General features: G+C 43.3%; 8 protein-coding genes and 1 pseudogene across 12 annotated transcripts; 5 read left to right on the top strand and 4 right to left on the bottom strand.

Moving 5' to 3' along the window:
* Window positions 1-7865: 7865 nt before the first annotated feature.
* On the top strand, window positions 7866-13040 carry MRPL42 (mitochondrial ribosomal protein L42). Its single transcript, XM_010228435.2, has 5 exons — window positions 7866-7951; window positions 9372-9435; window positions 10323-10407; window positions 11655-11818; window positions 12870-13040. The coding sequence occupies exons 1-5, from the start codon at window positions 7879-7881 to the stop codon at window positions 12913-12915; spliced, it is 432 nt and encodes a 143-aa protein (XP_010226737.2). The 5' UTR covers window positions 7866-7878; the 3' UTR covers window positions 12916-13040.
* Window positions 13041-27862: 14822 nt separating this feature from the next.
* Window positions 27863-28841, top strand: SOCS2 (suppressor of cytokine signaling 2). Its single transcript, XM_088532940.1, has 2 exons — window positions 27863-27992; window positions 28209-28841. Exons 1-2 carry the CDS (start codon window positions 27863-27865, stop codon window positions 28655-28657), a joined length of 579 nt encoding a protein of 192 aa, XP_088389066.1. The 3' UTR covers window positions 28658-28841.
* Window positions 28842-40773: 11932 nt separating this feature from the next.
* CRADD (CARD and death domain containing adaptor protein) lies at window positions 40774-381005 on the top strand. The gene is made up of 4 exons (XM_088532939.1): window positions 40774-40854; window positions 43772-44077; window positions 119364-119663; window positions 380992-381005. Exons 2-3 carry the CDS (start codon window positions 43780-43782, stop codon window positions 119657-119659), a joined length of 594 nt encoding a protein of 197 aa, XP_088389065.1. The 5' UTR covers window positions 40774-40854; window positions 43772-43779; the 3' UTR covers window positions 119660-119663; window positions 380992-381005.
* Window positions 203974-267608, top strand: PLXNC1 (plexin C1). Its single transcript, XM_010213931.2, has 31 exons — window positions 203974-204915; window positions 216081-216203; window positions 217657-217791; window positions 219411-219511; window positions 224934-225048; window positions 226014-226158; window positions 228534-228603; window positions 229983-230058; window positions 230182-230238; window positions 234726-234865; window positions 235989-236168; window positions 237704-237791; window positions 238642-238848; window positions 238960-239151; window positions 242485-242584; window positions 243600-243701; window positions 244094-244197; window positions 246758-246799; window positions 247284-247408; window positions 247981-248179; window positions 249419-249565; window positions 256689-256866; window positions 258104-258207; window positions 261655-261709; window positions 262169-262200; window positions 262286-262393; window positions 264173-264336; window positions 264925-265072; window positions 266156-266296; window positions 266389-266463; window positions 267405-267608. Exons 1-31 carry the CDS (start codon window positions 203974-203976, stop codon window positions 267507-267509), a joined length of 4500 nt encoding a protein of 1499 aa, XP_010212233.2. The 3' UTR covers window positions 267510-267608.
* On the bottom strand, window positions 272234-290327 carry CEP83 (centrosomal protein 83). The gene is made up of 15 exons (XM_088532954.1): window positions 290056-290327; window positions 289578-289728; window positions 287719-287811; window positions 287272-287403; window positions 283777-284028; window positions 283035-283166; window positions 280477-280591; window positions 278657-278801; window positions 278365-278514; window positions 277661-277736; window positions 276421-276578; window positions 274649-274778; window positions 274028-274131; window positions 273096-273276; window positions 272234-272395 (listed from the first exon to the last, which is right to left on the bottom strand). The coding sequence occupies exons 1-15, from the start codon at window positions 290202-290204 to the stop codon at window positions 272234-272236; spliced, it is 2130 nt and encodes a 709-aa protein (XP_088389080.1). The 5' UTR covers window positions 290205-290327.
* On the bottom strand, window positions 301930-350012 carry TMCC3 (transmembrane and coiled-coil domain family 3). Of its 2 annotated transcripts, none has more exons than XM_010213929.2 (4): window positions 349899-350012; window positions 307125-308023; window positions 306122-306257; window positions 301930-302740 (listed from the first exon to the last, which is right to left on the bottom strand). In XM_010213929.2, exons 2-4 carry the CDS (start codon window positions 308006-308008, stop codon window positions 302438-302440), a joined length of 1323 nt encoding a protein of 440 aa, XP_010212231.1. In that variant the 5' UTR covers window positions 308009-308023; window positions 349899-350012; the 3' UTR covers window positions 301930-302437. The 2 variants fall into 2 exon arrangements, with proteins under 2 accessions (XP_010212231.1, XP_088389052.1); XM_088532926.1 differs by lacking the exon at window positions 349899-350012 and adding an exon at window positions 344158-344239.
* A 61068-nt stretch (window positions 381006-442073) lies between the features above and the next one.
* NDUFA12 (NADH:ubiquinone oxidoreductase subunit A12) lies at window positions 442074-453634 on the bottom strand. Its single transcript, XM_088532985.1, has 4 exons — window positions 453522-453634; window positions 451063-451145; window positions 449982-450069; window positions 442074-442351 (listed from the first exon to the last, which is right to left on the bottom strand). The coding sequence occupies exons 1-4, from the start codon at window positions 453608-453610 to the stop codon at window positions 442171-442173; spliced, it is 441 nt and encodes a 146-aa protein (XP_088389111.1). The 5' UTR covers window positions 453611-453634; the 3' UTR covers window positions 442074-442170.
* An 8925-nt stretch (window positions 453635-462559) lies between these two features.
* NR2C1 (nuclear receptor subfamily 2 group C member 1) lies at window positions 462560-494533 on the bottom strand. 4 transcript variants are annotated; one of them, XM_088532887.1, is made up of 14 exons: window positions 494344-494533; window positions 491232-491339; window positions 487426-487656; window positions 484065-484146; window positions 483178-483357; window positions 482704-482851; window positions 482517-482619; window positions 481207-481391; window positions 478247-478409; window positions 476686-476807; window positions 474346-474485; window positions 467545-467682; window positions 463637-463742; window positions 462560-463119 (listed from the first exon to the last, which is right to left on the bottom strand). In XM_088532887.1, exons 1-14 carry the CDS (start codon window positions 494395-494397, stop codon window positions 462945-462947), a joined length of 1935 nt encoding a protein of 644 aa, XP_088389013.1. In that variant the 5' UTR covers window positions 494398-494533; the 3' UTR covers window positions 462560-462944. The 4 variants fall into 4 exon arrangements, with proteins under 4 accessions (XP_088389013.1, XP_088389014.1, XP_088389015.1 ...); XM_088532888.1 differs by having other exon boundaries at window positions 482529-482619; XM_088532889.1 differs by lacking the exon at window positions 487426-487656.
* LOC148593013 (endogenous retrovirus group K member 5 Gag polyprotein-like) lies at window positions 469622-472774 on the top strand (annotated as a pseudogene).
* Window positions 494534-509459: the final 14926 nt, after the last annotated feature.

The raw sequence follows: 509459 nt of genomic DNA, 5'->3' as shown, positions 1-509459 counted from the left end.
TCACACCGGTAATGTCAGGTTTCACGCAAATTCACAGAAGAACGTTACCTCTCTAAGCTTATGGGTACATCCTCAGCCTTTTAAACTCTTTCCTAACTTTCTGGATGTAATTTTCCCAGAAATCAAGGAAATCATCGTTGAGGTGATGTGCAACACAAGTGCACGGAAACATGTTTGCAGAATCAGGGCTAGGAGAACTGACCACTTTGGCACCTTATAGTAAACAGTTATCATCTAGGCTGCATGGGTTCTCCTCTTCATGAGGCACAGTGTCTAGCTGTTCAAATCGGATGTTATTGGCTTTGGCTACTGGCTAGTTGCTGTTTGGTTTTTGATTTGTTTGGTTTTTGTTTTTTTTTTCAAACAGGAAAAATCCCCCACACGTGATTGTGAAATCTCTCCTAAGTGACTGCACTGCAAGCTCCCGCCCCTCTGAAATGTGACAAATAGTCTAAAAGAAATTTATGCCCTATATGTTCTTGCTATGGGCAAATGCTTGAGTGTTTAAACTCGAACATGGGCTCATGTGACAGGTTTAGAGCCCATGTGGTACTAAAACTGCTCTCCAGTTATCCTTATTTGATTGAAAGATTTTTGAGGCTGTATTCAATACAACCGTTTCCAGTATGCAGATCTTCACAGATGGAGGTTTATTCTGCATTGAATTTTTAAAGGTCTAAACACAGTAATGTCTCAAAATGTCTCTCTCTTGGGAGCACAGCGCCAGTGTACATGAATTATCAAAACGTAGAGACAAGCACAGCGTAGTGTTGACCAGCATATAAATAAGTGCTTTCCACTGTAGAGCATAGGGATGGGTTAAGGAATTTAATTACTTTTGAGGAATGAGATTACAGCAAACTTTGTTTAGGGAGGCAGGAGGGAATACTGAGGGCAGAGATAAAAAGATGGAATTAACATCCATTTAATCTTGAGGGTTCATGAATAATAGAAAATATTTGTAATCGTGTTGCTATGACACCCAGCAATAACTAGGTGCTGGCTCTGGTCTAGCAGGTAGGCTGACGTCCGCGAGGAGAACGTGTCCGTGTGGGTTATTGATAATGTTGTTCTCTCTGCGTTGTCCGAGCTTCACGTAGTTTAGGAACCGAAACCAGAAGGACTTCCCCTTCTGCCTACCCTAGCGCCCCTTGTATGAACTTGCCAGCTTCAGCCAAACTTGAAAATATGGCTGGAGAGGCGGAAGATACTGATTCCTTGTGAATTTAATGAAAATAGGCAGGCAGAGGAAATAAAAGTTGTTAGTCCCTTGGGAGGGGGGAAGACTTCATGATACAAATACTTATTGGACATGAGAGAATCTTCACAGGGCCGTAGCTTCAAGACCAAAGCCAGTAAAATCAAGCTCTTTTGTTACATTGCTTGTGGAATTACTTCTTTTTCCTTCGTTTCTACCTTCTTTTGTGTGTGTGTGTGTGCTCTTTTATCCTTCTCCTGGAAAGCTGACTATTTAAGGCCTGGCATTAATGGAGGAAAAGCCCCAGGCCCAAAGCGGAATTCAGGCTCAGCATGTGAATAAAATACCACCCGCTTCCCGGAAAGCACTGGGCCTCCTGCGTTGTGAACCCTGCTCTTCATGTGCTGCGTGCAGCAGGAGCACGGGGCCTGAGGAACGTTGCCTTCACTGTGCCCTTACAAGGGCTCTAGGGCAAGAGCATCTGCTCAGCCCGGGGATGCAGCGTGTCTCTCTGGCAAGCCCTTGTGCTTTGGAAGTTTTTGTTGCCCAGTAAGTGGCCTGCCATGTGCTGACAAAGCAGCAGTTTTCATGAGGACTCTCTTTCCACCTCCTTTTAGGAAGAGGCTTTTGTGGCCCACTTGCTCAGAGATGCAATGAGCAAAACATTTGCTTTCTACTGTCCTGTCTCCAAAGATTTAGGTCCTTCCTCTAAGTCCACCCACCTAGACTCCCTAGAAGGACAGCACTCCCTGAGTATCCATAGGGCCACCAGAAACCCATCCAAACTGGCTTCTCTACAATCCTGGCTTTAGACATTGGCTCTTCACACTGCTTCGGTACCAAGTGATGTCTTCCAGGAGGAGATACATTATAAAAAAAATCCTTCCTTTATAGTCTTCTAACACTCCCAAAGGAATCCCAACCTAAGTCTCTAAAGCAGAGCCGGAACACGACGCACAAGTGCCCGGGGAGCCTTGTCCCTTCGGCCGCGCTGCGGTTCTTGCCCGCGGGCCGCAGGCTGCGCAGCCCTGCTCTGCTGGTGCCCCGCTTGGCGCGTCCCTGGGCGAGCGTGGCGGGCGGCGCGCTGCGGGCTGGCCCTGCTCCCCGCTGCCACGGCGAGAGCCGCGCTGCAGCACGGCCCTGCGCTCCGCAGCTCAGCCTTGTTGCTGAAGCGTGGCCGGTCTTCCTGCCTGCCAGGTGGTGTATTTCGAGCAGCGTGGCGCAGGGATTTCTTCCACAGCAGAAGTATGCAGTTTGTTGTGCTCGCAGGGCATTCCAGGCATGCCGTTATTTTTATTGTTTAATTTTTTGGCAAAATAAAGATTTGATGTTAAAAAAAAAAAATGTTCTGCTTTCATTCTGCTTTCATCCATGGTTTTGTAATTAATGAAGTCATTAGGCAGCTGCCTTCCCTGACTCAAACTGTCATTTTTCTTTTGCCAGGTGGAAAGGTAAAGATGCTATTTGTTTGGCAGTGATTGAGATTGATTTTTTGTTTAAATTCAGCTGAATTTTTGTCATTAGAATCATTGCCTGGACTTCTCTCTGATGGTCTCTTAGCACTGGCAATGCCCAACTCATATCCTTGACATAAATCCTGCAGCTCAGTTAGAATGTAAGGAAATTCAGTAATATTTTTTGCCTGTGTATCAAAATCCGCATGTCTTTCTAGGTGAAGGAGTGGCAGGAAAGTTTATCTTGAACCAACGAACAAGGCCTGCTCTGAGGCTGCACCCCCAGCTGCTGCCCCGGATAGACTCACATCTTTAAACTCAGGCACATGCAGGTTCAGTTTAGAAAAAGTTGCCTCTCCTCGCTACAGTCGCTGGTGGTTGGCTTTTGTAAAAGGTTACACGTGCACCACATGCACTCATTTCAGAGCAAGTTTGGGTGTAGGGTTAGTTAATAAGGATGTTGGCGTCTGCAGGCGCCGCTTACACCAGAGTTCACTCCTGCAGCTCATCCCCATCGAGACCTGCCTAAGCGCTGCTTACTCCGCGGCTAGTTTCACCGCCCTGAGTTTGCATCCCTGCCCAAGTTCAACGGCAAAGCCACGTGTTTGGGGTGGAGTTACACCCGGCCGGGCACTGGGTCGGCCTGACAAGGGGAGGAGGCCTCATTTCCCCTTCCTGCCTCACGCCCTCTCCCCTGCTTCCTCACCCCAGTGCTTCAGCTGCAGCTCAGGCCTGGCGCTTGGTGGCTCCTGCTGCACTCAGTCAGCTCACTCACTTGGCAGAAGACGAACATCTCATGCTGTTTCCTGCTGGAGTGAATTGGGCTGGCCTGGGGGCGGGTCTGGCAAGCCCCAGGGGCAACCTAGGGTGGATAATGGGCGCAAGAGTGAGATTTTCCCCACTTGTGCCCTGAGGTATCTGGTCAATGTTGGAGGCCTCTTCTCACACTTGCCAAGCGACAGCCAGCCCCGGGCTCTGCTTCTTTCCCTGCCCTCGGCCTCGTTCTTCTGAGTCCTCCCTCGCATCAGTGCTTATCCCAAGTGTCTCCTCCTTTCTGCCCTGCGCACTGAGGGGTCCGAGCTGGCACACGAGAAGCAGCATGAAAGGGAGAAGGAAGTTTCCAGCGGCAGCGCCCTGTGCAGTTGGCTCAGTGTATCTGGTGTCACCACGCTTACGCAAAGGCCAGAATGAAGAGCACGATACTCCCTGTTGCACAAATCACTGACAGCAATGTCACATCACCCCACTGTTGGGGCAGTGTAGTTTGGAGAATGAAACCGAGCCACCCTGCAACCAGCAAGGTGCTCTGCCACATCACTGTTGGAAGAAAATACAGGCAAATGATTGCAATTATGTAATTAATATTCCTAGGACAGCCCAGCACAGCTGATGACCACTTTTCTATGACAGCTTTTACTGTCATCCGGTTACTCATTGGGGTGGGTGGATCCAGACCAGCCAAGCCTTGTGGTTGACTAATCTTACTTCCTCTTTCTCGTCCTCCTCTCCCCTTGGCAATCCTAGATTTTTAATTGCAGTAAGACTTTACTATTTCAAACCCTAGATTCTGTATTTTACTTAAAAGCATTTTTATATTTTTTATCTAATACCATGTAAAGACTCTTCAGCAAGATCAGCTAAAAAAGTATACATACATATATATACACAAAGTGTATATATATATGTACATATAAGTGCAAAATGAATTCTCACAGAAATACCTAGATTTTACATTTAAAGTCTTTGTCAGTAGATCCAGAGTGTTTTAAAATAAGCCCTATCCCCATGCACAGACAGCAAAGCTGAGGCGCAAAAGTTCAGTGGTCTGTGCTTCAGTCAGAACAGTCACTCAGCGGCTTAGGATTGATCCAAGTGCTGGCACTGGCTGAGGCTATACTGGGGAAGGAAGGAAACAGGTGCCCAAATCCTACCTGCTCGGGAAATAAAAACAGGAGTAGGTGCAAGGGAATGGGAACTGGGTGAAGAGGTTACAATATGCATGAGAGCTGCTAAAGAATGACTATGACCTCTTAAGTGCTGCGTTTTATTCCTGGTGTTTACATTTTGACTTAAAATTTAGAAATGTGTCCGGCTCCAGTGTCACTTGAGAAGATTTGAGAGTTGCCCTAAATAAATTTGCAATGTCTCCCTAAAAATTTGGATTTTAAATTCACAGAACTTTGGAGAGATTTGGGTATCTTATTATCCTTATTATCTTAGAAAACCATCTTTGCCAAAAAAAAAGAAAGAACAAATCCATCTATTCACAAATAAAGTTTTAATTTTAAATATGATTACATAGTAACCTTTCCACTCCAGATTTTATAGAAACCAAGGAAACCAAATGCCTATCTCAGAGACAATTCTGAAACATCGGTTCCTATGGAAAAAAAAACAATCCTTAATATACTAATTCTGCTAATAAACAGCCTGAATTTCCCACGGCCTAAACGGCTGCTGCAGCAGAAGAGCTAGAACAGCCAGGTCCTGATTTTGTGTTTCCCACAAGAGGGGGCACTGCTAAAACCCAAGGCAGTCCAGCCCCGATGCCAGCTCGGATTCAGAAACTGGAAAGCCCTGAAGGAGGCAGCCAGCCCAGCCCGGCCCGGCCCTCACCACCGCGCAGTGTTTGGTGCCGAGCTCTCCATGCACAGTCACACCATTTGGCTGTTCCTGGACACATCCATCGCGGTGTGCTCAGGGAAGAGCTGCCGATGTTGTTTCCACCCAGAAACGCTGTCTAGGTTTCCAAGAGGGGACGTGTCAGCAGCCTGTGCCTCGCGCAGTTGAGCTCCTCACAGTGTCCCCGTGTCTGGGGGACAGAGGGGTCTCCCTTCTGCTCAGGCAGGGCAAAGCGAGCGGTGCCGGGGCAGGCGCGGAGCTCGCGGGTGGTAACGGCCCCGTCCGCAGATGTCCTGGAGCTGCGTGCGGTCCCGGCGCGGCCGCCAGCAGCTCCCGCCGCCCCGCGCGAAGCCCCAAGGAGCCGGCACAGGCACCACTGGAAGAGGCACCCGCAGCGGCGCGTCAGGGGACGAGGGCCTCCTACACCGTCTCCTAAAAGTCTTTTTATAGCAATCACGTATAAATAGACTGGAAACTTTATAACTTGCCTGGAAACTTATCAAGGAATGCAGTTGGACTGGGGGGATGAGGGGGTGCGGGAACGACAGGATTTTCAATTGCAACCTCTCAAAAGCACAATTTGGATTACAAGATTTGCTCTGGCTGTCACAGTGATCTTTTAGGAGGATGCATTTCCAGGATGAAATCATCACTCAAAGCCCACAGGCTACCTCTAATTTAAGCCTAGTTAGGCGGTGAGGACGTAAAATTGGGGGATCTGAAAATCCGGCGAGGGCTGTTTGTGGCCGGAAGGCCCAGGAGGCCAGCAAGCACTCCCGGACGGGCTGGGTCCGTGGGAGGCGCGGAAGATGTCTCGCAGTTGAGGAGAAGCTCTCGAGCGGCAGCCGCGCTCGCGCTCACAGACACGGCCGCGCGTGGGGCGCGGCCCAACCGCCTCGCGCGACGCGGCGCTCCGACTACAGCTCCCGGCGTGCCGCGCGGCCGGAAGCGGGCAGCCGCGGGGCACTTCCGGCGCGGCGCGGGCAGCCGTTGGGGCAGGTAACGGCTGCGCTGGCGGCTTGGGGGAGCGCTCGGTCGTGGCGGAGCGGCCCTGACGTCTCCCGCCGGGGAGGTCCCGCCTAGGATCGGGTGCTACAGCTATCTATCTGTCTGTCTGTCTGTCTATCTATCTATCTATCTATCTGTCTATCTGGCAGTCCTCAGGCGTGCCGGACTGCCGCAGTGAAAGCCCAAAGCGGCTTTGAGACGAGCCAAACGGAAGCGAGCTTTTGTGCTGGGTGGGTTAAATTAGTTTCACCCTCCTTATTTGTGTGTTTAACTTCATTGCATTTATTCATTTAGGCTGCGAGGGGCTCCTGGAGCACTCTGGCTTCTGCCCCTTCTGGTGGGTTAACAACCGATTTTCTTGGCGGCAGAGGTCATCTGTAGCCCCCCACGTTCCTGTGCCTTGCTGACATTCTTTTAGTGGCTTTTCTGTATTGCTATTTTAACTGAGGAGATTAGCAGCCGGGGAGGAGAGAATCTGCATTTAAATGGCAAGTGGCCCTTACGGTGAGTCTTAGTGGTCGCTTGAAGGCTGCCCCATGGCAAGAGGGGCCAGGTCCACGTTGTGTTCCTGACAGCACGTTTATTAGTCTGGTTTCAAAGACAAGTAGTGAGCTGCTTTACTGGTGCTGCACAAGCCAGTGTCCCCTAACTGTAGCCAGGCCTCTCCTGGGCAAAGACAACAATGAATATGATTTGTGAAATGTTTAAAGACACATTTCTGGCTATGCTGTTAAGCATTAAAGCTGTGTGGGTTGTTTTTTTCTTTGTTTTGTTTATTTGTTTTGTTTTTATGTATAGATCTTAATTAAGCTATCGTCAGTTCTGATTTTGTAAGCATCCTAATTTTCACGTTACTTCTAGAACTCTGCTTTTTATAGACACTTGGGCCTTTTAGCATGATTTTGTGCCTCTGTGAAACTTGGTGTACTGTTTAAGATATTCTAAATGGTATTTCATAGCTGTTAAAAAACAGCCACTTTTGCGATTACACAGTGGAACCAACTTCATCTTGATAGTCTGTAAACTGCACCAAACACACACGCCTATCAAATTTTTATCTCCTGGCCTAGATTTGCAGGGCTAATTGGAAATTCTGATCCACTGTTGGCATTTGATTAGACAAGAGTTATTTATAAATATTTCATAAATACTGGATGATAATATTTACATCATGAACAAGGCAGTCATGTTTTAGCAATAATTCCGTGTAGTTTGCAGAAACAAAGGATGGAAATTTTAAGTCTCCAAGCATCAGAAAAAAAAACGATCTTGGATCGTTTGAAGACCCGAGCTTGGAAATCTGGAAGCTTTTTAAGTTATTAATGCATCTTCAAAGGGCATTTCTCACTGAATAAAATCCTATGCCTTGTTTGGCTGTTCAGGAGACAGGTGCCGGTATCTAAAATCACAGGGACTTCTAAACAGTTGCCAAACAGTGTGTGAGATGCTGCACAAGTTATATTTTCTCTCTTAAGTTAGTTCAGTTCTCAGTCTTTAGTATTCTGCACAAAACCTGTTTCTTTCAGAGGGAGTTCACCAGGAAAAAGGGATTCCATCCTGCTCCCAGCTGCGTTTGGTTTCCTGTCTGCTCTGGGCATGGCAGCCGCGGCGTGCAGAGCTGCGTGGTGCGGTGCGCTCTGGATGCGATCGCTGACGGCCCCAGTACGGAGTAAGTAATGATGCCTGTGGGCAAGTGCTGTAGTAAATTTGGGTTCCTTCAGAGACTCTTCTCTCTACTAAACCCAGAAGTAACAGAAGCGCAAAAGCAGATTTTTATTTGAACTGGAGCAAGTCTGGTGCTCCGTGTTCTCTGTTAATAGTTCATTATGTTTTGATTTCATGGCTGTTAAAATTTTTAGTGTCATCATGTAACGCTTCTCTAACTTATTAATTAATTTTAAATAATACACCTCCTCCCAGTGGTAAAATACTCTCTTTCAAGATTTAAATTTGATTTTTCAGACTTAGAAGGAATGCTGAGAAAAAGCTATGGTAAAAATCTCATTATTTTAAATAAACAGGGAACATGTGAAAATGAGGAATGTTCTTTCTTGGATTTTGTCCATATTTTAGATGCTCAGTAGAAAGATGTAGGGGAGATAGTCAAGGTAGTAAAAAAGAGGACAATAGGGGAAATACAATAAACATATTAAATTTCAGAACTTGGTAGAACAAGGAGAGGAAAATAGGAAGTGTTTGTAGGAATAGCATCTCAACTCTGTCCTGTATTTACTGAATGTGGTAGACTGCTGTGGTATAACAAATATACACAGGGTTTTTCTATGCATGATTTTGAAGTGTAATAGCTGTTGAGTCCCTACTTTTAGTAGTGACAAGTATTTTTATGGTTAAAAAGAGTGATGTCACGAAGAGTCACCTTGAGGTGTAATGTATCTAATTTGGGTAGGAAATATTGAAAATGCAAAAGACCGGATTTGTAAAATAAAGTGTTGTACTCGCGAGGCTCAGAACTGGTATGTGAATAGAGAAGTAAAGTTAGAATGAAGGTGGTGTGTAAGAAACTTACATTTAGAGAAGGAAAAAAATATGGTCAATATACTTACAGTGTCATGATCATAGGAGAGAGAGCCACACACAGGCGAGCATTTTATAGGTACCAGCAGAGTTCTTCATACTTACGTATGTTTTCACACACGTAATGAATGTGTGTGTGAATGAATGGCTATGAATTTAAAAAATACTGGTTTAAGTAAGTGTTCCCTGTAAGCTCATGTGTTAATTATTGTTGTCTGTATATTCTGTGTAAAGAATATATTCTGATGGTTAAACCTTCATATATTTTATTTATACTGTGATTTTTTTTATTTATTTTTTGTAGGAAAACTGTACAAGGGAAAGTAGATTTTAGAATGTAGCTAACTATAGATTGTATTCACGACTGGCCTAGAAATCAGGATAGTAAAGTGAGCTTCTATTTAGGCCTTTTTTTTTTCTTTAACTTAAAACTGATTATAATAATAATCTGTGATTAGGTCTTTGGTTCTTAGAATAAAAATGTAGATGTGACATTCTTAAATCTGGCACAGATTTGCTTGTTTTACGTTAGTGTTCTTTACTTGTTCTTGCAGATGGAGCTGTAAGTCATCCTTGCCATAAATCCACTTACTCGGTTCTCCCTGATGACTACAACTGGTGCGTATGTAAATCTGCTCTGATGCGTTGCCATCCATACGGCAACTATTGCAGAGCTACTTGCTCTGCTGTGAGGCTCTCATATCATGGTATGAAATATCCCTTCTGTCACTCTGATGTATGTATTATAGCCTTAACCAAAGTATTGTTTCTGATTGTAATAATTATGAAGCTAATATTTCAAAAACGAACGTGATGAAATGCAGGGTTCACATCCTCAATGTGGTGATGACCATCGTACCACTACAGGTCTCTCTGAGGAAGACCAAAACTAATTTAAATGTCATGTTTGGAAAATGTCCAGGCACTTTCATGCTATTATATGGCAAACTTGAGTAGAAACTGGAAAAGATTATATAAATACAGTGAAGAACATGGTATCTGTGTCATTTAAGCTATTGGGAAGGAAGCTAGTGTGTCGCAGGTGGTCATAGGGAAGGAAGATGAGAAAAAAGCCATACTCTCTCAAGGAAAATCTTAGTGGAATTGTGTTTTCCATGCTCACCATCTGCAAAATGCACAGATGTGAACCCTAAATGATCATTATCCTTGTCTCCTACAGTTTTGTGTGAAATATATTCAGAGACTTGCAGACTTTCTTCCAAACTATATTTCCAGATATCTTTGCTTTCTTTCCAGCCTTTCTTCCTTTCCATCTAGAAGAAAGCACGAAAATATCTGGAAAACAACGTGAAGAAGTTCCCATCGTGTATTTGTGCCTCTCTCTGCTTCCCCCTTTTTAATACAGATTTAGTTTATTTAAGGTTCTTGAAGTCTTAAATGCAGGGCCAGATCTGATTTCCTTTGGGACTTGGGCTGCTCCGTCACTCAGCATCTCTGCAAATTGTGCGGTGTATATTGACAAATGTAAATTTTTATTTTTATAGCAAAGTGGAGCTTGCAGTGACACCAGATTTGAAGACAATCGTCTGTTACCACCCATCGCTTGAGATTCCGTATGAGTGTACAAAAGTATGTCCAAACAGAGAGTTAAATTTCCTGCTCATGTGAATGTATAAGCAGCTCTTAGTGTGGAGTCTTTGGAGCATTTATTTAATTATTTATTTGGAATACTGAGGTACTTTCATACTGCATGACCAGAACACAGGTGCAGCGAGCGAGTGACGAATACAGCTGTTGTCATGAGGAGGAGTTTGCTTCTCAGTGAAGTGTGGGAGACTTGGGTTAAGAAATGCTCAGGTACCATGACATCCCATTAACTCAGATAAAGTGAGGCACTAAAATACTTGTGTACCACAGGAAAAAAAAATGCCTCAGAGCATGTTTTTCAAAGGGGCAATGTTTGATGTGCTTTGCAGTTTGCTCAACCTACCATGAACAGATGCAGCAGGCAGAGAAAGAGATATAGAGAATTGCTGCTGCTTTCAGCTCTGGCAGTTTTCAGTTGCATTCAGGACTTGAATCATAAGCTCCACTAAAAGTTTTACATTTTAGAATATACTGAAATTTTACCCATCAGTAGTAATCTCTGCATGTTCCTGACACTGCAGCTTGAAGAAAATAAGTCTGGCACACCTTTGTAGTCAATATCCCTTCCCAGTTCTAGTGTGCTGGTAAAATACTGCAGTGGTATCTGTGCTGCAGAAGTGCACAATATGAGAAATCTCAGTTGAAAATGAAGTGTTTTAACATTCTTTTCCTGTAATTTACATATTGGTGTGTGTGTGTATTTATGTATGTATATTAAATAACAACCAGTTGCATGTCTTTAATAATAATAAAAAAAGAATATTTGTAGCAGTGCCAATAGTAAAGTTATAAGTTGAGAATAAACATATTGTTGTAACCTAATATTACAAATAGGAACTGACATTCTTCTCCAAGATACAAATCTCATAAAAGCCTTTTTATCAATGTCAATGAGGATGACATTAATAAATTATGAGTAGGAATAGTATTAGTAGAATCCAAGCTTCTGTCTCCAGAGAATGGTGAGCATGAGGGAAGGGTGGAGGCTGAAGTGCTGCTTTAGGGGCAGGGTGATTATCAGCTCTAGCCACTGGAGTAAGGAGCCCTTCCTAGGACGGTGCTGCTGGGGTGGGTGGGTTGCTGAACCTAGACTGCCTTCCCATTTGCAGATGTTGTTGTGAAGCCAAAGGAATATTTAAGAGTAGAGAGTACTAATATGGCTTGACTTTTACTCTTTTTAAAAAAGAAGAGGCGGGGGGAAGGATGTATATTCACTATTATCTTCGTAGCCCATACCACGGCCAGATCCAGTGAATAATAAAGAAGAAACCCATGATCAAGTATTGAAATCCAGACTGAATGAAAAGGAGCTACAAAACAGGAAGGGTCCTACAATTGAAGAGCTCAGCAAAATGTTTTACACAACAAAGCATCGCTGGTATCCAGTGGGACAGTAAGTATTTTCAGTGCCTGTCCTTTTGGAGATAAAAGACAATATAAGAATAATTTATTTGGATTGGATTCCACCGAGGATAATTCATTGTATGAACAAATATATTCTTAGCATATTGGCTACTACATAAAAATCTAAGTGTAGTGTTACGTAAACGAAAGATTTAGGAGTTTTAAGTTGCAAAGGCTATCAAAGGGGGAAAGGTTCTTGGGGGGTAAAATATATCACTAAGTAGCATATAACTTGTGCACACAATTATCATCACATATGTATCACATAATCACATAATTTTCTCATTTCATTTAGTTAACTACTGTATTTTTTAATGTTGCATAAGTGAAATCGGCATAAGAAAAGTTCATGTAAAATGCCATTGATGGACAAAACCAATTACAGCTTGAAAAAAGTCACTGTCTATTCTTTAGCTTTTAAAAAAAATAATGAGATGGATTTCAGGTGATCTGTGTCTGTGGAAAACTTTGATTATCCTATTTGCAGAGTAGATAGAAGGAATGAGGTAGAATTCTTCATGGACAAAGGGTAGCTGTCATTTCAATGAGCCTCAAACTGTATCTTCCTTGTTGTAGAGTGGGCAGTTAGAGGAAGGTAAGGATATAAATGCAGTTTTGTTGGGAAGACTTTTTTTTTTTTGCCTGAAAATATTATATTGTTTAAAGTTCAGGCTAACATACCTCCATTAAATGTGAAGCCTTTCTTCTGCCGCAGTCATTTTAACAAAGGAAAAGCTGATCGTAGCAGAATTAACTTCACGCAAAGCGTAAAGAATAAAGAGCAGCCTTTGTACCTAGTCAGCTGTAGAACTGACTGGGTTCCTGTGTTCCCTTAGCAGCCATGGCAGTAGAAGGGAGTACCGCTGCGGAACTCTTTGAACAGCACAGATAACAGCCAATGAACAGTGATGGGCTGTGTTTGTGTATCTTGTATTTTGCTTATTTGTATAACCTCTGTAATACTTTCTGGAAAGAAAAATCAGGAAAATCAAAGACTTGCCAGAGTTTGTGCTCACTGCAGCCCTTTTTTTTTCTTTTAGGTATCACAGAAGACGCAAGAATCCAAATCCTCCTAAAGAAAGATAATTAAGATAACTTTGTGTTCATTGACACTGTGTTATTAATTTGTATTGGAAATAAATCCAGAAAGTAGAATTTGTTTAATTGACTCTGCGTGAGTATTTTATGTAAGATATGCTTATCTAAATAAACTTGATGCCTATTTCTTTTTCTACTTCATCTAATTAACAGTAGAAAAACAGCAGAACTGTACAAATGAAATAAGGATTCTCAGAGAATACTGTGCATGTGGGGTCAGTGAATATACTAGTGTGTGAAATGGACGTAGCAGGTGATAGTGCTCTGATCAGACTGGGTCACAGGCTTATCAGAGTCAGCTCATCGGGGGTGAGTTGAATGCATGAACTGGTATGTCAAAACCTGAAACCCACAACTGGACACCATGAATGGCTTTAGAAATCTATCAACTGAAATGCAGGTGAGCTTGAATTTCACTGAGGTTTGAAGAATTTAAGGTGATAAGCAGCATGTACTGAAGACTGGCCAACTCGATTAAGCTTCCTGTGCCAAAGCATAATAATTTGCCTTTCAAAACCAAGCAGCATCCCAAATAGCTAGAATGCCTACGTGTGTGTGGTTTAATTCAACTGTTACTTGATAAGGATGCTATAGCTTACATAAAAATTGCATAGTTGTAGCTCAGGGCAGAAGTGTTCTTTGTCTTAGCTGGGTAATCATTTTTTTAGAACACCAATACCTAATTTGTGTTTAACGTTATTTACATTTAACACAAAATATCTTTTATTGAATTAATTTCAACTTTCAAATATTTTTCTTCTTCCCTCCCATAGATACTTTTCTCTATTGCTACCAAATACTAGCGAGACAGTTTGTTACCACATTATTATTATTATTGCTGGTGGTGTTTGTCTGTTCTTGCCTGTCAAACTTGGTTTAAAATCTTGGGTTTCTCCATGATTTCCAGACATTTTTAGATACTTAAGGGCTAAAAATGTCACTTGCGTACTGGACTGCTATCTTGAAATTATTTACTCTTCTGACTCATTATTGGAAACAGATTAAAACACACATTCACAGTATGAACACTTTTGTAATTTTGTTATTACATAATTCATTAATTGGATATTTCTTTCTCCGCTTTACTCTGCTTCCTCCTCCCCACCCCCAAACCCCAAATTTATTTTAGATAATCCAGAGCATAACCTGTTAAAATCCTATTTCTGGCTTTCCTGATTATTCTCCATGGATTGAACAACAACATAAAGATTGGAGCCGCAGAGGAGAATTCTTTAACTATTTGGGTTTTTTTTTTCACTTTAAAATTTTAATTTAGAAATCCATCCATTTGCCCATTTCTATCCAAAAGGCTGGTCCACTTAAAAGTCAGCTTGAGGCTTGTGTTTGTTTTTTGTTGCCCTCGGTGCTTGTATTAACTGTGTAGTTTAAAAGCTTATGGAAGATTCGTAAGACACCAAAGCAGGCTTATTGTCTATGTATCCACCTTTAGACACTAAGGTGTTTGTTTTTTATCTAGTGTTTCAGACCTTCCTTGGTTCATTGCTGTGGATGTTGCACAGTTGGGTGTCTTTTATTCCTTCACCCTCATGAGTATTTTCTTTCATGCCTCCCTGAAAGCCTCCTTAGGCTTTGGGTGCCCTCCACCCCTGGAAGGACTAAAGGTTTGTCCTCAAAGTTCAGTGCCATTTACATGGCCTGACGGATGTGCTGTGCGAGTGAAAGGGAAGCTCTTCCAGTCTCCCTGCTTTGACCTCTAGCGGGGAGAGAAGGAAAAAAAAAAAAAAAAAAAAAAAAAAAGAAGAAGGAAGCGCCGGCCTTGCGTTTTCTGTGTGCGAATTTCATCATTGTGCAGGCTGCTGGTGCTGCCGCCAGGAGGCAGCCGCACGCAGTCACACGGCCCTGCACGTCTCGGGACTCACGGAAAGCAGCGGAGTTCAACGCTGCGAGGGAGGCGCGTGTTAGCCGGGCTTAAGCAAAGTGGGGTAAAACGGGAAGTTTCTAGCTGGCTGCACCAAGGCCAGCACAAGATGAGAGGTTCGAGAAGGGTCGGATTGAAAAGACTCACAGGTTCTTTGGCAGGATAAATCTCCTGGTTCTGGGGGCAGGGGGGAAGAAAGGAAGGAAAAAACCATCAGGGGAGCAGTTACAGGGCATAAATGCTAAACGTGCCCATATGACAAGTTTAGTGTCTTTAGGCCTGGGTTCCTCCTCATTAAATAGAGGGAATTGCAATCCACCCTTTTCTGCCCCACCAGCTCAGCTATCCAGCCCTATAGAAAAGCCCTCATCTGTTTTGTTGCCTTTTCAACTGCCCTCTCTAAATTCCGCCCTGCAGCAACCAGCTCACAGCCACGGCCAAGTGTGTCCCACAGTGACCGCTACCGTCTGAAACCACCGTGGTGTTTTTAAACTATTCGCATCATCATGAATTTTACCATCTGCACTGTTGTATTTTTTTCACATGCTCAGTCCATCCTCAAAACACTGTAAGATAAAGGGATCACAGAAATGTAGGTCCCAGTCCACTTGTGCTACTGCCAATGGGTGTTTTGCTCTAACGTAATAAATTATTTGATTTAAAGCTCACCAGACACAGCAATTGCTCACTAGAATCAACTTCAGGCAAATCCTTTGCCCGCAACTCATAAAAATGGGATTCATCTAGTAAGAAATATAGTCTCTAAGGATGAAATTAGTTTGCCATGATATAGGTATCCAAATCCCACATAAGCTCCAGCCTCCCGTCATAGACAAGGGGCAGGAGGAAAAAATAAAATAACCTCTCCAGAGAGCTATTTGTGGCATTTATAGTAGACTCTTGCTCTAAAACAAGAGGAACTGTCTACTTAAGGTACCATTCTGTGTCGAGTGATGGTAAGGGTGCCCATGGAGCTTAACTGAGGCTTAGATGTCCAATTAGTGGATATCTAAAGAAAAATTTCTTACTAGAAAACCTAAAGACCACACTTAACAGAAAGCATTGTGTTGGTTTTTTGGTAACCTAAGGGGAGCACATGTAAAAAAGAAAAACTACTCCACTTACACTGAGGATAGAAACATTCCTGCTGTTTCTGCTAGATCTCCATAGCTTGTAGCCATATACAAAAGCTCCCAGTGATGGGAAAGTCAGTAAGGTGCTTTATTGAATAGTGTCTTGCTGAACTGACAGTGTACTTGACTAATGGTGCGTTAAACTCTTAACGAGGTTTTCCTCCACCACAGCAGATTTCTTTAATTTCCTATCACCTGTATTCTGTGTAATTTAAAGGATAATGCACACATGTGATCTACTGAAAATTACAAATAAAACGTACATAGAATTTTTCAGTTCCTTATATTTAATCAACCCTCTAAAAGATAGCAAATTAGCATTTTTGTTGTTGTTTCATTCAGTGTTTAATCACTAGTGTTGTACAATACCAGAAAGGAGCTATGTTGAAGCTGTACAGCCAAAAAGCGTGTTGGTCCAGCGCTTCTGTGCTGCACGCGGCCTGGGATCCTGATCTGTTAAATGCCGTGATGTAAGTGAGGAATTGTATCACATGTTATGGGGTGCTTCATCACATAAAGGCAATATAAATTCAAAGGTGACTGAACTGAACTTTGACAACTTCCTTTTGTGAAAATCAAATAAATAATAAAGAAAATAGTCGCTCTTATAGTCAGTTTACTGTTTGTCAAGATGAAACAAGGGCACTGGCTCAAACCCAGTTTACCATTTTAAATGGTGCTGTTTTTGACTGCTGCCAAAGGTCACAGTCATTCAGCAGAATATCCCCACCAGAAAAGCGTGAGCAGCAGCAGGGGAAAAAAAAAAAAAAGTCTGGAAGAGCTGATTTTCATGATCCCATGCGCTAAAACTATTGAAAGTTAACCACATAACAATCATGGAAAATTCAAATGAACAATGAGAATTGACTGTATTAAATTAGGTTGCTGCATTAGGTCATTAACACGTGTAGTAAAAACTAGCCTATGTAAAAATGGAAACTATTAAAGCATGACCTAAGTTTCCTACTTGCAGAGCAGAGCTGTACAATCTCATGTAAAGATGCACATTTCTTAAACACTGCTCCTCTTTCTCCTTTTACCTGCCATGTGTTCCCCATGTTGGCTGAGCAGGTTTGACCAGCCGTACATCAGCACGGCCATGTTTTGGCCTTGCCTTCATGGAGATGATGGCATGAGAAGCCTCACACGTCCTCAGCGCTGAGGCACCGGCGCTGCGGCCTACGTGGCGCCTCAGCCGCGCCTTTTAGTATCGGGGCCTTTCTATTTTGTTTAGAAACACACACATGTCCTCTGAAGCCACCACGTAGCTGGGACCCACGGATCTTTGCAGGCAGCCAGGACTCGATGGTCCTGCTCCAGTCTCCACACAGAGCCTGAGCCTGGTCAGGGCTGCGGGACAGAGGCCAGTGCAGCAGCTTGCGCGCGTGAGACCTCCTCTCAGCTCGAGTTCCATTCGGAGACTACTGTAAAAATACAAGGTTTTTTTCTATAGTGTAAGCAAAATTCATAATGCGGAGAAGGAAGTGCATAACTCTTTTTTAAAAATCTGGACTTAGAAATAAGCATCTTCTTTTAATAATCCACATCACATAAGTGAAATGAAGCAAAGGTCACTAAATGTTGTGTTCCCTAATTCTCCACCTTCTGAGGATCTGAAAGTCTGACGAAACGCTCCAGGTTAAGACATTTGGCAAAATAATGATATGAAAAGTTTTCTGGAGAGAATGATAATTGGACGCAAACTTCTTAAAAACTTCATATAGGTATTTCTAAAAAAGAACGCTGTTTTCATTTCAAGACTAGTGAAATGCCAACAAAAGAAAGTAGTGGTTTAAAAAAAAATCAAGTTAAAGAGCTGTTTTTTGGTTATTCTCAGGAGATAAAGGGTTTATTCATTTAAAAACCTGGGGCACTGGCAAGTAAGCTTTTCACTTTAAACAGCTTGCCTCTTCCCCCCTCCATTTTCAGCTGCACTCACATGATAAATGAATTTTGCTAGAAATGCATGACCAGTTCGGCACATTTTTTGTAACAATTTCAACCCCTTACCTGACAGCCCCTGGCAGAAGCCTAATGAATCAATCCTAAAAATGCACAGAGAGACTAAAATGAAAACTCAAACTGATGATTCTGGAAGCACAAGGGATTGCTCTTATTTGGGACATTCTTTTGTTGCTATATTTTCCATCAGCTAGTCCAGGGAGGTTTCATGAACATCTCACCAGCACCTCTGACAATGCAGGAATTTTGACTAGACAGTGAAAACTTCTAGAAATACTCTGTTTTGAAGTGATAAGTATATACACGTTTAAAAAGTGGAAATAGTTCTGTCTTGCGCACTCTCTGGGCATGGGATCCCCCTCCTTGATGGACAGAAAAAAGTCTGCCAAGAATATGAAGAACTTGGGGGAATATGGACCTTGGAAAACTATATGCAACAGATCACACGGTCAGATATTATCAGTTGCTGCAGCTTTAGGGTTTTGCCACCGTAACGTTACCTAGCACAGCCAACGGGATTCAAAGAGCTTCGCCTATGTCTTGGAAGAAGAGGGAGCTATGAAGGAAAGGACAAGCTGAGAGCAGAAGCATATGAACCCGTTCATGTTTCAGCCTTTTACGCAAAGGCTAATAGAGGGCCACGAGTTCTCAGGAAGCCCCCACGCAACAAAGCTCCCACTCATGGCAAGATTTTGCTGTGGACTTCTGCTAGTTCGAGATTAGGTTCAGAGAAAGATAAACTAACTTCTGAACAGTGGAAGCAGCATACCCGAGACCACCATGGCTCAAAGCAGAGGACCATGCTGGAGAGAAAAGAAAGCAAAGGATGGGAGTCAGTGTAAAATACTGTATTTTCTCGCATGTAAGATGCTCATCACCTGCTACTTATCTCAGGCTGTGGCATGGGTGGAATGACAGCTTATCTTCTCTTCTAGAGTGGCTTCAGTTAGTGGGCAAGAAATATATTTTAGATAGTCACACAGTTTCTGTAATACAACTTTCTGACTCAAAAATGCCAGCAAGTGCTATCAATTAGGTCATATTCCAGGCTGTAGTTCCAGTTTGTTCTCAGACTCATCTTAATTCCAGGAAAGATTCCATAATTTTAACAGATCTGTGTACCACTTTGCTGGACGGATAGGAAGGAAAACCTGTCACTATTAGAGTAAATTCTTCCTTCAGTCAAGATAAGCTAGGAAGCCATCACCGCTTGACAACAATCGGGGGACTCCCTTACAGACATTCTCCAAAAGCAGGTATCAGTGCAAAGTGAATAACGTGGTGTTTTCAAATTTCTTGCAATCAGTATGCTGCAAGTGTATCCAATTCACATGTTTCTGAACCGCTGGATCCAAATGCAGCTGAATTTTTGGGCCAGGCTATGCAGAGCAGATCCCACGTTCAGATTTTCTGCTGTGTTTGACTCCGAATGGCTCTGTGCCTGCCAGCACGCTGAAAAATGTCACAGCAAAGACCAGTATATGGGATAGAAATGTCATTCTGGTTTCATTTCAGACACATATTCCTGCACGCGGTGCCCCGTCTCATGTAAAAGACACATCTAATGTCTAAATTAATCCCTCAGTTCCTTCCCAGAGCAAAGGCTGATCCACAGCAGCAGGTTTTGTAGCTTCCTTCCGTCTAGAGTGATGTGGCCTGAAACACTGTGGAAAAATCCTGCTGTGCCTCAGGCATCCTTCTGGATTGAATTTATTCCCAGAGGGATAATTTATTAGAGAAGTGAGCTTTGAAGAAAAAGCTAAAAATAGTGTTAAAAAAAGAAATGAAATACAGGACAACAGTACTGAGTAGTCAGAAGTCTAGCCCAAACTTACACGCTATAAAAAAAAAAAAAAGCTTTGCCTATTTTATAATAATTCTGCGTATTATTTCCCTTCCCCGTTCCCTTACAGAGACAGTGAGATAATAACAAAACTCAGCAGCAAGTATGAGGAGAGCCAGCTGTTAATTCTGGTGTATGGCAGTAGAGGGCATCTAAGGACTTCAAGTCACATATGGTGAGGGATTAAAATCAGATGGCTACAGAAGTTTCGACTCCCGTTCCCAAACATCCACCCCAGCCCGTGGCAGGAGTTGCCACCTCACGGCCCGAGAGCTCAGGAAGCGGCTCCCGAGCGCGCGCCGTCCCGAGCGGGGAGCTGAGCAGGGCTTGGTCCCCGTGCCCCCTCTGGAAGCTCCCGCTCGGGAGCAGCAGCCTCAGGAGTTAACCCAGCAGGAGCCGCGTGTCACAGCCAGGGCAGCTCGGCCCAGGTACAGGGGGCCGCAGCGAGTGCCTCGGCAGTGCCCTCGTTTCACCCGCTGCCGCCCGGGGGTCAGTGGGGTTAACGCTGCGCGCCGGGGGCAGAGCAGCGCGGGACGGGCGCGCGGCGTGGGCCCCCGCGCGAGGCCGTGCGCACGGCGCCTCAGCGCAGCCTCCCCGAGGCGCCACGGGCCGCTGCCCCGGGCCAGGCGAGCGCGGCCGCGGGCCGGGGAGGCCGCTGGCGGCCGCCCAGCTGGGTCCCCGCGCTCCCTGCAGGCGCGGGCGCCGGAGGGGGATGCTCCACAGGCAGCCTCTCCTTCCCCGCCTCGGCAGGGAGAGCGGCTGCGCCCGGGGAAAGCCAGAAGTAACTCACAAGGGGTGAGGTAAAGCCGGTGTTTGGCCCTCGCACTTCAGGCACAACTCTGACAACCATGTTTGGAACATGTATCATGTGTGTACGGTGGGCTGCGTATCTTTAGCTGACTGCAAGAAGTTTATAATATATCAACCCACTGACACCCATTACCCGGCAATTCAGCCTCCTCAGTACATCAACATGTCGGGCCTTATGCTGGTGTCTGTTGTAGCCTGCATCTGAGCCCGCAGTGTAAAAGTGGCCCATGCTCAGGAAAAGGAACTACAACTCTGAGTTAATAACTCAGAGTACTCCTGAAATAATGTTCACCCATCTGCTTTCTATGGCAGCACTTAACACTTAACTGCAGGAATTCAAAGCCAAATAGCTCTGTGTAAATTAAATTCTCTTTACTACAAGAACCAAGAGCAGTGATTTAGCATCACTGTTATTCTGATGGAGACTCCTTCAGGAACAGACACCGCAGCTTGTTCTCTGCTCGCATCCCCATGTTGCTTTGCCCTCAGGACTCTCTCCTTTGGAGACAGCCACCGTTTCACCTGTTTTAATTTTCCTATTAGTTTCAATGCTGACTCTTTGTCAACAAATAATGCCGAGCTCCTCGTGGGCTGGGGGAGTGCAGGAAAGCTGCCTCTTGGGGAAAATCTCCTTTCACAGACGTTACTTCCTCTCTCTTGCTTGGAGGAGCAGCGTGAGCAACTGGCCGTGGAGCGTCTCGAGCCTCCTTGAGTATAAAAAGTTTGTTTGTCCTGGCAAAATCTAGGACAAGAATGCAAAATTTCACAGTGCTTTTTCAGCTATGCCATCTCAAGGATTTTTTTTTCTAAAAACTAAAACACAAAAATATATTTCTCCAAAAATCCAAAACTTTGAAATATGTGTGTGCATGCATGTAGGTGCACGTGCGTGCATGTGTGGTATGAATGTATGTATGTACAGGTATACAGGTATGTCTATATATATCTATACACCCTCCTTGGGAATATACACCCTTTTCAGCCCCCAAAACAAGGGGAATAAAAATATTACAGTCACAGCATCTTATACTATTACCATCTGAGTATTAAAATTCACAATAAATATCCTCCCAGTAGTTATTTAAAATGACTGTTTTCATACTGGTTCTTGCCAGCAGCCTTTTTTGTTAACTATCGTATTTGTAAAAAAAAGGAAGCATAATAGGACAGGCAATGCTGTCAAAGCAAGCATATTTACAAAGTATCCTCAGGTAACTTTCAGTAATATTTAGATAATTTTATTTAGAGTGAAACTGAATATTACTTCACAAAACAACAAAGTGGTAGAACAGAGCAGCTCACTGCTATAAAGAAACTGGACATATTAAAGGTGAAAAGTGCTATGCAAATTCTTTTTTTATGCTTAGTTCCTTGTGTCACCACACTTCACCTTCCCTTAACAAGTATAGCCAGATTATTTTCATGTTAATTTGTTTTAACTTTAGATTGTAAATAGCAATTACAGAAACTACAGAACATGCAACAAGAGAAAGTATAAAACATTTAACATGTTTTTAATTAAAACTCCCAAGTGCATCTAGAAAACCCTTTGCCCAGTGCTACTGAGGCCTTTAGATGCTATGGTAAGTTTTAAATAGTATAAACCACATGATGAGATGAGAGAAGGATCTAAATGCCATCGTTTCATGAGCACAGTTTCCTGCTTGCTGGTGATTATCTGCCTACCTATTCACTGAACTAAAGGAAATGATCCTTCTTTCTCTTTATAGTTTCTGAAAGAAAATAATATAATATCATTTAAACACGTTGCTCTTTCAGTGCTATCTCCTAATGGCTTGCTTTTAAGTTACAAGTGCTGATTTTCTTTTAGAAAATCACTGATTTTTAGAAATTTTTTACTGAATTTCTGATTATTCTCCTCTAACAGCCACATATCCTTAAGAAAAAGAAACGATTCATATCTGAAAAGATAAAAATGGCAGGATATAAGGTGGCAGCTGGCTAAGAGTGAAACTGTTTGGTATACATCATAATTTATTTCATCAAAACATTCTGTTCCTCCGGCAGCTGGAAAGAGCAGAATGATCCCATTTATGAAAATACTTGTTTTCTCTCTGCTGCATTTATTATGTTTTAGGAACTCTTTGTGAAATAAGCCAACCTTCCTCCTGATTACAGAGTGAGAAAGTCTCCGGGGACTTGCACTGCATATCTTGTTCTTGGTGTGTTTCTACAATTAATTTGTTCTAATTTACATGAGATAAAGGCATTTTATTTCCTGCTTCTCAGAAATATTCCTATTCCTCAGCCCAAGGAATCTTATCTGCTTATTGCTGCAATCACAGGGTAGGGAAGAACTGTGGCAGTTACTTATTATTTATTTCAGTTCAGGTAAACAGTTTTCAAAATATGGTCAGTGAACACATATATTTGGCAAGCACTATTTTTAGCTAAAGCAGATTTATCTGACCAAATGGTATTTCAGCATCTGGAGACCTGGATATTCGGTGCTGCATGGTCAGGGAGTAGAGATGACGGGGAGGGAGCAAGAAAAGGCCCCTTTTACCCTTTCAGGTAGCTGGCTTAAGCCCTTCTAGCAAATCAAAGCAAAATCAGCTGAGCCAAAAATGTATCACTCCCCCTCCGCCCCCCCGTACTCGTGACATGTTATGAAATAGATGAGCACGCTGGCTTTCCAGTAAATTTAGTATACTTTTCAGGAACAAAACTAAAAAGAAGATACCAGTGAAAAGCTATTTTACTACTGTAAAATGCCCTTGCCTCCTTCCTTGACCGTTTAAGGGATTTTTGCCTAAAGGAAAAAAAAGAAAAGAATAAGAAATCCACTGGTTCCTCTCCTCTCTCTTGTGAATACATACATTGGAAAACGAGTCAGAAATTCTGCTATATTCTGGTTATGATCTTCAGGAACTTGTAATGCTCAGTATTAATCTAATTCTTGATTAAAAATATCTGCTAAATGGATGAGATACTGCTCAAATCAAAACATTCATGCACAATAGAAAGTATCTGGAAAAAGAATCAGAGATTTCTGAATTTTGTGCTTTTCGTCTGCAGCCTGACGACACGTCTCTAAAACTGGCTCTGCAGAATTTGTAACTGTATCCATGCAGGTAATATTTGCCCTACAATCTCTATCCTGAAATAAACAGAATACAAATAAACAAAGCACTTTTCTTGGTTCAAATTGCCATTTCGAAAAAAAAAAAATCCCTGCTTATATAAACTGATTTGCTCTTCCTAGCTGTGACCCTGCTTATAAGAATTACTGTTCGGAGCCTGGCAATTTTAAAACCCTATTCTGTTTACAAGACTGAAAGCTGAGTTTTCGGAGCCTGGCATCTCTGTGCTGCTTCTTTTTTTCTCCTTTCCCCCCCTTTCCCCACTCCACATCTTTCTCCTGCTCCATTCTTTCCACTTTTTAGGCAGTAAAACACGTGAAGCAGAGCAAGTATGTGTTAAACATCCCAATGCCAAAGAAGCTCAGAAGTAGCTTAAAGTAGCTTAATAAACCACATGTGGCCCATAATCCCAAAATTAATTTAATTTAATCACCTTTTCTTACACTTAAAAAATATTTTTCTCTCCCCTGTGACTGGGGGAGAGTCACAGAGACAGTGGAGAAAACGAGCTCACTACCATTGCTGAAAGGCACGTTGCAAATCTAACTTATCCCACGGAGCCTATAGCTCTTTCGGGAGCCTCAGATCAGCGGATAAACCTAGCCAGGAACTGAAGGGCTGTTACGAGGTGCCAAAAGTATGATTTAAAAATCAATTTGCAGTTTATAAGTTTGAATTTCTCTACTCTTGAAAATTTATCAGACTTCTAGTATTTTTTCTTTAAAAAAAAAGATATTAACTTCCCATGGCAAATTTAACAAAACTGTACTTAGAAAAGATCCTGCTGATATACTGCCTATTTATTTTTTATTCTACCTTTTCTATAACAATACTTGATACTTTAAGTAACAAATATTTATTACAGTCCTCTGCTCTTTTTTTCTCGTTCACCACATAAATCATGGTCTTCCTCTCCGTGCCTTTACAGCAGCCAGCTGTGGTTTTAGAAACAAATTATTATGACTCAAAGTGACGAATAAACAGCAGAAGCAAAGGAAATCTTGAGATACTATCCACATAAAATTACCATTAGTAGATAAAATAGGAAATCTTTAGAACTACAGCAAAGCTGTAAAAATAAGCAGCTTTGGGTCTAGGCAACATGGATTACATCCCCCTAAGATGATTTAGAAAAGTTTAAAGGAATAGTCCTAAATATAAATGCTATTATATCTGGAAAACATATTTTTGATCAAGAGCTTTGTGCCTGCAAATAATTATAGGCAATTATTTTAGCTATAAAAATAGATTTTTTAAACTCTTCTGAATATTAGGAAGCCAGTGCAACTCTGCAAAAGTAGATCAGATTTTATGCAAGACCTCACATCATCAATAGCAGAACCGTTAATTCTGCCTCCTTTTCATAGCTATGCAAAGAAAAATCAGTGGGCTCCCCACAGGAGTAAGCAGGGGCTGCATTTGAGGCTGAAGGGCACAGAGGAAAAGAACGTTTTTCAAGATTGTTTTATACCATCTCTTGCAGTACACAAGCAAGAAAGAGCATGTTTGTTTCTTCAGACCCCATTTTGAAACTGCAGTATTGCCAGTGGTCCAAACCACCCCTTTTTATGAACTGAACAAACTAAAGCTGAAAGTACTGAGACATTGCAAACAAAAGAAACCATGCTGACCACGTCACTTAAAAGTACTTTTTTTCTTTTTCATTTTTCTTTTTTTTTTTTTTTGCAAATGAGGCTGTTTAATAATTAAATAAAGCAATTACTTTTAAGGGAAAAAAAAAGAAAAAAGAAAGAAAAAAGAGAGAAAAAAGAAAGAAAAAAAAAGAAAAAAAGATTATTAACTCTAAAGCTGTCTGTTCATCCATATCCTCGGGAATCATGTTTGGAAATTATAAATAATATGTAGAAGGAGAGCTCTTTGGGCTAGTTCTCCACGGTCAGATCTTTATTTAAAATAATAATTATTAGCATTATTTCACACATAATTGCAGGAGCTATCGCTAAGCACCAGGGAGCCATCGGGGAGCTTATCTGCCTCCCTGCTAACGTGGGCTCGGCCCCCGCTGCCTACGGGCAGGAGCTGGCACCGCCCGACACCGATTTTCCGGGGAACTTCATTAAAGCAAGCAAATAAATAAATAAATACAAATGAATCACTCGATAGTTTCTTCCCCTATCAAGCCCGAAAATTGAACCCCGTCCAAAGGCTGCCGTTTAATTTGAAGCGAGTCTTGACGCTTTGCCAGTGGCAGGGACGGGAATAAGCCCGATCCGGCTCATTTCGGCTACTTTTGCTTTGTTACTCTTCTTTTTTTATTATTTCTCATTCTCTTTTTAATCACTGCAACTTCACCCCGCCCCGGCAGCACTGAAACGCGGCTGCCAAACGAGCAGCACCCAACCACACAATAAATCCTTTTTTTTTTAAATTATTATTATTCTTTTCTCTCACCCCAAAGAAAAGAAGCAGAACAAACGGGAGGAGCGCGCTGCGCCGCACCGGGGCTCGCGCCCGGCCGATGCCCCCGCAGGGGCCGGCGCGCAGCGGCACCGGCGCCGGGCGCTGCGCAGCGCGGCCCGGGCGCGGCCGGGGGGTCCCGGCGCCGCCGCCCGCCCTCAGGTGCCCGGCGGCGCCTCCGCCGCCCCCTTCCCTCGGGAGGCGCGGCCGTTGCGCGGCCGTTGCGCGGCCGTTGCGGGAGCGGCGCGGGGTCGCGGCAGGCGGCACCTCGCGGGCGCGCCCGCCCGGGGCCACTGACCTGCTGGGGCGCGTCCTGCGCGGCGCGGGGCCGCGCGCGGCGGCGGCGGCGGCCCCGGGGGGCGGCCCCGGGGGGCGCGGGGGGGGGCGGCGCGCGGCGGGCGCGCGGCGGGAGGGGTCGCGCGGGCGCGGGGCCGCCGCGGCGGCTCCCCCCGGCGCTGCGCGGCGCGGGCGGCGGCGCGGCGGCTCCCTGTCACATGATGCGGTTCCTGGAAAGTTCCTGGAAAGCAGCCTTTGTATGGAGCCATCCCGGGAGGTGGGAGCGGGGGGAGCCGCCGCGCCGCGTCCTGCGCGCCCGCCGCGGGGCACGCGGCGCCCAGGGAAGGGGGCGCGGGGCGTCGCTGCCCGCCCGCCCGCCGCGGTGCCCCCGGCCCCGCAGGCAGCTCCGCGCCCGCCCGCGCCGCGATGCCGCCCGGCCCCTGAGGCCGCCCCGCCTGCAGGCGACGGGGGCGCCGCGAAGCCGCCGCGAGTCCCGATCCCGCCGCGCGAGTCTCGATCCCGCCGAGGGCGCCCCGATCCCGCCGGATGAGCCCCGATTCCGCCGCGTCGGGTGAGTCTCGATCCGGCTGGGGTCGCCCCGGTCCCGCCGGGTGAGTCCTGATCCCGCCGGGGACGCCCCGATCGCGCCGCGAGCGTCCCGATCCCGCCGGGAACTCCGAGCCCAGCACAGGCACCTGCGGCCGCGAGTGCCCGGGACGCGGCGGGGGAGACCAGGCCGGGCAGGTCCCCGCGGAAAAAGAAAAAAGGTGGGGGGGCAGCTGAATCTGGGGGCAAACAGGCGAACTGAGAGCGGTCTCCGCGGCGGCTGGGCGGGGAGGAGGGAGCCGGGAGCGGAGCTGCCGCGGGGCAGGGGGGCACGGAGCCGTCCCGGGGGGGGCGGCCGGGGCAGGGCGGTGCGAGGGGGAGATGCGCGTTGGGTGCTTCCCCTGCAGCCCGGGGGGGAGGTTTATTATTTATTATTATTTATTATTATTTATTATTTATTATTTCTCCAGCAGCGCCGCGCGCGGGGCCTGCGCAGCCCCCCCGCCGCTACCTGCGGCCCTGGCGGCTCCGCGGCGGCCCCGTCCCCTGCGCGGACGAGGCCGCCCGGGGGGATCCGGGGACAGGGCGGTGGCGGCGGGGGGGCCGGGGGGAGGAGACGTCCCTCCCCCGCCGCCGGGAGGTGATCGCCCGCCGCGGGTCCCTCCTCTGGATGCTGGGAAGGTCCCGCGCGGGAGCGCGTGGGCTGCGCCGCTCAGCGCGCGCCCTCCGCCTTGCAGAGCCGCCGCCGCGGGCGCGGAGCCCGAGAGCAGAGCCGGGAGTGAAACTAGGAGCGCGGCCGGGAGCGGAGCCCCAACGGAGCGAGGAGCGGAGCCGGGAGCGAAGCCGGGAAGGCGGCCGGTAGCAGAGCCCGGGAGCGGAGCCGGAGCCGGGAGCGGAGCCGGAGCGGAGCCGGGAGCGGAGCGGAGCCGGGCCGGGCCATGCGGCCGCGGCGGCGCGCGCGCCCATGACCCTGCGCGCCGCCGAGCCGCTGGCGGGCGCGCGGGGCGGCGCGGCGCGCTGGGGGCGCCCGGCCGCGGAGCCGCGCGAGGCGGCGGCGCGCGTGGACGCGGCCATGGAGGAGCTGCGGCGGGCAGGTGAGCCCGCGTGGGGCGGACCACGCGCGCGCCCCTCCGCCGCCGCGGGGCCGGCCCGGCGCTGCCGGGCGCCCATCGGGCGCCCGGCAGCGCCGGGCCGACCCCGCGGCGGCGGCGGCGGCTGCGACAGCGCATCCTGTGGGGAGAAGGAGAGGTTTTGGAGCAAGCTGAGCAAGCACCGATGAGTAACGCTCCTCTTGTGTCCTCTCTCAACAGGGTGGTACTGGGGCAACATGAGCGTCGCCGAAGCCAAGGAGAGGCTGCAGGATGCCCCCGAAGGGACTTTCTTGGTTAGGAATAGCTCGCACTCGGAGTATTTGCTGACTATTTCGGTGAAAACGTCCGCGGGACCCACCAATCTCCGCATAGAGTGTCAGGATGGCAAGTTCAGGCTGGACTCGATCACTTGTGTGAGATCTCGGCTGAAGCAGTTCAACAGCGTCGTGCACTTGATCGAGTACTATGTGCTTATGTGCAAGGAGAGGACCGAAACGCCCTCGAACGGCACCGTCCATCTGTACTTGAACAAACCCCTCTACACGTCAGCTCCATCTCTGCAGCATCGCTGCAGAGTCACTATAAACAGATGCACAAACCAGATCTGGGAACTGCCGTTACCGACGCGACTAAAAGAGTACTTGAAAGAGTATCAGTACCAGGTATAGCTGTCTTGCCTAAATGCCTCTAGCGTAGAGTACCTGTTGAATGCAATTCCTAAAATCAGCCAAAGAACGGAGTGGCCAGTTGTACAACTCGTTGTGGAATTCACTATCAAAACAGTGGCAGTTCTGGGGGAAAGGCTTTTATTTCAGATGCCACAAAGGAAGAAGACTCTGTGCAGTGCAATCCCGGCTTCAGCGCTCGGCAAGGTGGCTGGAGTCTGTCTGGATCGTGCTGCTCTTGTCAGTGGCATAAAATACTGCTCTAACTATGAAGCGCTGGCTGGAGTGGTGGGAGGGGGAGAGGCTGCAAAAGTGCTCGAAGATCATGTCAGAGTGCGTAAGTATCTCAGTTGTCTGATTCGGAAATTAATTTGGTGCTGGTGTTCATATAATCCTGAAAACTTCACTGGATCACACTGTGATAATCTTGCCAAAGTTATGCAACCAATCGAATCCAGTCCAAAAAGCGATCATCTATTCAGTTTTTATTGAACTGTAACCCTCGTGCTTTTCTGCGAGCAACGGAGTACTGTAAGTAATCAGTTTAAAACGTTGTTTTTCAAAGTTCTCTCAAAATTGGTTTTAAGGCAAAAGCCCACACCTTTCGTAGGAACCCAGTGCATGTTGCTGATTATACCAGATTGGTATCCCAGAATCTTTGTTAACATGTTAACATCTTCCTGGTGGTGATATATCCATGTTGTTACTACTAAGCCTCTTTTGGTTGAGGCTTTTGGAGCGTGTGCTGCAGGCTTGCTCAGTTCCAACGTCAGGGCATGGATATCAGCAGTTACAGCTGTCTTCTACAGTGTAGAAAGTTTTTCTTCCTCTTGTTTCCCAAAATATGGGGAAGTCTGGATTTGGGTGTTTTTCTTTTTTTTTTTTTTTCTTTTTCAGAGGTTGTGTTTTTTTGTTTTGTTTTTTCCTAATTAACCATTGTAGCTATCAGACTATTACTCAATAAAGTAAACCAAAATGCACAAATATCTCAATCTTTGTACGTATGGGTTTGCTGCTGTTGAGGAAACAGAGATGCCGTGAATTCCTGTCCTTTCCCGATGAACGAACTCCCACGCGAGCCGCAGGCTCCCTGGGCTTGGCCTTTGCAGCTCCGTGCAAGGTGTCGCAGGGCTGTGTTCACCTGAGTGCTCCAGGGGCTGCCTGCTGCTTTCCCCCATCGCTGGGGGTTAGCAGGGAACATTGTGGTTTTTGTATCACAGAAGTCCTCTGAGAGGAAGGATGGGACTAAGGCCCTCACATACCCACTCCTCAGTCTAAATTAGAAGTATTTATTAGTAGAAAAATCCAGGATAGGAGTAACATGAGTAGTAAAGAGAGAAAGTAGGGCATAGATTCATTCTCAGTCAACAATTTCATAGTTTTAACTCTTTCCCGAGCTTACTTTAATTAAAGCGAATAGACCCGTGTTTGAACAAGGAGGGTTGTCAAGACTTGCTGTGATCTAGCCCTGCCCAGGCTGAAGTAGAAACAACATAAAACAGTCTCGTTTTCCTCAGCTGCTCCGCACGGCTGCCGGGGTGCCGCGCCGCCCCTCGCCGGCTCCCAGGAGCCGAGCAGCTTGGATTCCCCCATCCAGGCTCCTGGCATGTGAACTCGGTTCTGCCCCGAAGACGCTGGCAGGCGGGAGCGGCTCTGCTGCCGAGGCCGGCAAAGCAGCAAGAGCTCGAGGCAGAGGGGACAGTCCCTGGATATGGCAAAGAGCTGGGACGCTGCCGTCCCCGCTGCGGGAAAGGGGGCTTTGCCCCCTCCTCCTCCAACACCTTCAGTTTTCTTTCCCCCCCTTTTAATGCAAGCTGCAGTATCGAGATGGGTTGGGGCAGGGGGGAGCTTTCTCCTGAAAAAACGAACAAAAGCCTTTGTTATGTAAAACTTCTCCCCGTGCCCTGCCAAATGTAGCAGACTGTTGGAAGTTTTTCCCATGCTGTGGCGAGCACCCTCTGATTCCCGTCCCAGAAGAGCTCTTATATTCCAGGTATGTGTCATAACCACATGACTTCCCTGCGCTTGTCGTCTGTCTTGCGAGGAACTTCCACCCAGGAGCCGAGCAGCTTTCCCAGTGAGCGGGGCCAGGGAGAGGACTATGTTCCTGGGAACACGTCTGCTGTCGTGGATCTCTTTTCTTGCAGTTTCTGTCTGGATCTACCCAAGAGGAGAGGACTACGACAGAGAACAACTCTGGTTGCAATAAGTGAGCCCATTAACCCACTGCTATGTTGTCCTTTCATTTCTGGGTTTTTTTTGGCAACGACTGTCACCGTTGCTGCGCTGATACCCAACTCACGAGCCGTGATATCCGCGCGGTGTCCCAGCGGTCAACACGATACACTGGAAAGTTCCCTTGAGGCAACCCCCTGGCCACAGGATGCTCGAATGGGGAATCCTAACGGGACAAGCACCCTGCGAGGAGGAGCGCCCTGCCTTGGGTGCAGCAGGACACTCGTGTCCTGCGTCCAGGAGCTGCGGGATGCTCCTTGCTGGCTGCTTGTGCATCCCCCTCCCGGGAGAGCCGCGGTCCGGACAGTGGCGTGGGGCAGATAAAGGGTGGCTCCATGGGGGTTTTCCCAGATTTTTATTGCTTTTTGGAGCACAGAGAGACAAAAGGCGAGGGTGGTGTGAAAGGGGCAATTCACATAATTGATGGGGAGCGGCTGCTGCCACATGGAATCGCGGAGCGCCGGGCTCCCCGGCTTGTCCTTGGTGCCGGTCGCGGCGGAGGAGCGTGCAGGGTCTGCAGCCAGGATGTGCTTGGAGCAGCGAACAATATTTTGAACAGACTGGAGGGGGAACTAGTCCTCTTTGTATGAAAGCGCAGCTCTTGTCTCCGTTAGGGTGCCAGCCCTAGGGTGGAAGCATCAGCTAGCGAAGCTAACGCTGGCTGCCGCGTGCTGCAAGCTCCGCTTCCCTCGCGTGCGGCGCACGGGAATGAGCCGCTCCGCAATAAAACCCTGCGATAGCACGAGGGTTAGGTTACAGCAGCGCACGCGTCCTGCGTCTGGAGCCTGTGAATTTTAGGGCATGATCACATTGCCCAAGCATTTCAAAAAATGACCCGGTGCTTTTTCTGCCTTGTGGATGTTGCTGTGGCTTGTCCAAAGCCCTTGCCCTGATATCACTGGCCCTTCAGATTCCCCAAGTGACTTCTGGCTGATAGATGTCACCTTGAGCTGCAGCACAGGCTGTTCAGAGAGGCTGGTTTCAGGCATGCAACAACCGGGAGCCAAGGCACCCAAAATCTTGATAAGGGCTTTGACCATGAGGCTTTTCTTTTCTTTTTTTTCTTTTTTTTTTTCCACTGAGTGTTGTTTGTTCTTTTCATTTTTGAGACCTGAGGATTCAAGTTTTCCAGTTTATCTCTACAAGGTTAGAGGCTGCAAATTTAATAATCATTTTAATTAAAGGAAAACTGAGAACCCCACAGTGATGCTTGGTGATCAGGTGATGCCTGGAAAAAGCAAACAATCTCCCCCATGCCCAGGAGAGAAGACTTGCAAGGTGGATGGTAAAATGGAGCTGGTGACTTTACAAAGTTGAGCAATAACCTCGCAGAGGTGTGAACTGTGGTTCCATTTTAGCTGTCTGAATATTTCCTTGCTGCTGATATTGTCACCAGAGAAAATGGTTCGACTACAGCATGGGTGGGTAGAGTGGGAATGTAACCAGGCAGCTGCGCCCATTGCGTTAGAAGTAATTTTATTTTAATCTTATCTCGTCAGCATTGTCCTAATTATATTTTATGTAACCACATTTTATATAAACAATCTTTAATTATTACTGAGAAAGAAAATGGTTCAGTAGGTGATAGAGCTTTTTTGGTTTGTTTGTTTTCTTGCTTAGTTTTAAACTGTAAAATGATCTACAACTTACTCCTCACCAAGGACTGTGGAGTGTGAGACTCTCAGAGTCCTAGTAAGTCCCATATCTTAAGAAAACCAAACCTGGCCCTATATACACCGTAAAGGACTGTGTTCTATAGTTCTATAGTTGCATGAATTCCTATATCTTACCCACTTCTTTCCTGTCTCAGGAAAGATTTATTTACTTAGATGGTCTTTTTAAGAAAGGTTTTTTTTTTTTTTTTTCCCCAGTATTCCCGGTAAATTTCCTGATTTTTGTCCTTTCTATATATGCTGAGGTGCTAGCAGAAAGTAAGTTGAATTGTGTCACTACTTTGTTCCCGTTAAGCCAAAACAGGTACGATGGAAATGGGAAGAGACAGTTTTAGGTGTGGAAGTTGTGTCTAACAGTCATTTAAAATTAAAAAAAAAAAAAAAAGAGCCCACTGTGGACTTTGCTCTCATTAAAGTAAATCTAAGTATCATCTTGACTACCAAAGAAAATCATGCCTTGAAGGACTCTTAAATTTATATTACTCATTCTTAGGAATTGCAAGAAACCTTTCTGTGGGAGTTTTTTTTTTTTTTCCCTTTTTGAAAAACAGCAGAACTGAAGGGAACTCGCAGTACGAGTGAAGACCTTCTCGGCTTCCCAACAATAACTGGAAGCCGCTTACAAGAAGTGGGCGAGTTGGTCCCGAAGCCACCGGGGCGGTGGGGCTGCCAAGCGGTTTTAGGCTCTCGGGGCAACTTCTGTGTTAGTGGCCACCCCGGCCGCTCCGAGCATTTTGCTCAGCCAGTCGCAGGACTGGAAGTGCCTGGAAACCCCATTCCGCCGACACATTACCTCAAGTCACCAAGGCGTGAGTCTGTTTTACCACAGCGTGGCCATTTGCCACGGTATTGCTCAAACGGGGCAATTTCCTCTCGGCGCCAGAGGTGAGTGGAGGAAGCTGGAAGCCGAGGTCTCTGTTCGCAGGTGCCGTGAGGGCCGCGCGTGCCGAGCGCTGCAGGCCGCGATGTGGTTTATCGGCCGGGGGCTTCATGCCGGCGAGGGGCAGCCTCGCAGCGGGGGCCGGGGCAGCTAGGAGGGAATTACCCCCTTGCTCGTGGGGTCCGTGCAGGGGCTGCCTTTATTTTCACAGCACCGGCAGGGGAAGGACATGCAGGAAAAGCTGCCAGGAGAGAGGGCGTTTCTCGTGAGATGCGCCCTGAGATGGGCAGCTAAGCATCGCGCCCAGGAAAAGCCCGGCTAAGCAGATGTTCATGTGGTGACAGGAATATTAATAGACTTGCAAAATCATTGGGGAGTTATCTCGTATCAACGCCCCTTTCTAAATCACATATAAAATATAGTCTGGGTGGACGGTTGAACTTCAGAACTAAGGAAAAAAGCTTATAGCAAAAGCAGTCTGCCCTCGTTCCAGCGTTTCCAAGGGGGAGAGGGATTAATTTTGTTCTCAGATCAAGTTATCTGCAGGGCTTTGAAATAGCCCATTCCTCAAGCAAAACGTCCACAGAAATGTAATAATGTAATACTATAATTACGGTTTTGGATTTCCTTGGTAAACTGCGGGTCTTGCTCTGCTTAAATCCTATTTTTAAAAAAATATATATGCACCTGCCTTTTTCTTTTCTCCCCAGAGTTAGAGCCATTAGCACTCCAGGAACTGAAACACCGTAAAATCATTGCCTTCTATGACATTAAGGAAAGAAAACTGCAGGAGCAAAAGCTGATTATGTTAGCACAGAAAAAAATAAAATAAAAAATAAAGCTGGCATTTGGTAACAAGAAGTTCAAATAGATAATATCCAGGAAATAGCGAGTGCTGAATATTGCACAGGACAAAACAAGTAAGAAAATCTCGACATTCAGTGTGCCTGCCTTGATTTTTCTTTCACTGGCGGGCAGGGTTCATGTAAAAAAATCTTTTGTTTTCAGTCAAATTGTTGCATAATCCACATTTCATAGCAGAGGATCGTAATTTGGTAACAAATAGCAAACACAGAGATATGTTAAATGTGGGAGAGATCCCAAATCCAGTGCACATTCTTCTTTGGAGCTGCCTGAAGTTTTTATTTACTAGGTTTTGGGGCCGGCTTGCTAACAGGAACTGTTTGAGAAACAATTGTCAGATTGATATTAGAATGCTGTAAAATCTCTTTTAATTGTGCCCAGTTAAAAGTGAATTTCTCTACGTTTCAGCCCTGAAATTAGGCTCTGTTCAGCCGAATGTGTGGTACCCACGCTCACCTTTTCTCCACGGGAAGCTCTCAATTTGCAGGGTTGCTCAGGACGCCCGAATACCACAGCTCACGCATTTGCCCTTTTCCTTACCTAACATGTTGCTTATTGACACGCGCTGTAGCGAGGAATAAGTTGCGGGCGAGGACGCGCGTGGTTTTTGCTTGGGGAAACGGTCGCTGCCTCGTTTCCCCTCGGCGAGGGCAGCATCCCGGGGCCCGGAGCCTGCACTGGCTGCAGCTCGCACACGCGCAGCGCGGGCGGCCGACGTCGCGGTCCGGAGCGTAACACGCACAGGGCGAGGGGAAACGCCGCTGCTCAGAGCACTTCCCATCGGCAGGGTTGTAGGCGCCCGTGATGGCAGTATCTTTGCACGCCTACACTGGGTGGAGGGGGGAAACACGCTGGGAACGCGGCCCCCGTACGTAGTGTGGACGTTGCAGCGGGAATGGCATCACGGCTCCCTCGTGAGGGAATGAGCCCCAGCTCCTCCGCAGAGGCGCCCGGCGGGTAACTGTTCCCGGGATGTTCACGTGTTTCCGGGAAGATGCGGTGCCTGCGTCAGGCTGCTCGCGGTCACCACGAGCGGATGCAGGTTTCACTTTGAAAGGGAGCAAAATCGACGCTGGGAATTTTTAATCAAAGGAGAGTTCCTGTCTGAATTTGGGGCATAAGGAAGAAGTACAGAGAGTGGCAACCCCCTTGACAGGCTACCTGGAAAAACTTTCCATGAATCCTCACTAGCTCCTTAAAAGCTGAGCCTGCATATGAGAAAAGAAGGTTCTCACGAATATTTAGAAGAGTGGCTTAGAATAGATTTCTCAAGAAAGAAACAGTCTCCTCTTTACCTCTCAATCTTTAACTAAAACCTCCCAGTCTTTACCTCAAACACTAGACAATCTGCTCATATGCTGTAATCGTCGAACAAAAGAAGCAGGTTTTGTGAGAAGGTGTCAGACTTGATTCTTAAATTATTTCTACTTACTTGTCAATGTTTGTTTTGAAGGTTAATTTGTGGATTTTCTTGGTTTGTTCTCACAGTAGCAAGACCATTACTTTATATTTTAAAAATGTTCTTTAAAGTCTGGAATAACCATTTGGAGGCTTTCAGTATTTCATCTACCTACTAAAACCGTCTTTAAACTCAAATCCCGTGTTTCATGCAGAAGCAAATTAAGAAAGCAAACGGAGAACTACATTAATTCATAAACTTACAGAGAACGGACTAAAATTCCTTGTAAGAGAAATGTGGAGTTGTATTTGCAAATATTAACTGCAGGGTTTTTTATTACAATTCATTGCAGATTCCCTTTTTCTTCCAGAATGAACATGCCAGTTTTACATTTGATGCTTGCGTCTTTTCTTAGAACTATTCTACATATAATTTTCAGCAATAGATATTATCTGTATCAAAGTAAACAGCATTAAGAATTAATTAATTCCAGCACTCCTATTAGTTACTTTTACGACAAAAAGAAATGTAAACGTGTAGGCGCTGCACAGTCACTTCCAACGTCACGATCTCACATGTGTTCTGAAAATTTCCGTGCTGTGTTGTACTACATGCTGGATGTGCCTTTAATAAAATACCGGTTTTAAGGAAGTTCATGACAAGTGTCGCCTATATTTTGTAATCGTTGAACTGTGTTTGATTTAAAGCTTCCAGTATTTACGTGGCTGTGAAGTCAGGAAATGTCCAAGGAGCCTAGCGGGCGGCGGGACCCCTCAGTGCTGCCGCTCGCCTTGTCCCGGGGCCACGAGGAATTCCTTTGGGAAAAGCCAGAGCCCCGGGCCGTGCCAGCCCCCTTCCCGGCCGGAATGCGAGGAGTCCGCGGATCCTGCTGGGATTCAGTGTGGCTGGGGCTGCAGTTTGGGCACCCTTCCCGTGCACAGCGTCCCCTCCCCGGCACTGCGGCTCCGGCACCGGCAGGGCCACGCGCTGGGAGGAAGGTGAGGAGGAAGAGCAAGGGAAGGGGCTGGCGCATGGGAAGGAGGCGGATGGCAGCGACTTGCAACACCCCCATCTGCGGCGCAGGCCACGGAGCTCTGGCCGCGCCGTCTTACGTTGTAAGTGTTTTTCGAGATACATCACACTGAGAAACGGTTTTTGTGCTGCTGCTTTCTGAAAATGACAGACAACCATATAACATATGTTCCTTTTTTTTTTTCCATCTTCATTTGAGAGGTTTTGTGAGAGATTTAACCAATTAGATGTGTTTTTAATAAACAAATCTAGATGCTCATATTTCTTTTCTTTTGTCCTTAAAGTTGGAATGCTGTCCTACAGACAATTGAAAACAGCATAGTCCTAATAGATTAAATCTGGTCGCACGAGTTTTAAAAAACACATTTTGGCTCTTGTTATCAGCAAAAACAAATTAGTGTGTAGAAAACAAGGAAAATATGTACATGCTAGCATAGAGCTTGACTCTAACTAGTATGAAGGACTCTCTTGAGAGCTTTTAAAAGATCTACTTATACTTGTGCAGTGTTTCTAAAAACATTCAGGACTTTTAGTTGATTTTTTTTTTGAAGTTTATGGGTAATTTAAAAATCTGGCATTCTGATCTGTAATAACCCACACATAAAAGAGAACAGCATTGTCGGAGGAGATGCTGCTCAGCTCGGTTCCCGCAGATTTGCACTGGCTGCTTTGAACTGAGCAGTTCACAAAACTGTGGCCTGAAGACTCCTGGTGATTCCCCACTCCGCAGAACCACCCTGAGGCTGCTGATAAGGTGAAGGTCCGACAGCAGCTCCGCAGCCTCTGGCAAATGTGTGGGATGAACAGGGCTCTGTTGGTCTAAAAAGTCTGGGAAATGCTCTTCTAGTCTGTGTAATTAGATCAGGTTAACTTCCAGACTTGAAAACATGTAGTAGGGATTGAATTGAACACAAACTGACTAAAATACATACATATATATACATATATATATATAAGCCAGTTTGAATATTTGAATATATATACTTATGAATATATATATATATATTATTGATATTTTTTTCCTAAACCTGGAACAGAATCAAACCTTTCTTTAGAAGTTTTGTTGAAGTTGGACCAGAGCAGCACTCGATCAACTGTAGTCAGAGGTGAACCTGAACAGAAGTGGAAAGAGAAGGTGAAGCGGTTTATGCCGTGCATGTAAAGCATCACCTGAGCACATCTTTATTCTGTAGCTGCAGGGTAAACTCAGAGCTTAATCAATAACTGACTCGTATTGGTAAAGATGAAACACTAGGAGTGCATTTCCAGTTTCCATTAGTCAATTTATAGTAAAAAGAAGCATTGGATTTTCCCTTTAATCAGACGGACACCTCTGCTGCCACCCTCATCCTCGCTAGGCTTATCTGTTTTCTCTTTGCCACTTGCTTTCTCTGCACGATGGCTCTGTTTAGGCTGTAAGCAAAGACATGATTAAAAACTGGCGATACTTCAGACAGCAAAATTGGAACTGTTTCACTTCAGTGGGAATCAGAGTGGCTCGGTACGTACCCGTATGCTGTTAGCTTTCTAAGATCTCCTTGGACCGTATAAAACAACCCTAATTGCCTCATCTGGCAAAAAGATACAGTAAAAGCTAGTGATGGAATTGCTTGTATTTATTTTCTATTTTAAGATGTAGGTACATTATCTGCAGTTAAGAGCAGCTGTCAGGATCCCAGTGCTGTAGTATTGCAAGTCTTCAAGCTGAGTCACTCCAGTTCTAGATATAGCACAGTTCCTTAGATTGTGACTATATCTGAAAAGAAAAAAAAAAAAAAGGAAATAAGAAAAATAATAAGCTAAGAAAGGAAACTTCCAGGAGCCACGCATCCTGTGATAAAGAATGATCCTATGGATGATTTGCAGTGTCCTCTGCTCCCTGGTGTCAGCCTGCATCGCTTACAAACGTTGCACCTTCTCACAGCCAGGATTACAAACTTCCCACGTGGGCTGGAAATCTAAAAACACCTCAGCCGTACTGGAGCTACAACAACAGCAAACTTCTTTTTGGTTAGAGTTGCTGATGATGACTTACTGTGTGGTTTCTCATGTGCCTTAATAATGTCATAGCAAATATTATCTTAATGCATCGGTTTTAAAAAAAACAATAGTGGTATTTAAAGTTTTTATGTGTGTAATCCTAGAAGTCTAACGTGTGCCTGAGGCAGAAGTATTTACGTTGGTTTAATGGATTTGTTGGAATGAGATATTATTTATCAATTATCTTAAACCAATTTAAATCCCTTGTATCAAGTTATTTATCTGGAAATAATCCTAAATAAACGGGTATGGTCAATTAAACTGCAACATTGTTTTAATACTGCCTAATAGGTAGCATTTCTGTGGAAATTGTACACACAATAATATATATATAATTTCTTTAAAGATTTCTTAAGTTTGGTGAACATCAAACTTTGCTTTTTAGACTGCGACTCACATTCTGTGTCCACATAAATTCTGGGCTTTGCTGTCAGCCACGGGGAAATCAAAGGGAAAGGATGCAAACTTCCCGCAGGTCCCTGAACGCACCTCCTTCTGCAACACCCTCAAGGTAAATACGCTACCAAGCAAACGCGGTGCGCCAGCTCTGTCGAGTAATACCCTCAGTTGTATTTCTCCAATGGCAACTATTTCCTGGGTACAGTATCTAACAAGGGCACGTAAAGGTTTCCGTAAATAACTTCAAGTATACTTAAATCTCCATGAGTAGCCTAAGAAGTGAACGCACAAGCAGGACTCACGCGGTGGCAACGTTTCCAGCAGCAGCAGCTCTCCTCTCCGCTGCTCTGGTTTCAAATATTCAGGTAAAACATGCGATGGAGAGCGGTGCTTTCATATTCAGTCGTACCAGAAAGCAAAACAAAGCAGGGGGGCACGGCATGGTGCGTAGCATGCAAAACGTGGAGGAAACAGGCTGGGCTGTACCTAGCCAAACGCTCCTCGGATACGAAAGTTTCAATTATTTAAGCTGTTCAGACGCAAGCAGTGAAACCCAGTATATTGCACATTCAATATGGTGTTGCTGTACGAGGAGATAATGCCAGCACCCGGACGAGGTTCGGCTGAGCGCATACTTGCAAATAGGAACCAGCACCCAGGTGTGCTGAGATCACCCGTTTCTGACGCCACAAGAACTCTGTTTTTTTTTTTTTCTTTTTTCAAGTTTATTTCTGATACAACACTTCCATTTTTTAAAGCCTGTTCAGAGGGTGAGAGAGCAGCAGGTATCCAATATGATCATGCCTGGAAGGGCACCTTCCTCATGGGAATACCTTCCATCCAAGCCCATTCTGTGCATGAAGCAGTGCCGGGGCCCAAGCTCTTGGCTCACCCTGGCCGTCAGGGCCAGTGCTCAGTCCTGCAAGATTTGGCCACTCAGCAAAATCCTGGCCGTGGGATGGGGCCACATTGTCCCAAAAACATCTGAACTGCACAGAGTACCAGCACGTATTGCTCAGAGCTGGCTGAAGCTCACATAGAGCTGGCCACAAGCACACTAGAAGTCCTATTCTTTCAGTATTATTATTTTCCTTTTGCTTGTCACAATGACTACTTCTTATTTATTTATTCTTGAAAGCTCAAATGACCCTGTGGTGTTGAGCTGGTTGGGCTGTGCGTCTGCAGTGCTGAGGCCGCTAATTTACGACCATTATAGAGGAACACAGTAAATAAGTAAATAAATAATCCTTGGGGAATAAAGACATTAGAGCATCATGTGTAGCTGACTTTAGGGTCCTAGTTTTCCTCCTATTCGAAGAGCAAAAGTCCCCACCTCAAGGCAAGTGGCCTCATGCCGAGAGGCCCCTTGGATATGAAAAAAAAAAAATCTACACACAAAAAAGAACATCAACAAACAGCCGCCTCTGGAAGCTGAGGCGGCGGCGGCGCCTAGCAGCCCTCCGCGCCAACGGCCGGGCTAACGGACCTAACGGCCACCCGGCGGGCGCTGCCCACAACAAACATGGCGGCGAGCGCCCGCCCTCGCCCTCAGCACGGCACTTCCGCGGCGGAGCGCGGCCGCTTCCGGCGGAGCCGCCTGCCTGCAACAAAGATGGTGCCGCCCGCGCCGGCCCCGCGGCCGCGCGGCCACCGCACGTAGCCGCCGCGCTGCCCTCCCGTAAGTAACGGGCGCGGGGGCCGGCACCGGGGCCGCGACCCCTTCGCCTCCCCCGAGCAAAATCATGCGAGGGGGCCGAGCGCGTGGCTGGCGGGCCGGGCCGGGCCCGGAGCGGGGAGGAGGCGGGACGGGGCGGTGCGGGACCGAGGCGCCTCCCCCGCCCGGGGGGCGGTGCGATACGCGGCTTTCATTGATACCTTTATTCATTTTATTTATAAGGTTTTTTTTCTTTTTTTAATATTATTATTATTTAGTAGCTTCCTCGCTCCCGGCTTTGGTGGGGCTGGCCTTATTCTCCCCGAGGCAGATGTAAGTGACAGCCTTGGCGTACAGGGAAGTGTTTGGTGTTCGGGGAAGCACAAACATGTTTCTAATAAAAACTAACTACGTAAATGTTTGTCTTAGGGGATTTTTTTTTTTAATTTAAGATCCATTTTTCCCTAATTCTTGGAAAGATTCTACATCACTGGATCCAGGGGGAAAAAAAAACAAAAACAAACAAACAAAACCCAAACAAACTTCCCCAAGTGAGTACAGAAACAAATGGAGGGTTGTGCTCATTCATCGTAACAAGGCTGTAGATCTCTTTAAAGTTTGCCTCGAGAACAGAAAGATGCAGTTTTGGAGTGAACCTGGGGAAGGCTTGAGCTAAGTCATGCTTTTATTTTGGAAGTAAATTAGAGCCTCACTTGTTTGCCCTCCTGCAAGCACCTGTATTGGAAGAGAAAGTAATCCCAGTGCTGGCCCTAGAGCATTACACACCAAAACCCTGATAAATTTCCCTGTCTGCCTTGGTTTGATTCTCAGCTCTGAACCAGCCCTTTCCTCCTCACGGAAAACACATATAAAGAAATACCCAAACTTAGAAAACAATCCCCAAAACTTTAAATATTAGGAAACCCTATAACCGTGGCCTCTGTGTTAAGAGGCCTGATGGACTGTAAAACCTTGGTTGTGCTCACACCAGTGTCAATAGGCCAAATGCCTGTTTCAGCAAAAATTCTCCTTTCAGATTCATAACCAGACAGGTGCAGGCAGAGATGCTTTGAAAAGGCCTTAATTTGAAAAGCGCTGACCACTTGGGCCAGTGATGAAGAAGGGCAACTGAAGAGGTGTTTTGAAATGCCAGAGGACTCGGTGTTCCCTGTTCTGTGCATGGGTGAGCCTCTTAGATGGCTCTTTTGACAAAGAATGAGATAGCAGGATCTTGTAGTGTCAGAAATTCTTCTGCCCCAGGAGAACCCGGTTCTCTGCCTCATTTGCTCTTCTGTCACCTTCTTTGCACTATCATCTCCTCCTGGAGTTTGATGCTGAGTCTGAGTTACACATAGCAAATTAGGCTCTTTTAAAAACACCTGCGCTAGGATAGTTGCTGTTTGATTCCCAGAGGGCCCTGGACAGAAGGCAGGTATTACAGAATTTAGTTTGGGGTGTCAGAAATCTACTGGCCACCATGACACTGGCATCTTTAGATGCAGTCCTCCTGAGGAAGTGCCCTCTAATGTTGCAGTCAGCATTTGGGGAAAGCTTCGTCAGAGAGTGGCCTTATCACGGGATGTCAAAGATGGGTTTTACTTGTCTCTGTCTCTCTTGGCCGTAAGCTCTTGCAGTCTGTCCAAAACGCCCTTTAGGGGCCTATATGTTTTGTTGAATGCCCACCCTGGATGATGGGGCCTTGGGAGTCAGCAAGCAAAAAGCTTTGAAAAAAAGCTTTGGAAATCTCAGATTCTCCATGTATCTTCAAGCTGCAGTATGGTTCCTGCAAGGTCTAGCTGTCGGAACAGCAGGTTATAGTTTAATTGTCAGAAATTCTCTCAGTAATCACAGTTGACACCTGACACACTTTTTTTTTTGGCTTCATGATTTAGTCATGAGAAAATATTTAATGGTATTACGCTGACATTTTCCTTTTCAAGTGCCATTAATGGGCCCGAGGATGTGTTTTGTCGGTAATGACTAGGCTAGATGTCTTGATTCAGTTCACGGCTCTGGGACCAACTCCTGATACTATCTGGGATGAGTCGCTTGGTCTCTCTGGTCTTTGATTCCTCTTCTGTAGAGTGGCTGTAAAATGCATCTTTTCCAGCTTTTGCCTAGTCAGTGTTATTCAAGTGAGATGGAAGCTGACAGAGGGCATCCGATTGCTTGCTATAAACGCCTTAGAAGGGTAAATACCAGGGAGGGAGAAGAGCTACTTAAGCTAAAGAACAGTTTTGGCAGAAAAACAAGGGCCTATAAATAGAAGATGAATAAACTTAAAATGGAAACTCAAAGAAAGTTTCTCATTATCAGATCAGTCAAGTTCTAGAACAGCTTTCCAGGATGAGTCAGGGGAGAGAATAGCTTGGGGTATAAGATGTACTTTAGTCCTTCTAAGATTAATGTACATTGCATAAGCCACAGCTACCTGCTGACTGTGTCACCTCTGTCTGTGCCGTTTCTGTCCGTCCTGCTGCATTTCCACTACTCTGGCAGAAGTATTGCAGCAGCAGTAACCATGTCAGAGACAGCAGTAACTGAAGTCAAGTGTGCATCTGGTTAATTTGTGTGTGGTGGTGGCGTGTAGAGGCTCTTATGAACTGGCAAACTCTAGCTGCTTCTGGTGTGGGCCTTGACCAGTTAGTGGATGGGGTTATTTGGCCTGGTGATTTGTCCCAACGAAGGACTAGTCTTCACAATGCCAAAGGTTCCCTTCCTGCCTAATACTTCCCTGTCTCAGATGCTAAAAGGCAGCTCTTCCTGGGAAATCTGAGCAGAAAGATGATGGCTGGGATGACTAATGGTTTTCCCAGGTTGGTGATTCTGACTTTTTGGCATTCCTTCTAGATCCTACCAGGTATCAAACATCACTTCCGGATGTTAGAGATGATTAAAGATAATCTCCATGAGCGTTCCCACTTCTTTTCTCACCTTCTAGGTTGGCAGATGGATGCCAGAGACAAGCAGCTTCTGCGCTCCCTGCGCCTGGAGCTCTGCACAGAGGTGCTCGTCGATGGACTCGTTATTCAGTATCTCTACCAAGAAGGGATTCTCACAGACAGTCACGTTCAAGAAATAAAATCCCAGACCACCAGCCAAAGGAAAACCATGATGCTCCTTGATATTCTTCCTACTAGAGGACCCAAGGCATTTGATGTATTCTTGGATTCCTTGCAGGAGTTCCCATGGGTTAAAGACAAGCTGAAGGCCAAGCGGAAGGAAATGACAGTAGAGGATCCTGCAGGTAAGGCCAGAATTGTTACTGCTGATGATCTGAAGCTTGTTCTCAGACCTGATTTTGAATGTCTTGAATGTGGCAGTAATCTCAAGTAATGGATCATGTAGGTACGGAGCATGATACCAGCGTAGGGCACAGCCCGAATTTCCTGGAAGGCAGCCAGATGCCAGGACGCATTGCGAAGTCTGGGGAGTGAGCAAGGCTGAGTTTCTGCATCCTGGCAGGCAGCAGCAGCAGCAGCTTCCATAAGGAAAGGCTGAGTTTGGAGAGTCTGAGATGTAGGACCCAAGGCTTGGACCGTAAAGAGCAGTTTTAACTAGCTGAACAGCAGACTCTTCACAATCCGCACCTAATTAATCTATGTTTTATGTATGTTGTAAGTGTTTCACTTCCCTATTGTTGATATTGGCAGGATTTTTATTTACTCGATTTTATTATGGTTTTAATAGTTTTAATTTAGTGGCGTCTACTAATTTAGAACTATGTAGGTTCCTATGTGTATCAGAGAACAAATGTCTAGGGTTATTACCTCCAAAATTACTCGCTGTTGCTTAACTTTAAAAAGAGCTTAGGAGCTAACAGATTTAGTGGATGTTACATAATCTTATTTAGTCAAATCTCTTATTTTCTGACATTTAGATGTATTTCTAAAACAGCTTTCTGAGCTTGCTGTTTTAACACTGAAGTAGTCCTCACTTTCTCAGCAGCCGGATTAACTTCTCTTTTTTCTACCTCAAATCACACCTGATTTGGATTTGATCTTACTGTGATGCACATGGTGTGAGTTTTCCTGTGTTAGTGTGTTTTGCATGAGCCTCTAAACTTGTGAAGATGTGTTACTAGGAACACCCCGCGTGCCTGCCTCTGAGTTAGCTGCGCACCCAAGGATGTTTTGTCAAGATCTGCTGGACAAGTATGATGTTGTCTTACCTTAGGACATTTTAAATGGAATATTATGACAGCTTTTCTTTCTGCTCAACCTGTATGAGATCATTTTATGCTTGCTCCCAGCTGCAGAACAGTGTTTAAAAAAAAAAAAAAGAAATTTTTGGAGAATAAATATGTGCCTCCCATAGGTGAAAATGCTGAGTTCTCAGCACATTGCAATCCTGCGGTATTGAAAGTGTTGGAAAAGATCTTGTTGATATGACGAATCCTGTCATGCTAATAATATTCTGGGTTTGCCTTACAAATCAGTGTGTTTGCAAGCTGCTGGTTCAGCTTTTGAATAACGGCTACGGTTCCACAAGCACAGACACACAAGGCCACCGAGTACACTCAAGGTTACCTGCTTTGTTACTAGAAAAATAGTTTCAGATGTGTATTCTTTGGACTTGTTTGTGGATTGTTTCTTCCCATTCTTGACAGTTTATGACTAACATGCTGTATTTATGCATATCAGGTTCTCTGGTTTCGTGTGGGTTGACTGTACCTGATAATCCTATTGCCAAATTTTACGTGTAAGCTAGAAAAGACTTCCAGATTAGATCAAAGGTTACCATGATTTTTACTGTGGCAATACAGAATATGAAAACAGGGTAAGAGGCAAATAACCAAGTCAGTTTTCATATTTTGCACATTCTTTAGGAGCACCACCTGTCCCTTAATAAATGATGAATGCCTGAAGCTAAATGAAAATGATGGGGATGTCCTCAGTGCTGTTTGCATGAGAAAAAAAAATGTGGATTGGGATAAAAAAGCCTCACTTTGCATTCTGAACAACAAGCTTGTAAGCTTTTGTCTCAGTAGCGCACTTGAGCATATGCTTTACTTCCAGCATGGAAAAAGCCATTGGCTCTAATAAAACTATGAGCATGCCTAAAATTACATTCCTAAGTGCCATGCTAGATAACTTAACTTCTACCTTACTGGAAACTGTTCTTGTAAATGATTTGTCACTGGTGATTTATTTTAAAGAATCCCTTTGTAATGAAAAGAGCCTACTAAATAAATACACATTACTTCTTTTAAAAACTACAATACTTTTAAAATCAAAATGGATTTTTATGGCTTTTAAATCTTTAAATCTTTATTTCTCTGAATCATACATACTTATGGAAATAGCCTGCCTGCTGTTCACTTGTTTGTGCTCAGTTAAAATTCTGTTTACTCAAGCAAAGTATCCTCAGTTTTTGCAGATCTTTTGCAGGATGGCATGTTATTCCTTGAAGAAAGGCTTTATTTTATAGTCTCTTTCACTTCTAAAGGACTGTATGTAGAAGTTTTAAATTCACTATTAGCTTTCCTCTACCTGAGCATGAAAACTGTGGCACCTGCACAGTGTTTTTTTTTTTTTTTTTCTTTTTCATGTAGGCCTTTGGATTCTTGTGCATCTTTTTCAGAGAGATCAGGCTTGCTATCTTTGACTTAGCTGAGAAATATATTTTGGATCCCAGGCAAATAAAATCACAGCTGTACTTGATAAATTTTTAATTTGTTTTCTTTCAGTAGTTAAAAAACAAAACAAAACAGCAGAAACCAAGCACAGAAATTTTAGAAGGAGGACAGAAATAAAAACATCTTTAGTGACATTTTCTAAGAGCCCTGTAGTTAATGGTCTGGTGGACTGAGCAGCCATGGAATGAAATCCAAACTCTGTGACCTAAACAAGACGCTGCCACTGACTCATTGTGAGGGTTTGGGCAAGTGGTTCTGAGCCAATGGATTTATCAGTTCCCAACTCGTGTAACTCCGTATCATGTTCACGGAGCAGCACAGAGCGTGTCTGTAAGTGAACCCCAGATTCACCCCAGAGTATGCTGTTTGCTGTTTGTGAATAAATGAACCTTAAAAAAATTGATATCCTGAGTTTTATTGCTGACTCTCATTTTGACTTAAAAATTACAGTCATGCTTGCTACCTGCTGTTGTTACAACAGGCACAGAAGACCCTAATCCCGCAGAGCTCAAGGACTGGAGTTCCCACTGGAACAAGTGGGTGCCTTGCAGGCACAGCAGGGCTGCTTGTGGCTGTATAAATTCACCAGAGACCCAAGATTGCTTCCCCGTGCTTGTGTACTGTGTCCACGTGACAGCCTGTCGACTAGCATCAGTTTCCTCCCCTCTCTTTCTGCCGGATGGTCAGGGCTTCAGGGAACCTTTTCTTAAGGTTGGGGAAAACAGGATTACAAAACCCAGAATTGTCAGGAGGGAAATCCAGAGTAATGTGCTTTGGAGGTAACTATTAGTGACTTAAAATAGTTGAATTTCAAGATGATTGGGTATGTTTCTTGCTTAAGAGCTTAGAATAAAACAGTTCAGCCTGTGCGTAGTAGCTCTGCAAGGCTTATAAATCATTGTAAACATCAAACCACAGCGTGAGGTTCTGCTTTTGAAGATAAAAATTTCCACTGTGGTAAGAGTTAACGAAAGTACTGCAAGTCTGTCCCATTAGGGAAAGACTGTTCTGGTTTTTCTGCTCTAGTTCAGCTAACTTTATGCCTTTGTCAGGAGCATAAATCTTCAAAATAGTGTTATAATTCCTATGAAAGACTACAGCTGTTGGCAACAAAATTCCATTCTTTCTAGGAACAGCAAACAGTTACTCAATATTTTTTACACTGAGCAAAAAAAGAAAGTAAGCTTTGAAGGTGTTTATCAGAGTGACTTTGCTCTTTGCTCAAGATTTCTTTTTTTGGCCAAGGTATTATATTTCTACATATACTATATGTTGCTATAAAAAGACTTATCTCTAGAAATGTTAGTACTGCCCATCTTTGGTGGTATAGATTATTTCTTCACAGGAAATAACATGCTGAGAAAGAGAAAAATCTGAGATGCTTTGTTTGCCAGGAGAGTTCAGCAGCAGCAGCAGCAGCAGTTGTGCCTGGCAAACGCTAGTGAATGTGGGGCAGGGAGTCGCAGGGGATCGTCTCGAGGAGGCACTTCTGTCACAGCGAGGCAAGGGCCGTTTTCTAACGCACGATCTGTGTTGTACCTCGCTGGGGACTGCATGAGGGTCTTGCAGGCGTAAGTGGGGTGGGCTTTCTGGTCCTGTTTTGATGTGGTTGGGTTTTTTTTTTTTTTTTTCCCAGGGACATGTGAGGAGTGAGTGTCCTGGTATACCTATAGGAAGCTCCGTGTTGTGTAACGTTTTGGATGAGGCATGCAAGCACAAAACAAAGCAAAACATGTGCCCTCGCTGCGCAAGCATTCCTTCCTTCCCCCCTCGCTCCCCCTCGCCCGGCCCCAGCTTTCCCAAAGTCCTTTTTCCACAGCTGCCTTGAAGATTTCTAGGAATTCTGATCCCAGTGCGACAGCATTAGGGCACGGGGAAGGTTCGCATCTCCTCTTACCTTTTGTTGCCTGCTTCCTGCCCGCTTCCTAGCCTGCTTCCTCTGACCCCTAACGTGGTGAGGAGACAGCCTGGTCCCTTTCCTTTTCCATTTGGCTGTCACATAGGAGAGCGGCTGATGAATTCTTTTTCTCTCTCTCTAAAATGGTGGACAGAAGAGGGTGTTTTTTTTCCTCTTTCTTCTCTTTCCCTCCCCTCTCTTGTATGATCCAGTGACAGAAGGGGGAGTTTCTTCCCATGTTTGTCTGAAGGAAAGGGACGGGCTTAGCAGCCTTGGCCACACTGGACTGACCTGGAGAAGAAGGAATGCCCTCGTGCCATATCCCAGTGCCTGAAGGCTGGAGAAAACGCTCTGCAGCGCTCTTGAGAGATTCAAATACATCCTTGCAGGAGCATTTCCCAAACTCTTTTCCATACTCCCAGCTCCTCTGAAAATCGGGTGTTACATTTACGGCTTTGGCTTTGCTCCTGACCGCAGAGAGATCTGTGAAGTCTGGCCTGCGCGGTCTGCGCACACTCCATAAACAGCACGCATCATGATATGGATAAGCAATCAAGTTCCCTGGGTCTGCAGAGCATGCTGTGTATACAGGTCAGCCTGAATGTGTGTCAGTATGAACACAGGATCTCTTTCATAGCCTAGGGAGTATTTGGTTTGTTGCTTTTTTTTGCCATGTAAATAAATAAGCAGCTGTGTTTATGCTACTTACATTTACATTTTTTGCTTTGGGATGCCTGGATCGTAGGCAACACTGATAAGAACTTAGTATTTTCTGCCCTGTCTCAAACTGTTTCCTTCAGATAAATTAACAGAAGGAGATAACCACAGTTGGTATTGTCCTTGGTGACACGGATGCACAAAGCTAGTAATAATAGAGATTTAATAACAGGTATGGTGCCCCGGGAACAGGAGAGGAAGGCTGTGTCCTGGCAGGGGCAGTGGTTGGAGCAGCTGTGCCTGATCTCATACCAGTGCTCATCACTCTGAGCCGCTGCTGCTGGGAGAGAGCGATGGGTGACAGTGCTCGAGGGCTCCCTTATGCAGAGTACGGAGGCATCCGTGACTTCCAAGGTTTACTGCTACGCCAGGCCTAAATCCAGGGCTAGGAGAGATTGCTAGGAGCAGCCTATGGACTTTGCCAGGGTAGACCTTCAGCACATGAAGGATGATGACAGGGACCAGCAAGCCAGAGTGAAGGGATGGAGCACAAGCGATGTTCTCCACCACCTTGTCATTCAAGGGGAATAGTGTGGGCAGGAGTGGGGACGTCCTGCAGGTTATCTGTGCTCCTGGTGGCATGACCCCTACTTGGGACTCTGGAACCACAAGACACTTTTCAAGAAATGAAGACTATAGGAACAGATGGGATCTACTTGACTGTGTGGGGCAAAACATCTTTATGGGCAGGCTTGGTAGCCATGAGGAGAGATTTAGATTAGTTTCGTCAGGTCAAGGAGACCAAAGCATGCAGATAAATGTCAGATGTAGACAAGGGGACATGGCAAGTGATGCTCTCGCACGGCCTCCAAGAAAACAGGGCAACACTCTTAAGTGCTTCTCCGTCCTCCCCAGCACAGGAAACAAGTGACAGAAAGTGGAAGTCCACACACAGTTGCAGATCTGCATCACTGGATTTGCACAGATGTGGTGGGATGGCTCCTACGACTGCAATTGTGTAGTGGGTGGCTTTAGGCCCCAAGGAAGATACTGCAGTCTATGCAAAGGGGTGTCTCCAATGCACACAGCTTTGCTATGGTGTGGTGACCACATGGGTCAAGAACTTTTGGATTAGAATCAGAGGGGAGGCCAGTAAGGGGTGTGTTGTGGTGGTATCTGTTACAAGACTGCCTGATCGAAAAAGAGAGCCTGGAGAAAAGAAGGCTTTGGGAGGACCTACAACTGCAAAGAAGTTATCAAGAAAGGATGGATCCAGGCTCTTCCAGTGGTGCATGGTGGGAGGATGAGAGATGGTGGGCGTGAGCTGAAAGGAGACGTTCTGAGTGGATTTATTTCCCCATAAGGATAATCAAACAGTGTAGCAGGAGCACGGAGAGAGTGCAGTCGCCATCCTTGGAGGTTGGCAAGATTTGGCTGGAAAAAGCCATGAGCAGACGGTCTGATTTCACAGCTGATCCTGCTCCTGACCAGGAGGTTGCTTGCTGAGGTCCCTTCTGACCTAAATTGTCCTTGAATTGCATAAGAAAGAATTGCTTAGGGTTGTGATCATTAATGTCGGTCTTGGCTGCCGTTACTGTGAAGAGCTAAGGCTTAAGATGCTGAGGGAAGTGAGGAAGGCGAGTAGCAGAGTCAAGATCCAGGACTTCAGCTGGTTCATGAAACTGCTTGGTGGGAACATGTAGGAGATGGCTCTGAAGGTAAAGCACCCAGGAAACCCTACTGATTGTCAAGGAAAACCTCTACAAAGCACAGAAATAGTCTGTTTCACAGTGCAGGAAAATCAGCTGCCATGGCTGGAGGCCGGTTAGGCTGAGCGAGGAACTCTCAATTGAGCTCACATTCTGAGAGGAATTTTCTAGGAGACGGAAGGTGGCCCAGGAAGTAGCCAGGATAGAGTACCCAGGAGTAATGTAGAAGCATTTTATGGATATGTAGGGATAGAATCGTGAAGGCTCGTTTCATCTGGGTTTGAAACTGAGCAGGGATACTGAGGACAACAAGCTGGGCTTGTGCAGGAAAACTGCAGGGAAAAGAAGACTAAGGAAGATGTTGGCCTGTTGCTAAATGCAGCAGCAACCCCCCATGAAGGACACAGAAGAGGCTGAGGTGCTCGACGCCGGTTTTGCCAGGGCCTTTCTGCTTAAACTCTCTCCTAGATCTGCATGGTCTCTATGCCAAGTGGTGGAGATTGCGTGAGGGAGAGGAGTAGAGGAGAGTAGAGTTAGGAGCTAAGTACACTGGAAATACACACGTCCAGGGAACTGGATGGGATGCAGCTGAGGGTGTGGAGACAGCCAGCCAATGACTTTGAGAGGCTGCTCTCCGTCATGTTTGATAGCTTTATGGCAAGCCATAAAGTGCACGAAAGCAACAAAGTGACTGGGAACGTGGATTTACCCCAGATAAATCATGCCCGACCAACCCGATTCTTGCCTTCTATGACAAAATGACTGGCTCTGTGGGTGAAGGGAGTAGACAGCATTTACCTTGACCTAAGCAAGGCTTTCAGCAGTCTCCCATAGCATTCCTGTGGCAAGCTGGAAAGGCACAGACAGAGAAGGGTAGGCCAGGAAGGGATTCTGATTGCAGTCTTTGACTAATACAGGTTTACTGAAAACATGAAGTCAGACTCTCAACAAAGGGAAAAGAAGCAACAGCCACAAGTTGCAGCAAGAGAAATTTGAATCAGAGATACAGGGGGAAAAAAAAAAAAAGGCATGAGAAGTTAAGCACAGGCCAGCAGATGTTGTGGCTCAAACAGGGTACCCCAAGAGGTTGTAGAGTCTCAGTTCCTGGAGATAGACAAAACTCAGTAGGACAAGACCTTGAACAACCTTATCAGACTTTGAATTTGGCCCTGCTTTGAGCAAGAGGTTGGACTAGATGACCTCCTAGGGTCTCGGCCAACCTACGTTTTTCTGTGATTCTATAAGCTTGGCACCATGCTGTGTACTCAGAATAAACTGTGGGGTTTAATCCAAGACACAACTGACGCTGACATAGGGCACTTTAGGTATGTCTAGTCCAGAGTGGGAATGTGCTTTTTAAGTGAATTGGAACATTTGAACTGGATTTCTTTCAGGTGAAACTAAAGAGGAGAATGAGCCCCACGTTCTAATGGAGTCCAGAAAGGCAGAATGGAGCCAGTCAGAAGTGAAACTCCTAACTGTGTAAAGGCTGCATGTTGGATCCTCAGCACAAACTGATTCAGTCTGTAGGTCCTCTCCTTCTGCTCTGCACTGCTTGCTGGTAGAGGTGATGAGGTGGTTTTGTCAATACCTGAAATCTTGAAATCTTTTCTTTGCAAAATACGGTATTAATGATACCAGAGATGTTGCTGCTGCAAATAAATGCATATTTTCTTTGCTTGTTTAGGTATAATGATGGTCTTGTCTTAGGGCATATTCTAAATAGCTTGTTCTAAATAGCTTATGAAGTTTATTACCTGCAGTTTTCCATTAGACTACATATCTTAATTCTCTCTCTCTTAATTCTCTTAATTCTCTTCTCAACTTTTTATTCTTTGAGATGCACCATAAATGCATGCCAGGATCTTTTACTTCCATAAAAATAGCCGCGCTCCTCCATGATCCTTGAGATCTCTTGTTAATTGTTGCCATCTTCCCACTCTTGGGCTTGTCTTGGGATGTGGCAAGGAAGCTGTTGAAAATGTTTTGTTCAGACAATAATAATTGCTTTCCAGAACAGAGGGGAAACTTTCCTTAAAGGACCCAATCCTGTGGCTTGATATAGGCAGTGGGTAAACATGAAAAAGTGAGATGCAGTTTTTATTTTTGCATTGTGTGTCAGTACAGGCTGGATGCTTGTTGATACTAATTAATGGCCTTTGTGGCCTACATGTATACAGTGATATATGGACCAGAGTAACTGAGAGAACTTCCTATTTCAGACTTGTTAGACTTCTTTTGACAAATATTTTTTTCATGAATATTTTCCTTCAGAGCTGGCCAGCTCTTATTTTACCATCTCCTGAATTGCCTTGGAGCACCATCTGAAACTGTGTGCTTAATTGCTGTTATTTCCCCCGCAGAGAGACAGTCTATTGTCTTTTCCTTAAGATTATGAATACTGGTTTTGAAAAGCAACCAAACAGCAAACACACCCACCTTAGCTTGCATGTGCTGGGGAGGCTGCGCGGCTGTCTGGAGCCAGGAGAACTGTTAACTCGTGGCTTGCAGTGGAAGTCTGTTTCCGCTGCCGTCACCAGCCAGACTCCTGTGTCCCACTTGAGCGGGACATGGATTTTGCCACTGATAGCTGAATTTTTTGATTTTATTTATTTATTCAGTGAAGGAATGGATACTTATGCTGTCCTCCACATACTGACATGACAGCATGCCTTGACCTACATAGAAAAATCATTTCTGCAGATACAAAGCTATTAGGAATTCAGACTCTGGGCTTCTATGGCTTTTTTTTTTTTTTTTTTTTGCATTGCCTGAGAATATCAGCAATGATATGGCTGCCTTGTCCCTGAAAATGTGTGACTTGTGTTACACAGGTCATGAAGCGCTCTAAGATACAGTTAACTTGTGGTTACTGCATCCTGAGGGTCCTCCCTGCCTTGCCACGTGCACCTGAGCTCTCCTTCCAGGTTTGCGTGCTCGTTTTTACTGACACGTGTTCATACAGGTGAGAACTGGAGCACCCAAGTGTAACTCGCCACAGCCTCAGAGGGTCACAGCTGCTGTCTGTCTTGTTGGGAGGTTCAGGGTTTCTGTGCAAGGCTTGAGAAGCCGGTTGTTGCCTCTCTGCAGTCTCCTGTGTCCGGAGAGCCTGTTCTGTTGCTCCTGCAACGCGCAGCTCCCGCGCTCTGCCGCTTTCCTTTCCCAAGCTTTCCGTGTGCCGTTGCTGTGTCTGCAAACAGGTTTGTGTTCCTCTGCATCCCAGCGCGCTGGCAAGGAGTCGTGCGTGTGTTTGGACAAGCACCTCTGTTTCACAACAGTGGGAACAGAAGCGCAGCCTCCGTGTTCCTTCCAATATACCTTTCAAGAAGGAGCGGGTGTGATTTATACTACGCCATTGGCGTGTACGGAAAATAAGCCTTAATGCATCAGGTCAGAGGGAATGAACTGCCATGAGAGCACCACTGCTCCTGGCAACCTTCTTAATCTGAGCGTTTCACCACCTTGTCTGGGGTTTTCTAAACTACTTCTTGTTAACCCAAATCAACACCAGCCTCCTCTCCACCAAGGTCAGGGCTAAGCTTCCCTTGACTTTCAAGAAGGCAAACGGAGTCCTGTGCTGCTGCTTTTGAAAGTCTTACCTTTCATTTGTACTTAATGATGTGTTGAGCTCTTTAATGAACAGCTTGTTTGGGTTTGGGCTCTTTCTAGTAAAGCCTGCGCTGTGAATGAGCGAAGGGACCTTCTGGAGTTTTGAACAGGTTCAGGGTAACCAGCTGAGCTGCCAGAACTGGGGTTTCCCACTTGCTGCAGTAGGAGCTGAGCTTCCCTAATGGACAGCTCATCCCATCTTTATGGAATGGCTCCTCAGCAAAATAAAACCCAGTTAAAAAGGAAAAAACCCTGTTTCCCAGTCTCCCTGTGTAAAGGATTTTTTTAAATATGCTTTTATTTACTGTGGCTGATGGCCATGCTTGCTTAGCTCTTCCAAATGGCAAGACCTTTTCTTTGTGCCTATCTCTTCAGTTTAATTAAAAAGCCATACTTTTCCCTGTGATCCAGTTCTGCCGTGTCCCATGTGAGGCCAGTTCCTCCTTCTCTCCCAAGCGGTGATTGCTGTTGGTAGGGTTGCCAGAGTCTCTTGTCACGGATTCCTCATTCTCCATGTTCCTGATGATCGGAGAAGTTAAAGCACTTGTTTTAAGTAAGGTCACAGGTAGAAGTGCTCATGGGAATTACTTTAGAGTTCTTAGGAAGTTGCACTTGGAGGCACCTGACTCCAAAACACAAATCTTCAAATCTGCTCCGGAGCTGCCATCTCCGCCCAGAGCGCCTGTGCCACGCAAGTTCCCCGGGCTCTGAAAGGGCTGCTCCGGGCATGTCCCGGGCTGCAGCTTGGGAGCAGCGGCGTTCTGGCACGAGGGTTCAGTCCTGTCTTGCTGGAGGGTTTTTTGCATGGAATAATGGAGTATGACTCCATCGTATGACAGCAAGGAGACTGCCTTGGGACTCGGTCAGGATGTGACCTCTCCCCATCAGCTGTTTTGTGAAGCTGTGGTAGAGCCTCTACCAAGGACTCCAAGAGAAGGCTTGAATCTTTTATCTTGTCTGGTGGAAGGTGCTTCCCAGCACCTGAAAGGAACATATCCCAGTCCTAGAAAGAAGTAAGATAGGGTTGAAGATCCTTTCCTGCGTGTTTCATAACCTGCTTCATATGGGCTGGTTTAGGCAGCTCCCAACTGGGTGTGCTGGCTTTTGTGAATCCCTTGCTTAATGCACTTAACTCTCTCAGAAATTGTACGTGGATTTTGGTGGAATAATTCAAAGCTATCCTGGATGAAAGGGCTTGATGATAACCCTGTGTCTCCACTTTGCATCTGAAACCAGAGAAATGACCTTGCAACTGAGAGTCTCATTTTCATTTACGGCCATCCTAGTTATCATATCTAACAATAAAACTGCTCAAGTAAGTATATGATCTCCCATCTCCTATGCAAAGGATTTCATTTCACTCGTTTATTTATGTTGTACATACGTTAGGGATTTTTCAATCCACAGCATTGTTAATGGGAAGACCATAGGAAAGACAGACATGCACAATGCCTCCTTAGCACAAATGTCTACCCTTTAGTGACTAATAGCAGATCCGTGTTTATACAAAAAATAATATAAAATTAAGATGCCCAGCCACTAGCGTTAATCTCATACACTGCCCACTTTCAAGGTCTGGAAGGAACTCCTCAGTAAAGACTGAGGAGGAGATGGATATTTTACATGGTTTTTACTGCCCTGAATTTACATTGAACACCTAGTCACTGGCTCTTGCACTTGCTGCCCTTCATTCTGTGTCACAGAGAGGGATTATCTTCTGATTAGGCAAGCAGTGTACTGTTGCACAAATCTATTGCTTCTTCCTGTTCAAACGCTCTTTGATTAAGTCTACGCTGAAATCACTATAAGTTTGTTTAAAGAAAATGAATCTTGATAATGATAGCAACATATCATGAGATTCGTTTTAAGGTCTTCTGTAATCATCTGTAGTTCTGCAGGTGTTCAGAAAGACTGACCTAACTTTTTGGTTTTATACATAGGCCTTTCATTGACCTGAAATATTGGCCTTAAATATTAAGGCCAATTATTATATTAAAGAATTTTCTCTATCTGTCCTTTCCCCCCACCCCTCTTCTGAGTGTCTTGCAAGATGAAACTCCCCACTGCATATTGCTTCAGCTGCTTCTTCAGCTTCATCGTTCAGTGGCTGAATTCTCTCAAATACTGGATATTTTGTCCATAAAGCTTCAGAGGTCTAAGCTGAGGAAATACATAGGGTGTCTACAGTTTAATAATGCTTCCAGGGCACCTCCTTCCCTCCGAGCGCGAGCCGAGGGAGGCTCTGCAGCATTCAGCTGTGCTAATGCCTCTGGTACTAAATCATATACTGTCCAGTTAAACTTGCATACCCATAAATCTGTGTTAATTAAGACATCACTTTTTATGTTTGCTGTCTCTACCTTATGGGTTCATTCGGGGAAACTGTCATCATGTCAGCAACGTTGCCTGAGTTACACATATCCAGACAAGCCTGGAGCTCTTCTCACGTCGCCTCTGTCTTGCATTACTGGCTGGGGGGTGGATCTGAACGCTTTCCACACGAGATTGGTGAATGCTGAGAGCACTAATGTGCTATCCAGAAGTCCTGGAATTGGGGACTTAGTGACTGCTAATCCTAGTCACCAAGCACACAAATTCCCGATGCAGGGAGTGGGAGGTGGAAGGAGCTCTGTACTGCCAGGTGTTAATGATCCTGCTGCTCTGGCCCCAGCTGACAACTGTGCATTTCTGGGCTTTGCACTGATCGTCCAAGTCCTCTTCTTCTCTTCCTATGCCCCCAAATTGTCGCTTTTTGCCTCTTTTAGTACGTACTTCCCATGGACTCTGCAGCTCGTTGCTCTATAGCCCTTTTCCTCCCAGAGCACTGCCACCATTAATTTAATTACTTAGACTGCTAATTTAGTTCTGTGCATCAAGAAAAGCATTTGCAATGTCACATTATTAACGAATAGCTACTCTGAATGGATTAAGTCGCTTTGCTTATTAAGTGGGGTGGCACAGGAGCAGGGTATAGAAGCCCTGGAAAGGCGCTTCCGTGTAGGGCCGATTCCAAATGGTTCTGCTCCTCTCCAGTCCTTACCTGGTTCCATTCATGCATTTATGTTTCAGCCATAACTTTTTTTTTTTTCCTTTTCCTCATTCTGAATAGTTTTTTTCCTTCTGAGCTTATTCTTTCCTAGGTTTTATTCTTATTTTATTATTTTATTCTTTCCTAAGTTGTCCTATAGGTGAGATTTAACTCGGAAGCACAAAGCACATCAGTCAGACATACCGTTGAAGAGTTTGATAGCATTTCTGAGAACAAACTGAACATCGTTGTGTAATATCTTCTTTAGAAGTCTAAAAGATAAATCATTATTTGGACCTTGCTCTAGGATTGGGTGTTCTCCTTTGTCAAGATGTTTGGAGTGGGTGTGTTATTATTTCATGTCCTTTCTGATCAGCTTCTGGGTCCAATAGCATCACAAGATAATAATAATAATAAAAAATCCCTGGCACACCGAGTACACAGAGAAAGTACAGAGCATTGGCTGCTTTGCTTTACCGTAGTGAACTGCTGCTCACATATTTACACACTGATTTTTTTGCATTCCACTAAACTTGACTATCACATTGTGGTCTTTATATGTGAACTAAAAAATCCGCAACATCAGAATGTCCCTAGAGACTCCTCTTCCTCCAAAGCTGCTCATCTTTTTTTTGCAAAAAATGAATTCCTGCCATCGTGGTCCCCTCTGTTTTCCAGGCTGTAGTTTATCTGTTATAAATCTGAAGGGGCTGAATGACTCCTGCTTTGTCCTTAAGGCATTTCAGCTGTGTAGTGGGTGCCCATTCGTTCCTTACCACAGCTGCTGGGCTTACTGCTTGTGCTATGTTTTACAGACTTTGGTTTCAAAAAGTGACCTTTCCGAAGACTTTGTCATAATCCTCTCAAGCCCTTACTCCGTCCACGGTTGGAACTTGCCAGCCAGGGTCAGTGCTTTTGGCAGGCACCTCGTTGCTTCGCCGTTGAGCTGCGGAGGCACAAAGGCTTTGAAGGTTTTGTTCAGGGGAATTCATTATGTTAGTAGTAATTTTCCTTTTCCTATAGTTGCCTTGCAGATGCTTAGGAGCCTCCCTTACCTGTGAAGTCCCAGCAGTGGCGGGAAAGGTGCTTCGGGTTTTGTTCTGCGTTTCAGTATCAGCCACGGGGATGAGACGGGTTCTCTACCCGTTCCAGCGGGTGCTGGGCTAGCTCAGACCTGAGCTCTGCCCCGCGCCGTGTCCCCCCCGAGTGCCAGGGACTCTTCTTAGCTGCTCCAGGCTCTCAGCACCCTGAGGAAGAGGCTCGACTAGGGGAATCCCAGCAGCAGGGCAGGACCTATTGCCATTCCCTTGTGCTGTCCTGTCTCAGCTGGCATCTCCTGCCTCCTTACATGTGTCTGGAGAGTGGTGTCAGTGAAGGCCTGTTTGGGGCTCCTCTCTGCCCTCCCTTCTGAAATTTCTGAACAACTTGGCCCATGAGCCTCTAATTCTCCTGGTCTCCCCTCTCCTGACTCTCAGTGGGGGAGCAGGGAGAGGAGCAGACTGCTAGGAAAGGAGAGAGCATTTCATCCAAGGCTGTTCAGTGACTGCTTTTCAGGCAGAGCTTTTAATACTCAGTTGATTTAATTTGGCTGGGGACTAGTTAGTCAGAATTACCTCTTTTAACACCCCAGCTGTAATTATTTTCATGAAAAGTGATCATACAGCAACGCGTATCTGAGAAACAGCCGTGCCTGGAGCACTGGGGTGACTTACCAGGCAGAATGCAGTCACTCAAAACAAGGTATGATTTAGGACCAAGGTAGTTGGATTTGGAAAATAAGCTATGAGATAATCTTCCTCCACCTTTCCAAGTTCATAAAATCAATATTGGCATCTGCGCACAAGGTCGTGGGTGCATTAGGAAGGCTGAAGAGAGTGTAGGTATTTGCTGGAACTACTACCAATTCTACACCTGCTTTTTGTCTAGTGTCCACAAGAAAGTGGTCAGAGCTGCTCTTGGCTTTCTGAGGGTCACCATTTTTTGCTACATTGAATTCAAAATACGTATGGATACGTAATTAGTTTATTTCCTATGCAAAACACATATGTTTGGCTGGTTGGAAGCAGGTTGTTGTGGATAGCTGGTACGTCTGTCGGGCTGTGGTTCCCTTACCTTGTGATGTTATTGTGCTGAGCAATGAATCTTTGGCATCAGGAGAGAAAAAAAAAAAAGTTGTTCTTCCCAATGCTTTCTCGTGAGAAGTGCATGACCGGATTGTATTGAGGACAGCTTCACAGCTTGTCTCCAGAGTTTGAACCCCGTACTCTTCTCCCAGCACGCGAGTTGGGTGTTAAGCTCCAGGCAGCAGCCAGCTGAGCAGCCTGCTCAGAAAAACCTCTTGCACTCCTGCAAGCAGCGCTTTGCAGATGGGGCTTTGTCCCAGGGCAGAAAGGCTGTGTTAAATTTTGCTATAGAGCACAAATTTCAGTTAGTGTCCTACATGACTAATTCCAGAGTAAAATAAGTTTACTTTCTGTGTAAACAAGCAAACTTCTAGGAACTAGGCAAGGCTCTCTGTCTGGAGCTCCCCTGCCCTTTCCAAGGTGCGTTTTCCTCAGCATGCTTGAACAACTGAATTGTAACCTGTAAAGAAAAATAATAGTAGCACTTTTAAACATTGACATCAAAACCATTCAGTTTGCTAACAATTGGTTTAAATAGCCCTAAAACCTCCTCATTATATAAACCGTGAAGTAGAAGTCATTGCATCACCGGCTGACTTTTATCATATACATCCCTGCTGTGTGACCTGCCCTAAAGGAAATGCAGGGAAGCTCTGGACTTCAGACTGAGTTAGCATGGCGTCACAGCTCAAAGGAGAAACGTCTTGTACCCCACCAGGACTAGCTCTTGGTAACAGCAGCTGAACTCCCAGGCTTCCCAAAGGCTGGCAGTGATATTTGTACTATTAAAAAGTGTCTAAACAAAAATATCTGTGAGGGCCTTCATGTTGCATAAGCATTTTGCTCGTAAGCCCTGAAGCTTTTACTGTAGTCCACGTTAAAACTGGTCGAAGAAGCTGGCAGGGCTGACCCGGGTGGTGGCAGACCCAGCTGCATGGGGGAAGCTCTTTCCACGGACTCCAGCTTTTCCTGCAAGGCCCCTCTCACTGCTTGGGGCCAGCGGGTGGTAACGGCGGCAGCGACGGCTGAACGTGCCAGGTCTTCACAGCCTGCCACGCTTGAGATCTTCAGCGGCATCGAGGGATTCAGCGGGTGGCGATGAGCAGATGTGGTACAACGGGAGGAGAGGAGCGCGTGGCCTCAGCGGCCGCGCAAATCTCCGTGTTCCTCTGCTCAACCTGTTTCGATTTGGCTCTCTTGGGCTCTGCTTGCCCTGATGCTCCCCTGGAACTGAGCTAAGGCTGCTGCGAATGTTTGCTCTGTTAGTTGTCTTGTTTTGCCTGGACTTCATTATTTTTAAAAATGATACCACCTCACTGACCTGTCGGAAACACTTGTATTTTAAGGGATTCAGTTTGCTCTCTTAGCATCGTTGTTGCCTTGCAGTGTTTTTTTTCCAGAATTTCTGATCAAGTGATTTATGGCACTTGAATTTTCCAAACTCTTCTGTAATTTACTCCATGCGGGGTTTAATCTTTGTCCAGGACTTGCTGACTACCCATACAAAATGTGTTTGGAAAAGGAATTTTCCCTTTCAATCCCATAGCAAAGACGATATATAAAAAGCTAATGAAGCCATCTGCTCCACTCCCAAGGGTGGTGGAGAGGGGCTGCAGTTACACGTACCGTCTTATTGTTCTCATCCTGAAAAAATGTTACCAAAGAAAATGGTTTTAGATTGTTGTTTACATGACGATTGCGCCTGGAGAAGGGAGGTTGAAATGGTGGGCCCTGCTGTGGACTGGGACCATGACTAAACTCTATCTGGTTGCCAAACCGAGGTCCCAGAAATGCGGTGTCTCCTGCAGCCCCATTTGGGATCACATTTCCCTTCTCCGGGTCTCCCGGGGGGTCTGAGCAGCCACCTGCAGACACGGAGCAGGGGGTAGTGGCTGCCTTGTATTTCCAAGCCCACAGGGTTAACATCCTCAAGTCTTCCCTCCGTCTTCATTGTGAAAATTGTTTTTTTTCCCCTCACGAAAACTAAGAACAGCAGATTTGGCAACACAACTCTGGGTGCTGGGCATTTAGACAAAACAGCAAATAGTGTCATATGGATGGAAAAAGTGTTGGCAGTGCTGGAATGAAAGCAAAGCAGAGGGTAAATGCGGATGCCGCCGGCCGGAGCCCTGGCTCTCTGCTGCCCGCTGCCGAGTGCAGTGTCCATCTCAGATGGGTTTTTCAACTCGTGCCTTACTTGATACGGAGGTTTTGGCTTCTTTGTGGCAGTGGGCAGCATTTTTAAAGAACACTTTCATGGCTCTCGTGTATTCGTAATTCTTGGTTACTCACCCGGGCTTAACTGTTCCTTTTTGCTGCCTGTCTTGTCGGTCACAAGCCATTTCTTAACATGCTGTCATCGAGTTGCCTCTCAGCCCCGGAGTGCTCTGCTCTGTGTTTTGTTTTGCTTTCTGGCCTGCCCTGCTGCAGTTACCCGGACGGGGCACATCGCAGCTTTCCGAAGATCACCCAGGTCTTAGTTTGAGGGCAGTGAAGTCCCTTTCCTCGTCCCTTCAGAACTGCTGTATTTACTTCCTACCACTAAGTATAGTCTATTTAAAGCCTTCTTCCTGGAGCACTGATAAACAACCCCAAGTGCCCTTTGCTTGCATCTTCAGCATGGGGGTTTCGGATCTCTCCCCTATGGGCCACGCACCCAAATAGCACGGGGCTGCCTAAAGTCACTTGATAAAATGGCAGCGGGGACCGAGGCGCAGAATTGCTTTGGGTACCTTAGTCTGGTGGTCCACAAATAACTGCATCCCAAAAGTCTGCACCGGTGCTAGCACTGCGGTACCTCCAGCTCCGGAACCAGGCAGGTCCTGTGACGCCTGCTGCAGTTTTCACCCGAGAGTGTCAGAATGGTCATAGTGGGTAATGGTGAATTTTGGTAGGGCCGGTTAGTCCTGTGTTTTCCTCCTGGTCCAGGGCTTTTTGAGAACAGTAAAAGAATCCCCCTATTTTTGGATTAGGAGAACTCCCATGAAAAATTCCTTCCCTACCTCTTACAGTTAATGGTTGGATTTAATTTGCACAGCATGAGAAAGACTATGCTGCTATTTAAAACAAGAGAAAAGAAAAGAAAAGGAAAAGAAAAGAAAAGAAAAGAAAAGAAAAGAAAAGAAAAGAAAAGAAAAGAAAAGAAAAGAAAAGAAAAGAAAAGAAAAGAAAAGAAAAGAAAAAGAAATCCTCTTGTGTGCTGGTGCCCTCTTGGTTTCAGTTTGATTTTGTGTCAGTGCAGAACACAGCCTAGCAGAGCGTTAACTGGGCAGAAGGTTGTTTCCTTTAGTCTTTTACGTTTGCTGCCTTTTCAGCTCTACTGTATATTCCCTTTTAAATGGATTTTAAAGATCATTCTGAGCAGCATGCCAGGGCTTTGAAACGACTCTCCTGGCCAGTTTTGCCAGTCTCTTCCAGGTATTTCTAACCTATATTTGCTGTCAAACTTGTAGGTCAGTTTTCCTGTGTTTTGCTGGTGCCTGATGCAGGCACGGATCTGAGCCTTGCTGTTCGTCGTGTTGAATACCAGAGAGCCCGTTTGCAGCGCGAAACCTCTCCGATTAGTGTGCAGAGCTGCCTCCTCTCCTGCTGAATATATATATATATATATGTTTACTGTAAGCGGTGTGGTTATTAATGTTGGCCGCAGCCTGTTAAAATCCTACTTTCTTTCCTTGAGCCTGGGCTGCTTGATAATGCCCAGGCCTCTTAAAATGTCTCATTTTCTTTGAGGCTTTCAACACTCGCACTTCAGGTGGTTCCCTGCCTGAGCCCAAATCCGTGTTGTTCAGCTGCTGTCAGCCTTATCCCAAAATTCCTCTGCTGAAACAATTCCCCCTTTACCCCAAACTGTTAATTCTGCCTGTGTGCCTGTTTGTGTGCCGAGACCTACTGAGCTGTGCCTGCAAGGAGCAAGCAGAATGATCTGGGAGTTTTAATGCCAGTCCTACCACTGATTTAACAGATGGCCTTTGGGCAAGTGACTACCGCTGTGCTCCCCATTCCGAGCCGTGGAGGCCGCGATACCGCTCTCGTGTCTCTCGGGGCGCCGGTGGATGGGCCCAGCCGCGCTGGGGAGCACGGAGCACTTCTTAATCACTTGCTGTGTATTTTTATTGCCCCCCTTGCAGGCCAGGCGGACTTGAAATTTATAGTTCTGAGAAGCTGGAGTTCTTTGTTCATGCTATAAGGCCCTTTTTTCTTTTTTATTTTTCTTTCCTCAACTTGAGGGTATCTAATTTATTAAAAGATTCAGTCAGCTGAAGTAGGTGTGTTTGAAAGCAGCACGCAGCAGAAGGGCCCAAGGGGGGCAGATGCACAAATCTGCTTTCAGAGAGAGCAAGAATGAGGCAACTGTAAAGTATGAGATACCTGAAGTAGTTAGTGTACAAATACCCTACCCAAAAGGAGTAGTCTGCCCTCTTCCTCGACCATGCTAGAATATGTGGGTGATTCAAACCTCATCTGCTCTGTACTTCGTAGCGTGTTCAACACTTTGGGACAGGTGACAGATTTGATGACATCTGCTTTTCTCAGATTAAAAAAAAATGATATTCACCTTCCTTCCTTCCTTCCTTCCGTTTGGGGCCTGCAAAGGGTTAAGAATTGCTGTATGCAGACATGTACCCTGCTGTATTGATATTATGTATGTTGTAATAGAAAACAGAACTATCCAGGTCAAATATCAATAACATTCTATAAGCCTTTCTAGGAAAATATAATTAAAACCATTCAAAGCTGTTTCCCATAACTGAGTTTGCTGTGTCTGATTGACTTCAGTCCTGCATCTACAGTGTGATATTATAATTGACTTTGAGTTCTTCCCTATTGCAATCTGAAAGAGAACATGAAATCGGGTGGTGGTATTTATTTTATCAGAAATCCTGCCCTCCTTTTCTCTCTCGAAAGCAGGTGTCGTATTGCATTGTTTGAATAGCAAAATGGTGGTCAGTATAAATTGTCCTATAGATTGCCCAAGTGCCACGGAAAGCAGCTCAATCTGTGGGCCCTCAGCTGAGAATCTGCCCCCCCCATCCTACCCTTAAGCTGGATACTAGTTTGCACCCTCAAGGCTACTCATTCCAGCTCTACTTTTGGTTTTATTATCAAGCTACTTGGTTTCATATAAAATATCATGAGGAGGATTTATAGCAAGAAGTTAAATTGTTTAAATATTTCATCTAGAGTGAGCTTGCTTTTCTACTTCTGTTTCTTCCTCTCCTCAAAGCAAATATGTTGTTACAGCCCTGCATTTAATTCATCAGAATAACTCTTCAAGCATATAATTTTCATGACAAATATACTTTGTATGTTGAGTAAGTTCTTAAAACCCATTTGCTAGCATAACCTCTTAAATATATAAATATATCATAGTCTCAAAAAATTGAATGTTTATAGGAAAAATCTGCTACTTTATCATGGTCAATAATTAGATTCATTCTGCAGATTTGTACCAAGTATTAAATACTTTTATATTTTCAAATACATTTGCTAGTGGATTAGTTTTTATATTATAAAAATTAATAATATGGAATTGCTTCTGCAAATATTACAAGAGCCTAGCAAGTATCTTTTTTGAAAATATATTTTTTGTTGTTGTTGATTGTGGCTATCTTAGCAATTAATGGTTATCTAACAGCATCAATATTTATGATTTTGAAAGGTCAGATGTCTGTGTATGTCTAAAAGAGATATGTATATGTACATCTTTATATTAAAAAGAAGAAATGGACATCTAAGTTTACAGGCAGTTTAAATGCATATTTCTGTAAAATTAAATGTACTCATTTAACATTGGTCTGATTTGACTGAAATGAGAAATTCTCTGTGGCAGGTAGTCTCTGCATTATAGAAGAGGGAGAAGAATTTGGGCTGCTTCCTGTAGAACTCCACTTCAATAGCAGTAAATCACATCTGCTTGTGGCTTGAAAAGAGAACCTTGATTCAACATTAACTTGCTGTAAAGACATTTAGACATGGAAATTTATTGGCTGTGACAGCCTGAAATATTTTTTAGTCTGCTAAATGTGCATTTTTATGTAGTTAGAGCTTAATTACTAGAATAAGGAGCAGCCCACAGTCAGTGGTAGCTCTCAGGAAAAATCTAATGGTCAGGGGTAAATGATATGAGGTGAAAGGAAATCATCCTGAGAGCTGAATCAGCTCAGAGTTGGACAGGAATATTGTATAAAGAACAACAAAAATTAAAATATTTTTTCCTTTAGTAAATATCTTTTTACCTTACTATAACTTTGTAGATACATGTGAAGCTGGTAGACAAAGAGGCTTCTGTATTAACCATAATTTTATTCTTTGTTTTGTCAAAATTGCTATAATTCTGACTGAGTTTTTTAAATTACATCTTAAAGATTATATGAGCTCCTCTCTTTGTTGCTTTTTGATCTGAATGTTCAACTATGAATTCATCTGGATGAATAGTACATCGATTTATTTTCTTTTTCAAGTCATTTAAATTGCCTGCAAATTGTAGGCAGGTCTGAGCCATAATTTCTGTATTTAACTTCCTAAAAAAAATCAATTTTGAAATGATGCAGAATATTTTATATCCTGTTTTTTGTGTAATATTGTACTAATTATGTGTTTCAGTGTTAATATTTTTTGCTAGTGGTATTAGATGCTACAGTAGTTTGTGAAAGGGAACAAGAATAATAATTTGAGAATCCTTAGAGCCCCTATGTCATTTTCTTTAGTTAGTTCATATATTTTATATTTTTTTCTTCATACTTAGGCTAAGAATGGCTCCACAGTCTGGCTTTGTGTTGATGTATGTCCTCTCTGTCGTGGTGTTAAAATATTTGCCAAGAGTGATCTGCAGGGGACTGTGCAGCGCGGGGCTGTTGTTCCCGCACCTTTCAGCAGAGCTGCTGACAAACACTGAAGAAGCTGAAGGGGCCCGTGGGCTTTCCCCGGGAGAACTGCATCTCTTTCAAAGCCGAGCGTGCTGCGCGATGCCGTTGCAAGAGATAACACTCATCACCAGCATTATGGCACCACAAAACGTTCTCCACCGAAACCTCGGTGCTTTAGCACACAGGTGGCACTAGGAAGATTAAGCCAAGCAGATGAATATTATCAAAAGACAACAGGAAAAGCAAGCTGATTCTGACCTTCATCCCTCATTGTCACTGTAACACCAGCCCCCTCCTACCCCCATTTTTCACAGAACCCATGAATACCTGGAAAAAACATTGTTAAATCAAGTTCTCACACGCGTTCATAAGTTTGGCAAAGTCAGCTATCTGTCTGGGCCTGCTGGTTTTTATTTTTAACTCTGCTCTTATTTGCTGTATGAGAAGCATCCCTGCAGTCTGTAGAAAAAAAAAAAATCTAATTGCACTAACATATGCAGCAAACTATTTTTCTAGGTACAAATTAATTATTGTCTTTATCTTCCAGGGACAACTTCATTATTTTCATTAGGATTATTGTAGAACACAGTGATTTTATGATTATTATCAGGCCTTGTGAGGTAGTTAGAGTATTGTATAATAGTTTTATGAGTTGAGAGACAGGACCTTACTGTACAAGAGTGGTTAATGCCTATGGATACACCCCCAAAGTTTCCAGTAACAATTACATTCCAAGAAAGGTGCTAAATATATTGCTACCAAGAATCTTCTCTTTTTTTTTCCTCCCTCAATCTTTGATGTCATTTGGGAGTGCCAAGAATTTTCACTTCACCTCCTTAAAACATTTAAATGTGAATATAAAATTTGTTTTAGATTTTATTCTCTCCAGGAAGTTTGATTTCGTGGCTATCACCTAGGAAAAAATCCCCCTGTATTAAAAGCGAGTTCTGCTTCTGTCGGGACTGCAGGAACAGGTCCAGAGTTGCAACCAGTCCTGCGTGGCAAAATTATTCTGAGGCCATACTAGCTTGTTGGTGTTGTTATTCTAACTGAAAACTTAACTCCAAAGGCATGAACTCCTGAAAATAAAGTTTGCAAGGTTAATTTTGATCACTTATTTTCATTTTGCAGTTCGGAGATGCAAACTCGCTGATAATGTTGTGCTCGGTATCTTAATTTAGAGCTGTACCTTTATAAATTTTGAAGAGAAACAAGGTCTCAATCTAATTTTATATGCTCAAAGCACAAGCTCCAACTGGATTTAAAAATACGACATATTTCTTTAGGTCAGCGTTATACTTACGACACAGTTTCTACCCAAGCTTGCTTTGCAAAGTGAGAGCAGATGATGATTGGGGTGTTATTTGCAGGCAATAACAACCTGCATTTTCTCACAGGAACCTTAGTAACAGCGTGACATAATGAAGGTAAAAGCAAATTGAATTAGAAAAACAGCAAACATTGTATTTTATAACCCAAAATAAAATTCTTCAGCAGCAACTAGTCCTGTAATGTAATCCAATCTGTTTTAATACTGAGATTTTTCCAAGAAAGCAGGAAACAGTAAAGGGTAAGGCTTTCAAACCTCTGCTGTTTCGTTTACAGATCCCTTGTGTTAATTTAATGTTTCTAGGGAACTGGGGCTCTTTCTTTTTTCTCAGAATCCCTTCTCTAGGAAATAGTGAGTGGTGTGGCGCGGAGAAGCCGTCATGGTTTACAACAGATAAGCCAAAGGACCTGGCTTCGAATTCCACACTTCTCTGAGAAAACAAAACACGCCAATGTGTGCGCGCGCTCGCTCGCAGCCCTCGCGCAGGCTGGTGGTTTCCTGTGGACATGTTACACAAAAGTTACCCTAGAAGGAACTCAGCAGGGCGACCTCGAGGGCCTTGGCTCCCTCCGCTGCCGCTCCGCGTGCGCGTTTACATCCCAGGGTTTGCTAACAATAGGATCGGTAAGCCGCAAAGGTAAATATTTACAGCTATTACTTTGGAGCCATTACCTTAAGAGTTTTGCTGGCACCAAATTCGCACTCCTGCTGATGTGGCCACACCGGTTAAACCCCCTGCAGAGGCAATTGCTGCCCCTTCCCAAAGCCTATCAGGGGATTTCCCTGTTCCTGCACACCCTCCCCACCCCGCAAAAAACCCAGACGCCGCCACCCAAACAGCGTCGCCTCGCACCCACCTGCAGACTCTGTTTTGCAGACAAAACTGTGGGACCTGCTTTTGTTTTTTGACAAACCGGAGGAGCTGCTAGCGGGAGCAGCCTGGCTGCTGTGTGCCCGTGAGGACTGTGGCTGCGGCAGCGTTAGGAGAGCGCTGGGCAGGGCACGGTTTGGCCCCTCTGGGCTTTTTTCCCCCTCGTTTGGCTGTTTGGAAAAAAAAATAGAAAGAAAAAAAAAAGATCCAGAGTGTGCACTGTGAGGTTTTAGCATCTATAGCTGCCCAGGGTTTTGGTGGTGGTGAGTTCCGGGTAAAGTAAAGAGCAGGGCTGCGTCGCAGGGGGCTGTGCGGGGGCTCCGTGCAGGAGGTGGCCACCGCGTGCCCTGCCAGCCCTGACGGAAGCAGGACACCCTCGCCCCAAGGTCTCAGCGCACACCCTCCTCCAGAGGAGCAGCGCCCCAGTGGGACGGCGCTCCAGGACGGAGCCCGGGAGGGGGACACGGCTGGAGGGCCCCTGCGTCAGGGCAGGGAGGAAGGCTCCGAGGGACTGCGGCCAAGAGCAGGGCGGCCGTGGGGAAACGCGCCGGGTCACGGACACCTGCAAGGGGCTGAGGCCTGTGGGGAACCGCGCTGGAGCTGGGGCCTCCCCAGGGGCTGCAGCCCATGGGGGAACCGCGCTGGAGCTGGGACCTCCCCAGGGGCTGCAGCCCAAGGGGAACCGCGCTGGAGCTGGGGCCTCCCCAGGGGCTGCAGCCCAAGGGGAACCGCGCTGGAGCTGGGACATCCCTGGGGGCTGCAGCCCAAGGGGAACCGTGCTGGAGCTGGGGCCTCCCCAGGGGCTGCAGCCCAAGGGGAACCGCGCTGGAGCTGGGACATCCCTGGGGGCTGCAGCCCAAGGGGAACCGCGCTGGAGCTGGGGCCTCCCCGGGGGCTGCAGCCCAAGGGGAACCGCGCTGGAGCTGGGACATCCCTGGGGGCTGCAGCCCAAGGGGAACCGCGCTGGAGCTGGAGCTGGGACCTCCCCAGGGGCTGCGGCCACGGGCGGCCCTTTCTGGCTGGGGAGCAGTGGAGGAGGACAAGTAAGAAAGCAGCTTCTTTCGGAAAGAAACCATTGCACACTTGACCTCCACCTCCCTGCCTGTCTCCTTGCTTGAGAACCGGGACAACCAGAATGTAATGCAGGGCAAAACATGAGAAAAACAAGGGAAGTTGTCTGGGATCAGGAGAGAGGAGGTGCTGGACTGGCACTGAGCTTAGGGAAGTGGGGATAAAGGTGTTTTTCCTTGTTTATGTCCTGTATTAGTTAGAAACACAGTGCTGAAGAAGGGAAAGACAAAAATTAAACCAGCCTCCCCTTTCTTCAGTTGCTGTTTGGCTGGCTTGGGAGATTTTCAGGAATTTCGTTCTTGTGGTACAGAACATCCCAACAGAGTGATGTTTTCTCTCTGGTTAATGTTTTTTTCATTACTAAATACTAAATAAAGATAGAGATAGTACCAAAGATATGGCTGTATCCTCTCCCAGGCCCTGGGCAGGCCTTTCACTGTGTCTGGGATTTGTGCAGGGGGAGCAGGGGTTGGCAGGAGGGAAGAGCTTTGTGCTGGATCGAACATCCTTAGCTCCAGGCCCTCCTCCAGTGCCACAGGGCCTAGGAAAGATAATTTAGCCAATAGCCGTATGTGCAACGTTGCGAGTGCCGCTGCCAGGCTGCTCCGGCGTCCCAGGCATTGTTTAGGATTATGGTTGTGAAATTGGCAGTTCCTGGAATCAACACCAGAGTGGGATGTCGTGGCATTCTAGAGATTTCCCAAGATTTAAGGAGATATCTTGGGAATCTTCCCTGTCGGGGACAGCTGTTCCTCCCACAGAAACAAAGGGAGGCAAATCTCATGCCCTGGAAGGTAAAACATCACACTGGCTTTCTTCTCTTCAAACCTTCTTTCCTGCAGGAGGGAGAGCAGGCTGGGTTTGCACTCAAGAGTATGTGTTGGGTGAGCTCATGTTGAGGAGTACCAGGAGAGAGAACAGAGCAAGGGAGCTCTGGTTCCAGAGGGTGTTAACGTGCCCAGCACCGTGCTCAGATCTGTCGCGCTGCAGAGCTTCTCGCTCCGTTTTTGAAAACACAGTTGGAGCCTTTCGAGAACATAGTTGAATCCTACTAAGAATTTGTGATAATGTGGACTAGCAGCGTTGTCTCTACCAATTATGGAAACAAACTTTGAAAAATAAATTGGCTACTGTGTCAAGAATTTGCAAAATAAACTTCCTTTCCCGTCCCTGCCACTTCCAGATTCTTCTTTTGTTTTTTCTTGCTTGTGTATAAGCTGTTCAGAATTAGCTGTGTTATACGAAGTAGAACTGATTTCTTCTAGCCCATTTTTTAACTCTTTGAAACAGCATATTGTGAGTGTAAATTTCTCTTAGACACACATTGAGAAAGCAGGAACGTAAAAATAAGGCGAAGGAAACACATGGAGGGCCAGACCAAAGTCCATCTGGCTCAGGAAGCTGTTTCCAGTTGCAGCCTACGGAAGGTGTGAGAGCCGGACATACCCTTAGCAGTATGGCAGCTCATCCACCACGAGCGGGAAGGGGTGTCCTTATGTTTCATAGCTCTTCATGGATATTTTTTCTCCCTTAATTTGAGAAGTTGCCTGTTGAAATTTGGCGTCTGTGTCTGGAAATTGTGATCAGATTTAACTTTCATCTACTTCTCCCATTCTGTGGGGTGGCTTCTGTCTGCAGCAGGCCAGCAGCTGCCTTGCATTTCTTTTCCCGAAACATCGAGCTGACTCCTCTGCAGAACCTTCTTGCCGACCAGCGGGCGCTTCTGCGGTTCTTCTGCGTCGCATTAAAGGAGAGAAAACGATACACTCCCGCTAAGGATGGGAGCATATTGCGTGGTAGGGATGACCAGTTAATAAAAACACATATTTTCGAGCGGAAAGGTGAGCTCCACATCTACTGATAGAGGTAACAGAGGAAGATCCTTTCATCTTGGCCCTCCTCCCCTCTGGTGCTTGTTCCTTCCGTGGGCTCTCCCTAGAGCCAGCAGACTGAGCAAGCCTTTTTGCGTTTTGTGATCGGCTCTGTGTCGTGAGGTAGTGAGGTTATGTTATTAATGAATAGACTTCTGAATAAGAATAATGGCACTTGCCTACCCCAGGGTGTCAGTTTGGTGTTATCTGCATAAACCCCACACAAAGAATCGAAGCGTTTCCTTCTGTTGGCTCTTGCCCATGTAAAATAATCCATAGTAGTGTTACTAGGAGTGACTGCGTTCTGGCTGGCGCAACCTTTGGCATTGATTATTTCTATTCTGCGTAGGATTAATCTGCACTTTTTGCACAGTCATGCAGCAATCGTGAAATAATACGTGCTGTAAGTTGCTTACAGTGGTGATCTTGTACCTCCACTGAAAGAGCCACTCTGTCTGCCCAGGAGCTTTATCTGCTAGCTGATTTATTTTCTTGGAAGTCAGAGGGAAGATAATAAAACTGTGTTCTCCACATACCAGCGAGTGAGAATTTGTCCTATGTCCTACTGAATACCGCTTATTAATTCACAGCTACTGGTTATTTATTTATTTGTTTTTTTTTAACGAAGATGACAGCTTATGGGGTGTTTAATTTACAGGAGTTAGAATGGATTTCGGTGTCCCAGTGCAGGTCTTAGGAGTAATAATTATCATCAAGAAAATCATACACAGACTCCCATTACAAAATAGGGATTAAACCAACTGACCTGTTGGGCAAATATGGTAATACTTGTTTTCACAGAAATTGCTTAAGACCTGCAGCAGGGAATTTCTGCTCAAAATTATATAACTGTTTTCCATCCTGTTCCCTTTGGTGCTATATGGTTTGGTAGTCCTGGAGCTGAATAAAACTGGCTTTTTAACTGGGAGGTTCTTAAAAGTAGAGTCTATTTTGCAAAGATGTTAAAATTAGGGAGAAGCTGTAACTTTTTCTTAAATGAGTAGCAGTATGACTGAGTTTGACCTTTGAACCCGAGGACTGGGCATTGCTAATGTGAGGGTTTGTGACTGCACTTGGCAGCCATTTGAAGTGCGGTTTTAATTGCAGCGTCTTTCATTTACATATAACTCTCTTACGAGCCAGGGCTTTGATCACTGGGGTTGATCCAGACCAGCACAGACCAGCCTGTGGACTGAAGCCTGTGACACTGTTAAGCAATACTGAAAGTCCCAGGGTGGAAAAGCAGCAAGTAGTTTATCCCGAAACTGGATACACGCCACAAGCTTTTGCTTAAATATAAAACTGACTCTGCCACTGTCACGATTTCCTGCTTTTCTGAGTTTTCTTCGTCCGTTATTCTCTCAGGAGCATTTCATGCTTACAGGATGTTGTGGATAGAAAATAAAGCATTCATCGTTGTGAGAGTTCTTGACCAGAAGAGAGTGTGCTTCCTAAGGAGGACGTTGCAGCAGAGCTCCAAAGGCTGAGGATTTCTAAAGTTGTCGGCAGGGCACAGGGGAGAGTGAGAGCAAGAGATTAGGACCCAGGCACTCTGCAAATCGGTCGCCCCATGAAGTGTGTGAATGAGCTGTCGTCTGATTTGAGTTGGCTTTTATTTGTGTCCAGTTAACAGAGTTCCTGGTAGCCTTTTTCCTTGGAAAGCTGCTTAGGTGAGGCCAGTCTGGACAACGTGTGTGGATACTCGCAGAGCTAGAGAAATCGTGTTCCCGTTTGAGCTAGCTCGGCTGGGGACCCAGAACAGTGAAGGGCTGGCTGCTCAAGGGAGCAGGCACAGAAAGGAATAAAATACTTGGTTACATATGCCTGCTTGTTCTCAGCTTCTTTGCATTCCCTTCCACAGCTATAACGTAGCTGGTGATTTCCGTGACAAGCTGCAATTAAATAGCTGCAACATAAGACGAGTCCTTATTTTACAAATCTTCCAAGCTAAGCAAAGGAGGGATTGGTGAAAAAATAAAAAATAAAAAAAATAGCCCTCCGAGCGGAACTGCTTTGCCGTGCGCTCCCAGATGTTCTGCGGACAGAGGGAGGGCGGCTCTGCCGGCTCCTGCCCTTGCCCCGTTCCAGGTTCCTGCCTGGCTTATCACTACGAGTTGATACGCTAGCAATAAACCAGCAGAGTCAGACTCATCCTGTATTATTTATTAGTTGGTCACAACAGTGTGAGAAACTTAAAAGGAGAACATTTTTCTAGTCGGTCACTGTCTCCAGGTGTAGAGGCCTTGTTATGTAGGGCAAGGGAAAAAAAAAAAGATGATTATTTTAGTCTTCCAGCTAACAAATTCAGCCACAGAATGAATAAATTGTTTTCCCAAAGTCTATGGCAGATTCAGGAACTGAACTATTAAGTCCCAGGCCACTGTCCTAACCACAGGCCATTTTTCCTATCATCAATTAAATGAAATAATTTTAAATCTTTCAAGGCTGTTTTTCAGTGATACCTCAGAGCTGACTGCACTGATCCACATTAACCTGTAAGTATTTTAATGCCTAGTATTTATTTGACTTAAAGATTTGCAGTAATTTGACTGCTGAGTTTAATTTCTCCTACTAGCTCACCTATGAATCTTTCAGTAATCTCATAAGAAGAGGGAAACTGCTACTTCCCCTGTAGAGAATTACTTGAGTTAGTATTTCAGAATCACCAGTGTGTATATTTTCTCCAAAACCTGTCTCTCTCTCTCTCTCTCCACATATATATATGTATGTATATGTATATTTAATTCCTGACATATTGCAACCCTGTATTGGTTGTAAATATATTTTTGGCATCATTCTTGTGTCTTTCCTCACTTCTGCAGGTATTAGAGGCATAGAGATGAATATGTTTTTTAAAAAAAGAAATATTTTTCCTTTACAGTTTTGCATGTGTTAACATTAGATTCCAGTGGGTATAAAGAATAGATATCACCTTATTTGCATTGAATTTTCACTTCAAATTTGGAATTGGATTTGAGGATTTTTACCAAAATACATGACTCTGAAATGCATGAATTTTAAGCTTTGTTTCAATAATTCCTCATTTTTATAGTTATTACTGTCAATAATGAATTTGCTGAAATTTATTTTAATGACTTTCCAAGAACTTATTAGGATTCCAGGATACTTATTGTTTGTACTTCATAAAAATACAATGCCGTCTTTCAACAAACGGGTTTTCCTTTTAACGGTCTGTTTAAGTTCACTTTATGAAGTAACAAAGACATGCATTAAAAGACAGTATTGAATAACTATTGCCAAGTTTCAGTGAACATTTTTTTTTTTAGTTTAAATTAGGAATGGAAAGATTTCCTGAACCTAGCATTCATTCTCTTACTGTTCCAGACATCCTCCTCATACTATTCCATCTACAAAGTGATCAAAATCTTGTTCTTTGTCTTCCCTCCCATTATTAAAAATACGTTTCAAAACCTCAGTGTGGTCAGCCTAGACTCTTTCTTCTAACTTCAGGCTGAATTTCATTACGGGCAGTTTAGATCCACTTGTTCTTGGGTTAATACTGCTGTTTTGCTTAAGTAGGTCTTCTACCTCCTCTATGGTGCCTTTGCAGAACGAGATCTTGTTCCCTCCCAGCCTTTATCTTCTGAGGCTGACCAGGCCAAGCTGCTTGGGTCCCTTCTTGTGTGACAGGCTTTCCATTCCCTTGACCATTGTAATTCCCTGCTCTGCACCACTTTGAGGCCAGTTTTCTTCCATGTGGTTAATAAAAACTTGGTGCCGAGCTCCAGGTGAGGTCTTGCTTTGTAGAGCTTTGCAGAACCGCAGTGGTCTTTGTCTAGCAGAAGCTTCAGAAGTAGCTTCTGCGACTTCAGTGGGGTTCTATGGGTTAGCTGTCTTGGACATTTCCATCCCAGTTTATAGCAGGAATCTAGCTTTTAGCCCTTTTGTTCTTAATTTTGCTTTTTCATTTGAGCTCTGTAGAATTTCTGTAGCTACAGTTCACACAGTTGGCTAATTCTGCCAGTTTTTTATCTCATGAGTTCAGCTGATTGTTTAATAAACTGGTTCCCTTCCGCTTATCAAACTTGCATGTTTGAAGTCCCAAACTTTTATTACAGGCATTTGGCTTATCTCTTATTTCATTTAAACAAACTCAAATAATGGTCTCTCAACCTGTGATTATTTTCTTTGTGCAATTGTATTATAGTTATCATTGTTACTTCCAAAATGAAGCCTAAAAAATCCACAGGCCCTCTTGTTTAAGCAGTACTTTGGTAAGGAAATACAACTGGATCTTGTATCCAGAAATAACTGGGCCCCTGCTTGTTACGAGATCAATTTACCCTGCTATTGGGATTTTATAATTAAAAATGTTATATTCTACTTGGAATTGTGTCCTTTGAATCTCTTCAGTAGCATTACAGATATATCTGTATCTGTATTGGTCTAATTCAGGTAGAACATTTCTTTGGGGAAAAATGGGAAAAAAAGCTCAGAGCCTGCTGTAGGTAGCCCCTTTCCTCTAAACAGATTTTGTATTATCGGTACCATTGCTGGTCATGACAGTGCCTTTCATGTTATTCACTTTCACTTCTTCCTCACTGTTTTCCTTCAGTCCGTACCTTTACTGAATGTAATCACATTCTACTTTTGATTGCATTTGCTCTTATTCCTGTATTTTTTTAGCATTTTGCACTACCAGTTAAAATTCTTTTTTTTTTCTTTTTTTCTTTTTTTTATCATCTGAGGCCTAAGTATTGGTACAGAAACGTTTGACTTGTTTCTCACTGACCACTTCCCTTTCCCTCACTGGATTAGGCTTGGTCCTGTGTTTCTTGCTCTCTGCAATATTAGATTTTTTTTTCTTTCTCACTTTTGACTGTCCTTTTTCACTCGCTGACATTCCTTAGCCCAATGGCATATCTGTAATGCCAGGTATCTTCATGATCAGCTTTAACCCTAGCTCTGTGTCCTGTATCCATTTGAAAGACTGAACACTGCTGTTTTTATCTACATCCAGTCAGAGTACAGGTTTTTCAGTTCCTCTTCTTAGAACAGTCTCTTAGCATGTGTTTCCTTGCTTTTCTCAGTGCTGATGTGCAGCTGGTTCCTCTTCCATTCCTTCTCCTGTCTGTGGATCATCCTGCCTTCTGCCACACTTGCAGTCCCTGCCTGTTCCCCGGCTCACTACCCTGTCCCTCAGAATTTGTTTTCCCTTCTTGCAGTGTTTTTCTCTTGTTTCATTTTTCTCCCCTGCTAGCAGGTTTCAATCTGGGCTTACACGGGTCATCCTCATCTAGAGGTTGCTTCCTGGAGCTTCTTCTCTTTTTCTTTTTTCTTTTTCTTTTCTTTCTTTTTTTTTTTTTTTTTTTTTTTTTGCCGCAAATCTGTTCCATGTCACTGTGTCACTCTGTTGAGCTCTGCTGGTAGGTTTCTTGCATAAAAAAATCATCTGTCGAATACCCAGTCAAGGAAAAGGGGCATTTCAGTTTCTCTAGCCCATCGTCTTTGTTAGGTTTGTAATTATTTGGGTCTGCCCCACCGCTGCCATAGTCACCGACATTGTTTGCTCATCCTTGCCCTCAGTCTGCAACAACAAAAGCAGTCAGAAAAGCCTTGCTCTCCCAAAATCCTGGACGGGCTGCCCTCTTTACTGCACTCCAGTGCTGGTTCCAAGGCTGCTGGATCTGTTCCATCGTTACTGGCTTCTTTCTCAAGAAAATACATACTGTAATCAGTCGGTGAATTGCTTAATAGAAAGACTTACATCGAGGAATTGCACACAGTGTAGTAAAAGTTGATGAATTTAACATAGCTTGTTACTGTATTAAAGAAACATCTGACTAAAGTGCATGCCCACCCCCCAAAAACAGTGTAGCAGCATTGTAGAAAAGCCTCTTTAACTACACATATTAACAGAAGTACATTGAAGTTGCAATTTCAAACAATGCTTTATTTTCCTGAAAAAATTGAAGATGTTTCTATATTTTTTTTCAGTTGAAGCTCTGTGATTAAAAGGTTTCTTTTATATAGCTGATTCTAGTAAAATAAATCTGCATAGTACTTTTGAGCCTGAAAAAATACAGACAATGTTCGGAATAGTTTCTTATCATTTCTGCGAATAATTTACACTGGTTGTTTGGGGATTTATTAAATCATTGTTTTAGTAGAACTTATTTGCTGGTGGATTCACGGTTTATGTTTTTACTGTATCTCAGGATCAAGTTGTTTTCTTTTCACGATAGACAAGCATGGTTTAAAGCTTTTGAAAAAAATAGTAGATGATCCTTTCTCTCTCTCTAGCAAAATCTATTAGAGTATTGATTATTTCAGTCTGACAGTTGAATAAGAGACCGGAATTTCTATTATCATTTCAGATGTTTCCTGTCACTAAGTATGAAATTAAGTAAATTTTAATTAAGTTACAGTTGCTATTTGTTGAGCTTTTGCTGTTCCTATTTTTTTTTCTCAGTTACTCTTACTGTTTTCCAGGAATTCTGGAACTAAGAAATGTCTTACTTAGAATTTGAAAACATAGAGCCTTCAATTCACTGAGTTTGTTTTTAAGTTTGGAAGAGCAGTAGAATAGAGGTTTCTAATTTTTTACCCTATGTGCTATCTTGTAAACATGTTTAATATAATTTAATTGCACATCATGGAGCAAAAAGCCACAAACTGTAATTGCAGATACATTATTGCTACATTAAACAAACAAACATTGCCATCCAAAAGAGTGATTTTAATAACAAATCTAAAAAGGAAGGAAGGAACAAGTAACTAAATAGTAAAAATTGAATTTCTTGAAATGCAGAAATTACGTAATAGTTTGTTGACATTCTCCTCGGCACTTGAATTAAACATATCTGCTTTTTATTCTTACTGTATTTTGTGAAAGTAATAAGTTCCTCGTTTCCTATCGTTTTCCGATTAACTTGGTGTTCACACTAAGAATGCCAAGCCTTGACCTTTCTCTCATTTTCTGCGTTTCCTTTTCCAGCTGTTTCCTCACAAATGCTTTTTGCTTCAGTCTGTCTGTTTAGTCCTCCTCTCGTCCCCGTCCGTCTCCCACCCTCTTCGCCCCCAGCTGCGGACCCACCACTCAGGCGACGCTCAGCGCCGGGCAGGGCCATCACAGCCTTAAGGCCCCATCCCGGTCTCGTCCCTCTTCTGTCACCAGCACCAGTTGCGGCAAACTCAAATGGGTCTTTAATGACTTCTGTTTTCCTTCGTGCAATGAAAAATAATAAAGAGGGCAGGGAAAGAACCAGGAGACTAGTAATGCTGACACAGGTATCAGAAGTACCAGGTGAAATGCAGACAGGTATCGTATCAGCAAAGCTCCGTCTCGTTTATGTTAAAGAGGCCAGTTCCCTCATGATGTAAAATGATGCAGCTTCTTCGGTCCGGAGCAGGTCTGCAATAATTTCTACCATCTGAGGGCAGTGAGTTCTGGTGAAGTCTGAGCTGACTTAACGGAGTTGCTGGCGGACAGTGCACGCGCATGGCCAGCACTGAGGGGACAGTGACACGCACTTACTGCAGCCCTGACTCGCGGTGTGGGCAAGAGTCAGTGCTGTGTGAGAAGAGGAGCTCTTCTTCCAGACACTGGGTATGGAAAAATGGTTTTGAGTGTGGTGGCAGAGATGGCTGCTCTCTCACTCAGGGGAAATATTAGTGTTTGGGGAAGTTGGGTTTTGGGGGAGGGAGTTACTGGGCTACAGGGCTCCTGTCTTACCCTTCTGGACATGAAATCCCTGGGTATGTCCCTAATCTCTCCCATCTAAGAACCACGGCGATAGCATATGCTGGCTGTGTGTTTTTATCCAAGCAAGTTATCAGCAGAAAGTACATAATATCTCAATTTTCTTGTGGTTCTACAGGTTATATTTAGAACCATATATGTATATGATTGCCTATTTTGAGATTTAACACTGCTCTTTTAGATTAGTGTCTTTAGATTAACACTGCTCTTAGTAACTGGTGTTACTGCCTCCTTACATTAGGACTCTTGTATTGCACTTTTTTTTTCCTCACTTGTCCTTTCCTGAGCAAAACCCCTTTTTTCTCTCCAGCTGAGTTTCTTCAGTAGATCCTAATGATACAGTCCATGATTCTTCCCAGTAGCTGGTGTTTTTTCATGTTGACCACAGCGAATTAAATTATAGTATTCGCAGTGATGAGAAAACAACACTGCTCTTGACATATGTGCTTTTGCTGGGCATGTTGGCGCTCGTATCTCTGTGGAGACTGGCTTGAGGCCATTCTTTAGTAGTTAGTAGTGACAGAAGTTACATTCATTTTCTCATTGCCCTGTAACAGGTAACTTGACTGTACCTCTGTATTCTCTAGGCTTTTTTTTTTCTTCCTAACCTTCAATTTTCTCCCTGTCTAGGAGCAGCAGCACTGGTCTTTTAGTGCAGGTGTGTTTATAATGTGGATATTAGATGTGTTATTTGACTTTCCTGTTCTTTGCAGCTCTAGTTCTTTACTTTTCTCATCAGTTTCACCCAGAGAACAAGGATTTTAATACTAAAGATTAATTATTAAAATCTTAATTTAAGAGCTTTTCTGAGTATCATGATTCTTTTGATCAGAGCTCTCTGGCTAATAGAAATACATAAAACAGTGAGAAAAAATGCAGCTCCCTCCAGAAAATGTCTCCATGCCTGCTACACTCCTGGGAGCCAGTGTTGAAATGGGGTGTGGTGAAGGCCTGTGCTGTCTTGGCCTGGCTTTGGAGAGTAGTTTTTCATTGGAATGAGTTGCTGGTAGGTAACTGAAGATCAGAAAGGAGAGGGAATGCATTCCCAGTGATGAATGTGGCTTACATGTGGTGCGACTTGCCCAACACCTTTCAGGGAGGGCTGCTCCAGCTCCGTGAAGCTGCACCGCTCCCGAGTGCCTTACGGAAGAGCCAGCGCTGGCTGCTGTCGTCACGGACTCGCGCGTCCGACAGGGAAAGGCACCGTGTTGCTCCTGTGAAGTCCTTGTGTGGGCACCTGCCACTGGCAGCTGCTCTTCCTCCTCTCCCACTGGCATCTCCTTTTCTTCTTGGAAAAGGCTGAATCATTTTCACCCATTCAGCAGCGTGAACCACAAAGCTGGACAAGATAAGCTGCCTGAAAACCTCTTCTTAACCCAGAGACATAAAATGAATTTTCAAGTTGCCTCTTCTCCCCCAGAAGGGTTCGTCTGCCCGTTCCTTCTGTTCTCAGGCCTACTGGGAAGAAGGACCTCTCTCCTGCTGAAGAAGGGAGGCTGGTTCAAGACTGTAGCGTGGCTCATGTCTCACCCCAGAACACCTGAGAAACTGCTTTCTTCTTCCCTTGCCTTGGTTTACCTGGGATAACAATGATGTTAGTCTAGCAGAATGGTGTATCGGGCTTCAGGGCCGGGACAGCTCCTGCTGGACAGTGAGAACTCCTCTACATGTGGTAACTCAACAGCAGGGAGAGCCCGTCTTGGCGGTAGTGCCTACCCCTGGGCTCCCATTGCAGAACAGAGCAAAGAGATGAGGAAGAAATAAATTATGAGATGGACCTGTATTTCAGTGCCTTCCTTACACTGCTTTTTTCGTCATAACAGCTTTTTTTCCAGTCATGGTTCTCCTCCTGGTTTCTCTCTTAGACACCTCAAGCGACTCATGCTTCCACGCCTGGTTTCCAGAAGCTCAGTCCTTCCTATTAGACCTTCTGTTGGCTCTGAGCATGGCCAAAGCCTCTGTTCTCACCCATCCCTATTTCTAACTACTCCCAAGAATGTCTGCTCCTCTTTCCACCTCAGACGCATGCTGCTGTAAGCTGGTGGATCTATTCCCATTGCTTTCTAGGATGGGCTGACTGGTTTATAAGCATTTTGCACACGTTTTGGGTCTTTCCATGGTTCAGGAAGAAACCAGTGCCTGGATGATTGCAGTGCTTAAAGCAATCTGCAAAAGAAAAATCTGTTTCTTGTCTCCAAACGAAGGATACCCAGTGAAAAAGAAGCTTCTAAGAGCTTCGTTATGCATAATAAAAAATGAGCTCTCCTTTTTTCTTCTTAGCTGGAAGGCGAGCTTGATGGCTGAGGACAGATGTCACAATCCTGCATAATCCTTTCCATCTCCTTTGAAGAAAGATCTTTGTCTTTCCTTTTTTTCTCTCCTGCTGTTGCTGTGTCTACCACTCAGTCTCGGCTGGGCTTGGTTTTGCTCAGCAAAACACTTCCCTCTCCATCTCTCTGCTCTCGCATACCAGCTGCCTACCCTGCCATCCAGGCGGCTTTTCGCACTGTAGAATGTTTTGCTGTTCTCCTTTCCCAGCGATGCAGTGCTGTGGTTTGCCAAGTTGGGACACACCTCTGTCTGACGGGGAATGTGGAATATATTGAGGCGGGCACCAGACCGGGATCTACTTCAGGGAGCAGGGCATGGGAAGAAGTGCCTGGGACAGGGCAAAGGGAGACTCCGGGGGCTTGGGGGATGTGAAGGAAGGGGCCAAAGAGCCCAGACAGCGCAAGAAGCAGCAGGTCATGGTGGCTAATGCAGCCTCTTCCTTTGATGGGAGCTGCCAGCCTTCCCTCTTCTGGCTATAGTCAATCCTGTGTGCCTCATTCCCCAGATCCCTGCCCAACCACTCCTACCAAGCTGCATTCCCAGAGGTTTTCCTAGCCTGAGCAGTCTCTTCCTTGCTGGATACGTTACGCAAGCCCTCCTCTCTCCCCTCTCGGCAGCTCCGAGGATCTGTGCTTCTCAAAACTGGTTGGGGAGGTTAGAGGAGGGTACAAGGGAGGCATCCCGGGAGAGTGGCAAGGGGAAAACGCTGCTGGTGGTCAGAAGTTCGTGCCACAGTGAGCGGCTCGTGACTCGGTGACATGTGTGTCTGGGACCATTGCCCAGGCGCCCATTTGGTGTGGGGTTTATTTGGTGCAGTGGTACAAATAGCAGAAGCAGTTGAAGAAGCCAGAGACTATTTGTGACTATTCAGTGCTTTGATTTTGTTTCTTTTTTTGTTAATTTTTATACTAGTCCTTTTAAGTGACTAGACTGACTAGTTTTTGTCTATGGTAAATCAGAGCTTCCTAAAGCCAGCAGTAGTAATGAAATTATTGGAAGTTAGGTGCAGCCATTGAGTTAGAGCAACTAGAGGACGTGGCTTGAGTGTTCAGAGTGTCCCCCCACCCCTGTTATTCTTTGCTCCGCACGGTTTGTTTGCTCATTTTAATAGAATCTGTCACAGCCAAAATACTAAGTGTTGCTATTTTTTTCTGTCTGAACTGAGGCTTGTTTTTCACAGAGTATGAGGGCATTTGGAGGCCCCTTGGGGGTTGGTAGTAAATGGCAAGCTTTCACATTTGTGAAAGTGGGGACAGCTAATCAATCTTTTCTTTATAACATGTAGAATAATAGAATATATATATAATAGAATATATAATGGTATTTGGTAATGAAGCATCTACTTATGGTAAGGAGAGTTAAAAAGCTACAGTTTTGAATTCATGTGTTAAACAGTAAAATTTGTCCTGGGGCTGATCTGTTTTGTTTTTTTATGAGAAGAAAGAAAACAAGCAAGGGAGAAACTGATTTCTTCCATATTTCTTTCATTTGTGACAATAATAAAAAAAAGTCTTTTGAATGTGGTTAAGGCATATTTGTTCACTAGCCCTGTAGAAAGTGGTGTTTTTCTTTGTGGTGTAAAAAGAATACAGTTATCAGGTGCTTCTCTCTGAGTTTAAAAAAAAAAAAAAAAGCGTGCATGCACAAAATCCCAAACACAGTGATGACTCCCTGAACCAAGGTACAGACACAGTGGAACTCCCTATCAACACAACTACATGTTCTGATCTTTTTTTTCTGTCTTCAGATTATCATTTTATTTTCTCTCCAGAATATCTAAAATAAAATGAAGACAGAATATCTAAAATAAAATGATTTATCAGTGAGCAATAGTTAAACTGATTAGTGCTGTTATGTCTTTCTTTCCTCAGGCCTGCTTACCTTAAGGGCCCATTTGGTGTTAATGCAAAACGGAGATTAGAGTATTTTACGGTTACGATCCACTGATGTCCTGTTTCTGCTAAATTGTCCTTATAATGAATAAGACTACTCCGTGTACTTCCAGTATGGCATATTGAACATGCATATTGTCTGCTCAGTCAATAAGTGACTGTTGTGTGTATCCGTGGATATCTTGGAATAATTTGTATTGTAAGGGAAATATGCATGTATTTCAGAATTGCCTTGGATTCCTGGTACCAAAGGAACCCTTTAGGCTCAAAGTGTACATGTTCAGGAGTCTTGGTGTTCCTCTTCTGCTGAATTGTGCTTAGGAATTTGAAAAGGAAATAACTTCCTAGCTGCTTTGTGAGCAGCAATACCCAACTGATTGTGAAGTAGTATCTGTGGCAGAGATGATCAGGCTAGTGGATGTATCCTCATTGGGGAGAATAGTTTCTATTTTCCCTTGCACAATCAGAATCACAAAATGGCTCATGTTGGAAGGGATCTCTGGAGATCACCCTGTGCAACCCTGCTGCTCATAGTAGTGTCAACAAGGGAAGGTTCCTCAAGGCCACATCCAGTTGAGTTTTCAGTATCTTCAATGATGGAGACGCCCCTACCTCTCTTGGCAATTTGTTCCAGAGTTTGATCACCCTTACATTAAGCATTTTTATTCTTATGCTTAAATGGAATTTCCAGGATTTCAGTGTGTGCCCACTGCCTCGTGTCTTCTCACTGGGCACCACTGAGAAGGGGCTGGCTCCATCTTTATGTCACTCCTATCAGGTATTCAGACACATCAGTGAGATTCCCCTGAGCCTTCTCCTGGCTGAACACTCCCTGCTCGCTCAGCCTCTCCACACAGGCAGATCCTTAATCATCCCTGTGGCCCTTTGCTGGGCTTGCTCCGGTAGATACATGTCTGTCTCACAGTTGTGAGCCCAGCACTAGACCCGACACTGCAGCTGTGGCCTCTCCAGCGAGCGCTGAGTGGAGAGGAGGCATCACCCCCTTGCCCCGCTGGCAACACTCCTGGGTGCCCTTGGTTCTCTCTGCCATGAGGATACACTGCTGCTTCATGGTCAGCCCAGTGTCCCCAGGGTCTCCTCTGCAGAGCTGCTTCCCAGCTGACTGGCCTCAGCCTGGCCTCCTGCACAGGGTTACTCTTCCCCAGGCGCAGGACTTGGCACTTCCCTTTGCTGGGCTTGGTGGTTTCTGCCAGCCCTGCAACCTGCCCAGGCCCCTGCGAGTGGCAGCGCTGCCTGCTGCTCTGTCAGCCACTGTACCCCGTTTTCTGATGGCTGGAAACGTGCGGACGGGGAGTTCAGTCCCATCCTCCAGGCCACTGCTGACACGGTCAGTGAGGAGCCTCCAGGTGGGCATTTTGCCACTGATCACAAGCCCCTGAGCCCAGCGGTTGCTTCTGTTTTCCGTCCACCTCACCATCCGCTTATCCAGGCTATTTGTCATCAGTTTGTCTAGGAGGATGCGGCGGGAGGCAGGGTCAGAAGCCTTACTGCAGTCAAGCTGCACAACATCCACTGCTCTCCCATCAACACCAAGCTAGTCACCTCACCGTGGAAGGCCATCAGTTGGTTACATTACATCCAAGGGTTGCCTCTGAAGAATTAAGGATAAAAGCAACTATTTTCTCGGCCAGTGAATTTTCCAGCTTGCTTTTCAAGTCGTTCAAATAGATTGTGAAATAGCTACAATTTTAAGCCTGAGATGGAAAAATGGATTTTAGTTTAATAATTAGTAAAGCTTTTTATGCTGGTTTTGCGTTCTAGTTGCAAAAAGGGACATAAAATCAGTACAAAAATATTCTTGACCTCTGGATCAAGTAGGTTAGCAATAATAACTAATGAGGTGTTTAGATGTTAGAGGGGAGAAGTCCATGCAATACTGCAGTGACTATTTTTTCATAGTATACGCTAAACCGGAGTAGATTCTGGAGTTTGGAATTTTGTGTAGTGTTTTCCTATTCAGGTTAAGGGCTTTTTTCCTCATGTTGTAGTTTAACTTTCTAACCTTTGTGCTAGTTAATCATTTGTAAGTGTTCAATACTACACTAGATTTAGAGGGAGTATCTTTGGCTCCCTGCCTATGTATTTTTTTTTTGGTCTTAATGTGCTGCAAGTCTGTGGCAACTGTTGAGTCATGCTGCATTGCTAGGCCAAGTAGGGATGTCTTGCCTATCTCTGTCCTTCTAAGAGTGTTTTTAATGTTCTGCTCCAATTAAGAGAATGAAGAAATGAGGGAAAACAAAACAAGATTGTTTTTACATGACCTCCAATTGCTTCAGGAAGGTGTTAAACTTAATGGTTTTAGTTCCTCTTTTAAAGTGGAACCAAAGAGAAAGGGAGTTTGTAATTTTTAAGTATCTTAACAGGGACAAAATGCTGCATGGTAAAATAGTGGGTTACTGAAAGGTCATTTTAATAGGAGCAGAAGCTGTAACAGGAGTCAGAGCCTGGAAGCCGAGGCCAGAAAAGTTCAAGTTAGAAGCAGGAGTCATATTTTTAATAAAAGAGGGATGGAAAGCCTTTGGAGGAAACTGCTGGTTGTCAAATGTTCCTCAGTACCTACTCGTAGACACTAGAGGCTTTTCTCAGTGACAGGCCATAACCAAACAGAAATTCATCCTTTTTCAGACACAGGTTTTTAGTGCAAGAGTAAAAGGCTGAAATGAAATAGCCTGTGAGATGCAAAAGATTAGAACAGACTAGGGGATCAGCATCTACATCTAACTTGTGGTGGGTATGTGGCCCCCATGGTGTCTGCTCCAGCCTGCCACACTCTTTTGCCTTGTGGCACCCAGGGCAGGCGGCGCTTGTGCTGCAGAGCAGCACGTTCTCCTTGCACCAGTGGCACTGTGCTTCATGCCTCTGCTTTCTGAGGGGAACCATGACCTCTCATCCATCGAGAGACAGGGTGAAAGCTAACAGACGTCTGGGAAAATTTGTGGCTCGTAGATCACTTCTGCCAAGGCACACACTTCTCCAGCCCGTTGTCCACTTTCCACCTGAGGTTTTGTGGGTTCTGGTGGTGATAACAGGCTCCCCCCTCTCTCTGTCCGAGGACACTGAAGAGCTGTACCACTGCAAAATCAGTCTAGTCCCGGCCCTTGACATTCAGCCATGGCTGCATTTGTAAAGAGGCAGCTTCAAACAGGATTAGTTATGCAGTAGATTTTGACTAGGGCAGAAGTGGATACAGTCATTTAGGAAGACAAGGCAATCGATGTCCAATCAAAATTCAAAGATTGGAAAATCAGGCAAAATGCATAGCAGCTACTCTAGAAAAGTTCTCTGAAGTGGCACAGTGCAATTCTACAGGAACAGGGCTGACAACCCAGTAACTATCCCGAAAGGACAGGAAAGAAGGTGCCGTGATTAAGGTGTAGGCAGGAAACTTGAAGATAAGAATCTGGTCAACGCAGATTTAAGACCAAGGTTTGTGTGAAAACTAGAGATTTGTAAAGTACTATATAGTCTCATCTCCCACATTTCAGATCACATATTCAGCATGTCAGTTCTTCTGTGGACCCTATAACTTCTGGTGAAGTCAGATTTTTCTAGAATTGTCACAGTCCCACCTACTGCCAGGCAAGGATGGGCAAGGAGCCGAAGCAGTGTAGCTCACCGTGTCCATTTATAAAATGGAGGAAACTTTTAGCTAATCCACAAGTTTTAGCTGTGTGGGTAGGGTACCCTCTGATCCTTGGATGGAAGGTGCAGCAAAAACAAAGTAACTTTTTCCTGTGTCATATGCACTCATGAGGCCTTGAAGATGACTCAGCTCATTATTAATTCATATTAATAATGTGTGGAGCAATTAAGAAACCCATCTAATATGATGAAACTGTCTTCTTATGGTAGCAGAAAGTACACTCTGACTCTTGTCTCTGGGTGATAGTTCTGTTGCGGCCTAAGATCCTCCCCCGACAGCAGGGTGACAGCGAGGGCGTGTGGGACGTCTCGCCCAGCAGCGGCCAGTCCTGCAAAGCAGAAGTTGCAGGTCGCTGTGGACCAGGTCCGGGCCTTACAAAAACACGTGGGTACCCCAGAGAGTCCCTAAAAATCCCAAGCATGAATTTCTAAGCAGATTACCTGCTGCTGTCTGACCCACTTACAGAAGGCCCAAGAAACTCTGTGAGAAAAGCTGTTTATTCAAATAAGAACGGAGTTTTTAATGCAGTACAGATATCAATAAATATAATTTGTTGGGACTTGTGTTCAGAACACAGAAATTGCTCTGATCTTTCTGCATGGGGTGGAGAAGTAGGAAGTAGTACAGTAGGTAGGAGGTAGTACGTTGTTAGAAAATCAGCATTTGTTTTCAGATTCATTCTTTGACTGTGAATCACTGTGTTAATTGGTGCTTTTTGTAGTTATTTTTATTATTTGCATTTTATTACAGGCCTAGGAACTAACCAGGGACAATTATACAGGCACTGTGTCATCTGCATTTTACAGATGTCTCCTGCTCTAAGTCATACTTGACATAAATTGTCATAGCACAGAAAAAATCAAGGAGCAGCATGCCAGAACCTGTTTTTAACTGTCAGATTAGATTGGTGTTAAATAGATCCTCATTAACATTTGACATGTGTAGAAAGTTGGTAATTTATGTAAGCAGAAATTAGACAGTACTACTAAAATCAAAGAGGTACTCTTACAACATAAACCAGTTTGAGATCTCTTTCATTCTTATAAATATCTTTGGTCATCTTGCTTTCTTGAAATAGTCATCCTCTTAGAGAAAGCACCAAGAAAGATTCCTTCTAATTTATTTCTTTTATAAAGGATATAAATCACGCTATCAGATTTGCACACTTACATAAAAGTCACAGCGTAAACAAGGTCTCTTCTTCTGTTCATTAAATATTAATCCTTTTATTATATTTACTCTGTGTTTGCATTTTGAATATAATTAGGGTCACAAAGACTTTACAGATATCTCATCAGAAACTTTTTTTTCAGTCTCAGCCCTGCCTCATGAACATAATACGAAAATCTTTTCATCATCCTGTGTCACCTAATCTTTCCCACCTTCTAAACTGCCCGGCTAGTATAAGAACAGTTTCATTGCCTCTTAATATTTAATTAGCAAAAAACCAAGAAAGAAACAATTTGTCTTTTAGGCCAACCAACAAAGATTTTAATCTTCCAGGCCTCGCAGAAGCACCAGTGTTTACTTACAACACTTACTTAAAAAACGAACAAACAAACCAACCACCGTGGCCCACAGTGCAGTAAACATGGTATTTGTCAGCAAGATGGCATGTACTGCACCTGGCACCTCAGTGCTCTAAGTATTACTGAGGTTTGTCAGGCCACGCAGCTAAGGAGAATTTTGAAGAGTTGCAAGAAGATTATCTGAAGTGAACAATAGATTTTCTCTCAAGTTTAGCCAGATGCTTTAAGAACGGGAAGCGTATGTTCGAGTATGCTGATATAAAAAGATAGCAGTTTCTAGAAGTCCCAGAAGTATCCTCGTAGGATTTACATCCTTATCCTGAGGATTTACATCCTCAAGAGATGTAAATGATCCGGATTTGGATCTCTGGGTTAATTTGGTCTCATTTGGTGTCCTATATGGTGTGCACTGATAGCATGGCAGAGGTACTTACTATTAGCCTGGGGTACCACGGCAGCTAAGACAAAATGACAGGATCTTGCTGCTGGAGCTTAAGTTAAAACTCCGAGGCCTTAATGGGAAGGCCTCTCCTTTTTTTTTTCCTTTTTTTTTTTTTTTTCTTTATGGGAAGCTCTATTTTGAAATAATTCTCCCTGTTAAAAAGGTTTCATAAAAACTGTGAACTGGCTTGGGCCAAGGGGCAGTGTTGGGTCTCTGGAAGAGGCTGGCAGGGCATACTAATAGAGGGTATAAAACCTGAACGTGCAGAGTGAGCTACAGTCTGCGTTCAGATTGCCATGTGCAACAGTCACTGGAGACTATTTATCTTCTGAATTTGTCCAATCTGTTTTGAAACCAAATATACTTTGATCTCCAGAGCATCCTGTATCAATGAATTTGTCAAACTGCAGGGTGAAGGGGAAAAAAAAGTATTTTTTCCTTACTGTTTTTTTTTTTGTTAAAAGCAGTCTGTTGAAGTAAGCACCTGTACTCAGGATGGTTTACATCTGTCGTTCGGTTTCTTTATATTCAGTGAGTGCTGTTGACATGGTGATAGGTGCTATATATAAAAAAAAATGGTTACCAAATGGGAAGTATGAGGAAAAATAATATTTTCCAGAAGATTATATACTGTCAGTGCAGATGGTGGCTTTTTACTAGCCACAGATTCGCTTAGTTCCAAATAAGACAAGAACATACTTTTTTGTTAATGCCCTTCTGAAACTTGCAGTAGTAGCCCACAGAGCAGTCTGTGGTACTGCTGTTGTGAAAACACTCATTTTTGCATAGGTAATGTAATCTCATGTTGTTCTGTGGTGGAATGAGGTTTGGAATGGACTTCTTTTAGTGGTCAAGGATGCATGGCCAACCTGGAGGCCCCTGACAAGTGGAGCACTGGAGCACTACAGGATCTGACCTGGGATGTGCCCTGTTTAACATCTTTATTAGTGACCTGGTGGAGGAGAGCAAGGCCCAGAGGAGAGTGGAAGAGAGAGGCTTGCAGATGACACCAAATAGGGGCGATTGGTCACTGTGCTCAAGGCTGCTGATCAGAGGGACCTGGACAGGCTGGAGCAATGGACTAACAGGAACCTTGTGAAGTTCAACAAGGACATGTGCAAGAAGTCCTGCACCTGGGGTGGACGAACCCCTTGTAACTGTGCGGGCTGGGACTGACTGATGGGTGAGTGAAGAGTTAACAGCAAAACTGCTGAATTGCATAAACTCTGCTGATGTGGCAGAAATGCAATGGGGAAATGATGGGTAGTGTCCCAGCAGCAAGATGGGGAAGTGGGACGTCTTGTGGAGGCAGGGTGGTCTCGCTTCACTAAAAGTTGCAACATTACCCAGCTCACTAAAAAACAGATACCTTTGCAAAACTCATCTCACAGACAGTACAAAGAGCAGACACTCTTACGGATCTTGCCCGAAGGTTCTGGAGGGATCCCCTCATAATGATGACCATAGTGCAGGCACGTCTCCCCTAAGGGTATGAAGCACAGAGTCTAGCACTGATGAGGTGAGCAGGGATCGGGAATGACACTTGACCAACTCCTTAAGGTTGAGGGTACCCTGCACATTCAGGGTGAAGAAGAAACATAGCATTTGTCAACTCCTTGCAAGGTTGAGAGGCCCCTGTATGCTTAGAGTGAACAAATGCAACAGCATTTACCAGGACAAGCAGTGTACCCCATTTAGTGCTGCTAATTGCTAGTTATTTGCTGATTGATGAGCCTATCCCTATAACAGTTGCGCCAAGTAGCAGCAGATGTTGTTATCACAAAGATCTTGCACTGGTGAATGATATCAACTAACTAAAGCGCAGTGGTTGTTGCTTCTCTGCACTGTTTTTGCTGTCTCCTTTAAGGAGCTAGCATGACAGAGAAGGACCAGCTCGTGCTGGATACCAAGCTGAACACGAGCCAGTGGGATGCCTGGCAGCCAGGAAAAGCATCAGCATCTTGAGCTGTACTGGCAGGAGCACAGGCAGGAGATGGAGGGAAGTGGTTCTTCTCTGCTCAGCACTTACGAGACCCTATCTAGACACTGTGGCTGGTTTTGTAAACCCCACTAGAGGAAAGACATTGATCAACTGGAGCAGGTTCATCAAAGGGCCGCCGAGATGGTCGGGAGTGGAGGCATCTGCCCTGTGAGCCCTGAGTGGCTGAGGGACTGGGCTCAGTCTGGAGCAGGGGTGGCTGCTGGGGGACCCAACAGCAGCCTCTCCATGCCAATGAACAGGGCATGGAGGAGGGGGAGCCAGGTGGTGGGAGCATGAGCAGGGAGTGCAAGTTGAAACAAAAGATGTTACAAGTGGATGACAGGAGAAATGTTTTCTCTATGGGGACAGTCAAGCAGTGAAGCAGGTTACCTGGAGAAGCTGGGCAGTCTCTGACCTTGGGGTTTGTCAAGACCTGACTGTTTAAAGCCTTAAATCACCTGATGCGATTTCGCAACTAGCCCTGTCTTGAGCAGGGGGTTGCACTAGAGGCCTCCTGAGGTCCCTTCTGACCTGAATTATTCTGTGGCGGCACGACCTTTCAGGGAAGCCAGGGCTTCTCCCAGGGTGCGTTTGTACATGCCAGCCAGTGGCATGGTTACTGCGGGTGAGGACGGCTAGCAGCAGCCATATGCCAGTTGTCTAAAGAAGCCATATGTGAATTGTCTCCAGATAGGGTCATTGTATGATGTGTGCTGCTTTACAAGGTAGAAACCATTTTTTTTTTCTTAATTATGTGTCAGTGTCCTATCCTGCAGTTGGTGTGCGTGAGCTTGAGACAAGTTTTTTGTGGATTGTATTGTTTGTCAGGGCCACTCATACGCTTTGTGTCTGTTCATGTTTCCAGTGAGGATATAAGAGAATAAAGTAAATGTGGTCTTCCCTTTTCTGACTAGAGCAGTGAGATGAAACTTGAAATGTATCCAACCAGTAATTTTTATCAGACTTCAAATTTGCCCTTTCCAGATTTGTTTCATGAATAGAAGCTTTCTTCCTTTCTCCTTTGTTCTCCTTATTTTTTTATGTTGCAAATAAATAACCAAAAATACTATTCAGCTTCTCCTCAGTACAGTTAGTGTATGATTTCTCAACATGGTTCCAAATGTAATACAGTTCAGTCCCTACTCTCTTGCAATATGGTCATTGGAAATTCTGCCCAAGAGAAAGAAAAGAATATGCAAATAGTCTGGAAGATGTTCTCTCCTTGTTTTATGTGCTGTGTCCTAATAAATTGCACTAACGTAGTCTCTGAAGCCACCAGTGACAACAAGTTTTGTAAGAGCTGCAATTAAAAGAGTGTACTTATTAGGGTTTGTTGCTGTTAGTGCTGTACATGAAATCAAATGCAATTATGACAACATAGATTTGCTTTGTCATGCTGTAGGATATTTTGACATTTGTGTACATGCTGCTATTTGCTAGACTTTATCTGATGCTCCTAAAGCTTTGGCTTTGGTGCACCTGCTCCTATTTTAACATTAGATATTCACAAAAGGGTTTATACTAGTTTGTGCTTTCTCAGCTGACAGATGCGTTTCCAGAGCAGCTGATATAGAGCCCTGTTGGTAGGGCTTCCTGTGATGGACCTCTCTTCTATCACGAGTATTACCAATGCTAGCACCTAATTCTAGGAGCACAGGTTCAGTGATGCTGTCCAATGCCTTGTTGCTTAGTGGTCTTCTTTTCTTTTTCTCCTGATTTCCAACATGATTTCCAAAAGCTGAAAAGAAAAAGCTACGATGTTTTTAACAAATGTGGGCCGGATAGAGGGAAGTTGGCAAAATCCTCTCTCTGTCGCTATGATCAGGTAGGCTGGTCAGTCCCAAGGCTGCTGCGCACTGGGGTTGGTGCCAGGCGAGTGCGTAGTGCTGAGCCCGGGGCCGACCGGAGTCCAAACCCGCACACCACCCGCCGCAGGGTCAGTGTTTGCTGTTGAAGGATGCGGAGCAGATTTGTCACTTATTTTTTCGAGCCATGCTCTAGGATTGGAGATCCTAATGCAAAAAATTCAGTTCAGGCCCACGAAGACTCCACCTCTGCAGTGTCTTTCAACCTCCTCTCACTGCTTAGGCTGCAGTTGCTCATGTCCCTGCTACAGAATTATCCATGAATTGGGAACGTGCCTTGCCCACAACATCTGGAAGCCAACTGATCTCTTTTTAATTTTTTTTTTTTCAGAAAACTGATTATTTTAGCCAGCTATGAAGGCTCTCTTCTAATCAGTCTCATGGTAATGAGCTGACTCTTTCCTAACAACGATGACCTTCTGCCTTTGCTTGCACTGCCCTGTTCTCTTGAATGCAAGCCTTGTCCTGCAGCTCCTGTTACTAGTGTTGAGGACTGAAACTAAAAACTGCAGCTGAGCCGTCAGCTCCTAGGCGGTCGTGAAGACTGTTAGATAAGAAAAGGGGAGATGCCACCAGGAATTCCCTCCAGCTCTATAGCTTGTAAATGGAATTAATTTTATGTGGAAGTCAATGAGACTTAAAACGCAGAATTTTAAGGACACTTTGATGAGCCGCTTTTCACAACTAGACTACACTTAAAAAAGAAAAAAAAAGATTTAACAAATAAATGTGCTTGGTAAATGCCAGAAAGCACAGGCAGACATATTTTTAGAATAGAATTTGAGGAAAAAAGGCTAATTATGGTTATTTTCTGGTTCAGAGAAAATAATGGAATTTATAAACCTTTATTCTCTAGTGAAAGAGAGCTTATGGGATAATTTGGGTTGCCAAGAGAATCATTAATAATTGAGAAAATGCAGACAGCAGAGTTGTCTTTGCAGGGTAGCTCCTCGTGACTGGTCATTGCAGAACTTGACTTACGTATATGGGTATTTTCAGAAATGCTTTTGCATCATTACAGTGAAATGAATACTGGAATACATGAGGGGCTTTACTTACGTTTCATTTAAGAATTCAAACAAAGGCTGAAAGCTCTTAAGTTACACATAATTTCCCTGCAGGAAGACTCTTCACCTTTGTGCAGGTGCAGTACTTTACAATGGCTTTTCATTTTTTCATTTTTTTTTCTTTTTTCCTGTCTCTTTCTCCTCCTTCATCCTCCAGCTAGTTTGCACACTGAGCTGAGGAAAGATAGTGCTGTATGTAATTTCATATAATGAAGGTTATGGCAGAAGTAACTGCTGCATGGGTGATATTAAAGTAGTGCTTTGCAGCTGATGAGCACTTTGCTTCCCATTTCAGGGTTAAAAAAAAATCAAGAAAAAAGAAGAAGCGACATGATTTGAATCTGTTTATAGGGCAGCATTAAAGCGTTCTCCTGAATGATGAACAGCAAGCATCTGCCCTCATATGTGATTTACCAGCATGGAGCCAATAAAAGAAAATAAGACAAAGCCACTGAAGGCTGTGATCGCATATCCTCGTTACTGGCATTGTAATTACCATTTTGAAGTTTGGGAATAAACGGGAAGGTATTTGTCAAAATCTTTGCCCTGTGGAGACACTTAGGCAGCACGACTGAGGTTTGTGGTTGTGTCACGGACGGAGGTTCACAGCGCTGCTCGCAGTGCATTGCTTGCTGTCTTGCAGCTCTTGTCCCTTGGAGGGGCCGTGGTCTGGCCTGGATTAATAAGGAGGGCTGGACTGTGCCCGGTTGGCGCTCAGCTGGACTAGGTTCATGTACACATCGTTTGACTTGCCATGCAGCTGTCCGCCCGTGGTGAAGGATCAAAGGCAAGCCTAGGGATTAGGGAGAACGGCTCGATTCTTGGAAAAGCCTTCTAGATTTTCAGAAAACCTGCAAGGCCAATTGGAATAATGCACAAAGCATAGAAGGGCATCTCAAAGGCTCTTCCCTTTCAGCAGCCGAGGGGAAGCTGATGGAGCTGTCATGATGTCTGCATGTGCTTTCATGGCTCTGATAAGTGGAATATGTTGCTGCTCCCTGCTTGCAGAGCCAGATCATGAGCTTCTTGTCTGGTAAATCTCTACGGAGCGCAAGGGCCTGATCGAAAACCCAGTGACGGTGGACTCATTGGCAGAGACTGATCAGTATTTTCTGTAAGAAAAGATGCCTGAATTAAAACCACGCAGCCAAATCTCAAATTAATTTGATTCTAGAACTTCAGAGGAAGTTTAGGTTATCAGAATACAAAAGATTGCAGTATTTCTCTTTACTTTTAGCTGTATGCTTTGCTATTTAAGAGCTGCCAGCTTCCAGCTGCCAAGTTTTAATTCAGATGAGGCCGAGTTTCAGTAATAGACAAAATTATTCCTAAACACAGCTTGTTTGTAGAGCTGTTGGGGACACATCAAGGACTTGTGTAAATGTTTTCTCTGAAGGTATTCAGGTCAGAATCGTAATATGCTACTGGTGTCTTAAATTTAGGAATTTTCCTACACTTCAGCACTGTCTTTCTCTTTGAATGTATCAGGTTTAGAAATGTAACTGATAGCCAACAGGCTTTTCTTTTAAGAAGGCTCAAAATGCTTGAGCAAATTAGCAAGTTATGAAGGCTTCCAAAGGGAAATTGCCCAGACTGGAGTTTGTCTGAGGAGAGTTTGTCATCAAGGGGAATTCTCTGCCATCTAAGAAATCTTTCACCAGCAGTAGACATCCTTTAGATAGAAAACACTGCCAAGCACTTATGGAAATATTTGAACTGGAAATGACTGACTAATTGATTGATTGGGCTTTTTCTACCACAGCTTTTTTTTTTTTTTTTTTTAATCAGGCTGTTCAGAAGCCGAAGACATTCCGGGCTTCAAGTGCTTATGCAATCGACTCAATTTTCCCGTTTCCTGCGTGGCTTCCGCCAGAGCTGTGGCGGCAGGAAGCTCCCTGGCAGCGCCTTGTGACTCACGGCTGGCTCCAGCGCCGGCCCCTGAGCCGCGCTCCTCGTTCCCTGAGAAGGTCCTGGTGGGGAAGGGCAGCTTGGCCACCTCGAGCCGCGCTCCTGGTTCCCTGAGAAGGTCCTGGTGGGGAAGGGCAGCTTGGCCACCTCGAGCCGCGCTCCTGGTTCCCTGAGAAGGTCCTGGTGGGGAAGGGCAGCTTGGCCACCTCGAGCCGCGCTCCCGGTTCCCTGAGAAGGCCCTGGTGGGGAAGGGCAGCTTGGCCCCCTCAGTGCTGGTGCTCCTGGTTCCCTGAGAAGGCCCTGGTGGGGAAGGGCAGCTTGGCCACCTCGAGCCACGCTCCTGGTTCCCTGAGAAGGCCCTGGTGGGGAAGGGCAGCTTGGCCCCCTCAGTGCTGGTGCTCCTGGTTCCCTGAGAAGGCCCTGGTGGGGAAGGGCAGCTTGGCCACCTCGAGCCGCGCTCCTGGTTCCCTGAGAAGGCCCTGGTGGGGAAGGGCAGCTTGGCCCCCTCAGTGCTGGCGCTCCTGCTGCCCTTAGGCCGCTGGGCACGTGGAAGGCTGGAGGTGAAGACTCCCAGGGCACAGGCATTAGGCTGGAGAGCTGTGTGTGAAGGACAGAGCAAGCAGAACAGCAGCTTTGCTGCAGGGACCAAGAAGCAGGAGCAAAGCTCTGCAAACTGAGAGACTGGAGGTATTTGAGTGAAACAAGCCAGCAGCAGCACTAGCGTCTGGAACTCGTGGAGATGGCCATGACATTGCTCGCTCCTAGGGTTTAGGCACTCGGCTCTAGAAGAAGGTTCTAGTCTGCAGACCTTGCATGGAGACACCCTCCTCCTTTAGCCCTGTGTTAGACATCCATGTTCACAAGAATTGTCATTTGTCATTTCTTTAAGCCGTTTCTTGCTCAGTCTCTTGGCGACAGTAGGTCTTGTTCTCAGATGTCTAATTCTGTCCACGCACGGTGGTAGGGGAGCCTCGGCATTCGGGAATGCCTAGGAAAACCCAGTCTTGGGACATCTTGTTAAGTTCAGGCCTTCCTCTTTACCTTTGCTCATGCTTGTGTGGAGCCCTTAGCCCTTGGGAGCCATTTCCCTTTTCTTTTTAAACAGACAGCACAAGCTTGCTTGTTTGGAAAGCCTGAAGTGATCAGCTTGCAGGATCTGAACGTATTTTCCCCCTCTGGGAGGACTCCAAATGCTGAACTTGCCTTTTCTCCGTTATTCTCCTTTGCTGCTTCATAGCCGTACGGCTTCTCTCACACGATGTCATATTAGATTCCTCTCCCACCTTCCATGGGAATTTCCTTTCAATATCTGCTTCGCCTCCAAAAATATGAGTTTTTAAAGGCTATGTCAGTATCCTCTGAGAATGTCAGGTTTTTCTCCCACACCTAGTACTTCTGGCTCTGTTGCTGCAAGCAGCTGATCATTTCATCCTCGAGATCACTTTTTTTCTCAATGATGCTTGACAAGAAGTTTGCAATTGCCTTTTCTTTGGTGAAGACTTTTTGCTTTTTTGGGCCTCAAGTGCCCAACCGTCTTTCAGGCAATTTCATGCTTAACCCCGTGGCTCCCTGTTTAATGGTGCATGACTCTTCCTCAAAGTGCAGCTGGAGAAGAGAGAAAAAACTGCCTTCCTGGCATTTCGCTGCATTGCCTATTTTGAGAGGGATTGTGGTTAACCTGCCTGTGAGACTCTGCTAGGGACAGTGCGACTGCTTCCCTCTGCCGTGGCTCTCCTGGCCCCTTCCTCTTCCCTCAGGAACGCAAACTCTGAGGCCTCGTGAAATGCTCTAAAGGATATAGGAGCCTGCGTTGGCGTCCGGATGCAAAGCCTGAGCATTGTGAAACATTAGAAAAGGTAATTTCCTTCAGTTTAGAGGATCTCTTCGAAATAAACTGAGTGAAGCAGTCTGTTCAATAGGATATGGAAATATTAAGGCTAAGTTTGCTGCTATAAATTATCCCAAAAGCTGCTGCCAGATGCCACTTTTCAGATCTTGGCGATGGTCTTCCAAGAACTGTGCTGGACTCGTATTGAGAGAGGGTGCCTTGACTCTGCCAGGACAAAAGGCTCATGGCAGTTAATTGTACCTAAAATGCTGGGTATTTGTTACATTTTTTTTTTACAGTGTTTAGTCTTAGAAATAAGTTGATGTATTCAAAACTGTCAATACCTAAATTTTCTAAAGTATAAAAGTATTTTTAAATCAATACAGTCAGTTTAAAAATGAAATATTTTAACATAGGATTGCATACAAGTAGTAGTACCAGCTGAGATTTCTAAGTCTGCATTTTTCTCTTGGATTTCACATGCATAGATTGCGGTATTTACCAACCGTGAGTGGTGGTACTAGCGCCCGCCGTTTTTCAGCACATAAATCACATTTCACGCATCACAAACTGTGGAAATAGACTGGACAGTTTCACTTTCCTTTTTAAAGACTATTTTTAACATGTTTCACTTGCTGGCTCCCCACTATTTGACCTGCGATGTAATGTTTGGACTAGAGATGCTGCTGGGGAAACATTAAATCCAAACAAACTGCCTTCCACCCTGTTTTTGTGAAATCTTTCTTGGATGGTTCCTAATACTCTTTTTTTTTTTTTTCCATTACCTTCTCTCTTAAACACAGACATGCACTAGAGCTCTCATGATTAGTAATTTCCCAACACTAAAACAGTTCGAAGTGCCTTTTTGTTTGTTCTTTTTTGTTTGTTCCTTTTTTTTTGGAAGATTTGTTCTTTTGTGTTGTGTTTGTAGAAACATCTCACACTTGTTTGCTTTGCTTTTTATTTATGTTTTTTTTTTCTCTTTTGCTTTGTTTTTCCTGAGAATGAGCTAGAAGAAGTGAGGGAATAAGCACCCTGGAAATCCTGACATTAAAATGGAAATAAACTTTCCCCCAACTGCTTGGAACGGAGTTGAGCTGTTAAAGGGTTGGTCTGTTGTACTCCGATTTGTGGGAATTTCTGTGCTGGCGCTGCCTTCACGTCTCACCTGGACGTGACGAGGTTCTCTGTTGCTGGATCGCAAGCAGAAATGAGCCAGTAGAGAAAGAAATAAAAATCAGAAATGGGAGGCTATAGGAGACATATGAGCAGCGTAGCATCAGTGTCAGGGTTTGCTGCAGCTGTGTTGGGTCAGAACCTGTGCAGAAGCCCGGTTTTCCCAGAACGGACAATATTTCTCTATCATGCTTTATCCATGCTTTATTATTGTATTTCAGGTCTCATAAAATCATCAAATCACAATGCAATAAAAATCCTGCTCGCTTTGTTTGTGTCTAACATGACCATATATTGTGCTCCTTGTGCCCCACACCTGGGATCCGCAGGTCTTTGCTGTCTTTGCAGAGTTCCTTTGTTTCTGGACTTTTATAATCCAAATCATTCACTTCGTAGCCTATTGTTGGATGAAATATGTATTTCATATGCAGCTTTGGTAACCCAAGGAGACTTACATTCTTCTGCTGCTGTATTGTATTTTTTTTTTTCAGAAATATCTGGTTTGAGTTGATGAATCTGAGAACTATAGTCTGTGTTTTTATTATGAGCTTTTTGGCAATGATAAGTAATAAACTTGCTTCATTACCCCATCCAAGAGAAATACTGCTAAGTTGAGGGTCATGAATGTTTCAGATCAATATCCTGTCTTTAATAAATCCTGGTCACTTCTGCAAAGAATCTGCCTGCTTTGTATTTTGGGATATTCAGGAAGAAAAATATGGAAAAATTTAATGTTTTAGCCTGGGACTTCCTTCCTTTTTGCTGCCTCCGTCTCCTTTGTCTTCCTGATGTATATGGTCAGTATGTGCTAACTCGTGCAGGCTGCAGCTGAGCTCAGCAGGAGGAAAGGAGCTGTCAGTCCATCCTTTCTTCTCCTGGCTCCCTTTCCAAAGTGCCCTGACCACAACCATTTTAGCAATTATTGGAGGAAGGAGAGACGGTTCCTGGTGCTCAGGGCCATCTGCCCCCTGAATCCCAACTTATTTGTATGTAAAGCAATTGCGCTGCATTGAGGAGCTTCTAATGCAGACGCAGACAAGATGCAAAAAATCCCAGCCTTAAAAAGGAGGAATTGGACTGATTGTTGGCTTTTGGCTTTGACCCTGGCCCTCTCTACCCGCTCCTGCTGGTACGTGTTTGTTGGCAGAGAGAGCAGAAAGCAGTCGTGGATCTCGTCGACTATCTGCCATAAAAACTGCTGAGAGCAGTCAGGGACAAATTCGCTGGGAACAAGGCACGACAAAAGCTTACTCTTATATCATCGTTACTCTAAATATTCTCCCTGCTTTTAGTCAGCAACTGCAGGAGCTCTGCAAGTCGGGCTCTTCTGGTTCTTCTCTTCCTGGTGGCCAGGCTTTGTGCAGCTCGGTTCCCACAGCAGCTTCCTCCCTGCCAAATGTTTTCCCTCTGTTAGAGTGACAAGCAGAAGGCAGTAGGAGACCCGTGGGCTTGGGGAGTAATGGAAGCAACCAATAAAACCTACGGATTGGGAACTGTGTGTGCTGTGCCTGAGTGATCTCCCTGGGCCATCCCTGGGACTCTGGAGGCCTCAGGGATGCGTAGGGTTAGTAGGGAAGAACAGCACTCCTTGGGCACCTGAGAGGCAGTGCGGTAAAAGGAAAGAACGTAGATGAAATGAAAATAGGTTAAGATAGTGTATTTTGTGTTTTTATTACAACTGGATTTTCGGGAGATGCTCCTATGGGGCTCCAGCCCATACAGAAATGTAGCAGTGGGGACATTAAGCCACATCATTAGATATAATGGCACTTGTTATTTACCAAAAAAAAAAAAAAAAAAAGCTTCCAACTGTGTTACCATAACAAATGAAAGCCATGGCACAGTAGTTTCCCAAATGAGCTGCGATACCAAGATTTCAGTTTACTTTGGAAGATGCTGTTAGGATGTAATTTCATAGGTGGGTTTCCTATGCTGTTATAACTTGTCAAAACACACTTCAATTAGACCAGTTACTGGAATTCTCTGGAGAAAGCAGCCTTCAGAGGAATAAAAACAACCAATAACTGGCACAAACAGTTTTACAGGCTGTTGCATAATAGGCTTGGTTATTCCATCGTTTTTTGGTCTTTCCCATACAGAAAGAGGTATTTGGAAATAAAAGTCCAGACTGCCTTTAATGGTCTGTTCTCTTTTTGAAGTCAGGTTCTGAAACGAGGAGAGAAAAAGTAAGCAAAGCTTAGGGAAATTCCTGATAATCTCATCCCCTCCAGGATGAAGGGAGAAAAAAGATTTGCTATGTACATGTATACACGCAGACAGACAGGAAGGATGGTTTTGTAGTTAGGGAGTGTGACTGGGACTCCAGAAATCCTGAGTTTCCAGCTTTGCCACAGATTTTTGTGTTACTAAAATCCTTCAGGGAGGACCTTGGAGCCGGGTGAGGAAGGACCCGCGTTACCCTTTCTGCATGACGTTGCTGCAGAGTGCCGGGAGCCGTGAGCCGGGAGCGCACCTGGATTCCCTTGCACAAGAGCAGGCTGGATGTGGAGCCGGTGCGGAAGGCGCGAGCACCCCTTGGCTGGGGGTAGAGACACCTTCCTGAGCGGTGCCTATGAAGAGATGATGTGCCGGCACCATCCCGAGCAGAAGAGCGTAGCCCCTGTCTGCCATGTGCACAAGCTCCCCTTTGTTTTGGGAAACCTGACCAACGCCAGATATTAAAACACTTGGCCTGAAGCTTTGGGCTTTGTCACTCATTGTTTGGTTCACTTTTCAGCTCACAGAGCCATACTTTTCCACTCTAAATACAGCTTATCGCATGAAAAATGTGCACTGCTATTGCAGTTGCTGTGGCAGACTTTGCTCTTAATGACATGTTACATGTGGAAAGCAGCAATTCCGTGCAGTGAGCAAAAGACATGCTGAAACTTGGGAGAACAGCTGGCTTGGCTGATGTATATACCCTGTGATACTGCTGCTGAGTATGGGCTGACACCATAAAATCTGACCCATCAGTGCTCCATCACTGCCGTAGTGTTGCTGGGTTCCAGCTGCGCTCTCTGGATCAACACTTGCTGGTGGTCTGCTGAGGAGCCGCACGTGCGTCTGGGTGGTTTGGGTGCTCCTTCCAGTCCTGTTTCCAGGTGCAGATAGAAAACAATAGAAGAAAGAGCTCATCCCCCAAACTCATTGTCTTTCCAACAGCTCTTGTTTTTGTTGGTTTGCATGGAGCTCATCGGAGCCAATGAAGGTCACTGGACTTCAATTTTTTCGCCTTTTTTTTTTTTTTAGGTAATTGTTGAGCATTCTGAGGCCACCGCCCCGCTGCTGGTTCAGGGGGGGATTAAGTTACATCTTGCTGTGTCTGTGAGGCCTTCTACTCAAGGCAGCCGTGCGGCCTCGTGGTCATGACATGCCCACGGAGACGCTGCTGGAAGGAGCTTGGTCACTTAACAGCCAATGCTTCATGGCAGGTCCCTGGCCAAAAAACAAAAAACGGCTCAAAACAACAGCCCCCGAATAAACTGAAGGAATAAACTAAGTCAATATGTGTATCCATCACTGCCTTTTTTCTGGTATGTAGCCCTGCCTTACATTTCTGCTCCTGAAAATAAGGTTTGGGCTTGTGTACTGTGTCATAAATTACATTTTTTTTCACGGTGGCCTTTGTATAAGCAGCGTCAGGCTATATTTTGCACCTGGTGGTGCAGACTCTGCTCTGAATCACGGGACTTTGTAGGTGGGAATTCAGATTTATGCAGCAGCCTCAACAAAAGCATTAAAGGAAGCAGGTGTTGTAAGTAGCTTATTAAAAATTGTGCACTGTTAATTATGTAGTCCAGCTAGACATTTGCATCCACAATGCATGAAATAATAGTTTGAAAGAGAGAATTGGAGAGGCAGCTATTTTTGCGTTGGTAAAGAGAGCAGCATTCTTTATTTTTGAAAACAGCCGGGGGCTGGTTTGGCAGAAAAATCTTAAATCAGCAGCCATCGTGCTTGCCATCTGCTGGGACAAAGCGAGCCTGAAACACGGTTGACTCCTGAGCAGAAAGAGAGACGACGCGAAACGTCTGCACACGCTGCGTTCTCACCCGCGCGCGCGGCGTCCCGAGCCCCAGCACGCAAAAGCCCTTGGAAAACCAGTAACCCCCGTGCTTTTCCTCCTGCCCTTTGCTGGCCGTGCCTTGCCCTGCCTCTGCGCCCGCGCTGGGGAAGGCCCCCTGCTCCTTCCCCGACACGTGGGGACTGCGGGGTTAGTGCTGGGCTGCGCGAAGCCAACGGGCAGGGAGGGAGCCTCGCAAGCTGTGCTGCCACGCTGGGTTTGCAGACGTTGATTTATATGTCCTAAACCTTGGAAAACATTTTTTTTTTTTTTTAAGATATAGTTTGGGAGAAAAATTTGGGCTGACCTCTTGCCATGCTCAAGGCTGGGATTTCCGAGAACCGAAGCGGAGAGGTAGAGAGCTACCAGCTCCCTGCTGCCTCGCACTCCAAATGCCAATAGGAACGGGACATCTACTTAGGAAATTTTTAATCAAAAATGACTGCCGAACCCCACTGGGAAAAGAAAAAAAAAAAAGAAGTGTTTTCTTTCTCGTGGTGGAAATGTTTTGTGTTTTTTCCAGGAGAAGCTGTGCTCCCTGTCGCTTCCCTTCCTGCTTGAAAACGATGGGAGGCGGAGGAGAGAAAGAGCTGGAGTAGGAAGAAAAACAAACAAGCAAATGCGTTATTTAAGAGCCAGAGGGGATATTGGTTATGGGAAAGCTTGCAACAGCCCTCTGACACGGCACATCACGTCCATCCCATCCGATCGAACCCACTTGGCCGGGGGGCCAGGTGCTGGGCGAACGAGTGTGTTGTGTCCAGGCGATGGGAGCAGCGCCGCGCTCCTCGTCCGTGTCCCAGGCGTGCTGCTAACGGGCTGCCCAGCCCCAGGAGCCTCTGTGAGCCACGGCCCAAAGCAGGGAAGACGCAGGAGAGAGATGATACAGCAGAAGGTGGGAATAGGCTGAGGAGATTTAGTGCTCATCTAGTTTGGGTTATGCCTAGATAGATGTGAGAGAAGGAGGAATATTCCTGAAGCCGAAAAACTGATTTTGAAGCACAGCTGCTTGGTGAAAAGTTCCAAGGGCAGAACTAAATGAAACCCAAATCACAGAAGATTAAATACTTCTCTTTTCTCTTGAGCACATACCCTTCTGTGTGCAGTTAGTTTTACTTATTCACTGTGAATTTTGTGGGAAACTCTATTACCTTGTGTACGTGCAGACATCATAATCTGACCCCAAAGTTCTATTCAGATTAAAACAAACACCTGGAATTCCACTTGTTGAAAAACAAGAAGCAACTGGTTGAATACAGGTGAGGAGCAGATTTAGAAATGCATTGGTAGGAAGTGACATTGGACCAGCTATGGTCTTGGAGTAGCTTTTCCTGAGGACAGCAATTCTGCTGTGAATTTGTCATGGCAAGACCAGCATCCCTGAAAAGAAGATGCAAAGGGCCCACAGTCACCTTCAGAAGGCAGTAGAAATCCAGAATTGTTGGGATTCTGGATGAACCACTTCAGCTATCCAACATTATGCTGCAGTTATGACCCGGAGAGCTCTGTGCTCGTGTACGGGGAGGCTGCAAGGGCTGAACAGCAGGCGGGAGCCCAGGAACAGAGGACTTGTGGCAGCAGTGTCTCATATACAGGAGACTTCATATTTCTCTCCGTATCATTTCAGTCTTTCTAGCTCAAATATCTAGCTACTGAACCTCAATCTGGCCCATCTGGATTTCAATAAATCAGTGGATTTTTAAGCAGTATTTTCAGTTCCATACTTCAGGTAGGTATGGACGATTCATTATACATGCTCATGGAACCTGCTAAATTAGTCTCTCTGATTAAAACAGCAGAGCCATCACAGGTCTCCATCAGCACACTAACCTGGGCACCTTTCGGATCAGTGGTCCTAAATAAGAACTGCCCACGGAGGGGCTGCCTCTGCCCTGCGCTCTGACACCTCCCTGCTCCCGGACCGTTTGCTCCTTGCTGTGCTCGTGGTGCCCTCTGATGCTTCTCCTTTTCATGCGTGTGGGGCCAGCTCTTCAGAGTTGCTTGTGCACGGCCACAGCATCTGCAGAGCACATAAACAAGCCCACGCCAAGTCCTTTCCCAATCCAGGCCTGGGATTGCACACTCTCCAGCACCGCATCTCTCCCCCCACACGTCCGTTTTTAGCACAATGAGGCCAGTGTCGCTGGGAGCTTCCAGGCACTACAGTATGGAAGCCATGAAGTACAGTAGTTCAGATGCAAGAAAGAAAGGAAGGCTGCTGGCTCCGAGTTCCTGGAAAGCCTGGGATAGCGCACAAATGAAGTAATATCTAAAACATCTTCAAATGTGTTTCCAAATCAAATGTTGCGCAATCAAATGAAGTCTTCAGAGCATTAAGAAAATAGAGGCAGATATGCTTTTCTGCCGAACAGGACAAGTGTGCCATATTTAATAATTCACACAGAAAAAATGTGGATTTCAAAATTAAAGCCGCAACCGTGTTGTCAGTTTAACCAAATTTATCAGATTCAGGGCATTCGGAGCTGCAGATCCTTGTATAAAACCACAGGGGTTCTCAGTGTCTCTTTCTAGAAGAGTTTGCTCTTTGCTGGGGATTTCTTCTTTGGTCTAGCAGGTCTATTCAGGTATATTCATGTGGTGAATACGTTTCTTCTCGGGACTGGAGACTGATGAACAGCAGGGCTGTGTTGCAGATTGCTTCGGCTGCCTCCTGCTGTCCCTCCATATAGCTCTGATCTTTTTTGTATAGATGTTCTCAAGCTGTGTTTCTTAATGAAACTCTCTTTAAAATAGCAGTCTCTGGAGTTACAGAGCTACGGATCTTTTACAGTTGTGTATCTGAAACTTCTTTATGTGTTGCTTGACATTACCCTATTAAGCTTATGTTCAGTAGTTCCAAACATACTTCTGCTCCCTATAAAAGGGTGGTTCTCGAGGCACATACAGATACAGGCATCCTTCATCTGTTGAATTTCCCTAGGTATATGCCGAGGTGGTAGCATGATACAAAGAACAGTACTAAAAATGACTTCTGCTTTCCTCAATTTACAGAAGAGGTCACTATTTCTGCCAGGTTTATTTGTCTAATGACTTGGCAATGGATTGCTTAAAAATGACTCTTAAAAATGACCCTGAGACTCTTGTCCTGATTTTCACAAGCTTCCTAAAAAAAAAAAATGAGAACCTCTACAGTTTCTCAACTGCAGTTTCTCCCTCAGCAGTTTTGGAAATGAATACCTTCATCCCTCTTTAGACTCCAACATACCCACTGCAAAAACTTCTAATGGAGAGTCTAAAGGTTTCAAACCTTTAGATGGAATCTCACAAAATGAGGGAAAATCAAGGCCTCACAGCCGAAATTTCATCTCTCTTCTGCACTTGAGCTTACAAAGTTTGCAGATGAACCCTCTATGTATGCAGTTACCATATTTATACACCCTAAAGTGCAAATGGGCAGTCAGATTATGTAGCTGAGCACTGTTTGTGTGATTTCTTCACAGCCAAGTTCAGTTTGCATGTGCAGAGGTGGTCTCGTGTCTTCTCAAATGGAAATCTGAGGCTGCCTTTTCAGGGGGCATCAATCTCGCATCTCAAAATCTTGTTGCATCTTGGAAGAAAACACTTTAAAAATCAAGCAATGTGTGCTGAATATGAAGCTCAAAATATTTAACTGTATCTGGCACAGAAATCACTTAGAAAGTTAATTTCAGTGAGTGTTGGATGCCTTTAGTAAAGCCACCCAATATGTAACAGTTACATCTGAAGAAGGGAGGGTGAGAAAGAAGTTAATGTTTTAGTACTGAAATTCTCAGCATCATAAAAATTCCTTGATCTCTTTATTCATGGTTTTGTAGAAACTGAAAGATGTTTGCAGGAGGAAAAAAATCCATATTTTTAAATATTGGCTTTCCATTTTTATCTTTAGGAGATAGCTATGATGTCAACGACAGTTGTAAAGAGCAGCCCTCCTCTGCTGTTCATAGTTGGATTTCCAGTTTGATTCCTGCAGAAACATAAACCTAGGGGACAGAGCAGAATCGTCTAGTTTTTTGTTTTGCCTAATGGTTTTGTTGCAGTTTTACTTAGGTTAAGCATAGCTGTGCAAAAATCCCAAACCAAGTAAAACAAAACTTTTATGGCCTGTCTGATCTTCTGGCTTTTTTTTTTTTTTTTTTTTTTTTTTTGACGTTAAGACATTTTTATTTCTGATTTGCTATGTGTAAAAGCCAAAATGACTAAAATTTCAATTCTGGACCAAATTCTGGCAGCTAATCGACTACATAGCTATGAGGGAAAACATTGTTCTGTGTGCAGGAGACATTAAAATTATTCATTAGAGCAAAAGGTGTTTTTTTTTTTTCAGATGCTTAGCTTTTACGTATGAAATATATGAATCGTCCCACCAATGCAAATATCATAAGTAATGCGAATATTTGCTAGTACCCTTGCTTGATTTTCAGTTGCTTTGGCAAAATACTGCACCTGAGTGAGCAAGGGAGCAGCTGGGAGCCCGGCCTGCAGCGTGTGGCCAGCTCCTCGCCTTCAGGACCGTGCTGGGCTCTGTCATGACACTCAGGCTGCACTTTGCAGGGCAGCCGGGAGCCCTGCGAGTGACCAAGTCGCCCGGGTGTTAGATCAGCCCTGGCTCAGGGAAGAAAGAACCACTCATCAATTCCCCTTAATGCAAATTGCTCTGTGGAGTAGGTCTTTTGCTTATGCTGAAATGACAACAACTGTTTTCCTCCTTCTCCTAACAGTTTCCTAACCCGAATTTCTGGAATTGAAATCACGAGGAGGCTAGACCTGGCAAATTTCTAAGACCGTCTTTTTTTTTTTTTTTTAATAAGAATTTGAAAACAGAGTACACATATATGCACATATACACGTATGCACCCACAACTATAATTTCACATTTGTTTTATAGATAATTAACAGCCAGGTGACTGGTGTCCTATTGGTCAGCTAAAACTGCCTCTGCGCAGTCATGAGATTCCTGATGGGCTCCTTTCTGGTCCTCAAGTGCCTGAGAGAGCTCGTGTGATCCTAAACCTGCCACTTGCTGGATAATGCACAGGAGCAGATGATGACGCCTGAAGCTGTCCCTGCTGACACCCATGAAATACGCAGCCTTCTGACTCAGCCTGGCGAGCCTCGTGCTTGGCAAGCCAGGCACAGTGACCTGCTGAAGCGCAGCTGAGGACTTTCATCCCGGTACCTGTTTCTCCTGTGCTTTCTGAAATACAGGGCCGTCTACTGCAGTTCATAAACCTCTAAAAAAAAAGGGCACTGGCACAAGGGAAGGAGAAAAAAATGGAGGAGGGATCTAAGTCTGTGCTGCTGTGACATTTTGTGGCGTCTCTCACACCTGTGCAAAATGCCTGTAAAATGAGACTAAATTAACCTTTTGCTCGCATTTTGTTTACTTGCTTTGCACAAGTGTAAGCGATCAAATAAAATGCCAAGTGGTGGAGGATTCAGCATAATGATAGTACTGTTTTAGCTTGCTCTGCATGGCTTGTTCTATTAATATATGTTTGTGGTCGGGAAGGAACGCAGTCTCACTTCACTAAAATCTGAAACTCAGTAAAGCATAATATGTGCAGTATTAGTTTTGGTTTGACACCTGCCATGCAAAGATCTTCACCAGCCAAAGGCATTCTTCTAAACCGAGTTCCATGTGTTGTGCAGATCGCTGGTCCCGATATTCCTGACTGCGCAAGCCAGAGCAAAAAGAGTAGCCAACTTGAAGAAAAATCTCTATGAGGAATGGGCCGATTTATCGAGGCTAAACAGAACGGCCTGCTGTCATACTTGGGTTAAGTCCCATAAGGGAAAAATAGGAGATTAGTTGTGTTATATAACAAAAAGTCCTTCATGCGGGCAATATTATTTTTATTACTGCATGAAAAAAGCCATCTATAGCCAAAGTCCAAGCACATGATTGTATTGTCAGAAGGCTGCAGCCTTGGGAAGGATTTCTCTGCATGCAACTTTGCATGTGAAAATGTCACTCGCTTGTTGTCCTCCGCAGATAAACACCTCAAGGATTCTGCCACGCTTCATCCAGGCGGAGAAGCAGCGGAGTTAGCCCTTGCCTCAGGGTTTTGACGGGTAACTTGGGCTGCTTGGAGTAACCATTCAAGCAGATTCTGTCAAAAGCTGTAAATTTTCAATCCCCAGGTAAGCTTTGGCTGATGCGTTTGTCACCTAGACGCCAAAATAGGACAAAATAGTCATCAAGGGCTCCGGTTGCCTTTGTTTTGAGCGGGGAGTGGGTGCATTAGCCCGTCAGAGCTGCCTGGCCCACCTGGGTAAACATTTGCTTCCTGCAAAACCATGAGAGTCCACTGCAAATATGAATATGCCATGTGATCATCATGGCTTCGTACAACCAGCTGCTGATTGCTGATTAGTATTTTTGACAGTGCCAAGAAGAAGCCTGATTGAGGGAAATGATGGCTCTGTGTGGTTCAGGCATATAATTAATGGCTGAACATATCTTCGGCATTATTGAAATTGATTCAATTCGCAAAGAACTGCAGAGCATTCAGAATTACATAGAAACGTCCTGGCAAACTTTAGAATTTGCTTTTCAACATTATTTCTAGACTTGACTCTTGGTGTGACTGATGGCATGTAAACCACAGACTCGCATTTTCTGCTCCATCAGGCAATCAGATAGCTTTGTGCTGGCTAACAATTACTTGCACCTGGCTTCCAAAAAAGTGGTCATATGTGTTCTTTCCGTATAACTTTTCCAGTCATATTTGCTCATTTGGAAAAATCCTTGGCCAAGGTCTTCATGCACGGTATTTATATTTAAGCACTTCTTCCAAATGATTCCTAAAAGCTCGGGTGTTCCTCAGGACCGTCCAATTTAGTAGATGCTTCTTTCTTCTTTCCTTAGTGTAAAGCTGTGTACTGAACCTGTTCTTGCATTTACATCATGGTATGTTATAGGATGTCATTGAAAAGATCCCTTCACAAGCTGTGGCTTCAGTGTTGATGCAGACAGCTTGATTTATTCATGACAATACAGAAATCCATCAGAAATATCAAAGAGATTTCTTAGTGTTTCATTTTACTTCCACTTCAAAGACTACAGCAGTACCAATACTGCTAAAAATAAAAAGTATAAAAGCACAGTTCAATTAAGTCCAATGCTCTCTATAATGCTAAGGTATTCCTTCTGGAGAGGAAAGATATTTTTCTTAGCATAGTGTTTTATTTGCATAGATATTCTTCTCCTTGTATGCATTTGTAGGCACCCTTTTATTTATGACATTATTTGATTTCATGATATGAAACAGCCTAAAAACACTAAATAGACTATATTTTTAACAGAAAAATATCCACACTATTAAGTGCTGAAATTTTCTCGCCACTCTTCCTAACAAAAGGGAATAGGAATTTATTTTGGGACTTCCCTGACAATGTGTTTAACAAAGAAGGCCATCAGTATTGCAGAAATCTGTTGAGTTGCAAAACCGGTAAGACGGATGAGTTCAGGAAAAGGGTTTATCTGCAGTAGCTGAGCAGTGAGGATACAATTGAAAACTTGTGCCGCGAGATGCGCGTGTTTATGTTCCGCATTCTAACATTCTGCTGCCACATTCGCAGTTACTCTGCAGCCATTAGCAAGTGATAAAGCACACACAAATTAGCTGCTGGGATTAAGTCAAAATAGAAACATCTGCATCTTGAACTGCTTGTAGATTTAGAAAATGTTATGCTACCTTTTTTTTTTTCCTTTTTTTTTTTTCCTAGTGCCAACAATGTATTTAATGTTACAAAACCTGATGCTTTAGAACCTAGATAGGAGAATAGATTGCCAGTGAATGTCTATATATTTACATTCACTGTGCCAGTTGTTGCAGTAAAGCTTAATTCCAGAGGGCTCTTGGCAGGAAGGAGGTGAATTTGGTGTCATGCATGGATTCTGCTTCGCTTGAGGGAGGTTTGAATATTATTCAGAGTTGACTGTCATGGTATTAGACTCCAATTTATTTAAAATAGCTCAAAGAACTTCCCATCCTTAAATGCAAAAGGTGAGAAAATGGTATTAAATGGAAGAATGCAGGCAATCTTCAAAATGTATCTTATATTTGTTTCCATTTTGATTAGTGTCTTTGATAGAAGAGAAGGCTGAGAGGAGACGTGATCAGTGTCTACAAGTACCTCAAGGGAGGGAGTGAGGAGGATGGTGCTGGCCTCTTTTCACTGGTGGCCACCGACAGAACTAGAGGTAATGGCCACAAACTGAAACACCAAAAGTTCCATAGGAACTTAAGGAAAAATTTCTTAACAGTGAGGGTGACAGAGCGCTGGAACAGGCTGCCCAGAGAGGTTGTGGAGTCTCCTTCTCTGGAGATTTTCAAAACCCATTTGGATGCAGTCCTGTGCCACGTGCTCTAGGTGACCCTGTGTGGGCAGGGAGGTTGGACTAGATGACCTCTAGAGGTCCCTTCCAACCCTCAGCATTCTATGATTCTATGGTACATGGAAATACAAGTTAACATATCAGAGGCATCCTTATGAGTAGGTGTGTTTTGTGATCTCTAGTTGACAGAGTCATGGTTAGAGTCATACCCATCCTGTATCTTAGTGATTGTTGCATATTAATCAGATTAGCAGTTGTCAATTACTGAGACTTGACAACATTCTGCAGCTGTGAAACATGTCTATAGCATATACTCAGGTGAATATAGAATTATATTTTGAATTTGCTTTACTCTAGGAAAAAATATGCAGCTTTATAAATACTTTTTTTTTTTTAATGTCACTTTTAGGTTTCATTCTGCAGTTCAGTCTCAGTGTTAACTGACCAAGATAGCACTTACAGAAGATAGTATTTTTTCTGGATTTACACAGGCATTCTGGGGGAGGTAATTGGGTCTCCTCTTTCTGCAGAAGTGTTGCTTTTCTATCACTGGGATTTTCCCATGATGGTTCAGTTCTGTGGAGGGAAGAGGAGGGAATTCTCAGGCAGCGCTCAGCTCATTCTTAGCAGCCATCATTAAGTGATGTCCTCAGATGGGTTGAAAGAGGCAGGCATGGCTAGTCAGTGAGCAGGAACCTGCGAGGATGCAATAAGCAGAGCTACATGGAAAGAATATCAAAGTCTTGCAGCTACCCATGTAACTCATCCGTCATTCACTCAGCAGTAGAGACAGAGAAACAGCTGTGCACATGCTGAAACCAGGCAAAGGCAGCTTTCATTCTGTAAGGGTTTTTGCAAGGAAAGCTGACTGTCATAGAGCCAGTTATCTGTCTTCAAAGATTACAGCATTTGGTTCCATTTTTCTCACTCTCTGGTCAGACAGTCTTTGACACCTTTGGTACGAGTAGGAGAACCACAGTGGTTTTGAACAGACTTTGGATGAGCCGCATTATCCTTGTACACTGGTGTATAGAAATGTACCTGGTGATATGTGGAAGAGAATATTTTTCCAATTTCCTTGGTACATGATTTTGATTGTTGCAAAATACCAGTTTTCTCTTCCCAGCCTGCTTAATTAGGAACAATGACAACAGGAAAAAGAATTACATTCTTGGAATTGATTTCTGAATAGAGTATTATCACACAATCACAGAATCATGGAATGGTTAAGGTTGGAAGGGACCTCTAGAGATCATCTAGTCCAACTCCCTGCTAATCCTGATTTATAACTGAGTAGAAATTCTCTAAGAATTAATGACCTCGAGTTATATGTAAAAGAAATCTGTGTTTATAAACACTTTCACATAGGAGTAGCTTTACTATTATCCTTTCTTTCTTTTTTGCTTTTTTTTTTTTGACTGATCACTGGTTTGACTTTGTTTCTTACATTTAAATAGGTCCAGAATCTGCCCTTCTAAAGTTCATCACAATCAAATATTATTGTAATACTTCATTGCCATTTTTGATTTGCACAGGATGAGCTAAATGCTGTATCTTCATCTCTGTATGAGGAAGAACTTCTTTCCTGTGAGGGTGACAGAGCCCTGGAACAGGCTGCCCAGAGAAGCTGTGGAGTCTCCTTTTCTGGAGATCTTCCAAACCCGCCTGGATGCCACCCTGTGCCATGTGCTCTGGGTGTCCCTGCTGGAACAGGGGGTTGGACTAGATGATCTCTAGAGGTCCCTTCCAACCTTAACCATTCTGTGGTTCGGTGATTCATCCAGACCTCCCAAATTCATTCATCTAGCATGATACTGGTCCATCTGCCACTCCAGTCACTCATTGCCTCAAGTTGACTTAGTGCGCTTGAGTTTGGGTGTGTTATGGAAAGAGGGCAGGCATTTGCATGCTGCTTGGCCTGATAGAATAAGGATGGGAGAGCTGAGCAAGCAAGAAGAGGAGCAAAAGAAGGCTCTCCTGAGCCTCACAATCAGCCTCCATCCCCTTCTCTAATGATTTCTAACAAATCAAGCCAACCCATCTCCTGCAGTTATCCAGTACCTGCTGTTTATTCCACACTTATCACCAGGACCACCTTCATCTGGTCCTTGACCTTGGTGAACTGCAGCACTCACCAGGATCCTGGAAAGCTCCTTGACTCCAGCTGCCCACTCACGGAAGATCAATGGCAGCTCTAGGAGGCTGCAGCCCTCAGAAATTTCTGATTCCTCCAGTACCAACGGTTTCACACATTAATTTCCAATTCAGGTTCTGCAACCCCACCTCATTACTCTCAAAAGCTTGTTACAGCCCCATCTGTGAAGTGTTGCTCTGCTTCATGACCCAGTTCTTCCTTTGCACTCAGGCCAAGGCGTTTTCACTTAGAAGCAAATAGGCATGGTTATATGGAAGTTTGCTGTTATGACATCCACTCATTAAGTCACTCCTGGAACACAGTACGCCTGCCAAAACACTGAGAACACCATCTGTCAGCCATGTCTGTGCCCTTTCAGTATCCATTACTGGACAGTGGATAGTCTGTAGTTCGGACTAGTTGAACAAGTGCCTTGCACTTAGAGGGGTTGGAGAGAAGCAGGCTGTGGTCCTTGATTCTTTATTATATATATCTTGCCTTTAAATAAAGTGTTCCAGTGTGTCTGGCTGTTGATACATTAGTCACAACAGTTCTCTGGAATTGTTTCATTGTACCTGAGAGCTGCCATAGTCTTTTTTTAGCATGGTTTCCTATAGTAACCAAAGCTGTGCTATCCCCCCTGATAAATACACATTGTGTACACATTTATCTACACCTGGTAATTGAACCTGTTGACCAGTTTCAAGGGACTTGCTGTTCTGAAGATGAGTTCATGAGAATTGATAGCCAGCTGAAGGAGAGAGGAGAGAGGGCCTGTGAGCACCGTGGCTGAAGCATGAGTCAGGCAACTGCAGGACTCACACCTGGGGGAAAGGAGACTTCTTTGGTGTGGTGCTTGGGGAACTGCTTGATCTACCTTTAACACCTCTCAGGCAGAACTGTACTCCAGATGCCAGGAAAGCGATTAAAGTAGACTCTGAAATACTTGCTTTGAACTCTTTAGAAATTATGAGCAGGATCTAATGAGAAAGTGAATAAAAGTCAGTGACTTGATTCCATGTCACCAAAAGACTTCATGGACTTCCTATTAATAGGAGGTGATGTGGCCAGATGTGTGATTAAAAAGTTACTTCTCTGTAAAATTTCAAACCACCTATGCAGGGTCTGAAACCTGAATCACCAAGCTATCCATGTTGTGCTAATACAAAAATTAGAGCACTTGCCTAGCACTGATTTTTCCAAGAACTCTACATTCAGTTCCCCTCTACCTCAGTATACACCTTTCTTCTCAGGAGAATTTTTCTTCCACCAGACTACAGTCTGGACTGTCTAGGAAACATTCTTGACCCTTTCCAGGGAAATCTTTTTATATTTTGCTGAAATGCAAGGTCATGTTTCCACAGAGAAGAGTGCTTTGGACAAAATCTTAAGGCACTTCAGACTATTGGCACTTCTCAGGCATCAGGTGGGTACTTGGCAGATCATGTCAGAAGATTTCAGCACCTTTTGCTACTGTGTCCTTTATCAGAGCCAGACTCATGGACTCACTGGAGAGTCCACCAGTCTTGAGTATGGCCACTTCCTTAATAGTGGTAAAAATTGTCCAGTGGGACAAGACAGCCTACAATGTAATCTCAGTTTTTTTCGCACTATCTGGGCATAAAAAAGTCTCTAATGATTCAAAGGCCATTTTCACTGGGCTTTATCTTACATCCTTTCACGTCTGCCAAGCAGTACAGTTTACTTTCCGTCTCCCTAGTGGCTTCAGCACCTTCTCAGGGTCCTCTACTCAAAGCTGGGAAGGTCCTGAAGAAAAAGGAAATGCCAAAGTGGCAGCCTTCACTGCAAAGATAGATTTTGTATGCGGGTTACTCTGTTTTGTCTGGTAAATATCTGTGGTGCTGTCTACTCATATCCATTTCTGTTTCCTGTCCACATCCACTAGCATGGTCGTATCTCCCTGTCAGTGTGGTGCTCTGGAAGCACACAAACATACACGCCAGGACTTGTCAACATCCCCATTTTTTTTTAACTGGGTCAGATAAGATAAAAGTTCAGTGTTGATGAGTTTGTTGATGAGTTTTCCTGACCAGAGGGAGCTGGAGGTGAGGAATGAGGTGGAAAAGGGGAGAGGGCCCTTGGGCCTCAAGCTCAAGTGGGAGGAGCTCTGCCCTCAGGGCCAGTTCTGTGGCAGAAGCTGGGTGGAGAGGGTCTTCTCTGCTTCCACCCCCAAGAGAGGTGATTTTGGTGGTCCCGACCTCTGTGCTGGAGATCTGGCAGGCAGGCACGGTAGCACAGAATTGCAGCACGCTGACTCGCTCCCCGGCACAAAGCTGTCGGCTCTCCATTTCTCAGGGGCTTAGTGGTGTTGGTGTGAGTTTAGCCTCTAAATCTCGGCAGCGTGCGGCCCTGGCACTTCACAGCACAGAGCACGTCCACAGCTGTCGCGGTCCCTCACTGGGGCTGCTCGCTGGAGCTGTCGGCCCTGCTCCTCGCGCTCCCCAGGAAACCCTCTGCACCGTTCGGATCTCCCTGTAAAACACACTTCCCACCAGCACAGCAAAGCCAGAAATGAAGAGCCAGCCCACATCTCCACCATGGCTAGATGTGGCGACAGCAGCCCTAGGGCTGGCTGGTGCAAAGTCCTCCAGCACTGCTGGCTGCCCGTCGTGTGATCATGTCCTTCAAGCCTGCTGCAAGCCTCCACCACTAAAATCAGGGAGAATTTACCCTTGGTTGCAGCAAGCATAGGTCAAGTCCACAGTCCCTAAGAAGAAGGTATTTATTTGTGACACATGCAAGGCAGATTACATTTCTCCAAGTCCCATTCCTTGCCTTTTCTAACAGGGCAGTACTAATCTCACTAAGCCTGAGAATGCATCTGACTTTTAAGCGTATATGTCTTCATACAGGAGCCACCTAAAGCTAAGGGGACATGTGAATGTTAGCAAAATTGAGGTCTCAGTCTCCTCAGTATCTTTCAAATGCAACTGCAGGATTTGCATAAATGGTTCTTTTGCTCCTTCCCTCAGCCAGTTCCTGACCAACCTGGATAGTAAGTGAAAGTTCAGTAAAAATAACTAAAAAAGCCACCTTTTAATGTTTTTGTCACCTGAGTTCTGAGCACAGAAAATACATTTCACTTTTACCTGAAATGCCCTTGTGTGTATTAAATGAAGAGTGGCATTAATCCTAGACGATACCCAGTCCTTCATGTAATTTTGTATTTATCATAACTCAATGATCTCACTAAATATTTCAATCTACCCTTAAATAATACTGCCTGTCATGTAATCCTTATCTCAGAATTTTCTCAGTGACTTTGTGTCCTAGCTGAAAAAGAGCTATCACAGAAAATAAAATGGGACTGAAATAACAGTCCTTTATATTAAAGTTCGCATTTGGCTTCTGTCCCAGAATTTCATGCATCCATATTAGAATCAGATGCTAAGTCCAGATGAAAAGATTTCCTGGATGGGTTTTATTCTTATTCTTAAAGGGCTGATAACAGGCTGAAGGCAAGACACTTTTTGTAGTAAAAATATCTGCTTAATACCAAAGCTTGGAAGGACAAGCTGACATGTATTGTTGTTAGGCCTCCCAGCTTGATCACATTTCAGGATCATAAATTCATTCTCCTGGTGAACACGAAGTGTAGAGATTCCTGCGCGCGAGGTGGGAACTGAGGGCGGCAGATGAGGCTCCTCCGGGCACGGCCCCGCGCGCCGAGGAGCTACCCGTGATAACGGCAGTACCGCCTCCAGGATCGGAAGATATTGCTGGCCACCACATGGTGTAACTTATATTAGATTTCAGCTGCTGTCAAATATTTGCATTCATAAAATGCACTCCCTCGTGTCTCACCTGCGAAGCGGCCCGGTGTGCCATGCAGCAGGGCGAGGGAACCGGCCGCTTGCTCCATTGGCTGAGGAGCGAGTTAGGCTGCGGGCGGCGCAGGGCGTCAGGGCTGCCTCTCTGCTCCAGAACACCTTGCCTGGCCCGGCGGCCCGGCGGTCGTGGGGGCGAAGCTGCCATTTGCTGCCTCGCCGCAGGTTCCTTTGGCAACACGGGCAGGTTGAAGGGACCGAAAGGCTTTTCAGAAAGCAGGATTTCCTTTACCCGTGGGTGACGGGGCTCAGGCAGTACAGACGTGTGCAGGCTCTGGGTAGGCTGGGCAAAGAGCTTTCCTTCTGGTGAAGTGGAGGAGCGTTGCTTTCCCCACAGCGCTGGCCGGTGGCTGAGGCTGTGGGCATGATGTTCGAGCTATAAATCAGATTTTTGCAAAGCGGCTCTTCTGTAGGCAGCCTGTTGCTTGAGATCGGGGGCTGTAATTAGCACTTTCTTGAGGATATTTTTGCTTGGTTTTGACGCAATATCTTCAGCAACAAAAGCAGAGTATGAATCGTAGGCTGCATTGATCCTTAACTTCAGCTTGTCATCTCACAGGATATTGGAAAATGGGTATGGTTTGGAGACGTACTGGTTTTCTAAATAATACACTTCTAAATAAAAACTGATATGTGGTTTGAATGTATAAGCAGAAAACCATCTCACCGGCACTAGACATTAACAGCATCCATGTCAGCATCTGAGCTTGTTCATTTTATAGTCGGTGGAGAGAAGTATGCCTTTTTAGAGGAGGAATTCATCTGATCTATTTTAGTAGTAGTTAGGTGAGATGAATCCCATATGGCATGTTTCTGAATAGCACTATTCTCACTTCGTGTGTTACTTTTTTTTTTTTTTTTTCTTCTACCAGAAGTTACCATCAGGAGTTCACAAAGAGGCTTCTTGTATTAATAAGAAATAGCAGGCTCAATCCCTAGGATGTCTTTACCACTGATAGTTACAGCTACCTTAATTCCTGTGGTGGCCGTTTTGGTAGCTGTATTGATCTTGCAGCTATGACTCAAGTACCGGTTCAACGGGGATTGGTGGGCACTTGGGCAGAAATTTCCGAGAGACCATGGGACTTCCTCACACTATCCTGGAAACAATTCCAGGAAGGCCAGATGTATCATATACATGCTTGTTTTCCAAAGAGTTGCAACATCTGGGGAAGAGGGATAAGGAGAAGTAATTTATATCAGGAAGGAAATTGTGGAAAAGTGAAGCGAAGGCGAAATGTCCTAGGGAGATGAAGGGAAGGCATAGGGTTGGAGCTGGAGAATGGGGAATTTTGGTTGAAAAGCACAAGAGTGGCTGAATGGTAAACAAGGGCAAAATGAGCTCTGTGCTGCAGGACAGTGTTAATGGCCAAAAGGGTTGATTGCCCCCTTCATTGTGGTTGGCCTGAACCACACATTTTGCACCATGCAAAGGGAAGAAAAGTTCCCAAAGCTGGTACCCTCCATATATGATCAGGCACTATAGAGAGGCACTATATTTATTCTGGTAAATATAGCATTGTAGGAGGAAGAAGAATTTATTGTGAATAGCTATCAAAAAAAAAAAAAAAAGGAATAGTGCCTGATAGCTGAGGAGTCAGAGCTGCTTTTGAGGCATATAAATAAACAGAGAGTCACAGAATAGGAGTAATAAGGTGTTATTGGCCCTGCATTTGTCACTGCATCGAACTTGTGTAACCGAATTGATTTTCAGAGGGTGCTGACTGCTGGAAACATGTTCCTTTAAAATGGCTCCTGTTCACTGCCTCAAAATCTATCACGGCTTTTGGAGCTCTTGGCTTCTGAGTAGCATTCTGATATCTGGGTTATTGACATGCAGAAGCTCAAAGCTCTCTGATAAGATTCATTCAGCATTAGTTTTCCTGTAATTAATTTTCTTGATTATGTAATTAATTTTTTTCTGGTTGAGCATGCATTCTGTTTCTTAAATTGCTTATTTTTTTCACCTCAAATTTGTTATTCTCCCAAGTTTTACATTAGTAGTTGCAGCAAACCCCAGTGACACGTGTATGCATTTTCTTTCTCTACATTTTTTTTTTTCCAGATGTAACTGAAATCGCGCCGTCTATTCTGAAGAGTTCTCCCACCGATCAGCAGATGAACAAGCTCGCGAGGAGCCTGGGGCCCGAGTGGGAGCACGTTGTTCTGTGCCTGGGGCTGTCGCACGCCGACGTCTATCGCTGCAAGGTCAACCACCCGCACAACGTGCAGTCGCAGATCGTGGCGGCGCTGGTGCTGTGGAGGCAGCGCTTTGGGCACAGGGCTACCATCCAAAGGCTGCAAGCCAGCCTGAGGGCAGAAGAGGTGGATCCTTCTGCCATACAGCACATGCTTGAGTGAGGCTGTGCTCTTGATGGGCAGCGGTCAAGCGCTTGGCTAAACTCAAGTGAGTTCAATGAACTGTGTGTAGAAGCTCTGGTGCCTCGATCTGTGGAAAATGGGGTTGAGAGCTGCGGTTTTATTAGTCTTAGACATTCCAGTTTTCTGTGGCACCTTGTGACTTTTCATGCCAGATGAATTTTTAGCAAGCATTAAAAAATGGATCACTCTTGCCTGTTTACTTCTGTACTATTCCAGTGGGGATGTACGGTGAAACTAAAAGTCTCTGCAAGCAGGAAGCCCTGCAGTGAGTTCAGCAAGGTTTCGTGTTTCATTATGGGAGTGACTCTTGGTTTAACCTATTTTCTGGACTACATAGGAGCCTTTTTTTTTAATTGCTGTTCCCTCCTTACTGATATCCCAGTAAGAAATTAGAAAATTTCTTAGAATAATTGATTTAACAATTCTACCACTGTTACTGCAGGTGGCTAATTTCACTTTTAGAAAAGTTTTAACACATACAGGTTCTTGCTGGGATAGATGGCCACCACCCTAGCCTGCCTCAGAAACCGGTCCTGAGTGGAAGTAATAGAAACTTAGTATGTTGCCAAGGGGTTTTCCCAGTATTATTTAGTTGGTGCAAGGGGACGGGCACATGGTGTCTCTAGGCGTAGCACGGGTAGGGAGTTCCCAAGGCGCATGCACAATGCACAAGTGACGAGAAGTCATGCAGGAGCTGGCAAGCAGAGCAAAAAGGTACCTTAAAAGTAAGACAACTTTTAAGCCCTCCGTGTTTGTCTCACTTTGCAAGTGCTGTGCCTGAGTTTGCAGAGCCTCTGTGCCTGCAATGACAGAGGAGCCCTCGCTGCTCTCCTTCCAGCTTGTGCCAGCCCCCATGCTCATTTGCTTCCCACCTGTTTTTCGGCATCTAACCGGAGCAGCTTCACAATTCCTGTCCCTGTTTCTTTGGCAACTGTCACTGTGTCACTGTTAACAGTTAGATTTTACCCAGAAGAATCATAAATTTTGGGCTTTTCTCCTTCTTGCCTCCAGCCAAAGAGTTTTTCTTCCAGGTGGAAGAAACCACCAGGCTTTTCGCTCAGCCGGTAGAGGGGTATCAGTCCCCAGGGAAGGTGCCCATCTACTCTCCGGGACCTAGTTTAGTGCTTTCTGGACGCTTTGCTCCCCAGTGAATGAGGAGAAAAGCCTGGATGCTGGTTTCCAGGTCAAATTCCAGCAGAGCGTTTCCTCTGCAGTCATTGCCAATTGACTTCCTGTCTTCCCGGATCTGCCCCATCTAATTTAATAGCTTCACAGCTTTGTCTGATGACTTTATGGAGGCAAGAATGAGCTTTACACTCTCTTTTTAAATCCTTCCTCTATGCAGATTTTCAGGAACATCTGGGAAATAAGGAAGGACAACAGAGTTTTAAGGACACTCCATCTGCCTTGCTTTTCACGGTAACAAAGACTATATCTGGGCAGGATCAGCACCTACAGGCGCTGAAGCAATTTGGTGGTATATTATTTTTAGTCTTATATAATGCAGTTCTGACCTTCAGTAAATCATGATCCTGTTATACCTCACTCCAATCTTAATTGATTATATCCGATTATGGCTGCTTACAGAGTTTAAGTCTATCAGCAAGTCCCAAATAAACAATGTAAATCAATTCAGGCGCGGGGATTTTTTTACTTTACTGTTTCACAATGCTTTAATGCCAGCATCTTCCTTCCGTTTGAAAGTCATCGGAGTGCAGATGGGGTTGTGTAGGTGTACAGACATTTGACAGATTCTGAAATACAAGGCCCGAAGCCTGAACCTTCTGACCCGATTCACTCAGGGGGATAAACAGCAGTGTCAGCTGCGGCTAGCGATAAGGAGCAGAGCCGTGTCTGTTGCAGCACTTTGGAGGACCAGAAGCTGGAGATGCGGAGCCACTGAAAACGTGATTTATAGGAAAAAGCTACCTCTCAGTCACATAAATGCAAGCACTGTATCTTGTTCTAACCCAGCATAAAGCAGGCCTTAACATAGACTCGTATTCCAAGGGAGTTGTCCCCAGTTAACCTTGCGAACCCCTCTTTCTTCTTTGGACAAATTTTGTATTTCATGATGTTCTGCATTTGTAACATTAATGTCAGGTTGCCCATAACAAATACATTCAGAGCATTTTTAATGAGGTTTTGAAAAGCTCAACTGGGAGTAGGTATAAAACTTCATGCCAAATATGAATTTATAAGGATAAGCGGAAACTTTATAGGTCAGATATCCTTCTGTGTATCTAGCATAGGTCACTGGAAACTTGAGGGATCAGTATCATATCAGGTGATTTCTGCAGAGCATTTAAATTGTTCTTTAAATGGGCTGAATTCTGCATCCCAGGAGCCCTGGCTAGACAAGGAATTTAAAACCTGGCCCTTTGCATTGTAGAAGAGAGCACTTAATTCCCAATTTATAGTTACTTTCACATTCCCAGGCCCTAAATTAATGCTGCAATGCTTGAGCTGCAAATATTGAAGGGAGAGGTTTAGTTATTTTATGAGACTGTTTCCATTGCTGTTATTTTTAAATTCATGGAAATGTTCCTATTAGACTCTTCAGTTTTGTTAAAGCTCATTCTTGCACCACACAAGGCACATTTAACTTGACAGTAGTATTCCTTTAACCTAGTGGATTTTTCCATCCACTTAAAAATATTTTTCTTCCGTGTGTCATGCTTTATATTACACAAGGATGCAATTAAGACAATTTAGTTCTTCAGATGTATAGCAAGGCCTCTCATTCTCTCCTAGGACAGCCAAAAGGTCTTAAAATTTTTATTCTTCTCTGGCTAATTTGAGACCAAATATTATTTGTTTAAATGTCAGTCGCAGGAAAGCCTGAAACTTGAGTATTGTTCAGGCGTGAGGCAACCCAGTAAGCCAGTTTTCCTGTCCCTGGGACAGCAGGGCTGTTGAGCAAAGAGCTACGATATGTGGATAAGCTGCAGGTTTTGCTTCACGTCATTAATTCCCTACATCTGTGAGCTCTCTCTGGAAGGCTGAGAGCCAGGCTGTGGGCTCCCTGCTCCGAAGTCTTTCAGTGACTTGAGTTTACGTCTCCCACAGAGAGGGAACATAAGCAGCAACATAACACTCCACCCATACATGGCAGTCAGGGCTGGAAATGCCACTTAAACCTCAAAAGGGTTAAGATGGGGTTGGGTAATACCAAAAAAGTCAAAAGATTCGGTGCTTTGTGCTGGGCAACTTGGGGCTCCGGTGGTTGCATGGGGCAGCCACCCCATCAAGGCCATGACCCATCGTCCAACGAAGGACAGTGGCAGCTGCTCTGCGCTATGCCACTCACTACCTGCACTGGCCTCTTTGGTCTTCTCGCTCGAGCCTGGGCTCAGGGGCAAAGTTTAGCCAGCATCAGCTATTTTCTGATTCATTTGGATTCCTCAACTGATGCCAAGAAAGCATGTCTATTGCAAATCTTTTTATTGAGATTTACTCATTTGTGGCAGCATTTAGTAGCCCCAGGAGAAGAAAATGTAAAGATGGCCTTGATGGTCCTTCCGCAGAAGAGGTCTACTTAGCTTCTACCCCTTGGAAAAATTAGTCATTGTTTTCCATTCTTGGTCTGTAATGGAGACTTTGAGGTCTCATTTAGCTGTCTTAAGTGGTAAGAAAGCTTCGTGAAAATGATTTTATACTATGCAGAGCACAGGTGGACTCTTACCATAACAAGAACTAACGACCAAGACCACCACTTCCCACCTGCATAAAGCAATGTGGATTATCACAAAAATGGGATCTCCTTGGGACAGAGGGATGTCAGTGAGGCTCTGCACTGCATTAAGCAATGTTTGTGCAGGAAAACTCAAGTGCAATCATCTGTGAGTTGCTTCTCCCAGATAGAGAAAGAAATTTCCATCTTGAGTCATTTATTATGACAGTCATTGATCTATGGAATAAAACATTTTGCAAAAGGCTGGAAAAATAAACAAAGTCATATTGTATCCAAAGAACATAAAAGGAACACTGATCTGACTCTAAATATGGTCATGCTGCCAATTTTGTTTCTTACTGGAAATAAAAACAATCTCTGAGTGCTTATCTATTTTTAAGCTTCTATATTCTTGATAATCATAGACTGACTGATCTTTACAACATAGTAGAAATAGAGCTGGAAAGAGAGTTCCTAAGAGGTTTGTGGATTTACAATGAACATTCAAAAGATTTGTCCAGATTTCACAAAATGAAAAATTTTTGACTTTCAAGGTGTCTTTCTGTCACCTGGCAACTGTACCTAGAAATATATCTAGTGATTTGGCTTTTTGGCCCGAATACAATGTCTTTTTAACTGTGCTCCCGAGAAAGAGGAAGAATTTGCCAGAAACAGAAATAATCATTCATCCTGTCTTCCCAGATTAGAAAAAAAAAAAAAGTGTCTATGTTAGCAGAATTCCCTCACATTTTATTTGTGAGAAAGATGGGATTGGCGCTTCCTCTTTGAAGCTGTCATGAGGATTTGCACGGGCAGAGGAGCGTGGCTGAGCAGCTGCTGAGCAGCTCATGGCGCGGGAAGGACTGTGCCACTTCTGCCGCAGGGACCACACTGAGCCCTCTGCACGTGTGGCCAGGACCGCTCCTGACACCGCTGGCTGATCCAAGCCCCAAAAGCAAATAGAAAAAAAAGAAAAAGAAAAATTTCTCGTTGACTTCAATGCGCTTTGGATTAGGCCTCTTTAATCAGAACCTGCTGAAGCGTGGTGCTTTTGCTGCCTCGCCTTGAAAAGGGGCCTTTATGGAGGTCTTGGCAACAAGAAGCCACAGGGTTTTGCGGGTGCAACAAGTGCTCTGCCTTGGCGTGGGGCTCCTTCCCCTGCCGCGAGCGTTGCTTCGCGCCGTTCACCTCACAGGACGTCGCACAGGAGTGAAGGCGCCGAGCAGCGGGGCCGTCCAGCACCCGCCCAGGGGATCCGAGGCCTGTCCGTGCGCCTCCAGCACCACTAATGCCCGTTCAGGTCTGAAACGGGAATAATCCCCTCAAAGGTGGCCTTGGGTGGCTTTGGAGATCGCTAGTCTCTCCAGCACGGCTGAGACTGCCCTGCCCCACGCCTTGGTGCTTCCCAGCTCATCTCCTTGGGTGCTGGACATGAGCCTCAGGAAGGTGCTGCGCGTGTGCCCGCTCGGCTGAGGCCTCCAGGGAGACACTGGTAACCACATACCCCCATGTTGTACCTTGAAAGCAGCAGCCCTCAGTGCACACGGTCTTTGCCCAGTAGGCATCCTTGTAAAAAAAGGGATATAGAGACATATTAGAGGGGAAATAAAATCTTCTATTGCCTGAGCGGGCCGACCTCAGTGATACTGCCTTTTATGAGGTAATTTTATTTTTATGGATGCATTTGCCAGACTTTCTTTAAATAAGAAAGTGAGCGAATAACCAGAACATGTGGGGACTCCTGATAAGGATCCTTCTTTCAGGTTATTAAACAACCTGCAAAGCGAGTGCTCAATTATTCCTGCAAATGCTTGAGCAACACCTTTTGCTCAGACTCCCAGCTGGAGCCGCCTCCCGGTAGGTGCCTCCCGGTGAGTTCCCAGAAGCGGCGCCCGTCGGGCACACACCCCTCTTCCCGATAATGCCGCCTTCTGAGAAAGCCTCGGGATTAGCAAACCAGCCAGCACGAGGGCCCTGGGAAGGGCACCTTCTCCTGGTATCCTCCCTGCCTCTCGCCAGGCGCTCCTTGCCGCTGGGTCAATATTCAATATTCTTCCTCTCCATTACTGCTCCTGAGCTTGCAAAAGCTGAGGAACCGCTTCAGGCTGCGACTCATGCGGCGATGCACCCTTCCTATTGAAAGTATGGCGAACAGGCAACACATCCCAGAGTATTTGCTTAATAGAAGCTGGGGGTTGCTGACTAAGTGGCTGCTGTGCTGAGAGACAGCAGGGAATCAGAAATCAGAAATCAGAAACCTCCAAAAAATCGGATTCTGGCTAGCAGCACGGCCGGCAGGCTGGCTTTGGAGCTGTGGTGCAAATCTTGTTGCCGAGCAAAGGGGCTTTCTCCCTGTGATCTGCACCGTGTTCCTTGCACAGCACCAGCATTTGGGCCATTCAGCATCTGAGCAGGATTAACCAGAGCTGTCTCCTATCTATCTCATGCAAAAGTCGCACTGGAAAAAACGACAAGAATATAGTAAAGAGCTGGAAAAAAGCAAACCAGAAATGAAACCTGAGACTGGCTGACCATTTCATTGTGAATTTGAGGATTTTTTTCTTTTTTTCCCTGGTGTGGATGCAGCCCAGGCTTTGCGGCATTGCCGATCCAGCTCTCTGTCCTTGCAGGCTGTACGTGCCTGGGGCTCTTGCGAAGCAGCCCTGGCACAGCCACCTTTTGAAGGCAGGGGAGGAGGTCAGCAGGCAGAGGGGACCCATGTGAGCAGCTAGGACATGAGGAGTGGGGAGACAAAGTCAGGGCAGCGACTGGACAAGGACTGCCAGCTCCCGGTAGCCCCTGCCCGCTGCCTTCTCCAGCCCTGCAGCCACGTGCTCTCTGACGCCAGCAGATGCCAGGGCAAGGAGGGATATTTTTGTTGTTGTTGTTTTGTTTTGTTTTTTTCCCCTTTCCCAAGCAATCACGTCCGACACATGAGAATTCACCCTGCGATTCGACCAGCAGGTTCCTGCAGCCCCCGGCTCCAGGTTTAACGCACTTTCCTAGAAGGGACATAGCTTGCAGGGCAAGCAGCTGCGATTCCCAAAACGCTAATCCCGCGAGGCGTGCGCCCTGGCGAGGTGACAAGCCACGAGCGACTGCAGCGCAGCCGTCATCCTGCTGAAATGCCAGCCGGCCCCTGGCCAAGCACGGCCCACGGCGAGCACTCCTGGCCGCCGCTGCGGCCCACTGCGCAGGGGGACCCGGCACTGCCACCCGGCTGCTCAGGACGGGGCCTTCTGATGGCTCTTGGGCCCTGCTGTGGAGATGCATGTAGCCATCCCCCCAGAGGAGGAAGCCTCCTTGCCTGGATCCACTACGGGGCCACGAGTTAAGATGCCACTGTGTTTGCAGAAGTGGAGAGTCAAAACAGCCGGGTCCTTGGGGAGCAACGTGCAGAAGTCAATGGAGACCTTCTCAAATGTCTCTCAAGTGTTTCATAATATAAATGTGTTTGCTCTCTTTAGTGTCACAAGCATCCGGAGCATGGAGAAGAGGAACAGGGTGCTCCTTCCTGGGCGGATTCGAACGCCCCTGTCTATGGGGACAGCCAGGCTCTGGGGGCACCTGAGCTTTACTGAACTTAATGGTATGGACACGGGTTGCTGCGGGCATGTCCCACATGCTGGCACACCACTTTCCATGGCAAACAGCTGCGCTTTTCGTTGAAAAGGGGTGGCATTTCTCCTCTATGCAAACATGTTGGCAAATGCTTACTTTTCCAAGTGGGAGCATTGCACAAAAGCAATCCAGACGCCCATCTCTGCAGAAGCAGCAATGAAGGGGCACCATGTTAATTGTGGGGAGCTCTCCTAAGGCTTGGTAAGGAAAGAAGGAAGATAAAAGACACCATTTGACATTGGCTATAGCTAGCGTTGAAGCATAAACCCAGGGCTAGCTTAGGAGAGATTATCATATGGCACAACAGAATTGCTCATCTGGTAAGCATTACTAAACGCTTACTATACTAAGCATTGCCGATCTCCAGGAAATGTACCTAGGTGAAGCTGAGGATTTTTAAATCTGAAACTGATGGCATAAATCAAACCCTTCTTGGGATCCTGCAAAAAGAAGAGAAAAGGAAATTGCTTTTCAGCCCACTGAGAATGCTCTTGGTAGCTGATAAACTGCCTGTGCCTCCCCATGAAAGGCCCAGCAAACAGCAAGAGGGCAAATATCACTGCTGCTGCGAGCCTGCAGAGGGGCAGGCAGGCAGCGGTAGGAGGAACCGCCGCAGTTCACCCTGAGAAGGGCCCATGGAGACGCCGGCAGCAGCACATGGCCTGTGACTGAGCGGGTGGGAGGAGGAACCCGCACCCCGTGGCAAGGGCTCCCTCGCAGGATGGAGCTGCTTCACAACTAGAGACCTTCCTGTGTCACCCTGACTGTTTTACCCTGGTGCCCATCAAGGTATACCAGGAAGCGTGGAAGAATTTGGGCCGTGCCAGCCAAAAGACAAGCTGGGACTTAAAGAGGTCATGGTGAGGGTGTGCACCGGGAGAAAAGTAACTCTCTGGGATTAAGACCTGGCTTCATCTCATCTAGCTTTTACCATCTCAAAATCAGGCACCCAGTCCACACTTCTCCTATGAACAGAAAAATGAGGATGGGCACAAAGGGGGCAACTCACCTCATGTTTAAGACAGAGGTGAATGACATCTCCTAGTGACATCTCCTAGTCCTTTCCACTGACTATGGAGGGAACAGAGATGAGCTGTCATTGATTTAACTTCAGAAAGCCAGACAAGGATTCATCTAACTTCTGGCATCTACTGTGCAGACACCTACGTCAGAGCTGATCACGGTCACATCCTTTTATAGCCAAGGGGCCAAGGGAGAGAAACAGCCACTTTTAGGGTGCAATTCATCCACTTACTTCGATGTGTTGCTAGAACAAGATGAATCACATCCCAGGGACTGCAACTGGTGCCTGGCTCATCTGTAGGTGCATGCGTTTATTCAGATGAATCCCATTCCTCATGTCAGATTAAATGAATCCCACCCAAAGTCCTGAGGCATCGTGATCCGAAAGAAGCTGAAATTAAGCAATCTGGGCTGATAGTACCAGTGGTCCCTGCAGCCTATGCCAGCTGCGGGGGCCCATGGAGGCCTCTACAACATGAGTTTCACGGAGGCCTTCCAGGGGTAATAAATGGCTTGTGTATCCAATAAAAGGAAATTGAGCCTTGGTAGACAAGTTTCCCTGGAAAGAAGACCTACTTAGTTTGCATAAACAGTTCACACACAGCAACAGAGATCCTGGAATGAAACACAGCCTAGTTCAAGTCCTTGCTGTGTATAAACACAGAGTGGATCTCTGCTGGGAAAATAAATAATTTGGAGGAAGCCAGTAAAGATGACGGTGTCTAGCAAAGGTGACAAACTGCCAAGGGTTAGATACCTTATATCTTACCTTTGCAGAGATACTGCAGTGTCTGCTCTGTGAAGCACAACATCAAAAATACTGCGTCTTGCTCCTTGAGAAAAAATGGGGTGTTTTTTGTTGTTTGTTTGCTTGTTTGTTTGTTTGTTTATTTCCTCTCTGTTGCAACAGTTTTAAAAGCTTGAGTTTGGAATAGTCTTGCATTTCCTCATGTCTGTGTTTCTCACCTCTGTGCCATTAGAAGTCGTGACACATAATAGAGAAACAGCTGTGCAGGAAACTTCAGGCATCTGTTTAATATTAATTGCGTGTATTCCTAAAAAGTCATAGCATGTTTTGAAAATTTCCCTGCACATCTGGCACATTACAGCTTAGGGTCTTTTTTTAATGCGTTTTATCTGTGAGTTACTGAGGTTTATCAGCCACAAGCCGGCCAGATAGCAGGGAGATGCACAGGAAAGAAAAATGGAAGAGACATTGCTAAATAGCTTCTAAAAATCACTCAGTGCTGAAGCAAGATGACAAAGCAACCCTGGCTGCTGGCTGAACATAGATAGATCTCGAGTTATCTGGAATTCAGGTTTAGGGAAGGAGGACACATGCTACTGATAAATACCATGCAATTTTAAAGAGAGAGATTATTTGTGAGTCCCTTCCAAAACTATAAGCTGGGGTTTCTTGCTCCACTAGAGGAGGATGTGTTCTCCACACCTACTCAGAGAAAATAATTAACCCTCTTCCTTTGCTTGTACCTGCTTGCCTCCCACATTAACCCCAAAACCTTGAGAAGCTTTTTCTGAATGAACAAATGAATGCTGGAAAAAAAAATTTTTGCACAGCTTTTTCCTTCGACTCAATGCACCAGAGGGCACGTGCCCCAAAAGCATCCTTACAAATGGCTCTCTTTTTATTTTAGAGATTTTTTATCTCCAGGAGCAGTTCTTCTCTCCTTTATGTGGCAATGTTTCTCACTGCCGCGTGTGGGTGAAACACCTGCTGAGCTATCTGAACTGGCCATAAAGCTGGTAACCAAATGATGTCTTGAAGTGTTTACTATGCAGCCAAAAAAGGTCTAGAAGACAAAGATTTGGGGAAAAAAAAAGAAAAAAAGGAAAAATCAGCTTTTCCAGTGTTACAGAGCAGATGCACGGCACAGTGTCCTTGAGTTAGAGATACACAGAAGTAGGACCACAGTGCTCCAGAAAAAAAGTATTTTGAATTTTTGGACTGGGGCTAAATCAAACCCTGGGGAATGTGTCTGCTCCATAGGAGAGGGAAATGGAAGGCTTCTCCAAGCCTCTGCCTGGGGACCCAGCAGGTCTGGTGCCAGCTCTGGCAACTGCTTGGGCTGACTGTGTTTTGTCTTGATGCTTTTTACAGATATGGATGAAATTAAATTCCTGGCAGAGAGCAAGTGTGTTATTTGTGGATGTAGTTGAAGAGAGGCAACACAGAACCTGCAGAACATTGTTTAAGAAATGATTTTCATGAGCAGCTGCCCTCGCAAGCTGCTGAACAGAAAGTTCTCATGGGGCTGAGACCTCCAGAACTGCCACAGCCCAAGCGCGGGGAGACGGGAGGCCCTCGGCACTGCGGCCTAGCCAAGCTCCTGGGCCATCCCACCTGCAACTCATCCCCTGGGGAGGGGCATGAAGAAAACCCCTGTTTTGCTCCTTTAGGGGGATGCAGATGGGGGACCTTGGGTGACTGCTGGCTGTGGTGGCCGTAGGCACCTGCTGCTTCGCAAGCAGAGACCGCACGTGCGCACCTACGCGCGCTGGGTTTCCATTGCGCTGGCACGCGCGTGCGAGGGGACAGCGCTGTGATTTATAGTCTCGGGCCCATCATCTTCCTCGAGCTGCGATTGTCCTGGCACTGCACAACGAGCGGCCTGCGCTGCCAGGAGGAAACACGATGCGGGGCGGGCGGCGCGCGGGCCGGCTCGCTGCAGGGCCGGCTATGCGGGAGGCCGCGGTGCTCGAGGTCCTGCCAAGGTGCCGGTGCGGCAGGGTGCTGCCCCCGGGGGGCATCCTGGGCAAATGCGAGCGGCCAGGGAAGAGCAGGTTGGCAGGTGGGCGGTGCGCGGAGCTCCGAACAAGATCTGTTCAATTCCATCAGTCAGCACTCTCTTCCAGAAGATGACCTATTGAACATTTCCAGGAATAGCTGTGCCAAGCCTGTCAACTGTTTCTTGGAAATACACTCAAGAAAAATGGCTTCCTTCCAGTAGGGATCTGCAGAAAGCCTGGACTGGATCGAGGGCTATAGGTAGCTGCCAGGGCTCAGGATGCTGTTGCAGCTACTGCCTCAGGGACGCTGGCCAGGCACACTCCGATGGAGGGCAACGCTCCCTCTGTTGCCCCCTTTTACAAAAGTCTTAAACAGCAGAGAGAAACAACAGAGCAGAACAGTGTCATTCTTTGCAAATCGACTCAACTAGCATGTTAATCCTGAATTTTCAGCCTGCACACATACACCAAGAGGAGAGCTGACGGTGCTATGAGGGACTAGGACATCAGCCCAGCATGCTTGAATGCACCTAGGCTGTCCTGAAGGCCACCAAGTAGCACCACTTCCAAGAACAGCACAGGCCTCAGTGATCATAAGTTGTTGCCGTCTTATTATTCTTGGTATTCTCTTATCATTTTATTGCTGAAATTTGCATGATAACCTGAAGTTGTTTGCTTTGTTGCGTAGGCTTCACTCCATGAGGGAATAGGTGCCATGTGGTGCTGCACGTGGGCTGCCAGGCAGGGAGCAGGGATGAAACAAGCCCTGGGAAAGGTGAGTCGCACCAGTTGGCTGTGGTGGCCCAGTCCCAGGGAAATCTCACTGGCTCCGAGCCACTGGCAGGGGACAGCTCGGAAAGCCAGAAGCTACACAAGGTACCTGCTGCAGCCTGTCACCAAGAGGGCACCTTGTGGCCCATTTCTTTGCTGTTGCCCAATCCATCTGTAGTCCAGCTTGAACCAGTGGGCTACAAACTGGAGTTACCTAAGTTACAAATTCAGCTCATTTTCTCCTATTTACATGTCACATGTGGTGCCTCTGCAGCAAGAGGCTTTTAGGAAGTCCAAGCCTATCTTCAGGTCTCACCACTCCCTTTCCTCCATCATCTTCCAACATGTGCCTGGGTGAGCAAAAGTCCACAAAAATAAATATTGCCCCACTGCAGTGTGCCAAATCAAACTGGCCAGGCTCTGCTCTGTTGTGTGAGAGAGAACATAACTGCATTTTGGAGTTATGCTAGATTGACTCCAGATCTGGATTTACATTGAGTCCTTCATGACCAGTTAGAAATAAACCAGAATAATGGGAGCTGGCATGGCTTGGCAGGTTGTTGATAGGATATAACGTCCTTCATTTCTGGGTCATTAATTTGAACCAGCCCAGATCAGTAATGGCTGTATTTTCCAGCCATATTTGTAATCAGTATTTGGTTGTGGTCTAATAGCTCGTAATGACCTATCTGAACAGAATTAGGGAGTCCATTGCTACAATTTGTTTTAATTACCATTTTCATTGGCTGTCTCTGCAAAGGCACCAAGGCCTGAATACACCCTAAAGTGAGGTCTCTCTAGAGAAGTGTGAGGACGGTGGTAGCTCGTTCTGCAACAGCTGACTGCTGTATCCAGTGCTTTCTGAGTCATTTTTTGCAAGGTGAGGCTCAACTCCTCAGGGAGCAGCTAGACTCCCTGAGCAATGTGCATTTCTGCAGCTATTCAAAATTGTGCTCCAGATGTAGCCTCCAGCTTAGCCCCTGCAGACCCTGATTGACTGTCAGAAGTGTAGGGTCACTCTCTATTTGCTTGTTTTCTTGTATTCCTTTCAAAGCATCTGCTACCAGCCACAGTCAGAATCTGGGTTTGACCCAAGATGGATATATATCTTATATATATACATATATTTTCGTATACATGTATATCCATTATCCATATTTATAAATATATTTCTTAGACTCTTAGACTCTTAAACCTTCAAAGGGGCATCAATGATATGCAATGCACTTGTATAGGACCTATACACAAGGAGATATTTGCCCCTGAATTCACACATGCACTTGTGCACACTTCCACACATCCAGAAATTGTCTGCATTTTTGGCATGGTCTAGTAATTAAAAAGACTCTTTGAATGATTTATGACTCCTTTGTGAGCAAGGAAGGCTATATGGCTTTTTTTTTTTTTTTCCTTTTCCATGTAGAGTGTGCCTAACTGGCCACCATCTCCTTTCAGAAATGAACTAAAATAAGTTTTCTGTTTCCTGGGAGGAATATTTTCATATTTCTCCCTGGGTGCGGCCAGGGTTTCTGGCAGCACTCGGCTGAGCCTGCGCGCGCGGCTCTGACTAATGCAGCAAGCAGGCGCGCGCACCATGCCGCTCGCGAGGATTATTCGCCTCATACCAGCAGATCGCGTCACTCGCAGTCGCTGCAGCGGCTCCAAGGAGCCCCAGCGCTCCACGCCAAGTCTGCGATAGATGCTGGCACTCTCAAAGCGAGGTGGAGGAGACAGGAAGGCAGTCAGGCTCATGTATAACTTATGGTGTCTCCTTCTTAGTACTCTACTTCACCCACCCACCTGCTAGCACAGGCTGCGTTTAGCCCTCTTTCTTCCGGGTTTTATTAGCAAGGAGGCTTCACCATAGTTATTGGCACAGTCCTTCATAGCAGGTTGCACTAGCAGCAGTGTTAATGAACAGCTTTGCGGCACTGTGGGCTGCAGTTTTGAAGGCCAGATGTGCCACACAGGCAGCCCAGGTGAGACACAGTGGAGTTTTTTAGCTGTTACATGCAAGCAGTCTAAGCTGGACAGGGAATGAAACAGATCATTTGAGAGCACTTCCAACACTGAGAGCTCAGGCTGCCTTTGGAGCAGTGACTGCAGATGTTATTTGGATAATGCAGAGGCTTGCATATGGCACTGTGGACTGGGATAAACTTTGGAAGGGCATAACCAGGAGCTTAGGGCAGTCTGGAAACCAGCTGTAGTTGCTGGGCTAAAAGTATACAGGCAAAAACCTAAGAAGTGCCACGTAATGGTAATAATGCATCTCAGGAAGCATGAATGGTGCGTGGGTCCACCATAGTAACTGCAGACTACCATCGACGTGCCGGCGTCAGTGACAAAGAGAAACAAAACCTCTAGGTTAGTGAAAAAGTTGCAAAGTGAATGCAAGTCATAGCGGAGGCTGCCATTCCTGTGACACAGTCACACGTATGAAATTAGGCTGTTATTGCAAATCTTCCTCCCGAATAACAGCACAGTTCCCTGAGCAAACCTGACAAGCAGTGGCTTAACCCGTGCATACACCAACAGCCTCATGCACACTCTTTGCTGAAAACTGACTATGTACCTTTTTAGCACCACCAAAATGAGCTGCACAAGGTGCCGTACTGGATGTTGGGGGCATTCTGGATCCTGCAGCGAGGCAGTGTGCGAGGCTGAAGGCTGGTGATGAGCGAGCTGGCCATGACCTTTGCCCGGCAGCTCAGCCTCGGGGCTGCCTGGTTCCATGTCCCTTTGCCCTCCTCCGGGCCAGGCACGAGCTGGGAGGCTGTGTCTGGCCCCGCTGGGATGCATCCAGCAGTACAGACCCACAGCTCTACGTGCAACGAGGAACACGAGGCAGAGGCAGTGCAAGAGCATGAGGTGCGACCACTCAGGCGCAGCTGGAGTGAGGCTGAGCCTGGACAGAGTTAACACAGCTAAGGAACATCAGCACTTTCAGCTTTTCTGTTCCTGCTTGCTACTGTACTTCAAACATCTCTCAGCAGATGTTTCGTAAGGGTGCAGGAAGATCCATCTTCCAGGACTCTCCAGGTTTCAACCTGGTTTAATTTAAGCCAAAGAGATTTTCAAGTGGGAGATGGCTCAAGACTCACCCCTTGGGCCCATTTCTGAAGCAGCCAGCAAGGAAGCTAATTGCTCTGACCTTGGTGACAGCTTTGGTAATTTGATCACTTGTTCACTAAGAACTGCACTGACATCAGCAGCTCATGTCCCACGGGTGATAAAACAGTCATCCTGGCAGACAAGCTTTTGGTCCACCAACCGATCTTGGCTTTCAGGCCCAGATCCTGCCGTCTGGTGACACAATGTTGCCAAATCCTCATGGGCTCTGGGGGATTGTTCTGTGCTTGGAGTGAAGGATGGGTTAGCTGGGTCAAAAGAGGCAACCCACAGAGCGTAACGCCCATGTCCCAGCTCTTTATCTTGACTTAGTGACTCTACAGCATGTTACCCTTGGCCTATTGACTGTCACCATTTAGGAGGGCTGTACAGTGGGTGTCTTCCACATTTCCTGACAGCACTTGTGCAAAACAGCCACTGCATGTCTCTCAAAAGATGGTGCATTTTAATAGGAGGTAGGAGTGTCCAAGGAGCTCTAAGTCAGTTTGACATCCTTGAACTGACATTTACTACAGAAATATGGACTAGGTCACTATTATCTGAGCACAGCTGTGAAAATTGTTTCCTCGTAGAAGCCGGCTGGATTAGCCAGTTTGATTTTTTCCCATCAGTTAAAGGAGGAGACTAGTTCATTTATTCTGTCTACACCCGTGATTGGAATTCTAACCTTTATCAGTCTTCCCTGCAGAAAACCACAAGTGCCAGATTGCAAATTCTTTGTAAATGAAAACAAGGTCCTTATTTCACTTCACTGAATTTCATGTTTATTAGTGAGTCCCTTTCATAGACTGATTTCCCAAGGAAATTATTAGTCTTATCTTCACAGCTTTGGCCAGGTTGACTAGGTTCCACATTACCTGACAGGGACGTTGAAGTCTCAAAGAGATGATATCCTGCAGGTCTTGTGATCATCAAGAATGGTGGAGACCCAAATTCATGACCTTTCTAGAAGGGAAGCTTCCATATACTTGCCACAATCATTTTATCTAGCTTGTGTAGCTCTATAGAGCACAGCATGTACTGGCTTCTGTCCAACTACGGAACATGGAAAGGAGTTGGTACAGAGTAGGGGTAAGGATGTAAGAGAGTGAGGGATCTAGGAGACGCTTGCAGCAAGAGATAGTCATGGGAGCTTGAAGACAGCAACTGGACTTACTTTGGACAAAGGAAGGGGGAGGATGGGGCGCAGCACACAGGTTCCCTGGGAGCCACATGTCCTCTACTCTGCTGCAGCAGCAGAAATTTTTTTGGCTTTGTCGTCCCCACCACTCATCTTCCACTCCGCACCTCCTGCTCACCAGGCCACAGTTGCACACGCACCCTGCTGCTGAGTCAGAAGTCTATTCAACTTTTTGCCTGCTGTTAGAACAGTTTAATATTTTCCAAACTTCTCTGCCTAGCTGTGGTTGGTAGCAAATCACCTGCACTCCCTATCCTATAGACCATTGATACAACCTTTTGCTTTTTTCTTTCATACAGACTATGGTGTTCACGGAGCCCTCTGGGCCCACAGTGCCTGAAAGAAAGAGAGAGGACGCTTTCCCCTCCACTGACCATCCTTTCTGGGTTCTCATAGTTGTCTCTACACTGACTGGTATGAGCAGCCATAGGTTTGGCCTCAAGACCAGGCTTGACATGCTGCGCAGTGTGATGAACCATCAAGAAGATCACCAGCTTCGGCCAGGGCTTCTCCAGAATGTGCCTGCCTCAGTGGTAGGGGCAGCTCCCGAGCGCACCACAGAGAGGACCTCACAGGCTGCCTGTGAGGCGACCCAGGGACAGAGGGCAAAGCCTGTGAGGCCTCCAGGAAATGTTTCTGCAGACAGAATGTTTCTGCCCTGGCGGGGGAGCTAAAGCGCTAACAGCTCCTGTCCCCAAAGTCATGCAGGTACCTCACTGTTCCTCTTAATAAAGTGCCTCAACTAAAATCTCGGAATTTAGCCTGGTATTCTACTTTTTGAGTAGTAGCCACTTAATCCTAACTTCCTAATCAAATAATGTTTGAGTTGAGGATGCTGCACAAAGGATATTGGGTTCTTATGAAAACTAAGAACTGTAAAACAAGTGCTAACTTCATGCCTGCTCCTATAATGACTGTTCATTTATGTCTTCCTGATTTTCTTCCTCTCTCAGTATTTTTTGTGGTGAACTTAAAGAGCAATTTTGAGACTCACTTGTCTTCTGATGCACTCCTATAAGCATTTTCTGCTTGAAGTATCTCAGAAAGAACCGCAGAGATGTGCTAATAATAAAAAGGTGTTTCTAAAAAAGCTTGGTTTAAAACCAGAGATATTCAAACACTGTCAATGAAAAAAAGTGCTTCATACTTGAGACTCATTTGAATGAGGTTTGCGTTTGCAGTGGGAGCAGGTTCTTGCAGGAGGCCTAAGGCATAAAACCTCGGGCAAAGGTGTCCAGCGGCCACTGCCCTCCGTAGCCCCTGGTGTTGGGCTGCTGCTCCAGGGGAGCTGCCGCGGTGCCACGTGAGGCGCGGCAGGGCCGGAGCAGGTGCTGCAAGGCCCGAGCAGGTGCTGCAAGGCCTTTTTGCCGCCAGCATGGACAGTGAGCGCCACGCACGGCGCAGCCTTGCGGCCGCCGCACCACAGTGGCTTGTCTTCTCCTCGCCACTCTGCAGACACCCCTGGAGAGGAGCTCTCTTCATCTGCCGTTGCCCAAAAGCCATGTCCTGGCCCTGTCTTCCCCATCCCATCCCATGATCTCTATCGTAGCTACATGGCACCAGTACTGACACCTTTGGTGCACAGAGGACAGGGTGTCAGGCACACTGCTTGTGGGGCTGGGTCTCCTCCAGACCCCCTATCTCCGTCTACTTTGGTCAACCTACCATCTGCATCCTCAGGAGATGCTGAGCCAAGCTCACCACTGGAGGCAGCTCCAAGCCTCTTGAGCCCATTGCCATGGGCTTTTTGCAGGAATGTGTTACCATGCGGACAGATTTGCCATGTAAATGACATTATTAACAGCAGTGTGCACATGCACAGATTATATCACAGATTAGCACACAAAATTGCAAACACGCTCTCTGAAAAATGCCTGTCCTTTTTTTTCTGCATTTCCATCCCTTGGAATTTTTGTGTTTAGTAGCCTGTGAAGGTGACATCTTCCCACTACAAATCATTGAGAGCCAGCACACCTGTCCCTTCTCCTCATTCTCATGCTCCAGGACAGACTGATGGGTTCTCACATTTATTGCTCACGCTCTTTGAGCAGCCACTTAGTTATCCCTGAGTTACAAAATCCATACCTGTACTCTCGGAGAGAGGCACCCAGCCCGGTAAATACAGCACAACGAAAGCTTTATTTGCTTTGTTATTGATAAAGAGAAATAAAGCCAAGATAGACACAAGACAGCACACGAGGAAAAAGCAATAGCTGCTCCCTTAGCAAACAAGACTTAACAAACAGAGCGGGAGGAGGAAGCTTTGCAGACGTGTGGCTCCCGTCACTCTGCCTCCTGTGGAGAAGCGGCTGCATCTTCCGTGCTCATGGCCCTACACACACAGAGGAAACACAGGAGCCTTTATCAGACGGGAACCTGCGTGTCTGTGCTCTCCTTGGCTCCCTGGGGGAAAAAAAAAGGCAGTTTGTGCAAAAAATAACAAGCAGGTGAGTCTGCCACCCACACCTGCTGAAGGCTGGGGGAAATCCTCAGGGATTCAATGGAAGCCATTGGGATGCTGTGACCAGAAGGGAAATGCTGGAGAAGTAAAATCCTGGAGGAGTCTATCTGGGCCTGGCTGAGAGCGGGCCTGCCTATTTTGGAAAAAAATGGCAAAAAATAAGTAAGCATCTCTGAGCGCCCCATGGCTTGCTCTCACAGCGCCCCTCGCCACAACAAAATAAATAATCTGTATTGATTAAAAAATGTATAGAAGAGGGAGGGGGAGGAGGAAGTCATATCACGTAAGCTTTCCAAAAACGGGTGTGGACCAAACCCACCGCCACACACACTTTCTGTTTTTTTCCTGAGAAATTCCCCAAGTGGGCAGTGCCTCTGCTAGGTGCGCGCATCCCCGCAGTGCACCGTGCCTTGGAGAGGACTGCAGCACACCGCGGGGAACTGCTCCAGGAAGAATCCCCCAATCATTCCCCCAAACCTGCTGCCTGCGCGGAGAACAGAAATGTTTCCTATCACACCCAACAATTATCCTCTCAGATAACACCATCAGTTATGCAAAATTGCCAGGAATTCTTTTCCTTTTAGGAAGCTGGTAAAAAATTGCTGCTTTCCCCACACAGGCTCCTCTCATTCAGAGCCAGCTCTAGGTGGGCGCAGAAAGCTCTGCCTGAGGCAGCCACCCCGCCCTGGATGCAAAACAGCCCTGATGCCACTTTTCCTGGAAAAAAAACATGGAGCAGTTTTCCAGTGCTGAGTGTTTTCAGGCTGAGAGGCAATCCTCCTGTTTCCTGCCGGTTGCTCTGTGCCTGGCAGGATGGACACGGGCTCCAGGGCAGCTCCAGGCACTCGACACAGTGCACTTAACCACGTACACGTCTGCAGCCATCGCCAGTGCAGTCTAGCCCCATCCCATGTCTCCCAGCTGGATTTCATGGATTGCATCTGCTGTCCTAGACTTCACCTTTTTAACTTGTGCTTATGGTGGTTGTGTTTGGGTTTTGGAAACCCGAAGCAGCAGGTAGCACTGGCAGCAAACGTTAATGCTGCCTTTGCTCTGGGGGGCCAGGTGCGAGGCAGCCCGTGCTGAAAGACCCTATGGGTCTTGGCCAGGCAGCGGGGAGGCCAGAGTGAAACCCTCGGACATGCTGTAGTCCTCACTGACAGCAAGAACAGGCGAAAAGTAGCCCTAGGAGCAGACCGGTGGAGATATGCCGGTGTCTAACATGCTTTCAGGTCTCTAATTGGCAGGCAACTGAATGCCTTTAATATGCCATAGTATGTCTTTTTGTTTCGAAAGAGGTTACACACCTGAATTCCTTAAGAAATTCAGGCCTCTGGGATAAAACTGCACCTCTTTTGGCTATGATTTCCCTTTCCTCACACATACCCACATCAGCAAAAGCTTTGGCAGCAGCAGAGCTATGTTGTTACACCTCAGCGTTGAGTGCATCGCCGTCAAATAGTCTATTTTAAGCGCTCTGATAACAGTATAACAACGTGGTGCCTCTAAGGGCTTTCTTGCTATTACCAGCTTCAGGTTGATTATTGGAAATCTGTGCTTTGGAGGGGCAGCCCTGAATCTGCAGCTCAAATGCTGCTCCAGTCTGCACAGATTGATGCAAAAGCTGGAGCATAGGGGCAGAAGGACAGCGAGTAGTTAAGTGATATTTGGAAGTCGCTCTCCAGAAAAGAATGGGGATGTCTCCCTGCAAGATTATGTGAAAAAGAGCAGCGGGGCAGCTGGCCAGAGCACAACAGAAGGGTGCCTGGCGCCCAGGGGCCAGGGCTGGTGCCGTGAAAACTCCTGGATCTGCCTTGAAAACAGGCTAAGCCAACATAACTCAGGAGACTCAGTGCACAGCAGGCAAAGTAGTATAAAAACCTTCTGTAACTGAATTCCCCCCTCCAGGTTATGGGGTCAGGCAGGCCTGGAAGAGGCCTGAGGAGCACTGCTTGTCGTTAAGCCCTTCGGCCATATTAGCTGCAGGACTTGCAAGGCTGGCCGGGGCTGGGGGAAGGTGGCTGGTTTTGTGTGTGCAGGGGTGGCGGGGCAGAGTCAGAAAGGCCACCTGCTTCCCCAAAGATCTTTGAACCTATTAGTCACATCAACCCCTTCCTAGCCTTGCCCCCAGAGATAAACTGATGTTCACTAGTGAGGCTGAGTTTTGTTTCAAATTGAACCGAAATTATTCATTTCAGTTGCATAAAGAAAAATGATTTTTTTTTTTTTTTTTTGCCATCGGTGGTTCCCACGCTTTTGGATGCAAGGTTATTGGATAGCACAGGCTCTTCCCAATGCTCCGTGCTGTGGAGCTCCTTATTTTCCCCTCCTAGCGCTGGTGTGTAGCCTTGTGTGGAAGAAGCTGTGCTGACATAAATCAAGCTCTAGTAGGACAGCAAGCTTCCCTGATGGCAAAATTAATGCTCCATACTCTGGAGCAAATACGAAACCACTGCACATAACAGAGTTACACTGGATTAGCACAGGGATAACTGGCAGCAGATCCTCCACTGCTTTCAGTATTTATCAGAACTACAAAGCTTTGGCTATTTATTTGCTTCGATTGCAAAGCACAGGGTATGAAATGCAACGCATACCATTTGCAGCTATTTATATTATTTTTTATTCTGAGTATCTGGAGAGGGTTGCCATAATTATGAACTTAATTTTCCCTGTGTGGCTGTTTACTCGCTTGCTACCAGCATTTATGTTTTAAAAGCTTCAGCCTCCAGGAAATGCAAATGAAACTCTTCAACATAAAATTGGCTCTTCAGAAAGTTCCCTAACTCTGTGTATGTATGATAGAGAGAGAAGACATGTGAGTGCACATTTCCTCCTTACAGCTACATTTCATTTATATTCATTTGGCAAAAGCGTTTTTCAAATGCAGTGAAGTGCACAAATCACGTTTTGCTAAAAGCAGCTGTGGGTAAATGTTTCAGAAAATGAAATTCTTGGAAGAAGTGTAAATTAACTGAGAGAGATAGCCAAAATGCATCATAATGCAGTTTTAACTGTCTCTGTTTTTTATCTGATAGAAAGGTGGCAAACTCTCAGCTGCGCGTACCTGCTGCACTTGGGAGAAAATGAATATTAATAGGATTTTAGCATTTACTTGAAAAATGCACTTTGGAAAGTCAAATGAATGGCACATAAATTGTGAAGGCTGAACCCGTTTTGAAAGCTGCTTCTCTCGACTTCTACCGCAAACGCTGGAGGAATCTTGAATATCTTAATTGTTTAGAATAAAGCTGGAGAAAAATCTGCTCATGAGCATCCAGAATTTACTTTTTTTAAAGATGGTCATGGTGAGGCAGCTGCTGGGGGAGCCAGAGCTGCCCCTGCTCGCTGGCCAGCTTTCAGCAGCAGTGCGCGCTGGCCCGCGCATGGGGAAAAGGCTTACAGGCTTTGCAAGACTCAAAGAAGGTGTCGGATTTACAGTCGTGAAATCTTTCCAGCACACTAAGGAAGTTTCCTAAATGTTGGAATAATCTCTCATTTCCTTTCTGCTTCTTGGGAATCCGCTAGCTTTCTCTGTTGTTTCTTGTGGAAGTGCTCCGTGTTGGAGAGAGCAGTCCCGATGGAGCGGCCGCCAGCCCTGCTCCCCTCCGTTAGGCGCCTGCCGAGCGCTCCCCTCTTGCTGCACGTGACCGTTTGCACCGGGGAGCGGGAGCTGCGCACCGAGTCTGCAAGCAGCCACGTCTGCAGCCCCTCTCGAGACGGGCCCGGCTCCTCCGGGGAGGCAGAGCCTGCGTTGCGAGCGCAGCTCCCTGCCGGCTCCTGCACCAGCCGGAGCGTCGCTCTCCATGTTCCCCCGCGTGCATCGCAGCATGCAAATAACTGCCTTGTGTGCAGGGATTACGAATAGTTAACAGCCCTTAGCCTGAAAACCATGCCCAACTGTAGGTTTCTTCACGTACAAGCTTCTGGCTTTTCCAGGCAGCCTCCTAGGCACATTTGGGAACGGACGAAGCTAACGAAGTATGTCATGGCCCGTGTTAAATCAAAGAGAAATAACGATATATGCAACCTCAAAGCTAATTTCCAGCTTCTGTTAAGTTAAATCCAAATGACCCTATGGTGTGACTACAAATGCTTAATGATATTTGACTACAGCCCGTCAACATATCTTCTGCATGTCATCTGTTACAGTTATAACGCTGATGCAGTTTCCAAACAATAGTGATCGGGTGTGATTTGGCAGGTTAAACCTCAGGAAGCCATAGATTTCCCCGGTGACACAACCTCATCTAATATAGTGGCTACTTCACATTGCGTCAGCTCTGAAAGCTTGCACAGAGGTTATGATTTAAGGCAAATAATAAAATCCATTTATTGCCTATTAGACATGAAATAATAACATTTCTGTCATTCCAGCTCCCTGAGGCTGCAACTATCTTTCCTGAAGGGGAGAGAACATGAGGTTTGAATTTCAGGCTCTTTGCTTCTTCCTTTGAACAGGTCCTTTACAGTGTTGACCATACTTGTTCCTCAAGTGTAGCTGGCTACCTCTGCTTGGCTGTGTGTTTCTGTATAAATGTGCCTCCCATGTTCTCGTTCTTTGTGTGCTTTCTTTATAGCAAGGCATGTTGTTCCTGAAACACGGTAACTGAGGTGGTCGCCACAGAGAAGGCCAAGGGATGGCTCTGGACCATGCTGGGAAGACCAGCCGCTGGCCTGCACTAACCATTTCAGGGTGCATGTGAGCTAAAATCCAGCAGGAATCTGCCTCTGCTCAGTGTTTCCACCCGGGAAACCTTTTCCAGGATTAATTGCCTAGCACCCGGAATGCTTTTCTCACCAGCAAGCGCAAGAAGGGGAACACTTCTTTCCAGTTCCTGGTCTGCCTCCTGTTAGCTCCTCATCTGTTAGCTGGCAGTGTTGTCGCTGCCCATTACCATGAGTTTCTCCCAGATGTATATAATGCTCAGGGCCTGACTCTCATTTTAGTTTAACCCCATTCATGGTGCCACACACAGCGTGCATTTAAAATGCTAAAAAATGCATGAATAATGCCTGAGTCTACAAAGCGGAGCGCAGAGAGAGAGATGACAGAGAGGCAAAACATAATTCTCTCTATTGAAATTCAAGCAGCACAGCAAGATTAATTCTGCAGCTCTTGTGAGAAGTGTCATGGGATCTCTAAAGACCACAGCTAAATCGAGCCAAGATCTTTCAGTCCCTTCAAGAATAATGCTCCCCTTCACACCGTATGAAATAGCTACCAGGAGAAATCCTCCCAACAATTTAAGCAGCTGTGTAACACGTAACCTGACACTGAGAGGGTTTAGGTGTCCAGGCACCCGTGCATCCTCTTGATTAGCCTCTAACACTGAGTAGTATGTTCTGGCCTAGGGTAGATGGGCATGTGGCACCGACCGTGCGAGTGGGACGGCGTGTGGCCGTGAGACCATGCTTGTGGCAGCTGAGCAGAAAGAAGTCATCGTCTCGTTGTTGAGGTCCGACGAGCAGATGTTTGTAACTGCCTGGGCTGTGCAGATGCATTTAATGAGATTAACTCCTGCTATGAGAACTCTTCAAAAAGAAGTGTATAAATAGTTGCCTGTGTTCGCCTTGTAACAAGATGTATCATCTGCTGGGGGGTGAAATAGAGATACATCAGCCCAGGCAGCCTCTGAGCCATCGAGAGCAGGAAATTGTTTCCCTGGAGAACTTCTTGGCCAGCTAAAAAGCCACGAGAGGAGTCATGCTCCTTCTTTGCTGCCTCATTCAAGGCCAGGCTCTGCCACACACATCTTTCGGCTGCTTGGGTCACTCACGGCACAACCAAAAATGGGGGTGTTTCTCAACTTTATTAATTATCTGCTTGCTGTTTGCTCACCTGCTCCATGGGCCAATGCCATGAGGAGCAAGCAGCAGCTCCTCATGTACAGAGCATGCTGGGGACACATCTATGGATTTGTGCAAACTGCATGGAGAAGGGGAAAGTTTCTGGCACCCTCATGAACATGAATAAAAGCAGTACTGCTGGGACCATGGTGGTTTTTTTGCTGGACTGGTAGGAGGACCTTGCCTAAACAGCCTGTCTCCAGGTGACAGGAAGCAAAGCGAATGAGTAGCGAAATGAAATGAAGCAATGATGGGGAGGTGCATCAGTCTACCTGCAGCCTTCACCGAGCCTAGAGAGACCATGTCTCAGATACTGCCATTGGTTTTCAGGATAAGGAGCCAAAGAGCTTGAGCATCAGAGGGAAAGCTATTCCTCATTTGGTCTTGATTAAAGCACAGGAGTTCATTTGAAGAAAATGATGACAATAATTGAGACACAGAATAACGGGAGACAATCATATAATTAGACTCAGTAGGGTAAAATAAAACACTAAAAAGTGACATGCTTCTGGTGAGCTTTAGAAATAAAGAGGAACAGATTACCTGAAAAATAAAATTTCAAACTTTATTTTTCAAAGTAAAATAAAATACCTAGCAAGTCATCTACTCAAAACATACTGGCACTGACATAGTGTCAAGAGATATGCACAAGATTAAATAAAAGTGAACCACACAGGGGCAGAGGAATGCCAAGTGGCAAGATTTAAGAGGTAATTTGAGCCAGTCCTTCAGTATTAAGAAATCTGACCTTACCAAGGGCCATAAACAGGATTATAAATTTGGTAGGTGATAAATTACCAGGAAATCAGAAGGATCAACATGGACTTCAAAGAACTATATCAAAAAGAGTGAAGATGGAAATTTTTCTTTTTTCTTTTCTTTTTTCTTTTTTTATTCTATCAGAAGTGGTAATCATATGAAAGAATCCACGAGACTAGGAGAGTACCAGGGACTGAAAGGAGCAGAAGTTAATTTGTCTTTTGGTTTGAATGTTTATCACAGTTGATCTTAATCCTGCCCATAAAGATCGGATGAAGCTACAGAGGAATCATCGCCACTGGGATGTTGAAATAAACTTTAAAAGTTATATATTGCTATGTTTAGGTAGTCAAGGAAGACATTTCAGTCATGAAGTGTGATTGATGGGCTGAAAAGTAATATTTTTTTGTGTGCCTGGGAATTTCATGTGGCACGCTTAACTAGTATTAACCCTTACACAGGGGAAAAAATGATGGTGGTCACTAATTGTTGCATTTGTACCATTGTTGCATTTGAATGGGTGGAAACTACCAGTGAAACTAGAGCAATGAGAAGCCTGGAAAAATGGGATTTGATAGGGCTGAGCCAGCATGGTTTCTGCAGGGTGTAATCACTAAACCCTCAAAGCTTTTCAAATGTGCCAGTGAAGAAAAGCCACCAGAATAATTCGCTTGGATTTCCACGGGGATGAAGTCAGCCTTGTCCCACCAGCTAAACAGTGAAAAAGTGAGAGTCGGAGCACAGTCATGAGTCAAACATTGTGCGGATGAGTATGACTAAAGGCTTATTCTCACCATGACAAAATGGTGAAATGCAGAAGATCCTGTTCGTGAGCCCACGTTAGTCACTATGTTTATCAAAGATCTGGAAACCAGGGTGGGTTGTAACGTAAAAAATATGTATGATTCAAAGGAGGAAGTAGAGAAAGATTAATTAAATACATGTCGTTCTTATGACTGCTGCTTGTCTAATCCATTTTTTAAGAAGCTCCAGTGATGGAGATTTCACAGCCTCCTTTCATCAGCCCAGTTCTGCATGATTTTTACTGCTGGAACAATTTTCCTGACAAGTAGCCTATTCTCTATGCTATAATTTCAGACGTGACTCTATAACCAACTCCCAGCAGACACTGAGGAGAGTTTACTCCTTTCCTATAACTTATCTTTTTCATGCTTAAGGAATTATATACTCAATGACTTACACGCGTTTAAGGAATTAGTATATCTGAGGACTTGTCATCTCTCTTTGGAGTCTTCTTGAACTAAGCCAAAGTCCTCTAGCTCTTTTCACTACCCTCCCCTGGAGGCCAAAGCTTCCTTGAATCACTGTGACCCAGATGGGACACATTCTCTGTTCAGTCTAACCAGCGCTGCACAGAGCAAAATAATTATATCATATTTAACGGACTTCTCATTTTTACCTGTTATAATACAGCTCTATCTTTTCTGTGGCTGAGTTCTTGACTAGCAGTGAATTTGCAGTTGACTGTAAATGCCATCTGTAGCCCTTTCTGTAATTAGTCATTATCCTCCAATGTTTCTAGAGTTTGCTGTTTCTGTTTGAGTAAGAAACTTTTAATTCATCCCTTTTTGTTACATCTGTTTTATTTCAAGCCATTTCTTCAAGCTTTCAAGATTATTCCACATTTCCAGCTTGTCCTCTGTCATTCTTGCAGCATCCTCCAAGTTGGAGTCACCTCTACAGTTAAAAAGCATATGCTCTGCTCTTCCATCCAAGTAATTGCTGAAAATCCTATATAGCCAGGTAATTGCTGAAAATCCTATATAGTGCTGGACACAGTTCAGGCACTGCTGAGCCTCAGCAGATTCTTTCTGCTCTTTTGACAATGAGACAGTATCTCTAAGTGCAGGTTTTCAGTAAGTTACGGAAGTTCCTAATGCTACCTTCACCTACTCCTTTTTTTTTTTTTTTTTTTTTTGGTCATGTTTACTTATGGGAATGTCAGGCAAGGCATGATGAGAGTCTTGATAAAAGAAAGATATGTTGCTTCCTTCTAACCAGCAGGACCTACTACATTGCCACAGAAAGCAAATTATGTATGATTGATGTGACAGGTTCATGTGGGGTATCATCTATCTACTTGGTATTTTCCACCTACCCAGAATTCATTATTTCTCCCAGCATTTTGCTATGAATTGAAGAAAATTGATCACTCTATGATTCCCCAGTTCCTCCATCTCCTGTTAAGGATGAGAATTTTATTGACCTCTTCTTTTAGGTCATTGTAAGGCTCATGAATTATCCAAGTTTGCCTCTGACATCGAGTTCAATCCTCTTCCTTCACAGGGAGACCTCATGTTTACATCCTTACTGTAATCTCAAGGAACAGCAATCTTTTCCTCCAATCCTTTCCCCCTTAGACTTATTTTCTGCTTTGATCTTGCCAGCCAGTTATCTGAGGATTATCAGGACTGCTTTCTTGAAGCCCATTCTCTTTATTTTGTTTTTTATGTCTCTTCCTGTTTTTTCCTGAAGATCGTGAGATATGTCGCACCACACTCATCCAGGTACCAGAATCAAATGTAGAAGATGCTCTCTTCTAGTTACTTGTGCCACCCTCTCTATCAGCAATATTGCTCACAGACAAACTAAGATCCTACTACATATCTTAATATGGAGGAGTTATTCCTCTCACAAATGCTGCTGTAGGTGTTCTTATTAATACCACACACCACCGTTCTTGTTATTAGTTGCTGAGAAAAAAAGTTGCATTCATCTGATTTTCTTGGTATCATAAAATCCTGCTGTTCTCACACCCATGTAAATCCTGCTGGTTTGCATTTACTCTGGGACTTCATGGCTGTGAAAGTACAAGGGAGATCTGGATTGCCTGTGTTAGGTAGATGTGGGTACTTCTTTCTCGTTTCTAATAATAGGCCATTGACACATAAAAGACAAGAAATTTGAGACAGATAAAAGGAAGCATTTTTTTTTCCCCTACAGGCTTATCATGAGACCATTCATCACCATGGGAACTCTTTTTAGCTGAAAAGTAGGACTGAGAAAGCCACATGGGGCATGGAGGTGGACAGAGTACATTTACAGACAGCGTATGTACTGAAAACAGCTTCCAAAAAGATACTAAATACCATTCTCTAAAACTCACATCATTTTCTAGCAATAGGAGGCCAAGGTGAGTTTTGAGATGATGAAGGCGCTCGCCTCCTCGAGGTGGACATTTCTCCTGCTAAGCTTTGTGAGCCTCACATTGGCTCCGGGTCATGAGACGTCCGTTTCTGACACCACCACTAGTGGCCATGGGGACAACGCCGTCCAGCTGTTCCTCCCAGCCTGGTCGCAGCTGCATTTACCTCTGCACCCACCTACAGCTCATGCACCTTCCCCTGAAGCATCTGTTGCTGCAGTTTATGCACAGCCTGACAAGGCTGCCAGACTGGATCAGAGAAGGCACTGCTTCCCTCTTCCTAAACATCAGTTGCTTTTTGGCAGTGGTTTCCAAACTTTTTCACTCCCAGTCCCACTTCCCATGTTACTCATCATCTTCAACTCACCCTTCTGGACTTGTGAGCCCTTCAGCACGGAGTGCTGCTTTGCAGCATCATGTGCTCCCCACATTCCCTTCCCCCGCAGCCTTCTCTTCCCTGCACTCCCAGCTCCCTGTGTCATTTGAATCCTTTGTTTCCACAGCGCTGTGGAAACATCCTCCATCCCTTCCCTCTATCCTTCTTCTGCACCTCTGCTTTGCATATGCTGCCACATGTCCTTCATTTCTCCTCTCCCAACACACCCCAATATCCCTGCAAAACTGCAGAAGCCTTGCTGCCTTTCCAAAGTCTCTCTGCATGTCCCTTTTCTGCTGGTCCCTTAGCTTTGGCATGACAAAGCTTGCTTGCGATGCTTCCCAAATTTCAAGAAGTAAAAAAATCTGTGTCAAAGGAAGCGGGAACTTTCCTATCTAGTTTTACTGGAGAAAATTGCTGGCAATGTGAAAGCAAGGAGCAGGCAAAACCTGACTGTTAAGCGGGAATTGTACTGTAGTGCAAGGAACCCATGAGCCATGCACAAAAGAGCAGTAAAAAAGGAAAGACTGCAGTGTTCCAAAGGGCATTGTAATAAGCTTAAAGGCAAATGATAAGTCTTAAGCATTTAAATAAAGATGCTACAACGCGATTGTGCTCGGTAGACTCTTCCTCTCTTTTTAACAAATAAAAAAGGCTCTTTGTCCCACTGGGAGTCACTGGCTGCCTTCTAACTGGAACTGTGAGTGCCACCCAGGGCAATGCCATCTGTGCAGGTGGGAATAAATCCCCTTGTCTCTATGCCCACAGTAAGCCCACCTCTGCACAGACTAATGCTTTGGTTTCAGAGAAAGGGAAGAACAGAAATATTTAGAAAATTGTATAGAGAAAGAAAGCTTGCTCTGCATAAAGAAAAATGCTTTTGCTGGCTGTGTTCTTGAAGAAGATGTTTTTCCTGACTTAGAAACACCTATAATAGCAGTGAAGACAAATCTCCCAGAAAATTACTGGAAAACATGTGTAAGGAAGAACCTGATTAATTTCCCAAATAATTTTCTGGGAGATGTGTCTTCTTTGTCATGATAGGTGTTTCTAAGAAAGATTTGTCTGATTAATTTCCAAAGCTAAGCCTGACGTTGTTTAGACAGAAAGTTATGTTTGCCATGTTTCCACTCTGCTGATTTACATTTTTCTCCTTGGGAACAGGCCAAAAGGATTTACAGCTTGAGAAAGGATCTTCCATCTTCCTAGGAAGTTAAATCGCTGGCAGTGCTTCAGCTTTTGTGTATAAAGGAGATTAACATCATATTGACGTATAAGGTTGAATGAACCACAAAACAGATGTTTGGATAGTCAACTGAACACCGAGCCCAATGGAAAAATTCCGTTTTGATCAGTTTGAGGTAGGCCTACTTGTCTGGTGGCTGTATAGGATACTAAAATCTGGACTTTATAAATGAAACACTCATTAAAAAAAATCCTGGAGAAACGCAACTGCTTCAGGAGGCTTCTCATTTTATTTATTTATTCATTTATTGTTTAAATTGCAATAATCTCTGGCACAGATGATCTACTCAAGTGGAATACATTAACATTAGTTATTCCAGGAATAATCATGGATTTTCAGATGATAGCCATCCCTTCATCACAGATGGTCCCCATCTAAAATATTCCTGGTGCCGTGATGTTAATGTTTTTGTGACATTTTGCAGAGGTGGACATTTTGCAGAGTGCAGAGATTTTCCTGGGAGTGAGGGTAGGAGGCCAATGAGAAGCTGGTGTCTTGAATGTTTATTGCTTTCACAAGGAGCACTGTGGCAGGTTTCAGTTACACTTGTGGGTAAGGAGTGGTCTTGACACACCGCTAGCCTTAACATGGTCACCCCGTGGCACAGCGGTGCCTTTCATGTAGTGCAAGCAGCTGCTGCTGCAAATGGGATTTCCCTTTGTTGCACTGACCATGTCTTCTTCAGCCAGGTACTTTTACACCATTTTTACAGCATGTGGCAAATGTTTGGACTCTTTACCAAGGGGTGGCAATGGAAACGTCATTGATTCTTTCTTACCTGAAAGACAATTCCAGTGTGGACTTTTTTATCTCATTTATGGGACACAGGGGAAAGGACAACCTCTGTACCACGTACTAACCAACTTCTGTACCACACATTATTGCTCCCCATTCTCCCACATCAGGAGTTCATTTGTTGGACCAGCAAGAACAGCACTGAGGCAAACAGATGTGTGGTGTGCGCTGATCTTCACATGCTGTAAATGTTAGATGCTTGGGCCCATCCCTTGCCCAGAGCCTGCCTATGGATAGTCAAGGACGTCACTAGATCTGCCACCCCTTCAGTCACGCTTAATCAGGTTAATGAAATAGAGAACAAGAAAGTTTACCAAGAATTTTTAGAATATGCTGTAATACAAATACCACAGTGCATCCAAATACTTCCTGGGCAGACTGTGTTTGTTATAGGGAGCCTGGAGGTGAATCTGACCTTTCATCAGTCCTAAACTAGATAATGGAAAAAGCCTAAATTAAGACTTTTAAGCAGAGCAAGACAGGTGGGTTTTTTTTTTTTTTTTTTTTTTTGTAATTTGACCTGATGATATCTGTATAAACAGAGGAAACATATGATACAAGTTGCAATTTTCTATTAAGCCTCTAAGTGTTAGCACTGGCATAAAAAGGAATTGTGCCTTTGAAGTACCTCAACAGGCTATTTAGGCATGCAATGTGGGTTGCAAGATGGGGAGATGGTCAAAAGCAAGTCTGTCTCTTCTGGCAGTGATACCTCCAAGTTTCTATCTGTTTCTTTTTTATTTGAGGTTATTCATTTAAGGCCTTTTATTCAGCTACAAAATTTGCACAGCTTGAACTTCCTTGATCTCTGAGATACTAGGTCACATTTATGCTTAGCCCAGGGCCAAATTTGGCCCCAGGGAGTGCACAGTCTGAGAATAGTATTTACTTTTCTTCTTTTTGTCACTCTCTTTATGTTGGGATTCATATCCTCTGACATCAGGTGAGTTAGACTAAGCTACTCATCTCCTACAGTCAGCAGAAGGAGAGGGACGACTCCAGGTGGGGTAGCTCATCCCCCTTATCCTAAATTTCATTTTTTTTCACTCTAAGAAACATCCATTGAAAGTAACTTACCCTTTTCATTTTAGACAGAGTTTGGACCCAGGACTTAAGATTAGATGGTTAAAGCTAGATCAGATTAATGATGTTAATGTCCATGACGATTTAATGCTACTTTTTTTTTCCCCAAAATCGAGAGCTGAAAAGGAGAGAAACGCAGTTAGTAGTACCCAAGGAGCCCAAAGAAAAGCAAAGTCTCATGAAGGGAACTTAGTTTTGCCTTTTCTCCTCTTGCACTTTCCTCCTTTGAACTCTGGCAAATATTATTCCTTACATTTCATGTCCCTCTTTGTTTTCCGAAATAAATACTGACACTTAGCTGGAGATCTGCCATAGTTTTGTGGTTAGTGAATCCTGCTTAAACAACCCAGGAAATGGTGTTTCGTCATCATCTAATTTTGGTTTCAGCTGTCATTTTTGTCTTTCCCCACTTCAAATGCTTTAGCAAGTATGAATGTTATCCTAGCAAACATTTATTTTAGGTCCTAACTGGAAAAGCTCCTTTCCATTCCAGGGTTATTTTGAAAGTCTGGAGGTGAGTCTGGGCATGTCCACGTAGATGGGCCCAGACAAATATGCTCCTCTGCCATGCTCTGAGCTGGTGGAACAGGAGCCAGCTCTGGTCTGGAAACCATTGAGCCGTGTTCCTGCTGCTCTGCGCCCAAGCTAACATGCCCTGCAGAGGAGATCACATCTGTCTGTATCCATCTGCGTGGACATGCCTTATGCATATGAAGCATGTAGACTTGTTTTTCTCCCTCTCTGTGATTGTTTCTGCTGTTGCACAGACATGCACATCCATGCACACAGGCATGCATCCACGCTCCCATTTTGCATATCTATTGCAGCCCAGAGAGACTCAAGTGACACCAAAATTATTTGCAGAAGTCGTTTTTCTGAAAATGACAAATGCAATGATTTGAGTGAATAGGCAATTAAAAAGCAGCCTATAGCCTCTCACTGTGAAACATCATGCCGGCAGATAAACTAGATGAGCTGACACAAATTCCATCTCTAATTTATGATTTATGAGGCAGGCCAAATTAATTGAAAGCCTGGCACTTGAATGCTCTTTACTTCGGGCAATGTACTGCAGAAGGAATTAACAGAAGAGAAGTGTTAGTTCAAAAGGCAATTTTTTTCCAGCTACATCTGTATGTAAGATTCACTACACAGAAATCAGCAAAGGGAGTGTGCAACCAGCATCTTGCTATGAAGATGCAGATTATGGTCTGCAACCAGCTAAGATGATTTTTAAAGTCATTGTCCCTAGGTCCTTGGGGGAATTCTGTCTGGTGCATGTTTCCTCTTGCAGCACAAGCCAAAAGCAAGCGGAGCGGGAGCTTCACCGCACCTTCACTAAGTGCTCCACTGGCCCCACACACGGAGCCCGTCCTCCCGGCGCCGGTGTTCGAACGCCTCCCTTGCCGACTGGCCGTGATTAATGTATCCTGGAAAAGCCCAGGTATTCTGGGTGCCTGAAGGCTATGGCTGTTGACAGCTGCTTTGTGGAACACAACTGGGACAGAAAAAGTCCTGTATCCTTTCCCCACTTCTCTCACGCTAGTGGAAAAAAGAGCCTTCAGAAGTACCCGAGAGGTTGCTTTTGCACATGGCGTGGTCACAGACCGTGAAGGGCACAAGCACATTGATATATGAAGGGAACACGTTTGGACATATGTTTGTGTTTCTCTCTAAGCAAATGTAATAGATGTGTTGTTTATTTAATAGATAAATACCCAGCGACTTAATTGCCCACTTCTGTTTGCGGTGATCATTGGCTCACTTGCTCGTCTTGCACCTGGAACAAGAGTTACCGTATTCAGTGCCGGTGGAGTTGCCCCTCTTTCTAAGAGCTTGTCTGCAAGAGGAAGCAAGTGCGCATTAAGATAGAATGTGACTTTACAGTGCACTTGAGGTATCTGAGCTTCATAGACAAGCTCTAAGGATGGAAAATGTGAAATTATTTCTTGTGGAATGGCTTGTTTAGCTAAATTGAGTTTGACTGAGGATAATGCCTTATTCAGATGGCAATTTTGGTCACCTGGCAGATGTTCATTTAAATTCACATAGCTTTTGAGTAATTATTCCACAGTTTCTCATCCTATTTTTGAAGCATGATTTCCACTCTCTCCAGCCACTGTTTTTCTTGGCCTATTTCCAGATGTGAGTGATTTGATAAAAACCCTCTTCAAATGTAGAGTTTCTGCAGTTATAATCACTATGGCACCCTGCCCAATAAGATAGACTGATCTCCAAATATTAAAAAAGATTGAACTGATATGAAATTTTACTCCCTCATGCATCCTTGAAAAACAAACAAAACCTCACAATACCATGTAGGCCTGTTCCTGGAAAAAGAAGATCTGATTTTAACATGGAAAGCTGAGGCCAGTATTAAAAGCCTCAATTGATTTCTCTTCATAACATCAGTGAGGCTATGAATCTTTCTTTTTAGACCAAAATGTTGCTTTAACTGTTCTATACAAGCTTTGAGTAGGGCTTATAACTACTTCTGTACAAGAAGAGAGACTGAGTAGATGCATACTAATAGACACATATGTCTCCATACCTATTCCAGCACTTTTCTGACAGTCATTAGTCAGACAACACCAAAATATTCATTTCCAGAACTTCTACCTTGTTGAATGTGCACATACAAAAAAAAAAAAAAAAAAAAAAAAAAAAAGAGGCTAAAAAGAATATCTTAGGCTTGCACTTAGTAGTGTTACACTGGTAATTCTTTGGGCTTCTGTAGACACGTTGATGCAGGTGAGAAGGAAAGGAGAATCAGATATAGCCTTAACTTGTTAACTATCTAATGTAATGACAGAATCGTTCAAATCAGAAGGGACCTCAGGAGGTCCCTAGTCCAATCTCCTGCTCAAAGTTGGATCATCTCTAGATTGCACTAGACTGCTCAAGACTTCATTCTGACAGGTCTTGAAACCTTCAAGGAAAGCACAGCCTCTTTGGGCAAGCTGTTCCATTGCTTGACTGTCCTAATGGGCAGAATGATTCTCCTTAGATCCAGCCGTAACCTCTCTTGTTTTGACTTATGCTGCTGTTCCCACTGCTGTGAAGAGCCTGGGTCTCTCTCTCTCCAGTGCGGAGAGAGCGGTGGCGGGGAAGAGAGAGCGGGGAAGGAGAAACTGTAACCCTGAGGCCTACACTATCTCCTCGGGAGCCGGTCAGCAGCTCTCTCTCTCTGATCTGCCAGTTCGAGAGGATGTTTGGGTCCAGTATCCCGCCAGTAGGTATCATCTCATGAGTAGTTATCCATACTTTGCTGCTTTGATGTGCTTTCACCTGAATAAATGCTCAATGTAGTCACCTCATTCTGCGTGATTATTGCCAAATCCCGAGCCCATCCGGAACACCTGAGTATTAGAATATATTTTAAAAGATATCGAGACTTGATTTAAAAGCTGTCCGTGATAGAGAATCCGTCATAACTAAGAAGGTAAGTTGTTGCCCTGATTAACTGCTTTCTTTGAATTTACTTTAGTCTAGCTTCCAGCTCCTGAAATCTCATGGATCCATCTTTCTGACAGAAATGCCACCTACAAAAAGGCATCTCTTCTCACAATCATATCTTAATTTCCTCTTTGACACACTAAACACATCACATTTTCTTAGTTTCTCTGTAGAAAATAATGCTTTCCTGTATTATTTTCTGAGCCTTGTTTTGATCTTTCATCTGCTTTTTTGAAGAGTGACTACTAGAACTCAATGCAAAAATGTATCATTAGGGCCAAAGGTTCATGGTTCATAACAAGAACTATTTCTGGTAGTTAAGAAATTGAAATAGCTAGAAAGAAACGTGCAAGTCTGTGTTCTGGCAACTGCTGAAGTCATACTACTTGTTCATATAAGATACTTCACCATCAATTCTTTGGAAGTTTGGATATGTAGCCATAGCTACAATATCACATTGTCTACTCATGTTCACTGTTGTTTCACTGCCCTGACACCATCCAGTTAGTGATTTCAAGGAAAAAGTCCCAGTTCTCTATTTCACCCACTTGCCTAGTGGCTAGAAGAAGTGGCTAGTTGCTTGATGGCTATGCCAAAACGCATATACTGACATACATGCAAATTTACTTCTGCAACTAATCCTCTAAGCAGCCTCTATAAAAACATCTTCCCCTTATTATTTTCCATACACTAATTTTATATCATCTGAAATTTTACAAGTGTGGTATTTCGGAGACGAGACGAGATGAGACATTTGTTGTGCTTAAGTTTTTGTTTCTTTGTTTTGTTTTGTTTTTTTGCTGTTGTTAGCCATCAACAAAATAAAAAATGTCAAGATAAAGCTGAGTAGTGAATACCAATTCTGCACTCATGTATCTTTTATTTTTAGGAGGATAGCTTTATAATATCAATATTTCTTATTGCTATGTTGATACTGTAAATGCTAGTTTTATCAATTTTATATTTTTGATGTTTTCTAACATAAAAGTTTGTTCAGAGGCTCAGGTTCTTCATTGGAGGTTACAGACAAAAGGTAAGTCCTAATTCCTTCGTTACTCCTTTTTTACTTCGTGCGTGTATGTGTGTGCTCTTCCCCAAGGTGAGCGTAGACTAAGCAGAGTTAACAAATGATGGTGGTTTTGCCTTCTGCTGTTTTGTATGGTGCTGTGCCAATTGAACTTCTCTTTTTTGTTTGTTTGTTTGTTTGTTTGTTTTTGTTTGTTTGTTTGTTTCCCTATCCTGCTGGGCCCTATTTGTAGTTGCTTCTTATTCCCTAGTTTTTGCCTCAAGGGGGTAGTTAACTGGATTACAGTTCACATTCTCTGCTTGATTCCCAAGAGCCAGAAAGCAGGGTGGTGGAAGCTACCATCTTCTTTTCTCTCCTGTCCTGTGGATTTCTTTCATCGCCATTGAACTCAGACCAAAACACAGACCGGTGTGCTCAAGAGCTCTCATAATACTTCAAAGCAGTCCTTGAGCTCGCGGGGAGAGAATTGTGGACCTTACAGATAGACATTAAATAGATCAAGCAATGAGCCCCTGAAAAGCTGAGGTTTCACAAAATCTGACAACAGTTTTATTAATGACAATCTTGTAAACATGAGAAAAAAAAATCTGAATGCTCTTGTTTCACTGTGAACAGTGCAAGACCCCACTCTTGCCATTTTCATTGGAGCAAACGCTGACAGAACCTTCTCCAGGCCTGGCCGAGGTGTACGGATAGTTAGGTCAAAACACGTATTCTTTCCAGGAATACAGTTAGTTGACAAAGTCATGGCATGTTGGCAGATGTTCATAATCAGCTCCTCAGTACCCCTAGATGAAATTTCTGCCCCCTTCCACTTTCCTTTCAAATGAATGGAGATGAGTGAACAAACAGATGTTGAATTATTTTATAATTATATTCAAACCATTTTTTGATAAACTTTGGAGAGAGAGAATAATCCTTGAAACTTCAACTGTATGAATTGCATCATTATGCAACCACTACAAATATTTATTCACCATGCACTGTAAAAAATATCATAGCTTTAACACTAGAAACCAGTCTTGCACACCAAACCATGTGGGTATCGTTCAGTGCATCAGGAAGTTCTGGCAGCAGTTTCAGTGTCAGTGAAACTGAAAAGTTTTGAAAATTGTTACAGAGGAACACTGTGCATGCCTTGTTTTCCTGTCTGATGTAAGGAAATAGTACCAAACTTCGGCAGTTGTTCCAAGCAGATTTTCTTTCTTTTTTTTTTTTTAAGAAAAGTCTTTTTGAAAGGTTAAATATACGTCTACAGAGGCATACCATGTTTTGTTGTGTTTTGCTTTATTGCACTTTGCAGATACTTCATTTTTTTTTTTACAAATTGAGGGTTTGTGGCAGCCTTGCATAAAGCAAGTCTAGTGGCACCATTTTTTTCCAATGGCACGTGCTCACTTTGTGTCTGTGTATCACATTTTGGTAATCTTCACATATTGCATACTTCTTCATTAGTATTATATCTGTTAGGGTGCTCAGTGCTCTTTGATGCTACTACTTTAATTATTTTTGGGCACCAGGCCATAAGACAGCAAACTTAAACAATAAATGTCGTGTGTGTTCAGTCCGCTCCGTGGACCAGACGCTCCCCTGTGTCTTTCCCTCTGCTTGGGCCCCTCTCTTCCCTGAGACACAAGAGTTTTGAAATCAGCCTAATCAATAACCCTACCAGGGCCTCAGGGAAAGTGCAAGGAAGACCCACACGCCTCTCACTTTACATCAAAAGCAATGGATGATGAGGCTTAGTGAGGAGGGCAAGTCAAAAGCTGAGGTGGGCCAAAGGCTGGGCCTCTTGCAGTAAGCAGTTAGCCAAACTGTGAATGCAAATGAAAAGTTCCTGAAGGAAATTAAAAGCACGCACAAATAATAAAAAAGTAAAAAAGTAAAATAATAAGAAAGTAAAAACAGCCTTACTGCTGATATGAAGAAAGTTTTAGTGGCCTGGATAGAAAGAAAATCAAACCAGGCACGACATTCCCTTAAGCCAATGCCTATCTCAGAACAAGGCCTTAACTCTTCAATTCTATGAAGTTTGAGAGGGATGAGGAAGTCACAGAAGAAAGCTTTGAAACCATGAGGTTTAAGGAAAGAAGCTAGAATGTAGAAGTGCAAGGTGAAGCAGCAAGTGCTGATGTAGAAGCTGCAGCAAGTTATGCAGAAGATCTAGCTAGGGTAATTGGTGAATTTGGCTATGCTAAAGAATTGGTTTTCAGTGTAGATGGAAGAGCCTTATCCTGAAAGAAGATGCCACTAGGTGTTTTGCAGCTAGAGAGGAGAAGTCAGTGTCTGGCTTCAAAGAACAGGCTGGCTCTTGTTAGGGAGTAATGCAGCTGGTGACCTTAAGTTAAAGCCAATGCTTATTCACCATTCTGAAAATCCTAGAGCCCTTAAGAATTATGCTAAATCTACTCTGTCAGTGCTCTATAGATGGAACAACAATTCCCCCTTCTTGTTTTTGAGGGAGCCAGGATTCTTGATGGTTCACCCAAAATATGTCTTTGATCGCCTTGTCCATTGTCTGTCTCAGACACTTAATCAGGCAGGGAACGACAACCAAAATGCACAAGAAAATTAGCAGAATCATCAAATCCATTTTGATCAGTGATTGTAGCCAACCCACAATGATGACCTATTGAGTAGGCTATACGGATTCAGGTCTATCCAGTTGCCTAAAGGAATACCTAACATCGGTGCATTGAATTGATCTGCTGTCCCACAAAGCCAACAACTCTTGATTTGGTTATAATAAACAATCCGCCTAAAAAGCATAACATATCCATTAGCACTAAAAGCAGGATTAACCCCTGTAATAGCGTTAAAAGCAATACTACCTCCTAAAAGCTACAATATACAGCTAATAATAACAGTAACACTTCGTCCTCCCACGTTGTTGTTCTGCAGGCTCACTCTTTCCACAGCTAGGGTACCAGTTGCTTGCCTGCTACGCCTGATGTATGCGAGTTTGTTTCCAGCCAAGGCCTCATCCATTTCGCTGGCACCCATCTGGTTCCAGTATCTGTAACAACACAAGCATACCCTTTTCCCCAGGTTATCAAGTCCAAAGGTCCCGTCCATTTTCCCGTGTTCCAGTCTCTCAGCATCACCTTACACGGACCCGACTTTACTTCTGTCAGGACTTCCTTTAGCCCAGACCTGGGATAAGATAAGTACTAAGGTAGTGTAATAAGACCTGTAATAAGACTCTGCAGGATCTCTGTGAAGTCCCTGTGAATCTTCTGTTCATCATCCCGGATGTTATGAAGTCTTCTCACCTTTTCCTACAGCACTTTCTCCTGGCACTTCTTCTTGCAGGCCCATGGGGCACATGGCTTTTTCCCTAAACCAACAGTGCCCATATATCAAGGCTTTCAGTCAAACATCCTCTTCTTCTGCCTGGAAATCTTGTCCAGATGGGAAAAGGGAAATTTGGCCAGATATCAAACAGCCCAGTCAGAGCATAAACATCATTTCGTGCACATGTAATAAGTTGAATGGATCAAAGAAAGCCTAAAGATCTCAACAAGCTTTCCTGTCCCATAGCCCACAGTGCAGAGCAGTCTTAGGGCAGCCCATGAGCAGGGCAAACCCAGATTATCCCCCATGGCAAAGTCTAGCACATGGGATCCCAGGCTGGGAGAGGGACTACAGCAGCTCCATGTTGCATGGCAGAGATATGCAAAAAATATGGAATGAAAGATGGGGATAGCCTCATGCGCTGTGGGCAGTAAGGAGATCGTATGTAGGAGTGCCACTCAAAGCATGTAAGCCTGGGCAGGTCTGAGAAAGCTGGGCTTAGATGTGTGCTTCTGCAGGACTATACTGCACCACTCCAGAAGACATGGTGTTCTCCACCTCAGTGAGGAAACCACAGAAAGGTTCTGCACATGGACATCCCGTGAGAGCTCTGGCTTCCCAAGCTCATCAGCCCCCCTCCCACAGCAACTCAAGCTAGGATAGGGTGGGGAAAGAGGTGTTTTTGGACTATTTTAATGCTTCTAAATTATCTCTTCTTTCTTGTTTGCGTGAGAAGCACTGGTGTGATGTTCTCCACAAAGCTTTGCACCAGCAGTGAGCCTAGACGTGTGAATGATGCTGGCAGCCTTGTGCTGGTCGTGGGAAAGGCAGGAAAGCAGAGGCAGCAGTACTCACTCTTGGGAGAGCAGGAAGCCCACATCTCCAGTGTAGGTGTTAGGCAGAGGCTTCCACTTACAATAAAAGGGCTATGTATCTTGTAAGAGCAGGGACAGTCCATCTCAGATGGCCAAAAGTCACTAGGAATCCAGCACCTCTAGCTCAGGAGTGTTCAGTTAGCAGGAGCAGATGCATCTGTGCATCATGGGTCATGCACAAAGATGCAAGAGCTGATAACACTTTCCACAGCTGAAGTCAGGGAGTATCACGAGGACTAGGTGAAACTAAGAGAAACCATTAAAAGTCAGCTTAAAGGGTGAACCAGCCTTCCTTGGAAGAGGAATGATACTAGTCACCACAGCAGTTACTTCTGTAATTCCAAGAGGATTTTTAGGTGAAAAACTAAACACAGAAGAATAATTCAAAGCAGTGAAAGGGGATAAATAAGCATATAAAGCCACTTATGAGTGACCTTTTAGCTTCATATCATCCCTTGTGTTCAGTTCACCATCAATAACAGAAGACTAATACCTTCAAGCAACATGGAATCTCCATTTCACAAGCTTCCTCCCTGAATGTTGTCCACAAAAGTGGTAAAACATCGTATCTTGAAACTAAACCATTCTAAAAGTTCCTATAGTACCTCTCTCCCACACAGCTTAATGGCACCTTCTTCCTTTCTTCTTACAACTGGGTAAACTAGAGGAGAATGGGTTAACCAGTTGCTGCAGGACTCAGAAGAACATGAGTGTGATGTCTTACCTTCCAACCAGTGCCATGTCCTTTGGGCCATCAATGATTTGGTAGTGAAATCACATCACTGGTATGTCTAAATCCTCTACAGTCTTCACTTTTTTTAGTTATTGTAAACATCAAATCATTATCCTGGTTATCTTAGCTGAGATGGTGAACAAATACAAGCACTTAGAGGGAAAGAAAATAACAGGGATGCATAGTGTGGCTTCAGGAAATCACTTAATGACAGGATGTGGAGAGACTCAAAGACAAAAATATCAGAAGGAATGAAAAGAATGGTGCCACAGTAAAGAGCAGCTAAAATGCAGGGAGCAGAGTGAAGCCCTAAAAAGGAAGATTTGGAGAGAGCTAATATAGCATCTTGCAGAGTACTGTTGTGTGCTATGCACGAAAGAGATTAAGTGACAGCAGTGTTACCTTGACGTCAGAAGAAAAGCAGGACTGAGGACAGCCAGGAGCAGAATGCAGGAATCAAAAAGAGCAAGTGTATCTCACTCTCGCTTCTCACTGCAAGTATTGTTTCATAGTTTGTGGTAACCCACTTTCAACGAGATTAGCATAGGCTGCACAAAGGCATGTGTGGCAGACACTTCCCGTACAAGTGGCTGAGGAGCTGCTGCCCTATACATTCACGCATAGCATATCCAAGTAAACAAGTCTGGATTAAAGGAGACAGTCTGCATGGTAGCATTGGCCAGTGGTTTGTCCAAAACCCGCGAGAGTCTGGGGGCAGCAGTGGGGATTTACACCTAAAATTAGAAAGTCTGTTACAAAAATAGAACTCTCTTTCTTTGAATGGATTGGTCTTATTTTGAGAAACCCTTCAGGGAATGCCCCAATGAAGTGTGATCTGAAGCCAAATCTCTGAGTACACAAAACCTTTCATGTTTGTGCAGGTGGTTGAGTAGGCTCCTTTTTATTTTTTTTTCCTTTAACTTTCATGGAATCGGTGGTCATGAAAAAAGTGATTGCACAAGAAAATTCACTAATGCCCTGTGAAAACGATGGCTGACCAGGGTGCTCAGTCAGTTATCTATGAAAAAGCATGCCTCTCCCCCCTCGTCAACACAGACCGTGCCAGCAGGTCCTGCCACATCCACGTGGCTCTGAACTGAGATAATATGCCATCTGTCTAAATGTCACAGCTGCCCTCTCAAAAGAAACCTCACAGAGGATGACGCTATGCTGAAAGTCAGGTAAATCTGGGATTGCTAGGGCTTTATTTGCAGTGTTCTAGCACCATTTATTTTAAGGGCTAAATGATAATGTTATTCATTTTAAAGGAACCTTATGCACTTCATGGAATTTTCTCGGCTCATCTGCTATTGGAGTCATGGAGCATTGCTGAGCATTCATGTACCAAGCTTACGCAGATGCAATGCCAGCCACAGTCCAAGTCATAAGATGGCAAAACATAAACCTCTGGGGAAGACAGCTTACGAAAATATACCACTTACAAGCCCTGTCACAAAGTGCTTTGAAAGACCTAATTTTAGAAGTACACACTGGAATCAAATAGCAAAGGGATCAGTGGAGTGAGGAACAGAGGGTTTTTTATTTTTATTCAAATATCAATCATAATTACCCTAAAGCATGATGATGTTCTATGCCAGAGCACTCATGGTGGCATGTAGCACCATCCTTGGAAGCTGACAGTCCATCTTGGGAAAGATGTTCCTCACCTCGGGCAATGAAACCGCTCCACATACCTGTTGACACTCATCCATGAAACCTTTCTTTGGGAGGAAAGGTCTGTGGGGGGATGGCCTAGGGCTCGAGCAGGCCAAGTGGCTGCCATGGGCCAGTCCCATCACCCTCCTCATTGCTGCATCCCTGGGACACCTTCACTTCAGAGGCGGTCTGTGAAACAGCAGGCTTGGCAGGCGCTGAGAGGCAGTGGCGCGGAGGCCAGGTAGAGGAGCGGGCAGGCCAGCTTTAATAGAAAGAAGCAAACAGCAACTGAGGATGCTGCCTCTAAACCTTGCGTGAGGTCAGACACGGGCTTCAAAGGGAGCAGAAATGATTCTGGGAGCTACAGAGAAACTGGGATGCAGTGGCAGATGTCCCCTTAAGGAACAATTTTGCGAAGTGCATCCCTTTTCCTTCCGGGGGGCTCACTTGGGGTCATCCTGTACTGATGCTGTGGCTCTTCTTATCCTCCTCATCTGTTTATCCTTTCTGCCTTTCTGTTCCTCTGAATGATGGTTGCATCAGGGCATGAGAAGAGGCAGGATCTGCTCAGTCCCAAAGAGAATAGGCAGAAGGGAGCTTCCCTTGCTTGGCTTATTTTGTTCGATGTGCCCAGAGTCAAACAATTTTGCTGTGTTTTGTCAATGCACTAGCTAGAGAGACAGCATCAAACCTATACGGTACAGCAGCAAAGCACACATAAAACCTAAGCCTGAGAGCTTCAAATCTGAAACCTGTACTTTGGCTCCTGGAATAACTGTATTTGTTAAAATGTGAGATCCTGATTCCCACCCTCCATGCGAGTGATTTTGTGCTAGCTTAATACCCAGTTTCCGTGGAAGGTAACTGTCATAAAGGCTGTGTAGCAGCAGAGAACAGCACAGAAGAGAAGGAGACCTAATTTATAGGAAGCCCCATAGGGGCTCTCACAGCTCAGGTTTATGATGCTACCTTGCCACAACCCAAGGACCTGGTCAGGCCTGCTGTATGACCCTGTATGCTCCAGACTGCAGCACTGCCATCCCTCAGATCCACTTCCCTAGGGCAGGAGATGCACCTAACCATGGCCACCCCATATGGGTCAGTGACTCCTTTTCTTATCCAGTCCTGTTTCCTCAGACCCTGTTCAGGTAAGAGCCCAGGCCTGGGAAGCAACAAGTCCTACTAGGCCTTTTGGTAGTGAAGATCCGAGTTTGGAAATTATTCAAGTTTAAAACCCCACCCCTTTTTTTACCTTTCATTAACTGAGATGGAAAAGATCTCAATCTTCCACCCTTCAAAACATTGCCAGAGGTGCTTTGGAGACGTTAACTCCAAACCTGAGCTAAACACTCTCATCTGGCCAATGGAATAAAGTGGATTTTTCTCACCAGATGTGGACCTGTCAGATGTGAATAACAACCATTCACACCGGGATCTACACTTCTGTCATGGCTGATGGACATTTTGCATAAACTTCCATGCCGTATACTTACAGCATGCTAAGGGGACATCTCAAGAAGGGCAGGTGAATAATGCTTTCTTGAGCATGATTTCCTCAAGCACCTCTCTCAGATGTGGATAGCTGCACCAGTGGAATCTAAATTAGGCCCGATGAACTCTATCTTTAATGACTCTTTCCATACTTCAGTAAGCTTCCAACAAGTCATTAACTACATTCGAAGCACAGTGCCATGTTTCAATTTCCTGGAAAATGTTTAAATCACAGATTGAAGCTCCTTCTCAAAGAAATTGCATGTGCAATGCGTAATAACTTCCTGCCCCCAGCCCAGAGCTGGGATTACTGAATACAGCTGCATGAGGGATTTTGCTTGTCTAGACATGACAGCAACAAATCCCTCTTGGGTGATAATGGCGTTTGGAAACCTGGCCCCCTCCTGGCTTTGGCTTTCAAGAGATATTGTGACAAGGGAGTTGCGCATTAATCTAGTAAAGAGAAATGAGCATCGGATGAAAGCGTTACTGCAGCTTGTAGTCGTGCGTTTTTATGCAGTTTAAAGCATGTCGTCATGCTGTGTGTCAGGCTTCTGACAATACCACTGTGGCGGGTAGTAGCAATTACTCACCACAGCCTGGAATAAAATCAGTGCACATACTCTCTGCGCTGATGTCTTTATTCAGGCCGTAAGAGGGGATGATTAAACATCTACTAATGTAAAGATAGCTGAAGCCTGCAAGGAAACAGCTGGCCATCGCTGCAAAGCCTGAGGAGTAGCTAAGACTCAATCAGAAACTGCAGATTTCCCTAAAAATGGGAGCAAGCCCAGGATGCATGAATTATGTCACATGCAAAAAGTTGCAGAAAGCAAGAGAAAGCCAGCAGCTAATGACAGGCATTGCCATGTCCCCAGGAGAAAGCACATGTAGAGCATGTCCTCCCTGGAAGTGCAGTCCCAGGAACTGGGAGTCAAGGAACCAGCAGCTACTTGTTCTTACTGTTTTTTACAGATATAGGTTTCCTGTAAAATATTGCATTCTTTGTAAATTTTCAGTAGGGGCTCCAAGAGCTTGTATTTGACTGGTATATTCATAATTTGCCTTGCAAAATCCTGAGTGGCTCCCTTCTCTGTCCCAGGGGCATTAGTGTATCACTCTGAGTAATTAAGGGCTTGCGCTGAAGAAGGCAGGACTGTCATTGCTGTGCTAACACAGTCACCAGGACCACTTTTTATTTGATGATTCACTGCTGAAAGAGTGTTCTTTAGGCCACTTACGCCTGTGCTTAGTTTGGACACACTGTACTCAGGGATGCTACCAAAAAACCTGATGCATTAGACAAGATCATGGACATGGTTAGAGGCAAGGAAATGCTTCAGAGAAATAATAAAAATAATAATAGTAATAAGGAAAAAAAATCAGTAGTTTGAAAGCACATAGCATAAAGAGTACCCTATTCATTTTCGAACCATTAGATACCTGTAAGAAAGACTGAAAGCCTGCATGGCAGGTGTCAGAGAGGGTGTGCTGAAACACCCTCTTCTAAACAGACATGAAAACATTCTCCATGTGAAGGGACACGATGGAGCGAGAGGAGAGCAATGTGAATGATTAAGGAGATGGTGCAGCTGCCCAAGGAGGATGGGCCGAGGCAGAAAGGCTGAGCGTGGAGACGACCGAGACCTACCAAACCATTTAGGTGACAGGTAGGGCAGTCTCCCTGCCCCAAACGCATTTCCCTAGACAGCTGAAGAGCCTGCGGGGTGTCACCTGGGCATGGCTCAGTGCTCGATTAGGTGGCTTTGCGGAGAGAATTACTCCCTGGGGCACTATCAGAGAAACCAAACTGCTCCCAATTCAGTCGGAGGGCAGGGGGTGGAAAGCAAGGACTCCCTGGGCTCCCTGTAACACTGGGGCTATTATCTGGGATGTTTTCAGGCTCATCATGCCCAGGAAATGCTCCTAAAACCCAGTGGAGCCATGAAAAGTCAACATGACCAACTGAGGACCTGACAGAGCTTTTCTATGAAATACCTCTGTGTCTAAGGAGCTTACAGGGAGGATGCAGAGTGCAATAAACTATGTGGATCCAGTCTGAACAAGTTGCTTCTCTCCGGCAGAGAGGAGCAGGAGAGAGGGCAGCTGCAGTGGGCGTCCTGGCATGGCATCTTCCCTCGCGGCACCTGGCTCGCTCCTGTGGGGCCAAGGAGAGGACAAGACCTCCCCTTCGGAGGAGACACTGCCACGTGGTCCCATTGTGGACAGGGTAATGCTCTCTTCTCTTGAGATCTTCATAGCACAGCTGAAAGGCTTCAAAGACTGTATCTTATAATCAGGTGGAAATGGAGAACCCAAAATACTTGAGTTGCAGGGCAGAATAAGAGTGCTCGCAGGAGGCAGGAGGGCAGGCTCAGGATCTGCTGGTTAGTCTGGCCTTCAAATCTGTAACTCTGTTATTAGTTGCCTCTAGTAAAATTCAACAACTTACTCTTTTGAAAAGAAAACAATATAGAGCCTAATAAGCCTTAAGATAGAATTTGTCTCTTAAATGTATTTTTTCCAAAATGAAGTCTGCAACTAACTTTTCTAATACCTAAGTGTAAAGAATCTTTAATATGTCTTTTAACTTGGCAGTTTTTTCATCTTCTGGATAGTTCAAACCAGCACAGGCTGCATGGTGAGGAGTCGAAACTATTCCTGGCCAGGATGCCAGGCAGACAAACCTTAGGCACAGACGGGCAAAACCTTCCCCACTTCAGCCCTCAGCCATTGCAGGGCAGCCTGGCCCTGGCTGAACCAGCCTGGGGACTCACAACCAGCAGAAATCTCGTGCTTTCAGAGCCTGCTTATGGCGCAGCAGTCTGCAGTGATTTGGAATAACTTTGTTTTATTCATAAATCAAATGATCCAGCTAAATTTGATTTTAAACTTCTACACGTGTTTGGATTTTAGATTTATTTTCCTGCAGCCGGATTAATTCTCACTGGTTGGTAGTTATTAAAATGTGCTGGTTTGTTACTATAAGTAGCCCATAACGAAAACTGGTATTTCCTTTTAGGTAGCCAAGATGATATATGGCACACATATTAACTGCGTAGCTTAAAAATACAATCCTTGTTCGGAATGCGTGAGAAAAAAAATTGATATGAACATGGGACACAGTCAGAACAAAGCAGCACATTAAGCAAGGAAAGTGTTATTCAAAGTTAATTCACAGAGCTGATGCAGTCTCATCACCATCTTCTTCAGAATTTTAGCAAAGCTAGACGCTAGCCTCTCACACCTCATTTTTATAAACAAATTGGAAGGGAAAACCTGGCTTTTTCTTTTTTTTTTTCCAAATCCCAGCTGGGTTCTCAAATTCTATTACGTTACTGCATTGAATGAATCAGATATGAAGAAAATATCCTTCTAGAAGAAGAGACGTCGAATTGCCAAAAAGAAATGTAACACTTCAGAGAAAGTGTTTCCAGAGCTCGGCTCATTGTTTCATCAGTTAATTGATTTTTCTATAAAATTTCCAATTCAGCAAATATATATAGCCCACATGGTTCTCCTTACATAACTTAAAGTTTTTTAATAATTTAAGATTAGGAGTTAACATAGGTCATGATAATTCATTAAACATATTTAATCTAAAGACATTAAAGCACATTTAAATGGGAAAAGCCTCCTGCTATAAAACCCAGTCCTAGAATCTGGAAAAATTTCTCCTGCCTGTTGCTGACAAGGATCCCATAGATATGTCTAAGTCGTATCACAGCCTTGGACAAGTCCCACCAGAAGGGAATTATATCTTCCTTTTTTCTTAATTTCTTTTTCCCCTTGCTTGCACACTAGCTTGGCTTTCATGGAGCATCTGGGTTTTTTTCCTTCCTTTCTTCCCAACGTAATCAACCACTCAGCTTACCTGCCACCAGCTTCAGTAACCATGTTTCAGGTATATTGCCCCAGAAAAAAAAAAAAAAAGGTTGGAGTGTGAAATAAAACAACACTCTTGGACTTTTCTAAATCTATACCTGGCTTCATGTACCCTTAAATTGTAAAGACATATTGTCTGTGAAAAGTATTGTGCTCAGAGATACAAAGATAGATGGATAGATGTATGTGTGGATACATACAAAGACTAAACACAAGTACACATCTACAGCTTTTGTAAGAGGAGCCTAAATGAACTAAATTCAGGAACAGATTAAATAAATGGCTACTAAAAAAAAAAAAGACATCTGGAGACTTTTCCTTAGACTCAGTATGAAGCAGGGAAAGATCCTTCCTGGGGAAACACTCTTTAGTTTGCGAGTTTAGTCTTTGCCTTGACATTTTACAGGGCTGGTTACTCTCTTCGCTGCAGCTTTCAAATATCGCTGCTGCTCTTCACCTCCTTCTGCCGTGCTCTGCTGCTTACCCGGTGCCTGGAAAAAGTTCCCTTCTTTTTATGTTCTCCTCTTCAAAGTATAGGTTGTGGTTTTCTATGTCAAAGGGCCAACACACGTTTATATGTGTGTTTCTGTATGTTTTATAGCTACCCATACTTATATATGTGTGTGTGTGAGCGTGTATGCTTTTATATATATGTATACTTATATAGAGAGAGATACACGCATATTCAGAGTATTGTCTGTCATTACAAATATTTTTCAACTAAAAGTTGTGAGGAAAAAGGTAATTATGTATAATTTTTAGGTTTTACGTGGAGCAAGGAGCTGCCCTCCCCGGCCCTTGAGGCTGAGCGGGGACGTGCCGGCGCTGCCTGCGCTGGACCAGAACGCCTGGCAGGATGGGGGCCGCTCTGCTGCAGCCGGGGAGGCTTCCCAGGCGAGCTCTTAAAATAAAAGTGTGCTTCACTGGGGCAAAAAAAAAAAAAGAAGAAAATAAGGGATTCTGTGTGTCAGAATGAATGGCTTGGAAATGTGGTCCTTGGTACGAGTACTTCGAATTAACTTGTGCCCCCTTAATTTGCTTTGGTCTTTCCTAAATGCTCCAAAGACGCATGCATTTACAATGGAATCCAGTGCTGCTATTTTTGCTTTAATTGCATTGCCTTTCAATAAGCAGTTCAGATTTTGTTAAATAAGGTCATACCACGGCCATGGAGATTATTTGAATTGTTACTAGATTATTTTCAGTAATCAAATAAATCAGAAAAGAACAAGGATACTTTATTGCAGAATATGATTTCTATCTTTATTTCAACAGAGTAGCTTATAGACAGAGCCTCATTAATATCAGCCTAATATCATTCTTTGCTTTGTTTTGCATGTGGAACAAAGTTTATGAAAATTCACTTCAAAAAATTAGAACTGTGTAGGAAGATGGAAGAAAGATGAAAAATGAAAAGTGAAACAAAAAAAAATGAAATTTAGGATGATTAACCTTTTGGGGAGGAAGTGACTTAATCTCTGTCTTCCAGAAAATAAAGCGTGCAAAAGAATTTAGTAAAATCACCAGGGAAAAAGTGAAGAACAACTGAAGTCCGACCAAATAGAGCATTTAGTGGGACTAAGCAAGAATGTATGAAGTCTTTAGGCAAAAGTTAGCAGTCTAAAAGTGGTGACAGATGAACAGAAATACTTCTAAAAGAAGGTACTATCAGACAGTATATGAACTAGGAGGAGCAAATTAAGTAGATTGAGGTGAAAAACCGTATTAGCCAGCAATACCAGTGGAGGAATAGTATGTGTGTTGAAGAAAGCTTTGTCAGCCAAATGATGCAGGTCAGCCATATCAGCAAATCCTAGACTATCACTATGGGTTGAAATTGTGGGTTAATAGGAATAAACTAAGAAAAGGGCTACAGTCCACCCCAGAGGAGCACAATGGTGGGAAGAGCCTGCAGGATCAGCACTGGAACAATAATGGGAAATTTCAGCCATTGCCCAGTCCTGTGACAATGGCTAAATGTCACTACAGGCATCATATAGAGACAAAAGTTGTAGACTTCTTAAATGACAGTGTCTTGAGAAAACTATTCAGAGATGTACAAGACGAAGTATTTCGTGGACATTATGCAAGATGCTGCTCAAGATGTAATTGCAGAAAAGCCTCCCTGTAGTGTCTAAGATACCAAAGTTCAATATTATAGTAGACGAAAAATATCAAAAAGTCGATCATACTAACACTACTCTTTAAGAAGGGGGATAAACATAAACAAGGAAGCTTGTTAAGAGGAGATTTTTTTACAGATATGATATCAGAGGCTTTTTGGAAATGTACCTCACCTTCAAATGAGTCAAATTCAAGACTGAAAATCAAAACTGCAATACCCATCATGATGAAACACCTGAGTAAAAGAGATGACTAGAATTGAAAAGAAAAAGAACCCCTTCAAAACGTGGGAGTTACCTTCAAATGAGGAAAATAGTTAAGAATGTATATGCTGGTAGTTAAATGCAAAAGTATGAGAGTGCATGCTAAAATACTCCTGAGAAGCCACTAGCAAATACCATGAAAACCAGTAAAGCCCTTTCCAAACATACCAGAAACAAGAAGAATATTAGAGGGTTGGAAGGGTTGACAGGTAAACCAAGTACAGAATAGATATTGAGAGAAGTAACACCATAGCAAAATAATAATAATAAAAATAAAAATACAAAGCCTAAAGCATTCTTTGTGCCAGCCTTCAGCACAGAAAAGCTTGGCGATTTTTGCCCAGCCAGGTCATTATTTGCAAGGATGTGGCTGCAGGGTTGTCTCAGATTCAAGTGCCAGTAGAGAGGTTTTAGAACAAATCAATGAAACGAATAGCAACGCATTGCCAGGAGCAAGTAACAGTCACTCGGGGGATGTGAGGGAATTCAGACATAAAAATCGCTGAACTTTTCGCAGCCGCGTGTAACCTATCGCTTACATTGGCCTGCGTTCCAGAGGAGCGGAAGGTGGCAAACGTGGCCTCAATTTTTGAAATAATCTCCGGAGGGGAGCCAGGAAACCAGAGAATAGTAAATCTGACTTCCCTTCTGAGGCAAACTGATGGAAGTTATAATAACGGGCAAAATTAGCGGACGTGAATAAATCCAGCTTGCTGGAGGTGAGCGAGCAGAGTTTGCACAAGAAGAAATCGTGCTTCTAGCACAGCCCTCTGAAAGAGCGATTGAGCAGCGTATTACGGTTGGGCTCCCAAAGCTTTCTGCAATATCCCTTGCAAAACAGTCTTAAAGAGATCTAACTGCAGCGCACGTGTCCTGCGCATTAACAACTGCTGAAAAGGGTCAGACCGGATGGCAGGAATAAATGGTCAGGGCTTCCCCGCTGCCCTGGGAATCCTGGGGGCACTGTGCTCTCTAGTACATCCAGAAACCACCTAAGAAAGCAGAGGAATAGGGAAGGGAGAATATTTGCCAATGTTTCAGAATTACTCAGGACAACCGAAAATAAAAGACTGCAGAATTTCACAAGCTTGTGTCGTACTGAGCAGGATATAAAATAGAAAATAAAATTCAACGTCATGTTTGACGAGCCTTGGTTGTCAAAAAGGCAACCGGTGTTAAAGGTGGACTAGGAGAGCAGTAGAGAACAGAACCGAAAACACTCTTGTTTTACTTAGAGATAGTGCAAACTTCTTTCCTGAAAAGGAGGCACAAAGAATTAGAAAACTTAAGAGAAGAAATTAACAAAAATGAGCAGAGGTTTCTATGCAAAGGGCTGCTTAATATAAGAAAAATGAGGGGAAAAAAAATGGAAGAAATATGTTCGAAATGGGATACATCAGAAATGCGTAAAGATCCTGAATGATGTAGACAAGAGGAGGAGGGACCAGCTCAGCTTTTCCCGGCACAAGAACTAGGACCATGCAGCAGAAGGAAGAAAAGAAAGAAGAAATCTTTTTCCCCCACAGCACATAGTACAACTGTGGAATTGCCATGGGACGTCATGGAGGTTTAACAACTGAAGAGGTTCGAAACAAGCTCAGGCAACTCCACCGGGTGAGATCTGCGGCTGCTAAACGCAACCATCCAACTCACAAAAATCCCTAACCACTGATTTCCGGAAATGGGGAAAATATAATAATGTCAGGACTGTGCGAGGCCTGTTTCTCATATTCTCTCCTGAAGCATCTGCCATGGCCAGATGGGATAGACGTTCCCCAGCTCTAACCGGCATCTCACCCTTACCTTCCCTGTGGCTTTTGGTCACGTCAGTGGTTAGTTACTGAGCTTTGCTGGGGGCTGCTGGCCTGTTGCTTGTGCCCAGACTCAGGTGCACCAGCATTAAATTAAAATAAAATAAAAATAAATTTAAAAATTAAAAATTAAAAATAAGTAAATGAATGAATGAAAAAGAGAGAGATTCTCCCAGACTTTGTGAGAGCTCAAGGGAGAGGGACCTGAAGCCGCAGCTGGGGGAAACCACCCCGAGTGTGGTGGGTGGTGGGCAGTAATTAATCGTGACGCTAATGACAGAGCCTGGGCTGCCACAGCCAGGTTGTAATGGCATTAAAGGCTCAGCACGGGGGTCACTCGCAGGGCACTGGGTCCACTTTGGGCTTCCCCTGCACCGTGCCTGACACAGGGATCTGCACTTTCCCTTTCAAGCATTTAAGCTCCATGGGCTCAAAAAGCCTTAAAAGAGATGGGAACAGAGCAAAGAGGCAAGGAGCTGGGTCTAGAAATGTTAAAACTTCAGCCAACAGAGCACTCACGGTGACTTTGGATGACATAAAATCCTGCCTGGAGCTAGGAGCGCCGGTCTGAACCCTGCTTTCCTCCCCGAGCTCAAGCGGAACGGCGGTTCCGGAGGGAGCACAGTGCCTAGAGTGTCCTCCAACTCCTGGGAGCTGCTGCTCTCTGGTGTCCATCTTCCAAACAGAAACCCCGGCAGCTCCTCCTTCGTCCTTCTTGCCCCACTCCCAAGTCCCACCACTTAAAACTGAAATAAGTAAATAAAATCCAGTAGAAATGCCCCTTCCAATCCTTTCTCATTAGGTGTTGACAAATGAGGGGCAATCGAGTTGCAAAACAAGCTGACGCGACACGTAAGCGAGCAGGGGCCGGTGCGAGAGGGAACGGGGTGGTGGGGCATCACTGTCCCAACCAGGGGCAGGCGCAGCAACGCAGGGTCTGGCTCTGGCAGCGGGGAGAGCTCGATTTAAACATTTCACATGGAAAATGTCTGGACTCCTCATTTCAAGGCATTTTAACACCAATGGAGACAGCTTGAAAACAGGATGAAATCACCTGCAGTTGAAACAAAGCACTCCTTTTGGGGCTGGATAGGGTGAATCGTTTTTTTTTTTTTTTTCCCTCAGAGACTTTTTGCTTTAAAAGGAGAATAAATCCTGCCTTGGCTCCCTACCATCACAAGAACCTTTGATGCTTTTTCGAAGTGATGGCTCAAATTCTACTTGGATTTTATAATACTGAAACTACACAGTTGAAATAATGATTGATTTGCTGGTAGATCTTTCATTATTTATTGCTTATTTTCATTACAGTTATGTCATTTTTATTCTCTCTGCAAGTCAGTGTATCTTCCTTGATGCTAGAGACTTGTGAAATAAATGACTATAAAGCAGAAATTGTCTGCTGCAAAAATTCTACTGGAAGTTCTCTCTTTTCCATTTTAAATAATTATGGCCCCTCAACTGCACAAAGGGAGCAACAAAATCAGCCAGTAAATCAGAAGCAGTGAGTTGAAAAAGGGACTGTTGGAGGTGTCTTTAACTGCTGAAAATGGATATATGCACCAGGCAGTAATACGTTGCAAGTGCATTTTTTTTCTGACTTTATTGAAATGCCATCTGCCTCTAACAGAGGTTTAAGAGGCAGATGCAATGAGGTGCAATGAGGTGCAACAGCTATATCAAAAGAAAGTAGTAACCCTCCTGGTTTCTGCCTACCGCAGTCTGTTTTATACAAACTATAGAAACATCAGGTTCCCCTTTAATGACCATCAAGGTATCCTGTGTTGTTACTTACAGTGATTTCAGCATTCATTGCTTGCGATATCTGCATGGAGTTTTTATTAATACTGCTACTTCCAGGCATGTTGTTTATGGCAAAGGTATTTGTGCTTTAAAGATTTTATGCTCTACATTGAGGTGCAGAAATGTTGAATTAGGCCTTAAAGCGGAGCAGGGGACATAAGCGAGTACTTATCTTTTTACTGCATGAACAGCATCATTTGTCCTAAAGTGCTTTGCACGCATGCTTAGAATAAGCTTGTGTTTAAGAGCTTTGCTGGATTTCAAGGAACTACTTTGAGACCCATGCAAAATAATTATGAAATAAAAACTCTATTTCAGTGAAGAGAGTTCATGTTCTGCAGTGATATTTTAATTTGAAATGACAGTCCAATGTGGAATGTGTAACTGCAGTGAAAAAACAGAGGGAAAGCTTCATCTTCTTGAAAGAGGCTGAGGATTAGGAGACATTTTTCAGAAGAATGCTGTCCGTTTGCTGAAATCCTCCACTTTAGGAGCCCCCGGAACTGTATTTTCCAAGTCTGAGACTTGCAAAGGGGCAGTTTGGCTGCAGTTTCTGATCAGATTCCTTTTGCATCAGAACCTTATATCAGTTAAACAAGACGTTTATCCATATTTTGTGAAACTGTGAATTAAATTTTTCATTTTATCAAAAGAGAAAATATATTTTTTTTGTTCTTATTTACAAACCCTGCTCACATGTTAATCCCATACAAACTAGAAGTGTGTTTACCATGAGGAAATAGACCATAAACCAGGGATGTATGCTGCGTGCTCAGGAGCAGTATTTGATGCAAAAAGAAGTAGAGAGCAATGTAGCCACTATCTAAACCATTTTGTTCAAAGTGCTGGCACCTTTCCAGCACTTCATTACGAAATAGTCAGAAATTTAAGTTACTAGAGAAAGATTTCCACAGCAAAATCCTTCAGTCAAAGTCTGTATAACGTGATAATCCTCATGGCCGCCTACCATAAACAGAAGTTAAAGGTGGTAAAAAAAAAAAGTAGTCAGAGGTGGGAAAAAAGGTAACTTTGCACTTTCAAAAGGTTTATGAGATGCCAAGGAATATATTCCTGTTAAAGACCTGCAAATTAGCAGTGACCAAATCAAATCTTCATTGTATTCAGAAAGAGTTAAAGGGAAAGGGGTTGCAAGAAGTACTTGTGCTTAGCTCGAAAAGTATTAACTGGCTCTATCACTGCTCCTGAATCAGATGCTGGCAATACCAACCTATGCACACTTCTAACATGTCAAAAATACAATTGTATGAGTATTTAATGATGGTAAAATGCTAGCAGAGGTATATCCTGCCTTATCCTGGTTTTATTTTGAGCATATAGTTACCACATATAAACAGTATTTATGCATGCCATCTTTACTTAGACATTTTTTTCAGCCCTTGGCATTACATATTCTGGATCACCTTGTCCATACAGGTGACTATTAGTATATAATTTATCACTTATAGATGTGGGCTCCATTTTAGCTGCACACAGCACAGAAATCTTTGGTGGTTAGAGGCTTCAGCTGAATACTTCCTAGGTATTTATACATTGCGGTCTGCAACAGAATTATTCTCCATATTAGCCAGCAAAATTAGGAAAATATGAGGCCATTTCCAACATACAGTTGCTGTATAATTTACTGAGTGATTAGAAGTAGGATTTGTTGTTGCTTCCTGGTTACTGCATATTCCTTAAATTAGCATTGGGTAAAACTAATGGAATGGGTAAAGAAGCAAGACTTGCAACAAGTCCGGAAATGCATGAGAGACACCTGCAGAGAGTGGGAATGCATTGGGAAGCAATTATTAAAGTTATATTGAAGGACATGAAAGTTTTAAAGGACCCTGATGGAAATGGAAATTAAATCACCATTAAGTTTTGCTGGCTCTGCCAAGGTATTAGCGCTGTCCTATTGAAGAAGTTATTGCACTGGATACACACCTTCCGAGGACTGCTTTCGGCTTATGGGTTCATATAAATCCTTCCACGTGGATCTGCACGTACAGATTTGTGGCTTGGGGGTTTATGGGACATTCATACCTTAACTTGTTCTTGCCTGCCCTGAGTTGGCACTGGGCTGTGAAGACATGCTGTGATATGATGAATGAGGTTTGGCTTCATTTTGCATTCATGACTTCCTCCTTGCAGTCTTTCCTCATGTGCTCTGTGAATGCAGAAGCAATGAAAACAACCTGTGTGCAGAAGAATGAGGTATCCATTCCCATAGCATCTTGGTGGATCTGGACTAGGCAGGTAAGTGGGGAAGGCTGGAAGCAAGAGATAGGAAGATGCTAAAGGCTGGGATACCCCAAGACATTTTCCAGGAAGCAACAAGTGTTGCCTAATGTCCTCCTTAAATTTTCTTCCTGCACATTCACTCGATCTTTTTATATGTTTTTTGTTGTTGCAGCTGCGGATGGCTGTGTCCTGCTGCAACACAGTGGCTGCTGAGCCCAGTACCCCGAAAAGCAGAGTGGCATGAGATGCTGAGCACTATGTTACCTGTGCTGGAGAGTGGGGGGCACTGCCAGAGGATCCATCATCTGCTTGGGTCTTCTCCCTTGGACGTTAGAGAAAACTGTGCTTGGAAAAAGCACAGTTATGCCAGTGCTGGGTGGTCTTGGAAATCCTGTCCTTCTGAGCTAACTCAACCAAAACTGGTGGCATAAAAGACTCCTGCTGAATATGGCTGGCAACAGGATCAAGGGTTTTTTTGACTGCTGCCTATCATTATTCCAAAAATGAGAAAGGCTCCGCCTGGAGAAAAGTAGACTGCTGATTGCACCAAGCCAACAGGCACATAAGCAACCACATACAAAAAGAATCTGTATGTAAAATGCTTGGTTTTGAAGGACAAGGCCTGAGGTCCTTATGGATTTGGCCTCGGCTCAGAAGCTGTCTTTTTGTTTGTACAAAACAAGCCCTTGAAGGTCCAGTCAAGACATTCCTAAAGCAGAGCTTCTTACAGTTTAAAATTAATAGTCTGTAGTAAGTCATTATGATTTTACGTAATAAACCAGCTATAAGAGTTTGCAGCCAGTTCTTAAACTTCCAGGAACTGTGCTGCGGGATATAATGTTTCTATAGAGATCTTTTGTTGTGCCACAAAATAGGTCTACAAATATGCAGCAGGGTGTCCCTTCTTCTACAATTCTTCTTATATCTTTCTGCCATATTCTACAGTGGTGCCTCATGCATGTCTTTCAATAACTGTGTATTTTAGAGATGTCTTCATTTCTTCCAAAAGAAGAGAAGAGATTGAAAGAGAAGCTGAAATCTGCATTTTTCAGAGGAGTAAAATCTAAGCTCTTCAATTACTGCTCTTTTTACTCTGTATTAATGCTTGTATCCAGAGCTTTGCTCCAGCACTGACAGCTTCTCTGTATTTTATATTTGTGTTCTGCTTTTGGAATTGGAAAAAAAAAAAAAACGAGATCAGGGAATGAACGACTGTTAGAAAATATTAATGCAGTACAATTTACTCAGATTTAAAACAAACTGCAAGATAGCCTGACATGCTGAAATGTAAATAGATTTTCTTTTTTTTTCTTTTACATAAACAATTGTTTAATGGAAACTCTGGGAATTGTGGGGGGCTCATAAACAAAGTTAATTTATATAAACGGTAAATAAAATTTGAAGGAAAGTCGCTCATGCTGCAAGATTATTAATATATGGAAAAATTTAAATGAGCTATTTCTTAAATTTGCTACAACGAATAAGAGAAGCTGTGAGAATATTCCTTCAAAGGACTAAATTTCCTCATTAAAATTATTTTAATAGATTTCTGTAGACCTAATGTTCTTTGTTAAATGAAAAAGAAACTACTATGAAATGAAAAAGAAACTAAGAAAATCAGTTTGCTGGAAAGAATTGTTCAAAGACGAACTGTAATTCACATCAATATTGGAAATTGTTTTTCAAAATAATTTTAAATATATAACCATGAATTGTTGCGCTGGAAATCTGCCTCAAAGGATTAGATGAATTGAGACTAAAACCACATTTATATTCTTACTTTATTGTCTGAGCATAGTTAACCAAAATAGCAAACATTTTTAATCAATGACTGACATATATAATTCCCTTATCTTTTTCTACAAAACAAGAACTATTCTGCAAATAATAACCAAAAAGAAAAGAGATTCCAGAACATCTAGAAAAATACTTGAATAAACTGAAAGTTTAAAATCCATCCAATGTTTATTAGTTCTTTTTTTTTTCCAGCTGCAGTAAGGTATATTATTTCTCAAAAAAAAAAAAAAAAGAAAAAGAAAAAAAAAGTGTCAGTTTCTGAAAATCAGGATTGCTGGAAAAAAAGGGAGCTGATCTTGCAACATATTTGCTCAGAGCCCATTAACGTGCTTTCCCATTTAAGAGCAGCTGGCACATCATAGGAGACTTTTATGGAAATTCTGATTTTAATTAATCCCTTGGGCTTCTCCATTGACCTCAGGACAGTTACACAAGGATGAGATTTGTCTTCTTGTTAGAAACAATTCTGCTTATAAATATGTCTTTAATTTGGGTAGGAACTGGGTGGATGCTTCACTCTTTCCTAGTAGAGCCTTATGGGTACGCAGCCGAATTGGTTGTTCTGCATTGGGTTCTTGCTTAATTAAGGCTCTGGGCTCTATGACCGAAGCCCAGTGGGACTCACCTGCTGCTGGGCTTTTGCTATAAACCCAGCTTTCACCACAGACTCCTGGCAAACTGGGCACACTTCGGTTCGATTGAATCTGCTGCACAATTTCTCTGATTTTAGGGGGAGGAGAAGTCAAAGCGGTGGCTTTTGAGAAGTCAATTAGCCCGGGGGCAAAGTGCGTGGTCTGAGGTGGCTTCTTTTCTTCAGTTTGAGTTCGCAAGAGCCTGCGACTCTAAGTGCATTCAATGGGAACAAACTGTCCCAGATTCAACACAAAGTCCTCCAGTGAAACCACCCGCCTTTGCCCTGGCCACAAATCTTCAGCTACAACAACCTGACCTCTAATTGCTTTCACAGCAAGCTGCGGCGATGTTTAAAGACGCCTCAGCAAGAACAAGCAGCAAGTTGTACAAGAGCCTGTACAACTACATGAAGCTCCCATTTCTACACCACAGAGCTTGTCAGTGTGTAAGTGAGGAAAGATGGGGAGAGGAAGCACGTGCGAGAGGAGCCGCACTCACGCCAGCGTTACTCCTGCTCCTCCAGGGAGAGCAAGACAGGGATTTTTGCCTTCCACACATCCTCGCTTTGAAGCGGTTTCTTTTGGCTTGATCTGACGGAGCATGAGCGACCGCCAAGCAGCGCTAGTGCCGATACTGCCAGCCCCATGGTGCGTAACGAAGCCTGGTATAGACAGCCACCACGGGGCTGCCCAAACTGCGCTCACGAGCATCAATCACAGGGATTGCACAATGTATTTCAGAGCAATTTACATGGCGAAATCTCAGCGGTTGGCTTTATCCTGTAGAAGCAAGCACAACAAGATGATGTTTTAGATGCGTTAGGAAGGCTGAGCCATGAGGCGCAGGGCCAAACTCCCCTCTCACAAACAGCATCATAAATCCAGAGCAACCCCCTCCATGTCGCTGGAGATTGCTTCAAAGCTAAGCCAGGATTGATTAGGTTGCTTCCCACTGCCTACACACACAGCATTACGTTACCTCACCTGAACTCGGCTGCCTCCTTTCTGGCATTTCAAGTGTGTGTTCATATCTATACATTGTCTGAACTGGAAATTGCAGTGCTGGAAATTACAACCTAAACCCAAGGGTCAACTGGTTGAACCTGTGGTGAGTGTGCACAGTCCTGCTTGAGTCCTGAAGAAAAGGAAAATGAGGGGAAAAGGACATGGGGAAAAGGACATAAGGAAAAGAACAGAGAAGGAAATGACACTGTGATCTCAAGATCTTTGTTCTAGATGAACAGGAGGGACAAGCGACACTCACTCTGACTAGACTGGAAAGAGTCAGTGTTACAGAGTGTGTTTGGAGCTTCTGACCTTACTTTTAGGTTGTTTTTTTTCTAGCGTAGTCTCCTGGTGCAGATATCCTGCTGCTTGTATACGACTTTCACTCAGCAAGAGCTTGCAGAGAACCTATGTTTAGTTGAGCTTCCTACAGAAATCCATCTGTTTATGCGGCTACAGAGCCTGGAGGTCTGCCTGTCTTTCTCCTTGTCCTCTGTGATAACTTCTGGAAATCGCAGCCATATCAGAAAGGAAGTAGGGTTTTTTTAAAATATTAAATTCCTACGAGTTACACCATCTTATGTGACTGCATGGAGGAGAAAGACCCCAGACTGTGCTTTTAGCATGAACTCTGAACGCTATCATTAGGCATTAAGGGAAGTCATGCCAGAGAAGGAAAATATAAATATTTCAGCTATAGGAAATGCTTCAGTCAACGCTTGCCCCTTATTAGATGCAGAATATTAGTCATCATGGCAGAGTCAGAGGTCACCTGTTCTTCTGCTCGGGAAACTGCTTCTTAAAATGGTGAGGAGGAGGATGCTTCTACTCTGAAGAACAAATAAAAGCACAGAAGGATAAAATATAAAAGTGCTTTTCATTCTTTATTTTATTTTTAATAATACTTTTGTAATAATAATTTGAATATTTCTCTAATAATTTTCTAATTGCCAGTGTCCCTTAAAAACTGCTTTTAAAAAATCTGTTCTAAAATGGTGTAATTTTTTTTCTTTGTGTTGAATTTCATGTCTTTTTGATATATAAAGGCAAATTTTTGTACATCGTAGTGTCTAACAAAAATCTTTTTTTTTTTTTTGTGGGTCACTTTTAATCTGGAGCATTACAGCAGCCCTGCAGCTAAAACTTTCACTTAAATGTGCCTTCACATCTGTCTCACCAGCTATAGCTAGTGCCAAAATCCTCTCTATATAGACAGACTCGTGGAGCTTTGCCATTCCCAGTGGGAGCTCCCTGTGCCCTTGGCGCTTCCCACCAAGGCAGAGCACCCATTTAAGAAGGACCATGCCAGTTCTCAAGATTTCAAAGAAAATGTTGCTAACATGCAACCAAGACCTTGGGCTTGCTAGCCTAGCTGGTGGCTGGGAAGTTCATGTCTTTAATTTAGTTTTCCACTAAGTAAAACTGGAGCTCCCGGGGCTCATTTTAAGATTGAAAAAAAAAAAGGGAAAAAAATCAAAAAGCTTTACTTCTTCAAATGCCATCATATCAAGTACAGAATTCGTATCCAAGTGCCACAGATGGCAAGCACCATGGTGCAAAGCCTGGATTCATCTCTTGGATAGCAAGCATGTGCTATGCTCATACTTGGGAAAGAAATGTTCAGTTAGTTTCCAGGAAGTTAAGCTTTCTAAACTGTAGCACCAGCCATGGATGCTTAATGCCTCAGCGAGGGCAGATGTGTTTTCTTGGCTGGTGAAAGAGAGCTTCTCCACACTGTCACTTGGCTGAGTGGCACCTCGGTGGCACTGCCCTTCTCCGCCCAGCGCCCTGTGCCGCTATGTGGGAGCGAAGGCACCTCTGGGGACACCTTGCACAAGCTGAAACCGGGCAGAGAGAGGGGAGAAGGAGGCTTGTGCCTGGGGCTACCTCTGCCACTGGATGCCGTCTGCTGGGAGACGCACATGTAGCTGGGGTTACAATGACTTAAGGGTGAAGCCCTAAATATGCAATTCCTTGCCTTTGAGACCTTGTCCTTTAAGGGTAAAGTCTGCACCTCCCATTTAAATCAGAGAGAGGAACAAGGTGCCCCCATCCCACCCAGGCCCTGGCTTCAAACTCTTCTCACAGCTTTCCAAGGGATCCTTCCTAAGCTGGGATGTTCGGAAAAGCAGCCTCGTCGCCTTGCACACATGTAAAACAGCCAAAACTGAAACCTCCGAACACAGCTGCTCTATCAAAAATAAGAAAAACATAACTGGGATCTGGAGGGCAAAAGACTAATTAATTGTAGGGAGTTGGAAGGTTTGATCAAAAATACAAGGTAGATGAACTGCACTGACAAGGAAGACTCCTCTTACACCTTAACTGAGTGGGAGGGTAATAAAGCTCTGACTGTACCGGTTTGTTAGGACTGGAGTGCCCTGCATCGGTGCATAAGAAAAGCTGCTTTGACATTTATAGCTGATACTTTTTTTTTTTTTAATGAGCCTGGCTGTTTTGTTTTAAAATGTTTGATGGCTGTGTCCAGTGTGAATGACGGTTGCTTCATAACAGTAGGGATATTACAATGAAAGAGCAGGCAGAGTCACAGGAAACAAGCAGAATGTGGTACTCAGTGTTATTGTGCAGTTTTGTCTATAGATAGCTACATAGATAGTGCTCTCTGATGACTAAGTTGGCTGATTTGGAGATAAAAGGAAGTTAAGGAATGGCTCCTTGGAGCTCTTTCTCAGGACAATGTGTCAACACTTGTTTCTCACCTTGTGCCTGCTACGCCAAGTTTCTAAGAATAAGCTTATTTGGATTTTGAATTCCTGGTACTGATTTTAACTTGAGGAGTTGAATTGAATTTGCATGCCCTCTGGTTTCTACTACACAAAAAAACCACAACCGTATAAAACCACCTTGTTTTGCGGGAGACGCCTAACAAAACCTAACAAAAACTACTCCAATTGACCCTTCTAAGAAATCAGAAACTTAATTAAACATCTGGGGTCCTGCTCCTAGTTTTCGCAGTAGTAAGTCCACTGAGTTAAAATAGACGAAGAACAAACCCTGAAGCAACCTTGGGTTTCTAAACTGCAGTCTTTAACCAACAGTTAAAAATGTACTTATGACCTAAGTCCTCTCTGAGCTTTTTCCTTATTTTGCCCAGTTCAAGAGTTCAACTTCTTAATTTGTATAACCAGACTTTCCTGACAAAATAAAAAGCAGAGGGAAGACGCAGACAGTCTCTGCACATCCCAGGCACTTCACTGGTGCTCAAAACTGCTGGTTGCAGCGACAGGAGGTTTCACAGAGAAAGAGCAAATGAAACATAACAAAACAGCAGATGAATACGGCCTTGTTGGGTTTCTTTTTAACCGTGTGAATCACCTCACAGAAGGCAATCTCGCTGCAAAAGCCCCTTTTGCTCCTGGGTACTGCGGTGACACCAGCTGTGCTCAGCCAGCTTCCCCTTCGGAGGAGAGCACAGGGTTGCCGAGGCATGGGAGGAGGTTTCCTGCCAGCAAAGCTCAGGAGCTTTGCCCTCTGCAGCCCCACTCTGCCCTTGCTGCCCTCCTTTGGGCACCAGTCAGTGATAGGAGCCACCTGCAAGTAACTCAAAGTAGCCCTGAAATCCTGCGCCCTCCCGTCGAGCTCCCTGTCTCTTTGCACACAGAATATTGGCTCTGGTGAAGCAGTCACTTCTCTCCTCCAGCGGATAACTTGTGTTGCAAGCGGCTGCCCAAGCAGCCTCATTTTTGAGGAACCGGCAAGAGGTTTCTGCACAGACTGGCGCTTCCCACCCCTTTGGGCAGCGGGTGCCGCTGACCCAGGAGCTAACCCGACCGGTAAACCCGACCGCCTTGAGCTGGGCACTCACCCCATCTGAAGTGCTTGTCTGGGGAACAGAAGTGTTCTCCCAGCTTGACAGCAGGGCTTCCTTCAAAGTCCTCGTGCAAGGAGAGTTGTTTCAATGTTTATTGAATTCCTCTGCACTGAGCATATATTGCCAAGGATTTAAATTCTTTTGTAACCATTAGGCACTTGGGTGTATTCCGGTGTGAGGCATCGAGATGAGAATTAATAGATATTTGTGTCAATTTTGGTCTGTTTAGATCAAAATTGGCCAAAAAAAAAAAGAAAAAAAAAAAGAAAAAAGAAAACACCCAAGTATGCAGAGCATCGGCGGTTCCCCATGCAGAGCACCTCTGGAGGAGGGAAATCTCCTATCCCCAGTGGCCTGTTTTGTGACAAAATGTGTCATAAAATCTCAGACATGGAATAAAAAAGCCCACATATTGCTTTTGATAACTACTCACCCTCAGGCTTTCTGAACAGATGGGAGCACTAAACACCAAAATTCTTAAGCTTACAAACTGGCAAAGGGCCCAGCAGCACTGCTAACAGAAGGAGTTGTACTAGCTCTTCATTATTTACAAATCGAAATTCTTCTGGAAAGAATTACTGTAATATGCAGGACATGATCCCAGGGTTTTGGCAAAGCACAGGAGTAACACGAGCTATTGATTCCAGGAATTAAATTGGATCTTTGAAGGTTGGAGTGTGAGGTTGTCTAATACATCGTGAACTTCACCTCTAATGGAAAGTTGTTTACACCTGGTGGAAGTCCTTTTGTTAACACATGGATGATCTTCTTTGCATGAGGTAGTAGGAGGGCTGCTCATCTCAAACGATGTCTGTAAGGCAAGCACTTCTGGACTGGATCTGTGACTGCAATATCTCTAGCACAGGACGCTAAATCCACCTTATCTCTTACTTTTTGTCAAATGCAATCTTCAGGGCTCAAAAATGTCATCCTGGAAACTTGTTGCAAGATATTTAAGGCTCAGGAAGCTTTTTACTCTATTAAAAAGAACATTTTGAGAGTTTTTTGGTTTGGATCGTTGGGGATTTTTACTTGTGGCTGCTGCCAGGATAGTTCACTTTTAAGGATTCAAATAAATCAGTATCAAAGTGGATCTGCAAAAGCATCATCATCTTCGTTTGAAGCATAGTTTTGGAAATAAAAAGAGGGCTCAGGTATGCTGAACTACTTTTTTAATGTCAGAAAAATAGATAATTCTGGTTGCTGAAGCTGGTGGGCCCGGGAGCTGCCGACTCGTGCTGAGATGAAGCAGAGACCTGCTGCAACAGGGCCGGGAAGTGTCTCTCCTTCTTGAGAGGCAGATCCTCCCTGGTTCCCAAGCGTTGCTGTCAATGTGCTTCATCTCCAGGTTGGGGAGGGAGAATGCTGCCTGGCGAGCTGTCGTTGCTCCTCTGTTCATATCGCAAGAGCTCTGATGGGTTGGAGGGAGGCACCCACGTCCCAAGCAAGTGAGCGGTACCATCATCACGAGGGAGATCCATGTGCCTTGCCAGGTGCCATGGGAAGCGGAGGCGTCTCCCTATGAAATACCTTCCTCCTTAAACTTTCACTGGCACTCCCATTGTCTCCTTTCAATGTTTTGGTGTTGACAGGTTGTTTTGTTGAAAAATTCCTGCCCAGCTCTGCTCTGCATCCTTTTCTTCAGCGAGCTGTCAGCACTCATTGATTTGGCAGTCTTACGGCAGGCACGGAGCAAGGAAACTCGCAGCACAAACCAATGATATATGTGTCTCCCAGGGGATGTGTGCAATGGAAATCCCACTTATGGACTCTTATTGGACCATGGGGAGCTTAGAGCTGGGAAAAGGATCATCTTATGAGCCTTGGTGCAGTAAACAGAGCCCCTTTTTGTTCCCCTGTAGCAATGGCAGGCCCCAAGTCTGGGACCATCCATGCAGAGCAAGGGAGACACTCGGATTACACATCAGGCTCGTTTTTTTCTGCTGAGCTCCTGTTCCTCTAGAGCTAGAACGAGATCTCCTGAAGGCAGCGGGGCTTTGGCTATTTCTGCAGTGCACTTCAGGAATATCCGAACCGGTATGAGCCAGGATGCAAGGGCTCTGTTTTTCTGCAAGAGCTGTGCGAGCTTCGGCCAGCGCCGGCTGCTGCGTGCCATGATTTGAAAGCTAACCCGTGTGAAGGAGGCTCTGGCGTGGTGCCCTTTGGATTGCAACACGTGCAGAGTATTTGCTCAGCTGCACACATGGAGGGGGACAGGCTTATCCCCCCTCACCATGTGATTTGGTGGATCTCGTGATCTCTCACTGCTTTATTCGCCTGGCTTTCTACAGGAGATCTCCGATCCCTGCTCCTGCTAGCTTGCCTGCATGGGGCAGCAATAAAACTACACCCCAAGTGACCTCCTCTCATGCAACTGAACTTTTGCTCCCATCAGATCTTTCAAAATGAGCAGAGTTGAGCTTGGGTAGGGCTCTCCATGGCCACTTTGGAGGGGCAAAGCCCATTGCCTCTGTTCAGCACATGGACCTGTGGTGTGCAGGACTCCTCCAGCGATGGGCCGAGCAACTCCTCGGGCAGTTGGTCTGTGTTCCTCCTGTCCTCCCCAATGCTTCTGCTCTACTTTTCATGAAATAAATGTTGTTCTTTCCCACTGTTGTGAATGCAGGCGTCTACCACCTGCTGAGCGCCTGAGCTGCTGGAGCCCCTGTCCCAAGACCAGAGGGAGCTGGAGGCACTGGCCTTGTGTGCCCTTGCACCCACTGAAAGGTGGTGTGTGAGAGGGAGCACAAGCACGGATGTCTTTATTAAGGAAAAGGGAATCAAATTATGCATCTCGGAAAGCCTAGCTCCAAATAGATTTGCAAACAGGGTCAAGAGCCTGCTTCTCTCTTCCGGTAATCACTGGTGCCCAACCAAAAGCCATCCCAGCCACCGCTGAAAGCAGCTTGTAGGGCCCAAGCCCTTGCAAGGGACAGATAAAAGGCCTCAAAGCCTGAGTGGTCTTGGCACCTTTATTTTGAAGAGGCTTCGGCTGTTTTGGAAGGTGTTTGACTCCTGCTGTGGAGCTGATATCCAACTTCTCGATGCTCTCTGGAAGCAGACGGAGTGCTAGACCACCAGGATTCACCACCAACAGCAATCCACCTGCTGAGCCACTAAGGGAGACTACAGATGCACCTACATGCCCCCATTCACATGCACATCTGTCAGGAGAGCACCAGAGTTTACTCCAAAGCATTTCAGTGAAGTATTTTAATTTCTACAGTACGACTCATTCCAACCAATTAATGAGAACCTGAGGACTTTTACTGTGCTTTCACTTAGGGAATCAAGATGAATATTCTATGTGGGAACATCAGTCCTCAACCTTGCATAGCTATTGCGGGAAGATTTTTTCTTCTAATAGAGGATTGCAGAGAATACACGGAAATGAAATGAGGTGATACATAGGTAACAGAAAATTGTGAAATTCTTTTCAAAGACTGCATTGAAACACATGTCTGAAACTCACTATTGCATGAGATCTTATCACAGAAATGAAAACAGATGGCTCTGAATGGAGGCAAATTTCTGTATGAATATGAAGTTTACTCTGCCACCAAGAACAGGTCTGGGAGGTTATTTGTCAGGCTCTGTCACTGTGCATTATCACCAGTTGACTTGGGTCAGAGAATCAGTAAAATGATATCTGATCTGGCCACTGTCCAGCAACATTTAAGAAGTTAGGATTTCCCCAAAGAGGACATAGTGTCTACCAGCCGTACAACTATGAATTCAAGGTGAGCGGCTCCCAGCCTCATGGTAAGAAAGGTCTCTTGAGAAAACCCATATTTTGCCCTACCCTTCCCCTGAATAGTGTTGATTCTCGTCTTTCCATATCTCCTAAATGCTGTTGTCCGTGTCCGAGCACCATGGATCACCAGGTCCTCTCTCCTCACCTCTTATTGTTGCCTCTCAGAGTCCCATGCTGATGCTCTGTCAGGGGTTTTCAGCTGGCATCCACCCATCTGCTGTTGGAGAGAAGACTTGACAGCTTTGCTTTCTCGTCGCATACCTGTAGTTGCTGTAAAATGTTGATGGGCTTTCCAGTAAGTCGCTACATGTGCTGAGATGTATATTTTTCCCATGTTAGAAAATATAGTTTTCCCAACCACTGGTAGGACTGTAAATAAATGTTCAAAATGTATCATTAGAATTCTGTGATTGCATGGCATTTCCATCCAAACCAAAGGCAGAACAAAGATCACAAAAAGAGTAAGGATAATGCAAGGCAGAGGCTTTTTAAAATCTGCATTTGTTTAAAAAATATCCAAAAAGCACTTTACTAATTACCATGAGGGAGCTGCTTGAGGTAATCCAAGAGTTTTGGAAGAGGATTAATTGATCATCTTGTTTCACTAATATTTTTACGAGTTTATTTAACAGCAGAGACACATGGTTTATTTTCAGTGACTTCATCTTAAATCATATAATAAGAATCAAGCTTTTAAACTCTTTTTATAAACAGTGTGATGTTTATGATATATCCCTTAGAATTCTTCTTAGGTCCTTTTGTTGTTTATTCTGCTCACCTTTCACTTGTGCATTTTAATAAAATGTCATTCTTTTCTGAAGAAACATTCTAAGTGCAGCTGCATTGAATCCCCTTGGCAATTCTGCAAAGAGGATTATTGTATACACCTTTGGGCAACAGGTACCCTCACAAAACCTAATGTCACAAGTTGAGGTATAATAACATGTTCTGTTAAAATCACAACCTCCTGTTTACTGAAGACCATGTTTTACTGTCTTCCACTGAATTGGCAGCGACACCAAGTGGCTAAAATATAGACTGCAAATTCTACTAGCACAAAGGTTTACAGATTGAGGTCTATTAATTTCCACTAGGTTAAATATTGCCTGCCCCCCTCACTTGCAATTAAGTTCACATAGACACTGGCAAGAGAAAACAGTTTTCCACCTTCCTCATGAGCACTGAAAGAGTCAGGGAGTTAGGTTTCTGATTATCCTTTAAAATACAACATTTTTTTCTCTGAAGGAGCTAAATATACACATTATTTTTGTGTGCAAATTCTGCAGTTGCTATGGAAGAGTTATATAACTGTGGGAAGGGGTGAGATCCACGTAATTCCAAAGAGAAAACAAAATTTCTGCAGCAAATGCTTGGCTATATCTAGTCTATGCTATAAACAGTGTAACATAGCCTGCCTTTGATTTTATATATATTGAAAAACATATATGTGTGTGGTATATATGCCAACACACATATGCCTGTGTGTGTATGCTAACGAGACACATGCATTTCCCTTCAGCATGTGTGGGGAGGTCTCTGCTGCTGGCAAACCTCTCACCAAGCCCCAGGTTGTGGCTGCCTGGCCTTGGCCCTCCACACTGATCTGGGAAACCTCCTTGGACCCAGCAGAATGAGTCTCCAGACCCTGGTGGCTCCTGAGGTGCTTATCCATAGCACAGCATCTGCTCCTGGCATCTACCAGGAGCATCCTTGTAAACACCCACCCTCTCTAATTCTTCTTCAGGAAGCATAATATTGTATTTTAACACAGTGCAAGAGCATCACTGAGTATGAAACCACTGGCTTTGTGCGATATAATAAACACAGGTGGTGCGAGGTGCAGGCAGTTACAAATCTGTGGCCAGCTGCAGAGGCTCAGAGAGACAGCTTGGCATGCGGAAAGCAGGCAAAGGGCTGCAGACCACGTTATGTGCTGCTTGAAAATGGTAAATTGTAGCTGATGTAACCGAGGAGGGCTCACCACAGGCCAGACCTCGCACTGATGGCTTGTGTTCGTCACTACAGATCAGCGCTCCCTTCCGAGGGCCATCTGTGAAGCTTAAACAGAAGCTGACAAATACACTCACTTGAAAAAGGCTTTAAAAGCAAGAACCAGCACTTGTCCAGCTGATCTGTCTCTCATGCGCCTAGAAAAAGGGCCTTGAGGGGCAGTTTCCAAACTAGTTTCTGTTCTGCACCCGTCCTCCTCATTGCAAGTTCCCCTCCTGTCATGCCAGATTTCCAGCCCCGGAGAGAAACCAGTTAAGGATCAGTTGGGCTTGCGGCCCCACTGGTAACAGATGTGATCTGCACTCTAGTCAACTGCTCTTCCTTCAGGAAATGCTGGTCGGAGAGAAGCCTCCTCTAAAAGCATCCATTTTTTCAGTGGAAGGTGTCAAAAATAGGAAGAAGCAAAATGGGTGATCATCACCATCTCTAACCCCTGCACATCTTCCTGAGTTTCCTGCAGTCGCAGCAAAAGCAGAGGTGTCTCAGCCAGCCACCCTCACCGATACATCCATGTGCCGAACCGCAAGCCAGCCTGATGCCTTGGCTCGTTCTGTGTTTTAACCCTCTGGACAGACACCTCTGGCCGCACAACAGGACAGGATGTCCTCAATGACGGCTTCCAAAACAGCCGGAGCAACCTGCTTGAGCATATCTACCCAAGCTCTGCCTGGGCGGAAGCTTCACTGGAGCATCTGAATAGGTCATCTGGGGATGCAGAGGACCCTCCAGTACTCGTGACTCTTACAAGCAGCAAAGACAAAAATCTCTTGGCAATTATTTACTTCTAGCTGTTCCTGCATAATGACAGAGAGGCTGTCTAGTGCTATTTGCTCTGATTTCTAATTGTAGCTGAAATTTTCAGTCTCTAGAGAGCTCCGATTGATGTGAAGGAACTTTCTACATTGATTACAATATTCAACCAAAAAAAAGAACAAAAATTTCCAGTAGCCCTAGAAGAGTAATATTCCTTTGAAGGAAATGTCATAATGTCAAGTCTCAGTCTGCCAACAGCACAGAAACAGTTTTGATCAATTAAAAAAGTATTGGTTAATAAATGAGAGCACATTGGTGTTATATTTAAACTTGCACTTCAAAGAGGCTCAACAACAATTTTTCGTGCTTCATTAATTCTCTTTCACATTTGAGACAGTTGTTCTGCCTTTAATAAATATTTATTGGTGAAATATTTTTTCATCAGTTTTCCCTGACAAGCCTTCAAAAGTCTAAATGCAAAATCTTGGCCTTGTTTTACTCCAATTGCTCAAGCTTAGTGATTCTGTAGCCTTCACACTACAAAGGGGACCTTTGCTTTTCTCATGGGTAGTCCACAGCCCTTGGTAGATTTTTGAGAGCTCTTTTCTAAGGCTGCAAAATGAAGCATATTCTAGAAGGATGAAAGCATGAGACAACTGCTTCCTCCCAAAAAACAGAAGTTTGGAGGTCAAGAAAGGATAAAGGAAGGACAGATGGAGAATGTGAGAGAATAAAATAAAATAAAATCCTGATATAGTATAGAATAGTATTAGCCCAAGTTTGGGGTAAGAATATCAAACATGGATATGTAATACATCTTCCCCAATACCAATATGTATGTCCTCTCTACACACATACACAGGTCTCCCTCTTGCTGCTATTCATTATTCATGTCTCCTCAGGCCTTCATGTCTCTTCAGTAAGACAGCATCAGAATATTAATCACAAACTTGGTGGGATATTGTGGAACGGCCCCAGGCAAGACCGACTCTATCTATGCCTTTCCTGACAGAGTTTTATATTCTTAAATATTTACTGACACTTTGAGGCTTCCCTTTACTGACATTTCCTAATGTCAAACCTGAACCTTACACGCTGCAATTTTCCTCTGATGCAATCAACCGCTGACATGGAGAACCAGCGATTCAGTTTCCTGTTGCATATTTGACAATCACCACTACCCTTCTCAGTCATCTTCTCTCTGGAGAAAAACAAATTCAAAACAATTCTAATTAATCCAATCTTGTGTTCAAAGGCCCATTCACATTTGTGTTGCTTTCCATGGGATGCTCTAATTGCTTCTCCTCCTTCTTGGAGGGAGATGCCCCAAACTGCATGCAACACTACTCCTGCGGCCTTGCCGCTGTGGAGTAGAGAGGAAGGATTGCTTCATGGCTCTTGCAGGCAAAACTTCTTTTTATACAGAAGTTTTAACCACAAGTGATTTTCCACAACATCATCATGCTCTTGGCTCCTAATTCAGCTTGTGAGACACTACTCCCTGATGCTTTTCTGTAAAAGGGTGACTTACCTAGTTACTCCCCACCTTGTGCCTGTTGCACTGTGTGCTACAATTTAACGTGGAACCTTCTACTTTCAAGGAACTTGCATCACCTTTCAAGCCATATTTATTGCAGCTGAACAAATTATGTGGCTTTTTTTTTTCCTATTAAATTTTGTTCTCTTTTTCCTCCAGGCTATCTCTCCAGTTTGTGAAGATCATTTTGAATTATAATCCTGTCCTCCGAAATGTTTGATGCCTCTCCCAGCATGGTATCTGCCAACATTCATTGCAAACAATGATCTCAGGAGACTTTTGAACTCATATGTTGAGTGTTGACTTTTTGCTGAGCCGCATCACTTGTGAGGCAGTATCTGGAAGCCTTACAGTGGATTAAGAGACTCTGAGTACCTTCACAGAGGACAGAATTTATTTACTGCTGCACTTCTAAAGGGATAGTCATCTGGGCTGGCTAGCGCAGTTAATCCAGAGCAGTCCTGCAGGGATTGTATTTCTTGCTGATCATCCATGTGCAAAAAGCAAGTGTCTTGTTTTGCTCCTTGAGCCACCATCTGGGCTCTACATGCTTCTCTAACAGATGTAACTTTCTCTTTGACTCCCTTTTTTTTTAATCCAGGCCTAATGGCATGAGTTGTGTATTAATTCTGAGGATGATGATGATGGTTATTCAAAGACTTTTATGTACATATTGGATGTTCATAGAAATACTTAACAGAAACCTAGTATTTCTATCTAGGGTATGTTTCATATCAGGACAAGTTCTTAGATTCTGAATACTTGATGAATACCCTGTCATCAAGGAGTGGCATCTTTTTCCATGTATATTCTTGGCCTCGACTCACTATAATATGTGGAGGTTTATTTGGGGAGGATCACTTCCCCAATTAATAGAGAGATTATGAAATAAAATGATAAATACAGAGAATATGGAGATAAAGAGAACATTTTCATCTTTCAGGCAGGATTTTACAGCAGAACAAATTAATGTTTCTTTTTCCTTTAATTCCAACTAAATATTCTCCCTTGTTTCAGATCCTCCTTTGGATCCTCCTTTGCTCCATTGACCACAGCAGAGTTGCAACATTTTATACCAGGAGGGCCTGCCTCCATTGTAATTCATCAAATATAATAAAAGCAATAAATTGTTCACAGAAGATGGCAACTGTGCCTAGTATTCTTTCATATAGATTAAGTCATAAAGTATCACATGACTCAGAAATTTAAGTTTCACTTCAGTTCAATTGCAGGCTGTGCAGTAAACCGTTTCATACAAATTCTAGAAGAGATATTTGGATAGGGGATCATCTGGTATATTATTTGATCAATTACTAAAGTTAGAGGACACAGGGAAAATTCAGGATTGCTGAGGCATTTGTGGACAATGCAAAAGACACAGAAATTTGTTGCAAGACAGAAGAAAAGCAAGATATTTCTGCCAATATTCAATAATGGCATTTGTAATGGGAAAACCAGCTGATCTCACATACCCCAAGTTTTCTTACTTCTGCAGTTCTTCATTCACATAAGGAACTCCTGCTTTCCTCTAACAGTGTTTAATGTGACAGAGAAAATAATATGCGTGGTGTATTTGGACGTACATTGATGCTGTGGGTTCATGCACAGTTCTCGTGGCCCATGGCTCAGCCAGGAGGGCAAACAGAGCGCGCAGCAAGAGTCGTTGCCCAAACCCTGCGTGGAGCTGCACTCTACACCGACAGCAGCTGAGTGCAGGAGACTCTGTGCGACCTCTGCCATACAGAGGGGGTTCAGCAGCTTCCGCAGCAGAGGGAATCTGCAAATTTTTAGAAAGAGGAAGACAACCCCAAACATGCTTGGAAGAGATGGAATGGTTAAGAAGTGAAAAATGAGAGGACAGAAGGAAAGAGAGACAGACAGAGGCAGAAAGGAAGGAAGGAAGGAAGGAAGGAAGGAAGGAAGGAAGGAAGGAAGGAAGGAAGGAAGGAAGGAAGGAAGGAAGGAAGGAAGGAAGGAAGGAAGGAAGGAAGGAAGGAAGGAAGGAAGGAAGGAAGGAAGGAAGGAAGAAAGGAAGGAAGGAAGGAAGGAAGGAAGGAAGGAAGGAAGGAAGGAAGGAAGGAAGGAAGGAAGGAAGGAAGGAAGGAAGGAAGGAAGGAAGGAAGGAAGGAAGGAAGGAAGGAAGGAAGGAAGGAAGGAAGGAAGGAAGGAAGGAAGGAAGGAAGGAAGGAAGGAAGGAAGGAAGGAAGGAAGGAAGGAAGGAAGGAAGGAAGGAAGGAAGGAAGGAAGGAAGGAAGGAAGGAAGGAAGGAAGGAAGGAAGGAAGGAAGGAAGGAAGGAAGGAAGGAAGGAAGGAAGGAAGGAAGGAAGGAAGAAAAAGAAGAAAAGAAAAAGAAGAAAAGAAAAAGGAGAAATGGGCCAAGTGGTTTAGCTATTGGCCTTTTCATCACAAGAGTAGCAATAATAAAAAGGACAGAAATTGGCATTGCAAATGATATTACAAACTTATTTACTGAGGGTATAACCATCAACAATGCTAACAAGCTTTACGGAGTGAATTGGGTGCTGAATCACCAGAGACAGTTACAACTCAGTCAACTCCACAACATAGTGGAGAGAAATAATTAGAAAAAAGAGAAAGAATTTCTAGCAATTTTCTTTCAAAATAAGGAGTCTTTCAGAGACACCAGAGTTCAATGACACCCAAGGAAAGGCAAGCGCTTGAGCTAGCACATGGCATTAACTTCAAACAACTATTCTTATAATAAAATATACATATTTCCACTGCTCTCAGGTGGCCAAGACAGTCTATATTTTGGTTCTTCTTTACTCAAAATGTGAACATGAAGATTATTTGACAAAACTATACTTGTAGCCCTATGGAAACAAAACTGTAAGTTCTCTTGGTTAGTAACATTGCTGAATAAACCTGGTTAACTTACTTAAGTAGATGTTAATACTAATGAAAATATAAAGGAAGTACTGATGTACTTAGCAGCATACTCATACCTTACTTGTGCTGTACTTGTGTTGACAGTGATCTGAAAAACAATCATCAAAAAATCATTGATACTCCGAAAAGTTTGGAAAATATTCTCTACATAGAGAGAATATAGAGAATAGAATATAGAGAATATATATATACTCCATATTCTGTCTCTACATATAGATTTTTTCTTTTGTGCAAGCTTGTCTTTCCCTCTTTTTGAACTTTTAGATGTCTGCGAAAGAAAAAAAATCATCTGACACAGCCCAGCCTTTGGGCACTGAATATTCTGTAGAATGTGTGAGTTTGTTGAACTCCAACACACTGTTCCCATGCAAAAGTCTCTTCGACACAAGCAAGAAGAGGGAAGTGAGACTGACACACACACTAAATAACTGGCAGGATGGTGTATAAATAGTTTAACTCAGGTCAGCTTTTACCTTGCCTTGAAGACTTGCTCATGAAAACCAGCGATGGAGTGAATGTCTCTGGAAAGGTCAGGCTACAGCAGCAAGGTGTCAGGGCAGGACTGAACACTGGAATAGTTTTCGGGTTACCCTCTGAGTGTAGTTAACAACTTTTGTTGACTTCTTATGCAGAGCAAGGTCTTTGTTTTTTTTTTTTTTTCAATAAATCACTGCCCCTGCATAACCCTGCAGGGTTCTGATCTGCAGCTCTGATAATCAAGGTAGTTGGTTTTGCTTTTTTTCCCCTCTAACCAACAAAAAAGGAGCTCAGCATTTAAGGAGAGGTAGACACATATGCAAAGAAGTGCTTAGTTATATAGTCCCTTAAATCATAATTTGGAAGAATATTTTGGTTTGTATTCTCAAATCAGCTTTAATGTATCTCTGTTAATTAATCTAGCTAGCACCAGGGTGTTCTCCATGATTACTTCAGGTTTTTTACATGATTAATTACAAAGAAAATTATCCAGGATGCTTTTCTGTAGAGGTGTTGAACCTTTCTCCAACATAAATAAATATTTTAATATGATGATTTGGTTATGTCATGATGATTTGGTTATGTTGAGGCATATCCCCTTGGCAAAGACTGACTGCTGTAGTCTGTGTTTCAGATGGGATCTCTCCCAAAAAGCTGATGAGGGGATAGGATGATAGAATCAAGGAAGAAGGGCATGTGGAGTGAATAGGAATTTCTGGCATGTGAGAAAATGTGGAGGGTCCTTTCCCCAGACTGCACTGAAGAAGTTGTTGTCTTTTAGTCCCTTTTGTATCACAAAGCAAAGGGTGGATATGATCAGTCAGTATAAAAATGCTGAAGGATTTACCTGAAATATTATCTGAGTTTAGATTTAACAGATATAAACGAGCCTAATTTCGAGTGAAGATAACAGTATATTATATATTGGATTTTGTATATTGTAACCAAATGTCAGAAAAAGTGGAAGGACATATGGACATAATGGAGGTTCTAAATTGTTAAGACTTGATCCTTCATATGTATTAGATTCTAGCAACCTTCTTTTAAAGTTAGAAGTTATTCTTATCTGCTACAGCACACTATATCTGTAATGTGACTTCAATTTCCAAATGTTATCATTTGGATATGCTATAGAATTCTAGTTAGAATCAGATTAACAATCACAGTCAAAAACTGGAGATATAAATAAAAGTGAGTGAATCTACTGAGAATGCATGAAAGTCATGTAATTTGAGGAAATCAGAGCAAAAGGGCAGTGGAAACAAATTCTTCCATTCAGAACCTATTCTAATCATGGAGCACTTTAATGTGTGATAATACTATGATGGTTCATGTACCAATCCTGTAATTAAAGTTGAGATGAAGCAGTCATTCATTTTGCTTGCTCCTGAGGAAGATTACAGCATCTTATTTCCCAATTTTCAGCACTTATTTTTTCAATTCTGAATTTAACTTCAAATAAACTCAATCAAAGAATTTTAGCATACATTTTAAGACTTTCTATGGCTTGAAGGACTCTACAAAGGGAATGACACTGTTTTTTGACTCGTATTCGGGTGGAAAAGCTATATTTTTGAAATGCTCTTGCTGAATTATGTCTTAAAGATTATCTGTAAATCTGCTATGTGTGCTGGAAATGAACAGGATGAGGAGCAAAATAGGTGATGGGTGCCAGGAATGGAAAAATATAAGGGATTTGGGCAGACAGTCACCCTGCAAATGGCTGTGCTGATGGAAGACATTACTTTAGTGTTCTTGTGCTGAGATGCTTTTACTAAGAGCTGATGAGTCTTTAATATGAAAGTAAATTAAGAAACACTCAAGGAGCCCGTGAAAGGGAAGTGTGCATCTCCCTCAGCCTCAGTTTGTATCAACAGACATTAGTCACAGAGAAATATCCCACACTTCGGGGGACAGCCACCCTTTCCTCTCCCACGTGTTGGTCCATACCCAGCTGCTCGCTGGCACAACCTGCTGCCTCAATTTGTCATCCCTTGCAAGAGGACTCCTGTATCTGCCTCATCTGGATCAGATAGGTTAGTTTAAACAGCTTAAATATGCTGATCAAACAGACTTTTTCGGAGGCTGGTTAGTAAGGCTTCAGATGAGTATCTCCCCTGCAGGGGTAGTAGTAAACCCTGCCTGGGGAAAATAAAGAAGGGTTTAGGACACATATTTGATAATTCTCCTTTTCTGTGGGCAGTTAGATGTGGCAGATGAGATTTATCCTTGTGTTACTTCAGGGCATATTGTGTTAATACCGAGGAACTGACTCAAAAAGGAAGTCTGGGTTTTGTATTTTGACTAGTACATGCAAAGCCATTTCATAAAGGATTTGTTCATTTCTCATTTGATCAAAATTGCCCCCAGTTCAAATCTTGCTTTAGATCTTAGGACACTCCACTGTATGATTATTATGACTGACAGGAGATACAGCCAAGTCAAGAGCTCGAGTCACATTTAAAAACCCCCAAATATCTGTGACACCAGAAGCAACTCAGTCACAACCCTTCCTTGGCTGGTGAGGCATGAGAACCAAGTGGTGGCAAGGACCTGCTGGAGCAAAAATTCCTGCAGGTTTCCATGTCATATGGCCCCATCACGAAGTCATCAGTTCCCACTCTGGAAGCAGTGGCTACTCCTGTTTAAAAAGAGGCTGATAGCCAGAGGCTCTCTCTTACTTCTAACTCCAGTTAGCTGGAGCCTGAGTCTTCTGATGGTAATGTGCTAGGCCCACATTGGAAAGCGTTAACTTGCTTCGAGGGCCTCTGCAAGGTCAGAGATGCCCGGGTGCTGCACACAGCTCCTGTGTTTCCCAAGTATCTCCCTGGGCATGTGCATCTGATTCATTAGTGAGAATCCAGCGAGGCCACACGACACTTTTGCCAGAGCCTAAGGACATGTCACTGATGGTTGCGACTGACACATCCCCGAGGGGTGATAACAGTCTTGTCCTTGCTGAGTGTTACCGGCCGTCTCTCCAGGCTTATCAATGCTACCTCTCTCATCTGACTTGATACCGTGCCCTTGTCTTCATTGGGCTGACATCTTTTCAACCCACCGCCCTCCCTCTCCTACCCACAGTGTTATCCTCGCAATCTGTCTACATCTTGTCACCCACATTATCTCTCATCACACGCACAAGGCTCTTCTTTTGCCCAAGCGCTGACCCGTTTTACTCACACTGGCTTTTGGCCTTCACAGATAGCAGTGCCAGAAAATGAAACAAGGAGCACTGCTACACCTACCGTAGTTTTTAAGACACCTTTGTGCCTTCTTTGCTCTGTTGGATGCTGCCAAGTGATAAAATGACACTATTCTGAACTGCCTGTGGGCAAAGCTCTCTGTCCAGAAGTACTTCCATGTTGCATACTCCTTGTGTGCATCCAGGGCACAAATATACCAGCAAACAGTCCCCAGGCACCACCCTGCTTCAGCTTGCTGCAAAACACATCATTCTACAGATGAACCTTACCAGTTACGAAGGAAAAGGGGAGATTGATATTGGTAAAGACCCTTTCTTTGTAATTACTTCATGGAGACATCATCTTGCCCGTACCCTTGCTACTATATCACAGACTATCACATTTGAAAAGAAATATGAAAAAAATGAAAAATTGAAATACGGAGCAATTGAAAAAATGTTTTAGATAAACAATCACAGTTTCCAGATTTGTTTAGCAATTTTTTATTACTATATGGAGAAAGGCTGAAAAATTGTTCTTTTCCTTACTTTCTTCCTTTCTTTTTCTTTCTCTTTCTCTCTTTATTCCTTCTTCCTCTTTCTTTTTTATTTTTGCTTCTTTCCCTCTTTCCTTTTCTTCTCTCCCTCCCTCTCTCTCTTTTTCTCTTTCACATCCTACACAGAGCAAGTATTATGAATATTTTACTATAGTAACTATGTGACTTCTCCTGGTGCATTCATGAATTTGGGTCACTGTTCTCTTCACTCAATTACACTATTTGCACACTTTCTGCAATTAATAGCTCTTTTTTTTCAGTGATTTGGATTTCCCCTCCAGGTTCTCAAAGGAGCCTGTTTTTGGCTAGGACATTTCCTTTGGTTGTGAATATCACCAAAAAAGGAATGCAGAGTCACCAACCTTTAGACTAGACAGTGCATAAAAACAAAACAAAACAAAGTAGAACTAAAATCTAAAATTGCAAACTCAGTTTCAGTATGCAAATGTACTTGTATTACAAGGAAGAGAATCTTTCTCAGCACAGATTCTTGAAAAAATGCATAGCTTTTCCTTTTTTACTTAGTCAATATTTAGTGACAATGCAAAATCGACTAAACCATACAATGAAAAAAGCAGCTATTCCAAGTATTGCACTGAAGATAAAATTCATAATTCATGTTAACAGTAATACTACCTAACATTGCTTTGGGAAAAAAAAAAAAGAATATTATTTACCCTGTGAGAAAAGACATGTCAGAACTAAGCTAACCAAGGTAACCACATGCACTGAATAAACAAAACAGACCAAACGTGAACTGGCCTTGGAAATTCCAAACAAGGAAAACATCAAAGTTAAGCTAAGTCTGAAATTAATTAAACTTAAAAGAATAAATTACATTTGTTGACTAATATTATGTTGGATCTCTGTGGATTCCTAAATTCTGAGCAATTCAGCATGCAAAAGAGAAATAAGGAGGAGGGAAGGAGGCAGGTGAATAATAGTGGGAGAGGCAACTATAAGATAATTCAGGATGTGTTCTGCCTAATACTGATGAAGATCTAAAAGAGAGTACTTTACATATGTATGTAAAGTCAAGTGCTGGTGTAATTCAAATGAAACTCCTCCTAGCTCAAATTCTACTTTCAAATCCCTTATGCCCCACTGAAATAAATAAAGCTTGTTTCAAAAAGTGAAGAAAGTTGAAGCAATGGTTCCCTGGTTCTATTAGCAATTTTGGCTGGATTGTGAAATGCAACATTAACAGGCTGACTCCCTTGTTTGCCATTTCTACAGCACCTTATATACATATACATATACATATACATATACATACATATATATATATATATATATATAATGCAGCAATAGCATAAAAGTACCAAATATGGAATTGACGATGAGAATAGAGTAAGATGATTGCCATTTTATGCTTCATGCTTCGTTTTCGTAAGAATATCGTGAATTGACAGCACTGCTTCCTGCTCTTCTGTATTAATATCAAATATTAAAACCAGCAAAGTTACAAAAGAAACCTGTAGCTTTGCTTGCTATTTCCATAAAATCTGTAGAGGCTCAATTCTTCTTGTACCAGGACAGGTATCCCTGGAGGAACGGATCGAACTCATGCACTCCTCTCTATTTCAGAGACTTTGAAAGGATTTGAGAATACCTTGCCACTTGAAGACCTGGGCCAATCATGAACAAAACGTCATGCTATCAGTAAGGAGTAATTATCAGTTCAAAGCTCTCAGAAGTGCACATAGAATTACATTTTGCAAGAGGAGGACTTGGTCCTAGATATTGCTTCCCTGGAAAAGGTAGAGAAGGAAAGAACAGAAACACAAAATGATACAGGCAAGGAACAGAGGGCTGAGGACTGGGCTCTGACTGCTGTCTGGGGCAGGACGAGGGCAGCCTCCTGTCTTGCCTTCACAGTACTGATGCTTCACACAATGAGACTGTTTTCTAATGACAGTAGCTGTACTCAATCCAGCTTCCCAGGGTCCTGGGATAAGCAACTTTTGAAGCAGAACATTGCTATTTTGGCAGTCTGAGGAGTCTGCAGCCTTAGGAAATATTGCTGTTCTCTAAGACAAAAATAAGCCTGACCTTACCACTTAAGCGAATTAGTCACTAGGTGAAGCACGTGGCATATTTCAAACATAAACCCACAGAAACAGGCAATTTGGTCAGTCCTGAAAGCCAAAAAATGCAGAGACTGGTGATTTCACAAGAGCAGCGACTTCCTCAGAAGCTGATCTGTTGCTGGATGTGCTGTGTGGCCAGAGCCACGTCTTGCATTTGGGCATCTGTCCATTCACTTTCCCATTTTGGATCTTATAGGTTTTAGGCAAAACATAGATCACTCAGAACTGAAAAGCAACTAGAAGTCAAGGTGTGCACTCCAGCGTGACCTGTTCAGCTTCCTCTGCAATAAATTGTGTTTTTGTACACTGTCGATGTTGGTGGTACTGGCATGATTTACTCTGCTTAAGGGTTGGCAAAGAGTTCTGTTGTGAGCAGGAAGCTGCAACGTATTAGCAGGTATCTCCTCCCTCCCTTTGCATTTGGTGAGAAAAAAAATGTACAAGTATCCTGTTCCACATCCTCTGCTACATTTTGCAGAGCTGGGCACGTTTTGGAGTGTCTGTCCATGAGATAAGCGTGTAGGTTGAAGGAGGGTCTGAATTTGACAGTATGTGTCCTAGCCCCTGATTGCAGCAAGATGGAAAAATATTTTTGCTGACCAGAATAAAAGTCATTCTTGCACAATAGTTGTTGCTGGGTTCAGTAATAGAGAAAGATAATAAAATTTTGCTAATGGTATTGCACTTCCTACTTGAATATACTTGACTTATCTGCACAGAGACTACTTTTGTTCTTGCTTTTACAGTCCACTTGTTTACACTGTAAAGCCAATTAGAGATAAGAGTGGTCTAAAGGGAGGGCCAGGGTCAAAACGGCCTCTCAGTTCTGAATATTATGTTCTTTTCTCGGTAAAGGTGGCAATGGGCTGGTGCCGATCCTCAGCCAGAGTTTCTAGAAACTCCCAACAGAGAACATTAAAATGTGTCCTTGCTGCCTTGCATAATCACATTCTTACTTTAAACTCTGGAAAAAAAATAGTTAGCTGAGTATGCAGTATATATGTCTGCTTTTATTGAATCTGTACCAGAAATAACATAGCAGGACAGTAAATCAGTTGTGCCACTCAACATGCCAAATCCTATCCCCAAACACTTGAATAGAGTCCATCTTTTGGAAACCTGGTTAGAGAAAACAAGGCTTCTGAAAACAGGACTTCAATAACTAAACAGAGAATGTGGACTGTCTGTTCTAACTCCGCTAATACTTCAGATTTTAAATAGAGATCTGACATCAAAATGCATCCCCACACAGTGATGGTGACTGATTGGTTTATAGCTGGTTTCTCTTCCTGACATCCTTCAAACTGAGTGACTAAAAATATGCCAGTGAGTGTGCATGGGTGCCTTTTAGCAGGAGGGCTTGCAGAATATTTGAACAGATAACCCGGTTTCAAAGCTTGCACCTGCTAGGGTCACAGCCCTGCGGTGCACAGAGACGGGTGGCAGAGACCAGCCTCAAACAGAGACCTTGCAGGCAGCGACGAACCAGTCCAGGGGAACCGCAAGGGTTTATCTTCACCAAAACCGGCCAAACTTCCAAAATCACACTTCCCCTTTCGCATGGTGGTGGATATGTGGCTGTGGGGAGGCTCCATGCTCAGCTAAAGGCAGGGAGCAGGGAGTGGGGCTGGGGTTGGCCGTTCTGCAGGAGACCCCGCTGCCTGGCTCCAGGCGTGACCGTTTTCACCCACCAGTGACTGGAGGTGTGCACCATGTCCCCAGGGGGAGAGAGGACACACAGAGGGGGCCATGGCACCCTGCAACCCAGCTAGCGTAAGGGAGGCAAGGAGGCTACCTGGGTTGCAGTAGCCTGTTGCAGGCATGGCATGCTGGCCGCCTGCACCATGGTGGCCCATAGTGAGATGCAGTGGCCCACCAGAGGCATGGTGGCCTATGGCAAAGTGAGGGGTAGTGTGAAAGCTGCCCATGGTGAGGTGAGGTGAGCCATCACATAGCAGCCATCTGAGGTGCAGTGGCCTCCATGACCTGAGGTGAGGTGAGACAAAGTGTGACAGCCACATGAGGTGTGGTGGCCATACCGAGGCAAGGCAAGGCACAGTATGGCGGTCACCTAAGACGCGTTGACCATAGTAAGGCAAGATGAGACACAGCATGGCAACCACCTGAGGCATGGTGGCCATTGCAAGGTGAGGTAAGGCATGGTATGGTGGCGACCTCATACATTGTGGTCATTGCATGGTGAGGTGAAACACAGGGTGGTGGCACGGTGGCCAGAGCATGAGGAGGTGACGCACAGTGTGGCAACAACGTGAGGGGAGGGAGCCACAGCAAGGTGAGGTGAAGGGCAGCTCAGTGACCACCAGAGGTGCAGTGTCCACGGTGAGACAAAGTGAAGCACAGTGTGGCAGCCCCGAGGGGTGGTGGCCCATGGCAAAGTGAGTTGACGTGTGGTGGCCACCTCAGGGATGGTGGCCACAACAAGGCGAAGCAACGCACGCACCTGCAGCCACATGAAGAGTGGTGGCCCATAGACACGGAGGTGAGGCACAGCCTTGTGAGCACCTGAGGCATGGTAGCCACAGTGACAGGAGGTGAGATGCACGGTAGCAGCCACCTGAGGCATGGTGGCCCTCAGCAAGACAAGGTGAGACACAGCGTGGCAGCCACCTGAGGGGAGGTGGCCACAGGCAAGACAAGGTGAGGTGCAGCTTGGTGACCGCCTGAAGCACAGTGGCCGGAGCACGGTGAAGCGAGGCACAGCGCGACAGTCCCCTGAGGGGAGGTGGCCAGAGCACGGTGGGGCGAGGCACCGCGCGGCAGCCACGGGCGGGGAGGCGGCCCCTGCAAGGCAAGTGATGTGCAGCCTGGCGACCACCTGAGGCGCGGGGGCCGCCAGGGGTGCCCAGCAGGGCGCGGGGGCGGCGCGTCCCCCCGGCCCCGCGCTGCCGCCGCCACCTCCCCGCGGCCGGGGCCGGGGCCGGGGCCGGGGCCGTGGCGGGGGGCGCGGCGGCGGCGGCGCCCAGCGCGGCGCTCCGGCTCGGGCAGCCCCTCCGCATCCCTCCCCTCCCTCTCCTCCCTTCCCCGCCCCGAAAGAGGAACTCCCCGCGCGCGCACACGCGCCGGCCGCGGCGGAGGAAGCGGCGGCGGCGGCGGCAGCCGGCGGCCCCGGGGCGCAGCATGGCGCAGCGGCGCCCGCCGCCCGCCGCCACCTGAGCTCCGCGCTGCCGCGGCGCCGAGCGCAGCCCGCGCCCATGGCGCCGCCGCGCTGGGCGCTGCTGCTGGCGCTGCTGCTGGCGGGCGCCGGCGCGGGCGGCCCGCAGCGCTTCGAGGTGCCGGGGGCCGCCATCGACAACATCGAGGTGAGCGGCGGCGCCGTGCTCGTGGCGAGCGGCCGCAGCGTGTACGAGGTGCGGCCCTCGCTGCGCGCTCCGCGGCTCGTGGTGTCCGTGGCGGGCGGCTCCGCGGGGCCGTCCGCGGTGCGCAACAAGCTGCTGCTGCCCTACGAGGAGGCGGCGGGCGGCAGGGTCCTGCTGGCCGGCTGGACGCTCTTGGGCGGCATGTGCCAGGTGCTGCAGGGGCCCGGCTACCAGCACCGCCTCAACCACAGCGAGGTGGTGAGCTGCCTGCCCGGCGGCTCCACGGCCGGCGTGGTCTTCAAGCTGGCCGGCGCCTGGTACCTGGCCGTGGCAGCCACCTACTCGGTGCGCGGCCAGCATCTGGGCTGCGAGCCGTCCGAGTCGGACGCCGACACTGCCATCACGGTGCGCCGCGTGGACAAGCTGACGTCCGACGAGGAGCTGGCCATCGTCAAGTACAAAGAGCACCCGCTGCACTTCGTGGACGCACTGCGTTGGCAGAGCCGCCTCTTCTTCCCCTACTACCGGCTCAAGGGCGAGGGCAGCGAGGGCGGCGAGGATGGAGAGGTGCCGAGCATGGCCGTGCTGGACCAGCTGCGGCCCTCGGAAAGCACCTTCACTTTGAAAGGCCATGTGTACCTGGACTGCGGCTGCAGGAGCCTCATCCTCTCCTCCAGCCTCGTCCGCCTGGGAGCCACGGGCTGGTGGGTGGGTGTTTTCCGCCACAGCCGGAGCGCCAGGGCCTGGAACAGCACCGCCGTCTGCATCTTCGGGATGGAGGAGATGAGCGAGGAAGCCTGTGTGTCCACGCACTTTCGCGCGGACAGCAACGCTTATGTAAGTCATGGCGCTGCTTTTGTTACCCCTTCAAGTCCCTGTTGTCGCAGTTGTTGTTACTGAATGTTGTTCTGGGTGTCCCGGGCAGATGGACCTGGAGTCTCGTGAAGTTCAGAGGAACTTCGGAGCTGGGACAGGTCCATGCATCAGTCCTGGCTCCGACAGTCCTAGAGGTTTCTCCTGTGCTTTGTGCTGCAAAATTGTGGCTAGCAGCGGGGCCCCGCGGCCTGCGTGGTGGGTAGTGCCCATCCTGGGCCCACTTTGGGAAAGGCAGGGCACAGCAGAGGGAGCCCCGGAGGGCATCCTGGCCCAGCTGTGAGTCTAGGATGCACCCTTCGCTGCCAAGGATTAGTCAGACTTCACTCTGTTTTCTACAGAGCCTGGGGAAAACATTTCCTACCTTGTTCTGTGCGTTCACATCTCATGTCACTGCAGCTACATCAGCCCATGCAAGTGACTCCTGTGCACTGGGCTGTGTGCACTGCCATGCCCATTGCTCTCTAATTATGATTGCTTGTGTGGTAGTGGGTGTTTTCCAGTCCTTCTAGGATTGTCCCTGCTTAAAAGGGCTCACAAAACCCACCCAAACCTGTAGACACAGCAGACAGCCACAGTGCCCTTGCTTTTGCGGTGGTTACATTTTTGCAGCAGCGGTCTCCTGTGGAGATCCCCTGGTCACCTACTTCTGCAGCGCTGCCTCTTGAGCTCTGTTGTGCTTTCAGAGTCGCTTCCCAGGGCAGGCACGGTGGGCAAGGCTGCCACGTTTGCTATGGCTTTAGCAACTAGGAAAGAAATCAGTTGAAAATATAATTCAAGGCAAGCAGCAGCTTTTGCAAGGCCTTTCCATGCTTTTGAACGTCACACCCCTCAAAAGTCTTTTCAGTTCTGTAGCAAAGGGGACAATGCAGAAATGCTATAGTTCCCAGGGAGGACTATAGAGGATAAAGCCTTCCTAAAGAAAGCCCTGACCTTTTGCAGCTCCCCCACCATCCATGGGCTCTGCAGCTTAACCCCTCAATCCTTCATCTGTTGTGGCAGGAATTTGTTGTAAACTCCTCGAAAGAAGCCTAGGAGATTTACTGTCACTCCTTGACTTCCACGATCCAGCCCATAGTGGAGCACAGTGCTTGATATTCTTCCAAACAAAAGCTACCAGAGGGCATGTATGATTCCAGCTGCTCATTTCCCTACTGAATTGCAGAACCATTGCTGGTGTTAAAGGATCGTAATAAGACCCCGTACGCGGGTGGAACAACTGTGCCGGAGTAAATACCAAAACGCTTGTTCATTTCAACAGAACCCAAACCAATCCTTAGATTTTCAATGCCAGTTTACAGCTTACTGCGTGATTTCTATGTTGTCACATGGCAAACTTACTGAATGAAGTCCAACTCTCGTCTCATCCCAAAAGACACATTTGCTATTTCAAATTTTGAACCTGTATTCTTTGTTTTTAATTACTCATGGGGTTTCTTTCCTGGAAAACAAAGGTGCTTTCTGAGCCTGCAAAAGCAAAACCAGAAACATCTCTGTGCAACAGATCTCTGTATGTTATGTAACGTAATGTAATAAATACATTTCAAAGTCTGAAGTTAGAAAATCCAGTTAAGTCTTTTGGATTTTATAGGGTATAGTAATGGCAGATGCTTCGGTCTCATCTGTATTCTTCTGAATCCCCTGCCTCCTTTGCACTCAGGTGTCTGAATACAGGAAGCCAACTTTCCTCTTGTTTTTAAGGCTAGGTCTGATTTAGCTCTAACTCGTGTTACCCCAAAGTTACTTTCATGTCCCAAAAGGCTTGAGCCTTCTTGAAATGTAGGCTGTATTTGGCCATAAGACTGAAGAGCTCCAATATTAAAGATGTTTAAAACGACTGCCTCATATTATGTCCTTAACTATGAGGATGTAGCTAATTATGATATCTGGCACAGTGATAAATACAGCTTACTACTGATGATAAAATAGCATTTAGTATTTTTTCAGATGGCAAACATCAGAGAGTTGAGCAGTAATATGACCTGTAGCATTACATAACTAATGTTGCTCCCTTCTTAAGCTAATTTTATATGCTTATAGTACATAAACACAGAAACAAATGCAAGTTTGTCAGCTTTAATTTGGCTTTTTTTTTAGTACAGAAGGTTAGACTAGGCTAACGCAGAATAAATTTAGAGATGCCATGCCCATATGCTGCTGTTTCTGAGTTGATTTAATGCATATCCTTTTACTGTCTCGCACCAAATCCCTGCAAAAGTTGAGCATGTCCTTTGACTTAAATGTCCTGGGTTCAGCACTAGGGAGAAAATAGCATGCTGGTCAGTGTGGAGCAAGTGAGAAAGGTGTGTATAAAAACCTAAGAGCAGCTCTGGGCAGAAAGGAGTGCCACGAGGCCACCGATCAACAACAGCAGATGGAGAAGATGCGTCAACATGCAGCAAGCACAGGGCTTCGGTGTGCTTAGCAGCCCCGTCCAGGTGTGAGTGCCTTGTGCCTGGAGTTCGTGCTTGGGCCCGGGGTTCTGGCTGTGTCGAGCACAACCCTGGTCTTTGTCCTGAAGATGCCCTGTGTTGGGGGGTGCTGTGGGTCTTGGTCTTCTTTGCCTGATGCACTTGAATCCCAGAGCTCAGGCATGATGTGGTCTCGCGTGTGTACATGGATACATCCTGTCAGTTTGTGCAGGGGCTGAAAATACAGTTCTCTTCCACCGGAGGAGCGCAGTTTATAGCAAGATGGTATGTTAGGGATTAGTGCTACTTTGGTCTTTCTTTGGATTTTGCCATCCTTCGGCCTTTCTGTCAATATTCTCATTATCTTTAGGCAAGACACCTTGTCCCTTGCCTGCGCATGTGCTGGCATTGCCTCGCTGCGAGGGATGCTCGCCCAGAGTTGTTTGTGCTGCCCAGTTCCCTGATATGCTACTGCTGTGGGTGTTACCCTAAGCGCAGGCCAGTACTGAACTTTCTGGCCCTAACCCAGCAAGGCACAAAAGTGCATCTTTAACGTCAGGTGTATAAGAAGCTCCATCACCTTTCAAGGGAACTGCCCATGCAGCTAGGGCTAAGTATGAGCTTGAGTACTTCCTCGATTAGGAGTAGAGCCAATCTGCTTAGCATCCTTTGGGGAACTCATTTTAGGTGCATGGTCTCCCCGGTGTTGCACTGTTGCTTATCTAAAATTTGACATTTGCATTAGGTTTGAGATCTTTGTTTACCAACTTTTTCAAAAAGTATGTGACTGCCTCAAACTGTATGGAATTGCTCCTTATGAGGACTTCTTTTCATGCAGTAGTGTGCACAAAGCGTTTTGCCCAAGTTGTCTGTGTTTATTTTCAATGCATATATTACTGGATTTCCAAAGAAATGATCCATAATTAGCAAGAGGCAAAAAAGTCGCAAGCAAAACTCTGTGAACACTTTATATTTTGTTCTACTTGTTTTTTTCTCTGCTCCACACTTAATTTTGTGTATACACACAGTGTTGAGGTGTATATATTAAAAGCCTTGCTACATCAGCATATCTTCACAGTTTCCATAGCTGTTAAGTGTGATTTTTCCAAATCTCATCCTCAGTTTCTTTTCAGAAACATGATTGAGCAATAGCGAATGTTTTTGACGGATTGCAGTGATGAAATGGAAACTGTGTAGCTAAAACATATGAGGAATATTGGAATTTGCCACAAGCTTATTGCAGTACCCAGTGAAGTTATAGCAAGCCTTTCCTTCCAGTGCTCTGAGAATGAAGGGAAGCTCTAGGAATCTCAGCTATATCCCAGTGATAAGGATCTTACAGGCCAGCGATAAGCCGGATGAGTTGGAAGAGTGCTAAAATTAGAGCACAACAACAGGATAGAGTTGTAGGACCTAACCACAGTGACGAATCTGGAAGTTAGGTCCATAGTTGGAGAAGATGAAATGGGAAGAAAATGACTCTACAATTTTACAGGAAGAAAAAAAGATATATTAAAAAAAAGGCTTGTAGCTGAAAGACAGAGGGAAGTTGTTGCATTTTATATTAAGATGTTTATTTTATGATGTGCTGAAGGCTAAGTGGCTGGCTGGCTACCAAATGATAAGATATCTTGGTTGCATTTCCATCTGCTGTTTAATGCAAGTAAAAATATACAACAGCCTGCTCTTTGAATTTTTGCCTTTTTTCATTGAGAAATGAATATGTGAGTTGGTATATGCCCCTTAATTTATAAAGCATAACATGAAATCTTGGAACAAATCTTAGGTTTCCCTTCTCTGCAGAAATTGGGTGTTAAGTCAACAGAGCTACATCACTTTAATCATGGCCAAATTTGCGAGAATGACATCTGAATTTTTGTGGTAACTCATTTCAAAGTGAGTCAAGATCTTTTATTTAAGTAAAGATTTACTAAATATCATTTGACATCAGGATTGGACATGTAATTAATTTTCAAGTAGTAAAGTCATCTCCTGTGTATTACCAGAGTGCTCCTATTTCATTTGCTGTTTGACAGCTGTGCAGATTTCTAGAGTTAATATTGTTGTATTGCTGAGTGAATTTTTCTATCCGGCTACAATGAATTCTCAGTTTGTCTCTATTTGGTACAGGCAGCAAGCCACAGGAGTCTCATAAGCTCCCAAATCATCAGTTGCTTTTAGTCATCTGGTTTTACCAGGTGTTTTTAACAAAAACTTTTGAGAGCCTTAGAGAACTCTTGAACAGAGGATTCATTTGCTTGTGATCATGAGGCTGGAAGGAACCTCAGGAAGTTACTAGTCCAAACTCAAAGGAGGATCATTTGCGGGGCCAGATTGGGTGGCTCAGGGCTTAGTCTGATTGAGTCTTGAAACCTTCAAGGATGGGGACTGCCCAACCTCTCTAGGCTCCCACTTTGCTCCTTAGCTGTCCTTATAGTGGGTTTATTTATTTAAATCTCCTGCCCCCGAGCAGCTGGAGTCTTCCAGGTCTCAGCGTGTGGCAGTTATCTCTAGTCATCTTACTTGCAGCTCAGCAAAGAGACTGCTTCTTTACTCTCTCCAAAGATCTCTCTTCTCCAGGCTGAACCTGGTCCCTCCGCCTCTGTCATCTCTCACTCGATGCCACAGCCCTCCGAGCCGCTCAACTCGCTCCCATTTATCAACCTATGTGCTGGCCGCAGACCTGGACACAGTACTCAGATACAATCTAATATGTGACGAGTAAAGGAGATAAAAATCACTTTCCTCCATCTACTGGCTGTGCTGCTGTTGATACAGCCCAGATGGTGTTAACTCACTGCTGCCTGAGCACACTGCTTAGCCTGCTGCCCTCCAGTACCTCGAGTGCTTTCCTGCAGTTGCTCTCAGGCAGGGCGTTAGTTCATCCTGGGTGCAGGACCTAGCGTTTGGCCTTGTACATTTTCTTGAGGCTCCTGTCAACTGATTCCATCAGTCTATCTAGGTACCTCTGAATGGCGACTCTGCAAGAGTACCTGCTTATCTACTCATTTTGGTGCCATCCACAAGCTTGATTAGGATGCTTTCAGTGTCTTCCTCCAGGTTATTGATAAAGATGTTGAACAGAATCTGGTCCCAAAGGAACTCCAACAGTAACTACTTTCTAGGTGGAACAATAACCAGTACCCTTTAAGCTTGATGATCCATCCATTTTTTTCGTCCATCTAGTAGTGTTCCCACATAGATTATAGCATCCCAACTTGGATACAAGGATGCTGCAGGAAACAGTGTTAAGAGTCCTGCTAAAGTCAAATGACATCTACTGGTCTTGCTTTGTCCACAAATTGAGTGATTTCATTATGGAAGTTTGATCAGGCATGGTTTATCCCTGGGCAATCCATGCTGCCATTACCCAGTCATGTTCTTCTCCTTCATGTACCCAGAAGTGACATCGCAGAGGATTTGCTTTATGATTTCCCGAAGGAATAAGTGAGGCCGACCAACCTGTGGTTCCTCAATTTATCCTTCTTGAAGAAGTGTGAAATATTTGCCTTCAGTTATTGTAGACTTTACCTTTGGCCTTGAGGTGATGTCAGACAGTTCAGCATCTTGGCATGGATCCCACTTGGTCCCCAGGACTTATATAGGGTGAGATTTCTAAAGAGATTGGTAGTTTCTCTCTCCCTTGAGCTCTGTGGGCACTAAGGTCTGCTGGTGAAGAGCAAGCCTCATCAGCATCCACAGTCACTAACTCGCCAGCCCCATTAGCAACAGGCCTGTGTTTTCCTTCCTTATTCTTTTATTATTCATATGGTGGTAAGAGCTCTTCTTGAAGCCCATGACGTCCTCTGCCGACTTCAAGTAGCAAATCCAGAAGAGTATTACCTTCACTGACCTGGCTGGCATCTGTATTAAGAAGTCTGTGTTGCTTGCTTCCCATGTGTTATGCTTCCAGCATGCATTAGGGGCGCTAAAGTCTCCCGTAAGAGCCAGAGCTTATGAGCTGGAGACCTCCTCGAGCTGCTTGAAGACTTGGTACACTTCCTCACCTTGTCTGGGTGGTGTATAGCCAAGTGCCACCACAATGTGCTCCGTGGTCTCCTGTCTCTCCTGTTTCACCCCGCCTGCCATCCAGCCGTGGAAGAGCTGCATACAGTTGAGCTGAGCTGCTCCTTCACAACCTCCCCACCCTTTTGTTCCTGGCTTTTCTTTCCAGTCATCACCACACTCAGGTGGCTGAGCAGTCCCACCACATCTCGGTTATTCCTGGGTAGTCACAGTTCTGCATCCACACATGCAGAGCTCCAGCTCCTGCTTGCTTCCAGGCCAGTGTGCGCAGGCACTCCAAGTGAGACCCCCTTTGCCCTGTGTCATCCTTCCTGAGGGCGCTCTCACCTTCATCACGGCACCCTGTTACCTTGCCACCCTGACTTCCCTTTCCTCACTCAGCCGCAAGCTGTTGTCACCTTCCTCTGAAATACTTAGTTTGAAGCCTTCCTTTTGAGGTCAACAAGCCTATAGACAAAGATACTCTTACCCTACTTTGCCCAAGAGATCCCATCTCTCACTAATACTCCTCATTCCTCAAAAAGAACCCCGTAGGATTAATAAAACCTGGGCTCCCATGTCTTGTGTTTTATCCCATAGCTCTGTAGTCATTCTTGATTCACTGTAGGTCTCCCTTGCCAATGTTTTTGGTGTTCATGAGGATGACCTTGAGGGGTAGGAGTCCAAGGTAAGGAAAAGCACCACCAGTTTCTCTGTGATGTACTGGGTCTGGGTGCCTAACAAGCAAAAAAAAAAAAAGAAAAACCCCAAAAATCCCTCTCTTGAAAGCACAAATGTTTGGCAGCTGTGTGCCTTCATCCCACGCAGAAGGGAAGGGAATCTCCAACCGCAGTCACCCATCACTTCCCCTTGTTCTCTGCTGTTGCTCGGTTCATGCCCAGCTGGCTTTGAAGCCTCCCTTCACTGAGTTCGTTATCCTCCTGTGGTTAGTGGGCCTGTTCCGATCCTGTAAGTTCTATCTGAGGGCAGAGAGGGGAGCGTTTCTCCTGCCTCCTGAAGTGACAAGCTCCAAGCCTCCCCCATCTCAGGTCTCCATTGGTCTCCATTCACTTATTAAAGTGTAGCCTCTAGCTGTGCCTCCTTCCTTGAGCTCTGAGGCTCTGATCTTGCTTCTGCAAGGTCTCTGGGCAGACCCTCTGGTTTCTTGTTCTGCTTCCCCAACACTCTTTTTCTTCCTTATGGTTTCTCCTCCTTATACTTCTGTGCAATGCATCAAAAAAAAATCCTCATGGAAATCAAATCTTGGAATAGTTCTTCTCCTTATTCCTTAGTTCTAAGAAAGGCTTGTTGCATGCACCAGTGTTAACATTTGATATAGTCAAAAGTGGGGCACGAGGCTGAAGAATCATGAAGTTAAAAGGAAGAACGAGGCTGCAGAAGGTTTTTGCCTTTGGGAAGGGCATTTATGTCTTTCCATAAGCTCAAGTGTTGACTAATGCTACGCAATATGCACAAATTTTGTGTCCCTATGGACTAGTTGCATCCGTACATTCACTGTAAGGCTCAAATCCTGAATTTTTACTTCTTGGCCAGGCTGCAATATGTTGAGTGCTGCATGAGCAAGAAAACGCTGCCCTTTGCTCTGAGGCAATGCAATATAAAGGAATCAAGAGGAAATCAAGACATAAAATAGTAGTGAGAATATAGTTGCTGGAGCTGGAATCATGCAGGGATAAATCTGAAAATGAGATACAAAATATAAAATATGAACAAATACTTTTCAAGTCAATAATCCCCAAACAGCATAGAGAGCTGATCCTGAAAGTAAAATATAAGTTAATTTAGGAGACCTCTAGGCTTACCTGTGAAAGCGAAGATGTTTTGGGACCTCAGAATAAAACCGAAGGGTGGAAATGAAGAGCTAGGAAAAAAATAAACGACAGCCTTCTAGAATGATGTAGCCTTTTCTTGTGCATTTCGTGTTTTCTTATGAGCCCAGAAGTGTTACAGGATAGATGATCATGGAGATGAATAACTCTTGAGGTAGAAAGGAAGTTTAGACGGTAAATGCATTTTAGGCCTTATTTAGCTGTGAAAGAAGAGCTCAAAAAGAGCCTACAGTGCTGTAACCCTGTTAGTCACAGAGGAAGAAGTAAAAGGGCTTGTTAAAAAAATAAATGCGCTCGGGGAAGAGGATGACAGAAGGGTGAAAGCAGCAGCTGCACCCTGGAGGGAACGGGCCAACTGGAGAAATAGGTTGCAGAAGAGAGGAGGCAGTTTTTGCTGTGACTGCCCGCTGCCTAAATCCCCTCTCTCGTTATCTTTATTAGCTCAATGTCACGATGACCCTCCCTCCAGCGAGCGGAGTGAGGGGAGGAGGCTTCCAGACCTGTCAGTATTGCTTCTGCCGTCAGATGACGGCGACGCTCTGATACGACACAAGCTATTTTACTAGGATGTGGGTCAAAATAAAAGCTGGCAGCAGAGCTTCCCAGATCCTGGGTGGTTATTCCCCCTCTTCGGAGGTCCTGCTGTGCTGAGTCCAAAAGGAACCTGGGCTGGTTCCTCTTCCTTTCAGAGCTGTACAGCACACCAAGGAAAAAGTCCTGCTCCTCATGGAAATCAAAGCAAGGTCCTGCTCCTCATGGAAATCAAAGCAAAGTCCTGCTCCTCATGGAAATCAAAGCTTGGGAGGGTTTATCTCCTCATTCCCCAGTGAGAATGAGGGCTCGTTGCATCCACTGCTTGTTACCCTCTGATCTGGTAGAAGAGTGAGGACTGTTAATTATTTTTCTGCTTTTGAATTCTTGCAGTCAGTTTTTTATATGTATTTATATCTAAAACAGACTCCCATGATACTGAAGTCTCACGCCTAAGTTGATTTTCTTGGAGTTCTGTGCCAGTACATGGCACTTCCTATGTTTTCTTCCTACTGCATGAAAAAATATCCTTTTCTTCAAAGATGAAATTTAATCAAGTCTTCTTTTCCTCCAAGTGGCTCTTCTTGCAAGCTAATTAAAATAATTCAGATGACTGAAAAAGATTGTAATTGACTTTGGATTGAAGTTCAGAAAAAAATTATTTCTGTGTGAATAGTTTTTTTGGACGTTAAACCAGTATGCAGGAGGGCTGGATTCAGTCATTACCTGAGTCATGGCTTTGCTTCATGATTTGGAGAAACACCTTCATGTTTCTGCAAAATGAGGATTTTAGTGGTCTGTTCTCCCACTCTCTGCCTCATGCATTAAAGCAAATGAGGTTCTTGCACGCAGTGGGTTCCTGTAGATCTAGGAGCCTGTCCAGGCTGAGGTCAAAGTCATTTTAAGCCAAGTCAACAGGGTTGTTGCCAAAGGCCCAAACTTATCTGAGCTCTTCCCCCACCTCTCCCTGCCCATCACTCTTTTGTGTGGCACTTGTGTCTGTGCTGCCATGTGTTTGGAGAGTGGGTGGCATCACACTTTTGGCAGCATCCATCAATAAGATTGATTTAAAGCAATTACAGGACTGCAAAAACAACTTACTTCATGCAAGGTAGAAGCCTGAGCTGGCAAGAGCCTGGGGATGGGGACGGTGCCTCCCCTAGCTAAGAAGCAGTTCCTGGCACAGTGTCATCTTCCTTTTAGCACTTGATCTTCTGCAGCGCAGCTAATAGATAGGGATAATTTATTTGTTTGCTGTTTTTTTTTTTCCCCAGATGCAGGGATTCCTACACTACATTTTCTCTTTATGCTTCTGTTACTTAGCATCGTCCAGCTTCTAAGAGCTGAGGGTTGTAAGTGGCGTTTTGCTTTTGAAGCCTGCATAGGTACAGCTACCACAGGTGCAGGGAAGACAAACTTTCCATCCTCACGCTGATGTAACTCACACTCCACCGTAAAGACTTTATCATTTTGGGAAGCAAAGTAACAAGTGCGTTATTAAAACAGATTTCTCTAATACTGCATGATATTCAGATAATGTCAGGTCAGAAGGAAAATTGTATTAGTCCTTTTGTTATTATCATAGTTTTGTCATAGTATGTATTGCCAACTCTAGATTAAACATGTCCTTGGAAACCTTCATTTCTATACATAACAGAATTAGGAAAGTGTGAAGTGCAAGAAAATCAGCTCTTTTTTAATGCTCACACCAACATGAACTATATGCTCCTCTGTCTCATTTTTATATTTATGTAATATGCAAGGCTCAGCTTCCTTTAGTGTGAAGCAGGAAACCAGAAAGAGGAGGATGAAGGTCTGCATTTTCTGACAAGCAAAACAAAACAAAACAACAAAAAAGAAGCCTGAGTGTTTGAAGAGCCGCCTTTCTCCAGAATACTTGCATACTCTTAAAAGTGGTTTCTGAGCCACTAAAAGTGGATTTATCTGTAGCCTTCTTGGTAGGTGCAGTCAGCTGACAGCAAAAGGTTGCCATGTGGAAGAACTAGCAATTCAGAACAGGTCCAGGCACGGTGTCCCCAAAAAATAGGTGTTCAGTTGTGAAGTAACCCCTGTGAAGTAACATCTGCTCTTAGACCAAGCCTATGTCATGCTGAAATTGGTAGTTTAGCTACAGTAAATGTAATCTCCTGGTACCATATTAAAAAAGAAGCAGTTTAATAGTTCATGCAGGCTTTCCAAGGATAACCCAAGCTGTTATCTAAAATTGAGCTCTCTGAGAATCTTCCCAGGGATGCTTCTTTTTCTTTTTACTAATATTGTGTCGTATAGGTGGGTAGTTTTGTAATGGTTTTCTCTCGTATCTGATTTTCAGGCGGTGCGATCAATCACGAAGCTACCCACCCTGATTCACTCTGGTTTAGCGGCTGTTTATGGCACGGTTGTTTTAAATCAGATCGTTCTGTTTCTGGGCACGGATGATGGGCAGCTGCTGAAGGTAAGCGAGCACCGTTTCCATGGGAATGCCTCCCTTCAGCTACTCGTGTCTTCACAAGAGTAAAAGTTTCCCGTATTTTTTTACGCACCATAATGTGAACAGAATTCCCTGGATCTCTGTTTCTTTTTTGTCTGTTTTATGAAAAAAACCTGCTCTGTTGTTACTTGGAGAACAAGATAACTTTCAGAAGCAATTATGTACCTTGCTTAAAATTCATGGAAGCATTTCATTAATCTACTAATGCCCATAGTAATTAATTTATGGACTGCAGGGTTCTCAGCTGCACCGTCTCTGGTTTACTTCCTCGCTTTGTTTTTTTCCAGTGGAAATACTACATGCTGCTAGATTTTGGGAGCCTGTGAAGGGAATATGTTTGCCTGTTCGTTTGTTTGTTAGCCTGTCCCTGCGTGAGGCAACTAGCTGTCCAACAGAGAGAAAAGCCAGAAACCCGCTTTGCCACGGCTTCTGAGTAGCTGACCGGTGACAGTTTAAATCAGTCACCTAGAAATGAAAGTCACCTTATCTCAGAATCAAACCATTCAGCCATCCAGTCAAATGTCTTTATGGTTGATTTTTTTTTCTGGGGTTTTGCGAGAATGTGTATTTCCTGTCTACATGGCAAGGGATTACTCTCATTTTTTGCTTTTATTAAACAGGCAGGTGGAGGGGAATACATAAAAGATCATGGAAAGTTTCTACCCACTGGATTGCGCTGTGCTAAGTTAATGCTTTTGACAACAAAAAATAAAATTGAAGGTTTTAACATCCCCTGAGCAGAGTGAGAACTATGAGTATATTTTCCTCGTTTAGTCCTGTTTATGGAATTAAGAGATGAAAGTTGTAGAAAGCTTTGCATTGATGTTAGTGTACTTAGTAACTTGAAAATTAAAGTGGTTTTTGATTCTCTTGAGTTCCATGAGAAGAGTGGCAGAAAGCTCCAGTTACGCATGGTAAGAAAAGCCACAAAGAAGTTTCTGCCTTGAAGGCGTTTGCCAGTAACCAGCAGAGGTTTCTTTTTACATGATGTTGGTTCTCATCTGGTGGTGCCCTGGATGTTCATTTGTTGTGTGAACACCCTACTGTCCACTCTGTTCACAGAAGTGCTCAACACATTAGGACTTTTATTTTGCGTATAGTTCTCTCTTCCACATTCTTCAGTCTTTCTGTCCATCAGGAACGCAGCCGATGAAAAGGATGTTTCCTACATTATACCAGTGCCAGACTCAGTGCAAAACGTGTCTGGCATGTATGTGCTAGAAATTCTGTTCTGACTGCCTTTTCTTCCATCTTTCTGCACTATAAGAGCTGCGTATGGTTTTGAATTTGTCAGGACACAGTAAGTCATCTGAGAGGCTCTGATGTAGGTAGTGAAAGAGCAAAAATTAGGGTTATGATTAAAATACTAACGGGTAAATAGAAAAGTCTGTAAATAATTTCCTTTCTCTTGTTCTAGGCTATTCTTGATGAGGATATGGTATCTAATTGCCCAGAGGTTTTATATGAAATTAAGGAAGAAACTCCCATTTTCCCCAAACTTCGACTTGATCCAGTAGATAATAACTACATCTATTTATCCTCTGCTAGTACGGTAAGTACAATAGTAGATTGAAGTAAACTGCTGCTTTAAGGATTTGTATCACTTTAGAGGTGAAGTATCTGTTTGGATCAGGGTCAGACATTATCTACCAAAACTCAGGTTACCAGATTTACATGTGTTTTTCTGCACTTCTACAGAGCTCATAGGAACTTCCATGTTCTTGGCACTGCCCGCTGCTCCTATAGCCCAGCAAGACCTTTATTTGCAAGCTTCTTTTGTGTTATTCTGTTCAGAGATGGTCTATGTTTCTTTTTTTTTTTTTCCTGGAGCCTTGCATACGTGGCTGGCATCGTGCAGAATGAAGTGTGGAGCTAGCAGACACATCTTAGCAGATGCTTTGGAGAGGAGGTTACTCTGAATTGGTAATCTGGGCCTCGGGAGGCCAGTGTTTGCGCTTTGCTTCTGCAGCTTCTAACGTGGAGGAGTCTGTTAACGGGAGAGATGGGTTTGCAGTCTTAGTCCTGCTGAGGTTAGCGTTAAAATTCTCATCACCTTCAGTTAAGCCAGGTCTCCAACAAAAACCACCAAGCAGCCCCCATGAGAAGGGAGGGATGTGGTGCGTGGAGTGTGGCTGAGGCGCGCAGGCCGCATGGGGAGCTGCGGCACAGGCGCTCAGCAGGAGCAGCACGCGGATTTATATGGGTCTGTAAATATGCACAGGAAAGATTCAGGTTTTCTTTAGCTTTAATAAAAGGGCATCTTGTAGTGGAGGACCAACAGCTTTTAGAAATGGCATCTTTTTTTTTTTTTTCTTGGTAGTAGTTTAAGATGCTGACATGTTCCTCAACTTACTGATTATCTCAAACATCTCCAGTTAAACTGAGTTTCATAATATGTGGTTGGAAAAAAAGAGTAAAGTTCTGCATAAGGCACATCCTTGTTTCTGTTAAGAAAATATAAGAACTTCTAATTCTTGCAAGTTTATAAACAAATATTTTGAATCAGGAATGTTTTTTGTATTAACACGATTAATTGACATTACTATTAAAACATTATTATATTTTAAGATGACTTTCTCTTTTCTTTTTTCCTTTTCTTTTCTGAAAATGGCTGACTAGGAAATTCGAGCTGAATGTACAAGTATAGATACATAAAACATAACCCCAATCATCTATCTTTACCTATTGAAGCTCCATTTGCATGCATGTTTGGTAGTCGCATGCATTTGTACCCGTTTGCACATGCAGGTACCTGACATGTTGATGCAAACATAAATGCATTTTGTTTTGCACGTGCATTTTTGGATGCACCTTCATTAGTCATTTAAAAACTTCAGTTCTGGTATGAGGGAAACAGCATTATTCATAAAATACACTTCCTTCTTGCTGTTATCACTGTGCTGAGTTCTTCATGCATTGCCTTGTCCATGCTGGCTAGTTAGTGTTAGATGCAGACTGCCATTGTACAAGCAGTTTCCTCATCTGATGACAAAATACAGTGTGCATAAAATAGGCTACAAATGTCTGCCCAGGGGCCTTCCAGCGGAGGGGAGCACGTATGGAAACTTCCCCAAAGGCGTCATATTTGGATGCTATCAGATTTTTAAAGATAATCCTCAGCTTCCCCTACTTATGGAGCCTGTTTTCATTCTGTGCATTCTTTGGTTTCAGGTGAGAAGAATACCGGTCGCAAATTGCAGTAGATTTGTTTCCCAGCAAGGATGCTTATCTGCAAAGGATCCCTACTGTGGGTGGTGTTCTGTGAATCAAAGGTATTTTCTGATGTATGGACCTGCATATAGAAGCAATGCATTATTACTTACTGCAACTTTTTACTAGCTTGGGGCTTCTCAGCATTAAGATAGTGTATCTTTGTATCTACTGAATTTTTATGAAATCAGTAGTCATAGCCACTTTTTTTCATGTGAAATGGCACTCTGTGCCTTTTAAAGCCCATGTTAATCCTTGGATTTTTTAGATCTGTGCAAAAAAAAAAAAGGCTAGAAAGAAATGTTCTTAGAATATTTTTGTTTCTAAAAATAAATTTTCTAAAAAGAGATTTGGTTTTAGAACAGATGTTTTTGCTTTCAAAATTGACAGGTATGAAATTGTGTACACATTTGAAGCATCTTAATAGCTGGGCACCCTCTTGCTCGTAAAAATAGGGAAAGAGTTCCCAGCTGTCTTCAATATTCACTGCTCCTTGCTCTGGGGCCACTGCCTTTTACTTTAGGCCAGTGAAGAATGACTTTCTAAACCCTTCATCCTCCCATTCAAGTCATTAGTTTTGCTGCTTTCTTTGAATTGGGTTTCAAAGCTGCTGCACTGTATTTCTGGATGTGTAAAGACTGGACTGCAGGACTTCCCAGGTCATCAAGACTAGTCCTGGCTATTGCAAGTAACCACATCACATAAACCCACTCAGACTGATCCAACCTTGCCCTGACCTGAGAGGCTTTTTGCCCTCAGTCTTGCATTGACTGGCTATCCAAGAGCCTCACTGTGCTGCTGCTTTAAAATCCTTCTCCCCATTTTCATCACAGATGTATTCATAGGCAGGTTATACCCATTCTTGGGGTGCCAGTATTGCTTCAGTTGGATTTTCCACCTCCCTCACACTTAGCCACCTCAATATTTTTGTGAAAGCAGTCCCTTTCTTCAGTCTCATTTTGCTGCACAGAAACAGCCAACTTCAATAATAGTTTTTTATGCATTTATTTTTAAATATGGATGACTAGGACTGTCACATTATTTCAGAGGAGATGTCACCTTGCTGGGTGATGTTTAATTCTTCCTAACCTATCCAGGAAGCACCTTATTTAATATGTCCTGGAATTGCAAATGTCTTCTTCATGACTGCATCATGATGATGGGCCACAATCATCCATGATCGAATAATGCCCCCAGGCCCTTCTGTTTCTTTGTTCTTTTTTGTTCTTTTTTTTTTTTTTTTTTACCCCTCCAACGAATAAGTTTCCAGTCTAAAGCACATATGGGTTGGGAGATTTCTATTGCTCTAAGTTCATGTATTTTGCGCTATGTAATGTCATCCTATGCCAAGGTCATCCATGTTTTCCTGCGTGATATTCTGATCCTTGCCTGAATGATGATGTTCTCAGCTTGGTATCATCAGCAGATGTCATCAGGATATCTCTTCTTTTTCTGCTGGTTCATCAGTGGCTAAAATGTTAAGCAAAAAGGATGACAAAATTGATTTTCCAAGGAATGCTGCTAGTGACCTTCCCTTAGAAGGTTAATGCTACCCATTTTGATTGCTTCAGAGTCCACATGATGTTGTGAAGATTTACTTGTTTGTGTTTGCAAGGGTGGTTATTAAAAGAGACTGGATTTTTGTCCTCTGGTGTGTTTTCTTCAAACTCTCTTTTTGGCTTCTTGTTAGAGGTTGTTAAACTTTTCGTGTTTTTAATTACCTTAAAAAGAGCTTGAAAATAGCAGTTATTAGTCAGCATATCCCCTTAATGAGGGAAATCACCAAAAATTTCCACCTGATTAAAACAGAAATAATTTACTCTTTTGGAGAAAAAGTACAACATGAACCCCCTTTAACACCTACATCATTTTTCTTTGTTAAGCACTTAGTATTAGTAAATGTTTTTGTTCGTGAAGATATAGTTCTGAGTAAAGCTTTAGAAAAATAAATAAATGTTTTTAGCTAATGTTTTCAGTAAAGCCAGGATATGCCACTAAAACAATATACTCCATAATACAGTTTTGTTATTTGGAAAAATATACCTGGTGTGGTCAGGAGACAAAGGTGTTGATTTTGTATTAATCAAAGGTGTTGATTGTATTTGTATTTGATATATCATCAAAAACATTGATGATATATCTTACACTCTAACTAGGAAATAAATTTTATGTTAAATTTCCATTCTGCTTTTAATGAAGCTTATTATCCATGCTTCATTTTAAAGACAGTGTAGATTCAAATCCAATGTTTTGATGAAAAAATATAGGCATCCTATTGGAAGTGAAAACAAAATGAAACAAAATATTTCTACTCTTCATATTTCTACTCTTCCAAGTTATCCAGTTACATAACTGTATAAATTCCCCTTCCACTTACTCTCACTTGAAAGAATTAGTCATAGCATAGTATGATTTCTTTTCATGTATATTGATTTTCTTCAGATGAATCAGATTTACCTGAAGTACGTTGAAATGACTCCAATATAAAGCACTGAAGTTTTCCATGTATTTCACTACAGAAATAGTACAATACATCTTAGTTTTCTGATATGATGAACCTGACTTTCAAATTTGGTCAGTGCCTGAGGCTTCTACAGACTTCCCTTAGGGGTTACTATCAAGCCAAAACTTTCTCTGAAACTGTGTTCCTGTTCTACTAGGCAATAGGCATATTATAGCAAGACAGAGGGAACAAACTCAACAGGGCTCTGTGGTTAATATAATGATTAATGAAGCAGAGGTTTAAATACATATGAATGAGCCGGTATGCATAGGTACCATGTTGTTCATCATGAAATAGGAGGAATGTGAATCACATTGTGAAGAGGGATCTTTAGTAGCATAAAGAACTACAGCTTGCTGTGAAAGATGAGAGAATTTCTTCTCTCTGCTATTCTCTGTGCACGCTGGAAATCTAATCCACAGGGTACTTAAAGCAGATACTGCCCCTTCATCTCTCATGGAAGCCTCAGGATCCTTCTCCCTAAAATGCTCCCTTCCCAGGGATAATTAATGAATCACACTTTTTGCTTTTTATCCTTTCTTGCTCCGGTGTCCCACAAGTGTCTTTCATGTTGTATAGTGTCTGGCCCAGTCTGCCTTCCTGGGAAAGCCAACATCCAGAAATTTCCACCTACTTTTGATGCATTGATTTTTTTTAATGTTATTTTGCTTTCTTAGGAGTTGTCTGAACCTGAATGGGCTGATAGACCCTTCTCAGCAGCATGTGGTTCTCTTATAGCGTTTCTCTGTGCTGTTCATTCCAGTACACTCACAAACAATGTAGGTTGTCTTGAAGTAGGGCTATAGTAGAAGAATCTCTTCCCCAAGCAAGTGGGCTTCAGGTTGTTGTTGGCCTATAGAAGGCAGTTATGAGAATTTATGCTGAGAGGCACCAGCTGTTCTGCTTTCTCCTTTGCAGAAGTTTCCTACCATAGCAGATAGTGTGAGTGTTAAAGGCCAGCTTTTGCAACAGCAAAAGATGTATTTTCGCTGTGCTAAGAATGCACAGGGTGACATTGCTTTTCTTTTCTTTTTTTTTTTTTTTTTTTGCCATGTGGCTGTTAGATCTTTCTTTACAAATGGGGGAAACTGCCTCATTATTTGTATTGCTGAGGCAATCTAAGAATGCAGATACCCGTGTCCTAGGCAGTTTTAGCGATTCAGCTTTATAAATAGTTCACTCCTTCAGTATTAGCATCACTGAAATCTCTATGCTTATCTTGTGCCAAATACAGTGTGTTTCTTTGCATCTTCAACAGAGAGCGCCTAGGACCATCAGAAACTGTTGGATATCCGTGTCTCATTCCCAGTGAGCGTTAGTAACCTCTGAACCCCCGAGCGTACAGGTTTATGGATACCTGTTGCTAACAGATCTTACCTTCTGTGGTTCAAAAATTGTGGAGCTTATGGACCTTGGTAATCTCAGTAATGTGAAGAGAGGCATATATGAGATCAAAAATTGACCTAGTTAAGTCAGCTTGAAATATGTCAAGTTTCTTAGAGTGTATTTATGACCTCGATGTGTTCAGATGCAAGAGCCCAGTGCGTTCCTATGCAGCAGGAACTCCGTTTCCTGAGTTCAACCACACAGGAAATGACCGTGTGCTTAACTGCATTCCTGTTGCCAGCATCTTGATTTACAGAGAAGATGGCAATATGGTCTGTTTGTGGGGTTGCTTTAGGCATCTTGGAAAGTGGCAGGTATTCTTCTTGAAAGCCTCTCATTTCTTTTTTTCTTCTGCAGAAAAAAGAAAGCCTCTTGTCTAAATGTGTTTATACAGTGAGCTCTGGAATCCTCATGAAATTTTTTTAGCAATGCACATGTTTTGGAAATGTATGCACGTATCAAATGTTTGGCAAAGCAATAGTGATCCATGGCCACGTGACTGGTCATGTGGCTGAGGCTACATGTGCTTCTGCTTTCTTGTGGAATTGAGGCCTCATATTTCTTTTGTTCTACCTGATTCTAACGGTCTGTTTTGAGGGAAAATGCAGTATGTCCTCTCTAGAAGAAAACACTATTAAAATATTCAAACAGATGCAGTGAGCACTTACTTGTATTGGCTTGCTAACTATCTGAAATTATTTGGAGTTAAGCTATGGATTGTTCACTAACTCTCCGCTTTATTAAGGATTCAATTTTCAACCAATCTAGTTTGTATGCTGATGTTCTGGATTTTTCTTGAATCTATTAATATGTGTAATCTTTAAAGTATTTATATCTCCCAATGTTTCTTCATTCTTTCATAATTTTGCACTATCTGTTCTATACTTTCTATTTCCAACAAGTTATTGTATATAGCATTTTTATTTACTTTGCACCATCCTACTTCTGAAATTGAGCTTATTCTTTAAGAAGGAGAAATCTTTCTTGAACTGCCTCACATCCATGGACAGGGAACAAGATTAACAGGAAGGATTCAGCTGATGAGCAGCACATCTCCACAGCATAGCTCTGCACCTGAGCCTCAACCTCAGCTCCCCTAACTCTCAGTGAAGAGCAAGAGCAGCTCCTCTCTGGGGTGATTCATCTCATTTTTGTGTGCATGTCTGAAATAGGTCAGGTGAAGCACACCCTAGAAGAGCCTGTGTCTCTCCCTTGAGCGCAGAGGGAAACAAGGGATCAGGTCTGGAGCTCTACATTGAAATGGGCTGAAGCGAGGGGTGATGGACTCCAGTCCAAACTAAAGAGTCCATCATTGCAGGCCAAGCATTGAATGTTTCCCTGAATCCCACTGACTTAGTCAGGGCCCTAGAGCATACATCAATGTGTTGTAATTTATTTTGATAAGCAAAAGATTTTCCTGATTGTTTTCCTGGAGCTTTTTGTGTCTGTTACCATGTTCCTGTTAAAAAGAAAAAAAGAAAAAAGAAAATCAATTGTTTTCCTGAAAAAATCAATAGCATTAAGTAAGTTGAAGTACAGTATCTGAAATCAAAGCTACCAAAAGGAAGCTGGTATAATTTTATGTATACTTTTAGGTGCACATTAAAAGAAAATTGTACACGTTCAAACAGCACAAGTGGTTGGTATAACATTTCACATGCACCTGATAAAGATCTGAAAATCCTGCTAAGTTTCCCTGCCATAAATCAGGTATGTACAAGCAGCTTTATGCATATTTATTGTGATGTTAAAAGTGGTGTTCTGTCACTTTTTGCAGCTTCCCTTCTTTTGTCACTGTGCTTTGTGTATTAGTCGCTCTTATCTAAACAATTGGCAAATATATAGGAAAACCCAATAAGCGGAACGTATAGATCAGACAGATGTTCTCCTCCTGTGTTATAAAACATATCCTCAAGCTATATTTCATGCTGTTGACTTGGAAATTCCCTGTGCTGACGAAGGCATTGCTTCCACTATATCGGCTATTTTAATATTTCCAGTGAGGCTATATCAAGTGTATTACCTGCATCCTAAGCTTTATAACAAGCTACAAAACATTCACTGGGACATATATGCTAACTCAAATAGGCCTTCAAGTGTTTGGCATTAGTGTTTTTTCGGTGCCTGCTCAGAGCAAACATAGCCCCGAGTATCTGATTGTCAAGTATTTTGCCTGGCCACTTAATTTGCCTGCTATTGTTCCTGGCTTCCTGATTGAGTGCTCGAATGTGCTTGTATTTGTAAAGCCCTGTCTGCCAGAACAAAGGATAAATCACGCTAAGACAAATTCAGTTTCCAAATTGAGCACACTTTGTATATTGATGTGAAAGTAAGCTTTCTGCCAGGAATTGTACATCCTTATGCATATATTTTAAAGGGACAGCATATAGCACTTAACGCCAAAATGCTAGTTTGAAATTCCTCAGTGTTCCAAATTGTTCCCATCACATGCATTACAGATCCTTTTAATTTCAGTAGGTAAGCAACATGTTCCTTTCAACACTCATTTTGCATTGCCTCTCCAGTTGGAAGAGGCTTTTCCCCCTGAGAGGCTAATTGTCTGCTTCTGCCATGAAAATTTTATTTTGTACGTTCCATAGTTTGAAGTTTTCTGTACAGACAGGATGACAGCTTAACAAGTATTACAAGAAATTCGTTCTGTTTGTGTTTTATAGGTTGCTGTGGCTGCAAGTTTAAGCAAAACCCTTACCTCTTGTATGGTAAAACTTGTGAGACCTGTTGAAATACTTTGCAAAAACGTAATGCTGAAAAACTCATCCTGTTCCTGCAATCTAACTACACCAGTGATAACTGATAATGGTATGTTTTAATATTCCATTTATTTCATACTAACTCATTGTCCTTTATTACCAAAGAGAACTGAGCGTAACTAAAGGCCTAGTGCTTGCAACTGTAGACATTGCTTTTTGTTAAATGACACTGAAAAGAAATTATGCCTGTTCTAGCGAGTGATTTGAGTATATTTACATTGTTCTTGATAATTAAAGTGTTTTTAATACAGAATCCTTTGTAGAAGAAATACAGTATTTTGACATTCAGCCAGAATAGCCAGAAGCATATTCCTCATACTGACTTAGAGCAGTTCAATCTTTTTAGGGTTGAGCCCATGTGGTGCGACCACCTGTGCAAGGAAACTTCGAGTAAGGTGGCTACAAGTACAAGCAAACTGGTTAGAGTCACCAAAGAGTGTTCTGTACTTTGCCATGGAAAATCTACCCATCTTAGCCCTTCTCCCATCTGCAAGTGGGGTTTCTTTTTGCAGGAAGCTGTACCAGCGTAAATTAAGAGGACAGTTTGACTGTGAATGTCTATACAGTAAATAATCTTCACACTGAGTTAACTGTTTCAGCCTACTTGAGATACTTGTCAGAAAACAATTTTCACGTATAGAGGCTATCACGTGAAGATAGCAGAAAAATACATATTTCAGGGGTAACAGGGCTGGTTTATCTTTCTAGGTTTGACTTCATTTATATTTCGACTTTAAAGGTTGAATCATTGTGCAATAATTCTTAATGCTAGTTTGTTTACCAGTAGTTCTCGGGAACACAGACCTGTGAAATTCGTGTCCGATGTGTGGTTTGTACATTGTAGATCTTACAATGAGTGGTCAGTCACTGAGTGTCTGAACTTTGGGATTTTTTGAGCTGTTCTGTAGGCTTTGGTCTCAAAGTTAATATGATAAACCTTCACAGTAGGGTGTTATTTGATTAATAGAAGGAAAAAAACTTTGTACATCCCTTCAGAGATCTGTAGAGAAGCACAAAACTCTTTAAAACAGTTTTAAAAAAATTATACTTTTCTGGTTTTGTTATAACACAAAAGAGCACTTAAATCTGAATCAGGGTAAAGACAGTGAACTCAAGAATACCATGCATTTTTAAGCTGTATGAAGAGGAAATAGAAAATTTAGATAAGTGTCTGCCTTCATCTTTTCCTGTGTAGTCCAAAAGATATGCAACATTTTGCATAAATCTGATTCTATTTAATAATTTGATGGTGAAAGAGGAATGAAATGTTAACCAGAACGTAGTGCCATGGCTTTTTGTAGACTGCAGTGCTGCAAAAAGCTCTCTCTAGGGGATCCTTGTCCCTGAGACAGGCTCCTTGCAACACTGAGATCTCAGGAGATGAGCCTGTGATCTTTGCATATCATCATATCTGTCACATCTGTTTTGTGTGTCAGGTTCCTGTCTTAATTCTGATTTGAGAAGTGAGAAGAAAAGCCTTAATAGGTGACAGGGTGTCATGAGTGTTAGGATACTCACAGAACTCGTGTGTGAGGTGTAGCCAAAGCTGATTCTCATCTGAACAAGCCCACCTGGGATTGAGATTTCAGGACTTTTGCAAAGTAGTTATACCTTAAATGTGTGGCTGTCACATATTAAGAAACCATGTACTTCTTAGCAGAGAGAAGCCAGGAGGCTCCGCACACATGGGCTTCGTTTGATCTCAGACAGTCAGTCATTTTGCAGACACACACATCTGCAGGCACACAAATGAAAGGGACCACAGCTTAAGTGGTACATCTCGCTCTGCTCTTCGATGTGCTGCTCTGCTCATGGGAGAAGAAGATACTCTTTCATTCCACAGCTGCCAGGGAGTTGTCGGTACAGTAATTACGAGCTGAAATAATGGCAAATTGACTCATACAATCATAAAAGATTTAAATAGGATGAAAATTGCTACTATGTATGTTACAAAGGAAAACTCCGAGAGTGAGACAAAAAAAAAAAGAAGTATGTATATGTTGGTGTGTTGGGATCTCTTGGAACAGTCTGCTGCCTTGGAAGGCTTGAGTCCAGGGTCTGGCTGTGCCACAGGTGGACTCTGTGCTCTTGGGGGGTGGTTTTATATCCAAACTCCAGGGTAGCTTTTCCTCATCTGTATCCTGACAGTAAAATTGCTTCTCTGCACCATGCAGAGATGGCATCAAGGTTAATTAATCATTGCATGCAAAGTCTTGGACTAAGGTGCTAAAAGATGCTATTGAAGGACAAAATCTCCTTATTTTTATCAGTGGAAAGTGTGAGTAAAAGTGCGTGTGAGCAAAAAAGGAAGTGCATATCATGTAGAGAAAAGCTGAAGGCACATGAGACTTCAAGTCAGTTATTATTTTTAACAGTAATCTCTTGTAATATCCAGCATATGTCTAACAGTCACATTTTTTTCAGATTGTCTGGTTCTCGAAGCATCGCTGTCCTCCAGCTCTTGGAGTATCACGCAAACATTTCAGTTGAAAAAGTAAGGTCCTCTTTCTTATTGGTGCTTGTTGAGGGGTTAATGTGTGTCTGCGGGGAGGGGGGCTGAAGTACGATTGCTCTTTTTTTGGTATTTACAAAAGGAAAGGCATTTCACCAGAGATAGCATAACCCTTTTCCTGGGCCCCTTTCCTCTTTCTCCTCTTTCTCTTCGTGCTTCGGAAGCTGCTTTCATGTGATACCTCTGTTGTTTATTGGGATCTTGACAGCTATAGGAGAGTTATTATAATGCAGGTCACTTGTGGCAGGTGATGAGATAACGAAGGGTGGCTCAGTGATGTTAAAACCCACACAGTGATGTTAAAACCCACCCGTCACTAACTTAGGGTAAAACCTGGGTCAGAGGAGTTTCAGTCAACTGCAAGATTCAAGAGATTCTGTAGAAGTCACCTTTTGGGGTTGTTTCTTAATAGATCAGGATACCATTTAAATGTGATACACAGGTTTCATGAGTACAGTTAAAATGGAAAGTAACGCTTAATCTGCTAATAATAATAGCGAATGTCTATTGTTCTGTGCACATTATTCTTCAGAGACAGAATCTTTGTTTTGAGCTCCTAGCAGGACTGGTTTGTGCCCAGCACATGGCCTAACCCATATGATATGTAGTGGCAAGGCATTGGACAAGCCTGGCTAACGCACACCCGAGGTAGCTGCCGTGCTCCCTTTCTGGGCTCTGTTCTTCCCTATGTGGAGAGGCGAATTCATAGGCCCCTGGGAAGAAATGCACTCCTGCTTTGTGGGGCTTGGCACATCGCTTCCCTGTCCCTGGAGCAACACGGGCAGGGAACTGTCATTCTGTGCTGCCCCGCACTTGTCAGCATGTGCAGAGGGGAGACTTGCTGCTCGTGGCCCTTGTTCATGCTGACTGATGTATTGCAGAGCAAAGATAGGGGCAAACTCGTCCCCAGCTGGTATGAGGTTTTTGGTAGGGAGAAGCATTAGTGCTTGTTCACACTGCAGATACAGAATAGAAGTTCAGGAAAGCTGTGAAAAAATCAGTGGTGCTTTTTTTCCTGCCCTTCTCTGGATAAAAACAATGTGACCTAGCCACTTGCTAAAAAACCACAGCAAAATGAAACACAGAGTATTCGGTCTGCTTCATGCTTTTCATAGATTTATGACCCACAGCATAAATTACATTTCATACTAAATTTGTCCTCAGAATAAGCAGAACAGAACAGCAGTCTAGGAAGATAAACACAATTTATGTGTTTTACACATTTCACTAATGTTTGCCAGATTGATCTCCTGGATCTGTGCTTTTTTTTTTTTCTTTTTGTTACTTGAAATTTCACATTCATGGCTGAATCTAGATTGAGTCCCTGGGTCTTACAAAAACTCTGTTTTCTACGTTGCCAGCTGCTCACGATGTGTACGCAAGGGTGAGTGTGCCAGCTGCAGACGGAAGCGTGTGTCTCCTGCCACTGCCTGCCAGGTGAAGTTTGCTGGGGAGGACTGGATTCTCCCGTGGTCCTTTCTCCTTGTATTTCCTACATGTGAGCAGCAATTTGTCTCTGCCTTGTCCTGACATGGAGAAATGCTGATTCTTTTTTTTCAGAATAGTTGTAATGCCTCTGCTGCCTCCGAGGAAAACACCACGGCGCAGAAATTAGAGGTTAGTTAGCATTTGGAGATTGACACCTTTGAGATACCCTGGGCTGGGGGAGAAATTCGTGTGAAGGGAGGGAACTTTGCTGAAAGAGTAGAGGTAAAAATGAGGATGCAGTTGGTTGTATGTAAAGGTAGTGCAGAACTTGGATTAGTGCTATTTTTTTCTTATTATACTGCTTAAAGGCACATACAAGGATTTGAGTTTCAGATCCAGGCATCGTGAAGCAGTGTAAAAGTCAAGTGCATATGTCTAGATGTGGGATTTGCAACATTGCCTTTAGTGCAGAGTCCATGTGTGCTCCACAAGAGTCAATGTGCTGGGATATCTAAGTTGACCGTAAAATAAAAATGAAATGAAACCAAGTAATAATAAAGGAGAATATCTCTGACTTAGTCTCTTACCAGGACTTAAATGCCTGTTTGAGGGCTGCTATCACAGACATCTCTGTGAAGCTTGGTTTCAGAGCTGCCAACCTCCTCCTCATTTTATGCAGCCAGATCACAGTTTCTTTAAAAAAAACAGATAGCTGCCGGGAGAACAGAAGGAAGGGGAGGATGTGCCACCCTCTTTCTGCGTAGCAGACAAGTGACTAGAGGATGCACCCAGGAACTGGAATCCCTGGGTGCAGGGAAATCCTTGGCTCCTACTTCCAGAAAAGTTTTCCTTGATTCCAGGCTACAGACCATACTGGGAAGGGGGCTGCTTTCCCCCCTCCTGTTCAGGCCGGGGTGCTGGGAAGGAAGGAGAATCACCGGTGCTAAAGTCCCCATGTGAATCTGGTCCTTTTGTTGGCTACTGGCATGTCACAGACTCTATGTGAACTCAGCCCCCTTGCCTCGCGGGCCAGCCCCGTAACCACAAGGTTATCCCTTCGTTCTCTATGCTGCCAAAATGCTTTATTTTTTTCATGAAGCTGAGCCAATCTTGCCATCAGTGGTTGCTTATGACATACAGGTGCTAGGAGAGAAATGAGTAGCAAAGAGAAATTTGACTGATGAGCAAGTACATAGAAATTTGCTGCCTACACTTCTTGGTTTCTGCCTTTCTGTGAGTGAGAGCGCAGTGGGTATAAATAGACACTGTGTTCATATCTCAAAAGGTCTCATTAAAGCTGCATAAACTTTTACCTGTGAAAAAGAGTTTCCTCTTCAATCCAGCTGCCCAGCTGAGCTTTTCTAAACAAAACCCATTTTGTTTTCCTCAGAGACAAGAGAGATTGTAATATTTTGCTTCTGAATACTGATACTCTGGATTTGGTCTGCATATAAAGCATTACTGCTGATGAAAGAACAGAGGCAATTCTTTGCTCTGCTTCCAAGTGCATTAATTTGACATTGGTAAGCAGTTGAAATTGCCTGGGAGATGGCTTTCTTCCACGCGCCTTATCTTGGAGAGACAGTGATGGACAAGGCTGTGCAAGCTCTAGAGGCAGTCCAGAGGCAGATGTTTGTTTAGAAGTGGTTAATACATTCAGAGGACTTGAAATTGCATTTGAAATCCTGCTCTTCTTTTGCTGCTCACGCTTTAAGGGGAACGTATGGGAGGACTGAGAAAGAGGATTTGTGTTTTTACCAGCCCCAGCCAAGCATTTAGTCTAATTCCATTTCATTTTAGTGTAATGTACTTTTCTTTGCTGGCAGTCACAGCCCTCCTTCCCGACACCAGCTGCTGGCTTCTGTGCACGCACCTTCCTCCCCCTCGCACGAGGACAGCAGCTAGGGCAGCTACGCCAGCGAGATCGGGGAGCCGGTGGTGCCCTGCGAATTAATATTTTCTTCTGGCAGATTCTTTTGCATCGGGGTCAGTACCAGGGTCCGTTGTGCTCTGTCCGTAGCCTCGGAGCCATGGAGCTCTGCAGGAATGGCAGGGGACGAGCTGCCGCGGTGGCCGAGGCTGGGGAACGCATGTCTGGCTGTGCCTCTCGCGGGGTGTTGGGAGGCTGTTGCTGTCACCGCTCGCGCAGCCCCGGCGTCGTGTGACGCTGGGTCTCGGAAATGCGTAGCTCTGTTCGAGTGGACAGGGTCGTGCTGATTTATGTTACCTGAGGACCTGGTGTGCACTTACGTTGCCTTCATCACCACCGTGTCTGCACGCCTCGCAACCACCGGTATTTATACATGCCTTCCTGCCTCTTTTCTGTTACTGGGAATCTCTCTTCCTGCCGTTGCATGCGGAAGCTGAAAGGTCAGTGGCTCCCTCTTGCCACTGCAGAGGAAATGAGCACTGCAGACCCCAGCTAGCCCTCCCAGGAGCATCGTTTCGCCCGTGTTCAGAGGTGGAATTCACAGTTTCTTTGTTGCTGAGAAGCGTAAGTGCTGCTGACAGCTCCAGTCAAGTCAGGAAAATGGCACTCAAGGACTTCGGACTAGCTTGGCTCAGACCTGTGAATATCTGCACGAAACCAAGAGTCAGAGAGAGAATTCAGTGGGGAAGTTGGTGTCATTTAGCCGCAGGAAGGGCATGATTCGGGGGTGGAACTTCAAGAAGGAACTGCGTTTAAAAGAAATTGCCTGAAAGGAAATGAAGCAGGCTAAATGTTCTCCATAGCCACCATGAAAAGATGCCTTCATCTCCTGAAATTCCTCCTTCGTTGCTTGGGTGCTGGCTGCTAGCTGGAGCCTGAGGAAGGCTGTGTTCCTCCAAGGCCCGAAGCTCCTGCTGGGCCTGCTCCTCACACACCTAGTGGGGCTGCACCGCTGGAGCAAGCCATGGTGTGAGGCAGCTTGTTTGTGTTACGTTTATATTCTGTTTGTCCTGTGTTTCAGCATTACTCCTAGCTGCTTGTGAGAGCCGAGAAGCAACTTTGTGCTCCTTTCTGTAGTATTTGGCTCCTGGGTCTGTCTGAGAAGTCTTGCTTTCCTCTGGGGCCCTGGAGGCGGCGCAGACTGTGGCAGGGTGTAGGTGGGGGGACAGCACTTGTGCTTCACAGGCTCCGGGCGCTCGGGTTGTGCTTCGCTTGTCCTGCTCACATGCTGTGGGGCTAAACTGGGCTCCAGGTCAGCTTGGGAGACAGTTTTCTTCTTTGGGCCATAGGGCAGGTGTTTACTTTGGCCATCTCCATTCCTTGTGCCCAGAAGTCATCTTGGAGCAAAGGAATTTCTTCGATAAATTCCCTGCATTTGCAGAGCTTCTGGCCTGAGCCTTTGCACTCTCCTGCTCTTTCACAACGCGTAAGTTGTGGTGCTTGGGCAAGATGTGCTGGGGACCCTTCTGAAACGGACAAATTTGCAGAGACCTGGATTCTGCGACCCAGGTGGTCACCTCAGGCAAGCAGCCCAAAGTCATGATGGTGCTCAGATAAAAAGACATAAAAAGATGAGTGGTAGGAAAGCCCCATGGCAGAGACTTTTCTAGCTGGCAGGTAGGTTCTGCACCAGCTCTGCTCTCGGTATCAGGGTTAGTGGGGTTAGTTAGACAGCCTTGTAAAGACAGAAGGCTGAATGTGCCCCCATGTACCTGCTCACAAGTGAACTCTGCAGAAATCCGGCTAATTGCAAAATTTCAAAGCGTGATTTTAGGCAACTTTTCTAAAATGAAGTTAGAAGTCATCTGCCTCAGAAGATCTCACACAGTTTTTGGTTTCAGGTGCATATTTTCCTGTTATTTTGGATGTTTTCACATTTCTGTTGTTTATAAGATGTAGAGGGAGGAAACTGACTGCATAAATCTGTAAGATAAACTGGGGGAAGCAACAAAACTGATTCATCATGAGATGCTGATGCCGCAAGTGAATAAGCTAGATAAAACATTTCTATTCTTGTTCAGTCGTGTTAGCAAAAGAATAAGCCAAAAAAAATCTGTGCAAAAAAGCCCAGTTTAAAAAATGTCCGCACTTCTGTAAGACTGTGAGACTTACAGACTGTGTTTGCTCATCAGAACAAACTGGGATTATTTTTAAATGCTGTAAGATGCATTTGTGAACTTCTTTGCATGAGAAGGTAATGCCAAAGGACTCTTGCAATTGTGTTGTGCCTTTAGCTCTACATATTACTTTGAAAAGACTTGCCAGTAAAGCTAATTCTGGGCTCTTTCTTGACTTTTAATGCTAGGATTTGACCCTGCTTCCCCTTTTCAGGTCACGAGGGATGCCTTCATTTGTTTCTCTGATCTCTCACAGCGATAGCACCGTAGGTTGTCTCCTGTTGTGCTGTTCTTTAGTCCCTCAAGGGTCACAGAGAATTTATCATTTCAGGCTGGGCTTTTGTCATACGTACATTCCAGTATGTCAGACTGTGCTTCCTTTCAGCAACTTTATTATGAGTTAAATTAAAGTATACATTATGTAGGTAGAAGTAGTGGGCTTGTAAAGAATTGGTGGTTGCCAGTACTTTTCAGGATCAGATTCAAACTTAGCAAGATTGGGAATTAATTAAGAAATGTATCCAAGTGCCATCAAATCTGTATTCCTAAGTAGTGGCTGTTTTTGTTGCTGTCAGTTAACAGCCTAGCCTTTTTATAACCAGATTTTGTTTTGCTTTGTTTTCTAATAGCATATCAACATCCGTTCCATTGAGCCTTTGTGGATTTCTACATTAGGCAAAAGGGAAATAACAGTCAAAGGAGAAAACTTTACCCGTGCATCAGGCATAAAGCTGATACTGACTGGAATCAGTGGCTGTAAACCAGACATGTGAGTTAACACAGCTCTGAAAAAAAATCCTTTTTTTTTTTTGCTTTGCATAGTTAAAATTGCATGTACCCAGATCCAGATTTTACTCTAGCTATGCTGTTGCATACGCCATTCCCATGGAGCTCTCCATAGCAAAGAGAGGTGCTCTGTACTCCTGCTTTAGTTATTTTCCCACTTATATTCCCAAAGGAGGGAACTTAATTTCATGATTGGGTAGTGTAAAAGGCAAGGAGTGGGCAGTTTGTGCACCTTTGCTTTTTGGTCTTGCCCTAGCTAATTCATCTAGGACAATTCTAGGTCTCGTGGCCCTCTAGAACTTGCAGCAGCCAAAGAGAAGTCAGAGACAAAGAGTCACAGGAAAAGCTTCAGCTTTTATATGACTCTCCTCTGTCTCAAAATATCCCCCAAATATTCTAGGATTCTGCTTGTGAAAGCTCAGACAACTTGGCAGGAAGGGGAAATTTTCTTGCAGCAGCTTGTCCTTTTCTCTGGTGATGCTTGTGTGGGCTAAGCCCCAAGATAATCATGCTGCCTTACTCTGAATCAGGCATTTTCAGGGGCAGCCGCCGTGACTGCCTGTGATTGCCAAGCACATTTTGTATCGCTAGCACTTGAAAATATATTCATATGATAGAGTTCCGTTTTTACTTAAACCATGAACTTCCTGGGGACCACGACAAAATGAAAAGAGAGAACGAGAGGAAGGAAGAAAGAAAGGAAGGAAGGAAAAAAGGAAGGAAAAAAGGAAGAAATAAAGAACAAAAGGGAAATGAAAGACTCATTCCTGAAGAGCTGAGCAGCCATGTTGATAACACAGAGAAGTACACGATAAAGAGTGAAATTACACATCAGATTACAGAGCCTGATCCCAAGGCCATAAAAGCAATATCCTTGCACTCTCGTGCAATTATTTCTTGTGCTCTCGTGCAGCTTAATTCAAAAGATGCCCTACTTTGTGTTTTCGGCTCCCTGCTCTCTCTTTCCACCTCCATCTGGCTGCTCGAGGAGAGAGTCGTTTCGCTTCCCTCCTCATCCCTTGCTTTAGGTTATAGGCCTCATGTAGTAACACCAAACAAGTGGCATCTGTGATTCAGCGTCTGTGACCATTTTCTTTCTCCTTCAGCATTCAAGTCAGAAATGTGCTAAATGACACACAAATGACATTTGCTCTCCCACCAACACGCAAAGAGGCCAAAAGTGTGTGCATACAGGCTGAGGGGAGGCAATGTTCACCCCCGGTGACGTTGCATTATGTGTCGCTGCCATCGTGCTTTGGAATCACACCAAATACCTCCTGGTTCAGGTAAAACTTGTCTTCCTACACCATTTTTTTTTCTGTGCTTAGTAAAATGTAGCTCCACAGAGCTAATATGAGTCTGCTCAGTCAGACTGTAGCTGACACAATTTTGGGTGACTGAGCAAACTTTGGACATGCAACTGTGCTCATCTGCATTGCAGAGAGCCAGAGAAAATGAACCATAAGTTGAGCCTGCACTAGCCTGTTGTGGAGGATGAGTTTGCCCCAGTGAACTGGCTTTACAAATATTTTTTGGCTTTTTTTATTTATAAACAGAGAGGGTCGCTGTAATCGCACAATCGCTGTAAGGCACATTCTGTATTTCTGTTCAAATTCGTCTTCCATCCCCCAACACTGCACAGTAGAAATAAAAAATAGGCTGTTGGTATTAAAGTTAAATCCAAAATCTGGGTAGCACACAAGTTTAAACTGATTATCTTTGATTCTCCTCCATTTATTTTGGATATTGTTTTGGATTATATGCTCTTCACATCCTAAGCACTAGGAAGTATCAGCAAATTGAAAATAGAAACATAGAATCATTAAGGTTGGAAAAAAGAAAATAATCGTTATTGCAGTGATAAGCACAGACTTGTTTTAGAACCCCGTTTCACAGAGCCCAAAGAGCCCTGTTCAGATTTCTTCTGTGTTCTGCAGGAGACTTACGGCTCTGACAGAAGAGTTGTGGTGAAACTCATGAATGTAGTGGTTTAAGATATTCTCAGCCACCGCTTTCCACCTGTTCTCTGCCTGCACAGCAGAGCAGCAGAAGGGATTTTTACCCACTTTCAAGTTCTCAGTGTGACGTCTTGGCTTAAGGCGCTGGCAAGTGTGGATGCCTGATAATATGTTGGACTGGCAGCTGCAGCAGCTGAGCAGCGAGGACACATTCCCTGCCCTGCAGGTGAGGGGCAGTGCAGGCAGCTGGAAATTAATAATATCTTAAACCACTCCAAGTGTGTTCAGCAGCGAGGGTGAGCCAGCGCCCTCAGATACGAGCAGCAGTGTGTGGGCTCAGACAGATGGTCCCAGCACTGCCAGAAATGGGCCCTGTGAGGTGCCTGGCACTACCAGGTTGTCCAGCAGAAAATGGGAATTGAGCCCACCCAGGGCTACCCTGGGGCAGTGAAATACCGTGATATTCTTTCCCCCAGACACAATATTAACTGCCAGGCTAGTTCTTAGGCTGGGTGAATACTGAAAAGGTTGGAGAGTCCCTGAAAAGGAGCATGCACGTGCATACAATCAGGTCATTTGGTTTTGTGTTAGTAAACAAGATTTACTATAACCTTGGGAAGAATTGCAAGTGCAAAATATATCTCAAGTACTTTCAGGATAATTGGTGCAGTGGGAGAGGCTGGCATGCAAATTATCTGGTCCTGAAGTTTGCATCTATTTTTTTGGCTGCTACCAAAGGAAAGTGTACTCGACTAATTAATTTATGACTAAAAGCTCCACACAGGATTTATTTGCGAGAAAGATCATAATATTAACCTCTTATATTTGTTCTTTTTTTGTTTTGTTTTGTTTTCATTTAATAGTGGTGGTCGCAGAATAACTGCATTGGGTAGAAATTTCAATGTGGTGGACAGCGTGATTATTTCAGATGACCAGAGACCAAACCTCACTGTAAGTCATAATCTCCTTCACAATAACAAATGCAGGTGCCTTAAGGGAGCAGGTTTTGTTCCCAAGGTTTCGGGAAGAACTCAGTATTTTTCAAACACTTACACATGTGCTTAACATCAATCTTCCTATGGAAATACGACCACTTGTAGGTCATTCAGTTGCCTATGTACTAATGATCTTGGATCATGGATAAACATAAGCTACTCCTCTGCAAGATGCCCTGTGTCTTTTTTTGGTGCTCTGGGGACTTCTTTCCTAAGATGTCCTCCCTGAGTCACTCATCCAGATGTGTGTCCACTGGAGGAACAGGTGGTGATCTGAGGAGGCGTTTTCCCTACTGTTGATCCCATTTCTCGATCTCAGCATGCCAGTTCCTCACTGTACTTCTCTCGTTTTGTTCTGGGAAGCCCAAATATTGCCAGTGCCTCAGCAAGCACACTCTGATGCTGGGACTAACCCATTTTGTGGGTCTGAGAGGAGAAGATAATCCTGGGGGTGCTGGGGAGCTTGTCCAGCTCATCTGACATGACTTCCATCGCAGGGAGCACAGGAGAGCTCCCAAGCACTATTCGCTGTGCTCTGTTCCCACTGCAGGAAAAGCCTGCTTAGCAGTGTGCAATCAGCCTGAAAGCAGCATGCAGAGAGCACAATAACTGTGCTTAAAGGCAGGCACAGGCTCAGCAGAAACTTTCCAGGTACTCTGCATGGAGCCTTGATCCCAGAGAGGAGGTTTAGCAGATGTCTGTGTGAAGTCAGGAAGATTTTAAAATGATTTTGAGTGCCTCTGTTTGTAATTGTACCTACTGTTGAGTACTTAATGACAGTTGCAGCTTTGCTATTGCTTTTCAAGGTCTCTAGGTGCCCTGGAAATGAATCTGAATATAATTACTTAACGCCAAGTCTGAGCCATGCAAAAGAGGGAAAAATTGTTGATATGATGTTGAAAGTAGAAACTACCTTTATACCATGTGTCAAGTTACACTACCATCCTGACCCAGTGTTCATTAACTACCAGCTGCACACTGAACTTGATCCTGATCTGGAATTAAAAATATATGTAAGTTTGAAAATATATATATATAACTCCGTATTTAAAATAGTCACTGAGGATCATTTAAAACTTAGCATATTTAGTAACTGGTTCTTAACTTCATTCTTTTTCCTCTAGAAAGAAAACGACAACTTGAATATTTCCAAAAATGAGGTAGAGGTGTATCTCTCCTATATGAATGGTGCACAGACCAAAAAGATATGGTTCAATATCCAAAACATTACCAAAAAACCTGACCGTAGCACCATATTGTGCAAATTCAAAAGAGAAGGAAGTGACAAGATTGATTTTTCCACAGTGAAAGTTTTTGTAAGTAGAATTCCATCTTGTTGCAATTCAACACTCTTGTGGTGTTTCTATAAAACTAGCGAAATGTAGCATTAATGCTCTGGTTGTGAATATCCTTTATAGAGAGGACATGGGTGCATTTTCTGCTGCCTTTCCTGGGATAATCCGGTTGATAATCCACTTGTCTTCCTTGCACCGAAGCATGCCTGCCTAGGTACCACTAGCAGTGCTGTGCTCATCTGCTGCCTGGTTACTGCTGGAGGATCAAAGATGGGCTTTGCAGTCCAAAGTGGGCTCCCTGCTGACCCCCAGGAAAGTGTCACACCTGACTGCAGGGCAGACCTGGCCAATGCAGTGGCCCTGGCTCCAGGACTGCCCCTCTTCATAGGTCTAAAAGCAACCTGGTGCTGTAGTGGGACAGCAGGACGAGGACAAGGATTTTGTTCTCCTGTTCACTTCACTAGAAGTGACTGAGGATTTTGAACTATGCAGAGCGATCACTGCTGAGAGTGAGAAAAGAAGGCAATTCTGAGTAAAAAAGAAGTGGATAGTATTCAATGGAGGCCAAAATGCTATGAACATGTGGCACAAAGCCAGACCCAAGTCGAAGAGCATTAGCATAGATGTCAAAGCTCAGTGGCAACTTAAGATATTTGCTTCATGAATAAGATGAAGATAGAATTTTTTAAAATGCAGTCATCACCATTTATGAGTGTGAAAGATGATGCTAGACTCTGATTGCAGTGTATGGTGGTATCAAGCTGAAATAACTCTATTGACTTCAAGGCATATGGCACATAGTAAAGGTTAACGGAGCTATTCTCAATTTCATATTGCAGTTAGCTGATCCCCCATCTGTGGATCCTGCCATCTGAGCCAGTAATTGCATGGAAAAGCCTTTCTGAGCTTGCTGTTGCATTTAAATATTAAAGTTTCCTTGCAATATCATATGCCCATCCTGCAAGCTTCATAGGAGTGACTGTTTTAGAAAACTCACTGCTTTGGTAGGCAAATCAAGTGCCCTTCTACTGAGAGTGTATTCATAGTAAATTTTTTTCCAACACCAGGAAAATGTGAAAGTAGGTAAACAGGCATGTTTTTAGTCATCATATATATGATGTATAATTATTATATATAATATATAGCACAAATATTATTTTATATTTGTAATAGTATACATAATATATATAATAGGCTATATAGTAGTATATTGTAACTTATATTATGCATATGTATATTAAGGAAGCCCTGTAAATATATCACGATAGAAAAAGTAGAGCCTGCATGAAGAAAGGATATGCTAGATAATAATCTAGGTGTGGCCCAAGTATAAATATATACCTTGCCCTGGTTTTCAGTAAGAAAGAGGATGTGAGGCCTGGGGTCAAAGACAGGATGATCGGTCTGACTGGAGACAGAAAAGAAGAAAATGCCTTTCTTGTGACAGAAGCAAGATTCAGGCATATCAAGGGTCTCCAGACAGGAAGAACAGGATAATTTCCATCACAGAACTAAGAAGGAGCTGGCACGTGATACTGTAGGCTTGGGAGGAAGGATTGTAAAGAAAATTGTAGAGTCAGGGGAAGTGCTGCATGACTGGAGAGAGCTGCAAATGTAATACTAGTAATTAAAAGAAAAAAAATATCAGGCTTGCTGATTTAATCCCAGCTCTGTTTAGAGCTTTATAATATATCTCGAATGCGAAAGACTCCTGGAAGACCTGCAGGTAAACGGAGAGTGGCATAATTGCCAACTTGTTTTTAATAAAGGCGGATTATGCTAGATGTCTTTATTTAGTGTGATGAATGTTTTCCTCAAGATGAAAAAAAAAAAAAAAAAAGCAATAGATCACACGTACCTGGAAGCCATTGAGAAAACTACTTAGCAGGGTCATGGCAGGATGCTGGGGCTTGGAGCAAATGGATGCTACGTATGGGGAGCTGGCGCTGGGCACTGCTGATGTTCTTAGTGCTGTTTTTACTGTGACTTGAGCAGAAAAATGTCAGCATGTACGAATAACAGTTGCTGGTGGCCCAAAACTTAGAGGTATTGCCAGCCAAGAGGAGGCTCTGTAATACCATGCAGGAAAGGAGGAGGGAATTTGGGAATAGAAACAGGGTGAAAACAGGAGTACCATACCTAATCCATGATTCTTTAGCAAGATGAATACACGATTAAGAAAGAAATGGGGCCATTGAGTAAGGAGGCTGGGATGAAGATGAGAGATAATGTAAATACGACCTGAGAAAACCTGGAAATGCTCTGCCTCACCTTGCTGCAAGAGGGGCAAGGCAGCACACACCTCTGCTCCAGGAGAGCCGCGCGAGGGGCGCAGGGACGGGCGCTGCTCACGGGGCCACTGTGAGGCTCAGCCTTGGCAAGGGGGCTCCTAGGAGGCATCTCGGCCTTCGCTGCTGCAACCTGAAATATTGTCAGCCCAACTCTCCCTTTCACTTATCTGAGGCTCGTTCCTATCCGCGGTACTCAGTGGGATTCTTTTTTCTCTGTCAAAAAAAAATACAGTTATTCTTTTTTTTTTTTTTTTTTTTGCCTCTGGTCTGTTTATAGCCTTTGCTACTCTTTATTTATGTGCTTTCACCGTCCTCGCGGAGATCCTCCTTGGTGAAATTGCGTTTGCTGTAATTACCCTCGGCGAGAGCCTCCCTTGGGCATCCAGCTGACCTCAGCGCTGTGGCGCGTTCCTTAAAACTCACGTGTGTCTGCCTGGGACAAGCCTGGTGGCTCTTGGGGGATGTTGTGTGTGTGATGGCAGTGGATCTTAGGCTGACCTTCTGGAACACCCCACAGACCCACAGAAAGAGACTGAAACTTGTGCAGAGAAATAGAGAAGAGGACTCTGGGTGAGGCCACTATCAAAAATGTGACTTGCCTCATTATCAGCTTGAGTCTTGCTGTATTTTTCTGCTCAGCAGATGAATGCTGTGAGTTTAGAGAACTGGTTTTAACCCTAAGCAAGTCCCTTACGCACTGCAAAATCCAAAATGTTTAGCAGTGATTCTGAAGTGCATCAGACCCCTGGCTAGTTTGAGGCTAGATTTCTGCCCTGGTTTATATTCATTTGAGGACTCTTGTTTGCAGTGTGAACAATAGCAAAACTTGGTGCTTCATGAGGACCTCAGTATTTTTCTCTTGGCTCTACTCTGTTCTCTTGCTTAAAAATCAAATACAGTTAAGTTTGCATTGGTTCACATATGTTTGCTGCTGTCTTCTCAAAGATCTACAAAGCCAAGGTACTTCATATGTCCAGGGGTCTTTTTAAACATACTTTAAATGTCATTTTGAGAATTGATATATCATATGCCCTCTATTAACACAGGCATTATTTTTCTTCAGGTCAAATTGGGAAATTTTGAGCACGAAGTCAAACCAACATCATCATACATATATTTATATGTTCTTATTTTACTACCTATTGTAGTGGGTGTCATTATAGGTAAGTACAATAAGGTGTTTTCAGTTTTTCATTTTCTGAAGGAGAAAGTCACTGCACAAACACATACATGTGTCTGCAATAGTCACAAACAATTGGGTATTTTCCTCTCTTCCACATGAGAGTGGAAAAGGCTCTGGTCTGGTGGTGACATCCATCTTGCTAGACTGCAGTATGTTAAATATGTAGAATCGAATACAGCATCAGTTACACGAGAGTGTTGGCCACTCTTCTGGGATTATTCACCAGCATTTAATGAGGCAAAACCTCACATCTAAATTCTTGAGTCATAACTCAGGCATTTCCAGCTGTCAGAACTAGACTCCCCTCCCATGCCTGGGGGCAGACATTCCCTATCCTTATCCTCAGGCAGTTTTGGAAGTATTTCTGGTCAGTCTCATTTGGATGATTCATGAATTTTGTAGATCGTTGGCAAACTGAGGGGGTAGGGGGATATCCCCTCCTCTCTTTCATTCCTTCTTGATTCTGCTACATATTAGATAAATTTTGTTTTCTCTTTATATATGTGAGGTGTTGCTCTTTTACTTGCTCGGGTTTCTTTATAAAATGTGCGTTACCATTGCAGGAACCATCTCTAGTGCTCTAGGTTTCAGTAAGTCAACAGTTTGGAAGTAGATTTCCTGTGCAAACAACTGCTTTTCCTGTTCGATAGTACTACACTGAGTAGCTTCCTAGTAGTAGTGGTAGTACTGCTTCTTAGGTTCTCTATCTGACTGTGCAGGTTGTACAGAGCAGTTTGTGCTGTGCATTCAAATAAAGTTGGATTGCCAACTCTAAAATCCCCTCTTAAGAAAGGGTTTTCATTAAAAGTATGGGTTTAGATGTAGTTCACTGGAGCTCATGGGTACTACCACACTGATGACAATAGAAGCAATGATCCTTCAGAAGAATACAAATGTATATTCATCTTTCTTAAAAAAAATAAAGTCTATGTCTTATGTAGTTGTTCGTTGTTCAGTTTTCTGTATTCAGCATGTTTTTTCCCTCCCCTGTTTAGTGGCATTCATAGTTACAAGATACAAGTCTAAAGAGTTAACTCGTAAACAGAGTCAGCAGCTTGAACTGTTGGAGTATGAGATTCGGAAAGAAATACGTGAGGGTAGGTAAAAGGTGCTTTATAATGCTCAAGTACTGAACTGAAATGGCCAAGAAGCATTTCACATTATACAAAACTTTTAATTTCATAGCTGTTATAAAATAGAAATAGGATATTTGTGTGTGAGGAGTATCAAAGTTCCTCTTTAATGGTTGTGTGCAGCAGCAGCAGCACTAAAATAGTAGGTTTGCATGCAATAATTTCCTTTAACAAAAGTAAAAAGAAAAATGAACTTTCCAGCCCATAGGACTTCAGCTAGAAGGAAAAAAAAAAAAAAGTCCTCTTGCTTGAAAACGTTTTTAAAGAGCATCTTCTGTGGCCAAGCTATAATTGTGAAGATGATTTTGTGCTAACGAAGCTAACTCTCTGGGTGGGGAGGGGGGTTGTTATTTCAGGATTTGCTGAGCTGCAGATGGATGAATTAGATGTGGTGGCTAGCTTTGGAACCGTGCCCTTCCTGGACTACAAACATTTTGCTCTTAGGACTTTCTTTCCAGAGGTAAATATTTGTGAGTCTTTCAGGTTGTCAGTCCTGCATAATACCAAAAAATTAGGAAGATCAGGATCAAGCGACTAAAGTAAATACTATGCAGCAATTACACACTATTCTCACAAGAAACTTTTCTTAAATCAAAAACAACCTAAGAGCATTTAGAGCTCTATTCCCTCAAGCCTAAATGCTGTAGTTGAAGCACTGTTTTTGAATATTCAAGGGTTGTGTGTGCATCAACATTCTTTTTTGCCCAGCCTCACTAAGCTGCCTGCCTTCGCCACCATCCTAACGGAGCAATAATTTATTTTTTTGCCTTTTTTTTTTCCTGTATTCACTTTCTGTGCTACAGCTAATTCTGGTAGCTGTCAGCCTAGCTAACATGTTTACATCATGGCACTCTCCAATTAGACCTGTGCGATGAAGAGAGGGAAAGATTGTTGGAACGTCGTGATCACTTTCTACTCCAAGAAATGTTCCTCAGTGCTGTCCAGTTTAGGCCGTCAGAAATTCTGATTTCAACCAGTAATGTCTGGTTGAGAGAATGTAGGGAGGATGGGGCCAAGCTCTTCTCGGTGGTGGCCAGTGACAGGGTGCAAGTTGAAACACAGGAAGTTCCACCTCCATGTGAGGAAGAACTTCTTTACTGTGAGGGTGACAGAGCCCTGGAACAGGCTGCCCAGAGAGTGGAGTCTCCTTCTCTGGAGATCTTCCAAACCCTCCTGGATGCCGCCCTGTGCCACGTGCTCCGGGTGCCCCTGCTGGAGCAGGGGGGTTGGACTAGATGATCTCTAGAGATCCCTTCCAACCTCAGCCATTCTGTGATTCTGTGACTCCGTTGTGTACCTGATGCCAAGGAGCTGCTGCTGTGACGGTGGTGTGTGCTGGTGTTATGGCTGGAGGGGTGCTGCTCGTCACTGCTGTGCTGCTGCAGCCTGCAGCCTTGACTTCTTAACGCAACGCGTGGACCCAGCGGAGCGCAGCCAAACCCGTGTGCTGGATGCAGGATCGGCCTTGCCTATACCATGCCGGGTACCATCAGCTGCTAAAGCAGATGCACACTTAACAGTTACATATGCATAATCTTAATATACTTGGAGTCCACTTCTCACACAAGAGGGTGTTGGGAATATTGCTCTTGATACAGCTGTGATGTCCCCAGTCTAATTTGGATGCGGTAATTAGGAGGTTTGAAGAAAATAGAGTGATGAAACCTTAATTTCTGCATTTATTTCCTTTCAGTTTGTTTTGTTGCCAGGCATATTAGCATTAAAATAGTGGTTTATTTTTAGGAGTAGATCTTTTCCTCCTGATAACTCCCCTGCCCAAGCTGTAACACCCTGTAGAAGCCGCCTGGGTGGAAATGCTTTATGCAAATAAAAAGGAATGAAAAAAGGCACAAGATGCATCAGTGTTCCATTATGTGAGGTCAGCAGGGAAAGGGCTCAGTTTTTCACCTTGGCAAGTTTCCATGCCAGCTTGCATCCTGGAGTTGTTTCCAATTAGGCTGTGCCCCTGCTTGAAATGCAGGTGCCACAGAGGTGAGCTCACCACTATTAGCTCTCTGCAGACCTGACTGGTAGTGTCAATATTTAACATACTGGGCACTGGTTTCTCCCAGCCAGGAGTTATCTTTTGTGTCCAGATGCGCCCTGTGCTTTATAGGTGCGGCAGGCGCGAAGGGCTGCACGGAGCAAGCCCTGTGCGTGAGCAGAAGCGAAGGAAGGGGAGTAGGAAGCGACACCGGTGTCAGGATGGCCAAAGTGACAAACCGGCGCTTCCTTTGCTAACCCCATGCGTTTAAATGATTTTGATCGTGTCGTACTCGTTCTTCCTCCCAGTGAGTTCAGTGAGGTTTATCTCATCTAATTTCAGCTTTTCTAAACAGGAACATCAGAGGTTTTCCACTGAGGCTTTTTCTGTAGTCAGTGCATGGAGACAGGCAGCTCGAGAAAGTGATTCATCCCACTTGCCTGAGACATCTGTCTCAGGATGGGATGAGCTGCTGAAAGAGGGACACCTCAGATACCTAAAATTAATTGACAGATGCCATCTTCATTTCTACCTTCTAGCTTCCTGCTGCTCCCATTTTCTGTATTGAATCTGGCTTTATAGTTTTTGCTTTGTGCTTAATGCTTGTTGATATTAAACTAAATGGCCGTTACAGCTTTAATAAATTATTCTTTATGTTCAGTCTGCTGCTTTGCTTTACTTGCTAAAATTGGCTTATTATTTCTGCCTTCTTTCCATTTCCCACATTATTTGGTGTAATACTGCCATGCTTGCTGCCTGCTTGTAATTATTTTTAACCTTTGCCTTTACTCAGGTTGTTTCACAATTTGTATTTAAGAGCGACCATGTGTGTATGTGTGCGTGTGTGTGAGTGAACATGACAGCACCTTTGGTCATGGTGTAGAATGTAAATGCTGTGGCCACACTTAGACCCAGAGCTTCCATTGCTTTAGCTCTAATTTTATGCCATTAGGGACATGCTTAGCATGGTTAATGTGCATGTGTTAGAAGCTTTTGGTATGCATCAGAATGAAATATCACCTGTCTTGCATTTTAGTCAGGAGGCTTTGCATCCATCTTCACTGAAGACATGCCACAGGTAAGTCACTCTAGTGTGATATGTCTTCATCAACGTGCTTCCCATGTGCGCTAGCATCCCTCACCTCTGTTTTCCTGCTCCTCTCAAATTGCGTATGTTCCCTTCCCCTGTGGGGAGAGTTACATGGATTTATGCATAAAGGAGCATTTGAAATACAAGATTATGTTATCTAATGTATATTACAATTTACTCAAATAAGTTAAACAGAATCTATTAATGAGAAATGACAAGCAAACTTAACTATTGGCATTACTTGGTGTACTTAAAGAAAATATGTGCTCTGCATATGTGTAGTCGTATGTGTTGTACAACACAAATACATCTTAGGTAAAATCCTGGGACCCATTAAATAAATACAAAACTCCCACTGACTTGATTGAGGCCAGGATTTTACCTGCTACGTGCTTATCATTTTTTTTTTCTGAGCATTAAGAAGCCATCATAGCCAAACTACAGTTTGCTTATTTTTGTTTAACTATTCCAGAGCAGAGACCAAACGCGCAAGGATGAAAGATTCAACATGTTGCATGCTTTAATTTGTAACAAGAACTTTCTTGTTGCTCTCATTCACACCCTTGAAAAGCAGAAAAATTTCTCTGTGAAAGACAGGTATAGTATGATTATGCTTATCATCCTCAAAAGAAAGAATTGCCAGAAAAAAAAAAAAAAAGCCAAAATTGATTGTAACACCCTAATGTAACTTCCACTTCCTCGCAAAACAAGGTTGCATTGTTCCGGAGTATGTTTCCATTTTCTCCATCTGCACATGTTGAGGAAGAAAGGACATTGCCATTAAACAAGCCATTAAAGGGAAATCAGAATGTTTGTATGTGTGAATGTAGAGGCAGAGGAAGATTCACTTCAAAACTATAAGCAGTTCTTGCAGTTACATCAACAGTTTTACAGTTTAGAAATGTCCTGTCACAGAAACAGGTGTTCTTTTGCAGAATTAAATTTATAGGCACAAATTTTGTGTTTTAAAAAAATAACCATAGGGACAGATGGACCTGATTTATTTTTATATTTTTACATTAGTGGGCAGTTTGAGTCCCCGAGGGAAAAAAACTCAGGGTAGGAATGGTACTAAAATGTGTTTCTGTTGTTACAGATGGTTGGAAAAATAATCACAAACATGTTAGCATTTTCCCTCTCCTTTTTTTTTTTCTTTTTGTTTTAAACAGGTGCTTGTTTGCATCTTTCTTGACTATTGCACTACAAACTAAACTAGTTTATCTAACCCATATTCTGGAAGTATTGACGAAGGACTTGATGGAACAGTCAAGCAATGTCCAACCAAAGCTCCTGCTCAGACGAACCGAATCCGTGGTAGAAAAGTTGCTGACAAATTGGATGTCTGTCTGCCTCTCTGGCTTTCTCCGGGTATGTGTACAGCTTTTCACTTTGTTATGATACACAAATGGAGAATATTTTAAACTGATTTCTTCCAGAGGGATTGCTAGAGGTATCTGTTTCAGTGCCTTCAATCTAGCATCAAGTGGATGTAGGAAAAGAGCAGGTATGTGAGTGGTGATCATGTTATGCATTTGGCTGAGTTTGGGGTAATTTTGCCCTGTATCTCACATGTCCTTCTCTCATGTGAGATACAGTTTCGTATACTGTTTGAATTGCATTCTGATCCCTTTAAAAGACTGACACATTTGTTAAAACACAGCCTGTACCTTCCCATGTGTGCCATTAGAAAGCTATTTATTTGAAGCTTAGGAATAACACCTTTTGGAAGACTAAACTTCCTTCCAGATTTCTTAACCTTCCAACAATGTTGCAGGTTTCAAGAATTGAAAGAGCTCAGGGGAAAGGAAAATAAACATTTTCTTTCATTTCCACAGCTCATTTATTTTAAGCCCACTTGGTAGCACTTCGCTCTCGGTTTCAGTGCTGGGTCGGGCTTCCGCTGCTGCTGGCTGCTGTGATGGTATCGCACGGCTGGGCTCGCTCACACCAATCCTAGCACCGGCCATGAATACGGCAACATGTTTGGGGCAGCAGCAAGGCAGAGCCAGAGGAGATGAGTTCTCCATAAATCCATCTCCATAAATCCATCCATGGGAGCTCTGCCAGCTCCCATGCTGGCGCCTCAGGTCTTGGCAGGAGAGGGAAGCCCCAGTGTGGTTTCCTCTCTCACTGGTGCTCCAGTTTGTGCCCCACCGCCCCACTCCCAAGGCATTTTTTCCAGGGACCACAAGGGGAAAAGCCAGTGTAAAGGGAGCGTAGATGTTAGGAGATGTTAGGAGATGTTCTGTGGCAAGGCTGGCGGTGAAGAGGTCTTGGCAGAGCACGCGTGAGCTCTTCCACATCTCGCGCCTTGCTGCCAGGGCCTGAGGAAGCGGCGGCCATGTGGAGGGGAGCAGCTCTCCCTGCTGGAGCACGGGCTGCGCGTGGGCCTGCCACGCGCTCCGCTGGGGGGGAGCGTTAAACAAGGAACCCCATCAGAGGGCTCTTTCTTTTCAAATGGCAAGATAAAGAAAAGTTGGTCAGAAGGAAGTAATTCAATTTGGTACTTCGGAAATAAATCAATTTGGATTTTTTTCTTCTAGCTCTTCAAGCCTGTTTAGTGATTGTGAAAATAAACATGGTTGTTGTGTTGGTTTCACATCCTAGGAGACAATTGGCGAACCTTTCTATCTGCTGGTGACAACCCTCAATCAGAGGATAAACAAAGGCCCCGTGGATGCAATCACTTGCAAGGCCCTGTACACACTAAACGAAGACTGGTTGCTGTGGCAAGTGTCTGAATTCAGGACAGTGGTATGTTTGCTAGTTTGCCTTCCCTCCAAGCACAGCTACAGTGTTCTCTCTTTTTCTAGGAAGCTAAATTAAGGCTCTTAGACACTACAGTGATGATTAAGCACCTGGATAAGGCAAAACAGAACTGTTATCACGAACACAGTTTCAAAATGCAATGGAGTTAGCTAACTGGTGTCTCACCAATATGCATTTCACGAATAGTGGTTGCTCTTCAGTTCACAGCATGCCTTAATAGCCAAAGATTTACTGACATCTCAAAGTATTAAAAAAATCCTAATTACTTTGAAGTGTTCTACAAAAATGTAAACATATGCTTTGAATTTAAACTGAGTTGCACTTCTCCAATGAATGAAAGAACGTAATGTAGAGGTTTTATTTTTCTGTTGTATTTACTTGTGGCTAATCTTCAGGCAGCAGTAATTTGCTGTGGGCTTCGATGTTGTGAGCTCCAAATTAGGAAGGTCACAATGTGGTGGGGTTTAATTACTTGCTTGGTTAAAAACAAAATCTATGGGACACTTAGATCTGAACGTAACCACAGATTTCTTACCTTTCCTAAAGTAACTACAAAGTGGATGCTATCTTAGATTTCCACCTTGATCTCTTCAAAGCTGCAGTTCCCTTCTGGTATCTGACATTCTGAAACCAAGGGGAGAAGGGACAGAAAGGATTATTGAATTTTGGAGCTTTTGAAAAATTTGATTTTTTTGAGGAAAAGGTCTGAAAAGGCTTTTTACAATAACTAAAGCACTTTGCTTCCAGAATTTCCAAATGATATTGAATCTGGGAACTTAAAGAAGTTCTGCATTTCTAGTCATTTCTATGGCTTCCTTCTTTCTCAAGTTCCTGTCAGAGACATAAGAGCCCAGGAAGAGCGACTGAAGAGTGAGACTCGGAGTTTCTGGGCGAATAAAACTGCCAGGGCAGCACCTCTGTGGTAGGGACACTGCAAAGGCCAGAAACTTTGGAGGAAAGGCCAGCCCTTCCCAGAGCCAAGACCCTTAACCTGAAATAGGACTGGAGTTTTTCCAGCTCTGCCTTTTGCCATGAGGGCCAGGAAGCTTTAAGATGCCGCACACTGGAGGAGATTACATGACCCTGGAAATTTTCGCTGGTCAGCAACCCATTGGAAGTAGCGAGGACAGGGCTGGGCCATTTAGGAAACTCAGTGAAATAACTTGACTTTCTGTGACAAATTTCTGACTTGGCAAATTTATGGTCAGATCCTCTTACAGCTGCTTACAGAGCTGTTAAATTACCACAGAATGTGTTTCGAAAGGAAGTTTGTGACTAAATATTAGTGAAAAATACCGTATCTTTGGTTTCCTTGTTTGTGCACTGCATTCTGACTTTTTTTTTCTTTTTTTTTTTTGGTATTCAGGGCAAATTTAAATATTCTACTACATGTAGCCATAGGAAACAAAACCTAGTAGTTATGCAGAGCAGTAGTTTCCAGGCACGATCAATATGCCTGATAGTAGCAGACTACACAGCAACGTCTGGTGCTGTGGTATCGATTGGCTCTTCTTATTTCTAGCACACACACCGCTAGGGGAAAGCTGAGTCTGCACCTAATGAACGCTGCCTTCATAATACCTTTCCCAGCGCTGCTGATAAGGCTTGCAAATCCTGATAGGGTTTGTGGCAATTATTGATAGGGCCTTGTGGGCAGCCTGCACGGAGGAGACGAGAGGGAAAGTGGTCTGAAAGGCTCAGTGTCTGTGGGGAAGGCTGTCTGCGACTGGATGAGGAAGCAAAAGGACCGATAGCCTTTCTAGAATATTGTTCACTGGCTCTGTACTTTGCATTCCTGATTTTTAACTAAGAGATAGGTTAAAAAAATATAAAAGGTTCATAAGGCAGCTTTCCCCTTGGAGGTCCAGCAGTTTATCAGACCCAGGTAAGGAGCAGGATATTCCCCTGTCAGAAAAGCGGAGAGGACCCTGCAGTAGAAATGCCCAGCTGGAGCCGGGGACGTCGGTTTGGAGAGGGAAACGGCTTTGTTTGGAATCTGGCCTGGCATTTATGTAGGAAACCAAAGCTGCGCAATGAGAGGGGTTTGGGTGGAGCAGCGAGGCTTTGGGGGCTGGGGAGGCAGGCCAGCTGTGCTCTTCTTCCCTCCAAGAGCAGTACTTAACCGCGTGCTAAAATGGAAGGGGCAGCTTTTCTTTTCTCACTGATGCAATTTCACATGCACTGAAATGACGTGCAAGACCTGTTATTATACATGTAGAGTAGTGGGTATGTTTTTCTCCTTTCTTGGGAAGTAAATGTCTGTCTAAAAGACTGCAACTAGTATTTTCTGCATCAGATAAATTCCAAGCTGAATTTTCAAGTGCTTTTGCACCCTTGCTCACTGAATTGCTTTCTGAAGGTACGATGATACTGAGGCAAATGTGCAGACACTCAGTGCCAAATTTTTAAGGTGTGTAGGCAGTGGAAGGTGCAGAGAAGCACTTAGCAGGCAGTTCAACTTGGAGACCAGTAGTAGGGCCCAGACAAGGCAATTTACAGGCATTCTGCCTGCAAATCCCCAATGACTTAAAGCAGGACACTGGCAGGCTACTGAAGCTCAGGGGATGCTCCACAGGTCTTTTCCTAAATCCTCCACTGTGCAGGTAGGCACCTGTGGCAGGAGAAGGGAGAAGTGCTGGACATGAAGAAGGAAGGACAGGCAAGAGTTTCTAAAATTCAGGCCATTTGTAACAAGAAAACAGAGCTAAGGAATGTGTTGGGTTTGCATTATATTAGAGCGGCCCCTTGACCCAGCCTCTTCTGAAAAGGCCACAGACCTTGGGCCCAGCCAGCCCCCTGCAGTTGCCACTCTCTTCTGGAAAGGGTCAACTGCTGCCTGCAAAGGCCTGAATAGACGTGGGCTTCTGAAGTAAACATTCAAGCAGAGCGGTTGAAAGCGAGATGCTTCTAAAAGCATCGGTCCAGTAAGAGCTGAGGAGCTGTGTGGTTTCACGCTGGGCTGATATCTGATTACTGAGAAATAAAACTGCCTTGAAAGAGGCTTGGATGTGTCACGGAGCCTTTCGCAGGCCGAGGACGCCAGCCGGCCTCCTCGCAGGCAGGCCGCAAGCAGCTGCGCCCCGCGCTGAATCATTTGCTCAGCGGCTGATGAAAAGCCCCGCGCGCGGCCGAGTGTTAGTATTTCACCCACATGTCTCAATTAAATAGAAAACCTGCACAATGTGAGCCTGACCTGGCAGATATTCTTGGCAGAGCCTCTGCTGCGGAAGAACACGGGAGGACTTCTTCCAAGAGAAGACATGGGGCTAGGACATTTTGAGAGCTACACGTTTCCCTTAATTAGTTACTACTTACTTTTTAGAAAGCATTTGGGGCTGTTGAATTCTCATTGCTGAAACCAGCTTGCATTTTCGGATGGGAAGAAATGATCTAGTGTAGCCTTTCAGCCACTGGCCTCTATAGAAAGTGAAGCAAGGCTGCATGGTAGAAGATTGCTTAAAGTGCTCAACTGCTTCACTGGTTAAAGGAAGGGCGTTAAGAGAAGTGGGATGACTGTAAGGGAGTCAGGCAGAGAAAGGGAACCCAGTTTCCCAATAGGAGGCCGTGGCAGGGCGGTGCTGGTCACACTTTGTGTGGCCTAAGAGACTATTAAAGGCATGTGACACACAGGGAGGCTTCATCAGCAGAAAAGGACCCGGCGACCCTTGCTAGGAAGCAAGCAGTGCAAATGCTGATGACAGGAGAGAACTGTGAATTAGATACAGACCAAGGACCAGCCTGTCGCGTCAGCAGTGCAACCCTGACCTGGTTTAGTACCTGTCGAGCCTTAATTTAACTCCCATAACATTTCCTCTGGCAATTTGTTGGTTGTTCTGTAACGCCTTGTTGGGTAGCTGTTCTGGTTGCTATAGAAGGATCATATGATGAACCTGACTTTTATTGTTTGGTCTGTTTTGCAGTCTTAGAGACACAGGTAGGTTCAAGGCTATTTCATTGTATTTTTTGTTACAGGGCTGTCTCCTTTGCATGGTTCTTTATTGAACAAAAGTTTCCCTCATTTTCTTGGTTTGTCAGATAAGTGAAAATATACTTTGCTCAGATGCATAGCTGAAAAGAGCCTTTGTATTTTCCAAATTATTTTTCTTTACAGCTAAGTCAAAAAAAGAGCGCCGTAGCCTTTCTTTAACAAACCACATCTCATTCATTATCTGTTACAGTTATTAATGGCTTTATTTTCTTAGATAGTTTGTTGTTGGCAATTCATTTTCAGAAAAACACCAAATTTGAAAGACCATTGGTAAACATTGTCTTCAACTGTCATTATTGCGGACACTGTATGAGTGAAGATTTTTTTTTTCCCCTGGTATTTTAGCTAGGTTCCAAACTAGTCCCCAGAGTAGTAGTTCCAGATGTTTGCCTTGTTCTCCTTAAATAGCCCCTAACAATTCTTGCAACCTGTGTTAAGCCTCTGATGAAAAGCACTGTGACTTTCTGTTGCCAACCACTAATTTCCAGTGCATGAAATCTTGACTCTGCATATTACTAGGTTGCCTCGAATGCCCTGTAATTTCCTCCTGAGCCTTTCCATAAATTAACTTGTATTTCTTTTGAGATTCCTTTGCGAAGTTAGCTTAGAAAACTGCCTTACAATGTTTCTTCAGGACTTCTGTGTCCTTCTGTGATTTTTCTAATGTTTGCTGACCTTCAGGGTTAACCGTAAAAGGGCTTTCATTATTTTACAGTCGCTTCTGATTCTTTTTCCAGTTCTACACTTAGTGTCTAAATGCAGTGCTTGTGACAGCTGCCTGGTGATTAATGGTTTCGGAAGCTGGGCATTGTGCTGTCAGGCAGGTAGAATCTGATCTATGAAAACTTCAGCTGCAGAGAGAAGACAAAATAATAATTGGCTTTTCCAGCTCCCCATCAATCGTTTCATCACTTAAGATTAATTTCTGCAAGAAATTCTCTCAGAAAAACTACCTACCTGTCTTGGTGTCAAGACTTTTTATCAATATTTGTATGAATATTTCTTCCCATCTGACCACTCCTTTGAGTGGTAGAGTGCTATTATCCTCACGTTGTGAATGCTTTTGATGAAGGAGGACACAAATGACTCGAATGCCACCTACATAAGAGACTAGTACTCTCTTTTTGCAGTCCTGTCACCCAACAGTGAGCTGAGTAGAGTTGGGAGGACTCCCACATGTAAGTGACGAGGACAAGAAGGATCAGCTACAGTCAAATGTGTAGCCCAACCTTTACCCAAAGTGGGTAAAGACAAACTGAAACCAGCTAAAAAGGGAAGAACTACCCCTGGAAGATCGGCTGTCGGACTGAAAGAGGCAAAGAGTTGGATTCAAGGCTAGTGGAGAGTTTTCATTACTGCCGCCCAAGACCCAGCCTGCCCTCGGGGCAGTCGAAGTCAAGGGCAGGACGGTTGTCTGTTGAGTTGGGCTGCAGGCCTGGCCAAGCACATCTCCCTCACTGCTGTGCCAAGAGATTTTTCAAGAATTTTCCACATGAAATCCCAACCCCAAGCATGGCATCCAGCCTGTGTCTCCTTCTGCAGGCACTGGTCCTGCATCTCCTCTCTTCTCTTGGGTCTGTCCTTTTGGTAGACTCACTTTGCTCACAGTTAAACATGTCTGTGTCCTGATTAAGTTGTTCTTGATTATGATGATTAGGGCCAAGTGTTCACTAAGTCCTGCTGTTCATAGTTTTGCCACCTTGTTTTTAATACTCCTCTGCTTCTGCAGAAACAGTTAAGTTTGTGCATGCCTCTCTAGACCACTGTTTTTCACCGGCAGTGTGTGGTAGTTTCCACTCCAGCTGGGCAGTAAAGAACAAAATAGTACTCTACGCCTATTAATAACTTATTTTCTCTCAAAAGGGACAGCAGGCTCCTGCAGCAACCCGGCACAAGTTCTCTCCCTCACATGACAGCCTGAAAAATAATAGACATTTTGGGTTGCTTCCTCTTCTAACAGTCACACCTTTACTGAGTCACAACCACAGTCCTCACTTTTCTGTCAGAATATCTTTGTTAGACCTGAGGGGTCTAACAGCCAGGAGGATTCAAAGTTCACACACCTCCCTATCTCACTTGCAGGCAGGTGTAGGTAGCATCGGTTTTAATCCTGTCCTGAGCGAGCTCCGTGTTCGTGTAGCTGAACAGCGATGTTGTCTCTGCAAGAAGCAGGCTGTGGCATCGCAGATCTTTGCCCTTATCACCTTGCTTTAGCTATCCTGGGCTCATCCTTCCTTCCATCCCTGCTGACAGCAGTCGATGGGCCTGGCCAGACCGGAGGGTTCCCCAGAGATGTTCCCGGCTCGGGTTGATGTTCCCGCCGCCCAGGCTCGCACTGTGTGTGGTGCAGCAGGGGAGCTGCCCAGCACGGAGCAGCTGTGAGGAACGGTGCAGCTGGACAGGCTGTTACACGTGCGGTGCTTGACCCGCAGTGGTGGCCAGCAGAAGACACGGACGCTTTTCTGAGCAAGCTGCACCACTTTGGAGTGTGTTTGCTCTAACGTAGTTCCCCTTCCACTGCTTCTGCAGGAGGTCTGATCTCTGCTGCCTCCAGAGACGTGGCTGTGTGCAGACAGAAACTGATATAACTGCAGGGGAGGTATATATTATTTTGCATGATATAAAGCACACGGCATAATTTTCTGGTGTATGTGTGCATTTTACCATTGCTTCAAATCTACTAAAATCAGCCATGCTTACCATGATGACTTACTAACTTAGCAACCTTATCAGATCTTTAGTCACTTACAGTTTTGCTTCTAAAGGCATTCATTTCAAATAAAATACATGGGGTTTTTTTTTAGAGCATACATAATAATTTTTCCTGGCCTCCCATCTTTTGTGGTAACTTACTGAAATAGACTTGCAGAAAAGCAGAATACAAAATGCAGTTTTGGAAACATGCAGTTGTTTATGTTTGATTTTTCGGACACAAGGAACTCTAAGTGCTTCATTGTGTAATTTCGGTGAAATAACCTTTATTTGAGGTGGCCTTAGTAATGAATATTCTGAAGACCCAGTGGAGTGTGTCGAACCTTATGCACTGCTGGGATTGCCAGCAGGAGTCTGCCATGCCAGGTGGTCCTTGTAAGTCACACTAATGTGTGTTTCTTTCTGCAGACAGTGAACATCATCTTTGAAAAAATCCCAGAAAATGAAAGTGGAGATGCCTGTCAGACCATCCAGGTTAACGTTCTGGACTGCGACACCATAGGGCAAGCCAAGGAGAAGAGCCTTCAGGCCTTCCTTAACAAGAACGGCTTTCTCTATGGTCTCCAGCTGCATGAGATTGGTCTTGGTAAGGGGGTCTCACTGTGTTAGACTTTTATCAAGTTCAGCCTTTTTTCCGTAGAGTTGTCCTTGGAGGAATTCTACCTCTGGCTTTATTTATTTGTTTTTTAAGCTTTTAGGCAGAATGTATCTGTTGTAATGATTTTCTGTGGAAATGCTAGATCGTTTGTGGTGCTACTCAGAACATTAGAATTACATCTGTTTCACATCTGCAAGGATTTTAGCATGCAACTAACGAACACCAATGTTACATACGCACCTTGCTTCTAGTCTCAACATGGCCAAAACAGTGGAGCACACTTGGGCACAAAATTTGCTGGTATTATAGTAAATCTGACCCTCAAAGTTTTGTCCTCATGTTCCCTAAAACCTGGCTGTTGGCTTTATTAGGTAGAGAGGATTAGATTGGTGGGGTTTTTAAAAAAAGGAGAGTGAGGCAGTGCTGCAAGGAAGCCAAGAGGATGAGGACTAAGAGAGTTATGGAGAGCACACAGCAGATATGACCTCAGACCATTTACTCCTGATCTGAACTGATAACACAGACTGCACACCAGTATAAAAAGGAAACTCACTCTAGTATCCAGGCTGTACCTGATTTAATTCAGAAGCAAGGGAGGACGGGTTACCAGAGCTTCTCCCCAGTCAGGAGTTGAGCCATATTGTGCATGTATAACCTCTACCAGATAACAAATCTCCACCAGGAAAGACAGTGACTACAGAGCAACGGGATCAGAACAGATTTTCTGTCCTGTACGTGGCACCCTCTGAGAGCACCCTAGGTGCTCTGTGGATGCTTGGAAAAGTTGTAGTGACCACTCCTTCCTGCTGCTGGTTGCTATCACACATGGGGCTCAGGACCTTTAAGAAAGACTGTGGTGGGACAGGACTAGCACCTACATAAGGCAGCCCCCTCCCAGGGGCTCTCAGGAAAGAGGAGGCCAGGAGGAGAGCTGCATATCTATGACCAGGTATGTACTAATGCGTGTAAAGACACTGGTCTTTACAAGTGGCCTCTGAGCTCTGGGCAGGATATTCCTGAGCAACATGAGATGAAGGCACCTCTGAAAACGGTGACCAACACAAAGTAAAGCAACAATCTGCAGTAACTGAAGCAATCAGGGAGAAACAGAGCTCAGTTGTGATATATTAAGTCTAAAAATAATTGTGTTTTTTTTTTTAATAAAAATCTGTACAGACAGAAGGCAATTGGGATGTAATTGCGTTTTATTGCTGTCCTTCTGCAGAACTGGTGTCTGAGGAGCAGCAAAGAGAACTGCTGGATATTGACAGTTCCTCAGAGATGATGGAGGATGGGATAAGGAGGCTGAACACCATCGGTCATTACGAGGTAAGGATGCAGACCATACCAGCGAAATGAGAAGTGGTTTCTCCCCAGCTCCTGATTACTGCCTGCACAGAAATACTTTGGCTGATCAAAATCTCGAAAAGACAACTGAGCACCATCAACAGAAAGAAAGAAGCGTGTAATACGACTTCCTTGCTTATGAGTCACATGTTTTCTGTTACTTTTCAAAGAGGTTTGCTTGTTGCGGAGGGTGCTTGGTGTAGGTGTATCAGATAAACTCTTCCCCTTTCAGCCGGGAAATTTAGTTAAAAGGGCATCTGATTTCTACCTCTGAACATTACCCTGAGTCTATTCTAATCTCTGCTGCTGACTTTTTGCTGCACCGTGAACTATTGTTTGGTCTCTTTCATATTTTGATTAGTTGAACAGGTAGCAGGGATACATGTGAAAGCTTAGTGAGAGACAGAGTAGAAATAACTGCTGAGATCCTTCTGTCCTTTCTTTTGAGGTCTTGTGCATCTACCTACTTCCTCTATTCTCTCTACTTCTGCTTCCACCCAGAGTGACTACTTATGCCATATTTCTTTCCTCTCCATTTCCAACTGCGCCTATAAATCAACTTTTGTCAGTTCCTCACTTTCCAAATCTGTCCATCAATGCAGCAACACAGGGTCCACAGCTAATGGCAGAGCCCGTTGGGGCTTAGCACTTTTTGCAAAAGCCTGGTGAGTGGCACTCCCTCTCCAGGGAGTTTGGATACAGGACGTAGGGCAAAATAGAGGGAGAGAGACAAGTCAGATGTACAGCAGGTGACTGGCCTCAGGTGATGTGGTGGCTCACGTTTGGATGCTTACAGCCAGATTTGGAAAGTGAGGTTAGTGAGCTTAGGTGCTTTTAGTGAGCTTCTTTCTTGCTTAGTTGTTGATTTTGAAAATCTGGCTCTTAACACAGTGGTGTAATTTTACTTATCTCGATGTTTTGCTGGGAGATGCAGGCCAGTGTTGTGCAATGCAGCATGATGCTGAGAAAGCTGAGCCAACCCTGAACAAAGTGGAGTCCCCAGGAGTCAGTACAGATGGGGACAGAGAGTCCTAGCAGGACTGTTTGTAGCTTGGGTGAAGCATTACGGTGCTCGAGTGTGGAACAAACTCGTGTGGAGTCAGTTCACAGATTTCTGTAGGGGTTTGTTGCTCCCTTTATGTCGCAGGAGGCAGCGATGAACCCAAGTGTGCTCAGTCACAGCCTGGTACTTTAAACACAGCTTTTCCTGTGCCTCTCTTGACTGTTGTGTCTAGATGAGCGTGGGACTCGCCTCTGCTCAGTAAAGGGTTTGCATGAGTCAGGACATCGTAGTGTTGCAATCAGTGTCTACACAGCGGAGGCCCAGGCAGATTTAGGACTCACTGGGTATCTGGCAAGGCAATACAACCTTCTTTTCTGGGGGCAACTATTGCCAGTGCTTGCTGGTTGTCCACAGCAGCTACTCACAATTCCTGAGCAAGAGCTCAGACTTTGTGACGAATTCATGTTGTCCGGCTGGTCGCTGTCAGCCCTGGGCATCTTTGACCTAATCCCTGTTTCCCCCTGTGGTTTCTAGAGGCAGATACAACTTACACTGCAGGTTCAGTTGTTTTTGCAAAGCTGTAACTATACTAATTATAGCTTAGTGGCTGCCTTATGGAAATTGTGCTGGGTGCCTCTGCTACATATTTTAGTTCAGTTCTTCTGAGCATGACCAAGTACCGTATGTTCTAGGCAGAAGTTTGGTGGCATCGGGGCAAATGGGCAAATCAACCATTTGCGTGTCTTTATTTATTTATATATTTTTGGTATGCACAGCAATGCTGAAAGGAACGTGAAGATGTCCCATTAGCAAGAAAGCCAAGAAAAGGAAATGCTGCGTGTGCAGTGTGAGGGTAATAGCAGTACCTGGGGATTACCAGCGTACATTTCAGTGGTGCCTAGGGAGTTGTGGCAAGGCTGAATTTTTCCTTTTGTTTGCCAGCTTTAAACACTAGAAAGCGACTAGATTCTTTTTTTTTTTCAATTGGGAAGTTCCATCAAGTCTTTTAAAGATACTCAGGTGTGGTGAGGTTGCATTGTAAATGTCCCAGAATTAATCCCTTGAAAAAGCAGACCTAATTTCTACACTGACTTTAAAGATGATGCTCCGGGGACCCGCAGCCGGGTCTGTGGTTCCCAGCAGGAAGCAGCGATATCTGTGTGCTGCCCCTTTCACCAGGTCTCCGTGCACTGCCCTTTTCCCCAGGAGAGGAGCTGCCCCTTCCCAGCACGATGCTGCTCTCCTGCTGCTCAGCGAGGGAGGGCGGGGGAAGCATCTCCGTGCACTTGGGGAAGGGCACGTGGCTCCCCTTTCCCTCCCTTTGAGGGCCCAGTGGCTCGGGCCGGGCGCTCGCCCTGCGGCCAGAGCCGTCTCGAGCCACTCGGTGCTGCTCATCCGCAACGTCTGCGAAATGCTGCACGATACACGGAGACACTGGGAAAAATAAGGCTTATAAAATAGGCTGTATTTACTTTCCAGGAGCAAGTGTAAGTGTAGATTTCTTTGGCACCCAACACAGCTTTTGATAGAGTATCTTAATGTTTAAACTGGTTTCTCACACTGGGCTGGCTGCCAGGGTTTAAAAAACGTTTGAATTATTTTGGCGGAGCTCCCTGCCTCGCACTGGCCAGTTGTTTTTGTATTTATAGAGGGAAGTATACTAGCACTTGGCAAAACCCAGCACTTGACAGCAGAGCAGTGATGCAGCTCTCTGTGGGAGACGGTCTGGAGCTGCTCTTCGACAACAGGAGCGTGGCTTGCCCACTTCTCTCGAAGACAGTAATTACCATCCTAGCAGCACTATAAATACAGGGACAGCAGAGGGGCAAGATTTCTGCAGAAATCCCAAGGTGCCTAGATAGTGATCCTGACCTTGTTGTCCCCAGGACACAAATACTTCAGTCACTCTGCGGTCTGAAGCTTGAGCATAGCTTTTTGGAGCACCAGGCGGGGCTGTACGAGCAGTCTCAGCATGGTGCCTCCATAAGCATCCTCTGGGCCACCTCCCCTTGCTCACCAGAGAGGATGGAGCTGGAAAGGGGCTGGAATAGAAATCCTGGTGTTCCCCTCTCTGCACCTCCTTCCCATAAGACCCCGCTGAATCGGAGCTACAGAAAGAATTGGAGCCTGGGAAACGAGTAGAAAATGAATGCAAAAAGAGCCACAAGACAGGACATGAAATTGAAACTCCCGGAGTGGGGCTGAACCTGAAAAGTCAAGGGAAGGGAACGGCCGGATTAAAAGGCCGGATTCCCGGGAACTGCCTTCCCGTGGGCACGGGCGAGGCCAGCAGGAGCTGCCGCAGGGCCCGGGGAGGCGGCACGGGGGCCGCGGGCGGCTGGGCCCGAGCGGCGCAGAGGAAGGGAAACGGGGGCCGGCTGCGCCCCGCGGCTCCTCCAGCGAGACGTGTTTCTTTTTGCTTTCAGATCCCGAACGGAGCAACTATAAAAGTCTTCAAAAAGAAAACAAGTACCCGATCAGGTACGGAGGAACTGCAGCCCGTTTAGCCTGCCGTGAGGAACGGGCTGGGGACGCGAAGGGCTGAGATGTGACGGGTGACTGCCAGGCCGAGACGTGGGTCACAGGGACAGCTTTGCTCACCCCCTGAGCATGGTCACAGCAGCTAAACTGGGGCAATCACATCTCCTCTGCCTAGTATCCTGCTTTCAGAGGAGCTCCCCTTTGCTGGGGCTTAACCAGCAGCAGATGACAGCAGTCTCGTTTCCTGGTTGTAGCTAGGGTCTGGCCCTGGGGACAGGAGCCAGGACCTGTCCTTTTCTCCAAGACTTCCCCCACGCTATAGACAGGAAACTGTGACACCGAGGCTGAGCGCTCTGCACCCTCACACATCCCCTCATGCACAGCCCAGAGCCCCTCATGCACAAGCTCCTAACTCTGCCTTTATTAATGCCTGTTCCCTTTCTGCTCTCTGTTATGTAGATGTGGACTACTCTGACAACCACTGTCACTTGGTGAGTTCAGTAAATGCACTGGCAAGTGGTGGATTTAAGACTAAATGCTCATATCTGTGTAACCAATCTGATCTCTTCATAACAGATCTTACCAGACTCTGAAGCAAACAAAGATGTGAAAGGAGCAGGTCAAAAAGGAAAGCAAAAATTCAAAGTGAAAGAAATGTATTTGACAAAGCTGCTGTCAACCAAGGTAAATGCTAAGGACTCGTTTTAGGAGAGGACTGGTGGCAGGTTTGGCTCATTTGGTGCAGTAGAAGTAAAAATTAAAGACAAAATTATGCAGTCTTCATTATGCATACTCTCAATCTCCTCATTCACAACATTCCCTTTCGTCTAAAAAGACATAGCTATTGAAGGCTATAGGAAGTGAGTTTTGTCACTGAGTTCAACTGAGCAAAAATTGTCCTTTTTTAAGAGAGAGCCTCCAGGGAACAGTTTCCTCAGTTGACCAGCCTAGAGGCATTGGCAGGACTTTGAGAAGATACTGGCCACCATCTGACTGAAATGAAATATTTTTATAGGGTCTCAGGTTGAATGTCCAAAGTCACTGGATGAGTTTGAAAAAAACAGGTCAATTTATAATAAAATTATCTAATTACACAATGCACATTTCTTAGGAATACATCCTGCTCATATGCCTATTAATACTATCTTGTTTCTGACATATTCAAAGAGGATATGAAACTCTTTGCAATGGCATGTTATTTAAAACATTAATCAGTGCACAGCACAGAGCTATGCGATACAAGGGGCCTGAAGGGATGCTCATTATGGCCCTCTTTCATTTAAGAACCTATCAATAATTAATTAATTACATTGTTGATAGCATCAAGAGTAATTTGGGATGCTACCTAAAGTGCAAGACAAGACTGCTCATTTCTCAAGAGGCACGGAAAGAAGCATAATCCCTCAGGAATTGCTGGGGTAAACTACTAATATCTTACGGTCCTGATGTACAAAAGAAAAGAGCAGCCTCTTGAGAAAGGGTCTTTAAATGCCTTTAATTAATCACCTCTTTCTTCAAAGTAAGACAGTGCTCTTCACAGCAGTAAAATTCTGTGTGTAATGTGCCACATGCTGAAGCAAACTGCACGGATCTAGGCGCTCCTCTCTTCTACACACTGCCACAGCCTGAGTTCAGAGTCTGGTACAGGAAATGAGGAGGCCACTAATCCATCAGGGGCTGGGATACACTTACATCCCTCTTCTTATGAGGAAGGTTGGATGAGTTTGGCTTCAGAACACACATAAAGGGGGGAAAAATTAAAAAAAAAAAGGCAAAACAAACAGTGTTTTGCTTTGTTTGCCTCTCATTATTTTGTGAAGATGTCAGTAGGTGCAGCAGCCACCAAGCTCTTGTTTAGCAGTTTTGCTTCTGGGTTGCAAATATTCAGGGTTCAGGTCCTTTCTCTAATACAGGCATCTCTGTATGTCACCAGTGCCATTAGCTTAGGGGCAGATCCTTGATTGTCTCCATTATGAGTTAGATCAGTGAAGTGCTCATGAGAAGGGCATTGTGCCACAGACCTTCCATGGTGCGATGAACACCGGCCCCCTAGAAACCTGGTTCAACTCCTTCTCCCTACCGCACTCTTACTTCCAGCAATGAGGCTCCAAATGCCTTTAAAAAAACGATGCAAACTATCCAAAGAGCTGCTGTTCGTTTCCTTGTTCAAGAAACCTTGCGAACGAGTCCCTCCACCTATGGTTTATCATGAAGTTTACCACAATTCTGCCAGCCAAGCAATAGTTAGAGAGACGTGAAAGCAGCTCGTTATGGTGCATTTTGCAGCTTGGGGTGGGGTTTTTTCTTTGGCTGTCTTATTTGTTAATAACCTGTGCCCTAAATGTTTACCACAAGTGCATTGTAGTTTCTGCGTGTGGTTCCCTGGGGCACATTCAGCTTTCTGAGACAAGCTTGTTCTTTTCCACGTGCAATAACAGCACTTCTCATTTGCTTCCTTTCTAGGTCGCCATTCACTCCGTTGTTGAAAAGCTCTTCAGAAGCATTTGGAGTTTACCTAACAATAAAGCTCCGGTTGCCATCAAGTACTTTTTTGACTTTCTGGATGCCCAGGCTGAGAGCAAAAAAATTACAGACCCCGATGTGGTTCATATATGGAAAACTAACAGGTATGGCCATGGGTGCTCATGTGCACGTGAGCACGCACGCTCCTCTGAGAGCAGAGCTGCAAGGGCAGCACACACCACATGCCATGAGAAGAGTAGGACCTGGGCATGTCCAGGTGAAAATGCTGACAGCTGCTGCCTGGTGTCGTATACACTGTTCCAAAGTCTGCTGTGGCAAAGTGTGATCGTGCTAAAGCGAAGGCCACCACGGTACTGCAGCTCATGAAGAACCAATGAGGTTTGCCCACTAACTTCTATGGTTTGGCTTTGTGGGTCCCAGTAATTTTAACACATAGATTAGCTACAGATAGAAACCACTGTAGCTTACAGGACTTTAGAGTCTGCCCGCTGACTTCACACTCAGCAAGAAGCGGGCGCAGGGTGAGAGCAGAACTGAGTGCCATTTGAAGCGGGAGAGCTGACCTGACCGATGTGTTTGCTCCTTGGTGTGTGTTTCCTAATGCCCTTTCTTACATGAATAAGCAGCAGGGAGTTGTGCCTCTTCTCACAAATGCACTGCCTTTAAACTATCATTTTCATAGCAGTTGTGTGACCCAAGTGCTTAAATTTGTTTGTCCTTTCTTTGACTAGTCTTCCTCTTCGCTTCTGGGTGAATATACTGAAGAATCCTCAGTTTGTCTTTGATATTAAGAAGACTTCCCATATAGATGGCTGTTTGTCTGTGATCGCACAAGCTTTCATGGATGCCTTTTCTCTAGCAGAGCAGACTCTGGGGAAGGTAATGCTGCCCTTCATGTCTTTTGCTAGTTTCTCAAAATGTGCCTAAGTGTATAATGATTTAAGGGATGAAATCCTGGCTCTGCTAAAGTTAGAGGTGAAGCTATCACTGGCTTCATTAGGCCATTTTCCAAACTCTGACGTTTGGAACAGCTCTTTTTCACAGTGTATTGGTTGCTGTCTTTTTATACCCGGAACTACTCATTGCTGGAAAAAAAACAAAGTCCATGAAACTTGCATTCAGAAGCTTTTTAGCACAGTGCCCAGAACTACCAGGATCAGAAATAACTTTTTTTTTTTTAATTATTTTTCCTGAGGATCTTTTCTTTAGACCAAACCAGGAAGTTTTATGCTCAGGCAAAGCCCCCGCACCTAGAGATTTTTTAATCCCCCCAAAAAGTATTATATAAAGCTGGATTAGTTTCCTATGTGATCTGTAGCAGCTGCTCATCCCTTTAAGGTGATGTGCTTATTTACCTTATTTTCGGAGTGGAGTGTCATGAATTAAAACTAATCACATCACTGACTCGATGGAAAACGAGCAGGGCCTGTTAAGGTTCTGGAGGTGCAGGCTGAGGAGGCAGCGCGTAGCGACAGGGAAGTACTGCTGACACAAGAGCTCCTTGGCCCTTTGGGGAAGGACTGGGGTATCTGGGCCCCGCATGGAAGCCTCTCCCCACACAGGAGCTCCTGAGCCGGCCCAGCACCTTGCGGCCTCGCGCGGCGCCGCTCTGTCCTCTGGGGAAAGCGGGTATCAGCATCGAGCCCGTGGGTCCCGTTTCCACAGGCGAGGGGAGGCAGCCAAGAAAAACATGTCTGAGGGACAAATGTCTAATGCTGCTGATGCCGACAGAAATAATTATAGGGCAACTGTGCTGAGCCCTAACAAAGCACCATTACCAGAGTCCTTGGTCTCCTCTTCATCTGTATTTCATAACCTTGAGTCCTTGCACGTAACCACTGCAAAGAGAAATAAATCACACAAGAAAACAGATGCAATTAGATAACTATTAACTATGGCTAGGTAGAGCCTCAGGAAATCTATGCAGTTAAAATTGACAAGACCTCAAACTTTTCTTTTAAGGAAGCACCAACAAATAAGCTTCTCTACGCCAAGGACATTCCTCTGTACAAGAAGGAGGTGAAAGCTTATTACAAAGCCATCAGGGACCTGCCTCCACTGACCCCTTCAGAAGTCGAAGAATTTTTAACTCAGGAATCAAAGGTATGGCTGAGAAGTGAAAACTTCAATTTCTTTCCTCTCGCTTCTTTTTTAGAAAAGAAGAACTATCTGACCAGAACTCTTTTCTGTTTTAGAAACATGAAAATGAATTTAATGAGGAAGTGGCCTTGATGGAGATCTACAAGTACATAGGGAAGTACTACGAGGAGGTAAGCGGCCCTGCTCCTGCGCAGCGTGGCCCGGAAGGGGCTCCTGGGGCCTCCCGGGACGCAGGCTTGCCGTGAGCCCTGGCTCCTGCCCCCGTCTGCCGCAGACACATCAAATAAAATACCCCGGGCACTGAGGAAGGGCCCGTGTGGCCCAGACTTCCCGTTTCAGTGTTTGCCCAGCGCTGCCTGCGCTCCCAGCGGTGAGACGTGGGGTCAGGCTGCAGCCGGGGGGTCTCCCTCCCATCAGCACGAGACCCTGGGCACCGCAGCCGGGGCCCTGCTGCCTGCCGGTCCCTGCCCTCTTCTCCTCTGCCCCCTGGTCTTGACAAGAAGCAGCTGCAGCCCCAGCCCCTGCCCTGGCTATCAAAAGCAGCCCTTTCTCCCCCAGGAGCACTTAGTCACAGGCCCCCTAAGCGCATTGGAAAGAAAATCCCAGCGCTCCCCTCCGCTCTGCACAGTAGGATCCTCCTCTCCCGGTCATTCGGTGCCCCTGGCAGAGTGAGGCAGCTGCAAAGCTCCGGCCTCCCCAGGCCAAGAGCCGGAGCCCTCCTGGCCCCCAGGCAACGCGGGGCTGGCCCAGGGCACCCTCGTGAGAGCCCCCCGGCGCAGGGAGCTGCTGCAGGGCTGGCCCTGCCTCACGCTCCGACAGATCAGTATGTGCGGAGCCTGCTTGTTTCTTTAACGTGGCTTTGTCTTTCCTCTGTATACACATATACGCGTATTTTTAGAAGTGTTGCAAGTCCTGTAATCAAAGAAGTCACTTGCAAGGAAAACTGTAAAAATAGTTAAAGTCAGAAAAAAAAATATTTACACATAGGCATGCATTTGGATGGGTTTTTCTGCCAGTGTTTGTTTGAATGCAGAAAAAGGAGCAAGTAGCAAAAAAAAAAAAAAAAAAAAAAGGCACCAAAAAAATAGTCTTTCTTTCTAATTGTTAACAGATTGTCAGCAAACTTGAGCGCGAACGGGGGTTTGAAGAAGTCGAGAAGCAGCTCCAGCAAGTAAAAGCCTTATTTGATGAGAAGAAAAAATGCAAATGGCTCTGAGTGAAGCCCTGACTCACAGCACTACTGTGGGGATTTTAAACAAGTGCTACTGCTCCCAAAACACAAATGAGCATTTGTACAGGGTTTGAAATATTTGGACGCTTTCTTTTTCCCCACTCTGACCCAAGTAATCTCTAAGGTTGGGAATGAACTATGGGCAGGGTTGGATATTCCAGTATGGGCATGTAAAAGCGAAAGCGAGTCCAGCATTGGTGTAGCCGGCCTTTCTAGGTCCTTGAACACGTGCATCCTTGGTTCAAAAGCAACGTCTAAGTAAGCTTTCCGCTTGCTTAAAAACAAGCCTGCAGATGACACACAAGCCATGCTGCAAGGTCAGAGTTACGCGTGCGAACTCACAGGCTGCTTACCTCTGTTTTTAAGAGCGAAAGCTGGTGCTATGCCACATCCTTTTGGCAGCCTTGGCCATCTGTGAGGATGAACCCCGGCTTCAGAATGTGGGTCGGCTGCTTCCTTCCTTCCCAGGCACACAAACACTGGTTCCTGCTTGTTTGAAGAAAACAAACAAAAAAAAAGCACCAAAGTGACACTTAAGAAAAGCTTATTTAGCAAAAAAAAAAGAAAAAAGAAAAAAAAAAAAAAAAAAGGTGGGTCTGAGGTTTGACATGCGGCTGCCGCTGGTAGCGTTTCTCTCCCTGACTTTAGGCATCGCACGTGCAGTGCAACGCCAGCCCCTGTGCAGGGGCCAGGGCTTCTGGAGCGCGCAGCCGGACAGACCCTGTCCGTGTTTACATTCCTGCCCTTGCGTCCCTCGGAAGCCGGGGAGCCCTCGCAGTGGCTTCCCGCCACCGCCAGGCCCCGCGGCTGCGAGGAGGCGCCGGGGGCGCCCGTGCCTCGGTGCGGGCGCGGACACCCAGGCTGCAGCGCTGCCAGCCCCGTGCGGGGCTCCCACAGACCTAAACCAGCACTTTGTTCTTTTCCTCCCCGCCCCAGGATAGGCCAAACAAAGGCGTCCTAAGAGGCTGGATTAGTAAACTAGACAAACAGGAGGTCTGATAGAATACTGGGTGGTTTTGCTGTTCCGTGTGAGAGCCTGTGTTTGATACGTACAGGACAGGCGGGGTTTTGTAGCGTTTATGCTTTTGGCCAGCTGTCTCTTCAGTGCTGCCGAGGAGCCTTCTGAGGGTGTTTTTGGTGGGGGAGGCCTGGTGTGCGGCCGCCCTAGGCCGGGGTAGCGGCTGCAGCAGGGGCAGCAGCCCCAGGGCAGTCCTGCCCCGCCGCCGCCATGGGGGAGACGCCTCGCGGCCGCCACCTCCACAGCACGTCCTGCCTGCCGCGAGGCACCTCCAAAGGCCGTAACTGCCCCTTGAGCTGCACTGAGGTTTCGCAGCCCCAAGAAGCCGCTGAAGGAGACGGGTGACTCTGCCACATGTGTCGGGAGCGACCGCAGCGCGACAAGGCGGCCGAGGCGGCCAGGCCCCAGCAGCTCTGCCCTCTTGGCCCACACTCGGAGAGCCCGGGCCGCGCAGCACCAGAGCAGCCACAAACACTGCTCAAATCCCGCCTGGCCCCTGGGCCCGCACACCTCGTGCCTCAGCACAGCAGCCAGGGCAGCCACCAAGCCAGCCCATGATGGCTTTTGTTGTATTTTTTTTTTTTATTTTACAAATTCAAGTGCTACACTTGATGCTGAGTTTACACTTTATACTTGATGGAATGTATGGTTTGTTCGGGAAGCTGCACTACAGCGGTGCAGAGCTCGCAGCAGCTGGCGGTCCAGGAGAGGCTCCCCCAGGCCCTGCCACGAAGGAGCCGGCCGCGAGAGCTCGGAGCAGCCGTGCCCAGCCAAGGGCTGGCCTCGAAGCGCCCTTCCCCTCAGCTTTGCTAACAGCGTAAGGAGAAAAGGACAAGCACAGAAATTCATAGTACAGCACAGGCGTGAGCAGTTCACGCTCCCTGGATAGTCAGGTGTCCCAGTGCCACTGCAGGTGTTTGCTGGCAGTGTTTTTGAAGGAAACGTGATGGTTTTGTTCAACAGCAACCTTCTGTACAGGCAGAAAACAGAATTTCTGCTTGAAAAAGTTGTAAGATATAATCTGTTTGAGTGGGTCAGCTCCTGTGAACCTCACTGTGTGTGTTAATATGACAAGAAAAACTAAATCCCAGTCCTGTTTGTATTTGTACTACTGCTTGTTTGCTACAGTAGCTTTAATGGTTTCTAGAGATGTAAGTATGTGTTCAAGCAGGTAGCGTAGCTTTAGCCTACAGCCTGGTGTAGGATTTAATGCCTTTTTTCAGGTGTCCTATCCAGTTTGGCTCTGTTCGTAAGTCATTGAAGTCACGCTGGGATGTTGCAACCCGTGAAGTGGATCTCACAAAGTGATGTGCAGTATAATTAAGTGACTGTAGCTCTTCGAGTAGGTTTTGGTCAGCACAGAAGACCGTTGGCGTGTACACCTGCAGTATTTGCAGCCCCGCTGTTCCTTTGGTACACGGAGGAAAAAAGAAAAAAGACCAATCTGACTAAAGCTGTGTAGTGACAACCCAATGATCCTAATGTTTTCTGAAGCAAAAACCAACTTCTCTAACTTATTTTCACATGTTTACAGGCAAACTGCTATTGCAAACAGTATATTTTCTAACACTAGCTTACAGAGCATTATTTTGCTGTCATCTAGTGTAAAGTCAACTCCTACTAACGTGTAAAGTTGTTCCGGTTGTACAGAAGTTATCTGTTGTTTAAAATGAACGGTTTAAAAAAAGTGCAAATGGGAAGTACGTGTCGGTGTTTGTATGGGTCTCTTTAGAATAAAATGCGTTTGAAGGTACTTGAACCCGCCCACGCGTTGTGCGGGATGGGGCGGCAGCGCGGGGCGCCCACAGCAGTGGGTGCTGCCGGGCCCTGCGCGGCGCGTCAGGGCCCTACGCGGCGCCTGGGGCCGGCGCACGAGGCAGCGCCCTGCGGGGCTGAGGCTGGCGAGGGCAGAGGGGAGGCAGCGCCTGGCACGGGGCGACGGGATTGAGCACCAATAACGAGGGTGTTACCAGGTGTACAGACACCTTAATGGAGGGTGGCGAGGGGCAGGGACCGGTCTTGTGTCAGTGGTGCCCAGTGACGGGACTAGAGGCAACGGCCTTGAACCGAAACACAGGAAGGTCTGCCTGAACATGAGGAAGGACTTTTTGACTGTGAAGGTGACAGAGCCCTGGAACAGGCTGCCCAGAGAGGTTGTGGAGTCTCCTGCTCTGGAGATCTTCCAAACCCACCTGGATGCCACCCTGTGCCCCGTGCTCTGGGTGTCCCTGCTGGAGCAGGGGGTTGGACTAGGTGATCGCTAGAGGTCCCTTTCAACCTCAACCATTCTGTGACTCTGATTCCCCTTTCCTACCCTACAAGAAGCAGGTTCTACAGAAAGTCCCAGTGAGTTTTCCCTTTCTCTGACATACAGGAGTTGCTGAACAGACCTAGTCAGTGCTTGCACAGAAACAAGAGGCTGTTGGCCACCCTTCTGCACCTGTCACCACGTCCCGGTACACCAAGCAGCAATGAACAGCACATTTGGCAGAGCTAGCTCACATGCAGACAGTTACGTTTCCTAGATGAATTCTCCAAGAGAGATTGGAATTCCATTACTTCTAATAGTTACAGCCTTAATACACTATTTTCCTCAGAAGCCAACCTAAAAAACTTTCCCAAGAAAATACAGTGCAACAGTATTTATACTTACCTACAATATAGAAAACCAAAAATGCAGATGCTAGAGAGCAAAGCTGAATCAATATGCCAATGTCAGCACATGTAATTTAGATACTAAGTTGTGTATTACTACACTATTAAAAGAATATTGAATAACCTATCTAAAAAAATGCCCCTACAGATCTCACTCCAATACATCCTCACTGCAGTATCTCAAAAAACAAGAGATTAAAAAATCATCCCTACACTGCTAGGAAAGTTTTTACTATTATAAAAGAAATCCTTTACACATTTCTCTTATTAAACTGATAATGAAGAAAAAAAGACAAAGAAGGTTTTAAAAATATATATATATTAAATCTTGAATAAATAGATTTCATTGTAGTTAAGTAAACAGACAAAGTACCAACAACAAATACAAACTTACGTTCACCAAATGTGAAGGCATTTTTTATACTTCATCTCTACTACATTATTTTAAGAACCTGATTATTGTTTTTTCCTGTTGTAAGATATTTGCAAAAATACAAGAGGCACATTATCAAGAATAGTAAATCACAATTTTCATCACTTTTTCCATTATGTTTTATCCCATCTATGTGTATGGGAACTTCAAAAATAAATATCCAATAGGATAAGGCAACCCGGAAAACTCCACATCAGAATAATAACTTCTACACTGACGGGGTAAGAGGATATTATCAAAGATGTTGTAAAAGATTTTTCTATAGAAGTTGACTTTATGTTTTAAATATCAGCAAAACCCAAACCTTGAAAGACATTCTGAAAAGTTTTGTGCAAAAAGATTATTCTTGATGCTTTGACTTCCAGGTAGTTTTATATAAGTTCTTATAAAAGACTTCCAAAACGGAATTACTCTTAGAATGTTTTGTTTTGAATCATTCTATTTGCTAATTTACCGTTATTTAACAAAATACATACAAAACCATGCAGGATAGGTTTGTGCTATTGAGGCACACACAAGCATGGTGTTTCAGCAAAATATTAAATAAAAAACATTCATGAAAGATTAGCTATTGAACACGAAGCGCAGGTGGAGGCTGCACGTTTATTGCGAGCCCTCGCTCGGCTCCCTCGGCACGGCGCCGTGGGCGCCCCCCGCACCGTGCGCCCTCGCTGGCCCCAGCTCCTGCAGCTGCCTCCTCTGCGCCGCTTCGAGCTCCTCCAGCCGCTTGCGCAGCAGGGAGAGCTCCCTTTGGTGCTGCTCCTCCTTGAAATTAAAACAAAAAAGAAATTCTGTTACATTTGGAACACCTACAACAAGCAGGCTGGCTCATTTCCATTCTCAGGAGCAATTTTAAAATAAAATTGTGAAGTTCAGAATGTCCTTATGCTCTAAAAGGTTTTTTCCACAGTTTTTGTGGTTCGTGTTCAGGCAGTTGTCTCAAAGAGCACCGCTGAGAAACGCGCGCACACGCATTCCTGCTTGGCACACTATGCTGAGGCCTCATCTCACCTACCTAGAATCTGTAAATTCAGCCTGGTCAGCTTTAGTTAGAGAGATTTTCTCTCCCAGGAGCTCACTGAAATAAAGAAAGCGCCTTCAATCACACGAGATATCAAAGGCGGCAATATTCTTTTTTTTCTTTCTTTTTTTTTTTCACCTGTGGAAACCTGGACTGAAAAGTAAAACAATAGTACTTCCTCATCCAAAAGGAAGCATTCAGAGGCCTCTCAAAAGAATAGGTGAGTATTGAGAAGAGGGTTAAATCTGCCTGTTTGCAGTGTTCCGAAGCACTGTGCCCTTGTCTTTCAAGAACTCTTGAGGAAGGGAACAGCACTGGGAGCATTCTTGAAAGCTCCCATCCCCTGTTCAGAGACCAAATATTCCGTCCTCAAGACTTAGGGCCTACAACTGCCCTACCCCCCTGTTTGGTTGCCTTTGCTTCCCTATTGCAACACACCAGCACCTGGAGCAGGGGAAAGGAGAGCTCTGGGCCCGGGGGCAGCGCAGATGATGACGCTGCCGCGGCTGGATTGAGTGACGGTATGTCAGGGCTCAGAATCAAACTCCGGAACTCATTGTGTCGGCGCTGCAAGTCCTTCAGTCTCTTCTGGAGGCGTGTGTATTCCTCGTAGGAAACATTCTGCCTGTGGAGTAAGAGATGTGTTACTGATCAAACCCATACACACACCTCTCCAGAAGTGCTCCGTTGTTTACTGCATTTCAGAAGGAAAACAATATACCAGAAGGAACTGAAGGCACAAGATCTCTTTACATATTTCTGCCTAAATGACTATCTTGAAGTCCCTCTTCACCTTAGGCTAACTGCTGTATTATGGATTAGATGGAAGAAATTAAGATTTTAATAGCATTATCAGTAGTGAGCCACAGAAACCACACTAAATGAGTTATTTGAATCAAGCCCTCCCTAGGTGTTCAGTGGAGGGAAAAGGCCAGGAGCTTGGCTTTCTAGGAGCGTGTTAGTTTTACTTGCAATTCTGTAGTCTTGTTATTTCCCATCTTCTGTTTATTTTCATACTCTACTTCCAGCCTTAACACTGCTTCTCTGTGGCATCCCCTCTCTTTTTTAAAAAAATTTACCTATCTTCCTTCCTTTGAAGGGAGCCCTACAACTACAATTTGTTGTCTTCAGAAGATATTCTTTCTCCATTTTTCCCTGAAAAGAGACTGTCCTGCAGTGTGGTGAATGACCACACAAATACATAGCCATAGATAGACTCCATTCAAATAAGAATTCTAATGCTGAAAATGCCAATAAATTGGATCTCAGTTACTGAAGTGGCAGGTGCTTTATAAAATACATATCTGAGAGTCTGATCTTGGACATTTGTTGCCTTCCAAAGGATATATAAGATAAGAAAAACCAAAGCTTATTACCTATTTAGCACTTGATTTTCTTTTTCCAGTTCTTCTATCTTGGCTTCCAAAAGCTCCAGTTTCTCTTGCATCCTCCTGTGTTTATTATCATTAAGAGTCTTTCTCTGTCAAACAAGACATTTCTAATTGAGCCATATAATACTTTGATATACTAGATCCTGTCAAAGTTAAATCTATACTGCACATGCTCTCAAGCTGTGACACTTGATAGGATTTTCTTATTTTAACCACAGGCGTTGTATTGTGTGAAGGTTCTGGAGCCCGTGAGGGGAAATAGAACAAAAAAGATGAGAAATGTGCATCTTTTAGGCACAATCAAGGTAAAGGAGACCATCATGGTACCTGAAACATCATCTTACTAAGTAAGGAAGAGCCCATCTTAAATTAAACTAAATACGCACAAGAAAATTCACAAAATCTTTGATGATAGTTCAACAAAGTTGTTGGCTGTAATATTCTTCTACACATCCCTTCAGCCTACTTCTATGCTAATCTTGAGGAACTTGATTATTTTATTATGTCTTAACAGATTGCAGATAAACCCTTAAAACAATTCTAGCTGCCCATAGTAAACTGAGCTTTTCATATTCTGCATCATTCACAAAGGAACAGTCAACATGCCTTTTTTTGAGCAACGGCAGCTCGGCACAGCTTGTTCTTCACTTGGTTGTATTTCTCTTCCCTTTCTGTGATACGCTGAGTAAGTTCGTGCTTCTCCTCCAGCCATTCAATACGTTTGTATTCTAAAGTCCTTAGAAAACCAAGCAAAGAGATTAGAAAGTTACATAGACAAAGCAGCGCTCTGGATTTTTATAGTTACTGGAATAGATGTTTATTTTTACAACTCCTGCCTTATATATTTAAATTTACTTGTGCTCAAGAGCCACCAGATTTGAACGTGTTTATCATCATCATCGGTTGTGTTCAACTATGAGAGGTAAGTTTTGAAAACAGATTCCCATGGCTAGTTAACTGTAGATGGCTCCATGTGTTGGCGTGTTGCCACACAGAACACAGGAAAATTCTAAATTCAGATCAAATAATTACCTGGAACACAGTGGTAGACAATTAAAGCTTATGCCAGACATCAGTTGTCAGAAGAACTGACAACAATCTTCTTTGTTTGGAAAATAAGATGTAAAAAGAGGTTGTTGCCATACGTGGCCTACTGCTCCTTTGGATTAGAGAAGCACGAGCCTGACTGAAGTGTGTTCCTGAGCAGAACAAACACCAAGACCACAGGAAGCCCCCGCTGACATGGTCCCTAGCCAACACAGCAGCAACAGGAACCAAACCAAGAGCTGCTCTGGAACTTTGCGTGGTTAGAACAGCCTAAAAATAGGCTGTATCCTTTGCCATTTCACTGGCAAAGGACACAGTTTCTTTCTTCAATTCTCTTTGTCTGGGTGACCTGCATTGTGTCCAGGTAAGAGCTTGCTACATTTTAAAGTATAATCCTGTACACCAAACACCAAATTTTAATAGTAGAATTTTCTGTGTGGTTCCAGTGCAATAATCTGCTCATCTGAAGTTACTAAACTGAAAAGCCATACTTAGATTAATGATGTCAGTGCAGTCAGTTTTATCATAGCAGGAGCACTTTGTAGTGAAGGCAAAATTAAAATCAAAAATGCCATATTCCATCTCACTGAAGTTCCCTGTTTGATCTGGAACATGAACTGTCTCAAAAATCTACCACACAAAACAATCCAGTAAAACTTAAGCATGTATTTGGTTATTTTGCTATGAAACACTAAATAGACACTTCAGGCTAACAGACAAATGAATCTAACTTCCAGGAAAGTGTTTATTACTGAGGCCTTGAACAATATTTGGTTTCCGTCAAAATTTATTACCATATTTTGATTGTATATGGTAAAGCTCATAGAGTAACGAAAAGACTGTAAAAAAAATCATTAATCATTAAATTGATTAGATTTTTTGCTTAATGGGAGCAACTTAATACTGCCCCAAGAAGCTTTTATTCACTTCATAACAGCTAAAAGGATCTGGTAAGAGGCAGGAAGAGAGAGAAAAAAAAAAGTGTATTTACCAGCTCGGTCCCTAAAACCTTTTCAAAGCGTAATACAATGTTTAAACACTTTTTTTCTCCCCTTTATGCTAAAAACATAAGAACCGTCTGCAATCTTACAAAAAAGGCAATAGAAGCTTGGCATTCACTTCAACAGAAACAAGATATTTTATAGACATAGTATATTGCCTCATGGCATATACCTAACAGAAGGTAAAACCATTTTCTACAGTTGTCCTAGATTTCCTGCTCAGGCCTGATTTCAGGCTTTATTCAGAACTTACAATCCACAGTTAATGGATACATGAAAGGAATACAGCAACAGAAAAAGACAAAAAAAAAAAAGAAAAAAGAAAAATACTTCTCTGTTTCCAGTTGAGCTCTTTCTGCTTGACTTCTTGCATTTTGACATTCTTGTTTCAATCTTTCCACCATTTCTTTCAGCTTTTGATTAGAATCCAGCAAATCATTTTCTGACTGAGAAAGTGAGGCAACTTGGAGCTGCAAGTCATGAATTTGCTACAAAGAAATGCAAGTGTTCATTTGAGAAGATACATGAATAATTATTACCATTTAATTCTAAGAAACTAGGTTTTGATAAGCCTTTGTTATTTACTCTGTTTCTCCTTAGTCAACAGCCTCTCCAGAAGCTTTACAGTAAGTGGTAACCAGACAAGGAAAAAGTTTCCTGTTGTAGTTAAAATGAGAAAGGGGGGCACAAGTCATGAGCCTCTGCTATGTTTCCTAGGACCTAAGGCACCCTACGGGATGTCCCAGGGCTGTAGGGAACTAGAGCACCAACCAGAGAGAGCAGCCGAGCTCTGGAGCTGCACAGACTCTTCCCCCTCACACTGCTGACTCTGGCTGGGGGCAGCTTGGTGGCTGGAACAGTTGCTTTGCAAGAGCAAATAACTAAGAAGAGTCTTGCAAGTCGGCAACACCACAGTCAGCATATAGAGATGATGACTGTTTTCCTTTCTTTCTCCCCTCTGCATATGTGCACTCACAGATGCTCCTGATTTCTGGAGAAAAGATATAATGACTTGAATTTCAAGTGCATGCAGCTTGTGCTGCAGACTTCTTTGATGTACAGCTATGTTCTTACTTATTAAACAACAGTTTAGGCAAGCAGGAGTTAAGAGAATAAGGCTTTATTTCCAGCACTGTCATCAATTCACTTTGCAATGGAAATACACCTCTTTAGCTTATTCATTTATGAAACAACTGTTGAGCACTTGAGGAACTCAGATGAGAGGCACAGTCTAAATGCAAAGCATTAACTAGAAACAATTTATAAATCTCCATGGCAACTGAATCTCCAGTTAAATAGTGCATAACCATGCTCAATATACCAGTCTATAAACTTCCAGCTTTGAAATCCTCACTACACACAAAATTCATGCAGCAAAAGCTGTAATCCATTTATACAGGTCTAGAAAGCATATGTGATTTCAACATTTTTTTTCATTTAAATATCTGTTGTATATATATTGTTTCTCAGGAAGAAAAGCCTTAAAAATCCAATCTAATCTTCAAACACTGGAATTGGGCAAGAAAGATGGAATTTCTCTGTAAAACACTACAATGCAGAAAACCCTTACCTGTTTTAGATCAGCAGCTTCCGTTTTCTTCTCTTCCAGCTCCTCTGTTTGAATAGCTTGCTGTTGAATTTTTAATCTAAAATTGTATACAACATCCTTATTTTTATCTAAATAACATACAGCTGTTAGAAATGTGGACACTTCTGTCCAGCAATAGAATATATTGTATAAATATTCAGCAGTCTTCCAAATTACTAAACAATAATTTAAAGGGCTATTTTTATTGATGACTAGAATTCATATTGGTAAAAGAACTATGTTGATGTTTGCTGTTAGAATATGATTTTCTTCACCATGCCATTTATATGAAGGGCAGTATGATAAAAAGAGTAAAACAACTTCACTGAGGACTCTAATAACCAACTCAGAGAGAGGACCTATTACAGTTTTGGTTTATCAGTTGCTGATGTTACTCCACTGTGGAAAAAAACACACGAATGCTGGGCTATGCCAGGAGCCAACGTGGAGTCTTTTTTTTTTGTAAAATTATCTCTTTAAAATGTTTATTAAAACAAAAAGGTTTTCTTCCAAACTTCTAAAATTTAATACTTTTATAAACAGCATATCTTTCTTTTACAGAGATGTTTCATTTACAGTAACGCATTTATTTACCAATAATAATAATTCTCTATACTGAAAACTGTAAAGAAATCAGGAGACAAGCCTTTGTGAAATTTGTTTTAAGGTTAGAAAAGCCACATTACCGTAGTCGCTGAAGTTCCTTTTTGCTAGATTCTTCTGCCATTTGTACAACACGCAGTTTCTCTTCATACTGATCCTTTTCAGATTGCCTCCAAGTATCTTGTTCAGCTTTCATCTTCTCTAGATCAGCTAATCTGTTCTCAAGTTCCAACCTGACACAGCATTCAATATTTACACAAAAGTCATGTCAAATGACAAAAAAAAAGTGTTTAGCTGCTAAGCATACTTGAATAAGTTACTCAAAAAGTCTTCCCCAGCCCTTTTAGAATTTGAGCAATAAATCAACACACATACTTTTCATCCTGTAATACTGCAATTTTTTCAAAAACTTCCTCTTTGGCAGCCTGCACTTTACGAATTAGCTCCCGGTCCTTTTCAACTAAAAGCACCTTATGACGTTCAACAGCTGCTTTAAGAATTTCATTGTCTGATAACAAACCTGAATTTAAAAAAAAAAAAGTCATGATTGTTATCAACATGAGGATAGCCAGTATTATAATAACATTGTACACTAGTAAAAGGGAGCTGAAATTCACAATCCATATTCCAACATGAGGAGGGAAAACATAATAGACTAGGCCTGTTTTAGTCTAACAGCAACATGTCAGTAAACTTTTGAAAAGCAACTATTCTGTGGGAAGCTCTGGCTACACAGGCTTCTTATTTTAAGAAATGTGAGGTAAACAACTGGTATTATTTAAAATCCAGAGCAATTTCTGCTAAGCAGTTGTGCCTGGATAAAAATGCTCTACTATAGTTATGAAAGATAGAAAATGTATTATTTTCACAGAAGAAGAGATGAATTTTACAGAAACAAATAACCAGTCCCGTAGTGAAACTGCAATAACTGGTCTACAGCAAATCTCCCATTTTCACCAGTCAGTTTAGATGCAGGGAAAACAGAAGAAGCACCAATAATGTTTACACGTAACATCGGTTACAAATTTGGGGGGCGGGGTTGTACCACCATTAAAAACAGAAATCTCAAAAAAACACTCCACAAACTTGAGAAAATATTCACAATGAGAAATCCTACCAAATGAAGCAATTCTGAAAGTTGTGACTCTACATACAGAAACTAAAGATGCAAATCAAAAAGAAAAAAAATGCAGCCACGGCTTATGTGTTCACTGGCAAATAGAAAAACACTCTACAGCAGTGACTGCTGTTTATTTTGCTAATTCGGTGATAAAAACTGGATTCCACCACAATTTAAGTTAGCTTACAGGCAGATGATTTTGTGAAATTTAAAATCTTGTTTGCACCTACTTTCATACTTTTGCTGCTCCAACATTTTTAGTTTGCAAGATACTACAAAAGTGTGTTGTCAGTACAGAAATTGACACTTTTTAAATGCTCTCAGGAAACTAAATATTAAAGCATGTGAACAAAAGCAACTGCTCCTGGAAGATAACAGTACTATTTAGGTGTTATGGCACAGACTCACACATTGAGGACAGTCCACCTGAGAGCTGCGTGCTGATTTAAATCATCAGCATATAACTAGTATCAGAATACTAGTACTGTTTTCACTCTGGAAGGTTGTTTCAGGTTGCCTACAGGGTCAGATTTGAATTAGGTAGCCTACACTACTGCCTATTTTATTTCAAGAGTGATCTAAAATCTATATTTTTTTTTTCACATGAGCACCTTACTTGACTGTCCGTTTCATGGATGCTAAATCACAGAATCACAGAAAGGCTGAGGTTGGAAGGGACCTCTAGAGATCATCCAGTCCAACCCCCCTGCTCCAGCAGGGACACCTGGAGAAAATCAGAGTACAGAATAACCACTGAAACCCTAGATATGTTAAAGTCTCAAGCAAAGTGTAAGTCTGAAAAAAATTAACCTATAAAATACATTATTTGAAAACGATTATGTTCAAATTGTATCAAAAATTCACTAATTTATATTAGTGTAAATTGTTCTGTAATTGTTCTTGTTTACCCTAGTAAGAATGAATTTTCAAATCTATCATCTGGACTAGAAGTAGAGATTAAGATCGCTGGGGGATGATTAGAGGAAAAATAAATGTAATATCATTGGATAGTAACTGGAACTTTTGTAACTGGAAGTTACAAAAGAAATCATTAGAAATTAATTGCACATTTTACCATCCATTTCACTTTGAATCCTGTTCCGCTCTCTTTCTACCTCACTCTTTGTTCTTGCTGCCTCCAATTTGACATTGGTTACTTCTAATTTATGTGAATGTTTAAGTTCTTCTACCTATGAATTAGAAAACAAAAACCAAATCAACTGAAAATAAAAGTAATTAGCAGCTTTAATGAACGTTTTTTTCAAGTGCTACTTCACTAACAAGAAAAACTTTTAAATAATGGCAACTTATGCTTACTTTACATATTTCTTTAAAAGTATTTTTTTATCCACTGCTTTCCTGAAAATCATTCCTGAATATCCGCTTTCGTAGGTCACTTTAATCATGTTCACGCAGACCTTGTACCACTAAAGCTTATTGATGTGATCTGATTGCCCAAATGATACTCAGGGCTACTACAAGTTTTCATTAATTCCTTGAGTCAGACGTTGACAATTCATGAATAAACTGCCAGTCATTTTAAAATGTAAGTTTTGTATATTCACGATTAAAAAAAGAAATAAAAGTAATCAAATACAAAATGCATTACAAGAACTGGGCTGTCCAATTATGGACATGTACTCCAAAGCAGCTAGTGATAACAAACTACAGAACGGAAAGGTTATTGTTTTAAAAACACTTGGTGAAATATGCCGAAACACACAGGATTGCCTATCAAAACTCTGTTCCTGAGCAAATACTACACATTCTGCAGAATCAAGCTAGAAAAAAAGTTAAGAGGTATTCTACCTAAAGTGAAACAAAACAGTGATATGCAAAACCAGAGTATCAGTTATTTCTTCAAGTCATTTCCATTTGACAATATCCTGGAGTGCTACGCTACTATCTCAAAATCCAGGTTATCATAGTTTTGAAGTGCCTTTTAAATCAAGTACTTCTCCACAACTGTGACATGCACATCAAACTGCCTCATAAAAGCAGCAGTTTTAAGAACACCAAATTATCAAAGACAATTACTGCTTGCATGGAAACTTTTCTATAGTTTAGGCATTTCTACACAGTAATTACACGGTCAATGAGAATTAAGTACCTAAAGGAAAGCACTTATAATGAAAATCCATTCACAGTGACAAATGTAATTACAACCTGCTAGCATATACAAGCGGCAAAAGGTTAAGAATGACACAGTAGCTTATTAAGTAACTATACTGTGGATTTGGTTGCTTCAATATGAAGTTGAGAACATTCCAGGGTCACCTGCAAATTTTTAAGGTGGCTTTTTTAAGGCACAAAATCCAGAAGATAAATCTGTATACTCGAGCTCAGGAATCAGACTGAACTGATACAGAAAAAGTGTCAGGGGAGATGTGTTCGGTAACGTGTTTCTACTCTTCCTCCCTTCAAGAAACACCACTGAGTATTTTAATTTTCTCCTACTTCTGCAGGCAAGCAGAGAAGACCAATCAACACAATGTCAAGACTGTGACCACCTATTATATATATTCTGAAAGGTTACTCATAAAAACGGCTTAACAAAACAAAAAGGGTTTTTTTAAATGAAGATACAAAGATGTTTTTTCTTTTTTATCCATGACTCTACTTCCCACTTATTATTCATGCTCGAGAAGTTAGACAGGCTGTAAGCAGGTTTACAACAGTGATGTAGTTATATTCTACATGTTATATCCTACATGTTATATCCTAGTTCTTACAGTAAATTAGACTTTCTTGGATTCAGGCCAAAAACTGAAATAGTCCATACACAGAGATTACAAAAGCTGAGTACTGTAAAGCGTGTTTTGAATGACTTCTGAGATCGTTAGGAACTATGGAAGGAGTCGGAGCACTTTTCCTGTATTTTATCTTCTCTGAGGCCTATTATGCTAGGATTGATTGTCACAGCAGTACAAAGCACATGTCTGCCTTTGTGGAAAGTATATTCAGAAATTCAGGAGAGCTTTAAGTTGACCTAGAGGTTAAAACAATTCGGCATTCGACTGGAAGTACAGGACCAAACATAACCTGAAACCTTTCCAGAAGAATGAGAAAACACAGGGGATTAAACTTGCTACCAGAGTGGGACATTTCCAACAAAGCTACACTGGCATAAGCCCAAGCAGAGTGCAACTACTGTGATTCTCCTGTTTCTACCAGAACGTAAAACTCAGCGGGTGACTCCAAGCCAGGAGCTAATTGCTTCCTGTAGGCAATGCAGCACATTCAGGGCAAACTTTTTACAGTCTCCAGAAGCCCTATCTTAAAGAAATATATACCTATATTTTTTTCAAGTTCCACCATGCTTTATGAAAGATGAAAGGTTGTTTCCATCAAATAAGGCTATCCTCATGAGTAATAAAAATATGAATGTAAAGTGTTCAAGCACTTTTCTGTTTAGAAAAAATAATCTAGAGAATGATGTAAAAAGGGTATAACCACAGTCTCTAGAGATATTCCTATGCTTTTCCTGTAAAATCACATATTTTAAATCTACCTACTGAAAATGGAAAAAAAAAACCCACTTCAATTCACAGCAGAAAAAAACATTACCTTATCTCTTAATATAAAGGCAAAAAAATAGGAAAAACGTGTTTCGGATATGATAAAAGCACTTACTTTAGCAGCTAATGAATTGACTTCACGTTCAGATTTGTGAAGTTTGCTGGTTAAAAGAATGTTTTGCTCATGGCTCATCTGCAGTTCTTTCTCAATGCGATCCACCTGTTGTTCAGCTGACTTTTTTTCTGCCTTGAAGAAAGAAGATGTTTGTAAGGTTTCTAGAGCAGTGTATTCACCTGTATGGTTCAAGTTTTTGCCTTTCCAGATATTACTGCTATCATATATACAGCAAAATGTTTATCTTTGTCGGACAATATGTTCCAATAAAGTACTCAAAAATAAAAGATTTTTTTTTCTAACATTGCTCATATACATCTTCAGTTTACAAGACAGAGGTAATAAGACTTACTTAAAAAGCAGCAAGTATTTGTATCAGTAAACTGCTGGGATCTAAACATGGGTGTGCACTAAGCAGTACTCAAAGATGTCATAAGTTGTCCTGCACAGTTATAATAGCCAAAGAGTTAACTTCATAGAGAGGGGGAAAAAAAAAGTAATTATTGCTAATATAGACTGAAGACCCTGAGCTTTAATAAATTATCAAAGGATGGAATTTGGCAGTTCATGAGTCCTATTTGTTTTTAAAGCTGAAATTGCAAAATTTGCAATTTTGTCTTCTCTTGTAAAACCAATGGAAAAATTACCAGGGATTTCAGCAATAGTTTCATCAGGCCAAGTGATTACCCCCATTACCCTCCACAAGGAGACACAATAAAAACCAGAAAGAAAACAATCTCACCTCTAGAGACCTGGCCATAGTCTGCATCTCAGCTAGCTGTCGTACTTGGACCCTTTGAACATTTTCTGCTTGTACACCACAGTTGTCTCTTTCTGCTCTCAGTTCTGCTACTTCTGCTTCCAAGCCTTTCAGCTTCTGATGCAGTTGTGCCTTTTCTCTGGAGAGTACCTCCACGCGCTTACTGTCCCTTGTGGGATCAACACTAAGCAGCTGACTATGGAGTTCTTCTTTATCTTTATCCAGCCTTGTTATCTGATAGTTGTTAATCAGAAAACATAAACCTCTATATTAGTTGGCTGCCAGACAGTTAAAAATATTCTGGAAAAAAGAGCAATGTGCATTTAAAAATTAAGAAAGAAATTATATTTATGTTTATTTTCCTTATTAGAATAGGGTAATCAAAAGGTGCATTCCTTAATGACTTTTTTGCTTCTGTTTTCACTGCTGAGGTTTGTCCTCGGGCCTCCCAGGTCCCTGAATCTCCTAAGAGTTTAATAGAAGTACTACCCACAGTAAAGGAAGAAAGAGTAAGGAATCATTTAACTCACTTGGACGTAGACAAATCTATGAGACTACATGGAATATATCCAACGATACTGAAGGAGCTGGGTGATGCCATTCAGACACCTTGCAGAAGTCATGACAGACAAGGAAAGTTCCTGATGACTGGAAAAAGGCAGATATCACTTCCATCATCAAGAAAAGCAAGAAGGTCAAGAAAGTAGGTAACTAACGATCCATGGCAAGTCTTCCTAGAAGCTACTTCTTAGCATACAAAAGACAACATGTGACTGGAAACAGGGCTTACCAAGGGCAAATCATGGCTGACTCTACTTCTCTGCTTTCTGGGATGAAGTGGGTGGTGCTGTGGACAAGGAGAGGGCAGTGAAAGTGGCATAGCTTGATTTTAGCCAGGTCTTTGATTCAGTCTCCTATTGGTCTCCTTTGCCAGCTTGAAAAGATATGAGCTAGATATATGGATGATAAATTGTGTAGACACTTGACTGCACTGCCAGGCTCAAGAGTTGTGATCAGTGGTGCTAAGTCCAGTGGATGGACTGTAAAAAGCAGGGTCCCTCAGAGATCAGTACTGGGTCCAGTACTGTTTGATGACTTCATTAACCACCACCATGACAGGATCGAGCAGACTCTCAAAAAATTGTAAATGACATCATTAAACTGGCATGAATGGGCAATATGCTGGAGGGCAGAGCTGCTATTCAGAGAGAACTAGACAGTCTGGATAAGTGGGCTGACTTGAACCTCTTGAGGTTCAAGGAGAGCAAGGATGAAGTCATGTGTGTGAGATGAAGTAACCCGGTGCAGCAGTAGTAGCTAGGATTCACTGTCCTGGAAGCAGCTCCACAGGAAGGGATCCAGAAAGGGTGGAGACTGTTCTAGTAGACACCGAGCTGAACACAAATCAGCGATGTGATGCCCTTGCAGCAAAGAGGGTCTACCTGCATCCTGGGATGCACTGGCAGAAGCACAGCCAGCATGTCCCAAGAAGTGATCGGCACTTGAAAGACCGTATCTGGAATGTTAAGTCCAGTGGAGGAAGGACCTTGTTATGCACCAAGCAGAAGGACACCAAAATGGTCAAGGGGCTGGAGGTCAGCCTGAAAGAACCAGGCCTGTTCAGCTTGGAAAGAGATGGCTTAAGGGTGACCTTTCTCCCTTCTACAACTACCTGATCAGAGGATACAGAGACAATGGATCTAGCCCTTCTCAGAGGTGATAGGAAGAGAGGCAACAGACCCAACTTGGAATATGCCAATTAGATATCAGGCTTTCTTTATTTCTTTAAACCATGAGAGGGGTTAAATACTAGACCAGGTTGTCGAGGAAGACTGTTAAATCCCCATTCTTGGAAATACTTATGATTTTACTGAACATGGCTCTGAGCCTGATCCAATTAGACCTCTTCAGAGCTGGGTGTTGGACTAAATGTATGAAGGTCCCCTCCAACCTCAACTATGATTCTACAATTCTACAGTTACAATAGTACTCAAACCTACCAGTAGCTCATGGATAGCATGATTGCCCCATCAGACAGAAGACTAAGCAATAAAGAAAACTGTAAAGAAAAGTTAGTAAAATAGATATGAACTAATCTTGAGATTGTAACTGGTGGACACAGTCTAAATACACAGTTCTCAGTATTTCAAAACAAGTTATATGGACTGAATATAAAGGTGAGGATTAGTGATGAAAGAATAAGAAAGCAAGGTCTGGAAGAGATTGAGTTCTCTCAATGCTGGGAAACTATATTCTGAACTCTGAATTGCACCAGTGTGCTTTTACAAATTTCATTAAGGACCTCTGTGGAAAAAAAGTCAAATTCTGCAGCAGAATCCCTCCAATCCCATTTATGTGGAGATCCAAGAATAACTGCATGATATGCCCAAGCCATCAGTTAGGAACTGTGATGCTTTTGTAGTCTCCCTGTGCCAAACAGTGTGGGACAGTAAGAAGGCTGCAAGAACTTGAGCATTTCTCATATTCAGCTGTAGCTTGAAAGAGAGGAACTAGGACACATTGTGCCCTGGGCTCAAGGTAATCCCATCCTCTGTAACTGTGCTAGTCAGCTGCAGAATGAGCACGAGTCCAACAAGGCCACGAGAGAGGCAGCCTGTAAAGCAGCACCTGGGGGGAGCTCTGAGAAGGAAGACTCTTCTGTTGTTAATGTGTTGCGCTTGTGAATTTGGATGCATTTTGAAAGTGATGATTGCTTTTGATTTATGTCTGGACTAATACATTCAAATCTGGCATCTTGGGATGTACTCTGAGACAAATACTTAAATGACATATGCAAATGATATATGCAATTTTCATATACACCTTTGCATATATTTAAAACATACATAAGCTGGCAATTTTTTAACCATACTTTTGCAAGTCCAATTCTGAAACAAACAAACAAACAAAAAAAACCCAAAACAATAACAAAAGATTTATCCAGAAATGAACATAACTTAAAAATAATTAACAGAGTTTTCACCGTCCTTTTCACCATCACTGTCACGGACCAACTTAATTTCAAAATTTACCTTTGTCTGGCATTAAGAATATCTTCTGTTGCCTTCCTGTTGGATTAGTTTCTACATAAATCATTTAAAATTCAAATTTACATTAGTTGATCAGATAACCTATTAATTTCAGATTAGTGCACTGTCTCAAACTCTGCCTAACTATGCGATTTAAAAAAAAAGCATTTAGGCAAAGGCTGTCACTTATCAGAAGGTAAGTCTTATTTATAACAGTACAAATGATATTACAACACATCACTCAACAAGCCTACTGAGACAGCTTAATTCTCAAAACATTTTTATGACTTAAGGGAAACAGAGACTACATTATGAAATGATGGCAAACTGACAATATCTACATTATGAAAGTATGGCAAACTGACAACATCAAAGTACCAAGATTTTCACAATGTTCACGCAACTTTGTCATCAGATACACTTTAAGCTATTGTAACACTTCACATACCTCAGCCTCATATTTTATTTTTTTCTCCTCCAAAATACGTGCATGTTCCTCCTTTTGATGTTCAAATTCTGACTTTAGAAAGGTATTCTCATAACGAAGTTTGTTGTATTCTGTTCTGTATTTTTCCACTTCCTAAATTAGACAATAAAACAAATAGACTCAACCAGAGAAGGATTCAGATTTATTTCCTTCAAATGTTCATTCAGTGTTCCCATCACTTTTGAAGTTATACTTTCCAAGAGGGTTCCTCTTTCGCCCCTTTCTTGGATTTCAAGATTCACTACTGGAGCAACAGCTCTAATGCTACACTGATGAGGACTGTCATACTTTACTCCTCTTGCCAACTTCAGTTTTCATTTCCTAACGTTCCTATTCTGAGGAATAATTATAAATTGGTCGTCACTATCACTGCTCTAAATGAAACAAATTTAAATGCTTATTACTTACATTGTCTAACTTCTTCAGGCGCTCTCTCATAGGAGATTCCAATTCCTGCTGTATTTGTGCTCTTAGCAATTCCAATTTTTGAGGAGTTACCACCTTAAGAAAAAAAGCTTTCAGTAACTAGTCATATTCATCTATTTTTACTGGGACAGTTAAAAATATTTCAAGCATGATTTTAGGAAACTGGTTGAATTTTCTATGTCCTTTTTTTTTTTTGATGATCATTACAGAAGCAAAGGAACATCATGATATTAGCTAACTAAGCTAACTAAATATGTTCTGGGAATACAAAAGAAGCCCTTAGAGTGTCACATTTTGCTGACAGAACTAACAAAGATGTAGAGGTAAATTGCCAGTGAATTTGTCTCCTTCTGGAGAAGAAAAAAGAAACGTCATAAAAAGTAAAGCATTTTGTCTGGAAAAACTTTCCAAACGGTAAATAACCCAAACCCATTAGTAAAACTGAAGAATATCAAGTCCATTCCTTGTAAAACACATTATTTGCCATGCTTAAGGAAAAAAAAAAAAAAAAAAAAAAAAAAAAAAAGCTATCTCAATACCTTCTTTCAAGTGCAAATGTGAGGTCACACATGCAAAGCAGTACCAACATGGTTCTGGGTTTGAAATGAAACTGCGATCAGGAAAGATTTCCTGCTTTTCTGTCAATACTACAACATGGTATTTTGGTAAGAATAGTCTTGGGTAGAGTCAATAACAGCAAATTAACTACCAAGAGGTTTTTTTTGGTGGTGGTGGTTTGTTTAATTTTTTTAAAGATAGGCATTGATAACCTGTGACAGATCCTACTTTGTTCAATATCCCTCATTTTTCCTCCATTCAGAGTATAGGGATTGCCTCCATTTACCTGGGGATGCTTTAATAGATGCTGTATTTGCTTCCTAGGAACATTAGTTTATACAAAGACTTCTAATACAGTCCAAAAAGCAACCTAAAAGTTGGGTTGTTCAGCCATATCGGAATCACCGCAATCCTTCCAGTTCTGAAAAACTGATTATATCCAAGTATGTAAAGTGCTTGACTAAATACCAACACCTGTAGAACATAAAGTGTTCCTGGAAGGTAATGCTATGTATTTCTTTTGATGATAGAGTGATTATTACAAAATTTCACCTTTAGCAGATAATAGGCAAGAAACCAGCAAATAAATCTGAAAAAACAAATGAGCTCTTATTTTTAACCAAGTCACTGAAAAGCCATTACTAGTCATGGCCAAAGTTTGTATAAGTAAGTATATTGCCATACAATGATAGCAGCATTAGTATCTCAGAAGATTTAGAGGATTTGAGAAGTGGATTTGAGAATTTAGAGGATTTGAGATTTCTCTAGGGAAGTCATTCATGAGTTGAAATCATTTAACCTAAATCTAGACACCTACATGTTAACCAGTTACCTTCAGATCTCTCTCTAGGGAATCATAAATACATCCTGCACTAGTTTAAAGAAACAAGCAATTACAGAAAACATCATCTAAGACATCTTAAATGTTTTCTTTCTTTTTTTTTTTTAAATGGCCACCATGGAGAGACACCAATATCTATTTCTGCACTCACTAACGATAACACATTTAGGAGTGTAAGCTCCTAGTGTAGAGCAGATGATTCTGCCTGTAACAGGAAAGAATGCACCGACAGAACGCTTTCTCAGAGACTGAGAATCTGACTATTAATGCAGAATACAAGAGAATATGAGAGACCAGTTGAACAAGGAAAAAAAAAAATCAACCCACAATCACTCCAGAGAAATATATGCATTCTTTATTCTAGTAGATAAACAGAAATAGAAGTGTGCCCCCTAATACAGCATTAAAATTCATATTAAGCTCTGACAGTAACATATTTCACCTGCATCTTCAGTTCTTCCAGCTCTTGCGTTTTACCCAGCAACTCCTCTTGATATTCAGCAAGGAGAAATTGAAATTTGTCATGTACAGTTTGCTTTTCAACTAACAACCGCTTCAGCTCATCTTGTGATTTTGTATATTCCTCCTGTAACCTGCAGGACAAAGCACAAATTTACCGTTATGAACTTATTAGCAAACTTATTATTACTATTATTATTTATCTCCTGATAGAATGGTATCTATCTAAATATCACCTCCTTGTAACGCATTGAAAAGTGACACCATACTTACAAAAGTATCAAGTATTTTGGAAACATTGACTAACATGTATTAAGGTAGTTTGATTTTTTTTTTTAAATGAGCAACTCTCAGATCTGTCCTTAAATACAGAAATAGTTCACAAAAAAAAACGCTTCTACATAACATTTAGCTTCACCTTTTAACAGCTAGAATGAAGAAACATGCTTAAAATAGCATACCTTAAATGTTCTGCCTTTAGAGTTTGATAATTTGCTTTATGGTGTTCACATCGCATTTTTTCATCAATCAAAAGTTTTTGCAGCTCTTGTGCATTAGCGGTGTCACCATCTCCAACCATAGGAGGCAGAAGGCCACCAAAAGTATCCATTCTACAATGACTATTCACAATGATTATTGAGAAGATATAAATTAATTTATAACAAATCTATAACGGCATCCACTTTTTTTTTCTGATGATGACATCCCAGAAGATCAAGTCACCTGACACAAACAGAAGGACATATAATTAGTAATGAAGCATATCCATAATTCAAAGACTTAACATACTGCTTTTGTTTCCAGCACAGAAAAAAAAAGCTGCATCTGGAAGGTTCCTCCTAGAAACCTCCTACCTGAAAGGGCAGCTCTTCTCTGTTCATTCTGCCTGCCCTGAAATTTGGTAGCCCTTGCAGGGCCACAGGACAGATTTAATAAATGAGATTATTTGAATCGATACAAAATAAGCACAGGCATCTCAGACTGGCAGATAAATTAACTGCTATCTTTACTTTTGGTGTTCACCAAGAATCAAACTGTGATGCTAATTATGCCCCCTTAGCAAGGGTTCAAACAGAGGTCACAGGCTTCAGAAACAGTTTTTACTACTACTTATCACAGTCACCATGCTCTTCACTATCCTGACAAGTTGTTCTACTCAGTACACCATCAATTCAGTAGGAAGAATGCAGATGATTCGCCCGACGAATTCGTAATCAAACAATCTCCAAAGAAAAGTTAAGGCTTCACAAGAAGCTATCTGCCAGACTGTCCAAAGTTCAGCTCTGAAATACACCACTGACATGCATCATTTCCTCCTTTTCAAAGTGTATTGGGCAGTTTCTTTTGCTCTTTCTGGAAAGAGTTTTGCTAAGTGCGGCAATTCGAGATTGGTGAGAAAGCTGCAGCTCACCAGATGCTGAGAAATGGGGAAGTATCATAAGTTCAATTCTTTTCGATATTAGGAACAAGATACTGTATTAGACTCAGTGACTCTTCTAAAGGAGCTGAAGGAAGGAGTTTTGTTACCAAATTGTAGGGAGGTTAAAAAGCTTTAAAACTAAGTACTGCCATTTTAGGTTTTGGCATAACTGGATCATGACTAAGAACTTTGTATTTGCAGCAGTGTACAAAATAAAACTCAAAGAAGAGCAAATTTAAATCCTGGCATCATTGCAAATACTTCACCTTCACATATAGAGTTAAATATATAATATTTCCTACATTTCATTCTCTCTTAAAATCTTTCATGGACCCCACACTTGGCATTTGATTCTATAAACTTCTGATTTAAAAGCAAGATCAAAACACATCTTCCAGATAGGAAAAAAAATAAAAAGAAGCATATTTTTACCTATTCAAACAAACCCTTGTGTTTCAGTTTCTTTCCTCTTTTTTTTTTCCCTTTACTGTTAAGATGGGAAAAGGTCAGATGGAAATCTACCAGTGTAAGCAACTGTCACTATAATAGCATAGGCAAAGTCATAGCATCAACTTCTTTCTCCCTAGTGGCTATCCTATTTGTGCATCCTTTTGAGAATTAATTCCTATATATAAAAAAAAAAATCTGAAGAAACCTCTACTCAATATAGTAACTGTTTTTCATCCCTGAGTTTTTTTTTTGCTGATGTTGAGAATTAAAAAAAAAAAAAAGGACAAAAGCAATTTCCAAAGTCAGGACTGTTGCATTTTCAATCTGTAAACCAACAGCCATATGAGAAAAATTGCTCAGTGCTTCTAAGTACATAAACTATGTGAGACAACAGAAAGTTTTGGTACACAGAAAAAAGCCCAGGAATCACATACCTAAGATCTTTTAAGCATACAGAAAGCATTATCAAGGTGACTTGAAAAAATAAATAATAATCCACAGTATTTTCTCTCAGAAACTCTCTTATATAAACTATGAGAACCAAACAAACCAAATTCAGGATTGGGAACACAGGAGTTAAAGCTGGGACTAAATTCTCTTACCTTACATGAGCAAAAAGTACTTCTGAAGTAGCATTAATATATACAAAATCAAAGACCCTCCCATCCACACTCCTAAAAAAAGAATTTTCCTGAGAACAGAAATACTAAAACTAAATGGAAGAGCAGAAATGCAACCTTCTGTACTCTCAGTTTTAATCTGATGCAGCTCAGAAATACAGACTCATGTGACTTTTGCCGTTATCAAAAAGTCCACAGATTTTAAAGCGTGACACACATCCTGTCATTTGCACAAAGATTTCATGAAAAAGAAAAAAAGGAAAGGGCATGAAAAAATATAGCTCGCAAAATAGCTGTTTCACCCTTTAAAAATCAACGGGGTGTTGATTTTTAACAGTTAAGGAAATAAGCTATTTTGGCTTACAGAGACATCTTGTGGCAAGTTTCATGATCTGCATTCCCAGTAACGATTAGGAGAACTACAAAATCAGACTTCATTACTGCCCTTCTTCCCTGAATCTGTCTACAGAAACATAATAGTTAACATACTTTCTTATAAATAAAAAATAAAGATTTTTTTCACATCTAATTAATGAGCTTCATTTTCAAATATAAAATAATTCTTGCTGGTGAGCTGTGAATATATAATATCATTTCAGGGCTACATAAGGCATAAGTGTACAGCTACCAAGCTAGGAATCTCTTCTGTGCTAATGACATGCAATACTTGCTCATGGTCAATGATCAGATCTTAAATAACCTTCACAATTACATATTTCTAAAATTAGTTCTCCCCCTATATTTCACAGAATCACAGAATGGTTGAGGTTATAAGGGACCTCTAGAGATCATCTAGTCCAATATTTGCCAGTTTTTATCACGTTACAGAACTGCAAACTTGTATGGGTTACCACAAAATTATCTTTTGGCAGAATTCTGGATCTTTTTATGTGTTCACTTCTTCCCTCTCCAGGCAGTGAACATCTTGTGAAATAATACAGCTACTCGAATAAGAAGAATAAGAAGCTCAAAGGAAGCACATGGCCTCCTGCAAGTGCCTCTTCAAATACTCAGCATTCCCAGCCCTCCCTCAGAACCTACGCAGAGCCAAGTCTAGTTACCGAACTAATGAGAAGGTGCAACCCAGTTCAACAGCTCATTGTCACCAGAAATGGGAGGTTCCACTCCTTTTTCCATCCTCGCTCCTAGAGCTAAGACCCTTACGACAATTGATTTAGGTCAATAAGGTAACAGAAAATTAACCAAGTAAAAACTACTCAACAGTTTTATGTGAGGTCAGTGAGTCATGCTGGCTCACGGAAAAATCCAACCAGTGCCAGAACAGGGAAAGCAGAGAGTGGGAACTGGTTAGGAGAAAGAAACACGGAGGCAAATCAATGGCCAGAAGAAGAAGCAAGACTTGAAGTCAGGCAGGTATCACATATCTTTTGCACTATACCATGGCAAGATTCCTCCAAATACACACAAAAACTTTTGCTTACTAGAGTGTATTTCAAAGTTTTATTCAGGCCTACAGACATGACAAGTTTGCCACGAATAGTTTGATACTTCACAACCAACACTCTGCTTTCATTTCTACTCACAAAGCATTTCACATTCATATTAAACACTGCAATATTCAGATAAGACATACATCACATCTTAGCACACACATTCCACAGTGCTCCCATGTGCAGCAAAATAAATACGCACCTTGCATATTTATTGTGGACAAGGAGCATGTGAGACAGAGTAAGTCACAGTGACATTCATGCTGTCAAATTTCCTTATGGATATAGAAACTTTGTATTATGCTAACATGTCCTTACTAATGTTGGTACTACACTAATATGGGGGTCAAACACCATGAAATGCAGAAAAATAACCAGCATCCTCTGCACATGGATGAAGACTGCTGGTGGAGAAAATAATGTGAGAACACACACACAGAGTGAGCTCTTTCTGTCTGTGAGCTCCGCTGTTTGTTCTGGGCAATCCCCAAGCTCAGGGGTCACCAGCCCATCACCAGCTCGTGGAGGCCGCAGCAGCCGTTACCACCGGGCAGGAACACAACGGAGAAGAGGACAACGCTGCGGCACCGACTGCTCACGGGCTTGCCGCTTTCCGCTTGGCAACGGCGGGTGCAGAGCCGCGAGCAGGGCCGCAGCGACTCCCAGCTCACACACCGCGAACTGACACACCAAGCGGGAGGACCCCAGACCACCCACCCCCCACCGAGACACCAAGACACGCAACCCCCACCTCAAACCCGCTCACCCGCCGCCAACGGCCGCAGGAATTTAAAAATGGCGCCGCGTCTCGCCTCCCGCCGCCGCCGCCGCCCGCCGCGGAGCATGCTGGGAGCGCGGCATTGCCGGGGAAACGGGCGCGCGCCGCTGTGGGCGGGGCCGTCGTGCGCGTGCGCAGAGCGGCCCTTCACGGTGCCGGGGCGGGGCTCCTCCCTGCCGCGGGGGCTCAACGGCCGTTGTGGCCGTTGTGGTTGAGGGGTCCTCGGCGCTGCCCGCTCCAGTAGTGCCAGAGGAAACGTATCTGGATCCAAGAGCTTTAAGGAAGAGGGGGAGAAAAAAAAAAGTATACGCATTATGTTTTATATTCAGTAATGCTGAGTGATTATACTATAGTTGTTAATACCAAGAAGAATATTTTTGTGTAGTTGCTTAAAAAAAAAAACGTGTTCATGGCGTTACTAATAAATACTGTCATTTCCTGACACTGGCTAATGAGAACAGTTTAAGGTGAGTAAGATCTGGTAAGCCGATTGTCAATGTATCTCTAAAATGTCTTTGACTAGGAAAGTTAATTGATCATCCCGACCAGTACTGATGTTCCCTTAATCTTTAACGAGGATTAAAATCAGCTTCCACAAGTATTTTAGGGTGTATGCATTACTGATGAAGGAAAAGGAAAGGGGTTTTCCCTACCCCATAAGGAAAAAAGTGAGGAGAAAAAAAAAGTTAAATATTGTTGTGAATTGTTTTATATGCATGTGCAGAAGGAATTACAATTAGCTCCCCTAGAGATGGTTGTAAGCTTATCTAAAAAGGTCGCTGAAGCCTGTTACTTGCTTCCATAGCTACAAGGACAGCAGAATAGTATTTCACTTGCACTAGGGAAGTATTTATTTCACTCCTAAACTGACTATGTATGGACTGGTAATGCTGTAATGTTTCATGTTTTGTAGATTTTAATAATAGCAGCATTCAGGCTATACAAATGTGTTAACCTGCATTAAAAGAAGCTAAAAAGTCACCTTACAAAATGAACTGTTTATTTTTAAACAGGTTTTTGAGGAAAAATGGATATAGAAAATCGCCGCAGTTCAACAAGGCTTTACACTGCAACTTAAATAATTTAAGAGTGAACATATTTAATGTGAAAAAGGTGTGCAACCTCATAATAAAGTCTGTCACTCAGCTCTGCAAAGATTATCTGTTGACTAAAGCCAAACAGAAACCTTGTGTGCTTGTACAGCTGCATTGACAGGGGTGGCAGGGTGGCCCAGGGTCTTTCTTCGGTGTTGCTTGTGCTGGGCTGCATTAGTGTTGCGCAGCTCTAACCTACAGCAGACCTTTAAGTCACATGCTAAGCATGAAGCCAGGAATGTAGGTCGCTAGAATGACCTCTGCATAGGTCACAGAGGAGGCAAAATGCTTAACCTCTAAGATGACTTGAGTTGCTGGTGCCAAAAGGCAGAAAGGGGTTTCTGTTGCTAGTGTATTTGTTGCATAGCGGTGCAGTTTTTATGTAGGCATTTCCATGCTCTAAGGGGAGGGCTCAAGATGGTAGAGCTTAGGCTACTTCGGTTTTGCCTCCATAGTTTTCACCTTGGTCCAGAAGGGCACATGTTTTCCTCTGAGGCTCGCTGAGTTGCTCACCCACGAGCTGGTGTTTCTGTGGCGCGAGTAGTAACGGGGCTCTGAGCCATCGCAGCTGCTGCCTCTCCCCCGCCTCGCAGCAGTGCGAGAGACAAGAGACAAGGTTTCCACCTCCGAGTGCTCCGAAACTGAGGCTGCGGATTGGGCTCCACCTGGCAGTCTTGTGGAATGCAACAAGGGAAAGAGACAAAAAGCAAGAGAAAATGGAACCCAGGAACCCAAGGAGGGGATGGCTAAGAGGAGGAGGAATAACAAGCAGATGTGTGGGGCTTGTGAGCACAGCGGAGGGAAAAGAAGGTCACAGGAGATGAAGCTAGAGAGCAAGAAGTGGGGAAAAAGCTAGAAAATCAGGGTTATAAATATTACAAGACATGGGAAAAATATGAAAGAAAATAAATATGAAAGAAAATGCCTTGCTGAGGAGAGGGAAAATACTGGGGTTTCTTTGTTTTTTCTTTATGTCAGGCAGTCCAACTGCTAATTAGGATAGTACCTGAAGGAAACAGGAGAAATATCTTTATGTTGAATTTGAGCAGTGACAAATTCTCCTATATAATACACTTCTCAAAAAACATTATTTTTTCTCTTGAGAATAGAAATCAATACAACTGCATGTGGTAGTAGTCTATTCTACAAAAAGTCTTTTTAAAACACATAAATGCCTTGTGGCGCTCGCCTGATTGAGAACCCACATAGACACCCTCAGTGCTTTCGGTTTGCAAAATTAAGAGGTTTTGTCTCTTCAGGTGACGTTTTGTATTAGTCCTGGATGGATCATCAAAGCTCACCCTCACACGAAGAAGGCAGCATCTGACGGAAAGCCAAGGCGCTGCAGCGCTCCATGAACGCAGCAGAGGAGTTTGCATGTGCACTCTCTGGGTGATGAGAATGCGCAAGTCTGGTTCAGAAATGTCTTGAGGAGTCTGCAAGCTCCCTTAGGCCTCCTTGCTGCCTCCCTCGAGGAAAGCTGAGAATAGGTGCTAGATTAGGTAAAGCCTCAAGCTCCTGTAGCCCAGCAGCCTATATCTTTATAACCTAGCCTATGTCTTCATCGCCATTGTACATCCATGCAGCTGCGCACACCTGTAGTTTAATCCGTGCTTAGTTTGTGTCACCTTGACCTGCATTCGATTTAAGGGGATAGAGGCCAGGCAAGGGATTAGTGCTGGGAATGGCGGCCGAGCCAGCCTCGGAGCAGGCAGAGCCTGAGGTGCAGATGGCACCACTCAGTTGTGGCAGAGAGGGCTGTGACCCGGCAGGGGCACTTTTCTGTTGGAGAGGCTGAGAATATGCATTACAGTGTGGGGCTTCAGCAGGAAAAAGTAATTATAGTCAGAAGATGCCATTACTCCTAAATGTCACAGTGCTGAGAGAGCAGCCATTCCCAGCTGAACCCAGAGGGAGTTTTGCCATCGACTTCAGTGGGCCTGGAATATAATTCTGGGGCCAGAATAGAATTCTTTGGATATTTTAGCACATAGGGCATCAATAGATTTAAAGCATGAGAGTTTTTGAGACCATTGCTCAATCCCATGTGTTACATGAGCCTCCTGTGCTCTGTAGTTTTCTGTTCAGCGTGTGCACAAAGTGTGACTTAAGGATGGCGTGTTAAGAATGCCACTATATTTTCCTCTCTGCCTTCTATTTCTGGGTACTAGAGTAGTTACCGGGCTGTGCTACTATCCAAAATCCGAGTTCTGAAGACTGATAATAAATGCAAGTATTTTGCTTTATGCCAGCCATGGTAACCACGAGGCATATCAGCATTTGGATCATGACTCAGTAGTAACAGTTTTCTGGCAAAAACATAAAATTCAGCTTAGGTTTCTAATTCAGTTTTCCACAAAGGAAATCCAAGATGAGTCCAACTGCCTGGCAAGATAAAACGGTGTTTGCACTGCGTCTTCACACCAGCTCTGGAGAAGAGCAGCGATGCCGCCTCTGTTGAGGTTTGCAGCTTTGCCATGTCATAGCTGTAAATAAAACCCAAGCTACTGGTTCGAGTCCGAAAGGTGACGGAGCGCAGTGCTCACAGTTGCCTGAACATTTTGTGTCTGTTTCAAGGCTAGGGCCCAACTGAGCAGCTTTAGTACTGACCCAGCACTGAGACTTGGGTTTGAGCGATCAAGTGGCAAGCTTAAGAAACCCAATTTTGACCATCAAATAAATGTAAATATCTTTATTTCAAAAATGTTAATGGCACCTTAGAAGCAGTCATGACTACACAACAAAATATACAAAGAATGCGTTTGAATAGTTGCATCTTTCCACAGTGCCACACAAAATGAAAATTGCACGCTGAGACAGTTAACGTCGGTCAACTAAAACAGACATTTTTTTGGTACACATCTGTACTACAAGGCCCAGATTTCCTGAAAAAGGAAAAAAAAATGACACTGTGCAAAACTTTCCAACAACAGTGCAACTGAGCATACTATACACACAGAAAATCAACAGTATAAGATAATTTGAGTATTCCTCATGCAGTCTTTTATATACAGCATCATTAGATGTCCCAAAGTTACATTCTTCATAGTGCTTTTTCAGGAAGAGTAAGCAATTCCATTAACAAAAACTAACCAAAATTTTATTAGTCTTGAACTGCTGTAATGTAAAGTTGTGTGGATTTTCTCCAGGATTCTACTCAGCATCAGAGACCACAGAAATTTTACTTGAAAACAAGCTTTTTGCCATCTTCTTCTCCCAAGCTGCAGCACTTACATTCTGTTTTTTTTTAAAGGGAGCAATGTAATTAAAGTCCATGTTGTGGCATCATGGTACGTGCAAAGCAGATAGAAATTTGCTTGATTAAAAAAGAGAGTAAACTTTTCTGATTGCTATTCCTAGCTGGACTTTCGGAGTGATTAAGTTGTTATCCAAATAAGCAGTGTTTAATTACATTAATCTGTGTTTACCTTCTGCTGTACCATGGAATCCAGAAGTGAAATATCTGTATCACAGTGGAAATAGGCTTAGCTTTAAAAGATTACATGTCAGCTAAGGGAAGCAAGTTCGGAGGGTTTTTTTTTTTTTTCCAAGAGAATTTCTTGATCATGGATTTTAAGGCAAGAAAGCACTACTATGATTCTGCAGTTGGCTTTGTAGCCAACATAAGCCTGAAATGGTTCATCTCTAAACAAGAGCATTCAACTTTAATTTAAAAAATTGTGATCCTTATTTATGTTATTCGGTAGCTACAATTACAAAACTAAAGTTTATGCTTACTCTGGATTCATTTAGCTTCAGCTTCTAGCTGCTGGATCATATACAGCTACAGCAACTTGCCTTCAGCTATGGAATTTTTATACCCTGTACACACATTCTTGATTTGGTTAACATAAGAATACTGGCTTCTAAATATCCTTCATGTAGGGCAGATATCAGCTCTCTACACAGACAGCCCCGCAGCAGAGGAACTACGTGGTGCAAAGTATTTTGACAGTGAACTAAGGAGCAGTCAGATTTGGGAGGGCATCTCCAGGAAGTCAGAACAAGTGGACATGGTAGGAGCACAGGAGAACGAGAGGTTCCTCGAACGCAGTGACGTATAGACGAGAGAGTTTAACCTAGGGGTCCTTCAGTGCTGTCAATAAATTAATAACGTGGTTATGCCGGGACGCTGCGGGGGTGGCCGTGACACAGTTTGAGAGGAAACCCTGAGTCGGGTGGCTCTGCTGAAGTGGGCGAAGCTTGGGCAGGTGCTGCTAACCTCACCGAGGGACCAAGAGCAGCACAAGGGCCAGAGAGGCACCGGTGCAGCGCGTCACAGGCATCCGTGCTAGGCAGCGGGACCGTCGTGGCAGACCAGCCGGCAGAGCGGGGTGCAGCGACCAACGCCAGGCAGCGCCAAGCAGGAACAGGGGCCTGGCCCTTTCAGAGAGGGGGAGTTGTAAAGAGGCTGATGATGATGAGCAAGTGGGATGACTACAGCCAGAGGGCCGTTTAACATGTTGTGCGAGAACAAAAACGCAGATACGGTACCGCAGAAGATACTTAGTTGTTGAGAAGTTGGGCAGTTTTCACTGTGAGAGGAGGCGCGACTGCTGCAGCCAGCAGAGCCCGGGCTGCAGCACAGCCGCAAGCCCCAGGCCTGTGCAGCCTCCTGGCACCACCGGAGCGGGGCTGCATGGCAGGGGCAGGAGAAGGCAGAGCTCCGTCCCACCGGAGCAGGCTTGGCAGAGAGCACGGCTTGCTGCTGCGGGCACAGCGAGAGCAGCTCTGCTGTCTCCCACCTCTGCCCCTTGCTAGGGTTTGTGTCAGGGCCCCCAGCATGCCAAGGCTGCTGTTGTTCCATCAAGGGTCCTGTGCTTGGAGGAGAAGAAAGCATGGTATAGTAAGGAAAGGCCCGAGAACACCATGAAGAGGGGGCACAGCTGTCTCGGGCTCAGCACCAGGTCTCCTGATCTGTGTAATGTATGTGTAACGTGGTGGTGCAAGTAAGAAAATAAACATTACAGGTTGAATAATAAAATGGCTGGTGGAAGTTAGCAAAAGGCTTAATTCAGGGACAAAGAAAAAAGCAGAGGGTTCTGAATAGCAAACCCTTTCACTGGCTAAAGAAGATGAAAGTACAGACTGTAAAAACCTTTAATTACCTCTGCACGAATGAAGATGGAAGTGTTTTGTTTTACAATAATTAAAAAAATGTCCAAGACAATGTTATGATACATCAGAAGGACATATAAACAACCTAAGGGAAATTCTTTGAGATATACCAGAAAAGAGCTGCCACAGTGGTGGTTGATTTTGGTTAGTTTTTAAATATTTTTAATGTAATGGAAGGGACGTTCCTATGAAGATAAGTTTCTCTTTGCAGGCTCTGGGCGGGCTGTAAGTGCAGGAGTGGGAGGCTGAGTGCAGCTGGGTGGCAGGTCGGGCTTTAGAGCCGTGCGGCGCTGTCACCAAGACGCTTTGCCCCTTTGGCTGCCCCTGCAGCCTTCCCCACGCAAGCATTGCTTTAACGAGGGAAGGGTTTTAACAGCATTTTCTAAAGGCTTGGTCATGTCATTATTTATGCCATTAATTCTGTTCTGCCTTCAGTTCTTGAAGCCACAGAAAGCAACAACATTCACTATTACTGCAGTAGTGGTAAAATGATAAAGTAGGTGCCCTTGGCCCTACCCCTCTCCTCCCACCTCTGCTTGTGAACTTCTACACCAGCTCTTGCACTTGCCTAGAAGCAAATACATCCCTCAAGCAGTCCCCTTCCCCCCTCCAGCATAACAAATATTGCAATTAAAATAAAAAACAATCTGTCACAACACTTATTTTAAAAGTAATACTGAATATCAAATAAATGGAGACTTTTTTTGTTTTCTTTTTAATACATGGTGAAGGAGAAATCTGATGTTTTATTTAAGATCTTGTTTTACATTATGGCTGGGAACCAGACAAAGTATTTCAAGGAAAGTTTCTTGAAGTTCTTTGATCAAGTAAAATAAATTCTATTACAAAAACAAAACCAATCTTGTCTCCTAGTAGTGGACTGTATGGTAACACATTATTTTCATTACATTTGTCAAGAGAGTGTGCACAGTGCTTTTATTATATACACAAGTTTAACTCCCTTCTCCTGCAAGGATCTGTTCCCTCACACCCTTAGTGTGTCACAAGAAGAGAAATCCACTGTACCTGGAGTCCCATCACCAGCCTGCTCTGCATTCATCAGAGAATCCCAGCAAGTCAATGCGGACAAAGACCAACCTGAACTTTGCCTTCCCGGGTGTGCTTCCTTCCCCTGGCAACCTGCGGTGCTTGAAGCCTGCGGCTCCCTTCCTGAATCCTTCAAGAAAGCCACCTGGAGATCTTGTCATTCGGTTCATCATCATTGGAAGCCTTATGCCATGTTTGTGTATTTCCTGAGTGTCATATGGAAGAGTGCCAGGACAGGACAGCAACTGTAGCCCATAGTCATCACTAGTCTAGATTTTGAGAATTAAGCTTTCTGTGCAAAGAGTTCCTGGTATGAGCATCAAGTTCTGCTGCTCCTGAAAACTAGAATTCCCACAAACAGACATCTAATAATTTAGAATCAGGAAATATTAATACATGTAACTAATTGGTCTCGTCATTCTAACTGGTTTCAGAGAGAAGATTACTTCATCTCTGTCACAGGGCTGACACATTTTTATAATGTGCTCCCTCCTGATCATAATCTCTTCTCCCTGCTCCAGTAAAAAGCACACCTTATACTTCCAGACTCCTCCCAGATACCACGCTTTTTGTGGCTACAGGTTTCTAAAGTGGAAAAACAGTTGGATTAAGGCAGAAGAATGACAAAAGTGAGCAGTTAATCACAGACAAAGCCCATTAGAAACAATCTGGTTGAACAGGTAACTGTCTGCCAAGAAGTACGTGTTATATATTTCCACCTTAAAGTCCAAGGCTCTGTAGCATTCTTCATCCAGTCTGCACATTTAAACAGACAAAGCAAAAACAGCTTGTATATGCACAGCACTTCTTAGAAAACAGGGAAGGAGGGGGAGAAAAGAACAACAAAACAGCCAGACCAGCAGCTTCATCTTGGTATAATCATCCGTTCTATGGCACAAATGATATGATCCCAGTTTTTACAAAATATTGCCAACAGCGTCACTGCAAAAAAAGTGCAGATGATATGGAAACGGCTCTTCATCATAGGCGCAATGAACTTTGCAATAGTAGAGACACATACTAAGATGACAGTCATGAAGGCCAGGATAACATTTATGCATTTCCCCAGGAGCACTTTGGCATTAACCGTTTCGGACTGCTGTGCTTGCTGCTCTTGCTGATGGAGCTCCAGCTTGGAAACTCGGGTCTGGCACGATTCCAAGGCTTCCTGGAGATGACAGAAAACAAGGTTCAGAGCAGCTGTATTTCACCATAATGCTTTTCCATTTTTAGCTGTGGAGCCATCCCTGAGCCAGATTAGAAAGTATAATTTATTATAGACTCCTCAAATTTGAATGAGCCACCCATTCGTTTCCCCCTCCCCCCCCTCAAAATACACGTCCCTATTTTTACGTATGTATCACTGCCTGCTCAGGCATGATTAAATCTGACAACAGTGTCAAAAATGCAGTATTTCCATTTTCATGCTCGAGACAAGTATCACAGCTCTCATGTTCCTGATAGTTCCTGTTTCCAGCATCTACAGATGAGACAAGGTACTGGGAAAGCTGTTGCCATGGCAACCTCCACTACATTAAAAGAGCTTCCAAGTTGGTTTCTTTGTGTGTACTACAGAAAACATGAGGGTAGTACTGGCTTGCTGTGATACTAATTAAGTCCGCTGTGCAACGTGTACCATTTGGTTTACGCCACCACTCTGCTCTACGTTCCTTTTGTTCTCCTGAAGTCCACCTGCTGTGGAGCTCTGGGGTTAGGATCTCAGTAGGTTCTTGCTCTCTCCTTGTGCCGACACAAAAGCTCCCGAGTCCATATCCTAAGTGTATAGCATGCAGGGTTGGAACACATGCATGGAACCCTCCAGCATAAAGTATAGTAATAAGAGATTGAAAACTGTGTGTGCTGGTGATTTTGCTGAAACAGAGACTGCATTACAGTAAGATACGCAAGGCAAAATATAACTTGTCTCGTGATTGCTGATGGAGAAAGCCTCTTATTGCCAGGCTCGTGACTTGCCTCGCTCTCCTCCGCTCTGCAAGCTCAGGCACCCCATCAGATTATATCCAGACACCTCTTCTAGGTGAGAGTGGCAAGGCTGACACTGGTGCGACCCCTCTGCACACAGCCAGGGCCACCAGCAGCCTGGCAAGTGTCTTGGGCCCTGCTTTTAGCTATTGACTGTCTCATGTAGAACATAGGCGTACAAATCTCCAGAGCTGCACTGCCTTTTCCCACCTCAGTGTCCCAGCTATGAAGCTCCGGAGTGACGCTCCTCCCGACCCACTCTCCTGCATCTCGATGTCTGACAGCTGAGCTGCAGCCCTGGAGCGCAGAGACAAAACTCCCTCCAGCACCGCCTGGCAGAAGCAGAAATTATTCAATCCTCCTCTCCCAGAGGTGCGCTGAGAATTCAAAGTCTCTCCCGCTGGACTGTTTTCACACCCGTGCTCTCATACATAGGGCAGTGGCATCGTACTCCTGCAACGCAATTTAGTGAAGGCCAGGCTGCTCGGCCTTGCTCTGAGCACACCAAGGGACAGACTTCTCAGGAGCCATGCTCAGATCCTTTGTTCCTGAGTCCCACACAGCTTTAGGTGGCTGCTCAGCCAGCTTATCAGGGATAAGATCTCCACTCAGCATACTCTGCTTTAAGCGCTATGGAAAGGTTGTGCTTGAAACTTCAGGTGCCTAAACAAGTCAAATGGTTTTTCCCTGCACCATTCTTAACTTCAGCTCCTACATTTTGCTTTAGCAGTCTGCTATTTGCCTGCCATACTCGCCAGGCTTATTTGTAAATCTTAGACAGTGCCCATGCCTGAAGAGGCTGGCTTGCCCTTACGTGGCTTCTCCAGGTCCCTCTGGGTCTACATTGTCTGGTTTCCAAGCGGCCTAGACCGAAGGCAAGGAAATGCAATCACACTGTTTTCTTCAGTCATGAGAACTCTGGCCTCCCTATGGAGGGAATGACAGTGGACTTTCTCTCACATGACATTTTCTACCTGACATTTTGTTTTAAAGAACATAGACCTTGCTCTTCTGCTTGAAGGTGTACTTGAGGAAAAAAAAAAAAAAAAAACCTTCAAATAAAATTGTTCCTGAATTGCTAATCCTGCACTAAAAATCCTCTAAACGTAAAACATGGAAAATTTTCTAACTGCTTCACTCCCTTGCCAAAATATGATTTTCTGCTTGAGATACATCTCAAGTACTATTACATAGTACCCTTTAAGGCTGTAGTATCATAAGATAGGTCAACATAACCCTTTGCCAATGCCTAGAAGAGAAAAATCATGCTCCGATTTCCCTGCCTCCTTCCCCACTCCCAGCTGCAAACTCCAGACACCATTTCAGTGAGTTATGTCAGTGCGAGGCAGCCAGTGGGAGCATGGGGAAGATAGAGCTGGGAGGACATCTCCTGTTGGGCAACCGTGAGCTACTAATTTGGCTTAAGATATAAAGCAAAAACGTCACCCTCCAAAAAAGTTTCCTTTCATTGTTTTAGCAATATTACATGGAAGACAATGGGCAATGGCACAAATTCCCTTAGGGCTCACATGTGCTCTTCTACATGCTACAGAGCTTTCCCAGCCTTCCTTCCTCTCTGACTCGAAGTTCTTCTCAAATCACCTGTGCTGCTTTAGAGAAAGTCCATCTTCAAAGCGCTTCCACCTGGACTCCTGCACCGAGAGGCTCAACATGAAGTGTCCCCACCTCCACTTTCTCCCCCCATCCCTTAAGGACAGGATGCTTCGGTGTTAGCTTGTTATTTAAATACTGGTAATTTAAATGCTTTCACTTTATCCTAGCTTATTTGCCAAACCCTAAACAGACAAGTTTAAGCAGGCCCAACTGTACAGAGATAAAAAAAACCAATCATAGCACCTGTAATGAGGTCATAATAATAGTAATAATAATAACAATAATAAAATGAATCATCAACTTAGCACCTCAGATAGCTTTAAAAGCCTCTAAAGCTGCCCAGGGCTCAGGTCATGAGTCTGCAAACACTTCATAGCCCTTGGAGTGGAGAGCTCTGCTCTCATTCAGGTTCTGCATCCTTGAGATGCCTTCAGAAAGAGCCTGCACAGGAAAGCTGTCTGGAGCCTACCAAGGTGATACGCTTAGATTCATTGCCTTCCTCACTCAGTTCCTAAGGGCTTGTTAACTCGCACACCAGCCAGAAAAGAGCTCGAGCCTTCTGCTGTCAGCTCACTGCTCCTCTCTGCCTGTAGCAATGTGAACACCAGGATGCACAGGCAGTTTTATTTACAATATGAGCAAACAAGATAACAGTCATAGACTTCTTACCTCACCAGTGTATCTTAAACTTATAGTAAGGTAAGGCAAAACAATCATTTCATCCTTAGACTTTGGGAGGAAATATTTCTATCCATCATTTGCTTAGACTGCATATAAACATGCAAAGGGATAACATGCTGTTAGATTTTCATCTTAAAGCAGGCAAAATATGGGCTTACATCTTCCCTCACATTCTTTATATATAAATATGCAGAGATGTGTGTTTTACAGCACAAGATTAAAAAAAGGTTTTAAAAGTCTGTAATAAGTGAAGAAAAGAGGCAGAAAGTACCTGAACATCCCGTGATCGCTCGTATGCCTGATATGCCACTTTCTCCTCTATGCTGGCTAGCTCTTGTTTCAAGTTTGCTGTCTCATGTTGATGAAGGTCAGTCAGATCATTTAACTGGTCTTCCAATCTTTCATATCTTTTCAAGAAAAAAAAAAAGGTTTAAACCATGACAACAATTACACACTTCATAAAGGTAACCTCTGAGGATTCAGCTGAGTGGCATTATAGGACATACAGGAGAGAAATCAGTAAAAACTTTGGAAACTACTCTGTAAATGTTGGTTCTGCAGGCTGAAAGGCTTTTGTGACTGCTCCTTGCTGACTGTAGGTATTGAAGGATGAATATTTGTATGTCATTGATGAATTTCATGAACAGAACAGCAGCAGCTAGGGGTATCTAGTTCACATCTTCCCTTTTCTTTCTCTTCATTTAAACAAGATGAGAGGAAGCTGTGCTACAGCACTTAATTACTTTGCACAGCAGTACCCCAGCATTGCAGCAGGACACACAGTGACACTACGACCCTGGATGCCTCTGAGCAGTGTCTGCACAAGGTGCTCAGCAGTAAGAGGGCACTTACCCGCTCTAAGTCAGCCCTGTTACACTGCAGGCTGCTCAGCCTTTACTGGTTAAAATAGATCAGAAGTCCTCCAATAGTTACAAAACAACTGGCATCCCCTGCACACTGTATTCATATAACAACATGCCAGTAAAATGTCAGATGGCAGATTTTCAGACAAGCCCTAGGCAAAACAATTACCACATTATCTGATGTGAAGTATTTATGTTACATCCGTATTGCCACTTATTGAAAGAAGTGGAACATTTTGATACCAGATATTAATTGGAATTTATACTCTTATTTCAGAAGCATCCCACCACCACTGCCTCACACACACACACACACATTTATTCTTTCTGACTAGTCCCTATACTCATTCAAAGTCATTTCAAGATGGCTAAAAGGAAGTTAAGATGGTTAAAAAAACCACTTATACTTACCTATATCTTTCCTCCTGTAACATTTGAGAAATAAAGCCATAGTCTCTTTTAAACTGTGTTTTTAAATTTTCAATATCGTCAGCTAGTTGAGACTGTGTCTCCTTAATTTCCCTTAGTTCCTCCAAAATCATGGAAAGTTTTCCTTGGCTGTCCAGGGTGCCCGCCACAGCAGCTCCGAAGGAAGTATTCCCATTGCTATCTGCAGAGCCAGAGGTACCGCTCGAGCATTCGTCATCACTGACATATTTTGGCTTGGCCACTATGGTAGCGCTGCCACCATATGTTCTAGAACTGCTTTCTGGCCGAAATTCATCCAGGGTATTTTTGAGATGAGCGATGTTGTCTGCACTGCCAAATTTGTTTCGGATCAAGTTTGCAAACTCCTTAGACTTGCTGAAAACGAAGACAGGTGGTGTCAAGGAGACACCTGGCACGCCCGACTTGCTGCTCTCAGTCCCGTGCCCGGACGTACGAAGTTTTCCATGCTGAGCATCCTTCAAGTTATCCTTGGAAGTATCCTTAGCACTTTTGGAGGATCCATTTTGTTCAATATCCTTAAGCTTTTTGTGATACTGCTCCAATTTCTTCTGCAGCTGGGCAATGCAGTGGGCAGATTTCTGGTTCTTTTTCTCAAAGACTTGTTTAATGCGCCCAGCCTGCTGCTTGTCTGCGCTGTTTACGAGTTTCAGATATTCAGCCACGTTCCCATCCCGTGCTGTTTGCTCAACTTTGATTTGCTCGGTGACCTTGAGGATCTTCTGTTTCAAGCTATCCGCGCTGAGTTTGACTTTGTGGAATTCTAGAACCCCATCTGGGACATCAAAGTTGAGGTTGGTGTCAGAGCCCCCGCGGCGGATGGTAAGGGGCAAGCTCAGGGTATTCATGTCATGTCTTTCTACCTGAGGGGTGGGAAGAAGAAAGAGGGAACATGAGTTTTATTTTTCAGATGCAACTTTCAGTTTCCCCACATATTATAACAAGTACACAATATATAGTAGTTTGTAATAGCAAAACAGAATGAACTTTCCTTTGAAATTATAAAGGATTTTTCCTGATCTTCTCTAGACTGATAAACACCACTCAATGGGAAAGAAAAAAAAAGAACATAGTGAATATATTTTTTTTGAAAATGATTTACAGTCATTTACAAAAGTCAAACCTATACCTATCTAGAAAAGATCCCTAAATATATCTTAAAATGTAACTTTTACTATTATATTCATAATGTATAATTATATAATGTATTTATATGTTACTATTATATTGCTTAAATTTTTAAGAATTTTTTTTTATCATCAGAAAATTTAAAGAGATCATGAAATAATTATTCTGACGTTCTCTTAGAAATGGTCAAACCGTGATACAGATGTAGACAGAGATAACAGATTATTCATTTTTCTGAACAGAAAGCCAAGATAGCCTGCTATGAAACAGATGAAGACAAAGTCCCTGAGGAGCTGCAACAAGAATGACCTAATTACGGTGGTTTCATTGCTGTTATCATCATACCTTGGCCCCTGCAATGGAGTAGATGCACTTCATTAAAACTGTCACACCGTCACATCTAGAGAGTCCGCTTAACAAACACACTAGCTGTAATGGGCTTTCAGATTCTACGTCCATATAGTCCATAAATCTCAGCTTTCTACTGTACCTATTCTCACAGATTTCTCTTTGAGGAAAGATGACAGGACACCAAGCCTAGCACTGCCCTACCCGCTTCAAAAGTAAAATGCAGCTCACCAAAATTTCCACAACGAACCCATACTGTAAAAGAAGAAAAACACAGCCCCTTCCCCTCTACTACCAAAAGAGTGATGTCTTTACCTCATCAGTTAATGAGACTTTTTACTTCTGCTTTCATACGGAAAATAAATCTTTTAAAATTTGGCAGGCTCCTGGTAGGAAAGTGGCTGAGCCAAGGTCCAGTGACAATAACCTCCATGGCCAAACACTTTCCATGCGAGTTCATGAAGCCAGAGCAGCCTCTGCTTCACGGTGCCACCACTGCTTTGAAAGGCTCCTCTGCAGGGTCTGGGTTCTGATAACGGTAAAAAAGGCTGAGCAATTCTGGTGTTGACAATTCCTTCTGGAGAACATTGCTTAATGGTTACATTTAAGACTGGGAGTGCCACTGTCTAATACCTCTGTGCATTACCAGTTTGCTCAAAAGAAATAATAGAGCCCTATGCTTAATTATTAAAAATATTAAAATTATGGACATCATTTATATTAATGCATTAAAGTTGTGATTTATTATCAATATTGAAATGTACTCTATAGAAAATCTGCTTTATTATGAGATCTCATTTTAATTTTAGCACAGATACAATACACACCTGGATCCTGGGATAGCATTCTATATTCAGTACAATAATTTGTTTGAAGAGTGATAAAAATCACAGCTGGCTCAATTAATTGCAAGGTGTTATTTTTATTTATTTATTTATTTTTAATTGAGCAAATCTCATGAGTATAACCAATAGCTAAAATAAATTTAGCTATTACACATCACTCTATAGGGTAAAAAAGCAATCAAGGCAAATAACCGTGGATATACCTGTATTTACTGGGTCTGGACGAATGTAACAAAGATAAAAAGCTGCGTATAAAACAATAGTTTCTCGAAACATCAAGGCATTTTTGAATATGATTTGGCACAAAAATAAACTACAATAAATCACTGAACTGCACATACACCCAAGCCAGAAGCACCGCTGAAGTTACTTAGCAGAGGCCGTACGGACTTCCAAGAACGGGTGGGGTCCCCCTCTGACCTTTACACAGCATTAAGTGTTTACTTCCTCAGTACAAAATATTCTAAAAATATTCTGGAATAATTGAATACAAGCCCAAACCTGATCTCTCTTCCCACAGGCCCTCTCCCTCGCCGGCGGCTCTGGCAGGCAGCAAGGTCTATATCATGAATCACGCACCCCTTGCCTTCCTGGAAGGGTCGGTCCTTCCTCAAGGTTGCAACAGCAAGAGGGGAAAAAGGAACAATCCTATCAAGGTATTATAGCAGCTGGAAGCTACGTTGGCCTTGCAGGCAGGGATCAGCATATGGTAAATTTACTTCTGAGAGTACAAACCAGTCATAAGTTTGGCTTAGGTTCAATAAATAATTTTAGACTAGAATTGTACCTAGATTCACAAAAGCCATGGTAGGAGTAATATTTAGCTCACTGGACTGAGAGCTCACTGAGGGCACAGAAAAAGTCATGTTCAATATATTCCTCTAAGTCTTTTGGCCCACCTGCCAGTTGCCCTCCCGCCTTCATGCTGCAAGATTATTCAGGCAACAGGACCTCTGGAAACCTTCTGTGCATGTTATATACACTGTTTATTACAAGCAAGCAGCCACTGCAGCGCCCAAATACTTCTACGAAAACGCTCCATCACCTGCCTTCTAGCTCAATAGCTCCATGGAACAAGCTCAGCAAAGACTCATCCATGACTGTGCTCTAGCCCAGCCTTTAACAGTGTGAGCCCAGGGCACCAGAAGGCCAAGTTCAGCTCCTCCTGCAAGTCCTCCTCACTGCAACAGTGCCATCCTGAAATGCAGAGAGCTGCCCCATGGGCTACTGCACATCACTGCTTCCTGAAGCCCAGCAAGGGCGCGTTCCCCTTCCTGCTGTATGAGCTGTCCACTTATTTAGGCAGAGCAGTAGACCATGAGCAAAAGGCTGCGATGCCTCCTCAGCGTTGACAAACCTGTAGTCAAGGGCTGGGGTCCTTTGACGTGGCCTGAAATCTTCTCCTGCATAGGAGACTGAACCAACATCCTCCTCAAAGGATGCTCTTCCAGCCACGCTCAAGAAAGAAAAGCTGAACTCCAGCACTGCCATCGTTCTTTCTGTGACTCCTGACAATGTGGCCAAGATGTTCATATTAAAGAAGCTGCTAGTAGGTTTTGGGGAAAAAAAAAGTGCATTTAGCAGTGGCATGAATAACCAAAACAACCCATCTGGGACCAGCTATATTTCAGAAGTGAAAAGCACTTAGGAGAATGGAGCCATCACTCATCCTCCCTACCAGGACAGCAATAATTATGCAGCTGGAGATCAGCTACAGGTTAGAGGAAGCAGTCCTGAGAGGCGAGCGAGAGCATAAGAAAGGTAAACGTTACTCCAGAGCCTGAGGAAATACCAGAGACGCGTCCAGGACTTCGCTTCTAGGAAAACCAAGGACAGCCAGATTTGCACAAGCTCATTGGGCTGGCCGTAACCAACATTACCCTGAGATTAGAAATGCGGGGCTTAGAGAGACCACTGTGTTTTATGGAGCAGTTTGCAAATGTATTTTCTTACAGCCCAGCTGGGAGCTAACTTGTAGTGTTGGTGTTCCTGGAAGACTAAGGGGCAGCAATTTAGTGGTGCAGCAATTCAGGCTCCCAGCCTGCACCAAAGCTGTATACCCTCCACATGACTAGACAGGCTCCCATCAGAGGCAAAAATAACTCCTTGCTACCCCAATGCTCCTCCAAGGAGCCTAGCACACCCCCAGGGACAGCTGCCAGGTGCAGCCCACAACGCACTGCTAGAAGTTGTTCAATACCCAGGCACAGGCAGGGACACTTTCTACCTTAAGTATTAAGTGGAGTGCTGAGAAAAGGCAAACCTGCGTTCAGAAAAAAATAAAAAGTGTTTGGAACACAACAGTGCAGAGCTCAAAAGGACCCATGTGCCCAAATGCCCCAGGAGAATCTAAAGAAGCAGGTCCAGGTTAGAAGGGTACCACATGGGCAGGAACTGCTGAAGCGGGGAGAAGCCAGGCCTAAGGAAAATGTCCTTTGTATCCCCTGGTGCCAGTATGGAAAGCACGAGGAGAGATTGTTTCTTCCCCAAAGATTCCAGGTGGGATGTGAGCAGAGAAGACAAGTGACAATCACTAGAGCGCAGGGAGCATGCAGCCTGCCCAAAACACACCTAATGGCTGCAGACATGAATTGCGAACTGCACAGGTTGCTCTCCAAGGAGAAGTAAGAGCTCAGCCAACTTTACTTAGGTGTCAGACTGGATTTTGATGTTGATTTCATACATTTATTTTATGCCCATTTAAGAACTGGCATTAAAAAGAGACAAGGAAAAAAAAAAGCATTTGAAAGAGAGAGTCACTGATTGCTCCTACACAGCAGGCACAGAAAAGCCCACGCCGTTAGGTCCCTTCACTGACAGAAGCCAGCCACAAAGACACAAAGTCCTCTTCCTATTCCAGTACACTCAGATCACTGCTTTTTCTTTTCCCACACAGCCTCACCAACATCAGCCGTCAGAGCTGCGCAAGCCTTCACAGACTGGTTAAGGTTGGAAGAGACCTCTAGAGATCATCTAGTCCAACCCTCCTGCTCCAGCAGGGACACCCAGAGCATGGGACACAGGGTGGCATCCAGGCGGGTTTGGAAGATCTCCAGAGAAGGAGACCTCTCTGGGCAGCCTTCTTGTAGCAACACTGAACTCTGTTTTGCAAGACTCACAGGGTATCTGATTAGTGCTTAGGAAAATAATCCCGTAAAACAAATGAAAATAAGATATAGCCAGTCTTAAATCTTGCAGGTTTAGCAAGAGAAAGTAATTGGGAGTAATTTTTCCACAGGAACTTAGGGTGAGGGTGACAGAGCACTGGAACAGGCTGCCCAGTGAGGTTGTGGAGTCTCCTTCTCTGGAGATCTTCCAAACCCGCTTGGATGCCACCCTGTGCCACATGCTCTAGGTGACCCTGCGTGTGCAGGGGGGTTGGACTAGATGACCTCTAGAGGTCCCTTCTAACCTTAAGCATTCTATGATTCGAAGAATTCTTTTTTGTCAGAGAGGATACATACAGCAGAGGCACAGCAGGTGCCAGGGGATAAAAGAGCACGCAGAAGACTGTTACTTTTTAAGCATATTCTCAAAGCAGAAAAGCATTTGGCCTGAGTTTTATCACCTCTTTCAATTCCAGGGCTCCTTCTGAAACTCACTAGGGCCACATCCTTCAAAGGCAACTGAAAATGCTGCTTAAATGTCATAAAGCTCTTAAGGTCTCTACTAATTTACACAAACTCAGCCCAAATACTTTAAATAATTGCTGTGCTGAATGCCACAGTAAAGCACCTCCTTCTGCTCAAGATTTGCCTTTTTAATAGCTACTTAACAGGCATAGAGAAGTATCTACACTCAGTGCATCATACTCAGCACAGGACAGCTGTGATGCAGCACAGCAGGGAGACAGCAACCTCTGCTGCTGCCTTGCACTAGTGAAACCAGAGAACGAGGGTAAGAAATTTGCCTGAGATTCAGAACTGCCCTCTTCTCGGGATCACTTTGATGGCCTATTCTTCCCTCCAGTTTATTGCTTTTTATTAGCACAGTGGAGCTGGGAACATAAGCACGACCCCATCAATAAACATGAAAATATATTTGTTAGTTTGGTTTAAGCAAAAAAAAAATACATATAAAATAAAACAAACATTTCCAAAATGTTTTAAAACCTGCTCTGTAGAAATGTCAAAGAACATTAATATAAGGTCTGGTGTTACTTCAAGGACAATTCTCTCTCTCTTGACTTGCCAACATTTAATATCCTCATGCCCACTTCAGTACGACCTGTGATCCAAATCACCAAGCTCACACCCATGTCGTTTTGCTTCAAATCCTACGAATGCACTCAGGCCAAAAAAGGAGTATCCCAGAAACAACCTTTTATCTAATTTCTTATTATAGGAATGAACTATGGCCAAATTAGCTAGGCTGCTGCTCGTGTGTACGCAAGGCTTTAGATATAGTGATGGGGCAGATTAAACCAACAACGGGAGAGGAGACGAGGGGAAGAAGTGGCTGCTGTTTTATTGCTCACACCTCATCCTTCCCCAATCCTAGGGTAAATGCCTCCATTTCACCACTCTCCCACCAGTATTTCAATCCTGTTCAGGTTGATCTCAAGCACAAAGCTGACACACGCAGACCAAGAAAAATGACTTCCATGCTACTTCATGCAAACTTCAAAAGGCTTTTTATAAAAATAAATAAGCCACTTCCCATTTACTGCCCAGCAGTTGCATAAAATCACCATTCTGGCCCAGAAAGCAATGCAGGGATAAAGCAGCATGTAGATTTACTAAGTTCTTATTTTTAAGTCTCCAGAGTGGCAAGCTAAACTATTTTTCAGAGCAGTACCATCCCTTCACATAAGCACCATTAATTAATCAGGAATCAAAAATGCTCTTTCCCAACTTGTTAAAACAAAATTTAAAAGTCACTTTTGTGTGCGTGCTCATTCACACCCAGCTTTCCACAGCAAAACAGGGAAACGCTCGGGAGCCCCAGATGCTACATGGGTGGTCACATCCCAAAATGCAAAAGAGAATCCAGCACTTCAGCTCCCACTAAGGGGATGTCCACTGACAACTCCCTCAAAACACAGCCAATATGAGCAAGGCAGGTGGCATATTCTGAAGAGTGACACAAGACATTCTGTATCTCTTCTTCTAAACTGGTTATTCAACTCGACTCTACTGTATCTAATAAATGCTTTTCCCCTCACTAGCTTTTATGGATTTTCCTGCTCTCCCATTCAAGAATTGCTTTCTCTTTCCAAAAACGCTGAGATAGGTGGTGAAAAACAAATTTTCCAAAATAATTTGAGCTACTCTGTGAAGAGCCAGCTGCTACACATTTTCAACTTTTAAAGCCTTTTCTACAAATGAGAACTTGATAGAATGCCTCAACTACACACTTTACATGGCTCCAGCATATCCTTCTGACTTTCCACCTTCTGAGGTTTAGTGGTTTTGGTTTTTTTTTTTTTTCATTCCTATCACCCATGAGACTAACTTCACACCACAGACTAGCTGTTCCGTATTGATAAAGCTACAGGTCACCTGTTTCCTCTCACCAAGGCCTTTCTGTTTCACAGCTGATGGTTTTAAGTGCTATTGAGGTTGCGGAACTTAAAATCCCAGCTTCTGGAAACATGCAATCAGAAGAAATTCCATGCCCTCAAAGGGAAGTAACTCACGTCAAACTTACCTGTCAACAACCAACAATGTCTTCCTTCCCCCAAAACAGACAATGTCATGGAGATTCAAAACACCATGATTTACAGACGCAAAAGAGGGGAAAAAAAAAAAAAAAAAAGTCAAACTCACAACCATTGATTTTATTGAGGTCTAAATCTTTTTATTGCTTTGAGCTGGCAACACTTATAAAAACCTACTTTACAACAGTTAGTTCAAGATTTTATAGTAGCAAGGACTCTTGAAAGCCTTACTACTTAGAGCTGAAACACTTCAAATCCAGATAGAAAGGCCATTACTTGCAATAGGACACAAGTCTCTAGTTGGTTTTAAGCATTGGGCCATTTCCACTTATAAACAACAGAACAATAACTCCGTCATGCGGAAGATCTTTTGATTTGCCTTAATGCTGCAGCAACACATCCTGAGCATGTAAACAAACACATCTTGTCCTGTACAAGGACTGAGTCACTTGCTCAAAGGAGCCTGGCTGAATCTTTTTTATTTTTTTCCCTTTCCCATCTTTTTCTCCACACTGGGCTGATAAAGTAAAACCACACAAATACATTTATAATTAAGTCTGCTTCCCTACACTGCCAATGACTAAAAGGCACCCAGAGAGAAGCTCAGTGCCTGTCCTAGCCATTACAGAAATTACTGCTATGCTCACAGATGCAGCTCGGATATGCAGTCTTTTAAGAAGCTCTCTCACACCTGATATTGCTCCCCTCTCTGCCTTTGGGGCATGAGGGACTGCAAACTGGGGTTACTCATCAAGTTCAGTACGGGTGGCTTCATGTGCATGTGGCCAGTGCCATGCAGAACACCTGTGCGGACCTGGAAGCATGCGGAGCACCGCAAGATCTCCCTGCCAGCACAGCCTCTGCCACTCCTCAGCCCTCAGGCTGTTGCTCAAAAACCACCATTGCTTACATATATTGAGAAAGAAGGGGGGAAATGCCAAAGATGGAAAAGAAAGCAAGAGAGAGATACTATTTTTTTAAAAAAAAATCTCCCTTGATTAAAATAATTTTAAACTTTTTTTTTTTTTTAAATAATCAAAACTGTATTTCATCATGGAAGATAAAGGCAATTAAATCTAGAATCCCAAGTCATTCTTATTCAAAAGCACTGCTGCAATAATAGTATTTTAAACTACTACACACTACTGATTAACACAGCTTTGAAGAACAAAAACTCTGGAGAAAACATCTTAACTGCATTGTAAGTAGGAAAATGCATGTAAGCACGAAAATTCCCCACGGATTAAATTGATTTAACCCACTGCCCCCTGAAGATCACAACAACAGAGCTTAATCAATCTTCATGTCCAGATTTCTTTTTAAAATTTTAAACACAGATCTTTTCCCTTTCCTGAAGGGGAAATGAAGCACCAGGCAAGAGAACTAGAGCTCCTTTCTTGGACAGTATGCTTTGCGTACCTTCCCCCCAGAAGAAAAATTAAGCATTGATTTCCAAGTTAATGTAAACAACATTTATTTGCAAATTAAAAATATACTGCAACAAGGTTTCCTGCTGTGGTCACTGTGCTACTAAACTGGGTTGCGGGCAGTAATTTCCATTCATGAATACAATTAATCAAAACTTTTTAAGAACAACTGTGGAAGTTCATCTCATTCAGGAGGAAAAGTCTCCATCATTACTTGTATGCTAACATAACTACACATGCCTACACATGTATAAGTGCGTACTTATAAATAAACATGCATTTAGAAATGGCTTCATAAGTGTATATAAATTTTACTTCAACATAAAATCATTCTAAGCATGTACTAGCCCACAGAAAACCTCCCACATTATATACATACAGACATATATAGATATATATAAAATGAAATTAAAGCCATTTTCCAGCTGATACGCACCTTCTAGAAAACTTGCTGGTTGTATGCTATTTTATGTTATGCACTAACAATCAATTCAAATAGTTACAACAAAAAATGAATTTGCAAAAAGCTGATTTTCTCCAAAAAGGAAAAAAAAGGCCAAACCAGCACATCCTTTGATGATGTGTACACATTTACAGATAAGTCTTGAGGGAGCCTTCGTGGATCCTTCTTTTCAAGAGGCTCCATCAGCCCAGAGGAGAACACGCTGCAGAGCATGTGGCCCCTGCGCAGGGCTCGGGGTACCCTCCTGCATCGTCCTGGTGGGGACCTGCATCCTCCCAAGCTGAGGAGGGCACTGAATCCAAGATACTCAGCGACTGCTCTAGGTCCTAGAGGCAGGTAGGATTCTGTAAGATCTCAATCCTGTCTCCTGGTAGACAGGATTCAGCATGTTTTACTTGAATCCATGGATAGCTGCAAAGCGATGAAGGTGGCACTTTTCAGCCAATAAATGATTCTTCTGTGAGGGGGCTGGGGTGGAAACCGCCCTGTTCAAACCCTAGAGACTGCAGGATGCCCAATGCCATCCCAGGAACATTCCTGTGCTTACGCATGGGCGCCCCTTAGGACTGCTGTCAACCAGTACGTTTGCTACACCAAACGCCAGTGCATTAGTTGCAATGAAAGAAATATCTGTCCAAGCCTCTAGTAGATTTTAAATAATCTCCTAAGTCTATTGAAGGAATCACAGTATTTCAAAGCACTGTTTTATGGCTTAACGTACAGTTTTGAATAATTTCTCACCAAACTTCTAAAAATACTAATGAGTTTCTACAGGCATAGTTCATTTCCTATAAGAGGTTGTCAGGATTGCTTAAAAAATAAAATAAAATAACCAAACAGGTTTCCTCTCAGTCTTTTCTCCCTGAACCAAGGTTAACTGTGACTGTTATTGAGAACTCTACCTCCTGAACTAAAACAACATGCTATGAGTGCTTGGTGATGGTCTTCTCCATCTTTAAAGAAAAAAAAATCCTCTTTTCATTTCATATTTCTGTATATAATGTACATATCACATACTAATGAGCATTACGAATGATATTTCAATGCAGAGGAAAGGCTGCAGTGAGGAAAGTTCCCCAAGCCAGTAAGATACATCTATTATTTAAAAAAAAACTTGAACTGCAGAAGGCTTGTCCAGCTGAAAAGGAAATTCACGTGATTCACCCAATTAGAGAGGAAGAATAAAACCCCACAGATACGTTTTTAATCTAGTATCAAAATATTCCTATCCTGAGAGGACGGATCTCCAACTAGTGAGATTCATGAAATCAAGTTACTTTGAGGCAATTCAGACAATTCTGGGAGATAAACTAGGTTAAATTCTACTTTTTATTACTTATAACAGTGTTAACCACAGCTTTAAGAGTTTCAGGGGTAAGGGAAGAAATTGCCTTTTAAACAATTGCTACTAATAAGGATCCACAAAATTTTGCAGATATGATACAAAAGGTCCAATGACATTTTGGACAAGCCGTAGCCATAGCCTTTACTCATTGCCTGTGTAGCCGTGGCGAATCAAAGTGGACTTTTCCTTGCAGAGATGTTTGCGGACTGAAAATACATCAGGGTCTGTTGTACAGAGCTAAAATGTCAAGGGTGGAATGAACTCCAGCAGATGCTAAAGGCTCACTGCAAATTTACTGCCCTCCACTCCACCTGCAAGGCACTTCAAGACCTTCATATATGGTGTCAGCACACAGAACGTACATTATGCATGAAAGTATGCACAAATTCAGTGTTCAGAAACTAACACCAAAACAAAAATAAAACAACCCAAAACAAAACCTCCTTTCTCCCTGCTCTTCAAAACAAAACTCAATCTCCCTTGGAGAAAAAGGGAGACCGGAATCCTGGGCAAGAAACAGAAGGGACTTTGTTTAAGGGGCCCGGGGAATTGCTCGGAAGCTGCACAGTGGTGCAGCGCAGGAGGCTGCACAGAAGAGCGCACAGAACAGACCCAGCGCAAAATCGACACCCGAGGCATTTTTCTTTATTCTGCTAAGCTATATTGTTAACATAAAAGTCATTTAATATAGTAAAATTAAAAACTCTTATCTTAGATGTTGCAATTGAAAAGGCTGATAAACTATTACAAACCAAAAACTTTGCTACATTAATGCGTTCATATAGAGATGTGTTCAATGTAGCACGGCTCTAGTTGAGAGCTATCATAGGAGACAAGCAGGACTAAAAGCAAACAAAAAACACCAAAAAATAAACCAACAGAAATATTAAGAGTCACATAAGAGGAAAAACAAGCAATGGCTGCTTTGCAGCATATGCTATTACTGCAGTTTCTTGCCTTTTGGTAAATATTACAGTCCTCCCTTCCTTCATACTCAAAGCCCTTTAAAAAAAAAAAAAATCACACACATAAAAAAGAAAATCTCTAGGAGCACAGAGGGGATTAAGACCTTTCTAATGGTTTTGGAGTCACAATTTAATTTAGATCGCAATACCATTAAGGACATCTTGGCTGTTTCATCTTAGCCCTCCAGAGAACATGATGGTGTCACAGGGATTATTTATTTAATCAGATAAGGCAAAACTCAGCAACAATTAATTGTTCTGGGCTAATGCCTCTCAGGCAATGATAAGGTTTCTTCAAGTAATATTTGTTGATATATAATTAGAAATCAGACAGGCTTACTTTTCCAAAATGTTTATAAGTCCAGACACCAGACTAACGGTAATTTAGTCTAAAGACAAAACAGGCAAACTTGTCAATGCACATTAACCAGGGGCACTTGCTAATCAAGTAAGCATTTTGTGGAAACGTGAAATCCCAATACTGCAACACAGTATTGCAACACAGTCAGCTTTACATAAAAATAAATACAGCCTGCTACAAGAATGACAGCTACATTATTGATAGTTACATGCTTCACTCGCTGGGTTTGTTCATTTTTCTTTTCATGTATAGTTTTCCTCTTATCATTTAGCTTTTGCTAATCTAATATTTGTAACTTCATCTTTTTACATCAAATTAGTTGCATCATGCTCTTTGTCTGCAATGCATTTTATCTGACACAATATTTCCAAAAAAGTTAGGGATATTGTTTATTTCTGCACAATTTTTTTGGTTAAGAGATTTATATAAGGAGATAAAGATTCCTACATATTGAAATCATATTATTTCTTTCAACTTTTAGAGCTGATGAGATACTAGCAGCCTATTCACCAATACAATTTGATTAGAAATGAAACCACAATCAATATTACATCCAAGCTATTCCTAGCCTGCCTCCCTCTTCTCTGAGCTTTCCAAATAGATGTAATTTTTCCACTCTTGAGTTTCTATACAGACAGCCTAAGAGGACATGTTTCGTATCACCCCGTTGGCTTTAGCGTAAAACACTTATATTGCCATGTACAGTCATAGAAAGAGCACAGAAGAAAGGAGCAAAGCGGAGCTCGTCGGGAAAGGAAGCAGACAAGAGCTGCGCTGGCCTTGGGGCTGGACTGTGGCAACTGGCTCTGTACCTGAGCAGGGAGCTCTCCTCAGCTACAGGCTCCTGAATCCCATAGTAAGCAACATTAATTATTTTTCCATTTTCAAAGGTCTCTTGGTAAATATGTATATTTTTTAAAAGATCGAGACATTATAAAATTGTCGAAATATATTTTTGCTTCATCTCTCATTTGGTCATTCCCTTGGAGTAACTTAACCAAAATAAACTACAGCCTATAAACCAAAACTTTGTGTGCTCTAAACAGACAGAGGAAGCCCCAGTCCACCAATAAACGCTCCGATATATGGCTCTGTGAGATGATCCACATGATGCGAGCCTAATTACAATTCCCACACAGACAGTGCATATTCTACACCACATGCTACATATCAAAACATTCTGCAAATACTCTTACTTTAGAAACACACTGCTCAGGATGCTAACTTTCTGGAGGCAGTTACTTGCAAAGTATAAGAAATAAATACAATCACCTTAACTCTTTTACAAGTCAATGGTGCCAATAATTCCTGAGGCAAGACCCTCTTTCTCTCAGTTGCCGCTCTTGGCTCATCCATGAAGCCTGTCACATCTTGACATCAATACCATTTAATACCATTATTTCTTTCACCAAATCCTTTACTGAAATTCCATCAATATCTGTCCAGGCTTCACAACTCCTGTCCTGAAACAAGGCCAAAATTCAGGAGCACATGCAGGCTGTTAAATCTCACAGAATGCCCCCAAACAAATTGTATTTACTACTGGGCTAAGAAACTTTTGCCAATATAACTTTGAATTCAGAAGAGGGATGTCTAAGAAATTCTAGTTTAAATTACAAAGGAAGTTACTCCAACTCATGCCCTAGTGTTTATGTTACTGTTAAAGCAGACTGCCGAGCAGGTAAGCAAGTTGGAAGAAACAGGTTAGTGATGTCTTATTCTATATAAAGGAGACTAACACGCACCAAATCAGTCTCAGTTCTGATTTCAACTCTTTTCCAAAGTAGAGAAATGTACATGTTATCAGCATTAAATTTAGACAGAAATACATTTTCAGAAGTATCACCTTCAAACCTAATATCTCTGATAATAATCTCTGTGTTTGAAATAGAAGTAGTAGTAAATTAAAAGTAGTAAACTAAAAACAGGAGGAGCAATATCTAGTGTTTCAGCAGCTCAAATAACACTAAATGATATACTTTCCATGTCAGCTAGAAAGGAAACTTGTAAATATGCAAATATTTATGAAATGTTTGGGGAAATTGTAATGAGTTTTAATGATTTGAATAGGCCAAAAGCTTTCTATGCAAAAGAACCCAAACATAAACACAAGGAATTCCCAAAATTTAAATTTCCTTGAATTGTATACAAGATGAAAGAGCAAATGGCAAATTATTTCCTGAACTGATCCTCTCCTCCAAGTTCACATTGAAAGTCTGTTTCTACGTTTGATTATGCTATTAACCATTTTATTAAGCACATATTAGCCACTCCATTTTAACTTTATGAAATAACTGTACCACAAATTATTTGTCCCATTTGGTCTGCAAGCTTTTTACTTACTTTTAATTATCTTTCTTGTTCATTTACAAAAATAAGGCCTTTAAAATGTTATAAAATTATAATGGTTATAAAACATGGCCTTCAAAAAAGTGATGTTTAGGTCACTATGGAAATAAATGCATCAGCCTTTTGTTCCTCTGTTAATTTACTATTAAAAATATTTAGACATTAGTCATACATCCTAAAAGCAAGAGGTACAATAAAGATTACTGAAGAAGTTTGTTAGGGCTTCCTATTAGCTGAAAGCCAAGAAGGTAGCAAAGTGTAAGGAGTTGCACAGTCATACACTTTCAGATCCACCTATGCACATATACTGGCACCACTATAATGTAGTATATCCAAGTAACAACTGTTGGGCATATTTAAAGCAGATTAAATGAGAAATATTATTTATAGAGTATTTATCAGTCTACTTGAAAAAAAGCTGTTTCACTCCTTTTACTGTGAAGATGATATAAAATTTCTGGCATTTATACAACATTGAACTGCCCAATACAGACTTCAAGAGATTTGTGCTTTGTTCTTTGCATGAGATCTATTAAACACCAAGAGCTGCAGTTGGGGGTTAGTAGTACTTAAAGACAGACATTTATAAGGCAGAGTAACACAGCATACCACTTCATTAATGTTTTTCAAGTTCTTGATACGGCTTTTGGAATATGTGAAGTACTGGACAAGAGGAAAAATTCTTACCATGCTTAAAGTACTCTCCTGTTTTATTACCTAGTGTATTGGTAACATAATAAAGTAATTGGTTACGTAGTGAGAACGTCAGATCTGATCACAAATTTTCCTATACTTTTACTATTATCTGTAGGGAATGGAAAGAAATCTTCATGACAGCATTGCTTCAGGAGGTAGACAGTTTCAATACACACCATGTGGACACCAGTTAAGTTCTAATCTAGCCTAACTGAAGGGTTTTTGTTTGTTTGTTTCTTTGTTTTTCAGCCTACAAAGCAAAGGCCCAACTACGAGTAGTTATCTCGACAAAAAAATCTGATGGTACAACTAAAAGAAAACCTAGTCTAATTCAGTAGATATGCTAACAGAGTGAGCATGTGCTAGTATGACCATGATATGGCAACAGACGCAAAACCACTACTAGACTAGACAGCCTACCAGCAGCCTCTATAGGGAAAAAATCTAGCAAAGTCAAAAGATTTTTAAAGTAGAAAGATTGGAGTTGGGATGTTAACAAGAAGCCTTTGTGATCACCTTCTGAAGGGCTCTCATCGGTCTAGGGAGCATGGATAGGTTAAGTTATTTTTCCTAGTCTCCCAAGTGACCTGCTTTGGAGGTTTCAGCTGCACTTCTGACTTGCAAAAAGGCAAAACCTAGAGAAACTCTACCAGTCCCAAGAGAATGCCCAGCGACGCCCTGCATCCCAGAATATGCAATGAGACAGTTGTGCCAGCTGTATTCAATGATCTGTTCCATAGGAATCCGCTCCCCCCTCCACACAAAGACATTGGAGGGCAATATGAGCGAGAGGGATGGAAAAAAGAGTCACCATCACATTGTTTTTTGAAACCAACTGCAGGTTCCAAGTGTCAGACCTATCTATTTATTTCCCTTGTTGTCAGTGTTGTCTCCTGAACCTGCTCAGTGCATACTCACTAAATGAAATTATGCGATCCTCCACCCACAACAGATCAAGTGTCCCAACTGCTAATCCTGTTGTAAACTCTAAAGGGCTCTTGTTAGACTCAAAATAAACAAAGTGTTTCTTTGACAACCACAGATACTTAATCCGTGCTTAGATTTGGATGTAAGGTAGCTCTGAAGCTACCTCAGATGAAATTTCACTCTCAATCTGATACCAAATGTATCTGACACCTTGCTTGTAGAGATTCTGTAACTGTAAATCTTAACATAGACGCTTATATCTTCACCTTCTCATCCACGGCGTGTACTGCATCCATGAATAAGGTATGAGGGCATCTGCTTCGGCAGGGGAAGCTGAACCGGTCGCTATTCTGGGTGAAGCGAGAAGGGCTCAACGCCTTCCGAGTGTTAAGCTCAGAGAGGACTGTACAGAACCCCTTTTGTTCCTCTGTGGTATACAGGACAATGCCACACATGAGGATATTGCTTCAGACCACAGCTTACTGGTTACATTTAAGTTGACAAAAAACACCTTTCTATCTCATACAAGTTCCATACTTTCTCCCTTACTTCCCTCAGCCTTCCCCTCTTCTTCCTATATTCCTTTATTCTCAGTTCCTTGCCTGTACCACTTCTTCCCTCCCACTTTTCCTTTTCTATCTGCAGACACTGCAATAACTGGGTGCCTTCCCTGCACCCAAGACTCCTGCAGGATCTACCTGATTTCTTAAATTCACTGGCTCAGGTTAGGTTTTGCCAATCTCCGAGCCAAAGGGTCTTGAAGCTACATTCTGGCTTTAAAACATTTAATTTGTAAATTAAATAGGTAATTTGTAAATCTCTCATATCCTCATATATCTCATAACTGAGATTTGTTTTTATCTTAAGAAGTTCAAAGAAAAAAAAATATACATTTTTAATCCTTTTAATCCTTAAGCACATAATCTTTCTACAGGGTCATTCTCAGTCATTGAAAAGATGCCTCATTGGACATTTGGATGCTCCTTATCTTATATGATTTTACAGGGAAAGTAACAGCAGAATTTATTTCTAGGAGTCTAAGCATCAGTTAACAGCTGCTGTAAGATGCAGATGCAGACATAAGAACCAACATGAATGCAGAATACCACATAACAAGCCTGACACTCGCTCTGCCTTCCCCAAGAGACTGCCAGCACTTGGAAGAAACCCGCTTCCTTCTCTCACCTCTTGTGTCTGCATCTTCAGTTCTCACATATGGAGAAACAAAAAAAATATGAAAAAGCTTTTGTAAAAAACCAAAACCACTGAAGGCCAATATTGAAAGCCTAAGAGCTAGGGTATTATACGCCATCTATTTACATGGTTATCAGAGCTGCCATTCGCCTGCCATGTAAAAATAACCTGCTTTAAACATCCACTACAGCACTGTCCTGTAGATAATATAAGAAGGTAGCCAGTATCAACAGCATATTCAAATATGCTTGCCATATTTTTTAACCAAATTTTCAAGTTTAATTTGCTTTTTAATTAATGTAAATTTTTATTTTTATTTGTATAAATAGTTACCAATATCTTTCCCTCTCTCCTTCACACCACTCAAAGATTAGAAGGAAGATATACTTCAAAAGCAATTGCAGCTGCCTGAAGCAGATTCACAATTCCAAACAACCTACCGGAAAGCTAACATAGGCAGTCTGACGACTTAGCACTGAGGCAAACGTCACCGTTTCAAAAGAGGTACACTTAGTCAGTAATTTCCTCTATTCTTTTTCCTGTTATTTCACATGCTTAGAAATTTATTTCCCCTGTGAGGTTTTCCCCCCTGATATCCATAAGATTTCTTTGCGGTGACTTCACAATAGTCGTCTAACTGCGGCACTGCTATCACATCCTGTTGCCAGGGAGTCAGTGTCATGACATTACTGCAGAATTCAAGGGGGAAGAGAGAGGTCCATCAAGGATGAATCACTTGGTTAGTCATGGATGTCTGCAGCGGGCAAAGAAGTAACCGTCAGCCAGGCCTCCAGGTTATGAGCACTTGCCAAGGAAGTAAGAGCTGTGTTCTGGGCTCTCTTCAGCTTGAGACATGTTCAGACCTGCAGCTTTGAGGAGGACACATCACCCACAAGGTCACACTGGGTTCAGGAGCAGCTTATTCGAGTTGCAGCATTTCCAAGAAACACGTTGAGCCTTATTTATCCTATTCTTATAAAACTATACTTAGTGCAAATATTTCAGTATATTGTTTATCAGCAGATTTTGAGCCACACAGTTTCCCCATTAAAAGAGCAACGGTGGTCCCCACCAGCCATGACCCAAATGAGTCTTATCAAAAAACGACATTCATCACTACCTAATACTGACAGGAACAACTTGACAGCAGGTAATGCGTGCAAGCCAGAGTGCTTATATGAGCTGTGGGCAGCATCTATTTTTCCATAAGCAGTTTTTACCTCTTCAATAGATGTCTAACTCTAGTAATATTTAATTTACCTCTAATATTATGGTAGGTTGGCATTGCTTTATATAGCTAAATAATTCACCCCTGGAGAGTGCTGGCAGCACTCCAGAACTGAGCACCAAGAGCCCCTCACTCTGGGGACTGTTCTACACACATTCTCTGACTTAAGAATCTCAAAATGTCAGTCACAACTGTTAAACTTTAACTGTCAAACTTAAACTGTTAAAGTTTAATAGTTGTGACTGTCCATGCTATTTTAAAGCTCTGATGATTTTATTTCTCCTATTAAATGTGCTTGTGAAAGATTTTCTTCAGCTCATCAAAGAACATCAAGTGCTTGCAGAATAGCGTACGTCCTATCAAACACTTAAGTGAGAAAATTTGCTCTATATGCCAAGTATTAGAAAAGGTAAGAGAAAAGCTCTGAATAAAAGACTTTTGTATCAATTTAAGTGTCAGTCTACAGATGATGAATCTTAACACGAATGTTTAAGCTTGGCAAGGAAAAACAGAACCTGGAGCTGAAAAGCTACCAGGAGTATCAACCAAGCATAGTTATTAAGAACAAGATTTTCTTTTTTAAAAGTAAATACACTAAACATAGACAGTCTTTAAACATGTAACAGTGTATAAGACTGCAACAATCCATTCCTAAAAAAGTAACATTTGTTTAATTTTTTATGAAGGTCATGATTTCCTTGTTTCAATGCTCATGAAAGTGAAATATTAATGCCATGCCCAGAAAGGAAGCATACTGAATGCCCCCAGAGCTCTGGGAAGGTACCTTGATCCAGAGATTCAGAAGCAACCAAAGCCACTTCACTAAAGCTGTTCTCCCAAGTCACATGCCAGGTAAGCAGTGCAAAAAATCATTTCAAATGCTTGACTAGAATCAAGTGCCTTTTGCAGTCTCAAGCACTGATGAATACAAATTGTCACAAGAAGGACCACGAGCATCACTATACCATGCACCTTAAGACCATGAAACACTGTCAAACCAGATGAAGCATGTCTACTGAATAAAAAATAAACGTATAAAAGTGTAAGAAAATGATGAACCCATCGTATTCTCAGAGACAGAATTCACATTGACAAGAATCTTCCATATATCCTATGTCACATGAAATACGTACTCAAAATTTAGTTAGCATAGGTCTTCTGTGAACCTTAAATTAATTCACAGAACATACATGCAGGGGAGAGAAAGACCAACAATTGCATAAAATGAACACTATGATTGTTGTTTCCAGTAACAAATGCAACCACAGAAAAAGTCAAAAAGAATATAAAAATGAACCAGCTCTAGTCTACCATTTCAGTGACCTGTCCTATACATTTCATCACAGAACTCCTGTGACATTTCCTCAATAAAAAGACAAGTGCTGCCTTAGGAAACAGGAACATCAAAATGCAGTGGGCTCAGAAATAACCACGGGCATCAACCATGCGCACGTGCGAGTACCCTGAAGGAGCACTGCAGCAGGAGCACTGGAGCAGCCCTCTTTGCTCAGCACGGTGCCTGCCCTGAGGCACAGCACCACTGCACCGCAGAGCTGCGGGCACCTCTGCTCGCAGCACAAGAACCAGCTAGGGAGTGGTGTCCAAGCCAAGCTTGCCTTCCCAGTGCTTCCCCAGCATGCCTTCCAACAGACACGTTTTCTCTTTCTACGGTCTGATACGACGGCAAAGGCGCTAGAATGAACTAGCCAAGCCACCAGACCAGCTAACGAAAGCTCTGTCACAAGAGCTTTAATTATTAGCAAACTTTGCCAGTTCATCACCAGCCAGCTCATATCATAACGTAAATTCAAGTTAGAGGATGAAGCTGCCTCTCACAGGGGAGCTCCACAGGATGGAAATGGACTGTGTCAGAGGGTACTTCTGACCAGATAAGTGCTTTGTGCACCTACCATGAGAGATGAATAGCTTGACACCATGAGATGAATAGCTTGACACCAATGCTGTGCTCCTTCTGTGAAGGCAACTGTGATTAGTAGCAATACAGTATGCAAAGGCTCCCATGCACAATTACAAGTTTGCGTTCAGGGAAGGAGAGAAGAGCAGCTCTCCTGCACAGTTACACGCAAACTGGCCCTTACTCCCAAGGGGCCAATGCTCGGTAGGCTCTAGTAGCATGGGTAGACTTCGCTCAGAATAGGCCCTCAGCCAGCAGGCATCTACTTCTAAGGCTGCCAGAGGAATCAAACAGAAACCTTGTACCCAAGCACAGCCTGCACAGCCAAGCAAGGTGCCCGTGGTTCAAAAGCGAGTGTCAATAGCTCCGCTAGGGACACTAGCGGCTCAGTCCTCCTGCAATGGAGACTTGACAACTGAGCAGTAATTACTGTGACAAGTAGTATGTGTTTTCCAGTAAATGTCTCTAAATCACTGCTAGAAACCACATAGCCCTACAAAATCAGGCCAATTTTTTGGTTTGTTTGGTTTTTGTTTGTTTGTTTTTTTAAGAAGAGACTACATGCCTGTGGAACATCAATTTTCTGTTGTGCTGTGACTTAATGCTTGAACTGGTGTGCACTAGAGCAAGAACATCTATGTAGTAATAGAGCATTAATTTTCCTTCTTGGCTTAAATAATCCTGCGAACTCCACTCCTACAGACTTCAGCACCGTCCTGACCATCATGTAACTGTTTCCCATACACCTGGATAAATATTAGCACAAGCAACTAGCAGAGAGAGCTACAGTAAATATATTTTAGTGTAACACTATTAAATTAAACTAAGGCATAGCTGTTATGAGTTGGATTGGACAGGTAATCAAGCAGTTTAATAGTTTCACTTGAAATGGGAAAAAAATAGTAGTACCTGCTTGGGGAGAACTGTGGGATGGTGGGAGCTGCCCCCCTTGAGTAGCAACATGGACAGTTCCTTTTTCCCCTGTCCACCTTCAAATTGATAAGAGAAGAGCAGGAAGCAACAACCTGCTTCATAACCCCACCCCATTCAGCAGAGGACTGTCAGCAGAAAGTGAAACTTGGTAATCACATGGACACTGGACTTGTCTCTCACAGCGACAACTCCAGAGATTGGGCAGGACTTTATGGGAGGAGTAACCAAAGGTGGGATCAAGGTTTGGAAAGGGAATGGGAAAATGGAGGGAAAAGGGGATAAAAGGACCAGTCACCTGACGACAGGTTGCTGGCCAGTACGCTGCTCTGGCTTGACCAGCACAGTCTCATATATTTTCCTGCGTGAAGGGCTCTATTCTGTGTGCATATGTGTAGAGAGGTCTAAGCGCCAGGAGTGGAGAGAGACCACAAATTAGAGAAGTGCCAGTAACTGGCGCAAGGAAGAGCATGCAAGTCACTATGCGATCGCTGGCAAAGACCAGTCCAGACCAGCCAGGGAGTGGGTCAATTGACCTACGAATGAGGCATGTATATGGGTCCTGGAAGCAACACGGGAGTCCTGCACAACTTCTGTGGGGTCTGGGATCAACTGGGAGGCCCGGGTGTGTTAATGGGGCCCCAGAGGGATTTGGCTACTGGAGGGACCAAGAGAGTCCCAACCAACTGCTGGGTTGAGCAGGATACAAGGGTCAAATGAGACCCACTCCCGCATGTCTATGTCCTAGTCTCTAAGAGTGAGCCCATAGGGGAGGTGGGCACCAGGGGGACCAAGGGAATCCTGGCCTACTGTCAGAGACCTTTTGTCTCTTTGAGGCTTGGTGGGGCAAGCTGAGACGTGAGAGTGTGCAGGGGAGGTGGCGGGGTGGGGGAGGGAGAAGAGGGGAGGCAAAGCAGGACCAGGGATGAGCTACTGGGAAGACTGAGAGTCTAAGGCTAGCTGCCAGACAGATCCACATCACACATAAGCATACCCATGTGTCCAACCTACACACCTGCCAGAGAGTGCAACAGGATGGCATCATCGGTGTAGGCTTCATGCTGGGTCTGTGCTGATCTGCATGGTGAGGCCTGTCTATGGGTTTCAGACAGGTGTGCGGGAACACGTACTCAGCCTTGCTAGGCTGGATCTGGGGCATGGAACTGCAGCAGCCTCACCTCTATTCAGGCTACCAAATTCAGTCTCCCAACAACTATCTTCAGTTTCTCTACATCCCCAGAAGAGCAGAGTATTTGCCGCTTCCTCCTCTGACTTCAAGAATGGCTTCAACTTCTCTAGCTTGCCCTGAGCAACCTTTCTGGACTAGCAGGTGGGCAAGGGAACATTTTCTGTGGATAATCTCAAACTAGATGCATACTGTCCAGCCAGCCTGCTAGCCAGCAAAGGTCTCTGACTGTCATTCCCTGGAACAGAAGGTAAGTACCTAGTGAAAAGACAAAAAATACATTCACAAGACATCCAGGCTTATTATCCTTGAAGTCTCAAGTCTCATGTCAAATTTGGCTGAAGCCATGCCGGATTTAATAAGAGGGATAACTTGAACATAATTGAGTTATGTAAAAGCCTCAGGAAACATGTAAAATACTTTCCAAGACAGAAGCACAGGAATCTTGTGGCTCCTAATACTGAAAAGTTACTTTCATTTTTAAACAAAACCTGACAAGTTTATAAGTTATGTATTTTTTCTGCTACTCAAGTTTGGAAACTAATTTTCAAACATTATTCTTCCCATGGACAAAAACCTTATTTTGTTTCCTAGCCTAGCTTTACTCACAGCTAGGTCTTTCTCCTCTATATCCAAGTCTACTCAGATATTCCTTTCTCTTTTACAAACCAGTCCCACATTTGTTCCTTTCTGGGTGGAGGTTAATATTGCTGACTCCTTACATTTTTCTCTCTAGCACAAAGGCTAAAAACATGACATTCTCCACATTTTGCTTTCATTTTCATTACAAGTACTTCCCATTTCTGTACATCCAAGTGAACTAATATAAGGATGGAGGCACCATTGCTAAACTCCACTGTCCTGCCTGGCACCAAGGACAAAGTTAAATAGTCAAGTTCCATGCATATACTTAAATAAATTAATTTCCGAGTTGGCCTTACTGGGGGATTTACTTATTCTCTTTTTGCTTGCATGGTGGAACAGACTGTTTCTAGTTCTATGTGATTAAAAAAAGAAAATGGCTTGGAAACAAGTGCCTGAATTCCCTTGATACACAACTTAGAGGTATTAGCGGCAGACAAAATCTAGTCCAAGATAAGGCAGCTGTAGAAGGGAAGAGAAAGATTAGTCTAGGAGGTGATGAGAAATTTGCATGCTCCAGACTGAAAAAAATGCTGAAGAATCTGAAAAATAATGCATAAGTTTCACAAAACTTAGTATGAGGCATCTTTAAATGCTCCTTAGGGTGTTTATAGGTTTTCTTCAGTGCTACGTAAAAAGTTAGGCCAAGGTGACAGCACACGTTTTGTCACTAGATCTTAGGACTGCCAGTACTCCAATCACTGAAAATAATTCAGTTTATGAGACTTCAGGCTAATTCAGGGCTATATGTACACACACTCATTTACTGTGGTGAAGGGGGACAGGTTGAAGCAGCGTAACAGATCAAATCAGTTTGGAAAGCTTACTATATTTCTTCATTCCAGCAATGTTCTGGCAACTGTAAATTTGATGGTGAGAGAATGAGAGTCACCTAGAAGACAAATTACATCCTCCTCTGCTCCTACCAAACACAGATTACTGAAAATCTGTAACTCTTATTACAGAGAACACATATTTAGGTACAAACTGGTCATTTTTAACTGACACCTAGCAATTGGGACACTTTGGTACCAATAAGTGCAATATCCAGCATACCAGGAATATCAAATTTTGAGCCAATTAAAAAACCAAACAACAACAGAAAAAAAAAATACACCCTTTGTCAGAGAAGAGCTTTATACAATAGAGACACAGCCCATTACTTTTGTAGGAAGAGAGGGATGACATGGCACAACAATTCAGGGAAAAAAAAAAAAAGAGGAGATTAAAAATAGAAATGTGTCTTCTGGAAGGTTCAAACAGACCACTACAATATTTTAACATTTTCAATGTTTGCATCTCCAAAAAGTACAACAGAAGAGAATATATAACACATACTTACAGCTTCAAATAAGCCACGAGCATCAGCTTTAGTGATTCTCCCTTTATAAGGCAAAAAAGGGCTACACAAACAGCACAAAGATTGGTCTGGCTGAGGAAAGCTGAGCACAGTGCTAGCCTAAGGAATACTTTCAAACATAATGCCCATCCCAACCCCAAACGCCACTACAAGCAAACAACGAAAAATTGCTGCAATATTGCCAGAGTTTTTTGTGCTTAGAAATAAATTGTTGAATCGAGGACACTTTGTACTTTTGTTAGCATGACTGTCTCCTAAATCTCAGTGCTGTTGCAAAGATAATGACAACGGATAGACCTGTCTGCCCCAGGAGGGAAAGACATTTCAGACAGTGATGCAGCTCGCTCAGAAAACTCACACAGCAAAAAAATGAATCTTTCCAGTGTGTTAATCATAGTGCCTGGATGATACCAGACACTACTTTTCTAAAACTAAAACTTCCTCAAATTTAGCAAAGAGAAACTACGGCAGGAAATAAAGAAACTACTTTGTGCGTTTGATGGTAAAATACATGGCAAGTTCACTACTGCTTATACGGAAGCTTCCAAAAGTAAGCGCAAATACTTCCATGCTAATCCAACCTCTGTAGCACCAATCCCACTGATACGATGACTCTGTATATGGAGAGATGAGACCTCTCACAGCCAGCTCGGAATAAGAATTTTTTCCCATTTCCAATCCACAAACCCTTCTTTAATAAAATCATGTGCTTATTCATCCCAGTCAAAGTAACATCTTAAGCAATATATTTGGCCTTACGTAGAGGCATACAGTGATAAGGTATAAATATGTATTCAGAAGCAGCTGTTAAAACTATGTCTCTCTAAACCATGAGGAGCTCACAATCCTAAAGTTAGCAAAGTGGATGAAAATGGAGATAAAAGAAATCTTCTTAAAAATAGGCATTGAAATACTTTATTAATATCAATTAAAAATAATTAAATCAACTCTATGTGATGTCTTAAAGTTACCTTATTAGACAGCCTACAAATTAATAGAAATTAATAGTAGTCTTATTTTCCTAAGAACACATACAAGTCGGGGGGGGGGAGGAACGAAACCAGGATAGAACCAGGATAGTTTTGTTTTGGGCACAAAAGTACTTATTCTCCTTTTTTAAATGCATATTCTAACCCAACTTCTCAGCTAACATCGCAGTATCCATATTAACAACTTCAGGACGAGTTTATTCATTTAGCACCTCTAGAAACAGTGCAAGTTTTCTTGTTACTAGAGGAAGGCGAGGGAAAGCAGGAGGATGAGGTACACCTCTGCAGGAGTGTGGCCCCACGCTGCTGTCGCCCCATGCGCTTACCCTTGTGCCTGTGCTATCCACTTTTCTTCTTCAGCTGCTCCTACCTTACGAAATGAGCACGAGAGCACAAACACCTGCCCGTGTCTCTGCAGAAGGGCGTCCCATATGAATAATGCGAAACACAGCCACTGCGAACTTACTGCACAGGATGCCCTTCAATTGGGCCACCTTGCCAAAAAGGATAAGATGGACTGAGGCCAGTTTGGCAAACAGATGAGAAAAACAACTGTCTAATATAATCTAGCATTATATATTTTACTGTAATTCAGGCAAGGCTAAGACCTCCTTAAATTAATGGGGAAAAAAACTACTGAAAACAAACAATCAAACAAACAACAACAAAAAGATGATGTCAAACCCAATAAAAATGGTTTACATACAAGCCATTTCATCCACACTGTCAAATGCTATGTTTTTGTAACCCCTATGGAAATTTCTGCTATGGACTTTCTTAAATTCAAATCTTGAATTTCTGAACCTTATGATGTCCACCTTGCTGAAAAAAGAGACTTTTCTGCATCAGAAACATCTACAACAAGGCAATACAACTACTTGCGTACAAATACACCATGGCTCTGTGCTCCCAGTTCTCATGTCTGGGAGCTTTGCCTCTTTGTGACCACTTACTGCCAAACTAAAAGTTCATAAAAAACTCATTTTTGTTAATGAAATTCCTACAAATACCTTCTGCAGAAGGCCTAATCCCACACTACTGAAATTACCCGGTGCTGATGCTCCCGAGTAGGTCACAGCTCACAGGAATAACCCCCACAGTGCAGTCAGGACCCCACAAGAAAACACAACTCAGTATCAGTCAAATTCCAATGCAATACACCACCAAAAACAGGGCCAAGTCTAACATTATCAGAAGCACATGCCAATCTAGCAGAAGAAAAAAAAAAAAAACTAAAAAAAAAAAAACCCAAAAAACAAGAAAAGCACCTACAATCCTTCCTCAACTTAGTTATAGTTTAACTGCACAGAGAAATTCCTGCATTTCTTTGAGGTTGTCAGAGTCCAACACTGTCTTCTCGGGTTCTTTTAGCTAATCCCTACATGAAGGGTGTAATGTTCAATATCAAAATTCCTTATTTGAAGATATTTGACATTACTCAGGATTTGATTTAGTGGAGTGACACAGCAATGCACTTGTATTGCAATACATACAGTAGAATATAGCAAGTATATCACAATACAAATGTGATTCCCACTACTGGGCTCTTCCCGTCCCAATCCCATGCATCCCAAGCGCCATGACGAAACATGTGGGTTGAGACCACCTCAAGCCTGTTACTCTCTTCCAAATTCTTTTGTTAGTTGTTCAGTTCCTAGAAAAAATAGTGGGTGAAGCCAGGTATATACTTCCCCTCATGCTGGTCTAGCTAACTCATGGAGACATGGTTAACTCGGGAAAAACATTTACATCACCAGTCAATGCACTCAACTGCAATATAGTCTATTGATCTACTCAACCAATACAGACATTTACCTAAAACAACGTCCACCTTCCAGCCCTGCGTGTTGAGATAAATTCAATTTTCCTTGCAATAGCCATAGTCAGTCACTTCCTACTTTCTTCCCTGAGCTTCATGGGCAAAACACCTCTGCCCATCTCTTCTCAGCTTTCTGCCATCATAGAGGTTTATTGCTCAATCACAGCGCTACTCACAGCAAGAGCACTATAATAATCATAACTGAGCCAGAAGAGAGAGAGAGAAGGAAAAAGAAGAGGTAACTTCCTGTACTGCCAAATTTCTGAGCAGTCAGATTCCAATAGTTTCTACATATAATGGCAAAACTGGCAAAAGATTAAGATCAAAAAAGAAGTTTGTCTAAAATAATGCAGTTATTATTGAATCTTCTTTTTCACTTATGCATATTAAGAACTTACTGTGTGAGAAGGAGAGCCAGAAAAGCCTTTTCCTTGTCAACTTAATATAAAGAACTTACAAAGTCAGGGCAAGAATCAAGTTATTTGGCACAGATAGCTAGATGTGCAGTGTATACATCTCGTTGCATTCTGTGTGGAAAAAAAATGGTGGAATTTGCATCTTTTCTGTGGGGTCTGCAGTGTCCCCTGTCACAGAAGTATTTACAGTGGTTTTATCTCACTCAGCTTCAGATGGTCACCTTTATATGATTTAGTTTAAATTAGTCATCTTTAATTCTTCTATAGATTGAGAGATCAAATAGACCACCCACAACAGGAATACCTCTCTCTTGGCTACAGAGTGGGGTAAGAGTTTCATAAGGCTTACAAAATTTTGAAAGAGCAGCCATCTACGTCAGAGAGTCTCCTTAAACATTTATCTGATGTAAAAAGCAGGAAGGTGCATCCATTAAGTATTTTTGGAACTCCAAATATATGAGTTCTATGAGTTGGTTTTTTGGGGTGAAAAAGAATTCACCCAAATGGCTAACAGCTCTGAAATGTGTCCTTCAAAGCACTTACCTCTGGCCCCACAGATGCCATATCATCTTCAAGAGGTGAAGTGATGTGCCCACCATTACACAGGGCTACGAGCAGCCCTACATGCTCAAGGCCTGGGCCTGCAGAGCCTCAGGCTACCAACGTCACCACTTCTTGAAAGTCTAGACTCCACTTCAAAACATGGATTATCTTTAAGCGAAGCAGTCAACTTCAGCCTTCTCCGACACTACCCTGCCACACCATGTAACGGCCGAGAGCACGCAAAGCTTGTACCAACTGATTTGCTCAAGTCCAAACAAGATCAAGTGAAAGAAGGGCTTGCCTATTTGTTTCAAAGCCCCATGGCTGGCTGTATCTTCTTTGCAAGAGTACTTCTTCGCAATTAAAGACCAGTCTGCATATATACGTTACAGTGAAATGCACACCCCCATTAGTAACTGAGAAATCGCACCCAAGATATGCGTGAAAACCAGCAACACCAGTCAGTACATTTTGTGAAAAAAAAGTAATTTGTAAACTACTGTATTCAAATAAATCCTCAAAAGCTGGCTTCCCAGCTCTAAAGGGGGAAGGATATCACAGCTTCCGACATCAACAAATCCCAAACAAAAGCTTCATACCAAGTTTTATGAATTAAAAAAAACCTATCTATATCTATCTGTAGTTTCCATTTGATGGCTTCCTGATTGAGTTTGTGCAGTTCAAGATTTTCCAGTTTCTTTATGGAAAAAAAAAAAAGTCTTTCTTCGAGACCAAAGAACAAAACAGGAAAGAAAGCTGCATTTTTTTTTCTGCATTAAATTGACATTCGCATGCCTCCTTTACCAGAAAGAGTAAGAAGCTAGCTCTTATAGCTCTTAAAGAGAGCAGTGCTTCCTCTCATTCCCCAAGCCAAACTGCTTAGGATGACATCCCTACAATTTGTGGGAATAAAAAGACACAAGTGCCCACAAGGGGAGCCTCAGAATTTTAGACATATCTACTGGCAAGCAGACAAGAAGTCCTTGCTGATTGTCACAATCTTTGCTGTTCTCCTTTTCTTGAGCCTTCCATAGGCCACTCTAAGAAATTACTTCACTCTGACACATTCACCAGCTCCCTTCTGCCTTGGCACAAAAGTCTGAAATGGAATGCACTTGCAGAGGGCAGAAGGAGCACAGTACTCGGAGAGGTAACAAACCCTCACCCAGAGCAGCCCCACCTGCTTGTGATGCTGCGGCACTTTGCAAGGGCTAGAGCCTCATTCCTTGCACAAATCCATATGTGAAGATGCTGGAGAACCCAGGCGTACCTCTCCATGGGCCCCCACAAAAAGCAAAGCAAGGCAACAATTTCTGAATATGGCAGACTCGCTCTTAACCTTTTGGACCCACTTTAGCACTACAGAAACCTGGCAGCTCCTGACTGAATCAGCCTGTTGTCATTTAATGCAACTGTTCCTAGGAGCAGGCTGTCACCCTTTTGTTCATCAAAAGAGAAATTGTATAATTTGCTCCAGAACAGGACTCATTACAGGTAACAAGATGAGGCCAAATTTCTCTTTTAAAAATGGTGGAAAATTGAACAAGAAGAAAATCCTTTTCAGGGGCACAGCAGGGAAGAGATATATCAAAAAAAAATAAAATAGGGGAAGCGAAGAGATATTTTGCAAGTCTAGCAATAACTCTCTTGAACAAAGATGACATAGAACAGTGAGATTCTTGACAAATCTCACAGTAAAGAAAGAAAGAAAGACACCAAATAAAATATGAACCACATGCTCTCCTATTACACATTACAAATCAGTAGTTGGACTAAGGCATTTTATTTTCAAAACATCTATGTAGGGTCAAGAGGAGAAACAAAACAGTGAAATTTGGCCTTTGAAAGGAACTTGTAGTCTAACTCCAGCCAAATCCACATTTTCACACTTGTTTCGACACACACTAGATTCTTCTAAGCAGTTAAGTATAAATAAATAAACAAAAAGTGAGATATAGAATTCAAGTACAGTCAAGTTTATTTTACCAGACTGACAAGATTCCCAAGCCAGTAATGCAGCTCATACCTCAACGTACTGGTGCATTACTGGTGACCAGGGTAGAACTCAGGCAAGTATAAGAAAAAGGGTTCAAAAGGCTGACATGTAGCAAAGATCTCTCATCTTTTAGCAAAATGCCTTGAATGGAAGAATTACTACATTAGCAACGCACATTTCTTGCTCAACTTCTATTACTGTATCACTCATGTTAGCAAACAACATCTTGTTACTTTTTCTTATTTTGCTGTTATTATGTATTCTTTGTTCATTTTCTTCCTGTCTCACAACACCAAGTGGGTTTTTTTTCCCCTGTCCCTCACAAAGGGCTGATATTTCAGTGACCATACACAGTGCAAATACCAAGGAGGGGATACCCAATCCATAACTTCAAGATTTACTTCAGATAGAATCTTGTGGCTTATTTGCAGCATCTACAACATTAGACATCTCAAAAAAAAGGAGTAACTGCATTCTGAGCAGCCAATGTGAAGTCCTGTCTCCAGTCTTCCTTCCACAATATCTCCCTGCTCATGCCTCCTTTCCATGTTAGCTGCTTTGCCCTGACCATGCCCCAAAGCAGCCCAGGCCCCGTGGGCCCCACATCCTTGCTCAGCAGCCCTACAGTGCTGCAGACCTCGGGAAGCGGCGAGCAGTACCTGATGCACATGCTTTGCCTTGTTTGGCCCTCCTCAACAGGAGACAATTTTCACAGCTTATCTGGATAACTCTCACTCAGCAAGACCTGCTCATTTCCATTTTCTAACAAATGGCTTTTCAAGGCTAGTACTTGGTTTCATCCTACTCAGTTTCACTTTTTTCTCCTTCCTGCAGCTATCTCTAAACGAAAGCCAAAGTAATCCAAAATACAGTTAGGTCATCAGAGCCCAGAATGTTTTTTTTCCCCTCTCTCTAGATGTGAAAGTAAAGCAACTAATCTTTGGCAGTCATCAGCAGAAATACAGAACAGGCTACATGGTGCTGCTCTGACTTAGAAAAGAACATGAGTCAGTTCTAATTGGTCTGTCAATTTTATCTCTGGGTGTCTCTTACCTGTCCAGACATGCTAGTATAAAGCAGTGTGTTTTCCACATATTCATATCATTTTGAATTTGAGCAATGAGCACTACCTTAACTGTAATTTCCGTACAAAATGTACTGTAATAATTCGGAATAAAGAGAAGTGAATGCTGTAAAACCAGAGAAACTTGCCACCTCGACTTTTCCTAATGAGGCTTTTCTTCCTGTCGCAGTGTTTCTAGTGGTGTGGCACTAAATCATACTTTACAGTAATTTAAAATTAAAAACTAAACACCTATAGAACCCCAAGCCTGACATCTCCTGTGAGCTGTGTTGCTTGCCTAAATTTGGAGGAGTTTAGTGGTGGTAGACAGAGTTTTTCCTTTAAGAGTGGAGAACTTCTGTTTCCAGCACCTATTTCCTAAGGCTTCATTTCATCACCTGAAGTTACACCTCACACCCATCTAAACTGACTTCAGAGCACTGCATTTTTCCCAGGTTTTAGAACACCCAATGTAGAGATCAGCTTGCAACAAGAGCAGCAGTCTCCCTAACTTGTACCCTCTGGAATTGCATCCAGTTGCAACAGCAAAATCTGATGATAATGAACGGGACCAGGCCTCCATATTAGGAAGCTTTTGTTTTATTTTTTTTTTCCTTTTTTTAAACTGGACAGAGACCCTCATTACAATTTGCTCAAACAACGGTGTCGCAACTCACGGTTTGTGAGTGTTTTTATTCTTAGTCTTCTACTCCTATCTTTTCCCTGAAATTAAGCTTAGATTATGTAGCCTGATACAAAAGCTGCCTTAGAAGAGTTCTCAGTTTCTGAGAGGGCCTGAAAAATATGAGCTGCAAAGCCACAAGCCAATCCAGTTGCACACCAGGTCCCATATGTCAAGGCTTTAGGATAGCAGGTTTATTTTTGGCTTCAAATATTAATCCTTCCCTCTCTTTCTGAACTAAAGGAAGAGCAGAAAACTTCCAATATTAAAGATCATGCAACTCTCATTAACCACAATGGAAATTATATGTTATACTATCAGAATATATTCTTCTTTTTCATCTGTATGTTCCACCATTCCCCAATGCTATTTAGAAACTCTTCCAGGTCTTTCCCAAAGCTACTCACCGTGGGGGTGCGGATGAATGCTGCACACTTGCTAATAGTGCCAAGGCAGCACTGGCCGCAAGCGGGAATCTTTTTAGCCTGAACAGCAATAGTAGAAGTAAAAGCCAGCCAAAAATCTTTCAGACACAGCCTCTCTGCAGATACAATGCCAGGTGGCACTTGCTTAAAGCTGTATCTATGGAGCTGACGACAATAAGCAAACTAAGGGTCTATAGCTGCCTGCATCCCCCTACAGCACCCCTGGCAGCCTGACAGAAGGACAATTACATGTCCTTCAAAGAAGAAGCAAACCAAGAGGAGAACTATTTTCCTCCAGTGACTATATCTTTTTAAATATACCTAACATTTAAAGATCTACTAATAGATATCCCAGTCCCACAAGCAATGGTAGCCCTGCAACAAGGATGAATCAGAAGCACAGCAAAGGAAAGGAGACAACGTGCAATTTTCAGCAACACAAAGTTTTCACGTAGAGACCAGCAACTTCAGGAGGTCTACACACAGAAATTTCCAAACCTAGAAACCAGATAACACCATGAGGAGAACACGAATCCCCACTTTAGCGTTTACAACAACCTTGTTAAGTTGGAAGGAAGACAATGTTGGGTTAAAAAACGTTCAGGGCTCATGGCTCTATCAAAGGGAGCACAGCAACACATTCTAAGCTGTAGAGCAACAATTTCCCCTTTTCTTATTTTGCCTGATAACAGCACATCATCAACAACATATCTCATGTTGCCTTTTACTTTTTGGCCAGATTTAATCCCCAAACTTACAGTATACAAGGAAGGTACCAGTTTTGTAAACTTCATAACACGCTTTTGTGACACCAAAGTACTAGAGAAAAAAAAAAAGGTACAGTTTTACAAACCCATTCTACAATGACAAAGGAATCAAAACAGCACTGTTTATTCTAAACAAGCAAAATGGACTTTTTTCAATGCTAACAAGCTAATCTCTCTTTTGGGGTTCACATCAAAATTGTGGTGGTTCTTCCCATTCTCTGCGTCATGCTAACTATTATTTGACAGGTCTTAGATATCTTTAGATATTCAATGAATTTAGAACTAATGCTTGTACATCTTAGCAATATTCTGCCTCATCACATTATCTTGTTCCAGAAGTGAGGGCACCATGGGAAAAGTGTTTAGAACTTCCCTGAGCACAAATATCTGGAGGTTTGCGTGCAAGTTACAAAAGCCCAAAATGGGCATTTCTGCAGTAATCTTTAAATATAAAGGAACAGCAGGGAATATAGATTAAATCTCCCTACTCCTGAGACTGATTTTTTTGTTAACATTTTTAATCCTTCTAGGTCCCTTTATGTTATTTCCCCTAACCATACTAGAGGTTGCAAGAAACAAAGGGGACCCAAGGACAGATGATGAAAGTGATTAGAGGCTTAGAAAGACTTCCATATGAGGAGAGATTATTAAAAAAAAAAAAAAAGGCCTTGCTTACTTGCTTATAGAAAAGATTAATGGGAGGGATCATAAGAGAGACAGAAAATAAGAAGAGACACTGCATAGGGTGTTTTTACATTACTAGGAAGCAAGAAAACAAGAGGATTTCTATATATTAAGTGTAACTGGTTTTGTCATCATGGAAAAATCAGCTCATGCCCAGAACAATGGTTCTATTGCTGATCTGGTCTCCCCAAGGTTGAAAGCACAAGCAGATCAAAAATAGTGAGTTAGAACATCTTAAGTAAGAACATCCACTTCTGTTTCAGATAGTATTTGTTTGTTTGCTTCATGAAGAGCTAACTGTTACCATTTGAGGTATCTCTACCACTAATAGGAGAAAGTGCACCTGAACAGGCTGCAATCCACAGGAAATCACCTAGTTAACCCTGCCAGCCTCTCTGGAGCACCTGGTGCTGGTTAAAACAGGAAATACCCCTGAATAGGCTTCTAATGGGACTCATATGCTCCAGGTGCATCACAACGTGCACCATTTAAACACACAGAAGTCTACCTTCACAATAAGTTTTTCTAGAGATTCTGTAAGCTGTATTTGGTAATATATTCTCCAAGAGAACATTCTCCTAGAGAAGAGTAGCAGTTTTGGTATTGTCTTCCTCCCTGTCCATAGAGAAGGCTTCTCTTTCTCATAGGATAAATCCTAGGATGTGATTGAGAGATGCAGCCAGTATCTGCATCCCACAAGCCTGCAGAAATCCCTCAAAACTGCCCACTCAAAAAATAGACTCAGTAATCTGTTACAGAGACTACACACCCAGCAGCTATTTTGCCCCTTCTTTGCCCCAAGCTCTATTACTTTCATAGGGCTGATAAAGTCAACTCCAAGGCTTTCTTCACAGAAGCAAGTCTCCCTGGTTGATTTGGATTCACCAAGTGTCTCAAATATTGTCTGGGAATGGCAGCCCTGTCTCTATTTGCATCCTATTTCCTTCTCCTTTCTTAGTTGGTGAAAGAAATAACAGGATTGTTGAACTTAGCAGGGTTCGTTTACTCAGGGAGAAAATCCTACTTGCCTTGGATAAGCACAAGTGGATTTAACACAAGCTCTCACCTTCACCTGGAACACACAGCCTGCTGCTACTGTCTTGGCAATTATATTACAAGTTCTGTGATATGCAATACAGCTTGTAAAGCCTAGACCGAAAGCAATGCACATACAGAATGCATGTACTACCAAATGGACAGAGAGTTGTATTTCCAGTTCTCATGGTTGCAGAAAGGGAAGGAGAGGCTAAGGCCGATTAAAAAAAAAAAAACTAGAAATTACACAGAGATCCAAATCTCTCTCAAAATTGTCCTAAACATGAGAATTTATTTTTCAATATGCAAGTGCTCTGAATATTAGTCATGACATTTTATGCTTTTAAGCAGATTGCTTCAACTTGTAGAGGGGAAGCTTCAGATTTAACTCCTAATCTCATCAAAAAATCATGCTTAGAAGTATGCAACTTTCTTCTGTGGTCACCGGAAATTAGTTTACACGCTAATCTTACAGCGAGAACAATGAGGAAAAGGCAATTAGCTCAACCTGTAAAAAGAAAAACAACAGAAATACATAAAATTCTTAACTGGTTTATGACTTGAACACGCACCTAGCTTACAGCACAGAGAGCACGTTAGATAGAGCTCCGGTAGCAAAGCCACAGCCTGCGTAAGGTGACTTATTTTAAAGCATTTCATTATGCAGGCACAACCTGAAGCTCACCTTCTCCTTCCAGCACTGTCAGTTAATGGGCTAGAAGGGAAGGAAAGAAAGGCTAATGGTCAGTGCAGGGGAGAGGAAAAAACAGTTTTTCTCCACAAATAGCTAAGCCTTACACTTCAACCTGGAAGGCTCATTTACAAGCTTAAGTTCCTGTAAGCATCAAAACCAGAGCTTTTACCAATAGTCAGAACCAGCCAGAGTGAGCTTTTTCCTTCACATTTTCCTGCAGTTCACAGGAACAGCAAGCTGCTTGACACCTGTTTAGCTGAGCACTTAGGTATGAACTGAAACCTGTGTGTAAACCAGAGCTTCCATCAGCAGGAGAATCATTCCAGAGGCTACTTAGGATAAGATAGAATTATGAGCATTGCAAACACGCTGTTTTAATAACAAAACATCAAAGCACTGAGATAAAGAAAGCTGAACTCGCCAGAAGACCAAAAGGAAAACTGTCCCATAAAGCTGCATATCACAGGTATACAACGTATTCCTACTTACTATCCCTAACACAGGCGGACAAACCTTTCCCGTCAGCCTCCAACTAATCACTGCTGTTGATTTTGGTGAGTAAGCTCTCTATTGCTCTCACTCCCGGCCGGTTTCAGCAGCGGATACAGCCGAAAACGCAGTTTCTGTTATGTCAACAGCCGGCTTCGTTTCGCCCTCGCCAGCAGCAGGGCGGCAGCAAGCACCGCGACCGAGCACCAGCAGCACCGGCACCAGCCGAAAACTTCCCGCGGGACCCGGAGCAACGCGGCGGAGACCCCACGGGGCCGCTTTGTAGCAGCCCCCTCCCCGCTCACCCGCTGCAAACGGGTTTCGCCTTGAGGCCAACCCAGCGGCGGGAGCAGCAACGCGCCGTTTCCCCTCTCCCAGGCACAACCCCGCGTCGTGGCGGGCAGCGGCGCGGGAAGGAGAGCGTTACCCGCGTCTTGCGGCGCCGGTGCCGCTCCGGGTCCGAGTACGTCCTGTCCACGGCCAGCGCCGTGTCGCTGCCCGGCATGCCGGCTCCGTGAGAGGGGCGGCCGCCGCCGCCTCGGCGCGCGGGCAGCGGGGGGCCGCTAACGGTCGCGCCAACGGTCGCCCAACGGTCGCGCCTCTGAGGGAGCGCGGCCGCCGCCGTCGCGGTGCGGGAGGGCCGGGCACGCCTCCCTCCGGGCGTGCCCGGCCCTCCCGCACCGCGACGGCGGCCGTGGCATGAGGTGTCCCCGTACAAAATACTATTATTAAACGCAGTGTTGTGTGTGTGGAGGGGGAATTACGCACGCACGTTGGCAAAAGCACAGTTAGGAAGAAGGCGAAGGTCTCCTTTTTTTTTTTTCCCCCCCGCACAATGGTAACATCCGTACTCTAAACAGGATGCCGGGGCTTCTTCGGAGATGTTTTTTGACTCGTCCTCCAAAGGTTTTTCTAAGCAGTCTCCAAGGAAAAGGGCTACGTGATAAGAGACTGTCGGTGGCACTGCTAAGTCTGGCGGCAAATGGGACAGCGCTGACTGACGTAGGTATTGCAGTTATCCATGAGCACGTTGTCACAGTTCTCAGTTTGTCTGCCAAAACATGAGCCTTTCACGCCCACGGGAAAGGAGATACTCTGTTTATCCGTAAGCAGCACAAGCTACCAGGAGATCACACCAAAATTTACAGACTGCGTGGCTAGGCGGTAGCCTTCATTCAGAAGGTCTGATGCTGATGAACATTCAGATGTCAAAATAAAACTTTAAACCTTCCTCTCCTCTCCTTCTCCCTCTCCTTCTTCCTCTCCTTCTCCCTCTCCTTCTCCCTCTCCTTCTCCCTCTCCTTCTCCCTCTCCTTCTCCCTCTCCTCTCCTTCCCATGTGTGGTCCCAGTAGTGACAGACCTGCACAGTTTGTGAGTACCCATTTTCTACACATCAAGGAACTCCTAAGCTAGGACTGTCTTTGTATCTTAGTGAGATGCACTGATGGAGGATGAAGAATAGAGAAACAAATGAAAAAAATCCAGATGATGCTGACAGAAGTTCTTCTTTTTTCTTTTCCCTGCCCACTATGCTTTATTCTGTGCTGTAAGTTGAGATTCAATTTCAGGCCCTGTCCTTATTCTTTTACAGCATAGGAAATTTTTGCTAAGTAATTCCTCACTGCCACTGATGAGAGCGACAGCAATGGTGAAACAGTCTCAATACAAACGGATGGCAGCAGTCTTTTGCATTTTAAATGTTTTGAATAAGAGAAATGCTTTCAGCAGCAACAAATGACAGCTGTTCTTTAAACCCAAGAGCTGGCCTGGAACTGATCTATTTACATTAAAGATGACCCGTACTGCAGAGGCTAAAGCACAAAATTCCCCCTTGGGCAATGTGAAGGCTTGTTGCTCATCAGCTTCCAAATCTTCTTCTGCCTCTCAGTATGTGATTTGGGGCCCTTCCAGGAAAGAACCTGTCTGTCCAGGTTCAGCCGCTTTGATCCTGCCATGGGGTGCTGCAGGATGGGGAGCGCCAGCCAGGGCCACGTTCAGCTCCTCTCTGTGGCATGTGAAGGAGTGCCCCACTCCAAAACGTGCATCCAAACAGCTTAGGCTGCAGCCACAAGACACACAGCCCGAATCTCCAATCACTGCATGTGCCGGTGGCTCTATAAACAGCACCTTTTACCCCAAATGAAAACGAGCAAGTCAAAACCTTAGTCCAGCTACAGCCCGTGGGCACGGGAATTGCTCTCAGGAAATGCCACCCCAAGGCACCGCTGGGAGACGTGCGCACAGCGCTGCTGAAACCACGTGAGCTGCCGGAGAGCTGGTGTCTGGGCTCCTGGAAGCAGCAGGAGAACAGCTCCACAGCTCTCCTCCTCCTTTTACTTTATGGCTGTAGCTCCCAGACAACTCGATGCACAGTGTGCGGCCGATGGCTGCAGGTAGAGACGGAGAGAAACATGTCTATTTGTCCATGAAGTGCGTTGCGTGGCCAGGGTGTATCTGTAATTTACACAGGTACACCACACATACCCATAATTTATGCAAATAAGTTATGTATTCTGAGTGGGTGACAGCAATTATTTCCATATCGACCGTGTTAAAATGCAGGATTAGGACATCTTTGCCAGTTCATGAGAAAACACAGCTGGGTTATGAGAGGACAGAAAAATTAATGATTGCAGAAATAAGCAGCACCTCCTCCCTGTGAGTGTTATCACAACACTGGAAAGCTGCCCTGACCCCTCTGGTTTCACTGTGGGGCTCTCTGCTCACAGGGTACGAGGTACGGGAACTTCTCCGAAAGTCCACGTCTCCGAAATCCCGTCCAAGTGGACCACCACTAGTCTTCTAAGCGTGCTCCTACTAAATATCATTTGCTCCAGTTTGAAAGCTCTTCTTTAAAATTACGTTAACTGTGTAAAATGTGATATTTGGTACGTTAATCAAGCATTATGAGATAAATACATTTAAGAGCACAATTAATAAGAGCGTAATAAAAACAGAAACCTTCCTTCGTTTTCCTCCTCCTTCTGCCAGACTTAAATATATGACACTCAACTCTGATCCAAGTGATAAGGATTTGAAAGATTAACGTCAACTAAGTAGAAAAGCCAAAATGCCATTATGTTTAATTGGCATAAAGTTTCCAAGTGCTTGAACTGCACAATAAATATTTTAAAGGCAGAAAATTACAAACAAGAAAGCCCCACAGCATAGCATGGACAGTGTGCATCAGGTTAAATAAATTTATATGTGCCATTATTTAACAGTGTCCAGTAATACCTTCTCTTCACTCACCCAAATACTGGAATTTATAAAGGAGCAGGTGCTGGATTAGTACTATATATCACTATTTAATTCTACAGGATAGTTTTCACTGAATAAAATATTCGCCATATTTACTCTTTGATTGTATTGCTAAGAGGTATTAAATTCATTTTGCTTCCATATTAATGCTTTTTTATGGATAAAACCAAAGTCCATTAATTGAGTTTTTGCCAATTGCTTCAATATTCAAGGATTTTAGCACATATTTCTGCACATTCATCATCAAATCATTCACTAATAATATCCCAAAGATAGATGTATAACTCCATAACTTCTTGTATATAAATATCAATAATGCAGACTTTTTAAAATTGCTAAATGGTAGCATGTAATTTGCAATGGTAGAAAGATATACTCTCCTGAAATACAGCTTTATAATTTTGTCTCCTAGAGTCATGGTTTATATTGAAATTTATGTTTAGTGACTTCAGGCATGCTGCTAGCTGATCAAGAGGCAAGTGATAAGTTAGGTCATTTCCTGCTTTCTGACTATCTTGGTGCTGGCAGATGTTTCAGAATGGTCTCTGAGATAAAACAGATTTTAAGCATAAAATATAAATCCTAATTTTTAGCATGTACTTACATTATCATCATTTTGGACCTTTAAAAATGATTACTTTAAAAATTCTTACTCATTATGAAATTTGGGGGACAATTTTTGAAAGCTTTTGTTTTTCAGCTTTGTTCTTCTACAACCAACGAAGTATATAAGATATAATGCAGTATGATTTTCTCATCCCTTGGGCCTGTTTTATAGAAATAAACAATAATAAGCCTGTTCTCTTTAATGTTTCTGGTAACTGTAGCAACAGGGGTTAAAATCTTGGCACTGCATTTCAGGGGAGTTTCCCCCTAATGTCCATGAAAGGAATATGTTACAGAAGATGTTACAGAATGAGATCTCCAGAAGGCGCAACAGTGGAGATGCATCATTTGCCAATGAAGATTCTTATTCCAGCATACAGGAATACCCTTTTCTGGAGGAAAAAGAATCATTTTTTTCTTTCCAGTGCATTTGCACCTGGGCTTTTCTTTGTGAAGTTATATCCATGCAGGGTGGGATTTCTTCTCCACATTCCTAACTGATATAGTCATATTGGTAAAGACTTTATTTTTAAAGCAAGCGAAGGGTAGGGAGCCTCCATTTCCTCAGCAGGCTGATAGCACTGAAGAATACCACAGCAAACACCCTGCAGCAGCCAGGCAGCTCTGGGACTGCAGGAAGCGAGTCCCCCTCTGACCACCATATGTGGACCTAAAGCTTTCCTGAAAGACAAAGCTGTCCTATTTCCTTAAAAAAATGAATTAAAGAAAGAGAGAGATGTCAGCAGCAGGGTTTGGGCTGGTCTGCTCTGAACTGCTTCTGCTTGAGCTACAAGCAGTTCCCCACTTCATTTTTGTAACCACCTCAGGCCCAAGATTTTGCAGATGTCAGATAAATTTCTCAAGGCCAGTATTAGGGCACGACAGTCTCAAGAATCTCATGGGCATATATTTACAGATCGAAACTAAGAAAGAAATGATAATAATTACAGGCTTTCTAGATAAACTAATCTTTTCACAATATTCCCTTAAATTTGCTTGTGTACTTCTCTCACACACCCTTATAATTTTTTTTATTTGAAGTACTGTAAAGGGAGAAATTGAATGTTCCAACTTCCCTATTCTGCTAATAGAGATTAATCAGCACATGTTGGCTTTGAAACACTCCACTTTTGAGCTTTAGATCAGTGGAAAGCTCTGTAGCAACGCACAAACCTTAATAGCAGCATTAAAATTCTAATAGCAGCACAATATATATCATAAGTAATTACAGTCCTATCGACTAGGTATATAAAAGTTATGACAAAGTAATACAGCTTGTTACCCAGCAGTTTTAGCTGAGAAGCTATACTACATAAATCAAAGCACTTTTTCTAGAGACAAATGGCACTGTAAAGCCACATTCCATGTGCAGAAATGAGGGTATCTTGTCACTGACCGGCACACAAGAATTTCACTAATTTTCAGCTCCCGAAATGCACAGGCTGACACAGTTAGGCAGCGATGGAGCATACTCCTCATTAACACTTGCCAAAATCTCACATTTCTCCCGATGAAAGGTTGTCTTTTTCCTAAATGAAACATTTTCTCATGTTTTTCCCCCTTAAACAACATAAGCAACATATCACAAACCTTTTACCGCTCAAAAACACAGCAGAAAAAAACTCTTAACAGAAAGCTTTTTTTTTTTTTTTCAGAGAGCAGAAAAAAAAGCTGTTTTTCACTTCACCAGCTTTCATGAGAAGACCCACCTACCATTCCGCAGCAGCCGTGCTCTGCGCTCCAGGACCTCGAGGCGCCGTGGATGGCCGTGCTGCAGCCGGGAGGTGCGGGCCTGCCCCTGAGAGCGCCGCTCACATCCCTGTGCTAGCCCCGCCAACAGCCCTGCTAAGCAGCACCGCGGTGCCAGCCCTGACAACGAGCAGCCCCGCGCCGGCCCTGATAACGAGCAGCCCCGCGCCGGCCCCGCGGAGGGGCTCTGCGCGCGCGGGGAGGAGGCGGCAGGTGGGCCCTCCCGGGAGCGCGGCGCGATACCAGGGGCCTGGCGAAACTACGCGCGCGGGGTGATATCAGCAGCCTCAGGGCTATAAACACTCAGGGCCAACTCCTGACACGGATCTGGAAGCAATCCATGCAAACTTCCCACAGCCAATGGCACGGGTGGAGGCGTATTTATGTTCCGTGTTTCAGGCTGTAACAGAAAACACTGGTTGCGTGGGTGCCACTGCTTCGGGACGGGTATGTAGAACTGCTCGCTGTGATACCCCGCAGTGCTGCACGTCTACATACTGCCATTGAAGAGAAATAAACCTTTAATGCTCGTGTTCAGTCTAGCATCTTACCCTTGCGGCTGGCTTGTGATTTGGATGCAACAGTGGTGGGCTGGCCAGAGAGCTGATCCAGGCGAAAACTACTTCTGTCAAAACAAAATAAATTATTAGATGTCAAAATAAATTATTAGTGTTATTAGCTCCCCCATCTGGCTGGCCACACAGCCCCTCAAATTCTGACATTGACACAAGAAAGTGAATGGGGAAACATGCCTGAGGGCAGGATACTGCATTTAGTATGGACTTTATTGAAACTGATCAGGAAATCACATTCTAAGCTGTCATGGTTTTTAGTTATGTCCTAGCATATTGGGTACTGCTTTATGCAAAGACTCTTCACATCAGTATGCTGTGAACCCTTACAAAGGTTACTTGTCCTTGTGAAAGATAAGGAATGATGACATAATCAAACACGAAACCACCCAATCTTTATGTATGGACATATGTACAAAGCATGGGCACCTTTCAAAATGAATTATTTCCCCCCTTCTTAACAGAATTTCCAAAATAGTTTGATACATTCAGGCCTTGGATACATTTGAAACCAGTTTCCTTCATGCAAAAACCTAGTGAGGAGCTGCAGAGCGGGGAGCTGCAGAGAGGACTCTGCTCCTGTACTTGAGACCGGCAATTACAGCTGGAACTATCAATTCACCGGGTGTCCTGCCACCAGTTACTGAAGTTACAATGAAAAATAACAGGACTGCCGAGAGGACCAAGGACAGTGCAAGTGCAGTTTTCAAACATCTGTAGAAATAAAGCGTCTGAAGTAATAGTTAAAACAATTTTCTGGTTTCTTGGAAAGGGAAAATATTTTGTATATAACTAAAGCAGAAAAATGGTATCCTTCTGTTCGTTAAGGAAGTGTCATCTCTAGGGGAGGTTTCATGAAATCTGTATAAAATTTCCTCCCACTCTTGAGACAGAAAATTCTTCTGGTTATTCTGACTTCGTTTGGTCAAACAAAGAATCGTAACATCTCTATTTTTTTTAGACATTCAAGACTCAGAAGGAAGGGGAGAGCACATCTGTACACAACTCAGCTTCACTGGTGCAGAAAAGAAGTAGATCAGCTCAAGCAAATCCACGGGGAATTCTTGTATTCCTGCCTAGTGAACGTAGACAGGCAGCAGAGTAAACATTTTAAAGTCAAACAATGTCCCTAGGCATTTAAATAGCATAAAGTGCATCCTCTTCTTGAGATGAGAACAAATGCTTCGTAACTGCACTCTGCCAGACATCTTTGGCCTGTCCACCCCTGACTTAAAAACAGAAAAGATTAACAGTGCTCAGTTCAGCAGTGTTTTCCCCCACAGAACATGCTTTCTATTTAGGGATACCTTTTTTTATTTGATTTCTTCACTGCACGTGAAAAGCTAAATTTGCTGGAACTCCTTTTGCATTGTGACAAATCTCTTTTTCACCTGATGTCAGTTCCTCCCAAACTTGTTGATATAGCTCTTGTTTCTGTTCGCAGCTTCTATAGCTGCACACATACAAGCGTGTGTAGGTAAATACAGACAAACATTTCCTCCTTCTCCCTGTCCCGTCTTTTAGTATTTTTCAGCTGCTGTGAATGACACTTCAATTAGCAAATGAATACTCACTATTTTTCAGTAAGTCTTCATACTGTAACATAATCTCAGAAATGAGAAAAATAGAAAAACACTAGCCATAAAAGTTCAAGAGGTTAAAACACATTGTTCAAGCTATTTTGTTCTGCGTTCTTTGGTCATTTTGCAGACATGCACAGGTCCACCCCTGCTTTACTCGTTTATGCCTCCCCAGTGCTCACAGCATTTACAGGCAGAGGAGGGCACCTCAGTGAGGCACTGAGGAGTGTGTGGGGATGGGGACACCTGCACTGAACCTCAGGTGCTGAAAGTTGGAGCAGTTGTCTATTGGATCCTGTGTAAGCAGGGAAATTGGATCCTGTGTAAGCAGGGAAACATAAAGCAGGATCACTGGAAGAACGTTAGCAGTTTCTTGTTCTGCACATTATGGGTTGGTTCTAGCAATTTCTGAGACGATTTTTAGTAATTAATTATTGTAGCAGGTATTTAAGATGTCTTGAAGTTGGGAAAAAAAATGTTGACTTCTCTGAGCACTACCAAATTTCTACAGCTAAGAATCCTCCCCAGTTTCTTATGTTACTGCTGATGGGTGTTAGTTCAGTAAGTTGTGGCATCCATTGAAGTGGAAAAAGAAAAAAAAGAAAAGCAGTCCTGTAGCTGAAACAAATAAATTATTCTCATGTTCTGCAGAACCACACAGATGACATGCAGCATCAGGAGAGAATACACAATAAGTTGCCATATTTAACATAATCGGGTGAATCACAAGTATGATATGAAAACCTTGCAGTTTTAACACTGAGCAGCTTTGGTGATCCCGTATTAGTAGATGGCAGCAAGCTAGTAGGAGCTCTTCCATCAGGACACCGTCCCAGGAGGAGGGAATAAATATATTATCTGTTCTAGCTGGTTCTTCCTAATTCCATTTAGCAGGATTCAATTGAATGAGTGCAGAAAGGGCCATACACATGATGGTAGTTATGTTTATGCTTTTATGCTTTTATGTTATAACATTTATGTTATGCTTTACAGTATAGGTGAGATACATGCTGCGCTAGGTATCAGGACTGTCTCTTTGTACTTTGGATTTCAGATCATTTTTCAAATACACTGATGTATTTACACAAACAGTTTGAGGACCACGCTATCCTTGTCAATCATGGGGTGCCTAGGAGAGATCATGGAAACTCTGAGAGATCATGGATTTTAAAAATGTGCACTATTAAGCTGTGGACTTGATTTATGGCCAATGGCTCTTCCATAAGTTTATTGCAAAGACACACAGATATTTTCCTGAATTATTAATCACTCAGGGCTATATAACACATGCTTATCTTATTAAGTGCTACACTTTCCATGGACAATCTATCTGGTCTTCTTACTCCATTGCTAGTCTGCCTTTCCTTAAAAGAGATCCGGAGAATATTGTGGTGAGGCAGTGACTGAATACAGTCAAAAAATACAGGGTGAGCTTTCAAATATGGCCACAGTGCTAACACTGCTAATCTGGAAGCTTGAAAAGCCTTCTTGTTGCAGCCCTTGATTAATATTCAGTCTTGATCTTTTCACGATTTTGTGATTTACTTGAAAGACTTGACACTTGAGAGAGGAATCTTTCAAACACCAGTCTGAAGGGTATTAAATATATGCACACTCTTTATTTTATTGATATATATCTATAAATATAGTTCATGTCAGTTGTTCTTTAATATAATATAAACACATACTTATATAGCAGATGCTATCAAGCAAGTCAGCGCTGACACCGCTCTGAGGCCAGAGCCCCCAGGACGCCCTCTGCCTTGGGTGGGCTCTGACAGGGATCTTGTCGTGGGCTTTGGCGCTGTCAGCACAGGATGAATTTCACTCCTCCAAGAGTTTCCCACTAATCTGATTTCTGTCAGCCTCTCTAAAAGAGAGAAGAGACTGGATGGATGTCCTAGAGAGACGCATTTGAAATAAAGTGTAAGGGAGATGGATGTTGTTGACTGGCTCTTCTCTTCTGTTGAAGGCTGACAGCTCAACTGATGCGAGCTGATGTGTACTGATGCAAAATCCTCGTCAGCACAAATGGTTTGTTTGACTGTGCTATGTCATTTAAATGTTCGAATAGCAGCAGCAACTGGAGATATTTTGTGGCGGCAGCCAGTTATCCAGGGAAATTAAAAGTACATGGGCACAGAGGATGTTATAACTAACACTAAGCAAGGCAAGGAAACCCAGCAATCTGGTGGATACATCTGAATACCTCCCTGAAACAAGACACTGCCTCTGCTGACGCCCTGCAGTGCCACAGATCCATGTTTCACATTTGCCCTAAGGCAAGAGAACTCAGTGTAAACAACCCATTTATATTTATTAACATTCATCTTTAAATGTGTATTAATAGCTGGAAGACTGAAAACGCCGCAGCAGCGTGTCAGTGTGCACGTTTCCATCGTGGCTCCGGCAAAACAGCGTTCCCTTGTCCCGGGACGAGGACCTCCCTTAAGCCGGTCCTGGCTGCGCACGCTATGGCCTCCCCCTTGGATCCCCTGACCCTCCGTGGAGGCGGCTGCCACGTGCCCGGCGATAATTCCATCAGCTGAGGCTGAGCGATGCTTTCTTAGCTGCTTTTTGTTTGTTTGTTTGTTTTTTGTTTTTTTGCTTTAAAAAGCTGCCTGCAGCCTTATTACCCTGGATGAGTGCCCAGAAAGACTGATTTGCAGATATGGAATATCAATAGTTCTGTTTTAATGTTGATGCATTTTTGAATTTTCCTTTTGGAATTCCTCACTTACGGAGATCGGAGAGTATTTGGAGGCAGTAAAACATTTTCAGGTGTTACCCCCTGCCTCTGTAGTGGGAAGCCAGTGGGGCAAATACAAGTCTGTAACGATTCTCTGGGTGTGTCTTTAATAATGTAGATGGGGGCTGGGGTAGGGAACAAGATCAGCAGCTGAAATTAAATTTGGAGACCTTTTCCAAAAAAGCAGAGACAAACACTCAAGAAACTGGTAGACGGAATGGGAGACCATGTGATATTAGTGATATTAGTGGCTGTTGTATGCAAGATGGAACAGGAATGGAAGAAGAGAAAGACTTTCCCTGCTTTTGAGGCAGCTTATTAAAACAGCTACGATCATTGCCTTGATCCATACTTCCCAAGAGTCGAATCAAGATGCCCAACAAAATAAACAGAAGTCTGCACTAATCTTTTAAAACCCCGGGAGCCACAATATGCACAGACACTTTATTATTCCTTAAAATTTCTCTGTAATTTGAGAAGTCTGTGCAGCCTGCAATGGGTCATTTATTTAAAAGTCTCAAATCAGAGCTGAAGGCATTTGTGAAACTGTGAACCAGAAAACCATTTCTATGAGTTTTTATTTTGTCTGCCTGCTATGAGCACGCGTCACCTTCAGCTTCAGCCCCTCAACGCAGCATCAGCATGAGGCCGGAGAGCAGAAGCGCGGGGACACGGAGCAGCGCGAGGCAGGAAGGAGCAGCAGAGCAGACCAGGGGGATGTGAGCAGTGGCAATTCTCCACGTCTAACACTCTGCCCCGAGCCCTGCATTAAGCACCCGGGGGAGACGCTGAACAAGGCCTCAGGGCAGACGCAGGGGCCTGCTGCTGGCAGGTTTGATATCATCTGTGCACCCCATAGCACATGCCTAAGAGCTGCCCACACTGTACAGCAGAGGGCTGCAATATATTTCCAGAACATTAGTTTTAGTCTGTAAACCAGTTATCTATGCTGGCCAGGATAATTAGGAGGGGCTGGGTGGCCCCCACGTTCCTGAGCAGTTAAGTAATCGCTATAATCAGGCCAAGTTTTAAAATCTCTCACATCATATTAAAAGAAAAAATAAAATAAAATAAAATAAAATAAAATAAAATAAAATAAAATAAAATAAAATAAAATAAAATAAAATAAAATAAAATAAAATAAAATAAAATAAAATAAAATAAAATAAAATAAAATAAAATAAAATAAAATAAAATAAAATAAAATAAAATAAAATAAAATAAAATAAAATAAAATAAAAGGCACACAGCACAGATTTGAAGCATGCACCTACACAGTGAAGCCAACTTTGACTCCTACGCCACCCAGTAATTCCTCACCCAGGAACAGCACAGACAGCGTTTCTGAGCCTCTCCTTTGTTTTATGAGGGCTGAACGGCAGGATCACTGGGTTCAGCTGAGGCCACCATTCCTTATCTGAGATCCCGGCCCTGACCATAGAAACCTGTGGTTGATCTTTGGTCACAGGCAGTTTTTCACTGCTGATGTAAAACACCAGGCTTCTCCAGTGGGTATTGGCTGCTCATTTGCCTTAACCTTTGGAGGCTGCAATGTTGTTCCCTCCCAAGGTTGAAGTCTAGGACTGTCCAGAAACTGTGGTTCAAAGAGCATCTGATCAATAACTAAATACAGCACAGGATCTACACCTACCATGCACAAGCTTAGACACAGCTATACTTTTTTTGATATTTGACTGCTCAGTTTTACTATCATAAAGGTCTCCCTAAAGGCCTGAACTATTTGAAGCTGCAGAGCAAGAAGAACTGGAAAAAAAAAAAAAAAAAAGGGATAAAACAGCACAAAGGAGAACAACACATTAACCTCCCACTCCAGGACAACGAGTCCAGTCAGGTACTAGTGAATCACAGAGGTAAACCCCAAGTGTGCTCGAAACTGCCATTATGGACTTTCCTTTGCAAACCTCTCAGCAACAAAATCAACTCATGGGAGGTTTTGGGTTTCGGCTGCTGGGGTGACTAACACATGTGATAAACCAGCACGGAGAAGTAGGTCAGGGAACCATCCTCTCCCTTGCTGCAACCTGAGTCACAACTGGCTTCTCTCTTTGCATTTCATTTTCCACGTTAGTTTGGCACCTACAATTATTTCATAATTTCACATAGCTCTCCATTGTTTTACACTGGAGTCATTTCTCCACCGTGTTCATTTAGTCAGCGGATGTGGGAACACAAAGAATGGTTGTAGGTTTCAAACTGATAGACACAAGAGCCTTAATTAAAATGCAAGTTTAAATGGTAGCGCAATTACAGGGACATATGCATCAACAATTTTCTCTGAGCAATAGGGATTTGCAGCTTAGCAGGATGGTTACATTTCTGCAGAAAAAAATCTTCTTTATTTTGAGCTACTATCAGTCAGTCAAGTACTGGGAATGCATAAATTAAACTCCCCCAGAAAATAATATTCTGGACAAATAGCTATTTTAGTGGCAACTAGAATTTTAAGTGGATATGTTGCTTCCCCAATTTGCGGAATCTAATAAAAATGCCAGCACAGACAATGGACCATAAATAGAACTTAGATCTTTCTGTTCAGCTAGCATTGCCTCACTTAACGAGGGCTATTTGTACCCGAGTAGGATCTTACTTACTTTTCACAAGGCATTTAAATACGCTACCACACAACAACAACGATGCAGAAGAAACGCTTATTTCGACGGTAAGTGGGAACGGCTCATTGCTTTGTGCCTCTGCCTGCGATCGTTCTGCAAGCTTTACTGCACGAAACACCCCGCAGAGCGGCCGCCAGGTGAGCTAACGCGCTGTGACGCTGCGGACGCCCTGCGGCTCCTCGCCCTCGCGGTGCCCCTGCCCCGGCTCCGGCCCCTGCCACCCGCTGCACCAGGACACGGCAGGCCGCAGCCACAGGCCGCAGCCGCAGGCCACAGCGCAGGCCCTCATCCATGGACGTGGCCTCCCTTTGCACTTCAGGTACCCATGAGGGTTTATTTCTCCTGTTCTCTGCTGGAATGCTTTGATTTGTGAATATATTGCTATAACCTACTCTATTGTGGATTTAAATAATGCTAATGATAAACCCATCACATGCCCAATGCTAGTATTAATAAGTCTGTGTCGATGCTCATAGGACAAAAAAACAAACAAACAAACAAAAAAAAAACAAAAACGGTTGAAGCAAAACTTCCAAGGACATCCTACCACCTGCCTAAGCAAGACAGCACCGGTAGTTCCAGGAATTTGGCACCTAGAGGTTCAGGATCAGCTAAGCATCAGCGACCGCGATGCCATCCAGCACGGTCAAACCAACAGAGCAATTGATTAAGGTAGAGTTGTAGAAAGCTGCCTTGGACAAATTAACTTGAAGGCAAGCTACCAACGAAAAGCAAGATCAATGGCATTTGGCTACAGCTTCCTTAGTCTTGCCACCCACAGGTGGTCTTCTCTTTTTTCGTTAGGAAAGGTAGCAAGTGAACCAGCAGGCCTGGCACTCAGTTCGCTGCTAAATTCAGTCGCTGCCCTGTAATACACTGAAGATATAATGTTATCAGCTCTCTGGATACAAGCTTCAGCTGGACATCTGCTGCAAGATTCAACGTGTTGCTACTCACTGGAGTGAGAAAAAAATACTGGAAAGTCAGTGGCAGGAAGGCCAAAAAAAAAAAAGGAATACTGCTTAGCTAGGGAAAAAGAAGATTCTGTACTAGTAGATACTATTTTACTACGTAGATAGCTGCTGCAGGCAGTAACACCTGGAGGGGCCATGCTCCAGAGCGCGTTGCAGGCAGTGTCCAGGCCAAGCTGGAGCAGCAGCAGTCGCAGCGCTGGCGCCAGCGCGGCTCTCCGCTGCGGCGGGGTGAGGACGTCCTCGCGCTCCGCGTCCTCCAGCCACAGGCCAGGACGCACAAGTGATAGGGAGGATGTGGCTGTGGCGCTGCCTTTCTGTCCTCCCCGCCCCGAGCAACACAAGGGCTAGCAAAGTCTTTCTAGAGCAATGAAAGCTTGCAGCATGCACAGAAGCTTCAAAGCAACCTCTGTAAACTTGTTGCTTTTCTCTTTTGATGCAAAACCTTAATAAAAAATAGTAGTTTAATCATTGCTTATAGCACTGACTTCAATATTTGTTGCTTAAGAATATTGCTTAAGAATAAGCAAATCTCAGAAGTTTCCAAATGAAATCTTTAAGCTATTTGAATCTCCATTTCAATTATCTAAAGTTAGATTTAATTCACATGCTCTGTGCCTGTAAAACCAGTGCAAAACAAGGGAAGCTGTGAGTAGTCCGCATCTTGGAAAGCTGAAGATTAAAACGATGCTTTTTAGATTTATTTATTAGAAAACTGCTTTTAAAACATTTGCTTCTCACTGAAAAGAAGGATCTGATTTTAACACAGGTTCTCCCCTTTTACCAAAGTGGTGGAGGCAAGCACAGAAAAGCGTTGACAGACAGACAGGTGACTCCTGCTACCTGGAGAGGCAAATGCTCAGTTCAGCTACAGATTCATCATTGCACTATTGCTGCCCTGTGACAGCATTGCCAAGCTTAGCTGCTGCTCGGGGTCTTGCACCGTGTTAATATTCAGCATATTCACAACTTTACCAGCAGAGCTAAATCACTGTGACCATCTCCTCAGCTACAGTGCTGAAATAATGATTTAGCTAATTATTTCAGAGTCAGAAAATCACAATATATCTCTTCTGAAAACAGAATGATTTAGCATATACACGTAGACAGAATACAAACCATGTTGATATATTGCTGTCTTTCATATTAATGAGGCGCTCCAGCCCAAACGCAGACGTTGCTCTTGGCATGCCCCTTGCTGTGCTTATGTGCACAGCAAGCTCTGCGGCGATAAATGAAACACAACCACACTGCCTAAAAATCACACCAGATAATCCCTAGCTCCATGCAATAACGTACAAATAGGGGTATATTGCTACAGTGGCCACTGCCAAAGCACTACCGATTCATCAGAGGAGCGGGTTCATGACATACAAAGGGCATTACAGAAATGCCTATCTGTTTTCAATGTTCTCTTTTCAAGTTAAATAGCCATTTTGAACTTTATGGACCTCAGGTTCCTTTACCAGATTTTGAAGAGTTAGTGGAAAACCTGTTTCCCTTTCCTCTTTTGTTCATACTTTAATTTGACAGCACTCCATGCACAGCTCATTTCCAGCAGTTTCTCCTCTTTGCAGAGGTCTTTCAAGAGCCTAATGGAAAATAGGATATTTTCAGCACACCAGAAACAGCAGAACTAGGCAAAAGACAACTTTAAAAAGAATAAAAGAACCATGAAAAATCACTTCTGTTTTTGTAACTAACTAGGCTCATGGGAAAAGAAAAAGCAAAACTGGGAAGGGGAGTGCTACAACTCCTCCTGCGCAGGATCTTGAAAAAGCTCAGTTTTTCTTTGGATATCAATGCACGTAACAGCCACGGCCAGCATCACATGCTGAATAATTTGAGTAGATAGTACTGCACTGACCAAGCGGATATGTCCCAAGTGGTATTTAGAGGCTGCTTGTAGAACATTGACACCTTTGTCAGGTGTCAGCTCCACGGAGAGGGATTTGGGAGTCCTGGTTGACCACAGGTTAACCATGAGTCAGCAATGTGCCCTCGTGGCCAAGAAGGCCAATGGGATCCTGGCCCGCATGAGGAGGAGCGTTGCCAGCAGGTCAAGGGAGGGGATCCTGCCCCTCTACTCAGCTCTGGTGAGGCTGCGCCTGGAGTATTTGGTGCAGTTCTGGGCTCCCCAGTACAGGAGGGATGTGGAGCTTCTAGAGAGGGTCCAGCGGAGAGTGACAAAGATGATTGAGGGACTGGAGCATCTATCGTATGAAGAAAGACTAAGCGAGCTGGGCTTGTTCAGCCTGGAGAAGACTGAGAGAAGATCTGATCAATATGTATAAGTACCTGAGGGATGAATGTAGGGAGGATGGGGCCAAACTCTTCTCCAAGGTGGCCGGTGACAGGACAAGGGGCAATGGGTACAAGCTGAAACACAGGAAGTTCCATCTCCATGTGAGGAAGAACTTCTTCACTATGAGGGTGATAGAGCCCTCAAACTGGCTGCCCAGAGAGGTTGTGGAGTCTCCTTCTCTGGAGATCTTCCAAACCCGCCTGGATGCCACCCTGTGCCCCATGCTCTGGGTGTCCCTGCTGGAGCAGGGGGGTTGGACTAGATGATCTCTAGAGGTCCCTTCCAACCTCAACTGCTCTGTGATTCTGTGATTCTGTGATTTAGATCTTGATACTTAACAAATTAATCCACTTGTGGCTTTAGAGGGAAAGAAAAAGCTTTGTCATCAAGAAATAATGAAGTCTTAAACATACTAGTAAAACTCAAATTTACCTCAAGCAAATGACCATGTTGCCTCTGATGTAACCTATGACTTTACCCACGCTCTCTAGTATTGTAAAAGGCATGTCTTTATCTTTCATGTAAATAAAGACTTACTGACATGCTATATGTCAACATGAATGCAAATACAAATAGGATTAACTAGAAGCATTGTTAACATTTTAGTTTACCATTTAACACAATTTGATTTTCATGCTTCCAGAAAAGCAAAGCATTTGACCTTTAGAATAAAATCCTTTTAATGAAAACTGTGAGCCAGGAAGAGTATATGCACTAGAGGAGTCACTCTGCAGATTAAGAACACTCTGGGACATGGTTTCAGAGCCGTATCAAGTATTAAATGGAATTACAGTATTTTAGACACAGCACTGCAAATTCTAGGTGACTTAGGAGTTTCAGTACTACAATCAAAATAACTTACGAGTTTAAGGGTTGGATTTTTAAATGTTCTCAAGTACACAGATCTCTGAGACGATCTATTTAATTCAGTGGGAATTAAAGCTCTGACTCATTAGTAGATACAGCTCAGCTTAGGAAAGCTTAGAAGAATTTTCTCTCCTGACCGTCTGCCCATCCTGGGCACCTCCCTCCCTCTGTGCAGAACTAGCTCTGCTTCTCCTGAAGTAGCTGCTGCATCACCACAGTTTATAATCGGGCATATTCATGTGAATTGGCATTGACCTCAGCCTTCTGCAGTGTAGCCAGCTATAATCTAAGCAGACCTGCAACTGCTTCATGACCAGATGGAAAACAAAACAAAACAAATAAACAAAACCAAAAAAAAACCCAGGGTGAGTAGCTTAGAGCTATGGCCGATGTAGTGGACTTAATATGGACTTAATATAAACCATCCCCATTTGTCAGCAAAAATCTTTGGTTGCTCACAAAGGTGTCCTTGACCTATTCTCCCTTGCACCTATGCCATTGTGAAAAGGGAATTTTTAAAGATGAATATTAAGAACAGTTGAAAAAAGAAGTCATCTGGTTTGTGAAAACAGACATGACCCGTGCTTCTAATTCACAGTGGTTTGTTTTACAGCAGGTCATTACTCTCATTAACTGCTAAGCTGTTTGCAGATTCCTTGACATTTTGGAGGAAAGATTGATCTGGATTTAATAAAGTGATGAAGAGGCAAGGCAGGGGTTGTAATTCTCTTTAGGAAAAGTCTGCCAAAACAACGCTTTGTGCAGACTGACATCAGGTTAGGAAGTAGCTTATTGATGCAGTTGTCTATTTTTTTAATCAAGGAGACATAATAAAGTTATTATCTGTCACGACATATGATTACATCAAGCCCACATGGGCAGATTTGAACACAAATCCAAACCAAAGCCCTTTCCAGATTCCTGCAAGTTGGAAGTTCCAGGCAGGTATATTTTAAGGTGATGTTTTTAAGTATGGAGTGAGGACATTTCCTGGTAGGACTATCCACAGTGCAAGGATATAGAGGTTCCTAACATTTTAGTTTCACTCATGATCAGATAGTCAGAACCGCTAAGAAATCTGACTAGCAGCAGATTTGGAGCAACAGCCTTTCGTACGTATTTACTGCCCAATCAGTGTGAGCTTTTCTGTCCTTTGCCTTTCTCTTCGACATGCATGTACCCCTCTCCCACCTGCACATTAATCCAACCTTCACGCTGCTAAGTAAACTGCACGTTTAGCTCCAGGCCCACCTGATTCATTTCTCTGCCTGGCCCATGCCCAATTAGGACGGTGCAGCGGGCACGACACCGCCTGCGACTTCGGGCACGAGCGCGGGGAAGTGCTCAGCCCCTGCGCGGCACCTTCTCCCCTGCCCTGAGCGGGAGCAGCCTTTGGCACGAGAGCAGAGCAAGGCTCCGGCGCAAGGCTCCAGCTCTGACATGAGCCTTGCTAGCTGGTGCTTCCTAGACGACTAAATAACACAATTAACGTTTTCAAGGCAGTCATTTTCTTTATAGGTAATTTATCTTGGAGAAATTAAAACGGTCCTTGTTTACCGTGAAAACATACGTCTCGGAGCAGAAGCATCACACAGCAGATGCTCGGGCTGAAATGAAGAAAACTGGCAGAAGGATGAAAGAAATGACGATGACCTGTTCTGCGCCTGGTTGCTGGTAAGCTGGGCCAAGGGCTGGACTGATTTGGCACTTGGTTGGAGGGTGCTGTTAACTAAGAACTCACTGCGAAGCCCATTAAGGGCAAATGGAAAGGTTGACTTCAAAGAACTCTGGCTCGGGCCTCTGCTCTCTAGTCCAGAAGACAAGCTCAGCCACGACACCTGACAGTGCATAAATGAGAAAAATACCCAGGGAACAAGGATCAAGCTTGCGGAGACAGGATTTCAGTATGGCAATGAAGGCTATACCAACCCTAAAGTACATGAAAAGAGCAGAAAACAGAAAACTGCTGTAAACTTCTTACAAGAAAATGTGTTCCCAATGTGACCCCTCCAACAAACTTTTGCAGAACAAAGCTACCGGATTCCAGCAAACTGCAGAAGTATCATCAATCACAGATTTCTGAGAACTCCTATAAACATGAAATTTAAAAGTAAACACAGAAGATTTACAGTTTCTAATGTCTAGTGATGTTCAGGCCTGGAGTATGTTCAGTATTTTTAAATTTGGGAACTGAAAAGGTTTCTGAAAAAATGCTTCCTAAAACTGTATTTTTGAAGGTAGGAACAAGATAGGATGTTAGGAAGTAGCAAGGCAATGAAATTGCCTCATAACATAAATCACTCTAGTCAAACAGTAATAAACATCACAGTAAAATTGCAGATAATGACTGGTATTTTAGTGCTATTTTACACATCTTGCTCAGACACTTGTTTTGAGTAAATGAGTAATGAACTTGTCTCCAGATAGTGCAAGGAAGACGGAAGAAAATCGTGCGTTCTCCTCATTCGTTAGGTCTCAGTATGCACAGGGGAGAAACACATGTCACACCTTTGCAGCCTGCACCTTTGGGATACTCCTCTCGCAGTGACTGAGCTCCTGCCCAACTAGCCAAGCTGTTGAGGATTTTTTCTTCTAATCTAAGATGTTTCCTGGTGAATACGGCAAATACTGATCTTTACCTGCACCCCAATTTACTGCCTCAGGCTCTCACTCTCAGGCAACTACTTAACCAGGGCAACTGTCCAGTTAAGCTCAGTGGGGATTTAATGAATATTTTTTGTCCAACTTCCTTTGCTCACAGACACAAGATTGAACTCAGGTCTTTGTCAAGATCTAATAAGGGGATCAGAGGAAAGCAAATAGCAGGTAACGTACATTTATGTCAGGACAAATTATTCCCTACACAGAGGTAAGAATGAAAGGCTGGTTTGCTTTCATTTTGGGCAGTGGGGTTTCAATGGCTGTAAGTATGGTTAAATAAGGCTGATCAGTGATTTAAAAACACTCTACATCTGCCAAAAGCTCTTCAATAGTTAGATATGGTGAGTTATTCCACACAGTATCTTTGTGCCATATGCATTAGCATGATTTCCAGGCTGTGGAAACTAAGATCCTTAGACGAAGCAACCGAAATCACAAACCGTTAGCTTATCTATACATGGTTCACTAATTGTCATGTGATGACTTGGAAACAAAATTCAGCTGAAAATGCCTGAGTCTGGGACTTGGAATCATCTCTAGTTACCAAATGGACAAGAAAATGAGGAAATAAACACACCAATACCTTTTTAGCTGATATGCAGAAGGCTAGAGATATTTTACAATACTGCAATCTTTCTCAAACAGTGCACTTTAAGGCTCCTGATTTGTAGGTCAAAACTCCCACATAAACGCAGGGATTTTCTTCATCTGAACTGCCGCAGAAAAAGCAAATATACATTGATGAGCTGCAGGGAGCCAAAAGGTTATTGTCTCCACCACCCCTAGCCAGCCCACTCTTCCCAAGTCCAGCGACTGCTGCAGGGTGACTGACAACAACTAAGCCTGACTGACCACAACTTCAGCATCTTCTAGTTCATCTTCTCAGGGATTTCAAGCGCTCACAGCCTCAGCTATTTTTGTGTTGGATGCACATGGGTTCCCGGTACATGAAGAAGAACTGCAGTTTTACCTATCCAATCTTGCCTACCAAAGAGTACTTTGAAAAATAACTAAAGCACCTGTTTGGCTGAGATCATCGTGAGAAATTTATACATAAATTATTTTCATTGTAATTGGAATCCAGATTGTTTATTTGGGACAAAGAAATGCTTAAATGTCTGTTCTTGCCAGTTTACCAGTTACAGGATGGACCTTTAAATTAGGTGTGGGGAGAGAAAGGGAAGAATGTTCTTCTACACACATTCTCCCCATCTCTTTGCAAGATCTTCATTTGATAATGACCACAGATGGGCATTTGTGCTTCCAGTAACCTGCCTCAAAGCAGGCTGCTTGCACTCTGCATGAACAAATTAAACACATAATGAGAAGCAACTAATTATTCTCTTATTTTTGAAGTGAAAAGCAGCCTACAAGAATGCCAGTGATTTTACCTAATTTTGAGTAAAACTTGGAAAATAGAATATACTAATTTTGCTAACAAAGATCTAACTTTAAATAAGTATATCTGAGAATTACAGAATGCTAGTTCATTCAAGACAGTTTGACTACCTAAAAATAATCCATTAGAGCCCATTTTAGAGATTTTGAACATATACAAAGAGTATCCATATGAAGGCATTCTTCCGCCTGATTGATCTCCCATTGTTTTGTCTGAAATTACCATTTTCCCTTTGAAATCAGATTATCTTTTCAAGCTTCAAAGTTTTTACTGGATTCAATGAGAAGCAGAGACAATTCCACCCTGGGCATATACTGAACACGGTACCTACTGCGAATCTCAACACAGGTCCTGATCTTCTCTGTTCCGTAGCAATAGAGGAGCTGTTGTTATCCAAGACCTCCAACAGCTAAAAAAAGCAGTTTCTTGCAGGTGTGGCCAGATTCATCCAATGGAGCAGAGGCAGAAGAGGAGAATGACCCAACTCTTCCTCTCAAGCTCTTTTCACCAGTTGAGCGCGGTTTGTGCCTCCTCTCCTTGGTCTCCTTGTAGCCTCCTCACTTCCCTGTTGGCGTGCAGCTTGCTAGTCTCAGGAACAGCACATACACAGCGCGCAAGCAAGAAAGCTGATACAAAGTGAAAGTGCCTGCGGGGTGGGGAAGGCAAACTTTCTGTGGAGTCACCCCATCCTGCACTAAATATTCATTTCTCAACTTCTCCCTCCTCCTAGCTTTAGGACACAGCATATGGACCTCACATGCCTGGATGGATTCAAGAACACATGTACATCATAACCAAAATGCCTAAATTAACAGATAGCTGCGTTTTTTGTTTTTTTTTTTTTTTTTTCATACATGTCACCAAGTCTTATCTTGGCTGATTGAAAAGAGTATGTTTGAGCTATGCATGCAAATCTGGCACCTTTCACTTATACATCTCCAAAAAATAGGAAGTGAAATTGCAATACAAATACTGAAAAGAAGGTGTTTTTTTTGTTGTTTTTTTTTTTCCGACACATGCTGTTTTGGGTGCCGCCTTCATATTCCCCACAGGCTGGGAGTACCCAACATAGCACTACACTACAGTAAAGAGATCCACCAATAACCCAGTCTGCATTTCAGAAAATGATACGGTCCGGATCCTCGAGGACTGTAGCTTATCCACAAATGCTGTAGCAGAGTTCTCACATATAATTACACTGCCAAACTTCTAATATATGCTATTTCTCATCCTTAGTCTAATGGCTTTTCAGCAGAACACCAAAAGCTCCCAAAATCTGCGTCATTCAGAGGATGCATAAATCTTCCTCAGGATAAAATAATCAGGATTCTAAACCAGAGAAATGTAGTCATAACTTAAATAAGTCATGATAGGAAGAATTCAATTTAAAATGAGATGGAGACAGATTGAAATCTAGAATGAGAATCATTTTTTATTTCTGTAGAATATAGGAGCAATGGTATTTTCACCAGTCCTTCTCCTATTTGGCCATTCTATCAGAACTACCCAGAGTTAACAGAGCCCCTTAGTTTTAAATTCCTCTTTGGAGACAAGTACAAAATCTTAAAGGGGCCAGAGGCCAGACTGTGAGCCTGCAAACCACCTCTGTGAATCTGGGGATTTATTTTTGTGCCCTCATCATTCAGGCCGCAGTCACTTTGACAAACGGTTGGAAAGTAGTTCTGAACACAATAAGGACCTCTGTCCTGAAAACAGCTTTCCTAACATTCCTCATCCTCCGTGAGGAACAAGTACATCCCTACACTTGCTATCAGATACGAAATTCAAACGGCGCTTTCTTCTTCTTTCTTCAAGGACAGAGAAACTTGGCACCACTGTCACAAACACAGGCTAGGTGGGACCATGATCCTTTCTCTACCAACAGTAGGAGTTCTCATGGCACATAGCTCAAAAGAAATACGTAAAGACCAACTCTCACAGTACTGCTGCACACTGACCAAGTAAGGAATTTTTGTCAGGGATTCAGCACAGCTGAGGGGTAAGTATATCCCTCAGCCCTGGTGCATATACAGCTAGCCAATATAGAGGACATAGGCAAACAAATCCTAGGATCCTGCACAACCCTTCAGAGGAGATCAAGCTCTTCATGTTTGTGATTCCTTATTGCTGTTTCCTTGGCACTCACTCTTGGCTTGTCCCCTGCCACAACGAGAAAACTCATCCTCCTCAACTCAGGCTTCAAAAGAGCCATGTGTGGCTTCAGTCTCCTCTTCTCCACCTTTGGTGTCTTCCTGTCCTCGAGGGTTCTCAGATGAGCAGCCTGTGATCCCTTTCCAGGCCACGATCCCTCAGTATGACCAGGAAATGTGTGTACATCCTTCAGCAAAATCACGTTCAGATCCTAGGGAGGGCTCTACTGCCCCACAGCAGCCCTGTCAGCTCTCAGGATTTTACCCAACTTTCCTGCCCTTTGGTGTTTCTCAAAGTTCTCAATCCAAAATTAAGTGAGATTCTTTTTTTGGTATTTTTTAATATTATAAATTTGGATTACAAAGAAAAGCTCAAAAATCTGTAAAGAGTATCACCTTTAAAATTCATAAAACAGATGGTAAATAGAAAAAAAAAGTCACTGCTTTTAATTTCATTATTCTGGAAGGTCTGACTCATGACTGCTAAGTGCTAAAGTTGGCAAAAGGGACATAGCATATCCAAATACAGCCTTGAATAGTTGTGCATTCTGCCCCCAAACTTTGATGTAGCTAAAAATTGATAAATATTGTAGAATCTCTTGGCAGAAATGACTTGCCCAAGTCACAGTGTTCAGCCAAGCCAGGAACAGGACTCCATCTGCAGAAGCCCAGAGAAGTCCCAGTGCTTACTGAAATTGAAAAACAGCTAATGTTTCTCCAAAGCAAAACTATTTGATTGCTTTTGTATTTTCTGACTCTGATTCTGTGAAAATAAATCACTGAAGACAGTGAAAACTGAACAACTGGCAAAGTCAAGCCCCAAGAAGCAATTAGTTCCAGATATTGCCACAATTGCTTGTATGGCTTCCCAGCACTCCCTGGCCTCCAGCAATAGGAGAGTAACAACTTGCATAATGATGTATTCAGAAAATTCTCTAGTCCAAGATAACTGCCATTTCTACAGTGCAATGTCAAGCTTTTAATTAAAAGATGCCAAATTTAAGCAGTCCCTGAAATATCTTTAAATAATATGCATGTGTCTGGGGCATATATTATAGGCATATTGTTTTGGTTTCCTAGCTCTTCACTCATTATACAAACTGCCTCATTTAAGGCCATTAAAATGGTAATGCCTTGTTTCAGTAACACCAAAATAGACACAAGGAAACATCATTAAAGCCAGAAACTGATTCTTAAATATTTAGGATAAGAAAAAATCTACTGTTACAACTGATGATTCTCAGTCTTTTCAATAAAGCTGGGACAGATGCACATACTTAACATGTTTCCGTGCCTCTGGGACAGTGATGAGAAACGGATGAGATTACAAAATTATTTTATCAAAGTATACTTGGTTTCATTTGGTATATTAACAAATAAGATCACTTGAAGAAAAAAAAATGCAGTTTCAGTTAACATTAAAAAAGCTGCAGGGTCAATTGAAAAGTTTTAGTCAAAATCAAAAATGTTCAGCTATTTGCAAAACAATCAGTTTAAGACATTTATGTCTGGAAATGCTCAATCTTTCAAAATAATTCAAAAGAGCCTTGCACACTTTTCACCAGACCAAGGAGGGGATGCTGGAATCATGTCCTTTTATTGGTAAGTAGTTAATTATTCTCTTAGGAAGGCTAAAACAAAATCCAGAATTTTTGAAAGCTCAAAACACGGGAATGAGCTGATGAGATACAGAGCTGATCCTGCCCAAGGGACAAGTTATCTAAATGTTTCTTGACAGATGTTTGTCTGCATGAAACACATGAATTTGTCTCCCCTTCCCTCCCAAGAGAGGAAGGCTAAGGACTGTTCAGCTCTGACTGGTGAAGCTCTGTAGAGAACTGCTTTGGTCAGAAATGTTCATGTGAGTGACAGCTGAGTAAGAAAAGCCTGAGGAGAGGGTTTTTATTAAAAGAAACCTCTAACACGGCTGCATGAGTGCAGAGAGAGGACAGCAAAGAAGCTTTCAGCACAGGCCTGCAGGACTCCCTGGCTGGTCAGAGCGTTGGGGATGTGAGCAAGGACACTGCCTCGGGTTATTGACTCCTCTGGAATTCAAGGAAGTGGGATTTTGATGCAACTCTGTTTTGCAAGAATGGACAAAAATAACTGACACCGTGCTGTTACCTTCCTCCTAGCTGGAGCAGGTGAAGTGCTCGGCCTCTGCTGTGCTGCCAGACACCTTGAACAGATGCTTCACGTGTCAGCACATGTTCCAGGGCACTCCTGCACCCGGCGATACTTGTGTACACAAATATCTGATTGATGGAAGAAATGAATTTCACAGCTGTCTAATGGTTTGGATCAAGCACCTTAAACTCTTGCTAGGTTCACTCAGAGGATGTGAAATGTCAACATCACCCTGTGAACATCTGACTCACCGGTAGACAGTAATGCAGGAGTGGCAAATACGAGCTGGTAATAAAGCATTCACTACAGGCTGGTGAATTTCCTGAAGGAAAATAGGCAGCAAATTTATTCTCACTCTGTCCTAGACAGCTCCCATGGTCGTCTGACAAAACTTCATTCCAACACTATGTAGCTCACAAAGAGGTTTGCATACTGCATGCTTTGTGACCGGGTTCCTGGCTATTCCAGGCTAATTTCTGAGTCTCTTATTTCCTAGACTTTTCTGCAAGGTTCCTTTCCAACTCACCCACCATTTCCTTACTCTTTACCAATATCAAATGGCACCTTAGATCTGCAATCGTCCCGCAGGGGGAAATTAAGTCAGCAGAGCTACCTGCATAATTAGGAAATGGCTTCAGACAGGGAAATGAACAGACCTTCTGGAGCCAAATGATTTTCTATGTGAATGCACTGGGAATAATAGCCTAGGATGCAAATAAAAATTCAAGAAGCAATGTTGGGGCACAGGTCTCCGTCATTGGAGCAGGGGAGAGAGCAAAGAGAATAAGCTAAAAAGGTCTTTTTTTTTTTTAATGGAGGCAAGTTATGAAATAGACAGTGTGCTAAATTGTACTGATGCCCCTAGCTGTGATTGTAACTAGAGCCTGTGACCTACCAGTGTGCTCCAAACTGGTAACTCCCACGTGCTACTATGTAGTCTATTTCCTCCATTAGGTATAGGTAATTAAACAAACGAAACAACAAAAACATCAAAAAAAGGAAAACAAGAACCAGAAATATCTGCAGACTGCAACGCAGGCATTTACTGACATGCTGTGCACGCCTCAGACAGTAATTCAATTCTTTTTAAACAGACCATCATAAACTGGCATCACGTCACCTCTAACAAGATTGTTGACTTGATAAGTATGAAGACAAAGCTTTTTGCTTGCAGAGAAGCACGCTTAAACACAAGACAGAGCAACTGCGGAGACAGTGAATTTTCTTTTTGACCCTTGTCACGGTAAGAGGTTTTTTAGCTCAGGAAAAATGAAATTGGGAGAAAATAAGGTATTAACAGCATTTGCTATGCATATGTGAGTTGAAATGTGGATGTATTCCCATAAAGAAGTTTTATGTAGTTAAGAATGAGTAACTCTTCAAAGCAAGTCGAACAAAGTGCAAAAGCAGAGTTCTGTTTCTGCCAAGTTAAGCTAAGATAAAGAATGTTAACTCCTCCACTTCTGTGCAAAAAGTCCTGTTATTTCCTGTAAGAGTCTCCCCATGTCCAGTCAAAACAAACTTACTAAAAATAACAAGTCTTAATTCGGCATTTTTCTAGCCTAGCATTCACCATGTTCCTAGAAGCCAGAGGACATGAGGCTCTGCAAGGATGCTGGGCAGTCTCCCTGATAAACACCACGGATCATCCCCCGAGCGGCCTTCTGCTCCGGTGCTGCCAGCAGGACCTGCCAGCACGGGCGGCTGCTTGGCTGTGTGGAAAAGTGAATCAAAGGAGCTCGGGCGCTTTTGTTTTCCCAGACATTGCAATATGGCTTGAGATAGGATTTATCTGTCACCATACAGCACCCAGTCCACCTGGGGTCAGTGCCAGTATTTTTGTCACCAGGTGAAAAGGCAGGAGCATTCAGTGAGATGGCAGAACATCAGTGTAACATGCTTGAAGCAAGATGCTCTGTTTAATAGTGCTGTACAGCATCACTCAGTCCTTGAATGTATTTTAAGAAGCAGCTCTTAATATAACTCATTACAGCTGCCTCTAATATTGAAGTAATAATGAATGGTCACAAATGAATAAGAATAAAACAAGCACCCTAAATGGGCAGATGATGATTCCTTGCTGTGCCTGAGTGTCTGAGTCCGTCAGTGGGGGCAAACACGGGCTTCTGGGTGAAGCTGGCAGATGTGTTGAGGGTGCTTTTTCACAAGCCTGACATATCTGCACTGAGAACAAGCCTGCTCATTCTCCTCCATTTCCCAGTCTTGACACAACAAGGATAAACTTGCTCAGCTCAGCTTCCTCGCTCATTCCTTATTAGCCATAAGGAATAGGAAGAAGCTATATGGGACATGCCTTTTACTGAAGAAATCAAAAAGAAACAAAGGCCCACTCAGAGAGGACCCATGCACACATATATATCACACAACATTGCAAGGGAAGGGAAGCAATGCCCCAGCAATCTCCTTAGAATCCCTTTACAGCTTAGTAGTGAGGCCGCTTCCATTTCGCACCCTCCTTGTGTACGTCAATACCCTCCAGGAGGGGCTGTGAGAAAGGCAGACACAGGCTGGTGACAACATATGGGTAACTGATCCCTGTGCATCACTAGGAAAACAGAGCGTGAGTCAGTGCAAGTAGCAACGCAACTGTATCATAACCCTGCAGCCAGACAGACGGGCTCGTATCAAGGAAACCAGAGCAGCTGGAGTTGCCTCCCTGCATCGTACTCATCCCCACGCTGCATGTTGTCGCAGAGCAGAGGTAGGCAGAGTCGCCAGCGCCCCGCGCTCACCTGTGAGCCCGGGTCATGCCACAGAGGCCTGTGGCCTTCCCTTTCCCTGCGATGCTCCGAATCTCTTGTTCTTCCCAGGTATAGCACCTCCCCGTAGGTTTCCTTTGGCCAGGAAAGGCAAGAACTCAAAACACAAGTTCTGGCATCAGATTGTTTCAACTCCCCAAGGCACAGCCATAGCAAGAACGGGGCCACGGCGCTGTTTGCCCATGCACCTTCTGGGTAGCGGAAAGCAGAAAAAAGAGGGACTGTATGAGCCAAATAGGTGCAAGGAAGGAGGGGATGTACCCATGACCCCCGTGAAACCTCCCCAATCCTCCTGCCCTCCCAAATACACATGGAAGAAAAGAGTGGAAAAGAGAGGCGTTGACCCAAGGGCCTAACCAGCTGTAATTCAAACTGGGATGAGGTAGAGCACAAGGTATGGGAATTTCCTAACGCCCAGCTGCGGTACACGGCTTTCAGAAGGTTGGAAAGAACCTGCTAATGTCACCTCACACAAAATAAGCATGCCACAAATGGGCTAAACAAGGAGGAGATACACGTAATCACTGAGAAAGCTGTTTATGGCCTGGAGATAGCAGGTATGTATATTTAGAAATGAAAAGCTAAGCTAAAAAGACCTGATGATCTTTAGCAGCATTTCCTTGTAAGGCTAATAAAGTTATATTTAGGTCCTCAAAGATATGAGGTATTTCAGAAGAGAAGAAAAAAAAAAAACTACATTTCGATTTTAGTTAGTAACCTTTTTTTTTTTTTAGGAGAGTTTCTCTTCTGCTTTCCTGTTAAGGGCAGATTGTTAAGCAAGCAGAAAAACTAGTTTGATAAACATTTCTCTTCGGCTAGCAGCAGTATCTTATTTAAGTAAAGCAGCTTTTCATTCTGGTGAACAGCCACGCTAGCATTTCATGGACTTACATGAGTGTTTGCAGGATAGTTTTATTAGTGCTATTGATTTCTTACATTTACTTTCACAGAAGGCTCATATGCATCCTCAGAGAAAAAGGGCAGTGATCACGGTAGCTGGAGGTACTCACAAATGTTTGATCACTTAAAACTCTCTGTTTTTTTCAACTGACTCTCATATCAGGCAGCCACTGAAGTCCTACATTCTTCTTTCTTTGGCAGAGTGCTGATACCTGCCTACAAAAGGGCTAATACTTACATCCCCATCTGCAACGTGGACTTGTGTCTTCTACAGCAAGCACAGGTGGAGTGATGGGTTTGGAGCCATGGTTTGCTACATACTATCTGTTTGTGACCCCCAGTTCTGGTCAGGCCCATCTCAAGATGCATCTTCCTCACTTGAAATGTAAGTCAGGTTTCAAATATCACTATATAAAATACAGTTTTTACAAATATCACTGAACTTCCTGCTGACATATAATGTGAAAGACCAGAACAGTGCACAGGTTATTGAAATTTGAAACCCTAAATGTGTATTTTTTCAAACGTGTAAATAGAGATGCATGTTACAGATTCATTGTCCAAACAACCAAAACTGCTACTAAAATTTAACAGCTATTTTTTGCGAATTAACGAATACTACATAATTCACAGCTTCTACTTTGATGTGATCTTTTATCAGGGCACATCAAAGCTCTTTAAACACACTAACGAATTAAGCTTCATAACACTCCTGAGATTTAAGCCATAGTCAGAGAACTCAGGTAACAAAATGACAGATACTGTGAGAAAAAAAAATGCTGGTTTATTGTTGATACCTCTGAATACTATCAAATTACAAAGAATAATTCATATGAATTGCAATGCCATACCTAATGGACTGCATGTTCTCACTCCTGAGTTTTTTTTCAAAATTAATTCTTTTAAGTTTCTCTACTTCTATGAAAATTTCTGCCTAGGTCTTGCTTTTGGGGACTGAATCTCATTGCACCTTATGACCTCATTTCTATGGGCTTTTTTTTTGATGATTTGCTCATTATGGTACGGAAAGTGAACATCAGTGTTGGAGGGAGACTCCGTGTTTTTCCAATTCTGTGCTCTGACGCTTTCCTTTTTTTCACGTAAATATTTTGTAGGATTCTGAAATCACAGATGGTAACTGCCTGCTTCTAATTTAGCTATAATTACCTCTCACTCAGTCTGAGCCTTTAAATAGACTGGCCTTGCTCCCTGGGAATATTAAAGGACCATTCTTAAAAGTTTCTCCTGCAGAATGAAGACAGTCTGTTCAAGGCTTGTTTGGCTTCTTTTCTCAAACTCAGTTGTTTTTTATGTTTAGCAAGTATGGTCTTGCTTTAGAAGTGTGGCAGAAAGCAATTACACTTTAATGTAAGTGCTGGGAAAGAAAAAGAGACAGAGTTTTAATTGTGACTAAAACCTAAGGCCATTCAAAGATGATCTTTGAAATATGAAGCCACCACTTACTTACAAATAATCTTCGATTAACACTAACTGGAACTCAGAGATTCTCCAACCACTAGAGGGCTAACATATTATATTCTTCACAAAGACGTAAGAAAACTTAGATATTAGCTATAGGCTTCAGAGATATGTCCTAGTTTTTCCTTCAATCTTAGGCATACAAAGCTGCATGAAACTGGGCTTCCTGCTAGTGGTTCAACAGGCATTAATCTGGCTATTCACCAATAAAACATTAGTATTTGGCTTCTTGGCAAAGAGTTCAGAGTTTCGATTATGATAAGCTACTTGCATGGATCAAGTATCTGGTTTCTGTACAAAGTGCAAATCCACTCAAGACTCTGGCCCAAGGAAAGGCAGAGTTGACCACAGTCCCCCTCAGACAGGGGCTGGACCACAGTCCCCATCTAAAGATATGTTTGCTCAGACACTGGCTAACTGGTAACCACATACGTTTGCACTGCTTTCTCTAAAAAACACACCTATTTTATACTCAGAGGCTTTGCGAAAGAAATCAGCTATGCAACGTAAAGCTGAGCAACGTCATACCCCAAAATATCCAGCAGCTCAGGTCTGTAGTATTGGTCCTAATTACAGGCCAACAATTGCCAACCTAAGAGCTAAGAGCAGGTTTCTGAAACGAGCCAGAACAAGATGTGCTCATAAAGACAAAACACCGCGGGATGCTATCATGAAGATGGCTGCAACAGATCAGCCTCATACTGAGATGCAAAAAAAAATCTCTTAAATCATTAGTAAAGCTGCAGTGCCTCATTATTTTTAATAGCTCTTAATATGAACACCACTAGGAAAGTACCTACAAATATCCCCACTCAGTAATCTCCAGGGCTCAGAAGAGGGCTCTGCGATGCTAGAGCTTTCCCAGGACAAGCAGGCTCAAAGGAACGCACAGTGAACTGCTCGCGGCCCACCTCCTTCCCCAGTTTCACCTGCCCACACCTGGTGTGCCCCTGCAGAGCTGCTGATTATCCACTGCACTGTTCTCCTTTCCAGGTGCTGGTGCCAGCTCTTCCACTCGCTGCGGCTCTCCCTCTTGAAATGGCTTCAGCGAGAGCAGGTCCCTGTAACCGCCCAGGATTTCAGCAAAGCTGCCTCCCCACCTGCGGGCCCGTGGTACAGACACACGGCCTGCAGGAGAGGTTTGCGAGTGCCCACAGGCACCGCACGCACGGGGGAAGAGCTGGGAGAGCTGGGAATACCATGGGTGGGCAGGGAGACTGCAAGGCAGCAGCGGGACTGGAAAGGGAAGCTTACGTAGGTGGAAGAGAATAGCCAGGACACCAGGGAAAGAAGGGAGACATGAAATATGAGGGCAACTCTGGCACACTCAGGGGATCTACGAAGAGGATGAAAATCAAAGGCAGAAGCCGGAGACCGTGTCCTGAAGCAGGGAGCCCTCTGCAGTGCTTGGCTGCTCTCCAACGTGGCTAATGGAGGGAGAGCGCAGCGCACACCAGCTAGCCACAGAGCAGGGTCTTCCGAGCCCACCCAACCTCCCTGTGCCATGGGGTGTGCAGGGCTCCCCGGCACACTGCAGCATTCACCGAGTAAAGAAAACTGCATCTGTCTTCCTTATTTACCTAACACACCAGGAATGTTTTCACTATTTTGTAACGTCACCGTTCAACCGCTATGTCCTGCATTTCTTCAAGTACATTACTATGGGATCATCAGACTCCCAGAATTCTTCTTTTTTTTTTCTAAAAATGCACCTTAAATGCATTAGAAAATTACAGCTATCATTTTTTTAGGTGGGAAAATGCGACACAGAAGATCCATAATATCCACTAATTCTGGTTTCACTTTGTGCTGAACTTTCATGGCACTTAATACACTTCAAAGTGTGTCTCTAATTGATATGGTCTGCAGTGCAGCATTCAGTCCTTCTGCTGATCCTCTAGTTGGACAAAAAGGATCAGGACTAAATTCTGTTTTCCTGAACCTGTGTCTTATACATGGGTTTCCTTAGGTTTTCCAAAAAGCAGGGAACGTGCAAGACCTTTTCCTCTGCAGGACAAGCCACCTTGTACTAGCTGCTGGCGGGGGATGTCACTCACCAGACCACCTGGGACACTCTGACACGCAGCCAGCACGGAGTTGAGGATGGACCAGATGTCTGCATTTCTGCAGGGCTGTTTTGGGGCAGAGGGGAGCCTGGGGGTAGCTGTGACAGCCAAACCTCTTCCTGAGACATTGAGTCAGGGGACAAACCCAACTGGCTGGGCAGGCCAAACGAAATGAGCTTTACTCCTTGCAAGAGCCAAATCCCTTTTGTGTTGTCCATCATAAAAAAAAAATCTATTTTCTTCATAAGGGATGAGGTGAAGGTTCCCTGTGGTCTGCCAGGCCACCTCAAAGACCACCAAACTGAGGCCAAACTACTTACCTGACTCTTGCCCTCTTTTTTTTTTTTTGCCCTCAGATTCTGCACAGCAGCTTCAGCCCAAGTCAGATATTTGGCATTACCACCTCCGCTCAAACACTTAGAGGAGAGCAAAGCTACTGCCAGGGGATCAAGCCTCCCAAAGCCCTGTTGCCAGCTCTCACATCTCGCATGATGAATGCCCCAGTCTCTGGTGCTAAAGGCCTCCATTCCTGCACCAATGTCATTATATCAACACAGCTGCTGGTACAGAAAAGAAGAAACAGTGCAACTCTTCAAAGTTTTTAGCTCTCCCACAGAAAATGTTAAATGTCATGCCAGCATATCTGAAGGCTCACAAATCATGAGGTGAATGGAGAGACATTTTGGCGGTCAGTCTTATGGTCTAGGAAAGAAGGTGCTAACCCAGAGATGTTTTTAATACCTGACATAAGCAACTCTGCTATTTGCCCCCAAATACCACTCCCTCAGCATCTAACTATGCGGTCTTCTGCAAAATAAAATACAATTATTCATAAATACTAAAAAAATAGAAAATAATTAATGTTATTTTTACCCTGGGACCACTACATTTTGAAAAATGCCTGGTGATCTTTTTTGCATCCTATTTTATCTGTTTTCTTCCACTACATGAGATTAAAACAAGACATTTGAATTTGGCTGGGGGAGAACTTTGTTCTCATCATAGAGAATGAAGGCATCCACTGAAAACAAAACCAAAAGTGACCAGTGAATGTCACTCTTTAAAAAGAGACTCTTTAATTAAAAACCGTCTTGGTTACAACATAAGATATTTGCAGCTTGCAGATGAGCCTTATCCTTTCTGAGCAAGCCTTTTTGAGTTCACTGTGGTAATTTTTGTTAGCAAAAACCACTTATATGTTAAGACAGATATGAAATTTGTATCCTGGCCAGTGCACAACACGGCATCTGCATTTAATAAGTATGATCAAAATAAAACTGCTACATCTTTATTGTGCCATTGAAAGTCTGCATGGGAAGTGCTGATTCGTTGTAGAAGAGTGAAGGGAACATCATGAGATTGGAGACTGGAAAATCATTTCTTGATGGAAAATGGATCTTTGTAGACTAAGCTTCATCTTTCTGCAAAATTTGATTTCCTACCCTTTAAATATGTTCCCCCCCACTAAATATGAGGCAGAATTCATTGTTTCTGAAACAGTCAGTTATTAAGCTATGATAAGGAGATATATAGAAAAAAAATGCTAGAAAACATAACATACTATCCTTTTGGTTAGTGTTTATTTCATCGTGGTGATAAAAAGGAGGATGTCATTTACTAGAAAGCTACATGAGAAATTTCCAATTTTTGCTCTTGACAAATTACCATGTTTCAAAATAAATTGTCAGGAAAAAAAAAAGAGATAAATGAGAAGAATATTGTCAGTGTTCAACCTATGCAGCTTTGATATTTACAAACACTTGAATCGGCTCAACATTTCAAAATCTGAGTTAGCTTGTACCCTGAGACCAAGAAAACAAAAAAGATGTCAAAGCTAAGATGACATTTTTATTGATCTGCTCTGAATTCTCCCCTTTCTTCTAAGATGATTGATTTACAAACATTTGACAATGGGTATATCAGTTAATTTGAGAATATAAATACACTCATAAAACACAGTGAAAGCTCAAAACTTCCTGTAGAGCAGCAGAAGTGTTTTGTACTGAGTGCAAAACAACCTGACACTGTGTTATTCCCTATCCTCCAAGACCTGTAACAGAACCCATAAAGATTGCATTGCAGAGCTTTGCAGAATAAAAGCTTTGTCTGAATTTACTTCATCACACTTTGGCATATTCATATCATCAAAAGCTAAAAAATCCTGCCTGTCCTGCTCCACTGACATCTGCAAACGAAATGGGCTTAAGCTGTGCAGTCCTGGCTCAGAGTTCAAGGGAGAGTTTTGGTGTCTACAGTAAAAGAGGTTTTTGTCCAAGGAAAGCTCTGCTTGATCCTAACAATTCTCTTTGTTTTACCCCTCAGCATGGTTTGTGTTTGGGTGCAGTTTGCAAAACAGCACCGATGGTGTCTGAGCACAAGAAAACCGGCGGTCGAGAAGAGCTCTGCTTGGCGGAGGCGGAAGGTGGGAAGCGCGAGGAGCCTTGCCCGTCTTTCTGCTCCCCTCCTCCTCAGGGCTCACGCGCTGGGGCTTAAGCCAAAGGAATTCCCTGTGCACAGAGGCTGGGCCCAGAGCACAGCTGACAGATCGGATGAATCTCAAGAAAAAAAATCAATCGCTTTGGGTTGTGTGTTCGTATCCTCGTATGGGTAACGTTCCTACTATTTGTTAGGGCTAAATTTAGCCAGTGTAACAGTGAAGTTCCTGAAATGATAGGAGGAAAAGGAACACCACGACTTTCTCCTGTGTGCTGAAAACTGTTGGGGGGAGATGGGGGAGAAGTGACCTTTCTGAAAATGTGGACAGGTCTTTGGCCGTGTCCTGTCCACACATCATATATAGTACTGCCTGCAGAAATCGTTTTCTAGACTCATGAGCAGAGTCACATCTGGCAGAAAAAGGAAGGTGATTTGTGGCAAGTGAACACCATATGGCACAATCTCCTCTCATTTCATTCCATTTCCTATCTTGGAGATTGAAAAATTGTTCGCTATCCAGTTTATTGGAGGAGAGTCAGGTTACAGCAACAGCAAAGCCTCACCCATAAAATCAACAATTGCTCACTTCAATAAATAAATGTAAAGAGACACTAATCTGTGACAAGGATGGAAGATAACAAGTGAATCCAAAAACATCACGGAGAGACATGACATTCCTCTGTCAAGTGAGGATTTATCACAAAAGCAAGGAAACAATTTATAAGCCACTCAAAATCATTTGTGTAACTAGAAATTAATAACGCAATTTCTAGCTACAAGCTCTATCCTAGCCAGAAATCCTGTCTTTTTTATTCAGGATGAGAAAAGACATTATTGGGCTGATAGAGCTTTTACCTGAATGACATGACAGGAATGAGGTTTAAGTGTCCTCACTAATAATTTTTTGAGCTTAATCATTTTTTTTTTTTAAACAGGAAAGTGCAGAAATGTTCTGTATTGCCTGGAACATCATTTATGGCAGAAAACAGGGAGAAGTGATGAGAAATTGGTACTTTTAGAAATCGGAATGGAAGCAATTTGACCAAGGAATCACCAAGAGTGTAGCAGAATTGGGAAGAGAACTTCCATTTTCTGATTTGTATCAGACCCCCGCTTTGGCCCTAAAACAATATAACACAACATGCACATTAAGAACCTCAGACAATAGAGGAAAAATACACAAGTTGCTGGAATCACAGTATGAGGTGAACCTGACCGGACACTTGATGTCCTGTGAGCTCTGTTGGCTTGAACAAGAGAGACCTTCCCTTTAGCTGTTTGGAGGGTTTGCCTTATCAAAGTCCTGGGGCATGGAATTCGCTCCCTAAGGCTTTCCCTGCAAACTAGTGGAGCCTGTGCAGAGGCTCCAGCAAGATCTCCCTCTCCCTGCTGCCACTGCACTAGTGCGATGCCATGAGCAGTAATTCCATGTGTTGTGTTATTGACACACCTCTCTAACGTGGCCTTCAGCTCCAGATAAGGGCCCAGTGTCTCCTGAAAGCCGCCCTAAGGCCTCCGCGGTAACGAAACTGCTGTTGTTACTGCAGTTTCAAGGCTGCAGGGCTGGCAAGTCACAGATGGTGACGACACCTGTGCCACCCTTCCTCTCCTACCAGCCTGTCCTGCCCCCTCCTGTAGGGACACATAGTATGACTAGCATGGGAAATCCCTGATCACCTACTCATCTGCCTGGAGTTATTGGAATGATCCTAAAGCAAAGAGTTACGGGCTGAATTCCAAGTTTTCTGCCTCATTTTTTATGTCAGTTCTTTTCTTGCATTACTCAAAGTAACTTCAAGGTCCATCACAGTTAAAAGCTGCAGAAGAGCCTGGTACAGCCTCTTTAACAAAATGCAAAGCTGAGCAATGTGTCCCTCCAATTAGCAAATGCCCCAGCAAAGGCTCTGGCTCGGAAAGAGATGAGACACGTGCTGCTCCGAGCGTGCTGCTCGGTGTCGCTGCTCCCGAGTCGCTGCCCAGGGGCACCTCCAGGCGAGGGCAAGACCCCAGGGTGCCCGGCGCCGCGCAAGGCCTGAGCCGCACGCGCAATTCAAGCGACGCTCGCAGAGCCCTTATGCCCCAACTGCCTACGACGCTCTTAAAAAAAAAAAAGGCAAAAAAAAAGCAAAGAAGAGCAACATTCACGTGAACATAAGCAACTGTAAGAGCAGTGGTTGTTCCTTCCGAGAAGAGGAGGAGGAGGAGGAATGTGGATGAGTGAGGCAAGGAGCTCGCCTGCAGGTGGGCAGCCCGAGAGCCGGCACACAGGCCTTCACCTTCATGGGTATTGCTGGCCAAGCAGGACTCACGTCCAAAGCAACTGCCCTTTCTAACAGGCAAAGAGAGTCCCCCATTACATTTGCCCTCAGGGAAGGAGGGAGATAACTGCAGAGAAACTAAGTGTGCTGATGGGCAACGGCCCCATGTCCTCGGAGGGCAGTGTAAGTTTTCCAGGCAGGCTCTTGTGCAGGCTGCGTTAAAGGATGTAACTGAAAGTGATGGTTTTGCCAAGCAAGGGAAAACTGAAGCTAAGCTTGGGGGAAGACGGCTCAGGAAAATGTTGCACAGTTTAATAAAGGCAACTGATAGAAGATCCTTTGCTTAAGTGATTAGACAATTAGAGGTGAAAAGCAGCACATATACACCACAGGGAAATGTCTTTATAGTGATGAAGAAAGTATTCAATTGCTTTTCTCTACCTCTTAATTTACTGTGTCTTTTATTTTATTATTTGGCTCCTCACGTCGTGTTCCCTGAAGATAAATACTTACCTTTTAAAATACTAGCATAATGCAAAGCCTGCTGAAGTCTCCAGAAAGGTACAATGCAACTGAGTTTCAAATTGAGTCCATCAATCTGGGTTTAGGGGCTTAGGGTTTTGCTTCATTCAAGCAATAAAAAAATAATGATAGAGTTTGCCTGCAGATTTTGCAAATTGGATAGAAATATTTATATATTTTACCACAAAGTCCAGCGGATTCCTACACCTCAGGTGCTGGAAAGCTTTTTGCTTTTTCATTTTGCAGACTTTTGGGCATATTGCTCTGCAATACCAACTAAACTGGTAGCTGCAGAAAGATAATTGTCCTTGTGAGCTTTTATTTCCCCCCATAGCAAAATAACAACATTCAATAATTTCTGCTTGAAGACATCAAAATTCATCAGTCTGTAAAGGCAAAACTAACATGGACTGAAATCTGACCCAGAAACTATACAAGAAAGAAAGCAACCAAATAGCATTTTAACCGTGTCCTGTCAAACACAGATGAAATAATTCAATGATATTGCAATACCCCAAATTTGAAAATCAAAAGTCTGAGATTTTTTTCTCAGGTCACGTATTTTATTATTTTCTATTTCAAGTAAATATGACCAAGTTTCAACTTAGGTTACAACTTAGGTTACCAAAGGTACCTCGATACAAAAAAAAAAAAAAAAAAAAAAGAACAAGAATAAACTAGAAATGAGACATTTATGGCAGATATCAGGGAAGTGGTTACATTAGTAAATTTTAAGTCTGTGAGGTTATCTGTACTTTCTAGAAACACCAAAATGGCCAAAGGATCAGAAGGAGGGGTGATCTGGAAGGATCAGAACTGACCAATCTTTTTTTTTCATTCTTCCCACTAATGAGAATTGCCCAGGTAAAATTTAGCCAGTGACATGGAATGTAACAAAACTTTTATGATTATCAACAAAACTAAACCTAAACCCTCCAAAGAGTACGTGCTAACTGCATTTCTCCTTTCAAACTTCTCCTTTTCTGCCTGCTATTAAGTAAGTGCCTGAATTGGCCAGGCAAATCTTAGTAACCACACGCAACACTGCCTGAAGCCTGTAACCAGAAAGGAAGAAAAAAACAGTGTTTTCTACAGCTCAGTACTGGGGAAAATTTGCCAGGTCCAAGTGGTTGACATTTTGTGCTGTGTTGATAATTCTGCAGCAGTACTGCAAGTGCAAGTGGGTGTCAGAGGTGGAAACTTCATCGTTTTAGTCATCTTCCTTATCTGTCTCCATGTTCTGGCCTAACAGAAAAGAATAGACTTTAACAGTAATCCAAGATCATCTCAAGTGATTCTTTTTCTGCCTCAAAAAGACAGATAACACCAACTAGGCAACAGTAACACCAAGGCTTTTCTCTACGAACACTCTAGACAGCCAAAAGGGTAGGGAGTAAGAAAAAACACTCAAGTAAAAGCCATATTTAAGTCTTTATGCTATCTGCCTGTGGATTCCTTTCTTTTTCCTGTGTATTTTCTTACAAAGCTAAAAATATCTTAATGATGATAACCATTAATAATGGAGATAGCCTGACACCAAGCGCTGCAACACAATTAACTGTTTAAAGGGGTAGCAGCCAAACAAAGGTCTGATTAGCATCATAGCCCTTGTTGCACTCAGAATAGCACATAATTAACGTAACGGGGCAGCTTGGAGTCAAACACAGGCCTGATACAGTCTATCAGCCTTCTTGCACACAGCTGCACCCCTTTGCTCTTTCCCAGTTCATGGAAGAACAGATATTTTAGGTTGGCAGAGACCATTACATGCAACTAATCTGATCCCTTGCATTATATGGGGCATAAAAATCACCCAGGAATCCCACGATGAAGAGACAGCTTCTTCCAAGACTCAGGAAGTGAACGACGACCCCAGGAATTCATAATTCAAAGAAGTCCTAAGCCTGATTATAATTCATTCCAAGAGTGGTCTACATCCATTAGCTTTTTTATCCTATCAGGACAGACTTGGAGGTCTGTCATAGAGGAAATAAGATTCAAGTCCTGTCCCTCCTAAGAAGACATCTCATACTTGGTGTCATTACTTCTCACCTCTATTAAATGCAGTCCACTATTCCCCATAGATTCACCAAGATGTATAACCTGGAGGAAAGACAAAACTCTCCCAATATGTTGCTACTCGTAAACTACATTATTTTGTCAATCTAACTCTTGAGAAGCAGACCAGAGAATGATCCAGCACACCTCTAGTTTTTTAGACTTAGTCTCTAGCTCTAGGTACTTCTTTATGTGCTGCATAGTGGATTAAAGCTTTTTTGGCGTTGTTGGTACAGACACATTCTTTGATTTTAACCTGCTTTGAAAATTAATGCCAGACAAAGCGGGCTAATATCCTTTTTGATAAATTTGTTGCTCATTTATAACATTGTGTTCTGAATTCACATCAGTGCCAGTGAAAAGGGTCTCCAGGTCCAATTTTTCAAGAACATATGGTAACAGATTTATAAGCTGAGTCGCCTGCTAACTTGAGTTATGCTCAAAACTAGCCCTTGCAAAACAAGAGATGATCGAGGGACATGACAAATATATTTAGAATACTGTAAATGCAAATCTTGTTCTTCTTTTCAAAATGGAAGGAAAATTATGAGGTTCATGAAGCCAAACTACCGCATTTACCAAGCAGTGTTGCAAACACAGTCAAAAGACATATCGATTGACCCATTTTTTGATCTTGCATGAACTTCAAAAATAAAACAACTCCAGTAAATACTGGCATTATCACATACAGCTCATGTCATATAATTAAACAGTAGTAGCTACTACTGCCAAATTCCTGACAGTCAGGATACAAAACACAATCCTTCCTATCTTACAGTCGCCTGTGCAGGCTGATGACTATACAGCACAGCACAGCTTTATGTATTGACAGCAGGGAATGAGGCATTTGGCCTCTGTAAGAAGACTGTGAATCTGCGGAACATCTCTGTGTCCATCACCAGAGGAAACCACCTAGTCCTAGCTAGAAAGGCAGACAAAACCCATAGCTGCATATGCAGTTTTCCTCAGCAAGCCAATTTGCTTGGCAGTCCAGAAGGACAAAATTCTTCCAACAAGACGAGATGGATTAAATCAAGTTCTGTTAGCTCAGAGAAGGAAATGGTTTCTGCTTGTAGGAGCAATTCCCAGGAGATAAACAAGAGTGAGAACTGAACAGTATGAACCTGAAGAGCACTACTGTCAGCCAAAAGGGCTGTTTCAGCTTCCAGAAGCACAGTCCAGTGGCACTGCCTCCTAAAGAGGGCCTAGATGCCTTCTTCAAACTTGGGACACAGGCACTGCGTGAGAACGGCCTCCCCAGCGCTGTGCCTGGGCTCAGCAGCTGCTTCTGAGCCAGCTCCCATCTCCAGAGCAGAGATGTGAGGTTGTCTGTCTGCTCTGAATTTTGGTAGCTGGATTTCAATGAAGAGACTATGGAGTCCCCACTAGGAATACACTGGAAGAAAGAATCCATCTTTGCACCTTTTCCAGTTGTGTTTTTCCTTTATAAACTTCATTAAAAGTCTATAAAAATATGCAAATTGGTTTGCATTTTAATTGCAAGATTTCTATGGCCTGTGATGAAAAGAAATACCCTTCGCTCCTTCTCCCTACACACAATCTCGCACAGTCACTTATTTTAAGAAGAGTCCAACAGATATGAGCGGTTACCGATTACACATACCCTAAGCTTTTACTGGGACAGACTGGTCGTGTCTCTCATTGTGAGATTTATTTGATTTATTCTTTTGCTCTTATTTACAATTTAACTAATGCACTTCTTCATCAAACAAAGGAGTAAAGCAATCTGCATAAAGCACTGCAGGGCAAGCTTCTCTGAAGGAGCACACGCATCAGCTTGTCCCTTTTTTTTTTTTTAATAATGCTATTTTTTTCCCCAAGTATTTTGTAACTTGTATTCGTGGCCAGTTCAAACTTGCGTTCTGCACCGGCTGTATCCATGAGGCGCTATGAATAGCCCGCACATTCTCCATATGCTTCATATATGGTCTCCTTGCATGGCAGAGCGTGACACAGGGGCACGCGCAGCCGGAGAGAGGAGCAGCTCTTTTCTCTAGCAGCGGACATTGCCGGTTTCCCTCCTCGCCCGCAGTCCTGCTCGATGCCCCGCGGGCTGGCCCGGCGCTGCCGCCGTTCCCCCGCGCGCGCTCTGCCAGCGGCCGGCCGCGTGGTCCAGCACGTGGTGCCTGTCTCTTGGGGAACGACCGCGCCGAATGCGTACCTGAGGTTCCCGATGGCTGCGACCCCTTCTTTCCGTGGGCGCGAGGGTCGTCTTCTATGGACAGCGGCCTGCAAAAAGGCTGACTAGGCACCCATTCCTCCTCTTCCACCTTGTGCGTATTTGCACCCCGATGCAGAGGGTTTCCAAGGAGGCTGCTGTGCAAGCAGCCCTGCAAGGAGCTGGGAGGACAAGCGGTTCCTCATTCCCACAGCAGCCTCCTCTTCCACAAAAGCAGAAGTGCAGAGGGACAGGAGCTGAGGAGTCTAGACGGCCCTGCAAACAGCAGCAGGGAGGGAGGGGAGCAGTGTCCTCATGGTCACCCTAGAAGGATTGAACATTCTGCCCCTCCGGAAATTAGTGCGAATTTTCCCCTTGATTTGCAGTGTTGGGATCTTGCTCTGCTTAGTGAAGTTCAGCTACCTATTAGATACGCTCCTGTTCTAATACAATATGGAAACTCTAGAGCACACATGAAAAAAAGGGTGGTTTTTGTTTAATAGTCTCTAACATTCAAAAAGTAATAGATAACAGCTCTAATGGACCCACCTACTCTTGATTCTTTCTCTTGCCAGAATATTTTGTGTAATAAATCATGAGAGCACTACATTACCCTGGAGCTAAAAATGGAGCGGAGTCAAGAGGCAGCACAGGGCCCTGAATACAGATTACAGGAGTGTATTTGATAACTGCTGCACTTGGTCTGATTTTAAGCTTCCTCAGGTGGGATAATAAGCACTCAAATGAGGAAGGAGAGGTTTGGAGGGTGATTAGAGTCCAGGCTGGCTTTTAAGCCTTTTTCCTTTCAACTTCACTTTTGTCACATTTTGATTTAGGCCGGATTAGCTGCTGAAAAGGGTTCTGCTTAACAAGAGCCTGAGGCAATGACTTATATTTCCCAAAAGCCAAGACAGTTTTTGGAGGGCAGTGAGAAAGTGTAGGCAGAAGGCAGGATGCAACGCAATCCTTCCTCGCTTCGCAGCCGTCAGATCAAACAGCTTCCTCCAGTCCCGGAGAGGCAGCATTTGAACGACTGGTCCCCCTAGTGATATAGGGGCTAAAATACTGTTTATAACTTATATTTATAATGAATAGTAAGCACCGATCACAGCAATGCACTTCTAAAAGCCTCTCAGTTCTGCTCAGAGCTGAAACATTGCTCTGGTGTACCCTAAAGTCTGGGTCCCCCTTGCTATAAATGGATGATGGCTGTACATGCTGAATAAGCAAGTGAGGCTAAATGTGGATGCAGGCTGTCTGTGTGCTGCTGGCTACAGAAAGCAGCATGCTTTTACCATGCTAACCTGATGGTTGGTCTGAGCTTTCACTTGGTAAACAGCTCAACAAAACCATCTCCAAGGCTTGTTCTTCCCAAGAGTAAAAATTCGGTGTCTGGTAGGGACAAGTTTGGAGGATGGTCATTGACGGTATTTCTAGTCTTCAGGCTTTAAGAGCACACTTTTTGTTAGAATAACTCAATTTTGCAGATGACTGAAAAATAATCCCTGAATACTAACACTCACTTAGACCTGGATAAAGCAATATATTCCAGTTGTTGAGACTGAGAAAGTTTTGGGTGCAGATTCACAGCCATGGGACCAGAAATAATAAATCAAATGAGATTTTGTCTTCCAGCAGTCCTACCACCTAGGAACTCAACTTCAGCAAGGGCTGGAATTCATAGGGGGCTAATGGAAGTACAGCTGCAAGTTGTTAGACCTGGGAGTCTGAAGAGCAGCACAGCTGCTGGAGAGGCATGGATGTCAGAGTGCTCTCTGAGATTTCTAGCAGGCTTTACTGCTGCACAATCGCCATGTAAATAACCTGCAGGATGCAAAAACCTCTTAAGAGTGCTGCCCGTGTCCAGATGGTTTTGGTCTTTCTAGCCCAGCCTGCTACATGGCTGATCTGAAGGCAGCCTGGCAGGCTACTTAGATCTTCCAGGCACATGTCTCCACAGTTGCCTCTGAAACTGATTTACTGGAACAAGAAAAAATAAAAAGCAAAACTCAAAATTGATACTCGCAGATGTGCACAAACTGCAGTTCTGTGAGAAAATCAGATGCAGACATCTCATTAAGAATAAATCAAAATGTGAGTACCTCTTCCAGCAAAACAAAGAGGAAACAGAAGAACTGATAATGACTGATACGAATTGAAGGAGTAGTTATTAAGGCCAGCAGGGCCATTGTACTCCCTGGTTGTCTGAGCAGTATAATATCAATCAAAGAAAACCTCAGGACTCTACTCTCTCCTCTGAATTATTTTTAAGGCTACAGTGGGCACACAGGAGTTCATTAAGCACATGCTGTGTTAGAAATGAAAAACTTTAGCCTTTATAAAATTATACATGGACCCATGCTTTAGATCTTGCATTCCTCATTTTGAGCAGAAAAACACTATTAAGACTTTCTTTTCAGCTTGAGAGCAAAGATCCTGACCCAACTTGCAACGTAAGCTTATGCTGAATTCCAGCAAGGATGCGTTCAAGCCTGCTCGAGCCATGCCAAAGCACTGCCCGCACCAGGAAGCACAGCTGGGTGCCTGGTGGTCCCCTCTGTCTCCTCCCTGCCCTCTTCCTTCACTCTGTTTGTCACCAGAGACCTGAATACGTCATGGCTCTTCCCTCATGCACTGCGTGGACCAGCAATGATGCTCCTGCTTTGTTGTATCTACATGCAGAAATTATGTCCAACTTTAATTACTGGGGCCACTCCAAAGGAAGATGATTTTGCTGCTCACATCTAGCAGCATTTGAGCCTGTTCCTGTTCTCTGCGAAGCCAGGAGACTTAGGAATGGTCTGATCTGTTTTTTATGGAGCTGCTTACCATTCTGGCCACAACCCAGCATTAAACTGTAATCCCTGCTGAGGAAAATTTGAGTGACAACTAAAACATACCAGCAGAATTTACCTTTTTCAGTCTGTTTCCCACTCAATTAAATTTCTTTTCATAGATATAATTTTAACTGAATTTCCTGTAAATGTGTTATCTGCGTCATTTTCTGTCAGGTATCTGAAACATAACTGCTACTTAATACTAACACATGGACCAGCAGTGATGCTCCTGGTAAAACCTTGAGCTAGTCTCCAGACTCCTAATGTCAAACAAAACTCGCAGTGCTTTTCATCTGCAGACACAGAGGATCAGAGGGAAAAGAGCTAAAAACTGCAATTAAGTGAGGGAGGCAGCAGTCCTGCAGGGATGAGAACTTTCTAGACATAAAAGAAAAAAAAAAGTTTATTAATTGAATGCTCAGGCTGGAAGAACATGTGAAAATTGTAATATGGATCTCTCAGAGGGATGGATTGTTCCTAACTTTTTCTTTTGGGAAGCATTTGAGTTTCTCTCTCTCTCTCTTTTTTTTTTTTTTTTTGGTTCTTTTTAGTCCTTTAATGCATAATAGTTCAGCTCTAGAACTACGGATCCCACATCATATGTAATCACCGTCTTCAACAGTGTTGGATCAAGAACTCAGTCACATACATAAAAACCAGAGACAGGAGCAAGATTAAACACTTTATCCATTAAGACGTGCTTTGCGAAGTATCTTCCATTGAGGATGTACTTTGATAAAATATGACTGTTATCTCTATGCTATGGACATCTGGACCATTATTCTAAAAATAAACTTTTTTTTCTTCATTTCAGGAACTTTAATTTTATTAACTGACTGCAAAGCAACCTAAGATATTCATAAACAAGTCATGAAGGCAGCAGGCTAATATTGGCACTGCCAACTTGCATGATAAAAGGAGAGATAAAGCTTGTCTTAATTGCATTTATGTAATCAATTTACTCTGAATGCCAAGGAAAAGAACAAAATGGTGCTGTTACTCAATTTAAACATCAACAAAAAATTAACATCTGGACTTCTGGCCAAGCAGACAGAAATTACTTCCCTTACTCATAGCAAAGGCACTTTTGCTAGAAATAGGTAGCTTAATGACAACTAAACAATACAGTCAGCTGGGAAACAATATGTAAGCCTATTTTAGTACTCTTGCTATTTTAGCACTCTTGCTATTTTAGCACACCTGAAGTTAACTAGTGGTATTAGCATTTGAGTTTTGAGGCCCAAACAAAGGTTGTTTTCAACTGTCCTAGAGAGTGTCAGGCTGCATGGCAAGCCTAGTGATAGCAGATTTTTAGTATTTTTTAAAAAGGCCTAGAGGAGTCCCTAACATTCAAGAGCTTGTTTTGGAAAAATAATCAGAAGGTGTTAGATTACATTCTTCCAGTTTGCTCGCTGCTTTGATTTGTGGATCTCAAAAGTTCATATAGATGCACCCCGAGAAGGCTGTAGCAGAAAAAAAAAAACAAAAACAAAAACACACAAAACCCATCAGCCTTAATCCCTGTTGGGAAATGAGGAAGCTAATCCTGGTGAGACACAACTGCTACCATGCCCTGGTCTGCCAGCGACCCTCTCCACTGACCTGTGTAAACAGCCCTAAGAAGCAGGCAGTGTAGCACCCGGAGCGGGTACACCCTGCAAAGCTCCGTGGTGACAACGTGGAGCAAGCTGAAGTTGGGTTTTCTCCTTGTTTCAAGAAGGCCAAACGAACAGCACGCTGCGTGGACTGCAGTGAAACCACAGCTGGTGCTAGCCAAAGTATCAGCAGCAGGGAGTACCGACTCCACAGACACTCTATACTCATGAAGATCTCTCCGTTTCTATGGGAAACCCAGGGTACTTGTCCATCCACTGAGATCACAACAAGGCCTTTCAGAGCTCTCTTTTGGATGTCATCTGGTTTGGGTTGCCAACAGAGCTCAGTCCTGGTCAAACCCTGGGAAAAGCTGTCTAAAAAGGCTGTGGATCAAAACACTCCATCCTTGGAAATACTCCAAACTCAAAGGGAAAGTGCACGAGCGACCTGCTCATACCGGACCTGCTTCGAGCAGGTCAAAAGAGAGACATCCACAGAGGCCCTGTCCAACCTGCCTGATTCTGCTATTCATTTCTCTCCTAAATGGACTTTGAAACTCTGTAAGACATCTATATAATAAATAAGCAAAGTGAAAGACAGATTCACTTGTCTTTGGAGGTTATATTTGCCAGAGTTAAAGTACAAAAGGAAGCTTAAATGATAACTTTGAGGGAAGAGAGGAACAGGCTAAGGTTGCATTAATAGCTGCTCAGTTGTAAGCCAGATCAGTCATTCATAGTTCAGCATATGCATTTCAAGAAAGCATTTCAAGAAAGCTCTAGCTTTTCTAGCTAGTGCTAGAAAGCACTAGCATTTCAAGAAAGACGATCAAAAATTTTAAACTAAACATAACTTCTGAACAGCAAGAAAAATATTCTGAAGGACTTTGTGCTTTCTGAGTACTTTCATCTGTTAAGAGTCAATGCAGCTCCCACCATTAATTTTAGTGCAAGTTGGAACAGGACCTAAATTATTTGGCTGATCAACCCCTTTTTTTTTTTTTTTTTTTTTGGTCTTAACATTCTGGATAGTCACAGCCATTCCATTCTTGGCCAAAACTGATTACACACAGCGTTCCTCCCTGTGTGTTCCACTTTTAGTAAGGTCACTATGCTTTTACTAGGGGGTTAAGTCAATTCATGCAATAAATCATTGACTTCAAAGTGCATTTAGTTGCTCTCCGTTGCAAATTCATCTGCCTACCTTACTTTATTCAACTGTGGCATCCAAATTGCCATCCAAGCACTCTCTATGTTCTGTGCAATGAGAAATGAGTTAGCATTTAAGTGCTTGAAATTACGTGGAATGAATTTGGACTGATGTCTTTAGAACTCCCAATAGCTACAGCCATAACAGACAGTCCAGTCTAGGGACAGGACTCTACTTCCTGGCTCCTCACACGCTCCAAAAGCAGCCGTCACTGCCACTGCACTGCACTGAATAAAGCACACGGTATTCGGCATTGATTGCTGCGAGTAAGCGTGCCAGGAATCATCCATCAAAATAATGGATGGAAAATTCAGTTTTGGTGAACATGCAGGCCATCGGTTTTCTGCTGTGAAAACCAAAGTGAGGCAGATTACTAGTTAGTTCCATATAAGATGCAGAGCAGACTGAATTTTGCAACTTCCATTCAGCAGAAAGTTTGGATATCTCTCCAGAAACAAATACACTGACTGAGCAGTAATTTTATGGACTCACTCACTATAAAATCACAGGAAGCATGAGAGTAAATCAGCTCTCTCTCTGCAAGGACCTAGAAGGTTGCAGAGCATTAAAATAAATGAATAAACAAATAAATAAAGTGAATGTGGTTTTATTAAACACATATTATGTCACTCTTGCTACCACAACAGAATAAAAGGCCTTTGCGGGGAGCATAGAATTAGGCAACTCTCTGTATCTTCAGTTAATATATAGTTTGTTACACTCTTTCACAATACAAAACTACCTAGAAAGCGGTTCTCAATGGTTCACTGCCAAACAGGAAGGCTGCACTGTGTGATATTCTCTTAGGCCTTGTTTGGGATAATGAGACAGAGAATATGCTGTCTAATCTGTGCATAGCATCTGGAAGGCACTCTGAAGGACAGAAGTAGAATTACAAAGGATTTGAGAAACTGTTTAGATTTAAAATAAGCTGCTACTCAGCATGAGAAAATGAAGAACACACTTAGGAAGAAATTATCACCTGCACGAATACAATAGAGGGAATGGGTAGATAGGTAGCAGTTTCACCAGAAAGGATGGGGAGATCAGATCATGTCACAAATATGTCATGCCTTTGCAAAAACAAATAAAAGATCTTAAAACAAACTTTACCTTGGATGCTAAAACATTCCGTTTTACTTACAGATGTTACTGCTTCAGCATGCACCCAGCCTGGCTACCACACTTCCCTAAGTGCAGACCATTGCAGAGCAGACGGAGAAGAACAAGGAGGATAGTTAAATAAAACAAGAAAAATAACTGGGGATGTTCTCTTTAGTCCAGAATTTCTCAACAACAACTGTACAAATGTCTCAGGTGTCCACAGGGATCTGTGGACTCCTTCTAAACTGCCTATGAAAAGTAAAGAAGTGGGAAAAGGCAGTCACCAATAAAATAATTTTATCCCTGTTCAGGAATCATAGAGTGCCAGAGTGGCTGAGGTTGGAAGAGATCTCTGGGGATCATCTAGTCCATCCCCCCTTGCTCAAGCCGGATCACCTACAGCACGTTCCCAAGGATTGCGTCCAGATGGCTTTAGAATATCTCTAAGGATGGAAATTCCACATCCTCTCCAGGCAACCTGCTCCAGTGGTCTCCTACCCTCACAGTAGGAAAGTTGCTCCTCGTGTTCACAAGAAACTTCTCATGTTTCAGTTTGCACTGCTGCATGAGGTTATTCCCCCTAGGTGCAGGACTCTGCATCTCCCTTTGACCTCCATGAGGTTCTTGTGTGCCCACCTCTTCAGCCTGTCCAGCTCTCTGGTGTATCAGCCACTCCTCCCAATTTTGTAGCATCTGCAAACTTGCTGAGGAGGCACCTAGTTCCTTCTGCACCACCATTGAGGTTCACAAGCTCAAAGAGGGTGGAAAACACTGTCATAAAGGGGACTCGCAATAACAGGCTTAAAACAGCTCAGAAAAATATCTATCAAGAGATGGGTTAGACGCAGCTAGCACCTCTTTATTAGGAGAGAAGTGATTTCCCTTCTAAGTACTGTATTTTGCTTAATTACTTTCCTTAATATGAATGTAGTTGACATTTCACTCTTGCAAAACAGAAATGAACAGAACCAATCAGAAGTGATTAGTGAAAAAAACACCGATAGTCACAAATAAAAATGTATTTATTTGAAAACAGACTGGTTCAAGACACTGTAACCATTCAACACAAGCCTGCATTTCCTTGTGAGGCACATGGTTTCAGGGAAACAGGAATTCAAGAGACAGGTTTTTTTTTTTTTCCATTGCTACTGATCAGGGAGCCTTCTCTTATGAGACTGTCCAGGTAACTCCCATTCCTATTACTTATCCTGCATGGTCCACCCTGGTCAGATGAGATTTTCCATACTGCAGCATGGGAATTTTTGTCATATGTGAACTCCAGTTCCTCTAAGCAGTACTATTCTCATAGCAACATGCATTTGCAAGGGTATGAATGGGACAGTCAGCACCAGAACTAGAGCTGAAGCCCAAGGTTCAGACCATCCCACTAAACACACAGCTTGTTTCATTCTTGATGGCATCCTTAATTTCAACGCACGACCAGCACAAAGATAAAGCTATGACTTTCAAAGCTGTTCCCTCTGCCACAGGGGAACTGATTCACATGGGAAGGACAGAGAGGTGCAGCAATGGTTTGGTGACATTGGCTTCTACTGTAAATGAGAGGGAGAAAAGCAGCAGAGCCAGAGCAAGCAGAGGAGCAACAGTGGCAAACTCACAGGCCAGGGCAGACAAGCTGGCGGAGGGACGGAGTCACTCCTATTGGAAGTCTGCCCTGTATTTGGGAGCGATAGAGTCCAAATGCACTCCCTGGCAATTCTTGCACCAGAAAGAGCTCCAGAAAGTCATAAAAGGGCCTTTTCTCTTTTAGTGTTAATTAATATCAACAAAGCATGCAAAAAAAACCCAAAAAATCAAAAACAACAGGATTCTTGGAAGCAGCATAGTGAATTCACAGAGGCCCATGCTTGCTTGTTGTACTTCATTAGTATGTAAAATACTCAGAGATTCATCAAGTAGCCTTGCCCTTTTTCTGCGTGCTGTGCAGAGCTGCAGATATGTGGGGTTTCAGCTCACTAAATGCTTAGGAAACACCATATCCTAAAAGGAGAAAAACAAGTGAAGTGTCGGTTCAGAAATCTCAACTCCCAAGAAGTTAAATTATGGAACTGTACTAGAGAAGATGTGTCTTTAACAGAAAACATAAACCAGCATCATTTCAATGGTAAAGCCTGTAGGAAGCTGACACCACTCTGCACTGCCTTGGAAAACATTTTTTTTACTTACTGTTTTCAGGAAAACGTTAAGTGCTTTTGCCATGGGCAAGGCATCCCCTGTGCTGCTTCCCTGCTGTCCGGCCAGACGCAGCAGTGATGCTAGCTGGATTCCCAGAGCAAGGACAGGAAAGGGGCTAGAAAAAGCTACAGAACCAGCCCCAAAGAGACCTAGTAGAGTGCAGTTCATCTGAAAAGGCTACAGAACCAGCCCCAAAGAGAGCCAGCAGTACATGGGTCATCCAAAACCCAGAGACTGCTGCCACACTTGAGCTGTGTTTGTGCCCCAGCTCCCCTGCCCGACGCTGCAGACGGACACAACGTGCTCTGCAAAGCTGCTCCGGGGACACTTCCCTCCTCCTGCCCTTCTCTAAGCAGAGGTAACTGAGAGACCGCTGCAATTTCCCGCCCCATCCTCGGCTCTTATTGACCCATGTTTGGGCTGAGGGTCCAATACAAGTCCTTGCTCACACGGTCTGCCACGGGGGCCAGCAGAAAGCCTTGCAACCTTTATTCTGTAATTGCACACTTAATGCATAGCTGGTGTCAGAACAGCTCAGGTCAAGTCTCCGAATCAATTCTCTGCTGTTTACACTAGGAGGATCACTTTACAGAAGAAAAAAGATGTCTGAATCAAGAAATAATGAAGTGGAATATCAGTAAATTTTGTAAATAAGTCTCATTCTTGTGGTGTTCTACAGGAAGATGTAGAAAACAAAGTGTTTTGGCTACACTCTGAATATTTGCTCCACTGAGAACAAGGAAGACCAAAAGTCCATCTGCCATTTTCTTCCCATTTCTTCCCATCACCGGGACTCCCACGTCACATGTGGCAGAGACACGGACAGAGTCTCCCTCCCCTTTCACATCTTTCCCTCCGTCAGTCCCTGGACAAGCCAGTCCACAGTCCTCCAGCAGCAGGGAAGGAACCAAGAGCAGCCTGGGCTAACGATCTGGCCACCAGGTATGAGAAAAAGGTTTGAAAGACTACGAAACTGAAAAATAAAGGTTCCCAAATCTGCAAGGCTCATAAGAAATAGAGGAATAATCTGCTGTGAGCCTAGAAATTCCCTGGAATGAGCTCATGTGCTGTCATTTTCCACCAGTCCTCTCAAGTGATTGCAGCATGTGATAGATGCAAGAGCAGGAGTCCTGAATAGTAGCAGATGGGCACAACTCATCCCTTCCCTCATCTGAAAGTCATTACGATCAGAGCACTACGCGCAGCAGAAGCGCCAGATGAAACACCCAGCACAGGATCAACCCCCACCATCCTCCAGGATTTTGCAAATTAAGTTTTCCAGCAAAAGAACTTGCAATTTGTTTTCTTTGTTACCAATGATTTAACTATGCCTACTTTTAAAACACAAGATGATCAAAACATGAGTTTTCTTTTTTTAAAATAGCTAACAAGGGGGTAGCTAGCAAATATTTCACTACTCCATGTTACAAACGCAAAATGATAATATGAGGAGACTATGATATGTGTGGAGGCTACCAGTCAGCATGATTTAGGTTTCTGAGTGAATGCTAAGCCTCCTATAGAGTTGCCATGGGCTCTAACTGGACGAAAACAACAGATTCCAAATGAAAGACAAAAAGGAAAACAACAGATTCTGAATGAAAGACAAACCAGCCTGAAGAGTTCAGGCAGCAGAAATAATAAATAAGTACAAAACTGACGGGTTTTGAGGTTTTGTATGGAGCTACTGTTTTATTCTGTGGCCTGTTTGCAGAAACTAGCTTTCAAATTAGGAGTTGTATCTCTCTTGGTTATTAAATCTGTTAGTACTGCTGGCATTGCCATGCATTAGTAGCACTGGTTTGGAACGTGCAGTTATTAAACAACCAGAAGTAGCGGGGAAGCAGGGAAAACTCAACAACAGAACCAACCTGCAAATCCTTTTTTTCCTGCAGATCAAGAAAGTCTCGAACTTCAGAGGTTCCCAGACTGCTGAGACACTCCAGACACTGCTCAATAAAAACACTCATGAGTGCAACGTGGTCTCTGCACTATAAACACATTCTTACAATATTTTGATTTGTTAATCACATGCAGATAATGTAGAACACTGTAGCAATACTTACAAATACCACGAAGCACAGAATAAACAGAAACTGTGTGTCTGCTGTTTCCCTAAACTATCATCACCTTTGCCATAAAATGTGGTGTTTTGGCTTAGTTTGCTGGAATTCTTTATGAAGCAAGACGATTAACATCGCGAGGATAACAGGGGGTAACTAGTGTCCTAGTTCAGAGCGCCTCAGAACTATAGCAAACTTTCTGAATTATTACCACATATAATAAAAAGTGCAGAATGATAAACACAGAAAGTAGAAAACCACTCTAAAATGTGTGATTTACGCAACTTATGAAAACAAATCCTGTAGAAAACCGAATAAAGAAAATCAAAACACAACGTACCATTTATTGGAGGCTATTCACTCAAAACGCAAAGCTGGACTTACACACTAGGAATTCTCAGATATATTTTTGAATACTGCTAAATTATTCCAAACTATAAAAATTATGTCAACTGCAAGTGCCTGCTAGTAATTTAGCTCCAGCTGACATTAGCACTTCTAGATTCCCCAAGTTTGTCTATTTTTCGAATTCTTCATCTTCTACCGACTTGTCATATAGTGCACACACAGCATCTTTCACACAAGGTGACACAGGAAAGCTTCTAATAAAACGAAGACAGAGGAAACCTTCCTTCCTGCTAGAAGGGAACTTTATAAATGTTTTCCCCAGATATTGTTCAGAATTAGCACCACACACTGTCACACCAGCGGAAGAGAAGGTAGATGTGAAACAAGCATAATGCCAGATCGCTGCATTTGCGAGAGGACTGAATTCCACAAAGGATTAAATTAAATTATTTTCTCGATGGGCACGTAAATGGGCACTATATAAAACAGAAAGATGCATTATTAGAAAACAGAACCAGGTATTATTAGCTCCTTCACACCCTAGTTTATGCAGGCCACTATAGAGCAACTTCTGCCCGTTTCCCAGCTGGTCTCCACAGCAGCTGCCTTGGCTCGTCAATTTGAGACACAATTTGGGAAGTCCTTTTTGCACCATTAGCCCACGCTGGACCAGTTAGGGCCCCACATCTACAGAGGTGCTACAGTCTGTGGTCCTGGGAGAGCTCTGAAACAAGTGAGCCCATTTACACACTCCATCTTTTAACAACTTAGGAAATTGCAGTTTGTGCAGGGGGTCTAGAATTGAACAGGTCTGTAAAAATTCACCCTCGTGGCTCCTCCGCAAGCCAGATACACTGACCTAATCACCTCTTGCAACGAAGCTCAGTTCTGTAATACTGAGCTAATTAAAAATAAGTAGAAGATAAGGACTTAGATGCAAAGCCTGTGGATATGCATATCTCAGTGCATGTATGTGCTTATGTATCATGTTGGTGCTTCATAAACCGTCTGTTCAGGTTTAATTCTCATTGGATCATACTTATATTCTGACTGAGCTCAGAGGATTTTTGCAGACTAAACATTTTAGACCCCAGAAGTGCTGCTGCTGTTTTGAAAGCAGTTTAATGCAGTAAAATACGTTCTGGAGGTAACAAACACATCCCAGGATCTGTCATGTAACGATCAATTTCTCTGTTTTCCAAGCAAATCACAGATACTAATTTCAGTCTAGGACAGCATGTTCTTAACTACTAGGGCCCTTTTTTCTTCTATAGGTGAGATAGAGCCAAGTTCTCATCTAAAAGCAGAACTGTACAGAAATGGCTCATTGCAAATCAGTATCCTCCTGCAAGAAACACCTCCATCAGGAAAGCTTGGCAATGCTTGGCCATGTGCCCTTCTCGGAAAAGGGAGGCCAGTTTTACTTCTGCTTTGCACTCCCTTAAACAAACTGACCACCCATCCTGGCAGGCTGTGCTCACCCCCACAGCTGCTCCAGTCTCCCCTCTCTGCCAGGCAGTTCTGGTCCCCACAGGTGTCTCCAACAGAGACAATTTTCACCTCTGTGGAATTTTCCCCAAGTTGTGTGACACGACTTGCGATCAGCAGGAGCAGCTGTATTAGCAAGGAAGAATCTGCACTGAATTCAAGCCTGCGTTCAGCCTCTATGGCCACTTGTAAAGGGAAAAGAGCTCCACGCATGTAAGAAGAAAGCTGTAAGACTGAGGCACTGCTTTACAGTGGTTTCATTCCAAAAGTGCTTTCAGGAAGTTTGTGTCTCTCCATGTGCTGCCCCAAGGTAATAAATTCAGAAGCAAAAATTAGCAGAAGAAATATGTTCTTGTTTTGACTGCAGCAGAATAGCCAAATTCATTGAAAACACAAAATCAGACTGAAAAGTAATAATGTAATTCCAGTATTTTGGATCTGAGAAAAAGTTTGAAGGGGAAAACAGATGAAGAATATCCTGCTGAAACAAAGAGAGTCATCACTACCTCTTCCCACACAGCTGTAAATCCTTGACCTTATAAAGCTGCATATGCAATACAAATCCAAAAGCATGTACATCAATTGCAAAGACAAAAGCTGAAAGCTACCCCAGAGGTAGAGAAATCAGTATTACCTCTGCAAGCTAATGGGATTATTTGCCCGCAACTTTACACTTGTTAAAATTGTCTTTTTACCCTGTTTCTGCTTTATTCTTTTTTTTTTTTTCCAGCCTTCTAAAAAACACCTCTGGACCTGTGTTCAGCTAAGCAAATCCAAACAGAGTATTAAAAACAAAAATCCAAGCCTTTCCCCTCTGAAACGCACCGGTGATGACAGGTGTTCAGGAGGAGCGTGCAGAGCCCCGTGTTTCCTCACCTCCTGGGCTAGGAGGGATGGGTGCATCCTGACCCGGGGTGCCTCCCGGGTGGCCCTCGCACCCAACAGCAGAGCTAGACAAACGCAACAGCCAGGCGCTCCTCTGAAAACGGACTGCCAAAGGTGGACACTTGTAACATACATACCTATAGCTATCTCTCTATAGACACTCGCTCACACAGCTTGATACTTCCGTTCCTGGTTTAGCACTAACACTGACCTACAGCCTGGCCAGGAGACCAACCTACAGCCTGGCCTGATATTGCTGTTATTTTGCCACAGCCAAATAATTGCTCACGCTCCTTCTTGCAGCTCCTGCGCACGGGGGCAGCAGTAGGTGCAGAACATGAGGTACTGCCGGTGGTGTCACTAACCGCGCAGCCACGGGCCGGCCGCTGCCGTGCAGGTGCCTCAGGAATGCCCTCAGGTACACTGCCACCTGCTTGTGCTTCCGAGAGACGGCGCTGAGCTGCCGTTCTCCTTCCATCTCACTCCCCCTCTCGGCAGGTGCAGGATTTAGAGACCAGCAAGGTGCTGGTGCAGGGACAAGGCCTGCTGCGATGCTGCAGCCAAGACGGGGGCTGTGAGGATCCCCTACGAGGGCTGCCCGCGAGCCCGGCACGACACGCTGGTTCTGCACAAGGAAACTCACTGACCCTTTCCCGTCCTCGTACTACACAGCCTACCTTAAAAGCACATAGTATTTGATGGTTTCTGGGCTGTCTAGTCTAGTATGCATTTGTCTGAGGACAAGAGAGAGGTTTCATAACAAGCAAGATAATGCCACGAGACTGTCAGTGTGTATAAATCAGTGCAAGAACTCTCTGCCTTTCTCAACGTCTGTAGCTGGCAGCATATTTCAAGAATTAAGTGGTTTTGCACATGTCTACATATTAAATATTGCCAGAGGCTGATAGTCCCATCTCAGAGTAAAGGACTAAGGAGCAGGAAGATGAAAAAGCAAGCCTTGTCTTTGCTCCTAACAGCAGTGGCAGATAAAACAAGGAACAGAGGATAAAGTTTAGTAACTTCACAGCATTTGCTTCAGATCTCTCCCACCCAAGATCCAGGTCCACCTAGCTTGCAGAGGGTCCATTTCTGAGTGCTCTCTGCATCCAATGATCCCTTTCACCCTGAGTCCCAGTGCTGGCTTTAAAGAGCTTTTAGCTCTTTGTATTAACCTGCAGCCAGCCAAAATGCCTGGAACTGGAGAAGACAGTGAACTGGAAGGTGGCAAGGGCTCCCTGAAACTAGGCAAGTTCAGCCTCCACTTCACCACCCCTCAAAGAATGTAACTTAAGCCAGTGCGGAAGTTGAGTGGGAGAATATGTCTTGATTATGTCCTAATCACAAAAGTGACTTAAAAAATAATAATAGTGATAATCGCTTCTTACTAAAGTGGAAGGAATCAGTCAGTGGGGAGGCTGGAAGATAAAAAAAGAAAAAAACCTCTGGTCCTGATCTTACTTGCTGTGTAGTTCAAGACTGGTTCTGGCATATGTGGTCAAGGTCTAAGGACCCTATAAATAGAATTAGAATTTAGCCCACATCTCCAGATTTTATCAGGTTGATGTAAATTCAGTATGAAACACTTTCATCCGCTTCATACAAGTGTGAAAAAAAAGTTTATAGGATGCAAAGAAATGAGAAATCAGGTTCTTGGGGTGAGCTCTATGCCTCCTGTTTAGGGATCTGCCTCCTTGGGACACCCCATACACACACCTCCAGCTTGGTTACACACCAAAGCTTAATGAGTTCAATTTAAAATAGTTCTCTTTAGGAGCTTCTGACATGCATTCCTCTTGATGTGGAACTGACTTTCCAAAGCTGTACTTTTACCTACATAAGCGAGGTTAAAAGTGGTTTGAAAACATACAGATAGTTCCGTGGCCTTATCTCCACTGATAGAGACTCATTCTCTTAAACTGGTGCAGCGTGGTACCAAGGTCAGGCGTCACAGCGTTCTCCAAATTACAGTTCAGGGTTATTTCCTGCAGATGCTTGTAGAGCTTACACAAAGAATCTGGGGCCATTTATCACAAGACAGCTAAAACAAGAGCATAAGTTAAAGAACTTGAAATTGGAATAAAACCATCTTGTTGTCCCCCAGGACAGGATTTTAGATGTTTCCTAACGAAATGTAAGGAGATGAAAGTTTAAAAAAAAAGATAGAAATACATCTTGGTACTAATACTTTGAAAACTCTGTTTTCTGGAACTAAAACCACCACAATCAAAAGCAAAGTTTTTGAAGAAGACCTAGAAAGAAAAAAAGAAAAAAAAAGAAAAAGTGAACTTTTTTTTCTTTAATTCATTTAAAACGTAGACCTTGGAAAATTTTTTTAAAGAGACAAAATTGCTTGCTTCAGACCTTTCTCAATATCTCTTTTATTCTGGCCATCACCAAGAGGCATAGGCTGCCTAATGCGTTACAGCAAGAGAGGAAAAATGCTGCTCATTCCAGCCTTTTTTTCTTTCATCTAAAATGAAATTAAAGACTAAAAATCTGTGCCTGTCAGACCCAAGATAATATGTGAACCACAAGGGAATGGTAATGGAAGTCTTACCTGTGTGTCATGCAGCAGACAGTGGGATGCCCTTTCCCTTTCTTACTGCGCTAAGTGACACAGCTCAGCAAAAGCCATCACAAGCTCTCACGTGTGTGCGTGCACAGAGGTAGCAAAACAGGACTGTAGTAACTAGGAACATCTTGATATAACTTTTCGGAAGGAAACATAATTTTGCATTTCCTTAATTTCTGAAGGAAGGAGGGGAGGAACTCGATGAATACCCTATACTGCATTCCAAGAACTGCTAGGAGACAAGCATTTGCAACCACACTGAGATTCCTGTATGAAGGTGAAAAGCTCATTTAAGATTAAGTTTAATCGACTCAGATGTCACCAGCACGAGACAAACAGCAGCTCCTGGGCAAAGTGCTCAGCAAAAGGAGAGGAAACACAATGCAACAAGCCAAGAACAAGCAAGCAGTGAGCAAAGGTAACTCATGGGCAGTCCGTGCCTTGATTTTCTGGCGTGGCCTCTGCTGGAGGATGAAAACATGGATAACTCTGGGAAGGCCCTGCCCAGATCCAGAAGCACTCGGAGATTTTAACCAGCACAAAATTGCCACAAATTGGGCTGCTGGGTCTGTAATAAATGAAGCATGTCTCTGTGTTCACTTTGGCTGTGGGAGTGATTTAACATAAACATTTAGCACTTGGCCAACACTTGACAGCACTGCTAAGCGAAGAACTGATTCTTCTTGTTGATTTTTCTTTTCTCCAAAAGATTATTTGGCTCTTTTACAGACTGAATACAAACATTTTCTAAATTCCTAACAAAGTAAAAAGTGGAAAGTGTTTGCAGATTCAATAAAATGCTTTATCACTGGTTATAGCATTTTGCTTTAATATTGTTTAAAGCATCAAAAAACAGACTGATTTTATATTAACAGCATTGATATCTTTGCCTTCCAAAACAAGAGATTTGACTAAATTGTCATACATATGGAATATGTTGTTGACGTCATTGAATCCACATTTCTTTCTTGGAAAAAAAAATACCCTATTTCAATTTAAATCTTCAAATATTTCACTTATTTTTTCTTTTCTGCCTTTATATGCTTTTTTGCATTTTTTTTAATTAACATATATGAAAGGAAGATGTGAGCATTGGCAGCATCCAACCTCAGCTTTATGCTAATAGGAAGGAGCTGCCTGTCTGCCTTCCCACACCCAGACCCTGCAGTGTGGGCTAACCGTGTTGCATATCTAGTAAACCTCACTCCTGCACTTGCAAACACATCTGAGATACTTCATTTAGTATAAAAAGATATGCTGAACTGCCTACTGCAATTTCATTTTCTTGCTATTTTTTGTATACTGTAGCTTTGTGGTTTTCAACCTTTGCTCATCATTTGATATAATAAACCTGAAAAACTCAATAGAAACATTAAATGGACAGATGGAAGCTAATTCCCTTTACTATGAAAAGTGTCTATTTCATTTGAATAGTAAAAAGAAAATAAAATGCTTTGCTTGCTCTCAGACACCATCAGGAAAGAAACATCTTGTTAAAGACAATCTTCACAAATACCACAACCACCTCTTTTGCCAAGTTACTCTTATAAATATGACAGGAGGCAGAAGAAAGTCCTTTTAAAAACATGCTAAAAACATGACTGGTCAAGAACTCCATTGTGATCCTGATTAATGTCCTCTTCAAAAGGAGGGAATTGCTGTGCAATACTCCATTGTATAAGACGATGGCTCATATTTTGATTTCTACTGAATGTATAGGGCTTTCCCAACATTAATGAACCGTGGCTCCCATCCGTCCCCCAAGAGCAGAGGTGGTTGCTTCTCCCACATCGTGAGATAGGGAAGATAGGCGATTTGCCGTGGGGATCACGCTGGGAGTTTGGCAAAGCCAGGCTTAGCCCTTTTCTAGCTCTTAGCCTTCTCAGGCTCCTGAACTCTTGATGACCAATGTTAGGCAAATCCAGCCATCTCTCCTCTTCCTGCCGCTTGGCCACGAAACTGTTTCAGCTACCTGCACCATTGCATCCAGCTACTCTACTTTGGACTTGCTGATGTAACCACCAAACCAGGAGCCTAATATTGCAGGATCCTCCTCCTCTCTGACCACGCAGAGGCCTCGCCAGCTGTAGAAGATAACAGACTGGAATTAAAATCATTGTGTATCAGTGACTCACAAAATCAAAAATCATCGAAAGGGTCAGATCCTGGGCCTTGCACTGCTGTCCTGTAGGGCAGGAAAAAACACTTGGCAATGCACATATCACCAAATTGTTTATTTCTGGATCACATCAAGCTAACGAACATCCTCACCAGTCTGTTGCTAGGTACTGATTTATTTGATAACTTGGCAGACTTCGAACATCTTTCCAGAAAGGATTGCTGTCCCTGAAGGATTTGTCACTCTTCTGTTTGAATGAAACAATAGCGGAAAACAATGGCTGATAAAACTCATGAGATTCTTCAGTGGCAGTAGAAGAAAACAACTGCAGCAGCTGTGAAGCAGCCTCTTTTGAATCCCGCAAAGTGTGAAGAATTATTCAACCTCATGCTTTTCAGGGGAGATTAGACCCAAACTGGAAGAGACTGGTTCAAAAACATCCCTAATCAACACAGCTTTCCAAGAGGATTACTGTTCAAAATAAAATAAATCTTCTTCAAACTGGATGATCTTGCAAAATTTATTCTATCATACTTTTGTCCTGCAACAGAGCTCAAACAGTTTTGCACCATCGAATTGAAACTCAAGTGACGAGGTAGGCTTTGAGCTTTAGCCCAGATGTAAACAGACCTTCCATTCCTGTAGATTGCTTTATGTTTAGGAATGCCAAAATACTCTGCAAAGACAAGTATTTTTTTTTTCTGCATAGGAGAAGAGAATGTGATGTACCTAAAAGTAAAATAACCACTGGAAGTCACCAAACAGTGAGTAACATTTAGGAACAACCCATTCTACATCCTTTGCAGACCAGATTCTTCCCCCATGAAATGCTACTGCAACTCCAGAAAATACCTTCCCTCGAGAGGCTGAAGAGCAGAACCAGGGAACTGGTTAGTTTTATTGAAGCCAGTTTGTGCCCAGTGAGATCCCTCGCAAGCTGAGGTTTCACAAATGACAAGGCTGGGCAGGAACTCAATGATCACAATAAAATACAGAGCTGGAAACCAGGAAGTTATTTCAATGTTCATATTGATTTCACTGGAGAGGAAAAGCTACAAAGAAAGGAAGAAAGAGCTGATGACAATAAACGGTGCAGCCCCTGGGATGGCACAGAAGGCTAGGAACTCAGGAACACCTACCCTTCTGACTTGCCTCTGCCCACATTTGCTTTGAGACCCTCCATCCACCCTGCCGGCTCACAGGGATCTCCCTAGAGGCTGTGCCCATCCGCTGCCGGAGCGCCCGTCCCAGCCATGGGAATTCCGGACACCTCGCAATGCAAGGGCTGCTCTGAACTAAGCGAGGGCTGACTGCCAAATACCATTAGGGCCCAAACTTTCACTAAAACATTGGGAAAAATTTACATGCAGGCTCAGACCCCCCTGCCCTTCTTGCTGCTGATAAAGAGAGGGAGCCAGACTTCATACTCGCACAACCCTAGTGCATGAGGTCTCAAAAAGGATCAGAACAGACCAGCACTAAGGTTGCCGTAAGAATAAATATCCCAATAAAATCCCACTGCCAAAACCAGAGCAGGACACTGCCTTTGTCCACCAGAACCTTCATTTTTTTCCATGCTACAGAAGAAGTCTTTTAGCAGGATTAAAATAAATCCTTGTCATCTTTTCATGCAAAGCACAAAGCAGCTCACAGATACAGGTCGCTGAAACTCCAAATCTTCTCAAAGCTGACGGAGGCACACACAAAAAAATGAATTCCCAAATATTTCTGCTCACTTTCAAAGCACTCATAATCTTAGAAAACATTGCTCTGACTGACTAAAGGCAGTAATTTCTCTGGTGGGCTACAAACAGATCTAACTTTACTTTTCTCTGTAAGTGTGTTAACTTTGCAAATCTACATGTCTGCCAGAGTTGGTATTTGCAGGAAAGTGAATATAGCAAAGCTAGTCTCCTGAAGGTCCTCTGGTTTCCCGTATGCCCTCCTGTAAGTCCTTTTCCTCTCTTTCTTCTTTGTCTTTTGCTGCTCTCTTCCAGCACGGGCAGCCTGAGCCCTGCAAGAACATCCAGAGCTGATCTAAGGGGTTGATGCCAAACTAGAACATAAGGTAGAAAAAATTACTCCATTTGACATCACTGACTGGATAACCTAGGTCTTAGTGCAATTGTAGGGTTATATGTTATGTATACTATATTATAAACTACATGGAAAGTAGAAAGTTATATTACAGTCTGACATCACAGGCTAGTTTTGGTGCCAAGTCACATTCCTTAATCTGACAGGAGAATAATCTTAAAAAAATAAGTGAAATGCAAGGATTTGTATGTGCATGAGGATCCTGCTTCATGCAGGATCCTTCCATGAAGATTTGTCCTTTCATGGAGATCCTGCTGCTTTACCCATGCCAAAACTCCATCCGACCTTCTGCTCCTGTGAAGGGCATCAGTGAAGCTAAGATTTAGGAGAGGACGTCAAGTCCACTAAAGCCACTGGATGGCTTTCTGTGCACTTTGAATTTGGGGTGCAACATCTGTAGGAAGCCCAAATCTTCAAAAGCTGACTCTGCAGGAACAAGGTAGCCCCAGTGCAGCAGCAGATTCAGAACATGGGGCTTAGCTTAAAGCTATTATGTATAAAATATATTTAGGATAGAGGATTAGACAGGCTTGGTTTTTGCAAGGAGGTAGGATTACCTTCTTAGAGGCAGTTTGATGATTAGCATGGTCTCTTTCATAAATATTTCCCTTTTTCTTGCAGTAACCGTATTGGAAGCGGACAGCGGGGCAGGAGGCTGAAAGCTCAACTGTCTCGAGACCTCAGGCCAGACGCACTTACTCCAGCTGAGCACCGCAGGCCTCCAGGGAAGAGGAAAATCAAACAGAATATTCAAGCAGCAGCGTCTACTGCTGCAGAGCTCAGAAAAACAAACAGAAAGGCCAAGCTTTGCACTGCATCTTAGACCTGCACTTCCACTCCCAGGCTGGGCTTCTCACCCGGAGCCACCCTGGCCCCTCGCATTGATCCTGCGGCAGGAGTGCGTGAGCGTGAAGTCCCGTGTAACGTTCACACCTACACTACTGCTTCCCCTTACAGATCGTAGCACCCACAATAGTTTCCCAGGGGATCCACCAAAAAGGCACATTTCTCAGCACAATTCTGCGAAGAAAATAATCTTATGTAATAAAAACATCCTCTAAAACAAAATGTACTTGTGTGAGGATGTAATCATAATATTTCTACAAACTGTATATCATTGTGTCACATGCTTAATCACTGCACAAATTCATATACCTGTCTGTAACATCTAATGGGGAAAAAGGGAGCAGATACAGATAAAAATCACCCAAAAGCCCCCACTACTTGTTAAAAATGAGAGAACAATACAAAGGCTTCAAATGCACTGGCAAGTAAAAGCATAAAAATAAGACATGGGTATTTACTAGTGGTGCCATTAGGCTATAAGCAGATCACAGTGTAGGTGTCACAAATTGCAATGCTCTGACAGATGTAAAAAACACCAGCAAGAAATGACATGGGTCTCAGTCTTCTCGTCTTGTGCAAAACTGAGCACTTTGCAAACAGAGAAATAAAACAGCAACCAACTACACAGGTGACAGTGAGAGCTTCTGGTATGCAGGTGCAAGCAAACAGCCCATCCAGGAGCTGACAGACCTGCACACACCCTTGGAGGCAACTAAAGATCAGCACATATGGCCACAGGTACCAATGCGACAGTTTGAAAATTAGTGTGTTATCATTTCATACATGAAATCATAGCTGGGCACCAAGGGAAAGTGAAGCAAACCACAGTGACAAAAGCTGGTCTCTTGTCGAGATTAAAAAAGCAGGAGGATGAATTTGGCTTGCTTCACAAACAAGCCAAAAACCTGTTTCTCTAGCCACTGGATTGCTAATTCTTTCTGTTTGCTTTCATACAGTAAAACTTGACATTAAAGAACCTGCCAGAATCTTTGAAAAGCTTGGGTCTTGTCCCTTTCAAATTCAATATCATAATGCAAAAGGTAAAAGCCACTTTATAAAATTGAGCTTCTGTCTCTGCATAAAAAGTGCTTAGACTAAAAAGGTCAAAGTAGTACCTGCTGTCTTGAAAATGCTTATAAGAAAATGAATTTACACTCTTAAAATGCTTACAAAATTCAAGTGAGACTTCAAAACAAGGCAATAATAATTAATAGCACTGTCTTAATGAAAATACACTTTTTTTTTTCAAAGTATTTTTTTCCTAAAACTTACCCCCTTTCTCTTTTTAAAGAAAGAAAAGGAGTAGTTAAACTATTGCAGTTATTTAACATTGCCGAGAGTGAAAGTGCATAAACGCATACATATACGTGCTGCTGAATATAAGCAGAACTGTGCAACTATGAGTCACAGGACACCACACTGCTAAAGTTGTTTCACACTTATTTCAAAAAAATCCTGGGGGACAGGATTTCCCTTCTACCCCCCTTCCCCTTCAAATCTCCATACTGCTATCATTTTTGACTTCTATCATTTTCTCTACTTCTATCGATTTAATTAAGTCACTTTTGACGTGGTTTAATTAGCCTGATTTCTAGTGGAAATCAGATTTCCGGGATGAATTTGTCTACGCATCTGTCTGTAGTGAACTTTTAAGATCAATATCATTCCACTGAGACAAAGACTAGAAGTCTCAAAAAGAAAGAGATTTCTCCAGTTTCTGAAACTGGAGTGAAAAAATGCTGAAGTTCAAAGTTTCCCAACAGATTTGGAATCTGTTACGGCCAAAACAGATTCTGAGTCAAACGCAATGTCTCAAAAGGAGACAGCCTGCACGTAGCTGCAAAATATTCAGGAGAAGAGAAGTTGTATGGGAAAGGATGGGAATTTTACCGGATATGTAGTGAGAACAGAAAGTAATTTCATAATTTACTTTTAAAAGCCTTTAAACATAAAGGTTCAAGACCATAGGAAACCAAGTATGATTAACTTCCCCGCTCAGGGACAACTTAATATTTTTTCTTTTATTGTCAAAGAAAGCCTGACTTATAACCTAGAGACCTGGCAGTATTTTCTGCAGCCGTGGAACTTAACAACCCTTTGTGAACAAGACAAACGCACACAAGTAGCTACATTTAAGCTAATGTTCATCATGAGTTTTTTATGTTTAAGCTTTATGGTCATCCACAATAAATGGAACTGTTACTGGAATCAGTGGGTATTTATCAACCCCTGCTGAGCTGGCCACCTCTGCCTGCTGCTTCGTAAAGCTGCTGTGGATCCTGTACATCTAAAAGGAAGAAGAAAAGGACTCTATATGAATGAACTAGTCGGAAAGAAATGGAGATGAGCTAGTGGCTCCTGCCTTATTTTACCAACATCGCAACTAAAGGCAGGTCTACCCTGAGAACAGTCCTGAGGACAGTCATGGAAAATGACTGTCATGAGCAGCAATGCAATAATGTCCTTGCATTAGTCCCACCTGCTTCAGTTGCATCCCTGTGCCACTCTCCATTCCAGTTCAAATGGTAATTCCTATAGTAATGGACTTCTTTTCCACCTGGGAGAGACCCTTAATCCCACTAAGGGCTGCCTTTCAAAGCCTGTCCTCCCTGTCTCAGCCAGTCAGCAGCTGCCTACTGTGGTGTGACTGCACTGCAGGGCTAAATATGACAGATACGGCTGCAGCTGGAAAAAAAAAATGCTGCCAACACAAGCATAGATGGCTATCGATGGTTTCTGCAGGTATCTGAATTGTATAAAGGTAAATAACAAAAATGGCTCCTTATTATTTACCTCTGGTAACAAACTTCTTAAGCCCTAAGCTGAAGAGAGTCTTTGTCATTATGGTTTACAGTGGCATCCATGAATAACAACAGGGAGTGATCTAGAAAGGTTTGTAATTCTAAGTCTTCCACAATTTGTGTCTTTCCTGAGCAAGGCAAAATGGGGTTGCTTCACTGCAGCATTAGTACTTAGTAACATTACGCTTTACTGTGGATATTCTGCACCTCGACTTGACAAACTTTCCCTAGCCCCACTGGAAGAAGCTGCATAACTATTGCCTGAGCAGCTACAGGTTAATGGCAAAGCATTCTGGAGACTTGTCTCATGAGTAAGCCAGGGACTGTTACACAAACCCAGTCTTATGTCCAATGTATATTGACTTCGCCACCTCCTTCAAACAGCCTGTTGATCCATGAGCAGATCCACACAGCAAATCGCACAGATCCACGGGGCCCACTCCACAAGCAGAGTCATCAACGGAACTGGGTTGCTCTGTAACCAACAGCTGAAAGGCCCCCTTCTCACCGTAGGAACAAATTCCCTCTCACTCCAGGTTCTCTTGCTGTTTGCTTCAGGAAATGTTACCTTATGGGAACGTTCTTGAGAAACGTATACAAAAGAGCAAATAAAATTATTCTTTGGCTTTACAGAAGGGCAACTTTAGAGATAGGCAATAAAGACTAACAGTGCAAAACTGAAAATAAACTCAAGAACAGAAGAGAGGAACATTCAAGTATTAGTCTGTTAGTATTTTTACTATTTGTTCATGCAGCAATTAGGATTAAAGTGTAGCCTGTGGTAGTCTGTGTTGGCTACCTTTTGGGAATGCTGAAGCCAAGAACCAAGTTCCCCTACTGAAGGGCTGGGCATCTTTAAGGTCACTTAAGTCTATGTGCTCCCTAGGAGGACAATGAGAAGTGCTAATGGAGCATTTTTTTTTCCAGTAATGCTGTTTTTCCATTCCTGGGCTTTGCATCTTACCTTTGTGTCCTTAATATTACCAGATTTTGTTTGGCAGCTCCCTGATCACAGAGAAGCTCTCCAATACCCAGGCTGCCTCTGTGTCCTCCTCCATCTCAGCAGCAGCAAACACCCTGCACTACGTACTACCAGGCTCGTCAGGGAAACACTCATGATTTTTCTCATGCTCTTCTTACACCCTAATTTTGTCTGGCAAAATTAGTTGGGCTGAGAAAGTCCACAGCACCTAACTGCTCAATACAGACTTATGGAAGGAGAAGGAAGAAGCCCTCAGTTTACACAACCTGAAAGACCAACCATCCCTTCACTTTTGGAAGGCCACCCTCAGCACTTATTCCCACTATTAAAAAAACTGCGTGGAGGCCGAGTTATTTTCCATCTTGCTCGTACTCTAATTGCCTTCACAGCTTGGCACAACAAAGTTCCATGTTTCTCCAAGAACTTCTGCAATGGCTACTGCAGATTATCAGTCAAGTGATTTTGGTTTGTAGATGCCAACAGTGGGTTGGAGCACAACCAAAATGAGAAGTCCAAACAGTAACTAGAGATGCATCCCTGCAAGCAGCCCAGGAAGGATCCAACGGCAAGACTTTGCTCATGTGAGCACGCGGATGGTTGACTACACACAGAGAACATCTGTTCATCACCGAGTGGGTGGTAATTGCACTTGCTCCTCTGCAGTAAGGCCTAATATTGACAGTTGCATCACTGACACCTGTGATCAGGAAACACAGGTGATGCCCACTTAAAAGCCACAGTGAGCCCAGCTAGATACACACTGTATTTTGCACAAGTGGGAGGCCACTCATTCCTGTTCTAAAAGGAGCCATGAGATGGCACTGCTTTGAAACGTTAACGCAGACTGTTTTCCCTAACTTGCCATTTTGCATGGTCTACGAACAGGGACAGAGTTTCCACCAAAATAAAATGAATAAAGTCATCCTAAAGAATTCTCAGTAAAGTGAGGCTTAACATTAGTGGCATATATACCATCACACATATTATTTATACCTCAATCGCTAAGTTTTGTCCTGAAAAACAGATTGTCTTAGATGTCTTTGCCCAAATGCTGTGCCTCATTTTAAAAAGAGCATTTGTATGTGTAACACACACCCACTTTGCCCTCGCTGCCTGCCCCCAGGCATGCAGCATATGATAAAATACTTGACAAGCACCTCAAAAGATCCTTTGTGCTGCTACCATGCCCTATTAACACACAACACACTTCTCAGAAGTGATTTTCTGTTTCACACCTGAGGTGCAAAACAAGCCCGGCACAGAAGTTGGGACGTTGGCTCGCACGTGGGGCCGCAGCAAGCAGAAGTCACAGGAAACACACGGTGGCAACAGCAAACGAAACTAGCGTGAAGCCCTAGTAGGGCAGAGCATTTTGAACGAATGCAAGGAGGGACTGAGAGCCAGGTAGAAGAAGGAAGGAGATGGTGACAATCTGGCAGAGACTAGAGAAACACCTAACAAATCTTCTCAAATACAAGATGAGGACCCAATTGGAAGAGCTCACATTTGCCAAATATTTCATGCTCATACAGAGAGCTGCTAGTTGTGTGTCAGTGTACACTGCCTATTACTCATAGCATGGAGAAAGAAATGGGTCAGAACACGGAAGATTTCTAACCGAAGTTGGCACGTAGGAGCCCAGCAGATCCCAAAACAGCATGGCCACAAACACAGGCCTGTTTGATCTTCCAGTGTCCAGCTGGTCTCCTGCAGTCCAAAGCGCTCCTCAGCTCTCAGACACGTGCAACTTCCTGAGCATCTGAGATTTTTGGCCATCACGCGTGGTTTGCCCACTTCCAGCTAGCACACGCTGTGCAGACGAAGACATTAGGGACAGAATGTAACTTCCCGGGCCTAAACTTAGACTTTTTTTCCCCCTGTAAGAACATCACAGATGCTCATTTTAGATCTAGCATTACAATCCAGCGGTGACCTCTCTCAGGTGTCCTTTTAGAGCACAACTTAGAGCATCCACAGCTCACTTAGGAACCAGTGACTCCGTGGTCAGCCACGGATCTCTTTTCACATGCACTACATGGCGCAGTAACGCAGCAACGTCAACCTCAGACTGACTTCAGGAATATGTAGCTGCCAATGAATTGACCCAGGCTGTGTTTCAATGGAAAAACATCACCTATTCATTGTAATGCCAATGCTCTAGAGGACACACACACATATACAGAGTCTGGCAGAATGCAAAGCACTGAAATAAGGCAGCTGGAGAGTCACCAAAACAGCCCTCCTATATAAACAATGGCTTGTCCTATCTTTTTAGTGACAAACATGGAAATATGGTAATTCATACCAAGAATTCTGCAAACAGGTCTCTTTCTTGGGCATCAGCTCAGCTCATTTTGAACTAATCCCATCCATTCTGATAAAGTAAGCTTCCTAGTATAAAAGTTATCTGAAAAACATTCCATAGAATAAAAAAAAAGTCAGTGATAGTGGGAAGCAGGGGGACGCCAGGAACTTGCGAGCATCAGCATTCAGATTTAATAAGAATCTGGCAGTAAAACTCATATTATGCATCTGTGTCTTTTTTTTCCTTTTTGTCATCTGAGCACCAAAGATTATCTTTATTTCAAATATCTCTGTAAGAGCAAAAATCCCTTTCCATTTGAATTAATTAATTTTAAAAGAGAAGGCAAATATATTACAAAGCATTCTGAGCTCCAGACCATGATAAAAAGAAGAGTACTTAGTTCTAAAATACAATATTCAGAGAAAAATAAACTACCTAAATCTGACTTTTTCATTTCAGTCAGCAAATGGTAAAGACACTACCTGTGTAGAGATAGTACATTGACTTTATTTGAAAAGTAGTCTATAGGACTCCTTTTTGGCCTCCAATTATGCTTCAAAGATCAACAGTGTCAGTGAGAAGTACTTGGACCTACTCGGCTTTTACGGATCTTTTTGAGTTGGGTACTGATAACAGTTGCTGAACTGGAGCCCGGGGCCTGAACATTATAACTCTCCTACACTGCAATACAGAAGCACTTCAATTATGCAGACGTGGTGTTATCCCAGATGAGTCCTGATTCTTAATTTCCTTCCATTTTCTGAAAGCTTATCAAAATTATTCTTTGTCCCTGGTGGCATATGGATAATTGAGGTTTATAAATTTCATGCAAAACAGCTTTTGTACCTCATTAAACAGATCCATTTTTTATCTCCACAGCGTAATTCCCCAACATTATCCGAGTAGTTTATATGCTTACGACTAGACATCATGATTTCCCTAGCTATAAGGTAAACTCTGCTTTGTGTCTGAAACGGCTAGAAATCAGCAAACCTGGCAGGGCTACAGCTTTGGAAGCAGATTGGTTTTCTGTGCTCTGAATAGGCATGTAAAATGGCATCATTTGTTGCATTATTCGAGCTGTTTAGCTGAACAGCATTTTACTAATGTCTGACTTACAGTGGCACTGATTATCCGTTGTTTTTAGTAAGAGTCTCCAGAAGCCAACTCATACACAGCTGCATCAGTTTAAGCTAGCACCACAAAATGTACCGTAATTCTTAGTCTGGTGAAGCAATGCAAGCTCTACAGAGTGAGCTCAGCATCTGACTTTGTATGCTCCTTTCCAAACATTAGCAGCAGCCTACACAGAGCTCCACAGAACAAATTAATTCCCATGTGTTTATCTCAAAAGAAGTACACCTAAATACCAAGGCATGAGACTCATTAGTTATTCTTACTAATATCTGTCTGGCGTTCTTTAAAGGGGACACAAAAGCACAAGACACACAGATCAAAGCCATGGGGAAAGCACAACACTGCTAATCAATTTTTCCATATGTTTGCTTGGGAGGAGTCCCTGGAAAATGTAGGGAGGTGCACAAATGCCAAAACATCACAGGGGGTTGGTTCCCTCATAACAGAGGGACCACTGGCAAAGAGTGACATGCTAAAAATACACTCTTACTTAAAACTGGGACATCAGTTCCTGCTCTATTTTCAGGAGGCAGGTTTACAGGTGAGATGTGAATCTAATCCTGCTCTTGATAGTTAAAAGGCTTTGGGTAAACCTTTTATTTCACGCCTCATCTTAACAGTGAAAGATACCTCAGAAAGCCACAACACACGAAGTAGTAGTCACAGAGCAAAGCTCTACAAAAAACCTCTGACTCTAGGGGGTCCTTCATGAAAGGAATGGGATTTAATGAAAGGCAAAAGGGGCAAATTGTTGGGTACCCGCTTGAGCTAAGAAAGAGGGAGCAGGCACAGGAGTCAGAAGGGGAGAGGGAGCAGCTGTGAGGGAACTGATGCCAAACAGCTCAACCCAAGTAATGCTGCAGGAGAGGGGTACCATGGCCGAGGCAAGTTGGAGGACAGAGCCTTTTGGACAGGCCAGGCAGGCCTCAAGGGACACAACGCTGAGGAAGGGACCGCAAGAGGAGAGTGATGCGGTCTAGCATGGCAAAAGGCCTCTTTCAGAGGAAGGCACAAGGGGAAGTGGCTGCAGAATATAGATAGGGTATCAGGGAGCAACTCCTGCACTCGTGGGCGGCGCAGGGGGATACGTTAGAGCTTCTGGAGCTGCGCTGCCACAGGCAGCGGAACGTGGTCAGCCCTTCCGTGAGCCAGTGCCAGCACCAGGCCAGCAGGGCTCCCAGCACACAGAGTGCAGAGGGCATGCGAATCAACAAGGATAAAAGCAGAGAGTTTTATGCTGTTTCTACTGCCTTTCTGGAATGGTTCCATGTATATTTCATTAACTTAGTTTGATAAGAAAGGTAACACAATTATCTGTGTCCTACTTCTTCACTACACTGAAATATTTGTCTTACAAGATATTATTCCCAATGCATCACTGGATTTCCATTATATATAACAAAGAATCTTGATTTATGTTTAAGGACCACTGATCACAAAACATTAGCACTCCAAGTGAAGCAAATTATAGAGTTTTAAAAGTGATAGCAATGAAATAGGGTTTCATTCTTGTCCTTTTTTTTAAAAAAAAAAATAAAGAACATCCTTTTAGGTGTTTTTATAAACCTAGAATTAAATTTACAGTCTTCATCTGAAAAATTCAATCAATGCTACTGGCTTCTGCCCTATAGTTAACAATTCTTTTCCAAACCATTAGATTAAAAATACACATGTAGCTTGGTCTTTTGTGAGATTGCCTTTCTAAAGGTGGATTTGCAGTTGAAAGCAAGAGGCCCCTAGTTTAAGCTGAAGTGAGGTCTCTGCAGGATGAGGCCCTGCAAGGTAGAAGTAGTTTACAATGCAGAGGAGGTCAGACTAGCACGATTCTCCGAGTGAGGCTGCAGACGACATCTTGCACGGCATGTTGCCAAGGAGCTGCGAGGAACAGGGAACAAACACAGCCGGGAGGAGGCGGATGCAGCATGGGGGGCAGCACGGAGCGCTGGGCTCTGGCTGCTGGGGAAGGCGACAAGGAGCAGCACGAGCAGGAGGAGCCCTGGACTACAGGGCCCAGCCAAGGAGGTGACAGCAGGCGAGCTCCGAAGCTCCAGCAATGCCTCTGGCCTGTCAGCCGTGCCATCCTCCTCCTCCCCATGCTGCACGGCTCAGTCAGACATCTGCAGCTGAAAAATTCATTTAGTCACACTGGTTTCTGCTCTGTAGTTAACTTTTATTTTGCCCAAACCATTAGATTAAAGATACATGTGTTGCTTTCAACTACAAACCCACCTTCAGGAAGGCAGTCTTAAAAGGCCAAACAAAAGGCCCCTAGTTTAAGCTGAATTGAGCTTCCTCTCTGCTCCCATCTGCTTCCTGGTGGCCTCTTCACATGCACACTGAAACCAACTCCTCAGTTTGAAAACTGGGGTAGTGGGACAAAGAAGCACATTTAAAAAAAAAAACTGTAAAGTTGCTAAACATCCTCTAATGTTAAATCCTGTTAGGATGAAAAACATTAATAAGCTTAATAATAGAGATAAAAACTTGATATATCCTCCCTGCAGAATAATTCAGCTATGCCAGAGAGGCTTCATTTTCCTAGGCACTGATTTAAGAGCATTTTTCATTCAGGAAAGCACTAATGCACATGCCTACACATCTGAGAACAGTGTGTTTGAAAGATGAAGTCTACTGTATTGAAAACATTAATTTACAGCTACTCTTCCCCCCTCCCCCCCCACTGGTTTCTTAGGTGAGCCTTAGGTCACAAAACTTTCTTTCTCTTGCTCTCTCATCCAACATGATACTTATCTGCATCACTGTGAAGATGAGAAGCCCTAAACCATACAGGCATTGAAGTACACCAGGGCAATAGACTTCTAACGCACACTTAGCACTGCAGTAAATATCTCATCCTTCCACCACCCCATGTTAGCATCTCTAGAACTGTTAAGCCAAAATCTGTGCTGTGGGACAAAACCACCAAAGCTGATGCTTGTAAAGGCCTAAAGGACTGAATGAAGCACTCGGATGAGTAAAGGTAACGACGCAGATCTTCTGCTCAGTGAAAACTGGAGAAGCGAGACGTAGTCCCAAAATCACTAAAGAAGTAATGCCACGGCAGAAAATGTACAAAATGGGCTCTAGAAGCACATGACAAATTAACATAGCCTAGGCATGATTTAGCTGAAGGGAAGCACTACTTCCTTCTCATTTGATGGAATGCCATACTTCTCTGTGATTTAGCGATTTGTGCCTCACATTCCTAAATTATATCCTGTCTAAATTTAGTTGCCATAGAGAACAGTAAACCCAGGCTGAACACCTGAACACTTGCTGTAGGTAGGTTCTTGTGGAGGTGGTCGTTCAGCACAGGGCACCAGCAGCAAGCAGCTGCCTCTGGCGAGTTTGGCTTTGCTAAGAGCCCGCGTGGCGGTGCTCGGTTCAGCCCCCAGCTCCTTGCCCTGCATATGGAGACCCAGCCCGCACCACTCCCGATCTCAGGCCCTCAGGCTGCACATAGTGGCTAGTTGGTTGACCACGCTGCTCAGGTAGACAGCTATTTTCTCCTGGCGCTTGGGGGCCAGGCATAAAGCTGCTGGCATAGACCCCAAGAAACTCCGCTGAGCAGTTCCCAAGGACTGGCACAATGACGTGAGGCCCTGCTACCCTAAGGGAAGTGCTTGACCCACCATGAGCATGAGGACCTCCTCTGGCTCCACGAGCTGCTTACTAGGAGGCATAAGTGTCCCTTGCAAGTGCCAATAATATGTACCGGTCTTAAAGAGATGCTGCTAGGGGAGACACTGCTTGAAGATCCTGCTAATCCTGCTCATCCTCTTCTGACAGCAGTTTTAGAAGTGTACCCTGCCTTTGGAGGCCATAGCAAAAGGAAGCCAGGGTACATCGCAAATTCAAAGGCAAGAGGCGCTGAGCTCCGTTTGGGAAGTTGGAGGCACGACGTCACCGCCGCAAGCGCACGGGGGTGTCAGTGCGATGGCTGTGCTGTGGCTGCACATGGAGCAGGCCCCCGCGGCTGCCACCAGGCCCCCGCGGCCGCCACCAGGCCCGGTGCTCACCAGTGCCTCCACAGCGGGCAGCGGCAGGCAGGACAGACAGGGCTCGCGTGCGCCCCTTCACTGCTGCATGGAAGGGCTGAGCACAAGGGAGCCTGTGCAGCAGCGAGGCTTTCCAAAGCTTTCGGGAACGAGCAAAGAGAACCCTTCTGCTTCTGAGTCTGAGGACTAGTTTGCCACAGAAGACTTGCCATGATCTCCCTGACTCCAGGAAGATATATGCATTGCTCTAACAAAAACATTCTGTCACCACCTGTCAGGAATAAATTCAGGCAAAGAAAACAAGACAATATTGAACTAGAGCGCAGAAGCTTGCAAAACAACAGAGCTGATTCATCCCTTCCCCCTCCTCTCTACTCTGGGCACCATGCCGAGAGTAGATTAATTCAACCTGCCTGGGGATTTACATGAGATTACAATCCACTACCAGTGGTTCCAAATTCCTTTATTGCCCCTGCACCACCATATTTCTGTAGGAGACATGATGAATAACGTATCTTTTTTTTTTTCCCTTAAATTATTCTAAATTTCTGTTGTGTCTGGCAGCAGCAGAGCCAAGCACAAAAGACCTGACCACTTACACTCTCACCCTGAGGACTGGTAATACACACGGCTAAGAAATAAATCCGTATTTTTCTCCTAGTGCATGTGAATTATAAGAGTACTGTGTATGTAGCTACACACTCTTGCTTGCTAAAGCTGCAGTCTTACTTTCTAATACCTGAAAGCAGTAGTCCATCAACATCACCTGTTGTAAGGTTAAGTTACAAAACCCTCTTGGATCACATACTATAAAGAGGAGCAATAGCTGAATAACTGTTAAGAAAATATTGTAGATATCACTCAAAGCCGGAGATATTTTGGTTTGTGCAATGTCAGTTCCATTTCTTACATATTTTCCACAATCATGGCAGTAGGGTTATAACCCAAAAAACTCTCCTGTTCCACCTCATTTCTGCCCAGTAATGATAAAGATCAAACTTACTGCAATATGACACTTACCACCCTGCAGAAAGACCCTGCTCTTCTTCCCTTCCCTCATGAAGGTAGTCTCTGAGCTCAGCTGCAGAAGCCTTCCAGTTCAGATGGCTTTGTGAGGTACAAAACCCTGGTTTGTCTGCATCAGCAGGCAGCAGGGAATGGCAGATAAAGCAGGGCTCTCAACGAGTTTTCTTTGTGTTGCAAAGCAGCTGGGCTAAACAACTCTCTCTCCCAGCCTCAAACAACTTTCCCCAGGGACTGCCCGCTCAGGTGCTAAGCGAATGGCACGAGATGGGGCTGGCAGGAAAGAAGAAACTCACTGGAGAGATTGGACAAAGCTGCAAGATGAGGTGGCTCTAGCTCTGCTCAGAGTTAATGCAAATTGCAACAACCTCAGAAAAGCTGCTCTCATTCTTGCTCCCTTACAGGTCATACAGGAATTAATATGTTGTGAAGGTACCCCAAAACTGTACAACCAGCCCTGCCTTCAACAAAGTGAAGTTGAAGAGCCCTCAAATCTGGCTTTCAGGAAGACCAGAACAAAATGAATCTAAATTGTAAAAAGCAGAGGCAAGAATCTCTCTTCAGGTTTCCTTTTCACATTAAAGAGCATGAAAAAGGACAAAAAAATCCCCTTTATTTCTGAGCAAGTCTGTATGTATATGCATGTATCCTTTTGCAATCATTAACTCAAGTAGGCCAGTACCAAAGGATTGACACTAGGGGATATTTTCTTTAAATGGTTAATGGAGTCTTAATTAATTGTGTTACCTGGAAATACTATCTTGGCAAAAAGCAAGAAAATTAAAATCTGTTATAAAGCATGTTTATTCATATGTCCATAAATAACCAGAGAGCGATAAAAAAGAAAAAGATGACTGAAAAAAAAAAAAAAAAGAACAGCTGACAGAACAGCTTTCAGTGCCTCTGAAAAGGATAGAAAAGTACTGGAGGATTTGCAAAGTCAGGTATTGATACAGAAAATTGCACACCAGCAAATGTTCAGGTTGAACAAAAATAAAATAAAATAGCTGTACATTTCAACTCCCCCCCCCCAAAAAAAAAAGCAGTGTGTCTGAATCAAGTCAGCAAGCATTATCACCATAGTGCTGTTGGGAAATAATATTTACTTTTCTCTTTTGGAAAAGATTTTGACTTCCCATCAAGAGTAGAAAGTTTCAAATTATCTTTCGACTAGAGATAAGTTTTTCAGGGAATACTTAATATTTTCTGAAAAAAAAAGAAGATATATATACCAACATCAAAGCCCTGATTTGTCAGAAATAATTTGGGACGCCGAAATTTTTTCATTTTATAACAGCTTGTGGCACTTAAGGTCAGGCTCTACTACATTAAATACAATAGCTTGAGATCGGTCGTTCAGAGGCAGAAGCCTCATGACCAAAAAGCCTGTGTCCTAAATTTATAGGTCCTGAATCCACATGAGATCAAGCATAGAAGTTGGAGTAGGGCAGCAAGGGTGAGCCCTAGCTGTTTTTCACACTATAACTGGAGAATATCAAAGCTGCCTGAAAGTCTTTCTTCAAAAGGTTCCCACAGCTACAACATGCATGAGAGAGTCCAGAGCAAAAAAAGATCAAACAAATTTGCCTAAAAATCACACATCAAGTCAATAGCCCTATGGAAACTGAGCACCCTTTGAAGCAATGTCATATGCAAGCCATGGAGCCATGGTGCCCTATTTTGGGGGACGCAAGGGGTCGGAAACACAATCGTTATGCCAAAGACTTCATATCTGTGCCACTTTTCCTCTAAAGATAGAAGTCACACCTTCAGAGGGCCTGGAAAGAGGGCACAGAACAGAAAAGTTCACTAGCTTCCAATGGAAAAGAAAAAAACGCCAAGAAAAAGTTTACAGAGATGAAGAGTTAACAATATTCTGCTACTCTGAGAATTTTGTGATATCTGGCCTAGAATCGAGGTGTCTAGGCTTGTGGCCTTCGCCTAGCAGCCTCACCACAAAGCAGCCAAGACAGCACCTTGGTCAGCTGGATATTATAACGTAAGGTCATCCAACTACATGGAATCTAATACCAACCAGCCTGGTGTTCTGGAAATGTACCAGGGGAAGTGCAGGCTGCCCTAGCTGGAGGTGGGGAATTAGAGCTTGGAGATGACCCTCTCTCCTGGCCAGGAGGCGCTTCTGCTCCCAAAGGAAGCAGGCAGCCTTGGAGACAAGGAACACAACCCCCTGTGCCATTTTTCAATGTCTTTTTGCTGTGTGTTCAAGAAGAGGACCGAAGAAATCCTTTTTTTTTTTTTTTTCCCACTAATTCCTAATGACTGCAGGAAGGACTGACAGGAAAAAATAGTGACACGTGGATTACTTACCAGGAATTCATCTCATGCTAACCCTATTAACTCTATTTATTTGGCCACTCAGTCCAGCACAGTGATACACCCAGACAATGGAAACCAAAAAAAAAAAAAAAAAAAAAAAACCCCTTATGAAATTGTAATTTTATCACTGGTCAGACTTGGAAACAATCCTTGTTAAAGGATCTCCCCTCTTTCTATGCAAACAGGAAGGTCAAACCTACACACCTGTCTTCTTTCTTTTATTTCTGTTCAGAAATCTTTTTTTCTATGCATATTTTTGAAAGTTTAGACTGTATTGGATTCACGTTAAGACAACGTTCTAGAAGTGGGGAACACAGGACAAAGAGATTAGCTGCCCCTTTTTGTGTCCCTTGGACTAACTTCTGCCTTGTCCCCTGCTCAGACCACAGGCACCATGGCAGGGCACTGAGATGCACCCCTGCCAAGTTTCATCCACTTCTCCATGTGTTACCATGCAAAAATTGTGAGCAAATATCCAAAATAGGTTCTGAGTATTTTGCAAGTAGCACTCTGTGTTAATCTGGAAATGTCAGCTCCGAGTCATTGACCCCGCGCTCCAACGCGGGACTCGAAGGCTCCCGCAGCCAGGGGGACCTTGTGCTGAGCAGGACGTGGGCAGCAGGGCGCTGTGCAGCCCCTGGGAGCGAGTCCAGGGACAGCCAAGTGCAAGGAAATCTGTGGAAATGAGATTTGTAGCAGCGGGAAACCGTGCAGGGCAGTAAGGATACGTGTCTCTAGAAGATAACAGAAAACAGATCATCCTTTAAAACTTCGGCTTCATAAAGCAGTTTGAGACCTATGGACAGAGGAAAAAAATATACACAGAAGAACTGATTATCTGTGTCCAAGGAAAAGTTCCCTGGCCTTTCCATCTCACATACATGAGCACAGGGAAATGTTGGCTCTGACACAGGCATCCTGTACAGAAACTGGCAGCCACCCATTCCGACCTGCCATTACCCTGAACAGGAGTGAGGGCCAGGCCATTAGCACAAGAAATGACCTTAAAAAATAAAACAGTGGTTTTAGTTCAATGAAGCCAAGGTACATAAGAGATCTTAATCTTCCTCTATTTGTTTTCTCACTGCTTCAGTCATAAGTTACACACACATTCTCTGAGACAACTTAGATTCATAAAGCATTTCTTAGTTGACCTGCTTAATCAACAGTATGACTCCAGTAGGTCCAATAACTCACAAGCAATTTCAGTGGAAAAAAGGCTCAGTTTAGTGTTGATGGATGATAAGGAACATACTGGCTCACACTAAAGCCGTTCCAGGATCTTGGCTGAAACAGTGGCCAACAGCTGATGCCGAGGAAAGACTGTAAGGACAGAATAATCCCGAGAAAACTTTCCAGCTGCTAGTGATGTGCAGGTCGAGGACTTTCTGAGGCAGCAGTGTCAGTTTTGTATTGAGTGTGGCCTTTGAAATATTCCTTGGCTTTTTGGTTTCTGAGCCAAATGCAAACTCCTGTCCTCCACAACACCCAATGGCAGGGAGTTTTACAGCTAAGTTCGGAGGGTATCTTCTCTTTTGAAGCTCCTGCCTGACAGATTCATTTGATGCTCCCCCAGTTTCTGTACTGAAAGAGACTATGAACAATCTTTACCGCTTGCTCTGCTCCCTGCCAGCAAAGGTGTCAGAAATATATCCCGTAAAAAGACAGCCAAAAGCACTTGGTATTTTAAGTTGACTTTCAAAAGTGAACTTGGGGACTTAGGTATGTAAACCTCACAGGCTTACCATTCAATTTTGGCTCCGTGCTGCCTAACTACAAAGAACTCTCCTCTAATATCTTAAGAAAGTAAATTTTAGAACACAGATTCCAAATTACAGGTAAATATATTTGAGGTGGTTCAGCAACATGAACTTACACCACAGTGACACTTCCAGCTTAAGATCTCGGAAACTGTAGCAATGCCAGCCTCCCTTCCAGTCATCCTAGTTTACACTGAAGAGCAGATTGAGTTAGATTTCTGTCATTTATTGACTCTCAGCAGCACTCATTACCATGGAACCTGAAGTCTCAGGCTTGGTCCTCTTTATTCTGTTGCTCTTGTTTCAAGATCTTTTAAATATTGGGGATTTTTTGCACCTTGTCCATATACATGGTTTGTCATGGTTTTCTGTCATATACATGGTTTGCAGGAGTGTCCGTAAACAGTTGAGTCACAGGATAAAACAGAAGAAGCAGCAATGGGAAAGCTGAATTCTTCATCAAATAGGAATGGTTGAAGTAAAGGTAGCAAATCCCTTTATCTTTAGCCCTTCAAGACCAACACTGACGTCCTATCAAAACCCCCACTCACATTTCGTGTAATCTGCTAGACACTTAAACTCCTTCAGGCACTTGTATTTTCACCAGCAGAAATGCTAAAATCCACTTAGGCCCTTATAGCCTCCCCAGCTTCCAGAAGGATCACAGGCTTGTCCTATTTTTCATGGTAGCCCTGTGAGAAGGCAACAGATTCATATTCAGATCCTTCGTAAGGTTTGTCCAGAGAAAGAACTTGCTCAATGCTCCCACATCCCAGGATGGCTTGTTTCTTACCAAATTAAACCACTTGCATATATAGCTCTGCCGTATGTGACCCTTAACTAAGTTCATCTGCTGTCATGGATTTAACTGGAAAAATATTTTCTATTCTCTGTGGACTGTCAAAATAGTAAAGTCTCCAAAACAACAGAATAAGAGAAATCTCATTATTACCTCCGCCCTGATGCGTGCTCCTTGGCTGACAGCTCTACACATTATTTGAAGATGAGCTCTGAGCATTTGAAAACAACAGCAAATTGTCCCAGTATGTACAGTCTTGCACAGCAAGTTGTAAAGAACAGACAATGGCAACCTGCTTAAAAATAAAACTTTCGTTTTGTTCAAATACCTAATGATTAAAAATGGTAACGAGTGATCTGTACCTGCGTGTCCTTCCAAACTGTGTCCAGCTGCCTTTTATGAATTTAACAGACTATCACCAAACAAGCTATTGCCTTTCCCTCCTCGTATATACCTACAAGAGTAGCTAGCAACTACTGAGGCTACTGAGAGACAAAAACACCTAACATCATTAAATGTGATATAATAAAAAAACAAAGCAACACACAATTTTATCTTCATTACACATTTTATTTAGCCAAATTTGAATTTTCTACATATTCCCCAATGCTCATTTCTTCATTTTATTGTTCCTAAATGCTAATGTCATGTTGTTGTGTTTGGGTTTCTCTGATTTCCTACTGTGGCTACATCTCTCCCAAAAACACAGGTCCAGCAGATTTGCCACATGAACTGGGCTTTTGTTTTCTCTGGTGAGAATGAACAAGATGCACAGCACTGATGTTATGAGAACGAAAGCAGCCAATGAGAATGTAGATCTAATAGGTACCTCCATGATCTGGTGAAAGACTGCCCGGCTGAATAAATTATCTCCTAATACAGTAAGTTAAGACAGGTTGGTCATTTGGCTAAAGGAGATGAAAGAGAAAAGCTTCAAGGAGATAAGAATGCTGAGGCTTCGGGAATTGGTTTTCCATTAGTTGTCTGAAAATTTAGTCTCTCTTTTCCTTTCTCTTAATTCTGTTACCTCCTTCCTACATTTTCCAATAGACTGCCTGTCTCTTAATAAGAACGCCAGGCTATTTTATTTGAATAGGGGGAAGGCATGTAGAAACAAGAAAGAACCTTTGGGATTTTCTTGCTGCTCATAGTTACATAGGGATGCTAATAGGAAGCTCGGGGAAAAGTTAACAGCATATGAGAGAAAAAAGATCAGTCCTTTCAGCTGCTGTGAAATCAAGCAGACCTACCTCAGCTGACAGTAACTGTGAGCGTGGCTGCAGCACCTAGATACTATGCAGTGGTGTTCCCAAGAAAGTGTGCGTGTATTGCCAAGGAGATAGTTTCAAATGCCTATGTTGTGTTAAACCGTTCTGGTCGGCCAGGGAGAGAGGAAAAGCAGAGCTGCGTGGTGACTAGGAAAAGCTCTACGTAAAGGCTCCGCGTTTCCAGAGTCTGGAAAGGAATTGTATAGGTAGAGAGGCTAGGGGCACATTCTCCAGAGAGGTGAGGCTCCTGCAAAGCATCTCAGATAAGACACTAGAAAAAGGAGGAAACCTCAACCTTACTAATACTATAGAAAAAGCACTCCTGGTGCTTGTTGCGGTGCTCTCCTGACCTTCCCCCTTGCTGCTTGCCGAGCTTGCCAGCGCGCAGAGCACCCTCCCGCTGGCTGAGCTTCCCTCCTCCGCAGGCCACAGCAGGGGCGCGAGGAGCACGACGAGGGGCGCCTGGCTACGCCGTGCCCCTGCCCCGACGGGCAGGAGGGCAGGGGAGGGCAGGGCAGCATCGTCGCCGTGCGGCTTTGGCGGGAGGCCGGCCTGTGCCCCGCTGCTGGGCTCGGGTAGGCACCGCCTGAGCTCGCTCTGAGGTTTCGCTGTGCTTTTGAGACGTTTTGAAACAGCCTCCCTGTTTACTGCTCGTTTATGAGCGCAGACAGAGCTCTGGAAACTTGATCCAAAGGGAAAGTGTGGGTTTCACGCTGACTGATTCATTGATACATATTAAACCCAGGGCAGGCACTTCAGCTCTGTATCTCAGTGGCTGAGTTCCCACCAGCTTAATTCATTTTTTAAAGCAATCAATGAAACATCAACTGCATTTATAGGAGAGCAACGTCAGAGAGGTTTTAAATATTGGCCTCCCTTTCGCTACCATGAAATCACGCAACAGGAGGATCAATGAGGGTTTCTGCCCAATTTATCTTCCCTCCTGACAGATATTAAAGCAGAAAGGGGATGCTAAGTGACAGATGATGGAAGCTCCTCTGGAGCTGCAGAGGAGAAACAGGAGTAGACAAGTCAATCAACACTGAGATTTCACCCTCCAGCCTAGAAAGCTAGGGCATAACACTGATTTTATCTGTTCATTCCCAACACAGCTACTGTTTTACCACAGCAGGCTGAGCACCTAATTCAGCAGCTCATCAAGAAAGGTTCTCCACATGGATGCCTGGAAAAGGATCTGGGCACTTGTAATCCAAAGCAAGACCTGCAAGTGAGTTGTTCTTCCTTTTACAACTTAAACCAGAGCAGAACAGGCTGCCGGTGTAGTTTAGAGCTGTCCTCAAACTCAGATTCAGCCCATGTGCAGCCTCAGAATCAGGGATGAAAAAAAAGCCTTGGATACCTCGTATCCATGATCCAAGATCAGTCTGGCTTTCAGGGAGCCCTTAATTTCAAACCTCGACCGTCTCTGCGGTCTTTGTCCCGGTAAGCAGAGGAGCGTGTGAAGGCTGGTGGAAGAAGGCGACAATCAGATGAAGCATCTCTTCCACATTAGTCACCATGCCAGAGTAGAAACAATCATTTTTCTCTTACTCAGTCTGTCCAAACTATAACAACTACATAACAATTAGCATAAAATATGGCTCTGGGACTACCTATAAAAAGAGATCAGTAATGCTGGCTTTCAGCACTCTGGCTAAGTGGTGGGTTCCTTTTCGGAGCAGAGGGGAGATATCCCCTGCCACAGATACCCCAGTGCTCTTGTTTGCTCTGCCTCAGGCAGCGCTTCCCACCGCAGAGCAGCGGCCGGGGAAGGAGCGCCCGGCTCTCTCCGTGTCACACGCCGTTCTCTTACCGGTTCCGTGGTGCGACTCAGTGCGCTGCCTTTCGGAGCTGCTGCCGAAAGCCAAGTTAAGGGGTCGAGATGAGTAACAGCACAGCGTGCAGAAATAACCCCAGATAAGAGGGGTGTGAGCACACCAGCGGGACAAGAAGCCAGAGCAGTTACATGAGTCATTCTTTTGACAACGCTCCTTGCTCCTTCTCCGCTGTTGCTTTCCCCTTACAGCCAGTTTCCAGCAACGAAGAACAGCTGCCCAGGTCCACCCGGAGCTAAACCCTGCACTTCGGAGGGGCACCGGGGAACCGTGCGAGGCGGTCCGCACGCTCACGTTACCCCAGGGGAAAGATTCCTATGGACTTTCGGATCCCTTGGATGCGGCTCCCAGACGGAGCCGGGCCAGCGGGAGAGCCGCGGGCTGCCGGCGCCGGCCCCTTCCCGGCGCCCTCGCCCGTTCCCGGCGGCCGCGCGGCCCTCGCACTCACCTCCGCGCCGGGACGAGCCTCCCGCCGGGCCGTGGCGCCGGGGAGCCGCCGCGGGGAGGCTCCCGCCGCGAGACGCGCGGCCGCGCGCACCATGGACAGCGCCGCGCGCCGCAGGGCGCCGCCGCCCCCGCCGCCGCCGCCGCCCCCTGGCGGCCGCCGCGCTCCGCCCCGGGGCCGGGCGCAGCCGCGGAGCCGCCGCGCGCGCGGAGCCCGGCCCGGCCCCCGGCCCCCCGCCAGGGCGGCCGCGCGGCTGCCGCGGGTCGTGCCCCGCGCTGGGGGCCGCGGCCCGGCGATCGCGGAGCCCTCGGGTCGCGTTGTTGGCCCCCGTGGGGAGAGGGAAGGGGCGGGTCGGGCTCCACGGGCCCCGGCATCGCCCTGGCCGAACGCGGCCCGCGGGAAGGCGCTCGGGGCCCGCGGAGCTAGGGCTGAAACTCTGCGCGCGGAGCTGCAGTGCTCCTGTAACGAGTTCCCTGTCAAGCAAGTCTTACCCAAGGCAAATTACACCTATTCCAGGAGCAATTTACATCTCCAGCAATCTCTAGTACCCTGTCAGAGCTACAAGCTGTTCTTGAGTTAAAATAGAACCTGATCCGGAGAGGTACTTAATGTTAATTATAACGTGCTTGCTTTATTAGTGTTAAACAACAGCGCCCGTGGCTCCTGCTGTCCGGCGTGCGGAGGTGAACGCGCAGCGCCCACGCTCGCCCCACCGTGCGAGTGCCCGGAGCGATGAGCCCGCGTGTGTTACACAGCGCAGCACGTTACCCCCTCTGACCGGCCGTTAATTTGTCATCCCATGTTTGCCAAAGTCCCATTAAGTTGTAAAGCCAGAGATTTTGCACTTTTGAAAATTCAGTGTCCTGTGGACACATAGGACATGCACAGTAAATTCCTTTTGTGCAAATTAGCTAATAAGCACAAAGCAGGCAAACCCTGTGACACGGGTGTTGTGTTCCAGGTGTGCTAGAGTGGCTTCTCTGCACGTGCTGGCTGTGTCTCACCGTGTTAGTTATTAGTTGCTTTGCTGCCCTCCAGTCTGGGCATGCAGATGCCAGTGGTGCTTTTATTTAGCTGCTCTGGATGTCTCTTCCCTTTCTCTTATCTATAGAAAATGAACAACCCCTAATTTTGGCAATATTTCTTTGCCACCAGTGTGATATGATGTTTTCCTAGTCCATTTAGATGCCCATTTACAGAAATCAGTGGCATTTCCAAGAAGATTCTGTGCCATTGATCATTGGCTATTCTTGTCCACCAGCCACCATAATATATGACGCATATCCCTCTTAATATATGTGGTGTCATGCCTGTTTGCGACACGCTGTCAAACTGCTTTCCTCCTTTCCAGACACTTTCTCGCTTGAAGTCTCACCGAAAGCAAATTACACCCATTCCAGGAGCAAGGTATCCATTTGCATGAGGGTTGAATGTGTAAGCCTGGTAGCACTGGTCTTTTGCCCATACGTGAGCCTGGATGATCAAGAGGAATAAGAGCATCAGCAGTAGTCCTGAGGCGTACACATTTGGGAATCTGCTCCAGGAATGGAGCTTTTGTCTCTGCACGGGAACTTCCTCCTCCAAAATTTCTCTTAAAAAAAAAAACAAAAAAAAACGAAAAAACAAAAAAACAGCCACGAGGATCATTATAGTATTTGTAGTATTTTCAAGCTTGTTTTTACAAAGTCCAAAGTCATGTTAGTTTAATTTTTTTTTTAAGAAGAGCTTTACTTCCATGCAATCGTAGTGCTTGATCACAGCCCATGCTGGTCAGCTCAGATGAAGCCTGAGCAGGAGGCGTTCGGCGTGACTGCGTTTTCTTTCCTCTGGCTTTCACTGAGGTTGTTTGCTTTGAGTATCTTCCTTCTGCAAAACTGCTAAAACCACAGGGGTTATTTACTTCCTCAGACAAAGTTTGGGTTAACAATTTGCTGCCTTCTTGTGCTGGGACTATTTTTGCAGTTTCGTGTTACCAACTGAATGATGCTACAGTGCCAAAACCTCTCTCCACGTTTTCCTGCTAATGCATTTGCCAGTTTTGAGGTTAACATCACATTAATATCACTGCTTCACTGAACAGTATTACAAGTAAGGTGAATCAATTTCCCATTAAAGTATCACTGTGTATTAACTATATAATTCAGAAAATACCATAATATGGATTCCAGGAATGCACTGCCTTTGCTGTTTAGTGCCCATAAATGATGGCTTTCCATCACTTTTTCCTGGACGAAGCCGTTGTGCTCCTGCACTGATGTATGCCTCTGATCTGACGCTGATTTTTCACAGGTGAAATTGTGGATAAACATATGTAATCTCCAGATTCTGCCTGAACAAGTTTCATGACCAGGGAGAGACTTTCACACTAGTGAAACACAGATAGATGGTAACCAACAGGGAAAGGCTAGTTTGCATCATCTCCTTCAAATATTTCTGTGAACTCATTCTGCTCTGTCCTTCTTTCCCAGTACTTTAAAATGGAAATCTGTTCCTTGCCCTTTGTCACCACCGAAGTCTAATTCGTTCTTCTTTAGCCACCTACATTGTCATTACTACTTCGCAATCGACCTCTAATGCACTAAACACAAGAAAAAGCAGAACCTAGAGGGCTTTTGTCTTCTGTTCTCCTTCCAGTGATATCTTCCTTCATCATCTCTTGCATTGGCAAAGACTTTTTTTTTGCCTTCATCCTACCTGCCCCTTCTGCAAGACTTCAGTCATCCTTCCAATGCTTCCCTGTCTCTGAAACTCAACCCTGGCATGGGTTTCTTCTATTCCCCAATCTATTAGCCAGTCCCCTCCAAACTAGTTTTCATAACACCATGCTCAAAGTCATCTCTGCTAAAGGTAGGAGAAGATCTCGTATAAAATAAAGTGAAATCTGAGCTTGGGTTTATTTTTCCTTAAAGTTGTGGTGTGTCTTCACATAACTGATGGCAAAGCTCTCAGTTTGAGAGCTCTCACTGTTTCTGTTTTGCAAGTGCAGTTCCAGTAACGCTCTATAGCAGGCTCAAGTAAGTTTGGGGTATGGGGTGCCAAGATTTTGGTTTCTCTGGTACTCGATAAATAATTCTCATCTTAGGCAATAGTGAAAACACTGTAGAGCATAACCAGCTCTTTAAAGGCAGCATGTTTGAAGTGCTCCCAGCCAGCCTCATTTCTGCAAGCTGAAATGCAAAATGTTGCTATGGGAACAAAACTGTCTCTCCATGCAATCATTTCATCCAAGAGTTCCTTTGGGTTTTTTTTTTTTTTTTTAAGTACAAGATTGTCTGCATCTGCACGTCACCTAATCAGTCAGCATTAACCAGAGAACAATCATTTTCACAGACGATCATTAAAAAAAAAAAAAAAAAAAGAAAGAAAAAGGAAAAAGATTTACTGGCACTTTAGGGGAAGGAATTTGCCTTCTTGTAGGACATGAACAGACTATAGCACAAACTTGGCCATTTGGCAGTGAAACTGAGGAAAGAAATGGGTGTGAAACTGCACAAAACCGGAGTGGTGCAAGGGCATGTCCTTCCTTGGGAGAGAAAGCGTTTGCAGGAAGAGGTCTTTGGTGAACGCTGGAAGGGCTGTAAGAGAAGAGGAGCCTTGGCCGTCCCGTCATGGAGCGCCTGCTCCTCCTGGCAAAGGGGCTGCCCAGAGCCCCTAGGTGACACGGGGCTCGTGCTCCTCCTGCCACCTCCTTTACGGTGGTTTCAGTCTCTGTTGTTAACGTTTTGACTCAGTCAGTGTGGGACACAGACCTCTGTCCATAGCAAATTCAAAGTAACATAGAGGCAGCTTGATTTCATGAATATATTAGTCCTTTGGCTCAGTAAGTCCTCTGTCTCATGTCAGTCTGTAAGCAGCAAAGGCATTTCCCAAAATGGAAAACAAAAAAAAAGATCACTAATAATTTCTTGGCAGTTTCAAACTATTTCAGATTTCTGTTTATTAACAGATATTTTTCTACTGTGTCGAGGGGAAGTACTAAATCAAACTTTAATAATAATAATAATAATATCCACCAAAAATGTTTTAGAGTTTGACTAACACATTCATGAATATAAACACAGTAAGTCTTTATTAGTGAGCCATTGAACTGTCAGTCTTCACTCCCTCTTAGTCATTAGACTGAATGAAACTATACCCTTATCAATCCTGGATTCTGTACACATGTCAGAGTCTGTCTTTCTCCTCCAAGAACTGTCAATTTAAGGCAGTCAGTCCATAAAAGAAAGGAGGTAACTGTCTCTTCATAAAGGCCAATAGGAAATACAAAGTGATGGTATATGCATGAGTGCTAAATAAAAATTGAGCATCACCCTAGTTATTGTCTTCTTGAAAAATATAAAAATAGAGAATATATCAGCTTTGTGGTTCTTACAGGTGGCTTAGAAGTTATAGTGACACATTATTCAGTTTCAAATCAGTCTACCTTCAGATATAATAAAACAATTCAACTAACCTTTTTAAAATCAGCAGAACCTAATCCAATAATAACACTGAAAGCAGGAAAACAGCAATGATCTACATTACGGAAACATCTCAGCGTTTCCCATGCAAGTCAGGTGTTGTCAGGGTGGTCCTGACTTGGAAAGAGAGGATGGGATCTTCTCCAGAGAACTGCACTGAAGAGAAGCCTGAGGAGCTGCCCACACTGCGATGGGTGATGACTGCAACTCCTGAGGAAGGAAGACAGTTCACAGAAGCCATCAATGAAAATCCTGAGGCCTTTCCTAATAAAACTGTCTATCACAGTTTTATTAGCTCAGTTATTCAATTAGCAGTCAGTACAAGCACTTATGAGTACACTGTATTTTTTAAAAAAAATAGGGTAGCTACAGCATGGTAAAATAAGCAAGGAATCTGGTGTAAACACAGTCATACTAGGCTAGTTTACCTTAGCTCCAAGGACAAGTATTTCCAGTGTAATCACTCTCATTGCAAGCACAACACGCTGCCATCGCTGTGCCACAGCCTGGAGCGTCTTTCGAGTTCAGTTCCTACGCTGAACTCGCTAAACGGCTCTAGCACGTGCAGCACGGCTAAAGAGAGAAGCAGTATTTCAGTTTATTATAATACTCGTCATGCTCTTCGTGGTGCGCCTAGCAACCTGATTGAATCTTCTGCTCAGAGCTATCCTTTTCACCACTTTCTGGAAGCTGTCGCTCAGAATAAAGAGATAAAATTAATAAAAATAATTACTACAGTGCCCTCAGTTCCTAGAAATCAGGAAGGCACACGAGGTTGAGCAAATGCTGTTCCTGCCTCTAGGAATGCTTCCATATGTGTTTACACCAGGAATTTTCATTGCAACGGGTGACTTTAGTGTTATTCCTCATTCCTGAAAAAAAACAATTGCCTCGCTCCAGCTGCCAGGGTTGCAGCGTGACATTTAGCGTATTGTGATTTTTAGCGATCATGTGTTCAGGATCACTATAGAGCACTTCATGATCCCATTTTTCAGCTGCCAACTCGGAAGGCTTTGCTGCTACTACTGATTTGTCTAATAATGCTATGCACAGAGCTACCTTCTGCTGCCGTTTATGTACACATGGTTTCCCACTGAAGGCCATCCATAATATCAAGATATTATGCTGCCAGCACTGGCTGAGGCTGATCCCAAGCTGCGTATGTCCAGAGCAAATTTAGGGTCTTATTAGTTGCTAAATACCTTAAATCAGAATATCATCACCATATTGATTCTATGATTCTGTGTTTTAAGTAGGAGCTCCATGGGTTGTGTCTTTCCCTGCCCACAAGAGAGGAAAATGCTGCAATTTCTTCTTCCTAGCTTCTGTGCCACAGACCAGGATAACTAACAGCTCCAGGACAGATGCCTCCTGCGTTCCTTAGGCATCATTAAAGCAAATGGTCTGCCCAAAAACGTATGTTGGTGCTCACTCACCTATGAACTTCAGAGCAAATGACCATCAACAAGGAGAAGGGAAAGCAGAGACGTCCCATGAGTGCCAGCTAGGTTGAAAGAGCAAATGAAGCGAGTGTGAATAGCAAACATCCATCATCATAAATTATCCTCAAATTCCGCTTCCGCGTGCCGTCATCGCCTTGCGTGTACTGCTTCGCAGACAACCTGTGACATCTGCGGCCTGGATCCTGCAAATGACTAGACTGAGTAGGAAACGTGCTCTGTAAACATGCTGTTCATTATAGCTGTTTTACCTCCTGGCAGATGGATCAATTTGAAATGGTTTATTGCTTACTCACCCTCTTCTGCATATGTGAAGTAGATGAATTAGCGAACTGCCTAATAGATGGGCAGCAAGAGGGGTTGTGAAATTGCCTTTTCTGCCTCTCTTGTCAGTGGCAAGGGAATAAAAAATGGTATATGCTCATAAATGTTTTCATTTAAGCTAATATTAGATAAAAGAGATCAAGTTTGTTAAATTGCTTTTAAAATAGAGCTAGTATTTTAAGCCTACTTGTAGGAAGAAAAAATATGAAAACGTAATAGTCTGTCAGTAACTGATGGTCGTGTTGTTATCTTGACATATTTAGAACATGGGTAGACAGTTATAGATAGATAAATCATAGTATAAAAATATAAATGTAAATGTAATGTTTGCTTATTGTATGCAAAAGAGTTGATATTAAAACGGTAACTCCCCACAATGTGGAAAAGAGGAGTAACAGCAAAATATTCACTCAGTATCACCATTACATGTAGTCCTGAGATCAAAATTATTACAGATATTAGCGTCAATATCTAGCAGTTTCTGAAAAAGCAAATACAGATGAAACAAATCATAAGCTGTGTGTTTTGAAGCACATGAGTAATCTCAAAGGCTGAGAGCCTGTGGAAGGACACAGAATACTCCAGTAAGGCAGAACAGATCAGAGTTAATGGAGATGCTTTCATGGCAGGTGCTACCCTGTTATCTGCAAGGGGATCTCAGCGTAACTTAGCTGAACTTTGCATATTGAGCAGCATTCGTCACTATTTCAGTGGGTGCCGACCTTGTTCAACCCTATGGCTTTCCTAAAAAGTCACAGAAATGTTTCCTTTGGACTTTACATACTCTTTAGGTGAAGTCATTCTCTCCCCCTGGCTGTTGCAAGGGATGTTTCCTAGGGAAACATCTAGGGAACCCTCAGCTGACGCGGACATCGGAGAGTGCCGACCCTCTCAGCGGCTGGATGGAGCTGGAAGTCCGCTGTCAAGATGTGCTTTGACTTCATCTGTGCATTCTGCCCTAAGCTTACAAAATGTTTAGTTTAATTCAAGTGATCAGATACTCAGGAAAGCATTTAATCATATCCTGAGTCCCTTAAGAACTTGTGTAAGGTTAATATGTGTTCAAATGATTTCCTGGTTTTATGCCATATGTGTTAGACTGCCCTGAAATGACTTCGAGTCTTTCTTGACTTCTCTTTTTGTGGATGCTCCCATGCTGGACAGCCAGGATCCAGCTCCACTCTTGTGGAGCTGTTCACTTCTTGTTTGTCCTTAGGGAGGCTTTGAATATGGGCATCTAAAATGGGTAGTGTGATTTTCCTCTCTACAGAGCTGGTAATTAGAGCCGACTTCATTCCCACCGACACAGGGACACTTTACACAACGGGAGAAATGGAAGTACAAAGCACAAATCTGACAAAGAAAACAACATTTTGCAGATCAGGTGGGGCTCTCTAATTTCCAAGTACAAATAAAGCTGTGGGGCATCTACTGACAGTTTTCAGAAGTGATCTGCACAGCAGGGCAAAAATGCAACATCGGATTGAAGTTTGTCTTACTGCAGATTAGATTGAAAGCATATACTGCGGCGCGGGGTGATAGCTGGTGTTCCAAAGCAAAGCTGGGCCCTTCCAGCCCTCAAAAGGCTTTTGTGGAGATAATCTCCACTTGAAGCTGAGCAGTGTGAACTGCGACCAGACCGAAGCCTGCAATCACCACCTCTCCAAAGCGAGGCCCTGAGAAGACCTCTATAAATTGGCATTTTCCCCTCTTTTACCTGAACACGGTGCACTCTGAGTGCCATTTGGCTGGTGCAGAGCAACGCAGAAAGGCCTGGATGGCTGGGTTGAATTAGCTAGGGAAGGTTGCAGTGTTTACTGCTTCATAAAACCAGCTGTACGAAGAGCAAAATCATCTCTCTCTACAGAGGACCTGGATTATAGGTATATTATATGTATTTTATATATTTTTCTGAGTGAATGGTAAAATCAAACATTAGAGCCATAAGATGGGGCTTGGCATATGACTTTTTTTCTATTTTTATTTCTAGTGATTTGTTTTGAACAGATTTAGATACATCTTTTGTGGCACCAGCTGACTTGGCGCTTGTAGGCTGAGAAGGAAAGGGAAAAGACGGGTGGCTGCTGCAGGGGGAATTCAGTCGAGCGCTGAAACCTCAGTACTTCCTAATTAAAAGAAAGTAGCTGGGATCTTGGGCGGTGTGGAGGACTGCTACTGGTGACTCCATGAACTGGTTTGCTGCGAATTAACTATCAATAATTAAATGGAGGTGAATATAAACACTGCTGAACAAGCAGGTACCAAAGAAGCCCCTCTCCTGGGAGGCCGTGATTTATTTTCGCCTTTACCCAGGTGTCAGTTGTTATAAAATTGCAGGAACCTGATGTTCTTGGTACCTTCACATCTCACTTGTTAGGTGTCAGGGTACATTTATTCTCTGCTAAACAACTTAGCAGCAGACATGGTATTTTCAAAGCAAAAAACCACAGTGTCGGGATTGTGCCAAGTACTCTGTGAGCCTCTCAGGTTGGGAAACCAATGATTCAGGGAACATGAGGGCTGATAAATAATGCTGGTGCACAGCAGTTACCACAGTCAGGAGGTGGAAAAGCATAATTCACTTTTCCACAGAAGTCTCTGAAGGGTAAAGGAGCTGGTGTGACTGAAGCCATAAGGCTTTGCACGCCAGGTAAGATAAATAAAACCGGGTATTTTAATGTCGATGGGAATGCTGAAAGGCAGCTATTAAATGCTTTGCTCTTGGAGCCACCAGACACTCCAGAGCAGAGCTCTAGCTGCCCCCCTCACTTTGCTGGGAAGGCAGCAGGGGCTGCCTGGGATGGGGCTACGGAGGTTCCCAGCCTGGGTCCTGGGGGTTTAATGAGTGCATGGATCAGGTAGCAAACCGCTCTCTGTGTTTTCAGCAGGGTCATTTTTCACTAAATGCATAGTGAAGCACAGAACAGGAGAAAAAAAAAAAAAAAAAAAAAAGAGCCTCCATGTCCTGGAGCTTCTCTGACATCGGCTGAAGTAAGTCTGCTGAAGGAAGCAATAGTGCGAAATGGGGAAGTGGAGAACCAAGCTCTCTGCAAATGAAACCTGCAGCTCGCGAGGTATCACAGGAAGCAGAAGAGCTTCATTCGGACCCTAATGAGTCTAACGAGTTTAATTCTAACTCCCCATTTGCCTGTCTGATCGTTCACTGTTGCTGAACTAATTGCTTTTATCCGCAACAGGGAGCACGGCTCTTGCCCTGGCAGAAGCGGAGAGAGCTGGGAACACCGGGAGACGAGAACCTTTCACCTCTCCTTCCCAAGCCCCCGCCTGTATTTGAGACCCCGTCTGGGTGGCTCGGCGGGAACACAGTTACTGAACGGTGTTTTTGTGACCGCTCGGGCTCCGGGGGCCGCTGTCCAGTGGTGAGAGGTGCCCAGGGAGCCGCAGGGCAAGTGGAGCTGCACTCGGCCCCGCCGCCCCAGCTTGGCCGCCCCTGACACCTGGGGAGCTGCTTTTTATTTCATTTTAGGAAAAAAAAAAAATCTGATGGAGGTTATTTGAAGTCCCTCATTTGAAGCCCATCAGAAATAATTTGAAGTTGCTAAAAGATAAACTAAAAAGGCTGGCAGAATTTACAACAATGGCACCACAGGCCCAAAGTGAACCCAGGCATTTGCAAAAAAATAGACCCTGATCCCGCTCGAAGGTGCAAGTAAAACTGAAGGGAAACCAGGCAGCTCTTAATAAAAAACATATTTTTTAAAATAAAAAAACACACCCACAGCCTGATCTCTTCCAGATAGCTTGAGGCTGACCCTGTCATGTCCTGCAGGCCTGGAGAGGCCCTGCCTTTCACCCGCCTTCGTGCCCGAGCTGATGCCCAGGGCGCCGGGGGGTGCGAGCAGCTCCCTGCCGTCCTGTGGGCTGCCGCCCTCGCAGCCCCGCGCCCGGCCGGCACAGAAAGCTGCTGCTGGGGCAGATACGGCTTCTGCTCTGCCTCTTCTGAGGACGTAAAAAGTTTGAGGATTTTGGCTTTTATACTGTTATATTGGAAATGCAAATTTTGCTTTACTCGGTTTGTGATGGGTCAGCTTACCATCAGCATATACCCTCCCCCTGTAACATCTATAACCTAGGCTTATCTTAGTGACAATATTGTAATTGCTTTTAATACTCATTTGCAGCAAATAGCAAATTATTGAACAGAGAGACTCTTTTTCAGACCGAGTTGCCAGCTTCCCGCTGCAGATACTGTTGAAAACATCAAGACTTCCAGGACCTGTGCAGAGTTTTCCGTGTTACTTGTTTCTCCATAGGCCTGTGAAATGGAAACCAGCAAAAGTCTCAGAAAACTTCCGAAGCAGCTGAGCAGCCCTGTGGACACCCAAACACCCCGGCCCAGCGACCTGCTGTTTTTCCGGGGGGTTCTTGCTCCCGCAGCCAGGGCTGGCCTGCCTGGTGCCCGGGAGGCTCGGCACGGACGGCGGCGCTGCGGAATTCGGGTTAGCCTCGTGGAGTTGCTATGGATGGTTTCCCTCGGGAAAACAAACTATTAATAGGCCTGTGCCCGAACGCTCGGCTGCGCGAGGCCTCATCCGTCACATCTAGGCTGTGCTTTGATGGATCCCTGCGCCAGCGGCTGCGGATCCTTCGGGCTGTGACGGATACGAGACACTCCAGCAGCCACGTGCCCTGAGAATGTTAAAATATCTATCATGGGAAAAAAAGGAGGAGGCCGCTAGAGGAGTGGATAAGAAATTATTCCACTGTTAAAGAAATACTGTTTTCATATCAATATAGCTAGATATTGTGTATATAGAAATATCAATCAATGTAAAACAGAAGTCTCTTCAGCTGTGTTTGCTTAAGTGATGTTAGACATCATAGAGATATTAAAATAGCATCTAAATGCAGTTTGTTACTGCAAATACTGAATTACGTGATACACTTTAAAATGTTGTTTGTAGGGAATTGGTATAAGTAACTGGGGACAAACTCTTCGCGGTGGTGGCCAGCGACAGAACAAGGGGTAATGGGTACAAATTGAAACACAGCAAGTTCCATCTCTATGTGTGGAAAAACTTCCTTCCAGTGAGAGTGACAGAGCCCTGGAACAGGCTGCCCAGAGAGGTTGTGGAGTCTCCTGCTCTGGAGATCTTCAAAACCCACCTGGATGCCACCCTGTGCCACGTGCTCTGGGTGTCCCTGCTGGAGCAGGGGGTTGGACTAAGTGATCTCTAGAGGTCCCTTCTAGCGTCAACCATTCTTTGACTCTGTAATCCTGTAAAAGATAAGCTCCTAAAATGTTAGTTTTCTGCATAGTTGTCTTAACCAGAGCAACTTTCCCATGGCTGTGCTTGCCTGTGAGCGAGCCCTCCTCTCTCTGGAGCTAGAAATGCTTAGGAAACTTGAGGTTTGCTGCAAGCCTCAGCTTGGTGCTCTCGCTGCCTCCCTCCCGGTCCGTCTCAGTGAGCAGCAACACTTGGCCAACGAGCAAGAGCAGCTTCATTAACTGCTCTCAACACCAACCCAGCAGCAAGGCTCATGAGAACATTTACCTGTCATTTACACTCATGTACCACGCTGGTCATCTGCCTGCAGGGCAACCTCCGCCTGCTCCAACCCAGCTCAGCCAGGGCAGTTTTTGGCACCCCAGCTCGATATCCAGGTGCTCAGTGAGCAGTCGGTGCTGGCGGAGACCGCACTTCCTGGAGCGCTGCTGCCTTGACTTCCCAGCTCAGCCTACGAGGGTCTGGACGTGGAACTGCCGACGAGTGAGGAGAGGCCTCCCCGGCAGGGGGCTCGGGCAGCGCATCCTGCCGCACGATGGGGGCCGAGCGCAGCACAGCCGTGTGCTCCCGAGTCTGCGCTCCGGAGCGCAGCGCCCGCGTTACCGCAGCCTTAACCAGGGGAATGCTGCTAACTCGGTGCCCGTGCAGCCCTCGGGGAATATCCTTGAGCTGGCTGCAGCTGCACGTGGCTGAAGATGCCATCTGCCGCAGCGCTCAGCCAGCTGGGCATTTAAAATGTCATTTAGAGCAGAACGCCACAGTGCCCGTGTACCGAAGCGGATGTCGCCGGTGAAGGAGAACGGCCGTGAGCAAACGGGGCTCTTCGTGGAAAGGCCACATCACACAGGTGCCTGCAGAGAGCCCCTGAAGGGCTGCTGCTGCTTCTGCATAAACTCGCTCCATTTCCTGCATATACAACAAAGCAAAATTACAGGGGATCCCAGTAAAGTTCTGCAGCCCCAGATGGCTCTGGTGAGGAGAATTAAAACCCAGCATTTGTGCTTTTCAGAGGCTGCACTGCCAGTATTTCCCAAACTGAACTGCGGGTCTTACCTGGGGCGGGAGGAGAAGCCCGTTCTCCCTTTCTGTGCAGAACTGCACACATGGAGCTGTGTAAAGCTTTGCTTTGCCCTCTGCAGTTCTGCTCCGGCTGACAACAAAAGCATAAATCAATGCTGAAGCCTGTATTTTTGCTTCAGAAGAAGGAAAAATTGTCCTCCAGAGTTGTTCGAGTTAAATAACACAAATAAAAAAGTGTTTTAAATGCCCTTTCTGTGCATGTTACACAGTACGGCTCCAAATTGCTTTTCAGCTGTGCTTTGGGCTTTGGTTGAGTTAATGTAGTTTAAACATCCTTTCTAATTAGATAGGTTAGCAGATGTCTGCAACTGCTACTTTCTACTGAAAACAGTTTCGGGTAGTTTATGTTAAAGAAAGCAAACTAAGTAATGAATTGCCAATAAAAGTATCTGACTTAACTGGGTCCCAAGCGAGGCGAGTGACACGGGGATGGGAGGAGGGTCCTGCAAGCATCTAGCAGGGCAGCACAGGGGGTGGTTCCTGAGAGAGCAAAGCATTTTCCTGAGAGAGTGAAGATGAGGTGATCAAATACAGGAAATTTTGTGGAGATGGCACCTGTGCTAAAAACATTAGCAGTCTGGAGTGAGAGTCAAAGAAATGCAAGATACAGAACAAAACAACAGCCCCAAGTCTCTTTTCTGATAACTTGAAAACTTCACATTTTGAGACTAGGTTATGGTATATCTTGCTTCTCCTCCTAAACACACGTGTATTTTCAAACTTCCACAGCCCTTCTTGAAGGCCACGTCACAGCAAGGCAAGTGGCCGATCCCTCCGCCTCGCAAGAGCACCTTGCAGCGAAACTCCCTGACACAGAAGCTATGGAATTTTAAGCAAGTTTTCCACTGCCAGAATTTAGGAGATTCATCCAAAACCAGTGTAGGGAAGGGCCTGTGCTGGCGCAGAGACAGGGAACAACTTTGGTATCTGTATATGGCTGAACTCTCTTTGAAAGGGTTGGGGTAAGAGGTATCATTTGGTTATTACAAGCCTTAGAAAAAAAAGACAATGATAATGCACAAGAATTTATGAATAAAAAATATAATCCTTGATTGGCTTTATGATTCTAGCTTGTTGTATAAATATTGAAGAGATGCCTTCCTAGAATAGTTTGGGAATGATACATTACTTGCCATGTAGAGAGTATAACAGGATAAGGTGAGAACTGTGTATTTCACTGTGTATTTCCAATTTATATTTATACTCTGTTGAAACTCTGTGAGTGTGAAAAAAACGACTGTCTCAGGAATGATTAACACTAACAAAAACATTTATGAGCTGTTTATGTTACGACAAGAGCCGCTGATGATGTGACAAATGCCAAATAACTTGATGAAGTTAACACCACATATCCTGTCCTCTCCCTCTTACCAATATTTTCTCACTTGGTTCCTCGAGCTGAATAAATAAGTTTTTACTGTTATAGGAGGCTTTTATTTTGATCAAAACCAGTGAAAATACAATTTGTACTGCAAGCCAAGCATTAGGCAAGTTGTATCTTTTTGCTGTTATTTGCTAGGCGTTGTAGGTGGGATCCACTCATGTATCTTCTTGCGAGTAGTGGAGTAAGGTACGTACTGTTCAGGAGTGCCACTCAGGTTGAATTTATGGTTCTCCCAAATAAATTTACGAGCAACTGGTGGATGAGTAGTTGGAGGGTCTTCCGTCATACAGTGAAGCCAGCGATGCCTTAAAGAGGAAAAAGACACATTGTTATTAAAAAAGAAAACAGGAAAGTGTGCAGAAGGGCTTAGGTCACCTCTCCCTGCACCAAAGCTTCCTCCCACCTGCTTCCCTGTTACATTTGCGTGGCCTCAACCAGTCACCTGTCCAGGCAAGCACAGCACATGGCAAACCAGGTTTGGCTTTGCTTTATTTTTTAGCTACCAGAAGACCATACTGTACGGCTGCTTCAGATCAGTTCCAAGGCCCTGGTGAGGGCACTACTTAGGAAACAGAATAATGATGTAAATTCACCTAAAACAATTCATGTAAATGTTTACTGACTCCACAATAGAACGATGAACGCAAATCACCAGGGGGCTAATTACCAAATCATTATGGTGATTAGCCTTGACCTATAAAAAGGAAACACCAACCCCCCTCTGTGCAAACAGCATTAAGGAAACCTGTTTTCTACAGCAATCTACTGAAACGCCACTAAAGGGTTGAACTGAACCGATTCCATCCCATATCTATTCGGGTGCCCCAGACAACCCCCAAGGCTCAACCTCCTCCTTACCCTGCACAGGTCCCAGCACATGGAGCTGCGGCAGGCGCCAGGTTATCCAGGTTATTGCCCACCCCAACAGGCTCCTGAGCCCTTCGGCTGGGGTGGGATTAACGAGGCTTCTGCCAACCAGCTCTGCCAAAGACTGGACCTAAAAAACGAGAAGTCCCCAAGGCCAGCTGTGCTTATAAAGCCTTCAGACTGCACGTGCAGCCCTTAGCGGCCGAGCCTGCACCCTTCAGTGACAGGGCAATGCCAAACACAGCAAAGGCAGCAAGGAGCAGGGCCCCGCAGCATGCGTGTTCCAGACCTGGGAGCTCTGCAGCAGACGAGTATCTGTTCAGTCAAATAGCTTCTAAACATTCATTTAGAAAGAAAGCAAGCACATTTCTGGAGAGAAAACTTCACTTGGGAAGTATGTCAGCCATATGTTTATCTTCTATATGGAAAAAAAAAAAAAAACCCCAAACGACCTCAAACCAAACCCACACATGGTACGACTAAGGACTGCCAGGAAACTGAATTGAATACAAAACTGGATGAAATCATAAGATCTTTAAAAAACAAGGTGTAAAAGCCCCTTTAAAGGTAGGAAATGGCCTCCTATGGGAAAAATCATCCACTCATGGGTTTGAAAGTTATACACACACTTTCCGATGAAAGGCCCTAATGCAACAAGGACAGGAGAACCCTCCTCTTCCCCCTCCCAGTTCCCTTTGGAAATCCTGCAGATTTCACACCGCTTCTCTTAAAAAAGGCCATTTTTTGGATAGGTACTTCTGGAAGAAGGCAGCCCCTTAGCACTAACCATGCTGTGGTCCAAGGATACAGGTTCGGGTCCTGCTGGTTTTTAAACCTGGCACTACAAGCCCCTGAAGACAGGGGGGAGAAGCCTGAAGACGGGGGCCGACAGCCCCCGGAGCCGGGGCAGGATGCAGGCCAAAGCGCCACGGAAATAGCAGGCATCACCTCAGGACAGCTCATAGGCGCTGAAGCCCTCGAACCCCTGGAATAACTCACACCCAGGTTACTCACTCGTTTAACCCAGTCTGAAGACACGCAGAAAAGGCAACACATTTATTCTATAGCTGATTTCATTATTTTGGAGCTTTTCTAAGGCTGGCTCCGTTAACTCTTTTAAAATGCAATTTTTTAGAGTAATTAAAGCGTTATGAAATTGGCTTTCGGATTTTCCGAACGTCTAAAACAGCAACATAAAATTGGGTTCAATTTAAACAGATAAGCAAAAAATCCTTAAATCCCACTTTCACGCTGGAAAGTAGGGAAAAATACACATTTTCCATGAGCGTGAGCACCATAATCAGAGCGAGGTCCTGAAATACTTCCAGAGGAAGCTTCAAAATTCGTCTGGACCCTGGTGGCTATTAAGGACACAGGGATCAAAGAGCTTCGAGGGGACTGAGCCTAATCATGACAGGCTTGCTTTAAAAGCCCAATGCGAAGCTTAGAAAAGCACTTTGGCTTGTGGACAGGCTGTTGCCTCAAACACAAACCCTCGCTCTGCACTTGAGCAGAACCTGCAAAACCTGAAAACTTGTATTTCGGGTAGCCTTTCCCCTTGAGGAACTCCCTCCGAGACCCTTTGGAAGCCCTGCTGCCGGCTCTAGCCCGTGCTCGCGGGGGCTTTTCATGCACCAGACTGGACAGTAGGAAAAAGGAGATCTGACATCTTGCAGATGGCCACATTTCCATGCAAGCTCTGCCTGTAACGCCACACAGGAAAAACAGGATGCAGAAGCAATCGATGACTTTAAGCCTAAAAAAAGCACCAGATAGCTTATATAAACTTATATATATAAACTACTGTTTTAAGGCAGCAGAAGCCCTAAAGAGGTTGGCACAGTTCCCTGCACCTTAAAAGGTGGACAGAGGGACAAGTATGTTTTTATTCTTGTACATAGAGAGGTTAATTTTGGCTTTCCAAGAAAGCTACTAAAAGATATTACACAGTGATGAAGCAGCATCCCACCTAACTGAAACCACTACAGCAGAGTTCAGAAATCTAGTTACTGAAAACACAAATTTATTGTTAGGTTAGCAAGAAGAAATAGAAATGTTACTGTCCCCCCAAGCCCACTAACAAAACGCATGAACACTATTAAGCTGAAGTTATATTTGACATATTTCATTCTGTGAAATGGATCCTCCTAGGATGTTAGATCCACTCAAGAAGGAAATAAACACCGAGGTGCCAGAGAGCCATTACACACAGCAGGCAGGAAGCCACCAAAACAAAGCGGCCCTGGCTGGTCTAAAAGCAGACGGCAGGGGGGTGAGGAGGGGAGGGACGAGAGAAAAAAAACCTGAGGAAGGGGGCACTGCCCCAGGAAGGGGATAAACTGGACTATTAATAAGTGCAAATTCAAGCTAGACAAAACAGTTTTCACAGTAAAAAAAATACGGAAAGAGTTTTGCTACTCTGACTAGCACTTACAAGCAGTCTCTGGATTCCTAAGGAGTTACACGCGAGAGGACTTCTTTTCATCTTAATGCTAGCATTTTCTTCCCTGAAGCTTTCAATAACTTTTCTACAGAGGCAAAAGCACAAAGTCCTAAAACCTGAAAGCCATTTAATCTTGCCATCTACACACTTGGTTTTTGACTACTTCTGAGTAAAAAGAAGAAAAATTTGCATCTGTAAATAATTTTGTGACTATGCACGAAGCAGCATATGTGGACTGTATAAATAGCATAACTTGAGGTTTCTGGAGATGATTTGCTAACTGTAATATTTTTTGGCCCACTAGACTGTATCTCAGTATGGACATACAAACTCCACAGTACTGAAGTGACACCTACTTGCGTTAGATCCAGTGTGGCCAACAATCAGAAACTTGGAGAAAACCTAGCTGTGGCATTACTTACAATGAAACAAAAAAGGAGGAAGAAGAAAGTGTTTTTCCTACAGAACTCTTAGTGATTCTCTATTCCTCCAATGAAACAGCATATCTATACATACTCACCCAAACACGATGAACTCCTTGTCCTGACTTCCCATGAATTACAGGGGAAAGACAACACCTTAAGGAATAAGCATTTTTACAACTGACAGGACGACAGTTGTTAAAATACTACAAACCACATAAATCTCTTCATCGACAGAAGTAAACTCACACAAATTTCAGTGCAACCTGTGTGGTTGCAAAACCCCACATAACAGCCACAGTAACTTCACCAGGGGATTAATATTTTTCAGTCAAAAGCCTGTGGCACAATAAAAGTCCAAGACACTATAATATAGGTGGGCTTCTAAGGCCCTGGTGAACCAACTGGTCTTGAAAATCATAAAGACTTTCTTTTTCTCCTAGGGCAATTATTCCCACAATGATAGGAAAAGAAGCTTTTTCTTACCTCACTGTCATGTAAACTAAACAACCTGAAAAGCCAAATTGATCCTCAGGAAGAACCTCCTTAGCCAGGTGGATAACAACCCATCAGCATCCCCGAAGAAAAATAGAAAAACTAACAGCACTTCAAAATAAGGATAATCTCGAGAATAGGCATAGTCAAAGGATAAAAACTAGAACCACACAACAGCTATAACATGGATAATAAGGAACAGCCCACGCTGGCAATAGCACTCTACCTTGAGAGACTTGGGATTTTAACATTACTTCTAGGAAACAACGACATAAAACTCTTGCTGAGGATGAAAGAGAGAGAGTTAACTGCACTAGGTGTGATTTTAAGATAGAGTTTGAAATAAAACTGAATACCTAGACAGCCTACCCACACGTTTCTCAAATGTTCAGACAACGAGCAGCACAATTTGCGAGTTTATAACCTCAGCTCAGACTCCCTATCCCTGGAGGAAACAAAAATCAGGTAGACTGAGTATTGTTTGAACCCTAAGAACCAATGAGTTCATAGCACCTTTTATAGCTTTGTGCCCAACAGGATATTTATCCTGCTCAGGACTCTGGTTGAGAATACTCCTGCTTGCTGATGAACAAAGCTCCATAAATACACTGTTGTTTGGTGTGTGTTTTTTTTCTGGATCATTTAGTAAGACAGAAAAATATGCCTGGTAACAGCTGTGAGGCCAGAGATCTGAAACTCAAGTTTGCTTAGAACTATTACTGATGAACATGAAGAAAAAATAAAACGCTGAGAAAAAAACACAGCCATGCAGCAGTACAGACAGCACATCCTTGCCCCGGCTGTTCATCCTCCTGCAGAAAACCAATGCATCTCCATTAAAACAACCAGGCTGCTAACGGCTGTTGTTTAGAATTACTCTGTTATGCCAGGAGCTAACTTAATGTTCTTGTCCGGCATGGGTAACAGTTACTTTGCAAATCATTTTTCTAACATCTCCTGCTTTCTGCTCTTCTAAGCTTTGCCAAACCATTAAAAACGGACTCATAGCTAACAAGGAAGACTGGATGGGGAATAATGGGAGTGTTTTGACCTGTTCAGTCCACAGAAAAGCTGGCAAAATGCTCTTCTCACACCCCGAAGCAGCAAGTGCTGCTGGCAGGACAGCAGGCAATACAGCACCATGAATGCAGCTTCTTACTGCCTAATCTTGCAGATGCCTCGTCCCATGATACCTGTATCCATAAACCCACAGGAACTAGTTCAATGAAATTCCTCCAGTTTAATTCATTAAAATATGCCGCTAACTGATCTTCAGAAAGCTTTCAGGTATATAATACAGTAAAGATACAAATGGAATTAACATTTACAATGGTGAGCAATGGAGGACTGTCTTCCTACACCTGGTATTCACAGGTGTCCCACAGGGTCCCCTTCCAAGTCCTGCATCTACCCCATGCAAAATGGGAGGAACTAAAACTACCATCATGCCCAATTCAGCCTTTCTTTGGACATGACTACAGACAACAGATGTTGAACTTCTGTCTGTAAGTAGCACTAGTTTCAATCATCTGTTCAGTGATAAGACCAAAAAAAAAAAAAAAAGAAATAAAGAACAAAGCGGTAGGCACATTCCTACCACTGCACTGGGCAGAGAAAATCGAGTAGCAAAAATTAAAAAGTGCTTGAAGAAAAAACTCACATTTTTTCCGTCAGTAAGTGCTATTAGGAAGCCAGTAGCAAGGGGAAATTGCTGAAGAAAAAATACAGAAGGCAGTTTCCAGAGAGAACCACTCTCATAACTGCTAACCTACGATGACATGACTTTGCTCCGCTCCTGCCACAGCTACCTACTTCCCCCTCCATAAAACCTATTGCAGACATCTGCATCACCGTAAAAAAAAAAAAAACAAAAAAAACTTGTCTTCCAACAAAGAGCTAACTCCAATTCTTCTTGCACAGAACAATCCAGGTGACAGGGATGACGATGGACACTCCTGCTGGACACGGACACACAGCAAGATGGGGAGTAGCCCAGGGTGGTGGCACAGCTGGGGTGCTACTCTAAAGAAATTAATGTTAAAGTAATTCCCAGGAGAAGCATTTCCTGCTGGAAGAACACCCAGGCCTCATGCTGCATTTGTCATTCCCACGGTCGGTCTGTCAATACTTTACAGATCACTGCTGCCTGCACCTGAAGCAGAGCAAGCTCTGTCCCTCCTGCAATCAATGGCTGTGCCCCAGGCTGCCCCACCACCAAAAGGAGACCCGAGGTCCCCAGCCAAGCCACTGCCACAAGCACAAGGGACACTCATGTGCACCTGAATCCCAGCTAAGAACAAACTACATCTGCAGCAAGTGCCGGGTTCTGACAAGAAAACACAACATTTTACAGACAGCGTAATTACAAGCTGCATCAATTCTACTACTTTATTCAGCCATTCTCAAAGTAACCAGGATTTGAATCTTACAAAAATACTTTTTGACTAAGTTCAGGATTGAAACAGCTTTAAATACGCAAATTGTACTTGCATATTTTGCATTTGTAAAATGAATTTGTAAAATGTATACAAAATTTGCATTTGTATTGCAAATCCCATCCAATAGCTTCCACTACTGGAAAGGATTTGGCAGCTTTATTTTGAAAGCAAAACTACCCTAAACACTGCATATCCCAATCTTCATGCATTCCTAAATCCCATTAAGAAGTAACAGGCCCAACAGAAGCCTTACCTTAGGTGTTCTGTGGTATGTTAAATGGTATGGTCAAAATTTTAAATACTGCATATGCACATATGTCCAAGTTAAATTTATATATATATATATATATATAAAACTATCAAATTTCCATCTACTGCATTTGCTTTGTCAGATTAATCTGTCAGATTAAAGAGAATCAGTGAATTTAAACTCTGCATTGAGAGAAGGAAAAAAAAGGCTGTGCAGTACAGATATTCAAAACTAATTTCCCTGACCTCAGCAAGTTGTTAGCTACAGCAGTTAACATATAGGGTGCAATTACTCACAACCATGAACACAAGGCATGAAAGTAGCTTTTTCACTCCAGCCTTCCCTAATCTACATCATTTAAACCCAACTATTCCTTGCAGGTGTGTACACACACAACTTCAACAATTCAGTTGCATAAAGAGTACCTCACACCTGCACTGTTTTCTTTGCTTTGAAGGAATATAAAATAAAGCAGAAATGTAGGGGGTCATGGTACATGGCACAATGTAACCCATCTGTCTTGTGATCCATCCATCCACCACTGAGCCAGTGGCTGTTTCAGCCATAATTCCTAAACACTGATCATTCCCTTTCCCAGATGGCTATTAGGAACTGGGCTTTAGTGGGATAACAAGATGCACGAGCAGACACCCTGTATTCTCTTGGTACAGCAGAGCCCTCTTGGGCACACAGATCTGGCACCAGGATTGAAGGTTTTATCTCATCTTTCTCCCAGCACTCATTAATCAATGTATGGTTTAATCAACCAAGAACTTAATCTGTAGAAACCTTCCCTGGAATGGTACCGTCCTTCCACAAACTTGAATAAATATCCAAAACACCTTTCTAAATAAAAATGAAAGGAACTAGTCCAAAATCTTCTTGCCATACTGCCGCATCCAAAAAAAAAAAAAAACTTATTGCCATAAAATCATATTTTTACCATCTGCTCTGTAACGAAGACAACATACAGACGTTACACAGTTAGTACAGGTCATGCTCCTAAGTTCAAGAGCTTACCATTCAGGGGGCACCATACTTCCATCCACTTCCCAAAATGTATTTTTGCCATTCATCTCATGAGTATATACGACCCATCGATGCCGACCTTCATTAGACAAATAGAAAATATTGATTTGCTTAAGAAAATAAAGAATATTCATAAAATAGAAAACAATTCATGAAAACACAAGGAAAACTATTTTGACTAAAAGGGTCTACTATTATAGGCACACATTTCAAATTCAGTAAAGCCATGACTGCTAAATAGATGAAGCTTTTATTTTTCTGATTTTCTGCCTTACCTACTATTTTCATAGGGCTGAATCTACAAAGTTCTCACAAGGGAGCAAATAGCAGCTAACAGTATAAGTAACTGCAAACAAGAACTTAGGAAACTCTTTACTTTTCATTCGGAGATACCTTCATTTCTGCTCCCGCCTCCTTTCTCCAAGGGGACACTGCCATTTGTAACAAAAGACTAACCCAAACATCTGCTCTTGGCACTTCCGCATATCAAACTATGAAATGATGTTCACCTGTAACCCTTTTTTCTCCAGTTACCCCACAAGTTCACTTACAGCAGGCAGAACATGAGCTAAACCAGCCGGTTGTTCCGTTATGCTGCACTGTTTTTGATGCTAGCTTTCAGAACACCCCACAGAACTTATTTGCAAACCCTTCTCTTAAGCTAAGGCAGTAAGTTTGAACTACTTATTGCTTCCCTGCACCTGAAGGAATAGTACATAGTCCAGATGTGAGGCACTTCTGGAGGCCATTCTCTTCCTTCCGTGACTTGTTAAAGCTCTTAGGTCAAAGACTAAATTGAGCTCTCAACCATACCATATAGACATACCTACATGGAAGGCATCTGACTGGCTTAGATTTATCCCACATTTATTATGTCAGACTGAACCTGCTGGCCAGTGAACTGAAAGAAGCAGTGGAGAGAGGGGGGATAGTGAAGCATTTCTTTCAGTCCCCTAACACCTGAACAAATCATGTGCAAGGAAGTCGAGTGGGCAATAAATTCCACTTCTCTAGCAGAAACTATTTAGTCTAGACAACGTTGGACAGCAAGTCAAGAAGTGTTCACACGTACCAAAGAAGTTTCTTTTGTCTTCATAGTATTTATTTCCGTATTTGTCGACTCCTATCAGCGTACCAGTCTTCAAATCATTGACCCTGTGAATTCCCAAGAAAACAGTTTCAACTGACATCGTCTTCTTAGAATGAAGCTGCCGTAAAGGTTTTGTTGAAGTTGGTAAAAGTCAAAATTAGAACTCTTAAACACACGGACATAAAGTAAACACACGGATATAAAGCAAACACAAGCTTTTGGACATCAAAACGTATTGCCAATATATTGCCATATGTTTCCATGGCTCATGTCTTTAGAAATCTTTGAATCCAAAAAAGTGATCAAATTCTACAATAATGATTTTGGTTTTATTATTTTCAAGCCTAGCTGTTAAGATTGAAAAACACAGTATTAGGTCCACATAAGCAAAGGTAGACTTCAAGTATACTGAGAAAATAACTTGGACACTTGATTTAAAAATTATGATGCAGAATCAGTGTTCAAAAGATTAGGCTGATTGCAGGACTCTGCCTTCCAAAACAATAGCAACCAAATGAATTCATCTTTTTGAGATAAAACACCACTGTTTCCCATAAAGCTCAAGAACACCTGCTGTAACTAACATCAGATAGTGTTCCCACAAGTGCTAAAATTAAAACATTTGCTCTTAATGACATTGCAAGAATTTTGACAGAGTCAACAACTTAGAAAAGAGTCAAATAAATATTTCTGAGATTACCAAATCACCTAATTAGCAAATGTCCAGGGACCAAAAAGCAATGCCTTTTTTTTTTTTCTTCCCTCCTACCAGGGTATCTCAAGGATAAATCCTGTCCTGACAGCCAAAACCAGCAAAGGTATTTAGAGGCTAAGTCAGGCTAAGTCATTCAAGACTGAGACGCTCACTTCTAGCTTCAGGAAAAAAAAAAAAATACTCAGACATTTCACTGCCAACCTTGTTTCCATCCTCCTCTACCTTTCTTGTGAAGGTTGTTATTTACCATTTCAGGTCCTGAATCAAACACGACAGGTATTGTATTTGCCACCTTCGGAGGCAAAGAGGATGTTTCCTAACCAATTTCACTGAGTTTCAAGGAAGGAGAACATCTGCAGGCAAACGAGTCTGTTAATAATTTTACTTCTACTGTATAAAAAACTGTTCATGTATCTTCTGTAGGAAGCACATAGAGAAAAACAGGGAAACAGACAAAAAACAGTCCTTGCAGCAAAAAATTCTCCTGGCTAGGAGATAACAGAAGAAGCAGCTATCAGTTACTTCTAGAAAAATATCTCACATACACTGACAGATGCAAGAAAGATGCATTTTGATCACTCTTCCTTTAACTGTTGAGTCTATTTACCTTTCAGGCTTGAAAGGAAAAGGGGAGCCAGCAATTATATTGTAGCTAGCATGGTTTTTGTAGCTGGTATGGCTATGGTATGAGGGTTGGATCACCCACCTAGCACACTAACTTGTCTCAAAGAAGCAGAATAGCGTTGCCTCCAATCCCACCTACACCCCTGGTCTTCTGAGAAGGGGCTCAATACAACCTGCGGTCTCAGGTTTGCTAAAATTCTGAGAGGAAGGCCCACCTGGGCCACAGTCTGCTCTGGAGCCAGACAAAGCAAAAAGCTGCTCTTCACCATGCGTAGTAGCAATGCAGCAACAAAGCTGGTAACTCCCAAATGTCTCACTGACTTCAGGAAAGCAGGCGATACTGCACCACGAAATAAATGAGACAACGACAGCAAAACAGCATAAGAACTGCGGAGGATACGCTGCCTGCGAGGAAGGAGACAGCATGCTCGGGAAGGGGGAAACACTGAGGTGACTGCAGGTTACCAGTGCCGTTCCTCAAACAACACTCATGGCACCAGCCTTATTTAGCCTTTTACAGGGTTCCTGAGCAAAATGGAAACAAAGCAGAAAACACCCAAAGGCACAGGAATCTGGCAGATGGTGATATTAAAAGACCGAAGAAGGACATAGTGTTATATGGGAAGTGCTGCATGTTCTTGAGAGATGGAGTAATCCAACAGGGATGAAACTCAATGGTACCAAGCACAAGGTCTCGGGCACCTTGTTACAGATGGGAAATGCCATGTTTGTAATTACACGGAAAACACCCAGACATCACAAGGCAGTGATAAGTTGTCAATTAAATGACATGGGAGGGGTAGGCAAGGGAGGACTAGCTGATATTAGGATACCAAAAAATGAGACGTACTCAGTGAATAGCACAAGTATGAAAGATACTGCTGAGCCTGATGAATTTAACATGATAAAAATATATACGTTTTCGGGAGCGGAGCGCACAAACACGACCGGGAAAGGCGAAGCTGCCTGGCGGGACACCAGGTAAACCTCCCCCGCGGCCGCCAAGGTGACCCCGCGGGGCGGCAGCGGGCCCCGCCGTTGCCGCCTCCCGTCGCTCTGCCCCGCGGCGGCTGCGGCCTCTCGGCGCGGAGCGGCGCGTTACCTCAGCAGCTGCAGGACGGCGCCGCGGACGCCGCCGTGGCCGCCGAGGTGCTTGAGCGCCCGCTTCACCAGCTGCACGTACTCCGCCATGTTGCGGCGGCGCCGCCCGCCCCTTCCGCCTTCCGCCGTCGCCGCCACCTCCCTGTGGCAGCAAAAACACCCGCCCGGGGCTCCGTTTCCCCCGCGTTTCAGGCGTTCGCGCGGGGGCTGCGGTGGCTGCTGGTGGCGTTTGCCCGGCCTCTGGTGGCCTTCAGGAGCCCCCGCGAGGCGGGGGCGTGCGGGCGAGCGCCCCAAAGCGCCGCTGCGGGGCCGCGGAGGAGCGGGGACACACGGCGACCTTCACCCTGGTGGAGGCGGCGGGTGGGAGAGCGCCCGAGCCCCGGTTCTGGTTCCTCCGGGGAGGGCAAAAAGTTAGCAAAAGGGCTAAAGCCCAAAGCAGGAAAAATTGCAAGGCAGTAGACGCAGATTTTAAGAGGTCTATTAACCTGCTGGATCATAGGCCAAGTGTGATGGACTCCATGCCATTAGAAATACAGATATTAAAATTGGATGATTTTCCTATAAAACCAGCGTTGATAAGGAATTTGAAGCACCGGTGGCCAACATGGGGTTGGACTGAGCCACTGCAGAGACCCCTTTTGGCTCCAGCCCCCTCTTCCCTTGCCTCAAATCTCAACACTTTGGTTAGTTGCTTTATTTTTTCTAATAACTCTAATTTCTAAGAGCATAATAAGTAGGAACTTACTTTTTTCAAAGCTATATCTGCTTCTTGAATATCTGAAAGTGTGGCGTGATGACTTTGATCGCACAGAGAAGTGTCACGGAATCCTGCAAGTTTTAGTTTTTATTTAAATAACTATTCAGGGATAATGTTACTTTAAAACACATAAATTCATATATTGTCAGAAAATGCAAAAGATAGTTGAGCTACAGGGTGATTCCATGACTTATGTTTTACCTTAGAAGAAATGTTTTTGCGATGTTTATCTATCCCCCCTGCTACTTCTTTCTATTCTTAGCAAAGTCTCACGCATTTATACTGTGAGGATTCACAAACGCAGAGTTAAACTAAGAGGCAAGTTGAACACATTAAAGACTAACAAGACCAAATTATAAAGACTTCAAAAATTTGATCACTTCCTGCCTCCTGCTGAAATGTTAAAATTCAGAAGCAAGATTCAATACACAGTTCTGCATACTCCACCATCCCCTACTTCCAGGCCGGTCTCTGACCCTAGTCTCTCTTCCTCTAGCCAAAACAAGGCAATCTCTAATGCTTTCACCATTAGCTTTTTAGCCAGTCCTGTAATGCACATTATTTCCCAGAAGCACAGTGAAAGATGTTTTGTTACTTGGGCTCAGCTACTCTAGAAGATTAAAAGGCTGATTCATGAACTGAAATTGAAGTGTAATGTGACTAAAGAACTTGTAAATATGCATTTTGTGACTTTGAAAACTCATTCTGATATGCATATGCAAAAGAGACAATAGTAAAACACTTAAAAACTCCAAAATAACAACTTTGCTGCAATTGCTAGAAAATAGGCATCACTACTTGAGAACTGTTCAGGTTACGCCACAAGCAGTAACTCTGCCTTCATCTTTCACTTCATCCCAGTGGTTACAGCGTGAAAGAAATACACATTTTATAGTAATTCCTTAGCTATTCTCTCCTAAGCAAAAGGCAGAGCCACTCGGTACGCCCCTGAATAAGCTGCTACGGAGCTCAGACACATCGCTAGGATCAGAGCATCCTCCGTGCCAGCAACAAACAGCTTCTTAGCAGCAACTCCTGCATTGGGCTGCAGGTTTGCGAAGCACTTGAAAATCTGCAGGACCCACACCAGAGACTGCTCACAAGTCTCTTGCCAACCAACTTGCTCATCAGGAAGCCAGTAGACAGCTTCCAAGCATGGCACTTTGTCTCTCCGGGTGTGCAGGGAACAGTCCTGTGGAGTCAGATGGGCTGTATTAATTCAGAAGAACCCGTAGTGGAGCAGCTCAGTCCAGTTTCTCCACAACCACAGATAACTCCACCACACGAGGTTGGTTAAAGGGGTCCCCAGAACATCGCTTCTGAGCTGTCCTCTTTTTTCCCAGCACACCAAAAAAGCCACAAAAGTACTGTTCTCTCCTTATCAATGCCTCCACTCACCTTCCCCTAATCCATGCCCAATTGGCTTGCAAATTATTTGAGCAAGCATAACTACAAGATCTAGTTACTAAAACATAACCAGGAAATCCATCAAGTCAGTCAGTATCAACAGGCACAAAACCCTCCCCATGTGCAGACATTAGGGTACTCAAAAGCAGTCATGCTCCAGCAGCCCAAATGACTCTCAATTCCAACACTGGTGATCAGAGGACACATTCAGTTCCTACACTCAAGTGGAAAAGCACAACCCTCACTTCAGAAAAACATTAATATAGCATAAAATTGTACTGTGCATTAGGGTACAGATTGGAGCAACTGTTGGGTTTACACCTGAGAGCTCAGAGGCTACAGGAGATGGAGGCTAGAAGGCTCTATCAAGGCCTGTATCAACACAGGACTTTGCACACACGTGTGAAAAAAACTGAAGGCCGATAGAAGAATGACATACAACGAAATACAAGTGTTCTTTGGGGTTATTTCACAGGGAGGCCTGAGCAAGAAACAGAGAACTGGCTGTTAGGAATGTTTCTGGAATAGAGAGAGAAAAGTGGATGCTGTGGGTAGATGAGGTTTCTGTACAACTTTTTACTACTTGCCAGAAGAGCAATACCATTTGCTTCAAGATAAATACATTTCCAAATTCAAACATGGTAGTTCACTTCTCATTTCGGATTCCGTGTTAGGTTTAAAAAAAAAAAACATACTTTTAAAAATTATAATTGAAAAAAGAATCAGAGATTCTGGAACTCATTGAATTTTGTGATGAGACTCACAATAACTAACATGGATAAATTCATAGTTGTCCAGTAATGTTTAAAACAGAGATGATTATAATTAAACCTGAGCAAATGAACTCTGTATTCTTTCAAAAGAAAAAGTGTCCAACCATACTATAATTTCTCAACTTAAAACTGATCCCTAATGAATTCAGTAACAGCAGATTACTGCATTATAGAAAGAGCTGTGATCAGACTTCCATGTCGTACATTTCTAGATAGCTTTTGAAAAGTCAAAAATCCTGGTAAATTATATTTTATAATAAACTATTAAATTTTAAAATATGCAAATTCATAGGCCAGAAAAGAAACAGGACAGGACAGGACAGGACCTTTATCCACCCAGGGTTTTCCTTTCGTCATCTTTTGCAGCAGTCTTCCCAGCCGCCTCCGCGCACCTTATCGCTCAGCCTAGGCAGGCAAACATCTTCTTTCTCAGGATCTGGATTCTATTTCGCACAATAGTTTTATGACTCTACAGATCATACAAATTTCCAGCTTTAAACCATACCTCGTGTCAGCATCAATATACGAAGGATACAACATATAATACAGACGAACATAGCAAATAGAAGTAATAGCCCTAATAACGGTTTCTGTCCTCACTTAAAGCATTACAATTCTCCAACCCCCACTTTAAAAGACAGATCAAATCCCCCTGCACCTCCCCACTGGCTGTTGTCAAGCCCTCAGCAACATCAGTCTGACCCTATGTGCCAGGATGCACTGGGTATAGAGAGGACAGTGCGGAGAGAGCGGTGTCAGGGAAGGAGAAACTCCTAACTCTGAGGCCTGCGCTATCTCCTCGGGAGCCGGTCTGCAGCTCTCTCTGATCTGCCAGCTTGAGGGGATGTTTGGGTCCAGTATCGCACCACTAGGTATCACCTCATGAGTAGTTATCCATACTTTGCTGCTTTGATGTGCTTTCACCTGAATAAATGCTCGATGTAGTCACCTCCTTCTGCATGATTATTGCCAAATCCCGAGCCCATCCGGAACACCCGAGCATTAGAATATATTTTAAAAGATATCGAGACTTGATTTAAAAGCTGTCAGTGATAGAGAATCCATCATAACTAAGGAGGTAAGTTGTTGCCCTGACGTCTCTACAAAGAGGTCTTTGTTAATAACAAAACAAAAGGTAGAAGTGGCAAAATACTGCAAGTGTCACAAATCCCAGAGTCTAAATTTAATTGACAACACCAGATTGTGCAATAAAAGTGTCCACAAACTCTTTGTGATCATATACACTTTTACCTCTGTAAGTCAGTTCATATAAAACACTAGCAAACCAATAGGTTATCACAGTTGTCTTCTGTAATAGAAACTTACAATTTATTTTTAAAAATACAACCAAAATAGAATTTACAATTTTAGTCAAGTTTCAAGACATTTACAGCGACTTTTATACAACAACAAGACAATTACAGTGGAACTGCTTACATTAAAACTGATGTACTAGCAAACTAGAAGCCAAACAAAACGAGCAGAGCAATGACTAACTGACGCCGCAGATCACACACACGAGATATGCACTGACAGGGCAAATCTGTGAGTTCAGATAGTACCGCAATGAAACTACTCCTGGTAAAAAAAACTTTATAAACTTATAAATACAGCGGTTATACAGTCTACCAGTATGAAACAAGCAACCTGGTCACATGTATATATTTACAACATACATTTTTAAGAAAAATGTTTTAAACTAGTGAGTTCATTATGTATAACATTACTCTCATCTTTAATGATGGGATTCTAAAACATACAAATTTACTAATTTTTCCATTCATGCAGTTTATACTAAAAATCACTTTTCTTGGTCTCCAGATGGAAAATTTTAAAGCTGTGGAAAATAATCTTGTCTTTTCATTGGTAAGGAGACTTCTGTTTATTGGCTAGTAAATGCCACAGTGTGGTTAAGTCCTGATTGGGTGTGAGAACTGTAAGACTGACAAAGATCAGAAAGCTGAAAAATAAATTAAAGGTTAAAAAAAAAGTCACAAAGTTATTAAATTATTTTAACATCCATGGTGGAATGAAATTCAAAATGCGCATTTTTGTTGGTAGATCACCAATGTTGCTAAACAACATGAAAAAGAGTAGGAATAGCCAAAATTTCATTCAGTAGCAAAGAACATTTATTGATAAGAAAGATAAAGTAAATCACAGAGCTGGTCATGTGAGATCATGTCATCAGAACAAATGGCTGTTAAAAACATCAAGGGCCTGAGTTGAAGGTAATCTAACAAGGTCATTTAACTGAGCAGCAGCTACCTTATAAAAGCCAGAAATGGAAACATGGATACTCATCCCCGTATTAATTTACCTGCTTTCAAGTTCCCATTCCTGAGAAAACCCACTTTGTGCCTCTTTTCTTATCAAAAAGATGGAATTTATAGTTTAAAAACTCAGAATGATTGATGAAAAATCTTGATGAGCAAAGTGAAGAAGGCAGAAGCAACAAGCTGCACTACGGGACCATGATGAAGACAAGACAGATTACTTGCCAGGCAGCATAGGGTACTCCGCAACCTGCCTTAAGACAATACTGAACTGAATATAGTCAGTTTATTATCATGGAAATTTTAAGAAAGCTTTGGAAAAAAAGGGTTACTTACCTGTAGCCAGAGCTCTTTGAAATGTGTTGGTTACATGCACATCTGCTCTGCAAGTGTCCAAACATCAGAGGTATTCAAGATCAGAAAGTGGGGGTTTGGGGCCCTCAGACTACTATAAGCAGATGCTCACGCCTCGCTCTTTACTTGCACCTGACAGCAAGTCTGGAGGATATAATATCCTGACAAGCCATGACAGAAGTGTATACAGTTAGTGCATAGATGGACAACACACAGGTAATCTCTTGGAGATAACTCAGCACTCCCTAGGCCCATATTCTCAGAAAAAGGGGGCTCGGGGAGACTTTTTCATTCTTTGGTTGAAAATGTCTTGAACTTGTTAAATCAAGCTCACTAGAGGAATGAAGTTTGCATTGTCCAGTTTGCAAAGATAAGAAATAGCTATTACTGAACAAACATAGATAGAGAGCTATTAAGGGTATATTCTGATTATTGGTATTTTATATATATAAATACACACACACTATATATATATATATGTTCTGGTAGAGACTTAACTATTGTTTTCCAAACGGAGGTGACCATTATCTGGTTTGGAGATTTCCCATTTGATTTCTCACCTGTGAAGATAGCTAGATTCAAGGACGTCTGAACGTCTCTGTCCTATGGCAATAAGAGGATAGTTCTCCTTGTATTCACTCACAACACAACATTTGAAGGGTAATCTCAGGCTCAGAAATAAAGAATTTGAAAATAAATATATGTATGAGATAATTTCCTTCTTTAGGGAATCTGGTAAAAATATCAGATGAATCCCAAGGGATTCTTTGAGAAAAGAGCAGTAAAAGTTGTGTCAATGGCAAAAGTCTTCTTGTGGGGTTTGGATCTCCTGCTGTCCTAGAGATGATAAGTAGGAAAAACAGCAGCAAGAATGTTTCAAACACCTGAGTTTTAACAGTCTGATGAGAAACACAGGTTCAAGGTTCTTGTGCTCTTGAGTTAACACAGCCCAAGAAAGAGATGAGACCACTCTTCCATTGACCCGACAGTCAATAGTGATGGAAGAAAACTGAAGGAAACTTGTCTTCAAAGAGGCTAGGAGACAAAGAGGAAGCACGAGGAGGTAAAGTTCTCCTCCAGAATGCTGCTCTGGTGAAGGTGGATGAGCAGATGCAATTGCTAAGAATATTTGCCTACAAAAATGCTAGTATTTTCTCAAATGTTTGTGTGGCTTGCAGATGCCATGTAGAAGGCCAAACTGGCTTTGTTTTTTTTTTTTTTTTTGACCAGATATAAACAAAAAACTGCATATCACACCAGAGACAAACTCTGAAGATCTCAAAAATTTCTGCAAGGATCTGTGAGATATTTACTATGATCTGGGTTACGTCAGTCTGGAGAACACTGGTGCGAAGAGGTATTTGCAGTAGACCTGGAGAATTCTTTCAGGAGTATATTGAATATCAGCAGGGAAACCATCTTCAAACTATTCCTGTTGCTTAAAATAGCAAATTTAAGGAAGCAACCAGCTTCCTGAAAATGCTTCAACACAGAGGACAGCAAGTCTCCTACGCCTGTTATGTCCTGAAATACAGATGGGGCCAGAAGCATCACAGGGCTAGCAAACAGTGCCAGAATTTCTATGCAGAGCTGAATTGAGGAATGAAACACTTCCCGACTGTAAGTTGGGTTTAGGGACAGCAGAATGGGCAGGCATATACCCCAAAAATCACTGGGCAGGGAACAAGCACAACGTTGGCAGAAACTCTTATTTCTGATTCCCATAAACCTGCCTCATGGAACACAGAGAGCATAAGCACTGGAGAGAAGCTATCCTCATACTGCATGAACTCCGAGGAACATGAAGGAAGAGCCGAAGTCCTCCGCCCTACGAGAGGTGCGATGTTGGGAGGACTCAGCTGCCAGGGCCAGCTCCAGCACTTGAGGTCACCATCCAGGAAGTCATCAAATGACAAGACAGACCGAGGAGACCCGATTCATCAGGTCATCGGCAGCGAGTGCTGTTCGTCAGCACTGGGTAGGACAGCTCCCAAAACACACGCTCAGAATACAGAACTTGTGCTTGGAGAACAGGAGCAGCTCACTTGCTGGCACTAAGAGAACAGAACAATTCACTGTCAGAGGCAGCTCCCTGGTGCTTGGGGGCTGGTTAGGATTCTCAGGTGCTGACAAGAGCTACAGAACTCACCCCAGCCTCACCCTGTAGCCCCTCAGTGCTGGTGTGGCCTCAGAGATGCTGGTGCAGAGCGATCACCTTACAGGTGATCTTTGGCAAAGCAATTTTGGCGCAACTGCATTTCTCTTGATCATTCACGCCCTTCCCATGCTGCCAGAGAAACAGGAGACCCACAATAAACAGGACTGAGCCTCAACCCAATATTCTGACCATCCTAAAGGCTATCGCTTTTACTAGGATACTTCTCTAATTTTAAGCAACAGATAGTACAGTTTTCTAGGGGTACAGCTTCATGTTGCAAAAGGAATGCAAGGGCAACAGAGCACGGGAATAGGCTGCCTGGTTGTAAAGTCTCCTTCTCTGGAGATGCTCAAAATCTGCCTGGAGGCCACCCTGTGCCACATGCTCTGGGTGTCCCTGCTGGAGCAGGGGGGTTGGACTAGATGATCCCTAGAGGTCCCTTCCAACGCTAACCATCCTGTAACTCTGTGTGAAGCAAGAAGAGCCCCCATCAGTGCTACATGGCAGTGAGGTGCACTCCCGGAGACAGAAAAGAGCTTGCACCTTAGCTAGAGCCATAGAGTACGATTCGGGCAACATGTATCCAGTGCTTAGACCCATTTCTGATAAGGAAAGGAAAAGCAGGGGAGACAGTGAAGATAAGAGGGAGAACAGATTCCACAAATTCAGTTTTTAAAAATAAGCATATAGTTGGCAAAGAGAAGCACACAGCCAAAGGTTGACCATAATAAACAATCCCCTCAATCCCATGCAAGGAGAGGTGAACAGATGCACAAATTTGAAAAACACCATATTTTGCTTCTTACAGAGGTGGTTAGAAATTAGAGGCGCCTGCAATGCCTCTGTCTCTGTGCACTGAGTATGGAGGAGGAAGGGGCAGCGTGAACAAGCTCTAACTTCCAAAGCCAAAACCCAGGAGGCTGTTCTCTTTGCATACGTGCAGCACCCACTTCTCTTAGTTTTCCATAGGTCTACCAACACATATCACTACAACACGGAATTCCTTTGCATCCACAAAAACAACTAGTACTGACCCTTTACAGCTTCACTTTTGATCAACTGCACCAACATACAAGGAGTATTTTTGAAATGTGATCTTTCTCTCATTTCTCTGTACTTGAAGCAGTATCCAGTGTTTCATTCAGGAAAATATATATATATCAAACTCTCTCTTCAGAAACAAAAAATCAGAAAAAATGAGCTTGATTAAAAAGGTTGTTTCCATGGAAACCTTGGCTTTTTCAGCATATCAGACCATGTACGTTCCATTCAATCAGGGAGAAAGCACTAGCAGCAAAACACTGAAAACACAACTCAGAGAAGAAAGTTAATTTATTTATCTAAAAAGGTCAAACCAAGTTGTGATACCTTAGTTCAGCCAAAGCTTCCTCAGTTTCTTCACAAGCCTGGACTTTATAAACAAATATTCCAAGTTCATCTATCTACAAAAATAGGATGGACAGTTCTTGATTTTCTTCAGATACCAAGTTAATTTGCAAGTCCTTGAAGACCAGATGAAAAACAGGAAGCGATCCTATATTCCTTAAGCCACTCCACCACATTCCCAAGCGTATGGGAAGGGAGGGATTGCAGCCTTCTTCGGAACAGTGCTCGGGAAGGCCTATTGCCATCTCTTGGAGACAGGGTACGCATTTACATCACCATGACTGCCATGGTACAGAATCCTTGAGCTCTGCTTTTATATAGCATGATCAATTATTTGCGAATTGTAGTCCGCCGTCTCCATTCGTAGAATGTATGGGATGATGCTGTCAATCTGGACGTTGCCAATTAGTCCTGCAAAGAAGAGCTCCTCGGTAATGGCAGCACTCATCAGCCTAAGCGCCGGCAACCGGAGAAGAAGTCTAGACAGTCTGAAAATAAAAAAAATGCTGGGCTGGGTAAAAAGTGTTATGCAAATGCTGTCACACACTTTGGAGTGATGCATGATTATATTCTCAGTATGGAAAGAGAAGAAAAGAAACAACAACAAGGGACAACACCAGTCAAAACTCAATATAAATAGTTAATGAAAGGCATAGATAATTAAATCAACAGATTATATAATTTATGGCCAGTCACATCTTTGACAAACAAAAAAAAGCAATGTGCAAGTCAGTGTAGATAAATTGTACAGTAATGTTTTGGCTTAGAAAAAGATCAAATAACCCAAGAGAGTGCAATTCGAACTGAATACAACTAAAATATTGCCTTGTAAATGCAAAATGCACTCGAGCCTCAATTTTGGAAAGTAACAATAAATGAGTACATATAAGTTCACTAAAAGTAACTTCTTAAATTGACATATTTATTACAAGAAAGAGTGCACAAACCAAGATCATAGATGCTCTGAAAAAAAAGTAAATGAAGTAACCATGGAAGTTCACACACCTGTAAGTATCATCTGGATATGCTTTTGTTACATAGTCTTGGAACTCCATGTAGGCCTTTTCCTGAAATTTCTCAATCTGTACTACATTTTCAAGACCAGGGTGATCTGAAAGACATACTACATTATTATACTTGCTCTATGTGACATGCTAAAATCCATAAATCCATACAGATTATCCGACTGTAAGCATGCTCAAATGGTTATTTACTAGCTGTTTCCAGCAGGCTCAACAGGACACCTCTTTACCTCCTTTTTCATGTTGATATTTTACTTAATTGCTTACAGATACAACCAGACACTGTAATGAGTTCAAATAAATGCAGCACTCGCAATATTTAAGATAATCTTCATGATTCAGCTGTGTTGTCTGTATTGCACAGAATGGTGTCATAGTGCAGTCAGACTTCACTAGATTACTGCAGGCATACACAGCATTTGAATCAGAGGTGAAGAATAACATTAGGATCAGCTGAAAAAAAATAAAATAAAAGGCTATGGCCATTTATTCCCTAACAACTGTGGAAGATATGCTTTTCAGCAGTCTGGTACAAAATTTTCCAGGGTGCTAAATATAATTGTCAGCAGCAATTTAAAAATATGAAATTTAAATCTTACTAAAAAGAAGAGGTATTAATCCAAGTGCCAAGTCACATTTGCAAATTACTCTCTGGTACTTCTAAATATTTTAGATGGTCTGTAATTTATTACTTGTCTGGCTTAGTGCAAGTATACTACTGTCACAATATCATGATGAATCACAAATTGTATTTCTGTGATGCGATCATATACGATTCCTACTTGCAATCACTCCTCTCCCAATACATGGCCTGCCTTCACCAAAGCCAGGAGCCAAGATCAAGAATATTGACTTGAAGAATGTACACTGTCATTAAAGCAGCTATACATCGTTAGGGTCATCACCTGAAAGCCCCGAACTAAAGAAAAATTCATCTCTGTGGTCTGACCCGACAGTCCTTTGGTGGGATTTGCTTCCTTGTCAAATGTAATTGGAGGGAGACAAATTAATTTCAGATCAACTAAGTAAGTAAACACTGTTTTGCAAGTGTAAGTACTTCATAGCGAGGAAAATGTTTTCTGGTTTCTAACAGAATTGTTTTTTCAGAGATGCCAACAGATTCTACGACAAAACCTAGCAGACGTGGTGCCAGGGGAATGGACTTTAGGTATTCCTCCAACATTCCCTTTCTTTTCCGGAGCAGCCTTCAAAGCCCCAGGAATGGCACGAAAGGGCTGTTTGGGGGCATGGAGTATCCCAAGCGTTAGCCAGGGTGCTGAAAGCATCACAAGCCATTGCCCACCCTCCCCTGCCTTCCCTTAAAGGAAGCCCCTGGCGCTTCTGGTGGAATAGCAGAAGTCCAGACAAAGGGAAAGCCCTTAACAGCTAGGGACTGTTCCAAATGCAATTATATCCACCCGAGCCACTGCTTATCAGAAAACTCAAATAGTTCCTGTGCTTTAGCAGACTGTAAAAGTAAGCACATAAAACACAGTCATGAGGACTAAGACCAGGGATTACTTCCTATAGCGAAAATACTCAGGATCTGATTTTCCTGCAGAGGTGCAGAATAAGGAGGTGGTCTCCCTGGAATACCTTCCGGAAATTTCTTGTCTTTACGACAGGGTTCTGGCACTACTTATACTGCTTCTTATTTGAAAATTCTTTCACCTCAAAAGGCTTCCATTAATGCAGTATTAAAAGAGGAAATGGAGGATAGGCAAAGTTTTGCTACTTGCTTAGATCAATTCCATGGATTTCTGTACTGGGAAATGCGGAGCCTCTTTGGAGAAAGAGAAATTACCATATATGAAAAGAATCATGTGACTACGAGGGAAACTGGAAAGCAAGAGCCCCACAATTCTTATACACATACATGAATGTATGTGTGCCTGTGCATACATGTCCATAAGAAAATTTGCTTAAAATTCACATTTTAAAAGTGTTCCAGTTCCAGAAGTTTTTCTTGTCTCAATTAACATCTCTCTGAAAGGGTGAGCTGCAACTTACTGGGAAAACAGAGTTCTGAAAACTAGTAAATCTAATGAAGCTGTAAAACGGACAAGAATCAAACTCCCTTTTCTCCTCCATATTCGGACTGACCAGATTTATGTTGAATACTCTTGCCAGCGCCCTTCCTCTCATGGGATAGGTTTTCAGAAAAACTGGCACTTTAAGAAATAATTTTTTTTGAAGCACTTTTATTTGGTATTTTAATGGAATAATCCTTATCAATTTGATGTTGCACTCTGGCAGGGCTTCACTGCCATGCCACGGAGCCGCGGGGACGCCTCTGAAGTCACGCCATACTTTTCATCTTTTCCCTAACCAACTGGACAAGTTTTTTTGATTAAAAGAATGAGCTTTACGAACCCATTTTTTTTGAAGACATTATCATTTTTTCAATTTTCATAACCCAAACTGATTAACATTAAATAGAAGAGCAAAGTCTTCACTGCCACTGAAAGAAACATGCAAAACAAAGGAAACGTGAATACCCACTGCAGACATGGAGTAATCACTACGAATAAGACAGCTTTTTAAAATAAACTCTTTTTTTTCTTTTTTTTTTTTTTAAATATGGGACATCAGTGTCTAAAAAGAGTAGGGGCCATAAGGAATAAGCAAGCTGTTGATGCTTTTCAAACTTGCTAATGCAAAATGCAGTGACTGAAGATTACACTTCCTAAATGTGGCAGTGAAAATGTCCTGGAGATACAAAAATACTTGAAGCATATATAACTTCCTTTTACACAAGAATTTTTTTAAAATTATTATTTATTATTTTTATCTAAACTCTGAATGATGAATCTAAGACCTGAAATATACCAGATAAATATATAAAAAATTTTTTTTACAAGTTTTCTACCGTCTGCCCACGCATATGCATTATGTAATCTAACAGATCAATCACTAACTATTTTAACCAAGGGAACTCTCTCTTCCATATTGATGGCTTCTCTCTTAGAAGGAAAAAAAAATAATCGGTACTTCATCTTTGTCTAATGTATGCCCATAGACCTTGTTTAGAGTATATTAAAAATACTGTCGAGAACTTAGAAATAAAGAGTATATGGGATGTTTTCTGGTGTTCGGTCACCATCTTCAGAAAGGCTTTATACACCAATTTATTTTCATAATATCCATAATACATATTTCATAAGTAATATTATTTTTATAATATTACTTCATAATAAGTGAGGTATGTATCACTGTAATTTTACATGTGGGAAACAAAGGCTCAAAGAGACTGCTTCATACTTCAAAACTCAACTTCAATACACTCCAGTTGCATTTGCAAGAAAAACAGTTCTGAAAAGTAAACTCCAGATCCTCAAAGAGTGCCCCAGAAAGAAGGCATAAAATTAAAGTTTAGACAAGGGTAAAATTTTAAAAGCTCCAGAGGAGCACTAATTTCTCTTCACTAAAATATTAAACCTCCCCTTTCTACAGCCCTCTACCTCACGCATTACACACTTCCTAAGATTTCTCAACAAGTGGAGCAGTAGCTGCATATCATAAAACAGGCAGAAGCTATATGGCAAAAAAATCCAACATATAGATAAGTAACTCCTGGCTATTATCACATTGTTTTTGCAGTGGTTAGCATAGCTAGGTCCCAACTCTGAAAAACAAAGATCATTAGGAATTACAAGCGAGCTAATCTCAGTTACCACTCAGCCTACTTATCTGTTGTTACTTCTCCACTTTCCGAAAATCTGTCTCAAACTCTTTCCATCATCCCTTAAAAGAATATTAAGGAAAACCTATCTAAAATATGGCTTTGCAGAAAACGTAGCAAATTTTCAGTGGAGTGTTTTCAATAGACTTTAGACCACTAAAGATTTTGTAGTCAAATAATAATGTTTTACATTAGGAATAATTACATACCAGGACTGAAGAGGACGATTGCTTTCAAGTAGGCATATTCATACCCATCCAGGCAAAGCTTGACCATACTGTTGCAGAATTCTTGCAGCTTGAAAATATGCTCCATTATGAGTTTTCCTCTGTCTGTTGGCAGCTTGTCTAAGTCACACATACACAAAATATAAAAACCCCAAAGTCAACACATATGCAAAAATGTCGTCACACTGAATTTTTTAGAAACAAATGTATTCATTACTTTATTGGGTTCATACAGCAGGAAACGTAAGCCATCTATAGACTCGTATAGTAGGTCTGAATTATCTAGAAATCAATTCTGATTGAATTGGGATCTGTGGCAGATCTGTGCCCTACATCTTAGAATCAATGATGTATCTTGGCATACAGAGGATTACTTTATGCAAAGATCACTCCATTGCAGAAAAAGACGATGCCTCAGAATGAATTATTCAGTTCCTTCCTTACAAAAAGAGGAAAAAAGCCCTGTTGGGGCCTTAGTGCTTTTTGCAAGAATATAAGGAACTGAGGTAATGGGATTCGAGGTCACCCGGAGGACAAGAACGTGCTCGTGGACAGTTTCAGGGGGACTAAACCGGCCACAACCAGATGGACGTCCGGGAGACCCAGCAACAGAGCACCGAGAAGAACACCAATCAGCTGCAAGCTAGCTCTGCATGGACACTATCGCCTAACCAATGGGAATGCTGTTGCTTAGCGCGTGTCCACGTGTACGGGTGCTGGAAAGTTATAAAGTTCTGTTGCAGACAATAGTAAAGCGAATTGAACCTGCTTCACATTGAAGTGTTGTTCGTTCCGTCTCATCTGGTGACCCCGAAGTGATCGCAGGTAACGCGATGGATCCTGCAGCCAGCGGAGAAGTAGCTGGGCGCCCGAAGAAAGGCGGATTGTGGCCACGACTGACCTGGTGAGTCAGGGAGCAGGATGGGAATTGCTGCATCAGCAACGGAGGGTGCTATTGTAGAATGTTTATTATGGCTCGCTCAAAAGACTGAGACTGAGATCTCAAAAGTCGCTGCCGCTTTAAGGGAAGCACTCCGCGAAGGAAAAGGGGAGGAGAATGGTTCCAGAGACTTCGAGTGGACTGAAATTACTGAGCCAAGTCCACACGAGGAAGTGGACAACGAGGCAAAAGGGGCTTCATCTCGGCAGGCGTGTCCAGTAACTTTAGCTGAACGTGAAGTATGGCAGGGAGCGGATGAGTATCTTCCACCGTGGGAGGGGGAGGAACGACCACCCCCCACAGCGCCCGAGATGGACATGGATCCGATTAAAGCACAGATCCCGGATGGATCGGACGACGATGACGCCATTGCCCAAAGAATGCGACGAGAACTTCGGGAACAAGCGGAGAGGATGACAGAGTTGTTGGAACAGATGCGGCGATTAGACAGCGGGTCCAGGGCAAGAGATGTGAAGGCAGCATATAAGGCTGCCCATAAGGCTATAGTAGAGGGGTTGGAGAATGTGGATAAACAATTGGGGCAGTGGGAGGCGCGAAAAGGTACTTCTAGCTTTAAGGCTACTGAAGAGGTTTTGAGACGGAAAAAAGAGTGAGTACTGCAGATGGTCAAAGAAGGGAGTATGACACTTGATGAAGCAAAAAATTATCTGCAGGCAAAGTTTGGCCTGGAGGGCTGCCTTTTGGGCAGGGAGGTTGAGGAGTTATGGGAGATTCAAAGGAAAAGGGAAGCAGCTGGAGGAAGCCATCCAGCTGAGGAGGGATTGTTGTCGAGGCTCCGAGCCACTGTAAGTGGAAGTGATGGTGGGGGAAAATATAAGGATGTGGCGCCACCTGTTGATCCAACTTTTAATGCGGGAGCACGGTATAAGGGGTTGATAGAGAATGCTCGGCTACAGGGGGAATCGGTATTAACTCCACTAGCAGCCCCCGTAGTAGTGGGAGCCCAGGGCCCCAAGTGGGAACCTTTAGATTGGAAATTGGTGCAAAGTTTACAAAAAAACAGTGATGCAATATGGACATGATAATAAGCTAGTCCGAAACCAAGTCTCTGCTTTGTTTAAATATTCTAATATGGTTCCTGCGGACAGCAGGGCTATAATGGAACTTCTGCTTTCCTCCACTACTTATATGCTCTGGCTAGCGAAGTGGCAAGAAAGGTTGGAAGAAAAGCAATTCGAAAATTTAAATTGTAGTATGGATGATCCATTAAGGATCGCCACTCTCGACCAACTGACGGGAAATGGGCGTTATCGGGCACCCGAGGCCCAAGCAGCGCTTCATCCTAGAATATTACAACAGTCAAAAAATGCAGCTTTAGCAACCTTTCTTGCCCTGCCACAGATAGGAACACCTCAATTACCATACACCAAAATAGTACAAAAGCCAAACGAGCCTTTTTTCGGCTTTGTCGACCGGCTAAAGGATGCCCTGGATATGGCACCTAATGTGCCTCCAGAGATGAAAGCGATATTGGCTAAAGAATTGGCAATCCAAAACGCGAACCAATCCTGTAAACAACTATTGGCTACTCTGCCACCAGGGGCCTCAATTGTTCAAATGAAAGAAGTATGCTCCTGAGCACCAATGGTTGAGGAAGAGCAGAAGGCTAAAATACATGCCATGGCTTTGGCCGCAGCACTCAAAGAGGGGAGAATGTCTGGAAAGGGGGATAAAGGATTTCACGGAGTGTGTTTTCAATGTGGTCAACCAGGACATGTGAAAAGGAAGTGTCCTAACAAATTGAGGATGGAAGGTGTGGGCCTGAAAGGATTTAATGGAAACTGTGCAAAATGCCAAAAGTCTGGGCATAGGGCAGCAGAGTGTCGGTCACGATTTTACAAGAACGGTACACCGCTGCAGGGAAACGGGAGCCGCCGCGTTACGAGGGACGCGGCGAACAAATATCCCCAAACGATGGCTGCCTCTGCGAACTCTCCTCCGCAACTTGCGGAAGTGCAGGAGTCGATCTGGCCGTGGCAAAATCCACAATAATTAGAGATTCTGATATGCACATATTAGAGTCCACGTGCACTGGTCCCCTGGGGAGGGGTCTATCCGCTTTGGTGATTGGCCGTTCCTCAGCTTCAAAAATGGGCATTTTTGTTCTACCAGGGTGTATTGATGCTGATTACTCTGGATTGGCATAACGGTAAAAATTTTCAACCCTCCTATTACTATTCCAGCATTGAGCAGGATAGCCCAATTGATACCTTTTCGAGCCATAGTTCCTAATCCTGGACAGGCCCAGCATGGAAACAAGGGCTTTGGGTTTTCTGGACCCTCCCAGGTTGCCTTTTGTGAAAAGATAGCTACTCAGCGTCCGACAAGACCCGTGAGTATGGTGGGACTGGATGGTGTTCGTCTTACTGATGTTGCCATGATGATTGACACAGGTTCAGATATCACTATCGTTCCCAAATTTGCGTGGCCACCACAGTGGGATCTGCAAGAGATTGATGCTCCTGTGACAGGTATAGGGGGGCAATCTCCTACGCAGGTTGGTTGATGTTTTGTAACAGTTATGGATGAAGAGGGAAATAGAGCCATGATAAAGCCTTATGTGATGTGCACGTCACTGTGGCTGCTGGGAAGGGATGTTCTGGCCCAGCGGGGAGTCATCTTGCAGACACCTTTTCCCTAGCGGCCATTGGGGGCAGCTTCCGCCCTACCTTAAAGTTAACATGGACCACGAAGGACCCTGTGTGGGTGGACCAATGGTCGCTACCAGAGGAAAAGCTGCATCACCTAAAGGAACTAGTTAAAGAACAGTTAGACCAAGGTCACATTAAGCTGTCAACGAGTCCTTGGAACACCCCTATTTTCACCATTAGGAAAAAATCAGGAAAGTGGAGGTTGTTACATGATCTCCGAGCTGTTAACGCATGCATGGAAAACATGGGAGCTCCACAACCAGGGTTGCCCTCACCTGTTATGCTCCCACAGGCATGGAATTTGCTAGTAATTGATCTAAAAGATTGTTTCTTTACTATACCCCTCGACCCAGAGGACAGTGAAAAATTGGCCTTCACGGTTCCTACAATCAACAGGGAAGGCCCATCAGAGCGATACCGGTGGGTAGTTCTTCCCCAGGGAACGAAGAATTCGCCAACCATCTGTCAATGGTTTGTGAATTTGGCCCTGAAACCGTGGAGGGAAAATCGCCCAGATTTGATTACGTACCACTACATGGATGATATCCTAATAGCAAGCCCTGAAGTTTTACCAGCCAAGCAGGAAGAGGAGTTAATTAACTGTTTAAAGGAATTTGGCTTGGTCGTTGCCCCTGGAAAAGTTCAAAGGCAAGCTCCTTGGAATTATTTGGGTATGGTTATCACAGAGGCTAGAATCAGACCCCAGCCACTTCCACAAATGCCAAGTCGGCCTGCAAACATTGGGCTCAGGCAATTACCATCCTAGGAAAGCCTGACATCATAAAAACAGATAACGCACCCACGTATAAGAGTAACACCTCTAAAACCTTTTTCCAGCAATGGGGAATAATCCATCAGACGGGTATCCCTTATAATTCTGGTGGTCAGGCCATTATCGAGCGTCACCATCGAAATATAAAACAATTATTGTTTGCTTTGAAAAAAGAGGGGGAGATGGGTCCCTACGAATTAACCAGTAAAGTATGCTATCTTTTAAATTGGCTTAACCCTCGAAATGATGATAACATACCTATTTTCACCCATTTTTCTAAAAACTCAGCTGATCTTTCAGGAAAAAAGGTACAAGTAGAAGTTTTCTGGCCGCAGAAACAGATCTGGGAAGGTCCAGTCGAGTTAGTTACTTGGGGACGGGGTTATGCTTGTGTACTTGCAGGAGATGGAGCGACCTGGGTACCAGCCAAGTGGGTACGACCGTGGTTGCGGAAGAGACAGGAACAGTTAATGGACCAGGATGTCAGAATGGATGAGGTTCAGCTGGTTGGTGATCATCTTGATAACGGTGACAGGGATAGTGCAGGGGAAATGGCAGACAGAAATTCAGCCGAGAGAGAACATTTGGGTCACCATAGCTAACCAGACAAGCCAAAAAGCCTTCTGTCTTAGCTTGCAATGTCCAGGAGACCCTTTCCGCACTTGTTTGATAGGTGTCCCTGTTTGGCAACCTCAGGAATTCAATGGGTATGTAGCTAATTTTGCTGTGCTTAATGATACTCTATTAAATACCACTGTGTGCCCTTATCGATCAAGGCGAACGGCAGAACAGTTAGACGGGTGCTGGCAGTGTGAAGTTGGGGATTAGAAGATTGGCTCAGATCGCTAGGTTTAGGATCATGGATTACAGAAATTTTGTACCACTCATGCATGATCGGGATGGTTATACTTGTGTTTGTACCTATGTTGCCTTGTCTTTGCCAATGTTTGCAGTGTTTGATGCATGATATTGCTAATTCTGTTTTTGAAAAAAGAGGGGGAAATGTTGGGGCCTTAGCGCTTTTTGCAAGAATATAAGGAACTGAGGTAATGGGATTCGAGGTCACCCGGAGGACAAGAACGTGCTCGTGGACAGTTTCAGGGGGACTAAACCGGCCACAACCAGATGGACGTCCGGGAGACCCAGCAACAGAGCACCGAGAAGAGCGCCAATCAGCTGCAAGCTAGCGATGCATGGACACTATCGCCTAACCAATGGGAATGCTGTTGCTTAGCGCGTGTCCACGTGTACGGGTGCTGGAAAGGTATAAAGTTCTGTTGCAGACAATAATAAAGCGAATTGAACCTGCTTCACATTGAAGTGCTGTTCATTCCGTCTCGCGGGGTGGGCCTCAGCAAAGCCCTCTAGTTTAATGGATTGCTTTTTTCTACAGTTTGCCAGCCTATTTTTGCATGGCACTGAAGATAAAATTTAGAGGATTTAGATAGACGACAAAGATTTATGCCATGTGTTGTTGCTGTTTGTTAGGGCAATTCTGCTATTTCTGTGAATTAAGACATCTAATATTGGCATCTAAGGACCCTTTCCTATTTTTTTTTGCAAATGAAGAACATTGTCCAAGAACCAGACTCAAGAAACCTTCACAGTTGTAAAAGACATTACCAGTTTTTAAGAATTGGTACTTAGAAGACTTGTTACAAGTTTAAAACTGCAAGCTACAAAATGTCCTCATAAACAGGGTAAGAGCACAGCTCTAGACCTGCTCACCAGGATGTTGCAACAGATAGAGGATTGGAGCAGGTAAGTCAGAACAAGCTTTGAACCTGTATCAGATTCTAAATAAGATTTTGGAAATATTTCCTTTGGCTCCTTTTAAAGGAGAAGCTGGGATCTGCAGTACTGCAAAGATAGCAGAGGGCATTCCAGTCATCTGCAAGCACTAGAGACAAATTTTAGAGAGGGGCAAACCTCAAAGTCATTGCAAAAACCAAGCCATCCCGTGCACAGAAAGAAAAATGCAATATCTGTGAAATACAGATAGCAACGAGTAGCTAACCTTGGGCTTAGCTAGTTGTAGTCTAACAGAGCATACAGAAGCGATCAAGCCCCCAGGTTGTGTAAAGAAAGTACATAAAAAAGGCAGCATTGGGTTGCTTTGTCTCACAGCTATGTGCAGCAAGGAACGGCTGGGTCAGTCTCTACACTGCACACTTGGCACAAAGGACAAATTCACAGTACATTTATGTTCTTAAAAATGTTGCTGTGTTGAAATCTTGTGGACTGTATTTCCTATTATTATTTTCACTCAATACTACTAAGCTCTACAAAGAGTAAATTACAGTAGCAGTTGAAGGATAAGTAATCAATTACTTCTCTGCTCAAAACTTAAAAAATAAGTTACTTTGCAGATCTGGGAACACAGACAACATGTACCTTACCTTGCTGTAAACTGCCATGAAGGTGATTAACAAATGCAGTTAATATAGTTGCCACATTCATCACTTGGGAACATTGTGCAAGACCAAGTGTAAAAAGCTCATTCCAGCAGGCTTTTACTAATGATATGCTGTTATCCTGTCTATTAAAAAAATACAATAATTTCACTTAATAGCACCAGCCATTTGCATATTTTTTCTAATTTAAAGACTACTTCATGAAACATTTGCTTAATTCAACCAATGCAACCAATATCAAAATGAAGCCCAACATCAGAAGTATTTTTATTTTCATGCTGGAGTTAAAATACTTGACCTGAGAAGTCAAAAATCAGGTACTATGTTCCACTGTTTTAACCAGTAAATATTAGAAATTGAAAGGAAACAAAGACCTATCAAAGAATAAAAGCACCTTAAACCTAGGATTCTAATTGCAAAAGTGTGACGGGGTGGATTTTTGCAAGAATATTAGTGCAGTCTTATGAAATGTTTCTGATGATTTATCATAATGCTATCTGTACGCCAAATCATATTTGCTGCATCCCCTTTAGCCTCCCGCCGAAGGGGCTACGTGGAGGCCTAGTGCAAACCCAGCGTGCCGGCTCCCTGCTGAGAGGGGTCCGGACGGCACCGCGCTCTCCATGCGGTTAGAGTTCAACCACGCGGTTCAATCATTAACTGAAGTGGGAAGAGGACACTCCTCTGGCTGAGATTAACGAATCGCTGCCTAAGGAAGGATCCACTTGGATAAAATGGTCTGCCTTTCTCAAAAAACTATTATTTTGGTTCTGCTGGGGCTCATTGATGCCTCCAAATTATTAGCACCAAGAATTTTTTTTCAATTGAAAACTGAAGCAAGTCAACTTTGTAGCAGTTAAAAGTTACAGATGCAATCTGCTCAAGTTTAAAAAGCAGCATTAATTAAAAAAAAAAAAAAACTTCCACTTGGAAGTGTTAAAATTTTAAGCTTGAAAAGGCAAATTATATATTCATGGTAAATGGTGTTTTAATACTCTGTTGATTATGATCTTGATTGGGGCTGGAAATTCTAGCATAGGTGAATATCAACACTATTAGTACATTCTACTCCTCCATTTTTTATGCAAACATCAAAATGTATTGGAAGTAGCTTACTTACAGAAAATCTGCATGATTTTTTGAGTATTTCCATTTCACCTGATGAGTTTTGTCACACAAAGCTTTTCTGTGCAGCTTTTTAAAAAGCAGCATTTTTACAGTTTTGCAGCGTCTCTGTCTTACAAAAGACTTTAAAGTGATCAATGATGAAATTCACCGTGTGAATTTGATACTTCAGAATTCTGCAGGGCAGCGGTTTACATTAATAATCAAACATCACATTTATGCTTTTGTCCTCCTTTTTGCTCTCCTTTTATTTCACAGAATTCTACTGTTTCTTTTCTCAAAACACAGACTCCAATTACATACAACACAACATCTTTTCTTACAGAATGTACAATAATTTGTCTTAAACACCCAAGTGAATACAAATGGCAATCACAGGTCATCCTGCCTCTGACAAGCTTTCTGGAAGAGGGAAGAAACCTTCACTTTAAAAAGGAATTTCTTTGCTACCACAGAGTCATAAACTATTTTGATATTGGATTTTAAAAATCACTGTAGAGAGAAGGACAGGAAGAGATTTCTGGTGAAGACTAACTGGATTTGTACTCCCTTCGTGTCACACCTGATACACTATCTTTACTTGTTTGATGTGTCCTCATAAAATGACTTCTGAAAGTAACACGAATTACTTTTCCCCACACTGTCTGGAAATGTTTTCTCATGACAGTCAGCAATGTGCTGCCACATAGCTTAATAATTTTAGATGACACACTAAATTCTGCTGGAAAAAAATGGATGTTAAGCTAACTGCAGACAGAACGATAAAAATTACTTTTTTCTGCTTACAGAGTCAGTTTGCTTTTGGAAACTCCCTGGCAAATAAACAATTCCGAAGGCTTGCTGAACCTAGCTAACATTTCTCCCATACAGGCTAGCAAAGGCAAAATTATTCCTACTAATTCATCTACAACAATAGCAGTATTTAGGGTTCCAGAGATCATGGATTTTTTTCATGACTGTCTTAGAAGCATCAGAGATCAGGATGTAGCTATTCACAAATGATAGGAAGTGATTTACTGAAAAATCACTTTCAGTGGGGAGTAATTTTTAATCAGCAGATTTACCTTCATGATGAAGATCTATAAGACATTTTTAATAAATGGTTTTATATTTTAAAATCACCCTGAAAAAGACAGTAAAAATAGCCAATTAAAAACTGTGCGTACACAATACGAGAGAACACAAAACATGAACACTTACCCTAAAGCTTGGAAAGATGGAATGGAACGTGCCCAGTGCATGGACAAGAAAAGCAACCTGGAGGCAGACTCACAGATATAGTGAACGTTCAGATATTCAGGCATAGGCGAAGGCATGGTGAGCTGGTTAAAAAAAAACACAGAACATTTTCTGTAACACAGAAAATCAGGCTTGATGGTTTCTTTTAGAGAGAAATAGGTAAAAGTATTTTGGAAGTAAACATGGGATAATCTTGAAGCAAAAATTGAATGGCTGCTTTTATTCCATATTAGCCACACAGTTATATTTTAATGAGATTACAAAGCAATGAAGACAGGACAAAAAAAAAAAAGATTAGATAAAAATTCGTATCTGGAACACCTGGAAATTGAAAATTCAAAATAAATTTTCAGACATTCACAGAAGAATAAAAGTTTTAGAAGACCTACTGTAATTAGGAACATTTATGAAATTTCTTATATTTATAATAAATATATTCCAAAAATACAAATACAGACGCACCGTAACTTTCCAAATCCTGTCGGAGAGGAGGAGAACAAGTGGCCTGAAAAATCAGTGGCATCACCACAATTACTAGGTGGAGTTTTGGGAGAGCAGAGAAGATCTTATCTCACATAAGACCTTTGGCTTGTAGCTTTAGTTTTTATTTTGCAAAATAGCATTTTGGTATGTGAACAAAATACCTATATACAGAGCTGCCCAAGTCCTAAACAGTAAGCAAGATGCATCAAAAATGACCTTTCTGAAGTTACATGAGTAAAATTAATGGGTTTTCCTGCACATACTTTCTTCCTCCACGTGAAGAAAGGATTTGACTCCAAATTGCTAATTATAGTGCTCTAGTTTTATTCTCAGAAGTTAATTCTTCATAATACAATGATTCTGCTAAGTTTATTAATAAGACCTGACATTTTATTGTAAAATTAACACTAGAACCGAGTGATCAAACTGTGCACTACTGAGAGCACCAAAGCTTAATGCAGGGGCTGATGCTGAAGAAACTTTTGGATAAGGAAGCTTTCTGATTTGTCCATGAGTAACAGGACGAAAAAAGGATGAAAGAATTTCTGCAGGCTTATGAAATGATAAATAAAGTTAGAAAGTCTTTGTCTCTCTAAAAAAGAAACCAGATTCTTCCTAATGGCTAAAGACAATTTGCGCCACACTAAAGTAGGGGAAACCTGCAAAGGAGAAACAGTGACAAACGTATTTAGGAGCCTCAGTATTCAGTTACAGAACACGTTACATCCATCTGGCAATAAGTGAGAATGTCGATGCTGACTCTCTGCTTTGCAAGACACTTTTCCATTTAAATCTCTTTGTACTGATCACCTATGGTTTTAAGATACAATAAACTGTGCAGCTAGAGCTCTTAAGAGCTCTAACAAAGTGCTAATCATTGAACAAGGGCAATATATTCATCAAAAATGAACAACAATACCTTAAACAAATGCTAACTCTTCTAAGAAACGCAAAAGACCACTTCAACAAATCATCAATTACTTTGTACTAAATTAAAATGGTCATAAACAGCATATAATAATTCTCAAGTATTAAGTACCCTGAATGCCACATGCGTGTCGCTGAGCAGCGGCCCCTCTATTTCAACGATATCCAAGCTCGTTTCTCCACCGACGAGCTGCACGCTGGCTTCAACGTTCTCTGAGTTTTGGCATGCTGCACCCTCTCCTGGATTTAGAGCTTTTGCAAGGGTATCAAATGCTCTGTAAGATACATATAAAAAAAGGGGGGGGGGCAGGAAGGGAGAAGCAAATTTCATCTTTGAGAACGTATTGATTCAGAAGGAACTTCTACATCTGCAAGCAGTATTCAGAGGTCTGCCTCAAACAACCAGAAATAGCAGAGAAGATACAATAACAAACTCTTCCCACAATTCCTAAGAATGCCAGATTACATTGTCTCTGCAACAAAAGTCAGCAGTACTTCCTGATCACACTAGTTGTCAACAAATTCACAGTTTTGACACAATGTCTGAGCTGGTGAATCACAGTTTGCCTTGCAGGATCTCTTTAGGGGTGTTTACTGAGAGCGTTGGCACGGAGTGTTTTTAGCACATGATGATCACGTTGTTAAAGCAATCTAATGCACATGGAAACTGTAGGCAGTTTTGCTGTTACGAAGTGCAAACAGCAATAATGTTTTTTTTTTCTGGCTTTTCATGTCATGAACTGTTGTTATGCTGTTCAACTTCATTTAGAAAGCCTGCTTCTAAAGATATAGGAGAGCGTATTCTCAAATTTTCCACACCACCTGATGCAGGGCAGTGACTCCTGCAAAGCCCAAGTCGCAGGCGTTACTGGCGAGAGCCCAGGATAAGCACAGATGTATCACTCATCTTCGCTGCCTGGTAGCACCAAACAAAAGGGAACACCTGTATACACCATGGTTTCATTGTTCCTCTGTGCACACCATCATTTCCTTGTTCCTCTATGCACAAACACACCTGAGACCCAAACCCAATCCATCTGCACTCTTGGTAGATACACTACCAGTGCCTGCAGGCAGACGATGCATCCTGAGGGCAGTATCACTCCTACATAAAAGCACTGCATGAAAAAAACTCATACACTTGTAACAACTCATCATGAGCCAGTATGTAGAGCCAATTCTCAATGTGTAGAGATGTGTTAACTGTCACAGAGTCTCAGACCACTCTCAGAAGTTCTGCTACCTAATTTGGCGTCCAAATGGCAGAACTCAGCCCACCTCCTCTCCCTCTTGCTACTGAAGTGCACCAATATACTAAACCCTTAAGTGCTTGCTATTTCTAATGTAACTATTACTGACCAAAAAGACACAACACAAATGAGCTGCTCACACTGCTTCAGGCTCGAGAGGCCACATGAACTGGAGTAGTTTTTAGCCCTACACTAGTCTGTACATCTTTAGTAGCACATGAAGGTGACTAAGGCAGGCACAAGCAGATATAGGTGGGGAATTTCCTGTCACAGTTATGTGGAAAGCAGGAGAAAAGGGAATGCACTCGTGTGCAAGCAGTCCAAGTTAGACTGCCTGTCTCCTGCTAGGAAATCTCAGTTTCAGGCCCCATGGCTCCTATTTGGCTTCTATTTGTACATGAAGCCCCTATATCTAGGTTGACTCACATGAACAAATATTGCAAGATAAAAAACACTAAGAAAAAAAAAAGACTATCTTGAACAAAGTTTGCCTGAAAATTACAAAAACCTGGTCCACTAAACAAGAAAGAAAATAACATTAAAACAAATAGTATTCTTTGTTAGAGACAAGACTAGTTCCCTTTTTATCCAGCTCATTCACTATATGGATATGTAACAGTACTGATAAGATATAAAAAATGAACACAGATAATAAAGTCACTAGAGGACAACAGCATGTAACATTAAAATATAACAGCTGCTGAATGCTAGCAAGAAAATTGTTGACTAAATTTTTATCAGTCAAGTAAAAGCTTTGCTATGGTCGCTGCAAGCAATTAAACACAAAACACACGAAAAATGGTGATAGAAGTTTCTCCTTGAACCCTCTCAAACCATTTTTCTTCAGTAAACACCTGTGTATGTTGGATGAAGTTGTCAAGGAAATCAATGATTTAGACCAAAATTTTATTTTCTGTTTGAGTGATAACTTCCCTTCTACAAGATATTTCACTTGAAAACCCCTATTGGAAATCTATGGAAATCTGGTAACCTATTAGAAATGAGTAGGTGGTTACACTGTGCCAGAGCTCTTTAGAGTTCCCTGGTCGAGAGAGCTCCTGAAAATGCCTGGAGATTAAAATTTGGAAGGTTACTGGGCAGCCGTAGCACACTGAAGTTTGCTCAAGTTGCTCCTTCCACAGCAAGCTCTTCACCTCGGAGGACACGACAAGGGTCCAGTCAGCAACATGCACTGACTTGCTAAGCAGCACATAGACATAAAGGAGCACAGCAAACTCTGCTTGCAGTCCCATAGGAAAAAAATCATGTGCTTGAGCCAATACTAGCTACTCCACTATATACCAGTCCTTTTTCCCTTGATGGATTTACTGCACTTGCATGTTTTCAACCCAGAAGACATGACATGGATGTTGCGCAGCAAGTGAATATTGGTGGGACAACTGCCAGAATCCTGCACAGGATGACAACCACGGAAGAGCATGACCGTAACTGAAAGGATAACGGAGCAAGTACGATGTACAGTATTTGATATATATGCTAACCACAATGGCTTGGTTAAAATCAAAGAAACAAGTTTGGAGGATATGCAGTGACTGTATTTGTATTGACAGTGGGCATTATTTGAGTTCTTCTGTGCAGAAAAAAAATACTTCTCAATTTTTTAAGGGGACTAGCAAGGCATTAAACTATTCTAAACACTGATTAACACTGATCTTACTGCGAAGAATTTTCCAAGATCAATCTGCAACACAAACTCAGTCAGCTGTTGTTATTTCTAATGCAGATACTTGATGATTTAATTAATGATCTAAACGGATGCAGAAAGCATCAGAATGTTATTTTCAGTGGTAACGTGCCTTACCTTGTAACATCACTGCTAGCTTGTTCTTCTTGGGGGAGTTCAGACAATGATGCATCTCCATTACTTAAACTCTCAATCATAGATAGATCAGCGCTGCTTTGAGACACGTCTTTGGATTTACTCAGATTCGCTAACGATGTGACCACATTTGCCAGCGTGCTTAAATCACCCTGACATGCTTCAACCTGAGAGAAAGGTAGAATGTTTAATTCTTCCGTACTGGCAACAGTTAACTTGCATTAGAAGAATCTGAATTCTGCACTAACTAATGAATTACTGAGCTTGTGAATAAACCTCTAAGAAAACCGCTGTTTCAAAAAACGAGTAGTCATACTGCAGCCATTAGACACTGTGTTGCTTCTGAATGTGAGCAGGACAGACATTTACGTTTACAAACAACAGATACCTGCGTCTTTCAGGAAGAATGCTACAGAAGGCAAGCAACCACAGGAAGACATTTTAGCATCTCCACTCCTTAGTCAAATACTCAGCTGCACTATAGGACTATCCTAGGCTATATATTTTGCTGCTTCTTTCCTTTCTGTCCACTCTGCAGTGCATAAAATAAACAGGACTGAAGGAGTGTAGGAATGCTTGAAAACAGGGAATGGATAAAAAGTCATTTTGAAGCGGGCAAGAAAAGAATTCTGCTACAGTTTTTTTTTTTTTTTAATGCCTCTATTTAATTGCATGGTAACCCAGTGATTCAGTGATGACCAGTGATTCAGATGGGCAGCAAGTCATGCTCCCCTCATTCCTCCAGTTACTTTAAACAGGAAGGTGCACAAGTCCACGCTGCTGCTAACATGAGTATGCAATGAGTCATTTAGCTTCCTTAGTTATACTCCACACATGGAGCTGGAAAGGTTAAATGGAGGAAACAACTTTTGATGGGGCCCTTTGCAGACAGAACAAGTGGGCTTGTGTGTGCACGTGTGGCTCAAGTGGACTTGTCTGCAGGTGAGCCTTTGCAACCTCACTGTATTGTTACAAAGGCGGGGTTAGGGGGAAGAGACCATGTGTCAGGATTGACCAAAAAAAAAATAAAGGGGAGGGAGGGTGCATTTTTTAAAGCTCTCTCCAAGAAAGGGAAAGCAGGCCCCTTTGGAGAAGACTCCATTTCATGGAAGTTTTTATCATTTTTACTATGCAGTCTTCTGAACAAAAGGCATCTACGATACTGGGCAATCTTGTAAAGGAACATCACTGTTTCAAAATTAAATTCTGTCCAAACAGAAACACACCAAAACAGAACAACTTTCACTCCACATATGCACAGGTATAGCAGGTAACTCTAATATATTACTCACATTATCGTTTACCTTATCCGGAGTCATCAGCACAGTAGGATCACTTTTTATTCCAGACTGATGAATGTTAACAAACATTCCTGACTCCAGCAGACCTGTTGACCTGACACCAATAGGATACAGTTTAATTTGCTGGGCAATACAGAAAACACTTTTGCTCAAGTCCTTTTGAGCAGGATTTACATACCTTGCTGTTTCATTGTCTGTAACAAAAGTTGGTGTTGCAGCCAGTGGACTCCGTAGATCTTTCCGAATGTAGATTTTTTCTGTAGAAGCTGCACAGTTTGAAGATTTTTCTCTGGACACTTCAATAGGTTTCCTCTCACACTGAACAGCTAACAGAGCAGCACACAACTATTAAGTCACATCACAAATTACCGTCTAAGATATAATAATACTTTTTTTTCTCTTTACTCATTCTGCAATTTCAAAAACGATGCTGAGAATTTAGAGGTGCCATTTTAAAAAGCAACCCAATTAGCTAACCATAACCGAACTTCCACAATCTTTTACAGAAAACAGGTCTAATGACTTAAAAGTATATAACCAACGTAACAAATTCTTTTAATATAAAGCATATCTCGCGTAGCATGCACTTTAACACAGCTGCTAGCTAGAATGGTCTCCTGGTCCCAGATTGACACTGCTTTCCCAGACTTACAGTCCTGTTTCATCCCGAAGGCGATGCATCTCTGCAGGCGACAGTACTGACACCGATTCCGGTGGTGCTTGTTGATGACACAGTCCTTTGTTCCTCGGCACGAATAAACTAAATTCTTTCGGATACTCCTCTTAAAGAAGCCTTTGCAGCCCTCGCACGTTACTGCTCCGTAGTGACGCCCTAGGTACAGTGCAGCATAAAGCAAGAGAGTAGTTTTATACCAGTGATATCTTTTCTCTTCTAAGGTTTATATTTATTCAGAATAAAGTATGATTTTACACAGAAAAAGGAACAATCTTATTTTTTCCACAGCTCACTAATTTTAAAATATTACTTGTGCCTATAAAGCCATTCAAAAAAAGTCATGTTTCCAATTTAAGGCGCTTATAAAATTTATCCTGTATAAGTAGGAAAATCACTAAACTGCTTATTATTTTCTTGCTGAATTTATTGACAGAAAGGTTAAAAAAGCTCAAGAAAACAGGTACTTAAGAACATAGGAGAAACTCTTAATTTACACATACTAAGTAATTTTTCAGGTTTCAGCAACATGGAAACTGCATACAAACTATAAAGAAAGATCACTGATAAACATTCAAAACTTAATGTAGGGGCTTCAAGGCTTGTTTTTGAACTAGGTAGGGCATATTGCAGAGATAAATCTGAATTATGAACTTATTTACAGAAAAATATATTTTTAGACCTTTTCCCCACAAACATCTTTATAGATAGCTCAATCACATCTGCTGGATGTTTCAAGAAATTCTAGCAGGCTTCCTAGATTCCTTTATCACATACACGCTTGCAAACTGTTTTATAGATCAAGAAAAACCTTAAACTGTTCTTATGAAGTTGCGCAACTAAAAAAAGTAAAAATAAATAAATACCCGATGCCTTGTCTCCGCATACGACACACAGGTCAAACACTTTATTTAGAGCCTGTTCAGTGGAAGAGTTGTCTGTTAAGATCTGAAAAAAAAGTACAAATAATTTCAATTTTCTTTGTCCTGATACCAAGATAGATTAAAATAAATTTGGTGCTTCTGGTTTTCCTCTAAGGTAAAGGTCTAAATCTATAAAGTAAGAGGTTTTCTCCACTACACTTTACAGTCTGCATGGATGGAAAGGAGCTACATGCCACTGCGTTCCCATTCAGGATGGGGTAAAAGTTTTACTTGTAAACTTCCTGAGATTTCTTTAAAAAAATTGAATATTTTAAAATGTATTTAGAAATACATTTAGTATCTGCATACTCTTACCTTTTGTTCACTTTTGTGTTTAGAGAAAACTCGCATATCCTAAAGACTTGGTTGTAGTGCCAAAGAGGCTGAAGCACTAAACAAAAAATCATTTGTGGAAGCCAATAATCCTGCGTTCAGCACTGTTAATTCACCCTAACCCATAAATGGTGGGCCAACAGAAAATGCATTCTGAAAACAGCACCATTAACCATCAAGCAGCATATAGTCTGGTGTTCAGTAACTGCTTGATATTATTACAGTATTCTGGTCTTTCCTTGTTAATTTATCTCTAAAACCTGGACATCTTTGTTAGCGCATAATCTTCAATCCACAGCTCCTCGGAGAAGGCACAACAGCCATCGGTTTGATCTTTTAAAATTTTATCATGCTGAGTCATAAATAAAGCACAACTAGAATTAAATTTTCAAAAGGAAAACACACACGATCACATAAGTGACAATCAAACATCATCTGGAGATGAATGTAAAACAGAAAAGGGCAAATTTTCTTCCAACTGAAAAGTGATATAAATGGACAATTTTAAGTTTCTAACTTCTAATGCATCTTAACGAAAAGGCTGACTTCTTCCTGCTTTGCGTATTCAAAGCAGAGTCTCTGATAAAGAGAAAGGTATTGAAGAAGTACCATATGCTCTGTTGAGGAAACTAAAATTTATCTTTTTTAGAACATGTTGACAATCTCACAAACTGTACATTTAGCTACTTTAACAATCATTATTTCTTTCTAGTTAGCTTTTAGTAACAATACTCTCACAAATTCATTTAACTTTTTAAAAAATATGCTTGTTGAGTTAATAGAAAATCAACCTTTCATTCCTTCTTAATTTCCATTACTACCAATAGATATGTTCAAGACATGATATCAAATACATTTCTAAGTCCTTCCATAGATGAAACCTTCACAGAAATGTAAAGATTCACCTAAGTAAGAACTACAGAATGTGGCCCATGAGGAGACGATAACCTCAGACTCCACAAACTCATCACTGACCTTGAATACATAGAATAAGAATTGCTGATAAAGGTGATGAGGAGCCACTGGCAGGGAAAAAAGACAACGAGAGGAAAGGCCGTGCAAAATAAGTGCAGGAAAAGACAAGGTGCAACGAGGAAGAAGTTTTGTGCATAGCAAATGGAAGGGACTGCAAAGTGAAGGTTACAGATTAAAAAAAAAAAATGCAAAACTGAAGATGAAAAGAGAAAAATACGAAAAAGGCCAAGGCGCATGCAGCTGAGTAAGAAACACTATTTCATCAAGACTAAGAGGAAAATAAAATAAAATGAACAAAGAAAATAAAATAAAACCCTACCAACACATCTGAACTGACCAAAGAACAAAGTAACAGAGCTAATGGGACACTGTTGCCTCTCAAGCTGTCCTATTTTGCCCAAATTGTACAACTAGAACTGGAGCTTTGAGTTGATCATTCTGATTTTCCCTACTCTGGAAACTTGCATTTTTAAGTAAGTGTGATACACTTCTTATTTCTCATCTTTTAGGTTGTCTTTGAAAATAACTTTCTACAAGGGGTCCTAGATACCACATCCCACTGGTTTATGTTGCTGTTGAGGCTTACTTAGGATACAACGTATGACACTACAACAGATTGACTTCTGCTATTGCTTCCATACTCACGGCAAACAAATTCCGAATCAGAATTACTTGGAGCAAAAAATGTGTATATCCATTTGCAAAGATTTGCTGGTTTCAAAAATATGTAATACACAACAGAGTTATGCTTCAAGCTTGTACATGTGGGTAGTTACTCAGAGATGACTGGCTCCCACACAAGTAGAAACTAAACGATCAGAAGATTCCATTTTTGAAAAAAAGATTTCTTGATGTAGGGTAAAAATGGAGATTTACAAGAACAGAATCCTTCGTTGCTTTTTCTCATAGTGCAAGAGACACCTAATAAAGTATTTCTCAGAAGATAAATCAATCTTAAAGTAAATAATCTTTGCACAACATAGAATTACACCACAGAATTTATAGGTGTAGGATATTGTGCAGACCAAAGCATAAAAGGTTTGTGTACGTAATAAAAATTTTATTAAATAGTTAATTAACGGATCGAGAGACAGATATTAAATGTGGTGGTCTCACTATAAGCTCCAAACTGGGAGGCCTCTCCAAGCCTGCCTAGACTAGGAACATGCCCAGAAGCACTACTATTTACTTGTCCTATTTTTTAACATCTTCCCTTTGGCATATGTTTGAAAACGGACTAAATGGACTGGTGCTGTAACAGTCCCCATGACGCCTGGCCTAGCACACACTGTTTTAACAGCAGCATCAATGTACGTGGACAAATCAGCAGTCAACGAGCAGGCTTTGTTCTCGTGTGCCGAGGCGTCTGCGCAGCCTTTGTGCTTCCAAGTGGGACCCCCGAGTGCTCCTCCGGGCATGACGTGGCCCAGGAGACTCCCAAGGGAGAGGGCAGGGCTGGGGCGGCAGCGCGCACCGTCCGCGCGCGAGCAGGGAGCACCGGGGGCTTCTCTGCGGAGTCCCAACCCTGACACAGCCCCCAGCACGCGGCCGCGCTCCAAAGCTGCCTCTGCAGAACCATCCCCACGGGCGAACAGCAGCGGCAACGGTGTGCGAGGAGGAAACCGAGAGGAAAAACATGGCGAGTGATAAAGGCAAGGGAGAGGAGAGCAAGTTTTCAATGATATCTGAAAACAGATGGAGACTCAATGAAGCAGTAAGAAGGACTGTCAGGATGGCAGGAGCTGGAAATGACAAAAAACAACAACAGTCTTTCTAACCTCATGAGCCAGGGTATAAAATTAAAAAGCAATAAATTTACAAAAAAGCAACTTGTTTTCTTCATAATTTCTAAGCATTCGTGCCATGTCCTAATGCAAGGAAAAATATATAGTTTAAAAAAAAAGGTCAAAAAAGGAGATCCCAGACATATTTAGAAATAAAACATCTCTTCTTATCCCATTTGAACCAATATTAGGAAATAAAGTGGATTCTCTACCTGGATGTGCTGTGCAGATATATCAGGGGATGCAAAAAACAGTTGGTTGACACCTGCAGCATCTGGAGTTGCTAGGAAAACTTTTCCTGGAGTGGAATCTTGTCTGGCAAGGATCACCTTGCTCGGGGTAGAGCCATCATGATTTGTTAGGATGAACTGCTTGCCTGCTGAGCTCTGATCGAGGGCTGTAACAATCTGAATCTTCTGGCCCGTCTGCTGATCTGTGACAATCTAACAATACATTCATCTCAAAATGTTATGGTAGTTTAAGTTCACTCTTAGGACCCGGCCTAGGCTCTGAAGAAAATGGGATTTTCGCCCTCAGCATTTGCAAAGCAGGAGCATCTCCCCCTCTGTCACACCAGAGTTAAGGAAACTCGGGCAAAACCGTGGATTTTCCCTTTCATTTTCAACATGCCCCAGGCATAGGCGTTCGAAGCCAAAACGTGAATTCACACTGAGGTGTCCTCACACGGCCTGCAGTTCTAGAGCAGCCCTCGGCGCTGTGGCAGCCCAGGCCCGAGGCAGGGCTGAGGCTGGGCCCTCGGAGCCGGCATCCGGAGCCATCCTATCGCCTCCCTGCGGATTCCGGCGCTCGGCACCTCCCGCATTCGGATGCCCGGCAAGCAACTCTCTATTACCCAGCTGCACCCTTACTCTCAAGTGGAAGAAATAAGCATTAGACAACAAGAAAAGCAATAATCTTGTTTCACTTGTACATCGATTTTAGGCTTTAGTTTCCTGCATATACAAATTCCAAAACAAATAAGTATTAGCTCTCTGCCATTTTCCCTTAATGGAAAACTTGATTTCATAATTTTCATTTCATAATAGAAAACAAGTCTACATTACTTTTTCCATTTCATCTCTATTTTCAAGCACAAATACAGCTATTACTATTCATTTTTTGCCCTTTGCCCATCATTAAACTCCTTTTTTTTGTTATTGTTTTAGGAGTGAAGAGTTTGTCAGTTTATAACTGCCAAAGACAATAGTTAAGATTACACCTCTCCTCCACTAAAATCTCACTCCCTGTCTATTTTAATCACTCCCTGTCTATCTCCATAGGAAAGTCCATGCCAAAAAACTGCCTTGTTAATTCTGAAGACCAAGGAGAAACGCTCTGCAAACTATTTCCTACAAGCTACTTTTAAATCACAAACCAGTGAAACGAGTTCAATGTAAAAGTTTTAATAACCAAACATAAATGCATATCACTCTATTCCTAAAGCTTTCATGGTCCTAATTATTTATTTATTACAAATTATTAAATATTATTATGCCTTCATGAGCTGCTGTATTTTATCAGTGTAACAAGCCCATTTGAGCCAAAATAAAAGTATTTTTTGATTGTCTAGGTTAAACTCTGAACACAGATGAGAATTTACACCATGTCTGAAACAATATGCTTTCCTATAGAAGTCCATGTCCATATTTCACTCGCAGGTAATTACAGCAGGATGGCAGGCAGAATAACCATTGATAATTCATAAATTTCATTTCAAATAGTGTCCAAATTCAAGGGGCTTCCTGGCAATCTAGGGTAACGCCCAAGCGGATTCTGCTGCATAATGTAGTAGAAACCTAGAGATTTAACTGTTATTTTACCCACACAAAGGTATGTAATCTACACAAGTGCCTTCTGCAGCTCAGAAACATTCGGCACCTGAAGGAGGCACAACAGAAAGCAGTTTATGCTATTAAGAACAGTCTGCAGTTGGCCTCTGGTGGACACATACCTGCAAAAACTCCAATTAAATCACAAACAGACTTTCAAAGTAGAGCTGGCCATCAAAGTGCAAGTTGTGAATGCACAGTAATGAGGCGAAAAAAAAATCACTGTTCCTTTCAAGGGATCCATCAGGGTTTGATGACAACACATTATTTTTCCTAGTAATGTCAAACTCGATGTTGCCATAGGGATTATATTATAAAATAGAAGCATAATAATTCTGTATTGTCTTCTTAAAAAAATATATTTTCTTCGTGTCTTTCATTTTAGTATCTTGATGGTGGTGAAAGATACTTTAATTTTATTTTATAGCTTTCTAAGTCCTTTTTTAAGAAGTCTTGATCGCTATTTGAATATTGTTTCAATAAATGGTTTACCTAGATAAGCCAATGTTTGTGTTTTAGAAAAAAAGTTTCTAAACATACAGAGTCCACTAGTTTATAACAAAACTCGTTTTGAACAGAAATGTCCATTTAGGAATAAATGTGGCAATCAACTTTTATCCTCAAACCCAAAAAGTTAAAGTTCCCTAAAAAGAGGGACTAGTGAAACGTGTTTTGAAGAATCTTTTACTGAGCATTTTATATTTCAATACATCACAAAAAGGAAGAGATAGTAACTGAAATTATAAACTCCAAACAAACTATTTTAACATATTCATTTTGAACATCTTATTAAACTCTATGTATTGCTCCTACAAGCAATTTACTTTTAACTACGATTTCTTGGCTTTTCGCCAAGTTTTCATTACTAAATTCTCCCTCACATGTAATTTATTACTATTTATAGTGCCACCACGTTTGTAGCGCCTGCTGCGGGAGGTCTCCTGCTCTGCTAAGTGTTGTTCCACACGTACCAAGAGACAACCCCTGTCCCAAAGAGCTCACTACCCATTTTGAAGCAAGAATCAATGAGTGCGGTGAGAAAAGAACCAGGACAAGGTAGCTGTGAAACATGGGATCTTCCAGAGCTACCTGAGATGATGAAAATTATATAAAGGCCCCTGAAAAACAACAACCCTCAGAAATACGATTCTTCCATGTTCATCAGATTTGCAGTAGTGGAGTCCCTACCCAAAAGTAGTCCTCTCTTCCCTGCATCAGTGGCTGCCACACAAGGGTTCAAAAGCCTCCAACTAGCTTTGTCTTGCTGCTCAAAAATAAAGGCTCGCTGTTTTAGCACTGTCCCACAACCAGATCCCAACAAAGAGATTACATTAAATGGCTTCCATTACAAGGGGCATTACAGCTTACACAGGTTTGGATGGGGAAAAACAGAAGAAAGGAGACACCAATTATTAACACAAATTGGTTTTTCAAAGGCACGGCTGTACAAAAAGTAAAGGCTAACAGAAAAGTCTTGGAGGTAACTGAACAAATAAGGATCTGCTGGATAGGTTAAGACTGGCACCATGAGTAAGCATACAGGCAGAGAGGTGATAAAATAAAAGAAAACATCATGTATGGGGCAGCTAAAAGCAGCCCTGGGAGGTAGCACAAAGCTTGAACACAATGCACTGAAGCAGGAAAAACCAACAAAAACACTGAGAAGTGAAGTGGCAGAAGCAAAAGCAGCCAAGACTATGCTGGCAGCTGGCTCACCTGAAGCATCTCTGAGCAACAACAGAGATCTGAGAACACTTTAAAATTTATTCTGCATTTGATATTTTTCTATAAGAGGAAATTTAAAAAACAAAATGCTTGCAGGGACTTGCATTGTCTTCCAAGGGATGAAAAGTAGGTTCCTATTTCCCAAATTCTCCTCACCTCCTTATCCATACATCTGTGTTGATTACAGTTTAACTATCTGCCCTGCTAAAAAACTTCCTGCTCTTCACTGAATTCAGAAGGAGATTATTATCTCACCAGGCTGCGAAGTAGCATAGTGGGATGTATAACATTGGCTGGGACAGTCAACAAACATCCTTTAATGTACTTCCCGGGCCCTTGTTTCCAGTACTTTTTATGAGCTGCACCAATATACCAAATAAAATAAATAAAAAAGAATTGTACACAAAAACTGACAGAAAGCAACACCCCATCCCTGCTTGCAGAACACCCTGGACGAGGCATACCTGTATGCGCTGCGGTAACGAGAGGCCGGAATCTGCAGGGACAATCTGTATCCGTTGTGCCGAGCCATCCATTAGTGTTTGTGTAACAGCTTCTCGGGAATGGGTAATCTAGAAGCAAGAAACAAACACAAAGGACTGACGAAACGGATGTACTACAGTATGACCATACCGTTTCATCACTTTTGATTTTTCTGCCAAAGGCTTTGGTAAGTGTGATACTTTTACTGCACGCATAATGCAAACACTTGTGATCTGATTTAATAGCCTAACTTTGCAGATTAGAAAATTCTACTAATTTCAATCTCTTAAAGCCATTTTTGAATACCTTCCAACACAAAATTGAGAAACATGTCTGGCAGAACTATCCATTGTTGACAAATCCCCATAATTGAATTTTTTTTGAATTGTAATTGCTGATGGTGCTGGCCTTTTTTCACTGCTGGCCACCGACAGAACTAGAGGAAACGGCCGGAAACTGAAGCATCAAAAGTTCCACAGGAGCCTAAGGAAAAATTTCTTGACAGTGAGGGTGACAGAGCACTGGAACAGGCTGCCCAGAGAGGTTGTGGAGTCTCCTTCTCTGGAGATCTTCAAAACCCGCTTGGACGCAGTCCTGTGCCACGTGCTCTAGGTGACCCTGCGTGTGCAGGGGGGTTGGACTAGATGACCTCTAGAGATCCCTTCCAACCTTAAGCAGTCTATGATTCTATATATCTGAGAGAGATACCCAGCAGAATGTCTTTTATCAAATCTGTGCCACATTTGCACTAACGTGTTTTACCTTAATGCCAGGGTACGGTTTAGCAACTGGCCGAAAGCCGGGCTGCTCTTGCAGTATTAGCTTCCCAATTTTGCTGCTCATACCCTCATGTATGTGCTTAGCACCAGCACAAGGGATGTAGCAGCGAGTGCGGGAAGGGGACAGGTGGTGGGGAAGACTTCCCCGACGCAGAGATACCAACTCCCACCGGCCCAAGGCCATTTTGCACCTCCACCCAGACAGGCGTTACTTTTGGCACTAGTCTCAGCCCCTCTAGTCACCTGCTGCCCTTCCTTTAGCTTGTCAGGCAAAATTGGTCGTTCAGTTAGGCAAGGATCAGCACTAGGGCTCGGCAAAGCCAAAGACGGACGGAGGCTGTTCTTAACCCAGACCAAACCTTCAACCCAGGAGCTCTCAACATCAGGACGCATCCGAACAAACGCATGGGTGGGATTAGGCTGCCAGCAGAACCACCTGTTAAACTACTGTCCAAGACGTTTTTGAACGCCAATTTCTAAAAGTTTAAGGTTTTCATAGCTACTAATACAGTCAGTATTCCAACAGCTCATCTAGTTCTTTGCTTAGTAGTAAAGGACAAGAAGAGTCCCTTACACAGCAAAATCTGGAGCTTACAACGCACGAGAGCACAAAAATCCTGCCTCGGCCTCTCAAGCGATGAGTGGTGACCAACAGGCACTCAGGGTTTTGTGCAACTTACTCCTTGCTTTACAAAATTAGCTACGTATCCCAGGACTAGATTACACCTGGAAGGAGCAAGTGTCAAGATCTGTGTGTTGCAGAAGGTAAAACTGCTCATCATTCCCACAAAGTGTCTGCTTGGTAGTTGGCTTCTATAAAGTATAAAAGTTTTTATTGAGGTTAAAAAAAAACACACACACACACACTCACAATAATTTCATATTTTAAAATGCTTCACTAACAAGAATTAGCATGATAAAAAATCAAAACTACATTGCAGAACAATTATGATGATTATTTTAATGAGACATAGGAGCATTTTCCATTTTTCAGGAAACAAAAAACCCGTTTTATCATCCTTCGTGTTTTGCTTGCATCAGTTAAATTCAATTAAAGCCATTTCAACATTCAAGGGTTTACAAGTGCTACTAAAAATACTTTCCACAGAGTTTCAACTACGGTTTTCAAAGCTCACATTGATGAGGAACTTTGCCAAGCAGATAACTAGTTAAAGACTTCAGGTCAACCCTGGGTAGGAATGACTGGCATAAATATAAATGCAATAGAGAGAAATGTCTCTCAGGGACCAAGGTGAATCATAAAACTCCCCATCCTCTTTTCAAGAGGAACACAGACTTCAGCCCGCTTTGACTAACACGCTCTTTTGCACGAAGCAGAACATGCAATACAGCCACACTGAGACCTCCCCAAAGAAACATATCACGCAGACAAAACCACAGCAGACACTCTGCTGCCTGTGAGGGGAGGAGGGAGAGAGTGACTGCTCCACCCACGCGTGTGACACTCCTGGCCTTCGAGGTAGCTGCACCAATTCAGATGCTACAATAATGACAGGCGTCAGAATTCATAAAAAAAGGACCAACACTCTCCACCTTTTTGTTCAAAATCACGACTGAAAGGAACTAAAAAATCACTTGAAAGATAACTGTGTACCACACCAAACTGGAAACCAGGAGTGGATGTTTCAAGCTACTCAATATTATTTTTCTACTTCTATTTACTTAGAAGCAGTACTAAGTACTACGAGGAAACTTTCTAGAGAACTATGTATATACTTATTCACACCTCCAATTTACTTGTGCATGTCCAGACATGCTCCAACTGCACCTCACAGGTCACAGAATATAAAAACAGAAGCTGTCAAAACCAAGAACTGAATCCTTCCCATTTTACAACAAATATCTACTGATGTTTTGCAATGAAGAGCACTGCAAACTTCTACTTAGAAAAGCAGAAAAAAAGAATGACATAAAATGGAGCAAGTGCCTAACTGGAAAGTGGAACTGGGTACTGCAACTCTTTTGACTGCAAATTTGTAACCAGAAGTGAGCAGAGCAATTACTAGGCAAGGAGAGCGCTCTCTGGAGACCAGTACAGGCCTCAAAAGTCCAGCTGAAGAGCCAGCCACTTGCTAGAAGCACTGTTACATTTTCTTTAGCTTAATTTTGGTGGGATAAACTTTGGCAAGAAATATTTTGCTGCACAAATTTTAGACATTTGGACATAGCAAGTTCTTCTAATCTTCCAAGGGAGGGTCTCTTGATTTTCTTTTGTGGCTTTATTTTTTATTATTTATCAGCCTGTATATTTTATTACTCAATGTCTTTTAAATAGGACTCAAAGTTTATGTACCTCTCCCATTTGCTGTTCAATAATTTGATGGGCCAGTTCCTCTATGGTTGTCATGATCGTTAATCACCAGAATTTCCTGTCAAAGAAAGGAAAGAACATGCTTAACATCTGTAACCTCAATAGTAAACATGTCTTGGGGAAAATATAGTCCACCTACATAAAGATCTCCTGCAGAATTTAAAGCTCATTTTTGCCCTAAAAGTACTCACTTAGCTTCCATTTGCAAACTTTGTACACAAGTAACTCCCATAGAAATCTACTATTCTTCCACCAAAGCAACAATCCATTAAGCTCCAAGTGCAGGCAGCAGCGTGGTATTGGCCAGGGCATCTGCAGGGATGCGATTCACATCTTAAAAACTGGAAGCCGGCCAACAACTTTGTTGATACACGGCAAGGAAAAAAAGTACAATTTCTTCTGTGCTTATGTTGATTTTATAGTATTAGCAGGAGTGTTTAAAGATTTATTTTGTAATTAATATAAGACATCATTGGATGCAAAAAAAAACAGATGACTTAACAAAGAACAAACAAGAAAACTAAGTTGACTGTTCTACCACCCATACTGCTAGTGTGATGTGTCCAAATCTTCCCAAGAACTTTGTAGGATTTAGCAGACACTAATTTAACACAGTATTAAGTATTCAGATCAATCTCCATTTGGATCCCTGTCTACAAACATACGTCAGGCAGCATGTAAAACATAAAACAAGTTATGAAGTACCATAAATATTTATTTTTCTGTCAAAAGCTGTATTAAAAACATTATATCTGCCTTTCATATGAGACAAGGATTAAATAATTTGTCTATATACTAAATTTACTTCAACTGCAGACAGTCATAAAGATGTTTAATACTGACAATCATATTCCTGTAAGAATACAAGAATAAATGGTACTGATCTACAATATATATATATTTTTGACACACTATGAAAGTTTTATTTAACAGGCAGCAACAGTATTACCACACAACATGTTAGCATATTAAAGAAAGCAGTCGCATATGTCGAAAAGCAGCTAACAAATACCCTTGACTCTTCATCCTTTCACTTTGCTAGAATTTCTGCTACCCCAGGGATGCCTCTGCTTGCCCAGTCACAGGTACAAAAGGCAGTGCAGCAACCTGGAGACCCCTTGTGCTCTTTGGCAGACAGCTCTGGCTCGAGGACGGTGGGAACCGCAGTCCTTCGAAGCTGCCTGGTTCTACATTAAGCTCCGAGCGACGTGCGAGGGAAGATGCAGACGTGCATGTAAAACTCAAGCCTGAAGCTTACATTTAAAAACATTCACTCCTTGGAAAATCTAACAGATGGCAGCAACTTGGGACAACAGCGGGACACAACCACTACACTTGTGATACACCCCCTGATGAGAAAAAAAAAAATCTTTCTTCTTGTTTTAACTAAAAGACTAGAAAAAAAAATAATATAACGCATTACTTATATGCACCTTGCCAAAAATCTGTTACCTACTTCATTTACAAGAAAGCTCAGTTCCCAAAAAATGAATTCAAGAACTACTCGGTAAGAAACATAGACTTTTGGTGAAGACCACCTCCAGCATTGATAGACATGCACTTCTTGCAGAGTTGTTTCATAAGATCCGACTGTCTTGTTATTGCTATAACAGAAATACTGTGCATACAACAGTATTTTGCCATAAATGAAGAGTAAACAAGTAAAATTCTGAAATTTGGGTCTCATCTCATAAGACAGTCTCATCTCTGCCTTGAGAAGGTTTTGGACTAGAGACCTCCTGAGGTCTCTTCCAACCTGAAATTCTCTGCAATTCTAAAATACACTATTTCTTTCAGTAAGGGGAACACCATGAGTTCCTTGCAATAACAAACAACCAAAAATCATTCTTTAAATAGCTGAAAAATCTCTTCAATGCTTCCACCTAGTTCTACTGTGTTGGTATTTTCAAAAACACAACAAATCTCCTTTCAAACAAAATGTTTGCTTCACTAAACATCTAGTTTGACTATCTAGTTAGCACAACAAAGTTCATTTGGAATAGTTCAATCCAATTTTATCCACTGATAATGATTATAGGCTTTGTATGCCCATCCAGTCAGATGCTACGGTCTGCAATCCATTTTCCACTGTTTTCCAGAAAAAAAAAATCAATACTTTTTTTAAATCAGAAGAGCCATGTCTATAATATTTCCTATAGCTGAGTATAATTTATGACATTCTCAATTTTAGTCATATTTATCAGCACAAGCTACAGTTATTTGACACTAAACACGTCCGTGCTTTGGCAGAATTAGCTTGCTCCAACAAGAACATTAAATTCTAATTATTAGTGCTAGAGCTGTCTTATACTAACTCAGTAATATATGAAAATGAACAATACAGTACAGGGAAAGGATAAGCTTAATTTAATGTTCTCAAAGATTTCAGTCAAATACTGAAAATACTAAACTTGCAAAAACTGGAAAATAACTCGCCCAAGAATTGGCACAAACATTAAGCAAAGAGTCGAGTCCTACCTAGGGTACCTATGGAACTGCAAAATTAAAGCTAAAGATTCTCTGCGCCTATAGTGTTCTCTGCCATATATCTGCACTGAATTAACACAGAGACACGTTAAACACAGAGAAACTCAGAAAATAAAAGATGGGCTGATCTGGTTTCTTCAGGCCTCCTGGATTACTTCAATCACAGTGTTAACAAGCAGGAAGGGTTTTCTCTTTCTAATACCATTTTTTTTTTTAATATTATTGTTTTTATTTTTATTAAATCACCTGATCCACATCTATCCAGCCACCCAAACGGCCAGCCCCAGTCTAGTCCTTGGCCTAAGTTTCAGCCCGTGGTGAAGCTTTATTTTCGTCTGTGCTACGTCTGAGCGCATCGAGAGACCCGGCCTTGCTGTATGAGCGCGCAAGGCCACGGCCGCACGGGCAACGCGCGCCTCCGGCTTCACCCCCTCTCTCCACAGCCGTGAGCCGTGGAAACCATCACGTGAAACCATGTTTCAAGGCTCTGACATCTTTCTACAGCTCTGTAGCCTGTCCAAGCTTGTTCTTAGAGTAAGAAGTTAACATGCAACTTTTTTTTTTGTTGTTGTTGTTTTTTTGGCTTTTATAGATTAATCTGGTGAGTAAATAAGAAAGAGAGGATGAAAAAAGCAACACACAGTATTAAGGATAAAACAGTCATGATGGAAAAGTGGCCCAGTAGTGACTTCATTCCAGAAGCAAAGATACTAGGGAATTAGGTGATTGACAGGGATATGTCTTTTGCCTCACCCCACATTTCTAGGGAGGGAAAATTTTCTATTTATGAGAAATGTAATCATCAAAGCTACTTTTAGAAAGAATGCAAGAAAAACAGTGCTGTTATTTCATAAGAGTTTCACGTGAGTTTATAACTAACTACTATCCCTGCAGTAAAATACCATGCATCACAGACCTTTCCTCTCATTAGCTGATTTTAGTCTACCATGTAATAGATAGTGATCAAATCCCAACAGGAATGGAAATTGCTATCCCTTATAATGATAAAGCTTAGCTTACCTATGGGGAAAAGTTATTTTTGCAAGAAATTTGAAATTAGCAGGGCCCAGCCAGCCTCACAATAACCCCGGCTCCCACCATCCTTAGCAGAGCACCCCGTTCCAGTTGTTCCAGGATATCTTAAGACTTTTCAGGAAATAAAGCATTTTCTCCTGTAACCATAGCACCCTTCTCTTTTCAAAATCCTTAAAATATCTGATGCTACATTTACTGTCTTCTCGCTTTCGAAAGGCTGCTTCAATTTCATCAGCCTCTAGCCTTGCCCTGCCCCGTTACACCTCATTTTCTACTGCTTCCTTCATGGGCTTCCCAGTAGCCTTGCTCTTCCCTGCGGTGCTGGCGGAGTGTTTGGTCCCCAGCTCGTGCCTGCCAGGCCAGCAAGCAAGGCTCCTTCAGGGGTATTTTCCCCTGCTTTTCCCAGGGCCACATTTGGCCCCTGACTTTCATTAGTTAAGTAACAATAATGAACTATTTATGTTATCGTAAATCTTTCAAGATAGGGAGAATTCAATCCCTTTTTTTTTTTCTCTTCTTCAAAATGCAGTCTTATACGAAACAGTTAATGCTATCCCAAAACTCAATTACAGCTGCAATTCTGCACGCAAAGGTCTGTAAAGAACATTTAATGTGCCTTCTTCAGCCAAATATGGCTTCACTAAATTAATAAATAAATACAATAAAAAAAAATAATAAAAATCTGCCCTGCACAGTTGGTGCATTATATACCTAAGCCACATGCGCAAGACAAGTTAGAAGACAAACATTCAAAGTTTATACAAAGTTTATACAAAGTTTGGACAAGTGTCCAAAAGTGTTACATTTTGGACACTTGCAAACAAAACAAAATCTCTCCCCTTAACTAAGACTCAACAAAATTTCAGACTTTCTCTCTTAAAGATACTGTCACTTTACACAGCTGCCCATTCATCTGCATTGAGCAGAATTTAAATACATCCTAAGTCAGAATGCTGATTTGAAACCACATGCATTTTCACTGTCTACAAAGAAGTCCAAGAACCAACCAGTCCACAGAGTTAGGTGAACTTTGTATTTCTTCCCCATTTCTCCCTGCCAGGTTCATCAGAACCAAGCTACACCTGGCCCCACAAACATCAGACACACTAGTCTCAGCTGACGTGATCCTCCAAGCCTTGCGCTCCAGCGCCTTTTTGCAGGCACGACACGTTCGCAGGCTGGGCCACGTATGTTTGCTAGGGCCAAGCCTGGGGGGCCACACGCCTCACCACCCTCTTCAGAGCCTAAAAGGGCAGGAGAAAACAAAGAAATCCTTTATTTCATAACAGATATTCCAGGTTTTATAAGTGTCTGTGCTCCTAGGAAAGTATGGCAGGTCATGCAGAATATATTGATGCTGTAACCTGGGGAAAGACAGTTACAGTAGGGTAACGTTAAGTGCTTGTTGAGACACATATTCCCTTCAAGTACTTCAAGCAGCTAAAGCATTATAAAGTATTTAAACCTGCTTAAAGGCTGGCTGTAAAACAGCTTTAACGGCATTTACTGGAATAAACACATTTCAACACATAATTCTCCAATACTACTAAAGAAAGTTTCTAAATCTTTCCGATCCACTGAAGCAGGCTTTTAAAATGGTTGACATAAGGAGGTGCTGAATAGTAATACTTAATATAGTTTAAAAGGGAAAAGGAGCAAATGTTATCCTCTCCGCAAGATCCGTGAATAAACAAGAAGAAAGTCCTACAAGTCGTAGCTGGAACGATGGTGGATATGAAAGCTGTCGGGCCTGGTGGCTTCTTCCAAGACACATTGCAATGGAGAAGCCCCATGACTTTACCCAGAGGACAGACACATTGGATCAGAATTTCAACAGGAAGGGTTACCAGATCCGAAGAACAAAAGTGGTTTCTTCAAGCTGGGTGCCCATATCTATACAGTTACAGCTCCCAAGATAGGCTGAACTTCACTGGTACAGTCCAAATGCCATGAAAATAGAGACAATTTTAAATCAAAAGGGTACTGAGAAACAAGCCTGCTGAAAAAACTACTTTAAAAAATTATTTGAAGGGTGGTGACTGTTTAAGGAGTATTGATCTAGTCAGGCCTTCAAAGTCCATTGTAATGTCATTAGCTTTAATAAAACAATGCTCCTATCTTCCCCTGCTTGGGAAAATCTTATTGGTCAAAAAAGGATCTCAAAACGGGTTTCACAGAAGCAGGAGCCTAGGTTTACAAGAGTTTTCAAGGTCAGTTATTTAAGGACTTGAACGCAATCTCTCCACTTGAAACATATATAAGGTATTTTTGGTCCTTGACCTACAAATGGTTCAGCTCTCAAAAACACAATAAAGCAAGCCAAAACATCTTCGTTACCAGAAATCTCAACCATCATGGAAAGTCATCCTTAAGAATGTTAGTTTCAGTATAAGCGCTAGGCCCTATCTTTGGTAGGGCATCATACGAAAAAAATACATTTTTTTTTCTATAGCTCTTTACAGTTAATTATAAACACTGCAAAAATAAGCAGGAAATTCCTTTTGAAACATAAACTCTTGATCGTATTTAGTCATGGATTCCACAGCTACGAGCTTGAAGTACAAATTTACTTAAGTCCCAAACTTGTTGAGACCCAGAAGTCTCAAAGTAAAGCACAAAGCTTTTCTGCTGTTCATCCCATGGCTCTGTCTTGCTAGATAAATCCCTGGGCAGTTCGAATGCACCCTTCTGCAGGGAATAAAGTGTGCCCTTGGAAATGAAGCAGGGCATTTTTTAAGGAAACACTTCACACCCACTGGTTAGTTCTCCTAAGCTGGGCACTAAGGGCCCTCACAGCTAGAATGTACTCGTCAAACAAATTAGCTTAAATAAATGCTGAAAATTGCTTAAAATACCGTGTTTCACTTTACAATAACACAGTGAAGGAATATACGTGCAGCAAACTATGGCATCCCAGCCACAAGGCAAGTAAGAGACAGAGAGGCACAACCAAGGCACTGGAAGGGGTAACTTTGGAAACTTTATCCAGAAGAGCCATCTGCCTCTCATTTGCTGTAGACCTGCGTGAATAGAGGGCTTCAACCACACAAACAAGACTGAACTCTGGCAACGAGAAGGAATCTGGAGAATAGGTTGTGGCTTGGAACACGCTGCTGAATTAAGTCTCCATCTGGCCTTCTCACTCCCAGAGCGTGTCTGGGTGAAGCTACTTCTGAATCGGCAGCAGAAATCACCAGAGATCAGTGCATTGCTCTGAAGTTTGTCACTGTTTGTGTTAAAACGTCATGCAATGAAGAACAATGCTCAGCAACCTTCACTGGTTGCGCAGATGTCCAGACCTCCTGCAAAAATAAAAGATTTTAGGCTTAATTTTGGCCTGAAGGGCTGGAATTCCCTCTGCACTTAAATTTTAACACTTGCAACTTCAAGGTGTGTGAACACATGTAGTAGTTTTGTCTTTTTCTTCTATTTTACTCTGCACTGAAATGCTTTATGCTAAAATCCAGTGTTCTGAGAGACCTTGCTCTAAAGGAAACCATCCACACTGGTAGAAAAACAACACAAAACCACACACTAAATTCAGTACTTAATTTACAGACTTTCGGACACCATTTGATGACAAGTAATCTGATGAAACGGTTACATGAATCAGACACTTCTATCCCACTGCCCCACTTTTGCCTCGCTTCTTAATCTTGTCCTGTGCTAGCATTAATATACACCTAGTCCCCCTAGGAGTCAGTTCAAACTGAACTGGCAGAAGTTTCTTTCTGATTTGTAGAGTCAAGACATGGTTTCAAAGGCAGCTCGAGCAGAACTACAGCTCAGCCACGGGGAGGAGATGCTGCTCGTCTTGAGCAAGCTCTGGTCATGCACTAAGCCCCTTCAACTCACTAAAGACAGAAAATTCAGCTAGCAGAAAAGCACCAAACATCTGCCAAGCCAGCACCCTGAAGCCTTCTGCTTTGCAATCAAGTTAATTCTAGAGTGACCAAAAGAAAGAACGTGTGGTTAGATGTCAAAGGAAGGAATCAAAAGGAAGATGAGAAAGGAGATAAAACTCCCTTTGCATTTTTAATGGTGGGGAGCTGTTCATTTGTTTCATCTGCACTGTAAAACTATACCCTTTATATTCAGGCTGTTCAGCTGCCTGAAAAACCTCCCTGTGGAGTCAGACAAGCACCACTTCCAGCTCAGCAAAGCAGCAAGGCTGCCGCTTTGAACAGCTACGATCTGCTGGGCTGTGCATCTTGTCATCAGAGAGGTGGGAAGTTAAGGGACCTCCACAAGAGACAGCTACACACAAGTTCAAAAGAAACTGTGGGATAATTTTAATAGTTCACCTTTAGCTTACCTAACATATCTAGGTTATACTTACATCAGGTAAGCACAATCAGTCTTTAGAAACCCCTGCAGTGTATTAAACAAAAAGAAAAAAAAAAAGTTTTACCTTTCTTTTCTGGTATAATGTAAAGTTACATATTTAGCGCCACATATTTTCGTGCTTTAAAAGCTTCTTTTCCTGAATCTCAATTCCCAAATACTGAATTGCTTTGTGCAAGTCTTGCAATTAAAGCATTCTAAACTTGGAGCTTTCTGGGCAATGTTCTCTAAGCTCTTTAGAACAAACTTAAAGTTCCTCAGTAAATGAAAACATATAGATTAATTCCAGCCACGGTCTGAGTTTGGGGCTTCAATAACTGCAAATAAATTAAAAGATGTCCACCTAAGGTGAACCAATTTCAGAAATGCTTCTTTACTCCAGACTTGTCCAAATCTTGCCACACACTTCCAAGCGGTAAGTGTTGTTTTTCACTACTAATATAGAAAACAAGTAGATTGGGTCCAATGTTTTCTTGATTCAAACTGTTCTGCTCTTCTCTCAAGGAAGCAAGACTATTCAAGCCAAACTTTTTTCAGATGCTAAAGATTTTTAACCACACTTGCATTTCCTTTCTAAACCTATCCACGAAAATAAAGCAACAGGGTCTGGAATTCAAAAGCAGACTGGGAAAGCACAACTTGAAACAAAATGCATATACTTTTACGACCATCTTTAAAATATCCCACAAGTAAACATATGAGAAAAGAATTAACTGTAAACCATAATATTATTAGTCCAAGAAGAAGCGGAAGACCCAAAACTCCTGCCAATAAACATATCAAATATTAAGAAAAGCTGTTAGCTAAGGTAACAAAGCTACCTTTTACCTCATTTATATCCTACTCTGCAGGCTCTTGCAAATTACTCTCCTCACTCTGATTTCTACCATGATACCTCTTTCATTCAACTGCCGTGTTGGTTCTTCCTTCTTACATCAGACTTAGGTTCTTTCCCTTTATTTCTCAGAAACTTCATAGTGAAAGTGAGGAAGAAATGAACTCAGTCATATCACTCCTTGCTTACACTCCCAAAGACTTGCTTCTCTAACCCTTAGCAGTGGCTGTCAAGATTGTACAGGCCCTTTCTAAAAACTACATAAAACGAATACATGATTTTCCTTCAATTGTGCTTAGAGGAGTTGTACTGCTTACGGAAAACTTGTCAGTATTTAGATTGTCACCATGATTAGATCCCTGCCTCTCCAACTGCCCAAAATTTTCTCTCTTTGCAGCTATGTAGTTTGTGGTGACCTGTATGTGCTTTTTGCCAGCAATGTTAAGTTTCCAGGGCCAGGGCAAATCGCTTTCTTGGAAGATGGGCAACACAGCAGGTAACAGTAACATAAACATTAGCACTTGCATTTACAGCCGTTAAGCCTATCTTACCAGACATAATCACCACATGAACTTTTGAACTTATTTCTCCAGTGCCTGATGATATTACTTATCAGAAAATTTAAAAAAGTACCTCAAAGATGTATGAAACTGAAGATTACATATCCATTTTCTTTTGAAAATTTTTCTTCCCATTTATCAGAAGAAGTATCTAAAAGCAGGCATTTTGATTTAAGACGGGCATTAGAGCTTTTCTGTATTACTTAAAAGGCCTTTTCTCCTTAGTCTTCAGATTCATATGAAAAGCAACTTTAATCTCTGTGTAGCTCCTACACAAATATTGCTTGTTTATGCCCTTACTAAACAGTTTTTCTGGCAGAGTCAAAATTATTTTTAAATACACCAGTGCCATTAACCCAAGCTTGCTGGTACATCACTGCCCATCATTCTCTACTGCTGCTTTTAAACATGCACCTTCTGGGAGCTGCTTTACCAGTGGGAAAAGTGCATCCGCTTCCTTTGCCCCGTCAACCACCTTCCTTGCCTCTTGCTCACTTTGTATATACCACCATTTTCTCAACGTTTTCATCAAAATCAATTGGCAAAGAACTACCTGAATTTGTTGCCTTTGGCCAACTTTAACGAAAATGGGTCAAGAAGCACTCCTACGAGGGCAGGCAGCATGGTGAGCAGCAGCAGTCGGGACCCCTCATCTGTTTCCTGGCTATATCCAAAAGATATAAACATTTATCAAGATTTAACTCATGTCCTTGACCGAAAAGCCAGAAGTCGCACAACTTTAATGACTGAAGTATGAAGTTCCTGCTAATGCGATACAAAAATACTCCTGCTGGTGTTATAGCGGCTGTATCACTATAACGTATCTTGATTCACATAACATCCTTCAAAGGAAGGAGAACACACTGCATCAGTCAGAAGATACAACATGCCCAAATTTTGTCCAGGTCTCCAGATTCCTTGAAAAGCACATACCTCGCCACCAGAGCTTACCCGTACAGCCTGACTGCTGCAAAGAGCAACGCTTGTCAAATTTGAGGAGTTTCCTTTATTCTGCCGATGCTGTCAAACCAGTCAGACTCCATACAGGGATGGAAGGCACACATGTTAATATGGGGTCTTCTCTGAAAGCAGTTCACTTGTGCAATACACACCATTAAAAAAAAAAAAAAAAAAAAAAAAACCCACACACAAACAGATGTGCATTTAAACTAATGCAGCTACTTAAGAAATCTGGGCATACTTTCGAGGTATAAGCATTTTAACTATTTATTGATGAATACTTTTTTGTGAGTTTTTCTTTCTGGTCTTATATCACAGTAAAGCTAAGTATGAGAAGTTTTATAATAAAGCTCAAAAGGTAATTGGAAGACAGACAGGATGAAAAAAAAGACTCTTAGAAAAAATTGTCTTAACTTCTTTCTAAAGTCATACTATTTAAATAGTATATGATTTCAACAGATCTCAGAAAAATAACTAAGGATTTGCTATTTCAGCCCAGGCCATCACCAGGCTTAAACCTGCTCTATATTTTAAAATAGAAACTAGCCTTCATTTTCATTCCCAGATGTCACCTTGCCCTAATTAAGAATTTGGCATAACCTACACAGAGCTTGTTTAATGAATAGCTGAATGTAAAATGAAAAAATATTAAAAAACCACTCTGTTTAGATGTGACGTGGGTTTCTGTTACTGTTTTAAACACCAAGGCTATTTAAAATTAGGCACAGTGTTTTGCAGCATTTTATAAATAATATATCAAGCCAAGGAATCCACACACATTTGTGAAACAAGTGATGCTATTCTGCTCAGTACAGCATACAGAAAGCACTCAGTGAACACAGGAACCCGAAACAGCTACTCTTGGATCATCATGCCTTAAAACATATTGCTCAAGATGTACAACAGTTGGCAGAAATGAAGCAGCAGCATCCTCTTCATCAATGAGCTAAGGAATATTTAGGCAACTCCTGACACACAGTTGGATGCTGTTTATTTGCATGATATCGAGATTTAGAGAACACACATATTGCAAGAGAAAAAGTCTTAAGCAACTAGAGTCGCAGGCACATGAGGGAAGAGCGAACACTTGTGAAAGCCTAAGGGAATAAGTAAAGTAGCAGTGTAGAACAGGCATTTGTAAGTATAGGTGTACAATTCACTTTAAGTCATTGCTCTCACTGCTTTAAAACTACCGTGTTTCATTTTTCACGTGAACATGCACGACAGCGGGGAGAAAGGTGAGGACGAGGATTGCTGGGATGCAAATGGGCCGCTCCACTGCTACGATTTTTTTCTCCCTCTTCGTATGGCTCTAGTGGCTGTACGACTGCAAGGCACGAGCTGGTACGCTTAATCTGTTCATCCTGTGGCTAGCTACTCTTCCGTGCGGCACAGCGCAAGCAGGTGGAAGCAGGAATCGGCCATTTCTCCTGGAAAAAGCCCCTCCTCGTTACCCCACCGTATGTACAAGGCCACACTGCACTCATAGGGCTGCAGTGACATGACTGCTTGGGGCACTCACTGAGCTACAGCCCCAGGCGAGGTGGCCAATAAACGAAGCTCTTCTATGAAAAGGGCTTTCAAACCTGTGACTTATGGGATTACTTTTACCTCTCCCCTCGCAACAGGCACACATTCCTATAATCCACTCCAATTTCCTTCAGGGAAGGAGGGTGGAGTTTTGCAGACATCTTTCCAGTAAATCACTGTTGGCATGGTTTCAGAAGCAACTAACTCTATAAACACCGTCTTCACCCTCTTCTTCCCAGACTTGTCGCTTTATCAACTTTGCAAGTAATTGCTTTAGTTAATTACCTTTGTTAAAGAACAAGCTTCCCCCAAAACATTTCCTCCTCTAAACAGTGCACTGCAATGCCTAAAATGTACATCGCACTAAGAAGGGCAGAGTACTGGTCCCAAAGATGTCCAGCTTGACTGTCTGTTTGCAAGGTCGCTCAAAATTTAATTAAACGTCCCTGACTCCAAGACATTTTCCCACCATGGTTTAACGGAAAGGTTATTTAACATCCTCTTCCTCCTGGCATATGCTGTCAATGCTTCTTTTAACACTTCATAACCTCATGCTGCCCCTGTAAATCAGAAATCTCTCATTCAACCTGAGAACTAGAAATTTTATTATTACCATAATGTAAAGCAGCTTTATATTTGAAGCTGAAAGTAAGGGTGACTTATTCACAGCTCAAGAAGATTTTGCATTAAGCTGTGCACAGAAACATCATTTATTATGCCAAACTTTTTACAGCAAGAATACAGAACTATATTAGGAAAAAGGAGAAGCTTTAGTAGCTAGATGTGTGATAATTAAGAAGGGTATGTAAAGCACTCTGCAAAAAATATTCAGATTAAGACAGTCAAGAATAAAAGCATTAGTCATGCTGGCACTTACACTGTCCTGCTAATATTTCAAAAGAAAGCTATCACCAAAGTAAATGGGGCAGTTTTCACAGCACAGTTATTGTTAGGCTATAAACGGAAAGCTCAACTTATTTGAAATGACATAACAGCTAATTATAGCTGATATGATAATACTAGACTTCTTTTTTCCTCTAAGTTACTGGTTTAACTTCCTACAAGGACAAATAAATAGCTTACCCAGAGTGCATAAACAGAGTTAATTCAAGCTAGACCTGGCTCAAAGCATTAAAAAAGTATTGGTGCAGAAGGTTCTTATTATGGTTCTTACACCATAATTTTCAGAAAGGAACATACTTACAAGATTTCTAGTCCTACATGGGACTCTCGCAATGAAAAAACCCTATCCCACAAGCAATAAGAATTGTAAATGAAGAGCTTTGATTCTTCAGAAGAGAAATCCTTTGTTGCTTTGTTATTTTGAGATTTACGTTTGTTTTCCAATGCAACAAATCAAAGCCTGATGACCAAAGGCATGGACAAGAATATACACGGTAAGAATTCGGGTAACCACTTTCAGCCTTTTATATGCTCTCCTCACTTACATGAGATACTCTTTTGTGGCGGTTTACCACATGCCACTAACAGACACGCACAAGGTTAAATTGGTAAAAGCAACCTGCCATCATTGAAGAACCATCTACACAAAACTGTTCACTCATTTAACCACAGCATTTTAAAAGTCTAGTTCTAACTTTTTCTATTGCCAGAAGGTAGCTTCGGCATTGTTCAGTTTTACTTGATGCCTTAAAAAAGTACGCACTTCATTCCTAAGTTGCAGGCTGCATCCTGAACATGTCTGAAAAGCAAGTGCGGGCAGTTGTGCCAGTCAAAGCGTCTCACACCTGTCCCCAACTGCTCCCCATCCCTCTGTGCCAGAGGGATGCTGTGTCAGTATCTCCATAGGGCCAGGAAAACAGCTACTCACATGAGAGCTCCCTAACCCAAAGCTCAGGGTAGCAGAGGTTTCAACCGCCTTCGCCAGGATGGCTGCTGAAATCCATAGTTCTTTTGACAGCAGAATAAACGTGTGCAAGTTAGACTCGCCAGCACTATATTCCTTGGACACAGATGCACTACATATTTCAATGATTTTTTTTCCCCCCTTCTTCTTTCCTGGACCTGCCATTAGGCACAGCTTGCCTTCTTTACGGAAGCTGCTTTCTTCCACAAACTGTAAGGAAATTGCAGCAACTTCACTGTCCGCATGTGTTTTCATTATATAATACTATAAGCACACAATAAAATAAAATGAAAGCTAAATATCAGCAGAGAGAAAAGCAGACGGATCTTGCCAGTCTAAATATTTAGATTTTGTATTATGAACAAAAGCCAGTTTTCACTGGACTAACACATTAGCTTCAAGCATTTTGTAATTATATTTTGCATTTGAACCATTTAACGGCATGTTGCTGTATCAGTGTTCGCTTCTTTCAATACATCTTTAATCACAGAATACAATCATGAAATAATTCATATTGAGAGCCACTTGTGGAGGTCACCTAATCCAAACACTCCCTCCACACACACACCTGAGTCAACTTCACTGTTATTCAGCCTTTCCTTGGGCTTTGTCTTCAGAAGCCATGAAACTTGACAGGAAAAACAGGATAGAGTTAAAACGAAAGCACCCACCCCTCACACTTACCCCTAGCCTGGCCACACACATGCAGCCTCAGCTATGGCTGCTCCAAAGAGATCAGAGCTGCCACCAATTTAATTTCCTTCAGAAGAGCTTCTCACATGAAAATGCAACTAGCAAGAGAAACAAAAATGTTAGTACGTGCCCCAAGCGAGGGAGGAAGTCAGAACTGAACAGCAGCCCTATTGTGAGTTGTTCTCTCCGGAGAAGCATCACCTTGAGCTGTCATTGCAGCCTTTGGCAGGCTTCACAAGTGCTGTTCACTTCAGCCAGGACAGGATACAAAGGCTGGGGAGAACCACAGAGCCCATGTCCTGCCCACCAGGTGATCCTGATGTCCCCCATGTCACCCTGCACGTGCACACGTGCCCTTGTCCACCACCGCAAGGCATCTCCTTGTGCAACTGGCAAAGGACTGCAATGTCTCTAAGGAAAGAGCTTCAGAAAGAAGCTGTGAAACCCTTCACAGGCCTCCAGCATTTCCTTTAGACAAAAGCCTCCCAGGAAGTCAGACTGCAAGGAGCAAGTTAGAGGCTAATTGCTGTTGGATCAGGACATCTCATATCGCAACTGGCTACTGCAGACTACAGAGAGCCTCTACGGAGTTATTTTCAAGCTGGAAATACTGCTACAGAAAAAAAGACATTCAAAATTACTAGGAGTGGAAGAAAAAAAAAAGGGGGCACCAGGTGAACCCTGTTTCCCCAATACAGTACTTCCATGTCTCCCTTCCCACCCCACCCCCCACCTTGCAAGCAGAACTGAAAGCCTCTAGTTTTAACAAAACGCTGACTCTGAAAAC

The sequence above is a fragment of the Tinamus guttatus genome, unplaced genomic scaffold (assembly GCF_059628265.1).
Source record: "Tinamus guttatus ecotype Peru unplaced genomic scaffold, ASM5962826v1 Tinamus_guttatus_pri_ptg000472l, whole genome shotgun sequence".
Lineage (NCBI taxonomy): Eukaryota > Metazoa > Chordata > Aves > Tinamiformes > Tinamidae > Tinamus > Tinamus guttatus.
The sequence above is the reverse complement of the archived record's forward strand: the minus strand, read 5'-3'. Positions and strand labels throughout refer to the sequence as shown.

Bases quoted from the DNA above. Each gene is read 5' to 3' on its own strand.
- MRPL42 (XM_010228435.2), top strand. From the start codon at position 7,879: ATGGCAGCCGCGGCGTGCAGAGCTGCGTGGTGCGGTGCGCTCTGGATG. The intron at 7,952-9,371 runs GTAAGTAATGAT...TTGTTCTTGCAG, and splicing joins GCTGACGGCCCCAGTACGGA to ATGGAGCTGTAAGTCATCCT. The intron at 9,436-10,322 runs GTGCGTATGTAA...TTATTTTTATAG, and splicing joins CTCCCTGATGACTACAACTG to CAAAGTGGAGCTTGCAGTGA.
- SOCS2 (XM_088532940.1), top strand. From the start codon at position 27,863: ATGACCCTGCGCGCCGCCGAGCCGCTGGCGGGCGCGCGGGGCGGCGCG. The intron at 27,993-28,208 runs GTGAGCCCGCGT...CTCTCTCAACAG, and splicing joins GGAGGAGCTGCGGCGGGCAG to GGTGGTACTGGGGCAACATG.
- CRADD (XM_088532939.1), top strand. From the start codon at position 43,780: ATGGATGCCAGAGACAAGCAGCTTCTGCGCTCCCTGCGCCTGGAGCTC. The intron at 44,078-119,363 runs GTAAGGCCAGAA...TTTTTTTTCCAG, and splicing joins GACAGTAGAGGATCCTGCAG to ATGTAACTGAAATCGCGCCG.
- PLXNC1 (XM_010213931.2), top strand. From the start codon at position 203,974: ATGGCGCCGCCGCGCTGGGCGCTGCTGCTGGCGCTGCTGCTGGCGGGC. The intron at 217,792-219,410 runs GTAAGTACAATA...CTTTGGTTTCAG, and splicing joins ATTTATCCTCTGCTAGTACG to GTGAGAAGAATACCGGTCGC. The intron at 264,337-264,924 runs GTATGGCCATGG...TTCTTTGACTAG, and splicing joins CATATATGGAAAACTAACAG to TCTTCCTCTTCGCTTCTGGG.
- CEP83 (XM_088532954.1), bottom strand. From the start codon at position 290,204: ATGGATACTTTTGGTGGCCTTCTGCCTCCTATGGTTGGAGATGGTGAC. The intron at 289,729-290,055 runs GTATGCTATTTT...TTTGTCCTGCAG, and splicing joins CTAAAGGCAGAACATTTAAG to GTTACAGGAGGAATATACAA. The intron at 280,592-283,034 runs GTAAGTGCTTTT...TCTAATTCATAG, and splicing joins TCAATTCATTAGCTGCTAAA to GTAGAAGAACTTAAACATTC.
- TMCC3 (XM_088532926.1), bottom strand. From the start codon at position 344,235: ATGCCGGGCAGCGACACGGCGCTGGCCGTGGACAGGACGTACTCGGAC. The intron at 306,258-307,124 runs GTAAGTATAAGT...TTTCTTGAAAAG, and splicing joins TTACAGGAGGAAAGATATAG to ATATGAAAGATTGGAAGACC. The intron at 302,741-306,121 runs GTACTTTCTGCC...TGTCATCTCCAG, and splicing joins AGCGATCACGGGATGTTCAG to GAAGCCTTGGAATCGTGCCA.
- NDUFA12 (XM_088532985.1), bottom strand. From the start codon at position 453,610: ATGGCGGAGTACGTGCAGCTGGTGAAGCGGGCGCTCAAGCACCTCGGC. The intron at 450,070-451,062 runs GTACGTGTGAAC...TGTCTAATGAAG, and splicing joins AGACAAAAGAAACTTCTTTG to GTCGGCATCGATGGGTCGTA. The intron at 442,352-449,981 runs GTAAGCTCTTGA...TTCCTCTTTAAG, and splicing joins AGTATGGTGCCCCCTGAATG to GCATCGCTGGCTTCACTGTA.
- NR2C1 (XM_088532887.1), bottom strand. From the start codon at position 494,397: ATGACAACCATAGAGGAACTGGCCCATCAAATTATTGAACAGCAAATG. The intron at 483,358-484,064 runs GTATTTATTTAT...CACTGTACCTAG, and splicing joins ATGCGGAGACAAGGCATCGG to GGCGTCACTACGGAGCAGTA. The intron at 467,683-474,345 runs GTAAGGTACATG...TGTGTGACTTAG, and splicing joins TCATGGCAGTTTACAGCAAG to ACAAGCTGCCAACAGACAGA.